The sequence below is a fragment of the Coturnix japonica genome, chromosome 5 (assembly GCF_001577835.2).
Source record: "Coturnix japonica isolate 7356 chromosome 5, Coturnix japonica 2.1, whole genome shotgun sequence".
Taxonomy (NCBI): Eukaryota; Metazoa; Chordata; class Aves; order Galliformes; family Phasianidae; genus Coturnix; species Coturnix japonica.
In genome coordinates, this window is record NC_029520.1 from 33,267,446 (window position 1) to 33,674,884 (window position 407,439).

Here is a 407,439-nt window from a genome sequence, read left to right on the forward strand (position 1 = left end):
ACGGCCCCCTGTCACGGACGCAGGTGGATTTTTAGTTCAAACCGTGACAATATAGGAAGAAGCAGTAGGGGGGGTGGAAGGGAAGGCACACGCTGTTGTTATAGGGCTCAGCCTTCAAAAATAAGTATTTTGATTTTGTATATGTTAAAAAATTTTATATTCAACACCATAAATAAGTAATTGTATACATACCCACAGAGCAAGCGATACAAATACAGACACAGCCAGCCACTGACACATCCTTACAATTCATTTTCATTCGAAATGTGCAGTTTTCACTTGGTTGGTCACTGCTGACAGCCACTAGGTGCTGCCTGCAATAGCAATGCCATACTGAGTCCCTCAACATAAGCAGAATTCATCTGTTGTTGTTGGAAGAGTAGAGCTGAACTAATAATGAACACTTTCTTACAGCTTTATTAAGTGCAAACATGATTTGAACAAAGGAGGGGAGGGGAATTCTCCCACACTGCATGATCCCCCATAACCTCTGTTTGCGGTTTCAGGTTTAATCTGTTATCTGATGAAGTGCTGGATCAGGCAGCTCAGGGAGGTGGTGGAATTGCTCCTGCATGGAGGCACTGAAGAACTGTAGATGTGGCATTGAGAGACATGTTTTAGTGTTCAATATAGGTGGTAGGTTGATTGTTGGAATAGGTGGTCTTAGTGATCTTCTCCAGTCTTAATGATGCTGTGATTCTGTGATCTCTTGAAGGTTTGCACTGAGCTGAGGAAGAGCTTGATCGTGTGTTTGTGCCAGTCCTTCAGTTTGGTCTGCATTGGGTGATGGATGGATTGAAGTATTGGAGATGAGTAGAACTTCCTCTTGTCTGTGCAGCTGTCCTACAAGAGCTAAGTAAAAGGGAAGCCATAGAGACATAATGTTCCTCTGTTTTAAAATGGTGTCCTACGTGTGTGGTTCTTACTCTTACAGGCATGTACGTTCATAAATAAAGTCAAATATAAAAAAATATGCTGAGTAGTAACAAGGTAATTAGTCATCCAAATGTTCCAGAACTGTCATAAGGGGGAAAGAAATAGTGATCTCAAGTTACTTCAGCTGCTGTTAGTATCAGCTCAGAGTACGAGTATGAAGTTAAACTATTTCGTATGCTGTGCACATGAAAATGGAGAAGGAAAGTGATGAGCTCTTTATATGCCCCTTTCCAAATAAATTTGGAGAAGAGCTTAGGAGGTTAAGCAGGTCCCAGGCGGTTTCTGCTTCTGAAATAGCCTATTGATGCTTTATTTTTCCCTTTAGATTTTTCACTACATTAAACATTTTAAACTACCAAATCTTTCTTTCTAAAGGGGAATGGAATGAAAAAATGTCTTACATGATTTATTACAAATTCAGAGGGAAATACTCCGCTTGTAAATAGCTTAAAAAAAATAGCATCATCAATTTAAATGTTGACATGTTTAATGCTAAAGGGTCACACTTTCCCAAAATTTCCATTCAAATAAACTGCTTTCAGTGGGAACAGATTGTTGTGGAGACTGGTGCTTCCTGGTAGTTAGCCTGTCTCTGTGCTTCATTTTGTGATTTTCAGTGCAATAGGCATCTAAATGTTTTGGTTTCACTCCGTATTCCCACTGCAGGCTGTTGCATTGTAGGCACCTGAGACCAAAATGTCAGCAAACCCTACCAATGCTTTGAGGCACATGGATGCCAGGGTACTTAGAAAAAAACTCCAAGAGTTTTTTCCAACCCTGGGAGGATCTTGATACTTACCTTGCCCTCATCTCCAGCTTTGTGCTTGGGCCCACCTCCATGGTTTTGTGCAGTATTCCCAGGTCATAAACAGTTAAAACATCACAACCTTTAGAGTACCTCTTATCGTGAGCCTGGAATGCATTTATACTGAAGAAAAATACACAGTTTTGGTTGTTTTATATTTTATTCACATATTTTTTATTCCAAATTTCATTTTTATTCAGGAAATTTTTTATTATCATTAAACTCAGTGTTCTGTAAAAATATTACTTCACTTAGAGAAAATATTCAGTCTCTTTTCTGTCCTTCTGCTACTACTGAATATGAAAAGGATATTGTCAGAGCATATTCAGCTGACGATGCGGTTTGGCAGCAAGCGGACATTCAGTTGCCCTGCTCCTACCCCAGAGTTTATTCAGGTCATAAAAGAGACATATAAGCATTTGAGTTAAGATTTATAGTTATATTAAATGTATCAGAAGCTTTCTGTACTTAATATAAAACACACTCCAGCAGCTCAACATCACTTAATTCCACAATACAGCCTATATTAAGCAAGTTCCCTCCTGTAATTACCAACATTAATAGCTTTAAGAATAACAGGAAGTGAGTTAAATGTTGTTGTGGTAGTTGTAAACAGGACTTTACTGTGCACATCATTTTGAAATATTGCATGTCATGAAATTTGTACTTAATATTTCTTTATTTACTAATTAAGCAATAACCTGACAAAATAAGGGACGTCATCACATAAACACAGCAAGAGTCAGACTTCATTATGAATTCAATAAAGACTTTGCCTTAAGAATTTAATTTAAATTCCACAAAAGATTCAACATAGCCCTGGCCCAACAGGGAGACAAGCTCTTCCAGTCTCATGTTAGGAGAAAGAGTGGTCCAGGATTTGGGCAGCTCCCTCCAACACCTCACAGTGACACTTGTGAAGCTTTAAGCAGTGCTTCCTGGAGATACACTCTTTTGCAAAGGCTCTACGTGTAGCTCAGGCAGGAAATTTTACAAGTATATCTTCAAACTACCATCAATTTGCTAATTTGGAAATGCTATTTTCATCCCACCTTCTTCAAATTTGAATTTTATAGGACAATTATTTTAAGAATACCTCTTTCCTTCTCTTGTAAATAGACAGTCACTCTAAGTCTTTGCATATACATAACATACTGCTGCTGCCCAAAGCTATTGCAAGACTGAACTAGGATAAGACCACAGGTTTAAGATGTTGTGTAGTATCCCCAGAGAAGTACATTAACCAAAGAGCTTAAGGTGTGGAATATGCCCTTAGTGCTTATTTTTCTCTACACTCTTTTTCATCTATGTGTGGATTAAACTAACATTATCTATATGCAAATAGTCCCTATATTGGCAATTAGTTGGTCCTATTTTTGCCTGATCTTAATTGCCTGTAAAAGTGAACAAAGGAAGAAAGGGAATCCAGTTCTACTTATAACCCTGATCTCTGTTGAGAACTCAGGAGTTTTCTATTAATAATAATAATTTTAAAACAAAAAACAAACAAAACAAAACAAAACAAAAACAAAACCAAAAAAACCTCTGGTAAATCCTCATCTATTTCTTTTTTAAGCCTGAAACATTACTTCTTTTATTTCCACCAGCCAGATGTGCAATTTATACTGCATTTAATAGCAAATCTTGCCATTATAGAAAACACTTTTTCTAAAATATTAACACAAATTTATTTCCTATCTCTAGGATAAATCCTTCCCAGGAGTCTTTCTAGTCCCTCCTGTATTCACTTTTTCACAGCCTTATTAATAATATTCTTTCAACAACTGCTTTGATGCTTGTAATTCTTGTTACCTTCATTTCAGAAAAATCTAAATTGTCAGTATTTGAACAGAATTAAAACAGTATGATTAAGCTGGATGATATCTAAGGCCCCAGCCTACAAATACAGGGATACAGAGTGATAAATATATCACTCTGTAATGAAAATATTTGAATGTCACTTTCCCTGGGCAGCCTGATTTAGTGGGGAGGCAACCCTGCCCACAGCAGGGAACTGGAACTGCATGGGCTTTAACACCCTTTCTAAACCAAGCAATTCTATGATTCTATCAAGATAGACTTACATTTTTTTTCTTTAAAAATAAATTCAAAGAACAAAAGATGTGACTCACTCTATTTTTGAAAGTAATTTTATGCTTTTTGCACACTGGAGATGTGCAAACAGGATATTTATTTTCTGTTCATTTACAATTTTATTAGTCTAGTTTTTACCCTAATGCAGTACAGAACTGAAAAGTCTGCACTTCAGTGATTTAAAACAGTTCATCTATGACAGAGAAATGCAGAATGGTGAGATTGGAGAACCTACTGGAATTTCCAGGTCCCTTATGGTGAATGGAACTGATCCACCAAGGGCTCCCATGGATGGCATTGACTGGTGCTCTGTGGGATCAGCTGCTCGCCCAGCTTCCATTCCTAGCTTATGTAAGCTAGTGGCCCCAGACAGCTCCCAAATGATGCCTGCCTCATTACTCACCTTTCTATGTCTGTGTTTTCCAACCTGAGCTGGGGTGGCTTTTTGCCATTTTCAGATCCTAAATAATGCTATTGTGTGGCTGTAGAGATCTAGTGACAAGTCCTGCTCCCACCCCTGCCTCTTCACAGTGTTATTATTGCCCATCCTTTCTACCGCTGTTGAAGTGCAAGACAGGATAATACTCACTTGTGATTATTGTACAGAATTTATGGGAAGACATAGATACAGGTTTTGTTTGTTTGTTTGTTTTTGTTTGGTTTTGTTTTACAAAATACTACAATCCTACATAAATGGTGCGTGCGTGATGTGGTAGTTCTAGCTACTAGCCTCTTGGTGGCAGAATGAAGTCTATAAACGTAACACTGAGAAATTCAAGGGTCCTAGTAACTTAAGTCACATTTTCCTTTGGATCTATTTGAAACATCTTTTTAAGAAAGATAAACGATAACAGCAAAAATGCTGCCTTGGGGCTAGACCTGATTGCAAACAGCTCTGAGTATTACATTTGGTATGACTCCTAGTAGTGAAACCCTGCACAAACTATTGCTGACAGATTTGCTTCCTTTCCACATTTCCACCATTTCTCAGAAGAGTAACTACCTGAAGGACAATAAAATAAAATAAAATAAAATAAAATAAAATAAAATAAAATAAAATAAAATAAAATAAAATAAAATAAAATAAAATAAAATAAAAATAGATAGATATTTTGTAGTTTTACTTCCCAAACAACCTACTGCCTTCAGATGTGCCTGTCTGGCTGCTTCTGGCTTCTGTGGATCTTTGGAAATGTGAGTTTACCAGATACCACCTGGGCCATCATAAATCACTGAACCAACTTGAGGAACTCCAGAGTGAAAGCATAAGCTGCTAGAATTCGAGTTAACAGGATGATTGTCATCTGCTATAGAGTACAAAGCCTCTTTCACATGTTCTGGAAGCATTTCCCTCTCTGGAAAATAGAGCAGGTAAACCATGAGGCAAAACTTGACTATACAGCTTCTAAAATAGAGAACTTTATAGTTGTACAGGAAAAAAATATATACATATATATATACATGTATGTGTGTGTGTGTGTGTATACATATATATGTATATATATGTATATTTATACAAATATACATATTGTATATTTGTAAATATATGTGTGTGTATATATATATATATATATATATATATATAAATAAATTTTTAAATCTGAATTAGTTCATCTGTTTATCATCATATTTCACTGATATTTCAATCAGTTTGTAAATATCCTTTTGTATAGCTAGTTCTACCAATTTTGCTCTAGTGATAACTTTAGCATTTTTTTCATAAATAAATGCTGGCAGGAAAACTAGGAAATAAGGCCTCAGGGGGACAAGAATCTTCAATATCAGCCAAATGAAAAATGGAAAAGAACAATTAAGGAGTTTAACTGAATTGTGAAAATTTACAACTTTGAAATTTCTACAGCTTTCTGCTGGAAAAAAAAAAAAAAAGAGGGAGAGGAGGAGGGAGGAGGAGGTGAGTGGACTTTTTTTGTTGGTTGAGTGTGATGAGTTGTTGCTATAAGGATGGGGGAGAGGAGTTGTGGGTTGCGAGGAGAGTTTTGTTGGTGTTGGGTTGGTTTTTGTGTGTGTGTGTTTTGGTAGAGTGGGTAGTTTTAGGTTGCTTTGTTTTTTGGGGTAGTGGGTTGTGGTGGTCGACTGGTTCTTTTGTTGTGGTGCTGGTGGTGTTGTGTTGTTTGTGGTTGAGGAGGAAGGAAGTATAGGTGAAGGTGTAGGGAGGGTGATGGGAGAGGAGAGGAGAGGAGAGGAGAGGAGAGGAGAGGAGAGGAGAGGAGAAAAAAGAAAGAAAGTTTGGGTTCATTAGAGGAGATTGAGGAAAGGTTCATCTTTAAGGAAGATGAATAAATTAAGCATTAAAATACTTCCCTCAATGTCTGTTGGAGGCAGTGACAAAAATATATAAACTTTTAGCATATATGTGCATATATATGTGTATAAAAACATAACAGAACAAAATAAAACAATCAAACAAATGAAAATCAACAAAAAAAAAAGGCTAGTCTATTTACCTAATTAAAAGACATTTCCAGCCCAGGCTAACACAGTATTTAAGAGAGTAAGTTCAAGGCAATGTACCCCAGAGCCTGTGTTCCATGGACATACAAAGTAACTGATGGCCTTAACAAAATCCCTCGTGTTTTGCTCCATCTTTTTCCACATGGTGTGTTCACCTGCCCGTTTCCTGTTCTGTGGCATGGAAAAGGAGCTATTTGAAGTGGAGAGCTGCTGCAGCTCAAAAACAAAACAAACAAACAAACAAACAAACAAACAAACCCAAAACAGTCAGGATTCCTTGCACGGAAGAGACGTCTTATAATAAAAACCTGCATTTGGCCTGAAGAAGCAATAAGCCTCTGCCTACATTGACAGATTCAAAGTGATGGAACTGAAGCAAGGATGAGGCAAAACAAGAGAAATTTCTCCTGTGTTTGTCTTTGTATGTCTCATTTTGGGCTGTTTGAAGAAACCAAGCATGCTGATGAATTCAGTCTGTGGCTAGCTCTCTCCTGTACTATAAATCTGACAGCATATCTGTCCACAACTATTAAACTGGAAGCTTCAAATTTCTGCAAAAATGAGCTGTGATCAGAAACCTCACACAGTGAGGGTATAATACCATGACAGGCTGAGCTGAGCACAAGTAATTACTGCTGCCACGGAGACAAGGATGAAATAGGTAGGCTCCTTTATTCATCTTTCAGGAACCAATCCTGAAATAATGAATAAATTAATATCTACATTACAGCTGAGTGTTGGGTGGGATTTGGGCTTTGAAGACTTCCCTGCATACTTGTTTAGCTTTCAGTTGGAGTCTTGAGACTGTCATTCCACTTCATTACCTGTGATGGGCACAAACCTGTTGCTGACGAGCAGCTGTTCTTCTCTGACAATTAGCTAAGAATCTGTTGTGGTAATCCAACTGGCTATTTCTAAACTTTCTTCAAATGATTCTTTAAACACAGCTGCCTTACACTCATGGTAAACATTCTTCACAAAGGCCAGTTTGCTCTGCAGGCCAAAAGGAATGTGACAGCTTGATATCTGGATAAGCCTGGGCTCGGTTTCTGTTTCTGCAGAAAGCTGAAGTCTCTGGTAGGTGTTGGTAAACAAGCCCTGGAGCCATTACTCAGTATGGTTCATAAACTGTTACCCTGCATCTTGTAATACAGAGCTGGATGTGATCAAAATGGAATGAAGAAAAAAATAAAATCAAAACCAACCAAACAAACAAAACAACCAGAAAACTATTTTACTATTTTGAAGACACTTTAGATGAATAACAGTGCGTAGATCAAGCTGCTGCTGAGGGGTTACAGCTATCAGCTGTCACACATGGCCTGCTGTGGGTCACCTTGCAGCAGGACAAGCAATTGTAGCTGTTACTGAGCACAAGACCTCTTTCCCAAAGTCCACAAACAGCTCTTAGAACATTCCACATAAGAACAAGAGGGACACTGAGCCAAGAGCTGTCAGGCACTCTTGCTGTTCAGTATGGAAAATGAAGTCAATTTATTTTTTGGTTCCTGGTAGATTAAGCCAGGTAGATTCAAGCTAAAGGTAGAACACATGAAAATCAGTATTATTAACCACTAGACAGTTTTATTTAAAGGAGTATTCAGTTCTCCACTGCATAGAATCAGTGCCTTCACTGTCCCATTCCTGGAGGTGTTCAAGGCCAGGTAGGGTGGATGGGGAACAAGGAGGGTGTAGGAAGTGGATGAATCTTAAGGTCCCTTCCAAACTAGGCCATTCTATAATTCGATGATTCCTAGTGCTTCAGTATCTCAACAAGTTCGGCTTTAGCTCTAGCTATGGTCCTGGAGAAAAGGCTCCCTGGCACAATCCTGTGCTCTCTATCAAATCAGTGACGAGACAGGTCCCTTTGAAACAGCTGTTGCTTTCCTGGTAGCTTCTGTTTGCTTTTGTGATGAGGAGAGAGTACAGTGAGTGTTGGAGTGCTGGAAAGGACTTAAGGTGAAGAGCTATTATCACTACTGCTATAGGACCAATTCTATCCTCGTGACTAAGACTGAATGACAATTACTGCCAAGTAAGACACTACTTGATGCATGAAAGTGCAATTAAGCCCAGAATGAGAATACTCATAAACCTGGGCTTGACTGTACAGGCTCTGACTGGGCAGTGTGTGGGAAATGCAAGGTGTGCCAGTAGCTCCCAGTCTGCTGACAGCTGGGATCAACAGGGATGACTGAATTCTGACTGCAGCTGGAGCCATCAGTGCATGGCACCACCAGGACATTGCACCCTTGAGGTATGGCACTGCCATGGCATGACATCACCAGGGCATGGCAGCAAAACCGATTTTCAGCACAGCAAGAAGCAGAGAGGCATTCCTCAGCCTTCTGGGGCACTCCCTGTTTGTTCTCAGCAGACAAAGGTCCTCCCTCTCTCTGGATCTATTTATTATATTCAGTGGTGACAGCCTGCAGCCAGTGGAAGCTGTCCCCAGACTTCAATCAGGTCTCAGCAGATCACCTGGTGGCTTTAACTCAGCACTGTGTCTGAGAGTTCAGGACTCCCAGACACTTGAATGCATTGTGACTAGCAGGAGGGGATCGTTTGTCCACAGATAGGTGGGAAGTTTCCAGGTTTGCACCTTCAAAGGCAGGCAAAGGTAGTGGACCTGAAGGATAAGGATGGGAAATCATATGAGATTTCTCAACTGCTTTGAGAGAAATCAGACAGATGAGTGAATCTTGGAAAAGGTTGGTTGTGCTTTTCAGTATTGAAGGGCTTTGGGGTCATCCCCAAATGGGAAATCCTCGTTTAGCAGTGAGTGACCTCATTCAAGTGAAATGTTGGTACCAAAGTAAGAGGAAGAGCATGAAGTTAAAAGGGTGACCTTGGGACTGGCAGAGGGAAGGAAGGTGAAAAAAGAGAAATCAGCTCTCAGTGAGAGCAATGCTGAAGTACACTTTTGAAGTGTACTGATCTTATTTCCTGAAAACTGCTTTAAGGCAAGCAAGGCAATATCTATCACCACCGTTACATGGGATCCACTTCTTTCAAGCACATACCATTATGGGTAGGATGAATGGCAATACCTGAATCTGTCAATCATGGGTTACCAATTATTTATATTACTGTGACTGATTCAAGTGTGCAGGGGAGTGTAAGATAAAACATGGCACTGAGCCCAGGATTGCCTTCATTCTGTGAGCAGAGATGTGGAAAGAGAGAGACGGGGAAAGAAACCTCTGGTAGATGAATCCCTTCTGAACTGCAGAGCCTGCAGCCCTGTCAGGACCCAGCAGAAAGCGAGCTCTGTGTCTCCAACATCCACCCCCAAATGCTGCAGATGAGTTTAATCACAAAGAGGCCTGGAGCACTTTCCACATTGGAAACAACCAGTCTCTGTGACTGAAACAAAAGTGGAAAATTCCCAGCACAGTTAGGCTTAGAGACCTTCATCCACCCCAACCGCCCAGCAAGCAAGGGTTATTCCAATATACATGTCAAGGCCACCATGCTTAAATCATCTTTAAAGAGGCTGCTGAGCTGCTTGTTTATTTGTGATGAGGATGCATGTGTCAAGAGTGTGGTCGGCAGGCAGAAGGTGAAGACTGACTGCAGGGTCTGCAAGAGCAATGCAGGCCAGGGTGTGCTGCAGTCCCTGCCTCCGCCTGGCTGCTGGGGCAAAGGAGACAGCTCATGCACAGAGCTGTCCCACACACAGTGATGTGCATACCCCAATACACAGACACACACAGTGTGCATACTTAGACACAGCACCCCAGATTACTTCATGTCTACCCCATCTACCCCTGCACATACTCCACTATGTATTCTCTATCCTCTACTTCCCCTGGGAAGAGCCCTCTTCAGCTCAGAAGTGCCTCGCAAGGCAGGAGGTGACCTGTTATGAAAAAATTTAAATCACTTTTTGTAAATAGAGGCCTGTGGTTAGCAGTCTGGCTGTAACTCAGTGCTGGGACAGGCACCTTTCATTATTCTTCTGTTTCCTTCTCCCTTGGTGGTGCTTTCCCAGGGTTTGAGAACAAACAGCCACCACAGCTGGGGGCACATCTGCCCTCCGGGATGGCACCAGGGCCCACCCCAAGCCTCCTGGGGCTCCCCAGTGCCAGACTCACAGATGGGGCATTTCGTTCTCAGTTAACAGGGTGAGGCGCGAGCTTCTCCAAATCACTTATTAGTTCTTAAGATCAACCTGGCAAGAGAATAAGCATAGAAGCAGATAAGTCTCCTCCTCCCTGAAAAGCAAAGACACAGGAACTCTTTTGCCTCCCCTCCCAGCAATCTGAATAGCACGAAGACCTCGGGCCGTGGGCAGAGCCATTGTATTGCTAGCACCAAGTGTTCCCGGGGTTCACGCAATGCAGATCCCTTTGCTGCCGTGCGATGTGTGGGAAGTGCACAGGAATGGCGCATACCCCTCAGCACCCACACCTCGGCAAACCGGCACGGCGGGAGCTGCACCCGTACCAGAGGGCAGGGAGGGAACTCCCACCGGAGCGAGGGCTGCGGGGCTCTGCGGGGAAAAGAAAAAAAAAAAAAAAAAAAAAAAAAGAAAGAAAGAAAGAAGAAAGGCACTCTCAAGAAAAAGCGCGTCGCTTTCTCCCTGTAAGAACCGCGGCAGTGTCACTCCCCATGCGGTGTCCCTCCTCCCCATAGGGCTCAAATATTCACGGAGATGAATAACAGCTAGGCAGAAGCGTCTGCGTTTGCTGTATTTGCTTCGGACGCCAGTCTTTAGAGGTATCATTAGAGGCTTACTTCGGGAGTTCCAAACTACACCAAGGCAAAAACAAAGCAAGTGCTTTGTTTGCAAGGACGCGATCGGGAGCATGAGCCCAGTAGCCGGACCTCCTCACCCACTCGCTTCGTGCATTTTCCATCCGATCACCGTCACAGGGTTTTGGGCACCGAGCCACCTGCAGCTGTAGCCCATATACATTCCTTTTCGCGCTGCCACCTATCCGGTGCACTCCCCAAACCTTCCTTAGTCCAGCAAGCTCTCGGATGTCGCTCGTATGCACAGTGTAGATTTGTATATAAGCAGAACAATTTCAGTGCGCCTATGTTCACCTATGAAAATACGGACCACATAGGCAGAGCATTGCAGCTGTCTGCTAAAAAAGACATTTCTGAAAGTCAAGTAAATGTTCATCTTCATTGTCTAAATCCGCACCAAATTTCCACTGTAATGCCACCTCTTCTACATCGTTTCTCTGAGCAGTATGCTCACGTTTGTTTGTAAATGAGAAACTAAATTTGTTGAGCACGAGTGCAGTAATAGGAAAGGAAGACAAGACGTTCAGAAGTCTTAAAGCATTTTTGTAGGACCTACCGACAGTTTTTTAGAGAGTCATAGGCAAAATTACGTAAAAAGCCAATCCCGATAATACTTTGTATCTTCTGCCAACCCGCAGCCTTCCAGACATCTGATGGTTGTTAAATTACAAGAACAATACATTAATAATTCAAGGCTGTTGCTACCTATGACGATTTGATACTTCTGAATGACTTTCCTGTTCAGAACTTCGTAGTTATTTGCTCTCACGTCTGTATTTGTCACGAGTAGGATTAATAATAGATTTATTATTATTATTATTAATGATCACAATATACTCCTGGAGTTTAAGGGTTAAATATAATGGGGTAAGAAAGACACTTTATTCAAACGCATTATTCAGCTCTTGTCTTCATCCCACGTCAAGTGTACACAGAGAACAAGGAAAATGTAAAGAACAACGGGATGGTGCTTCTTGCTCTTTTCTAAGTGACATTTCACCTATTGCTCCTATTATAAGTGGAGGATCTCTGCACTAAAACGAAGAGATGCTACGTGCCTTCTGGACTGACATGCAGTGGTTGTCTACGGGACTAGAATGACGATGGGATGAGGCAAACATCACACTGATATCTACTATTTACGGCAACGAACGAAAGTAGGAAGATCAATGCTCCTAATGGCAGAAAATCTCTAATACAGAGCCGAGCCGACGCCCGAGTGCCCAAAACGGTGCTGTTCTCCTCTTTCCGAGGACGAAAGGGGCTGCGATAGAGACTCCGGTCAGTGGGCTCAGACATCAGCGTCCGGCCTCTGGAAAATGGGTGCTCTCGGAGGCTCCAACTTCACAGCACAGCAGGAGAAGCCAAGACGCCCCTCACCTGGCCCCGATCCCCGTCTCGGCCCAGTGTTGTTCGTGCTGCCTTTATGGCACGCGTTAGGAAGGGCAGCACCTAACAACTGTTTCTGTAACTCTGGCAGCCCGGGCAGAACTCCCTGCGCTGGGCCAGGGCTGCCCCTTCCCCCAGCCCGTGGGCAGAAGACAGAGGCAGGCGATTCCCTCTCCTTTACCCAGGTTCCGCCGCCGCATCCCGGCCAGTCCGCTCACTCCCCCCCTCCCATTCCCATCTCCTCCCGGCCATCTCGGGTACCCCGCGGGAGGTGCGGAGCCTGCAGCCCGCGCAAAACGACACAAAATGTCGTGTAGGGAAGGGAGAAAAGGCTGCAGCAAGGCACTGAGTTCTCCCTTTGAAATAGCCTTTTTGTCTCCCAAATACGTGTAGTTAAAGCACTACTTTGCGTCACAAGTAGGGACAGTGTAAACCCATTGGGTGGCTTTTAGGCTCTCCGTTATTACACTACAACTGCAGTCGAAAAAATATTTTGCAAACGAAATCGGGATGGGCCGCTGCGAAACCTGGCCACGACCTGGGCTAGTGCGGTTCGGCGGCGACATCAGCCCCACTTCGCTCCCCGAGGCCGAGGCCGGCACTGGGCTGGGGAGCGGTTGCAGTTCCGAATCGCGGTGTCACCGCCCAAACTTCAAGCCGCGAGACGAGAATTTTGTTTTACTCCACTAGAAAACGGCAACCGAATTGGACTCTACTCTCGATTATGCCCGTGCTACTTCACGCCGCGAATGGCTGATTGCCCCTGGCTCTAATCATGACGCCGGCCTTTCGTGGGGAGCGCGGAGCGGAGCTGTTCCCACCTACGGGAGCCGTCGGTCGCAGCTGCAAACCCGCAGAGGGAAAGAAGAAGGGGAACTCGGCTGCCTCCCATGTCCGCATTATGATTATGATTAATATACGGTTATTATTTCTCACAACGAAATTGAACTCTCAAAGCTGTAACGATAGAATTTTCTCTACGCTTTGTAACATTAAAACGACCATAAATCTTCTAGTGTAGGTCATAAGGGTTTCTTTCTTCCAGAAACCTGCTCGCGTTTCTCACCCTATCAGCAAAAGTGAACTGCAGGGTTTGTATCTATGTGCCTACTGCGTGCACACCTCGGCTCGCTCTGTGGTGTCTCCTGCCCAGAGCCAGAAGGCATCAACAACACGCGCTGCATAAACGGATGTACGGTATCTACGATGAATATGAATATACGAATACAAATACGTACGGTATGAAGATATACGTATGTGCATTTTAGGTTAAGGGTAGGGGAATTGAAATGGAGGCAGAGAAAAGGGCACACGCATGAAATAGATGAGAAACAATCTCCACCGCCGTAAGTCTCGAGGACAAACATTTGCAGTGTCTCTGTAACCGAAGGACGAGGTTAGGGGACAAAGCCGAGCAGGGCCCCCCTCCGCCCCGGCGGAACAACCTGCGACAGCGTGGCCCGGCCCGGCCCCGGCACCTCCCTAGAGGCTGCGACGAGGGCAGCCCGGCTTCCAGCCAGGGCCTTCTCCGCTGAAGCCAAGAGGGGAAGGATCATTATTTTTCGCCCGGATTTCTGAGGAATTCGTTATAAATCTACGGGCGAAAGTAGAGCCCCCAAAGGTGTGCAGGAGAGTGAGGCGGAGCGGCACTTGGCTCGGAGCTGCATCTCGTAAAACTCAGCCAGCATATAGATTAGAATTGATTTGGGACACTGCCGGGATCTGAGCGGGGCTCTGGTGGGGAGGGAGCCTGCGGTCACTCTGTGGGACCCTCTGCATCCCCCGGACGGTGCGAGGTGAGAGGATCCGCCGGCAACTGCCGCCTTCCCCGTCCCAATCCCCGTCCCAGTCCCCGTCCCAATCCCCGTCCATCCGCCTGGCACAACGGGTGGCTGCCTGTCCGCACACACAGGCACAGCGGTGCTACGTGAGACGCTCCGTGAAACCTGCAAAGGAAAACAGCATTCGGAGTCGGTATTTCTCCTTTCCGACCTGAAACAAGCTCGAGAACTCGAGTATTCCTGTAGGTGGCACTGGTACGAGGTGTTGTGGAAGCGAAGGAGAGATGGAGAAAATTGCCCAGGAATTCCCAATTGGTTCCTATAATTTGATGCAGAACAATAGAGGCATTTTTTTCATTTACTCAAAATTCATGTAACATGTGACAAATGAAAACCCGATTGCTCGATTAGAACAAAAAATGCTTTTAAAATCTGTCCCTCCGTAGCTTTATGGCCTGGTACACGAGAATTGTCTGTTTCCCTCTATGTCATTAAACAAATCCTAGCGCAAAGAGAAATTAACTCCGCACCGCTCCTTCGAGTCAAATGTTTGCACCAGGAAAGCCCTAATGAGACACTGTCTGGTTTCCAGAGGGGCTGCTAAGAACAAGTGGCGGCAAAGTTATTAAACCTGCCCCAGTTACACACACATCATTAAGCCCCCCCTTGAGCCCCCCAGCGTCTCTCTCAACACCCGAGCACAGAGCTGGAGCAGGGCGGTGGCCGAGCCGAGGGGACGCACCCCTGACCGAGCGGGATCTGCCGGCTGGAGGGGAGCTCGGGCAGCCCCCGACAGAGGCAGCGGAAGGGCCATCGACTCTTCGCCGGGTCGGCACCACTGAGGGCTTTTTTCACCTGTCCGTGTGCCCTCGTTGTGCTGCAGCGCAGTGCGGGCATCCACACCGCCTTCACGGAGGGGAACTTGCCATGTGCTGAGGCGGGGCCGTTTCCGTCGGTCGGAGGCCATCGGGGCTGTCTACACCCTGTGCTGCAGCCGGGAAAGAGCCCCTCCGCCTTTCCCTACGCGGTGACGCTTGGCTCCCCCGCTCTCTCCATTCCCGAAGGGGCTTCGCAGGGGGCTGTGTGTATGTGTGCAGCGCGGTGCTCGCGGCACTGTAGCGGGGGAGCCTTCACTACTGTAACCTTTCGTTTTCCTTCGGATTTGGAGCTCCGTCGAAGGCACGGTGGCCCCAGGACCGACTTCAGTTTGCACTCAGTGCTTCGTAATGCTGTAAGGGAAGGTTATTTGTAATTGCTAGAAAACAAACAAACAAATAAAATGTTAAACAAGACTCTCTCCCGCTAAACTCCCATTCTCTGACTCGTCCTTCATGTAAATCAATTCCTTAACACCGAAACCTCTCACACCTGGCACTGCGCGGCTGCCACTAAAGCCAGCCCACTTGGGAGCAGAACAGAATGAATAATTATTATTCCCTAGGCGATTCGGCACTGTTGCAGATATTCCTGTACATGTGTGAACATTTTATTAATGGATGCGATGTTCGAATATCTCCTGCATGGCCGTTCTCACACCCGTACAGACACGTTAGCGGAGCGCAGAGATACGTGCGTGTTGCATTCAGCGCCGTACCGTAAGGTAGCGTATAGAAATGAAAGAGGCGATATCTGCCCAAGAGAAATCCTTAACATGTACACGGTACACAAAGGCCGCTCCATTCCTCTCCTTGAATGCCCCGCAGAAAGGTAGAGCGGTGCCAGCAGAGCTCTCTCCCCGCAGCGTAGCCGGGGCCGGGTCGCTGTGGCAGCCGCACCAGGTCCGCGTGGCTCTGAGCTCCACCGCACCAGCCCCGTACCTCCCCGCGCCTCCTAAAGAAATGCAGCTGCCGGGCTCGACCTCTCGAAAGGGTTCTTGAGGTTCCGCTCACAGAGCGTGTGCTGCGTGAACATCCTTCTACTCCTCACTAGCTACTTCCGTGATAAGAACGGCCGTGAGCGGCTCTGGGCATCCCCCGAAGGTCCGGTTCCCCCCTCTCCCCCCCCGGCCCGGCACGATGAAAGGCCAGAGGAAGCCCACAGAGCCCAGAGCTGCCCTCGGACCCCCACGCCGGGCTCTAGGGGCACTTCCCAGGACCTCGAGGCCGCCACGCGTGGGAGTGGGGCTGCCCATCGGAATCTGAGCTCCCCGCCCTTTCCCTGCTTTGCATTTTGGGGATGCTGGGGCTTACATAGGTGCCACCCCTACTCCATTAGGTGAGCCCCCTCCCTCCTCGCTGTAGCACTCTCACCCCCGTGCCCCTGCTCCGTGCCACTTTTCCCCTTCAATTCTTCAATTATTTCCTACCTGAAAAAAATTAATCTTTTTGCCAGGCGGGTCACAAGCGATCAACAGGCTGTTGTATATTACAATGTTTTCATATTCCTCTCGGCTCCCCCTGCCCTCTACCGACTCACTGTGGATGTGACCTTTGGTATTTCAGCCCACACTCAGCAGTTGAATGGAAACAAGTTGAGCACGTTCACTTCTGATAAACATTATCCTTAAACCACTGGAGACCCGAGCAGAGTAAACGAGCTTTTCCGACAGGACCACATCAGGAACACACATTGAGAAAGGGAAAGAAACCAAATATCCAGGAGATCAGAGGCGGGGTGGAGGGGTGGGAGAGGGAAGGAGGGGAACAGACAGGTTGGAAGACACTCGGGGGGAGGGGGGTGAAAGGAAAGGACACAGTTGTGAACACAATGGGCGCAGATGGGTAAGAAACTGTGAACAAGCGGCTCGGGCTCACGTCCGAGCAGCAGGGGAACACTGCTGAGTCGGGGACACTGAGTCCAGGAGTCGCGGGGCCGGGCTGGAACCGAGAGGATGCGTGGAGCTCAGCCCCGGTTTCACACCGTCGGGCTCTGGGAGGGGGGCAGCGGGAGGTAATGGGTCCAGGGCCCGGCGGCAGCGGCGAGGGAGCGGCCGGGGCTCCCGGTTGCTGTCCTTTGGGGAGGGCACACTGCTAATGCAGGTCGGCAGGCTCACGAACACGCACTCCTCTCCTTTGTTAAATTAAGTAATTAATTTAATTAAATGTTGGATCCGGGTCCCGCTAATTCAGCGCCTCCTGCCCTAAAACTAGTCGCGGCGGGTCAGGTCACCGCGCCGAGCTGCAGAGAATGAACGCGATCGCTTTCGGGTTGTTGAACTGGTATGTGCGTGTGTCAGTGCGGGGGACCCCTTCAGCAGAGGTGATGGGTCTGACTTTCGGAAGCGCACCATTTACGCATGTGGTGTTCCGAAGGTGCCCCTCGTGTTCCTGAAACAAACACAAAACTGCCATAGGAAATGGTTGAGTTGAATACCCGAAGAATGAACAGAAGGACACGCGAATATTCCGATCAAATGGAGAGAGATGCAAAATAACCGCGTTCGTCTTCTTTTCTCCACAAAACGTCTGCAACACACCAGGATTTTCTGGGAGATCCCCGTAGCATCGTCCCTATTTCTGACTGTGCGTTATGTGAAGGCTCTGCAATCTAGCTCGATTATTATTATTATTATTATTAATAATAATAATATTTGAAGTATCTTACAAAGATTTCATGTAATAAGGAGCGTTCATACACACCAGAGACGTTAGATCCGTATTTCAGTCGCCGATATTCCGTGCGCTGCCATCACCGTATCATTTCCATTCTCACGTTTTACTCCCTTTGTCGGACCTGGGTCTTTGGGAGCCTATGAAAAGAAACAAACAAAAACACTCAGGAAAAAAAAGTGAAAGAAATTACGGTAACTTCTTGGTCGAGGTTGGGAAGCCCGTGATTTGCAACAGACGTTGGATGCATGAGAGAAGCACATAGAGTGGGATCCGCGCACCCACTGCCAAACCAAACACGCCGTGACCCACGCACGCTCTAATTCCTACCAGCCTTGTCTGTTTTTCTTTTAACCGTTAATACGGAGCAGTGTCCTTGATAAAGTCGGAATGGGCTGCAGGACGAGTAGTTCAGCGCAGTGTATCGTTTGGCGAGGCGATTAAACCAAAACTCGGGGGTGTTCGGGCCGCGGGGATATACCGGGGGCCCCCGGCCCATCTCGTCTCGAGGCTGCAGCTGAATTCCCGACAGCTTCGTGGCTTGCACCAAAAATAATGTAACCGCCGCCGTTTGCCACCCTCTCCTGCACCACCCGTGATATGTTCAGTAGTCAAAAAGTGCTTTACTGTAAAGAGGGCTGAAAACAAAGACCTACTCTGCCAGATCAGCAGAGCAAAGACAGGAGAGCCGTATGCGTTCCCAGGCACCGTCCGCTTTCTACGCAGCCGCTTTCTGGGGCTGGGGAACCCGCGGAACGCCGGGCCCAGCCCCGACGCCCCTCACAGCGGTGCCCAGTACAATACCGGCTCCGCTCCCTAATTGCGCTAATTTCTCTTCGCGTGCGGCTTACCGCCTGGCAGGTATTAGGCGGGCGTTGCTGTTGCGGTAGGGACCAGGTGCTGAGCACGTCCGCGAGAGGCAGCGGAAGGGCCGCCGGCCCAGCGCTGTCCGTCATCTCCCGCGGCCACTGGCGGGGCTGCAGGGCCGCCGGGCCGCCCCCGGGGGCGGGCTCGGGAGCGGGGGGCTGCGGCTCCCGGCCCAGCCCGGCCCTGCCCACGTTGCCCTGAGGTTGAAATGCAGAACTCAAAGCTCTCTCGCCGGGAAGTAGATTTCCTCGTAGTCTTTTTTTTCTCGCCCCCCTGCCATCTCCTCGGAGGAAAGCAGGGAGTCCGGCGGGCGAGCGCGGCCGGGGCAGCGGGAGGTCGGGAGCCAGGGGCTGCGGTGGGGATTTAGGGCGGCCCCGGAGGTGTCCCGCTCGGAGGAATGGGTGAGTGCTGGGATCTTCGGGGGGCTGTCAAGGGAGAGGGAGACTCATACCCGCGCCGTCATGTGCCACCGCGGCTCCTTATTGACTTTATTCGTGTTTCTACACGTCGGGACAGCGCGCCGAGGGGCAGAGCGGGGAGGAGGAAAAGCTAATGACTGCTTGGTTTATTATTAATGTTATTATGCGGCCGTGAGGCAGGATCGCGGCAGAGTGGATGGCCGCAACCTGTGGCACGTTGTATATTATTCCTGACACCGATCGGAGCAGTTAACGTTTTAGCACGTTTGTTTTACAGCCGTCTGTAATCGTGCTGGTAAACGCGAGCAGCCCCAGAACTGCTCGGTACAACGCGGGGCGCGGGCGGTGCTGCAGGAGCAGCGCTGCCACCGCCTCTCCCTGATCTAAAAGAATTTCCTCAACTACTTTTCCTTCCTTCCCCTCCCCCATGTCTCTGAAAATGTTTTTCTTTTCTCTTTCTTTTTCTTTTCTTCGTGTTCCTCTTCCTGTGACAACAGAGCTGAACTTTCTGTCAGGGCGATCTCATTTTTTCATCTCTGGAATGTGCTTCCTTGGAATATGCTCGGTGCACGATTCGGAGAAATCCGACATTTGTTGCCACGGTATTCTTTTCTGGTGTTTTAGTATTATTTTTTTTTCTTCACTTTCTGTTCCTCTTTTTTCTTTCTCCCTCCCTCTCCCCCCCTTTTGTTTTAATTTCGGTGATATTCTGCTATTTGGGAACTCCGTGTCTGGGCGGTCGTTGCGCGATGACATCGGCCCATGAAAGCCCTCCGGAGCACAGCGCAGTGTCCGACGGCCGTGTTTGTGCTTGCTTGCAGAACCCGCCTTCGGGGAGGTGAACCAGCTCGGGGGGGTGTTCGTCAACGGGAGGCCCCTGCCCGACGCCATCCGGCTGCGGATCGTGGAACTGGCACAGCTGGGGATCAGGCCGTGCGACATCAGCCGTCAGCTCCGTGTTTCCCACGGCTGTGTTAGCAAAATCTTGGCTCGCTACAACGAGACCGGCTCCATCCTACCGGGGGCTATCGGAGGCAGCAAGCCGCGGGTCACCACCCCCACGGTGGTTAAACATATCCGGACCTACAAACAAAGGGATCCGGGCATCTTCGCCTGGGAGATTCGGGATCGCCTGCTGGCCGACGGCGTGTGCGACAAGTACAACGTGCCGTCGGTCAGCTCCATCAGCCGCATCCTCCGCAACAAGATCGGGAACCTGTCCCAGCAGGGCCACTACGAGTCCTACAAGCAGCACCAGCCGCCCCCGCAGCCCGCCCTGCCCTACAACCACATCTACTCCTACCCCAGCCCCATCGCTGCCGCGGGAGCCAAGGTGCCCACGCCGCCAGGAGTGCCTGCCATCCCTGGCACCATGGCCATGCCCCGCACCTGGCCCTCGTCCCACTCGGTGACTGACATCCTGGGCATCCGCTCCATCACGGACCAAGGTGAGGAGGGGACCCGAGGGTAGCGAGCTCTGCAGCGTCCCAGCTAGAGCCGGACACTGAGCTTCTGCGGGACATGCCCAATGATTAGGATGCAGCCAATGTTCGGGAGTGCTGCGGGTGTGATGGCAAACATCGGCCGTCTCCGGTGGCACCAGGGCCAAGCTGTACCAATTGTGGCCGCAGGGAGCGACCCGGGCCGCGCTCGGTGCCAGTGCCGGTGCGGCCGGCGGGTTCTCTGCCTCCGTCGGGCCGTAGGCGCCACCTCGGCGTTACCGAGCAGTCCGTTCTCTCTGCTTTTCGCAATCAGGCCAAATACGCTCAGGCAGGAAGTTCAAATGTCACCTAATTGCCTTAATTCTGATGCTGTATTTTCCTTCGAAGCGGTGGTCCGGGAAAACGAAACCCCGAAGGTTTGCTCTCTGTATCCCTTCCACCTTCTTTCTGTTTCTTCGTCTGGGAACCGCGTCGCGTCCCCCGGCCGTTCACTGCGCTTTGCCGCCGGGAAAGGGACATTTTTTCCATGTCAGTTAGTGCCAGGCGGCTGCTGTAGTTCCAGCAACAGTCGGGAAGAACCGCCGCCTCCAGCGCTCCCCGCGTCCCGCTCTGCCCTCCCAGTGAGCGGAGGGGGGAGGGGGGAAGTTGTCTTCTCATTGCGTTTTTTAACGGCAGCAGTCCGGTTCCAGAAGCACTTCTAATTCGAAGTGCTCCTTTATGTATTGCAGGTTAATTATCTTATTCCGACTTTGAGAAAACATTCCTCCCCCCTACCCCCCCCCCCGCAGGCAATACACAAGCACATAACTCTTATTTAGAAGTACACCCGAATAGTGTTTTTGCACTTATTCGCCCTCTGCTTTATGAACTGCTTCTGTACTCAGCGCTGCCACAAACAGATGTGTCTGAGTCGGCCTTAACAACACCCTCCTGACAGCGCTTGCTCTGGGCCGTGTGGAGGTGATGTTGGTAGTAAGCATTAAAGAAATGCAAACTGTACGATCACACTCGAGTCAAAATTGTGTAGCGAGCCCTCCTATTCCTGCCTCCAGCAGACACAGGCCTCTGCCCGCACGGCCGCCTCTCGCCCTCCCCGTCTCTCACAGCGGAGCCGCACGCGTCTTTCCGCGGTGTAACCCTCCCCCCTCCTTCCCAGCGCCGGGCTGGGGCTGCCGAGCAGCCGTTGGAGCCGATGGGGGCTGTTCGCCCTTGATTTATAGGATAAACTGACCTCTCTGACACGGAAAGGAAGCCCCTATTCATGGGAAAGTGTGAGATCAGCAGAAAAGGGCACTCACCGAGAGGGCTCAGTTTCTCAAGCCAGCCTCAGGTTGGTGCCCCTCCAGTGTCCAAAGGGCTTCTCAGAGCCACTCGCAGTGCGGGTGCGGCCCCGCACGCTACTCCGCTGGGGGGGGGGGGGGGGTCGTTGGGAGAGCAAGCACAGCCCGGGTCTCCGTGCCACGCCTGCTGCACGTAAAGGATAGGGCACTTTTCTCCTTTTTCCACCCTTTCCATTTGTTTTTCTTTTATTTTCTTCCCTTTAAGATCTCTCTCTCTCTCTCTCTTTTTTTTTTTTTTTTTTTTCTTTTTCTTTTGTGGTTTGTCTGTTTGCTTTGTCTTAAGTTTTGGTCCTCAGTGTATTTAGAACCCTGTGCGTTAGGTGGCCGCTCCAACTTTCCTTCTACAGCGGGCTGCATTTTGTCCACGGCCACACATAGGCGGCGATTCCTGTCAGTCTCTCTGGCAGAGTCCGGGGAGGTCAAGCACCGGGCCGAGCCAGCTCCGGGCCTGGTGGCAGGATGCTCTGCTAACCGACTGCTTGGAGGGATGGGAGGCACAGCTGCCTCCCCCTCCACGGAGGACGGGGGTGCTCAGCGCTGTGCAGGAGGCGAGGGACGGCTGCCCCTCAGCTCTACTGCTAACTCTTTGCCCCCCGTGTTTCCCGCAGTGAGTGACACCTCGTCGTACCCCAGCCCCAAGGTGGAGGAGTGGAGCAGCCTGGGCAGGAGCAGCTTCCCCTCTACAGCCCAGCACGCTGTGAACGGGCTGGAGAAAAGCTCCCTCGAACAGGAGGCCAAGTACAGCCAGGTAAAGGGAGAGGGCCGGCCGGGCGGGGGGGTGCGTGGGGCCTCCGAACTCGGCCCTGGGGCTGCGGCCCCTTCCCGGGGCTGAGCTCCCGCTATCGGCTCGGTGGCGTCCTGCGTTCTGTCCCCCTGCTGCTCTCGGCGCGTCTTCCCTCTGCCCTGGTGGCCGCGCTGCGGACTCTGCGCGGCGCTCGGGAGGTAGGGGAAGAATTCGAAACTTATGTGTATCTGCTTCGTACATGAAGCATTTTTAACCGCTTAAGTAGACTGCGAACTGCCAATAATTTTATTACAGCACAGTATAACTGCGACTTAACAAATCTCTGTGTAAATCCTTGTGCCTGCTAATCAAATCCTATGCCAGGGGAAAAGCTTTAAAAGTGTCAACTGTTGCTAGCTGGGCAGTGCAGGTTTCAGAAAAACACAACCAAACAATGAAAACCCGACTGTACTTTTTCCACTGCAAAACGTAAGATAAGCTTCTGAGACCCGTTGTCTTCCCTGTGATTCCTTTGTCACACCTGTAATGAATTCAAGGAATTTAAAAAGTAAGGTCTCAGTGTGCTGCTGGCCCCTTCAAGGGCAGAGGTTTGGGACACATGTGCTGAGTTATGAGTCTGCTTTTAGACTCCATGATTGGTTTGGTGCCGAGAGGAGCTGAACCAAACCCTTCCGAGCTTCTGAGTACAAATTGTGCGGCTACTTGTAGTGACCGAGGTAGAATGGGACGTACCATAGAGAACAATCACTCTGTTATATGTTCTGCCTTGCAAAAATAAGATGCCCTTACTGCTATTCTATCTGTTTGCATTATATTGTTTCTATTATCGTGTTATTATATAGTTTGTTGCGTATTATGAAAAATTTGCAGTGTTATAGCCATGACTGTGCAGTTGAAGATGGAATCAAACTTAATGTTCACCCTTCCACAATATTATTAGGGAACAAATAAATCATTTGCAATCTTACTAAAAATTATGGAAATATCTTCTGCTGAGGCTGGCTGTGCCAAGGCTATGCTGTCTTAGGTGCCAGTCTGGGCCATTCATTGGTTCTGCTGAAATAGCCACAGGATGAGGCTCAAGGAAAATACACCTTTGGAATCTCATTTACCCCAATGGGCACACTGGGAAACATTGTGTGATTTTCAGTGCTGGTCTTGGAAACTATTTTTTCTTCCTTTTCCCACTCTTTCAGCATTTATGCTTTCGTTTTCATAACATATTACTGCTCTATTGTCAAAACTGGTTCTATTTCAAAGTTTTGTTCAATCTGAAAGATCACCTGATAAATGTAATTTAAACATATTCACTATTTAAAAATGGAGAAAATTGCAATTAATAAAGTGGAAATCATTGATAAAAATACATTGTTCAGAGAGTTTAAAAGGACGGAAAAGCTAAAGAGTATTTATCCAAAAGGTCATTTTCTCTGCTCACTAAAAGAAGATACTGATGAGAATTCCCCCACTTCTTCCCCTCAATAATATGTATTAATGGGCTTTTCTGCACTACAGACCAGTCTGTTTATGCAGCGTTCACCTTGCTTACCAGCCGTTTCATTCATGTGTACATTAGTTGACTTGTATGTCACAAGTTCAGTACGTAACTAATTCAGGATGTGTTCAAAGAAAATTAATGTTAATAAGGGTGTAAAAAAAAGAATGTTTTTGTATTTTATTTTTTGCAACATCCTTTTTTTTTTTTTTTTTTTTTTTTTTTTTTTCTAAATGTGCAAAGTGGAATTTATGAGCCAAAATCTTGCTGCACATAGAACCGCCTTGGCTGCTTGTTTGCTGAAGCCCAGTGAGTCTGGGGTGCTGTTCCATGGCAATTTGGTTTCACCAAACTTCATCCTTGGATGTTTACATTTATTTTTTTTTTCCCCTACATTTTGCTTCAGATGTAAATAAATGAGCAGAGGACAGGAGAGAACATTGGTTCATTTACGCAGATCCAGCAATCATGTAGCTGAGTGGTGGGAAAGGGGGAAGCCACAGAGACAATTTTCATGCCAGAAGAATTACTTTGCAATAAGCTCTCCGTTTGGACTTCGGGGTAAATGGAATTTTCATCTTCTCTGTGCAAAGCTCATTGCAAATGCTTGATCTTGCTAAGGCAGAAAGAGCATGTCCCTGGCAGAAGAGAGGTGGCTGCTCTATAGCGTTTGCTCCAGTGTTCTGTCCGTACAAACAAATCAGTGGAGCGCACAACAGGAACAGAGCAGCACAGAACCCAGTGCATGTGTTTGTTTCACTGAGGTTTTCCAGTTATATAATGGGAGCAGAGTTGTGCTCTGAAGCACATTAATGAAGAAACTTGTGGGACCTACAGTGGATTCTGCTGTTCCTAACTAATATCAGCTTTATATTTTAAGCATTGGCAGAATTCATGGCATAGATTCATCTGCCTGCAACTTGCAAAGGACTCCATAGCTACTGAGTGGGTAAAGGACTTCTTCCTCCCACCTCAGTCATGGAAGATAATATTTTACCTCTCAAGAAAGCCCTTGGAAATTCTCACTACATGAGCAAGACCAGAAGAACTGAGCCCAAAGAACAGACTTGCATATTCAAACTATACTGAATTTCTCCCTCCTTCTAACAGATACCCAATTTGCTTTATCACAGGGCTCTGCAGCCTTGTGTTGGGGGGGAAGGGGGCTCCATTCATCTCAGCCAGGGCTGATCCAAGAGTAGTGTGGATGGTTGCAATTTAGCCCTTACCTACACTTGGATGTGAATTCAGTCTCAGAGAGGATTGGACAAAAAAGGGAGGAAAACTTCAAATTTTGGCCTCAGCAATATGTAGTCCCACTTGTTTAACATGAAATTGAATGGCTGAATGTAGAACACTTTTCACTATAAGTGTTATTAATTTCCTGGTGTCACTGGGGTCTTTGCAATATTCTTTGGTGTTTGGGTTGGGGAGTTGGAGAACTGCCTGGAGAACTATCATTCTGCACCAAGACTGCATAGGGAGTCACAACAGTGCCTTGTGAAGTTTGTGTTCACTTCTAATTACCTGATGTCCCCAAGTTATTGTCCTTGTGTAAGGAGCCAAATTATATTTTCCCACCACAGTATTTTCACACATTTCTCTTATATTGCTTTGCAAAAAGTGCAATTGTGAATCAAAGAAACTGGAAAGGAAAATAGAGTTTTTTGAGAGATTGACAGTTTTAGGTTGTAAAAGTTTTGTAAGGATACATACCAGTATACCAGCACTTTCATTGTGTATTGGGGGGGAAGTCTTCTATGGGTAATCATATTACTAATACAAAGGACGAATATCCTGAGTACTTCTATGTATTAAGCAGCTTATATTAATGGCTGCAATAAGAAAAAAATACTGGCTGAAATCACTGGGATACAGATCCAGTTGTACCCTGTATTTGAAATGAAATCATTTAATAAATATTTCTCATATTCATAATTCAGTTTTCATCCATCTCATGCTTGTGCCTTTCTGGACTAATGTAAGGGATGCGTAAAGAACAGCTGATATTAGCACATGTATCAAAATAGGAAGGTCTGACACATGCCTGTCTGATTTGTTGAGACGCAAATAGCTTTGGAAATATATCTTTTTCAGAATTATTTTCTGTGTGTATTGAAGGAAGCAGACATGCATGCTGCCAAAGGGAGCTGATGCTCACTAAAAGGAAAATGTTTGTAACTGGGATCTAAGAGCAAGTGGTTGTTGTGAGTTTACTCGAGAAAAGTGTGAGCTGTTTGGAGGTCTGACTCCAAACCTATTGGAGCTGCTGAAAACACTCTTATTTGTGGGGGGTTTGTGAATGTGAGGTGGGTAGTCTTTCTATGATATATTAGATGGACCCCAAAGTAGCAAACCTTTCACCTCTGCCTCAGCAAAAATTCCTCATCCGTTCCTGTCTTGACTTCTCAGCTCACTGGGATGGCACTCTTTTTTCTGTTCTTTGGCTGCATTCTGATGAGGTAATCCTGATCTCCATGTTGCTTGTGGCATAAAAATGAAGGCTCCATTTTAGGGCAAGTGATTGCAAATAATTGTGGGTGCAATTCTAGGCAATTATTTACACAAAAACGTAAGCAATGTAAATATTTAAGTTCCTGAACATTGACTGTAGATGAACAACGAATGTGGTGGCCAAAGCATCTGTAATTGTTTTTATCTGCACTGCTTAGAACTCGCAACATACAGTTACTTTTTTGGGAGTGAGATGCAAACTTAACTTAAAATGGCATGACCCTCCTACACAGATTATTTATTGCAAAATTTCATTAGCAGGGTGCTCATTTGGTCTCTTATATTCTAATCCAGGATTCAGGGAATTGGACTCCTGTTCTGGGTCCATGAAAATCCATTATGACAAAGCTTCAAATCAGCAGCTCCCAACCCATACCTGGGGAAAGGGATGCTGCTAAAGAGAGGGGCATTTTGGCCTCTTTGCCGTAATACCTAACAGAGTTGTAAGCAGAGATTCTGTCTGGTGTGAGGGCTCAGACCCTGGCTTGGAGACTCTCCAGTTCTGTCTTATCTCCAGACTAGTGCCTGTTATTATAATACATTCACAAAGATGGCTTGCTCAAGGTCTAGGCATCCATGTCAATGCATGTTGTGGGTGAGGGGCATGAGCTGATCCCACTACATGCACCCGATTCCTTCCCAGGTGATCTGGATGGCACCCCATTCGAACCCCATTTGTGAGACCTGCCTCTTACTGGCCACCTGCTTCCACGGCCAAAACCCAGTGCCCTGCCCACCAACCCACATGGCTACAGGGCACTCCACCCGGATGAAACTAATAAAGAAAGTCCGAGAGGTGAGTGAATAGTACAATGATACTTGGACTGCACATTGAGCATCCTCTGCTCCAAGGGCCCCAAGCAGCCAGCAGCTCCGCTGTGACTAAGAGGTCCATGGTCAGGAAGGCATGAGAGGTGGGAGATGCCTGTCACAGCCAGTGAACAGTGTTGGGGCAAGGAGGTCAAACAGGACTTGATCTCTTCAATCTTCTGGTGCTTGCAGGAGAGTGAAAAGTAGATGAAGGCTGTACAATTTGTTCATCTGTTGTGGCAGTGTATCGGCTCTTAGGGATTGTGTATTTGTCTGATCATAATGATGATGTCTATTCAGTGGGCTCTGATTTGACCCACCCTAACTTGCCAGCTGCTCAGTAATTGCCTCCACAGCATTGGGAATTGCTTAGACAAAGGGGAATGCAAAGGGGAGTGTTTGGTTTTCCCTAAAGAGGACAAAGTGAGGGTTTGACCAGTTTCACCCCATATTTACCCAACTTTTAACTAGCAAAAATCCCTTTGATGTCTTTGTGTTTGTAACATCTCCTTCTATCAACTTCAGTTTCATTTAAATAACACTATATTTAAATTACAATATATTGTTACATATACTGTACAGAGAAGGCATTTTTTTTTTCATAAAGATTTTTGCTAATACATCATAGTTTAAAACATAACTCTAGGAAGAACAAATGCTTATTCCACTCATTGTGTTTACTTGTTTAATGCCCATAGTTGCTCTGCAAAACTCCAGATTTTGTCAAAATTCTAGGGGTGAATTACTGTGTGAATCTGTTTTAAAACAATGCAATTATGTTGCTAGTTCATATGCAGGGGACTTTGTTCTCAAGGCATGACTTTTCCTGAGCTTCCCTTTTGTCCTACTAAGGACAGTGTATCTGTCTAAAGGAAGTTCAAGTTTAATTTTTACAATCAAAATAAAACTTTATTACTCAAAGTAAATACAATTGTGAGATTTGCTAAATAATAGAAAATAACCCAAGAGCCAACACTTTCATTGGAAAGGTGGTGAATTCCATTTACACTGTTCTTCCAAAATTGGAGTGTGAATGGAAAACAACCATTCAGTGAACCTACAGCATTTGCACCATACTCAACTTTTGGAAAACATTTTAGGCAGACTTATTAGTACAAGCAGGATGTGTCCTAAATGATAGAAATAATTTCACAGTGAAAATCACCTAAAATCATTCTCTTTTGAGGAAGCATCTAAAATACTTGCTCACCCTATTTCCTTGGAGAACACTGTTTTCCCTCAGTCCATCTTGTCTCAGCATTTTTTCTCTCATCCCTCTTTTCCTCTGCTGTTTTTATAGGGGATTTCTCAGATTGTTTTCACCTTTTTAAGTCTCTGTGAAAGAGGTTTATTTTATTTTATTTTATTTTATTTTATTTTATTTTATTTTATTTTATTTTATTTTATTTTGTTTTGTTTTGTTTTGTTTCTGTTGTAGTTGGTTTTGGAAAAGATGTAAAATGCCCATGGCTCCTTTAGGAAAGCATCAGTGGTGGTGTGTAAATTCCAGTTAATACTGTTTCCAAAAGAGCATTTTTATTTCCCCGAAGAGGATAAGATTCAAAATTTGATAAGAAAATATAATTAAGAGTGATCTTGATGCATGTTGCAAGTTCAGTTGAAACACTCAGTTGATCCTATCTGATTTCTATGTTATTCAGTGCAGCTGGGGATGCCCACAAGTGAAGGAAGGAACTTTAAGTTAATAAAAAAGCATATTAAGCACAGGGAATAGGATCTGCTCATTATTAAGCAGATGAACTTTATTTTAGAGGTAGCCTGATTTGCTCATGTGGTATAATGTAATGCAAGGACCATTGAATTTAATAACGGGAAAAACAGATGCAAAGATAAAAGCATCAGTGTAAGAGAGATGGTATAGAACTGGATAACTGCATATGTTTGCAATGTTGCAAAGCATGTAAGGCTGCATATTCTCTGTTTTAACTGTGTCTTTAAATAGAATATCAGCATTGCTTTACACAATATAGAGTGGAGAGATCCTGTAACTTCTCAGCCTTGAAAGTTTTCTTCCTATTTTTCAAAGTCTAATGTTCTGGGAATCAACCCAGCTTGGCTGCAAGGCAAACTGACTACAAACATCTTGCCCATGTGCTATTTTAGAAGCTCCTTAATTTCTGTGCATTACCTCTCCAGTTCTTATTGAAAATTAAGGCACATGTTTCAAAGTAGTTTCCTATCTACAAAATGTTGCCCCTCCATTTAAGGCTTTTTGGATTTAAAAATCATTCGATGAAAATGTTTTCACTTTTCAGAATCTGTCCATTCTAGCCTTCTGCTTCCACTAGCAGAAAATGAAAGTGGGAACATGTTCAGTAAAAGAAGATCATCATATAAGATTATGGACATGGTCTAACATGAGCTATGAACACATTTTTGCAGAAAAAAATTCCAATATAAGAAAAAGGCTGCAAAAGTAGTTTGCAGGATCAGCTCTGTCTTGCCGTCTTAGCAATTATTACATTTCTTTAAAAGTTTCTTAGCACAAAGATATAATAAATTGGATAAATCAATTCACTGTTCACTTCTGTAGTGTTTATTTTTTAGGTAACTCTGGCTTGCCTCTGTAGGATGTTAATTTTAGAGGGATGCTGATTTTGAATGAGTGTTTTTAGGACCACGTAATTTTTCTCATTGATGCTGATGAACTGAATAGCAGCTTCAGAATTTGGCTCTAATTTAGTTAACTACAGTATGCACCAGAATATTTTATTTTAAAAGCTTAAAAGTAACATAGGTGTATTCTTACATCTTTAGGTAATACTTTTTTCTAAAATGAGATTTCCATTACATGCCTGCTGATGATGTTTTACTTGGAAAATTTGTTTACTCTTCCCTCGAGATCCCATGTGTTGCTCTGATTTATAAATCACATTTAACTTCCAATTTAAAAGAGAGATTTAGCACATTTGCTTCCTTTATGCTTTCTGTTTGCACTGATTGCTCCTAGCCTTCTTACCATCACCTTTTTGACTGATGATGTGCATGTCACAAGGAACATTAGTTATCCTCTGTGTTTTTAAAGTCATTTGCTCTTCTGATTGAATGACGAGATACTCAGCTTGGCTCCCTGCTATGCTTTTCCCTTGCTGTGGAAATAATGTCTCCTCCAGTAGCTACTTGTGCCTGTGTTTTCAGGACATTCAGCAATTCCAGAAATTGTTAAAACTTTTTGTTTTGAGGAATGTGCAGTAAGTGCGTCTGTGATGCTCTTTAGCCAAGGCCACTCTGTTTGCTGGAAGCTGCTGCTCACAACACTGTGCTCACACCTCCATGGAACTGTTTCATTTGCTTTTGGGGAAAGGCGCTGGGCTGGAGGATAAAGGCAATCACTGAGTTCACGGATCCAGAGGCAGGGAGATTCCTTCCACCCAAGGAAGTGTTAGAATTGGCAAACACAAAGCAGCAACCAGAGGCGTGTTCCTGAAGCAGGGGCACAGGCAGAGCTTCTGCTGGCTCTGACAGGGGAGCTTGAGCTGAGTCATGTCCAAGCTCATCAGAGCTGTCAGATCAGCTAGCTTGGTCTTGAAGTCTGTGTCATTTCTCCAGAAACTCTTGTTTCCTAAGCATTCAGAATGCTTCCACAAAACAAATGCTTCATCTACATAATACATTATCCCTACAAAACAATACTGTAGCAATTACATTGCGATGGACAGACTCAAATAATTTAACATGAGAAGAATCATAGGCATTCTTTTGGACAGAGTCAACTGTCTACTTTAGAGTCTGACTGTGAAACTGAGGTGGCATCTATCTCTCATTTGTACCATGTAAACTCGGAATGAGATTCTTTGCATGACTGCTATCAGTTTAAATTTAACATAAATGCAGACTTCCAATTTTGAATGCTATTTCTGAGAAACTGCAGATGACTCTGGGTCACTTTTGGAAACATTTAGAAGCTACACATGAAGGGATCACATGGAGGGGATCTAATTTTGATACTCAGAGAACATATATAGCAAGCAAAAGGCTGAGAAAGAAGAGCAGAGAAAAGGGTGAAAGAAAACAGTGTAATTCAGTTACTGGATGTAAGTTGAATTTATGCCTGAAAGTGTAGTCTAGCTTGTGTTTTGCCTGGTATTAACATGGCCAAGACAGAAAAAAATGTCACATTGCTTGTCTGACACGGATTAATTGGGAAGCCTGTGCAGAAATTTTTTGACCTGAAATGCAGCAGAAAGGAGGCCAAGGCTGAGCTGTATGGCGTGTTACACCAGTGTAAGCTCCGTAGCAGAAACTGAGTTGTGGGTGGCAATCTTAGGTTTTGACTTGTAGGAATCTAAACAGTTGGTGGAAGTTATTTGTTCCAAAGACAACCCCGCACAATCCACCCAACCCTTTATGTCCCAAATCCCAAACAGACTGAAAACAATGCACCATACTTAGAGTGTCTAAGACTACAAGTCCCTCAGTTTAAAACTACTGAGTCACCTCCTTCCCTGGTGAAAATGCACACAGCATCATCATTTTACATCACACAAAGTGACATTTTAAGTCTCTGTGGCTTTGATTCCTCCTGGATATTCCTTTCACTTGTGCTGGCATGTATCACAGTAACTCAGTAGGACGGCACGAGACTGAACTTGTGATCCTGACTCGGCTGTTGTTTGCAAGTACCTCTGTGAGAACATGTTTCACTGAATTCACGGGTCACGTGTTCTAGGTTGACAGCACAGCCCTGAAATTTGGAAGCAGTTATTCCATCAGTTGCTTCCAAACATCAGTAGAGGCAGCAATGAAGAGCAATTGTTTCCCTCTGCTCTCTGTAGAAGCCAGCCAGGGAAGCAGGAACTCTGATCGTTGCTGGCACAGGAGACGTTCTCCCTCAGTAAGAACTACATGTTAGACTATTTGTTTTTAAATTGTTTCCCTTGAAAAGCAATGGTTTGAATTAAGGAGAAAAATGTTTATAAAACTTAAAAACAAGGTTCAAGAGGCTCTTCGTTTAAAATAAGTTCCAACGGTTTTAAAAATCCATAATCACCATGGGGTTCTCACACTCCTAATTATGAATGTTTGCATTTTGGTGCTCATTTCCCCTGCCTGAAATACTGCAGGATGAATTATTGACTTATGAGACTGTGTACAGGCTCATGGAACTTAATCCTCTCAATTTATTTTAAGTGAATGTCACTTTTGTAAAAAGTGCCAGATTGACAGACAAGAGTGAACTCTTCTGATAACCTGCATGCTTTATCTACAGCTCTTTAGCAGAAAAGACCTTGTGGCTAAAATCATTGCATCAAATCCCTCGATGCTGAAAGTCAGAGATGAAAATTAGTGTTGTTTTTTATTTTTATTTTTTTTCTGAGTGCCACTGTTTTAAGTCACATAAGGTGACTCAGCTTGGAATTGGGACTACTGGAGCTGCTTTGCCAGGATGGCACAGTCACCCACTGAAGCAGAACCCTGCTCTGTGTGGGAACGGCCCTCGCTCACCCCAGTGCTGCCTATTTTTCTCAGACACCTATTGACATTCACATCACATTCAGTCTTCAAGCGGTAAATCTTGGTAGCACTGGAACTAAAATACAGGGGATTAATTTGTTCAACGAGGAAGAGACAATAGCTTTCAAGCATCTCACAGGTCCCGAGAAGTCCCTACATATTTGACTCCATGTTCTGCACCAAATGTTTAGGGCAAGATCTTTCTCACATTCAAAACAGTAAGACAGCATGAAAACATCAGTTCTCATGGTTGTAGGTTAAGAAAAGCATGACCCCCAGCGTGGGGTCAGGCAGGGCATGGGCCAGGGAGCCCTCCCAAAGGCTGTGTGGATGAGGCCACCCTGTTTCCGGGCAGAGGGAACTGAGCTTTAGGGCTGGGTATGTACAATGCTGATCATCCTCAATATTGAAGAATTGGCCCTGGTCTATTTTATTTATATTTATAGACATAGTCATCATCTCTTGAAACCTTTCTTTTGCGTGGATGCAGAGTTTAGGTTTGTACATAGCAGGAAGTCATTTCTTGAGGGTTGAAAGCTACCTTTCCCACCAATGGACTCTCAGCCTGTGATAGTGGGATGGGGACAGGTGTGTGGCAAAGTGATTGCACCAAGTCATGCATCATGCCACCAGCTTGGCATGATGCAGCACTGCCCACAGCTTTGAAGGATGCATTCATAGCCTAAGTACTAGTACTCATTCTACTCAGATGAGATATTAGAGCATCCGTCTTTTCTAAAGAGTTTTAGGAGGAAGCACCTGTGGTTAGAGAACATCCTACAACACAGCAGTCTATACAGCATATGGGAAACATTTTCTCTACAGTAAGGGAGGAGGCTGGCTTTTCCTAGAGCCACATGTTAGAAGGGAGCAGTGATAAGGCAGGAGGCTGGAAGGACAAGTGCCTCCTCTGTAGCCTAGGAGGAGTCTAACAAAGGCACAACCTAGTGTTCATAGGACATCGCTGTTCATGCTGAAGCACTTTACTTCAATGGGACTTTCAGCCTCTAGCCTGCTGCTGGGCACCAACCTGCTTGAGAGTGGGCAAGCCTGGAGGAGCACATGGCTATCCAAAGAACCTCTTCTGAGCCTCCACGCTGGAGGTTTGCCTGCCCCATGTTGCCACACCAGTAATGGGGCTCCCCAGGGACTAGCTCCAGGTCTCCTTCCAGCCCCCACCTGGGTTCCTGCCATTCTCCCTGCAGGATTCCATTGGGTTGTGGGCCTTGATGCCTGTGTTACAATCTGCCTCTACTGGCTTTGCAGGCCTCATGAACAGCTTTTTGTTGCTGTTGGGAAAACCAGATACATGCTCTTTTGTTGTTTCATACTCTGTGGAAAAATATTTACATGGTGGAAGAGGCAAGGAGCTTGGGGAGCAGCAGCTATTTTGGACCTGTCATGCTTTTTACCTTCAATAAATTCAGTGGAATAATTTTCCATGTGATTTAAGAAGTGTAGAAATTTACAGTGCAATTATTTGAGGGTTTGTATTAATTAGCATTGCTGAAAACACTGATATTTAGAACCAAGGCTAAAGTGTAATTCTGAGACACAGTAGGAGACATGTAATTGGAGTTGAAGGTCAGGTCACGTATTTGGATTTTCAAAAGAATAAGGTGCATGCAGCCTCAACAAAGTGTTTATGGATTTGGAATGACAATTACGTTGCTGCAGCAGCTGTATGTTTTGTACTAATTAATATCCCTATTTGAGACTTATGGCTGGAATCTCCTCACTGTCTCCTGCTGTTTTAGATTGCTGCACACATTTATATTGACTCCAGCAGGATTACTGCTTGTTTTCCCAAGCAGCAATGAGAAGACAGTCCAGACAGTGGAACTGAATTACATTGCAAGGAAACATGAACCTGAAACTAGGCCAGTGCCATTTATCCCCATAAATACTGGAAATTTGGGCAGGTGCAATTTGGAAAAAGATCGATCAAGTGAAATGTTAATGGTACCTGAAGTTTCAGCAGGAACAAAAGTCTGTTTTGCTTTTCAGCTCTGCACTGTACTGATCCAGTTTTATCAGGTGATTAAATCTTTGAAAAATTGGCAGACATTACATGATCTGCTGAATCAATATCCCCTCTTTCATACTCAGAAAACTTTTTTGAGGAAAAAAAATACCACCACAGATCCTAAAACATAAACACTACACAAATCAAAACCTAAGCAAGACAAATGATCCTGTTTTGTTCCTGTTCTGCTGAAGAAGCATTTACGGGATGTGAAGTAAAACACTGAACTTTTTTATTTAAATAAGGAGTCATTCATTGTGAAATCCTATCCCACCAGACTGAAGGACTCTCCCTTCTTTATTTAAATAGAAACCCTTCTACCTAGCCCATGGTAGGACCTAAGAAAATAGCTTGCAGGAAAAGACCTAGCCCTGTAATTGCTTTGTGCACAGAAGTGCTATTGAAACCAGGAGAAGCTGTGAGCAAAGAATATTTGCAAGGTTACGCTAGAGACACCTAGAAAACATTTTAAAAGACATCATCAGTAATAATACTACAGTTCTGACTCATGCTCTGAGCAAACAGTTACCAAAGAGTTTCAGATGTTTCAGTTCCCCAGCTACTTGTTACCTTTCACTCTGGGGAGCCTTATGATGGTAGCTGTGCCCGTGCCTGACTCTTGTAGTTCAGGGCTTAGCCTGCTGGGGCTGGAACAGGTGAGGTGCTGGGATGGATCCATCACAAATAGCAGCAGCATTACGTCTTGAGCATCAGCATTAGATGCAATCATGGGCTGCAGGAGTGCCTGACACTGCAGGTGGAAATACAAGGAGACCATACTAATTGAATCAGAATATCATGAGATAGGAGGGACACACAAGGATCACTGAGTTCAATTCCTGGCTCCACAAAAGACTGCCTAAATATGAAATCATAACAGAATCGCAGAATAATACTTGTTGGTCCTTGTCTTGCTCTTGATATGTGTTTCTTAAATATCAGCAGCTGCTTATGGCCATGGATAGGCTCCTGGGGAGGTATGCGGGGCTGATGCAGATAGTTGGTCTCAAAAGCAAAATGCAAAGGCACCTCTGCATCATGGACACCCAGGTATTTGTGTCCATTTGTCACATGGGCATCACTGCTCTTGGCTCCTGTACAAAGCCTCAGTCCCTTTCCTTATGGCAGATAGGCTTTGTCTTAGAATCATAAACTCAGTTGGAAGGGACTTAAAAGATTATCTGGCTCCAGCTCCCTCCCATGAGCAGGGACACTTAGATCTGGCAGCTCAAGGTCCCATCCAGCCTGGCCTTGAACACCTCCAGGGATAGGGCATCCATACCCTTTCTGGGCAACCTGTTTCAATGCCTAACAACTCTTATTATAAAGAATTATTCTTTTATGTCTAAAGTGTTTTTCTCCCATAGCAATATGTCTCCCTTTCCTTTCAGGCACACAACGGCCTCCCAGCAGTTGGAAGCTTTGTATCAGCACCAGCCATGTCTCCCTATGCCACGTCGGCTCAGGTGTCACCCTACATGCCATACAGCACAGCTCCTTCCAGCTACATGGCAGGCCATGGTTGGCAGCACGCTGCAGGCACGCCACTCTCCCCTCATGGCTGTGACCTCCCTGCCTCGCTGGCCTTCAAGGGCATGCAGACGGCCAGGGAAGGCAGCCACTCAGTCACAGCTTCTGCTCTCTGATGCAGGAGCTGCTCCAGGCCAAGTGTCCCCAGCACCAGGCTCACAGACTGCTCTCCTCTTGCTGGTGGAACCCGGTCTTTCTCCTCCTGACTGCTCTCCTGCAGGACTTCTCGGGACTGAAAGAGCTGAAGGCAGCATCAGAAGCAGAGAAGAGCGTGTTGATGCCCTTGCACTCTCTAAGTAAAGATCTTGTGTCCCTCAAAGGGCCCGTGGAAACTTGTCTAACACACCTCTGGTCAAACCACATATATTTATTCTTAATCACCACAGAGTTGTTAAATGTGCAATTGTTGTTAAGATTTGTGTAGAAATCAATAAAGAAAAATAATCACAGGAAATTCTGCCACGCCTCAAATCAGCAAAGGTGGTTAAATCAAAGGTATTTGCCAATGACCTGTCTTTAGAGAACAAATAAGGTTATGCGATCCACTGCTATTGAGATCACTTTTTTTTTTTGTCATTTTGTTGAGTTTTTGCAGTCAAATACAGAACCAAGACAATGTGTGGCTCTCAGATTCTTCTGGCATTTCATCATCATCAGGCAGTAATATGTTTGTATTTTTATCCATTTGTAAATATAGGCTTTCAACAGCATTTGTCTTCACATCCCAGTACGTTGTTACATTTTCTTCATTTTTTTTCTTTTTTTTTTCTTTTTTCTTTTTCTTTTTCTTTTTTTTTTTTTTGTTCTCTTCTTGGAAGTTAAAAAGGTGACTTTCTGGCTACTTTTAGTTGTCTTTGCACGGTGCAGTGACAGCTTCAGGTGATGAGGTTTAGGGATGTTTCATATCTATTTCTTTCTTTCTTTCTTTCTTTCTTTCTTTCTTTCTTTCTTTCTTTCTTTCTTTCTTTCTTTCTTTCTTTCTTTTTTTTTNTTTCTTTCTTTCTTTCTTTCTTTCTTTCTTTCTTTCTTTCTTTCTTTTTTTTTTTTTTTTTTTTTTTTTTTCTTTTTCTTTTTTTTTTTCCTTTGGTCTACAGTGGAGGATTCAGCATCTCATGAAATACAGTTATATCTTTAGCAGAAGATTTAAAGACTAAAATCCTGCCAAGTAACTCTCCCCCAATGCCCTCAGCCTCCCAGGTTCACAAAACACTAATTCTGTGTTAAGTACACAAACAGAAATGTATGGAAAATATCTGAACAAATTTGAAAACTGCAGAGGAAAAATGCTGTTAGTGTGAAATGTGCAAAGATGCTTATAAAGCCATGTAAGTTAGCAAAACCACTGTGAAATGGAATTGTACTTTCATTGTCAGCTCACTCATGTCCAGCATTTTTGGTCCCAAGATTATGCTGTAATTTTTTTTTTAAAGAGGAAATTGTCTTTAATTTCTGCTTTAATGAATGTAAAATACGGCTCTTGGTAAGGTTTACATTGTTGTTCTGAAGCATTTCTTTCCCTTATAGGTATACTGGTGGTGGTGCTACAAAGACAGATATTTAATAGTAATGACTTCCCTTTCTAGATTTCTGTATCCAGTGGCAAGAACTCTGTCCCAGTTATTTTGCTTTAAACTTCTTTAATCCCAAGAGAGCTAACGTTCCGATCTTTGAAGATTTACCTGTTTTCTTTGGGCAATAATAAAGTTCTGAATATTATTCCAGAATGCTTTCCACATGATGTAGGTATGTTCAGAATATGAATATGGAAAGAAAAATTAAGATTGGTGTGAGATTTCATATCATTCATAGAATATTAATATATTGTGTATTTTTATAAATGTGCAATATATTAAATTACTTCAGAGATGGTTAAAACCAAGGAGAAAACGTCATTCTTCAAGTATTGGTCTATCTGCACACCACATTAAACATTAATTCAGTGGGAAGGTGAAATGTACAGTTCTCTCTTGAAATACAGTCCTCTCTGTAGATTTCCAAGTCTCATCACTGAGATGGCCATGGGAAAAGTTTCCTAACAATAGAAGTAACAAGTACAAATGCTGCACGCAGTAAATCCACTAAAATACAGATGTACACAACTGGCTGCTGCCACCTTTGCTTTTTGCATTAAAAAATACTTAACAGTATTTATGTACAGAATACAGGTATTGTACCATGGCCCTAAGGAAAGAAAGATCTGATCTCAGATACAATCCCATACTCTCAGGCATCTGTACAGCCAAGGAGTTCGACAGCTGGTTAGCTTTAATGAGATGCTTAAGCCTTTGCCTTTCAGTAGAACATTTAAAAAAATACTCAGTTTGTTGGAAACCATTACATGCAACAAAATGTGCACACAAAGTGCATTTCCACACTGCCATACTGTTAGTGAGGTGTCTAATTCTATTTTGTCTTTATACAGTTGTAGCTGAAATAAGGTGAAGGTTTATGCAAAAAAACCCCAAACAAACAAAAAACAAAAACAAAAACAAACATCAAGCAACAAACAACAACTCCCCCCAAAACAAACAAACAAACAGAAAACAACCACGAGAAGAAGCACAAAAAAGGAAATGGGTTTATTTCCAGATGAGCTCTTAACTAAAAATAAAAGGAGAATTAAAGTAAAGGAAAAAGATCACAAACCAATAAATGATTTAGTTGACAACGACATTTCAGATTTCAATCATTTTTTTCCTGGTTTACCCAATTACTGAGCAAGCGTACTCATTGTTACCCATACAACACAACACACATCAAAGGAAGAAGACATAAAAAGGTAAAGGAAGAACAGCCTTCCAAATCACAGCTTTTAGAGTTCCAAGGATTCACAATTCTGTAACAGAGTGCAACAAGGAAATTTCTGGAATAGAAGTCCCATGAGATAGTGGTATGTTTTAGAAGACAGAAGCAGAACCTTAGCTTGTGTGAATTGCTTCAGTTATCTTGTCTTCATCTTAATTGGGCTAATTTTTAAAGCCAAGACAAGATATGACATCAATTAATCCTTGCTTGGGAACACACACAGCATCATGAACCATCTTTCCCTTATGTTTGTTTAGTGTAGCACTTCACACATTTGCTTGGTGTAAATAATACCTGACTCCACGTGGAAAATCAGCAGCGCTGCGTGGGAAGCATTGCTCAGCATGAGCAAAGAGGTCTGACCTTCGCCTTTTGTGTAGGTATTTTTTTGGTCAAATTTCACAACTTTTATTTAATTTTTTTTTTTAATATAAACATATGATGCAGAATACTTCTTTGTCTAAGTATTTTTCTTACTGTTTGTACTCACTGGTAAAATGAAAACCACATCACATTAGCTTATTACCCATAGAACTTTAAGCCACTTTATGATAAATGGATGAAACAAACAAACAAACAAACAAAAAGGAATTGTTTTTCAAATTATGAATAGGATTCAACTACTGCTATCAGATACAGGGGTATAAATCTGGTGTGAACCCACTTAGGTGAAGGAGCTAATTTGGGAAATATGCAGACCGTGTGAGTGCAGAATTTAAGTTTTTGGTATGAAAAGACTAGGCTCCATTCCTAGAGCATCAAATGTTTAAATGTTTTTAAAGAAGTCAGTGAAGCCTAATAGTCCCAGTGACGGCCTCACTGTATTTGCATGGTCCTGAGGTAAAACTGAATCTGACACCATATTGCACCAGGAAGGATTGGCCTGGAAAAGGCATTAAAAAAGAAGGTAGATTCGTTGGTTTCATTTCTAAAAGAATGCTGTTTTTTTTTTTTTTTTTTTTTTTTTCCAAATGGTTCTCTATTTTTTATCAAAGATCAGGATGAGCTATTAAATGAAAAAAATCATATTGGAAAGGATGTAAAACCTAAGCCTATATGTATATACAGTATGTTTAAAGTCTATTTTTTAAAATATTTTGAATGCCCTAAATTAATAAAAGACTAATTATGAAGCATTTTGCTTTTTACTTTTGAAATGATCATAGCAGTGTCTTCTCTTTGGCTAAGTACCGATATGAAACATTTTGCCTTAAAATTATAAACTGCAGCAGAGCTAATTTTATTGATTTTTAGCTACAAAGTAACATAGGAATGAGAAATTGCTATTGCCAAATTAAGAGGAGAGAGGTTAACTGAACATTTTAGCACAAGCATCCTTGAAAGTGCTTAGAATGCACATCTATTTTTAGCCATTTGTTGCTTTTTAATGCATTAAAAATGCTTGTGAAAGACTTTATGTGTGAACTGCCATTTAAAAACAGCAATTACTGGGAGAAAGGTTTGTACCTCTATAAGAAGAAGAGCAATTGTAAACTGCAAAGACAGGATGGGGTAATCCAGAAATGATCAGCAATTGCAAGATATGCATTCATTTGACAACAAATCTTTGGATAAAGGGAAAATTTTAATGACAGAATAAATTATTTAAAGAGTTCTTGAAAATAAGCTGTCAAGTGGTACAACTTTATCAAATGGAACTGTCTTCAGTCAGCCTAGCAGAAACACATTTTGTAGAGTTAGTAAGAATGCCTAAATAAGACCAGAGTATGTCACCAAAATATTGCTATTATGACAGTGACATGGAACAGTAAAAATCTTAGCTGTGCAGCAATAATTTGTATCTAGAGGATGGCAGAGGTGTATATATAGTTAACACTGCATACACGATGACAGTCCAGAATATTCTTCTTCTACCCTGTGGTGGTGACAGAAGGCAAAAAGGTAGTCATGATACCCTGAGCTTTTTTAGGATATGAAAGCAGATGCAAAAATTGCAGTAAGAAAGATCTTGTACATCTGAAAGTACTTCCTTGTTATTTATGTAATTCTTTTATGATTTCCATAATTGCTTTGTATCTGAATCTAACTTGGTTTAGAGTAATTGCATTTAGTATCTTCTGTGACCTGAGTGAGCTTTATACAATATATGTGGCTATGAACAAGCAGGACATCTAATACTATGTTTATTTCTAAGGCTGCTATTTCTAAGCTAACCGTGCTGTATTTTTTCTGTCCTAATTCTCCACAACATAAGAAACAATTCTGCCACTGCTGAAATGATACCAAACACGGTAAAACTGGAATGGAAATGACTCAATTTTGATGCATGAGTTTCTAGAGTTTGGCTCATATTCTTTATCTGGAACTGTCATCTTACTCTATCTCAGTAACTAGTTCCTAAGGAATGATTCCAGTTTTCTCTTTAAAATGCTCTGAAAGTCACTATTTTACCATTTCAGCTGCACTTTTAAAAGTACTGTCTACACAGCATAATTCAGTGTCCAGAATTTTGTTTGTCCTTGAAAAACTACCTCGTGTCTCCTTTATGTTTTCTCTTGACACAGAAAAAGAAATTACAAATATTGATTTGGTTATCTACTTCACACATTTTCAGGCAGGTATCTACTTGAATGTTTTCTTGTACCATCAGTAATCTGAGTGCATTCAAAACTGTAACAGCTGAGAATCACTTTCATTTTATTAAAATGTACTTTAGAAAGCATATAGTTTTAAGGACTACACTTTTCAGAAGCACTACTTGAGATCCACTGTGTCATGAAGCCATGCATAAACGTATTCATAAACCAAAAGCATCACTGCACCACCTGGAAGAAAATATATTAATTTATTATGTATAAAATTCAGTATTTTCAAGTTTTTGCAGAATATTTAAAGTGTGTAATCTAAGACAGAATATGGCAAAGCCTTATTTGAAAAACAGTTAATTCTAGTAATTTCCTAATTCATGAAAAACTCACCAATTCTTGGAGCATATGTATTTTACTTGATATTAGATCATAAATCAATGTGAAAATCTTGTATATTAAATTAAGCTCATCCACAGTGTACTTCTGATATTTTTTGTAATATTTTTGCAAGATTAATTTGTGTTCATTCTTTTACAAGTCATCTTTTTCATCTGTAAATACGTGTATATTTGTGTGTCTGTTTGGAGTTGGATTTGGCCATGAAAGAACAACTTAAATTATGGAATGACAAAAATACATGAAAGTTAAGATTCACGAAAAGTTTTCCACTGTTTGATTGTCACATCTAAATTAGAAGATTGCAGTATTTAAATGAGTATAGTCTTCCTATGTCTTCACCTAACTATGAATTCACAGTTTAAGTGTTGATTTGTTTAAGTGGTGTTATCTGCTAGCTAATGGTTAACAGTACAAAATCACACCTTAAGCTCAGTAAATAAATGAAGCCAGACTTAAGCTCTGCTGTTGCTGTATCAGCTGTATCAGCTGCAGAAGTGAACATTTCAGAAGGTGTGTATATAACTAAATATACAAAAAGAAACTGCTAGTTGGAGAAGATGGGATTCAGGTTCAGGGCTGCAGTAGTGTGTTACAATGTACTACTGGCAGGTGCCAGCACTGGGGCACAAACATTTTCCTTCCCTTGCCTTTTTCCTGTTGGCTCACTGAGCAGGTTGCAGTGGCACTTCTAACAAACAAGTGCTGCTGAACTGGTCTGACCTTTGTATGTGGATGGGATAGGCTCAAACTACTAGGAACACAGAGCTACCATGTGAATTTTCTCAGTTACTTATCCTTAGGAACCACAATCAGACTTGAAATCCGTGAGCAGCAACTCCCAAAGAGCTAGATGGAGTATAAGTTTGCAACAGTTTGGCCAACAAACAAATCATAGACACAATGTCTGGAAGATGTGACTTGAACTCCAATTAGGGCTAATTCCAGAAGTTGTACTGTGTGATGTTTGTGTACCTCTTTTCCTGAAAATATTCACATGTTGAAAGAAGGAATTACTTTTCCAGTCACAATAAAGATTATGTCATTGATTCATCAGAAATCCAAATCTTCTTACTAGTTAATGACACTAAAAGGTGTTTAAAATGAAGCTCACACCTAACTGATTTGCTGGATCTGAGCCAGAATGCAGTCACTTGTAAGATGAAAAGTTTAATTCCAAAGTCAGCTGTGCTAAAGGGTACTGGGGAAGTGAAGCCCCCATGGCTCCTTGTCCTGGATGTAATTTAGTATCTGAGGGAAAAGGCTTTCAGCTGCCTTTTTCCCCCTCCCCATCTTTTTCCTTTGCCCTGTACCATTACCAGGCATGGTCTTGTACTTAGTCAAAAGGATTGGATATACAAACATATACAGGCAAACCTAATGCCTTCTTTGTTATGCAGAGCAAACCTGCACCTACTTTCTTTTAACGATATGTGCTCTTACCTATTAAACCACCTTGCACAATTGGAGCTACAATTTCATGGGAGCAGGATATTGTTCAAATTGGGGCTTCTGCTCCTTTTCATACAGGCTGCCTCTGTGGGCTGACAGAGTCTAAAGGCCCATTGCTTTGCTTTCATCATTAATCAAAAGCAGTTTGGGAACAACAGTCTAGAAGTCGAAGATCTAAACTTCAAGCACTGCGCCTTTGCATGCAGAGTAACAACTAGTGAGAGGGATCAATCAGCAACCTAGTCTGAGGCTACCTGTGTCCCCTTGGTATCCTGGAAGTGTCTTCCTAGCCCACGTTATATATATGTATATACTCTTAAGAGTACATTCCTTACAGACCCAGCAGAGCATAGAAAGCAGAAAGTAACTGGAAAGTGATATGCTCAACTAGCTGAGAGCACTTATACTGGAGAGACTCTAATCTGTGTTTTAAAGGAACTTTACAGAATTGGTACAGAATCACATTAGAGGGAATACAATAAGCTTTAAGAAGCACTTTAAAAGCTTTTACAGCTCTGGCATTTGCAAACATGCACTCTGGCTTATTCAAAAATAAATTTCACCAACTAGCAATTACTTAAAACTGCGATCATCCCATCTGTATATTCAAGTCATTTTTTTAGATGCCAAATTCTTCTATGATGTTATTAGATGATGTTATTATCCAAAGGAATCGTTCAAAGATGGAACAGTGTCTCATTAAGTAAGTTGTTTGACACTCACTAAATTTTGTCAAGAAATTGAAAAAGAGGAAGAAGAAAGAAGAACAAAAACAACAGAGAAATGAGAGAGGAAAAACTACCTGGACCGAGCCTCATGATCTTGGGAATCAAGCCTTTGTACAGAGCCAGAAATCTGCAACAGAAGAAAAACAAACAAAGAATTTCAAACAATATTCTTGCTGTAAAAGAAGAATGGAATTTTAGCATGTGTTTGTTAAAATGCTGGCAGAGCACTTAGAAGCAATTATTTGAAATTACACATGTTCAATAGCAGGCAGTATCTGGATTTTAACATTTTACAGAGGCAGATTAGATGAAGAGAAAAAGTTAATCAATGTTCAGTCACAAAAGCTATGTTGTGAGTGCAGCCAATCAAAAATATGACTTTAATCAGTGAGATGGTTTTACTTTCAAGACAAGTCTGTTAACAACAGCTGCATACATGGACAAAACAACTGCTATAATTGAATATCAAAGCTACAACTCAGTCCTCACTTGAGAAACATTTTTAAAAGTTGGAAAATGTTACTGCCACAGAGATCTGTCCCTAATTTAATTGTTTCATCAGCCATTTTACAAGTAAAGTTAAATTGTGAAATACTCTGTTTTCTAGTGATATTTTCCTTTTACAAAAGAAAGAGTTGAAAAAATTACACGAGATATACAAAACATTTATTTGTGGACCATAAATTTTGACAGCCCAGTCAGCCTTCTGTAAAAGTTCACTTGAATTAGGAAGACATTTCCTTTAAGACTAAAATACATTTTCGAAATGTAACATTGTGCTCTTTTGATATGTGGGTTCAGGGTGGCTTAATATCCTTGTGAAATCTGAAATATAACAACATGGTTTTATGTACCCATATGAACTAAAGCAGAGGTCTGGACATTTATTAAAATTAGAATGTTTTACCCTTCCTCTTTATAGACTGTTGCCATAGTTTTAAGACAGGTTCTGTACTTGATCTCTCCAGGAACTGGCTGTGGTCCTTGAATCCTACTTTTTGCAACATCAAAAGGAATGTTAATAATTGAAGCTATTGTTCCTGAGACCAATCCAATTCCAAATTTCCTCAAAAACTCCAAATTTGGATCCTGCAAAGAAAAAAAAAAAAGAAAAAAAGAGAGAGAAAGGAGGAATAAGAAAGGAAACGGAAGGACCTATGCAGGTTAAGCACTATAAAGTAATATGCATTTAATCAGAAAACTCACACAACACAACACACTCATGTTATTTTAGCGGAACACATTAGGATTTCCTATGCTGGAACTTGTTTTCTTGACAATCCTATTGGCTATGTTTTTACACATGGTCTAAATTGCTGAAGTACACATTTCCTCACACAGGATTTATAAACACAGTTCATAAAGAAAGACTGGTATGGCATATGGGGATGATTTGTATAATTGGGCTTCACAATGTACTTAGTATTACTGTATCAAAACAGGAGAAATCCAAGCACACTATTAGCTAATTGGCCAGAATATTTTACAAATGACAGCAACTTCCACCATGAAGCCTACTAAAATGCTCATTTGTGTGTTGGACCCCCAAATGCTAAATTAAATAAAGGCTAATCTCAGTCTGCTGCCATTCCCCTCCAGGTTTTTTACATTTATTTTCACATGTAGCTGATCCACTGTACTGAGAAGTGCTAGCTTCCTGCTATTAACAATCCAGCTCAGTGCAACAGCAAGAGAGCCTCCACGTTCTGAGCATTATAAGCAGTGGTAACTCACTCAGCTAATTGCCTGAAGAATTCACAACAGATTGCTTCTGAACCCTACTTTATGCTCAGGGTACAAGTTAGAAGCAGGTCAGAAGTGCATCTAAAGTTTTTTTGCTTTCTCTCAGTTCATGATCTGACTGGGTTTTATTTGATCATTTAGGAAGACCTCCTACCTTGCCGTTTTCTACGTCATCTAAGAATTCAGGGATATCTGGGAATCAAAGTCTCTTTAAGAAAGCCTAATTCTACTTCTGTAAGCAGTGAAAGTCCAGGGAAGCATCCAACAGTGCCTTTCCTATGCACACAATTCTTTTGCTACTGATATTCAAAAACAAGGACAACTTTGTACTGTATCAAGCTCCATATGTGAAGTTCTATTTCTTCTTTTAGTCACTTCAGTTACAGAAAACCATCGGTAAAATAATAGATAATCTCACAATGTCATGTCAGTATATTAAAAGTCCTTTGTTTTCTAAACCTGTACATTTGTAAGTGAAAACAAGAACAATAAAGGTTTCCCTTCCAGATCAGCAACAAGAACATATGTAAAAATCTGCACAGTATGTATTGGCAGAAGTTCATACAGGTGTTTAGATATCAGAATCAGCAAAGCATTTTATTAATTGCAGAAAAACTCAACACTTTGATTTCACAAAACATGACGAGTACTGATAATACCTTTTAAAATTTAGAATAGCTAATACCTATTTGTTGATACCCAAGAAACTGTACAGCCTTATTAGTAAAAATTTTAGCAGCAGACCTCTATTTTTCTGTACATACTGTCACAGGTTTAAATGGAAATAAAATAAAGCCTATTTTTCTGGTACCCAGGAAAGAAAAAGAAACCCTTGGAAATCCAGGCACAGCAGCACAGCAGGCCTTTTCCAGCAAGGTGCCCATCCCACAGCCATATGATCACTCCTGCACCTGGGAACTTAGATAACTCCTTAGCTTTCAGGGAGGAGGATGCACTATTAGTTTGATGTTTCATAGTCTGGAATGTTCTGAAGTACCCTTTTCAAGTGCAAGGACACTTTTTCTGTGGTATCAAGCACACTGGGTTGTACTCTGGGATAGGCAATACATATCAGGCAAAAGCATTTACTTCTTAAACAGTGAATTTCAATCCTTGCTGCTTATATTTGAATGATTGTTCATTTTGATATTTTGGTGAATTCCCAATGTCAGCATTGCTTGCTTTGCAACTGGCAGCGTAACAGAGTATTGTATATACAGGAGCATCCCATTAGGCAGTTTCTTTTGAAATGTAACACTGCAACAAAATAATTAAAGAGAAATTAAAACAGATTGCTTCATTTCTATTTCAGTATTTGAGACATAAAAAATGTTGGAAGTATTTTGCTTAATCACAAAACTGGATTATAACTAAATACACTACAATATATATTATCTTTGCTCTGCAACTTTGGTTTTTATTACATACTTTATGAGATATGTCTTTCTGTGAGATTCATCACTGCAATATGCAAATAATTTCATTAATACAATGGATTCCACATAAATTTAAAATAAAGCTTTTTCTAAAAGTACAGAGTAGTTTCTCTTTAGTGTGCTCCTATTTCCACATATAAAAAAGAGATTTCCAAATGCAGCTCATGCTTCTGTCTACAAAATTTATATGGGGGAAAGGACATTGGCTATCACTTGTGCAGGTGCAAGCTGGTGCTACCAGGAAACACTTTCTTTTTACACTGAAATCCAACTTTTTCTACTCCATGGACAATGCCAAAATATTCCTTGCTGTCTCAGACCCCATGGAAAGAAACATGAGGTAATTCATCTGCACAGTGAAATGCTGGAACTGGTTAGCAGAAAAAATTACAATCATGTTATTGTCACTAACTTCATACAGTTCACTGATTGCATATTATATATTTTATATTTGGTACATTAGAGAAAAAGATTCTGACAAGCTCCCATTGCATTGGAAATGGCATAGCTGAGGAAGAAATATATGGCTGTTTTTAAGCATAAGTAACTTTTCTGTAGCATAAGCAGAATATGAATTAGAGCAGAAACATGATTTTATATGGTGCCACACCACAGTATAGTGTGCCTCATGAAAGTTAACAGATTTCTTATTCATAACACAATAATTTTGTTGTAGTTGGATATGTAGACTGTGATCTTCTTTACTTTTTAGTATGCCCTTCATTGCCTATACACCTGAGTCCTGCCATGTGAGTATAAACAGGCAGAAGTAGGTGATACTAACAGATGCATACCATGCTGAATATCCCTACATTCTCTGGGAGAAAAACAATTGAGATATTGTATTTCTACTTGTTATAATTCATTACTCCTATAATATTGTAAAGAAAATGGAGGCTCCATAACTTTTACCTAGATCAGATGCTGCTTAATTCCTTCTTTTATATACTATAATTTCTAGTAACAGAACATTCTGACTCTGAATCTAGCACATATACACCCAAGTACAAGATTGTCCCCCACTGGAGACGCTTCATTTATCAGTTTCAGACTCCAAAGTTCCTCCAAAGGTTCTTTTTTAACTACTCCTTATTCACACATGTATTAGCTAGGTACTTTTTCAAAACCTCTGTTTAAATCTTTAATATAAGTCAAAAGCTTCCACAGTATCTTCATCTGTATGGAAGGAAGGGCAATTACATCCATAAGCAGCATAGATATTCATCCAACAATGTTGTAACCAAATAAATAATTTGGTTAATCTAGGTCACTGATAAGATCATTGTGAATCCAATTGCATTATTGATAGAAAGCATGATCAGAGGCTGACCTCTGGCTCCCTACCAGAAAAACAGAAAACTTATTTTAGAACAGATAATATGGTACTACTCACCACAGTACTCACCATAGTAAATACATGATACTTATCTCGGATGCAATTCAAAGGATGAAAGGTGGAATACTACACTCACTGTATACAGTGAAGAAAGTATTTCCAAAGGAACAACTCAAAGTATATAAGATAGATGGTAAAGACAGATAGTGTGAGCATATATGGTGGCATGCATAAAAATGTGAAATAACTGCTATAACTAAATACATCTGCTTAACATGACATTATAGGTCAGTGGAGAATCAAGGAACAGAACTGAGAGGCTTTGCACTTCAGGCTGCACATCCATTTCCCTGTGTATAACAAGGAAGATTTAAAAGACAGAAGACTGTGGTTTAACCAGCTCTGCAATTCTGCCTGGCACATCCTGGAATGATGGGGTTGAAGAGGAACTAGAGTTAGAGTTGTTGCTTGATCATTTTGGCCAGGGTGATGTACAGTAAGCATAGGAATTCATTTAGCAAGCTAAGAGGTTCCACAGGACCTTACCTGGGCTATACTGACTATAATCAAGTGCAGCAAAACAGACCGTAATGTTGCATGGACTGAGTCTCAGAGGAGAGCTGGGAAGAAATGCTATCATATTCTGCTATAAGGGAGGGAAAAGCAGGTACTGGTGTGTTCAGGTAGTTTGGAGGCACACAGACTTCGGGCAGAACTCAGCAGAAATTAAGAAAATTTAATGTAGATTCACTGCAAAGCTCCAGAGTGCGAAAATGAGAAGTGAAAACAAGTCTTGTCACTGTTGTGACAATATCATGCTGTGATTCTTTTAAAGAATAGCCATAATTTTTGTTTGCAACTTACTCAACATTTGACCACAGTTTCACAAACAGCTTCATGTTCCTATTTACCCTGAACTTCTGAACATCTCATGCATTTACATAGTAAACTCTGTATTGTGTAAACTATAGCTTGCTGTCTGATTAGTATAATGATGTTCTGATCTTTGTCAAGATGCACTGGAAATGCTGAAATAACAACAACAATAAACATATTCATAAAAGGCATTCCGAAACATGCAATCACAGCTGCATTTGGTTGAATAAAACGTGCCTTTTCACACTGGTATTATCTCAGATTCCTCCTTGAGAGCAATCTCATTGAAGCAGTTATTTATTTAAGTTTTTAAAATCCATCTGTCAGATGGCTGACAGCATAATAAAATGAGTGACAGCTACAAGGATAAGTGTCCTGGCTATTCTCCAGAATGAGATGACTGTCTGCTGTACAGGGCAGGCATTTTCAAACAGTTTGCAGCCCTACCAGTGATCTTTTTTCTACCCTTCACAATACAATTTCCTGATACAACTATTAATCTTTAGATACAGGTAGCATTATTACCTATTATCTAATCTTCTGCCATAATCTTTTGGACTTCTCAGGCAAAGCCAGGACTCCCCTCCACTTAGTCCTAAAACAAACAACTGCACCAAAGAATTTTTCAAATAAACAAACAAACAAATAAAATCCAGGAGATCATAAAAATGTGGTCACTGAACACAAAATACACAGAATTCTGGAGACTCTGTACAGTTGGCAAGAGAAGTGGTAGATTGATCCCTACTTGTTTCTCTTAATGAACGTTACATTGTTGTAGATTACTGTCAGATCATTGAAAGCAGAATACCAAAGAGACAAAAGTAACTCAACCCTCCTCACAAACTCTTTCTTTCTCAACTGTATCTTTCTATCACATTCTGTACTAGTCCCATAGACACTTACACCAGTGATGCTCTGTTTACCCAAAAGAGAGTACTCAATGATGTTCAGTGCATGATGTTACACTTCCCAGGTCTCAGCTGCCTGGAAGACCACTAACAACACTAATGCTAAAAACAGAATCAGTCAGCCAATTTCACATGAACCTTCTGTTGTAACCCCAATCAGCTCTCCCACATAGAGTCAGTCTACAGAGGTCATAGGATTGTTCGTAACCTGTAGGGGTTACAAGCAGGTCATGTCTTCAAGGCATAATTTAGACATTAACTATGACTCCCTAAAAATTCCTTGAAGCAGAAACTGGCACTCTGGAATGGACATCTTTCTGCTTGCTCCCTGCATACATCTGTTATCCATCATCAACTTCAGTTATAAAATTATTTATGAAACAGGAAAAAAAATTTCACCATGAACATCAGAATGAAACAGGCTGGTGTCCTATGTATTCTTGTCTTGTGGCTGACTGATAAAGGCTGACTAAAGAAGTCTTTAAACAGTACTGTTTACGGTTGCTCATTTCAACAACCTCAGGACACCTCAGCTGGAGACCAACGATCAGTAAGTGGTTCGTGACATTGTACTGGTTACAGCACTGCCATTTTGTTTAGCTGATAGGACATCGTGAAACTTGAGCTTGCACGGTATCTCCAAGGTTATTCTCTCTTCCACTCTGATCCAGACTTCTCCTAAATCACCTTGTTTCACTGCTTATTCAACTGTGTTGCATCACATGTCCTTTGCACTCTATTTCTACATATACAACTTTTACATTGGTGTAAATCTGAAAACAACTGGAAATAAATCTGTTCTCTACAATCTTATTTATTTGCCAAACTGAATAGTCCATTTCCTTGCCTATAGGAGTTTAGGGCCCTTTCTCTGGCAAAACAAGACTGTTCAGCTCCTGCTGCCCAGTGCAGCTCCCTTTTAACAGAAGGCAGCTGCAGCAGGCAGTGTCTGACTTGAAATGAGTTTTGCAGCTGGCCATGATTCAAAGGGAGCTTTCACCAGGCACTGTTTTCATATTATTAACAAATATGATAGCCACTTGGAGGTGGTAGTGAGCAATGGTTTTAATGAAACTAATGTTTGCCATCAAACCAAACTATGATAAAATAAAAAAGCAAGAGCTGCTGGAAGCCTATGAAGCATGCTATAAAAGTATGTGCCATAAAACTGAGACGATATAAATTTTCAGACTAATTTGATTGCTAGTGCAGATGCATAGCCGTTAATGCTCTATGGGTGATACATTAGTGGCAATTGAAACAAGACTAGCTTATTCCATGTTCAGTAAACTGAGCATGAGGTTGGCTGTAAATGGTCTGTTTAGCAGAATAGACTGAACATACGAAAAATTATTCATTACGAACATTTACAACCCACACATGTCATTTATATCATTTGACCACTCAACATAAAAAGTTTATTGTTTTTGGCAAAATAAGCTGCAAACATCCTTAATTGGGATGCAAATTTAATGCACAGTTTAGCACTGTTGACAGCTAAAAGGCTCATATGGACATTTCCATACATTTTTCCACTTACACTACAGAAGGTGAACTACAAATACATAGTCAAGAGCCAGAATTATTTCATGTGTAGTATTCTTATTCCACAATTTTTGTATGCTTGTCAATATCACGAGACTGACTTTTAGGACTTTATTTTCTTGTGAAATGTACAAAGTGAACAAATCAGGTTTTATAATGAAATCAAACATGAGAAAACATGAAAAGCTACAACTAATTTTTCAGATTGTGGAACAGCTTCTTTCAAATCTATTGTACAGGTTTGATAACTCAGCTTCTACTACTTGCCAACTGACAGAAAATATTTATGTTTTAGATCACTACATACTGTTGAATGCTGATATTTTCCAATCACTGAAGCAAAGTTCAAAGCATATAAACAACCATGACTTATTGTTGGCTAGCACAAGCAAGATGATGTCTGATCTTCACCCAGTTAAACTCAGGGTAATACTTGCATCAATTTTAATGGGAATTTGATCAGAATTATTGGCTACATCTGTATGTACAGATCTGCCAACAGCAGGGCTGCCGGCTGGCCTACAGTGTCCTATTAACTTCATTAATGCTACTAAATACTATCACCACCCAAATTAGAGAGCCTATTTAGCTCCTTGCCTGCACAAACTCCCAAGCCATACTCAGGAACAGTGCTAGTTGTCTTGGTCCAGGGCATGCTGAGCAGCACACACAAATGAGTTTCAGTGATGCTGCTCAATTTACTAGCTGAGATGTTGCCATTGCAAGCCACTGTACAAGCCACTTCACAACTGTTATGCACAATGCAAACTTCTTCACTTGTAATTAATACATTCTCTTTGTACACAGATCACAGATAACATATACAGGACAGCTGGGCCACTAGGTGATACCACTGAAGTGATTTCTCTTTCACTGTCTGTATTTATTTATATTTATATTCTAGATTTTAACAATTCCCTTTGTCATACAGAATCAGTGCAAACAGCTAGTTTATCACAGGTCGTAAAGCTCTGAATCTTTCTAATCATGTGCTATACATACATATTTAAATTGAAATGCTAGAAAAGCGTGCTTATGCCAAATACTATAACTATTCTTCCATTACCATGCAGGTAATGTACAACATTTCCATAGAAGCTGAGTATAAGTTTCTGTCCTTAAATGCATATGGTTCTGAGTGTTCTCCATAGAAACTACATTTTTTCCATCTTTTCATCAGAATAAATGTGTTTACTCCTATCTTTGTATCAAGTTATCCTTGTGTCTTTAGTTTTTAGAATGTATGATTAAAGCATGTTGCAAAGTATGCTTAAATACACTAAAATAAACTTGTAGAAACTTGTGGGTTAGCTGCTCTTTAACAATTCAATTTACTGTAATGATCTGCAAATAAGAAGTGGAGCTTTTCTCCATTTATACAGTCTTGCCAACAAAAATACCAGGCTACTCAGAACTGCAGAAAAAAAAGAGGTGTTGCTTCATATGGGAATAGAAACTGATCCCTTTTGATGTAAATTGCAGCTTCTTATATGAATATCCCTACATATTACACCTGTGACTGTTTAACTGTCATCATCTAAAAATCACATTAGTGAAAGCACAATTCAGTAAGTAATGCACTGGAGTCATTAATAAACCATTAGTTGTGGTTCACACAGCCATTTAGAAAGTTTCCAGTATTAGTACATTTTCATTCATAAAATTTCCTTTTGTTATAAAGGGAAATGCCTCCTTTATATAAAATCATATGAGACTGCTGACTAAACTTTCTTCAAGGACAATTACAGCTTTATTCTTTTTCTCAGCTTATTCATAGGTTATTCTACATAAGGCCTCTGTGTATAACTGTCTAAGTCATGTTTTGGTCTGGTTTAGTCCCAAATGGGTAAACTTGTTCTGTCATCTTCCAAGACTTGGTTGAACTGCCTTCAGGTAAATAGATCTGTATGTGGCCAGGATACTTCTGTACTGCATCTCTGTCTGCTCATCAAGCTTGGTACCTTATTTTGTGAGTACTTAGAAATTTTCTAGGAATTGATATTTCTTTTCCAGTCCAGTTTACCACATACAAACAAACAAACAAACCAATAACATACCTACCACGAGCATAATATACTTGTACCCAGTTTCTGCCTTTTCACATTGCTACTGTGGTATAAAGTTCCTTTATCCCATAAAACTGTGATTTCAAACATGCTTTATTTGTTTATACTCAGCTTTTCTTAAAAAGGCAGAATCTTACTTTGTTTCACAAATTTTGCCACAAAAATGCTATAGATTTCTTCAAAACAGAGTTATGTTAGTCACTAGTTAGTCACTGCATAGCTTTGCACTGTAAAATACAGCGTTAATCAAACTGTCAGATCTCTTATTTGTTTGTCTACTCCATTGTATGAGAAACTTACTTTATTGACCGGAAGAATGTTTTTCACATTGAAGTAGAATCCAAAGTAAACCATGTTAAAAACTCCATGACGGCCCAGTGTTGCAGTAAGACCTTTGTTGAGTCCATGGAGGCCCAAACCATCAGATTTGATGATCTGCTGAGCTTGAACAAAGCTAGATGGTTGCTACATAAGTTAAGGAAGGAAGAGATCATCTTTAGAAAAATAAAACAATAACCTCTGCCCCATTTCAATCCCATTGACAAACACAGTATTGCCAGCTCTTGTCATTTTATCTTAAGTATCACCATTTTTTTTTTTTCAGTAAAGAAAAGATTCCTCGCTTTTTAGATTGCAGAGAAAAGGATGAAAACATCCCTAAAGCAAAGAAAGAATGCAATCTTAAGATTGTCATTTAAAAGGTTAGTTAAATTTTATAGATACTCATGGCATCAGATGTGTGAATTTGGCAACCGTTTTTTGTTTTGTTTTGTTTTGTTTTTTTTTTTTTATCACACTGTGTGCTGTTAAGATTATGACAGATGAAACCCTTGCACAACTGGAGCATACAACAATAATTCTGGACAATTAGAAGATTAAGAAAAAAGTCTCTAACGTAAAAGCAGTGGCACAAGGATAGGCACTACAAGGCAGTGATGAAAGAACAGAATTGAAACAGGAAATAATTTGAGCCATTATGGATAGGATAGCAAGTTGTTGGGAGCCACAGATTATAGAAGCAGACAACATAAATATCTATGTTGAAGAGCAGTTTGGCAGTTCCAGACTAAGTGTTGGAAATAGAGTTGAAAGATGACAAAAGGCATATACGCTATCTGGGAATGTTTAATTTTAGAACACTGACTTTTGAAGGAGTTACTGAGTACACAGAACATTTAAAACTAGATCACACATTAAATGACTTTCTGTCACAGAGGCAGCCAACTAACTAACATTGTGGTAATGAAACTCTAGTAAAGTAGGCATAGATTCTTTTTTCCCATAAGCATCCAACTGGAAATCCTGTTTTGCACTCCTGGTGAATAACTTGACAAAAAAGGTGTAGTTAGATTTTGAAAATCACAACACTCAGTTATATTCCAAGGTTTCCAAATTATATTTCCTATAATTTAGGAAATTGACTTTAGAAATCCTGTTTTGAAAATAATGTTCAAAAGGCATAGAAATCCTCTTAGCTAGCCAACTGCTACTTAATGAAAGCCAGAAAGTACAAAACCTCCTCAGGATCCACTTACATAACAATGAGTCCCTCAGACACTATCTGCCTGACTAAATACACATTTGATCAGTACCACAATACACCGTGATACTACTGATGATACTTCTGATGTTTTAGACATCTTTTTTAGCACAACTGTGGAAAAGCTCTTCTCAAAAAACTGTTGACATGAGTTTGGTTTTCTCCAAAGCATAAAAACAGCTCTTGGTAACCAAATATTTAATTATAATATAATGTTAAAATTAAAAATTAATAATAATTATAATGTTAAAATTAAAAAAAGTTAAAATATTTAATTATAATATAATGTTATATAAATATAACATCGAGTGTGCCCCGGTGGCGCAGTGGTAGGAATGCCGCCTTGCAACACTGGGGCCCGGGGTTCGAATCCCCCCTGTGGCGCAAGTGGTAGAAGTGCCGCTCTGCTACACAGGGGCTCGAATCCCGGGGGTTGGACTCGATGATCTCTAAGGTCCCTTCCAACCCGCACGAGACTATGAGACTATGAGATGAGACTATAAGGGAAAGAGTGACTTGCACTACGTTGCTCAAACATGAAAATACAGAAAAAATTTGATTACAGTGTTGTGAACACTGCTAATTTAAATGTGCTTACTTGTTTATTGCCTTATCATTTCAAAATATCACTATAGTAGATCAACACAATCAGTCAAGTTATCCCTGTTATAACCAACACAGCAATATCACTGCTTATTTAGGCAACTGACAAATTTAGTCTTTAATACTAGGTTTCATTCTGTTCTTTCATATTTAGCAACCGATATTATCCTGTAAATGCTTTGAACATATTTTACTAAATTCCCTTTCATAACTACTCCCAGGATTCAAATCAGAATATTAAAAAATGTAGATTGCCAACATGGAATGTGGTCCAAATACTTGCAGAAGCATCTTTTCTCGTGCACAAAAAATGAAGATTAGACCTTCAATAAATAAATAAATAAATAAATAAATAAATAAAAAATATGGAAAATAAACAAAAAATACTAGTTGTCTGTGGACAACTAGTCTCTGGAATAAAGCGAGTTAAGCTGAAGAGAGCAGCTTTCAATAGTAATGTATCCCCCGTTCTTATATTGAATACAGATTTACTCCTGACTCACAAGAAACACCTGCCAGTTGCTGAACACCCAAGATGGGATTCATCAGTCTTAATGTCTACATCCACAAAGTCTACATCTACAACTGAGCTACTAAAAAAGACTCCTTTTTCAGTCCTTTAGCAATACCCTAGACATTTAAAATGTCAGCTGATCATGACACAGAAGTTCTAAATTCTGTGTTGATGACAGAAGGACCTGAGAATATCTAATCTGGATAAATTTGCTGCATAAAGAACTGGAGTTTGATTCACTTCAGGTAGTTGCTGATTCGTGCTTAATAGAAACCTAAACAGTATGATCTGGAGAGTGTCATCTCATCTTAGAGCAGAAACTTGTAAAGTCAAGTGAGAAGACTTTTATAATCACATCAGCATCTATAGCCAGTGAGTTTTCCATGGCTACAGGGAAAAGATAAAAAGGGAAATTTGGATTTCTATCTAAGCAAAAAAAAAAAATAAAAAATTGCATTATTTTTACTTTTAGCAATCCCATTGACAAAAGTGCCAATATGTGATTTATTGCAGCCTTCCTCTTTAAACCTATCAGCCCTAGAAAGATGATCTGGTACCACAGAATAATTCAACTGTCACTGTACTTTGTGATATTTGTTTTGGGGGTGTGCAGGAGTCTGGGTGTGGGTGTATGTGCTCATGCTCTTCCTTGTTCCTTTAAACAAGATGTATTTATTATTTCAATACAATAGTCAAAGAAGTATGTGACCTGCATTAGGTTTCATCATATAATATGAAAGCTACACAATGGGATAGGTACATACCTTACTTAAACCTTTTAGAAAAACAGTGTGTGGTAATGAAGTGAGTGTACCATTACCCTACACTCTGTAATAACATGCAAGTGTTTCTTCCAGTAGGCTTGAGTTTACATGCTTTGTATTTACATGTTCTTAATGAGAACTTGAGATCATGGTACTGAAGCCACTAGTTTTTCCAATTTACAACAAATTCCTAAATTATAATCCTTTTAAAAATACATATTTAAAATGGGTATCTGTGATTTAAGAACTTAAGACCCCTGGATTTTTTTTTTATACCTGGGCAAATAGATCTTTTTCTATCTATTTCAAACTTTCAATCATTTTTTTAAAGTTCAAATTAGGTTCTAGCGCAGTTCCAATAGTATTCTTTTTTATTTTCACTTGTTTGATACTAAATTGTGATTTGGATTTTGTGAAAATGTGCATTTAAGTTAAATGCAAGGAACTTTCTCTTAATACAACTCAGACTGTTCTTGAACAGCTACACTGTTGTTAATAGTGTATTCTGAAGGTCAATCTGAAAGGGTTGTGGCAATTAAAGTAATTCATTGCATAAAAGTTGCTAATTAAAACATTGTGGTCTTTGCTATAATGTCTGAAATACAGAAAAAAAGTATTTAGAGAAAAGATACAGATAAAGACTCTTAACACTTTACAGGAATTAGATTTCTCAAAGTGAAGTACTGATGAATTTACACCTAGAGCCATATATTTGGTGATTTCAGTATGATAGATCATTCGTATTTTCATAATAATGAGGCAAAAAGACCAAGACTATCTGCCTATTTTACAAAGGAACCAATGAGCTGAATCAGTAGTCTGTAATTTCTTTTCATATTACCTTCCTGAGATAGAAATCCTCCCATGCACTGCTTTCTCCTTGCAGCAACTCAACCCTTTTTTTTTTCTTGTATGGGAAGATAATTTGCATTAACCCACTACTGTATATATATTTTCATCTAAACATAAATGTTCAAGTGCATGACACTTAATAACACAAAACAAACAGCAGCACAATTCTCATACCTCTGTGAAACTGTTTCGATTTGCCTGCAAGGTAACCTTTACTACTTCAAAAGGGTTGACCACAACTGCTTCTGTTAATCCAGAGCCCAAGCCAGCAACTGCAAATGCCTAGGAAAGTTAAGCCAATCAATATGTAAAAATGAAGTAGTAAAATATATTCAGATTATGAAACTGAATGAGAGAATACAATGAAATACTTCAGCTATGTATCAGTATTCTACTAAAAAAAAAAAAAGCTCAAACTTGATTGGATGCTGACAGTTCTTGAAGACAATATGACAATAGCCATAAACCATACTCCACAAAATGCAAAATAAAATGTTGTAGCACTCTGTGGTATTGATTTTTTAATGAAAACATGGAAAAACAATGACCTCCTATTATCTTTGGATGGAGCCTGAGTAAAAATACAAATATAAATGCAGTCACACAGTAAGGGAAAAAGCTTGAAGTGAGGTACTTAGTCAAACTGTGCAAGGAGAAGAAAAGTCTCCTAGAGTAAGCAGCCACCTTGAAAAGATTTGGATGGGAATAAGTGGAACACATGGAAATGCCAGCATTCTATTAGAGGGTGAACTATCTTCACCTGCTTAGAAGCAGATGGTACATTACAGACATAAAAATGGTGATATTCACAACTTTGCTTTTCATCAGGAAACAGTATTTAGAAATAAGTGGTTTTTTTTGTTTTGTTTTGTTTTGTAACAGAAAAATAATTTAAATATTCAGGTCAGTTAAGAAAAATCAGAGCATTACCATTACCACCATTGCCACTACCATTACGAACAGAACAGTTTTGCCAATGTAAGACAGGAATATAATCTCTCCCTTTCACCCTCAACCAGCAGGAATAGGATGCTAATGTATGCACCCCTCTTTTGACAGTAATTTTTCTCTCAGAAAGAGTTCTGTAGAAGCACCTACAGGCATGCTGTGTAGTTTAGGCCAGAATCTCTCAGTTGTTTTTTCTCTCCCTATCATGCCGACCTTAGAAGCAAAACTGTCTCTGTGGTAATCAAAATAGCACCAAAAATGTGCAAGAACATTGGGATGGCTGGTAGCTGTTTCACCCTGCTGTATGAATTAGAGTGGCTTTTGGTCAGCAATGACGTGTTTGTTTTTTATGTATGTGCAACTTTCTCAAGATTTTCCTGCAAATTTTAACACAGTTAGTATTGGGAAATTTTCACTACCCTAAACTCTGTAGCATGTCCAGAAATATATCGGTTCTTTCGTATAGTTGTCATGCCATTATTTTGAAAAATATGCATTAACTATCGCTCATAGAAAGTACATACTTACAAAATTATCTTATTCTAAAAGATACCATAGTAGAATTAAACCCTATGTATGAGCCAAGCAGACAACACATGCTAGCTACATTTTAGTATAAAATTTTTTGTCTATCTCTTAAAATTTGGGTTTCCAATATAGGACAAAACAGATGGGATTGTTCAGCATATATGTATTAAAACAGAACATGAAGCATTGTTGTCATACATACCAGCCCTGGTGGAAAAGATGCAAATCCTAGTAGCTTCTTGTATTGTTCAAATGTGAAAAACTATAAAGAAAAGTTAGACTGAAATTGCATGGAAAAAAATTATGAGTCAATTATGCAAGTTAGTAAACCAAACTACAATATTTTGCTACCTGATATCTTAAGTAGCCATATGCAGTTCTGAAAAATAAACATAAGCCATTTTTCACTTTTCAATGAGTTTCATGCTCATTCTATCAATGTTCAAAATGCAAATGAAGACAACTAGGCTTCAGAATTGAAGTAGAACATGCACAACATCAGCATAAATGCAATTAATATTTCATTTAAGAGTTCACTTAAAACACTGTTTTTGTTTTCAGTTTATTATTTTTTCCTTTAACAGCTAATTTTCTTATGCTGGTTTAAATGTAGAAGCAGCTACTGCATCCCACAAGAAATCACCCTCATATTTAATATAACATATTGCAATCACCTTCATATCTCTCATATATTGGTCTACTTCTCAACAGAAAGATGTAATTGTAATTGTACATTTCTAAGATGAAAAGCGAGTAGGTTATTACAGTTTCTCACTGTCAAGAGACACATCTCTTATAGTTTTTGCTCTTTATAAACAAATGGCAGCCAGAGGCAGCAGTGCTCAGAAGTTCTGATTATCTGAAGTTCCTTATAGGATGTGTTTAAAACTATGCTCTTTTGTGTTTGAACTTCAAGAAAGAAATGAGAACCCTTTTTCATCTGCACCACTGTGGAGGAGTGCAGCCATTTGCAAATGAATCACTTTGCAACATAACACTTCTTGCCACCAAAACCCATACATTTTCAGAATACTTTTTGTGACATCTCCTCAAAGTCAAAGCAGAGTAAATTAGTGTTTTTGTTCCTCCAAGAGGATAGTTGAGAATAATTCTGTCTTCTCTGAAGACAGTAACAAGCTTCCCATTGATTTCTGATGATAAATCATCCTTTCTGTGGGCACAAGTTCTAAGATACACCAGTCAAGATATGTTCAAAAGAAAGCGTGTTTGTGACATTTTACAAATTATTAGTAAGATGGCCTGTGAAATACAATACACAATTCTGGACACTCTTGCTTAAAAAAGATGATCTTGGACTACAGCATACTCAAAATGGAGTTACCAGTATCATTAGGAGAAATTAAAGGTTATTTAAAAATGAAGGCTGAAGGAGACAAAATGCTTGTTTAGTCTAGCATGAGAGAGGATGCAAGGGGGTGAAAAACAAGCAAAGGGAAGAGAAATGTAACATAAAGTTAGTGGGCATAACTACTCATAAATGGGTTGTAGTTTGAAATCTGATGAAGTTTTCTCAAAGTTTTTCAAGAGTGAGGACTTGAAAGAGTCTTCCAGTAAGAATGATAGGGTGTGAAGACAGCCTCAGCCTCTTGGGCTCAGTTATTAGAGACCTCTTAGAACAAAAGAGCCTTTCCACAAGTACAGAAACATGAGTAATAAGCACCATATTGTCATTCTAACTTGTTTAGAACTCTGTCCTGTGGCAAGTTCAATAATATTCCTCAGTTAAGACTTGCTTAATCTAAAAAGATTCTAGGATCTCACTGAATACAGCAGAGATACAGGTGTTAATGATAATATCATATTTACAAAACTAGGAAACATATTACACTTCTATAACATAGAATTAAGATTTTAAGTACTGAAACCCGAAGGACCACATACTCTATCCAGTGGATATATGCACCTTTATTATAAAGAAGATTACAATGTTTTGCAGAAAAGGCCCTAGAAACAGAGCCTTGATTACAAATGCAATCCAAATAGTGTACAGATCTAATATCCATTTTGCAAACATCCTGCAAATATATTTAAAATCATTGTACTGTCTTTGACAACAATCAGAAAAGATAGATTTTCTTAGGCTATGGGTCTGTATTATTGGATAACTGAAGATATCATTTTACTTATAGGCAAAAGGAAATCTTTGAGAAAGCAACGGTTGTAGGTGGATGAGTTACTTCTTAGAATGAAATTCAATTCTTACTGTGATAAAAGTTTGCTTTATTCACTCTCCAGCATCTTCCTACTCATTGTTACCCTCCTAACCTTTAATGGAATTTCTGGTATTCCTTAATGTTTTCCATAGTGTCACATATCTGTAAAATGATTGTAATAAAGGCAGAAATACATCGATAGCAATTTTTTGGTCTTAAAAATTTTACTTTAAAAATCAATAGCTTCCTACAGTCATAAATAAAATAACTACTTAATAGTAACTATGCTTCATATCATTTTTGAAAGAAAATAAATAAATAGCAGTAAAACCCAAACTAAATATTTCTGGATATACTAGAGTAGCTAGTATACATTAAGTTTTGCCAAAAGTATCCAGCTACATCATATGGATTTATACTATCTACATCTACCCAAGTTGTTATTAAAAAAAGAGTAATTTGTCTTTCTCTCTAAGGTTGTATTTAGTTAATAGCCTTGTGCAAAATAATAATAAAAAAAAGTAAATAAAATATATATATCCCACAATAAGTGTATTTAATGCATGCTTTTGTATATATCATAACCAATATTGTCCATCTGGCAAAGATACACTTTAATTCACAGCAAATAGTCAAAGTACTTACCAGATGTCTCAATAACACTAAGGTAAAAATATATGCTTGAAACAAGATGTCTGGGAATGCATGAACAATATAAATCGCCCCCAAAGTTCATCTGTTAACCATTTTATTGGCATTACCACTTCTTTCCTCCGAGTTCAACCTAACATAAATTTATAAACTTTGACTTTTCATCTTCCAGAAATACCTATTTTCCTTTTTAAGATGGGAAATAAAGAGAAAGAATTAAAAAAAAAGCTCAGCAGTGATGAGAACCTACTTGCCTAAATTAAGCCTTCACCTCTGACACAACATGAAAGCTGAATAATGGTGGCTAAATAACTTTGTTTTAGCAGCTTTATATTTTTAAGCAAATAACCATTTCAGATAAATATATTTCAGAATCAAAATTAAATCAACAGCAAAATTAAATTTCTTCTTACTACAAAATCTGCCTTGCTCACTCTTGATACACTTTTATGAGATATAAAAGACACCTTATCTGGAAGTTTTCAAAAAAGTTCATTACAAACCCAAACCAAGGCAGCAAAATTTCCTCTCTACCTTTTTTGTCTTCTATGACCTCAAACTCGTAGACACTGACAAAGTCCTTCATGACCCTAGCCAGTTTGGTGAAGGGCAATTTAATAGCTTCATTATCCAAGACCTTACAAGTACATAACTGCACTGCCCTATTCTTCCAATGTAGAACAGAACTGATATCTAAGGATAACTTAATGCCCTGTGTATGTCCTTGGAACAGCAAAAAGTTTGTGGGAATAGTGCAATCAATTAAGAAATCAATGATTTAATTTAAAAGCGTGTTTAGCATTTAAATCTGTTCCTCAAAGTTTTAGAAACCATACTGGGCCCTCACGTTAATGCCCAAGAAGTATGTAGAAAGCATCGCGTTAAGTAGCAGCAGGAAAATATTTAAGAAGTTTATGATATACTAAAGGAGGTTGACACAACTCAGATTGTTTACCCTGTAGTTACAAAGGCTAAGGGGATCTAATTCCTGTCTTACACCATCTAGAGAAAGGTTAGACAGAAGATACTCAGACTGTTCTCGGAGGTTCACAACAACAAAAGAAGAAGCAAGAAGCAAAGCTGCAACAAATTTGGATTGAATATAAGGTAAAATCCTTTACAGTGAGAGCAATTGAGCACTGAAGCAAGAGCACAGACAGGCAACAGTCTTCATCCTGAAAAATGTTGAGAACTCAACTAGACCAGGCTCTAACTATGAAGTCAGACATGCTTTGGGTAGTAGATCACTAGATAACCCACAGAGATTTCTCCCAATTTAAATAATTTTATAACTATATTAAATATTGTGGAGACTAAGCCACAAGACTAAGAGAAAGTGATCTGTCATTTTTTAATGACTCAGGCTGGTAGGAGAGAAATCAAACTTGGGTTTCTATTTTAACTAAATATATGCTGGAATCTGAAATGCATGATCAGAAGAACTTAATTCATTCCTACTGCAATGAAACAGAGAGACAGCCAAAACATCACAGTCTGAAGAAAACAAGTTATTAGGAAGCTTTTAAATAGCATCCGTTTTTCTTCGCTGCCACTTTGCCACTAAACTGAACTTCAGTTTGCTTAATTGTGTATCAAATAATTTTGTGATAGATGACATCATTTGCATCTAAAATGCTTATGCAAACAAGAAGATAACATTAGCAGAACCCCTATTACAAGGTCACATCCTGGCACTTAATACTAACATTCTTCCTCTGTAAAGGAATTGGAACATGAATGTTTAATAGCAGGCTAAGGCTCAGGACCATGTGCAGTTTTTCAGAATGAAACAAAAAAAGAAAGGATAATCAAGATGTTCTGTATGGTATCTGCTTTTAAACATATTTGATGCTACTATAGAAAACCTCAAAGTTTTGAAGTGAAAGACAAGATGGTTTCTCTGATAGATTTAGAACTGTAAGATGAGGTGACTTTTTAAAGGAGGTTTTGATAAAAGGAATTGTACGTTATAACTGAAAAAAAATTGTTTTTTTATATATTGCATAGGAGTGGTACTAATATAGTGATCTACAAATTGACACATGATAATAAAAGGAAATCAGATCAACATTTGACAATGAATACACTGTTATAGGCTAGCATCCATTTCAAGTTTAAGAGAGCTGGAGTAAAACATTCCTTGCATGACAGGAGGTTGTACCCACATATATATTCAATCTGGAAAAAAGCGACAATATAGACAAGAGTGTTCTTTGGAGCATATGAAAAATTTTAGGCAGCACGTAAAACCTACAGATACAGTACTTCAAGTTTCATAGGAAGTACTTACTAGGAGTGGCTTCCTAAATTGTTCTTGTGTTCATTTATTAAGTCATTCAGAGTATTAGTTGTTTTGTAAATTGTATATTATTATAAACTTTGCTTGTATAAACTAATCACAGTTTGATTTTCAGTAACATTATATTCACAGATAAAAAAAAATCCTAACTTTTAAAAGCATTACCCTACATTTCTTAATCAAGTAGAGTTTTTATTTAACAGAAAAGTTTTGTCTTTGTAAAAATCCGAAGAACAACATGCCAAAGAATCTTGAGAAACAAATGTCAATCAGTGTGGGAGAAACATAATGTTTTAGAGTTGCTCTTCTTCTTGCTTATATTTTTAAAGGGAAAAGCATGGTGGTTTATTATTTACCTTCACTGCCCTTTTGGGTGTCTCAGCCAAGATGGGAGGGAGTATTCCTTTGTAGAAGCCAGGCAGTCTATTGAAGAAAAAAAACGTCATTTTTTGTATAGATAAACAGCAGAATATTGCCATATTGCCAATTAGATTTTTCCTTTCAGGCAAAGCAATTAACCTTTCAAAACATACAAACACATAATAGTAATGTTTTTCTTTGCTTTACTAACTAATACTAATTATTATGAGCTAGAGAAAAGACAATCAAAAGTCAGCAATTAAAAAGTAAAAATTTAGTTGAACTTTCCAGACTAGACAAGAAAATATATTTAAAAGAAGAGGAACAATTTTGACACTGAGGAGGAAGTATTATTTCACTGAATTTGTTTTTCTTGATGCAGCAATAATGATATTTAAAACTGAAGTAACAAAATACAAATTTGAAAAAAACCTTGATTTCAGCAAGCTGCATACAAAATCTGCATGCTTGTTTCAGATGTGAGGTTAAGGAATCTTGTAAAATTTTGTTTTTTACATTCTTGAAAATTCATGAAATAACTTTTTTTGACAATTCAGTTTTCAATACAAGTTAGCTATTCACACAGACAGAATACATATATATACAATTTAGGTTTTGAAGGCAGCCTGAGTTCCACTTACAAGACAAGGTTAGGTCTTTGGAATACATCATTCTCAGAATCCCCATCTGAGGTAAAAGTAGACATAATTTGTGCCTGCCAGGCATCCACATTACAGAGGTAGTCCTTAGTAATTAGCAAGAAGCTACCTTGACAGCCAACAAGGGTACATCTTAACACTTATCCATCTTCAGATATCTTATGCTTCTTTAAAGACTGTAAGAGGGAAACAGTCTACAGAAGAAATCACTTTTAGAAATCTTTAAAGGTGATTCATCTTTATAAAACAGCCCATTATGCAGGATACTTTTGCAGGATGTAGAATAGCAATCACATCAACAGAATCTCCTATAGCTATCCTAAGCACATCAAAGAAAAACAATTAAATTCACACTCCTCATCTAACTGTAAAAAACCACAAATGCTTTACCATCTTTTTCATCCTCTTTCTAACTTTTCTTTGAAGTTCTGTTACTAAGCTACTCCAATGTAAATAAAATATTCAGGTTTTGAAGAGTTTCCAGAGTGGGAATATCACTTATAGTTCCTCTGAAGTGAGCAAGATACAGATTCCAGTCTACAATGAAAAGAAACTTTGATCATTTTATACATTGATGGTTTCATGACAAAACACTGAATGTCCCTAGGTGAGAGATCTCAGGAATTCATTGGAGGAGTCAGATGCTTGAATTTCCTCCAAGACTCAATTTAGGAACATAAATAAATACAGATACACAAACATATATCTATACCTACATGTATTGCTCTACAGATGTAGATATAGATACAACCAGACATATAGATACACATTACCACAGATATTGATATAACAATATAGGTATAAATAGAATGGCTACAGAATTAACTTTTAACAGTTTATATATATTCAGAATATACTCTTGCTGATTCAGCAAGCTATTGAAACATGGAACAACTTTATGCATGTGATTCATATAGTTTAACATGAGTTCATACTGAAATCAAGGTCCAAGAAGGATCAGCAAAAAAGAACACAAATTCCTATAAACACCTTCTTCCTTACAGTTCAATCTAAAATACTGTAAGTGTATTTTGAACAGGCATCATGTTTAGAATTTCTAGTACTGCAGTATGATTGGAAATGGAAAGTGGAACATATTCCACTTCTCTGCTCACAGGTGTAGTTCTAACTAATGAGAAGTGAGACCTAAACTTTATCCAGATTTTCATATTACTACAAGATGTATAAATGGGGAGATACACTGTATAGCAACTCTATTAGTTCTAATTCACACAACAGCATTACCTAGACTTACACAGCTGTTCAGGCTGCTTTTTCAGTATAGCCTCCATGCACATTAAAATGTATGTAGTATTGAAAATATAAGTTTAGTAACATTCCTGTGGGCTCTGAAAATACCAGGAAAACTCTTCAGAGAAATTGTGGAGGGGAAAGATAACCAGAACAGTTAACAGCAACACATTCACCATCTCAGCAGTACTGCTAGACAAACAATTACTTCTAAAAAGAAATCCACAATTCTGCCACATTTCAATATTGGAATACCAGCTTTTCAGATGATCAGTAGATCAAGCTGTGGGTTGTTTGAAAACTCTAGGAAGTGAGAACTGAAAATACTAAAAGCAATTATCCATTACTCCTGAATCACAGAAAGGTTGAGACTGGCAGAGACTTCCAAGTCCATCTGCTTCAACCCCTCTTCCAGCAGGAACACACAGACTTGGGTGTTCAGGACTGACCAGTCAGGTTATAAATAACTCTAAGAAGACAGACTTCACAGCGTCTCTAGTTAACCTGTTCAATCCACAGTACAAAAGTGCTTTCTCATATACAGATCACACAACTTGTACTCTTGTTTGTGCCCATTGCCTCTTGTCCTGTCACTGGGCACCACTGACAGGAGCCTGGCCTCATCTCTTTGCACCTCCTCTTCAGGTATTTATACACGTTCATAAGGGCCCATTGAACCTTCTCTTTCCAGGCCAAACACTCCCAGTTCTCCAAGCTTTTCTTCCATAAAAGAGACATCTCAGCCACATACTCATTTTTGTGGCTCTTTGCTGGATTCTCTCCAGTATCTCCAAGTGTCTTGTATTGGAGGAGCCCAGAACTGAGGACAGCACTCTAGACGTGACCTCATCAAAGCTGATAAAAGGAGAAGGATCACCTCTCTTCACCCACTGTCCTCCAAATCCTTTTCTTGCTTCAGGCATTTATTTGCTTAAATGCAGATGCTTGAATTTGCTTGAGGTAACAGCTTAATCTCTGAACTGTTGATGGTGTGTTCCCTTAGGTTCCCGCTACCCATGTCAGCCCTGCCTATTGCTTGGTGACAAGGCTGCTGGAAACTCTCACCCTCACCTGTTTTTTCCTGGTTTAAAGTTCTCATCAGGACAGTTGTCCTGGGCACATTATGTGGAGCCAATCTGCTCTAAGGCCAACATTGATGGTTTCCTCCTGGAAGAACCTCTACTGTGAACAAGAAAAATCTGCAGAGTTCACTAGCTATATTCATGTCCCTGCAACATGGCTTCACTGCTTTAATCCTCTTTTCTTTTGTGGAGGAAAATTTTACCACATAAAAACAGAGAGGAAGGAGTTAAGGTCTATTCCTATGGAACATATTAAGAAATCTAAAAACACATGAAAACTTTGAGGATATACATACATATAGGCAATATGCAATTCAGTAAACATGGTAAGAACTAGCTCAGTATTTAATTATGAAATGTGGTTTGTTTGGTTTCTTTTTCCTTGTTTGAAATAGAAGCTGAAAAAAAAAAGGTTAAAAAGTACAGTTATTGAGTGAATGAGGGGAAGGAGGAACTAAAACAGTCCCATCTCATCACTGTCTGATGTCAACTGAATACATTTTTGCATGAAGCAGAGATTCCTCTTTTCCTGAGATGGGTTGAGCAGCAGCCGCCACATTTTTCAAGTAATGCTTTACAAATCATGCCCATTAAAGATTTCATTATTTGAAATCTTTGCAGAATTAGCTATTTATTTAAACACCAGCACAATGATAACAGAAACTTAAATGGCTCCCATGCCAGAAGGAATGTGCATCCACACACAAAAAACTTATACTTCTTTTCTCTTTGGTCAGTAGCAATGAGTTAGCCTACTTGCACACAGTGTACAAAGTTTTTCACACTAAACTAATGAATGGTGATGACACTGAAAGATGCTATCACCTGGACTCAGAGCTCTCCTCAGAAAAGTAGTGTTCAGAAAAATTGTAGATCAGCAGCCATCAGCCTGTGATAGGAGAGAGGGTGTGACATCATATTCCTAGCTAGAGACATTGGAAAGAACAAGTAAATCTCAAACAGAAGAAAAGCTACATCTTATTTTGTTTCAGCAATAAGAGGCTAAATGAGCACCACCACTCAATTGTATTCTGGGCCACAGCCCAAACTCATCTTTGCAGAAGTTGATTTTGAAACATTACAGTCAATCACATATTCTCAATTTGTTCTTTTAGGCTTTAGCTATCCTTCTGGTTTCCATTTCTTCTTTGGAAGCCTTGAGTCATTCATCCTGGCAAGACAACTAACCCAAATCAGTTATTTTCTCCAAACTATGCTGAAATTGTGATCTTGCTTAGTTTGTTGTTTTCTTTCTCTCTTTCACATAATTTTCTCTTTAAGGATCTAATAAAGCTGATTGAAGGCATACACAATATTACTTTTCTTATATTGCTGTCAAATTGAAGTTTCTTACCCACACTGTTTTATAATTGAAACAAAATACCTCTAAGGTCCAATTCTACTTTCATTACCTCTATATTATCCAAAGTATAAATAAAAGACCTGGGTTTCATGATCATGTCACTTATACTAAATGGAATGTGCAACTTTCTGTTTTTACAAGGATTTTTCTTTCAACAAAGAGAAGGAATTCTGAAGACATACTTGGCAGAAGAGTGGCTATTCTTCAAAAAGAGAGAAATAATACATATCTGAATGTAACAAAATTTACTTAAAGTTTTTTACACCAGGGAAAAGATATCTTTTTATTTCATGGTGTGTAGCCTATTGTGAACTTATTACTATCAGACGGTAAAACATCTGAAATTGGAGCAATATGCCTCTAATATATGCACTAGTGTGAGGTAATCTCTATGTTGACCTAGCTGGAGATTTCAAAGATTTTGAATTCCCAGAAGTTTCAGGAAAACTAGCAAGTGTTTAGTGAAGACAGACACAAATTAGTACTTCCTGCTGAGAAAAAGGTAAGAACAATTTAGCCATTTATTTTGAAAGTAGCAACCCACCAGCCAATAGTCACACATGCAGTTCACCCAAATAACTATGCCTACAACCACTTGCCCAGCTGAAGAGGTATTCTATAGGGAAATCTGGATGTCCTTCAGCAGGAATAGGCAAAGAGCTGGGGATACTTGAAAATATATTAAAATTTAGACACATTCATAGAAAACCAAGTTCCAACAGTCTGCTGCTATCCAAAAATCTTTTTTCTTGTAAAGTATATTATCCTACTGCAAATGTTAAACACATGTCACTACAGGAACCTCAGAGAAAGCTAGTAATGATACACTTAGCCTAGTTAGCTTCTGAATTGTTATTATGCAAATATATTTCTGTATCTATTCTCTGCCTATACAGATACCTGCCATTTTAGCCACAAGCACCAAATAATAGGTACTTGTTTTTATAGCACACTTTATTATTATTTTTCACTGAGCTCTCATTTGTCTAACCTGTCATTGGTTGTGACACATAGGAATTAAAGGAAAACTCAATTTCTTCACAGCAAGAAGAAGTAAAACAGAATTATGTTTTATCATGGGGCTGAAGTAACACTGATATTGTACTATGAATTAAAGAATACCAAAAGTCCAGCTACAAGAATACCAGAAACACACTGACTCAGGAAAAGAAATCTCCCAAATAAGGTAACAGACTGAAAAGTAACTGTCTGAAAAGGAAGAGACTTTCGGTGAAAGGTGCTCTTAAGATACTTCAGAAAAATACTAAAATGTGGAGGAACTGACTCAGAAACAATCAGACAGGCCAAGAAATGGATTAATAATCAGCATCAACCTTTCTCACTTATTTAAAATGACAGTCATCACCATATTTACTGCATGTGGGTCAGATTATGAAGTTATTATGATCCATCATCCATGTGTCTTTGTTATTTTACTGAGAAATGAGTCTTTCTTTCATGAGTTTTAATCACCTCTCAATCCCTTGGTCAAAATCCTTGGTAATTTTTGGCTTTCTGGTCTGCACTCCAAACCTAAATGAGCTACAGGACACACCTACATGTAAATCCCTCAAGAAGGGGAAAGATGAAACCTTCTTGTGTCTATGGCAGCAAAAAGTGGGAGTAAGAAAAGGGATCTTTGTAAGAATTTTTCACTATCCAAATGATTCTACTCTCTAAAACTTATTCCTGTAGGCTTTCTGTGTTTCACTATACCTAAGCAGATAGCAAAAGGCACCTAGGAAGTAGAAGTGAGAGCCCTGCATTGTAATGGATGACATAGCCTCAATAGTTCTCCAAGTGTAAAAAAAAAAGAACATCTTGTTCTGACTTTTTTTTTTGGAGGATGAGTATCAATTAAGTAAGCGGGACATTTTTACCATGTCCTGCCTGAGTAATAGATTCACTTAAAGTAAACCAGATTTTTTAAAATATGAGTTCTAAAATCAGACAGAACAATTAATTGAAAATGTGCTTAATTAAAGAGGTGATTGTCAGCAGGCTGTGCCATGCCACTCCATGCCTTTAGGCAGAGTACTCAGATGGTGCAACCACAACCCATCACCCACCAGCAGGGAGCTGGGGTCCTCCTTCGGGATTGTTTAGTTGGGGAGAGCACAATGCAAATGCTAAGGTTGGAAAGCTACACTGACTTTCCCTAGTAAGGGTTGATTTTGTCCATATGGGATAATGTTGGCTGTGACTCTGCCAGCTGCACAAAATGCTGCTCATCTCTGCATCTGTGGGAGGAGCAGTGAAGCTCACCCCATGAGGGTTGGTGCTGCCTTTGTTCTTCTTCCTTACCCTTTTTCTTGCATTCTGACCCCCATCACCAATGAATTAAATACCAATTTTAACTGTTTGATACAATTCCTGTTGAAATCGGTGCAAATGGAAGCATTATCTCTGGCAGCTGCTCTAGGCTCTTACAAAATTGCTGGGCTGCAGAATGGTTCTACATGTCTTGCTTCTTAAAACTGACAGCATTTTCTTCTCCAAATGACTCTCCCTGAAACTGCCCCTTTGTTTGCAATTGGAATAAGCTACAGACATGCCAAAACAGCTTTGCCTAGAGCTTCTGAAACAGAAAAATTCTTCATTGTATTTTGGATTGTCAGAACTGGCAGAATGCTTCATTTGTTCAGCAGAAGTTTTAGTTGTTCAAACACTAGAAGAGAATTTAACTCCCCCCGTCTTTTGCTAACAGCACTGCCATAACTGGTACGACAGGAAGCAGTCACTGCCTTAAAGCAGCTCCACACCTATATCTATTGAAGCTAAAGAATGTAAGAAATTGATTCATTTTCAGTTTTGAATAAGGTTAAAAAATAGGCTTTTCTATCACCATACATCTACCTTTAACAATAATAAAAACATAAATACGATAAATAGGTGCATTTTCTGGAAGAGACTGGAGCATTTGTCTGTATTAAACTGATGCTATGATTCATTAAAGAAAAATTCATGAGATTAGCAGAATTTTCTGTAGTTGCCCTGGGAGTCTGTCCTACTTAGATCAGTACTTAATAAAAATACATCATTTTAATTTCATCAGAAAGAATGTGGCTCAGGAAGGAAATTTTTGATTGCAAGTTAATGTCAGCCTTCACTGGAATAAGTTATACTCTTCAAAATCCACATGTGCAATCTCTAGGGAGTTATCTGACTACATGTATTCTTTCCCATCTGTGAGATAAATATGAGAGTCAAGAGGCTTTCAGTGTCATTATATAGATTAGTGACTCTCCCAGGAGGACTCTAGGTTCATGATACACTGAATAACTTCCAATGAGATTTGGAAGACCAACTTTCAGAGATCACTTTGTCTGTGCATGGGTTTTGCACCTGCAATTATTTGTGCATGTAATTTAGGTTACTTAGATGTTTTTAATTTTCAGATGCAATCAGTGATGTAAATACTTAAATAAACTGAACAGCAGGCAACTATTACTGCAGGTGCAAAATTTTGCCTGCAATAATTTAGATTCATAAACAAATTGATTTTCTGAATTCAAAGGTAAAACTAGGCCAGTGGTAGTTTTACATTGTTTTTAACAAACTAAAAGGCACACCTATATTTCCTGTTACTTAAAAATCCTCAAAGCAGCAGTTTTTATGTTTAAAAGAAAAAGGTATCATCAAAAATACACAAACTTGTGTGTAACAAATAATTTGATTCCATCTTTTAAGATCTTGACCTTTGGTGTATTTTTGTTACTCATTTTACAGTGCCTCTAGCAGGAAATCATAAAAGATTCATAACTTTGTAACAGGAATACCACTGATAGTTGCACCAGTGGAGTGCAACTGTCCTATATACACCAAGAGCAAAGTGTGCGGTATTTGGAGCACTGATCAGGTTGTGACAGCCTCAAGCTTTCACTCCAGTCCATGTTATGCTGCTAAGAAAACAGCCACATGAAGGCCTCTGTTCTATACTGACTGTCATGGATGCTGGAATCATGCCCAAAAGCAATCTCCTATTGTTCAAGCACCACATGCAAATGCCCTAAAAATACCATGAGGATTGATAGCTTTTCCTTAATGTTATCCCAGTCTAAGAACAAACAGAGCTGACAGTTCATAGAAACAAACTTATTTTCACTTTTTAGCAGAATACATTCTGAATGTAAAAGCTCCCTTTCCAGGTCATGTGCGGTAATGTTTCCAAACTGATTCCACTTCCAGCACCTCCCATGCGGCGTAAGCATTCCTCTCCTGCTTCTTACCTAAATTTTAATGTAAAGCACCAAAGTGTCACACTGTTACTTTGTCTGGAGAGCTGACCAAGCTTCACTCTGAGATTCTCAGAGGGAAAAAGGACAGACAAGGTAAAGCTAATAGTCTGAGAAACACTGAAGTCTTAGCGAAGATTTACCATGGAAATTCAGCCAAAGCTGAATGCTGATTGACTGGAAAGATTTTGCAAGGTTTTAGACAAGCTCTCTCCTTCAGTGTAGTTATCAATGAAAAGACTGCTATGAGGTTGTGGTGTACAGATATGTAAAAACCTTCTGAAATCAAATCTATATGAAGACAAATGTGTGAAGGAAAAAGCAGAGTAGAAGCAGCTGTCCTAATTAATATTATTGTTCTTTATTTTTTAGCTGTATATTCAGGTATTCTATGGCCATGCCCCACCTGCCAGTAGTCTCTTCATCTGCACAGCTGTCTATAAACACTTCATTAAATAAAGCAAGCAATGGTGTTTCGTGTTGCCTCTCAGTGATGTGGCAGCTTCTACTGACTTATTTATTTTTTTTTAAAAGCATGCAACTTGTTCTCTGAGCAGCATACCTGCCTCAGCAGGTTTAACTTGAACATCTCTTTTGAAATGTTTTCTTTTTCTCTCAACATACTCATCTGATCCAGTACCCTTCTCAACTTGAACTCTTCTGCAGAAAAGAAATTTTGCCACTTTGGCATTGAATAAACAAAACAAACCAACCCTGCCTCCTAAATTACTTCTAAAAGCATGCAAAGTATTTCACTTTACAAATGAGTAAGTTTCACACAATGATCTGAGTAATTTAGCCTATTTTACAGCATACAGTCAGATAAGTTTAGTAAAAAATTTCAGCATTTTATGACTTAGAATAGCAATACCTTTACAACCAACAGTACCTAAAAAGTAAATAAGTTTGGAACAAACTTGTTTTACCTTTAGATTTTTTTTCTTTTTTCTTTTCTTTTTTCTTTTTTCCCTGAATTGCCAAAGAGAAACCTTTTTCCTTGCACAGCTCACCAGCATGTCATTGGGCTTGCTCTGCAATCAGCCCCAAGTGCTTAGGACTCATCTGCATCAGCTGGAGGCTACCACCACCCTTCAGCAGCAGTGTGGCTTCCCATGATTACACAGTTTGCAAGTGTAACTGCAAATTGCAACCACACTTCTTCCTGGCTCACCATCATCAGAGCTGATTACAAAATGAATAGAGACAACAGTTCAGTAGCCAGGAACAAACTATCACCAGGTATTACAGAGTTAACTTAAAAACATGTGAAAACCATCCCTCCACACAGTAAAACCAAAAAGGACACAAGAAGACAACTATCTTAACTGGAGCAACAAGCAGTTGTAACCACAGCTTCACTGAAAACCTGCACCTGGCAAACTGCTGTTGAAGAAGAGTCTGCTCCAAGCAGATTTGCATGGCAAGGGTGGGCAGAGAGCTCAAGCTGAAATGGTTGCTGCTGCAGCTGCAACTGGTACTGGAGGAACAGGTGTTCAAATGGTTGTGAGCACATCTTGAGATCCAAAGGAAATGCTAGGTGGAAATACTGGCAGTACTGACATGCAACATGGCAGATCCTTCTACAGGCTGTACTTTACTATAAGTTAATAATACTGAAAAGCCCTCAAGTGTCAGTGTGCTTTAATAAAATGTGTCTGCAGTGCAAGAAAGAACTATATGATTTATGATTTTGTACTGAAACCCTGTAAAACTGGCAATACAGTAAAAAAGCAGAGAAATTCAGCAGTGTTGACAACTGCCTTGTGATCTCCCTTGGGTTGTGAAAATTCACACAAGGACCAGCTGAAAATTATTTAAATAGCTGTGTGACTAAAGAAAAAGAAGTCATAAGTTCCTGAGCAGTAATTTTGAAAGCAGCTCAACCTAACTTTCTTTTTGCTATGGTGCACTGGTTGGTTCAGGATAATTTTTGTTGCCAGAGATGAACACACTTTTTTTTGGTAAGTTTTTATACTTTCATGTGTAAAAGTGAGTAATAATAATAGACTCTTCAATTCCCACTGAAATAAAACTCCCTGTGTTTTAATGGAGTTTATACCACAGCTTTAGCACAGAAGCTTTAAGTGAGGTTACAGAATACAACTACTTTTCTTTCAAAGACTACACATTCCTTAGCTTTTCTCTAAGCATTCAAGATCCCTGCAGCTTCTTGTACCTGACATTCCATCTCTGCTTTTCTTCTGTTTTTGTCTATGAAGCCCTTGTGTGAAAATGTTTAGTACTGTAAGTTATTCCGAGAAAAAGCAGAGTAGATTACTGCTACATTCAAGCTGTGAGCAAAAATGCTGAAATGTATTTGACTTATGAATACTGATATATGTCTATTGCCTCGTACATACAAATATATAAATATGCATGTACATATATACATCACTACAAATACAAACAGGCTTCCATGAAAAACACTGCACATTTTATTTCAGAATTTATAATAGAAACTTTTTGTTTTGTTGAGAAATACTTAAAAAGGCTAAAAGTCTGTTCTGATAATGGCTGTGTAAAACTTACACTTGAGGATATTAGAAATCATAAATAATCAACTGAGAGTGGGAAGAGAAATATAATGCTTTCTGCCATCTCTGGGGTCTGCTCTGCACATGGACCCCTCAGAAACCACAAAGCACGAAGTGGTGCCTCATAATGTAATGAATACCTGTACTTTGCAGGAAAAGTCACTCCACATACAGAGAGATGCAGGATGTAGCAGTGCACAGAGCCCTGGTACTGCAGCTCGAGCCTGCTACCATTTGAGCTAAAGCAGAACTACACAAGTTGGAACTAGCAGCAATTTATTTATCCTTTCTGTGGGCAAGCCATCACAGCACACACACAGGCAGAATCACTTTTCAAGCAAAATGAGAAGAGAAAGGAAAAAGTGCAGCCTTGTATTAAGTTTAATGGAGGTACCTATCTAACTAATTCTTTTAAAAAAATAATTTATGCCTCTGGAATGCAGCCTTCCTGCAGGATGCTATACTGGAGCAGCATTGCATCACAACAACTCAAACACATAAAATCAGCATAGAGTTGATGAATAATGAAGTATTAATGCAGATTTTCAGCTTATTCACTCCAAACTTGTTTGTGACGATGCCTTGGATCTCAGTGTTAACCATTTTACTGAACATCTGGTGTTTGCTGCTTACAGTTTCACTATTACCAGAGTCATTGTAATTCTATAGCACATCTGGGCCAAATTCCCTGGCAGTTTTTAGTGAATTCTGTGGCAGTGGAAACATCTGTAGTTGCACACAGTTCCACACATACAGAATTGTGAGAAGCTGTAGAATGTTTTTGAATGTTTCACATGTCAGTGTCCAGGAAATCACCCACCCCTAATGGATTATCTTCTGGCATATTTTTTTCCCCCCCAAACTTCTGTGGGATATGTCCAAATAGAGTAAAAGCACAGAGATTCTAATCAATAACATTTTATTTTCATCAGTTATTAAAGAAAGAACCAGTGCCTCAGCCTTCGTGTTTTCAGAACACACAGCATTTGGAAACATTTTCATGTAAGTAAGAAGACTGATTCAATGTGAAACCGGCCCACTGCCATAGGGAATGTTGAGTACTGCAAATAAAGCACAGGCTACAAGAGCAGAAGAGAATAAGAGGAGAAACTTAACAACAGATTCTCTCAATGAAGACCAGACATAATAATAACAATTCCTTTCTTCTAAGGTAAAAAATAAAAATTGAAAATTGGAGCATTGCCATGTGTCCACCATTTGTGTACTAAAAACATTTGAGTTAACATTCTTTTAATGGCATTATAAAATAATCTAAATATTGTTCTTTTTTAATGTATATTATGCAGTTAAAATGATGGAATATTGTGCACTTTAAAACGATGGGATAAAACTATTACTTGTTATGAAGATAGGTTTGTTAGACTGAGTGTGCTGGAAGAAACAGTTATTACTCCTCAGACACTTAAGCATTCCTGCCAACTAGTTATGTATAAATCAGTATATTACAACTACATGGACTTGATACAATTATTTTTTGAGGAAAAGAAGGAAAAGGAAAAGGAAAGATGGTTCTTGCTGCATATACTTGGATTGTCAAAGTGAATCACTGAACAGGATAGACCTCATCTATATTTCAGCCTAAATTATAATCTGAATTAAACTCTAAATTTCTTAAGATCTTTAGTAAAGATACCAAAGACAATAAGGCTAGAGCTACAGTATCTTAGCCTACAGAGTACTTCCAGCCTCAAACAGGACTTTGAGAGTGATTCTACAAAAGGCAAATAAAAATGCAGTATACCAGGAGGATTATTTGGAGTGATAACAAGGATGATGAGGAGCCATAATAAGTACAAGGAGTGAAAAACTGGAGAATGCATATGCATGCATAGAGCAGTGTGGGAAAGCATAAGGATGCCTACCATAGGAGGAAGAATCTGACTGAATACAGGGTCAGGAAGATTTAGAACACATTTAATGTCTGCAAATAGTAATCGCTTGTTATACAGCAAGCTTACTTCATCAGTGTACCTGATCTAAGAAATGGCACATTCCTAACACAGCTTTTCCCAGGTGCTTGTTTCCATAGCCATATCATAGTCTTTCACACTCATTTGTTCAGATGTTTTTGTCATACTAATGTTATGATCACACTGTATACAAGATCATTGAAGAGTGCAGAGAAGAATTCCAAAAGGAAATGCAAGGTGACTGGTAAATTACTTCTGAAATGGAAATTTTCTTCCACAAGAAAGAAAAGTGTGTGGCTGAAAGTAAAAGAAGCTGAAATGGCAGAGCCATGATGGATGAGTAACACCGAACATTTATAGCCTGAAATTCTGTTTGGCCTGACTGAAAGACCTTTCACTTTGCTATATTTGTTCTCTTGCTGATTAAAGGTGACACTGATCTTCAGTATAGGAAATCTAGGCAGCAGACTAGGTGAAATGTAGAAAACAGACAGAAAGAGCAGAAAAGGATGCCTGGAACAGGAAAGTTATGATATCTCTTGCCAGACTGAGGTAGAAATTTAGAAATTCCTTCCATATCCCCAAACAGTAAATAGGTGAGACTGATCTTCAGAAACAAACCGTCCTCCTCTAAAGGATTTCCTCTTTACCTCAAAGGACAAATCTGTACTATCTCATCTTCATCTGTATTCAATCTTCCCTAAAAGAAAGGGAAAAAATATCCTCTCTATCATGTATCTAGTCAATTGTGCATTAAGAAAAATAATCCCTCCTGATCCCTGACAGTGACTTGCTGAAGCTCTGAAGCATGATGTAAGTGCCATCATTACTATAATGCAAACCTGCAAGTTTATGGAGGTTCAGAGAAGTGCAAGCTTCATTCAGGATGGGAGATGGGCTGGGAAACTGGAGGACAAACTCAGAAAGAATCCATCAGGATGTATCACTTTAATAATACATATTTTCACCTAGAAACTACATTAACTACTAGTACATTAAATAGTACTTTAAATTGCAGACTCAAGTAACAACCCTCCAACAAAAGCCCTTAAGAAAAAGCTCTCTAGCTGATTGATCTGGTGCTTTTTTAAATTCAAAGAAAATATCTGAAGGTTGAATTTGTCTAATTTCAGATTCCTGGGTACTGCTTACACTGAGCAAGGCTGATTAACCTTGAATTCACTAGTGTCAGAAAACATTCTCTGTAGGTGAAAAATATATCTATATTTTCTTTTACTACTAGAAAATCATAACCCTTGAATTTTCTGACAAAAGGTGTATTATTGTACTCCTAAAGCTGTTCTCTGGTGCTCTGAAATTTATTCAGCATATTTCTATTTTCTTTGAAGTTTTAATTAAATTCAGTATTATTTAATTTAGTATCTCTACATTTTCTTTGAAGTGTTGATTTAATTGAGTATTCAGAATATTAACTGAGTTGTCTTACCAAATTTGCATGTGGCATTTCTCTTCTTTTTGCCTTAGAATTGTATGATCATTTTTGTTACAATGCATTATAAGCTTGTGTTAATGTAATTATCTGTAACTATTAATTACTTTGGTGCTAATTCTACCCAAGGCAATGCTTTTTATGATTTTGATGTAACAAATGTAATAAGAATTCTGATTTCTCCCTGAATTAGTTTGTATTCCGCTATGTGATAAGACACTGAGTTGCATGGTGATCATATAATTTGGTGTAATTCTACGTCCAATTTGCTAATCCAGCAAAACTGCAATTGCGTAGATTGAATCATTAACCAATTTCATTAAGTGTTCACCAAGAAAAAAATCACAATATTGATTATTAATGCATATTTTAACTTCTGCTTTCTGTATGTGACTTCTTTGTTTTTATTTAACCCAAACTCTTCCCACTCTTAATTGCTGTTCTCTTTCTTGATTCAGAAAGGCTGGGCTGAATTATACATTTGATTCCAGAGATAACGATGGCTTTGAAGCAATCCCAAACCAAGCTTGGGAAAAGAAAGGCTATAACTGATAATATTTCAGCAAATGTGAGAGCATTAGTTTCACATCAGTGAAATTCTGAATTCTGTCATCTGTTTGGCAGACAGAAAATTCACCCTGCCAAGATAACAGGGCCTGGCGATACCACAAACCTACTTTAGCCCATCTGAAGCTCCATTCTGAGCAGTGGAAAAATGACTGGGCTTGTTTTCACATGGGCATAAAAATCAAGAAAACAAACAAAAGTTAACAATCCAGAAGGGCTCCCCCTGTCAGCTGCATCACGTAAGGGCACAGACTTTTTGCCAGACAAAAGGAAGGGGTAGTGCGCAGGCAAGACAGAGCAACTGGTAAAGGGATTATTTCCTCTTTGTCACTAGTGTTAGTTTATGTCAAATGTCTGTGAAAACAGAGCTCAAGAGTAGCCAGAGCTATTGGAGGCAAACAGATAGAAGGCTTGTGGGGACTGGGTCTAGGGTGTGGAAATATTGCCTAGCCACTGTGGCTAGGATTATGGCATCAAGTGGAATGCAAAATAATAAAAACAACAAGACAGACTGGCTTACTAAAAAGAAGATGCCAAAGAATCGCTGAGGCTGTTATCAGTAAGACTGTAGTTTTCAACTTGAGCTTGAATTCAACAAGCCATTTCCACTGCCTTCATGACCACTCAAACTGACCAACATCTCTCCAACTCCAGGCATTGTAGACAGTTACTGTTTTTACAGGGTATTTTCTGTAATAAGACTAGGAAGACATTTTTTCATCTGAGGGAGAAAAAGTGGTATATGTTAATACTGGATAGAATGAAAATAGTCTAGGTATGTCAAGATATGTAATATGTATTCTGAAGATGTCTGATAACAACTGTTTTAAAGGAGAATCTCTTTACTATCTTTGTAAGCATTATTTGATTACAACACCTTGAAAATAATTGAACAAATTAACAAAAATCAACATAAAGAACACCTTTTATTTTACTTTTTTCAGTGTCACAATGGTAAATACTTACTTATTACACAAGTAATTTCTGGAAAGTGTCCATCCCACTCAGTAAACCAATCCATGGCCCACAGACAGGTAGTAGGAAAATTGCATGAAGAATTGTGTGGCACAAATGCAAGAGCATTCAGCTCTGGGCACACAGCATATGTCTTTGCTTCTCCTGGAGGCAGAGCTGGTTTAAAATAATCATGAAACTATGGCTTTGGTTAGGTAGAAATCAGGATGTAGCTATTCTGTCAACTTCTTTAACTCAGTTTTTTAATGTAAGGCTTACATGTTGCTGTATATTATACTCATCCAGCTGTGTTACAATAATGGTACTTTTACCCTCTCATCAGGCAGTAATTTTGAATTTAAAAGCCTCTTTTAGGGATGGCTTCTAAAGTACAACACATACCACCTCATGAACATGGTAACTGATATGTTGACATTCCAGAGTGCTAAATAGGTGAGGATGTTGGCTTTCAGAAACAATCTCTTGCCAGATAATACTTCATTATCTGACAGACCATCTGGTTTCCAGTCCATCAATGCTATATTAATACCATCAGCTCTCTATGCTTGATTATTGCCCAACAATTCTATTACTTTGTAAATAACAGAACTCAAAAAAAAAAGGAGTCTTCCAGAGGCTGAGCAAGACAAATCACCACTTACTCATGTACTTGTCATTGTCCTTTTTGGATAATGGCCAAAGAGTGTTTTGTTTTTTTTTTTAATTTTTTTCCATGTGACTCGTGAATTCAGAGTACAGCATACTCCATTGTTATCAGGAGAAGGATCACCAACTTTTAATTGCGCAATATACATAAACACAGCTGGCCTAGTGACTCATGTAGTAATGCAATGTTACTCTCCAAATCTCTGTTTCAGGTGTGACCTCAGGACTCTTTCTACTCCAGACACTGAAAACTGATTTACTCCTAGATTACTGGGAATTTTTAAAGAAATCTTTCTTTTCTGGGATTTCAGAAGGAATGTTTGAACTGTAAAAAGAAGCTGTATCCATTGGATATCCTTTTGGTGTGTCTCTTCACAGCACCTTGTTTTAAGAATGACTAATCACAAGAACATGCAGTTTGTAACTCTGTAAGTAATAATAGCTGATCTCTTTACAGTAAAATATACATTCCTCCAGTGAAAGAAATGTCACTGTGGTTATGTCATGGCATTACAGCACCAGGTCATGAAGAACAATGTAGGCTGCATTTTAAAATAAAGATATACATCCAATTATGAATAAAAAAATGTTTTGGTGTAGTTGGTAATTGAAAGAAATTTTTATAAATATCAGATTCTATCTGAAATATTTCTATTGTGAGTTTGGAAAGCTGTGGAATACTCAGTACTCATTTGTTGTCATCTTCAAGGATTTGCCTTTTGCACATAATTCCTCTTTTGACACGAACTAGCAATGACCTTGCTTGCTCATGCAAATACTCTTTCTCTCTCAGTAGCCCTGACTGAACATTTTAGCTATCCTTCAGTGACCGATGTAATCATCACCGGCAATACATGGGCAAAGTCAAATATCTGGTTCAAAATCTAGATGCCTAAGGAAATCCTACAGCTAAATAAATAAATCTCACAAATACTTTTGAAAAAGGACTGCGGTTAGCTTCTAGTGAAAAAATGCATAAATAATCAATTAAAGAAATGTTCAATTTTTTTAAAAAAATCTTTTTTCTCCCAATTAATTGAATGTTTTTCCTGCAAGTACTCAAAACACCAACGATCACATTCTTATCAGGCATGTCTCAAATCCTTTTTCCAATAATAAAACACAAACACAAATACCAGCAAGTTACTGTAAAAGAAAGACAAAATTGTTCCAAAGAGCATTTACAAGTAGATTGTATCTGTATTAAATGCCTGTTTCAAATTTAATTGATCTCCATAAGTCAGGTCAAACAAGAAAAAAACAGGAAACAGAAATTGTCTCAAATAGCTTTCTTGAATTCCAGTTTACTACTTGATGCCTAAGAGACTTCAAAACATATGCCTCTGAGCCCAGTTTCAGGGAAGCTCTTCCTCTTTTTCGGAACAATAAAATGTTAATGTAACAGTTCTGTAGACCTCAACTATGTATCTCAGCAAAGATACTGCAGCAGATGGAACTCTGATGAAATAGGGTCAAGTTGTACATTGGTGAACTGTACCCATTATGCTGTACAAGAGCTGGCCCTCTCCCAGGGGATGCTAATTGAGGAACTAAAGCCCTGTATCCTTTGAAAACCATGCCAAACTGCATGCATATGGTAACAAAATAAGCAGAGATGCTGCTGCACTGCCTGAGCAATGATGTCTATAAAAACTTGGCAAGAGGCCCTGCTCTTTACTTCCACAGTCAGTGCTATCCCTGCAGCGCAGATCTGCTTTTACATTGTGTTTTCTTTTCCAGCAAAAACAGAAATTACTCTTCAGAGGCTGTAAATGCTTCCACTGCTGAAGCAGTCCCCACTGCCATCTCCTGCAGTTCTGCCAGCTTGGTTTTCAGGACTTTCCCCTCTCATATCCCACCTCTCAAAGGTACACTCACAGCACCCCAAACCTCAGCACTTAAAGACTCATTGCCTTGTGATGTGATTCACCAGATACAGGCTTAAAATGCCTCTCTGGGTCAAAGAGAACCTGAGTTCAACACTGAAATACTTAATGGGACAATATAATGAATATTATATATATTACATATATATACATATATATATAAAACATATAATGAGAAAATAACACATCATAGTCTCTCAAAGCAGATCTGGAGCAAGACATCCTGCCTAATTTCTAATCACAATTGCTCTCTTCAGCTTTGGGTATATATGTTTTGCTGCACTCTTGAGCTATTACAATGCCCAGTTCCCCAGGGTATGGTGGAAATGCTGAAAAGAGAAATGAGGATGCAATATCTAATTCAAGATGCTGTAAATATGAAGCTGCTGTAACTCCGGGTACTTGAGGTATTGCAATGCTGACTGAGAAACAGGTTGATTAAATTGTCCGGACTCAGGTTTTATTCATACAACCGGAGAACTAGGTTTTATGAGAAGAAATGGTGAAGCATATTACAAGCTTCTCAGCATGTGATACTGCAAAGCTCAGATTCACTCTGCAGAGTGAACACTCACTGTGTCTACAGAAGCTTTAATGTCCCAGATTTTACTGCTGTATGTGGCTCCCTGGGAAACAGCCCCTTTCATTTATGACCCATGGTTCACAACCATCCCTGAGAGAGGCACACCTACTCCTCTCACAGTTGAAAAGATAAGCACCTACTATTTTGCAGGGAAAACAGTGGGAAGAATTGGTTACTTCACAGTGAGAAGTTCAAGTTCAATTCTCCTTTTCCATACATGCAAGGGATTTTTTTTTTATTTTTTTATTTTTTTATTTTTATTTTTTAAATAAACTAATTGTCAGAGTTTATGGAATACAATTAAAGCCACGACACTCTCATGACTCCTCCATCCTCATACACTACCTCAGAGTTAGAGGCCATGCTCTCTAGACAGGTACATCTTGAAGCATACAAAGTTGCAACAGCTGTAAAATGAGTATTCCCATCTCTAGTCTCTTTCTGCTATAACTATGAAAAGAAGCTGTAAAATAATTGTAGATCCTATTCCGGCAAATGGGAGCTAAGGGTCTGAATTCTGTGGATACAGGATTACCAACCTTTAAGCCACTGGATAAGGAAAATATATTTGTGAGGTTATTATTAAAAAAACACAACAAAACAACTTGGTAGCAGACACAGCCATGCTTTTTGTGATGTCCAATCATATGGATGTGTTTAGGCATGGCCTAGCAATCCCAAGAACTGGATTGGGTGCTCCATTTATCTCTAACTGGCAACTGAATGTGCTTTCTTAGAATATGAATTTTAGACCTAGGTGAAAGTATCTTTTTTTCTGAACACTGCTTTTTTATTTGTCTTATCAGTATTAAACCTACACTTTCCATTATGGTCCAAGAAGAATAGTTTAACTTGGATTATTTTAGATTTTCTAAATTAAAAGAGGAATGATTACAATTTGGAAAAAGTAACTTATCGTTTGTTCAGGAAGCAGCATCAGCACTCACCACACTGGGTACAATGGGTACACATTACCTTGATTAGTTGAAAAGCATCTGTGCACAGTTGGCCTAATAAATAGCTTTATTTGTAATCAATTCACACTGTAGATTTCCAGCACCTCCTAACACTTCATCACTGCTATCTGCAACATTTGCTGAGATGACCAAAACTCTAAGATTAAAAACAAGATCTTTTGTAAATGAAAAGTACTACAGTTTCTAGAAGAGAAATGGTTGGGAAAAATTGTATAATAGATGATGCCTGGCCTATACCTTTCAGTTACTGCCTAATCAATTTTATCTGAGTTCAAATTTTATACAATTGTCATGATTTTTATAAATGCGTGTTAGTCATCTGTTGCCACACTACATGTATATTATTTATATGACAGAATTATTGGAATCTAAACTCTGCTTTCCATGCTGGATATCTCAAAACCTAGGGCAATCATAAAATTAATGATTTTATAATTTAATATGGTGTCTTAAACACAAGTTTGGGAAACACAGCAGAAAAGACATAGAGAGAATGAAAAATAATTTGTAAAATAATCTGCAATTTTGAAGGTCACTAATGAGTGTAGAAAGAGTACAGTGGTTAAATGGAGCCCATGGTACTGTAATGAACACTCAGCAGGACAGAATCAAATTTACGTGCTATGCTCTGAAAGGTAATTTGAGTTCCATTTTGAATGAAATAATCTACTCTGAACAGAAGGAATCAAGGATTCTTCTAAGTAATAGGAAAGTAGCAACAACACATACTTGTCAAAAATCCCAGATTTCTTTTCAGTTTTAAAATAAGAACCTGAACTAGCACACTTTGAGTAATCTGCATTTAAATTCAGTCTATTGAAAAACAAATCTCATTGCCTACATGAACTTGAAAGTATACATTCCAGTTTTCATATTGCCTTAATCTTACATTGTACCCTTTCAGAACTACTTCCGGAAATTTTTGTTCTTCCTCATCTGTCTTTGTGTCACCTTCTGGTATGGACCTCTCCCCTTCCCTCTGGCTAGAAGAGCTCCCCAGATTCTGTCTATGTCAGACACATGCTAAGAATGTACTTCTTGGAGGAAATATCCCAACAGTTAACACAAAAAAACTATGGATATTTCAGTGTCCATCTCCTTCCTTACTCCTTTTCCACTGTTTTTTTTTTTTCTTTTGTTTTCCCAACATGTGCGCTCAATACTAATTTACTTCTTTGTTTTGAGATTTAGAGATGATAGCATAAAGGAGAGCAAATGAAGAATATATAAAAATAATGAAGGAAGTGTATCTGTATAAGACTGCCACTAACTGGAGTAAGAAAACGGGCGTTGTCTGGCAATTTTCTGTAGACTTCAAGGGATTATTAGTTTTATTAGTATTATAACATTGTCTACATCATCACAACAGTTTATCTCCCAAAAGAAGGCTATTCATTATGTCATTTGAAATAGGAATTGCTATAGAAACCATACTACCTAGGAAGTAAGCAGTTACATGGAACCTTTATGGCTGTGGCTAGAATAAACACCCTACTAGCCTCTAGCCATCATAAACTGTTGTGCCGACAACGTTAGTAAAAAATAAGGTCTGACACTCAAATAGATTTTGGCTTAAAACATTCTTTTTTGTTGTTGCTTTTTTTTTTTTTTTTTTTTTCCATTATCATAAATTCATTATTTATATGACACCAGACAGGATTTTAATGAATTATAAATGCTTTGGCCACCACCTGAACTTCGAACAAAATCTGCATGAAACAATTTTTGGTCAAGGACAGATTTTAAAGGCCTACAAAATTTTTTTAACTCTGTCTTCATCAGAATAATGCCAATAAGTAAATGAAGTATAAAATCAGAGCACAGTCTTCAAAATCTAGTATAGGAATAAGAAGGATTATGGAAAAAAGAAACAAAATAAAAAGAGGAAATACTGTGTTAATATTTAACTCCTCAAGCCCTGTTTTCATTCCTTCATGTGAAATCTATCAGATTCTATGATAAACTCTCTTTACAGTTCAATCTTAAATCAAACCATTTGTGCAGGACATAAACTGTAAGACATAAAGGAAGATTTATATTAAAGTTACTACTTAGGTGTAAAACCATATACAGCGAGGAATGGGAAAATATTTTCATGACAGCCTTGAGTTCAATGTCTTAATAGATAAAGAAAATTAAAGGACTGATATGAAGACCATAAAGTCAACAGCATACTTTCCATTGACTTTAGAAGGATGTGAATCAGGCCCTTAAAGTAGCAACTCATTTACTACTGACTGCTAAATTTATAGCACTTCTTTATTTTCTCTAAGCATAACAGCATCCATTCATCAGACTGCAGTAACAAAGCTGTAACCTGATATATGACAAATATTACAAGCTCAATGGCTGATGTCCATTACTGACGGGACTTGCTCACCATTTAGAAAAGATTGGCACTGAAGGATTACTGAGCAAACATAGCACCTGAAAAAACTTGCATGCAGGAGTCTGTCATCAGGTGTGTGATCGAGGGCATTATCTGAGAACTCTGGCTCTTTATCTTCAGTTGGAAACTGCTGTAATTGCCAACAACTCTCAACAAAGAGCTTCCGTCATGGAAGGCTGAGACACCGAGCCAGTCTGGTGATGGTTTACCTTCCCAAGGCTTCATTCCTTTTTATGGATCACCTGAGACCAAGCAGCACACCAGTCTCTAATAGCTTAAATAGCAGGACAACCTAGCAAACTGATGACAATCAAGGGAAAGCCAATCCTTTTTGGTAGAAAGACAAAATTCCAAGCATTCCCTCACAGTAACTGAGAAAGAGCTACTTCTCAAGCTGCATTTTCCCAAACCTTTCAATGGGATAAACAATACAACTTTCTTGCAATTAATTCTGAGCGTTTTGCAAGGACTGTTAACTTTTCCCATATGACATTTTTCACTGGACATTCTTTCACCTTTTAAATCACTATAATTGTTCTCATGAGTACATCATATCCTTCTGCCTCTTCCTCTTTTATTAGATAAAATTTCTAAAATTTTTGAGTCAGCTTATAAAAGTTGTAATTTGAATAAAAGCATTATTGTGTAAAATTTTTGAGGTATAAAAATATAACCACAAAGTATAAAAATAACTATTAGAAATGTGAAAAAATATTATTTACAATTTATTGAAATGTGCTTTTGAAATACTGATGGAGCTAATTTATTTTTCTTAAAATTTTACAATCTATTTAATTTTAATGTTTAATTTTTGTAATGTACATTAAAGTTCTGGCTTGCTTTTTATGTATGTCTTTACAAAGAACTATGTTATTTTTTTAAATGAATTTCTAATTGAATTACCAATTTATTAGGAAAACATTTTAAAAAGAGATGAAATAGTTTAATATATTGTAAACTGATAAGCATGCAAATCTGAAGATTACCAAAGCAATTTTTCTTTGTACTTTCAAAAGTAAAGACATTTTATGTAAGGCAACACTGAAACAAAGGCTCAGATGCATGTCAGTATTTTACTTTTATCCACAAAATTGATTCTTCTAAATCACAGATTAAATGGCAATGACAAAAGATACTGCCTATATGTTAAATGACAATTCCTAGACATTTCCAAATAAAAATTATATAAAAACCTGCTTAGCCATGGAATTTTTTGAAATTATGAACTATTTTATGAAGAAAGCTATTTACACTTCTATTTTTACTTGAAGAAACAAGTAGAACTTGTAAATGGATTTTCTTATAAAATAGGGTTTTGCAAATAAAATATTTCCATTAAGATGGGATATACATATATATATATATATATAAGTATATATGTATATATACTTTTTAAGAAGGACTCAAATAATTAAGAAATGAATTTTATTAAGAAATGATAAGAACAGTAAGTAAACTGAACCTGTATCTACACTAGGAAGCATCTGGCGCATAGAAATATTTCATAAAACTATTTGTTCCTGTTGTGGAGTTCAATTGCTACAGAAAACAATGATTAAATATTGAGTATTGGCTACCAAATTCCTATGATGCAAAAGTGTCTACATTTTATGGAAAATCCAATTTATCAGATTAAAAGAACGCCCCCAAAATCTTGCTGTACTTGAGATGCCCAATGCATGACATTCAGCTACAGAGCAGTGGATGCACAAGTTCAGGCATAGCCAAAATATGCAAAAATACACAAACAGTGAAGGCAAGCTGTAAAAAAAAAAAGTATTTCTGCCCAGATGGGAATTGATCTTGTATTCATAACTGGAGCCAATCTTTCAGTGAGACTTACTGCCCCATACACTGCATGAAAGCTTCAGAAATTTACTATGGAGTGTCAGCTTGCTAACCGTGAAAGGAACTTTCTACGCTATACAGTAAGACAGAATGCAACAGCACACTTTTTTTGTGCTTATATGCGTGCATTCCTTTAAGAAGGCACAGCAAGTTATATGTACAGCACATTTGATGCAGACATTTTTTTACAATCAATTACAATTATTTCTACTACATTAAAGTTATTATATTTTTTTTGTACAGCAAAGAACAACAGACTGCAGAAACAAAGAATGTGAAAGCTAAAAATCCCCACATCACATGTATTCAGAATTTTATTTTCTTCAGAGAGGCGATTGGCATGACAGGCAAGTGAATGATTTGTCTTTCAGTTTGATTCTCAGAGTCAGACGGAATGCAATGTGTCTTGAAATCTGAATTAGCATTCTACAGAAAATATACTTTTCCAAAATATTTCTGTATGTAATGCTAATTATTCATTTAACCTTTTTTAATTTAAGACACATTCAATTGAAAATAAACTATATGTAACTGCCAAATATTCATAGATTTACATTGCCTTTTCACCTGGATTATTATTATTACTATTATTATTTTTGTATTTATTTAGATGAATATCTTTTCCTCCATGGTCAAGCACAGATATTCCCAGCATATAGTTTACTGGATTTCTTGTGGAATGTGAAGCATAACACCCAAAAAACCATCAACGGGGGTAATGAATATTTCAAACAGAAGAGCAGTTGGTGATGGTGTTAGAGAGAACAATCAGCACACCCAGTACTGACAGCTGCACTGGCAGCTTTACGTCTCCGTAAAACATTTTCCTCATGAATATACATTTTAAAAGTTCATCATATAATAGTATTCATCTTACAGTTTTTAAATAGAAGCTGAAGTAACACAGTATTAAACAAACAAACAAACCAAAAAGAGGAAATGTATTTTAAGCATACGGAATAATATAAAATTGTTAATAAAAATGCTAAATATAACATATAACTAACCTGCCTTGAAAACATGAAAATGATGTGTATTGAAAAAAATGTACCTATTTGATAGGCAATCTTAAAAGCATAATCTTATTACATTTTCATAATTTACAAACTAAAGTGATGAGCAAAATGTATAGTGTAAAGCTCAAATTATTCCTGAAGTAAAATGTTTTATCCGTAAATGTGATGCTTTATTTTGCATAAGATTTTCACCTGCATCTTTTAAAGATTAAATATTTGAGGGACTGAAATGAATGAGTTATACATAAAGAACTGAGGACTATGGTTATCAAAATGATTGATTTAAATGAGACAAAGCTTTGTTTTTGGACATAACAAGTGAAGAAAATGATGTTAGTCCTAATAAACATGTGCAAATTAAAGAACAGAATAGCAGCATCATTATCAATAAATACAAAATACAGTCTAAGAAATGTACTAAATGTATGTTATCTGATTTCTTAGGTCAGGATTTGAAAAAAATGATCTAGATTTTTAATATTTTCTTCTTCAGTTTACAACTTACAGACTTGTACTTTAAAAAGAAGGCTTTGACCTGAAAAACTGTTGCTCATTTTCACATACATGCTTCCTACAATCCAAATAAAAATGCTTTACTTTGCATTTTACGCTGTCTGCCAGGTATTTCCTGTGAACATCCCATCTAAAATCTCTTGGTCCCAGTAACTAATGTCTGTAAAGAAAATCCTGGCAAAACTACAGTTCTAATCTTTGCGAGCAGCCATTTTAAACAGAAAGCTGCTTTAGTTGTGTTGACAATCACATTTTAAACTGATTCCTTCCAGATGAAAAGATGCTTTTTCAAACACTGCAATAAAAGTGTAAAGTCAGCTGTTCCAAGGATATAAAAGTGATTTATCTGTTCTCTGGTCACTGTTTTTCCCTTGGTAGAGTGGAATTTTTCTTTTAAGGAATAGGTTAACGATTCATTGCTACTAGAATCACAAATCACAGAGAAGTAAACAATTTGCCTCTAAAAGAACTGCAATGCATAACTGAAATTAATTTTGTATTTCAAGATGCATATGTGATTGCGTTTATGAAATGTTAACCAATAATGGCTAGATTTACCTAAGAGACACAGTTAATTTTGACAGCTGACTACTGACAATGTCACACAAAGCAGATTTTAAAGCTGTTACCTTTGATAGGAAAGAGGGCAGGGTGTGGATTTCAGCTCTTTTCCTCTACCTGCAGCTGAGACTGACAGCACTGCACAGGACTAGGTTAGAGAGATCCCCCATCCCTCAGTCACACCTAGAAGCAGTTGTGGTCTTTATTTATAAATCTTTCATTTTGGTGGCAGAATATATGTATGACATTCCAGAAATGGAAAGCTGCACAAGGATGTGAAGCAGCACAATACAGAAATAGGACTTGTGTAGAAACCAGCCTCTCAGTCTTGAAACAGCAATTCGTATACATCTTTGCTCAGAGGACACGCAGCCTGCCTGTGACCACTGCTGGCAGTGCCTCAGTTTCTGACCTGAAATCTCTTAGCTCACTAGATGAGAATTTTCTCACAGGTCTGGGCGAGCCAAGGAAGCCCTGGAGATGGATGATGAGCAGTGTGAGAGCCCTTCCCAGCTTCCCAACTCTAGATGGCTCTGCTTAGCATCTCGTCTGCCTGCTCTCCACTGAGTGCTGCTGGCTCAGGGCTCGGCACTATATTGCAGCCCAAAGGGGGGCAAAATTGTCCCCACTGAGATCCCAGGTGTGAGCTCTAGCCTGCAGGAGTATTTGGCAGTGATGTTCTTCACCCTCAGAGAACATGATGTTGCAGAAAGTATAATATTTTCTGTCCTCTAGACTCAAGTATGTTTTTTAAAAAAAGTGTAATTATCACATTGACCTTTTTAAGCAATATAACAAATATACCTGAATCCAGCAAGAAATGAATGTGGTAAAATGATAAATATTTTTGAATGTTTGCATCATAAGGACTAAAAATTAAAGCTCTGCTTGTATATTGCTAAGTAAAGCAGATAAAGGCAGATTGTGAACAATCCTTGGTGACTATCTCCTTGCTACTCTAATTTTATAATGCAGTCACCTGTTTCCAAATCAAGCACTACAGAAGCTTTTGCTATAAATAAAACCATATAAAAAGCTATATTTATGTGATATTAGTAGAACACGTAGACACATAAGGAACTGCAACTCTAAGATTAAAACAATCTGAAAATATTTGAAATCTAAAAAAAAAAGGTTTGAACCTTTAAAAACACAAAACAGATATCCAGCATAAATTGGCCTAAGCAAACAGTAACAACTAAAACCAGTTAAGGCCTGGCCTTTTCACTTCTAAGGTGCTTATAAGATTTACATAATTTTATCATGTTCTTTTCCTATGGGAAATAAAAGAGCATGTGCTTCATCTTTAAGGCATCTGATCCTCAGAAGTGATTCTCTAAAAGTGTCCCTGTTTACTGCGTTGCTATATATACCAGATCAGGTTTTGCAAGTAAAATGTCTGTCTGTCAGTAATAAAATTGTGGTTGGCCAAATGCTGCTTGCAGTGACACCAGTGCAACCTCATTGTATTCCAGAAAACTACACACATAAAACTGGGAATAAAAGTTTTTCACATTCCAGAGCCATTTCTTATGTTTTCAAGTGTTAACATATGAAGATGGGGGTAGGGAACTGATGGTGAGGAACAGAGAGTTGCTGCTTGAGCAGGATGATGAAAACCTGCTGACAGTAACATTGGTGTAAGTGCTCTGGCTGCCTGCAGACAGTGCAGCTCATCCGGCAGGGCACTGGGTTTGCTGTCAGGATATCTGGCTACAGGCCTAAAACTGCACCCAGCTCCAAAGAAGGCCACAAAACAGACTGCCCCAAAAGTGTTCATATTTATGAATTATTTGTCCAACTCATACATTCCAAAGGGCTCAGATATTAACATGTTACTGTGAGGCAAACAAATTACATGGTGTCAGGCTGCTTCATGAGAAACATTTGTATTCAACCTCCTGTTCACATCTATTCTACTGTCTGGCACTTTACACCCCAGTATCCTTAACCGTACAAATAAGATGATGATGCTTCCTTTTTCAGCAAGGTGATTTGAGACCTGTAGATTAGAAGAATGGTTTTCAGCTTTGTTTCATGGCTGACCAGTGCTGTAAAAGCATCCAGTCACTTGGGACTGTTGGCAAAACTTCTCTGAATTATGAACAGGGTCATTTTAACTACAAAGACACTAAAAGAATGTATGAATATTTTACAAATAGGTATGCATATATGCATATTTGCACTTTAAAAATTTACCAGGGATTAAAATTTCCTAAGACTTTTGCCGTTTTTACTGGGAAATGGGACAAAATTTAAATATCAGTTATGAACCTTAATTTACAGGAGAAAGCACAATACACATCAACTTCAAATAACTAAAGATCATCCTTTGTGGCAATGCTCAATCTAAAATCTTGCAAGCATAATATAAATCAGTTTTACAGCAAATAATCTCAGAAATCTGTCGGCTAACATTTCTGCCTTTCTCTTCCAAATTTAAAAGGAATCTTAATGATAATGTTACCCAAGACTGTTCCATCACATACATTTTATGGCTTAATGCCCATCCAAGTTAAAAACACAAATGATGGTTTTAAGATGCAAGTGCAAACAAACTATAGACAATCAAACAAAACTGAAAACAGTAAGCTCAAATAAGTATGATATTATATGTAAGTCTACATGGAGTAAGAGTAGGGGTGAAGTGTGAGTAAATGGCACTGGAAACAGCTGTGTTGTTTATGCTTCCTGTATGCATAGAGTAGGATAAAGAGAGATACACTATTGACTATGGACTAAGTGGACTCAGAATAGGTACAGAGAGATATTTTGATGCTGTAGTGCCCTTTTTTGTATTTTCACTGTCATTTTAGCAAGTATTATGAGTTTGTAGGGAAATTATTTGGGTTATATTTATTTGGGTTACATTTATTATTTATTTATTATTTGGGTTATATTTTGTATCTTCACTGTCGTTTTAGCAAGTATTATGGGTTTGTAGATGGGAAAGGGGACTGTTTGCATGATTAACCATGTCACACTTCCCTTGTAGGCTATTTCACTGAAAGATCCGTGCATGAGGTAGCTAACCATTTGTACTTGTATAACATTTATTTGATATTTATTTGAAATGCCTCCTCAGCCCATCTGGAAGAGCAGACATACAGCTGCCCAGGAATGGGCAGCAAAGAGTGCTGGTGAGTATAAGAGACCAGAGCTTGTTTGCAGGGCTGGTAGTCCTGCAACCCCTCCTTCCCTGCCTGCTGGCAATTAGAAGTAATAGAGTCATCATCATCTCCCCCCCCCCCCCCCCCCCGCCCAGGCACTTATCACCACAACAGATATCAAAGGGGTAGTGATGGGACAAGTGTGAGTGCTAGCAAATTCCTTAATTAATGAATTATCGCTGGTAGCACATAAGCCAGGAATACCCCAGCTTCTGCACGTTTGCTGACAACTCATCATTCATTCAGCTCCCGCTTAGCCTTGGCTGTTCTCCCACCTGCTCCACCCATAGCTAACAAGTTTCATGTAGCTTGAAAGCCTAATCCCACTAAAGTATGAGTCAGGGTGCTGCTTAGTAAAAGAAAGGTGTGTGGTCATATAGGCACTTATAGGTATAACTGAGTGGTAAGACCACACTGAAAAGACAGAAGTAGTTATAAAGCTTATTGGGTTTTTTATTTTATTTTATTGGGAGGTTTCTTTCCAAACCAAATTCAACATGAATAGTCAAATAACTCAGCAGAAGTAATGAGATCTCAAATGATCAATGATTATAGTGTTTTTCAGTTTCCTAGGACCATCTTAGTCCTAAGAAAACTAACAGCACTTTAAACTGTAACTTACTATAATGTTGAGTTAGAAACCAGGATGCTACTACCCTTTCTATTTCAGGCCAGCTAACCAACATATGAGAAAAGTAACAAGTTTCCTTACCAACTGCCTATCAAAAAAAGCCAGCTATAAGCCAGAACATTTATTGTTAAAATTATGAGCCCATGAAAATTTAAGTTTATATTAACAAAGTTGTTTACGGACTCTAACATCAACTATCATTTTAGTGCTACTCTAAATTAAGATAGTGCTGATAGGCACAGTTTTCCATTTCTACTACAAGACACAACACCATGTGTCTTTAATATAAAGCTATACTGTTGGCTTATTCTTACATTTCATATGCATTTTCAAAGAAGCAAGTGAATACAAAGGTAGTGAAGATGTCAAAAATACAATACAAAAATCAGTCATCTAACATGGTCTATCTCTTATTTGTAGGACCTAAAAAGAATAAAAACTTTTCACTATTAATGGTTTCAGTTAATCCTCTATCCAAACATTTTCCTCAATAAACATCAGATTATTTTTATGTTGGCTATAAAGCTGTCACCCCTCAATAAACAGATATACTCCTGGTGGTTTTACCTCTGCTGTCAAAGATCTGTCAATACTTGCAGCATCTTGTAAGTGAAACCAGAGAAATGCAGAGGAAAGGTTCCTAGTGAACATAATTGAGCAGAGGTTGCTCAGAGAGGATTCGTGGAGCTGTTGTCTCCTTGCAATTGGCAGCAACTGGAAGGTTCCAACACAAGCTCACAAGAGCCCTGTTGTGAGTGCTTGTAACTCCTTTCAATAGAAATCTATGTGACCTTCAACACTCCACTAGGCTAGGCTTTCCTTCAGCGAGTCTCAATTAAATTTTGGGTTTTGTGGCCCCCATTTTCTTGTATGACAAGAAAAGAGTTCAAGGGATGGATCCCCATGGAGGAAATTTATTTCTATTCAACTAGCTCTACAAAGTTTCTGAGCTTGAGGAAGAGAGCTTTTGTAGGTCTTTTGTTTGTTCTTTTGTTTCTTTTTCCTGTATTTTTTTCTTTCAAAAATTTCTAATATTTTGTGGGGGGGAAAAAAAAAAAAAGGAATCTTCAGAATCTCAATTCTGAATACCTCATGCGTTGTTTTTGTTTGCTTGGTATCTAAATATGAAGCCATTTCTGGTGCTCTCTTCTGTACAATTTAGTGGCCAGCCAAGGAGAGGATATTTGGGTTGAAGGTTTTCACTAATTTAAAGATTTTACAGTAATCTCTCTCATTTCTCTTGAAGTGTCATAATCACCAAGCTTCAGAATCTGGATAGCTTGCACAGATGGGAATAACAGATTTGAGTATTCAGACAAGTACGTTATGTAGTTGATTACTTTTGTTTACTGTTAGCCAACCTTTAAGATTATATCATATCTGAGATTCTCCTATTTTTTGCCTTGTCATGACTACTGATGACTAATATTATGTAACTTTCTGTCTTTAACTTTCTGGACAAAAGTAGGTACTCAGAAGAATTTGCCTTTTTTATGTTTGTTTGTTTGTTTTTTACATCAGTATAGTCTAAATTTGCAATTGGTAGGTAAATTTTCCATTAGCTCTACCCTGATAGAAGTTTGGTGCAAGTCCCTGCTCAGTTATTATTTAAATCTATAACAATTTCATGTAATTATCTTTCATTCCTGGTTAAAGTTTCAAGCCTTGATACTCATAAATTAAAAAATAAATAAATAAATCTAATTATGTTCAAGTATTGCGACATATGCATTACACAGAAAAAAGCCCAAGGCATTCATCTTTCCTCTCTGAAGCTCATCCACAAATGATTACTTTATTCAGACCCTTCAGCATTTCTCCATAGTCAAAAAGTTAATGTGTGTTATATAGCATACTGATACATCCCATTGACCACTGGGAAAGCAAAAATGAAATCAAATCCATTGAATGGACATAGCTATACCTCTAAGAAGTATTTGAAAAGTAGAATATATATATAAAAAAAAAAAAATAATGAAAGGTACAGCATTTATTTCCTTTCCCCAATAAAATAAGACAACTATATTATATATACATGGTATATTGAAACTTTCAGCGTCCTATTACTATTTTATGCATGTGTGTTTTACAAACATTTAATTATACAATATAAGCATATAGGCAATCAAGTAAGATCCTATATAAATTAGCTTGGAAGCAGTCTCTTTATTTATACTCTTTCTCCAGACACGTCTCCCCATTGCTAAATTTACATTTTGAGACTTGTTCAATAATCTAAAAATAACAGTGAGTTTGATCAATAGACTTAATGCTCATTGATTTAAATATTGAATCTAGTTCTGAAAAAAAATAGATTGACATGAAAATCAATATTACTACTTTTCTACTGAGAAAACATAAGAAATCTTTCTAGAAGGAACAAACTCAATTTAGAAAACCCCAGAAGCAACAGATTATAATTTTTTTGGTCCTTTTAGCTTTAGGCTTTTCAGCACTTTGTAGGTATAATGCACAGCATATAGTCTTTCATCAGAAATAAATCTACCACTGATAAGGGCAAATGTGACAATTCCCCCCTGTAACACCTTTGTGAAACATCTCTACATCTCCCCTTAGCAATTCAAATCTAATTCTATACCTATATACTTATGCGGTGTAGTTTAGCTAATTATCACTGCAAGAAAAAAATGTGTCTAGTTCTTGAATTTTACTGCTACTTTTGCCTCTGCTTTTCCAGTGCTACTTCTAGACACAAGAAATCTGCTGTACTTATGCTGCCTCCACATGTGGTATCTGTAGTGCTCTTTATGAGCACAACTCCATTTTCATCAATATATGGACAAAAAAAAGGTTGCAATTATGTTTGCAAAGTTCTTACAGAAAGTCTACCAGCTACTCTAAACTGGGATTGACTAATTAGAGCCACCTTGATTAAAGGCTAGCTCCTGAAGAGCTCCTGTGGATAACAGGCTTAACTAAGCATATGATCAGTCCCATTACATTCGCTGGCTTTAACAGGACTGCCCATAAAATTAAGCACGTATTTAAATGCCGCTCTGGATCAGAGCCCACATCCCTTAGAGTAGCTGTGGCTCAGAGAGCACTGGTACCGTCTGAAGCCAGTTTGATTCAGGTGACTAAGGGCCATAAATCCTCTTCTATATTCTGTCCAACTGAAAAGTTGTGGAATTTTACTCACAGAAGTCTTGGAATCATTGCATACCACAGCTAACTGGGAATACCTGTTCATCAGAGCTTGGAAACAAGAACTTCACTCAACTCAAGCTCAGGCAGAGCTAGTTCAGAAAACCAGGAAAACAGGATATAGGAGCCTAGACATCAAAATGCACTGCTGTGGCCTTCCAACTCCCAGCACTGAAGCAGAGTTTACTCAAATATTTCTGCACAGCTGTTCATCACAGTCCTTAAATATATCCTAATGGCAAAATTTGGGATTGTGAGTGTAAGAAATGCTAGGGCTTTTTACATTTTGATCATTACGTAGGACTAAATGTTTGCCGAATTCTGGCAGTTGCATGAAGAGTGGAATATAAAGAGGATCTAATGTCTGGAAAATGGGTAATTAAAAAAGGTCACATAAAATTGACAATTTTAAAAACATATACGCTTACCCTTCTCTCTGGAAAATAGTCCTAAAACAGTCCCCCAGGCTCTTGTAACTGGTAGGATCAGTTTTCCCTCTTTGAATTTGGAACCTAAAAAAAATACAATTTACATCACAGCATGAGAAGTTAGGGATTTTAAGTCACTTTTAACTTTCCAATTATTATAAAAAAGGAGTTTTAAAGGTATTTTTATGTATCTGATTCATTATTAGATACTGTTCCTGATGTACTTATTAACACTATTTTCATAGAAGCTGTTAAACTAAGGAAAAATAGAGCTTCAGTAGTAGCTTTTTTGCAGTTTATGGAACTCACAGTATAACAATCACCTTTGACATTTACACCTCTTTCTAGTTGTTTGAAAAATAAGCTGTTAACCCTGTGCCTGATCCAAAGCCCACTGAAACTAATGGGAGCCTTTGAATCAAACCCTGTTTTTGAAAATCTGAAATGGAATACTGCCATGTGAATCCACTGTGCAGTTTCTTTCTTTTTACAACTGATGTAATTACAACAAAAAACAATCAGAGACAGCACCAATTTCACTGCTTATGAAGAAGACAAATAATAAAGCAAAGGATTATTTTAATTAAAACTGTTTTCTCCATTCATGTTTTTGCAACAATAAAAATTTCAACAGAAAGGCCTGGAAAGGAAAATCAAGCTTTTGATTTACAATTGTAAACGTATTTTTATGCACAATTCTTGAATAGCAACAGTAGGAGTGACAAACTATATTATTTAATTCAATATGCCATTTAAATTATCCTACTTACTGCAGTTCTAAAACTGCAGACAAGACACTCAGTGAAATAGCATGGATAAATTTCAAATACATTTTTTTGCAGTAAAATATCTCTTACAACTTCTGAGATTACTATATGGAATTCAAACCAAGCAACAAACAAAATGAACACTGATATAAGCAATTCCAGTCTGCAAGAGCCCTCTATCAGACAGTTGGTAAATTGTTTTTATCACTATGTACAATAAGAATTCTAATCAGCAAATGTTTTCTACATATATACATTTATTTTGAAAAAGTAATATCCATTGCTCTCTTAGAAGCATTTATTGTTAATTATTCTGATTATCGCACTAGCTCTCATTAAAATACAGAGGTATGAAGATATTTTTAACTCAGTGTTAAACGGCAGTGGTTATGTTCTCACCAGAATTCAATAGGATCCAATCAGTGTTTATATTGGGATAAAAGTCATTTATTGTTTTTAACATCAGTGTTTCCTAAGCTGTGTTCTGTGCTAACACATCTAAAGTTTTATTCACTTTGTGGAAAAAGCCAATGATGTAATACAATTCTTAGGGTAGTTATGAAAGCAAGCCCACACCTTTTTTGAAAACAGTCAGAAGGAAACACTGTGCCCCTCCATAGTCCTAATAAAAGTAGTTCAGGCACATCTGGGATCTCTATCTGGGGTAACCTCTTTTATTAGCAGGAGAATGTGCTGCCAAGTTGGCAGAGAGGAGAATCCTATTCAATAGGATTACGCTCAAATAAGAGCTGATGCATAACATTTTGTCTGAAAAGAACCCTGGGGAAGGCTAATAGTTGGAAATGCTTCAGTGTCATCGCACGAAGTCCAACAGTAATATCAGCTACAGAAGTTTTTACACTGTGGTAATCAAACAACCAATATTACCACAGAAAATAGGCTCTAATCGAATCTGAATATATTCAGAACTTGATTATTTATACCTCTCACTTCAAAAGCAAAAATGTCATTATTTTATTTAAGGAAATTTTGCAGAAATTAATCAGTAAATTAGTTGTTCTCATGTGCTTATTTCAAAAGGAAAGCTTTCTTAACCCAAAGCTTTTCTCAAGTTTCAAGATTCAGCTGACTTGTAAATTCAGAAGAAAGCATTATTGTTTCTAAAGCATCCTCAGAACAAGCCACCTTCCTTCCCTCTTGCCCTGCAAATGCTCAAGTTTATCTTTCAAAAACATATACAAGTTCCCAGTTATGTGCGCATGAACATGTGCTTCTAGAACGACAGCATTAATCACTTGCTGTGCATCTCAACAACACAGTGAAAGTATATTATATAATTTGGCTTTACAATTATACTTCATCAATTTCTCAAATTTAAATGATTTACTAAAAATACATTTTTGATAGCAATACTGAAAATCTTAACAAAATACATGAAAAATAAAATATGTAATTTTTTGTTTCGGATGAAGAAACACAAGGTCTACTTCTTACTAAAAAGTAAAATAAAAGGGTTTTGCATTTATTTTTATTTTCTTTCATTTTGTTTTAAAATAGATAAGACTTTAGCATTAAATGAGTCCGTTTGTAACACTGAGTCACGAGTAACATATTCCCTCCTTTAGGGTTTTTGGATCCATTCCTTCCCTAGTAAATCTTTTTTATAGCTTTAACAGCGATCCTAAAATACATGCCAATTATGTGCTTCAACCTATATCTGCGAATTGGATTCTTTGATTCAGAATTGTTTTCCTCAATAAAATCATGTGTAACTTCTTAATGAACTAGCTAATTGTTCACCAGCACTTGTTATAAGAAGCTCAAGGAGGACTTGAAAAAATGTCTGTTAGTTTTTCTGGAGGCAGCAGCCTGTATTAATAATCTTATTAATACACGAGTGAAAGCATTCACTTCAGAAAACAATCTGGCCTGATTTTAATGATTGTTTAGAGGAATAAATACAACCGGGGGATTCATAATGGCTTTCTCTGCTTCAAGTCCATTTCTTTCTAAAAGCATTATAAACCCCTTGGATTTTGTGCATTCTTTGAAAACTGGATGCTTGTCTTGCAAGATACCAGCTTTGCTAGAACAAAAATAATAAACTAATATATAATCAGTGCACTAATTTCTGATCTAATTTGTCAGTTTGATGTCTGAAAGGCACCATGTGCAGTCGTCAATCAGTGATGCACTGAACGGACAGCAAGGCAGACTGCTTATTTCTACCACCAGCATCACAAGCCACTGGGTTTCTTTACTGACAGCATTCTCACCCTAAAAACTACCCTCAAACAGCCTTCCTTCTCTCTCCTTCTCTTTTTTGGCTGTTTTTTGAAGGTCCCATCTCGGCACTGCTGGCAGAGCCATGGGAATGTGTTAGGTCCCAGGTAACCTCCTCCTACCCAGACCTGCGGCCTGCCCCCAGACTTCTCCCTGTTGTTCCCACCTCTTGCCCTTCCAGCCACCGGGGACCTCACTGTCTCCCTTCTGAGTCACAGCAGCATCCTGTGGGACTTGGTCTTTTATGCCCTCAAGTCTGAACACCACTTTTGTGGTAGCTACATTTGATACTAAAGTGTATTGATACTCTTTTTAAAGAGAACATCAAGGTCCTTCCCTGCTTAGCCCAGAAGAGACATGGATGGGATCAAAAAGTGGAAATCATGTAAACTCATTTGAAGTCTTGGGGCCTGCTCAAGATGCGGTGTCTGCATTCAGAAACATGATCAAAATCCCTGAAGACATTTTAGCTTATCCACATTAGTCAGCACTCTCCCTACTGCTTGTGTTGCTCAACTCCTTTCACCAGTTTTCTGAGTAACTTGGCCTTCAACAGTAGGTAATGCAAATTGTGCAATGACGACTGTGCTCTACACAAACACACATATTTGTTTCAAATGCCTAACTTACAGCACTTTGTTGGTTTTATAATTGCCAGTATTTTATTCCAGGTTTTAGAAAAAACTCATTCCATAGGCTGCTTTTCTGCAAAAGTTTAAAAGTTGTTTTAAATGTAGCATTCCTACAGAAGTCCTTTAAATCTTTTCTAATACAATCTGTATCTACAAGAGCAGAAGGAGATGTTTATTCTTTCAGGAAAATAAATAAATAAATACATATATACTTTTCTCTCTCCTTCTGTTACTCAATGAATTTTTTTGTTCATGCTTGCTGAGCATCTCATCAAAAACGTGTGGATTTTGCCACTAAATTAACTGTACATGTAGCATTCAAACTCTGTTCATCACTACCAACATTACCTAGCAGTCTTCTACCTTCTATTTACTGCTCTGGGCTGAAGAAAAATTTTAAATTCATGCTGACATTTTTTTTAGTGACATTAAAATCTAAAAGGAATTAACTGTAATTTCATATCTATATTCAAGTGAGCTGCTAATTCCAGCCACATAGAACAACTACAGTGCAATGTGTGGTAAATTCACTGAATTCTCTGCTATGGACCAGACTCACCACTGGGATTACAAAGCCCATCCTCATTCATAAATTAAAAAATTTCTTGGTGCTTGTATACAGTTCTGCTCACAAGTTTCTCGACCACAAAGTTTGGGGGAAAGAAAAACATTTACTCAGAGAAGCAGACTTTATATCATGTCACAGTACTTGCCAATGAGTGGCAGACTTAGCTGTATTTTCCCCTCTCTTTACATCTTGTTAGGATTTTATAGTACGTTCTACTCTATTTTGAATAAAGCTCCTAACTTTTCTCTCAAGACTGGGACCAAAGCAAATAATCTTACTTGCTGAGCTGTTCAGATGATATAAAGAAGAGAGAAGAGTCATGTGGCATAACAACAAAACAAATTAAATGATCTGTGCAATGTTAAATTGAAAATGACTTTTAAACAAATGTACAGCATTCTGAAAGCCGAAAACAACATTTATAGTTTTCCAGTACTTTCAGTAATTCCCATGATTCCAGACACATCTCTGTAGTTATTCCTAGTAGAATAAATTGATCAAGAATGTATAGCCTGAAGCTCTATATAAATATACAACATTTAATAGTTCACATCTATAATAAAAATAACTGCATCATAATTTAAGAATATTTTGCTATGCTAACTTAAACATTTATTCAGGTGCTACTACTGGTTAGAGCTATCTACTGATGCTTAGATTTCATGCAAAACCTCACACTGCAAAATGGACCTTGATAATATATTTTATTTTGTTTTTCTGGCTCAGGCTTTTTGCATTGCATATGTTACTTAAGGGTTAATAACTAAATTGAGAGTATAATTCAGACACTTATTTTAACAGTAAATCATATGAGTTGTTGAAGAACTAAGTATGAGATTTCAAAACAAACAACCCAATTACTTAAAGGTAAAGATATAAATTGTGGCATTGCAGTGGTCGTATTTTAAGCATTCCAGTATTGCTTTGATGATTATATAATTGCAAAAAACGTATACGTGTACAATAAAGTAGTAACACAGAGAACAGGTGAAGAACAGACCTTACCACAATCATTCTCAACTGTAGATATTGATTTGCTTCCATCTAACCACAGAATTTATCTACTTTCATACAGTTCACATTTATTCTATTAGAATCATGGCAAGAGAAGTATTATCAAAACAGATTTCAAAATTTACCAACTTGAAAATTTTATTCACTTAGTTGCAATTCACGATGCTTTCTACTTTATTTACTTCTATGTGTTTTGGAGGAATGTTTATTTTTGGAGATGAAAAAAATAGTAATAATGGAAATAATTCTAAAGATACTCAAAATCCTCTGCAGAGGCTACTTTCATACAAGTTAGAACATCAATAATTGGATAGAAAGGTAAAGTCAAGTTACCAAATACAAACTGACGAATTCTCACATGCACTGATTTATTTATCCCACAGTGTACCAAATATCACTGGGAAAAAGAAAGCAGCACTATGTATAACTCTAGAGTGTAATAAAGCATTTTAGAAATAAGAGCTATATTTTGTCAGTTACTAATAAGGAGCTACTTTTTTTTTTTCTCTTAACACTGCATTAAGTTTTCCATTATGTACGTTACACAAAGTATACAGCAGTTACAGTGGTAGAAACAAATTTTCCTCAATATATAGCTTTAGAAGATAGTATTTAGTTAAAACAAACATTACCAGAAGCAAGTCAGATTTACTCATGTCACTGTTTAATACTGGAGTACTGCATCCAGGCCTGGGGCCCCCAATACAGGAGGGACGTGGAGCTCTTGGAGTGGGTCCAGAGGATGAAGACTAAGATGATCAGAGGGCTGGAGCACCTCTATTATGAGGAAAGGTTGAGGGAACTGAGCTTAGAAGAGAAGGCTCCAGGGAGACCTCATTGCAGTCTTCCAGTACTTGAAGGGAGTGTTTAAACAGAGATAGGAAATGGGGTGGAGTGGGGGGGGGTGGTTTTAACTAAGACAGGGGAAGTTTAGGTTAGAGATCAGGAGAAAGTTTTTCACACAGAGGGTGGTGACGCACTGGAACAGATTGCCTAGGGAGGTTGTGGATGCCCCATCCCCAGAGGTATTCAAGGCCAGGCTGGATGTGGCTCTGGGCAGCCTGGTCTAGTGGTTAATGGCCCTGCATAGGGCAGGGAAGTTGAAACTAGATGATCATTATGGTCCTTTTCAACCCAGGCCATTCTGTGATTCTATGATTTAACGCAAATTTCTGATAACTCTCCTAAAAACAAAAATAAATATATTAGTCAGATAGAAATTATTTAATGCTTTCTGAGAATGAAATATAGCAGAAATTAAGAAAAAATCCTAAATATTTTTAGCAATCACGTTCCATAAATGCATGTGCATGTGTGTAGTAGACTTCAAAACAACAAAAATAATTAAACAAAAACTACCATTCTTTCATGGTTTATTAAAAGTTGGTCAGAGAAACAGTGTTGTTCAAGTTTGCTTTTAATTGAAAGATTAAAATACTGACAACAGTGGCAGCGCTCAGTGCTGACCAGGTAACAGAAAAACCTTTGTTTTGTTCACTTAAACTTGGCATTGGAAATGGAAGTACACTGTACCTTGACACTGGAGGAGCAAGAGCTCCAATCTAGCTGACTTCTGAGTCCTGTATATTTTATGTTCAAAGAAAATTCCAGTATCTTTTCCTGATTTCCTGTGCTGACACTTTTATATGCTCCTTATCAGGGTGAATGTATAAAAGGGGCTCAGTGCAGATGTCCTCCCCACCTACTGCACAGGTGCACCTGGCTTTAGCTACCAGCCTCTGAGCTCTGCTATGCTCTCGTGTCTCTCACTGCCAAGGCACAATTGGCAGCTCTGAGCTCCTACACAGCCCTCCCAATGTACCAGCCTTTCCTCTCAGTTGAGGTTCTACGATCTCATAAAGATACGACTGGTTAGGAAGTAGCAACTGTAAAAGTGATGTGTAATTTTAAAGACTTGCTGTGATTTTTGTCTGTCTTATTGCATATAAAATGTTTAGTTATGCTGGTGAATGTGCAGAAACCAGAAACAGCAAAAACAGCATTTTGCTTTTAAGAATGATACTTCATTTTGGAAACCTCCTGTAATGTCTACTTCCTAAAATTTATGTAAGTTTTTGTAATTTATCTAAGCAGAACAAAGCACTGAAATTGGCAGCATGAGGAATAATTTTGCATTGTCAGAGATGATGAAGTTTCTTCTTGTGATTTTACATATGGGTAATTACTGATGGCCTAATACATCAACAGAAGTCTGGCTTTCATTACTTTTGGATAAAGTCTAGAATGTTTTCCTTCAAAGCAGCTTATAGAGAAACAACAGACAAAGTGATGAGGAATACAAACTAATGACTAGAAATGATTTCACAAGAAGTCAGATATTAGATTATATTACACAAAGGCTCCAGCAACCAGTCCCAATTCAGGATAAAATGAGAATGTGGTTTGGCTGATTTCTGTGTGTAACATGTGTCGGCTTAAAAAAAAAGTCCAGTTCCTTATCTTAGTTGAATTGCTATTATAAAAATTTTGACCATTCTCTGTTGGATTAGATGGAATTTAGCCTAATCCAGTAGAGTAATTCTTGTGCCCTGTGCCAGTACTAAGATCAAGAAATCCATTACTGAGCTTCGTCAAAGTATAGCCTTTGAAAAATTTAGAAGTATGAAAATTTTATCAATCATTTAAAATTGTTATGCGATCAATTATATCAGATAAAATGACTAATTTAGCTGCCTATCAAAAGTAAGGTTATTCTTTATGACTTCAAAAAGATACAAAGGCAAATCTTCAAGCAGCTTTGTAAAACAAAACATGTATCTGATAAGCCACAGGAAGGATTCAAATGAATAATTACTCTTAAATATGAATAGTAATCATTATTCATAAACTCTTCCAGTTTAAATACTGAAATAATATGCACTTAGGAAAATATATATCCCACAGGAAAGAGATACTTTTTTCTTCAACAATTCCTACAGAAGGAGCCAAGTATTTCTTTCTTTTTTTTTGTTTTTAAACAAAGCTTTGATTTCAGTTTCCCTTCTGGTAATCGCACAGCACTTTTCCTTCTGAGAAGGCAGGAAAATCATTGCGGCTTTCTGACAAGATTTTGGGGGAGGCATTTTTGAAGGGTTGTTTAATTTTTTTCAGGATTCATTAGCACTTCAAGTTTTTTGATGAGATAAATCCCATCACAGCTTAGTGTATTCTTTTTTTTGTATGTGTATTAAAATGATTTATCACCAAAAATGTGCAAAACACAACAAAATATACGTTACACTTGTTCCCTATGGCCAAAGTAGTACAGATAACCAAAAATATCTTTTTTCCCAAAGGAAAGAAATGGTGAAATACAGAAATCCAAACTCATTTTCAGTGGAAAAGAGCCAAAATCAAATTGTGAGTTGCTGAAAGAAGTGTTAGTTTTGAGTGTTCACCCAGCCTCTCATGCTTGTGCTGGAATATATTTAAGATTTGATTAAGACATCATGGCTGAGGTTTTGAAAATACTGGAAGGGTTATAACCCAGCTTACCCCGTTGAAAAATACAGCAAAATGCACTATATTTGAAAACCTTAATTTATATAAATTTTCCTATTAACAGAAAAACATTTTTAAAAGATTGACGACAAATACATGTAACATGAGCATTACCTTCTATGCATATGTTCATTCCAGGTTAAAACTTCATTTTTTTCCTATTAATTTGTATAGCTAAGCAACAGAAAGCCCACGTGCTTCAAGGAGTACAACAGTTTGAAATACAACTAGCAAAATGAGGAAATTCTGAATTAAAGACTGAAACTCAATTCTTACCCACCCAGCTGCGCTCCAATATTGCAGCTTATATGGAATTCATTATCAGGCAGTGCTTAGCGACCTCAGCAACTCTTAACATACAGTAGGGTACAACAAGGCGAGTTAAGGATGAAATTTCCTCTGAAGTGCTACGACTTTCTGCTGTTTCAACTTAAAGAAAACTAGTAAAATTTTGGAACTCTTGCTTTCTGTAACACAATTTATCTAAAAGAATATACTTCCCTCTTTGTAACAAGAAAAACAAAAACATGATCCCAGAATTTAAGTTTGCTGTGTGTTGAAATAGTTGCATGCCAGTGTCTTTTAGACTTAACACATATATAGCCACACTTAAAGTAAATCTCTGTCTAACAAATTAAACTATATCCTCAGATGTGAAAACTTTGACACTTTGAAATATACCCGATTAACTCAAGGCATGAAGATAAAGAAGGAGAGTATATATGCAGCATAGTAAACTACTCTATAGGAGCAGCAACAGCATGTTATCATCCTTTAGTAGATTTATTTTTATTTTTCTTGTAACACTTACACTATTAATAGGTAACAACTAAAAATAATGTTAAACAAAACTTGGGAAAATTGAGAATACAGGCTGTATGCTGTGGCCATTAGACTCATTCTGAGAATCCAAAACTGTGAATCACGATTGCAGCAAAGCTGTCAGGATATGTATATATATATACGGACATATACCTTTTTACAAAACCAATAATCTTCTCCCAGTCAGATGATTCATCTTTTTTGTAAATACATTTTGAAAATTATCAAAGTTTGATTTCAACTATTTTATGGCCCAGTTATAAACACCAGAAAAGAAGATTTAATGCAGTAATAGAAAAAATAACAGGCTCTTGACAACAGCAGTGCAAGAGTGCACCTTTGTATCACAACAACCCCTCCCAGCTGAAATAGTTAGCTAGGACAGTAGGGAAAAAAGAACACTGTCATTTTAAAAAGACGGTTGCTTGAAAATCGGCATAAAGTGGTGAAAATTGGAAAGGAGGGTATCCTTTTTTCCCCCGTACTAGCCTAACTACTCCATAAAGTAATGCACAAATCATTCATTATAATGAGTCATAACAATGATTTGTGATCTTCCAAGTTTTCATTTTATGCCCCTCTGTTTTTCCTTAAAGACAGGAGGATAGACAAAGACTGGAAACTGGGTCATATGGATCACGGCACAACTGCTATGTCTGGAATTTTCTTATAAATATCCTATTGCTCTGAGGTTCATAGGCCTGACTGAAACAGCAGGGACGATCTCATTTGTACTTTTATAGTTGTAGAGGGATTTGCAAGAGTTAACGCAATTTTCCATAATATTTCTTACTGACTTCAGAAGTAAAGGGAGAGTTTCCTTTTTAATCAGTATCTGAAACATTGTTAAGTCTAAGGAAAAACAGGACTTCTTTCAGATTTAACAAGACTTATCCAAGCGCTGATAATTTTAAAGGTACAAAACAGGGAAACATCTGAAATAAAGAGAGGATTGCAGCGAAGTCTTGATGGGAAGCAGGCAGTACAGTAGCTGGAGGATAAACTTCTCAACAGATTTTACTGCATATTTGCAGTCTCGTGTCTTTTATGTACTGCTTTCAAAAAGAAATTAAAGAAATAAAGTAAGGAAAAGTAGAATGACTGCTTTTGATTCCATGAAAAACTTCAAAGAAAGATTTGAAGATCTTGTTACAGTGACCTCAGAAAACAAAATGTTCCATTAATCATCAGCTGGAAACTAGAAAAATTTCTCCACTCACAGACTTTTAAAGATATTTTACTTAAGTTCTCCAGGCAGGCTGTGCTAAAATGGTTGATCTGCTCAGCTACTGAACCCTAAGATTGATGTTGTCATGCAGTATTTCCAAGGGACTACTTCTGTACTTCCTTATCACATTCAGCACATCTTCCACACATCCACTTAGTCAAGTCTTTGTAGCAGTACATGGCCTTAGAGATAAAGCTAATTGATTCACTGATGTATTGAATTCCTACTGACAAATAAAATAGGCTTGTTGAAATATGTCTGAAAAGACAGTGTTTCACACAGAATTCAAAGATAATTACTATGTATAAAATTATTTATAATAAGCAAGGTTACAAGTAGGGTTATGTCTTTGTTGGTCCATAAATTGCTATTTGCTGTTTAAGGCCAAACTGAGTAAGAGTGCAATAAATAAGAACCAGAGTACAACACGTTTGTCATACCACATTTCCCTCTTTTTCTTAGCCTATATGCTAATAGCGGAAGCAGCTACAGAGAAGGGAAGTTGTACTCTGCTTCCAAAGAGATGGCCTTATGATGCAAGAACAAACCATCTCCCTGACAACAAACTTCACCTTAAGTGTCTATAGAAGAGAATTTCCAGTTTCATTACTTGCTTGGTAGTTTTTAGCCTTTTTCTGTTTCAAAACTCTCTTGAAATTGCAAATAGTCATCCTACCTATCAGCCAAGAGACAAATCACCTGCAAACCCTGCTGTTTTTAGACATCATAAGATGCCAACTTGTCATTGGAAGTGTTTGCAGAAACCACAGATTCACATTCAGCTTTTGTTGCAAGAAGTTTTCACTATGATACTGTGGGCCAGGGAAAGGGCAAATGGGGAAAGTCAGTTACCGAGGAAATGTCTGATGGTTGTACGAGGAATTAGAGAAATTAGGAAAACTGGTAGGACAGAGAAGATGTGGTCCAAAGAACACAATATACAGAGAGCAGATTGCACCTTCAGATGATCATTGGTCAAAACATGAGCGATATATCACCACTTTTGATCCTTGCATGTTATCTCTAACACCCATAAACAGCACCACAATTCTGAAATTTTCATTTTTCTCTAATATTTACTGAATTCATAGTCATAATGTAGACATAATGACATATCTGAATTACTATATGGTGTAGATTTATTGTACCATACTATATCAAATTACAATGCTTAAGGCCATCAGCTTCCATTAATAGTAAGAGCAGCTTAGAAAATATATTAGAATCTGATGGTTTAACTTTATATGAGAAACTTCTGTAGGAATTTCTGTCCTGAACAATAAATATCACAGGGTATGAAATTTTCAGAGGTTCCCTACATCTACACAACATCTTATCTCTTCTTAATTTCAACTGGCATCTTTAATATGTCTTAAAGTCTTTTTTAAGATCAAAGACATTCTGATCACCATTGTGTTCAACATTCTCCAGCAAGTGCTGTTTCCCTCCCTACCACTGGACTATATGCGTGCAGGAGTGGAGCTTTCCTAAAATATGCAGAGGAAACACAATATGATTGGAGGAACTAATTATCTTTTAAGAAATGTGGGAAGTGAGTAAGGTTCAATTTATGCATCACTGTTGTAAATTATGTCTGAAGAATAAGAAGAATGATCACAAAAGTAATGTGTTTCCAGATCTGGTCATAAAATGGCCTCCAAGAAGCCTGCAAACTTTCTACCCAGTTCAGGACTGTGCAGTAAGAAGCACTTCAGCTGCTTCATTTCTTGTCATTCCATCACTGCCCTGAGAGCTATCAGTTTGTGTAGTTCCAATGAATATCTTGAAGAAGCTCTTCTGTGTATATGATAGAGACAATTGCAAACATCGATTAAATAGTGCTTGCTGCCTCCAAAGGCGGAAAATTTCTCTAAAAATGAATGCCAAAATACATGGTGTCAATGGATGTATACTGAATAAACATAGTATCTAGGTACAAAAGCACCTTATCGACTGTTATATACTAAGTTGTGCTATGAATAAGGAATACAATTCTGATAAATTCAGAGGAACAATTCAGTTTCTTCTATTCTTCTATGTAAGAAAATTAAACCATTTTCCAAAAAAAAGCCCTACAAAAACAAAACAAAACAAACAAAAAACAACAACAACAACAAAAAAAAAACAAGCCAGCTGATCTATTTGTAATTATGCAGGTAACTCAAAAAGCACTTTCTAAAACTCTACCATAAATACATCCTTTTTAGCAGAAACAAGACCTCATCACAGTTTTATGAAGCTTTAAAGAAAAACAAACAGCCACAGTGTTAAAAAACCTCCACCAGTTTCTTCAACTATAAAACCAGAAGCTCTAGGAAGTCAATATACAATCTTCTGAATGATTTCATACATACATACATACACATACACACTCCTTTTCTTCCCTCTAATTATAAAAACTTAAAAGGATAAAGGCCTATAGGAAGAAACAGTGAATGTAGCACAAATTCATATCTTAAAATTTCTTGTTTTTGTTGTTATATACTTGCATGTTACTTAACAAAACATAAATCAATCGGATGACATATGCTGTAGAGTTTAGATACCAATTTAACACCTCTGCATAAAGTTAGAGAGGAGAATTTATTATTTCTAGAAAGAGTAGACAAAAGTCTTTGAGGATTAATTTCATGCTGTGGGTTAAATTTCACTCTCACGATAGGCCAACTATTGCCTGGGGCTCTACAGATAATGAACCTGCCAAGGGATTAGCAAGGAAACACTTGTGTTATTATAAATCGTGTACACTTCCCTTTCTAACCAACTTCATCCTTCATGACATTAACAAATTACACTCTGTCCATGTTTCAATATAATGCAAGGCTGTGAATGACCCTGAACCAATAGTACATTAGATAAGATCTTCTCAAGTCATAAATAGCTATTAAATTTGGTTGAAAGATCTAGACTTCTTGAAGTGAGAACATAAGACTGGTTCTCAAAGATCTGTCCAAGAAAAAGAGTAACATTTGTATGTAAAACCTGTTGAGAGTATCAGCTGATACAGTGTAAAATTGCTTATGGAGAAATTGCAGAAATTAATTAAGTGCAACAATGAAACAGATAAAGTCTTATGAAGAATTAATCTACCATAAATAACTACAGAAAGATGCTTAATACTTGCTATCACTGTATGCACTGGATTTATTAAAGAACTACAGCACAATTTAACATATCTATTTTACTCCCAGTAATGATTTTATGCCTCAGTTACAGGCATAAATGATCAGTTAGAATAACTGATGCAAATCTAGATGGTCTATGTATTTGATTCTTTTCTCCTTTCTTTTCTTGCAAAATTTCACATTTCTGCTCTTTTTCCTGTAGAAAATGTGAAGTTCTAGACAATTCATGTTCAGCTTGACTGGCATGCACAGTAAAATTGCATAACATTACAATGTGTGTGTGTGTTGGGGGGGGTAAGGGGGGTAAGGAGAGGAAGAGGGGCAGGGAAGAAAGAAAAGGTAGGATTCTAGCAGTTTAACTTCCCGTCTGGAGATTTCAGAACATTTTAACATAACAAAAGACAGGACTTTTCTGCACTCTTTTTGCTTTTTCACCCCTTGGAAGCCAAAGCTGCCTTTGAGACAAACCATCTCCAGGGTGTGGCAGCACATCTCTTCTAATTATCACAAGTTAATTGTCTGTGTTAAATTGCTGTGTGATTTATTCATTGTGCTGGACTGTCAAAGGCATGGGCAGTGCTCCCATTTTACTCCTCTTGTCAAATGGTCTGGGCAGAAACACTTGCTATTACTTCCTTAAACACTCTGATAGAACGTGATCTGAGAGGTTGTCCCTGGTTCCAAAAAGTGTGAGTTTATTATGTTCAAAAAGTTTTGTCTGTTCACCCTCAAGCATGAGACCAGTGAGCTTGCTTTGTTGCTGTGGTTTCAGCCTGCTGCTCTTTGGGGAACAGCCTGCACCCGCCTCTCCCAGCCTCCATGAATCACTCTGAGCTTTGCCAGATGACTCGGACCAGCCGCATGGCTGCAATTGTTCTGATGTGACCAAAACAAAGAGAAATTTTGCAATTGTTTTCTCACAGTGTATCAGTATGATTTGCTCATACTGCTTCGGCAAGAGTGTAGTTGATGCATTTTCCTCAGCTTTCTAACAGGAAAAAAAGGAGTACCGTTGTTTTAGGAGGCTGATAATACAGAGTAAAATGACTCAATTTTGAGAACTTTCCATTCTGAGTCCTTTTCATTGTGTAAGGCTTGGCAGCTGAGCTTGCTCTGCATCCAAATAGAAGCAGGCCTTTTAAAGTGGCAACTAAACATTATCATAATACTTGGATGGTGTAATGAGTCCTGTCCTTGAAGCTGCTTTTGGGTGCCTAAATACAATCCACACCAAAATTAACATAATTTTGCTTTAAATACTTTGATTCTTTTTCTGATGCAGTCTGTTCTGTTTTATACCAGAGTATTTTGTAGATGCTTAGCATAGTATGAGATCTCAGCAAGTGCTAAGTTTGTAGCAGAAAGTGATGCCTTCATCTAAAAGGGCTGAAAGAAAACAGAGCAAGCAATGAATGCATTCAAGCGAAGGGGAGACAAACTTGGAGGAATAACCTGGGAGCTGAATGAGGCAAAGAACAAGAGAGAGAACAGTACAGGTGAGGAACATGTGGACAGATCTGATGGGAAAAAAAAAAAGAGCCACTGGTGGTGAGTGGAAAAAGAGACAATGTTAGAGCTAGAAACTGAAAAGGTTAAGGAGAAATTGGAGGCCGGCAGCAGAAGTAGACGGGAACACGGGAAGACTGAAGTTATCTGGACCTCAGGAGTCTGCAAGAATCTGTTGCACGTGTCTTATGATGCATTCCATAAACAAAAATCTTTTCAGCGTTTTCACTGAACAGAATTGTTTCCTAAAATTATATGTTTTCTACCTCTCTGTGTCTTGTTTTTGGAAGTTGGCAAGCTTTCCTTGTGGAAGCTCTTAGAGGAAAATTTCACCTTTAAGCATCTCCACAAAACATTCTTTTTTGTTAGAAAAATGTGCGAGACGACATTTATTTTTTAAGCCCCCTTCCTCAGAAAGTCCACTGGATAAATAAGAGTCTGCAAATGAATCAGCTTGCATTAGCAACGAAGATGTTGAAGTTGGTTTATAACATGCAGAAGAAATTAAATATTGCCATGTGGTCCATGTCACTAAAGAGACACATTATTATGGATTGTGCAACTTGTAGTTTTCTGAAAGCTAATGACTTTAAATTCAGACATAGCTCACATAGAATATAACAGTACTGTGCATTTCTCAGTTACTTTTTACTAGCATAACAAATCTTAAGTCAGCTTAAAACAATTTTATGCTACACTCCTAATCATAGAACAATATACATTCTACTTTGCATTAAATAATCAATATATGTTCACATCTGTTGCATATTACTTGTTGCATTTTGCCCCTTTCCCTAAAGGGAGCTTCTTGTTTTGGCAACATGCTAGTGCCTTTACTTCTGGCTAACTCTTGATTTATTAAGGAATAATTGCAAAAACAATGTAAGTTTACTTCTAATTTTGATATTTCCACTTCCTCTTCCTTGGCTAAGAGTTGTTACTCTTAGGATAAAGAGGAAGAATTTAAAGAAATTCCTATTAACAAAAGGAGCAAGAGGAAAAAGAGATCCTTCTAATTGCTAAAAACCACCTGCTTTTATTACCTGTCTGTCCTAAAGAAAAGAACATGAGGGATAAGAACCATCATCTGTGTAAGAGATTTGCCAAGTGGTTAACAGACTAAACTGACACTCATAGTCCATTTTTTGCCATTTATGAACTTACTACTAACGTATGGCAGATACAGCTGAGATCTGTTGGGAAATGCTTCCAGCAAACAACCGATTGGCAAAGATTTGCATTATTAATTTTGTTATTATGAATACTCAGTGATACTGATCTCTACCCAAAAAGGCACTATAATTTTAAAAACACATTGAATTCTAAATAGCTTTTACAATCCATAAACACTAAAAGCAGTAACTAAAAAGAAACAACAGAAATTTAATTATAAGTAATCAAAATAAATTATTTAATCTTATGTGCAGTAATAGTAATAATAATCTGCTCAGTAATTCTTTTTTTTTTTTTTTTTGGCAGATTTGTTCAAATTTAATGTTAGCCTAAACTGTAAAATAGAAGAGCTAGCCACTGCTTGACAAGCTGAATTAATGTGTCTATCAGCATTAAGCCCATACTACACAGTGACACCTCTCCAGTAGATAACTTGCCTTTGAGAGTAGTGCGTCTTCACTTACTACTTCACCTCTTTGGCTAAGATCTGAAATGCCAGCAGACACAAATGACCTTGTCTTCAAAATAATTTAAATCCTGCTGTAACACAGATCTGAAAACAGAGTGAGCAAGGCCTTGTCAAAATGCAAAATCAGCAGTGAGTGTCAAGAGGCAGAGCTTGCTGTCTGCAATCTGATCCTTCCACACACCATAATCTCCATTTTATTTTGCCTAATGAGGTAGGAGTTAAAGCAGTTGACCTGATCAAATTCAGATGGCAGCCCTAAAGGATGAGCCCCCTGCTGCACTCTTGTCCCGACACCCTTTGTTACCTCCAAGTGAGCTGAGACCAGGCTGTGAACCATGTAAATAGGAGGTTTCCAGGTTAATGAAAAGCTGCAACACCATTCTAAATCGGGACAGAAGGTTATGCCTTTCTAATCCAAAGAAACTTTCATGAACCTCAGTAATAAAGTTTAACGAATGCTGGCCATTTTGAACCTTGCAAATAGGGACTGGACAAAAGGAAATAGCTTCCTTATAAAATTTCCCTTCTCTATAATTACTGCTCGGCACATATCGTTAAAGAGACATGAATTTATTTTCCTATGACAAAATCAAATATATCAATTAAAAACCAGTGTATTCAGAAAAGGCAGTTAATGTTTCTCGTGAATTGATGTTTTTATTAGGTGATGGCATGTTTGCCTTTTCATTTCATTACTTATCTGCCAAAGAGTTTCTTTCAACACCAAATCAGAATCTACATGCTACAATCATGTAACACATTCAACTTCAGCCCATATGCCACAGCTGCTGACACAGATAAATCTTTAAAGGTGGACAAAGCATAAAAATGTTCTACATTATTTTTCAGCATGTGTTGTAATGTGCAGCCTTTTACACAAACAATACAACTGGATATACCAGTTATACTTCTGCTTCTTATTTTAAAGACAAAACTGAGAAAATCCCATGTTTGATAGTATGTCTATGGTCTCTACATAGAACTATGGAGATTCAAGGCATATGATTTTGAGTTTACTGATTTCATAGCTTTTTATTCAACTTTGAGCACAGGGGAAGGCAGTCTCAAACACGCCGTAAAAAGATCATGTAGATAAATTCATAAGATATGCACAAGAATGCCTCATTTTGTCTCTGGAGTTTTATTAATATGTTGGAATACATTTCCTGGTTCAGGATGTCTGATTTGTTTTAGCATGTAAAGCGTTCCATATTACAAAAACATACATTTTAACACATACAGAAAACATTAAACTGGATATTGAGAAAATGATGCCCCTATGGATGAAAAATACATGTATGATTTATGGTTACATAGGTTTAACTCTACTGAAAATTTATTTTAATTTATCTGTCTTGAAGAAAATTAAGATAGACTTTACATTTGTCATGTTTTGGGCTTATCTCCTGGGTGGCTATTCATTTGTTATTATACATTATGGTATTTTTTGTGTTCAGATTTCACTTCATTGTATTTTTAGCCTCTCTTTCCTTTCCTCAACTTAGGCCTTCAAAACACCACTTTTTCTACATTCCAGTAATCGGTTCTGAAGCCATTCATCAGGATTTCAGAAGCTGCTCTTGAAAAATTAGATACATGTGCTCAGTATAAATGAGAATGCAATGATTTATGACACAGGTCATTCTGAAAAACCACCAGTTCTTCTCCAGTGACGTGCCAGAAATCACAGCTATTACTATTGGGCTGTGATCTGTTTATTATACAGCTTTTGGGTGGTTTCTGATGTCTAATTCATTTTTAATGTGTCACATTTTTTCTGGTTGATTTTTGAAAACAAGATTTGCAGTTGTTTAGAGTTTGACTAGAATTGTAAACTGCTGGTTTAGTTAATACTTTTTAAAGAGGACTGATTAAACTATCGGCCTGTTTGTGCTCAGTGTTTGAGCTATGAAGGCACTGTTGTGTTAGCTGTAACTACAGCAGCCAGCAGTTCTGTAAATCATATGTTATGCATCTCTTGAGTGAAAAACATGTATGATGAATGTGACTGGCAGAAAAGAAATTCTATTCCTGGGTTCTCCTCAGTTTACAAAAGGGAGACCAGGAAATCACAACAGAACAAGGGCCTTTCCCAAATTCCATGGTCTCACTCACATGCTGTCAAGAGGGCATTTAGCAAGTGGGTCAAAGCAGGTTCCTGACCTTACATCTGACAAGGCCACAGCATTGCATTTGCTACAAAGTTCTGTCAGCTCCTGCTCATCCTTGTGTTGGTGATATGAGAGCAGCAAGCCAGCACTGGCTGATCAGTACCAATTTACCCAGTGGCGATAGTTAGAAATTACAGATACTAAGATTTGCCATGACGCTCAAAACAGCCAACAAGACAGTGGGGTTATCTTCTACTTTAGAGTTGGTGCAACTTCTAACCACTGGCTAAGGGTAACCTGATAGAAGATATCAGCCAATTGGTTTCCAGTATAGATGCATATGTAGTTATGTGACACACTGCTACCCATATAGCTATTCACCAGAAATGTTCAAGCAGAGAGCATCTCTGCCACTGCCAGTGTGGGAATGAAGCGATATCTAGAAATTCCCATTTACTGAGACAAGGGGAGGATAATTAGGCCTACCCCAGACAACTCAGTGGCACAGAAGAGCTCTATCTTCATACAGAGTCAGAATCTTGCCCAAACTCCTGTAACTATGCAGGTTCTGTTTTGAATCAGATGTACTCTAAAGCAGAACTCTTGCATATATATTAAGTACTTAAGAATGACTAATCTTACTTAATTTCAGTCATTTTTCATTTAGGCACCCATTTTACATCAGTGACATAGGCTCTCTGCAAAGTCAGACTTGCACATCCATCTCAGCAAATCCTAAACTGAATATGAAGGACAGATGGAATGAAATGTCCTACATAATTGTTCTCTTTCCCTTGACTATAGATGGAGCTCTCTACCTTTGGTACACTGCCCATATTCTAGCAAGTATCCTAGAAGAAGGGACATATACATGTCAATAGTATACCTTTTTAGGTGACTTTTTTTTTTTTTTCTTTTTGTTGTTGTTGTTGTTGTTTTTTTCTTTTTTTTTTCCCTAAAATCAACAGATAGTTCACATGAAGACACAAGCAACTTTTCACAAGTCAGTTAAACTTGCCAGCAAACTATTACCAGTGCCCCCCTGTTTTCTGTACAGATTTTCATGATCATATCCATAGGGAAAAGCAACCTGGCATACAGCAGTTATCTGAATATTTTGTGTAGGTCACCACAGGTTCACTAATGGTAAATTTTGGATAGGAGGCTCCTTTGGTCTTCTCTCCATCTCCACAAGATTTCAGTGTCTGGGAAGGTTGTCCTTTTTGGATATGTGATGTAATTCAGACTCTGAGGGATGCCAAAGAAAGGTGGAAAAGGTCTAGAATAGAGACAAGGAATAAAGGAAGTTCAAAGATGCCAATCTCTGTACCTCAGTGCCTTCAGCAGCCACAAGCATGTACATGAACAGAAAGTTAGTATAAATCCATATGCTTGATATATAACCACTGGACTTGTCTGCAATCTAAAATGTCATGAAAAGAGATAAAATAAAGTGCTCATTGAAAAAAAAGCAACTAAGTCAGTCTCCAGTGTGTATTTTACACTGCTTAATCCTGGAGGAGTACCTATAAAACATAAAATTGCAAAAAATTTTGCTCAGCACCATCCAGAGAGAAGACACTCTGGCAAGAGAAGATTCGGGGACATATTACTTTGTAAGCAAAGTAGCATGATTGCCTGAAACACCAGGAAAAGGAAAAAGGCAGTTCTAGAAGCATACAAAGATAGCCTTATGCCTCCAGAGTCAGCTGACTGTATGAGCTTTCTTTTTCCTTTGACAATCCCAGCGCAGCTGAGTAATGTGACCATAATGAGTGAAGCTTCGAAATCAGTCTGAGGCTGGAAAAGTCTCCACAAACTTGGAGGACTCAGAGCTTGATGAGTATTGATAAGCAAGAGTACTCACTTCTGACTGTAGGTTTATGGATGAGCTACCCACAAAATAGATCCTACATATCTGCTCTTCTGCTAGTCTTTTGTTTTCTTGGTATAATGTGTAGCAAGATTTGATTTGGGATCATTTCAGTCTTAAATAAAGAGCAACTGTTTACTGAGAAGATAATACTGCTACTTTGAGTGATCTCTGATTTTTTGGGGGTTAAGATCAGGAAAAGTGAAATATTTGCTAAGCACTTATAAGGTAAATTTGCTAGGTACTTACAACAAGAAGTAGGTGTGACTGTGGAAAATAAGAATCAGACTTTCAAAAAGCCAAATAATGTTTAAAGCCAGATAGCTGAAGCCGGAGAGGAGATTTCTAAAGATGTGGCAAAAGCGATAAGAAAATACCATCCTGAATGGCTGAACAAAAACAATATCTCAGGAACTAAAAAACTGTATACTTTTTTTTCACTTATGCTCTAATTAAATGAGATCTATGGAAAAACCTCAGGAGTAACAGTAATTTGAGCAATGTTCCTGACAGAACAATGGGTGTGCCAGCATAGCCAGAGCACTGGGCATTTTCCAAGTGTGCTAAGCAGATGGGAGATGCAGGAATACATTGAGGACACTGCTAAGACTTAAAAAAAATCTTGTACCTCGAAGTGTGCATAATTCTGCACCTGCAGCATAAATATACATATGGTCATGATTATAAACATGAGTCTATTTGAGTTAGATAAGATTTTTTTCTTTTTAAAATTACTGTGAGGAACAAAAATGTACGCTTCTATCTTGTAATTAGAATATTAGCTGCAGTACTTGCACTGGGATCTGGCAGATAGACCATAAAGAGCTTGGTTTGTTACAACACAGTGCAGTTGAACATTATGCAAGTGAACATGTTGGAAGAATGTCTCATACTTCTAGTATTTCCTCGAAGAATTACTGAGGCTTGAATAAAGAATTACACCACAGAGATTTAAAGGTCAAGATACTGTGTAGGTTTTAGGAAGGTCAAGTCCAAATCTGACTTCTGAATCAGTAGAGGAAGAACTTGACCAGGTTCTCTCCCTTCATACCTCTGTTACGAGATAATTGACTATTCTAGGTGAGAGGTTAATCTATTGATTCTATTCTGAAATTAAGTTTCTTCACTGATGCTTAAAATGTTTCACTGATGAACATTTAATTTAGATTTGTTTCAGAAATTATATATTTTCTAAGTGCATTTGAAGATTTTCACTGACTCTCAGAATTAGCACCTGAGTATTCAAACATCCCAGGACTGCTTCTCAGCCCATCATACTTCACTTCAGTGACCATGAAAATGAGGACAAATAGATCAAACTATGGTGAGCTTCTGTTTAACTACATGACGGAAACCAGCACAGCTGGAGGCAATTCTTAGCAAATTGATCAAAATTCCTTTACCTTAACTCCAGCTTAACTAATAAATAGACTTACATAATTTTCTGCAATCAGTCTAAATGTATTTGCAAAATTAGTGAAACTGTTGATCTCAAAATGTTCACTAAATCTTAAGCACGAGAATTTGAAGACCTTATATAGTTTATCTTTCTGCCAAACTGAAAAAGAATAACAGTTTATAACAAAATCTTATTAACTAAGTAAACACTGTAAAAGGTACATGTTCATAATTCCTTTGCCTTGTAACAGAATGGTTTTGCTCGTGCTTCACAGCCCCCCTCTAACATTAACTTTTGAGGTTTGTATTCTGTTCTCTTATTTAAAGATATTTATGTGTCAACGTCTGGAAACACATTGAAAATCTGAACTGGCTGCATGCACATTGATGCGCTTTTGCCATTTTCTAAAAAGCACTCTTTGTCCAACAACCCAGCCATTTTCTTAGATATATGAGTTTCTTTTAAGAGGTTTTTCAAATATTCTGTGAACAAAACAATCTTGAATTCCCTTTGAACATAATGCCTTTCACCTTTTCCTCGATTATTTCTGCAGTTGCAGACCATCAAAATCTGAAAGTAATAGAAATATCCTATTTGCTAAAATAAGTGAATACACTGAACTCTTTTTTTTTTTTTTTCCCCTCCTAAAAGCCCATGTTGCAGTCCCTCCTAAGGGACAAAAAATAACAAGAAAAAGGTGGAGTTTGAACTCAAAGAAAACATAAAAGCTTTCTTAGAAAAAAATCAATTACATACCCCAATTTGTTTTGCCAGCAGCCAAAGGAAAGCCTGGCTAGCATGTCTCAGGATCCAAACACCTTAGATCTACATGTTTCACCAAATTTTACATTATGGCTATTTCTAAGAAGTAAACTAACAATTAGAGACACCTGTTAAAAGTGCCTGTGCTCTGTTCACACTTCATGCAGTATCTTAAAGTGACAGCATGTTAAAATGTCAATACAGTCCTTTTACACTATACGAGTATTTATAACAACAGAAAGTGCAATTAAATTCTCTCCTCCTAAGTACTTGTATTTGACTTGGTTAGTAGACGAGAAAAGTATATAAATAAACTGGATTACAAGAGAAAACTATTGAAAATAAAAGCTAAAATACTACAAAATACATAATTACAAAAGACGTGGCCAGACAAAATTCAATACCTAGATTAATGCACTCTGCCTTATGCTCTGGCTAAGCACGTATTTTTTTCTATAGAAAGAAGAATTTAGGGTAGATTTAGAGTCAATTTAGAGTAAAATGTAAAAAAAAAAAAAAAAAAAGAAGTTTACATTCATGAAAAAATACTTTCTTACAAAATTTATCATAAACATCCATGTCATGAAGTCATGTTTATGCAGATGGTAAGTGAAGAACATCTAAAATTCTCCAGCTCTATTTAAATGCTCAGTGGAGTGTGAAGGGTCCCTTCACTTTAAAAATGTTAAATATTTTCTAAACAATTTGAAGTCGTGGATGTATAGGACATATCACCATGAAATTACAGAAGATCTCTTTTGTCTCACCTATAGCAGATGTATGTAACATTATTCTGAGCCACAGGACTGTGTGGAATAGATTGGAAAATACTGTTATTTTGCAGATAACAAAATAGACTCTTTCTAAAGGCTTCTGGCTATTCACATCAATTGAAATGTGGTGCAACTGCACAAATTATGTCTTCCATGAGCACCTGTGAATTGGCCTAGTTCTGCACGAGTTTTATGATTTGTCACTCTGTACTGAAGTTTACATTATCCTTAAGCAATGTGACTAAGTGGGAGGAAGGACTGTGGATCAAGCTTTTCAAAGTTGTTTCTTGTAGTTCCATTACAGTCAGGCAAGCCAAGAACAGTGGAACTGTGTTAACCCCAGCACACATAACACAAGTTTGGGAGTTGTTCTAATTGATGCTGAATTCCTATTAGTCACAAGGGTCTGTCCTGGCAGCCACAAAAAGCTGGAGTATAAAAGACATTCTGACTATTGACTTCTTTCCAGAATTACCAATTCCCATATAAGAGTTTGTGAGAAACAGGTGAAGTAGAGTCATTAATCCACCTCTATACCACCTAAGGATTTCTGTTCCATTAGGAAAATTTTCCAGTGCCAAAATCTCCCTTAAGGTCCCTTGAGCAGTCAGAATAACATAAAAAGACAAGACTATTACTTTGTCCTCTCCTTTCAACATCTCTAATTACTTCTAGTATATATATTTCAACAAAGGCTGCAAAGTGAGTAAGTAAAAAAGGCATCATTAATACATCTAATTAATCTCAAAATGATAATAAATCTCACTGCTGATATATGTTTGGACTTTTAATTCATGCAATTTAACAAATATTAGCTGTTTGGTTAATCAGGGAGTGATTTTGTGATATGTTTCATGGCTGTTTCTGTAGGAGAGCGACCTGAAGAAATTCTCTGGGAAGCCTGGTCTGGTGGTTGGTGACCCTGCACATAGCAGGGGGGTTGAAACTAGATGATCATTGTGGTCCTTTTCATCCCAGGCCATTCTATGATTGTATTATGTGATTGTGCCAAAAAAATGACTAAGCTCCACTGTAAATACAGTTTTGCAGCTTTTTGAAACCTGCTTTTTTATTAGAAGCACAATTCTATTCTGATAACTAAAACCTAATTCCTGGGAAATTTAGAATTGATTATTTTTGTGATAATATTAAGTATAGAAGATCATAAGAATATGTCTGTCCTAATCATTAATATTTTGCCAATAATCAATAAAGGGTCATTAGGGCAAGATGACAAGCCTGTACTCTCTGTACTTCCAGTGTCCATGGTTCTGGAGCTCAAGATTCTTAACTAGTCTTTGCTCTCTTCTTTGTGACAGTGTGTAGCTGTTAGAACAAGTTTTATTCCTGGAACCATACTTATTTCTATTCCCAGGCTTGCTTATTATGGGGAGCAGGCCAGTGTGTGTTCCATGTTTTTCACATTTTTCAGTACAGCTGATTGAAAAAGTCACACCAATGTCTGAGAAGAGGTCTCAGTTTACTTCCTTCCTTGTTCCTCTCTCTGGAACTACACTTATTCTCTTTTTGTCCTTGTTGAATAAATTCTTGGCTGAGTTAGAGAGCTGAATCTGCTGAGTGCAGGGCTGGTGTGAGGACATGTGAGGCTCCTCATAGTAGCCATGAGCTATAATCTGCAGAAGCTGTAAGATGAAATTTCAACCCTAATTACATATTTTACAAAGTCAACAGCTTTTTGTAACATGCAGTCATTTTTTATGGCAAAAGCTACAAGTGACTATTGTAAAATTGTGCAATTTTATTTACAAGCAACTTCAAGAATCTTTTATTCATTCAGATTTGGCAAACTATTTAGACATGATTTAAGTATTCCAAACTGATAAATAAGAACTCTGAAGAAAAGGAATTAATTTACTCCTGATTTAAATGGTTTGAAGCCTCTCACTTAATCTGTTCCATAAACAGTTGATCTATCTAGGAATTCACTTAAAACAACAATAACTATCACAACGAAGGAGATTTCACCTTTAGTTCCTCCTTTCCTTTTCCTGTGTGGTCCTGCTCCTTTCCCCGTGGTAATTCTAGTACTCACTAAACACTTCTTATAATAACCTGATTCAATAAGAAATTCATCAAAAAACAGTACAGTTTCCAGTAAATTTGTCTCCTCCTGTCATGCTGTGTTGCACACAATAATGCACTACAATAAGGTCTACAGCTTGCACAAGGAGATTTGCTGACGTGGGAGGAAAAATGTATCCTGTTCTTTAGCAATGATCAACTGTAAATTTGGTATTTCTCATCTAATGAAACAATACTAAATCTCAATATAATCCTCAGTTTCATGAGGCACATACTGAAGAGTGTTACGGAACATGATCTGCATAAGAATAGAATTGTCAGCTGTTTCAGTTCTCAGGTATGTCAAATTACTCAGACAATTAAAAAAAAATAAGAAAAAGAAAAAACAATAAAGAGAAAATATATGAGAAGGAAAATGATGCTTTAAAAAATTCACATTCCAGGGTTAAATTAGGAAAGTCTTTTACCTATCTAACACTTTTGCCTTATCTTTATTCCTCTTGTACTGGAACTCAAATTATGCCTTAGGAGGGACAACAGTTGCTTTCATCCCTGCATTTTGTATCCTAAGGGAAGGTACAACATAATGCACTAACAGAAAACATAGAAAAAAACGGCAATGAAAATAATGTTCCTATTTAACTCAGTGATGTATTAAGTAAATATGTAGACATCTCTGATTAGGATGCAGTTTTAAATGACAACTGAGCTGATTTAATGATTATCTAGTGGCTGCATACATCTTTTATGGATTAATTTTCTGAAATGTCAGTAAGCTGAATCAGTGTTTCCTGAAGTTTTGCCTTTTCTAGGTCTGATTAATGGAAACAGTGAGGACATACTACATACAGAACTGAAGGGAGCAGGGCAGCTCATGGTTCCCTATCTATGAGTAGGACTGACTTGTTCATCATCAGATCACCCTTTCACCAGATTAAATGCAACTATAATGTTAGAGTACACATGTATGCTTTTTATGCATACTGTTGGTATACAGTGTGGTGATTGCTACTGACAATCTGTGTGGTTTGCTTCCTTTTCTGCCCTGGTATTGCCTGTTACGCAAGAACTATTTCAGAAAACATAGCTAGGCAAAAAAAAAAAAGAAAAAAAAAGGTGATGAATTGATCAATTTTCCACTGAGCTATCAATGCATGACAGTATAAGTGCCAAGGGGTCAAATGCAATACCAAAATAATATAGCTTAAACTTTGTAAAGTCACATTTTCAAATGAAATATGTCCTTCCTCAGTTCTTTCTAGGTACAAAAACAAACAAACAAACAAACAAACAAAAATTTCTACTTTTTCTTTTTTTCTTTCTTAATTTGTATTCCACATTAGCAATTTCATAAGTATTTAATTGAACTTTTCCATTTTGTGGTTGACTTACTCGGGGATAATGTCATGTGACAGTAGAGGTGGCTGTTTGGAAGACTGGCTGCTCTCTGCAGGCACTTTTCCCATCCCTGAGTCACTTTTCTTATCCTTTTTCTTCCCTTTTACTGTCTCTGCCACATGTCTGACTTCTAAGTTGAGCTGATTCAGCTCACTGATGTGCTAAAGAAAGAAGCATCTAACTTGCATTCTGGGAGAAACCAATGCAATCAAAATTAAAATCTGGACAGATGCTAGATGGATAGTACCACATGCAGCACTTAGAAGACTACCTGCCTTATCACAGTTACAGACATTGAAGCACACCATACATGTGGGCATCTGCAGCACTTTCTAAACACTTAATTGTAGACGTGCGCATGACAGCCAATACAAGGGATTCTTGTGTATTCTTTTGTCACTACCTCAAGTGCAGGAGAATAGATAAGAATGAGGGGATGGCAGAACCTTTTGCAATTACCAGCAGTTAGTACTGCTGCAGATATGCAGTCTGCCACTACCTGTCAGGGACCAGGGACCAGTCAGGCCACAGACACTGAGGCCCAGCCTTCTGGCAATGCTCTGGGGCTGCTGGCATTGTGCTCTGCCCTGTGTGAGACTCCGGCTGTAAAAGTACAGTCTGACCCGCTGTCTTGTTGCCAAGGAGTCATCAAGTCACTACAGCTTCACAGCAGCTAAGAACTTGAAAATATTTCCCCCCATCCAATGTTTTTTTTTGTGTGTTTTTTTTTTTTCCTCCTGAGAAATAAATTCAAAAGACAGCTCGTTTGTGCCAAGATTATTTTGGAGATGGTATTTTCTTTGCATCCTACTCAACATCAAGACTTTTTTCTCAAAATCCCCCTCAGACACAGAATATACACTGATGCATCTGCTTGTAAAAACATACAAAAAGCATAGTTCATGAAGATATTATCTCTCTTTTTATTTATTTATAGATTCACTTGGCACTTATCGGCCTAATGCAGTTATTTTAAGGACATACTTAAATACAGTACTAATGGCCAATTTCTCTGACAGAACTGTTGGCATTGCTACAGTTACATTGTGCTTCCAACAAACACACTTCTATTCTCTTGTATCCATACTCTCTAAAAGCTAGTGCAAATACAAGGAAGAAAAAATGAATCACGAAGAGGCAGAAAACTGCTTTTAAGGATATTATAACTGAAGTTGTTAAATGGGGTTTTCCATACTTCATTTACCTCCTGCTCATTCTAATTCATGACTAAATAATAACAGTAGTAAACAAAAATATACTTTTTAAAAATTTTATTTATTTTTTTTTAATACAAAGTAATTCTTTGCTTCTTTTATTTTAGGTTTGTTCTGTCCATGGTTAGAAATCAGGCATGACAGTTGTCTAATGCAATATTTTTGTCCATGGAGAAATCAGGCATGACCATGTTCTACCCCTGACTGTGATCTTATCTTTTTATATCATGGATAAATCATTAACATCTGCTAATAATTACCCCAACTGATTTGTTAGATTGTTTTAAAATAATCTTATGTATACCATGGATGTCTCCAACTTGTAGCCTAACTAACCTGTCCCAGCTGCTTAATCCTTATTTTAAATATCATTTTAAAATGTATGCATATTTAAAACTATCCCATTTCTTTGTCTCCAGACTACTATTTAAACTGTGCTAACATCTGGTCATTTTCACTCCCCAATTCCCATTTTAAATACTTATTTTCAGCATATATTTTTCTTGTAAATAGAATCCCACGTACTTTATCACCTCCAAGCCCTCCACTTTCTCCTTTCTGCTCTTGTTCTCATTCCACTCTCCCTCATGGTTTCACTTGACTCATTATATTTTAAATGCAGGATTGATGCAGATGGAAGATTATGTAAAGAGTTTATTTGATTATCTACCCTAATTTAGACTTCGGAAAAGAAAATGCGGGCATGTCTAAAGGGAAACATAAAGAAAGGGAATGAGGAGCAATGTACAGTGAAAGAGGTATTGGTCATTGTTAGGGATGAAATTGCATAATGAAAACATATGAACATTAGAAAATCCTTTCTAGTTCTGAGAGCTGGTCGGCTATGAAGGAGTCCCCAAAGGGAATTAAAGGGCACTTATCACCTGGCACACCCTAAAATAGACAGGACACCAGCTGTGGATTGGGGCCAGGGAGCCAACAGTGGTTGGGACCTCTGAACAGGAGCAGAAAAGCTGCCCTCTTGTCCTGCCTTAGAGGAGAAGGAGAGAAAAAACAGGAACTGCCTCAGAACCAGAAAAGCTAGGACCACAAAAAAGACAGGAGAAGAAAACAAAGCTGGTATTCCAGGCAGCCTGGGACCTATTTCCATGCCAGGGATTTATTCTTTAACAGGACAGGAGGAAAAAAGGGAGAGGGGAGGCGAGGGCAGGCCAGGATGGGCTGATTGCTGCCACAGCAGTGGCAGAAGAGAAAGGATTAGTGTAGGCTGTAATATCTTGCTTGGAAACTGTCTGCAAATTTAAGCCTTGAGATTACACTGGCTTAGTCTAAACTGACTTCTGTATAGTCCTGGGTGAGAAATTAGCAGTTTTGGTGGGACTCCTCATTGCCATAAACACACAGATCATCATCAGACGGATCAGAAAATAATTATTACATCCTATCAATAATGCATGACATGGCATTACAGTTCTGGAGCTCTTTTGTCACATTTACTTACTCTGCCTGCAAGAGTTATCTGCAGTCTTATGCTATGAAAGGAAGTACTTTCAAAGAATTAAAATAAAAACAAAAGGAAAAAAACGATTCAGAGCTTTCTTGGATTTAAAACAGGAGTGCACAGTGTGCAGCCCAAGAAACCATAAAACACAACCCACCGCCACCATCTTGCAACTCCATCATGAGGGCAAACCTAAACAGCTTCAGTTTCTTTTTCCAGTGCTAGAGATGTTAAACATCAAGAAACTTCATCTTTTCTACCATGGAAGATATCATACCAGTAGAACCAAGTGGGTCTGTACACATTAAGTATTTAAATCTTTTAAAAATAATTTATGTAGATTGTAGAAGTGAAACTCTCAGGCTTTTTGCTAACTTACAAGTTCTGCTCATGTAGTTGCCAGGAACAGCATACATGAATCTAGGAACCTGATTGTGGTATGTAGCGGAAGACCAAACACAGAAAGAATATTGTGCTTTGGTATTAGAATAAAACCAAAACATAAGATAAAGGGACCTGAAATGAACTATTCCAATTCATAGCTGAAGCGGAATGAAAAACATAAATAATAATAATCTAAATATAATATATCACTGCGTCTCCCTTCCAGAGACAGCTTTGGCACTTACCTCCTGAACAGTGAGCCAATTATCTTCCTTCCTACAGAAAGACACTGGCCTGCTGCACACCTCTAGCATCCAGATTGCTAATTAGGCATCCAAAAATTTCATTTATCTAATAACCTTATAAGTAGGAGAAATATTCTTTAACAGTGAGATTACCGTTCTATCTTAAGAATGTTCATGACAGACATGGCTTATTTGATGGGTGCTAGAAAGTCCAATTGTTACAGCACCCAAGTTAATAAAAAAAAAGAACAGTTTTCGTACATCCAGAGAAATAGCACAGATAACACATAACCAAAAGAGTAATATCATCTTGCTGCTCTGTAAAATGGAAATGGTTGTTTCAGTTGTTTAAAAAAGCACCTACGACTCATAGGAAGACAGAGTAAATGGCAGAACACTCAATGAAAATAAAGGAAAAGCTTTAGAGAAAAGAGCTCTGACAGCCTGTTTTGATGACTAGCAAATTCAGCTTCTAACAGCAGGGATAAGCTCATTCTAAAATCAAGAAACATCATGTTACTTTTTACAAAAATCAACACTGATTTGAAATTGGGATACCACTAAACTGCTGCTTGATCACAAATGGCACAGTATCACATGAGGAGATGATGAAACAGTATTTATACAGTTCTTTTTATCCCGAAGGATCTCAAAAGACTTTATAAAATATACATATGGCATGCCTACAAATACAAAAAATAGAACACAACAGAAATCGCTTTGACTAGCACTGCAATTCAGAGCATCTGTTTAACAGTGCGCATCAATACTGTTCTTTAATTCAGGGAAGGATTTAAATTGGAATAGTGTATCTATCTGGAGTTATTAGCCCATTTGCCCTTATTAATTCCTAACAGATTATATGTAGAAGGAAAACAAAGGGCAAATGACTGAGTCCTGGATCACATCCATATTCAAATCATTGTAAACTTGATACGTTTGCATTATATAAAACTTGGATCTGTAAAATATTCTAAGTATTTAAATGCTGAAATTCAAATGCCAAAACCAGTATCAGCTACAACAAGCCCTATGAGTAAGTGTGCCAAAGGCCACCGATAAATCAACTAAAATTAATCCCAGGGAAAAGCCTTGACACCTGGTTGAAAGAAGGACAATAAGTCGATTTGGTCAGAGATTATGTTTACTAAGTATTTTCTTCTAGATGAAAGAAAAGATTTCTCAGGAAACAATCACATTTAATAAATCTATATATCTACATATTTAGAGAGAACAACATCCTTTACCATCTATTTTCAACATTTTCAAAGCAAAACTCTATTTTCCTGGTTAAAAAGAAAAGGCCAAAATTCATTGTTTTTCTAGCATTCTTCCAGGAGTTCAGCCCAAAAACAGAATGCTGAAACATTTAGTATCCTCATAATTTTCCTAGGATAGGAAGACTATTTTCTGCTTAAAATTATTATGAAATCTAACTAAACCATTTTGCAACAAGTAACATGAACTTATGCAAACCAAATGAGTTATGATCATTTGGAAATGGTAACATTGTATAAGGACAATGAACTCTTCCTTAAACCATGCTTTTTCAGGGACAGGCTCCACTACTGCTCACTTAAACAAAAAGAGACCAGAAATCAAAGAGGAATTAATGATATAAAGGAAGTAGCTCTTGCAAAACAACAGATGGAATGAGATCGGAAACATATGTAGTAAGCTGAACATTTTTAATAAGACCAAAATGACAGAATTGGAACAAAGGAACAAAATGGATAAACACACAGAGAAATCAGCAGAACAGTTGCTAACTAGAAATGGTTCTGTAATGCAGAGTTCAAATTTGGACTTAGATCCCAAATTCTTTTCTAAATGTGGGGCTTTAGATCCATGATGTTGGTCTGGATTGTTAGAGTAAGAACAGCAAACCATAAAATCTCGATTTGGACTGGAGGAAAACTTCCTCAAAATTGTCTAGGGTGAATTAATGGCCTTATTTTATATGCTTATATTCTGAATCACACAAGAGATGGAAAGTCAGTTCACATAAAGATCCTGATCTAAAACTAAACTATGTAAAAAAGCATTAAAGTAGAAGCAATATGTACCACATATTTCCCAGATTCTGAGGAAGCAGAAAGCAGCTTTAAGAAAAATAACAATGAGGTTCAACAGGTTGATCCATAAAGCAAGCTATATGTAGTAATGTATTCTCCTGAGAAACTTAAGTCAGAGGTTTTGAAAGAACGTCTCTTAGATTTCTCTCTTGGACATTGCTTCCCTATTTGCACACATTCATCCCAATGTGAGGCCATGTTATGAAGATACAAGTCTGAAAACAGAAGGGATGGTTTAAATAAACAACAACAACAACAAAATTAAAAGGGGTTGGACTTGTCATTATGTGAATTAATCAGAGAAGCATTAAAACACTGACTCCTGAATATACGTTTAAATTGTTTAGACACAAGTTACCCTCACAGTTCTCTTTAGTCTAGTTTGATACTAAATATCTCCAAGTCCTTTAGATGGTAGTTGGTTTGTGATAATGTATCACTCTCTGATTCCACATCCTATGGAATTAGGAACCCTTAATACTCCAGAGAGTAGGGATATTTTACTTGGTGTTCCTAAAGTCAGCACAGATCTGGAGAACAATTTTGTATTAATATAATGTGAGAGAAACAATCTTTCTTTTGCATACTTGACTCAAAATTTATAGTGATGACAAATTACTGTCAAAATGAAGGAGAATTAAACAATTCATTTAACTCATGTAACAATTTTCCCACTCACAGGACACAAATCTTACATGCTTTGTGAATTGGAAAGATTTTTGTGATAACTTGTTATTTTTCTCTATTATTTCAAATCACTTAATGACTTAATTTCTTCACAATTTTTCTATTAAACTCCCATATAGATGCAACTGTTAAAAAGTTACAAAGTATGGTTTCCATTTTCATAACTACAGAATACAAAGTTGCATCCAAGATTAGTATTTCCATTTTGATATATGTTTTATAGTTTTAAAGAATACTTGGACTAGCAACTAGGAAATTTGCTTTCAAGAATAGAGAAATGGCTAAAAGTCAAATTAAAAAAAAAAAAACAACTAGTGATAATTAATGAAAAAGAGGATTCACGTGTAAAGATAATCAATTTATAAACTTGAGGAAATATTAGCCAACATATTATTTTTGGTCATAAGGTTTGTAACTTCTGAAATGCGCCCAACCAAGAGTGATATTGCAAAATTAGAGGTGTTAAAATGTAACAGCAAGGAAAATTATCTGCCAACACAGGTAGTCTGGAAGCTAGCAAGCTGCTGGTCAACAGTGGGGAAATATAAAAAACTTTGCTTTGTGTTACATGTAATGATCTAGCATATGTTTTATCATACAGATATAAGTCTTATGTATAATAGAGACTCTAAGTTTCTTAATTAAAAAGACCAAACACACAACATCTTCGCTGCATCTGTACTAGAAAGATCTTCCTTGCTACTGTTCTCTCTACTCATACACAGATAGACACACAAACTCTTACCAAATTCTACATAATTGTACTTAGGATGACAGGTACAGAGATTAGGTGCTTTACTCAACCCACAGATGAATTATGAATTCATCATAAGGGTCACTGTAAATAAAAGAGCTAACAAAAAGTCACTGTTATGTTATACACATACATACAAATCTAACGAAATTTTGCACAGTGTATCATCAAAAACTATATGAACATATTTTCTATTTGAGAAGAAAGCACTATTTCAAAGAAGAATTGAGTTTCATTGGGTAAAAGTAATGGATTATAGGTTAGGACTCTCTAGTCAGGCAGTTTATATGGATTCCTTAACTAGTGATGTTTGATGCTATAGCAGAGAAGAAAATTATTTTGACATTTCGATTTAGGAAAAAAAGTATATTAAGCACGTTTCTTGTCTCCTTTATATATATATGCATTCTTCTAGTATTGTTATTGTAGAATAATAGAATATTACTAAACACAGAAAAAATATTGCAAAATATTGTCACAAAAGAGCCAAGCTATTTTCCAGGGTTTCAAAATAACCTTTGACAGGAACTTTCTTTTCTCCAATTTTTTATTAAAAGCATACACTAAATAAATATAACAACCAGCACTGATGCTGAGCCACAAATCCACTCGAAGTGAGCTTCTGGCATCTTCCCTAAACTTCAGAATGCTAACTTTGATCAAATAAGATTCTACTAATTTGAAAAGGCCATGGGAGTTTCCACCAAACAAACACTTCATAGAAAAATGCAGGAAACTCCAAACTTCATAAAAAATAAGCAACAAATGGCCCTTTTATAAATCCTTTCACCTAGCCATAAGAAAAAAACCCCACAACGCATATTAGCTGGAAGTAATTAAGAAATGACAGACTATCAGTACAATGTTGGAAAAGACTGAGTGCACTGCAGTGCTCAGAGACACAGCAACTAAGGAATTAAGTAAGAATGTACTACAAAACATACTAAATTCAAAGTCAATAATTAAAAACAATGTTTCCTTGTATCTTTTATGAAATGATTAAGCTACTCTACTAGTTTTGAGAATTTTGAGCCATCACGAAATGAAGGAATATACATAGTAAAGAATGGTTGAGATCAGAGAATATTCCATTCTTGGTTTTGCCATTGGTTTCCAAGATGTAAATATTTACAAGTACTGACAAATGCAAACCTCAGCAGAACTACTGAAATCCATGTAATACCTTTAAATACATCTGCACCAACAGAACAAAGAAAAGCTATTGCTTAGGTACTGCTCACTTCTGCAGAGTTGAAGTTAACTCAATGGGAGAAAAATTTGCTTAGCAGCTTTTTTCACTTGAGTCCCTAGTTTCAACCTGAACTGTAATCTGCTTTCTCCCTTTCACACCTATTACTCTTTCACTTTTTCTTCTTTTTTAATTTCATTGTTCATGGACTCAGATTTCACATTTTAAAGGGGTCCTATTATTTTTTTTTTTTAATGTTGATAAAGCTTCACAAACATCCTCTTGTATTCTTGAATGTTATCCATTTCTAGATCTCAGATATGATCGCTTTTAACAGTATGACTCACAGAAAAGTAAAATCTAGAATAGATGTTAATCAAGACATGAGAAGTAAAACACTGATAGTGCATTTATACTGTAAAAGGACATATGACACCTAGTGTAGTGTAAAGAGGAATACATGAGATAATTCATCCAGAGATTTTAAGAAGTCTTACAGCACAGTCTGCCAAGATGATACCACTAAAGTACACCCATGAGGACTACAAGAGAAGAGAAAGAAAAGAATTTGTTCTTTTAAGTTTGGTCTTGTATCTGCTTTGCTTGTACTTTAATTTCTATCTTGATACTATTTGAAGGGTTACAAAGGACACAGCTGAAACTACTAGGTGTATTGTCTCTGTACAGTAATCAAATTATTCCTGATTAAGAATTTCCAGAGCAAACTCCAAGCACTGAGGAGCACCTCCTGCACCCAGTCAGCAATTGATGTGGATGCAACATGCATTGCTATTCTCTGGTTTGGAGCAATGACTACAGATGGTATCCTGCAAAAAGCAAGGGACATAAAATTTTCTCAAACCCTTAGGTAAACCGCAGAAGAACATAAAACACATCTGTAGTAAAATGCTGACTAACAAACTAGATTCAGTGATGACTCAAGTCCTCACTGACATGTTCAAACATATTCCAGCCAACACAACTGTTCTCTTCATCATTTGTAGAGGTTTGATTCATCTCCCAGTGAAGTTTTTGAACTTAGATGAATGAAAACTGCACAGAGTTACGTATATAATAAGTATAGGTATTGTATGAAGTACACACAGAGTAACATTTTTTCACCTCTCTGTTGAATACTTCTGCATTCTTTGTTACCTTTCATATATGGTAACACTCACTTAAGAATCAGTATGCAAACTGAAAAAGGAAAAATATATTAAAAAAACTAGGAACGCAGCTATTATTCTTCCATCTCAAAAATAACATTGGAAAAAGAAAGTATAGCCAAATTTTCCAGGTCACTTCATGATTCATATTCACATAAACAAATAGTCAGAAAAGAAAACAGTGGCAAAAGGTAATAGTATGAAGTTACTTAGCTTGCACAGCAAACATGAAACACCCCATTTCACCATTTTAATAATTTGTATCAGGTTTCAGAGGTCATTGACAATGACTTTGGAGGCAGTATGTTATTTCCGATTTTCATTAAAAAGTACTACTGCAGATAATATATATATTGGAAGCAAATTTAACTGTAGCCATCCTCATACAGGGGGATTTCATTACAACCTCAAAATACATTTCATAAAATATATTTATCACCTTTAGATGACCTGTAATCAGAAAAGTGTTACGCTATTCAAATTCCAACTGTCAAATGCTGTAGATATAGGTAAGTAAATACAAATGCCATTAAAGACAGAAGTTATCTTACTTGGAGAAGTTCTAGTTTTGTTTTTTTATTTTTATTTTTTGACAGCTCCTAAACTGGATGTCTTCCAGTTTCAACAAAACCTGTCCAAGCAGAATCTTACCTTGTTTTCACTACATCAAGGGGATGCATCAGGCAAATTTCTACAAGACCTATAAAATAATAACAGAAAAACCTAATAAGCACTTGTACAAACTAATTTCATTTTCATTGACTCAGCTAGTTCTTGAAGTTTGAAAAGTGAAAACTTAAAGGTATCGTTATTGTTACATTACCTCATATATTCAATACTCTTCTCCAAAGATTTTAGACAATAAACTATGTGATAGTTCACTGCTGAGGGGAAAGCTAGCACATATTAGCAATGGGATCACTTTATTCATCATTTCTGCTCAGTCCTCTGTTTTAAGACCACCAGAAATATTTGGCTGCCATCATAAAAGAATACATTAAATCTTGCAGAAGTTAGTGAAAGAAGGGAGTTCAGTTTAGCACTGGCTTCTCTGTTATATGTGACTAATCCTTAAAGACGCTGCTGTTAAGGAAAACAGTGCGGGGGGCTCCAATGAACCCAGTACTAAAGTGACTGGCCATTCTTGAGTTATTCATGGTTATTTGAGCTGTCAACTTATTGACTCTTTTTCTTGTCCTGTTCCTGACCTAATGCTTATGTGCTGTCTATGTGTTCCCCTTTCCTGTTCCACCAGCCATCATGAACATTTAAATGCACATGCGGGGGACTTTCCATGTCCATGAGAGAAGGTTTTGGATGGCAAAGGGAAAATTCTGACAAAAGAAGAGATCTGGAAAATCCCTAATGCACTTGCAACCACTGGCTTCAAATTTGGCAGTTGTAGCAAAATTGTAGCAAAATTGGCTACATTTTCTCATGTTTTCTAGACCTCTGTACTTCTCTGATCAACTTCTATACCATTCACACTCCAAACAGCAAATGTATAAGAAGAATATATATTTATCTGTATAACAGTAAAAGTACATTTTTGAGATCTCAACACTCAGAAATGAAGAACTATACAAACGTTTAAGGATTTATAGCTAATGAGCAAATTTGCATCTGTGCATCAAGGGTAATAAATTACAGAATCTAAGAATCAGAATGGCTTACGTTGGAAGGGACCTTAAAGATCATCTAGTTACAACTCCCCTGCCATGGGCACCACAGCACCCAGTGGGGCTGCCCGAGCACCATTCAGCCTGGCCCTGAATGCCACCGGGGTTGGGGCATCCACAGCTTCTCTGGGCAGCTCCTGCCAGTGCCTCACCATCCTCTGAGTATAGAATTCCTTCCTAACATCTAATCTAAATTTGTCTGCTTTTAGCTTTAACCCACTAACCTTTGTCTAATCATTACACACCTTGATAAAGACTTATGATCTTGTGGACTCTCTTTAAGGATGAGAAGGCCAATATAAGGTTTCTCCTGAGCTTTCTCTTCTCCAGGCTGAACAATCCTAATCCTCTCAGCCTTATAATTTATTTATTTATTTATTTTAAGTTTATGTAAGAAAGTTAGCCTATCACTGAAACAAAGCATTGGTGGAGTGAAAATTCTCATTATAGTCAAAAGGAAAGTTAGCCAATAAATGCAAGAGCTTTTAGCTCAACCTATAATAAATATTTATATTTAAAAATCATAGTTTTCTGCTTAAGATACCATACATACTAAATACATTATTAATAATGATCATATATTTATCTTAAGATAGAATACTCTAAGCATCCAAAGACTGCAAAGATTTTTGCACAACTGCACAGTTAGTTCTTCAAGTTAGTAACAGGAGGGTATAACCTGTAATACTGAAATCTTAACCAGATGCATTTGAACAGGAGTTCACATGAAAGTTTGCAAAGATCTTCAAATGTCTAAATAAAATTATTTGCATAAAATATTTAGAGAAAGTTACAAATTTTCCCTCTTTTCTATAATTACACTCTAATGTATAATGCTTTCAAAACATAAAACTTGCCAGATAACCCTTTACACCAGGCCTCTTCTTGCTGTGTTTGAATAAAGCTATCAAGGTAATATTTGACTATTGTTTTGCCATATTTTCTTTACACCCTAATCAACACTTCATTTCTGCTGAAATGGAAGATAACACACACTGCATCAGCATTAAATACCTATAAACAAATATAAATATTAACAATAATGAAATTCATTCAAAATCATGTGATTTAATATTTTTAATATCTTTTTTTTTTCTAGAAAGTTAGAGGTGCAGCTTTTATTTCTGAATACATATATTTATTGCCATAATTATTGCCCAGGAATGACTTACATTTTATTAAAACAAGGACAAATCACATGTCACATAAGGGAACACAGACCGTAAGTTTTCTGTCCTTATTCTGTCCCAAAATCTATAAACTAGTCCACAGCTGCCAACAGGTGCTTTACAAATAGTGTTGCAGTCTAGTGTTTCAGTGCTGGCAGGGGGCATAGCCTATGAGTTTTTTCTTTTCTAATGACCCTCCTCCTTTTCCAACTTTTCTCACCCCTAAGTTTTAGGTCTTCCCTTCTGTCTTGTTTTGGCAGATACAAACTACAGCAGGGGGGCAAGCATGGGCCCAGGGGCTGTTCAACCTATTCTGTTTTTGTACCATTAATGTCCATTTTGGGAGAAAAGTGTATAGTGCCAGAATTTGGCTCTATTTTCTTGGTCCTCATAGAATAATTTTTAAGTCAGGCATTCATCCAGCAACTGAATCAGATGAATTCCAAGGTCTTTGGCAAGAGATCTGTTTTGATAACTTCAGGATTCTATTGGTTATCTGCTTTTCTCACTCCTTCTTTTGTATCATCATTTAATTACATACTAGGTTTTAAACAATGTATAATTAGTTGGGATTATTACAAGACTCTGAAGAGCACTGAAGGAGTGCACACTGTGCAAGATGTTAATGGAACAGCTACAAACACAAGCTACATTTTTCCATCTACTATAGTAGTCATGCAGATCATTACAACATCCTACTTGATAGCCTGCCCAGAAAGTGTGGTGGCCTTCCTAAATTACAAGCACTCTGAGATGTGCCCAATAAAATAAAATATATTGCTCTTTTTTTTTTTTTTTTTTTTTTTTTTAGCTAATATTCATTGGTTTTGTGACAAATTCTATTAGCACTATGAAAATCTAATTAGTTAAGTAGATACTGTGCAATATATTTTAATTTGTCATACTGAAAAGACTACTGTTTACCAACTATACTTTCATGATAGAGTAGTTAACATAGCTACACAAATAGATTGTCCAAAAACATGTTCTAATAGTCCCATTGGGTCTCCTTGGTGATGTCACATGAACTAATTCAGTGTGATTTATAATGGTCTAATTATGTTTAAAGCAACTCAGATCCAACAAACTGAACAAGAGCCCAAAGGAAACATAGGAAAGAACAATTACTGGGGCAATCCAACCTTTGTTGTCTTCTGGGTGGGAAAACTTTCCTTGTGAAAACTGGATACTAACAATAAAACAAGACAATAAAAAATCTGTGTGTAGAAGAAATAACCAGCTGTCATCATAGACAACATTTTGAATGTACACAAGTGGAAAATCAACAACCAAGAGGAAAGTCCAGAGTTCTGTTATGTAAACAATGATGCTGGTTAGCTAAGGCTGCAGAGGGAGAAAATGTCAGAGAATACTGACACCAAAGCAGCTCTCTTTGGTAAACATTTTCCATTTTCCAGCTAATATCGCCAGTTTTCAAACTGTTTTCCAAAATGGATTACATCACATTCCCCTCTACAAGAGTCACACTTAAAGTATCAAATTGGCAGTCTTCTCTTCAAAGTAAACATTTCAGTGAGTGGTAAGTATATTAAGTTCCTTTGCTCTTTGTTCCCTTGTTCCATCATACACACAAATCTTGTACCAATGAACATATAATATTTTCAGAAACCAATGAACATATAATATTTCTAGAAAATGCTATGACTCTTCAAAACAAAAATGATTCCAAGTTTTGTCTGTTCACTGAATAGGAAAAAAAGAATGAAATGTAGCTAACAGTACTTGCTTAATAGCATAGATAAGAATAGAATCATTAAGGTTTTGGCCTTTTGGACAAATTCTTGCCTTCAGCTCTTCTTAGAACCTATGAACTGACTGGTGTGCTGTATCTGTGATATACATTGCCATGTCTCATAGAAGTCTGAGTATATGACCTTCTATGTGTTTTCTGCAAAATTCACCCTGAAAGGGTGTTCCAGTACAGACTGAGGAGATGCAGAGCATGATCCATGTGTGTTAGTTCAGACAACCCCCTACTGCTCAGAAGTCATTATGCACCCTCCTACCCTTGTGTTACTCATTTCCCTGGAATAACAGAGTCACAGGAGAACCACAACAGAAAGGAGACTGGTCACAGAAAATGCAGCAATAAACACTTTAGGCGCTGTGCATTGTATAGTTGGAACAGCCTATATTTATTTTGGCTTTTATGTAGACATAGTTACAAGGTAAGAAACGATGATAAATATTTTATGTATACTATGCATTTCCTTCTGAGAGTATATGTCTGACAGAGAAAATCTTGTGTTGCTATTTGTATCCTAATGAAAACAATGACATATTCTTCTGTCTGTCTCTAAGCTAAAACACTTTGACAAGTGTAGAAGCACTTCCTGATTATAACGGTTTTGTTAGAAGAATAATCAATGACTGTAAAAAAAAAAAAAAGTATCCCTGCAGTCAATTTCATACAGGCTAATTTTTGTTAGCCTGCTGTTCTGCTGTATAGATACATAATGCTTTTATATGTTCTGTAAGTGTAAAAAGTCATAAAACCAACAAAACTCTAGGTTCACCATAATACATATATCACTCTTTTTTCCACTATTCACTACTTCTTTTCCAAGGAGATGGTCACATATTGTACTCTCCCCATTTAAAGTAAGTGTTAAGTAGTTCAATAAGAAAATCTATTCAGCAGTTAGCATGTGATATGATGGAAAAAACCTACATATTAGCTGCTACTAAAGAAAGTGATGTACATTTCAATTCTTGCCCAGGATTTTATTTAGCAGTTTGGTGTATGATTAACTAACTATACCCTGGAGCTCCCCAAAAATCATTAATTAATGTCTAAGTAATGAGACAAATCAATGCTCCCATTAGAAAATAGGGAGAGATTGGACCTTAGCTCAAAAAAAAAACTTCTCCGTAATGGCAACACAGCAGTCATGAGTCATTCTCCCCAGAGACCTTGAATACACTGAGAAAATATGCTAGAAAACATGTTAATTAAACAAGATGTTGAATATGATTTTTCTCTTGGCAGAGACAATGATAACTGTGTTTAAAAATATTAGCTGATGATGATAATCTCAGCAGGAGCTGTTGGTTTGCCTTCATTACCTAGCACTTCTTAGAAAAAGGTGGCTTTTGCATGCCAGCGTGATGAGCTGGGTCTTGTTCAACATCTTGTTAGGCAACAAGATTCCTTAATAGAGGCAGCCTGTCAGTGCAGCATTGCTATCTGAAACCTGGGGAGCAGTAGACCATTTGGCTTTCTGAAAAACAGAGAACTTCAGCTGCAAACAGAAGAACCCTTATCTCACTTTAACTTATCTTTATATTATCTCTGAATTGAGGATAAATGTTCCTATCAAGCTATTGTTCTTCTCTTTCACAGCCTAACACAGAACACGGTTTTCATCTTTTTCAATCTAACACACAGCTGAGCTGATAAATTTAAATAAATTGTAAATAAAATACGTGTAATTTAACCAGACCCCCAGTCTGCATCTATCTTACATTTAGCAGAATTCAGCAATAATTACCAATATACTTCTTTGCTCTGGGAGAAAAAGACATCTGGCTAAAATGTTGAAAGTATGCATGGCAAAGTACTCTAAATTTAGTATAAATTTCTGCATTGTTTGCTTTTTCACAATGTTTTTGGCAGTATCAGCTGAATCAGTATATTATGCTCAAGCTGCCAGCAGTACCCACATATTTATACTTGCTGTTGCCTACAATAGAGCTCAGTGAATCTTGAGATGTGCTTCAAATAAACTGCTCAATACTCATTTGAGTACTGTTTTCTCTTTAAAAAACAAAGGTAAACTTCCAGTTTCATTTGAAATTTTTGTTGTTCATTTTAAAATGGACAGTTCTACTGTTCTGCTACTCAGTTCACAGCTTGATTAACTTCATGTGTATGATTATGAAGAAATTAAGAAGTACCTACATAATTGCCTTTAAACCCATCTACAGAAATTTGGAGGATTAAGTTAGTTTATGTATAGTTATAATAAGTCTAGAAGGAAATGCCAAAACATTCAGGAAAATCAGTGGCTACCCAAAGATGATCTTTAACTTCATCTCCATCTCTTAGGAAGACAAATTCATCCAGATTCTGGTAGCACACTGCACTCTCATAAGCAAGCAGATCCTACTGCACTACTCACAGAGCCTTTCTGAGTAAAATGCCATGTAAATCAATTACTATCTATATGGTAAGACCTATAAGATTTGCATTTATGGCATTCTCAAATAGACAGTAGACATAACCATATTTTATATTGCAGATTCCTCATAATTTTATTTGATTTAAAAAAAAAACAAAGCTGACTAAGTAGAGTATAGAAAGTTTGATTATACAAATGCACACAACGTTTAGGTTCTGGCACAAGTGATAGTTGAGAAAAACAGAACAGAACACATAGGAAAAGCTCAGAAACATTCCGTGTTCTTAGGTGGTATAAATTATTGTGGTCCCTCTAAAGGAAAGAATAGATATCAAAATAAGAAGCTGAAACTATAAAATATTTTCTCTGATTTCTTGAAGATTAGTGAGGCAATATGACATGCATCTCCAGAATTCACCATTTAGAATGTTGCAAAAAATTTGCTTTATCTTGATTTCCACTTCTAGACCAATTATCAAATAATAATAAAATAATAATAATAATAAATAAAAAATATTGGACTTTCAAATAATTCTGGACAAAATCTCTTTTTCTGTAATGATTAGCAATAGAGTTGCTCATATAGCTGCTATTTCTTTCTTTAGTCTTTATACATCTTTCACATCTTTCATTGATTTTGTATTGTCATTAAAGCTTCGTCTTATAAAATAAACACTTGCAATTTACAAACTTAAGTGTCTGAGTCTCTAGACACAAGTGAAAGTCTATATTTCAAGTAAATTCTCCATAAGTACTTTGGCAAGTATTACATACTATTATGTCACTCACAGATGACATATTCTTTCCATCACTTGTGTCTGAAAAGGAAGTTTTTTGAAACACAACTAAAGGGACCCACTGAGGTCAGCACTGGGTTATTCTATGTTCATGTCACCACAGACTTAGATATTTCAGTGCATATTGAATCAATATTCCCACAATGAAAATGTGTAACCTGTATTTTCTTTGCTGTTATAGGAAAATGCTTCTCAATAAACTTGTTTTCATAAGAAGTTTGCCCATTCATACGTCCCAAAGCTGTTGTAATCTTCATTGCTAATGCTGATCTAAGAGCATGGACATTATTCCATTTCTTGACACATTTAAAGTTCTCTAATGAATAAAGCAAACAGCTTATGGCTGCTTGGACTGTCACTCGATTGCCCTGGAGGGCTTTAATGTCTTTAAAATAGGCCTCCTAGTTTGTATTTAACTGCCTTGTCCACAGAGGTCTGAGGGGTAGAGCAGATCAAAGATGTGCTAGAAACATAAAAAGCAGCTGTCCTTCATTTACCTTTAATTAGCTACATCTGACCAGATTCTTTATGGTCTCTTTGTCCCACATTCAACAGTTGATAGGCCTTCTGACCTGTCCTTGAGGATTTTATCATTACATGAATTTCAACAAAATACAAATTTTAAATATTTAATACAAGACTTTGAAAAAATCCTTGGTCTTACTATGGAACCACCAATACCTGAGGATTTTGGTTTACTTGCCAAAGCTACAAACTGCTCAGCATTTGGAGTGTTAAAATTGAATGATTGTTGAACTTAGATTTAGTTATTTACTTATGTTCCTTTGTATACTACTCAACATTGCAATGTGTAAATATCACCTGACAAGGAATCGAACAGAAAACCAAAAGTCAAGCAAGCACCTCTGCTGGCACAGTACTACTGCAATTCCACAGGATACTCCAATAATTGAAATTGGCAATGATGCTAAGAGATGCTCAGATTTACTAACATGCATTTCAAGATCAGCTCTGTCTTTGTTGCTAGGAAGCTAAAGAACATGTTTAAAGGAATACAATAATGTTCTCACCGAATTCAGTGTGAAGGTTTTATGTTCCTCTGTAAAAGTAGTTCTGAATACATAAGCTTTGAATAAAGCACCTCACATAACGTCAACAGATAATTATAACACAAAGGCTATGAGATATTTATAAAGAAAGCCACGTATTTGCACTCCCTCATGCCTCTTATTACACAGATCCCATTACTTAGAAGTCTCTCTGCGTAGCACAGGCATCATATAAAGACACTGAGGGGGATGGATTTTGGATTAGGTCCAGTCATAAAAAGAATTAAATAATCAAATTTGCGATCTTAACTATAGTATCATAGAATGACTTGGTCTGGAAGGGACCCCAAGGAACATCAAGTTCCAACCCCCTTCCATATACAGGGCCATCAAAGAGTTGATTTGGAACAGACCTCAAAGATCCTCAGATCTCCTTCTCTGTATGTGAAAGCAATTTGTAATCCCTATGTTCTATTCCAAAATGTTAACCTTGTAGTCTTCCCTAAGGACATTTTAATTAATCATGTGCTAAATTGTTTGTAGACTCCTCCAAATGCCACAGTGGGAAGGAACACAAGCAATTAAAAAGCCTGCCATAGTATTGATACAGGAATCAGCGAGCAGGTGTGATGAGCAGCAAAAATATATTGTTCAAGAAATTCTTCTGAACAAGATGCACTAAGAACTTTCTACTAAACTAGGAACCACAAGAGATTATTGCTGCACCTCAACTTAACTCCTCAGACCTTCTTTTCTAGCATCTGACCCATTTAGCAACTGTTGAAAACTTCAATTATTTATCACTTATTTCAAGAGGCATGCATCCTTCACCTATCACTTAAGAGATCTGATTTAAAACAGGTGTCAGAACTACTTCCACACATAACTAAAGGAGAAATTTGCATGAACAGAATAAAACTGGGTTTAAAAAATAAATCAGCATGCTTATTTTTGCCAAATACTTCCTAAAGTTAAGAATATTTGAATAGTTACTAATAAGATGTAGATTTTTTTTCTATTATTTTTTGAACCATCACTATAATCAAATAACAAAGTATCTACATGTATGAATAATAAAATGAAAGTATCAGCTACTGTTCTGCTTGAAAAAAGCAAATAGAAATGGGCATAGCAGTGATGAAAGTGTAACATAGATAACAGTAATTTTCTATGCCCTAGTCTATGTTAAAGTGTAAATGTATAATGTCTGACCTAAGCATTTCAGTCTAGGACACTGTATACAAGGTATTAGAAATTTCAAATTAAAGCAATATCAAGAATGGAAACGTTCCTAAAAGAGTAATATTATAAAGCAAAGTAAAAGCTTACTTTTTTTACTGGAATCAGTGAACATAAATCATTCTTCTGAATAAAAAGATGCCAGGTAGTTGAATTAATAGAAGGATATTTCCTGTTCCCATCATTAATATAAGATCTATTACATCTCAATTTTAAATAAAATCTACAAAAGAGCAGTAAACCAATACTTCTGAACTACGAACTTCAAATCAGTGATGTTACCCCACACACAGTGCAGCAAAATACAAGACACTCGGCAAAAATAATAGCTAATTTTCATCTAGGGTACGCTTAGTATTGGATGACCAGTAGCTAGATACAACTGACCATGAAGAAAAGCAAAAACTTCAGAATTAGGATTTGACATTGCTGCACCTTAACATACCAAACTGCATCCATCATAGAAACTGGTTTTGTAACAGTATCTATCTCTGCCTATCTATGGGGTTTTCTTTTTTTTTTGTTTTGCTTTGTTTTGTTTTCCCTCCCTGAACTCCTCCACTAATTGCTGGAATGTAAACTGAACAACTCCTACCTTTTGAATTGGCTGTGAAACAACTCTGTGGCTGATAACACTTTGCAAAACTTTCATAGGAATCTAAACCATGTTAAGTTCTATCTTCCCTGTCTAGTGAAAATTTACTTAGGATAGTATCCAAGACTATAGGTATACTACCGCTATACAAATGTAAAAACATAATTCCAGATGGGTACTGAAAACCTGTCATTCACGCTCTTTCTGTTGTTTAATAATAAATATGGCCTAAAAGCAATTAAAAGACAGTGCTTTTTCTCATTGCAATCACTATAACTTTAGCCTCAAATGACATTTTCTTTATTTATTCTGATCTTTAATATCAAAGATTAAATTCACACCAAATTTTTCCTCTCTACTGGGAAAAACAGTGATGGAAAAATCTAATATATCTGTACCTAAATCTATTACACAACAGAAAATATTTATCTTTTACAGTTCCAAATTAGCTGTTTTACAGTTGAGACTCTTTCTAGTCAATATTTTACTTGATTAAAAACAAAAAGTTAATACTGCATAAATTTTGATTTTCATCCAGTGTTTGCATATTCCTGGCATTTTCAAATATGTATATATATATTTTCTGTTTTGCCACTATCAGCAATTACAGTATTAAAAAAATTATATATATTACTGTTAAAATTAGTTAGACCGAATGCCACTTTAAGGTTTAGTTTTTCATTAAAAATGTTGTACTTAACATTTGAACATTCATTTTGTAGAGCTTTACATAGGTAAGTAGAAATTAAATTCTTTTGCAGTAAAATACCCCCTCACACATACACTCATCTTTGATCCTTTTCTGTCCCAAATTTCCACTGAAGCTTGTAAACATTTATTTATTGACTTAAAGCAATGCAGCTTCCTAGCATTTCAGAGAAGTCTGCTAATGTCTACAAGCAAGGAACTGGGCAATCAGAACTAAAGCCACTGAACGCATTATCAAGTATGAGTAAAATATGAGTAAAATAAAATACTTTTTTAAGTAAAACCCCTATACAAAACACAGTAAAATACTCTAGATTTTTTTAGTGCATGCATTTTTTGTTGAATTCTGTGTAAAGGCAATAGGTGATGACAGCACCCCTATTTTGTGTTATTTTAACAGTCACTGGTCTTCCTAGTATTTTTCACCACTCCCATTTGCTGGCAGTATATAATGGCAGAGTTTCAGAGAAATCTACTACAAAGCCATGTGTTAACTGGGAAATGTCAACATGCCATGTCTAGAATTTTAACCTATCTTTAGCATTTTCAGGCACCAGCACCTTCTTTTCCTTTCCAAAACAATCACGGCAGCAGCTTGCCAGCATTAGAAAACAAAAAAACAAGTAAACAAATAAGAAGGACAAAAGGTGTAACTCAATGCAAAGACAGAACGACAACCCTCCAAGAGGAAGCTGCTGATACTGAACTCACCAAGAAAAAAGTATCCTATATTTCCCACTGAGAGCTCGAAGAAGTACTACCACCATTGACAGATATTCTCAACTTCTTCCTTTGTGGAAAGCATTTTCCCTAGTAAGGTGGAAAATATTCTATTCTGATGAAAGTAACTCAAAATTCCTAGGAGTTTTACTTTCTGCTTTTTTTTTCCTGCTTTTTTTCTTTTTCTTTTTCTTTTTTTTTTCTTTCTTTTTTCTCTGCTCAGTTTTGTAAAACAATATAATTTCAGAACAAAATGAATCAAAAAAAAAGTGAGGATACTTTAGTCATCATTTATTTCTGCAGTGTGATCTCTAATCACTGACAAATGGTTTGTTTACATGTAAACTAACTGCCAAAGAACATAGGTGATCTGCTATAGAACTAATACTCTAACAGTGCTGATATGATATGAAAGAGAAAGAAAAGGCAGCTGGTGGCCTTGGAGGTACTTTGCAGCTCATCTACTAGCGACATACCAGCTCATACTACAGGTATTACAGAGCACTGTGAATACAGGATGGGCTACGGATGAAATACAGTATTATTTAGTTTGGTCTGCACATCCAGACATAATTAAAATAAACACTAGAAAGCCCTGGTCTTCTTCTCCACTCCCTTTGATTCCACTCAAAAACTTACTGAGAATGCTCTCCATCCCATCATCAAGCTTATTAATGAAGACTTGATTCATTGCTGCTCCCAGTATCAGTCCCTAAGAAACATCACTAGTTACTGGCCACTAGTTGGACTTGGCATCACTGATCAACAACTCCTGAAGAGATTACTACTAAAAATACCTGAGAAGAATACCAAGAATCAGAACATGTGCTGCCAGAAATATTTTTTTAAATCAGATTTCAGCACAGTCATCCGACCAGTTAAGGCAAACAGTTGTATTCACAGAAAGTCATAAAGGACTGTTTATATATATATATACTTCCCCCCAAATACAAGTTTGCAACATTGATATTAGTGAATGCATATCCCTACCTGAATACACTACCAATGAATTAATAAGAAAAAAAGTGATAGCATCTGAGTCAACAGTCAGAAAACTTGGAGAGTACATACATAAAGTGGTACTAACAGCATGGATATAATGCATTCTTTAAAAATGGCTTCAAGGAAACAGGAAGGAAAAAAAAAAAAGATTAGAGAATCTTACATACTTTACATAATAGTAATAACTAGTTTCAAGAGTTATTCATGTTCCAGTGCAGTTCTCTGACAGAGTAATAACCTCTGAATCACACAGAGATATTTTTCTATAATGGCAGTTGGTTACCCAAGCTATATTCAGCTTCTCGTGAAGACAAAAACTTGAAAGGGATTTGGCAATTTATCTGATGAAGATTACTTAAACCTAGAATTAAAAACTAGGCTTTACAGCACCTAAGCAAGTCATACCATGCAGAAAACTAATCAGCAAAACCATACTGCATTTCCAAGAACAGTGCATTTCATACTCAAGCCTTATCATAAGGTGATGTAGAAACAAACTCAACTGTCCTTTAAACAGTTAACAAAAAAACTTGATTATGCAAACAACTTTGTAAAAGATTGTTTTGGATTTGTTTTAAAGGGCACATTATCTTATTAATTTCATTTTTTAGTGGCATTCTTTCCAAACTGTGAGATTTTTATTTTGAGCAAATATTGCAACTACCACCTGTCATTGAGCTGACAGGTTTTTGAGATGCAAATCCTAGCACAGAGACATAGGGTCATTTTCCCAGTTGCTCAGAGTAAGAATAAGTTCTGTTAGTGATAATTTCAGGGAAAGGGTATTGACAGGGGAAAACTTCACCTACCTTATCTGACCTCACTAAGAATGAAAGAACTGGGTTACAGAAGAGAGAAGTATGTGAATTCTTTGTTATCAACACTGGCAGGATGACTTAGTATAAACAAAAAAGGATGGCTTGAAACAACTTGTTGGATGGCTTCCACAGTGATGTTTTTAAAGATTCTGAATGGTACACACTTATCTTTGCGCTTCTTTCTTTCATTTTAGGATGCCAATTCTTTTGCCTTTTGAAGGTGCCTACTTGTGTTTTAGATGTTACTGCAATGTCAGAAAATAATACCTAATTTACAGTGATTTACTCCAAAGCAGGAATGGCCACCAGAATTGAGTCTGCCCTTTGGTGCAAAAAACTCAGTTTTGTACAGTTTGATCTAAACTGAACAGCCAGCTTTATTAAATGGACTTCTATCTATTTAATTACACCATTTCTCCAGACTTCAGTGTTTATTCCAAGCACACACAGCGTGTGCAAAAGTCTGAATTCTGAGGTATCCCTATATTTCTTGGAGATTGAGCTGTGAACCTTCAGAATCTAACAGAATCTCTCTGAACCGAATAGTTAGTGCTTGTGCATGCATACACATAGGAGCAAAAACCTGTTTGTATGCTCACATATTTATATGGATGATCAGGCACCCATATGTGTTTTACAAGGTTGTGTGAAGCTAGTGCTCTTTTTCACCAGCATAAAGACAGGGCAACATTTTTTTAATTCTTTTGCAAATCCTCAAATGCATGGTCTAGCCACTGGCACGTTGCCATCAGACTGGTGGAGTTTTCCCTAATTAAGGAATTATGCTACCCTAACAGCTTATTGTCTTCCTACTCCTGTCAATAGTCCCATAATTACAGAGGGCATTTCAGTTGGTGGTTCCAGCAGGAAGAGACCCAGAGGCATATTTCCTTCTGTTTGGTACACAGCTCAGCACAAAATGCAGAATGGCTGCTTTGATAATAGCCCATAAGTTTCCTAAAACTGAAATCGGGTTGCTAGAGCTATAGATAGGAAATCATCCTACATTATTTTTACTGTATTTGTAAAAGTGGAGCTAATAGATCTCACAAGCTTTCAGAAGTCTTTATTTCACAAAATAACAGACTTTCCCTCAAAACTCAGGCAAACATTTAATCTCATGATTATAGATCTACCCCGAAGTCATGTGAAATCATCTCAAGCAAACTTTCTAGCTCTGACTCTAAAAGCCAAGATGCTTTCTGGATTAACTGTGTACTGTGTAGAATAAGTATCACATATGTACTGTTTCTAAGATGCTAGCATATTGATTGTAATTGCTTGTAGAACCTTAGAAAATGCCATGAGCTTGCAGATAAAGGATATAAATTTAAGAAATAAATAATGGTTATCAATGATTTACCTTGTATTCAGGAGGCTCATCTTATAATTTTCAACAAATTTTAAGACAAGTTTCTCATAACAGATACTTATGTTACTGAAATATGAATGTTAGAAATAAAGATAAGTACTCAATAAGAACATTGAGGAAAACAAAGTTGTTTCAGTAAGTCCTGAAAACAGAAATCATAAACTAATTTCCCAAATTTGTCAAAACTATGCAAATTAAACTACCATTTAATTACCCATACATTTACTTTTTTGAAGCATCTCATAGGCCATCTAAGATCCAGATAAAGAGAAATATCAAATTATAAAAAAAAATGAAAGTTCCCTGAAACTTAAAAATCCAATCATGCTAATTGGAATCCTTGGCAATAATAGCCAGAAAGAAGACTCTTTTAATATTCCTTATATGCCACAGATGGAACTTCATGCCTCAGATACTGTAAGTAATCCCATATTTAATTTGTAGGTTATGACTTCCTTGGAACTACTACCTCGGACAGCCTATCAGTATAAAATTACCCCATTCATTCAGAATTATTTATGAGTATTCATTATTGCAGAAAACATAGAAGTCCTTCAGAAGATTAACACCATGATACTTTTTAGTATGACAGTTTAGTCTATGATAGTTTTCCTTGAAACTAATAGCTGGTACCTCTGAATTTGGCAACTTGCAATCATTGTACAAGTCTGTACTGGGAAGCACTCCATACCTGACTTAAAAATGTAGGGGAAAATGATTTATTTATTTAAGTTTAATGATTCTTGTTTCTTTTACTTTTTTGTGAAACAGAAAATTGTTCTGAGGAAACAAACAGTTCTCTGAAGTTGTCCAGGTTGTGTTAAATAACTGCTTTCCTTCACTTAATCTGGAATTAAAACACTCTTTTTTTTTTTTTTTTTAGGAAAGGAAACAACATCTAATCATATTAAACATTATATGAATTTTGAAGTAACAAAGAAGCTTCAAACATCAGGTACAGCAACCTTTCTTCTAACAAGAACTTCCAATGATGTTTAGCACTCACAAGTGCTACTCGCTACACATGTAACTTTTTTCCTCTTTTACAAACTAAACCACCCAGACATTTCTTATTTTTGAATTTCAATTTGCCATGTGCATCACCATCATGATTCAGAATCAAGGTCCATCTGATAAGAAAGTTTGTGTCTTGGTAGATCTGTGTCAAGCCTTTGCTATTACAAAAGACATATGCACGGAACACAAATGCTATCGAAATAGTATACCTTGTTCAGCGAAATGAATGGATCAGATGAAATCACATCAGCAGACATTCAAGGATAATCCTTGTATGCATCTGATAATGCATACACTACACAATGGCAACACAGAAGGTAAAACTAAAGCAGTGATAGCTTAATCTTCTGAAACCAGATAGGTAAAGCTATACCCAAACTTTGCACACATTGCTCTGTCATTATTTTATTCTTCTCCCTTTTATTTTAATTTATCACTGCCATCCACCTGTTGTATCTTGCCATTTCTGTGAGTTGCAAGCACCTGTACAGACACAGCCTAGCAGTAAGAGCCCTAATCAACTCAAAGAGGCCATGATTTACTAATGCTGTTACTTCTGAATATACAGCATTTTCCAAATTTTCATCTAGTACTTTTTCTTTTAAAATGGAACATATTTGTTTTTCCAATTAAAATCCTCCAAAAGCACAAATAAATATTGATGGCATGCATTTTCTTGTTTTTCCCAGATCTCAATTCTAACCTCATGCAACACTCTCATTTATTAGTTTGCTCCAGGCCATTACATTTCTGCACATTTTACTTACACTGGCGCTCAGCCAGCACAGACTGTTCAACTCCAGAAAGCTCACAAGTTTTTGTGTTTTTTTTCAAACTAGCATGACAACCATTCTGAAGAGTAGCTCTCTCACCTGGTATGTTAAAATGTAAAACCAGGAAACATTGATGCTGTTCTCTCACTATTTAGGGCTGAAAATGAAACTATTTTTTCAGGTGCAACAAGAGTCATATGAAATCTCCCTAATGTATAGGCATTCTGTAGCTGTATTTTTAATGGAACAGATCCATTAAACTTATCTAGAATTCTTTTAAAAAAACAAAACAAAAAAAAAAAACCCAAAAAAAAACCAAAAAGTTTTTTAATCTGAGCCCTGCATATAATACAGGACAGAACATTCACTCTGACAAATGCTGGGCTGTACACATCTGTCAGCTTTAGAAGAAACAGAAATAATGTAGTAGAAGAGGTCCTTTGTGCAAGAGAACAAGAGATTTCCTCCAATATCTGAATGTATCAGAATGAACTCTGATGCATACTAGGAAATCATGAACAGGGAGTAAAATCGTATACCTATAAAACTAGGAGAGCATACATTGTTTACTTAGTCTTTACACACTGATGTAAAAATTATATTCTTCAGTATATATTACCTACATAAATTCTTAGACTAAAAGCAGAGCATGAGAAATACCTTAATTCAAATAATTATCCAAAACACTTCCACACTACAGTGGGAAATCTTTGATCGCTAAGGACTCACAACCAATTGCATTTCTAGCTTGAAAAAATAAACTATTAGATTTTGCTTCTGAGTTTATATCTGCATGAGATTAATGAGCATCAGGTCAGTGATCTGCACCTTCTCCGTATACAACCCCATGAATCACAGATGAAAAATCCAATTAGTCAACAGGGACAAATACTAGTAAACCTCAAATGCCACAAGTTAATCTGCATTTGCTTAACCAAGCTGAATCACAAACATTCTCCATCTACCAAGATCCTTCATCAGATAAGTTTTTTAGCTACTGCTCAGAAACCTCTAAAAGACATTAGGGGGAAGCTGACATTTTGACTTTACGAACGATTTTCTCTTGAAGATGTGTGAGCTAAGTTGTGTGACGTGTTTTTCCATTGGAAGCTCTTCTATCCATTCTGCCCTGATGTTTCCTTTCTTACTTTATTTGAGTCACTTAATGGCAGGTACTCTCTTTAAAAACTATTACTTATCAGAATTATCTCCCTGAGTAAAGCTGGAAAAATAATTCATTGTGTGTTTGTTGCTAATATTACTTGAGAAGCAAGGGACAAAAGAGATTTTGAGTAAGTAACCCTCATTTGGTGTTCTATAACAGTGTATGGTCTTAGGCAGTGATCTCCTGAAAATTCTGGTGCTCAGTTTTCCTAAATAACTCATCCTTCAGGTTCACGTGTACATTCAGAAAAAGAATGCATAAAAAGTTTTCAGGAAAATACTGTAAAATATTTGCATGAGGAAGTAATTTCATATGCTATAAAAATAATTGCAAATAGTCATAGAAATGTGGATGTTTTAAAAACATATTTTCTGTTTGCAAAATTAAATTAGAGAATAATTTATTAGAGAGTTAGCATCTGTTATTTTCTTCAATTTATTTAGCTAAGCATTCACTAAAGACCACAATAACCTTTATTAAATGAAATCACTAATTGTAGGCTCACTAAATATCTTTCTCACTAAGGACAATTCTTCCATCACTACTTGCATATTGAAGCATACTATGATCATCAAAAATCCTCACACAAAAGCATCCTGTAGAGCATTACTTTTAAAATTACTTTTGTTTTTAGAGATATACTTATAATGAAATATTATTTTATATGTAATGCTATTATAATAAATAGCATTTTATTATTTTGAAAGGCTTTAACTCAAAAATGGAGAAAGCTTTGCAGGCAATTTTCTTGGCAGATTAGATTTGCTTTTTCCCATGTATGTCTCACTTTGCTATGCCTGTTTTCTAGGCTTTTCTCCTACCTGTCACTTCTGTATTTGAATACATCACATTTCTTTAACCAAATGACAGGTAACTCAAAGCAGGAATATAAATAGTGATGTAAAAAAACCCAAACAAATTTGATCAGGTGCAAGCATATATAACACTAAACAAGAACATGGCTATTCTACAGTGTAACTATCTAAAAATGAATACTACTCATAGGCATATTTTTGGTCCAAGTCTTAACTACTGAAATCAGTAAAAGAATGTTATGCCCATGTTACAGAACAATTTCCAGAATTCACAGTTGCCTGCTAAAGAATAAAGTGGCTTCTTTGAAAAAGTAAAATAGTGTCAGAGAGCACAATGGAATCAAAATGGGAAGATCCAAGTACTGCAGATCACTTATATGTTTATATAATCTGCATAAAAGTCATTAAAAATTCAGGTGCAAGCAGCAGGTGGCATTGAGGCATTATTTTCCTCAGGGCACTAAATTATTTTATCAAAGTTTGTACATCCTGAACAACAGTAGAATTGGCTACAGTAAAGATTCTGCTTTTTTGCTGTGAAGAATTCTGCTTTCAATGCTGTTGGCAAGTATTCCCTGCTATAGCTTCTGTGCTTCTGATTATTTTTTCATACAGGGGAAAATCAACTCAAGTATACTTTTAATCCCATTGCCTGATAGTTTTTGAACTGATGCACACACACACACAAAAATAACCACCTCTGATTGCTCACTAAGTACAGCTTTCATACATACATTCTGTAGGACAGAATGGTAAGAGCAGTGACAGGCAGCATGTATCGTCTTGTGCTTAAACAGAAGGGACATGGACAAACTGGAGCAAGTCCAAGAAAGGGCCCCAAAGGCACGGGAACTTCTAACAGTCAAGGAAAGGCTGAGATCTGGCACTGCTCAGCCCAGAGAAGGGAAGGCTCAGGGAGATCTTTTCACTGTATGCGAGTACCTCACAGTGGGCTGTGGTTGACCGAGCCAGACTGCTCTTTTGCCTGGGTGCCCAGAGACAGGACAAGAGGCAAGCTGAAAACTGAAGAACAGCAAACTCTGTTTCAATACAAGAAAAGCTCTGAACAGGTTGCCCAGACAGGTTGTGAAGTTACACAGAACCTAAGTGGGCATAGCCTGGAGCAATCTAGCCTTATCTGAACCCTCTTTGAAACTAAGCTGAACTGGATACTGTCTCCAGAGACCCCTTCTAACCTCAGGTATCAGTGATTAACTTACTGACCAATTTCAATTGCAGCTATCACAGGGATAGATATCCTGAAGATATTTTATATTATTTTCTTTCCTTTTTCCTTTCTTCCTTTCTTTTAAATCAGCTGCTGGGAATTCAAGCTAGACAGCTTTTCAGTCTAATAGCCTTATCTGCTTTTATTTAAAGGGAAACATCATGAATAATTATGCCTGGAAACAGTCATATATCTAGTTACAGACATTAATTATGAGTCTATTTATATAGCCATTGCACCAAACTAGCCGTAGTTCATGCTGACTTTGCCCAACAGTAAAATCACATGGGTAGTAGCCAGGTAGGGAGATTATGGGAAGATATTAGGAAGGAACTGAGAAGAAGTACAGACAGAGCATCCCAAAACAAGAAGACACTATTGAAATAGCTGCTGTTCACAAAAAATTAATACATCATTACAAATTACTTGGTACGAAACAGATAACAACGAATTTCACTTCTTTGTCTATTTTAGTTACTTGGAATGGGAGAAAATGTCTTGCCTTCTTGCTTGTGCTGCAAAAAGATTACGTTATTCTAATGTTACCTGTTAGTAGCAATAAACTATTCGGCTAAGGGTTGACAGATGATGCTATGATTTACCTGCTATATAGAGGCTTACACAACTTCAAAGTTTCTGAAATAATGCTGACAACTTTACATTTAGACTCTATGTATTCTTCTCTAAAACACTGAATACTGAGAGGTTCTTAGCCATTTCTAATAGGAAAAGGAGTTCTTGCAGCTGAAAAGACAAAAGCCAACTGCTATCCTTCCAACTACTACATTCTGTGTTAACATTTCAATTTTTTAATTTTGTTTGAATGATAATAGTTCTTGAAGCTCATTCTCCATGTGGTCATATGTTTCTTAAGCTAAGAGACCTTTCTTTTGTACATTTCCAATATTGTCCAGATGAAAATTTGTAAAGAAATTAGCATCAAAAAATTCAAATAAAAAGAAAACACCCCAGCTGTGAATGATGGAACTAAAACTTATAATGGAACAAAGTAAATAAAAATACAAATAGTACTAAAATTCAAGGCCTCCATATTACCAGTTACTTTGCTTATGTGAAGTTAATGGGTGTGTAAGATAAGGTATTTAAATCCTTGCAGGATCAGAAAACAGGGCTTGACCTGATACCTGCTGAAGCTGACAGAAAGCTTTGTTTTTACAGATTTCAGCAAGTTCAGAATCAAGCCATCTTTTTTTTCCCCCCCTTTCCATGTGAATCATGGAATAGAGATGATCAGACTTCAGCAGCAAAGGTATTGTTACATATCCTATTTTGTAGAAGGAGCTGCTAAGAGCATGACTGATCTGATGCTTCTCTTGCATTGCTATAAATCACAAATAACTAGAGTCATTAGGTGTAATATGAGGAAAGTACGAAATAGGCCAACACATATTGCACCAGATGCCCTTCAAAAGCAATCTCTAGTTACTTTTGTTGTGCTTACAAACTGCTTACAACATCTGCTTACAAAGCATGATAGAACTCAAGTTTTGCTTTGGAAAGACATACACAAAGGGCAGCTAATTCCTCTCAAATATTAATATTATATTTTGTTAACACTAATATCTTTTAGGTTTCTGAAATTGCGTCTTGTAAGATAATGTGTTCTTTAGTTCACAAAATTAACTCTGTCAGAAAACCATGAACTATGATTTATGTTCACCTCAAAAAAGTAGAACTTTTTCAGATACGTATTTTTAAAAAATCACTAAGGAAAATATTTACTAACTTCTCTCTCTCTCTTTTTTTTTTTTTTTTTTTTTGGTAATGACTGAGTTTGGCCGTAGACACCTTTAACTACAATTTGATCATGAAAATTACATATTGTTAACCAAAAAGTTATGAACAGGAATGCCTTTCCAATTCCTGAATTACTGTTGAAAATTGCAGCATTTTTGTAAGTACAATTTGTTTGCAGCATTTTATCATCTCTCAGTTAAAAGATCAGTAACTTTGTTTAACATTAGTGCCTTTTACTGTTTGTACAATTACTTAAAATCATGTATGTACATTTTCGTATTTCACTGTGCTAGTATTAAACTGAAAGGTACAGAAATGCTTTTTACATTGTGCAGCATAAACATGGCGTCTGTCCGAAAGAAATAAGATGAATTACCATAACAGCCATGCAACTGATGATATAAAATGTAATAGAATTTGACTGCCTGAGGAAAAAAAAAAAAAGCAGGAAAATGATGCAAGTTTTGGATGAACTCTTTAAAAAGTAAAGTATTCTTACTTCATGTTATAGTAAAAAAAAACCAACCAAACCAAATAGCAGTTACATACATATCTATTAAATGATGTCTCAAAAGCAAGCTACAGCATTTCACTCGAAGCACTGAAATAAACCAGCCTTTAACGTCACTAGAATTTCTAAGTCAATGTACAAGGCGATCCTTTGTAATGCTCTATCATAAATTTTAAAAGTGCAAGCCATACATGGTCCTCAGCCATTAAACAGAAACGGGCCAAATCCTATTTCAACTTGCACCATTTCGGGGAATAATGTTTGTAATCAAAGCATAAATCCTTTCATAATGTCAGCTAACAATTAGTACTCTAAATAATACTGAAATGTTGCCAAGTACTGAGGAAAATATTATAAATCTTTTTTTCCCTAAATATTCAAAATATGACTAAAGGGTTCACACCAAATGACTAAATGTATTTCATTTTTCATTTGCTGACTAGCATGTTTTATTATTAATTTGCAATATTTTCTTTGTTATTCTAATTTGTCTAGCTAATATTTACATTTTTGTTTTAAAGAGTTATTCTCAGAATGTAGCACTGCAAAGCAAATAATTCTACTGTTTAACACAGTCCTTTACTTTAAGAAGTATCACATCAATATAGTGAGACTATACAGTTACACAAAATACAAGCAATACCCAAATTGGAAGTGCAACAACAACAAAAAAAAATCATTGAAAATGTATGCCATATCAAATACATTCAAAAACTTTTATATTATTAACAAAGGTATCACATCCCTGGGCTTTTAAAATACTTTCACCTAGTTTTTATATCCCTGAAAAATGATCAGTTTAATTAACTATACAATTAAATGGTATATAGGTACTAAAGTTAATTTTTACAGTAAGTTTAATCTTGTGCAGAGACAGTGGAAGAGGGATTTTTTCCACAGACACTTTCAGTTTTAAGTTACTGAAGTCTACAGCACCAGAGAAATGAATGTTAGCAGGGTTGTTTTCCAAAATGCATACGGCTATACAAGGAAATATAGTTCTACATTCTACTTTCTTTCCAGTGTTTGGGATTCTAAAAAACCAAAAGTAAGGAGTAAATAACTGGTGAAGTAAAAGACAACTGCATTTTAAAACACAACTCTTTCATATTTGTAGCCCTGGGACATAGAACAGTAGAAGTTCAGAAAGCACGTAACTCATATTAAATAGCTGTAACAAGTAATCTAAATGAGAGTCAATTACACCGCACAATCTACTCTTTATTTTAAAGACAGTTTCAGTAATTTAAGCTCCTTTCTCATAGACAAACAAAAACAAAAATGTTTTGCATATCTTACCTTGGGGCTGCAAACTGACATTATAGTTCCTTGCCTATCTAATTAACAGTTACTTCCAGTGTTTGCTTTTTTGATAGCTATTTATCAGACCACAGCTAAGGAACTCGGTAGTGCCTTTCACAGTTAAAAACAAACATATTTGCCCAATGATGAGAAATACTGTTTATGCTAGTTAACTATACTGATAAGAAATTCTGTACCACACACAGTTTTTTCTCATTAAAAAAGAAAATAATCACACTTCTCAGTTGGAAATAACATATTCTTAAGTTTGTATAGCATGACTTTTTAAAAAACACCTATGGACAAAGATAAAAAAGGTAAAAGAGCTGCACTGTCACCTAGTGGATAAAGGTAGTAGACAAGTACACCTGGGATAACTTTTAAGCTACTTGTTATTTTAACAACCTTAAAATATTTTTAGTTTTTAAAATTGATTTCCTGGAGGGGATGAAAAAAACAGCAAGAACTGGATCTACTGCTGTCAGATGTCCTATGTGTATTCAAATGACAACCCTACAGATCCTCTGGCTCTGAATACATTTTTCGTTGATTCACTGTAATGTGGAACATTACATTTCAAATCTGAATGAAAACACTGCATTTTTAAGAGCTTCAGAAGTAGGGGAAAAGTCTAAGATGAAGAGGCTGACTGATAGTATGGACAACACATATAATAAGGCTAAAAACTGTGTGACCTTTCTCTTGTCTTCTGCTCTGAATATACCTGCTTAGTTTTGTGTTGCTGCCAAAGGTCTTTAAGGAATGCCTGACAAAGAAGAACTATAGAAGTGATGTTTCTGAGACAGAAGAAAGCATTGACACTAAAAAACGTAAGGAACCAAATTTAATGAATAATGCAAAGGTTAGATCACTTGCTTAGTTCCCACTTAATTTTTTTCACAGATAATTTAATATAGGATTTTCAATTTCAATTTAATTTTGCCAAATCCTATATGGATATTCTTTTCCATAATTCTATCTATAGTCACAGTTTCAGGAAAATTATTCTATTGTATTGTATTGTATTGTATTGTATTGTATTGTATTGTATTGTATTCTATTCTATTCTATTCTATTCTATTCTATTCTATTCCTTGAAATATTGCCTGAAGTTTTTTTATAACCACTACATCCTTATCCATGTATTAAGGAATTGTAGAAGAATGTAGCAAATGCTGATTTCTCCTGAATGACCGTTTTTATGATTTTTTTTTTTTTTTAACCCATATTCGTTTTACAACAGTTATGCAGTTCTGTGGGAACATGTATTAGAACACGTTACCACAGACCATTATTATCGTAAGAAGTGAGGCACATGCACAGGAACTCACTAAGAGACGCCCTCACGGTGTTGTATTACCTGACTTTAAATCATTTCACCCTTGTTTGCCTTCAGTGAAGCAAACAGATTTACTTGTTCTTAATGCTCTGGTCTGAAGGCTAATTCATTCAACCAAGGTTCACATTAGGGGGAAAGGCAAAAAGAAAAAAGGCAGGCTATCCTACCTTACATTATACTTCTTAGAAACCTTAAAAGCTGAAGAATACAGCTTACTAGCTGTATTAGTATTATTTGAAAAACACCAACAATAACACGACACGCTCTATGTAATTTATATACATTCTATCTTGAAAAGTTTTAGCAAGCAAATAGTCAACCAATCAATTAAACATTTGTAGATTTCAGTCATATGAGCTGTTTTTCAGTGAAAAATATATTTTTAATTACATTCTGTATATGGGAAGTGGTGACCACACACTGCAAGTACAAAGCTTGGAATAAAAAGTCAATTTTCTGCTCAGAACAAATTCTTACAGTGTGTATCTGTTGAGCACATGTAGAGGAAAATAATGACTTCAGTGAGAATGTCTGCACTATAAAAACATTTTTTGAGTGGTAAATAATATGATATACCTCATTGTCCTCAGTGTGTGAGAATTTTGCCTGAACTCAGTGTTCACTATAATTACTTGCAACACAGATTCCTAATTCTTGTTCTGGAAGTAGTCATAGTCAGCAGTATATGCTTTCAGTTTGTTCTTTCAGTGAACGTTCTTACAAGTAAACGTGTTTGTTGGAGGACTCGTACTGGAAAGCAAACATCAAGGGGCATGATCTGTCACAGCAATTGAAAAAAAGGGTTTGGAAAAGCATTTATAAGTTCCTTCCTAGAATGCAACACTTTTTCAAGCATTCCAATATTTGTAGTATTCACTGTTATTATGTATGCACACTGCAGCTATTTAAGTGGCATTATATGTTTTCATGATATCTTTATTGATAAATAAATGATAGATAATTTAAATTCAAGACCTACTTGGGCTCTAATAATATTTCACCTATAGAAACCAGACACTTAACAGTTTCACAGCTATGGAGGTAGGGAATTCATTCACTGTACCTTCTTTTTAAAGGAAAATTGGTTACTTTGCACAAACGTGATAACCTCTCTTATATGCACAGTATAAGAACATGATGATCTGCAAAAACATTTTAAAATTTTGCCTGGGCATGTGTTAGCAATTCATTCAAACTCAAAATATGTGTGCACTAATAACCCATGTTAAGGCTGAGGAGTGCAAGAACTGTGGAACTACTCAATGAAGCAGATTTAGCAATAGTGAATAGGCAGAATTTGCCTCAGGTGAGCAGAAAATTTTGGTCAGTGGGTTTTTGCATAACTGGTTATCTGCTTGCTTCACTATCTAATTAAAGTAGGATGGTTGTGGCAGGGATGCACAAGTTATCAACATCCTCCAGAGCCTCTGCAAGCAAAAAATTGACACCACCTCTCCAAGGTTCTTAATTGCATCTTGTTCATGAGTTATTAAGTTGACCTCTTGTGCATTTCTTTTCTTTCATATCTAACTAAAGGGGCAATATCATGAGGCAAAACTTTCCTGCGAGCTAGTCTTGAGTTCTGCAAGGTTGAAGATGATGCAGTTTCTTCTTCCATTTCTCATCTCAGCAAAAGCAGGATGCTCAGAGACAAAAAGGTACAAAATAACCCAACTCTTTAAGAAAGTTAAGAAAAAAGATCCCGAAAGAACAATGCAGCTTTGGTTTGAATTTCATTTTCAATGAAGATTTAGGTATTACTCTAAGGATTTATGGAAAGTTCTAACTTTTAAAAAAGAATCCCAGACTAACATAGGTACTAAATGAGAATTAAAATAACAAATGGCTTAATGTATAACTGTAAACAAAAGATGAGAATAGACCAAGACTCAAGAGACCTTGTTTCAATTCTCAGCCCAACCACAGGCTTCCTGTGTGACCTATGCGTGCCATTCAATCTATCTGACATTATAGTTTCTTGCCTATCTAATTAAGCTAATACTTCTCTGTCTTAGAGTGCTCCTCTGAGGATAAAATTGAGAAATAATAGGTTTTCTATTAGTATAGTAAAGAAGCTTACATAAGTAGATTCCTAAAAGGAAATTATGGCAGTAAGTGTTGCAGTGTTTAATACATTGCAAAATAGAAATCAGGATTTTGAAAGTAGAAGGATTTATGACAAAAAATATTTTTAAATCTTCCTATTTCAACTTAAAAATAAATAAAAAAATAAATCCCACAACCTGTTAACAGGCTGATAATTATATAAACTGTTTACATACAGAACAGGAAGTTGTAAATGCAAAATTACTTTCTGCAAGTAGGTTAATTCCAGAATTAACCTATAATAATTTTAACAATGAACTGTAACACTTGTTCAAATGCACTTGTGTTTTGTAAGTTCCGAAATATAATGTCATAAAAGACTGGTGTTAAGAGCTTTAAATAAGAATTAGCAATCCAGTAAACAGCAGATGCCTGCGAGGCTTTCTACTGTTTTCTAAAAGCAGTTGTAGTCTGGGAAATGGAAGCATCATTGCTTTAGAAGACAGACATGGATATGAAGCAAATACAGTTAAGAAAAGAACTTTTCTATGATTTCTTATGCATTAAAAGATGCACATGACAAATTTGTTTAACTGCATTTAAGTGTGAAGAAACAGTTGCATTTTTTTCTATTTTCATCTAGTATTAATGTTTGCATTTGTAAATTATGATTAGAAGAAAAAGAAAGTAAAAGGACTAAAATTCAAAGGCATGTAATTAATGTACACATTCATAAAAAATCATAAAAAGCAATAGCAGGAATCAAACAAAAACAGCTTGCAGTCTAGATTTAGCAGAGACAGCTTACCTAAAAATACATTTAACACTTCATATCTTTGTAACAGGTCATTGAAAAAGGGCTATACTTCAGCAATCTAACTACATACCTAGCTTGCAGTCAGGGTATCACAGACTAGGCACAGCTTCTGCTGTGACAGATATTCTAAGCATGACTGTTGACACAGGCTGACTTGCCCAGTCAAGCTTTTAATATTTCTTGTGTATCTCTTAATGTTACAGCTTCCTTTACTCATCTCACCTCTGATAGCACTGTTATTAAGGAAACCTGCTTCTTCAGCAAAAGAAAGCCATCAGATCTTTCTGAGTCAAAGGTCAAATGCACTCAATTTATTTAAAAGAAAAAACAACAAAACACTAAAAAGTCTCAGCTGCAAGTTACTACTTCACTCCACGAAGTTTTATATTTTCCTTGTCTTTTGAAACAACCCGCAAGTGATAATGAAATGCTTAAAGCAGTGAGAGAGAGAATCAGGTTTCATCTACCTGGACTGTCTGGCAGCACACTGTGTAACAATAAACGAGTGTTCTTAAGTCACAGCATTTCACTGGAAATGAGGCAGAACTTGTGTATTTTAACAGCTTTTTACAACTAGTAACCACTAGCAAATTTATTTTACTTTCTCAGGGAAGACCAGTGAATGTCCTTAATTTAAACTAAAGGGTCTTTCAGCCCTGAAGACAAAAAGCACTTCTGCTTAGCACCTGAGTAATACATGCAATATGCACAGGTGAATCAAGAGGATTGGAATCAAAGATAGTTTGTCTTTGGCTGGTCTGAAAGGTCTGACTCATTTCCAGTTCTGCGATCATTTATTATCCAGAAAAGAAAGGCTAGCTTTTTGCACTGCAAACACGGTGGTGGTCTACAGCTCGTGATGAATAGATTTCCCAGGTCTGCTCTGAATTGCATTACATAGACTTTTCCAACAGGCTCTGACACATATACACCTGATGTATGTTTAACTTCCCTTGCATAGCCAGAGCTGAATATCTACCTGCATGTACTTTTTCTTTAAACTGATTATACAGAATATTTATAGGTGGCACGTTATTTAAAACAATGTTATAATACAATCCTGTTTTTCATCAGTAATTTTATTTCAGACAAACTCTTATTTACCTGCAGGTGTATAAGTCCTCTAATGACTTTAGTACAGCATGGGAGCTTAATTTCAGTGCTAAAAGATCAAATTCCATATTTTCAAATTGCATGCTATATAATGTTTACATACTACTGGATATACATTTGTGAATAACAAAAAAAAAAAAAAAAAGAAAAAAAAAGAGAAAAATAGCATTGATGTTTCTCTTAATAGTACACTGTGATAAATAGCAACTCTACGCAACTATTCCTTCATTTGGGACATATATGCCAAGCTGCACTTTTCAAAGTGCTAATTAAAATCAAAATATTAAATGAAGAATGTCACAAAAGGAAGAATATTCACTGGCAATATTTAACAGCTGTCAATTTGATAGCTACACAGTTCTTTGCAGTTTACCTGTCTTTGCAAATAAAAACTAGTTTTACCACTGCACTAGAAGCCAACCTCCTTTAAAAGAAGCCTGTAGTTTGGGTTGTGTTCAGTGTTAGTACACCATCAAGAAATACACTAATAAATATTAAAAACATAAATCATTAATCATATATTTAGAATTAGCAATAAGAAAAAGATAAAACAATATAGATAACACTGCAATCTGTAAAGAAAAGGACAAAAAAAAAAAACACACAAAAAACAAGTAAATGTGTGTTTTTAAATAACATGATTTAGTTGATCAGCCCAATGGTTATTTTTAGTACCATTTACAAGGCAAATGTGAAACCACTGACAACACAGAAGAAAGAACGGTGAAATGCCTTTCTATTCCGTCCCTGCTGAATCAGGATGGTAAATTCTATATAGCATTAAGCAAATTAATTAGTACTCTCTAAGGCTTCCTAGATGTTACAAGCACTGTCTACGATATCCAAAATGCAAAATAGTCCACTGAGCATTCATTAATGATCAATTGTTTTTCAAAAATAAGTTATTTTTTAATCACTGAATTTCTTTAAGACAGACCATGCTCTAATATTCTTCTAGTTCTTCCAGTAAACTTCTACTGAAGTTTACTTGTTCCTATTCTCCCATAATTGTTACTTCAAAATTGTTTTGGGCACAGGAACTTCCCTTCCCTGTGCTTTGCAAAGTTTAGCTTCCTTAATTTACTCCTCCCTTGATACACCCTCAGTTGATATCTGTAATTCTACCCAGTTCTTTAACTTCCTTCTCACAAGGAAGAGAATAGAATGTCTTTGTGTTAGTGGTAAAGAGTGTTTTGTCACTCTTTCAATACTGCTATCTGACCTCTACATGCACGTACCTTCTACTTCTCTAGGTAACATGGTAAGAGAAAAAAAAAAGTAAAAATAAATAAATAAAACTACAGAGCCCTGAAGTGCACTGGCTGTGCAATGCATGAAGCTTACACCCTTCCAAATTTGGAGGGACCTTCAGATGACTGAAAGAAGGAACTATTTTCTGGTTAAAACGTCTTGACCATGACTAGAAAAGATTCTGAACCAAGTTCCTTCAGAACTAAAGTCAGGTGTATAGAACAGTCCTAGTTTAATTAAATTCTTTCAAGTAGTTCCAATTTGCTGGAAGGGAACAGCTCTTGGACATGTTAAGTCCTGGTGGCGTAAGACCTGAACTGTACACACGCTAACAGCTGTCACTTTTATACAGTGCCTGTGAAAAATCTACAAACTGTAATGTTAGCCATTTTATACAGCAGAATCAATACAGTGACCATCAGACAGAAATAGTTATTCAGACTAACAGATGAAGGAAATTCTCTTCCTATACAGATATCTAGAAAAGAAACAAACAAACAAAATAAGAAATTAAAAAACCAAAAAAACAAAAACATGGCTGGACAGCCCTGGAGTATTTTCCCAGATTTTTCACAAGTCAGATGTTCAGTCTGAGGGTGAAAAGGCTCAGATAACGACTACATTCTCCTTGCATCTCTGAAGATATCCATGAGCCAAGACAACCTGCTCTATCTGAGTGCTACTAACTTTCTTGATATTGTTATCTTAGGCCAGGTGAAAAACAAAAAATGTATAAAATACCCTCTCAATATGAAGAGAGATTTTGAGCCTCTTTTTTTGGACTGAAGGGCTGAAGAAGTTCTCATTCACATTCATTCCAACTAAAAGCAGTGTGTATACTGCTTCTCTTGAGATAATGTTTTCAATATAGCTTGCCAAAAACTTTTTTTTTGGTTGTTTCTTCTTCAATATTTTGAATATCAAAAAGTACCCTAAAATATGAAATTCTGCTTCCAGGGTGAAAATTAAGTTTTACATGGATTTAAAGAATGGTTTTGGATACACATATATTCACAATTTTAAATTCTGGGTTCAGATAACAGGCTTAGATTTTGTTCTTTACATTAAATTCAGCAGCAATTAATTTAAAAGGAAAAATTAGACTACGAAAAATAGTATTTATAAAATAATCAATGGCCATCCATGTTCTGATGATGGGGGAGGAAAGGTCAATACAGATTTTTTATCCAGAAAAAAAAAAAAAATGAAGGAAAAAAGAGACACCATACAAAGTCCCAGATTGGTCATACATTTTGGTACCGGTCAATAAACTAGACCACCACATATAAACAAAACATTCCATTCAACATTATGTCAACCTTTAACAAAAAGATCATCAATCACTGCAAATGCATGTTCTATGCACCTGTATAATCTGATGGACATTCTTTCAAGTTTTTATTTCAACACTGTGTCTGTCAGAATTACCCCCCACCATAAACTTACTATTAATGTAGGGAGAAGTATTCCAAATGTCACAGAAATGAATTAGTATCACACTGAGCCCAAGACTTAAGAGAGTCACCATGTGCATTTATGTATTTTCCCTTCTATATTACTGACATATTTATATCTTTTCCAGTCTGCTCTAGGTCTGGTGGAACTGCATAGCACATGTCTCATTTACTTTGCTATAAAATGGTGACAAAAAAATCCACAACCATTATTTGCATAGTTTTGAAAAAAGTTAGTAATGATCTCCACATCTAAGATGCTTCAAATTAAAACAAAGGAAAAAAAAATCTGCCAATTATATGAAAAAATGAGGTAGAGCACCTGTTGTGCTGTATGTCATTTCTATTGCAATGTTAGTACTTTGTTGGGTTTCACATGTGATGTGATTTTATTTTTGTCTTCAGATAATTGTATGAGAAGGAGTTTCAACTTGTACATATGGCAAGGTATGTTTGGTAATAAAATACCTCTCATTTAGACAAAGATATAATACTATAAAAAGGCTGCTAAACATAGCTAGACAATTAAAACTAGAAATTAAACACTTAACAGCAATACTGGTTAGTCTTCAGAAAAGTTCCTAGGTTCTCTGTATTCTCTACCACAAGGTTTTATGATTTTTAAAAGCATGTAGGTTAGATTAAACTAGAGCTAAGTAAGGGAAGATGTGTAATTCTTCTTCCATCAAAGAACCCTACTGCAAATTACCGCTTTTCTGATCTCCACAAACACTGAATTAACATTAAGTGTTCTGCTCATGATCACATCATTTGAGAGATCTATAGCAAACATATGATAGGAGCAGGATAACACTGATTTGCCAAGATGTAAGGATGCAACTTTCAGGTTAGGGCAGAAAATAGTGTTTCAAATAAAAGAGGCTATCTTCCATTTTTAGTTTAACTTCAAAAAACATACACAAACACGTGCATGATTTTGAGAGCAACCCACTTGACTTCTGTCCAGTACGTATATGTCCTCATTACATATGCAATGTAAAGAATTCATTCTCCAAGCTCATCAATTAAGTGTGTCTAATTTTCTGCAACCTAGATAGATTTTTTATTTATGTTTTTCCTTACACCACTGATTCAATAATGTGCTCTGGCACAATTCAACCATCTAAAATTTCTTCAGTCTTCACTTTGTAACCTAAAAGGCTGTCGCGATGAACGAAACAGAATCTTGAGTGGTGATCCAGGTCACAGCTCTACTGATTAAGATGAAAAAGGCAGTAAAAGTCACTGAAGGTTATCTTATGAGACCTTCATCCAGATTTTAGCCAAGCAAAAAAAATTCCAGCTTCTATAGACCTCAAGAACAGTTTGCCTGAAGAAAACCTTGCTTTATGTTTAATGGTTTGTCCTGAAATGAAGAACTGTCACTCACTGGTAGTAAGGATGCAGACAACTAATGAATACATTACACAAATATTAAACACAGAAAATGAGACTTTCACAAAGAAAGTTTTATGGCTCGTGTGGTTTAGGAATTCTTTGCTGGATCCTGGAATTGTTTCATTTGGACTGGGTGTTAGATTTCTCTCTACAGCTGTGTGAATCCTGCAGGGTTCAGTTCACAAAATGAACCCCTGCAGTTTGATTCAGAGGGCTTGGATAGGAACCAATATTTCTTTGTTCACTTACAGATTTAGGCATTTGGTCATCTCTTGAATTCTTAGCACTTTTAAGTTAAGAGATTGATTCCTGTAAACACTAAAGAATGAATGCCAGGCAGGCAGAAGACTCCTCATGCTCAAAGGGATATAATTAACAGTCACTGAGTTCCCCAAGAAGATGACTCTAAGCAGAAGGAATAGGAGCATTTTCCTCTCCTGACTACTGGGAAATCAGAAAATACAAAATTTGTGGTCTAGAAATAAGGTAGGAAATGCTAAAGAGATCAATTAATACACCAATCAAAAAGGCCAGAAATGAGGAAAGCACCAAACAGCACTTTGGGTAACTCCACTCACAGAGCATGACTGTTATATTCTGAAGAAGCTGGGAAGTAACTACAGAACTGAATTCCTGTAGATTCTCAGAAACTATGGAACAAGGATCTATTAGGTTACTTGATTAAAAATTGTTAAGCATTTCGGAATGAATGAATATAGTTGGTTACACAAAGAAAACTGCAGGATATTCATGGTTACAAATGGTCATAACCTTCATAAACACAGACTGAGATTCTCTTCAAAGCATCTATATGATTAGGATAAATTTCATACATTATAAAATAATTTGTGTATCACTCCCATGCTTCCCACCTCACCACTTTGTCTGGGCCCTTGCATTCTTTGTTTTTCACACAGCAACAAACACAGAAAATATTTCCACTTCATGAAGTTACTGCTTCCTTTTACTTGACCTTTTCTATAGGTGTAGCTGGCTGCAGCTATCAAGCCCTGCATTAAACAGAAATTAACTTCTCTCATTTGTACCTCCTTTCAGTCCCTGCCTCTCACAGCATCAAATTAGACTGAAGGCATTAGGTTACCTTCACAAATCATTTGTCCACCAACACTACAGCTGAGCTATCGTTTATACTAGCAGACTTGCATATTACATTACTCACATGCTGTGCTGGCTTCTAGTGTTTCTACAGAAATGACTGATAAATATTAAAGTCAATGATTGAAATTCATCGCTTTGCATTGAAGAGTCTGGTGTTAATCCAAGGGTGAATCATTTTATGTACTCTCCCTGGTGTGAATGAAATGCCTATAGCTTTGCTGCCAATATTGCAGGATCAGGGTGAATGGGGTGAATATGAAGATTTCTGAGAGAATGCATGTGAAAATCTGGATGAGATTGGAATCAACCTCTTCTGACAATTTCTTCACTAGGCAAGAAGGAAAAAGAAATAAATGGTTACCAAATTGAAGATTTACTAACTCTACAAAGTTGAGGATGGACTCAATTTTAAATAAACTTATTTTCATTACTGTAACAAAAGCTTTCCGTGTCAGTAACATATTCAACCAGTTAAATTTTAGACCAAGCTATCATAATGTACTCCATGTGAGTGTGCCTTTTAAAACTACCTGTACACTGGACTTTTTGTAAAAAAGGGTAATAAAAACAAACCAAGACTTGTACCTGTGGGACTAATGTTACATTTGGCATTTGCCATGTGTCAGGGGAGAGCAATGTCAAGGTTTTGCAGTTTTATGCTATTTGGAATCAGCTTTTTTGGGAAGGAAAAGGACAAACAAAACGATAAAAAGGAATGATATCTTCAAACTGGGAGAAGATCAAAACTGTTCTGCTGAAGATCTAGTAGGCTAGGATCAATACTGAAGAGAATCTCCAGCTGCACTGTCAGCACAGTTCTTTGAATTAGTTCTATTGTCATATGCTTCTAAGACTCATAGTTATTTCATTCTTTACCTCAATAGATCAGAACTGTAATAGATTGTGTGCTCCTCATGTACAAAATACATATCATCATATCCATTCCAGGGGTAAGTGCATTTAATGTGGTTAATTTGTACCAAAGCAGGTCAAAACATTGAAGACATTGAGAACAGTGATTATAGTACAAAGTAAGTGTTAATTTGTGAGCTGTTCTCTCTGCTTAATATAGGGAGGGGATGGTTTTAAATCAGTGTTCCACAAGTTCAGAATTAATCTCTTGTATGACATGTCTAAATGAGGTAGCATACAGCCAAGAAAAGAAGCATTTGAAAGCACAGTCAGTAGTCACAATCTCTGATGAAAATATTCAAGCAGATAGTTCATTGGAAGCAGTTTTCCTAATCAGAAAGGAATGTTGTATTAATTCATCATATTTTGACACAGTTTCTGGAAACATATGTGCTGCAGATCCACTTCTAGTTTGGAAGACAGTGAGAGACTCGATGGATAGAAAAGCACACAAATCACATCTGGGAATGAAGAAGTCCTGTAGACTGCTGGATTCATGCACACTGCATGAAGCCCAAATTGGGATAGAGTTTAGGTGTGCTGAATCACTTTCAGATCCGACATGTGACCTCTGCTACCACTGTTCTATAAAAAGATCACATTTTGTCCATTATGTATGCTGGAGTTACAAAACCATAAATCCAGTCGTAATTCTGCTATTGTTGCTTCCTGAGCATTAGAGATGAACTTAAGAAGCATGCATAGTTACTATTTTGTAAGCAAAAACAGGGAGCAGGGCAAATGGGAAGCAATGGGTGAATAAAGATAAAAAGAGAATGTGACAAAATTAATTTAGTATGTGACATGCATTTATGATTTTTCGTTAAGGTTGTGGATAAAAACAAGTAACTGAGAAAAGAATGAGCATTGTTTGGGTCCCTTTTCAAGTTTTACATACCACAAAATACTAGGATTTCCTTCCAATTTAAGGATCATTTGAACCTTTTGAGTTTCAAAGAACATTTTGAGGAATATCTGCAAATTGTCACACCACTGATATTCTCTAGGTTTTAATTATAAGTACAGGCTAAGCCAACAATTATACATCCTAGAATAAACGCAGCAAGTTTGCTGAATGTCAGAGTGTGGGGACAGGCTGAAGACAGTGACAGTGCACTTCTCTTTCATTTGTACAGTCTGAGCATGCTGTAGGCTGCTCAATTTGTTCAGCCCTATACGCACAAGCAGATCTGTGCCCGGTCAGTTCTGTTCAGCCAAGAACTCAACAGACGAATATTAAAGAACGGAATGAGAAGAGTGATGCCCTTCCGCCTGAATAGACCTCAGTAACTTACAGCTGAAGGATTCTCTACACTAGAGGTGGTTACTTCTGTATTTCATATTCCTCAGGACTTCTCAGCACTTCATTAGCCTAGCTTTATGGAGGGAAAGAGGCGGACTGTAACTGTGCCTGTTCAGAACATGGTAACACAATAGCTGGAAAAAGAAACATAAGTTCTGTTCTCCTTTTGTTCTGTTCCCTCCCATATAACTACTAACACAGGATGTGTTCTCTTTTGAAAAGAAGCAAATATTCTCATGTTTTCACCAGACTATTATTTACCACTTCTGCTAAGCCTGATATCTAACTACTTGGGAGAAATCGACATTTTACAAAGGTAGATAGTGAAAGTGAAAGATAGTATGGTTTTAAAATAAAGGGAGATTTAGATTAGATACTGGGGAAGTTCCTTACTGAGAGAGCAGTGGGATAATGGAACAGGCTACCTCGAGAGGCTGTGAATGTCAGGTTCCTGGAGGTGTTCAAGACCAGGTTGGATAGGGTCCTGGACAATCTGATCTAGCATCTGATCTAAGCATTTGGCAACCCTGCCTGTGGTAAAGGGATTGGAATTTGATGACCCTTCACATCCTTTCCAATCTAAGCCATCCTATGACATATGTAAGGGAGAAAAGTGAATATAACCATCCTTTTCCTAACAGCTATCAGTTTGTCAGCTGAGGCAACACAGTCTATATAAATAGTTTATAGCAACTTGGATGATTTCCAATGAACAGCACAGGTGAGCCACCATATAGCAAACATGTGCAGTGGAGAACTTCAAACAGTCAGGAATATCCAACTGGAACAACTGAATGCAAAAAAGTGTTCAGGCTAAACCTAAGTGTTACTTGTCAAACTAATTTTATGGCTTGGGATAAACATTACTCAAGTGGATTTTTTGTAATAGCCATTGTTTGTTTGTTTGTTTCTTTGTTTGTTTCAGTATAAATGTAAAGGGAATGCTTAAGTTCTTTTAAGTGGCTAGACAGGTGCAATGAAATCAGTCTTTACCCAGATACAAGCAGATACAGCCAAATGTGGGTAGATATGCTTGGTTGTGTGTGTTTGCCCATCAATAAAATACCACCAAAAGGCTAGAAAAAAATCATCGAGAAAGCAACAAAGCAATACTGAACAGATATGTAAGGATACTGCTTTTTCAAATTAAGGGGACTACTCTTTTTGGTGGAGCAATACGAAGCAGCACTAACATAAGTGAGAGAATAGAATAAATACAAATGTTCCTCTTCTCTGTGCCTCTTACATGCTATAGAAATGCACAGGAAAACTGGAAGAATGCTGCTGAGAAGCAGCAAATGATACATTATTTATTTATTTATTTTTTCAAATGGACTGTTGGAGGTATATGCAAAACTTTAAAAACTCTGCAGCAGGAACAATACTAGAAATCTTTGTCCATGTGCTATTAATTCAATAAAAGGAGGAATCTTTCATAAAGGAAAGTCATCTATCACAAGACTGCTTCAAATAATGCCTGATGCCAGCAAATAAGTGAGTCTGAACTGACTGAAATAGATGGGGTGCAGAAAGCTCATAACATGATAGTCAGAAGCTGGGGAAATATACTGGAAGAAGTATCAGTCTCCACTTGCTCTGTTCTTGAATTATTTTCTTAACCAGTTTCTCATAGCCATTGTTATGGAGACACTTACTGGGCATTTGCTCTAGCCAGAGGATACATTCCTATCTCATGCTATTGCACAGAACGTATGGAAATGTAATAGTTCTGAGGCTTTCGCCCCTTTGCTAAATCTGGTTGTGACTGGCAAGAGTGAAAAAGAAGGGGAAGGAGCAAGAGAGACACACAGCAGGACTACATGAGCCTCCTTCCCTCACATTCCTAAACAATTCCAGTAACAGCTTCTGCGGAAGACTTGGCCACAGTATTTGTCTTTAAACATTAAGAATTCAGTAATATCCAAAATTAAAGAGGGCATTTTATACTGCCTACAAATGCATTTGGATTAAATGATAAGAAACCCATGAAAAGCATTTTTCAGAATTCATTTTCTTTTAGCAATATGTTCCATTTTCTGCAATACATCCAAATTAAAGATTCCAAACATATGCAGTCACAATGTCCTCCCTGACACATTAGCATTTACATTTCTCTATTTTAAGTGAGAAACTATCTTAAGGCTATTGAGCAGTTTAGCCTATTGGGTATAATATTTTAGCTGATTTAATGTGGAATTTTGCTGTAGTTTCACATATTTGAATTTCTTTTAAATGTCACTAAATAACATTGTTATTAAAAAAGCAAGGAGTTTGTCCTACTCTAAGTTAAATTTACTCTGCTTTTTAGGCTTAAGTTATTTATTAGGACATATTTGAACAGATGAATACTATGAAAATCAAAACTGTTCTAATCTCTACTGTTGATTCATATTACCAAGAAGCTAAAGTTTCAAAATCCAAACACACTGGAACTTTCACAAAATGAAATTGCAATTCTGCAGCTTGAACCTATTTCTAATAAGAATTTATTGCTATTTTGAATTGTAAATGAGCTATTTAGAGTTTAAGTAGGACCATCTGTAAATAATAGTATTCAAGTACCCATCATAGATGAAAACAAATTTATTTTGCATCATTGCAGAAAGAGCGTTATTTAGAGAGATCCCTAGTAGTAATTAGAAGTGTATTCAGTACATTGAAAGCAACTGGGTCAGGGGAAGAAGTGACAGGGAAAACCTCTGTGGCACAGGAAGTCCTTTCCCTTTTCAGAACGTCATCCATCATGCTGGGGAAACGGCAGGAAAGTAACCTACTACTTCTTAATAGGCTTCTGCATAGAGAGCTGCTTTGAAGCAGCAGCTGCCCATAGTAAATTTCGCTGACCCTTAGAGCCTTTCTCCAAGTTTTCCAACTGTTTTGTCTCCTGACTTACAGCTTAGTGTTAGGTCCAAGTCACAAGCACCTGACAAAACTTAGAAGCTCCAACAATGTGAGAATGTAAAGCTTTCAGGGATGTTGTCTTTTCCATACAGCACCAGCGGAGAAACACGATGCCGTTACATTTACCTATAGAGAAACTTTTCTCCCCTCAAAACAGACTACTTTAGAGGACGGCATTACATTATACACATGTGTACTGCAGAACCTAAGAAAAACAAAATGTTAGATTCCTGGCACAGAAATTAAGACTGTAATGGCACAAAGTGCTGTATCTTATCATTAAACCTTAAGCATGTAATAGTTCAAGTCTGCTGCATGCACCAAACTGTTGCATATTAATACTTGATTTCAATTATAAAGAACGGCAAAGTATAGGATCCTAACAATATGCAACAAATCAGTTAAGCCTCACAATGCTTATTTAGTCATGTCTTTCTAATCAGACAACTTTGCATTTTTTTCAGTCTTTTGTGGACACAGTGACAGCAAATTACTTGTTCTATTTAACTTATTCTTAATCCTTTTCTTCTCATTAGAGTTAGTGAAACAGAAAAAACAATACATTCCTTCCATCCTCCTTCAACGAAACCCTATCATAATCTCATCCTGTCCTCTCTGACACCAGATCATCATTCCCTCCTGCTCCTTGTCTGTTTCCTTTGGATTGCTTTCCTCTTATTTTTCTTAATGCTGACGTTTCTGGTTTTTTTTGTTTTTTTTTTTTGTTCCCTGTATCTACATCAGTAAGCTTGGATTCTGTGCATTCCACAGTAATACTGTATGTGCATATCTCTTTCACAGTGACACAATCCTTTGCCTACAACAAATAAATTGCAACAAAAGCAAGAAATTACATATTTGTAAGACGATCATTCTTCTCCATAAATTTTGCAAACCAGACTATTGGTAAATTTTCCCATTTTCATCTGCCTCTGATTTCTTAGTCATTTTTCACACAGATTAGAAAGAGAATACAAGATTTATTTAACTTCAGCAGTGGTGACTAATCCAGCCCAATATAAATGCTTGGCAGGCTTATGTTAGTGTTGGAGCTCCAGCTATTCAGTTAACATTCAAGGTTACCTCTTCTGTAGAGAAAGCTGTTAGATTAAATTGTGTTGAACACCAAAAATAGAACATTAGCACGCTACAACACTATGGCACGGCATGATCATCATTTGCGCTTTACGCACATAATAAAGGGATTGTACATTGTAAAGAAAGAAGAAGGTTAAATGGGATGAACTCAGGTTAAATAGCTTCCAGAATGATTCAAGTCTAATTTGGTAACATCAACTTTAGAAAGTAGTTTTGAAAGTACATTCAAAAGTTGAATTGCTCTGGATTATCTCAGGAAATTCTCAGCAAGTGTGGCAGAGTAAAAAATTAAGCTCAGTTTTGAATGAAAATACTAAGATGGAATATCACCAAACTTTTGGCTCCCACCTGAGGTAGTGACATCGATTTCTCAGGGTAATAAAATTTCAGTCTGTATTGCAAAGGACTTAAAATCTCAACAAAAATAAAACAACAAAAGAGTCTACAGATTTACTTAAACATTGTGGATGTCATTTACTTAAATACTGTGGATGTCATACATGCTTAAGTACTGAAGTCTGACCTATCATGCAAGTTATTCTTTCATTGCTGAATTAGTTAATGACAATTCTGAAGGTTCTGTTCGCACACCACTGAGCTGGATGTCCTTGTCTGGTTTGAACAGATCAACTGTTAATGCTTCTAAGGAACTTATTTTATGCTATTTTATTGACAAAATTTAAGCTAGTGAAAAGGCTAGTTAGAAATCAGTAAAATGCCATGTGAAATATAACTACTTTTAAAAAGTACATACTGTAGGAGATGGATGTAAAGTTAAAAATTCAATATATATAGAGGCTGAACCACCTATTTCTCAACAATTAGTATATGAATAGAGAAATAGAAATACATATATATAATTAATGTTACAACAACCCATGAGGGGGAAAACTGAAAAAAATGCAAAAAATCAGGACACCTAATATGGGGTTAGGTCACAAAAGAAGGAAAAACTGAAGAAGAAAACTGCAGAGAAAACATCTGTGTGTAGTGTTACTGTTGAGAGTGCAGCGATAAGAAAATGCTCACGTACACCAATATCAAGGAGTCTGAAACTAAAACAAAATTGGTATGGGACTTTTCTTGCAAGATCAAGAGGAAGCAGCAATGCCATCTGCTGTTTGCTTTGAAAAACTGTTAGAGCAGATGTTCCCATGTGTGGACCCTCCATTCCTTCCACTATGAAACCACTTGAAAAATAACCATGAAATAACACAGGGAAAACATCTGCACAGAATACAGCAGACCACCAGTAGTGAAACACAGGAAAGCCAAGAGAGGAGGAGAGAAACGGGTGGAACAATTCAAACTCATCTGAGGCTAGGTCAGAGACAGGCACCCCGTGGTGTGGCATAACCTCCATATGTATACATATGTATAACCACTCACTGGTTGTCTTTTCCTTTCATTACTCAGCAGGAGGAAGCCTGATTTCTCACCCATCAGACTTGTATCATGCAAGACACTGTGTGTGTAGTGAAGCCAAATACTACAAAGAATGTACTAAGGAACCTGTAAAGGCATGGCATAAGAATGACTTACTCCTTCCTCTCTTTCTATATGCTTATGTCCCACCTAGCGCAGTAAGAATATGGTACTGTATTTATCACTATAGATGGAGAAATTACTCACTTCCCACATTTCTAAAACTTATTTCAAAACTGTGACATCTTCAACAATATGAAGATCCTGGCTTATTTAAATTAAGTAAACCCTCACAATTTCTAGACAATTATAGTCACCGATACTCCAGCAACTATATTTGTAACCTACTACATGTTCTGATAAACCGTTCAACAATACAAACACAGAAAACTCAAAGGCAATAAGATATTATGGTACAACCTAATTACTGTAGGAGACAGACACCATTAGTGTACCATAGAAAGAAGATACGAAGCACATTTACAGTCCTACATGTATCTTGGCTGCCTCATAAAGGAATGTTCACCAGTTCCTCGGTCCCTTCAGGGGAGATTTTAAAATATACTGTCAACACATAGGCTAACATTAAAATATATACACCGTAACAAAAGGCATTCTGGACAGGTGTTAGATTAGTTAAGTAGTTTGTCTAACTAGAATTTTAATAAAACAATGGCAGAACACCTTAAAAGGAATCAATGGATTTGCACAGCAATTGTGATTGCAGTTTAGAAATCATACACTAATAAAAAGTTATGAAATAAGTTAGAGAGGATGATAAGCATTGTTGCAAAAAGACTGAAGAAAAACCTACATAAAGAATGATTTCTTTTTTTTTTTAATAGCAGTGGAGACATCGCAATGAATTGTTTCCCTTGATCTCACAATCTCACATTTTAATAAGCAAGTTAATTAATTAAGAAAGTTAACCCATCTACCACTACATATATAGATACTCTATATCTGTAGTTCTATAAAGAGCTATTCCCCACATTTCATATTTCTATAATGGGATGGAAAGTATCACAGTGATAGTGGCAAAGACTTTGCCTACAGCAAATGGGAACAAGTCCAAATGCAGCAGCCACAGAAATGAAGGAAAAGAGCTGCTTACCTTCAAAAGGCCTCAGGTAGGCAGGGATCTCCAGCAAGAGATGCCCTCAACTCCATTGCCAACCCCAACCAGGTCTAGAAAGGGGTGGATCCTGGCTCTGCCCTTCTGGTCACTCAAGTGCACTGCATGCACCTGAGCCCACCCCCAGGTTGGCCCTACCTTCCCACTAGGTACTCAGTCACTGTTTCAGGCCATGACTTAGCATTTCTGCTACAGTTTTCATTAAAACTACATTCAATGCTGTAGTTTTGAAATTGAAATGGTAGCCATGAGGACTAAGCAGGATTTCACAAACAAAGCACAGAAGGAATGGGATACTGCTACATAATCTTTCAATATTATGTGATCACAAAGTCACAGGGTGACTGAGATTGGTAGGGACTGTAGATGTAATCTCATCAGTTCTGAAGAGAGGAAAAGAATCAACCTCCCTCTACCTTCTGGCAACACTCCTCCTAGTGGAGCCCTGGATACCATTGGCTTTCTGATACAAACAGTTCAAATAGAAAAGGTGAGGGACACATTCAGAAAAAAAATCTGACAATCAGCCTACATTAATCATTCTCAGAAGAATGCAGATATTCCTCTCACGTAGTTTGAACCATCTATTCAGTATTTCCACAGGGTTGTTCACGTGTACTCTACACCTTACACATACTGCTCTTCTTCCATTCCATGAACTGATGAAGCGACACCTCACATGAATTAAGGCTGAATAGAAAATGTGAATATTTCAAGATTACCTCTTTCACCATTTCTCCTTGATAAACAAAACAAAAACAAAACAAAAAAACAAACAAACAAAAAAAGCTGTTGGTGAGAATGGCTGCCTGGTAATTCTCCCCTTAATGATATTCCCCAAGATGTATAGAGAAGCGAACTATCCCTAGAACCTCACAATCCCTTTAAGTTGTTGAGAAAAGCATAAGCATAAATATAGAGCTTGTTCCCTAAGGCTTGAATTTGTCTTACAAATGACTGAGAAGTATCTCTGTAACTGCATTAACAGCTAGCTATGCAGTTCTGTGTAAAAAACATCATAGGCAGTTCAGCTCTTAGAGACATGTGAATCTGGATCTGGAGAAGAAATTATACTCATTTTAAGGTACAGAAAGCACAGCAGTGACTTTGAGAAGTCTGGAAATTATTTTGGCCCAACTTAGTTTCAGATGGCTACCATCTGTGAGTTTCTTAAAGACCCAACACGGACAGATGTGGCAGTCCTTCAAATAGGAAGGAAAACAACATGTACACACACCTTTCTATTGAGATCCAATAAGATAAGAAACAATGTATGCATATTTATTACAGAAATATTTCTTCTTTATGCCTTTTGGTACCTTTTTATCTCCAATTTTTCTGCTTGCACTTTCTCTCTTTTCTTTCTATTCATTATTTCTCCTCTCTCTCCTAGTGATACAAATCAAAACAAACCAGCATGACAACAGACCATGATAAATATTTGTGCAAAAGTGAGAATTTCTTACTCGTATATCCAGAGTCTGGTTGTTTGACAATCAGAAAACTCCTTTCTAAATCCTATTTGGAGGTTTAGTTGTCATCTCTAGTGTAGAAATAAGGGGATGGATGAGAGGCAGCAAGAGACAACCATTCTGTAATAAGTATTAAAAACCACAGTCTCAGCAACACCAAGTTCTAGTAACATCCACTGAGGCATCAACATGCTAAAAATACTGCAGATTAATTGGTGACTAATTGAATGCTTATGAGTGATAAAAAATTATTTCATCCAATTTTTCCTTCTTATTTTTTTTTTCCATTTTCTAAAATTAGTTGTTCATTAGCAAAAACAGATCTTTAAGATAACTACAGGTATGTGAAATCTTAAATACAGTATATAATTTTTTTTAAACCATAGGTAAAATAGTAGAACTTACATACTCACAGTCATTTCTTGTTTGCTGCACTGCTGTCTAAATTTTCAGATAAGCTAAAAAGTAATTTGTATTGTATTACCAAAAATAATTGTTTACCTGTGCAATATATGATCAATTAATTAATATTAAGAGCATGACAACAGGCTGTTTGGGCTGGTTCACATCTTCAATGCAATTAAATGCACCATGCCTGTTTTAGATTTATATACTACTTCCACTTGCAAGTTTGACACTTTCACATTAGAAGGCTTGCGTCAGGTGGATTATTTTTTAATAAGAGATTAAAAAAAATATATTCTTAGTTCCAGAATATGTTTGTATTGACAAAATATGTTGAAAGGACAAAAGCTTTTCTCAAGTGACTACAGCTGGAGACAATTATTGCCATTATCCTATCAGTGATTCCATTTATCCCATAGGGATAGAAAATATATCTCTGCAATGAACTCTAGAAATGGACGTGTGTTATCAGGAGAGGCAGAACAAGTGATTTCCAAATGGTTACTTTCAGTATGACAGTACATAATGTTGCTACTTCAAAAATGCAGAGAAAGAAGATAATAAATTAATGGGAGAAGTTCAATAATATTGATTTCTACAGCAAGATTCATAATATAAGTCACTTGGCACTGATCTAACACTTTTACCACTTTAATCTTGGATGACCCTCTTTTGATTCCAAACTTCAAATATGTCGAAGAATAATTATTTTCTCTTTCTCTGGCTTCTCAAGTAGCTATTTCTGTTCATGCTACAAAAGCAGCACTACTTGCACACATTGGAAAATATTCAGTGGGGGCAGAAAAACAACTACTAAAGTACTATTGCTGGTAAGGAGTTTTGTGGATTTCAAAGAATAAGAGAATCAGAGAATCATTTGAATTGGAAGGGACCCCAAAAGGCCATTAAAGACCATCTAGACCAAACCCTGCACCTCCATCTAAATGAGGTTGCTCAGAACCCCATCCAGCCCCATCCTGACCAGGAAATAAATAAATAAATAGATAAATCAACTACAAATGAAAATTCATCTTAGAATGTCCTTATAACAGACTTTTTATTCTTTCACACTATTTTAATCTTTACTAATTTGTAATTCAAATTAGATAAGTGATTTTAAAAGTACTTGTTTAGATCTTTATGCCACCCTAATTTATATCTAGCAAAAGAAAACATGAGGTTGCTAACTGTTCTTATGCTCTGAGATCCAAACTGCATGTTTCAAATATTTTACCAGGAAATTCATCATATAATGGGCACTAAAATGCAATATCATCAATTCTGTTCAATTTAAATTGGCTGCATATCATCTATCTTTTTCCTTATCCTTGAAGGCTGCCAAAGGAGGTAGAGAATACTGGACTGTGCCCAGAACCTTAAATTCATGAGGATTTACATTTATGAAACAGCATGCTTCTTATGCCTGTAAGCAAGTGAGAGACAACGAGGCAGAATAAGAAGCCAGTGCACTGTGAGCAGATGATGAATGTGTCTAGCTTTTTAAAGAATCCCATCTGGTTTTATAATTTCTTGCCTCTCTAATTTTGGTAACCAAATAGTATCTACTTTCCTTAAGAATTTTGATACAAAAATTTTTTTTTTGTACAAACCTTGCAATTCTTGAAAATATGCTTCCTGCAAAACTTTTAGGAGCTGAGTCAGAGACTTTAGTGATAAGTATGCTGAAGTTCAGTAAATAAGATATTATCTTCTTCTGACCCTTTTCCAAAATAAAGACTGTCCTGGAAATAACCAAGTTGTTATTAGTTCTTCCATTTTTCCTCTCACTGTCCCAATTCTGAGGACATTTTGCAGTTGCTTCTCATACAGATAAGAAAATTAGTAGAAATGAAGACTCGAATGAAGGAATGAGATGCCTCCAGGGAATACTGACGTAGAAGTTAAGAATTCAAAAAGAAATAAGCACTAGATATTGTAGCAAAACCAATTATCTCTAAAATATTGCCTGCATGACTATCATCTTCATGTTCACAGAGGCATTATTTCCTAATTCTGCCAGATGTAATATTTATGTTATTACTTTATAGACAGAAAATTCATATTCAAGAGGGACTGCACAGTTTGTTTCTACAAATTAGTCTGCAGTCTCTAAATTAACTGACTTGCCTGCAGATACACTTTATTAAACCATGATAACACTGGGTAGCATCAGTGAAGATTTTGTTAGTAAACAACAGGAAACAGAAAGGAAATGCCAATCTTTTAAGAACCCCATAATAGGAAAAATAATATTGCCTGGGAACAAAGGCTGAATTCTCTTATGTATTCTTCCATTTATTTGCTTAGTATCTGTTTATGAAGTAGCTCAGTTTCAGGTACAGTCTCACCTTCAGCTATCAGACAAAAGAGACTGAGGGGAAAAAAATAGTGATTTTGAAACAGAATGCATTCTCAGTGAATGTGTCTTTTCCTTCCCATTTCTTGGGAAAGGTGACAATAACTCTCACCCAAAGTGCAATTTCTTTGCCAGAGTCTGGAGCAAGAACACCTACAAAGAAAATTCCTGCTCAAAGTAATTGGAAAACATCTTAGGGAATTAAAAAACAATTAACTTCCCAAATACTTCAGTAGTAGCTTTATTTCCATGTCATATAAAAAATGCTATCAATAAATATGTGGAATACTATCAGAGTTTAGCTTTCAAACACATCCATAACTAGATTTTCCATATATCCACAGTGTTGGAAGTCAGTTGGATTGAATTACAACCCATTGTGCATTACAGATATACAACATAAGGCACACTAACTCTCAGGGTTACCATAGGAAGCTTGTTGAGGAGTAAATGCTATCAAGAATTAGTTATGATTTTGCAATTCGTTTAAAAGTTACCTTGACTTCTTTCAATGGATGTGATAATCAAAATGTTTCACAAAGTAGGTTGGACAAACGCTAAAATGTGTTAAATCCAGCTGGCTGCAACACCATCCTTTTTCCTCAGCACATATCCCCCCTAGCTCTTTGTTTCATACACAGAAGGCATCTCTTTGTCCTTAAACTCTATCTTTGCAAACTCTGTCTAAAGTTAAAAACAAAATAAAACAAAACCCTCATTTGCCCATCCTCATCTTTGCATGACTGTGATTTAAATTTTACAACATTATTTTGTCATTAACATTTTGCTTATATGTCCCACGTTCTCCCACTATATAAGTGCCACCCTAAAGCTCTGATCCCTAACTCAACAGTCCATAAATCACACTGTTTATCCACCAGCAAAAATATGCAGAAGAAACAGAATTCAAGAAAATAAGCTGTGTAACTTGAAAAGACAATGAAAAGATGCCCAGGAAATGAGTACCTTCTTGATGTACACACAAAGTTTAGGAAAGTATTTGACTCATAAGGATGATAGCCAATAGATCATTTAAAACTGTTTACCTGCACTTTGTGAGTCCAATATACAGTATCTCATTTGAAAAAGAAATCTTCAACTGAAATGTAGTATTTAAGAATATACCACCCCCAAAATTGCTATTTTATTCTTCAGATGAATAAATTCCCACAAAAAGGACAAATGAGAAAGGAAACAAATCACACAAGACGTCTTGTGTATAGGACACTATTTTTCATGGAGGCACATAGAAATGAAAATTCTCTACCCCAATCAGTAAGTAGTTAGAATGTAGCACTATGCTGAGATAACAGAAAATCATTTCATAGACACAGTCCTCATGACTATCTAAGGAATTTTTCCCACTCTCTTCTGACAAATTTTACTTTATAAGAGCAAATTCCATTGAAAAATGCTTCACCAGAATCCCCAGTATGAGGTATGACCCCATGTTTCAGATTACTTTCCTATACAACTGTGGTAACTGGGAGGCAGTTTTTCAGCAGAGATTCTGAATTTGTTGTGCTGCTGCCCTCTTCTCCTCCATAAACAGCGTGGGCACAGATCTGGCTAATAAGAGGATCCTAAATCACACTGACAGACAGTACTTCCATTCTGCAGCTTATGACCATCGCTCTTCTGATTCAGACCACCTTGAACATTCTTTTGGCCTCATTTCCTTACGGTGACATAGTGGCATGAAAAAATGCCTTATCTGTTGCTGTCAACGCATCTTCTTGCCCACATGTGTTAAGTGACTATCCAACTTCTCTCTCATGAGAGAAATGAGAAAATAAATGCTTTTCAAATATTGTATTTTCACACTGTGTATTTAAAAAACTCATGATATAGCTTTCCTTAACAAGATAAACATATTTAGTACTTGATTCATGATTGAAATCCTCAAATATCCTGTGCTTTCTTTCACATTACAGTTATGCTAGTAGGGCTCACAGATAATTTATTTAAAGAAAAAGCAACAGTGAAGAAAAAAAGCTCTTTTTTTAGCCTTTTCTTCTTTTAAATTTTTTATAGCACTTGTATGAGAAGTATCACACAACAAATTCTTTATTTTTCTAGCATCATATATCAAATCAGCAACTGCTAAGCATCTTAACAGACAAATCAAACAGTAAATCCTACAGAAAAACTGCCCAAAAGAGCCGGTCTAATACACCACGGAAAAATGGAAAACTAGCCAATCAGAGCTACAGACTAATGGAAATAGCCAATATCACCATGAACAATCTGATAGCAAAATTTACAACTGTTCAGAATCCTTGCACTAATCCTTGTACAGAACTTGGCACTAGTGATAGCTTAATGAAAATTTTCATTATGTTGCAAACTTGATACTTCTGAGACAGGCAAAAGAAGTCAAGACAAGAAGAGGAACATCTTAGCAATTTCCACAGCATAAAATTTAAAGATAGAAGAATATAATCACCACCGAGCTATTGTTGCTATTTTTATAATGCCAATATTTCTTCTGACAGTACTGAGATTTTCAGCTTTCCAAGTTGAAAAAAATATGTATAATCTCCTAGAATTTCTGCTTTATGGCATCAAAAACATATAAGGTTAAAAATCAAATAATTTCATAAGCTAAAAAACGTAAGTGATGTGTATATATATTCAATATACAATGTAACAAACCATTCTGAACAAAATTATCAAAATAAAATATTATACCACATAGAACCATTTTTCTTTTAAATGTAATGAACATAGAAAATTGTTGCACTCTCTCATTTCTATTTTTATTCCTGATAAGTGGTCAAAAGGCTTCTTCCTACAAAACTCTTTCACTGCAATAAAACTCCATGCAAATTTTTGATAGAAAAAGTTATATTAAAAATACTTTAACCAGTTCTAGTCAGTCTGGGAACAGATGAGAACATGTAATCTGCTGGAATGTGTTGCAGAGTCTGCAGAGGATATGAATGATTGGTCTCCGTGGCTGGGGAGCCCTGAATCTTTTAAGGGTTTGAATGTTGGGTTCTATTCCTTGTTTACCAACAGGATGATCAGTGTGCCATCCAGCACATGCATCTGGAACCAAGAGGGTGAGATTAACAGGGAGCTACATACTGAGAGTATATAGATAACAAAGTAATTTCCAGAAAGAAAAGTAATGCAAAGGCTGAGATAAAAGGTCTATCGGATATAGACAAAGGTAGAACAGTGCCATTTCAAACTTATTTTACTACCTTATCTGCCTAAACCACATTGTCAGGCACAAAGTCAGCAGTCATATTTCCTCCTCATTCTGTAAATGTTGATGCAGAAAAGATACCAACTCAAATAAAAGCTTCCATTAAAAATAAATAAATAAATAAAAAGGGGTAACATTTACCTCTCCTCCTTTAGCTTGCCTGTGGAATAAATTACCAGCCCGTAAACACTCGACAATTACATACCTTTCAGTTGAAACTCTGCCCAATCTTTTAGTGTTCTTGTCCAAATATACTGCTGAAAAGTCTAGCTGGCCTTGGTCTCAACACTGTTTTACCTGTCCAGAGGCCAGAGCTCATGCGGTCAATATGGCAGAGCTCTGACATTTAGTATCACAATGCTTACTTTACTGATAGATTTATTTTACCACAGATGAACTCCCCCACTGCAAAATGGCTCCAGGATACAGAGCAAGGATTGAAGACTGACATCAGCAAAGCAGACCATGCAAATTACTATTCTTATGCATGTCTATTATTATTCATACATATTTGCATTTTTTAATTTAGTTCAGAGTTTAATGTTTACTTGAGCAAGTTACAAAACGTATTGCCTATACATGAACATTTGGCTAGGCGTGTTTTTCTAAATAAGACATTGTTCTATTCTCATGATTCACATAAAAGATCTCATACTATTGTGGACATTTAAAGAGTTATCCAGGAAAATACCTAACTATACAAAAATGTCTGCTTTAATTTATTGATTCATTTTGGACCATCATGGGAAACTTAGGGCCTAAAAATATCTTACCCATAGGCTTTATGTTCACATTTCACATGCACTGAGAATGACTGACTGTATTAGAGGCCCTTGGTACCTGTTGCTGAAGTTTCTGTTCTCGGTATTTTTCTTGGATTAGATTTGTAGCCAACTGGTTGTAATTGACCCTCTACTGGGAGAAGTTAGGATAAGAACATATGCCTTTCCTTAAGAAAGGGAGAGAGAAAAAGAGAAGGAGAAAGGCAGAGAGAAAGAGAAATATCACCAGTATTTATTTTAAGTTGCCTTCATTTCCAGCTTTTCTGGCAGACTGTCAAGCTTCTGTCACAATGCAGAACTCCATTTAATAGCAGCTCCTGGAAGAATAGACTATACAAGGAACTGTAATCTAACTAAAATATAAAATTTAAGAATGGAGTAGTAGAGTTATTTCTGCCCTGTAGAACAGACAGTACACCTGATATTGCCTTTAGATTTCTGCATATGAAATGCCAGGCTGGCATTTCTCTTTAGGGCAGTCATTAGTCAATTTGTCATACATCAGGCAAACATAAATTAGTAAATTCTAACTGCAAATGTGCAAGCCTCCAATGGTTCTTTACCTCAGGCCAACTATTTCTAGGCTAAACAAACTTGACACCAGGCTTCAGCAGCAATAGTAACAATTCCGCAAGGATCTCAAGAGAATTAGTGGCTGTACCATGTGAAAATATGTAAATTCTATCTAATTTTTAGTGCATGAAAAAGGAACTTTATTTTGCTAAACCTTTGCATGCAGAAAAGTATATAAAAATATAAAGTTATTGTCTGCTTCTGCTAATCTTTCTACAACGTGCTATATGCTAAAGTTCAGTGCACATAAATGGAAACTGTCTCCATCTTGCTATCACTGATGAGCTCATGTCATACACATTGTAGCATCTTTGGTGTATAAAGCAAACCTCATTCTGAAATCTGCAGTCCACACCTCACAGAGCTCAGAATCCTCTTGGTCCTTCCCTGGTACCCAAATACAAGATTGCATTTTAAACCTACTAGAATTTTTTTTTCTTTAAATATGTACAAAAGTTTACAATTTTGATACATATGTGTTACCAAACGAGTACTTAACTTTTTTTGCAAGTAAAGTACTTGAACACTTCAGATTTTCAGATCTAAACTAAATACTAAGCTGCAAAATAGTGACTGATTACATACCTTATTATCCTCAAGGTACTCAACCCCCTGAGCTGTAAGATGTGTTTGGGGAGCAGAATAAACCACCCACAATTCAGGAGGAAACAGTGACCTGCTATTGCACCTAGAGTATCTTAAATCTATGGGGCTATTGGATCTATCTCATAATACTGGGGAAGCTGGTGGAAGTACTTGCCAAGGCACTTTCCATCATTTATCAGCAGTCCTGGTCAACTGGGGAGGTCCCAGATAACTGGAGAGTTGCCCATCTACAAGAAGGTTTGAAAGGAAGATCCAGGGAACTACAGGTCTGTCAGCTTGACCTTGATATCAAGAAAGGACATAAAGTAGGTCATCTTGAGTGTCATCACACAGCATGTATGAGACATCCAAGGGATCAGGCTTAACCAGCATGAGTTCATGAAAGGCATTTCCTGCTTGACCAACCAGATCTCCTTCAATAACCAGGTGAACCGTTTGCTGGATGAAATAAGTGCAGTGAATGTAATCTATTTAGACTTCAGCAAAGTCTCTGACACTGTCTCCCACAGCATTCTTCTGGATGACAGGGAGGTATTGCAGTCACTGTCCCTGGAAGTGCTCTAAGAAATGTATATTGGGCACTGAGGGGCATAGTTAGCCCACTAGTCATAACTAGGCATAGTTAGCCCACTACCACCATCATGGTAGTGATGGGCTAACTTTTTGACTAGATGACTTTAGAGATATTTTCCAACTTTAATGATACAATGATTCTGTGATTCTAGGAAACAGTGCAGTGGGAGGAGGGGAGGAAGACAGAAGAAGAGGGGAGATAAGAGCAGAAAGAAGCAGAGTATCTGTTCAGCTTTATTTCAGTACAGCAACCAGTTATGGAAGTAACTTCCTTCCAGGTTGTTGGTATGAAGCCAGAATGGCACTAACATTCATAACATCTGGTAAGGCAGGCTGCCCCACATGGCAATGGGTACAGCTGGGTCTCTGAAACCACCCACGAGAAAATGGGCTTCAGCTTTCGCACAAACCTGGCGTAGGTATTTACTCTTTCACCACTGAGAGGGAACAAATTCCTAACAAAAACAAGCAAGTAACCCTGCGGACAAATTGCCATATTCTGGATAGTGCATGGACACCTTCCAAATGAAAAAAAAAGAATATCAGGGTTCACTAAACTTTATGCAGTTTGGGATAATCTGAAAATAAATAAATAAACAAATAAATAAATAAAATTAATGAAGAATGGTAACAGTTTTCTCTCTTTTGTACCTTTTTTTTTAAAAAAAAAAGCAGAAATGTTACCCCTCCCATGGATTTAACATCATAATTTGTTGCAACCAAGGGGTTTGTATGAACTATGTTATCAGAACTAGAATAGTCAAGAAACTGTATCAGAAGACACTGTTTAAGTACAAGTCTAATTGCTGCAATCATTTTTTCTTTTTCTTTCCTTCTTTTTGTTTCCTTTGCATAGATCCACTTAATCCCATCTCTTACTGTGGGCAAGAGCTGACAGTTGCATGACATGGAATGTTTCCCTTTGTAAAAGCCTACTTCCTTTCTGTGTAGTTTTAGCCTAATTGAAATGTTTCCTATTAAGTTCAATCAAGGCAGCAATTATCTAATTACTCACTTATGCTTTTCCAGTCAAAAATTGTGCAACCAAGCATACTAGAGGGCTGCATACATATTTATTATTGTTTTTATATGTCCCTGTTTAGGTTTAAGCAGCAGTCAAACATTTTTACAGTTCTTTTGTACTGCCCTTAAGTCAGCATGCAACTATTTTTTCCTATAAAGATTTCTGCAGGTCACAAAATCTCTTCAGTGCCTCCCACAAGTTCTGCAGTAGGTAGAGAGCAATTTCAGAATCAAGTTACTGCTACATCATATGGTAAAGAGAAAAGAGGGATACAAACAAACTCATTTTGTATGAATGGGCCTCAAATGAATAAGTTCACCAGACTGAACTAATCTACGGGAACTTTCAGGCCTTCTAAATGCATCACATATATGATGTAACTTTTTTTTTTTTTTTTTTTTTTTAACTGTCTCAACCAATGAGGAATTTTACAAGATCTCCATGAAAACCTACATTGTGAATATCTAGACTTCTTATTTAGCAAGAGCCCTGAAATCTAGAGTATCAATACTACAGGTAATCTGAATTCTATGTCAGTAAATTCATTGCTTGGGTCACTGATAAAAAACAAAAAACAAAAACAAACAAAAACAAAAAATAATGGTTGTTGTAGTTAAGTATTTACTAAAAGTACATTGACTAAAGAAATTTATACAACACAAATTACTGTATGCTTACGTTTTCCATGCCAGTGCTAGCTAGATACCCAATTATTCTTTATACACATACAGACAGCCATCATTTTGTTATTTCAATAATTTTAAAAAAATAAAAAATAGGAATACTTTGAATGCAAGATAGTTTAAGAATGCTTGATTATTCTTGAAGCAGGCACAAAATTTTATCGAAGTATTCTTACATCATTTGCATGCAATAGTTTGCAGCTGGAATTAATTTAACTGATGCTAATTAACTTTACAAAACTGAGTGCAACTTTGGATCCCATACATCCTAGGCTCATAACTTAACACACTGCTTGGTAGCAGCTTGTTTTTCAGAATGGTACTGAATAAATCTTCATTGAACACAGAGTTCTACCCACTATTCCCTTTAAAAATGCAAAAGAGTTAAAGATCAACAATGAGTCTAGGTTCTTTTCTTAGTGGACACTTGAATCGTGTCATAGGGATCCTGGACAATTAGAACTCCATTTGAAGCCTAGAAATCTTTTCCAAGATGCAAAGTACTCTAGATTCTGTCTGAACATTTTAGGGCAGTCCTTCCAACACATTTATGGCCTACAAAACTGTGTGCTCGTGTTGCCTCTCTCATATTCATTTTTGTACAGCAGCCTCTTTCTGTGAGATACTTAGGACAGTAACAGCTACAGAAAGCTTCTGCCCTGTGTTGCAGAAATAGTACATTAACAGTTTTGACTCCTCACAAAAGGCCCCCTACAGTGCATGAGGGGTACAACAGAGAACCTCTTTGTCATTACCTGGACCATATGCACACCCACACAGGTAGTCTGAAAACTTAGTTTCCTACATGCTAGTGTGGGCTGTTACTGCTATTTTTAATTTATAGACCCAGGACATTTGGGGCAAAAGTAAATGATATTCATCGTAATCCTGTTCTTGCAGACCACAATACCTTCTTGTCATACCTTTATGAATAGACACCTTTCCCTTTTCACCTTTTCAGAGCTAAAATGTTCATTCTATGTAGAAAGGAAAATTTTACAGAGAAAAAGTAGTAATTTCATAATTACACTGTCATAGTTAGAATGTAAATGCGTATTTATACTGCATTTCATAAATTCATGAAATGCACTCTTCCCCCCCTGACTGTGATTTTGTTTCATATCAAAAACATTTTGTTGATGTTGTTTCATCAACAAAAATACAGCTGTATGGACTTTCTGGAATATATACATATGTAGTACACATGGTCTGTAAACACAGAGGTAATATCCATGAGAAAAATTTAAGAAGTATGCCATACCCATGACTGCATCACCTACTCACTAATCCAACTCCCTAGAAGTTAGTCTAACATTCCAGACTCCTTAGCAGCCTCAAATAGCTGCTAGAGGAGAGGACAGAGAGACCCAACCTGCTAAATATGGCAGTAAGACTGTGAAATATATCTCCCAGTAGATGCTGGTGGATATTTTTCTACCTGTAGAAAATCCAGACATTTCCCTAATGAATTTTAAAATGATGATGATATTGACTGAAAAGATTTATTATAATAGCTACAGCTACAAAGAGCAATTTCAAATTTAAAAAAACATTGAATGACTCAGAATTCCTGATATCCCAGTGCAATGAGTGCTGCACCCTTAAGGAGTGCACAAAGAAACAGTCTAAATACACAGAGGAGATTTTCATTCAAATTGAAAAGACTGCAACATTACAATAAGAAAAAATTCAGGAGAAAAATGCAGTAAATTATACCAAATGTACAATCCATGTTGTTTTTAGAGTTACAATAGGACACTTTCAATCAGGAGCTTTAGTAGGGCTTATCAATGACAGATAGCACAGAGCACAGTCAGATCTATTGTTTCTTCTAGGTGAAATAAACAACATATAAATACTTGAGCTTACTAAATATTCCCTTTCATCACCACTGTAGTGTAGTCCACTGTGTAAACAAGTAGGTAAACAAGTAGGTCTGTATCAAGCTTTTAACTGTTAGGAAGATGCAGAAGAGAGGTCACCCAAGTATTCTGGTGCTGAATATTTTCATAGTTGTTTATATTTCTGTCAAGCAATGTAAAAGTCATCTTACATTTTTTAAGTGCAGTGCTAAGCCTAGAATCTCAGAATCTCTTGAATCTCTTGATTTAAGTGCAATACAGCTGCCACAGTCCTACTAATTTTAATTTTATTTATTTATTGCTTTACAGTTGGTGTTGTCAAGCACTGGAACATGATGCCTGAATGGATTCTGGGATCTCCATTCTCAGAGATGGGACAACTTGACTAGACATGGCTAGAGCAATCCCATTTAACTCTGTCCCAGGACCTGATGACCTCCAGAGGTCCCTTAGTACCTATGTGATTCAAACAATAATTTTGGTGCCAATAATAATATTAACAACACACTGGATCTACACGACAAAAGTTCTAAATGAATATGTACACTAAATAAGGTAATACAACCAAAAATTCCTTACAAACAGGTATATCACGTAAAACATCTTAACATTTCCTTTACATCATAGAAAACATCATGATGCTGTGATTCTCTGAATTCAAATGTAAAGAATACTTTTACAAATGAAAGATTTCTGACTCTCTTCCCAAATATAAAGATCTGGACCATCCAAAAACTGTCGCATTTAAGTTTCTTAAAAGGTTTAGGAGAATATAATCATTATAAAGCCAGAAAGAAAATGCAAGTAAAAGCACATTAGTGCTCCAAATTCTATTATTGTTACATCATTGCTAAGTAATTAGTGAAATAGATTATTAGGAATTCTGTTTTCATGACATATGTTAACACTTATAGAATTTGGATAGTTAATACCAATAGCTGAAGGAACACAAAGTATATTTTAAAAGTGTTTTTTCTAACATCTTTCTTCTTACTGCAGAGAAGAGAAGCAATAGAAATAAAACAAAAATAGTTACTGATTTGTAACTTTTCCTGAGACCAATAAAACCTAAAGGTAGAAATGTTGAATGGAGAGGGAAAGTACTATGAGAATTAAAATCCTTAAAATCTTTAAATCATTGTAAAGTCAATAGGGCCAGAGGGGATTGAGAACATTACAAAAATCCCAACTGCACATGTGAAAAAAAAAAGAATGGAAAAAACATATGTAAAACATGAACATTTTTATATTAAAAAGAACAGTGCTTAAAATACTACTGCTGTCTGATTAGGAAACTGAAGAATAGTGAAGGTTAGAATGCATGAGCTCTACAATTTGCTACACTGTTTTCTCAAGAAAACATGATGTAAGGAACTTGGTGGTAGGTGGCCTTTGAAGGCAATGTTGATTTCACATAACACAGATTCAATTTAAAGTGTATGTGGAAATAGACAGTGCACATCCAAAGCACAAACCACAATATATTACCTTCATACACAGATATGTAACAGCGCAAATTCCTCTAAATTAAAGGTTAAACTGCTCCCAGAGGAAGAATTGTCTAGCCAGCCCCACAGCAGTGTAATCAAGTTACAGACCCCAGAGGAAGTTAGAAGCCATCGGGAAAACTGCCTTTGGAATCTACCATGAAGGCAGATGCTGCTGCCATGAGCTGTTTTCCCACAAGCAAAAATTCATTCTTAAAAACAGTTCTAATCCACTCTGCAGTGAGCATCACAGCCAAAACAAGGAGATAAAATAGATAGACAAAGTGTATTTGCTGTATTAATATGTACCTGTTTTCCTGGGAGCTTGCTAAATGAAGAACTCACTGCACGCTCTAGAACAAGCAACTCACTGGAAAGTAGTATCAAGAATAGAGTAAAATAAATAAATGCATGAGCTATGCATTCTGCATTGGCTTCCCTTTCAGATGTGCCTAGTTCTCTCCACTGACTGCTTAACTCTTATAATCCACCCTCTTGCAATACACAAGCACCTGTTCTTTAAGTATTGCGATCCTTAAATTGAAGGCATCTGGTAGGTGTTCTGAGCGTAATTCTGCTACATGAATGCTGAGATGCTGTTTTTTCTCAGTCTTAATGATGTTCTAGCTATGCAAAGCTGCCAATGTCCAGTTGCAGCTGAAATGCATGAAAATGCACCCATCCACAGGATCTGATAGAAGATGTGCCTTAGAAGAAAAAGGTGAATGGCATTTTGAAGTAACAGCAACGTAGAAAAAATGCATAAAAAGTACATGGCTACTTTATTCATTGTCAACTCCTACGGCAATTACACATTGTAGCTCAACCTCTGGCAGTCAAATAATTAAAGAGAACTTCCAGCTTAGCCAGGATAAACTTGTTCCAAAGATCTAAAAATTCACTTCAAAAGAACCTGCCACAGAACCTTTTCTCTGATGGCTTTTAATAAAGCTTGGCTGAGTGTTCTTTTCTGTCCAGTTATTTCTCTGCTAACAGCCCATCTTTCCTCAATTGCCAGCTCACTCACGTAGTTAAGAGACACACAGCCAACATGTCACACTTTCCAACTTGTGCATGACTCTGTCTTATAACACCTTCTCCTCTCACAGGAGGAATCATTACTGGGGTTCAGTTCAAAGTTATATTTTCTTTAGATTTAGGCTCAGTGTGAATATTTCTCTGTTAATACAATAATTGCCAAAGCATATGAAAAAGGGATAATTGAAAAAGTAAACTTCTGTATGAAGTAACTGTTGATATAAAGAAGCCTAACAATTAATTCTCTTTTCAGTCAATAAGTAGAATATATTCTCAATGTAATACATTTTTGCATACTTTCATTATATTTGTAAAAAAATGTTATTTATAATGACCTTTCACGAAGGTGGTAAGGATGGACCCAATGACGCCAGATGTTAAGAGCTCTCAATTCCAATTAATTTTAATGAGAGCTGAAGGTATTCAGAATGTCTACCCCTGTTGCTAGTTAAGTAGAGGCCTTACAGTCACACTGGAATTTCTGAATCCTAGTAAAATTATGCAAAGACAGACAGAGCCCCAAATTGAAATACATAAGCTTACTAGTATTTGTAGCTTACAAATACTCTTATTCTCTCTCTTCCAACAAGACCAATCCTTTTCTACTCATTTTGTCTCTGTATTTCTGTGGGGTTTTTTTTGTAACACAATGAACAAACAAGACAATCAGCCATTGCTGGCCTGCTCCTAGACACTCACTGAAAAACACAAATGTTTTCCTATACCATTCAAGATTCACACCATTTCAGATGCCCCACTCATTCTGCACAATTCTGTGGACTTCAATCCAAGTTACAAGAACATGTTGAGGCTAATCAGCTGTATGCTTCTGGAGGGTAAGGAAGGAATGTTTCCTACTGAGCCAAATGATCTGAGATGCAGTCAGCTTCTCACCCTCCCAGTAGAATTATAGACAGGCATATTTGAATTCAGAGCATTACTTTTAATATTAAATTCTAATTTGTAAAGTAACAGACTATATAACAAGCTGCAGTTTATACATAGTGAAAATAGGTTAGATAGACTGTTTCCTATATGTAAATGAGATTCTCACCTATTTTTCTAAGGAAAATGGGAATACTGAACCCTTCAGATCATTTCTTACTTCTACAGCTGGAAATAGTGAGAGGAACTGTAAACTAAGTTTTAAGAGAGACAGGCATAGGGCATCTGCCTCAAATTACATTGGAAGCAACTGTTGCATAGTACGTTTGTACTTAAATAGATGAATTTCTGCGCACTGCCAAGATTATAATTTCTAGTCTGCCCCAGCCTCTACCTCTATTTCTTTTGGCAATACGCAATGCAGAAACAGAGATGCCAAGCAGCTTCCCTACAGAAATTATAAGGTCCCAGACATACAGTTCACTGATCTCAATTTAGCTAGTTAACATGCCTCAGTTGAACCATAGTAACTGCCTTTATACCCCCTCTAATACCTACCAGTATGTACTGCTGTGATTTACAGGCTAAACTACAGACAGAAAGCTAAACTTGAGGTTCAACAAATCCAAATGCAAGTTCTTGCATTTGGGTAGAGGCGACCCTCACTGCCAATACAAGCCCAGGGATGAAACATCGAGCATAGCCCTGTCAAAAAAGAACTCTGTGTATTGATGAATGGGAAGCAGGAAATTGAACCAGCAATGCACCCTCACAGCCCAGAAAGCCAACCCTGGGCTGCATCAAAACAAAATTAGCCAGTGGGTTGAGGGAAGTGACTGCCTCTGTGAACTTGGGAGGCTTCATTTGGAGTACTGCATCCAGTACATGGATCTGTTAAAGTGTGTTCAGAAGAGGGCCACAGAAACAATCAAAGGGATGGAACACCTCCTACATGGGCAGGAGGAAAAAGCTAGGGATGTTCAGAACAGAGAATAGAAGGCTCCAAGGTGACCCAATAGCAACATTTCAACTTCTAAAAAAACCCAAACATTTCAAACTTCTAAAAGAGAGCTAGAGGAAAAAAGGGAACAGACTCTTTGGTAGGGTCTGCAGTGATAGAACATGAGGAAATAGCTTCAAGATTAAAGAGCATGAATTTTGGTTGGATATAAGGAAAGTCTCCTACAGTGAGGTTGGTGAGGCACTGAACAGGTTGCCTAGAGATGCGGTTGATGCCCCATTCCTAGAGACTTTCATATTCCTTGGCATTGAAAAAGAATATACATATTCGTAATGTGTGTATATGTAAATTTGAACATATACTGCTTTTTTTTTTTTTTTTCCTTTTTGATACGTCCCTTAATATAGAGACAGTAAAAGTACTTTTTATTCCCAGTTCCTTATAGAAATAGATTGGAAAATCTGTTTTCAATACTTCATCAGTGTACATTTTAATAGGGAAAAATAACTGCTGATTATTATGAAACAATGAGCCTTATTTCAAGTAATCCAGCCAATCAGTAGAAAGGATTTTTGGCCTTCTGTTTTGTATTTGTGTGCAAACAGCTGTATTTCATTTTTTGGCCTCTTTGTTTTTTGAAGCTTTTTAACTTTTTGTCAGATTGTCACGGTGGCCAACACTCTAGTGAAATCAGAGTGGAGGAAGGCGGAGAGCTAAAGGGGAATGGAAACCCCCCCCAGCTGAAGCTTGTAAATAAATAATATGAAAAGAATAAGTGAGATCAATTTGTCCCTAGGTATAACACTGACTTTATAACATACTTAAAATGCAAATATTGCTGTGATTTCAAGTCAAAACATTGAATTACTCACATCTACGATGTATTGTAAAGGAATATGCCATCATACAAACACGACACCATAGAATTCCTCACTTCCTAATTTTGATAACAACTTATAATTTCCTTTGGAAACAGTTTGGATTTGTTTTAATGAAGCAAATGGGAAAAATGAAATCTGGAGTAAGTCCAGCTGCAGCGCATGAAGTCCTTAAAAAGGATACAATAATTTCATGACTTATTAATGGTTTACTGGTTCTTTTGAGATTTACTTCAAAATTTAAAAATTTTGTTGCACTATAAAAATCTGGGTAGAATTTCAGTTGGGTCAAAAAGTCTATATATAGCTGGCAGCACAAATGAAAATGAATGCTGAATTCTTGGTTTGTGTTCAGACCTGAGACAAATGTTAATTTAACAAAACTACTTTATATAGTACAGTGATGGAAGTGCTCCATATTCCTTGTTCTCCATGCATGTGGCTTGCATGCTGGCTTGATCAAGCCTATGTTTTAGAATTATGGGATGCTTTGATCAGGAAAGATCCAAGGAATAACTGCAAGACACAGCTGCTAGGCTAAAGGAAGAACATGTCAGGGCAGGCGATGGCCAAAACAGTTTAACTTAGCAGAGAAGGCCTTTGTGGAACAGAAGTCATGTAGTGCATGAATTCATCTGTCCTTCCAACGTCTTATCAAGGAGTAGTTTGGTCTGAGAATTTTAGCTAAAAACTTACATTCAAAGGAAACCCCCAGCATTTAAGCTTGGTTGGGCAAACTCAAGACAAACTCAGCGTTCTCTCTAACATGACATAAATTTGTCATGTAAAATGCAGAAAACAGTTAAAGTAACTTTTTGGTTTTTTTTATCTCAGCTATGGCCCAAGTTGATCCTTGAATTCCTTGCATTATTTTGCTACAAATAAATCAGAAATGCAAAATGTCTATTCAAAATTGTTTATGTAATACATAAAATTGATTTTTTCCTTTAATACTAAAATTTAGTCCATCTGTTGAAAAAACGAAGTATTGTGAATATACACAGAGTAGAACTGCTTCATTCCACTGACTATATCCTGTGGTAGATGCATTTTCATCAGAATGCTAGTCTTGCAGACAAAATGAATATCAGATGGTGGTTTTGAAAAAGGGCAGATCTAACATGAGGTGATTAGTTTCAAAAACAGATTTTTATTCTTGATAAATTATTACCAAATACAATCATCTGTTGATTGAGGATATAGAACAGATTGGTCATGCAATAACCCACGGGTTAAATGAAAAACTGAAAATAAGTTTATTTAACATAGTCTTTCATTATGTTCTCAAGAAGTGCAAAACTAAGGATATATATTTGTTACATCATACATCTTTAGTATGTCTTTAGCTATATATTTCTTAAGGTCGTGCTATCTACACTGTGTACTGCATATGTACACAGACTTTTACACATGTATATAAATACATCATTTCAACTTGCAAGGAGTAATTAAAGTACCTTGCACAGGACTTAATAGCTAGAGCTGACACTGTCCTTTTACTCAATTAAAATCTGTAATGTACTGCATCTGCTGATTATTTGTGAAGTCAGACAAATCAGCTGGCCTACAAGTAGTTCTAGTAGAATATTAAAGAAAAAAAAACCAAAAACCTCATTCATAAAACAGGAGTCGTAGACATATCACTCACAAAAAAGAGCACATAATACTTGCATAATTGTTCTTATTGAAATGGTGGTACAACTAATAACTTATATTTCAGGAAGAAACTTATGCAATGAAAATTATCTTTTACCTTCTTTAACAGACAGTTATAACTGTACCATACTTAACATGAAGATGTAAAAAAACAAAACAAAACAAAAACAAAAAAAAACCAACACACTTCCATGTTTCTTATCCTACAAACAAACATGACTTTTAAGGAAAAAAAGTTAAGAGCAGTAGAATGTGATCCAAAGTTTTAATTATTCAATCAACAGAACAGAAATTATTATATCTTATATTTTTTCTGTATACTATGACTTGTAGTCACCTAGGCAAAGTTTCCTGCATATGAATTTTCATTAAAATGAAAAAAATACAGCCACATATTCCACATTCAGTAGTGACCAGCATACAAAGTATCTGAAGCTTTCCACTCTAAGTCAGCGCTACAAGATTTTAAACCAGGGCTAACTACTAGCAGCCCTATAATGCCCTAATAACTGGAAGTCTTCTACTGGTTATACACCTGTTCTTAACTAGTTCTGCTAAAGATTCTAAAAATAGTAGGCTATGTCAATAAAAAGTTTTTATGCTGTTGTTTTGGTTAGCATGCAGCATTTTCACATGTAAGAAAAAGCTTCACACTTTTCTATCATCCAACTGTCAGTAGCAGGCTTAGCCTTCCAAGGCAAGCCATAATACACACGTATATTATTGAAGTGAGAAAAAAAGAACAGTAAATTCTGCATTCTTGAGTACATATGCTTATTTAAATTTAGAAAAACAAAAGCATTGCTAATTAAGTTTCATTGCCATTCTAAGATTACTAAATATTTGATAAACAGTTAAATGGTTTTGGACATTCCTGCTGAATGAGACCAAATTAATTTAATACTTTCTCCACAGCACTTAAAGATACCTAAATATGTTAAGTTCCACTGACATGTAAGAACTGTGAATTTTCTTCCATGTGTTACCTAATACAGAACTGCAGGACATTTAAACATATAACTGTGGTTCTGAACATTCTGTTAATGATGCTCTCCTATTTATTTTTTTAAGAACTTCATTGCCTAATTTGTTATATTCTCATTCTGTGGTATTGTTAACTTTCCCATTTTGTTGAATGATTTTAATTTTTTGTGCAGACTTTATTCAGATGGGGAGTAAAGGGGATCTTTAAGAACCTGTGGTTCTCAGTCAGTAGAATCTAAATACTTCTTGCACAGCATTCTGAATATCTTTTGTTCCATCCAAGCTCTATTACTTTGGATTTTATGTAATTGACTCTTAAGCCTGATACTTCTCTGAGTACCATTATTTGCTTCAAAAGGCAGGAGGCACACTGAAGTAAAAGGGATCAGTAATCATCATTAGAACATCATTACATCATTCATATGAAGTTTAATTCCTTTCCCCTCCTCACCCCCTCGCCATAAGCCATCTATTTTTACTCTCCAGTTGTGGCTTCCCCCCAACTTATTCGCAATGTGCAAGAAGCTCCACAGTCATAAAATTGTGTGGACATTCCTGTCAAATGAACAGGGGATTGATTGATCCACATAACCTTGTTTGTGAAGTGTGTTCTTATGCACTCAGCCCACTTCAGCAAGAGACAGGAGAATATTCTAGTAACAGTAAAATTATACTACTTACTTTATGTCAGACAGGAAAGGTGGAATGAGCATCATCAATGGGAAAACTCTAAAGGCCAAAACTGAATGATCAGGAAAATGTTAAGTACACAAATGCAGTCATATGTAGACATCATCCAAAACCAGCAGCTACAAGATCTCACATCAGTTCTGTCTTGTATGTGACTGACCTGTACCAAGTACGCAAGCACTAAGAACACATTGCTACATACAGCATGCAGAAACCTGTTCCTCAAAAGCATGTGGAATGTGCTTCAAAGCTTGATTTCCTATCATGAAATTCACAGCAAAATGATGTAATGCAGGCACGTGACATTTTTACTTCATACTACAATGCAACATAAAATCCTTTTGGAAATAATTTTTTAGATCTGTTCCTATCATTGTCACAAAAAAGACAGTAATAAAATGCTGTAATCTTCCATATGTTTAGAGCCTAATGTAACGTGAATATTAGTTTTTTGGCCTTTATGCATATGAGTGACTTTTCCTACCAGCTGAGCAGAAGTTCATTGAGCCTTGCTCCATGGCTATTGTTCAGAGGAATAGTGCCTTCACTGAAATAAATCCTCATAGCTCAGTTGCTTCCTTCAGAATCTGGAAACTAGTATATGGACTCAATTTGTAATTTTCCTCTATTTTCACTAACTCTATTTAACAGTGTCCCCAGGAATTTCCATCTTTACATGGGCATCATTAAGCAATTTTAATGAGCATATATTAGCATTCTGTGTTCTTCCACCAAGCTGAAATACTTCCTAGCTTTAGTTTTGGTTATGAATTTATGTTAGCCTACAACTTCACAAAGCATAAGTATCTGCTACAGAGACAACATTAACCATACTTACATTATAGAATATTACATAGGTCTTGAGGATCATAAAGTAGCTTTGGCACATTGTTGTTGCTAAAAAAAAATAAAGAAATTACCTTTCCACTAAGCACACAACATCCTTTCAGTGTGTCAGCTGTAACAACACAAATATTTGTCTTCTCCCTTTCTGCTCAAGATCTGAGAGCCAAGCAAGCACTCAGTACCAACTGGGGTACTCTCTCTCACAAAGCTCCCTCTCCCACTTTTTCATGTTGAGTTTTTTCACTTTTATTTTTTGCACTCCAAAATACATTTACTTGGTTCACCGCCTTAAGTAAGGTGATGAATTTGTGAAGTTAACACTTGCCTCAATGAAAGTGAGCTCAACACTACACTGACTAAAAAACCATAGGCTTCTCTACTAGAGATGAAAGGAAACAAGAGTATAACATTTTGATGAGTGAAAATGTAAAGGAAGAGTTTGTAACCACTTTACTGTTGTTTACAGAGAACTACCACTTAAACTTGAAGAATTCTTTACCCTATGGCATTAGTGGAATATGTCCATATCTCCCTGAAAATGATACTTCTGTGAGTCATCCAATATTAGATCAATATCAGACATGTTCTGAAAAAACAAACAAACAAAAAACAAACAAACAAAAAAAAAACCAAACCAAACCAAAAACCACCACCACCAACAACAACAAAAAAAAACACACTACCAAAAGCTAAGCCCATTCCTTAAAAAAAATAAATCATTTTTAGCCCCTCCAGGTTCAAAGTGCTATTGGAATTATTTTTTCCTTCCTGAATCTAGGCAGAGACAAACTCCAAAACACAATGTATCCTGTCTAAGTAAAAAGAGGACCACAGCAGGTTGGTTTCTTGCTTGTCTGGGGGTTGTTCACAGTATGAAAGGCTACATCCTGGAGCAAAGAAAACTAAGAAAGAACCCAGGTCCTGGCTGAGGCAACTGTAGGCAAAAAGAATGAAAACAGATTTCACTGAAAAAGAGAAAAACCTGAGTTTAAGCTTCCTCTTGGCATGCACAAGTTAGTCTGGAGATGCTGAACAGCTTTTGGCATCAGGGGATCCTGGGAACAACCACTAGGGGAAGACAGTACTGTCTTTCCATCTAATGAACTTAAAAAAACCTTAGGATTTAGAACAAGAGAATAGCTACTTTCAACTTGCAGTTTATCATTTAACAGGGAGAAGAAAAAGAAGTGCTCCAAGAAACCTTCTCAGCTTTGTCAGTTGCAGGCACTGCAACTGAAAAGAAAGGAGTCTATATCATCACAGGATTTGTCTTGTATACAAAAAGTTCTAGAAAGTGTCAACAAAGGACAGCTGTTTTCTTTTCTGGACAGCTTGACGCTTTGCCTACACTCAGAGTCACTGGGATTTCAGAGTGAAATTTCAAAGAACCAATCTTAGTAAAAACCACCATAACAATTTAAAAAGAAAATATCAAGGATAGCCTTCTCAGGAGGTGCCTAAGTATTGATCAACTTCAGCCTCTACGTACACTGTCTCTGTCATTTGAAACTGCACATGAATTTGTCAGAACAGTATTTTGGATGCCACACACTTCTAACTACACAGTTAGGTTACACATGAATACTTAAAGGATAAACTAAGAGCAACAGTATCACTAACATATTATAAATTTACATTGTACAAAGTCTTCCCACAAAAACAAGATAGATACCTATCAATGTAGAACCAAATGCCACTGCAGGTGATCTAGTAGTTTGAACAATAAGAAGAGATTCGTGTTTCCCATGCATGAACTCCACTGACTTAAAAGTTACGATGCAGATTCCTTGACAACTTCAAGCTCCTAACTGATTTTTGCATGCAATATGTGATATGATAAGACTAAAATTCTACCTTCTAAGAGCAGGCTAACAGATAATTACTTATTGGTCTGAAGGCATGAAAAGCCATTCAAAATACCTATAGTATTAATTTCCTATGTCACAACTGCATAGATTTGTAGTCACCACAAGAAGTGCAACATCTGACACCCCCATTTGTTGGGGGTTGACTTTACTGAAGCAGTACATGGAAGGATAGAGTACAGAAATGCTGAGTGTGCTTGATGAGGAACATGACTAATGAGGCATAGTACTATCTCTCCTAAATGAAAAAACATAACCAGAAAGGGCAGGAAATGTAATTACTGAAAATGTTATTTTTATGTATATATATAAATCAACAAATGTGTATAAAAACAAGTTTTAAACTAGTTCCAAAGATGAGAGATATGTTTAACAGTTCCCCTTTCTTGTGACTGCTTTTTGACTATCGTGAAAGAAAGCAGACTGCAATAATGGAACTCATGCTATAAATAAACTTATTAAAAACTTCTCCATTTTCTATTTTTTTTTTAAACTCTTTCAGCCACGAAAATCAGTCATTTTACAGATTTGCTAAGATGTTCTCAAAAGCAAGCAGAAAAGCCAGAGAATCTATGAACTGGAATAATAATAAGAAAAAAATAAATACAATGCAAGGAAAAGAACTCAATAATTTTAATACTCTAGGTTGTCCTTTCAGGAACAAATAATGCCATTAAGACTCCTTCCGCCTCCCTGTATTATCAGTTCTTCACATCGATACCATATTAACACTATGAAGTTCAGACACAGACCTGGTTAGATACGTATTACATTTCAAACCTCATAGCAATAAAACCCAGGAAGTGTAGGAAACTTCAGGATGAGATGTGTTGACCTTGTACAATACCAACAAGAACACTGTGACAGTTTGTGTTAATTTGTACATCACATTCACAGTGATGCCATCCACCACACTCACTGAAAGAGAAACGTTCAAATTGCATAATAGTGACTTTACTTGTACTTTCCCCTCAGCCGCCATCAGAGAGGACATAATAGGCATGTAGATACACATCCAGGGCTGAACTTCATATTTGAAACTACTTACACTGAAAACTGGGATCAGTGTAAAACAGTAGCTCCCCTGCACATTGGGTGGCTGTGACATTTCAAGCATGCGATTTTATAGCAGGCAGCAAACAAGACTGGGAATTCAGGGTTAAATATTGAGTGAAATTTTGTCTTATAAAATAATGAAAGCTGACCAAAGGAATAAATCAAATGGATCTCCTAACAAACTGAAAACAGCTGTTTGGCTGAGTTTGTCTTTAAATTTGGTAATTATTACCCTACTGTGGCTCAAGGTTATTCTGTATTAGTGAAACAGGATATCATATGAAAACCATCCAACTTCTTAATTTACTGTAGCATCAAAAATTCCACTGTATAAAAATATGCTGGAAAAGTAGCCTTCTAAAAACTTACCTATAAAGCTTTTAAATGATCATTTATTTACTCATTTTAGTCACAATTACACAAAATTTAATTAAAATAAAATGAAAATACTTATTTCAATGAAATGATACTTCATCTCTAGTCACTCCAACTCTAGTCACTTTAATTATGTTTTCACATAAACACACTGAAAAAACAATTTCATAAACATGGAGCCAGTGATAAATCATCTTGGCTTAATTGCCTACTGGACTATCACACTAAGTTAACATGCAGAAAAATTACTTTTTAAAAATAAATAATTTTTTTCTTCATAAAATACTTTATTTGAAGTGATTTTCATACCCACAGCAGAACACAACACATAACAATTACATTTAATTTTTTGAAATTGAAAACTTCTTAAAGAAATCATGATAGACATTCAGTTAATTGATAAATCTAAGTTGAAGCCACTCAAATTATGCTTGATCTCCCATTAACTCTACTGTACACTGAGGCTTTATTAGTTACTTCAGTGTCATTAATGCCCAGCAAAAATGAATGAAAAACTTGTTAATAAATTATTTACTATAATATTCTCAGTCAGCCTGTAGGGCATCAAATAGTGTTCAAGAACACATTTACTACCTGCAACAAAATTTTAAGATCTAGAAAGCAAAGAACACCACGTGTTCTACAAGCAGTGTGCCACTATAATGAGATGGAAAATACCTCAATAATAGCAGGACAGCAAATCCAGCTAAAGCAAATAAGAACAAGCCTAAACACAGCAGCCATGGACACAGAAATAAAGAAAAAAAAAGCTGCTTACCTTTGGAAGGCCTCAAGTAGGCCAGGATCTCCAGCAAGAGATACCCTCAAATCCACTGCCAACCCATAACTAGGGTCTGGGAAGAGGTGGATCCTGGCTTCACCCTTTCTGGTCACTCAGTTACAATGCATACACCTGAGCTCCCCTGGGCAGACTCTGCCTTCCCTTCCCACTAAGTGCTTAATCACTGTTTCAGGCCACGACTTAGCATTTCTGTTACAACTACAACTTTCAGAAAGTCTGCAAAAGCCCGGCTATCTCTCACATACTAGCTGTAGTTTTTGAGTCAGTACAGGTTATTGTACATTACTGGATTGAATCTTCAATTCTAAGAACAATAATATTGAATAATACTTTATTAAACAATAATATATCCCTGTCAAATGAGTACCAATTGAAGTGATTATTCATTCTGAATCTTTCTGTCAAGAATTCTCAAATCAGGTGATTCAGGTGACTTAAGGTCAGCTCCAAGTAAATACTGAATTCAGCTCAGTAACTTATTAGCACAAAAAAAAAGTGGAAATGGATGGTCATTTAATGTAGATTAACTGCAAATGGGCATTTTAACAGTGTCCTCATGTTATCCAGAACAGCATTCTCATTTTCTGTTTCCTATTTTCTCGGTTGAAATATATGCAAATAAAACTTTTTGCCAGAACAAAATTTGTGTATATACAGTCTAAAAATGTGATAATTACTAAGTACATGCCACAGAAGCATACTTTTGAAAACAGTGCTAATACATTTTTTCATGTCAACATAATTGGACAGATTCAGGCAAGATTAGTAATAACCTGACTGTTTGCTCTTTAAATTAGAGTGGGCTTTATGCAAGTCTGCCTGAATTCCTAATGTAAATCAGGCAACAAATATCAATCTGAAATCTCTTCTGTATATTCTTTGCCAAGGAGCAATTTCCATATTGACATTGTTTAAATACACATAAAATAGAGGCCAACAAAGGCACTTCGACTATGAAAAGTATCAATAAGTACATCTGCACAAAACTCCCCAGAACAAACAGCTGGAAACAAATGAAGGTTGCACTTTGTTTTGAATGAAGTGCCCCGTGACAGAAGCAGATAAATTGGAGGAAAGAAAAACAATAGGGCATATTAATTCTTATTTTTTATTTGCTGATCTTAAGCTGCTTTGTACCTAAGGCAACATCAGAAATAAGTACTAGCTAACTAACTAGAATGCAGTGAGCTCCAGCCATGACTCTTACAGGACTGGAACCAGAAGACTTAAAAGCAAAGCCTGTGTGTTTTCAGGGATTTCCCCATTATTCTATTTGGTTACACTTTTCTAGCTACTTCTTACTGTGTATGAAATACAAACCTGTCTAAATTTTGCATTTTGGCTTTACTAGCAAATGTAGGCTAGAACCAAGGAAACTATTTGGTCATGCAGAAGTCATTCTTTAGTTCCAGTATCTGATGTCAACTGTATCAACTACTGCATGCTTTCTTATGTGCAAACACACTCTGGATACATGAATGACAGCATGTGCTGACACAGCTAGAAGTCAAATATTCACTATGTATTAAAGGACTTCTATTCTTGCACTTCACTTCATTGAAGTGTGAAATAATTATACCCTTTAAGAAAGCATACGTGAGTAGAATTAAAATAGAACATTTCAATTTTCACATCATTAAGTAGATTGTGAAGCAGGCTTACTCCCAATGGAAGTAACAGAAGTCTTTCATAAGCATTTTAGTTCAATAAAGATGATTTAATTTAAGATATTTACAGTTGATTTCCATGGAGAAAAAAAAACCAAAACAACAAAACAGCAACAAACAAAATAAAATATGAAACATCTAGTAGAGAATGCAAGTTTCTAAAATAAGATTTGGGACAGCTTTATGCACCCATTTTCTGTAATATTTCCCACAAAGTTCCACTGTTAAATTGTGAGTATTGCCAAGAAATACAGTTTTGAAAATTAATTGAAACAGTTCTGCAAGGCAAGCATAAGGAATGCTGTAATATCAAAGTAATCATCTCTTCTAAAACATGATAAAACTGATAATTTCTCAACAGAGCAATAGATTCAGTGGAGACCGTTCTTTTTCAGACAGCAGCTAGATACTGTATTTTAAAGACTGGAATTCATGGCCTATCTATGTTTCAAGAACATCTCTTTTGCAATTGTATATACAATCTCATCTCTCCTTATGGGGAGGAAAAAAAAAAAAAAAAAGTTATGATTTGTCTACCTATTAGTAGATGGATATTGTTTCTTTAAAACATAGATTTACATTTTTCCTTCAGAAAACCAATATTTTCTCAACTTCATTTAGAAGAAAACATAAATTAGTTCCCCATAATGTACCTAACTCTTCTGTACCTTTAGAATATTATTCAAATGTGAAACAGGAAGAACAGGTTGTAAAGATGAAGGAGCAGTGATACTCTGCTAGGATCCTTTGTTTACATAGGTCTTTAATTTCAAGATCCATCATGCTTTCTCCTCCATTTTACTTCCACATGCATAGAGAGGAACTCATCCAACACCAAAATGCAACTATCTCTGCAATTGCAGTATGCAATGAATTTTACAATAATATGTTGAAGTTTCAAATGACAAAGTCATGACACAGTGATGACAGGATCCAGCAACACGTGAGTTCTATTTGTTGACAGTTTCTACGCATTGCAATCCATGTTATTTCTTGTGTGTAAACTAGGGATAGCCATAATAAAAGAGGACCCACTGTGACAATGAACAGAGGCAAATACCTGATTCCTTTGCCATTCTGACATTCATATCACACAGTTCTCCCTCCAGCACACATTTGGAGCACAGTGTTCTGCACTGCAATGCTTCTAAAGCTTCTCTTGTGAAAGGATCCAGGGAAGAGGTGGCTTCTTTAAAACTCTTCACCAATAAGTTTTAGTAAAATCTGCTCTAAATTTCTCTTCAGCTTCCACAGATGATTAAAACAGGGAATAATTCCTCGTCTACGTTACAAAAAATATGTTATACTACTGTCTGTATCTCAGTATGTAGCAATCTGCAATGTCAAATTGCAAGTGTCCTTGCAGATAGTACAAATCGCTGCCCAGCTGTACAGCAGCTGGCTCAGACTAAGCCCATGAAAGGTCGAGGGTGACACAAATCCTCAAAGTACTGCTGGCTCATCATGGTGATCTTTGATGGCCAGAGAGTGCAAATGGCAAAAAAAGAAAACAAACATTTTCTTCACTTTGGATTTCTTAAATGATTTAATGTCTTTGTCTCCTATGAGAAGGAGTTCAAAACATCTGCAGACTAGTTACTGGATGCCACTATGTATGAAACAGAGGCCTCTAAACAGGCAGATTTCAGTAGCCTACCTTGACAAAGACATGGGAATATCTACAGAGACCTCTGTTGACCTAGCAGTCTCAGCGGGTTCTCAAGTAACATTTTACTGATAGGTACATGACTTCCAATTTGCAAAGCCATCAAAGGGCTGAGATTTAGCCAATTGTCAGTCTTTCACATGCTGAAAAAGGTATACTGTTCTGAAACTGTATAGTAACACAACAGAGTGATCAGACAAAGGAACTATCAGCCAAGGAATAAGCTACTAAAGTGGATTAAATTGCACCACATTTAATTTTATATATATATAAAAGAATCTCTTTGTTAAAATGTTCTGTCAATTGCAGTTTTATACTTAGCATGCTTAGAGCAGAGGAAAAGAAAAAGCGTAACACTCCACCAAAGCTCACCATAGAAATCAAACCAAAGCTCACCCTACAGAAATCTAATGGTGTAGCAGACACCTAACAGAGAAGCATACTGGAAAAATAAAGCCAGACATACACACAAAAGTTGCTATAACTTCCAAAATAGATCTTTCTCTCTATATTTAGTTTTGATCTTCTGCTGACATATCAGACTTCAGAGACTGATGATTGTTTTATCATTTGAATATTTAACCCTCTTTTGACAGGTTATTTGGAATATAAACATGGTAAATGGTACAGAAGTTAACAATGTGATACATAATGAAAATGCACAGGGTTCAGGGAAGAAGTTAGGCAGGAGCTACAAATTCAGGAACTCTGCTCAGTTATGTTCAAAAAAATCTTTACATTCAGATAATGCTCTTCATTACTTAGGTGACTCCAATATAAGATAAGGTTATATTATCATCAACTTGGGACTTCTGCTTCACTGCCCTCTATCTATAAGTTATTGTTCCTGTACCAATATCCCCTCCAGCCATCTGCTTTCAGTTTCATTTTGCTTCCAAAGCACTCACTCATTTTGGTAAAGGTCAGTAAAACTATATTCTATTTTGAGAATAGCGAGAGGAAAACAAACAAACAAACAAAAAAGCCTTTTCCAATTGCACATGATGGTCCTTACCACTCACCAGCAACCATCTTCTTGAAAGCTGTGGACTTGGGAATCTTGTACTCTGCTGTTCAAGAAGCTTTCCCAGGGGACAGGAAGGGTTTTTACCCTGTGAGGCCCTCAGTCTTGCAGTAGATGTAGGTCCCAAATTTTTCAAAATGATCTTCCAGAGTACACACAGACACACAACTGGTCTTTGTGACTTCATGTGGACCGTTTATGCCAAATAACTTCTTACCAGTGTTCCACTGCCCTGTTTTAAAAGTAGTGTAAATCTGGACTGTCATGAGAAAGCAGTTGCCACCAGCACTTCCTCAGACACATGGATATAGCTAGTCTCTGGTTATGATTTTGTGCTTTGCTTCGTGAGTGAGGAATCCTGTTTATTCCTGTTTGTGTGTCCTGCATTTACATGGGGTAGTGGGGCTAGACACCTAACTTTGTTATTGCATCTATATTGCTTAATTTAATTGTATTAGAAAGCTTGAGACTAGCTTTTGTTTAAACCTGTTTACATTTCCAGAATGCTCCCATGGGTATTGAAAGTTGATGGATGTAAAGCTAAGAAAATCTAAATGTTCTTCCTGTCAGTCAACATACTTAGTATAAACAGTGCAAATTAATAGAATTTTATGATGTAACCGATCTTTAAAAATAGTAAATTCAGATCAGTTTATATTGTACTGGTAGGTAATTATGTAAAATATATACACATACAAAAGAGGATGTGCCTGCACATACAAATATTGTCCAGACTGCTTTGCTTAGGGCTTAGTTGCATTCAAGCACATGTCAAAAAAAAGGTTGTTTGGTTTTTTTTAAATATACATATATAAGTGTATATTTTTCAATATATACTTCTTTACATGGCCACTATATTTCTATTTCAATAGAAGTGTTCATATCACTGTACACCGTAATAACAGTGCTTATTCAAATACTATCCTTGAAATCACATAAAGAAAATGATAAACAATTACTCCTAGAAGAGAACTACTCTCATAAGCAGTCCCAGGGAACTCAGCTGGACTAAGCAAGTCAACAGTTTGACAGTGTGGCCTTATATAAACAAGTACCAACACACTGACCTTAATTTAACAGGAATTCTGTTCTTGCCATGCTTTTGCTTAATATAAATCTGCTGTGCTAAGTGTTTTGTCTTAAATCAACAACATCACAAAAATAGCATTAGCTAAAGACAGCTGTGACTCTTAATTCAGTAAAAGAAAAGTGAAGGTTTTATTTGAGCTTTAGTAGAAAGAGAGAGCATCACTGGTACTTTATTTTTTTTTCCTAGCAATTTTTCCCCTCTTTCATTATTCCATTTTAGTACTTCAAGTTATTGCCTGCAAAAGAAATTAGAAAATGTTTTCCACATACAACTTGAAAACTTGAATGCAATCCAATGCACATAGACAGAAGTTGACACAAATTTTTCTTTTAAACAGTGCTTTAAAACATCTTGTTACTTATACCTTAGTGCCTAGATTTTAAGGTCCAGTTGCAAGTGTTTTCTGTAGAAAACTGGGTCAAGCCGGTGTTTGACCTTTGACATACAGCTGCCCTTACTCCAGCTAGTCCCAACAAACTGGGCCCAAGACAATAAGCTGCTTTATAGCTATTAGCCAGGCCAGTGTGTTTCTCCAGGAAGACCTCAAGCTGAAAAGCCAACATGCTTGACAACCACAGCCAAGGTACCAAGGGTCCAAGCACTAGACATTAGAAAACAAATGGAAAAGCACACATGGCTACATCTGGAATCCTAATGGGCCACCAATGGTTCCCAGCTAAAGGAAGAATTACCAATGTTATTTTATCATCCCTTGTGCTAACTTAGCTGTTTATGTACAGCAATAAATGATTTTTTAAAAACATATTTGGGTCATTATGTCATATACCACCAGCAAGTACGATTGTTTTATTGTGCTTGGAGTCAAAATACACTCCTTTACCCAGATGTGAGGGAAGTTCAAAACCTCTACTCCTTCTGTATTCATTCCTGTTGGACAAATGGATTAAGTTTTTAAAAGGGAAACTGAGAATTTTTATGGCCTGTACTCCCATCTCACTAGTAAAATTCACACTGATATTTTCCTACAGAAGTTTGCCTTGCCAATGATAACATTAAATATTAACTTAGTAAGCAAACCAAAATTTCAACCAACAGGAAATGCCAAACATTTTAATGTCAAAACACCTCCATTCTCTTCGTCCAAAGCCACAATATGTTATATTAAAAAAATATTTTTATATATTTTTTTAACTTGAGTACTAATTCTCGGCAAAGTAATCAGCATATTGTGTATTGAAAATATATAGATATATAGATATATTTATTAATAGAATTTTACAAGGAGGACTCTGTAGTCATGGCCATAAATGCATATATGCAAAACCAAGGTATAATCAGAATGCTCTTTTTCTACGAACATATAATGGAATATGAAATTTGCATAAGAACATCTGCACAATTCTTATAATTAAATTTAAACACTGAGATTAAAGCAGACTACAGAAAAAAAAAAAGAAAAAAAAAAAAGATCCTGTCATTTACGACTTGAGAAAAATATCAAAAATTCAGTAAATAATAGCATCCAGAAGTATAATATTTTTAAATATATTATAATAACTTAAAGTAAGTGAAAGTCTTGACATTTGTTAGAAATACTATTCTAACATTGACAGTATCCCAAGAACTTCATTCAACAATTATCAATTATTTTACAATTTTCCATTCCAAAAGACATTAAAGGTGTTTGAAAATATTGAAGGCACTCAACAGTAAGTATTTAGTGTTTTGGTTTTTTTCCTACTCAGTTGTGTTTTTCCTGTTTGTTTGTAGACCAGTCATTTTCCTGTCCATTTAATATCAAGCTCCAGATAAACAAAGCAGTAGCACGTTTCAAGCCAGCCAGCTTCACAGAAGATTGTACACACACCTTCAAACAGGTAATCCAGTTTTGTCAACCTGCTCACAGAGTCATAGACAAACCCTGCTGGAAAAACTGCTGAGGAGCAAATGAGCTGAAATGATTCAAGACAGTGAGAAAAGACAAGTGAGAAAGGGCTAAACATATGCATGTCTGGGAGACAACACTGATGACAATGATGCAGTGTGACACTCCCAGCTAAATTACAGGCAATCCAGATAGAAGAGATGGTCAATGTCCTACAGAAGACTTCAATTAAATTAGCTAGGAGAGAGCTCAGAAGATTTTCAGGTATCTTCTCTGAAGCAATATAAATTACTTGCATCTATAATGAAAGAGGAAGTGGCAATTAAAGTAGTTATCTGCAGAAAAGTCAACACTGGAAGTAACTTATTTTCAAAATAGATTTGACCATCATATTTTTCCTTTACTGTTATATTCTGGGTAATCCTTGTTTGCTGTGGAAAAACAGATGTGTGAATTTGATACCCTGAACTTGTTAGTGTGCTTTTAAAGCTGACAGAAGAGTGCGGAATGTGAAATTTCCTTGCTTTTGCTGCCACATGTCAGGTTAAAAGCACAATTATGTAAATAACTAAGTGCTTCCCCTGATTTCCAGGAAAAGCAGAAATATTAAATTAAACATAAAAACAAACAAAAAACAACAAACAGCAACAAACACCAACAAGTCAACATCATAGCAACTGATCACTCGACACTTTAAGGTCACTTTAGAAATATCGGTTCCATTTTCAAAATGTTCACTAAATAGGGAAGCACAATATTTAGAAATTCTGTCACTGCTGTAAAATGTGCAATATACCTTCCCAAATGGTTTTTACTTAATGCAAGAAGCAGAGCAAGGATCAGAGAAAAGTTTGAGAGAAACACCAATCATATTGTCAAATACTGAAAAGATAAATAAACATGTTTTCTATTCAAGGAAGTGATTCTTTACATATGGCAGTTACTTCCTCATTGTTAAGATTAGGAAGATTTGATCCTTGAATAAAATAGATTTAAAAGATACCAAAATCGCAGGAGTCATTACACCAAAAGAAGAAGAAGAAAAAAAGTAAAATTCTGTGCTCAATTCCTATTTCACCTGCAAACATTTGAATTATTTTCTTCCATTTCCTCCACTCCATGCCTCCATATTCCCCACATCTTCTTTTCACAGGAAGAAAAAACAATTAATTGGATTAATTAATCTCTGGGTTTGCCACATTCATCCATACAAGATTCCAACCATCTTAAGCACGATTCATTGCATGAAAATGAAGTTTAAATAATACAGACAGGTTTATGAGATGTCACAAATAGAAATTTCATTGGATGCCAGTACTTAATAAATAAATAAAATAAATAAAATAAAATCAGATTTCCAGAGTCTTATTAATGAGTCCTATTCTTGCCACAACAGTAATTGTATTGCTGTGTCCTGAAACTAATTCCAAAAACACAATTGAAATATCACTTCTACAAGCATGGCTTGTGTTTATTGGTGGTCTTGGTTATAATTTTGTATGTACTTAGCAATAATAATGAGTAATTTCTAGTGTTTCTCAGTATACTCTCATAAAACAATTAGAAAACATCAGTTTCTAATTTTATTGGTCTGCCATTTAACTCAGTAACTAAATTTTATTGTGGAAAAAATCTGTTCCCCCCCCCCATGACTACTTGGCAATTGTGTGTTGAGTATTCCTACCAGTAACTAAAGATGTTTACTCTTGTTTACTTCTCTGTATGTCCCAGTATCTCCAACAATTTTAAAAAAGAATGTTGGCAGCTGGCAAGGGGCTTGTTTAACAGCTTGATGCAGCTCAAAAAGTTCCACCACAGAAATGGTGATCTCTTCAAAATGTTAGTGTGAAGAGATAGCACAAATGTTTTTGTTTTTTTTTTTTAAATATATATTCATAAATGCATTTTCTGTTAAGAAAAATTTTATAGCAGTGCATAAGTACATTTTTAAAAGCTAAGATATGTTTGCAGAGGGTTATGAAATACTTCCACGTGTGATCATATTTTCACAATAATGGTGACTATAATACATTATATTGCACATTAATTCTTACTGTTGAATAAGATGATGGAGCCAAGAATACTGCAGACTGTAAAGCATAGCCCGTTGCAGCATATTCCCTGGCCATCTCCTCATACCACAGATGTCGGGCTGCTGTCCCAAACCACTACACATATTTACTAGTGCTCTCATTTTTTCATATTAGAAGTCTCACATTTAGCTGCTCTCCTTAGTAGCATTAACTAGGCAGTTCATAAAGTGCAGCTGCAAATAGCTAACTGCTTTGTGAAGCCACTTGTTTCATGTTCCCCTTAAGATCCACCATTAAGAGGGACTAAATGGCCCGTGACTAAGGTTGAGAAAGTTGCTCGAAAGCCAACTAACGTCTTGATTCAGAGGGCAGTTTTGAAGTAAATGTAAAACACCAAGATTAAATATAGGTCTATGATTAAGCATGAGGCCATCAAAGCTTAAATACACTGTCAATGAAATGTCCTGTTAGAATAAAGGTGTGGTCTTCCAAAGTCAGAATAGTGATAAATTCTTTTGGAAATATTAATAAGGAACACCAATATAACAGTGACACAAAGTACTGAAAGGCCAGGGCTTCCAGAAAAAATACTTGTACCATATGTGAAGACTTTTTTTCAAGTACTGAGCAGTACAACATCCTTTCTACTGAGAGTAGTGTGCGTACAGGCTGTCCTCTCAAAAGTGAACTAAAATTTGTCTTCCAACAGAACTTTACAAGTAAACACATCCAAGTTTAAAGCTGAAAATCTCAGGACAGCTCCAGGCAGCCTATGTTACTCAAGTCAGAAGTGTCCAAAATGTGTGGGTTTTTTTAAATTATTATTATTATTTTTAATTTAGCAGATGTTAGAAGCTGCTCCAAGGTTTGGAATGTTGTATAAGTCCCAGTGGATATAGATTAGTGGCAGAGGGCAGGTGAGGTGGTCAAAGGTGGATGTAAATACAATTTGTCACATTGGTATCACCACTGCACATGTGGCATATGTAAAAGCTTTGGCAACAAAGAATGAATATCAGTCCTCTCCTCAGTGTAGTTAGAGATGAATTGTACAGCTAACTAGCAACAGTAAACTAAACAAGAAAAATCCTAGAAAAAATTACTTCCTAGTTCATAAAAAGTCCATGGTGTCTGTCAGTGCACTTAGAAAGTAGAACAGTCATTCTACTAAAAAGGAAATAAAAACAAACAAAAATTCAGCAGGAGACAAAACAAACAAACAAAAAAAACATACGTTTTTCCTAACTGGCAAACTAAACAAGGTAAATAGCAACTGCCACTCCTAATGTTAGGTATAGGTCTTTGATCTTCTTTTCCTTATAATAAATACTCGATAAAACATATAAGAAATTCATATATATAAAATTCACAAGATCAGTACTCTCCCATTCCTGTTAATGAGAAATGCAGATCTCCATTTAAACTGTCTCCCTGGGAAGTATTAAGAATAAATTTAAATTTTCGGAACAGCCTAGGAGACACCAAAGTCTGCCTCTTACTCAAAGCACCTGATTAGACTGATTTACTGTTACAACCCTAATGCTATTTTATTCATCTTATTAATAAAGCTGTGTGATACTGTGTAGTGATGAAATGCTATAGCATCAATAAGCTAATTCAGTTATGACTAGGAGTTTCCCTTCAATTCCCTTCCCTTCAAGAGAATATCAGCATCAAGCAGTGCATACGTACATTACCCGGAGCCCTGGCTCCTGGCCAGGAGGCAGTTGAACATATATCAAAATTTGGAAAAACTAATTTCAAGATTGGTGACACATTTGACTTCTGTAAGGAAACTAAAGTGTGCTGTTGAATGCGCAAAGACATAGGCAGAAAAGAATATCCATATATATATATATATATGTGGACATGTTGGAACTGTTACTGTAACTAAGAGCTTCCTAATTTGGGGTGTTGTGGATTGTTTTTTGTTTGTTTGTTTTGTTGTTGTTGTCTTGTTTTTCAGACAATCTAACCAAAGTGCAGTCTTGACTTTGCCATAATTTCTCATTAATGGATTAAAAACTTTTGGAATTATTTAATAGGATTTTTCTCACATGTGACAAACAAGAAATACATATGCAAAAGTAATGCCATGTTTTCTTGTTTTACTATTAGGAAAAAATAAAATGGAACAGAAATAGTGAAGTATGAAAGCACCACTACCATGTGCTGATGAGCTACAGGACAAGGTGTTTCATAACTATATCTCCAGGACCTGGTTTCTTAGGTCTTCGAAAAGAAAGGCTTAAGCAATTGTATCTCAGAGAAGAAGCGAAACAGTTGCAGTGTACAGACTGCATGTTTACACTCTTACACCGCTCCAAACAGGACTTGAGAAGTGACCCTTCCAGAGATTTGAGAGAGATACTAGATGCTGTCTCAGCTTGCAGTATTTATGAAGTTGAAAACACTGATATGTACAATAACCTACAAAGTGAGATTGACTCTCTGCAAATGTCTTCAGTGTCAACTCAGAATAATATAGCAACAATGCTCTTAACCCCCCAAAATGGAAGGATTTGAAGCTCTTAGAGCGGGTCCAGAGGAGGGCCACTAAGATGATCAGAGGACCTCTCCTGTGAGGAAAGGTTGAGTGAAACATGCACTGTTTTGCATGCTTTGACTCAGTCTAAGAAACGTGTCTAACACAGGTCAGATGAAGCACACCCTACAGAGGTTGACTTATATCTAAGGCATATAGGCACATCCCAGAATGACTGAAACAAATACAAGTGTCAAAAAGTATCTGGTATTAATTTGTTTGCATGTTGCACTTGCATATGTGTTCTTGGGATATACCACCAGTGAATAAAGATTCTTGCTTGTCTGTCATTTAGGTATGCAAATGAGTACATGTGCATGATAATTTTACAGAGACTAGACAAATTTCTGGTTCATTTCAGTCATTATATTGACATATTAGCCCCATAATCATGGAATACATCTTGGAAGATCATAGTTTCTGACATTAACCTAACAAAGTGGGTAACTAAAGGTGAATTCTGTTCTCGCATGGTCAGCCACTCAACAACCACCGGCTGTAGTTCATGTACCAGTCTTCCTACCAGGAAACTTGGAATGGGCTTGGCAAAGCCTGAGAAAATGCTTCCTTCTCTCCTCGAACTCAGGACCCAGTGATGTGAGAATTTCCACACACATAGAATTAACAGAGTGTGAAGGATTATTAATATAGAGTCATAAATGCTAACATAGTATGACAAATACCAAGGTGGCTTATTGCTTTGTCATTCTCAACAGGCAGTCTTCTCAGGACCCACTAGTTCAGGAATGACAGGACTGTCATTGGGATTGATTTTCAAAATAAATTTGGCTACTCATTGGACATGATTCAATTAAGTTGCAATCATAGTCTGCCTTTAATCCCCATGCTGCACAAACACAAATACAAGACTGCTGCTTGGAAACATTTTGCTTCTTCTATCAGATGCAGCAGTTGCAAAGTAGTTATTCAGTGGTTACCCTTTAATAGACCCTCAGAAGAGATTTAATACATGTGATCTTTAATAGGTGCCTTTAAGAATCACAGATAAATATAGATCAAGATAAATTTATTTGCTTATTAAAATCTCTGATTATTTACCCAAAATAAAGCATATACCTAGAGACACGCCAGACACTAAAAAAAAAAAAAAAAAAAGTGTTATACTGATTTAGATAACTAAATATTTTGAAATGATTTATTGATTTTAAAACTACATTTCAGAGTAACATAAGAAAATCATATTATTTTGAAGAACTTGGAAAAGGTTTTAGTTTAATTTTTACATTCTGTAAACAGACAATATTTAATCTGTTTAAAATTAAGCTCAAAAGATCAGATAGGCTTTTGAAGAGCTCAGACACTGCAAGTAGTTTAGCATTGTATTTGCAAGAGATACAGCCTGTTTAACCACAGAGATATCATTTGGTCTATAACTTAAACAAGCATTGATAAAGTTTTTTATAAAAAGATGCTATCAGCAAAATAAACACAGTACTTTGTATTACTTCAAAGCTTATTTATAATGTGTTTAGAAATATTCAGTGGAAACAGGAAAATAATGTCTTGATTTTCTAAACTTTACAACATCTGCTTTTACTTACTTGCAGCATTGTAAAGTTCTCTGGATTTCAAATAGGCAAGTTTTGTCTTCTGCCTCGTCCCAAATTTGATATTAGAATATTTTTATATTTTATGTATAAAATTATAAAATATATCTAAAATAATAATAATAATAAAATAAAAATAATATTTATTAAATATATAAATATATTTTATATTTAAAAATATATATTTATATATATATATTTAATATTCAGATTTGATATCTGAATATTTGTTCATATTATTTTTTAACTTCCACAATTTTCCATTTTTAGTGCATAAACACAATCTTTTCTGCTTTATAACAGTGATAAATACTAGTTACCATAACATAGATTTTAAATAAGCACATTAGAAGCTGGCTAGGAATTAGTCTTCCCTCAGATGACTGAAATTCTTCCATCATTATGATTTCCCTATGTACATTAACTCTTTTAAATCAGATTTCACACTGTTTATTCATACTATTGTCCCCAGTTGTGTGCAACCTACAGTAATTTCCACTGGAAAAAGCATTCTTTTCTACAAATGCAGTTCTTTTCAGTGGTTCTTATTCTAGGAGAAACGGCTACAACTTTCTACAACAAAAGGACTTCTCCTTTAACATTTTCTCCATCAGTGAAAAAGGGAGTAGCCTGCAATTCTAGGACATTAAATTGTAACAAATGCATGTGTATTACTTTAACACATTACTATGAAAGTGTATATAGATGGACTATTGCATATATCTTTAATGATTCTCTTCTGATTTAAAAAAAATCAAAGTTCTTTGTCATTTAATGAGAAGTCATTTCAAAAGCCTTCCAAGTACACCATCATATGTTCTTCAATAAATACACATTCTGATCTAAGTAACTTCCTTTGCCTGCTTAGATTGCAGGTAGAGAAGCTACTGCTGCTCATGAGTCACTTTCTGACTGCTCTTGGGCTAACACATGAGGCACCTACTAAGGAACATTTTGTTGCAGTGTACCTTGGTCTCCTGCTCACCAATCAGGCTATTCAGCTATTGAATGGTCTGGCTCCCATCTGGCCTCATGCTCAGGTTTCCCTCCCATCAATCAGTAGCACCTGGGGGGACAGCAGGAGGAAAGTAACTGGTGGAAAGCTGTCTCTTGTACTGCTGTTGGGGTTCATGGCTGCCGGGTGAGGCAGGAGGCTCTCTTCATGCTCCCATTTTGTTGCAATATGAGATGAGGTCAGAGTCAGACATGCCTAGGCCCCAGAGGTTGGAAATGCTTCCAGGTAGTGGCTAAAACACAGCTTCTGTGTGTCTGACAAGCAAAGGCAGTGAAGACAGAAAGATTTCCTATGTAGTGTCTGAATAAACAAAAGGGTGTTTGTGACTGTGTTGTAAACAGCTGTGTAGCAAAGATGCTTCTTATTTCTTACTAATTCTGCAACAGCAACAAAATGTTTAGTTTTACCTGTGACCTTCCTTCTAAAGCCATTATTCTTCTTACCGATGTCTGGAGTAAACACTGAAACATGGGGTTTGTGACTGGCAGATGCACAGCTGTAGGCTTTTTAATGCATTGGCTTATAGCAAAAAGGAGGTGGAGCCCATCTGGCCAGCTCAGGCTGAGCTCATGCATGCTGGGTGATCTATCAAATTCAAATCTGTATCCCCAGATTTTTTTTTCAATCACTTTTCAAGGCTTGGCAGGCATACTGGATTCTTTTCACCTCAGCCAAACTTGTGAAACACTTGGACTTTTTTTAAAATGCATTTTCAGAAGTTAAAAAAACAAACAAACCAGTATTACAATAAGTCTTTTCTAAAGAACGTCCATGTAGTAGTAGATTTAGCAATATCTAAGCTCTAAGTTCTAAGGTGAATTTTCACACATACAGGTACCAATGGGTACAGTTAATATTTTGTTTTGTGATTTCCCAGGTTACAATGGCAGCAGGTTACCTGAACACCAGGGACTTTAAAATGAAAACCCCTGTCATAGAATCACTGGCACAATAGTTTGAGAGTTAGATTCAATCAGCATTTTGCATTTAAAGCCCCAAGAAGCAAACATGAGGCCTGCTCCTTTCTGGGTATTCTATTAATTTCAGTGACTATTATGGAAGTCCCTGGCCCCAGTTAAAGATATAAGAACAATGTCAAAATTTAGATTCTCAGAAATGCTTCATACTTTCTGCCTGAAACATCTGACAAGATACTAGAATCTACATTTTTTGTACGTTGCAGGCTTCTTGGGTAGATGAAATCTTCTGCATTCCCTAAATATAATGCTTTAACATCCCTTACCACCCACCTACCTATAGACTTCAGTACCCCATTCACAACTCTTCAGCTTGGAACATTTTAGGCAAAGACTATAAAACAAAGACAGAATATATCCTCAAGACTGCTAATACTTGAGGAACTTCTCCAAAACCAGAAAGGTGTGGAATTCATTTCCCGATCCAGTAGTTTCATCGTTTTTGATACATGTTACAACAAACACCCATTAAAACAGGATCTGGAATCTGTGATTCTTGCCAACATCTTGCCTTAGTTAGAAGGTTGAAAAGCCATGTTCTTCAGTGTTTATCCTCTCTGGCCACTGCCAAGCTGTTTGAAGCTGTTTGAAGAGTTAGAGGGTGCCTCATACCATGATAGGATCAAAAGATATAAATCTCATCCTCTGCATTTTCACCTAGAGTCTTCTCTGTTCTATTTATTGGGAATAAAAGTATCTGATTCAAAAACGTGGATCCTAGTGCCAGGGCATAACATCATCTTCTTTTGTGGATATGGGCCATCTTTGTCAGTTTTAGAGCAAATAATATGTTTTCTTCCCTTTCCCCCCCGCCCCACATTTGTTTGTTTGTTTGTTTTGCTACAGTTATTAGTTTTTGGTCTGACTCAACACACAGCATAATATCTAGCCTGGTGAATAGTGACATTTTAAAACTCACCCTCCCGTGATATAATTAATCAGACTTCTTCTCCAAGTAAGTCACAGGTGTGGATGTAAGCAGGTAGGAATGCAATGCAATAGGCGGAATAAATTGAAATAGCTTGGGATTTCTGGAATATATTTTATCAAGTTCTAAGCTTCAGCAAGGGTTATGGAGACAAATCTACTAATACTTCAACTTGGGAAGAGATCTTCTGGAGCTATGTATTGTTCTGGGGCACTACAATTACAGCTACCACTAAAGATTTCTCAACCCTGTTCTCAGATGATCACTGCAAACAGCCCAGTTCTGTTTTCCCTCAGCTGCCTGCATGAATCACTTTCTACATTAGCCCATGCAGGGAAAAGATGAAATGATGAGAGAAGACGGAGCTGAAAAAATCTAGCATCCAGCAGAAAACATGTGGAAACAGAAGTAGAAGGGATGGTAGGCAGAAAGTCAGATATGGAGTGTAGTGTCACAGCTTTGAAAACTACTACTAAGCATTAAAGGACAGGATGATGAACCACGAGAAACTTGTTTGCCAGTCAGCTTGAAGTACATACCTTTTAAAGGCTCCATACTCTTTGAGATGGACCTTGAGAAATGTTTTAAGGTAGAAATAGACCAATTTTCATACTGTATGGCCCCTTATTTTTTCCCTCTCCCACCCTTATCTAATGTCCCACTCCAACTGGCAGTACAGATGCTTAAACAGCCACAAACAGAGCAGCAGCAGCTAAAACAGCAACAGAACCAGGAAAGTATGACTTGCAGTTCTCTACATTTATTATTAGCCAAGTCTCCTTAGCCAAATAAGCCACAGAAATGAATGCAAATAAATGTTGTCCTCCTCTTCATTTGTTTATTCATTATGTGTAAGTGAGGGGATACCTCACCACAACCAGAACAGCTGCTTGTGGCTGGTCAAGTTGAGTAACGAACCACTTGATAGTCCTCTTGTGGGGAAAACAAAAACTCCTGAACAGCAATTTTGTGTGTGTGTGTGTGTGTGTGTGTGTGTGTTGGTAAAATCAATGTTGGATTTTTACTCAAAACAAGCATGAAATAAGCAAGTGATCATTTGTTTTCCCTTGCTTGAGTTTGATGACTGTATAAACCTTGCTTGTCTTATACTGGCATCACAACCACAACAATGTTATTCAAACACAAGTTTGTATTTTAAGTAAGTCCCTCCCAAGATGGAAATTAAAAGCTTAAATCACGGGTAAATATTCTTCCAAATCTTTTGCTCCCCATTCTCAGCTACCCCTAGGCAAGAGTAAAAGATGGAGTTAATTTTTAAAATTAAACAAACAAAATATTTGATCATTTAGTTTCAGTTTCTTTTGGCACTGATATCTTGTGGTACTGTACCAAGCCATGAAAAATAAATAAAAGGGAGCTGAACATTTCAAACACTGTCAGTGAACTTTTTTTCCAGTTCAATGAGGTTAATAGGTCTTTAAAATCACAAATTCATAAGAATAGTATTATAGGTGGTTAATAAGTTCTTTATATACTCATAGAAGTTTTCTACTAGAAACAGAAATTAGTTCCTTGTGACAGAATCAGCATTACTTTTTATTATTATTTTTATTATTAACAAAAAAGTCGCATTCATACAGATTTTTGACAGCAACAGAGAATTACAGCAACCAGAAGTACAGGCAAGAGAGATGTGAGCTTGCAAACCACTGAAAAAATGATTAGACTTCAGTATGTCAGTTGGCTGAGAAAATCTGTTCAAGTTTAAAACATGCCCGAATAGTTTACAGGACTTTGAACGAATTAATAATTTCATTTTGAGATCAACCCAAGTAAATTTAAGATCCTTCAGAGATCCTGAATTGCAGAAAAGAAGGATCTATGTTGTGTTCCTCTGTCAACAGCCTAGTGCAAATTTTCAGATGTAAATAGCTTGGAACTTCAGTGGTGTTTTTATTCTACAGTTGCATTCACTATGGCTATATATACTATATATATTACATTGTATCCATCCATCAGCTAAAACCAAACAAATGAAAAAAAAAAAGAAAAAGAAAAACAAAAGAAAACAAAACAAGCAACAACAAAACAGTTCAGGGGTTTATAAATGAATGCTTTCCATTTATGTTTTGTTGTTGTTGTTTTTAAAGCATGGCAAACACTTGCAGTGCTGTATTAAAAATAATAATAATAATAAATAAAGGCAATAAACAAAAGGAAGCAAAAAAAGTAGGAAGTTCTCTATCAAATATCCTTCTGGCTCTGTGAACCCAGAGGAAGAATTTAACCTGCTGCTCATTCCAATTATTTCTTCATGCTAAGAGAAGTATTACTCAGTATAGAAGTTATGGTTCTCCTTTGCACAATTTGTAGATAAAGTGTTTTATTAAAGGAACTTACACATAGTGTAAGTGTTAGCATTCACCATTTCCATTTCTTTCATATGCTTTTCTAAATGTCAGATCAAAATGTGGCAATGGGATTAAAATGTATTGGTAGGTAACCATAGTTCTATTATAACTGTGTTATAAATCACATTACAGTTAATTAACTAATTAACAGTCCCAGAAGCATTACAGGAAAAGACCAAATCAAGAAAAGACCAAGAAACCACTAATATATCTTAGACACATATCCTGTATTTGTTGAAAATTCATTGAATATTGATCTGCTGTGACAACATTATTACACATGCTGATTTTATGGGGATGGGTTTTGTTTGCTTTTTTTTCCCTTAAAAAATAACAACAACAAAAGTTTAGGAACAAAAAAATTAATGCTATACACTAAAGATGTAAAGATGCAAGTGGCCTAGCATTTGAAAAACAAAACTGATTAGGTGAACCTTCTATAAGCTTTATGATTCTCAGGTCGACAGTTTAGTATTTTTCTGCAATGTACTTTTCTTCTGTGCAAATAACACCTCAGTAAATCCCTTGAAATGTGGGCTGAAAAGTCTCACATTTTCAGAAGGCAAATAAAGAGCATGTTGAAGCAGAGCAGAGTTTCTAATGAGTTAATGTAAAAAACCCTCATACAAAAGCAGTCTGCATCAAAGCTAGCAGGCTATACCCTGACAGTCATCCATCAAACCAAAAGTCCCCTTAGTAAATGCCAATTATAGGGCAAATATGCACAAACGCGGATAGCATAAGCCATGGGATCATTTCCTTCCAAGAAAATTAGTGACCAACAAAACACCCATGCAGTGTAAACTACCAGCCTGCCCTACAGCAACACTCACTCCTGACCAGAATACTAACTACTATTATTATTTCACTCCTTTTTATTTTATTTTACTTTATTTTGTACTTTCAAAAAGTTCAGAACCACACAGAATTTTGTTTGGGGTTATACAAATTCCTTCACAATTTGTATAGAAGTCTAACATAACTTTTTAAAAGCCATGACATGCCTATAATGTATACAGAGTCTCTGACTTCCGCCGTAAGCGAGCCTTTTTCCTAACTTAATCATACTCAAATTTCACCCCTTTTAAAGATCCTGATTCAAAAATGTTCACTCATTCTCCACAGTCCACAAATTTATACCATCTCTTCCTGTGGTATTATATGTGCATAAATTAAAAAAGAATGGTCTCATATAAGGCCTAAAAACATTCCAGGTCCCCACTCCCCAAATCTAAGTTCAATTTATCAAGGAATAAAATACAAAATATACATTCTTACAAAATTAGCCTTCTGCATATGGACAGGATGTTTTGAATTTGAGCAGAGTTATGTTCCCCAAACCTAAAACAAAGGGTAATACAACATGCTGTGCAAAGACAAGTGGATAATAGTAAAAGCTTTTCCATTGTTAGATTTGCTATACATCTGATGCATTTCAGCCACATTTGCTGACACTGTTTGCAGTCACACCTGACCAATGCTTTTTTTTTTCTCCCAAGAGCAGATTTTTTAGATTAATTTTATCTGATACACAGTATACTGAAAAGTAGCATATTTTCTCATAGTGTCAGAGGTCCACACCTTGAGGTAGCAGCTAGAGCCTAAGACAAAAGCATTATGCTAATAAGCAAAAGCTGCCTTTCAAGAAGAAAACCTAAATACTAGTATAATGACAGAGAGAATTAATTTCTTAGATGAAAACACTCACATTTACTATATTTATACAATTGGATTAGAGAATGCTGTGTTAGTCCTAGTTTGATGTCTTACCTAATTGACCCTTAAAGTGACATCTTCCATTGTGCAGGCTGGCCCGTGCTATGTTCATTTATTTCCATCTTACCTAAAATTATGATGAATGGTTTGAGCTCCATTCAATTATTGAAAATGTGCAAAGAAACAGAAACAATGAAACTGGCAAAGTGCTCTGCATTCTTAGGAACAATTTAGGCTAATTAGCATCAACTTCTCCCCCATTCATCATACCCCTTTAGAAATATAAACAAACTGTCAGCTCTAACCTAACAAACAGATCACTGAGCTACTTAACACAAATTATTCCTACATGAAAAGCTCCTTCTCAGGCAATATTCTCCTCTAGGGCATCTGGGAAGCTGAGCTATTAAAATTGAAGACATATGTTTCAGTCAAACTTAACTCCTAGATTGCAGTGATGGCTGTTGTGACAGTTTTCCGTCAGCATACTGCTGCTGGCAATGTAGTGCGGGTTTAAACAAAGCGATGCCACAACAGACCTCAACGATGCATGTTGGCTTACTGTGCTATCAATAGCAGACAATTAGCATTCTGCACCTACAAGTGGAGCTATTAATTATTGCTTGAGTACAGCTCAAATCTCAGGTTTCATTTTCAGATTGCACATTCAGCATCTTCCTGCTCAGAGGTAGAAGGCAGCAGCTGTGACAGGACTGGCTGCAGCCATGGTCTTACAGCTCAGAGCAGGCCAAGGCAGTGATGCTGTCACAGGGCTGTGGTGGGAGCTGCTGTCAGCCTGAGCTCCATTTATGCTTCTCCAGAGGTGACACAAACACCAGGTCAGCTCTTTGAGCTACAAGAGAACAGAGGAATTTGCCAAGCTGGGCTCTTCTTTGGTGCTGCTAGATCTGCTCTACTTAAAAAGCCAAAATGAAACTGAAATGCTTTCTTCTGCATGTTCTCCAAAATGCAGAAGAAGCTAAACCTGTTCCCAATACCATACCTAAGATACTTTTAATCACTTCAGTAAAACTGATGACTATCTGGTGAAAGTAAAAATAAACACTGTCCTTGACCTTCCTGCCTCACAGGTATTTTAGATTTTCTGCATAAGCAAGCATAAGCCTTTTCCAGTAAAGAGCTGCAAAATTAGGAAACATGCTACACTGTTTTCAGGAAACAACACATATTCTGGCAAATATAGTATAGGTACTCCAAAGATACTTGAAAAAAAAAAAAAAAAAAAAAAATCAGTGGTGAAAAGCTATTTCCTAACTAGGCTTTTCTTTTAACTCTATTAAAAATACTAATAATAATTTAAAAAATCCTACTTATTTCTTTGCTTCTCTTAAAACAGTGAAATAGAAAACTGCCAGTTTGTGAATTAAAAGGGGAAGGCTTTCCTGTCATTTCTCTGTTACTCTCTATTTACTCTACTTTGCTCTTTCTTCCTAACTCTAATTTTGTTTTGTCGGAATCATTTGTAATGCATCATAGGTTTTTGTATGTTTGTTTGTTTGTTTAATAATAGTAATCTTCTTTTCCATCGTTTTCTTCTGAGAAAGTTACTGAAACCAAGCAGTACCGGCTTTGTGACTATTATGCCTAAAATGCATAGTCAGAATTTAATTTTATGTATTATTTAGGTGAGAGGAGGAAGGAAGATTTTCCTTTAATGTCCTGATTAGGCCTTCACTACAGGTTGCACACACAATTGCTTTTTCCAGATACAGAACTTCCCAGGTTTGGAGTAATAAGATGAGAATGAAATGAATTTGAGATATGAGATCCCCAAACACACTGATTGTGATACACTTCATCCTGCCACAGGAGATCTACTTTGTGAACTGACACAAGCAAGATCATATTTCTTGCTTCCAAAGAAAAGGATCATACATTAATGAAGATAAAATATGGCAGCCACCTCAGAAAGTGTTTTACATATTAGTGTTGTCCAGAAAACCTGATCCTAGAAGACTTATGCACACAGGCTGATGAGATTTGACAAGTAAGCATCAAAGTTTCTTCCCTGTCCTGCCTGAAATGACACCATAGCTAAAGACCTGACTGACCAACAGCCAGTGATGTAACCCTTCTTTATCAAATCAACAGGGATCTACAGTAAAAAGACTTTAAAGGATCTCCTGAATATGAACTGACATGTCAAAGTAGTAAGTCAAGATTTTAATCTAGACAGAAACACTTGAGGTCCAAAGAAAAGTAATACAAGCAACAGCAGAGAAACAGCACAAAAGCTAGGTGCAAAAGTATGAAAAAAGCAGGATAGGAAAGAAGAGAGTCTCATGAGAATATCAGAGGGCTAAAGGGAAGGAAGAAACTAAAAGTATCTGCCTTCAGTTATATAAGAATATTTTAAAAAAAAACAACACAAACAAACAAACAAAAAAAACAACTAAAACCATCACCACCTCCAACTACAATAGAAGCACATGAGAAGTTTTAGGATTGTACCCCTGCTACTGTGCCTCTCTAATGTTATTCTCAGAGAAACAAAGAAAAACATGATTAACTCAACCCTAGAAACATGGGCATGGAATCATTCACAAAGGGACAGAGAATCACTGAAATCTTCTATGCATTAAAGCAGAAACATCAGGTACACCACAGATGCAGCAAAGAAAATGTCGCTTAAAGAATCAGTAGTATTTCCTGGGCTAGAAAAAAAATATTTTCTAAATTGTGGTGTATTTTACATAGGACAGTCTCAAAGGAGTTTTTTGCTAGATTAGTCGAAGCAAAACAGAGGATATGGTATGCTAAGTAAATACTAGGGTACACTGTCCAGTTCACCTACCTAAGGGATGAGCTGAGAAAAACAAACATACACATTTTCCATATTCTCATCAAAAGAGCATCTAGTGTACATGAACACATTGATATCATCTTCACAGTTTAATTGCTGTATTAACAGCTGCAATGATATCCTTACTTTGAGGAAGCTAAAAGTATGTGAACACAGTGACTGCTGTAAAGCCAAAGAAAATAAATATTAAATCATATATCTTGAAATTACTTCAAAACTAGAATCAGATTTTCACTTATGCTGAAGCATGCAGAACTTGCACACAGTACTATGGCTTTTAAGTTATGTATATAAAATGTGCAACATTCAAGAATTAATTGCTTATTTACACTGAGATGCTCTCACACAGCTGTTTCTTCCATTTTTTCCTTATATTTTCAAGTGTTTTCTTTTGATTCAGAAACTGTTTTCTTCCTGGTTGCAGTGCCTTTTTAAGGCACAGCATCAAGTAATAGAAGCAGACAGGAAATAAGCATTGCTGCTCTCCAGAGGATGATTAAGCAAGTCTGCGCAAGTTCCCTGAAGTTCCCACAAACAGGCTCTTATGTAAGAACATATGTTTTCAAAGACATTTTCTCTGAGCAGTGAAGAGACTTCATGGGAAAAGTATAAACTGGCTTCACGCTAAACAATGTAGAGCATGAAATAAATGAAAATCACTATGAATGAAGTAAATTACTAGATGCTTAAAATACTATTGCAGCAGATTCTTATTTACATTCTTCACAATTAACCTGTCTTCCAGACTTTTGCTTATGCAAAGAAAGCATCTTCGATGTTGGAACATTATCTGCAATGCTCTGAGAACAGTCCAGGTTTCAATGCAAGTAGTCCAGATAACTTCAGTACATTGCTTCTGTGCAGGCAGTAGTATTTCTCCTTCTCTCATTCATGTCAGAACAGAATTTAATTTAACTTCAGAAGACTTTTTATAAAACAGTACATTTAACTTGTGTAAAATCTTCCTAATATGTACCCCAGTGGATTATCAGTACAGCTACAAGCAGGTTGAAGCCATTCACTGTTGCTTAGTTTTTTATTCTCTGAAAAATACACACGCATTATAAGACACTAAAATTTTCTGTCTTTATTAATTTCAGACAAGGTCTGAGGTCTGAATAATTTTGTTGCAAGTATTTAAAACCCATAGAAGAGATAATTTAGATTCAGGGGAGGAGAATATTTGACTAGTTAGCATTAATTGCAAGGATAAGATATGATATCCTTTGATTTTTGTGCCCATAGATAAAACAGATTTGGAATGTGAACACTGAAAAAGATAAGTTAACAAAAACAACATAGCATGCATGTTTAGTTTTCAAGGGATTTTCATTTCACTTCATTGCTCTTGTACCAAGATTTGATTTTGCAAATATAGGAAAAACAGACCAGCTAAAAATGCCAATGCTAACTGTGCTCTCACAGCCCTCCAGTTGTGCTCCAGAAGAACATCTTGCATGCTCTTAAAGTCTGCTAGCAGTAAGATTTCTATGAACCGTACCATGCATTTTATTTTCATGTTATATAGACAGAGGGTTAACATTCTGTGTATTAAAAACACTTCTCAGATATGTAAGATTGCACACAGACTATTCTGATGGTCCTAAAAACTGCTGTTGAATATTTAACATGAAAGGAACCTCTATTAATAAAAGATGAAGACTGGATGACATGGATCCTTGACTTCTAACTAGACTCTAATATTGCTACCATATACTGATTTTCAAAGATATTGTTTTTGTTTTAACTGTTGTTAAAGACATCGAGGAAGCATGTAACAAAGGGGTTTCCCATGCAAAGCAGAAGCAGAAAAAAAATATGTGATGTATTGCAGTATCAGTGTGGTCCCCACTGAGTTCGCTTTATCTTGTTTTTTTCAATTTTCAATAAATATTCTTAGAATTTGTTGTTCCTGAATAGCTGATGGTTTTCTGTATTGGTGAATGCCTTGATTTTACTTGATTATGACTGAGTATAAACTACAGTCAAACCAGACACAATGAAGATTGTCAGAGCAACAGGTAATACTGGGGGAGGGCAAAAAGATTCTAGAATAATCCTGGAAAGAAAGATGGATAAGAAACATTTGAAGCTTTTTTTTTGTAACTCTTTAAATGATATTCATAGGTGTTGGGAGCCAAACAAATAACTTTTTTTTTTCCCCTTTAAATCTAGAAGTCTCTTAGAGAAAGACATCTTGATTGTTTGTATGCAAATTTGCTCTGTTCCCTTAACATGCATCATCCCCATACAAAGTAATCAAAAAGCAATCATAACATGAATAATCTAAATTATTCCCTCATTGTATGAAACCAGACCTAAGAGACATTATTCAGAAAAAGAATTAAGGGAGAAAACCCTACAACTTTCTCTGTCTTAAAACCTAGTGAGGCTATCCAGAAAAGAAAATCTGCACCTTCTAGGTTTCACAAGCCTCTGAAAACAGCAGATGGAAGCACTGTACCTTTCAGAAACATCAGGAAAATCCAGAAAAGCTGCCAAAGCATTCCTGCTCCTTGGTCAGGAACTGTGGAGTTGCCAAAAGCTGGGGTCAGGCACAAAGAGCTGTCAGCTTATGCAAATGCTTTCCAGGCTATGAAAGCTATGATTCTCAAGCCAGATCACCTCCCTTGTTGACCCTACACAACTTGAAAAAAATACCATTTTTATTTAAAAAGTCATGGGTGGGAAGGCAGGCCCTAGTCCAGCTTCTAAAAACTGAACTAAAATCACTTTTATTTGCATTATAAAAAACAAAACAGGAGCGGGGGAGATGGGCTTAGGCCAAAGTCTGTTTGCAATTCCACTGAAGCTGACAGACATGCTTTGAACTAGGGAAATGCCTGCTCATGCATTAAAGGGCTCCCTAATGAACAGGGACATGAATGGGAGTCTTCCTACTGAGTTCATGTAAGGGCTGCATCAAACCAAGCTGTCAGATGATTCAGTGCCTGCTCTTCCTAAAATCTCAGTTCCTACAGTAAGTTATCAGAAACATGCACCCATAGCAGAATTCAGTTTTGGAGCCTTAAGTAAGTGTACAGGTTTTGCTTCAAATCCAGGAACTGGTTATTAACAGATCTTCACATGTATGTGGGCATTCCTTTAAGGGGTAGTTTAAGCCCTTTGAGTAGTGATTTTTTCTTACAAAAAAGATTAAAGAAAGACTAACGGTTAAAAACAAGCAAATATCAAGGAACTTCAGATGCCTTTGGCACTACCTGACAGCCAAAGGAAGATAATGAAATTTATGTTCTGAGTTTCTGTTGACTCATCTATGAAGCAGTAGAGAGACTCAAAGACTATGCATCTTCTGTTGTCTTACATATTTCTCTCTCATTTGAATTCTGACACACAACAAGTCAAAAACCAGCCACTCAGCAGCCAGGATATCCCCATATCTCCATATAATACAGCAAAGAAAATACTGTTCCCAAAGTCACTGTAATGCAAAATTACAGTTGACTGGCAGAAAAATAATCATTGAAACAAGGGACTTGTTCTTAAACTGAAGAAGATTAAGAATAGGACAACAGTCATGAAACCTTAACCCTCAAATAAAAGTAGTCACTAACAGCCTGTATAGGTCACTCAAAAAATGGTTCCACAGCAGATGGAACTTCAGTACTTCGCTTTGCATAGTATGTGCATCCCAACTGCTACACTTTAATAGAACACATTTTCTTCTGAAATTTTCACTCAGAATTTCTGGTTCTTCACTTTTACAGCATTGTCAAAGTGCCTTCTCAAAAAATGCACACCAGAACAGGATGTACAGCATCTTGCTTTACTGCACATTTTAGTGATTCTATAGTAAGCAGCTTGTTTCAGGACATGCAACTAAAGAACAGAATAATTGCTGTCTGAACTATTAAAATGGATGCTACACTCAACTCCTTTTGAACCTTTTTTGCTATAGCTTTTCTCCCTGTTGCTGCAGGAATGGGTATTTATTCCAATTTCAGTCTCAGTCTCCTTTCCCTCTACTGTAGCGCTCACACACACTCTTGACACCCTCAAAGTCTGAAATGGCGGCCTTGAGGCTAAAACTATAAAACACACACTTAAAAATGATGAATGCTATTGTACCTCCATCAAGTTCTCTGCCTCATTTGTGCAGTCTATTCAGTGTTAAGTAGGATGCTCAAATGCCTAATTCACAGACATAGTGAATATCTGTGGGATTCCCAAAAAGAGCCAAACCCCCAAGCAACCACCTGAATAGCAGCTTTGGGAAATGCCAAGCAGTGAGAGCCCTCCCTTCACTCTCAGATGCCCAAATTCCCAGCAGGTTTAAGCTCGTTTGGCCTGGTGTTTTCAACCTGCAGCATCATCCTTGAATTAGATGTATGAACATTTGTCCCTCCTTTGAAATAGCAATGATGGGGATTGTACCTGCAAAACTAACAGGTAAACAAATTAATAGCATTGTCTGTCTCTACCAAAAAGGACTTAACCTGACTTTATCAGCTCCTGGGAGACTGCCCTAAATGCTGTGCTAGAACAGAGTAACAGTAGAAGGTGAGTGCATTCATTCTCTCTGGTGCACTTTGCATAATTAAAGATCCTTGGGATCAAAGGCTACGTACTGGCCTAGTGGAAGAAGCACTCAGGTGGGCGGTAGGAAGTCAGGATTACAAGCCCAGCTTTGAGGAAATATTTAACACTTCAATTGAAGCCTCCTTCCCTGCTAGCAAGTTCCACAATCATGGTTGGTCTAACAAGCATACCATTCCTCTCAGCCCTTAAATCTTTTATGGAATAGTGCTCAATACAGGCAGCTTAGAGCATGTGCTGTTCCCTGCAGCCTGAAGTGGGAACCCTGCTCCTCCCATGCAGTGAGTAATACCAGCTTCTTGGTTGGCAAAGGAGCTGAACACAAGTCTCCTGCATCATGGCCAAGCAGTCTAACGCTGGAGAAGCAGTAAGAGTAGAAGCAGGACAAAGCTGGTGGGAACTATCCTTCTACCTTGTGATGGTTTATACAATGGTGATCCGACAATGCTGTTCTATACAGCTGCTGAATGCAGTCCTGCAGAGAAATAGAATGCCAACACTGTTGGTAACAGCACAGCTTGAACATAAGTAAGTCAACAAACTGGATGTTTATGCCTAGCAAATCAGATTTTGAAACCTGAGCTCCAAGGCAAACGAAAACTGAAAGAGCTTTTAATAATAAAAAGAAAAATCAGGCACCTAGTCTACAAAATTTAAGTCCTAAAGGACTGTAATCCTTGGTCTGCCTTGAGAACCTTGACATGCAGTACTTCAGACAAAGTTTTCTGATTTAGTGGATTGGGATTTCTTTGGTTCACTTGGTTTTTTTTTTGATTGGTTGATTGTTTTTTGTTTGCTTCCCTCCACCCCCAGTATGTAATTTGTCACATCCAGGCAGGTAAGTGTTAAAAGCAATAGGAAATCAATAGAAGGTTAAACTATGCAATGTAATAAGAATGCTTAGCATACCCTGATGCTCCAGTTACCCCTCACACCCCTCCCCTTTTCAGGCATCTAATTGTTTGCTTTTCCTCCTACATACAATAATGAAGTGAACTACAATCAAAGTGTAATGACAAATGGTCCCAGGGTTTGCATTCTTTGGAATAAATTGGCATTTGTAAACCAAAAGATAGATGTAATCAACCACCCTCATACAAGAGAAGGATCTGGAAGGTTATGTTGGCAAAATCTTCAAACCACATTAAGCAGTAATTTGAAAGTATGTTTGAAAGAAAGAAAGCAATGCATCTAATACCAGTTTATTTGTGTAACAACAACTAAAAATTGAACTTGTTAGATGTATTTTGAAAGATGGAAACAATTAAAATATATTAGTGATCTAAACAAGACGCAGTATTCTAAAAGAAAAGACTAACAGTTAAGAAAAGAGTAACAGTCAAGGTTATGTATATCCATTTATTTTTTCCTTCTTTTTTTCACTAATCCCCCACCTTCCATTCTGCTAATATCCAATACTTATGTTAGATGGAAATATTGTATTTCTGCTTACAACAGAAATTCACAAGAGGGAAGTCTACTGAAGTATATTTGCTTACGGAAATACTCTTACATAAGAAAATCCATACCAGCTGCAAAATGGCAATTGTTCCGGCTACAACATTAAACACCTTGACCCTTCTACTCAAATGACAGCACAGCTCCAAATACAGAATGGCCAGGCCACCACACATCACTGTAAACAGTAAATGCTTGTTTACACAGTGAAACAAAATGGACAGAGACTGCTGAGAGGACACACTGCTCACATCTTCCTTCTTGCTAGCAACACTTATATGAGAAGGGATCAGGATACAGTAATGAGAGAAGGCTTAGCAAAGAGACATATACTAAGTTGCTATTTAAGATGCATGTTTTAAATGCAGCACTTCAGAATTCTGGACACTTCTTCAAAAGGGGAACAAGTGACTCCAAAGCCCTAGCACAAACTGTAAAAAAAAAAAAAATTTAGTCATCTTTAGAGACTTACTGCAGTCCATGGCTAACAGGCTGTTGCAAACACACACAAGCTGCAGAAAATGCTGGCATGTGTCCCCATAACATGATACTTCCACTAGTTTTTCTGCATGCTTTGATGAGCAGCAAAATTGTTAGCATTTGTAAGTATCATTACTAAAATAGATTAGCACGCAGTAAGAGGAGCAGTTCATGCCCACAACCAACCATCTCTAATCTTCTGAAAAATTAGCACTACACTTGTTATGGTTGATTTTAGTCTTGAGGATTTTATATGCAGCAAAATCCTGGCTGCAGAGGAGGAAGATACAGAGCTAGGGATTTCCTGATTGATTTTGATCTCTTCATTTTACATGAGGCATGGTTCCAATCATTACTTTTAGTGGGAAGTTACTTTTAATTGCACAAGCTACATGAATGTTTTAAGCCATAATTCATCCTTTTTTCTTTTTTTTTGTTTCTTTAATTTTTTATCTTTTATGTTTTTAGGTGGGTATAATCAGTATGTATCAGTCACTATTATAGAAACTTGAGGAAAAATATTCACTAATCAAAATTTTCAAATAAGGTGTAGTCTTTCTGCAACTAATACATAAGAATTTGAAATAGAAAACAAAAACAGAGAGGCACTTTAATAATAGTACACAGGAACAATATGGTGCTGAGTCTCCATGAAACAGCTTCAGCTTTCACTAGAAATATTTAATGGTAAAGCACTGAAGACAAAGAACAATGGTCTATTTTATGATAACTCTAAAAATCACCATAGATACAAGTGGACAGATTTCAAACACGCAACACTTGTATCATAATGTAGACTATATTATTTTTTTAAGCATAATGATACGACTTGGTCTGGAGCCAGTTTTCAGGAAATTTCTGCTTCAGAGGAATAGAAATTACAGTAGTGAAATTGGAGTTGGACAGACAGTCAGGTCAAGAAGATATGAATGATGTCACCTTTAAAATACCAGTTTTTTAAGGAACAAATTGCAGATAGATTTCTCATGCTAAATACAATTAGAGCCACTGAAGAAAAAGACAGATTGGAGACACAGAACACAGATGTGTCATATATGGCCCCTCTTCCAATCCTGTTTCAAATTTTTTTTATGTGAAGGTTATTTAAACATCTTAAGTGTCAAAGGCTTCACTTGTAGGATATAAAAGTAAGTTTTGGCAGCAAAACAAATTCTGCCATGTACTTATAAAGGGCTTTGCTCTTAAAACTACCTTTATCTTTGTGACTTGCAAGCGTAATAAAGAAATAAAAATGTCTATGGTGCTGATATGAAATGAAAGTATAATGTAATGTACACGACTTCATATTGCCAAAAATACAGTTACTACTGAATTCTCCTAATAGCTGTGATCAGACATAGCTGTTTACCAACAGATGCACATTCTTGATGGCAGAGGTAGAATAAAAATGTACATTGAAACTATCCAACCAGAAAGTGGTTAATGAATTGGTGAAGAGACAAGGAGTAAAATTAGAGGATTAAAAATAAAAGCATCATGGAATAACAGAGACATCCATCATCTGCAAGGCTCTGTTAACAACAGATTCTAAAAGTATTTGCTTATGTAGTTAACCTCATGATATGAGAACAAGAGAGCTGAGACAGAAGTAATCAGTGGAGTTTAGCTCTTCAGACATCAGCATGCGAGATGCTGCACAGAATGAGGGTATCTGAGAGCTCCATGGGACTGGGCTGGGCACGGAGCCCACAGGTGCAGGACCACCAAGCTCAGCATCTGGCTGCTTTCCAGATGCTAAGCTAAAGTCCCAGATGTTCCCATACACTGCTTTGGTTCCACCTAAGAACACAAAATATCAGTCTTCTGAACACGGAATTGGGATCTTATTCAAGCCAATGAGTTTCTGCCCAGACATCTTTAACACCATAGAGACAATGTGGGTTTTTTGTTTTGTTGTTGTTTTGTTTTGTTTTTTGAAAAGTATCTTTGAGTTTCCAGGAGCTGTTATAAAACTTCCATAAATAATGAAAGTTTGGAAGTTCTGGATGGCGAGCAGCTATAATCCATAGCTCTTCCATGGTAAGTGGAACAAACAAAGCCAATGCTATGTGTGAAATAAAACTATTCTCAATTTAAAGATTTTTCAATTAAGTCTCTTATATTACACCTTTTCAGTTAAAACCATGCTTCTCTGCAACACTTACAGACTGATCTTTATCTGTCTGTTGTACCTTAATTTCATGATTTTTTTTTATTTTTATTTTTTCCTATGAAAGATGAATTTAACTCCGTATAGAAAAACTTGCACATAGCAAAGCCATCTGCACTGCTTGCACTCCTAAACTCTGCAACAACACAGCAGCCTTAGATTACACAGAGACAGAGCCATCATCAAGACTCCAAGCAAGACAGCGAAGAAGCACAACACTGCCATCTCCACCTTAAATGTTGAAGTACAAGTATGACACACAAAAAGCCTACAGAATACTTTAAATAATATAAGTAAAGTACTCTAAAGATTTATGAGCAATTTAAGAAGAATATTTTCATGCATAAAAATACAGCTTAATGCACCAGCATAATGTAGTAGAAAGACATTAAAACCGATGGCTTTGGTGCAAGCAATCTGAAAATGTAAATACTCTCACGCTTCCAGCCTCAGCCCCTGCCCTCAAGTGACATGCATCAGCCAGGAAAAAGACACTCCTGAAAGTGTTTCTATGCCTTGGCTTATCTGTCATTGTTCCAGACTGATGCCAGTGGTAGTGATGGGTTTCTCTAAAGATGGGCTTGCACTGGGAATCAGAAGAGCAGCAACTCAATCACCAGAGCTGCAACTGACTGCTTTTTCCATAAATACAGTCACACAAGTTATACACCAAGCAAAGTATGATACAAAGCCCAAAATTCACTTACCAGACTCTAACCTCAGTTCAGAATTAGTACATGTTCATCAGTGTACCATTACTACAAATAAGAGCTTCTTAAACTCTTTCCTAAAAAGCAGAATGAAACCTTCTTTCCCTCTTAATCCTCACACAAAGCTGAATAAAGTCCTTTTTCCTCATGTGGATTATTTAAATACGCATTTTCCTTTAATGGTATTTGTTAAGGCTTTGGGTTACCTGAGAAGCAGGTCTGACAAGTGAATATATGGAAGGTGACAAACAGCTTCATCGTACCACAATGGAGCAAGTTAAATTGCTGATATCTGTTAAGCTTTAAGTGATGCTCAGAAGCTGAAGCATTCTTGGCACTCACCCACAGCCTATAAAACAAGTCAGCAATCTAAGGAGCCAGCTGCTACCCAAACTAGGCCCTACTTTTTCTCCCCCACTAGGGTATTCCTGACAGTTTCCCCAGATCAGGCAAATAAACTTACAGAAAGCGAACTCTACCAAAAACAATTAGATTTGTCACCTAAGCTCTTTGGATCAGTTCCTTAAAAGGTGAGCATCAATTCAAAGAGATTTCTAACACAGATAAATAGCACACCTCTCTTCTTTATAGGTCAGTGAGGAGCCTTGTAACAGAAGAGCTTAACTTAATGGTTAACTTAAATATACCCAGAATTTGTGCTAACTTTAACCTAGGTATTAATAAAATCCACTGAGACAAAAGAAACAAATAAAAAAAACACCAAACTCAATGAAAGAAAGTATTCTCATTGTAGCTAGTACTTGGTTCATGAAAGAAACCGGGCTGACATGAGCATCATCCCTAACAGCAACATGGGAGCTGACTATAAAGACAAATAGCAAACAGAAAAAATCCAAAATACCCAACTTACATGCACTCTTTCTGGTACTGGATTTTTGCAAAGTGTTGGAATACAATAAGGAAAATTCAGCTGAAATGTGGGGCTAACCCAAGAAAGGATCTGCTTGAGACAAATTACCAGGAACTTTTGCATACAGAAGAAACATGAATAGTTTATTTCTTCCTTCCTACAGCTGATGCTCAGTAAATAGAGAACTTTCCCCATGTGACAGCCTCTGAAGATTGAGCTTATTGCAGGCAGGAAGAGAGTGAATAAATGTACTGCATTAGGTAGGAAAAAAGCTGAGGGCCTTCATTTATTTACCCAGTTTGTCTGTAGGTATGGAAAAAATATACATTTAAATTATACACGAGAAAAGAAATGTTAGGAGAGATTGCTAATGGCAAATATTTTCCCCATTAGAAGGTTTGATACCATTAGCATTCTGGCAAGAATAAAGCATACTCTGCATACACTCAGAGCACGCTGCCATTTAGGTCCTGCTTGGCACAGGACATGCATTAGAAAAATAACTCAGACACCCGATGATCTACATAAAATGATCTGATATGGGGAAAAGACTTTTAGGAAAACTAGAGATGATGAGCAGAAGCTAAGCAACCCAAATGGAACTTTGACTGAATGCAAGAATCTCTGCCAATGTGTCAGACCATTGCCTACATCCGTCCTGCAACAGATGAAGGAAAAAGACAAATAAATGCAGGTTATACAACAGCAGAGGAGATGTATGCTTGAGCCTCCAGCTCAAAGCCATTGAAGGTGATCAACAGTGATGGGATGCAAATCTCAGTAGAAAACATGAGAAGTCAAACAGGTCCCAGATCTGACTGAAAGAAGAACTCAGTTGGCTGGAGAAGCTGCTAAGGCAAATATTGACATTCCTCTTATCTAAAAGCTTCAAAGTGTAACCCAGGAAGTCAAGATGGAACAGCAGTGCTATCAGATAACTGAGAGTAAATAGGCTCAGACAGGGAAGGCTGCTTTTCTTCTAGCTCACTTATTAAAAACCTGTACTGCTTTACTGTACTAAGAGCCCCTGGGAACCCCTCTTCTCACTCAGCAAGACAACCACATGCAGACTAAATACAAATCAGAAAGAAAACTCCAGATATGCATCCTAGACCCTTTAATAAAAGGCAATAGAACCACTTCCAAAATATGCCAATATCACTGTGACTTTACAACTTGGAGCAAGCGAAATCAAACACTAAAAAGAATTATTTTCCTTCAAGTTTGTGAATAAGTTCGAGTGATGTGGTAATCTGGTGCCACTGAGCAGTGGCAGCAAGTAGTAGACTAATGTGTGCCGTAGATGGCTATGCCAGTGGTAGATCAAAAGTGCTTTCCTCTTTCTCTGCAACAAAGGCAACTTCAATTTGTTGAGGAGCAAATGTGCTATTATATGAAGCCCTAGGGTGACCACTTCTACAAAAGAGATTTAAGGCACTTTTCTGTGAATCTCACAGCTATTTTCACTACACACAATGCACCTGACCCAGCAGTACCTCACAGTGGGTTGCACATTTTAGAAGCACAGTCAGAGCTGATTGGATCTTTCAAGCTCCCTGGGTATGAGCTATACAGCCTGTTTAAGAAACCATTTCTTTCACCACAGATGTATACTGGGACTATGATCTGTGAGAGAAATAGGATTAATTGACTACCATACAACTATTCCCCTGCAGGATACAATTTTTTAATTATTAAAAGACAGCAATTTTTTTAACATGCCCAACTACATATGTGAATATCAAAGTTTTCTGCAGGGTTCCCAACAAATAGTTTATTAGATTGTCTCAGATTTACAACTAGTATGTTTGGGTTTTTTTCACACCAATTAGCATCTGCAGTAGAGTTAGAACAAGTAATTTAGGTGAGATGGGAACTTGGTTTGAACACCTCTGTGCCTCTAACACTGAGGAATGCCAATTTCCCTGTAAGTGCACATGAAAAGTAAATGTGACAGGGTCCAGTGAGTAGGGCAGTTGTGTCTGAGGCTCTACTCAGCTTAAAAAAATTAACACCAACATGTCATTTCTCAGGAGATTCGACTCCCTACCCTGGCTGCTGCATATGCAGCTACCCTCCCATTGGATCTGCAGAACTGTGTAAAAACTGCAAGACATAAACAACCCCCCAAAAAAAGCAAGAATGAACCCAGTTCTGCAGACCAGTGAAAAAGACTTGGAAAACAGTGTTTTCTTGGTTCCTTCTGGGCTTCAAGATAATCCAAGGAAGGTCCCAGCTTCTTCCCTGTCCTCAGGCCTGTTCTGAATTGCTCTGTAAGCTGCAGGCACCCAGTTTTTGCTTAGGCAGAATGCAAGCAGTCTAAATTTTGCCCTTAGTCAAAACCATTTATATTACAAATCTGAATACTGAAAGGTTTACAAAACAATTAGCAAACATAAATGTAAAATATGTTCAGGTTTTACAAACAGTCCAATGATAATACAAAATGGAATAGAATTATTTATTCCGGTCTGAATTTAATTTCCTAACTATAGAGTTTGTAGCCAAAATAAAGACAAATAAAGCTATCCTTATTCCAGTTGAACTAAGTAAGGTTCCAGTCCTCTTTATGCCCTCCAAAAAAAAAGAGATTTATTAAACATGGCTGAGTGTCCTTCAGAATCTTCAGTACTTCTTGTAGAAAACAAGAAACAAGATAGAAGAAGAAGACCAATTTCAAACTGAGCTTGCAATAAATGAGAATCCATCTTTACTTGACTGCTGTTTTTCTCTGAAAGATGCTACCCTTGCTCAGTGCACAGAATGCACATGACTCAGTCCAAGCATCACATCAGCATGCTACCCTAAGATCCTTCTCCATTCTTAAAAACAGTTGGAAGATGCACAGGTAAGTACACAAAGGACTACAGACAAGAAGAAAAAATAAATAATAATCAAATCACAGTTCAGGCAATGCAAACCATCTCCCTCTCCTCCCTCCAGGATGATGACCATGCTTTTCTACACGTTGCACAGTATTTTAGCAGCATGCCAGTGAATGTGTCTGATGTACTTGCAAGTGCCCATTTTTCCCAAGACATAAAAAAAAAAAAAAAGAAAGAAAGAAAGAAAAACCAAAAAAAAAAAACCAACAAACCAAACCAAACCAAAAAACACATGATTCTCGCAAATCTCAGAATGCCACCTGAAGTCTTTAGTGAAACTACTCAAATACAATAAAAAAATGCAGGAATAACCCACAGTCAAATGCATACGCAAGTAACAGTATATTAAGTGAAAAAATAATAGGAATTTAAATAGAACAGCCATTACTTATTCGTTTTACACTGATACATAGAAAAGGGAAAAGATAGGAAAGGTGGGATCAAACTACACAAGCACAAGAGTTGCTGCCTGTTACTTCAGCATAATGCCAAGTGCTCACTATAGGGCTACAAGATTGAGCAAACGACTAGTCCATGTAAAGTGTCATGGCAAGTCTCTGGTGATCATTGTGTTCATAATGATTCTGAAGAACGTTTATGAATGTACATAATCTGTGTGTGAACAATATCTAACCAAGACACTGTGAAACTGAATTATCCATAAAATTAAAATAAAAAAAAATCATTATATGCTGCCCCTTTGCTTCATGCCAAGAAGTTTGGTAAGTGACGTTTTTAGTGGATATTTAAGGACTACTTGCTCCAATTTTATTGTCACTTCTTGCTTTTCAAAATTCTTCAGTCTCTTTGTATAAAATTTAATGTTAAATCAACTTCTCTTTCCCTATTTCTAGAAAGTATTTTTTCTGATTATCATGCCATTTATTCTTCAGCTGCCAGAAATATTTGAATTTCAGACAAGTACAATATATATGTTATATATGTACAATATATATGTTATATAAGAAATTATGCTAAAGAATAAAGTTCAAATATACAGTAAATTACACATTTTTCAGGTTTCCCAAAACAATTAACATAGCTTGAATTTTTATGCATATTGATATAGAAAAGGAGTTCCACTGATGTACTATCTTAAAAACTGGTTATATTTTCTTTTAGTTCATGTGTGAAATACCAGATGCCACCCTGGTTTTTATGCAAAACATCTAATACTCATTTAGAAGAATATTTGCTATTATTTTTCAGAGTTACAAGCTAAAGCCCAAATCTTTATTCAGGAAGAAAAAGAGAAACAAAATACTATTTGCTTACAGTAATTACATCACATGGGTACCCGCATTCCTTTGGTAGTCTTTAATTAAATCCATGTTACGCAGAACAGTTATTATCCATGCCTCACATACCTTTTTCTGTATGCATTAACCTAATAGCAATGTACTTTGGATCGACAAAGCAGAAGGAAATTTCATTTTTCAAGAGCTGGATGAGATCTCTTACTACCTCCAATATCCACTCTTTTAAGACGTAAGATCCTCCAGCTACTTCAAGATGATTTGTTTCTTCTGGGAAAGATTCTAAAGCAGTGGACCTGGATGAACTGATTGAAAAATATTGCAGCTTCTGCATGAATTTATCAAGGTCTGCCCAGCCCAAAGTGCATTTCCAGCTCAGTTGGCTACATCCATCTTCATAATCAATCCAAATGACAGAAAACCATAAAAAAAAAAAAAAAAAAAAAAAAAAAAAAGGTTGCCCCACAGAAGTGTTCATGTGAGACCTGGGAAAAGGGCATTTGCAGTTTAAGTGCCATGGACCTAATTGCTGCTTTAGTGTAATCATTGCATCAAGCTACAGATAGTACATTCTGGCAGAAAAGAAGCAATTAGGAAGAAAAACATTTAGCAGAAGCAAGATTAGTTGTACATCTATTAGTATAATACTTCAGTTAGTATTCCAAATGGCAGAATTCCAACAACTCAGTAACTTGTTTATCTAACCAAACGCATTAACTGCAAGTGTTGCCTATATAAACTTCAAAAGACTGAAGAAACTTATTTTTATCTGTCAATCAATAAATATATTTTAAACAGACCAATTTTGATAATTATGACTTGATGAAATATTGAAGAGCTTTTCCAAAATGTTGTTCAGTGTCACATATGGAACCATCACAACCATCTACACCATGACGTCAGTTACAGATTGAGAAGAAACTATTACTTAGCCCTTCAAAGCCAGAATATCATAAAAATACTGACTACTGTTAGGTCCTATTATAATGTAATATTAGTTGAAGAATGCACACATTCTACTGTAGTCTTTAACAAGCGATGGGGGGAGGTATAAATGACATGGTAAATTTATATTTGAGTTCAATGAACTTTTTAAAAAGTCTGTTTCCCATTTAACTCTCAAACCAGAAACAATATTTTCATTTGTAAACATACTCTTTCATAATCAGGCATTTTGTGCTTTTGAGGGCCCCTCAAAATAAAACCTGCTGAATTTTAATAACTTATTTTTAAAATAAAGCAGTATCTTTTCAACATACATCATTTGATACTTTCTGCACTGCTCCATAGTCTAACATATAAGGAAAGATTTTAAGGAAAATTTAATGTAGTGTCCAAGTATAACTTTACTTTAAACATGAGGTCATCTAAACATCTGTCTGCAATATATCCCTAGGGATTTAAATCAAAAGTCTGTTAAACATGTACAATCATTTTGAAAATAAATAACAGAACAAATTTAGTCTTGATTATGATTATCATGCTTTTTAAAAGGAAACATTTATTCTAATAAGAAAAGTCTGAACTAATTTAAACTATATGGACATCAACCTAGAGGAGTTTCATACTCCAAATAAAACATTTTTTTTCCATTTAGTGTAGTCTCTAAAAATATTCATTGTTTAATATTTGCAGAAAGACAGCCCACGTGCTTTCTTTACCCCCCTTTAGAAGTATCTAATCAATAATGCTGTATTTCTTCTTGTATTAAGAATTATTATTTTGTGGAAAGGAGAAAACCTTGTTGACAAATCAGGAAAAAAAGAGGTTGATTTGCTTCATTTTAGTCATGTAGAATATCATCACATTTTATGCTAAGGAAGAATATGTCAGATGTAATGTATTGCATACTGATATGTATTTTCTTCATTACTCAAAACCAAACAAATAAAACCACAGGAGAGGCTTTTTTAAGTAAAGACCATCATACTCCTCACCTAGCATTCCAGTTTCGGTATTTATTTATTTATTACTAATATCTAATTACCAATTCTATTACAAATCTTAACTCCATTTCCAAGAAAATAAAGGAGCACTCATCCAAAAGACAAAATACTATCTCGGTATGCATGTTATTTTGGTTCCATAATCACAGACCATGAAATGAGTGCAAGGAGCAGGACTACGAGGACTCTCAAAGCTCTCAAGTTCTTCCAGAAGTCTTTTCCTCTTCAAATTGCTTTAAGTTTGAATGGAAAACTGTTTTTGATGAGGAACTGTTCCAAATATGAACTAGTACAACAATCCAGGAAAAACAGATGTTACCTAAGGTATACTCACAGAAATATAAAAAGTGTGCCGGACATTGTGTTTAGAGTGTGCAGCACGAACAAGGCAACCATTCTTGTTCACACTGTTAGCAAGTCTGACAAAACTAGAGTGTAAATACATGTAAAAGATCATGCTGACACTTGTCAGCATTTATAGCAAGAAAGCCTTTTGAAAACCAAATTCTTCTAACAGCCTATAAGCAGTCTCATGCTTTGTTTTGTACTTGTCTCCACAAGGTTAAGCATGAATGTATGTCCTAGGCAAGGCAGCACTGCAAAGCAGCCTGGAGAGAATGCACACATAAGGCTGGTTTATCATCACCAACACCTAGCATTCATAACCTTATGACTCAGATCCTAAATTAATCTAAAAATCATGGGAACTGCCTTTAAATTATGTTTGTTTTAAAACCGTTGCAATTTGCCATTCCAAGCTTTCATGCTGAAACAGTGACATACAGGATAAGAGCAAAGTTGAACAACCATAACTACACATTCAAACTACATATGCATCTTTAGTAAATCTTTACTAAGTATCTTTAACTAAATACTAAGAAACAAATGTGGACAACAGAAAAATATATAAAACTCTGTCACAAGAACATTTGCAATCTAAGGGGAAGTGAAATATATCAAGCAGTGAATTTTTCCAAACTAAAGATACTAAGGCTCTCATTTTGCTTTTGGGACTGTGTCTGTTTGGAGACATCAGCGACACGTTACACTTCAGCACAACAAAAGCAGGAGAAATCTTGGGAAACAAGGATGACAAAATGAGAAATGATCCATTGACTAAAGGCTGAAAGATGACCCACAAACTATGCTTCCTGCCTAAACACAGCAGAATGAGAAGGGTCCAGAGGGAAGGAGGGTTGGGGAGGGGGAAAGCAAGTGTTAACAGTGTAGTTTAACGACTGAAAGGCAGATCTAAAGGCCAATTACTCCTGCGTTTCCTTTCCCACTGTATGGGTTGGACTTCTCAACAGCCCTGAGACTCATTGAGATATAACTACATTCTCCCATCAGGACACTGCAGCTATAGGTAGTTCAGCCTTAGGTAGTTCAACTGTCAGTGATGTTGTATTTAAAAGAAATGGTCCTCAGAGCACGACCTGCTGTAGAAAAATGGAAGGCACTTTTCCTGCAACTGTGTAGCTTTTGACTTCTGTTACAAAAGAAGCTGTTGACATGAACTACAGACCCTGATTACAGAAACTACTATTTTACCGTGACTGAAGTTTTAACTTTCTTGTAAAACTTACATGTGGTATATCTGCCTTACCACCACCTTTGGACCTTAATCAGTGATACAACATTCTGATTGTTGTCTTCTGTAGGTTTCTCTTTATAACTGAAAATCAAATTCGGTACCATTGGCTTTGCAGTGCACGTGAAATAAGTATTTACTGATGGTGAACTGTTTTATGGTGTTTAGTTTTACTTTCACAAATTCTAATACAAATTCCCATCTCCTAATCTTCTCACCTGCACCAATCTCAACATAAGTTTCTATTCAAGTTCTACCACACCATATGACATGTTTAGCATCTTATTGTAATACTACACTGCCACCTCGTGGGTAATAGAGCAAATGAGTTAAGATCGTTACTCCAGGTTTTGAGATCCTGGGTTTTTGTGAGGTGGGTTTTGTGTTGTTTTTGAGATAAAACATATTGCATTAGAAACTAACAGTAGAAAATAGATAACCTTACTCAAAGCCCTGAGTATTATATGTACAAACCTTAAGGATAAATGTTTGCCACACACCACACAGCTTAGCTGGCTACTTATTTTCCAGGATCCACTGAAGTCCCAAACTGCCCTGAACACTATGTTCCCTCTCCGAAATGAATAATAGTGAAAGCACAAGGATTGCATAGACTTCACAAGGATCGTTCATGATTTCTTTCCAGTAGTTTTTGAGAAAAACATCAAGGGGAATGGCTGTCTTTCATCTCTTACCTTCCTGACTATTCCTACAATAGAAACTTCTATGTTTCTAGGAGTACACTCGAGGAAATTTGGTATATATTCTACCTACAAAACCTTGACCTTCTTTTTCATTTTCTCTTCACCTAAACTTCTGTTTACCCTATTTCCAGAGAAGAAATTCCTGTCTGAAACACTAAGATCAGCATCTCATAGAAAACTACCATTTCTCAGACCAGCAGAGAAAATTGGCTTTACTGCTAAGAACAAGTTCATTCCCTTGGAATGCGTCAGCTTGCAAGATTTTTTTTCCCCTGAAACTGGTTCTATTTGACTGCTTCCTACTCTTCATCTGTTAATATTAACAGTTTCTGTTAATGTCCAAAATGCCAGCTTAGTAAAGGTGGTGGAAAAACAACTAACACATACTTAGAAAATTTCAGCCTTAAGAGACTTCAGAAACAATATAGTTTGAGCACTTTAAAACCATACAGTTTCAAGTCAAGATATTTGTCTTTATAGTTAGCTAGTTGAAACTACCTCTGAGCATTAAGTGATTATTTTAGTGAAATGTGAATGGCAACAGTATGTCTCCAAGCCAGAAAAAAAGCAACAAGGGAAACACAGAATGGTCATCTGGACATCCTAAATTAAGTTTACAGGAAGGAAAAAAAAAAATCAGCAAAATAAAGCAACACGTTTGGTTGGGGGGAAAGGAAGTGGAGAATTAGCCGATTTCCCTGCTACTTGAAAGTGCTTCCTATTCTGCCATTATGTCCTCCTCCCCTTTTTATAGGCCAACAACCTCAGGTGTTTCACAGACTATGATGGCTGAAATACCTTGCTGTGATTTTTGCCTGCTTAATGCCTCTAGTGAAAGGAGGAGCAAACACTGCTTTTAATATTGCATCCAACACTCCTACTCTGATGATTGGTTTTCCTGTTATAGATCTGGTTCAAAGGAGTTGCTGCAATCCAGGATAATCAACTCTGCCTACTCTTGAAATAAAACACCTCTCAATCGAAAAGGTTTGGACTTTCAAAGGAGCTTAAGAGAATTAGACTCCCAAATCCTATTAGATTTCAATGCTGCTGGAAACCTAACTCTTTCCAAAAAAATCAAAGCCCAGAAGTCTAGACAGGCAGAAATCCTGCTGTTTCATGAAGATATGGAGAATGAGGGGGGAAAAAAAGACCAGCTACAGTAAATACTTTTATTAAAAACAAACAAACAAAAACCCACAGACACAGCTCATTTTGACTTTCCCATATTCATTAGGCAATAATAGAAAGCCAACAGTTCACCATCATTTATTAAACAGAATTAGTAAACTTAAAAAACACTGAAATATAGTAGGAAAGTATTTAAAGATGAGTTAAATACTACAGATTTAAAAGACATAATCTCTTGTATTTATCACCTAATACATATAGTAAATAAATCTTTCAACATTTTAACTTCAAAATTAATGATAATCATGTTTATTTAAAGGTATACGAGAGCAAGAGAAATCAACATAAAATCTCTGTTGTGTTTATTTTGTATTTACATTACATAATCTACCTAGGTATCACACAGCGTAACTGGCAGTATTCAGTTCCTTTCTCTATGGAATGAAAACTCTGTTGATTTTGCATGCAGCACTATTTATTGCTTTAATTTCTGCCTCTTCTACATTGGCAGATAAGACAATGATTTTCTGATCCTTATGAAACAGAGAAATAAATTATACTTCCCATTACTTTAACTCTGCATGTACAGGGCTGCTGAAATAACCATTTTGCCTTCCTAAATATAAAACAATTCTGCAGTTACAAATTCAAATGTTCTTCCTTTCACAATGATTTTTACAGTTTAAAGGGTTTGTTTTCTGTTTATTTTTCCTGTAAGTTCCATGCATGCCTTAGTATGCTAATTACCCACTGGATAAAAGGGGTACACCATCAATTCACTATACTGGAAGGGGCAAAACTTACTAATAAGGTGTCTCAATCGCATTTCTATCAAATTCCTGTTCCTCTCTATACACCAAGGCAAGCAAACAAAATCAATTTATTCTCTATTATAGTTGGTCAATTCAGGAATCCAAAAGGTGAAAGCAAACTGAAAATCAGCATACATCAAGACTAAGCAAGAATTCATATTTAAGATCTGAGTTCACCCTCAGAGCTTTCAGCCTAACATGAAGTCAAACTCTTGTTAGAGAGCTCCGCAGAAGCAGATGCACTCTGCCATAGACATGATGAAGGTGTGATATCCTGTCACGCCTCAGTGATACAGTTCAGTGGTATTAGAGAACTGATTGAGTTTATCTTTATCTCAGAAGTGTCTCAAACGCACAACAGTATGCTAAAGTCTTTTCTTTTACAACACTGAATGCTTGCATTTTTCCTTACTTTGGAATGGTAGTATCTTCCATTCTATCAGTTTTGCAGACTAGGAGTCAAGCTTGATTTCTTTTCCCCCTTCCTCTCTTTTTATCAAGTAAATGAACAAGTCCTGTCACCTTCCATAAAGCTCCAAAAATTCCTTTCTTCCTGTTCTGACAGCTTAGACTTATCTCTAATCATTTTCCACTTGACCTAGCAGAATCACATCTTATCAGATCCTTTTGCATTGGACATGCAGATACCAACTAACTTCTCATTTTACTTATGCAGACATTCATTACAGCCACTCTGCTGTTCAATTTGTTCTCTGGCTTACCTTGCTACCTTCCTACCACTGTTTTGACAAAGACACCAAATTAGTGCAACTTTCTTAGAGCTTTCTTCTACACTACTTTTGCTTAACTGTATGAGACAAGATGATTGAACCTTCTTAAAATCTATGCATCCATTCACATTTTTCTTTCCTGTTTCCTACTAAATACCAGTCTGTGGTACAGGTAGCATAAGCACACTATGGTATTTGTCGTATTTGCACACTAGTAAATATGACACAGGGCCTACGGAAAAGCCCTTGTCTTTCTGCAGAGGCAGCCAAAAGCAATGTGGGTTGTCAAAAAGTGATACTGGAAAACTGAATTCAGGAAACCAAGTCCCCTGAACAGGTGAAATACTGAGTACACTCTCAGCAACTCATGTCCCTCATCCTTTCCTTCCTGCTTTCATCTTCTCTCTGTTGGATATCCACACTTGTCTGAAATTAAACCATTCGACTGAAGACCTAAAAGCAATGGCCTTCCTCTTCTATCTTCTCTATAGATCACCAAGAATTTCACTGAGTTTCTAAGCATGTGTCATGTTCATTTTCAAGTTTAATCCATTTCCCTTCAATACCTGAAAAGTCCTCTGTCATGATGCTGCTGTTATTAAGATCTAAGGAACAGTTCTTGTTTACTTCAAACCCAGTTAGTAGAGATCTCTGCACAGATTCAAGGTCAGTGATGGAGGTAAAGAACACGCCTGACAAGAGACTACATGAATTGTTGCAATCACTTTAGCAGTATTCTCCTGGATTAAATGCAGTAAGCTTTCCTTATTATAATTTTAAAAGTGTTAGGTGGCTGTTACTTGTCTACTTGAAAGGAGAAGTCTCTCACCTTAACATTTATGCCTCTTTTTAAGCACTGTTTTTAGTCCATCTGTTCCCTACACCAGCCTCACACACACTTCTGTTTTCCAATTGCATTCCTTCCCTGGGTCCCTCCCTTCAGCTTTGTGACAATTTTCTTTCCAGTGTTTTAGCCAAACTGTACTTCTGCAAACAAGAGCAATTTCTTTAAAGAAACCAGGCTGACTTCAGAGTATGGAAAGATGCTGACTTCAATCAGTCTGAATCACTTACATACAGACCCTCAGCTACGGGCAGAAAAATAATTAATCTTGCAGAATATCAGCTGCCAAAACATCTTGGTATCTCATCAGGTTTAAAGAGCCTTCTACAGTCTGGCACTGATTATTTCCTTCTTCTCCCATGGGGGAAGAGGGCTGGGTACCAAGCAGAGACTAAAAACACTTTAGGATTTTGAAAGCTGCAAAAGAGCTGTGTGAATCCAGCAGATGGGAAAGGCCAGGACAGCACAGCCCTTTTTTGTAGTGACATCTCTTGGCTGAAGCTGAGGGCTGAACAAGAAGGACTGCAGTCGGGCACAATGAGAAAGCACAGCACCACCAAAATTATACATAAAACACAGCTTTCCTCTCTCCACGGTAACATCACATGGCAAACAGCATAGTGACCCTGAAAGTGATACTAAAAACCAATTAAAAACACAACACATAGCTGAGATGCCAACAGGATTTACAAACACACGCTGAAACAGCAGAATGTGGTGTCAACACTCCCACACCTAACAAATATTTTAAAGTGATTTTTACGTAGGGGAAGCAGACTAAATGAACGACCCAGCAATGCTTTTGTTATTACACAGAGCCATGTGGGCGGCTTTTGACGTTTGCAGTTCTAAGTAATGCAACCTAACTACAGCTTTCCTACAAACCGAGGGGGACCTTTCCTAGAAGCCACCGCGGGACGCGAGGGCTGAGCGGTTGAACGGCTGCCTTATCGCCAGGGGGGCTGCGGCGTGTGCTGAGGGCGATACACTGCAGATGCCCTCCCCCGAGGGGGGGGCAGCACGCTTCTAGAAGTTACCGCAGCGATCCGGCAGCGCTGCCCAAAGCAGCGAGACCCTCGAGACCCCCCGCACCGCCCGAGGGGCCACCCGCCCTTCCCTCTCCCTCCGGGGGTGGAGCCGCCGCCGCGCGGAGCTGCTCCCCACCGCCACTCCTCCGCTGTAGGAGCGCGGCGGAACGGGCACTTTCCCTGCCTTGTGTCCTCGCGAGGGGAGCGTGCACTTACCCGCCGAGCCGCCGGCGGCGATCTGGTGAGAGGCCTCCTGCAGAAAGCCGCCGGGATGCCGAGCCATGCTGACCGCACCGAGGAGATCGGCTGCCGGAGAGTGGCTGCCGAGCCGGGGCTGGGGCTGGGGCCGCGCGGGGCGGGAGGGGGGCAGAGCCGTCTCGCTGGAGCCTGGGGGAGGCGGGAGCCGCGGTTATCTGCGGGGGGGCCGCGGCACGGCCCGGGTAGAACCGTGCCCTGCCCTCTGTCCACCGGCCCCTGACGGCTGCAGTGCGGGGCACGCGCTGGCTGCTGAAATCGGGCTCCGAGCCGCTGCCGGCCTCGAGCCCGGCAGCCCTTTGCACTGCTGGGAGAACGCGCTAGCAGAGGGGCTGCCACCTCCGCCGCCTCGACCCATTCACTACTTTGGGGGTTTTGTGCCGCACAGCACGCGCTTCCTGCAGTCCTGGTCCCCACCGGGGATGAGACCCAGCAAATTCCACCAGTTCCTCAGTGCTCTGTTTCCACAAAGCGTCGGTGGTGCCATTTGGCTCGCTCACCATCTTCCTGAAAGCACACTGTGCTATGAAAACCTTTGGACTATGGCTGTCTCTCTGCAGTGTTCAAAGGACACGGGGATTTGGGGTGGACATTGCATGCATCATGCAAACCTGCAGGCCCATGTTGTTAAACTAAATCCCTGGTTCTGACAGTCCCTAGTGTTACTCCTGCCAAGGCCAACCTCTGCTTTTCAGAAGATGCCAGGACACAACACAGGGGGTGGTACTGGCCAAACACGCTTCCCTAGAGACTGTGTGGGCAGGGCTACTCAGCTGAAGGGAAGGGCAGGTCATGTCACCTGTGTGGATGTGGAGCACCCAAGGACATTTAATCTTGTGGCTAGGCAGTGAGCATAGGTACCCATGTCAACATGTCTGTTGTTCCTATCTTTTTGCTGACTCTGAGTAGTACTGTGGTTTCTCTTCGTCTTCTCCATTTTTCCCTCTAATACTGTTAATAAGCCAACAGAAGGCTTGTCCATTCAGTAAGTAACCTGTGTACACACAGAAACCCATAGCGTTCTACAGTGAGGCACAATCTGAGAAGGGTGGATTCTTCAACAGCCTACCAATGGGTTTTGTGCATAAGGTTTTGAAACTGCAGTACTTTCATCCCCTTCATTCATCTTTCTGAGAATCATTTGCCAAACCTTTCCAAATGTTTTCTTGTTTTGAGAAGCAATTGCAGGTGCCTTAGGATTTGGAAGTAAAAACATAAATATAACGTAATAAAAATACCTTTGGAAAATGCTTCCTTGAAGTCTGCTCCTCAAGTAGTGTTCTGTTGTCAGTTTGTGGAGTGCCTGTGAGTGTGTTGTGATAGTTTAGCAACAAATGTTGCTAAGTGACTGGATGTTCCGAGGTTAAAATGAAATGTAGCCTTTGACAATTTAAAACAAGAGGAAGTTTTTATTGTTACTGTAAAACACAAAAACATACAAAATATATGCAAAAGAGTTAATAAAGCAATAAAATTGAGGTATAATAGATAATTTGCATGCATCAGCAAACAGTTACTTGAATTCTTTGCTATATGTAACAGCAGAGTGGAAATTGCTGTGGGAATGCAGAATAACTTTCTAAAATTAAAGAACTTTTAATGTGTTGACATTTAAGTAATTAAAATCTCAACTTCAATGTTTCATTAACATTAGTATCCGTTCCCTTGGTTTTGTGCTTTGAGACTGCTGCTCAGTTATATACAGCAGGATCACTTGTTCTCCAGTGATTGGTATCAACAAAAAGCAGATGCTGAAACATTCACTTATTGCAGGGATGTAGGTCTCACTATGCAATGCTCCTTTAATCCAAATAGCAGATCTGGTATTAAGCTAGATTCGTTGGAGTTATTCAATGGTCAAGAAAATTTGGAGTTGATCAGATGAAGAACCTATTTGGTTAGAGATGTTGTCTGCAAAAGGTGTCACTGCAATAAAAATGCTTACATAAAAACCTGCTTGTATTTAAAACACAAATCTATTGACGCCAGCATCATTAAATTCTCTTACTAAAATTCTTTCACGTATTGCATTTCTCCCTCCCTGTTCTCCCTCAATAGGCAGCGTTCCCATTATGCAGGTTTCCCAAAGCACTTTCAGGTTTAATCCCATTTCCACATGGACTCTTCTCAAACCCATGCATGCATGCGGCGCTTCTTTCTCCATAGACGGGGAATACCGCTCCTCGCCAGCCTGGGCAGCACTCCAGGGCTAACCCCTCCAAAAGAAAACAACTTTTTCCCGTGCGTGGGAGGACAGGCCGGCTAGACGCCAGCTGTGTCCGCACACCCCCTGCAGACCTCGGCCCTGCGCCGCCTCTCCCTCCCGCACGGCGGCGCCTGCCGTCCTGCATCGCCTGGCCCGAGTCGCGAGCCACCCCCGCAGCTGTGCCGTGCCGTGCCGTGCCGTGCCGCTGGGCTCCGCCCTCGGACCGTGGCCCCGCCGCCAGCCCTTGCACGTTGCGCGCTCGCGGTGGTGGCGAGTTCGGCTCTCCTCCTCCTGCGGCCGCAGCTCCGGGGCTTTGTTGTGAAGGCTGCACGCCGGCAGCGTGCCCGCGGGGGAGGAGCGCGCAGGTAACGGGGCTGGCGGGGCGCTTCCTTCGGCTGCTCCGCGCCGCTCGGGTTCCAGCTCGGCCCCTCTCCCGCGGCGGGGCCCCGTGCTCTGCCCGCAGCTTCCCCGCCCCCTCGGCCCTCCCCGCCTCCCTCCGGGCCTGCTCCGTCGCCGGGCAGCGGCTGTGCGAGCCAAGGGCGCCCGGTGTCGGAGTAAGCGCTTGTCGTTGTTCCCCTTATGGCAGGGAAAGTGGGATGCGAGTTGGCCGCGCGGGGGTACGCGGCTCGGAGTGCGAAATGGTGTCAGCTCGGTGGGAGAGGGCACCATGGGCAGCTGCTCCTCCGGGGGGAAGAAATCACGGGGGGAGCTCAGGGTGTAGCCCGCCCGCGCAAAGCGGGGAGGTCAGAGCTGAGTGTTGAGAGTCAACCAAGAATAGGCTGCGGGCAGCACTCGGAGTTGTAATGCATTGAATCGAGAGGGAAAATAAATCAAAAACAAAAACCCCAGACACTAAGAAATGCCAAAGTAAAGTTAATGCTTCTGTTTTGAAAATTTATCACTTAAGAAAACATCTTTAAGGCGTTCTCATCCGTTTTGTACTTCAAGTAAGTTTTATACGAGCCTGTTTCCTTGATGGTGGTGTAAAGGTGTTTCGTTTGAAGCAAGGAACGATATTTTTTGAATGTGAGCAGTTTGCAGGATTGCTTCTGTCCTGGAGGACGTTTCACTTTGGCATTGCGCACCCTGGGATCGACCGTTTTTCTTTTCTTTGTTCATTTTAACACGTGCTGTCGCTGGCTTAAATATTTTGTAAACTGTTAGGGAAAGTTAAAAGGAAGTGTAAATTGTTAAGATAAACATGCTGTGTGAAGTGGCTGGCCGGTCTGTTCTTAGTTTTGTTTTGTTTGCATAACAAAAGGTAGCCATGCACAATGAGGCCCTCCAGCCATTAGGCAGAGGTGTGAAGCTGAACCGTGCACACAGGCAGTTCCGCGAGCGTGGTGGCACGAAGCAGCTCTTCTGCCCATCACCGATTTCATTCTCTTGTAAGTGATACATTTGCCTTACCTGTCCAGCTGAGGATAAGTGACTGCAGCTCTAGGTGCAGTATAGCAAGTGAATGGAAGGGCTAAGCATTAACAATCACGTACCATATTTCAGAAGTTGCAGCTTCTGCTGCAGGTTTGGGGGAAGAAGGTGGAGCTGTAAAGCTGCGCTGCATCTGAACAGCGACAGCATTACCGAAGAGACTGCTGTCCTTCCAGAACTTTACTTGCCTGAGCCAAGAACATACAGGAGCAGAGCACCCATCTGACCTCCTGCCCTTTTCTTACTTGTTTTGTCTAGTTTATTATAAATAATAATAATTTAAAAAAAAACAGTTTGAGGGGTAGTAAGCCTCAAACCAACCTAGCGGATCTCGTGGTCAAGAAGGTGATATAGTCTCTTATACTTAACGAGCAGCTCCTTATTGTGTACATTTCTGTCTACCATTCTTATAATTGTTGAAGTTTTTCATGCAGCAACACCATATTTGTTATTATAGCCCGTTTCTCATTCCCGTCACAGTCTGCAATGAGAACAACTCTTTCTGCCACTATAGTGGGTAGAAAATGAAACTTCAAAAAATATTCATCTGCAGTTTTCAGAACTAACTAGACTTCTTGATGGTGGCTTTTAACATAGATTTTTATGTGTCTGGTAAAGACAGGTTGCATGTATGTTTCTGTGGATTACAGAGTAGGGAAGGGATTGAATGGTGGAGTCCCCAAGTGGACATTCAACTTAACGTCATAAGAAGATCTAGCATCTGGTTTCCTCTTTTGAGTCTGCCATGTAACACAGCAGTAACACGATTTTAACAAGTCAAAAAATAAAAACAAGTCAGCCTGTAGGCAGGCAGATATGCTTTTGTTGTTGTTTTGTTTAGGCAATTCTTAAAAAGAAAGTGTTCCTGTGTGTATGGGAATCCATTCAGAGTGAGAGTGCAGCTGACAATATTGGTATGTGTCAGCCTGTTGGGAAGTCCTGTAACAAAAAGGAGTCTTGTAAAGATATTAAAGAAGGAGCATTGGTACCCATAGGGCACAGTTTTTAAGGAGTTGTCTAAAGAAAAAAGTGACAAAATGACATTGTGACAAAGTGACATTGACAAAATGAGTCAACATTGTTGTTAAAATTTATGCTATAAGTTCACGTTGACAGACATAATTCTGTTGGCAACTTTTTATATAGTTAAAATTATCAATATGTATGTGGATCTCAATTTTAGCAGGGAATAAATTTCATGACATGGGTTCATAATCTCATTTTCTTATTAGAAAGAAGCCTGCATCTATGACATCGTTTTGCTAGAGTAGCAAATCAAAGGATAAATACAACTTGTCTTCAAGCAAGTGGCAAAACTTCCACTAGTTACAAGAAAATAGGATTATGTTGCAGGTGTGGCAGAAGTAATTGGTAATGACTTCAGCTCCTGGAGGGGCATTAATTCTTGCACCTGAAATCCATAGTAAATTGAGTTAAGGAGATCCACATAACATGCTGGTAGACAAATGTTATCCTTTCTGTGCTTTTATGTAAATCTGTTGAGGATAGAATTTGATCTTTAAGTTACACATTCATTTAAGTAGTAATATTTCTGCCAGCTATGCTCTAATTTAAATGTTAAGTGTGAAATAAATTAGAAAAATCTAATCTGCCTCAGTAGAGTAATACTGGGACAAAGAAAGATTAAAATGTTTGGTTATCGATTAGTTCTTTGGAGGAAGGGGGTGGCAGTTCCTGTTGGAATTAATGGAAGGATGGCACAGTTGTGTGGGAATATAAACTGGAGATGCTGTTATGTTCTGCCATGAGGAAGCTAAATAAGGGATCGAGGGTTTTTGCACTTGAAGCCAAGAGATGGAATTTTTAATGGTCTTTTTTAAATGTACAAATCCAGTGATGTACATTGATTTGTATTTTAGTTTATAAATAATAATGTCCTCTTGAAAAGAGGAGGTTAAGTACCAAAGAACTGTTTTGTGGTTGGGATATATGTATGGACTTCACTTTGTGAGACCAAACCCACAGTTTCTGTTGTTAACCATGAATCTAAAAAATGGTACTGGGTTGGCTTGGATTGGCTTGGGGAAAGGGAATAGGGCATGGCAGTTGGTATGTGTGTAAATGAAGAGTTTTACTAATTATTTTTATTTTGGCAGAGCACAATGAAAAACATTGTTATTAATTGTTTCAGTTTCTAATGCACAAGTTGAATGTGTATAAACATTTGTATAATGAATATTGACTGCTCTTCTAGATGTCTGTGGTTTGTTTCCTCTGGGAGTCATCAGTTCGGCTTTAACTTGCTTTCTTTATGCTGTTTCCAAATCGTCTGTTTGCCTTCTCTATCTTTGTTAATTCTATACTACCAACAGGTGAGAAAGCAAAACTCTTCTTCCTGCTTACACATTACATCTGATAGCAAATACCAGCTTGTGTCACGTTTTTCTTTTTTTTTGTTCCCCCATTTTTTTTTTTACATTTAGAAGCTTAATTGATGTGTAGAAAGGTAAGCGTACTTCCCAAAGGAAAATGGTAACTTAGCTTCTATCCGGGTGCCCTTAGAGGCCTGAAAGTGCTGACTGAGCATAATTGGAAAATTACTCTAGAACTTTCTAGTGGTGATTTAAATGCTATTGAAGGCAGTCATACACATTTAAATATTTTCTTTTTAAGCATTCAGTTCTCTCAGTAATGGCATTTGTAGTTATAAATTTTATAAAAAGTTGTATGTGTTTTTTTAATGGTCTAGTCATATGTGAAAGAGATATGTATCTTAATGGAATATCCTGTCTGAACACTGTCAGTTTTTATTATCCTCTTGTAAGATAATTACCATTACCTGTAGAAAGGCATGCTTATTTTCTCAAGTACAGTTCTTAAATTTCTGAGTTTTATAATATAGAGTTGCACTTGCTTTAGGATTCTGTTTCTCAGTGTGATTTGCATTCAAGTAAGCAGAAATTTCTGCTTCTATAGGATTTTTCAGCACTAAGTTCTTGATAGGTGAGGATGTTTTAACTTGTTTATGTGAGTTCTGAGATACAGGCATGAGAAACAGAGCAGCATTTTCGTTGTGGTTGGCTGTAGTGTACTTGTGTGTATGTGTGTTCAGATGAAGGCACTTCTTCATTTTGCTGTTGTAAGGTTGTGGCTTCTCTTGCCTGAAGAGGTTGACACAAGTTCTATATGTTTACTCCTTTGTACCTTCCTTATAAAGAGGAAAAGAGTACTAAGAAATATCTACCATAGCTTCAAGATCAATTGAATATATCTTTCTTAATAAACAAACGGGAAAGATGGGAAAGGCTGACTTCAGTCTGAATCTCAGCACTTTCAGTGCTCCATCTGGTAACAAACTAAATAAAATCAAAACATACGTGCTTCAGTCTACTGGGCAGCTGATACAAAGTTATAGGAAAGTTATGCAATTCCAATTGGGCAGTAGCTGAAATTGTTTCAAGTAGTGTTTTGAAGTGTGTTACCTCCTCAGTGGAGCTACAGAAATGTTTCCTGATAGTGAATTTTCTTTATTCAGCTTATTATTAGATGATGAATACAGGTGGTTTCAAAGACATTCTGTTGTTCAGTATAAGAAAGTAGAATCAATTGTCAGATACTGATTACCATCTGCTTTCACATGTCAACTGATTTTTATTCCACTTACTATTATTATTATTATTGTGCTGCTAATTGTCAGGATACAATGAGCTTGCTGTCAGTGTAAACAGTTCAAGGTAGAATAAAAATGAGTCTTGAAGCAGTTAAGTACTTAGTTTGCATGATCTACGTCTAAAGGAAAACACTTATTAATAGATCTATATGTGTGGATCTGTTTGTAAAGGCATTTATTTTCATTAGACCACAGGAATCCTGAAGTTAAACTTTTCCCTTTGCACCTGACTACATATGATGAAGAAGGATGTGGTTCCACACCTACATCCTTCTCAACTGATGTCACTGTTCCTTAAAGAGACCTCAGCAACCATTCTGTGGTGCTTCTGGCTGAGTTCAGTGTAGGAGATTTTGTCTGTGAGTCTTATCAGATATTTTCAAGGGGACAAGCTACACAGGGGAGCTGGGCCCTAGACATGGCTGTGCACTTGCTGTCCTCCTTCGTTACTGCTCACCGCCTCTGTGGGATGTCTCACAGTGCCTGGGTTTTTGTCACTCCCCACTGCATCCCTGCCTTCTTGGCTGTCTTAGATCTGTTTAAAAGCAAAGGAGGAGCAGGGACAAGGTGTGGAGCCCATAGGAGAGCCATCTCTTTTCTTGCATCAAGTCCTAGGTGAACTGCTGGCCTTCCCAGGCAGCATTGGAGGGGAGAGCTGCTCCCTGTCAGCCTGAGAGAAACTCTGCTGGAAGGGAGACCAACGGGAATGGAAAGCAGAGTAGAGTCAAGACAAGGTGTAGAATCATAGAAATGAAGACCACCTGTAGCTGATATCCCAAACCATGCAGAAATACGAGTAATTTTCTAAAAAATTCGTAAGCTCACGCGGATGCAGCAGCAGCCAAGCTGAGAACGCGGCTTTCGCCAGCAGGTGTCGCTGTGCGCTGCGTGCCGGGGCCGAGCGGGGCCGGCAGGCGGAGCTGCGGGCTGCTCTGAGCGCCCCGTGGGTACCCGCCGCCCCCTGCTTAGGGGCTGTAGCTCTCGGGCATGTCCCACCTGCAGCGCGGTGCCGCTGCTGTGGTTCACTGCTCAACTCGTTGCTGGCGGTGGACGAGGTTTGCTGACGTCTGTGGGGTGGCTTGTAAAACTCAAGAATACCTGGATTGCAAACATTTCTTTAGAAACAAGTTTATCAGATGCAGCCCTGTAAGCAGACTCATTACTGCTTCAGTGTGGGAACGGTTACTTAATTAAAAGATGAGGTTCAGCTCTTAAAGAGACAGTACAAGATAATGTTTTAGAGTTAGAATTGCTTTGTTTGGTGTTGTTTTGCTTTATGGTTTTTTGTTTTGTTTTTGTCTGCTTGCTTGCTTTTTTGAGTGTTGGTGATTTTTTGCTGTTGCTTCTTTGGATTTTTTTTTTTCCTTTTCTTTTTTTTTGCTGTCAATTTGTGTGTACTTCAAAACCTGCTGGATTAGAGTTGTGCCCGCTCTGTGTAACACATACCCTGCACTCCTTATTTGAAACTGACGGGCTGATGTTTACATTTCAAAACAATGTGAAGGGTGTGTGTGTCGTGTTGCTCTGGCTCTGACCTATGCCTGTGCAGTAGCACCTCTGTGCCTTACAGCCTGACAGAAATACAGCCATCCTCACAGACTGCAGGGTAGTCTGGCAGCTGCAGGAACTCCAGCCTGAGCTGCAAACTGAAATAGCCTTTGGGAACATGTTTCTTTGTTATTATGGACATGAAACCTGCACTTAGCTGTTAAGAAATGAGGGGAGAAGAGATTGTGTAAATGTTTGTCAGAGAAGTTATGGATTTAGAATTTTACTGAAATACTGTCATTTGTTTAGCTTTATTTGCTTTGGTTGTTAGTAGTAATTTTTGTGTATGGTTTGAGAAAAGGAAATAGTGATACAACTCTAAAGTGTCAGTCCTGCCTGGAGCACACTACAAAGTGCAACAAAATGTGAAACGTACCTAAAGCTAACTTCTCATTTCTCTTTGTATCTGCCATTGAAAAATGCTAGTAAAAAAATACAGTTAGAAGATGGCCTTATTGAAACAGTATTCTTTTTTTTTTCTTTTCTAAAATGTTTTCTGAAGTTTTCAAGATATCACCTATTTTCAGCCAACTGTGTATAGTTAGGCTTGTCAGAGCATTGTGATAATGTGCGAGGAGATGTGAAGTCTGTCCCTGAAGCACATCAGTGATGTGTTTATAAGAGGAGTTAAAAATAATAATAAAAATCTGTGGAGACACTGAAGCAGTTTGCTTTTGGGCTAACAGCCCAAAAGGAGATGATGAGTAGTTTTGGATAGATCAGGTTGTATCAGACATCTGGGCAAACCTGTCAATTGTTCTGCCAATATTTTCTAAGCAGTTAAAATTCAGCCACTGAAGATCATCTTGGACTGTTGGCTTTAAGTTTTGGTGGGGATGGAGAGTGCAGCTGAAGGTCCCATTGGACCAGAGATCAGGAAGAAAAGTGATAACTCCCTCAGTCCCCTTCCTTCTAGAGAGAAGATCAGAAATACTCTTGTGCAAATAGTCTATAGTACAAAACATCAGAAGTCCAAGTGTCCAGCAATATCTGTTATCCCTTTTCAAACATCAGCAACATATCCAAACATTATGATGAGGATGATGGTACGCACCTTCAGTTCTGAGGATATTACCCTGGATAGTGTGATGTAGAGGCAGAAAGCATCTATCTGAAGCCAAACAGAGGTTATATCATTTGGGCAGCACAAGTGTGAAAACCAGCGTGGTGCCAGAGGCTGCGATGTTAGCTCAAAATATAACCTGAAGAAGAATATAAAGATATGGGTTAAGTATTTACGTAGTAATCTTACAGTTATTAAGGGAAGGTTTACTAAGTTTTAGCTCGTGTTCTTGGTAAAGGAATGTTTTCTTTAGGAGATGGAGGGGACTTTTAGGGAATAGTTTATCAGTAAAATTTTCAGTGAGATACAGGATAGAACTGAGGAGGCAGATGGTCCAGAAAATTACATGCCAATAAGTGTTGGCTCTTAGAAGCAAAAGAAGAGCTTCTTCATAATCTTGTAATCTTTTATGAAACATGAAAGGAGTGACAGAATCAACGGGATGAGTTTACTGGTCATTAAATGTGGGGGAGAGGGAAAGACAAGCCTTCATTAAACTTGTTGGTTTTAAAATGTTTTTGATATAAAAAAACAAAAAATCCCAAACCCACCTGCCAACACAGAGTGAAAATCATGATGAGATGACTGATAACAAATGTTTTTCTATGCTCCATGCATCAGTAGAATTTGGCTGTTGCCCTGAAGAAAGTAAAGACTAAATCTGTGTGTTCAGCATTCCTTATGCATCAGCACCTGTTTCTTTTGAGAGCCGTTTAGATTTTACAGTGTGCCTGAAGCATTAGCAGAGAAATACAACAAATGTTTAATAGCAGATCTTGAAGGAAGATGATGGAAATGTTGTGGCAGTTGTGGAAAGCTCTAGGATGATCCAGGGCTTCTAGGGTTCAGTTCCATCTCTTTTAATCCAAAAGATCTCAGGTGGTAACTGAAACATGGTAATTCTGAATTATTATATAGGCAGAAGTAATAGATTTTTCTCCTGAGAATCAAGAGTATCTCAAAGAACAGTAAGATCGTCCATAAAGTAATATGAGATTTTGCTTCATTTAACAGGTTACACTGAAGTGGGGAATGAGTTTATGGTTACTGAGAGCCCCTTGGAGAATTCATACAAAGCAGAACAAAGTATAATGTTGTGCAGAGACATCTGATCCTGTGCACTGACCAGATGTGATACAGCAACTGACAGAGAAAAGGTCATCTGAGGGGTTTCTGAATGCAAACAAGGGGACACAAAATGCTTAGACTACTACAGTCTTATGCAGGAAAATGTTTTGCCCAAGATCCTTGAACTTTTTGTGGCTTGTTTGCATCTCAGCAGTAGGACAGAGCAGAGTTTTAATATTTGGGGTTTCATATTTACTAAGACAAATTAGCTAGCTAGATCTAATGCACAGCATCTTATGTAATACTCAATTTTGTTTTCTGTCAGCAAAATATATGTGGTGTATACTGACAATCTGTCCCATGCCATGTGTGCTAATGATCCCTATTGGTGGTACTTTTGATTAACAGTAAAGGAAACTAGCAGAATAAACTGTCCCAGTACTGACATTTATGACGTAAACAACACAGACTGTACTGTTCATGGAGATGTCCCAAATCTTAGTCGAAAAGTGCGTCAGGTAGCTAAGAGGGAAAATCAGCCGACAACTAAAATATTTTGAATTGTGTGCATTTGTCACAACCTTTTCTAACAGCGAATGACTTTTAGGGTGATTTTGTTCTTATTTGCCTTTGGATGTGGATCATACAGGGCTGGAAACTGTTCTTGTTTCCTCACTTAGCTTTTCAGAGTCATTGTGATTCAAACTGCCGTTACCACTTCTTATCCAGAAATGAGCAGCTCTCCCTGTTCCTTCTAGTAAGGCACAGATTGCAGATGAATGTAACAAAACCCCTTGTTCTTCGTTTTCTTGATTGTAGTTTAGATCTGAATTTCCAGAAGGAGATGGTCATGCATCCCAGTTATTTCTGCAGGAACTGCTTGCAGTCTGATGTTGGATGAATATTCCCCTTTGAGCTTGGATCAAAAGTTTTTGGTGCCCGTATCTTTTCTTAAATAGTGTAACTTGCCTTTGAAATATTGCAATCTTATTTTACACTGTATATACATTTGTCTCTCTCTCTATATATATATATATATATATGTGGTGATTATAAATATGCAAATATTAGGATTTCTGTTTATTTTCTAGAATCTGGCCACGTTAAAACTATGGTCTTTTTAATTTTCTCTCTAGTTTTCTGTTGCTGTGCAGTTTTACTGAAGGACTTTGTTGATCAGTTTTTTCATAATTTAAAAAAAAGCTGTTGGAGAACTTCTGTTGTTTTTTTTTTTTGTTTGTTTGTTTTGGCATAAAATCTGATGACAATATGACAAAGATGCTATCCAGTTCAATTAAGAATGTATTTGGCTGCTTTAATACCAGATAAACAACTTGATATTAATGTACATGAACTTGCCTATAGAAACAGGGCCTTGATAAAATGCTTTAATCACCTATTTGCTCATATCCTGTGGCTTTTATAGTTAACTTGGGAAGTAAGAGTAATCATTTTTGTTGTATGCTTTTGTGATCTGGTTGTAAATTAATCACACAAGTACAGTGTCAGCATGAATTAATTATGCAAGTAAGCCGAATGGCTATTTCATTATTTTATTTAAATGGCAATAGCTTGAGAAGATCTTTTGTCTTAATAGATTAGCCAGAATTCATTTGAAAAAGTCTTAGTATGTTTAAGGTAATGGAAAAAAAAAAAAAAAAATTGCTTTCAGTACATCCTAGCAGAGATCCTGTTTAAAACGGATGACAGCCTGTCACGTTCAGTAGCATATCAGTCATCAGATTTATTCTAATTCCCTAAGCTGAACATTTCATTCAAGCTTGTAGATTGTCTTGTCAAGCTACCAAAAGCTTCATAGCATTTCTGTCAAGCATATAGTTGCACCAGCAGTTCACAAATAAATGCTAAGCTACAAAAATGTTGTTTATTTTCTTTAACATTTTATGGAGATAACTAAACTATTCTCTCGTGTTATTTTCTCTTCATCTGTTTATCAGAAGGCATTCAAGGAGCTACTTTCCAAACGTGCCTCATCCTGACCATACCTATTTCAGGCCAAGAGCCATTGTTTGTGGATGTGTTGTTTTTACTCACAGCAGTCTAGACCATCAAGCTTATGACTGCTGTAATCACAAAGGCCCAGTGAGCAGCTTCACTTCCTGCATATGTGTAGAAATGCCACTGCTGGTCTGAGGTCCTGGTATAGTCAGTCTTGCTTTGTGGCACTTTGTGGTGGTGGAGTTCTGACCACATGAGAAGTTACAATTTTCTTATCAGTCTGAATGATTATGGCATTCTCCCTGTTTATTCATCAGAATAACTTTGGTATTTTTTTTTATGCTTTACTGGGCACGTTTGCACACACATGGGGTGGCTGAGTTGGGCTCCTTGCCTCTGTTTCAGACCTGCTTCCTTCAAAGGAATGCCTTTTATATCTTTTCCTTCTTACTTTCTTTTTTTTTTTCTTTTTTTTTTTTCCCTCTCTCCTTCTTCTGAGTTTTCTTTGCTTAAAATAAAGTATAAATTTGTATTACTTACATACAAAGTAGTTGATCCTGCATAGTAGTGAGAACTTGTCGTGAGGCACAGTTGGCTTTCTTCAAGATTGAGATGCACTAATCTAAGGTAGTAAAGGGCTAGGAATGGTTAGTTGAAGCAATGCTAATTAACTTGCACTAAAAAAAAACCCACAACCTACTAGGTTGCAGTATTTGTACGATTCATGCGAGCTCCAGAAATTGTTAGTGAAGTGAGTTTTCATTAAGTCATGTGTCCAGGTTAGATTGATCTCCAAATCAAACTGCTAATGATATGGCACTCATTATGAAGTCCTGGCTGCCCTTTTACAGAGAAGGAAATTGCCTTTCTCAGAAATAAGAAAAAGTTAATCTCTGTGTTAATTGTCCACAGCCACCAATTTCAGAATTTAACTCCACTTTCTACTTCCTCACATAAACTTGTGATTTATTTTAGTATGTGATGATTTTTTTCTGTCATTTGCATACAGTGCTACCCCTGTATGATGGTTTTCTCTGTCATAAATTATTTTTTATGTTTTTATGTTATATTTCAATTTTTAAATAGCAGATATGTTCTTTTAGGAGGCTTATTTCATTAACAGGTTTTCCAAAAGACAGGCTGTATGCATCTAAAAACAACTGTGCAGCTGAAACCCCAGATAAATTTAAAGCCTGAACGTCTTAATAAATAAATCAATCATATCGTGATAGCAAACAGTCAGAAAATAAATGTATACCTATTATTGTTACTTGTATTCAAACATAGAAGTATGTAATATAGACAAAAACTGATTCCAGACAGGTAAAATTCAATTTTACACTAGGATAATTGTTTTATGTATTTTACATTTATTTATAAGATCATATGAAATCTCAGAATTCCAACTGAATAAAATGAAATCGATAAGCACTGTCCTTCCTTGTATTTTTGCTTTATAGTGTTAGCAATTTGGATATTTTTGGTTTTCAAATCAATGAATATATATCAACTCTCTCAATATCCTCCCATATGTTACCTGGACCAAAATTAACATTATTATTGAAAAGATGTAAGTGTAAATCTTGAGTTCTATGGCTGAGAATGAAACCGTTTTTGTGATGACACTGAGAAATTAGACTGGCCCGGTTCAAGCAGCCTTGTGTGTACTGGAGATTCAGCTGATGGGATCCAAATGCTGTGTAGGTGACAGAGCCCATGACTGAAGTAATAAATTGCTTCCCATCAGTACAGATTAGTTTATTCAGAATCTGATCTTCATTATTCCTCAAAGAGAAACAAATTTAAATATTTTTCATATTTTGGTAGGATAGTAAAATGAATTCTCAGTCCCCATGGAGAAGAATGTACTCAGTTGATGCATTTATCCTGTAACGTTACTCTGTGGCTTATGTACCTCAGCTGTCTATATTAGACTGAGCTAAAGTAGGAGGCACCCCAAGTAACCGCACTGCAATCATTACTTGGAAGTGTGGATGGCTAACTGACATGACTTACCTCTGATCTTACTAAATAGGTTGAATAGCTAACCCGAAATGCTGGCTGATGATAAAATCAAGACGATTTTATATGTATTGAACTGAAGCTGCTGAATACTAGAGTAATAAGAAGGTAGTGTCAAGATATCGTCTACTTTGCAAAAACTGTTAGTAGACCTGCCAGATTATTCTGTCAGGCTGGATGTTTTAAGAAATGCTGTCTTCCAAGGCATGTATTGATCTTATTGTATAGTAACAACATCAGGTACTCGTTAAACATCCAGTCCACTAGTTTGTGGTACCACAAAAATAGAGAAAAATGGGTTGTTTATGAATAATTCTTTTTATTATAAAAGTTTTTGATTAGGTTTTAATGTGTCAAGAGACTCCTCTATCCTGGGATGTACAGTCATTGGGTGCTTAAGTTAGTTTTCTGCACTGGAGTAGTGTAAAAGTAAGGTGATACAAATATGACTGGGAGCAAAGTTTACGTTCTTGCTTTAAGAACTCAGAATTTGATGGTAGCATAAGTAAACATAGTTGTGGGGTGTAACACTTTTTCTCACACTATACTGAAGGTGACTGCTGTGTGGCTGTACAAGGTAACTCTAATTAAAACAGTTTCCCCTTGAAATGTAATTTTGTTCTTCCTCTTCACTATCCAGTGGTAGACTAATATTTGTCTCCAGAATGTTTTTCCAGGATCTGAAGTGGAATTACAGTGTGTGAAGGTTACTAAATATTAGGCAAAAATTATAATTCTCTTCATAGTTTAAAAGTATCTTTCATATTTCAAAAACCCTCCTGGATGTAAAATTCTTTTGGCAAACATTCACTGTCTTGCACATAGGAGAGAAAACTTACTAAAAATAGTATATGCTGCTATCATGCTGAGGTTCCCCTCCAGTTATTGTCTGCCCAGTAGTTTGTTTCCTGTTTAGTGTACTTTACACTTGCCAATTTTATCTTATAGGTACATATACCTATACATTTCGTTTTCAGTAATTCATCCTGTTAGGAATTACGGAAAAATAAAGGGAAATCAAGAAATCATCTGTACATCTCTAGTTATTAAAAATCCCACATGTATAAATAACACAGTGATAGATGTGTATATATGTGTGTTTGTGTGTGTATTAAAAAAAACAACAAACCAACAACAAACATATAATCCAGCATAGTATAATTCTGTGTAAAATTATCACTGTGTACAGGTGAGGAATCTGTTATAGTGAGAAAAATCAAAAATTTGTTCCAGTTACTATACAAATTCCTTCCAACTAATATTAAATCTTTGTACTGTCACAAAGGGAAAGAACTGATTAGATGCTGTACCTTTGAAGTCTTGAAGAAATTAAGAGAATGTTGAACTATAATATGAAAACAGTGTCAAAGTGGCATAACTTTATCAGAAAAAACTATACTTTTTTATATTAAAGCTTGAACATGTCAGGATTTGCTTTTGACAGCAAGAAGTCATGTTAAGATTTGCCTTTGACGGCAAAGAGTCAAGAAAGCGTAACAAACAAGAAAAGTTGCCTTTGGTCATGAAGTGTATAAGAACTATTTCAGAAGACTTTCCCCTATGTTTACTCACAGCTTGACTGTGAAACAGAAAGCTATTTAGGAGTTTTTCTAATGCTATGATAGTGCAGAAGCCATCCTATTGCAAATATCTAACCTTCCTGTCAGCTGCTCTTTCAGTGTGAAAGGCAAGATAAATCTCCGGAATCTGAAAGTATTGCAGCTTCAGAACATCTGAGAGTATCTTGTGGAGTTGGTTTATTGGAGCTGTTGACTATTTTTTTCTCTCACTTTTTTTTTTTTTTTTTTTTAATCTTGTGTTTCATCTGTAGTTCTGTTTCTATCAAGTCCTCTTTTTGTTCTTGTTTTTTAGTGATGCCAAGCAGTACGACTTGTCATGCCCAGAACATCTGAGAAGCAAGCCTCAAACTGTTCCACAAGATTATGTGCATGAGAAAGCAGTCATCAAAATAAGCCTGGGCTTCAGAATTGCTGTCTAAGTAAGGATTTTGCCTCCTTTGTCTTGTAAGTGGATTTAGAGCACTTTTGCTCCGCCCAGGAATAACTGTTGTGGGGCCAAGATTCAGCTGCTGTCTCAACTCTCCAGAGCTGAACCTTATTTCTTCTTTTCACCTCTGATGTCAAGTGTTTTTGCAATTAAAACATTAATGTAGCTTGATGAATCAAGGAATAATGAGTGGTAGACAACTTGATGAGGTTGAAAGAAAGAACATCTATCTGTTGCTTTTTGCAGAAAGAAAATGAAGAGAATGATCTTACTGAAAACAGCTAAATAATTCTAGGTCTGAAGTTTTTTCCAGGAAGGTTTGTTTGTTTATTGTGGTGGGGTTTTATTTGTTTGTTTGCTTGTTTGTTTGCTTGTTTGTTTTCCCCAGCCATTTGTCTTTGTGGAAAGACTCTGATTGACTTTTGAGGTTCAAAAGTCCTAGGAAGAATTCTTTTTGTCCATTACATAACTTTCAGCTTATCTGAACTTCTTTGTAATTTATGTTCTGAAAGGAATTCTTGAAGGCTTCTTCACTGTAAATTATTTTCATGTCTTTTTCCTTAATCATGTTCTTGTTAATACTTTAATATGACTTTAAATATGCAGTAAACCATTTTTTAAAAGTAAACCTAAGGTCTTTATTCCCTGTGCTTTATGTCATCAGAAATGATGATAAGACTGAGGAACTCTAGTTTCTCAGTGACAGAAGTATTCAAATGCAGAAATATTTCATTGATTGCAGAAGCAGTGATGGCAGAATGCACATTCTGTGGGGAATGTGACTGTTTTGCCTGTTTTCTAAGTTGTGCTGGGTCTTTATTTGGAAGACTTTCTTCCTCTAGCTTTTTTGTCATTCATACCTTTAACATTTTACATGGAAGCTTTAAATGTTTCCTGCATACTGAGTGAAAAAAAAAAAAAAAAACCACTTTATTTTTTATCATTTTTAGTTGCAATAAAGTTTTGGGTATTTTCCAGTGTAGCTTTGATTAAAGATAAATATATATATATATACTCATATATATATACTCATATATATATATATACTCATATATATATATACTCATATATATATATATATAGATTTTTTTCCCCAGAGTAAACAAAAATATTGCAGCAGTTTGATTGGGAAGGAAACATTTGGTCATGTTTTAGATTGTTTAAAATTTGGCAGGGAGCTCACCCCAGTATTAGAAATTTCTGTGATAATGTGTCTGATGTTCTAAACATATTTGAGTTTCGCTAATACCTCTTTTTTACTTTTTTTCTCCTCGTTAGTTTATTTTCTCAGCTGCCTGGCACTGATTTGGAGTACAGTAGAGACTCTCCTTTTACGCTTCTTTTGTCGGTGCAACTACTAAGTGCGAGTTCACTCTGTTTTTCTTAGCTTCCATTTGAATTCTAAGCATCCTCAATGGACTTCATTTCCTGACCTATTGCACATATCTCCCAGTCTCGTAGAGTTTTGGCCCACCTTAGAATACCTGATTATCCCAGAATATTTCTGGATATGTAGCTTGCTCTTTTGAGTGCTACTGGACTTCAACATTCTTTGATACTGCATTGTCTCAGGGAAGCATCTGGCTTAGGTTATTTAAAAACACTGGCTTGCCAGCTCTAACTAAATAGGCAGTAACACTCAATAGGTCATGTATCTTACACCTTAAATGTGATGTTAAACACAGTCAATTCATAGTCACTAGAAGAGCTCCAAATAATGTTGACAGTATAACAAATGTATTTTGTAGTGTGTTCTTTCATAGAATGTTTGGAAGGGATACTACAATTAGGGTAGTATGGTTACTAGTTAGGGTAGTATAGTTAGGTCATGGTTGGACTCGATGATCATTAAGGTCTTTTCCAACCTGAGTGATTCTGTGATTCTATATAGACCATCTAGCTCCATGGGGAGAGACACCTAAAACTAAATTATTTTGTTCAAAGTCCCATTCAATCTGGCTTTGAATGTTTCCAGGAGGATGGAGCATCTACAACTTCTTTGGGCAAGCTGTTCAGTGCCTCACTACCTTACTGTAAATAATTTATTTATTTTATTTAATCCAAATCTCTTTTAGCTTAGAGCCATTACTCCTTGTCCTAACACTGCAATTCCTGACAAAGTCTCTTCCCCCATTTTGTGTAGGCTCCTTCTAGGTACTGGAAGGTCACTAGAAGTCTCCCTGGAGCCTTCTCCAGGCTGAATAACCCCATTTCCCTCAGTTATTTTTCACAGGATAGGTGTTGCAGCCTCCTGATCATTCTCGTGTCCATCCCCTGGACCCACTCTAAAAGATCTGTGTCATTATGCTGGGGGCCCTAGAGCTAAATACAGAACTCAGGTGGGGTCTTATGAAAGCAGGATACAGTTGAAAAATCACCTCATTTGGTTGCCTGCTAGTTATGCTGCTTTTGATGTAGCCCAGGGTAGTTGCTTTCTGCCTGCAAGAGCACATTGCTGGCTCACGTTGAGCTCATCAACCAACATGATCAAATCCTTTGCAGGGCTGACGTCAATACTCTCATCACCCAGCTTGTATTCATGTTTGGGATTGCCTTCACCCAACAGCATCCTGTTGCACTTGGCCTTGTGGAACTTCATGAGGTTTGTATATGCCCACTTCTCACACATCCCATTCACTCTAGATGTCAGTCCTTCCCCCCTGTCTGTCCACCCTGCACTCAGCTTGGCACATCCACACATGTGTTGAGGGTACACTCAATCCCACTGTCCATGTTGCTAAAAAAGATGTTCAATTATAGAGATCCCTGTACAGACATATTCCTGAGGGACACTTCTCATCACTGGTCTTGAGCTTCTCACTTAACTACAATTAGTAGTTTAATAGTAGTAAATGAAAGCACATTTACAACCTAATCAAAAAGTTGCTAGATTTAAAAGTAAATGAAAAGGCACTGGGTGTTTTTGAGCTGCAGGCAGAAGTACGTGTACGTTCACACCTGGGCAACTCTGTTTCAATAATCTTAATATTATGCAAGCACAGTTTAGGGAACAATTATGCTCTTAGTTAAAGGACAGCTTTCTCACCAGATACTCATATGAAAAAAAAAAATGACAGCTTAATTCTCTTAAAGAACAAAACCAGCTGATCTGGTGTGAGTGGTGTTTTATTTCTCTGCTCTTTTTAGTTTGTGAGATTTCAGGTGCTGTGATTCTCATCAGCTCGAGTGTATGCTCTTGAATTTGAGTGTGTAGATAATTTGGGTTATATCCAATGTGCTTATTATTTTGGCTTGCAACAGTAATGGAGGTGCATTTGTGTTGTGACATAAGTAAGTGGTGCAGCTGTATCTCTTTGAGAGGACTGAAGACGTTGCTCAGTACTAGGACTTGAAGGGCACATTTCTTGCAGGCCTTTACCTGTTTAGCTAATGACAGTTCTTGATCAGGCTCCAATATCCACAGTATTTTGTAGCCTTTTTGCTGTAGCTTTTTAATGCATTTACTGTCAGAAAATAAATAAATAAATAAATAAAAATGAAGGTACTTTGAGAAATGTAAGTTGGCTGGATAAACTGAGAGTCTATTTTTGTTTGTTGCTTCCTGTCCTTTTCTAAGTCACTGTTCAAACTCCCTTCGTTCTGTGAAGTCAGCTCAATAATTAAATTGGGACGCTTTGGACAGAAGGAATGTTATTTCTGTTTGATGTTACTATTCCTAGTCGTATGCATTTATGGAACACAAAGTTACTACCACCTCTCATTTCAACACCCTCATAATAATCTGTGATTTTATTTTTGCTTTTATGGTATGATGTTGGCTAGTAAATTGTTTCCATGTTAAACGATCATGACTGGGGATTTGGAAATTTTGAATATATTGTACAATTAACTTTGCAAATAGCAAGTATGAACTATATCTACATATGTTTTTTTCAAATTATTTCCACAGTTAGCTTCAGAATTACTTAAGTTTTGGTGGTTTTTTCATAAGCTTCTTTCTTGGGGGATATAAAAGGCTGGGGATTTTGAGGTTTGAGCTTTCAGCAAGTCAGGTGAAATATCTGTATAACAGTGGTCCAGTTTTGGTTCATTGAAGGTTAGTATGTAAGTCAATTAGCATCACTAATTCAAAATTAAGCCTAGTACTACATTGTCCAGTCTTGTAGGAAACTGGAAAAAATGCTAGACAAGCAATGCTCAAAATGTTATGCTGATACTGGTGCTTTATTATTTCCTCCTTATTGGCTTTGTGCCTGTCTTTTTCTCCTTGTGCCAGACAAAGAGCCTCAGACTAGACACATAACTTCAGCATCATCTCAAAAGTGACAAATAGAGAAGATTATTAATTTCCTTGTATCTGTTGACTATCAAATTCTATGAACTATTGTTTGCTCCAGATAGGACAGAAACTACTTTAAATGCATGTTTTTTATCTACAAAGACTAGAAAAAAATCACACTCTGGTTGTAAACTATTTAGAAATAGAGATCTAGCAGCGTATACAACTGGTAATAATTGAGTTATGAAGCCAGTGAATTATCGACAGTGAAGACGAAGGATGTCTAAGTGGACTGACTATTCTGCACTTGGCCAAAAGGTATCATGGTTTCATGATTAAGGTGAAAAAAAGTTAATATGTTACAGGAAAGCTTCCCCATAGAACATACACGGCGATGAGAAAATCTGAAAAAGAGTGGAGACAAACTTTGACAAGATCTTGCACAGTTTTCTTTAAATTTAAAATGGTGTTGGGGGGGGGGGAAGAGAAGATGTATTGTTAAGGAAAAGACAAAAACTAGGAAAAAAAAAAGAAATGGAAAAAAATTGACAGTTAAATACTGGAGAAGAGGACAGAACGGACTGAAAATTATGTAATAAAATACAAATTTGGTATTTCAGTCATTAATGGGGGAGAAGATATAATAATGTTGAAAAGATATAGGGATATTGGCTATTAGTGAGTTAATATGCACATGTGAAAAACCTTTTGTTATGCGTAAAGAGAAAACTGAACTAAGAGCAGAAATTAGTCAGGGAGGAAAAAATGAAGAAAAAGACAAGTACATGTTCTTTATCTAATCAAGTTTAAATAGTTAAAAACAGTTGAAAATTGCAACAACTCTTGCCTTTATCAAAAGCACAGCATATACTAAATTAAGAGCAATTGATCTCTATGTCATCATTAAAAACAGCAGATGCAAATTTTTCAGAAAAAATGCAATGAAATTGCTACAACAGTAGAATAAAAAAATATCCACATCCCAGTTCTTTATATTTTTCTGATGTACACAATTTACTTGGAATTTAATGCAAGAGTCTCATCTCTTTTTGGGCCAAGAATTATGAGGGGAGAAAAGTTAAGGATTATTATATGATTCTAACCTCTAGAACAGTGTTTTTATAAGGCAACATTCTTGTCAAATTTTGTAGTATGTTGTATTTAGTGGTTATCACGTGTCTAAAATTGTTTTTATTCCTTGAAAAAGATTTGACGTGGCTATTTTAGCTATTCTTTGAGTAATATTTTTCTAACTGCCCCCAAACAAATTTTAATTAATGTTGGGTTGCATTAGATTTCTGATTTTCCATAATGTTTTGCATGGTAGTGAGGAAATGTAATTTTTTAATTATTATTATTTTATTATTTTTAAAATTTTTTTATTTTTTTTAATTTAATTTATTTATTTTATTTTATTTTGTGGAGGAGTATATCAATATTTCAAAACTTGGCATGCTTCTGAAGCTAAAGAAAACAGCCTGTTCCTTTGCGAAGCGCTTCTAGAAGGCAGCTTCGTTTCTTATGTGGTATACCCTCTTAAATTAAGTTTGTTAGCTTAGGTTGGCCTGAGGCAAAACGTTTCAGGATACTTTAGGAGATCCTGGTAATCTAATTAATCTTACAATAATAATACTAAAATGTATTCTCCATTTCCTTGTCTATAAAGTATGTGGTGTCACCTCTCCTTAATAGCTCCGTCCCCACGCTGTCAGTGGCAACTCTCAGCTGCATCACTAAGCAGGACAATGACTGGCGTGGTGCCATTCCCAGCGGCAGTGGGATCTGGTGTCTTGTTCTGCCAGCAGTGGGTAGGGTAGCCCTCCTTTGTGACAAATGCTCCCAAGGATTTTTCATTAAGAGGTGAATTCCATTGACACTATCAAGCACTTGTTTCCTGTTGCAGGGGTGAAGGCCATGATCAAAACACCTGTTAAGGCAAGTACAAGGAACGTGGGCTTTACAACTGCCAGGGCTTCCTATGCAAGAGCCTCAGCAACTGTTTGGTTTCTAGGGAGGGTAGTTGCTCCAGATCTGAGCAGCTGAACTACCTATGGACAATTGTGCTGGGAGCTGCAGTGGCCTGGTAGTGATCTCAGTGTCTGGAGTCAGTATCTCTGGTCAGGCTGCTGGAAGTCTGAGATTCTGTGTGGTGTTCACTTGTGTTGTCTGTAAGCTGCAGAAGCTCTTTCCTCTGAAAGTGGGATTTCCTCCACAGCTATAACATAGGCTACTCAGAACTGCAAAAGTAAAACATGTATGCTTCAAACTTTGTAGATTTATGTTGTTTTTCTATGCTTCTTGCTTAATTTCTGCTAAGTGCTTTTGATGATGAGTACTGGAATACTCTTCCTTTAAGTAAGTCATTTTGTTAGCTTTTTTTTTTTTCTCCTCGTAAATCCATTCACATTGTGATGTAATCAAAGCTGAAATATTTTGATTACTATCTATTCAGAAAATATCCCTGAGTGAATGAGGAAGTACTAATTATAGCACCTGTATATTAAAAAAAAAAAAAAAAGGGAAGGCAATGAAGTAAGCTTAGTTTTCCATATTTATTTCTCATACATGTGAATTCAGACCCCTAAGTATGAAAAGAAGTTGAGACTTTGCAACTGTGACTGCTTGACTATTGTTGGATCATGTTAGCATTCCCTTTGAGTTTCAATTCAGCGTTCTTTAGAAAAGGTTGGTATTGCTCAAGTATACCCCAGTTAGAAGTTAATGCAGTTTTTCACAGGGTACCCATGCTAAATGATCAAGTTCATGTATTTCATACAGATGTTTATCTAATTAAGCATGTACTGCTTTCTCTTTGAGAAATATTTCTGCAAATTAGCACTCTAGTATGAAGAGTTAAGGTGATATCATCTGTTGTTTAAGATAAAGGTAGACATTATTTTATAATAGATGCTTAATCCTTTGTTCTGAGATGTGTTGATGTTTTCATTAGACTTAAAATATGTTGAATATTTACAGAAAGCCTGAAATCTCAATATGTGAACTTATCAATTCTAATAATTTGACTCATTAGAACATGAAGGTTTTTTTGGTTTTTTCTTTTTTTTGCCTAAGGGTACAATAATGTACTACTGAATCTGGTTTTTAAGTTTTTTTCCACTTTAATGTCTGAATCCAAATTCATAAAGAGTTGGAAAAATGAGATGTCTGAGCTATAGGATTCACAGGGATTTTATATGAAGCCTATTTAATCAGGATAACACTGCTATTAATATTCATAAAGTCAGCTGGAACACAAATGACAGACTATGGAGCCTAAAATTTTTTACTTGTGAATTTATTAAAAGCAGCTTAAAAAATTAATGGATTTTAAGTAAAGTTGACGAAAATGAAAATCTTATGTTAGCAGAAAAAATCTTTATTAGAACTTTCTCTAAGACCATCTTGCATTGATATCTTTGACAGATTTCATTGGCACTTAAAGAAGAAAGATGCATGAATGGTCATTTAAAAGGATTTAAACACATTGGCACATTAATTTTTACATGAATAATAAGTAGTTTCCAAAAGCAATTAACTTACGGTGTACAAGATTTGAATAGAAAAATAGGACTGTGACACCAAAGGGCAAAGCAAATGTGCTGTACATTTTAAACTTTTAATAATATGACTTCTTAAACTAATTTATTTCATTTCCACTGTAGGTACAGTAGCAGTGATAATATTTGTGTTCAGCTTTGGTTTGTTTTGAAATGCACAGAGATGTGAAACAAAGACATTTTGATGCTGAAGTGCTACTTGGTAAAGAATTTCAGGCCTTAATATTGATCATACCTTTCTGAATAAAGCTTTTTTTTCCCATTTTTTTCCCACTTGTGTTTTGCCAAAAATAGTTGGATACTGACCACAGTGTATGATTTTTCTCACATGCTTCTGTGTGCTGCACTGGAAAGTGTTTGTTATTTCCGTAGGGGACAAAATAAGCTGATCTAGGATTTCTTCTATTTAGTGGGAAGATATTAGTTAATTTATATTCATATATGTAAATATTTTTGTAGTTAATTATTTAGAGTGAATTTTACTTGACCAAAGCCTGTTATATTCAACAGATAAGTACCTTAGGTTTCTTTGCTTAGTGTAGAAGTAGTCCTAACTAACACAGATTGAATTAAAGGAAGGTAGTAGCTAATTTTAACTCTAGATTTGGGGTTACAGATTCATTTTGTGTTTTCCATTTTGTTTGAGTCCAGTGATATACTTAATTTTAATCTCCACCTTCAATTTCTTTTTATTATTAGATAGATCATTAACATTGTATTCAAATGAAAGTGAAGAAAATCCTTAAAATAAGTGTATTTGATGTATTTTATTTAATGATGATGATTTTTGCTAAGAAAACCTTCACAGTTGTAGCCAGCTGCTGATTGTTGTTGGCTTTGACACTGAGTAATAAAAGGCTCTGCTGAGGGAGACCTGGGAACAGCCTTTAGCATCTAACAGGGTGCAATAAGATAGGAAGGGACAAACTCTTTAGCAGGGTCTGTTGAGACAGGACAAGGGGAAATGGTTTCAAATTAAAGAAGGGGAGATTTAGACTGGACATAAGGTAAAAGGTTTCTTTATGATGGGGGTGATGAGGCACTGAATCAGGTTGCCCAGAGATTGAAGCCCCATCCCTGGAGACGTTCAAGCTTAGGCTGGAAGAAGCTCTGGGCATCTTGATCGAGCTGTTTGTGTCCCTGTTTATTGCAGAGATTTGGACTAATGGCCTTTAAGCAGCCCTTCCAACTGAAACAATTCTAGGATTCTAATAATGTTTTGTAAGTTTGGGTTCTCAAGATACCTAGCCTTTGAAGTACCCACTGTAAAGCTGTATCTTGAATGATACATAAGTGTTGTGTATAGGTTAGATACTTATTGGTGTTTTTTTGTATGTGTTCAGAGCAACCAATTTACTTTGTGTACAGAAGATTTGTTCTTATATTTACCATCATTTTCTTTCCAGTAGTCGGGTAAATATACTGATAACCCTAGGGAGTGGCAAAAGGTCTTTGTTTTTCTATAATCAAAGGGTTACATTAGTATGGTATCAAAAATAGTCTTATTTTCTCTAACTTAAAAACAATTCATTCCTATCAGCTATCAGAACTTATTTCTGCTATTGAAGACTGAGTATCTTAAAATGAGTCTTAGTCTTATGACTTCTTTCTCCAATTTGCACTTCATATGCTCTGTAATTTCCAGGAGAGGGCAGCATTTTCCTACATCAGGTCCTTGAGAGAACATGCCCTGCTCAGACTGTCAATGTTTCTTGTAATTACTCCCAGTATATTTGTTGCTTGCTTATGAATTAACTTGCATTTATGGAACTAAATCATTCCAATCATTTAATTACACCTGAGGAGCTGAACTATAATTGCTTGCTTCCAACTAGGATCTGATATGGCTTGAGCAGTATTAATTTGGTGTTTACTTTTCTGAGTGCTAAAAGCATTAAAATGATTGTGCAATGGGATTACATTTTACTAATTGCTGGCATTCATTAGCTGGGTAAATGGCGAGGAAGAATGACTGTATATTGTGGAGGGATAAAATTATGGTTTTAAATAGTATATTACTAGGCACATTAAGGCCCTAAGACATGTTTTAAAATACTCCAGAGGTTATTAAATACCGTATTTTCTTCATGTCTTGCTATATGACTGTCTTATTAAAATACTGCAATTATTATGAACCTTTTTGTGCAATATGTCAGGAAATGGCTTCATTGACAGAAACCTATTGCTTGATATTAATAACCTGCTAAATTTTAAGCTAATCCAAAAGTAAATGAGGAACTTAGGAAAAGATTGACAACTCCAAATCAGCACAGTTATACAGAATGGAAAAAGAAGTGTACAGCTTCATTTGAGGAACTTCTGTAAGGTGTCGTGCAATTTAGAGTGAAGTCATTATTTTTTGTTAGGACCTAAGCACATCAACTTTCTTATTGTGCCCACTTATAATTAATGATAAATATGAGCTAGATATATGTTTCTGGAGTAAGTGTTAATCTTGAATAATAAGTGTTTGCAGAAGTATTATACTTCTTAAAATTATCTGAAAGATAAAATGAAAGCGTATATCTATCTTTTGGTATTGTATCTTCTAAAAAACGAACAATTTCTTCTCCTGCTATATTTATAAAAATGCATGTCCTGGTGAAACTTGCTTGAATTTTCCAATGTTTTCTTAATTTTGTTCTTGTTGTTTTAATTATTACACTTCTCAGCACAATGACAACAGTATTTTCATGATCAAGTCACTGCTTCTTCAAATTTCATGTTGTCTTTTAATAAATTTAAGAAAAAAATTCAAGAGAAGACATACAAAATAAGCATGATGATGTAGTAAAAGATTAAAAATTATTATTTGTATAGTACATTCTAAAGGAGATGCTTGAGCAAATAATAAAATGTTTTACTATATTAATATGATTACTAATTTACTAATTTATTTACATTTTCATGAAATATGTAATATAATTTTACTTTTACATTATAAAAGAATATATATTTTAACATTAAAAATATTAGGTAGTAAGTCTAACTTTATATTGAAGGACTTATTTTTGAGTGATAAGGATTGTCTTTTGCAATGATATCATTAAGTGTATAGTCTGAAGCAATATGTATGCAAATAGTGGGATGGGTTAAATTATTTAGCTGTTTTAAAAAGTCTGTAGATTCAGAGGTGCAGTGGTCAAGGACCACTTCACCTCTGTTTTATTCAGGAAATTCAAACAGGTGATAGAACTGAAGCACATACTGTCATCTGTAATAAGTGCCAAAATCTCACTGCCTTGAGTGTGATCTACTCAGTGTGGTTTGTGCTGTTGCTCAGTAGAATTTCCTTCCAAGACCAGACTCTAGAACAAGAAGATAAACATAAATTTTGCCATGACGGCACTGCATACAGTAGAAAGCTGAAGCAACTTAATAGAAAAAATAGATGCATGAGAAAAAAAAAAATATTTTACTGAGAAAAATAAATTCTCACTTTTAGAGTACATAGACCTTACTGTGCTATTATAAATATCCTAAAATCATTTGTCTTGTAAATTTTATTTCAAATGAAAGCAAAGTATGGGTGTGTTATAACGTATTGTTTCAAGTTTATTTATCTAGAGTTTGCTTTATTTTAGCTCTGAAATGTTGGAGGAAAAACTGGAGCTAGTGCCAGATCAAACAACTTGAGAAGAACAAATGGAGAACTTGTCAAAAGGTAAGGACTTCTAAGATATCAATAAGGAACCTCAGGTGTTTTACCAGTGCTAGGCAGTGACTGGAATGTATTTGTTCTTGCCGATACATAGCTGACTTTGGAAGTAAAGAAAGAAAAGGAAAGGAAAAAAAATACACCGCCTCTTAAAAGTATTTGGGTTAACAGGAGAGCAGCTACAAATATGATTCTTCCCAGACTTCTGTATATGCACATGCAAAGCAATGAATGCCATTTCTCAGCTTTTTTTTTATTATTATTTTTATTTTCTGAGTTATTTGAGCTACTTGATTATAATTCTGAGAAGTATAATTTCAATTCTTAGCCTGTATATTGTACTTATTAAAAATGTAGGGAAGTAAACAACAAATATGAAGGCGGTCTTAAAGTGACTTTCTTGTTTATTCACACCTGGCTATGATTAAGACATCTACTTATATTTAGTAGCTTCTTACACCTACCTCAGCCACATATAGGCAATAATCGAGGTTGAGAGGGCCTTGTTGGCTTGGAAGGAAGGGTCTTCATTGCTTCTGTGTCTCATAGAGTTTTAAACTTCATCAGGACTGAAGGATCTTTTTGTGTTTGGATGACCATGGTGTTGCTCTCAGATATTTTCTTTTATGGTTTATGAGAGAAACTTTTTGAAAAACTGAGTTTGAGAGCATGCGACATGACTGACGGTGAGTTTCCAGAAGTATCAGAAAGTGACCTGTATCTAGATAACAATACTGAAGAAAGCCAACACACAGGAAGGATGCTTTCAGTATGTCTTAGAAGGGTGTATTTTTTTTAGGAAGTGGCTTTATGTAGATTGAAAAAAAATATGGAACAGGTGTGTTGACATCAAAAATGCATCCTGTGTGGAAGACAGATAGTATTTTGTGTTTCTTTTTTGGAATTTTATTGTATGTTCAGGAGCCATAATAAATGTCGAGTTTTTCATGAAGAGAGCCTGATGAGTGAGTAGAAGCACGTCTTGGACATGACACATTTCTTAGTATTTACAGGAATTCCTTTCTATACTATTGTGTATGACAAACTACTTGTAGACCCCATTTAATCATGGTATTTTGAGCTATTACTGAGATAAGTTAAAAAATGTTTTTGAATCAAATGCACTGAAAACAAAAATAGTCATGGAGAACTGTATTGAGAATTTGTGTTTTCAGCATGTTATGGTTTAGACAGATTTAGTATTTTTAGACCTTTAGGGGTCAGCATACCCTAAGAATGGTTCAAAAGGTTAACTTTTCCAGAGTAGGCTGCAAGTGAATACAACAAACTGATTCTCCGACAAATATTTTCTGTCCATTTGAGAGAAGTGCTGTTCTGCAGCTCTCAGATACTTTGAGAACTGGATATTTGCTGAGTTTCATGTGTGTTATTTTTCTTATGCCTTAAACTAATATTTTGTGCCATTAAGCATGCTATTTTTTCTAAGCTACCGCTTAGATATTTGTGAATCTAGTAGAATTTTTCATAGTCATAGAAAAACTGGAAAGAAAAATTAGTACCCTCTTGGCTCTTTTCTGGTTTGTTTGTTTGTTTTTTGAATCAGTCGTTCATCACATAATGTCTTCATTTGTACTCTTTTTTTGTATTCTTTTCTGTTTAAATGTCTAAAGTTGAATTGTGTACCCTTCTGTGTTCCACTTTCTTTATCTGTGGTACCTTTCCTTTTTGCAGTAGGTACTATGCCATATCTATCTGCTCCTACCTTGTAACTTGGAAGTTCAAAAGCTCTTTTTAGAAAAACCTAATAATATTTATAAATTTTTAATAACTTACTGAGTAAATTGAGATTAAATTTAGCTGTCTTGATGAAAATGCAGTTAAGCAATGAGAGTTATCTTTTTTTAAATGCTAGGTACTGAGAAGTGGTAAGTTTGTGGTGGCTATGTGGGTTAATATGTAGCTTGTAAATAGGTGTTATAAAATATTTGGAAAAAAAAAAGTCAATGTTTAATATATCTGAAGTGTTTGAAAGTTGATAATTTGTTTTCAGCATTCTGGATTGTTTGGATCAGTAAGTCCAAGGTTTATTATTTTGGGTTTGTATCTGACTTAGATGTACTGTTTATTACCATAGGATTCGGTTTTTAATAGGATAGTGACTCTTCTCATTTCTAGCAATACTTGAGGGAATGAATTAGGCATGTTGGCAGTAGGCCAGCAAAGACTGTAATTTCCAAAGAAAAAATATTCAGAATAGAAACTAGAAAGTCTAGGACCATAGTTTATTATAAAAATAAACTTATACTAGCAAATAGCTGCATCAGTTCATGTTGTAGGGCTGTAGATGCACTCTGCACCTGGATGGCATTGTTACTTCTTCAGAGTTTACGTGCATGGAAAAAAAAAAAACACAAAAAAACATGCAGAAACATGAATATGGAAGTATAACAGGATTATTTCTGTTTTTAACATATATATTCATGACCTGATATGTCAGTTTTACAAAAGAGTTGTAACAATAGTGAAGCAGTAAGTGTTGAAATACTTGGAATACATTTGTGTTTCATTTGACTTATGCCATGTACTGAATTTGAATGAGTGAAGGTATACCTGTTTTTTACTGTTGTAGTGTTTCTCCTGGGTCATATTTCTGAGTGAACGTATTTCTTAAGGACAAGGCAGAAATTATGGAGAAGTCGTAGGATATAAAATACTGTTTGGTCTGTTTTGACAACAAAGTTACAATTTTGCTGACTCTAGAGTAAAATGCATTGTGCAATTATTATTTAAAGTTCATGTTTGTTTTTAAAGGGAAAGCAATTGACTTCCTTTAAAAGATTGATGTTATAGTTTTCAAGCAGTGAAATGACACGCATTTCTAAATCACTGCTTAAAGCATCTACAGAAATATGTGTCAATGAACCAGTTTCACCCTTTAAGAACTTGTTGTCAGCTCTAAGTTTTTGGTAAATGTGGACACTTTCACTGTAGCTTGTTGTCCTGCAAAAGAATGTTTGCATGACTCATAAAAATACTTTAAAATAGCTTGCCTGGAAACTCCAGTTCAGAGGAGATTCCAGTACGAAAGACACGTGGAAATGTAGACTGGAGTGGGATTGCATAATCAGATGGTGCAAGGATGTCTGAAAAGTGTTGTATCAGGTGGTGAGTTGTTGCTTTCTAGTCCTGCTACATCCAGTAGAAAGAGAGGAAAACATCTATGCAAACATAATGAACAAATTATATAGAACTGCTCAGACACAAGTGTGTGCCACAAGCTTATTTGTAGACAATAGTTTTCACTGCATTGTGTGTTTCTGCATTCATTTGTGTTGAATATGTGTATGGTGTTTTCTGTTAAGAATCTGGCCATAGCTTTCCTTGTATTGTCATGGTCATGATGTGTATGTGTGAGTGCTGTTTAGAAAAATAGTTCTGCATTCTTTTGCAGAATTTATTTATTACAAATTAATAATATTTTAGGGAATAAAAACTTACTATAATATTTTGTGCATTTATTTACTACCATTTATGAATGCTCTTCATCATCAGCCATTACTTTTATGTTCATGGTAATTGAGGCAGTGACAGTTTTGTACAAAGGCTGAGTAAAATCTATCATCTTTTTTCACTAATTTCCTAGAAATGAAACTTCTGTCCCTTGCCATTTGTAAATATATTTATATTTGTAAATAATCATTAAGAAAAGCTAATTTTTCAAGCTGTGCAGGTTTTTGTGTTGTTTTTGTTTGTTTGTTTTTGTAGGTATGGTTTTGTAATAATAATTACAAGACCTTATCTGTAATTACTATTGTATGACTTTAACACTCATTTTTTGGCTAATGATCTAGCTGGGTCAGAAAGCAATTGGTGGTACAGGAGTTGCTTCCTCTTTCTCCAGAATACATCAATTACAGCTGTGAGATAATTAAAGTAGATCTGAAGTCTTTCTTCCAAGGCCACAATAGAAGCAGAATAAACCACAGCTGTCATACTGAAGCCTGTTTCTTCTTTCACATGCCCCAAGATTTTGATATTATGAGCTTGCTCTTCCTCCCATTCCCTCTTAGCAATAAGGGATGCTGCTTAGGAAGATCTGAACACTGTATGTGTATTTATGCAGAGGAATCCACGTGATACACACTGAGGCAGTGCTCTCTTCAACTTGTGACTCAATTTGTGTCTTGCATGGGTGTTGTACTTTCAGCCTCAAACTCACTGTGTGCTAGCTGCCCATTTTAAAGTGGCAAGAACAGTGGCAGGTTTTTCTGCACAGTATAGGATGTGAAGATCAGCAGCTGTCTGATCTTTCCTATAAATATAACCCCACTTACATATATGTACATTCTCATGTTTCCTTTTCCTACCCCTTCCTTTTCTTGTACATTTTGAATGGCTAAATATAGCACATTTATGCAGGCTGAGTGGAGAAAGACTTGTCATAAGAAGCACAAATAAGACTTCAGTATCTGCCTGACTTATTCAAGTACTGAGATATGATTTTGTTAAAGATTTTGTCTGAAAATATGTAGTGCCAAGTCCTGCAAGCACTACATAAGGGGTGAAGGCACACCTTGAAGTATTGCACTTTGAATCACCTTAGTGGTTAAAATTTGAGTACAGCTAACTTCAGAATGCCTTGAAATGTGCTTCGGAAAGGAGCAGCAGTTATTTCTGCAGTGATTGTTATGTGGTGCATCAGCAGGAGCTTTAGAAGACTTGGCTAAAGTGGAGAAATTTGGTTCTTTTCTTCTTTAGAAACTTTCGCTGCTTGTACTTTAATAACTAGAATGAAGTTCACCATGAAGGTGTAACAAATGATTTTATTAAATAAATAAGCATACCCTGAAGTGTATTGGAGACTCACTTCTGAGAGTTCACATGTGTTTTTAGTAGAGGTATGTGGGTATCAGTGTATGTAGGTGAGGTGTCTTCCTGTCGTGTCACGCAGTAACCTTTCTCTTATTTAAAGTTATAGCATTTTTTCTTAAATAGTTGTCAGGTTGTAGTTTTCTGGGATTTTGCTTGGAACACAACATTCAGCAAAGCCCTAGTCGTTTGTTTGTGGTAGGGGAGGTTGAGTACGTTTGGATAAGAGAATTTCCACTATAATTAATGGGCATCAGGAAACATGACCCTGCCTAGATAAAAGGGAGTTCTGGATCATTAAGATTTAGATAATGAAAGAGGTTATATGTGAAAAGCCATTGTCTGGGACCACAATAGCAAAAGAAAAATGGGATAGAAGAGTTTACTTTGTTTTCAGCTGTTTTAGAAAATATAAACACAGCGTGCTTAGTAAAACTCTAGCACACACATTGTTTGGAAATTATGTAATAACTCCATATAGGCTGTAATGATATCCTGAAACTCTGTATTTAAACTAACCTGAATTACAATGAGAGATAAACAGAATATTTACCCATCCCTTATGAGCTGCTGCTGATATGTAAATTTATTCTTCTACTTTGCACAAATATACTTTTGAGCTACTGCTTAAACACTTCAAGGTCCTTAGCCAAACAGTTTTAATGATGCCTCCAATATTATGAAAGTGTGACATTTGATGAATGCCTTGTATAGTTGTGATATCGGGGAAAGTGTAAACAAAAAACGCACATCAAGTCATCGTGCAACACCTAGATAATTTATAATTTTACTGTTTATATCCATCTTGACATTTTTTATCTGCCAAAGGCAGGTTTCATTTGGAATCTTAATCTGAGATTTATTTGGTGGATCTGGAAATCATAGCTAGAGTTCCCACAGGAAATGGTCCATCTACCAACAGATTAAATGGCAGTCCTGCAGTTGTTAAGGGAGCTCTGCATTTAACACACATGCATACTCATTCAGTCAGCACTGTGGAGAAAAATTAAAGTAGTAACCCAGGTTTAGGAACAATGTAGCTAAAAAGTCCCATATTTGCTGAATGACAAAGGGTTATATAGCAGCATTTCATTTTATTATTCGTGCTTGAATTTCTTGTTTGCTTTGTTGAGTCTGCTGACGAATACTAATAAATGCCTGCAACAATCCAGACGAGAGATGCCTGGCAACAAAGCTATGCGGTGGACCTCCCTGATCTTCTCCAGTTCACAACCTGACCTTTTGAAAAATTGGCTGGGCTAAGCTGCAGAATTTGGGTGTAATGGTTATTGTTAACTCCAGCTTTAGGATTTATTAATTTGTGTGATCAAGACTTACCTAATACTTCAAAGTTTCAAAAGACCAAACACAATCATCCATCCATTAGAGCTAACATTGTGTTGCTGTGAGTCCCACTTAGTATCTGTTTAAAGATTCTACTGTTTTGATACTTTCAGAGTATAAAAATGCTTTTTTTTCAAGTACGAGACCAATCCACTGAAAATCTGGTGTCTTCTCAGAGACTAATATTTTAAAATAACAAGTGTGTTAATGAATTGCAAACGGAGAGTGGAATGCCAAAGGAAATGTGTGATATTTGCACATTAATAAATGCATCATGATTAATGGCAGTGACTACTGAAATAACGGTTGGTCACACATTTTAAGGACTTGGAAACATTTTTTTACCTTTTCTTACAGTACTTTCTTCAATTGCTGCTTAGATGCAAAATAGGAGAGTGAAAGACCTGATGAGAGACAGACAAGGAAAGCTTAATTACAAAAATAATCAGTCCTCAGAGAATTGTAAAAAATAGCCTTTGCCAGAATAACTCCAACTGTTCTTAATCTCCTTCTCAATTTATTTTTTTATGAAGGGTGTTTCCAGTGTTGCATGCAAGTACAGGTGAATAAAGAAACACTCAAAGTAACACAGATGTCCCCCCTGCCTAAGTTGCTAACACAGAATGAATTCAGTGTTCTCTTCAGATTCCTTTAAGGAATTAAAAATGAATCATTAAACTTCTGACTTTTGTCTGTATTTTAGCTGACAAAAAGGTATTTTAAGCCTCTTTTTTTTGTGTGTTTATGTTATGGGATATACAGCAAGCTTTAATTGCAAATTAAGTATATACAGATTAAGTATATGTAGCCAATGATCATTCATTAGCGTTTTACTGTTTTATTAATCTGACTGACTTCTAAAAAAATAACTGGTGGTTTTAATTGTTCACATTTTCTGTATTAAAACTATATTCAAGGTAAAGAGAAAAGCGATTTCATTTCTTCTGTCTTCGATTGAAATTACAAGAAATTTATATATATATATGTACGCTGTGTGTTATTCCTCTAATGTAGAAATACTGTAGTCTGTCATGTGAATTAAGGTTACCATCATAAAGGAATGTGGAAGATTAATTGAAATTACTCTTAATCTTTTGGTTCTGTAAACATTATCATTAATAGGTACAAATAATATATTTTTCTTGGAATCCATTTGAAATTAGTTGCATTTTGTAGTATTCAAGCTGCATTAAGCCTCTTTGATTCCAAGTCTCTGAGGAGAATGGAGCAAGGGCCACCAGTGAAGTAGCAGCCTCCATGATACAACACAAACTTCTGCAGTTTTATTTCCTCCATGGCTTTTGTGTGCTTCGGTTTTACTCATTCTAAAATGACTATCATGGTACTTATGTATCCTTTTTAAAATATCTTGAGAAAATGTTGTTCTGTTAATTGTTTCTTACAGTAAGAGCACATACTCTATCTTGTTAAGAGTTGCCTCATCCTTTTCACTTGACGATTGTTGGAACGCTGAACATACAATGCGTCTTTGTGGCTATTTCCTCTTCGTGAGCACCAATGCCTTGGCACTTCTTTATGTGATAGTTTTGGCAAGGCAGAGCATTGAGAAATTAAAAGGAATTAGATTTATATTACACAACTATTCAGAGCTCAGTCTTGATCTTATCAAGTTTCCTGTGACTGCCGTTGTATCTTACTACACAAGTGATTTAGTGAGATCTTTGAGTCCTACTGAATAATTGTCTTAATGGTTGTCCAGTTTTCTTCTTTGAACAGTAAGACGCGTGTCATAAAATAGCAGTGATTTATTTGTAATTGAAAGTTACTGGTTCTCAGTAGACTACATGATACTGAAGTGGGGTAAGAAGCAATATCTTAAGTATATCTGTAGTAAACCTAAAGGTGAGTAAAGCTGCAGATGCTTGTTTGTTTTACTTATGGCTTTTTGGTTTTTCAAGAAAATGTATCCTGAGCTTAAACCTTTTGTACAGAGCTATTGTAATTGTTTTCCAGAAAAATGAATTACTTTCTTATTGTAAATAAGTGCTGCACCTTTTCTTGGGAATATGCTCTCACAGATTTTGGAAAAGATATAACTGTGAGAGAAAGTTAAAAATTATAGGACGCTTTCTGGGATATGCATGTTAACAAATCCTAACCGAACTCTTTTTTTTTTTTTCCCCCACTTATGCCAAGCAATAGGATCAGATTTCTTCCAACAGCCTCAATTTCTGTTCTTGCATATCTATGCTGTTAAAATCCTTTAGTGTTTCCCACTCATTTTCAGGATTTATGCCTTTTAATCATTCAGTATGAGGTGAATTGTTTAGTTATTTGAGCCTTTCACAAGCATTCTATTTGGTAGAAGTTGCTGTAGTCAAACAGCTCAGCGAATGAACATTTGTCAGAAAGACTTAATTGTTGTTTTCAGCTCATGAATGAATCAGGCATAGTACTAATTTAATTACCAAAAAAGTTAGGTTGGAAAAGACCTCTAAGATCATCCAGTCCAACCATTTGCTTACCACCGGTATTTCCCACTAAACCATGTCCCTCAGTGCAACATCTAACTGTTTCTTAAATGCTTCTGGGGATAGTGACTCCACCAGCTCCCTGGGCTGCCCATTCCAGTGCCAATAGCTTCCTTTCGGGCAGTTGTAGAAAGCAATAAGATCTCACCTGAGCCTCCTCTTCTTGAGACTAAACAATTCCAGCTCCCTCAGCCACTCCTCATCGTTTCCTGTAGTGAGGGACCCAAAATGGTACACAGTACTTGAGGTGTAGTCTCGCCAGTGCCAAATAGAGAATGATCACTTCCCTGCTCCTGCTGGCAACATTATTTCTGATATAAACCAGCATGCCATTGGCCTTCTTGCTGTCACGTTGCTTGTTCATGTTCAACTGAGCGTCATCCAATACCCTCAGGTCTATTTCTCTACACAGTCTTCCAGCCACCCTGTCCTAATCCTGAAGTGGTGCCTGGGGTTGTTGTGGCTAAAGTGCAGCACTTGGCACTTGGACTTGTTGAACTTCATCCCACTGACCTCAGCCCAGCTATCCAGTTTACCTAGACACCTCTGTATAGCCTTTCTAACCACAAGCAAATTGGCACTTCCCAACTTGGTGTCATCTGAAAACTTACTGAGGATGCACTCAATCCCCTCATCAGTTCATGAGTAAAAGTATTGAACAGGATGGGTCCCAGTACCAACCCCTGGGAAATGTCACTCATGACTGGTTTGTTTATGCAGTCTTTTGCAGGCGGACAAGAACATGCTTTATCTGTGCTGCAGACTGACTTAAAACAAATACTTGCAAGCTGTAGGGTAGCTATTGTTACACTTGAAGCTGGTCTGGGGCTTCTGGTGTTCCCTATCATCCACTGTAGGGCAGATTGTAGCCAACCATAGATTCTGCAATGCTGTGTGGATGTTCTAGGTTTTTATTGTTGTTGATTATGCTTTTTTTCTTTTTGTGTGTTTCCTCAGAGAACCCCCTCTGAGCTGATCAGAGCATTTTGGATAGTGGGGTGCTAAAAATCCCAGACAGGAAAGCATCCAGCTTCACTGGATGGTGGAATGGTGAATACATCTCACCAGCTGTGCATAAAAGAGGCTGCTGCCTCATTGGCCTTGAAGGCAACACCCTGCCTTCAGTGCACTTGCATCTTTAATGCTTCTTTCTGTATTATCAGTTTCCATATTACAGGATTCTCCGATGCTCTTTCACCTCTGTTACTTCTGATCCCCCCTTTCTGAGAAAAAGCTCTGAGAAATTGCAGCTGCCTTCCAATTGTTTTAAGTTTAATATTTTTACTTTGACTTTTTAACCATTTCCAGCTTGTCAACATCAAATTCTGTTCTACCTTTATGATTTCAAGCTATGACGACATTATCTTCTCTACTTCCCCCACAATCAATTCCCAGCTTTATTTCTAGTGTCTTCATATTTCTTCTTCCTAACATTTGCCTTTCTTTCCCTCAATGTGAATGAGCTATTCATTCAAGATAAATACATAAAACAGAAGATCAGCTGTTCAACTTCTCCATAGAGTGAAATATTAATCTGTGCTACTGAACTTGTTCTATCCTATATGGAAAATAAGTTGTTTAGTGTACTCAAGAACCAGAATCAATGGTGGTGATACCACTTAATGAAAACTACACCATTTTTCCTGAAGATTTCAAGGCTGTTGTATGCTTTCTCTGGTGTTCTTTGTGCAGCCTGATTATTGCAAATGCTACTTACTCCCCAGTGTGTCTCTGCAGCATTGGTAATTAGTGCATAATACAATTTGCAGGAGGCAGGAAGAAAAGCACTGAGGTGCATTGATTAACACTGCTACTTGGTTTAAAGGGAAGACAGGAATCTACCACTTACCAAGGCCTAAATTACGTGGGGTCGGGAACAGTGTCGTGGACTAAATAGAGAAATAATTTTAGAAATAAAAAATACACTGTTTTCATTGATCTGACAATGTTCAACATGCCTGCCTTAAAGCTTTCTACTGACAGATTTAGCAAGTTGTCAAAAGCAAACAAAAAACAAAACCATGAAAGAAAGCACCAAAATAATTGCAGCTTTATTAAACAAGTGAAAAAACTTCTAGCCTTAATGCCCTTGAATGGATTGCTTCTGATTCTGAGTGGAGAAGGTTGCTGTCTTGTTCCCCTTTACAGTGCTAACAGGGGGAAAGATAGTTAATGAGTGTCTCATCTTATATACTTCCAGGAATGCCACTTACAGATTTGCTGTATGGTGCTTAGTCTTACCCATGCACTTGAGGGAACTGAATCTGGATGGAAAGGTGTGTAGCAAATATTAACTGCTTAAAGAAGCAACGTTAGCAGTAATAAATACTAAAACAGGTCTAGTCCCAGGCTAAATTCTTTTCTTGTTTCCATATGGTTTCATTTACAAATGAAAGGGCGCATGAAGTATCCCAGTCTTAAATTTGGCCCGTGATTTAATCAGGAATTAATCTGCAGATATTTACCTCCTTCTGCAGATAAGAAGCAGCAGCAGCCTTATGTTCACAGGCCGTGGTCCTCATAGGGGACTTCAGTGATGCTGGTAATCCACTGGAAGGTCAACATAGCAAGACACTGCATAGATGATTTCTAGAGTCCTTTGTTGACTACTACTGAAGAAAGTGATTGCTGAGCCAACAAGGATGGGTGCTTTGTTGGACACAGTACTTAGAAACAAGGAAGGAGTGGTTGGATATGTCAGAGTAGGAGGCAGCCTTGGCTGCATTTGTTATGAAATGGTAGAGTTCTGGATCCTGAGAGGAGGGTACAGGGCAGAAGCAGAACCTCAGCCTTGGGCATCAGGAGAGTTGATACTCCTCTGTGATCTGTTTGGAAGAATTATATAAGATTCAGTCCTGGAGCAATGAAGTATTCAGGACTGGTGTTCAAGAATTGCCTACTCCAAGCTAAAAAATTATCTATCCTGACAAGCAGGAAATCAAGCAAAGACAGACAAATGCCTTTTGCTCCTGACTAAACTCAGGCATAAAATGAAGGTATAGAAGATGTGGAAACAGAATCAGGAAGAATACAGAGGTATTCTTTGTGCAGGGATGGGGTTTGGAAAACCAAAGCCCATCTGGAATTTAATCTTATAACATATGAGAGCTAAAAAGGATTCTACAGATGTATAATGTGCAAAAGGAACCGTGCAGAAAAGTTGCCCTACTGCTTAAATGTAGCAGAGGCGGGGGTAACATGGTTAATCAGTGTTTTATTAGGTTATGTTCCCCTCTTGCCTGTTAGTACTCAGAAAGAAGGATTCCTCTGCACTGTCTGTTTCTCTAGTATGAAAATCAGTGGCTAAAGTTTAGAGGAAAGGTGAAAGTGGATTCAAGAGAACCTGTAGATAAAGAGAATATGGATGAGCTACATGTATGAAAATTTCTCTACAAGATGGTAATGCACAGCGTTTTGTAGGGACTTGTTAAACCATCTCCAGCCAGTCCACAAGAAGTCATCTCTTTGCACTCCCAGGATGTTGCCTGTGCCATTGTCTGTGCCTTCCTCCTTCACAGAAAGAACCTCTTGCAGTTGATTTTACAGATATACTTTAGTATTTTTTCACTTGGAATTTGTGCTTTTCTGTTTCATATGCAGCATGACACCTTGGTGCTGATTTATGTACATTTTCAGGCAATTTGCAGATGTCAGTTTCTTACTATTTTTGATGATGGTTTTTTTTTTTTTTTTTTTTTTTTTTTTGTTTTTTTTTTGAGATAGAAGTAATAAGTTGGATCAAAGAGTATTTAAAGTAAAATTTATCCAAAATGACTGGAAATGCTAACTTTATTAAATAAGCAAATGCTTCACTGTGTGTTCTCTACTTGTGAAAAATACCCCCCCCCCCCTTTTTTTTTACATTTGCAGTTTTTTTATATATCTTCCTGATCATTTTTTTAATATAGTCCTATAATTAAACTTGTTCTTGCATTATGAAAGAATATTCTTGGTATGTAGATCCTTCTTTTATTTAAATACATCGATATCAGAAATATGTCCTAAAAATATCTAGTAGCCAGGCTTAGGAGAATTACTTATCACACTCAACATTATAATCAAATGACTTTTCCCTTTGACAGAATTTGTGCTTTGCATTCTCTGGGTTCTTTAGTTGTATGAGCTTATGAATTCTGGGAGTGACCACTGAGACATTAAATTGTTTGCTGCTAATTACAACTTGTGAATATTCCTTTTGTAACCAAAATGCATTGGAAAAAGACCTCAGTGTAAGTAAAACTAGTTCACAGTCTGAAAATCCACTTGTTTAGAGTGGAAATTCATCTTGCCTCACTAGGATAGAGGTTATTTTTTCCAAAAAGATAGGTAGATTATTTGTAAGGTCATTTTAAGCAGTCATTGAAGGGGAAAAAGGACTGGGAAATTGTGGTGAATTTTTCAGGACTGCATTGGAAAAATCCAGTAAGTACTCTTACATCAGTACTTGAAAGCAGCACAGTGCTCATTCCTCAGTGGAATGAAGAAGATGCTAATAGGAAATTAGAGTACTTTCTCTCTTTTGCTACAAACAATGTAGTAGCAAACCATTTTTAAGTGATAAAAAAGTGTGTGCTTTTTTCTCCAAATGAAAAAAACATTTGCATCTGCTTCCAATTAGAAACCCACATCCTGGGACAGAAAAGAGAAGACTTCTGTGCAGAATTTCAGTTTCATACAAGCTCCTCCAAAAAAACACATTTTTTCATCCAAGCAGAAGATGAAGCACTGAAACTTTCAGATTTGTCAGTAACGAGTCAAGGAAGGCCTCCAACTATGTGTGCTCAGTTCAGTTCCAGTCCTGAAGAATCAAGGTACAGAAATAGCTCAAAATATGTTGTTGGTTTGTTGTTTTTTTTTTCATGTGAATCTCTCTATGTCTCTGTTTAAAGTGCTTTGGTTGCCTCATACTTTACCTGCAGAGCCCAGATCTTAAATTTCTTCTTTAAAAATCACAAAGAAATCCAGTGGAAAGTGGATGAAGAAAAGGTAGCTGAATTCAAACAAGTGATTATAAATGGATGACCCTGTAAAGTTGTAGATAGCATTTCTTTCTAGGATGGGAACTATGCATGCAAGTGATATAAAAAAAATTAATGTATACAGTAGAAATGGGAGTTCCAAAGGTACAGATTTTCTGTGGCTATTTTTATGACTGATAGCCCCTTCTAATCCATGAATCTATTTATTTTGCTCCCATCCTGGAATTGAGATCTGGGTTATCTGTAACTGTCAAGGGATAACCAGGGATTTATATTGAAGTCTCAAGACAGATTTTTTCCAGACATGGAATGCTGTTTCTGAAGTTTGCATTTTAATGTAATTTACAAATAGTGAAAAATTAATGTTACAGACCGTTTGGGTTTTTATGTTTGTTGCCAGAACAACAGAGTCTACCTATTGACTGAAAGATAATTGTTACAAGGCTTCAACAGCTAAATCCACCAGTCTTTCTAACAAAAATACTTAATTGAATCTTCTCTCATTTTTTGCTGTCTCTGGCTAAAGAAAAGTAAGCTTAAAACTGGAACTCTTGCCATCAAATATAATATTTAAAATAGCCCTATAATCGTCTAGATTTCTGCAATACAAACTTCTAGATCTTCTCTTTTCATTTCACGTGAAATTGTCCATCCTGAAGAATTTGGTTTCTTTTAATCTGTATATCACTTTGATCCCTAAATGTTTCACTGTTTTGTTTTTCCATGTTAATATTTCCTTCTAATAAGCATTTTCTGCTTATAGCCACTTTATATTCATCAGTTTTATGCACTAGCACTATAGCATATTTGCTTATTATTTCCATACTTACAAGTTTTATTTTAGGCTCACTTGTTTAAGATGTGACAGAAAGATGTTTTGGTTATTGCTTCTGAACATATTTGTAACAGTTAACAAATTTTGTTAATTTATTTTTGCATACATTTTGGGCAGGTGAAGTGTTCTTTGCATTATTTTTTTTTTCTTTCTCCTATATGTAGTGCTGTAGAAAGAAGAGGGAAAGTAGTCCCTGAATTTATATCTTCATGGGAAGATGCCTCAGGTTTTGGTGGCAAGACAGAAACTTCATTCCTCTTAAAAGAATTGGACAGTCTAAGGGCCAAAAATAAAAAGGTACAATTTAGATACTCAGATCACAGAATTTAGTAGTTCACAATTGTCTCACAAAGCATAAATTTTAAACTGTTCCTAATTTAGTTTTGCTATTTAAGCACTTCAGACAATGACTTTCTAGTCATTTTGGATTCTTAGTGCCTGGTTAACAACTGCTTTTCTAGAATTAAAAAATCTTTCATCCTGGTCTTTGACCTTTTTAATCAGTGACATAAGTTCCTGCATCATGGATAAAAAAAACCCCACTGACGCTAATGGAAAAGTTTTTTTTGGCTTGAAAAAGCTTGTGGACTGGAGTCTCCACAAGAAACATATTTATTATGTGTGGAACTGTTTGCAATAGAACACTTTATAGTGATGACTGTCATTCTATTCATGTTATCAGAACAGACAGTGTATTTTATATATGTCATTTGAGTATGTTTTGCTTCTGCTATCCCTTGTTTCTCTTGTACTTTGATATCCTGAAGACAGAATTGTAGCTTCTATATTATAATAGTTGGTTCAAATGATGACACCATGACACAGTTCAAAATCTGGAACTTATGTTCTGCAGTACACCTGATCTAATTCATTATACACTCAGTTTGTAATTTGAGGTGGCCCAAGCACTTCATTATGTTTTTGAGCTTTTAAATGCAAAAAAGGACCAAAACTAAGGCCAGTGTTTCATGACCTGAATCTGGAACTCATACTTCTGTACATCAGATCCACATAGCAAACTCACCTAGATACCTCTATGTTGAGGGGAGGAAAATTCCATCCTAATTGCATACTGTGTTGCTTCTACCATTAGGCACAGTCCTATCTGCATAAACAACAGAAACATGTATAACCTTTTCACTAAATGCTCCCCAGTGCTGAGACAAGAGGCAGTGAGAACAAACTGGAACACAGGAGGTTCTGTCTATCAGGAAGCACTTCTTTACTGTGTGGATGGCTGAGTGCTGGCACTGGCTGCCTAGAGGCTGTGAAATGTCTTTCTTGTAGATCTCCAAATGCTACCTGAATGTGGTGTTGGGCGACTTGCTCAGGGTTTCCCTGCTTGAGCAGGGGATGGAGCAGTTGAACCCAGAGGGCCAGCCAGCCTCAACCGTCCTGTAATTACATGAAATGTTCTTGACCATTCAATGGTAAGCTCAGACATTTCTCCATAAACAGAGCCAGTGAATTCCTAATTAAAAGATTAAAATATCGTTTTTCTATCAGGTGATGCACATTGAAAATTATGCATTTACAGCCCTTCAGACATAAATTATGTCAGTGCTCTTGATGGGAAATAGTCTACTCATACAGACACCACCTACATCATATTCCATGTAACTGAACTTTGTTAGCTAGAAGGACCACAGACAGAGTTATCGGAAGAGGGGATTCCCAAAAAAAACAATGGCATGCACGTTGCTGCTTTTCTCAAAGAGCAAGATAAGATAATTGATCTTAAATAAATAAAATTGTCCTTTAAATTAATAAATATAATAAATTGAATTTCTGTGGTATTACCAATATTTGTATTTTGGGGATAAGAAAACTGTAATTTAATATTTTGTTACACTTGTTCATTTCAGCTTCAAGATGAGGTGTTGGAAAAGGACAAAGAGCTGAAGACAATAAAACTGGACTTAGAACTGCAAGAGAGAGCTACAGAAGCTAAGATTGCAGAAAAGATTGCAGGTATAGTAGGCAAGCGTTTAACAGATGGCTATATGGCTCATACAGTACCAGCGGTTGCTATATGACGTGGCCTAGTGAGTGTTAGCTTTATTTGCTAAAGGAGGGAAGATTTGACTTTTTTTTTTTTTTTTTGTGTGCGTGTGGCTGTTTAGAGTTGCTTAGAAAATAGGTGGCTTTAACATCCTGGTACTGGTATTAGCAGGAGCTTTACCTGTATTCATACTGATTTGGGCATTAAATGCATTGTTAACACCATGTCAATCCAATCACAAAAAGGTTGTTTGTTTTGTTCGAAGGTCCTGAACAAACAAGGGGAAATAATGATTACCAGTGCCTCTACCTTTCAACCAGCAGTTCAAATACCACTTATTGTTTTAGCACATTCAGAGCAATACTACCCCTCTCTCAGTGTTTGAAGGTAGTCGCACATTCACCTCAGCTAGAGACCTGCACTTTTCCTGAAAATATGTGTTCTTCTGGCAGTTAATTAATTTTAGTCTGATTATGTTATGTCTTCAGTGAAAGAGACTTACACAAATAGCCAAAAGGAAAGGTTTTGAAGTTTATAGTTAAGAGTGGATGCATGCTGATATTTGTTATTCATCCTTTCGTATACACACAAGCCTGGAAACAGTTTGCATTCTGTGGTTTCAGAAATTTCTAAAGTAATGAAGGTGAGCATTTTTATTATTATTTAAAAGTGCCAATGTGTATCTTGTACTCAGTGGATGAAATATTCTCCATGTGTTTCAAATGAATAAATAAGAGTACTTTTCTGAATTAATCATGCTATTTGTTTACAAATACAGTGTAGGCTAGGTAAAGTTGTGTCCTTGTGGAGGACAAATATTCAAATAATATTGATAGTAATAATACCTGTCCCCAAAATATCAGTACTGGAATAAGGAGTAACTAGGAAAACAGCAATGAAAATAAACTGAAAAAACAGATGGCTGTCTTAACATGAGACTCCTGAGAGTAAGTTTGGCTGTGCATATTACAAGTAGAAGAAAATTGCTAAATTTTCTGTGGTAGAGAATGAGAAAGGAGAAAGTAGATATTAGAAGTCAAGTTTAAGTGAAATACAGGCAGAATTTTGCTCTTCTAACACCCTAAATAATCTTGTTTTCTGTATTTTTAGAAGACAAAAGAAGGCTGCACTGCATACCATAGTTGCATCCATCAGCCAAATGCTAATGCAAATTGTTTGGGTTGAATTCCAAGTTTTGTGTTTGTTCTTGGATGTTTGCACAGTGTTTTACCTCTGTGCACCTGTAACACATAAATACTCTATTTGATATAGGTGTTAAAGCCTCGTTAAAACCTGGAAATGAATATATGACTGTCAAAATGCTATTTAGTCTCCCTGTTATGGAAACAATTGAAATATTTGTTAGTAAATTGTCTTCTCTTGCATTACTGTTTAAACTTTCTAATTATGTCCTAAGCATGATGTTCGCCCTAAAACAGCATGGCAGGTTTATTGATAGAATGATTATCATAGTTATTACAATTAAAAAAAGAAGACATGCCAAATTTTAGCGAGAGCTGCATTGAGTAATAAAGATCGTCTTTTAAAAAGATAACCTTTTTGCTCCTTATAGTGGTTCAGGAAGTATAAAATTATTTAAATGCTGTGAGAGAGGATAAGAGCCTTAGTACTTAAGCTGTTTGGAAAAAGAAAAAAAAAAAAAAGCCTTGTTAAAGTCTACCATTTTTGCTTCTAATTTTACTGTTCTAAGACTCTTCCTAAGTTTGAATAAACATTTTGAGATCTGGAATGATGTGAACTAAGATGAATTTATGGAGGTCTGTATGTGTCGTTGTGGAGGTCTATACGTGACTGTCGTAAAAACCTTGGGGAGAATTCTAATGGACAAGTAGAATCTAATAAAGACTCAGTGTGTTTCAGGAAAAAGTTTTTTTCCCTTGCTTTAAGTCTCCTTTGTGGAAAGGAGAACACGTGCTGCTGAGATTTCATGTTACTAGTTAATGTTTAATTACCACAGCATATAACACATGGTAGAGCGACGCTTGTAAATATGGGTGTTTGCATTTTTATTATTGCTTTGTACTGACTTTATGATAAGAAAATGACTCCACAAATTATACTGTAAAAAACATCAGAAAGGTTCACCATAAAATGTTATCTACTTTGAGGAATATTACAATTCTATTTTTAAATGGAACTCTCTCTTTGATAGATTTTACCTAAATGAGCCCTTTGGCAAGAACAGAAAAGCTGAAGACAAGGGCCATCTTAAAATTTTACTATAGTGGTCTTCAGAAGGAAGTAACCTAAAGCTTTTCATTTTGTGATTTTTACTTTGTTCAGAGAAAAACATAAAGAGGAGAAGTGCAAATTTGTGAGATGGTTTGTGTGAGAATAAAAAAGTGAATAATAAATGCAGAATAGGGACATGGTGGAAAAAAATGTTTACCACATGCAATAAATGGCTTATTTTCAGAAGATTTTTATTTTAAGATTTTTCTAGACTGGAGTTTATAGTTCAGGAGGGGATTCACAGTTCTGATTGCAGATGCTTGACCATTAGAGGCTGTTATTTCTGGTGGTCATATTTGCCACAGATTACTACCGTTTCTTCCCTAGCCTGTTAGATTTCCTCTCATATGAGACATTGCTAGAAGGTATGATTAGTTTCCCGACCTATCTTGAGTAGAAAAGAGAGAAGGAGGCAATGCTGCAAAAATTAAGTGAAGAGCACTTTATAAAGGAACTGGTACTAGGAAAATGTAAAGGAAAAAAGGCAATGCCAAATGTGAAGTGGTTCTGAAGAACAGAGAAGGAAATAGTGAAATATTGGACTGCAGAACTTTTGTCTGTTGAACAGAAAAGGGAATGAGTGCCCTCTGTGGGAGGGCAAAGGGAGGAGGAGCACACACGCTATGAGGACAGACTGAAAGATAAGGATGGAGGTATTACAAAGTCTACAAAACAACCAGCAGAGAGAATAGATCTCACTTTGAACAGGTATAATAGATGACTTCATTTTTACCTAACAAGAATTATACAGGGCACATATAGAAATTTTTAGAGGAAAGTGCCACTGGTGTGTGACAGTTATTGAGCGCAATGGTAGCATAGTCTCGGAAAGCTATCTAAGCCCTGAACTTTTGACAGCTACTTCCACCATACCTCACCTGAAGAAGATAGACTATAGTTGACAGCAGAGCCTTGGATCTGTTAGGTTTTTTTGTTTGTTTGTTTGTTTTCATGTTCCTATCACGCTTCTGTGTATTTGGATTAAGAATAATTCTGAAGGAAAATACAGTCAGAAATATTTTGTCTCAAGTCCTTCTGTAACAAAGGGACATTTTGTTTGTTTATTTCTTTGCTGACTTTTTTAGCAATATGTGATGTTACCTGGATCTAATACTATTCTTAATCAGAGTCAACACAGCAGGAAAAAATCAGTTTGTATGAAAATACAGGGAATTAACATTTGTGATATTTTGTAATTCTTGAACCTGTCATGGGAATGTTCGTGGATGTTATTTAGTATTTCATGATTTAACTTGAAAAATATTTACTGAATGAATGTGCAATAGCAATAGTTTCAATAGTAAAAATGAAAACAAATACCCAATTGACTATTATCTTCAAGTTTGATATAGTATCCCATAAAGTAAGAGGAAGAAAGTAATCTTGCTAGTAATAAACTTTGTGTGCCGATAACTTCCAGCACAGAAGCGTTTTCCATTTCTTCAAAGCTCAATTTAGAGTCCCTTTTTAGATGTTATTTTTCTTTCTTGCATGTCATCCATTAAAGATTAGCCGTGGAAGGCTGGAGCATGGAGAGATTATGAGTGGAAGAACAACTCCTGCAGAATAATAATCAGTTTTTGGTATTTAATGCTGTTTGACTTTTGCAGACACATTTCTTATTAACCTTTGGTACAAACAGAAATCCAAGTTCCTGATAGCTCATGGAGAAGATGAATTCAAGATCCTCTTCCAATTAAAGTGAAATAAGGCCAATATTGGGCTTTAGCCAAAAGAACTCAGTAGTTCCCCAACCCTTGTGTTTATAAACCTAAATACGAGTGACATTTTATAATTTAAGTAGGTAATGCATGTACTTCCCTAACTCATTTTTAGTCCATTATTCATTTTTATATGTATTTATATGATTCAGAGCTTTTTTGTTGTTGTTGTTCGATTCGTGCCTCCTTAGCCAGAGTTACTTGAATATTTTTTCAAAATATTTGCTGACATATAAGGGAATTTTGAAACTAGCTGTATGATTTGAATCCTCTGTATAGGATTTGTCTATTTGTCTAAAGGACAGGAAAAAAAAATCAACTACAGGATAGGAGTGTTGCAAGTGACATTATCTCAGTTTTTGAGAGTTTAATGTGAAACAGTTTAATTTTAGTTTGAATAGTCAGAATCATCATCTGTCACAGAAAGCATGCAGCTCTTTGGCAACATAAAACAAGCTAGTAGGTTAAAAGTATAAACTATTAAGCAAGCTATTGATAGTGTCAATTTGTGGGGGGTTTTTTTGTATTTTTTTTATAAAAAGCAAGCCAGTATGTTCTGCAAATTCCGTGATTACTCTGACCCCTTCTCTGTTCCCCACTGCATGGTGTTAGATGAACATAAAGAATTGGGGTTTGTTCATGAGTATAAAGTTCTGCAGATATTCTGTTTCTTGGGATATTAGAGAAACTCTTATTTAACCTTTCAAATCATAACTTGCAAACATCATTGCAATATTTATCTTTTTCCCCCTGAAGTAAATATTCAGACATCAACATTCATTCACTGGAAAAAAGTCTAACAGCATTATTGTTTGAGTTTTGAAGTCAGCTGTGTTTAGTGTACTAGAAGCAGAGGCTTAAGTATTGTACAAGGATTGCCTTTCACAAGAACTGCCTTGGGGTCTGTGTATAATACTCCCTCCTATTCTTTATCCACTTTATTTTTTTTTTAATTGAATTAAGAACTGAGTACACAAAGAAAACTCTATGCAGAGCTGCCACTAAGCAACTTTAGCCTTTTATTAGGAACTCTGTGTTGATATCAGTGGAAATGTAGGAGCAAATGAATGCTGTGCACTAAATACGTACAACAAACACAAAGCAATAAAGAAGTCAGTGTGTTCTATCAGTGTTTGTTCAGATTGCTTTATCTATGAAGTCACATTTAGGTGTAAGCAACTTGTAGTCTATAATTCCCGGTATAGACCAGTGAAAACTCTTACTCGGTTTTCCTGTGATCATCTTATCACTATTTTGCTTTTATTTTGTCTATTATAGGTTATAACTAAAGGTAAGTGAATGGCGGTTTTCAGAAAACAACAGCAAGCAACTTAAATTGTCTGTTTCATAATAGAACATTTCAGCACTGTTTTTAAGTCAACAGTCAGCCCCTGAGCTCGTGATAGTTTGCCATTAACCTGAATGAGGACAGCATCAGGGCCTTAGGCTTTGAACGTTTCTAGGGATTATCCGCATTTTGCAACATGTATGCACAGACCAATTAGTGACACATTTTAAAGGCTTTCAAAGCAATGCAGTAAATCTGTTTTTCAGTTTATTTGCCTATGATAAGAATGACTTCTTATTTAAGAATTGTGAGCACAGTCATTAAACATAGTAGAAAAAGACGTCTAAGAGGATTTTAATCTCTAAATTGATGAAATAACAAATGCTTCCTTTTTTTTTTATAAGATGACCAAGCATACATCTATGTGGTTGAGTAAAATGTAATAATATTGGCCCATCTAGCAATGGCAAGGATATTTCCAGGTCCTTCTGTGATTAGATAGACAGAGACCAGGTAATGTAGGATAAAAATGGGATGGCTGATAAAAAAGGAAAAGGCAAGGATTTATTGTACTCCATTTCACCCAGCTGTACTTCCCTAATTCCTCACATCATCTAACTACTCTTCAGAAATCTAAAGTGAAAGCACAGCAACAAAAATCCCTAAAGAGCTTCATTTAAAAGTCTCTGCACAATAAATTTCAACTGACAGTTCCTTTATGGAAACAACAGAGAAGGATAATCAAGAACCTTATTACAGAAATCTTGAATTCAAGATGGCCAAGTTGTTTCATGCTTCTACTTTTTCTTTAGAACAATATGCGTCCCTACATGATAGAAACCAAAATAGTCCTTTTGCTTCAGTTTTCTGGTGAATTCAACCTTCGCTCCCATTTTAGAGATATATGCCTGCATTAGGCAGAATTTGGATCATACAGCAAAATGTTTGGCATAATTACTTACAATTATTTCCAAAAATTCTTGAATATTTAAGATGCTTTGTGCATCTTAAGTTTTTTCCTGGGAACTGAGCTTCCCTCTCTTCTCCCAGAGCTTTGTTGTTAGGAAAATGTGAACCACTGTTTAAACTAGAATGATTTCCAACACGCCTTCTCACTCACTGCTGAGTTTTAAAGGTAGCTTAAAAAGTGTAGAAGGCAGGTTTGCCAAAGAATCAGGTTCAACTAAGAAAATATGTACACTGCTTTGACTCAATAAACTCATACTCTGTATGGTTCATCTTCTTCATATTTACTTTTGCTCATATTAGAAAACAATTAGCTTACTAAACAAATTTGAGTATTTGGGAAGAAAATATCTACTTTGAGTCTCTCTCATTTGACTAAGAATTACATGATATTTGATAAGCTTGTTTAAAAATGGACATATCCAAATATTATTGTAAACACCCATTGATTTGTTTTACCTGCAATATAAGTATTTTACTTAGTTGGCTTACATAGTAGCTAATAATATTTGTTAATGTAATTTAACTGCTGTGAACCTTTACTGAACAAATATTGAAATTTATACAAGTCAAAGAAAGAGAATCTCTAATGACTTTTGTAAAAGCTTCCATTTAATAGTTAAGGAGAAAAGTTTATATGACATACCAGATGCAATTAACAGTAGATTTTACATTTAATAAAAAGAAAGAAGCATATGTATTTGCTTTATTCATTCCATCATAATTTGCATTAGAGCTGTGGGTGTTTAATGAGCAAATTCCAGCTAAAATGCTATATTGATTTTCTAAGTGAACTTTGTAATAGCTATCTACCTTACAAAAGCTCTCTGTTTACAATTGTTTTCTTTACTAAAATCTAAAAATGTTTTAGAATTGATGAGTTTAGCATAATGATTCTTTTAAAATAAAGAGCTCTTTTAGGGTATGCGTAGATTTTAGTTACAAGGAGAAAGATGTTATTAAATTATTCCAAAGCAAATAAAGTTTATTCAACTAAATAGTAGTCATTCTTGCATATTTTACAAGCATTGGAAAATAATATTTTTTCTTAATTTATCGCTATGGGAATTGAACATTTTAACTCTTGATTATCATATGTATATGAATTTGAAAGTGACACAATTCATTTTAGCTTAATATTTGCCCCATTCATACTTCATTTTGTATGTCATTTTCATGCTTGAAACATAACTACTATAGGAATTTGCGTTTCTTGTTGGTCAGGCCTCAAGATAAACAGGATGGGGTTGGTTGGTGTGCTGCTGGAATCTATCCAAGAAAAACCTCATGGTGCCGACCAGAGCAGTGGGTGACTAAGTAGCTGGATCAGGCATCAAGTCAGTATGCCAGTATGAGGCTAGTGTTTTACTGGATATACCGTACCTTGAATGATACTTTGGAACCTGTCTTGTTACTTGCAATTACTTTTTGTCTGGTGTTTTAAAGAACGTTTTGGACAGTAATCTGGATATTTTTTGCTGTTTTGATTATGGGAGGTTTTTATGTCTCTTTATACTTTAAATTATGTGACCTTACATGTCACATGCTTTCTGAAATATTTCATCAAATATTTTGTGTTATTGCTATACTGAAACCCAGAGGTGTATGTATTTTAGTAGCTCATTTGAAGAATCTTTTGAAGCTCATGATTTGGATGAGTTGTGTCCATGAGGAAAGTACAGCACTGTGGTCAGTTTCCTCAAAGTCACAAAGACTAATGTAATGCTGAATCCTTGTTTTGAAATGTACAAAAGTGTTCCTTATCCCATGCTCTTTGCCCAGTTTTCCATTAGTCTTTATGATTCTTTAATGTAGAATTACTGTTCTGATATAGTTTCTATTTGTTTTTAAGTTGTATTTAAGTTACTGTGGAAGGCATAGCAGTTTGTATGGAAGTCTATCACTGCTAATTAGCTTTCAGGAATCAAGCCCAACTTCTACTCATGACTCATCCATTAGTTCAGTCTGAATGTTGAACATTATTGAACGGTAACATACTTCTACTGACCTGAAATTATATACCTGTTACAATATTCCATACAATATTTTTAAAAAGGGATTTTTAAAATGTTAAGTACAGTAAGAAATGTTCAGGCATTGGATAACAAAAACATCTAACCTAAGCTCAGCAGAAGCTGTGGCCACTGAGGAAATATGAGATTAGCCCACTGAAATGAGTCTGATGAAGGCTTAACTATTTCTAAGTATTTTTTTTGTTATTTCTTGTGGTCAGTGTCAGTATTATTCCTTGGTATTAAAATGAATATGCTATGTACCTTTAAAAAAAAAAAACAAAAAAAAAACCCACAAAAACAGCTTGTGAAAGTTAAGTCACTTTTTCATAGCCAACAGCTAAAAGACAGTATTTTGTAATGATGAACCTTTGAGTGGGAGAAGAGTTCACTGTTCAAGGCAACCCGCCTCTTGGTTGTTATCAGGGATGGTGAGATTTCAGATAAGCAGGATGCTTACGTCACTTGGAAAAATCTCTGTTTTTATACCACTATACATAAAATTCTGCTATATATACTGCTGCTTCATGTGTACATGTCTTTGGTTTCAAGATGGATAAGCAATAATATAGCTTTTAAAAGCCTGTGTAGTTATTTATTACCACTAGTTATTATTCCTCAGAGAGGGAATTAGATATATCAAAACACAGTCCTGCTAAGTGTACTCATGTGCTCAAGATTCATTTTAGCATTCAGCAAATGAGAGTTTTCCATGCTAACGTAAGAGATGTAGAAGAAAGGGAACACTCAAAATAAATAAAAACCTCCCCACCACCCCAAAAAACAAACAAACAAAAACAAAAAAAGAAAGAAACATAAGTAACCCCAGAATAAGTGCCAAATCTGTGGTTATTTTAGACAGCTTTGTATTCATAACAGCAATTATTTTCATGCTGAAAATAGCATACTTTCAGTTGCAGCTTTATGGAAAGAATTCTCAGTGCAGTATCACTGGCGTAATACTAGATAAAATGAAGTAACTTTACTGGAAAAAGTATAGTAGATGAGTACTTTAAGGTAGAGATAGGTAATAATTAGACAATATAACTATTTGTATGTTCCAGATCCAGCCAGGACATAGTGGTTGCACTGTGATGTGCCTTGGAGATGAAGCTCTGGTTTCCCTACTAGCACAGATCTCAGCAAGCAAAACAGAAGTCTGACATTCTGAAATGCATAGTCTGCCCCATACAGTTTGTTGTTCTTGCTAAGCCACCTAAGGCATTGGACTCCTGCAAGTGCTACAGATTTGTTTCTGACTACCAAACTGTGTGCATGCAGTTTTACAGCTGTTTTATTCATTCCTAAGGTTTTTCATTCCGCATCAAGGAAAGCTGTCTTGTTGTGAATGACAAATATATCTTATAAAAAATAGTACTGTTCATGTGGAAGAAGAAAATATTCAAATGGGAGAGAACTAGATCAATGTTTCTTGAATTTTGTATACATATCAAGATTTAGGCTGCTGATGCTAATTTCTTTTGGGTTCTACAGGGCTGGAGGGGTGAGGATGCATCTTATTAAACCTCTGTGGATTTTTGTGAGATAGAACTGCACCCCCAGAAGTAGTATTAAGCCTTTCTTTATCTTCTTTTGTCCAGTCTGCTGTTACTATGCAAGCTTTTCCTTTTTTGCTTGAGGTGCAAAAACACTTACCTACTTCTCTGTTAACACACTTCTTTCTTGCCTTGAATGTCTTCCTAATTTGTCTCTCAAAATTCTTTTACAATTCATCTTCTCACCCATTTACTTTACTGGTTATTTAAGCGTCTTATGTTCAGTTGTTTTGCTGTTTATTTTTTTTCTTTTGTACTGATAACATGTAAGTATTATATGCCAATGATATAGCTGTTACCAAAAACAACTGTTTTCTTATACTTGTTTTTAGTGAAGACCAACAAACTGTTTTGTTTTCCACTGTGAAGGTCTTGTGCAATAATGTACAAAGGCAAAGTAAGGGTACAGAAAAGCAATTATAACGGAAACAAAGTTAATTTTGATTGAGGTAAGAATGGAAGCCTAAAAGCTCCACGTGAAGAGGAAGACTTTCTCTGCAGTCTTCACATAATGATTTCAGCAGTGGTTCAGAGTGGAGCTGAGAGTTCTGACAGGAGTAAAGTGGTCCAGCAGCAGTGGCTTAATACAGAAGAGTCTTGAGAAGATTAGTAAACACTGCCAAAATTCTAAAGAGACTCTAATATGCTATTAGGAAACTGTAGCTAAATAGAAGCTGGCCATACTAGAAGAGGAGCACTGAGAATTCAGGGACCTGCAGACCTCACCTGTAGTTTTTGCTGGAGGTGCCTGTGATGATCGGGGAGAATATAGTCCTCTTTCTGGGAGCGAGAGCAGCCTTTTTTCTTTGGCATCCCAGAAGTCCCTAGACATTCAGGCTGAGGGGTTTTATGATGGCTGTGAGGAGATTTGCAGTATTGCAGAGGGAAATGATGAAAGTATGAATAAAGATTTTAGTGGAGGCAGGGTGGGGGTAAGGATTCTGGCAGTGTGCCAGGGATGGTGTTAGACATATTGACAGGGGAGAGGCAGGAAGAAGGAATAAGCTCGGGATGAGGAATGACTAGAAGGTGTTAGTTTGCTCCCAAGGATAGACAGTAAATCTTAGTTTATTGGTACCTAATGCTCCAAGGTCCATGTATGCAGTAACAGATAATATAACAGTATATTACACAATAAAGCAAAGGCTTGGCAGGGAAGGAGACATGCCAGCTGTGCCACTTTTGTGATACTAGAGATAGACATGCTGTGAAAATATTAAAATTTTTAGTATTAATGTCAGTGTGTCATTGTGATATGAAGCAGTGTGATGATAGATGTACATTCAATGGGTCATTGCTCTTAAATCTATGCACAGTAGAAGAAACCTACTGGTATCTCATATGATTTGGAGTTTTAAAAATTACTTTTCCATGAAGCAAGCATTGAGAACACAAAACAAATCAATTCCTTGTCCTGCTTCAAGGGTGAATTTGAAAACTCACTGCTTAATTTCATTCTTGAAAGAATTTTTCTGCAGTCAATAGCTATTTAGTTTTGTGTCTGAAGAGTAATAGAGACCAGAGTAATCTGAGGTTGCTGGAAGAATGTTGATTTATGGAGATGCTAACAATGGCCCATGTAAGTGTACATAATGGTGTATTTCCCTGCCAAACTGTTACCAACTGTTACTGCATGCCAAACATACTGGTTACTTTTGCAGCTCTGGTGGAAGAAGTTTATTCCGCTCAACGGGAACGTGACAAGGCTGTCATGGCAAGGCTTAGGTTAGCCAATGAAGAAAGAGATGAAGCATTTCTACGAGTCCGGCATTTAGAAGAGTCACTCAAAGAGTAAGTATTTACTTCCTGTCCTGTGCAGAAAAATTGTTGTGTAGATCTGTACTGATCATAAATTGTTTGACAGCAGTAACACAGAAAATCTTACCTTAATTTTTTAACCATCTTATGAGACCATGTTTTTCTCTGAATATTAAGTGCAAGGTGCAATTTGATTACAAAAATTAAAAATATTATCAAGTGCTTTGGTATTGATGTATTCAGAGATAAATAAGAGAAATGTGATGTTTTATGAGGATCTTTTGACATGAAGTACAAGAATGTCACTTAGAAGTTGCAATGTATAGAAAATCCATCAAAGCTTTAAGCCCAGGAGATATTTCCTACAGCAAAACTTTTACTATTTATGTGGATTATTTAGTAAGAATATGTTTTTCTCCATATCTTTAGTGTGGGAGCAGTTTTAACACATGAAGGGTATACTTTCTAGAAATTTGTGCATGCCATGCTTAACCCAACAGAAGTAGTCAATCTATTAAGTCAGGAGAGGAAGATCATGATCAGCTCCTAAAAGAGCAATACTATAATAAAGAGAAACATTGCTTGTTGTGGTTGCTGTTTTGAGTTCTGGGTGAGGAGGTTGCATTCTGTTTTGTTGGAGCTTCTGGGGATTACAAAATCAAGAAGTTCACATGCACTAAGCTTGCAGGATGCTTATGTGTGAAGATGTACACCTTGGAAGCAGTAGAGTGGAGCCAAGATTCTTGCTGGACCACCAGCCTAGCTCAAGCACACCAGCTTTTTAGCACAAGGAGGTGTGCTAAAACTGCTCATGCAGTTGTTTTAAATACCAAGCTTTCTGACTGAGCGGTGAAGAGCATTTTTTGTAATGTTTTTAGGCTACTTGTGCCACAAGCATCAAATTCTAGAGCACAAGTCACTCCTGCCATCTCCTTTGGACTTGTTCCAACCAGAGATTTCTACAAGAGGGCAATACTGAACAGGCTGCCAACCCTTATCAAATGCTTTAATGCTTGCTTTAAATTATGTGCTGTAGTAATTCTGTTGTCATTATTTAACTGTAGCAACCTACATTCTTTCCATTCTGTTAGCCCTAAGGTACATGTTAGTGTAATGTGTGCTGAGATGGGGGAAGAAGGAACCCTTGATTATTGATGTTTAAGAGAAACATCAGAGCAAATATTTAGCTTTGGATGCTGCTTTTTAAAAAATACTACTGTCACCTTAGAAGATCGCATCCTCTGTGACAGCAGTATGCTGAAAAGCTTCCTTTATGGTTGAAGTTTATGTTCTTTTTTCCACCCCCCATTTCAAGTCTAAGGTGTCCTGCTTACCCAGCCTTATGGTTGGCTGGGTGATTTGTTGACCAAACTTTTAGCAGAATAGAAGTCCTCTAGAGAAGCCAGGTAAGTCCTGCCAATTTACTTTGGCAAATACTGTTCCTGTCATCTTGAATACAAACTAGCTTAAGATCCATTTTTAAGTCTCTCATGAAGTGAAACTTGCAGCAATAAATATAAAACCAAAAGTAGGAACTCTAAGAGAAGCTAACTCAAGGAGTCAGTTCTGATTTTATGATTTATGTTACTTTATGAATATATCTATAACATAGCAAAGTTTAGCTTTTACTTTTGTTTTGTTTTCTTCTGATGCAGACTTTAGGTGTTGGAGTAATTACTGCCTTCAAACTCCTTATAAAAGTACTAGCTGCTGTACACAGTAGTATATTTTGAACTGTTTCTTTTCTATTTAAGTAATTAATTTTTGTATGGTTGGTTTACTGTGCATTGCATACATGTTGCCCATATAATTAAGCTTAAGTAAAATACGTAGTATCCCATTTATTAGATCTTTGCACTATCACTCACTGCTTTTGCACAGTAAGTGTTCTGTGTATAACTGAATTCTTCCTATCATTTTTATATTTGACAGATTAAATGTGGGAAAGCAGAGGCATCTTATTACGTGCTTAAATAAGTAGCTTGCAGCGGGTTGTCCTAACATGATATCTTGTGCTAGATACAAAAGCAAAACATTTTCAGGGAAACTTCAACTAGTCCATTTCCTCCTTTTGGAAGAGAGGTGGGAAAATAATTACATAAAAATGAAAAAGAAAAACAAAGCACAAAACAAACAATCTTTACAAAAGTCTTGTCCTGTTACATTTATGGTGCACTAAAAACAACAAAAATACAATGTTGGGTAAAAGTTGTAAGTCCAGGAATAAATAAAATAAGAGCATCAGTCATTTCTATCACTGGGGAACTTTCTTCATCTAAGCACATATGAACAATTGATCCTTGTAGTCATATATAGCAGTAAACATTAATAACTTAACAGTCTGTAGTCAGTGCTGAAGATATGGAGCATTATTGAAAGATGGAGTCGAGCAGGTGGCACTTTAATATGTTCAGTGTCATGGTTGACTCTAAAGACTAGTAGAATGAAATTACTTGAGGTTCTAAAGATTTAAAAAGCGAACTCATTTTGCTGCACTAAGGAAATGCTACTGATCAGGCTTTCTGTGTCCCTTTTTTCTAGGCTAGAAAATATTAACCCTGAAGAAAATGACATGGTAAGCCATTCTCTGAGGAGATTTCTTGATGTCAGTCTTATATCTTAGAGGCTTAAGTTCAATTGAGTGGGTTTCAAGAACTAAGATGTGGGAAAAAGAAGAATTGACACACTAATAATGTACATCTTTGCTGCAGTATGAAAATTCAATAACTTCACTCAGTCAATTTACAATTCACATGTGCCTATTAATTAAAACCCTATATTAAATAAAATATATTAAAACTTCATGTCTGACTAACATATAATGCTGTTGGTAGACATTACAGGAATTACTGAACAGAATAAACAATGCAGACACAGGGATAGATATACTGAAGAATGGAGCTATTATTCTGAATCGAATACACAGGACCAAAGAACGTAAAAAGAAAATAATAGCTGAGGAAATGAATGCAGTGATAGAGCAACGTGATGCTGCTTTGTCTCAAGTAAGTCTCTACAAGTATGTAATCACTCAATGCCAATATATTTATTTATTTTTTATTCTACTTTTGGGGAATAAATTTACTTTGTTAACTTTCTTCTGCAGAAAATCTCAATATATTAAGATCAATATTATAGTATTATAATAAATGGCTGACTAACAAGCAACAGTTTCTTCAAGGCAGTAGTGGTCTCCAATCTATTTCACAGGAAGTATTGTGTATTCTTTCTACCTGGTCACTAGCTGACTCTTTAAAATGAAATAAATATAGTATTCGTTATACTAAGTAATCTAAAACAGTTTTAAGATCTTAACTTTCCAGTATTCTTTAGCTGTATAAAGCAGTTTGTGACTGGGACTCATGGATTTGTAAAGATTTATAAGTGATAGAAATGCACAGTGAGGGAAGATAAGACTGCCACATGTGACAAAGCAAGCAATTCTTTCCTTTATTGCTTTACATTCAGGAACTGAAAATCTGCATGTGGTCATTGACTCTTTAACATTTCTGCTAAGTAACTTAAAACAATCTGATGTTTTCTATTCTGCTCAGATCAATCATTCTCTCTGCTTTTCCTATCTTTACAGAAGAATATTCTTTCTCTTCACCCTGGAGAGTGTCTCCTTATTTTTCCTATCTCAAAGAAGAGTTGTTATTTTGTTTTGTTTTTTTTCCAAAGCTTTCTTTCCCCCTCCCCCCCCCCCCCCCCCTTTTTTTTTTTAAGCTAGATTTGACTCAATTGGACCAGTCTGTAGAAAGAGGAATACTAAGTAGGGGGCTACATCTCACAAAATTATAGGTTTGATGAACATCCTTACACTTTCAGGCAAGGCAAGAAATTTCATCTATGTCTTGTTCCAGTATTGAAAATTTCAATGTCTGCTGAATGTGAGCCTATATCTAAATAATTCTTTAATTTTAACAGAATTAGATTTAAGGTCAAATTGGTGATCTTGTCTAGTATTAATGATGATTGCATTTATTTTGTATTGATGTGTATTTCTGTAAAAGATATTCTTCCACTCAGTCTGTAATTCTCATTGTTTTTTGTTGATGTTGTTTTTGCAATCATTGTCTTTGCATTCTATCCTGCTGCAGCCCTGAAAGATTCATTTCTTGGTGCCTAACAAATTTTGTGTTTGTATCCTATGTGCATTACAAAGGATGTTAATGTTGGAAGTTCAGTTTTTCGCTGTGTTTTTGTTTGCTTTTATAGTAATGAGGAGCAGTGTAGCTACTAGGGCACATACAACTGTTCTGCCAAAAAAATTTATGCTCTTTGGTTTTTGAGTTATGATTGGATTTCTTCTTTGCACAGGGCATTTGGAAAGTGGGCAGCTTATAGGAAAAAAGCTTTTACTACAAGAGAAGGATCTTTAGATAGTTTTGTTTTTCTTCTACGAGATTCTGCTTTTTTGGTGAAGTAAACTTTCAGACACACTTGGACTTTAAATATTTTATGAAGGATATCAGAATAATGTCATTGTAGGGTGTTATAATATACATTTTAATTAAGTTGATTTTTAAGCAACCTGTTCAAGGAATAATATACAGACATTTATACAAGTCTTTCTTTTAAGAACTTGTAAATTAATAAAGATCATTATTCTATATAATAATGGGTTAATTGCCATAGTTAGCAAAGCTGTCTTTTAGGCCTGATAGCAAAAAGCACAGATAACGTTACATAGGTAGTGCAGCTGATAAAATAAGTAAATGAATAAAGCAAAACACTCCCTAAAATTTTCAGTATTTGGTATTAAGCTGTAATCCTGTGATAGTGTTTGCAGTTTATAAAACCATTTCTTAAAATTAGTTATTGTTAATAAAACTTGATTACTCATGTGTTGTGCTATGTGCATATGTGATACTTTTATGACTGTAGCTATCAAACCTAGAAAATAGCTCCTATCATTTCAACTTGCATCTCTTACTTGATGATTCCTTGGGAATTCATACAGTACTTGAATTATTAGTAGTCTTTTGTTAACATTGCAATAGCAGTAGTTATTACAGTGCTAACAGCAAGAACAATAGGAGAGGGATTCCTACATTAGACCACAAAGGGACTAGGAATAATTCAGGGGATGTATATGCTTAGCATAACAAATGCAAATTATTAGAAGTTAGATCTGAGGTTGCCTCAGGTGTTCATAACATCTCCAAGTTAAAATCTTTTTCAGTGAAAGTGACATCAGATATAAGGGATTGATGAGAACAGACTGAGGCAAAGCAGAAATAGAGTAAGCCATTAGTATGCTGTGCCTCTCTTCTGGAAAAAGCACTTTTAAAGTTCAGAGGCCACTGGGCAATGGAGGAAGTTAAATACTTCCTGACACTTTACGTGAAGGTTGTGTTGCTCTGTTTCTGCTTGCTCTTGTGCAGTACTGGAGACTGCAATGTCATTTCAGTGACCACCATAGCCAGTTCCATATGAGAGAAGACTGCCTATCTGAGAATAAATGTTGGGACTGATGTTTAATATGGCCACATCTACTATCCTTTTTAATGGATCTCTTCACAATACCATGACAGCTGACAATTAAATACCATAAATGTAAGTAGTGTCTGGAGTTTTACATGTAGGATTTCAGATTTTTCTCAGAATAATAACACAGAAGTTTTTACTCTACATCGTGTTGCTTTGATTTCAAGTAAGTTCCTAGAGTATGGGCAATCTGTAAACTGCATTTCTTTTAAACAAACATATGCTGGCTGATTTCAACTCATCTTTCAGTAGCTTAGCAAAAGCTAGGAGTTTTACAATGCCTTCCTGGTAGTTATACTGTGAAGGTATACTTTGCTGGACTGTGGCTGCATGCATTCTTGGTAATGGTTAGCTAGTTGTCATTCTTCTGTTTAAACTTCACTGGAATAATTTTTTCAGTCTTAATAAACAAAAACTGCCAAAGTCTTAGAAAATGCATGAAAAAATTCTTTGAATCTTCACATCCGAGCATTTCTGCATCTTTTTTGAGATTTTAAAGGTGAATGTTACTTTTCATTATGAAGCAAATAGAGGCACTGCTATCACTGTATTGAGCTGCACATGTGTGTGTAATCTTAGATCATTCACTAGATTGCTGAGCAAATATGCAAACTACTTTTTGCGTGTGTGAAAACAAATAAAATGGTATAAACTCAAATATTTGATACTACTTTTAGTATGTATTTTCAAGTGAATAAAAAACAAACAACTAAAGCGTGGCTAAACATTGACATCCATCTTCTCTTGTACCAACCTCCTTAAAAAAACACACTCAACTGTTTGGTTGTGTTTGCTAAGATATATTTGTTAGTGAACAGATATTGTGTTGTACTGGAGCTTGTGTCTGTTTTATGACTGATCCTCTGAAAAGGAAATGGAGAAATATGCTGACTGTCATGAGAAATAAAAGATAAGTTTCTTGTTTTTAATGTTCAGTTTTGTCTTAACCGGTTCAGGGAAAAATCTTACTTTCCCAGTTGGTTATATTATAATTATGCCTTTCTTCCAGAGTCTTTCTGGCTTGATTTAATACAGTTAGTGGCAGACATATAGTAAAACTCAAGTATGGCCACAGTCACACTGTGGAATCTTCATAAAATAATTTAAAGAAAATGTTTTCCAGCAGGAGGCAATACAGTGCAATATCTCAGACAAGCAACCACCTATTAACCACATCATACCTTATGGACAGGAATGTTAATATGATTACAGAGTTTGCAGCTGGAGCTGGTGGCTTAAGTAAGTTATTACAAGAGAAGAAGGGAGACTTTTCAGTTGGTACAGCTTGAAAAAAGCGATTTTAAAAAACAAAATAAGAGATGGCTTATCGTTCAGGGTGTTGTGTTTGTGATGTTTTTCATCCTAACTTTCATTCTCTAGATAATTTTTAATTGGCAAGTCAGTTCTAAACAGAATTTTAAATATTAAAGATGTTGAGTTTTCTATTTAACAAAAACAAACAAAAAACCAATAGGTTTCACGGCTGGCAAGGTATTGTCTGTAATACCCTGATCTTGAAGCAATAACATAACTGGCAAGCAGACCTGGTTTTACAGCTTTGAATAGTTTGATCACATCCTGCTGTGCAGGAACATGCTTATGACTGCTCATGTAAAAAAATTGGCATGCACCCAGTTGCTCATCTGGAGCAAGTTTAAGTACCTTCCTCCATTTTGAGGAACTGTTTGGCAACAAGCAGGAGTTTATCGTCACTGAAAATAAAGATGAGAAGCACTGTGCTTGACTGCCCATCATTATCAGCTTCAGCTAATGACTAATAAATGTCTGCTGTTAGAAGCCAGCTTCTTGCTACTTTTTTTGTAAAGTCCTGCTCAAGCAATTTCCCTGGTTTTTGTACCAAATAAGGTGTACAACTCCGTTTTCTGTGTTTCTTAGAGCATTAAGGCATTCTCAGCACACCAGTGAACCAGTCTTACTGAAGTAATAAACTCAAGAGTTGTAATACATGCAAAAACAGCAAAAGCATATGTAAATGGGTTAAAAAAAAAAAAGTTATATACCTTGGGTCCTTAATTGGTGAAGGGTTACAATGTTACATGACTGTTACCATAGGACAAAGATAATTCCTTTGCAACCCAAACCATAATTCGGGATATTATACATTAGTATATATAGCAGTTTTACATTCTGTGTTTTGGTACGTTTAGATGTTTCCCTAATAGGGATAATGAAAATGTTTTGTAGTGTCCTAGCTGCTCTTCCATCTTTCCCCTTTTGTCTCTGATAATTGGGAAGTACAAGAAAAGAAAAGGTAGAATGAATTCACAGTTGTTTGTGAGCAAGACAGATGCTGTGGATTATTGATGATTTTTGGTCACAGGCTTATTTCAGGAGGAGAGAGAAGTTAAAGGGGCTGTTTATTGTAATTGGAATATCCAAGGGCCGTGCTGGTTCACACTTGTGGGTGATTTGCTTTGGGCATGCAATAGCAAGTTCCTGTTGCCTTGTTTGCAGTGAGAGGTAGCGGATGAGTAGGCAAGGGGAAATCACTTGCAGGATGTTTAAAGCAGAGAAAGGGAGCTGTCTAGCAAGATGTTCCTTTTGCTGCAGCTTCTTCCCTACCTAGCTGCTTTATTCTTCTAAAAATAAACCAAGCTGGAAAAAGAAGGTAATTATTTACATTCTGAGATGATAGGTACACCCTGCCTCTCTACTTCAGATATGTTTCTGCTACTTGGAGCATGAGTGTTTTCCAGGGCAACACTCAGTTAAATATTTGGCTACATTCAGAAGATGTATGAAGTAATCTTTTTCTTATGAAGTAGCTATTTCAGTCCACGAGAACCCAATGTAGGGGAAACTGGCTAAGCAGAATCCTCTTGATGTCTTTCATTGGGAATTTTTTTTTTGTGTAGCATTCTCCTCAAATGAATAATGCCTATTTTATCTTTCACTGTGGTTCTCCTTTATTGTGTTTAGTTGCTGTATATGAAGTACAGTTTTCAGACCGTTAAGAAAAGTGAGGTGAGATTTTTAGGCAGAATAATAGAAGGTCACACAGAGAAGATTTGAGGACATCATACATCTGTGTGTGATGTCAGTTTCCTGATATAGCAGAGGTTACAAGCTGTTTGTTAGCAGGTATTTTTTAGCTGTGAATGAAACTCACTTCAACTTCACTGCAGCCAGCATTTCACTAGTAAAAGTGAGTCTTGCAGTTTATTCCTTAACCTGAGTACAGCAAGGCTTTGGTAGCATGAGGTGGTGTAGTTTCCAATTTAACACTGCTCACAGCTGTGAGTGCAGGTCAGCTGGCAGGACACCATTAGGGGAGTATGGACGTTCTGGAGGAAATCACCTAAAGAGCTGATATACCTAACTTTTGTATTTAGCCCACGAATGCTAAGTATGAGTAAATATGTAAATGTTAATGCAGTGTTTCCTTGAAGAGAGGGATTACAGTTAGTCTTTTTGAACTTGCGAAGCAAATTTTTAATTGCTGCTACATTTCCTCTTTTTACTGGCATAAGGTTTTGGTTGAATGATGCCCTGAGACACATGACTGTTTGCATTGTTAAATCACCTGTTGTTCCTCTGCAAACAGTGTGTTGTGCAGAATTTAGAGAATGCATGTCTGAATGGTGTGTGAGAGCTTGATCAAACCATGTGCCTTTAATTGTAAACTTTAATGAATTTCTGGTGGAACGTTCATCTTTTTTTCAGTACCTAGAAACTCCTGCCCCTCTGAAAATGACAGTAAATTTGCATGCAAGCTTGTTTGATTAATTGCTATTTGACACTTCTATCATGGTGCTAAGCTCTAGGTTCACACAGCTTAGACTTCCAAGGCAATTTCTAGAATTAATTTAAATATTTAATGTCAAAACTCCAGGATGACATAGAGAAATGTTTTGTATGCTTATTGATTTTCTGATTCAGTAGCAAAAATCCATGGAGGAAATTTCCAATGTGACACAAGCAGAATCCAAAAAGTATTCCCTCTGAAGAAAAGACTGAATCATTATGTGTGTAGTAAACTCTATATGTACCAGAACTGTTTAGAGGTACTGAAAGTTAATTTTCTATGGGTCAAGTTAGGTGCTCAGTGTTAATTTAGATTCTGGGCATCTTACTTGTTGGCTAAAACAGTTCTGATTTTTTTGGGAGTTAAAAATATCTATCTTCATATTTCACATTAAAAGCAAGTTTTCACAGGCAACATTCTGAGAAATCTCACTGCAAAAGCACTTTGTTATTTTGGGCACTCAAATTGAGTTTCTGTAAAAAATTCTCTCTGATAGTTAACGCACAAGATTTCAGTGCTGGATATTTATATTTAATGCGAAGTCTGGGAAGGATAATGTCTGACCTCTACATTCATTTATCTTCTTTTTGTTACTCTCTTACTACTTGTTGAATGTTCACAGTTACAATGCTGATGTTGGTTATGTCTCTATGAGCAAGTGGTTTGAACAAACGAATGAATCTGGAGTAGGAAATAGTTCCCACCATCTGCCATCCACATGAATGTGTTTCTGGGTGTGCAGTGGGGAGGGGGGATCTTGTCGGATTGTGTTTGTTTTGTTTATGCAGAGGTGAGGGGTTGGTTTTGTTTTTTACTTTGGGCTGGCTGTAGTCTAGTCCTGTGAACTGAATGCTCATTTGTGTCAGAGTGCACCCGGTGCATTCCTGAAGTGCATCTTTGAGTTTGCTTTAATCAAAAAAGGAATCCATTTCACGCTGTCAGAGAGCGCTCTGTGGTGCAGACCAAAGCATAAGAAATAGAGACAAGTTAGAGAAATTCCAGATTGTACCTCCAGTACAAAGTAGCATGCAAATTGTACTTTTTCAGTGAAAATCTCTGAAGACCAAGAACTTCAGATAAAAGTTTAAGGCTTATTTATAAAGAAGTGTGAAAAGGAAGAATGAATCCTTTTAATTGAAGCAAGTATTTTCAACATTAGTTTCTTTAATGCTCTGATAGAGTATTAAGTAAAATTAAAGGTGCAAGAGGTAAATTCAGGAAGGAGAATAAGATTTTTTTAAGAGTATTTTTTAAAAAATATATAGATAGAAGGAAATAATGGGATACTTTCTTTGAAGAGTGATACTATGTTCTTATGCACCCTTTTTCAGATGGTTAACTGAACTGGTCCAAATCAACTTTGTTCCGTAAGTGAGAAATAGGTTTCTGAAATACTAACATGGATCAGAAATAGACTGATATGAGGAATGTAAAGTTAGGCTTTAAATAGGAAGGAAATTTATCTTCCTAGGATATAGTGCTAATTAGGCCACTACCACAACATCAGTGGTTGACTGAGTATTTTGTGGACATGGAGCTATGGTAAACAAATAGAACTGCTTTTTGTTGACTTAATTTCCTTTTTCTCAGGGTCCCTAAAATTCATTTCATACTAACTTTCTAGCACTGCTGTACCCTCCTCAGTCATCCTTACTATTCAGGATGTGTTTTAAGCTGTAAAGAGAGGTGGTGATTAAGGAAATTTATGTCCAGTAGTAACAGAGGATGTTAGGAAAAGTGATGGTAATGGTGCTAATCTAGCTACTCGTTTTCAGCAGTACGGTAGACTACAAATGAAATGTAAGACTTAAGGCCCATTATTTTTATTTAAATTTCTCTCTAGACATTTAGTCATTTTAAAATGAACAGGTAACAACAATTGTCACAATGGAAATTTCCCTGCTTTCTTTGGTCTGAACATTGAGACTTTTTTATTGCTGTTTTAAGACAGTTTCTGGGACTCCTAAGACTTGCTGAAGTCAACTTAAGTATTCTTGTCTGCATTGTTCTGTGGACCAGGCAGAAAAGTGGAGCAAGAAAATCCATGAATATTCTCTTTGTGAAAGAAAGATTACACTAGCGTTGTTTAATTTATCTATGTCTCATTCACCAAGTATGCCTAGATCTGTTTGTTGTATAGCTTTACTGTTTCGTGCTTCAGATGGAGAGTACGTAGAATTTGCCCTCTTTTTCATGTTCTGTTTATTCACTGTTAATTATTTTTCAAGCAGAGTTGATTTGAAAAGAAAAATTTAGCTTCCATTACCCTCTATTGCAAATGAAGGGCAGACTATTCTTTTGCATGTGGAGTGCTTGTGATTGCAAGATGCTGTTGTCAGGGAACTTGTTCATGCTTTCAGATGTTAATGTTTTATTTCTGTTCTGTTCAGTAGTGTTTTTAAAGTATTTATTATTGAGTATGATGTGGGTTTGCACAGAGTTTAATAATATCATATGCTCATGTGTGGTTTACATTTCTATTGGAAATACTTCTTAAAATTACCCAATTCAAGTGTCTAGAAATACTTATTAGAAGGCCCTCTATATCCATATACACGCTCCCCCAACACCCGCCCCCCACCCCCCCCCCCCAAGTAAACTTACTGTGGAAAAATAACATAAAAATATGGCAATTTCACAACTCTAGAATTATCAGAAATACAAAATTTATGCTCCTGGTAAGTTTTTTGCTACTGTATACTACATTTTTGTACTGTATTGATGCAGGATATTGCAAAATACAGAAGCAGTAATGCTTCTGATTATTGCTCTTTTTTAAATCATTCTTAACATAGAGTTGATGTCTTTTATTGAGAGGGAATTTTAACATTACCTCTAATTAATAAATTATCTGTTATATAATTTATATAACAGAATTTATATAGAAAACTAAGTGTATTAAACAAAGTTCTGTTGCAATTGCTGTTGATCTTTGGTCATGGTCAGCACTACCAAAGTTTAGATAAAACTCAAAAGCAGCGTGAGGAACGGTTATGACCACTTTGCTCTCAATTGTCTCACATGATAGTAGCAAGTCATCAGTTAGGTTTTCTTTCAAATCATGTTCTAATCATAATTTCATACGTAAGAGATTGCATTAATAGCTTTCAATTTTTCTGCCTGAAAAATCTCTTTGCGTGTTCAAGACAACTGTGAACATCACCCATCCTGTGAGTTTCTCCTTCATCTCCTGTAGCTTTGTGACAAAGCTCTGTTTCTCAATTTGCAAAAGCGTTTTTGTCTTACTGTTCGAGGTTCTGTTCACAATCAAAATGTTAGGATTCTGACTGAATCTCAGTTTGCAAACCTACTCCTGAAAGTCCTGTGTGAAGATGAAAGCATCCAGTACTAGCATTTCAGAAGAAAGAGCAAAATGCTTGTTAAACCCTTGTATTAAATACTCATCAGCCTATTTTCTACAGTATGGCTAGCCAGCAGCTGTGCATCTCGTTATATGCTCTCTTTATGTCATGTGTGTTGTCTTCTATGGTATCCAGACACTTCTCAGCAGTAGTCGTGCATTTATCCATTTTGTTTATTTTGGCAGGCAGTCTCATCTCTTTACTTTCAACATTTGTCATAACACTCTTCTATTTCTGTGTTTTTCTTAAAATTTCTCTGCTTAGGTTGTATTATCCTCTATACATGAGGGATACAAGGGGTTGGAGGAGGGTGACGCTGGTAATTATAAGTGTCAAAGACAGCTGATTTTAGGTTTAAGCATTCCTGCTTTTCAGTAATGTATCTGAATGCTGTTAAGTGGCTGTTAATTTAAAGCTGCATATTCAAGTTATAGAATGCTCTTCAGCATAAGTTTGGGTACCTAGTCCCATCAGTCCCTGTAAGACATTTTAATGAAAGTTAAAATAGTTTCTGTTAGAGGCAGAATTTTTAGATTCATTCACTACTTAATATTTGAAATTCTTTTACACATAGCGAAATAATATAGGCATTTTTCAGTGTGATTGAAACTGTGCAATACATACCTTAAAAATGTGTGGTTTTGTCTTAGTTTTGCAGAGCTTTTATTTACTTTATTAAACATTTATTTGTGAGTTATCGGTGTTCCCATAGGAGGTCTATGAAGTATGAGTCAAATTTACCTTGTACAAAGCTGATTGATTTATTTCTTTTTTTTTTAACATATTCCACTTTACAGTGCAGTTTAGCAAATTTGAAAAAGATGTCTAAAATGCAAGTCTGATAGATTTGCTGTTAATTAGATATCAGCATTGGTGAGAAATAAACTGACTTAACACTTACCATCCTTTCATGGGATGGTAAAGCACTAACGTTAGTATTGCTTTCAGACAATTGTGATCTTCAGCATTACAGTTTCCTGAAACAACATTTTGGTTGCTTGGAGAAAAGAGCAACTACTACTGACTCAGGTCATTTGTTCAAAGAGTAATTATTCTCCCTGACATATCTGTAGAGTCCTGTGCTTTCAACCACCTGGTTATCTGGTTTTTACATTTTACATTTAAAATATTTTTTTTATTATTATATGGTAAAGAATAATACATTACACAACAGAAAAACTGAAGAACAGTCACTTTAGCAACTGATGGCTTAATTAAGAACACAGTATTTATCAGGACAAACAGAGCATGTACTACAAAGAAAATCTACAATCCCACGATAATTGTGTCTGAATATAGGGATTAAAAAAACTATGGCTTCTATGCAGTGGTCCGTGATACTGTTTTCTGAAATAAATTGATGATATTTTAAAATGGGCCAGAAGTATTCCTGTCCTTTTATGCTGTAAATGCCAACTTAAGGTTTAGACAATAGTCTTGTTTGCATATGGATTTTAAGAAAATCCATTAAAGATTATTTGAAAACCACCTTATTAGAATGACAGATTGTTTACTAGATTTTGTTTTCTTGTCGACTAATATTGGTTATGTATAACTGAACAGGGTTATGCTTTCTGAAAACATGACTCTGTTATTAACTGAGTGCCTTGCATATATCTGAGAATCAGATTCATTCTTAATTTCCAGAATTTGGTGGAGGATCGGGTTAAACACTAGTTTATAAAATTTGTTTTTATTCACCTTCATGAGCTGACGTGACTAAAACTTAAGGTGTATCAGGTAACATAACCTGCTTCCATGGTACTCTATGTATTTTTGACTACTGTTACTGTGGCTTATTAACTGTGGATGCAGGAAAGGGTTTTAAAAAAACTAATTATCTAACATGGTGTGTTGTATCAGATGTTTGGCAAGCTGTCTCCTGGCCATGGGCCATCTGGTTCTAATGGAGCTGGCTACACTGCTGAGGAGCCAGCAAGATGTGGCTGCAGGATGATGTTGGGATCATTTGGTCAAATCAAAAAAGCAAAGGCTTTAAGTGTAGTAATGCCAGTTCTGATATAATATTGTTGGCTGATTTGAGTTTATTGAATTTCCTATGATAATTTCTCATGTAGTGAAACAAGAAGAACATATTTACTAACTTCATAAAAGTGATGGAAAAACTGTCAGTATTCATCAAGCATTATCACCAAATGTTCATATAATTAAACAAGAACTATTGATAAAATTTGCATGATGTTGAGAAAAAATAAAAAAATAATAATTAGGCCAGTGATACAGTGCTGTGGAATGGACATTTCACAGGCTAAGATGAGAACTGAAGTGTGCACATACTGCAATGCAGAAAAAAGGAAGGAAGGCGCTGCATTCAAATGAGAAAGAGGCTTCTTGAAGGGAGGTTCTTGTTTCCTCCTTCAACAGCAAAAGAGAACAAGTAGAACAAAAAGTAAAATAGCTAGTAAAGAAAAGGTTCATATCTTTTTGTATTTTGCCTTCCTTTTATTGGTGGTGGTGTTTTTTTGTTTTTTTTTTCCCATCTCTAAAAGAATATATATAGGGCCTATTAATCCGTAGGAATGTATTATTATTTTCTGAATCCATGTGATGAAGAGCTCGTTGTCCACTCTGGAATTTTTCCCTATGTAAGTGAAAACAGAAAATCATCAGTATATTTGGTCATCTGCAGTTTCTTTCTGAGCATTGTGACTGCAGTAGCCCATTTCATAACATTACAGCTCATCGTGCTAACAAATCACGCAGCAGTTAGTATTGCCTTTCAAAATAGTCTGTGAACAAATATGTAGAAGTGCTATCACTCAGACTACAGATGCCGAGACTGTGTAGTAAAAAAAATATCAATGTAATATTTTAAAATTCAGCTGCTCTGACTGACTTCAGTGGGACCTTTCCTGCAATGTTACATTATATGCAACCAGGACAGAAATGATTTCAGGTAGACTATTTCAGTTCTGGTTCTTTTGTAAGTAGTATAATGATACACAACATGCACTAAGGTCATTTATCCTGAGGCCTCTTTGTGCTTTTGTGTAATTTTATTCTTTAAGTATTCCTTAAAATGTTGAGGTTAGCTATAAACTATTTTCTATTCAAATGTTTCTATACTGAAACTACACGCTGCCATGCATTGAAAGTAAAGCAGATCTTATTCTTAAAATTATTGTACTTATTTATTCAGTGATTTAAAATTTAGCTAATAAAGATGTTTCTGAACAAACTAATCTGTGAACGATCTGAAATTATCATACCTGTTACCAGTGTTTCAACAACTCTGCTGGGAGATATTTCAAGACAAAAGAGAGAACAAGCATAACCTTGTATACTACTAATCAGCTTCCATGCTTAGTTTATACACTGTTTAATTCAGGTTTATAAATCCATTAATATTTTTAAAAGGTTAGTAATGTTCCAACTATGTGTTTGCTTGCAGCTTGCTTTGCTGCATTTTCAGGTGTTGAGAAGTACAGAAAGTGAGAAAGGGTAGGAAGAAACCAAGTCGTGTACAGCATGTTATCTACTGTAATGCTGCAGGTTCCAATTGGCTCATACTAACAAGGAAGACAAAAAATATTTCAGTTGTATTTTAATGCATTTCCTTTGATGGCTTCTGATGGATCAATACACCATTTCAATACTGGAAAAAAAAAATGCTGTTTACATTTAGGTGTTTATTTTACTAATAAAATACAATATTTTTAATAATAATTTTTAAAGATGAGTATGTTCATAGGGCCTAAGCTCTACAAAAGCACTTTTCTTTCCTCTAATCTGAATAGTTCCAAGCTGCTGGGCATTATATAAATAATCATTTAAACACATTTGTTGATATTTTGCCAGAACTTTGAAGAAATGTCTTTTCTTTTGGAGGTTTGAAAATCTTAATTCAACATAATAATTAAATGGAAAAATTCTTCTAGTGATTATTATGTAGAGACTCCTTTATTTCTTTATTTCTATTAAAATGATTATTTTAGAAGAAAAAGGATAAAAATGTGTTTGTATAAACATAAGTGCTTCCAAACATCTGCAGTTCAAAGTACATAATTCACAGTGACACCAAAGGTTGGCTTGTGTTTTGACTGGATGACTTTGGTATTATTTTTGTCTGCAAAGGAAAGAGTGGTGTAGCATCCAAGTGGTGCAAGATGTTTGCCTCTCGAGAAATCATGATGAATTTGGGACAAGGGGCAGACTGTTTAAAAAAAAAAAAAAAAAAACATTCTGAAGGGAGAAGGAAAGAAGGGCTGTCAAACAGAGAACACTTGCATTCCATTGGGCGTCCTTGAAATGAGACCTACTCTAAAGTGTAGGTCATTATAAACAAAATAAGGAAAGGAGCACAGAATAATAAATTAAGAGTACAATCAGTTTGAATCATTTTTGTTCACTTCATGCTGTTATTTATTGTATTCATGTTTCCACAGCTGACAGCTTAAAAATGACAGGTGAAAATGTTGTCGTGTTTCTTCATGTTTTTAATGTGTTTGATATATAGATTAATTATTTACTCAGTTTTCATTGGTGTGAATATGCATTCCCTAATTTCAAAATATATCTGAAATGTATTCTTTCCAAAAGTGTTATGCTGTGTTATAGGATATTGGTATCCTTCAAGCACATTGTTTATTGGTCGTTGTGGATTTTACATGAAGATACCACGTACTTCATTGGAAAATGTTTTTATTTAAAATACATAAAAGGAAAAGTACATCTTTGGAAAATGAATGTAGTTCATCTGTCACTTAAATTAACTGCTGCTTTACCATAATTTGGAGGACAGAAACCATTTTCACAAGTTACTTAGTAAGAATTACTATTATTTTCTTTCTCACTACTTCACTGAGATCCCAATTCAGGAAGATCTTCATAAATAAATATGTATGGAATGTAATGGAGTACTCACTGCTTAAAATGAAGGGTTTGGTATGCACTCAACTGTTATGTGCCAGCTGACCTATTGTAGGTGACTATATGCACTTTTGATTTTTGTCTAATTTGAATTAAAATGTTACTTTAAATCCAGTGAGAGTGTGAAACTATGGGAAGCTGTGGATATGTACAAGATCTATAATTAAACTAAGAAACTGTAAAACTGGCTGTATTGGATCAGATTATACCAAGATCCTCACAGATCACTGCCATTACCCTTATCTCAGCCAACAGTCCAGACTTAAGGAGGAATACAAGAACAAGACAGTCATGCTACAGTGCCATTTCATACCATTCCTTTTTTTCAGCCCTCTCATCATTGGAGTCTTGTGTCTTTATACCAGTGATGATCCATAACTTTATTACTCTATCTTTTTTCCTATACCATTATTTCTTCAATTGCTTGCAGATTTTTCTTTGCTGTTGTGTTATCTGTGTTGTGTTGTCTAGTATTAGAGTACATCACTGAAGAATTCTTTTAAATAATGACCAAAAATTACTCATCATTCTGTGTAGACTTGACATGCCGTGTATCACCATATCAACATGTAGGTACAAGTTGAAGAAGAAAACACTGGTAAGATGACAGCGTGTTTAAAATAATTTGTGCTAAAGTTATGTTTGATATGTTAATGCAGTCTCATTTTTTGTAAAGGCCAAGCAGCATTAAGTGGTTATCAGAACTGATTTTTCTGTCTTTCATCTTTATTCCTTTTGTGTACCTGGAAGTAGTACCAGCTTTTAACATCCTAATCCTAGGTGAGCCTCCAGAACTTTATACTCAACTAGTCCACTTCTTGAACTCTCTGTCAGAGTTCTCATGAGGTGCTCATTTTTTGGAGTTTATCTGCATTTTTCCCTTGTGTTCTCAAGCCTTCTGCTGTGTCGCCACTGAAAGAGGCCAGCTAAGGATTGAACTGGTGCTCACCTTGAACATGCTTGTTCTGCTGAGTCATGTTAGCTGATACTTGTTACAAAGAAGGCTTGTCTAGCAGGAGTACAGATGTCTGCCCTTTATTTCTTGTCCAAATCTCTTCTTCTCCATCATCTGTTTGCTTTTCTTTTTGTATTTAATTGTTCATGGTATGTCCTGTGTTGGGTACAGGAGTGTATCTTTTGAAAGGCTAGACGCATTTAGAAGAGTGAAACTGGTTTGTAATACGAAAATACGGCTAAAGAGAAGATTGAGTACCTCTTGTTGGGAATAGATGATATTCTAATGCAATTTCCATGTATGAGCATTGGGTGATTGCTCAAGGAATACTGAAGTAGGCATAACAAGATTCAATGTCTGGCATGTATGTTACTGCTTAGATGAGGATAGCTGAGGTGGGAAACCTGTAGAGGGAAAGTGTATTTTCAGAGAGGGGAGAAAACAGTAGGATTTGAAAGAAGAGAGGGAAGGATTTTTTTTTCCCTTTCTTTTTGTTTTTTCTCTATCAGCATTGCCTCTGAATAAACACGGTGGTCTATGTGATGAAGCTGATCCTTGGTGAATAGTGTGAAGCCTTATAAAATGACGTGCTACCATTTCCAAGGCTTTAAAATCTTTCTTGGCAGAGTCTCTAGTGCTCTGATCAAGGCACATTCTCCTTGACATCTGTCTACACTGCTTTCATATTCTTTGAAGTATTTACAGTGTCTGAGATAAAAAAGATGTTTTCTCAGTTATGGTCCTGTCTTTGTAACTGTACAATTACACTTCAGATCAGAATGTGAGGTGACCTGTGCTGCACAAAATGTTGTATCTCATAGAGGATCCAAAATTTGTAATAATTAAAATAAAACAATTCCTTTAGGTTTCATATTTCTCAAAAAGATACATCTGACATTTCCTTTTTGCCAGTACTGAACCAGATGATGTCTTCTCTTTACTGTGCTCCAAAAAAGTATTTTTATATATGTTTTTAGAAGGAAATCCAGTTTCTTACTTGCAGCTGTTGACATTTCAGAGCCCTGGACTGAACCAATAAAAACACATGTTCTTTCAAAGAACACCTATTTTTACTGGACCTTGCTAATGACCAATGACACAGAATTCAAAAAATGTTGGCTGAAATGAAGAGAAAGGCTGTATTGTTTTAAATTTTTTTTTTTTAACGTTTCTTTATAGCACAACTACACAGAAATTACATATGCTCTTGTTCTTGTGAAAGATTACTTGTTTTTAGAATACAGTTTTTAATGGTTGAAAGATAGTTCAGGTCTAAATGTGTTGCAGATTATAGAGTGTTAATAAGACATACAAATTTTGTCATTTAAGATTATTGTAACGTTTTCACTTACAGAGCATTTAAAGATCTTACTTACTAGACATTTCCTGGGCAGTTAAGAATACAATTGGATTCATAATTCATTTGAAACATCTTCTGTAAATACATTGTTTTAAACGTATTAAGACACATGCAAAGGTCAATGTGCTCCCCTCCCCCCTTTTTTTTAATTGTAACATTCTTACTGAAAATGAAGTTAAAGGTGAATGATGGTATGCCCGTAAGGCTGATGTTCTAAGGCTGAGTTGATAGGGATGTTTACATGTTTTACATTATTTGTGTTGCGTCTTTATCCTGTGCGTTGGATCTGCCATGTGGCACAAGATGCTCCCTGTTGTTTTAGTATTTTGACTTCGCAACAGGAGAACAGAGAGCAGGATAAGAAGGCTCCCATGCTGTTAGTTGTGCCTTCTGAATATGTCCTGTAAGAAACCTGTACTGTTCCTGATTCAAACTGGGAAGTGCAGAGCAATGTTATAAAGTCTGTCTACAAAATACAAAAGCAAGATGCTTACTGATATTACATGGCAACAAAAGCACCATGAATAATGCCTGAAGTAGGAGTAGTATTTTAGGTAATGTTTAGATCCTGTATGCTGCAGAAAACAAACAAACAAACAAAAAATCCAGAAGAAAAAAAAAAAAAGAAAAACAAGAATACTATGGGCTTACTTTTTAGTAGTTTTCCAAGCTCCTGTTTCTCAGATGCTTAGATATGTAATTTTTATTCCTGACATAGAAGAAGAATTACAAGTGTGATTTATGACTTTTCTGTGAGACAGACATTAAATCTCTTAAGTTTAGAAAAGCATTTGCATTTATTTTAGCTTTTTTTTTTTTTTTTTCATTTTCTGATATTACGCTTTTTTTTCTCATTTTATTGGTATAAAATTGAAACTGTGCTTTAAGAAACTTTAAGACTCTCACTGACAGTATGCACTACTCAAGGGAGATGTGCTAATACAACTGATATAAAATAAGATATTCTAATATCACTGTTGGACACCTACAACTATTTAAAATTATTTATATATAGGATCAGATAATTTTATTTATGTACTAAATTGGTAATCTTGACTTGTAGTACATTATTCAGGGGAGAAAATTACATGTTTTGTGTTTGGGAAGAACATATGTTGATGTGTTTCATTTAAAATTTCTGTCTCAGACTCCTTTGGAACTCTGTTTTACTTAGGCTTCAATTGTAGTTTATATGTGTAGTTATACTACAGGTCTCTATTTCACACTTTTTTTTCTGTTTAGAGTTGACATGAGTCATGCTTCATTGTCTCTGGTAAGAATTGCATTGGAATAAGTTGTATGCATTTGATAGGAAGCTCAGTTCTGTGCCTTCCAAAGCCAGCAAGGTAGCAGAAAAGAGTGAAATATTCAAGCCTTTTATTTGAGACAACAGTGCTTATGTGGGCATTAAATCACAATTCTCATTTCTTTCTTACTAGTGTTTTCAGATGGTGTTTATTAAAATATTATTTCTCAGTGAATTGTCTAATGTCCCAACAGGATCTACCAGCTTAGTTTTTTAGTGATGATATCTGAACTACTTCCTTGTAATATGCTGTTCAAAAATGTTCTTGTTAATGTTGTAATTTTGCCTAGATCTGTTCAACAATTGTTCCCCTATGTCTTCCTCGTCCTTAATCTTTTTTTTTTTCTTTGTTGTTTTTTTTAGAGGGTTTTTTTTTTCTCCATAAAAAAGTACATTGTCTGTTGGCAACTAATTGCCCTTTGTAACTAAAGTTAAAAAGAGGCAAGGCTTCTTATGGTTACTGTAAAATACAGTAAATATAATTTATTTCATTTCACAATTTGCAGATCTCTAATCTTTAGAGTAGGTGCTCAGGTTACAGCAGTAAGTGTATGTGTGTATGCACACAATAGTAAATGTTAATTTTTTCATTCTTTGTCATTAAATTAATATTAAAACATAATCATCTGTAAACTTATTTCCAGCTGAGGTATGTGTGTGGGAATTAGGGTAATCTCAGCATAAAAGAAACAAGAAAAAAAAAAAAAAAAAAAAAAGATTAAAAACTACACGTATATTTTCTTTTAAAAGGCTGATTAAGTGGAGGATGTTTAATTTGCTCATTTTCCTCAAACCTAAAAGCTTATATTGCTTCCTTGATACTTGTGTACTTAATACAGACAAAATTTGGCATTATATGAGTATGAGCAGAGTTTCATCTCAATCTCTTTGTAATTTTTAAGACTTCTAAAAATGTTCTGCAAAATTTCTTTATCTGATAATAAACTTAGCTTTGTTTTGGCATGCAGTTGGACCAGGAAGCAACAAAATAATGCTGCACATTTTAAAAACAGCTCCAGTTTCGCTTAGGAATTGTAACATGCTTTTGTCCAGTGCTTTCTATACTTGCAGAAATGGCGATGGGGTTATTTACGTTAATTCATTTGGCTTGTTGAAAAAAAAAAATATATGCTCACACTCCTCTACTTAATGGGATTCTTTCCTCGTTGCAGTGCAAACGGCTAGAGCAGGAGCTTCATCATCTGAAAGAGCAGAACCAGACTTCAGCAAACAACACGAGACATCTGACTGCTGAAAACAATCAAGAACGTGCTCTGAAGGTAAATCTCCATTTCTTCTTGCAGGCAAATTAAGGTTGTAAGCCCCTGGTGCCAGCTTTCTGGGCTGCATATATCAGTTGTGTACATTTCAGCAGAAGTGAGCTATGGTGTTTGCCAACAACCCCTTCTTTAAACACAGATACAGCACCCTTCTGTTATGGTTTTATTTTATTTTGCGTATGAAAACAATAAGAAAAAAATAACATCCACTCCAAATTATTGTGCTGGAAATTTACACTGAATTCTTGGAGACTGTGCTTGGATTACATTTTATAACGTGAAGAAAACTGCCTCACGGTACCTTTGCAAAACTAATATTTTAAAGTATGGCTGTTTGATTTGCTCCCAGCAGTGTGTGCTATATTAATAACGTTGTTGACCTATACTACTAGTGACCACATAGTTGATACTACTGTTTGCAAAAGGGTAGCTAGTTGGAATTGGGAGGAGGAATAATAAGTCTTGTCAATAAGAATAAAAATGAGCAGAGAGGCAGGAGAGGGTCAGAGAAAGGACAGTGTGAAGTGACAGGTTATTGCTGCATTGAGAAAGGGAAATTGTAACATCAGTGAAATTGATAGCTACATAACCAGCCATCTCACCACTAGCCAGCGTAAGAGCAAATGCCAGGTAAGATGTGGAAGTGTCATGCACGCCTGTTTAGCTGCTATATTCTTAAACATCTCTTTGATCGGTAGTGGAAAGAGTGTAAAGGCAGAAGTTTCTCTGTTGATACTGTATTGTCATTTTAAAACTGCTTAATGTAGGTAGTTGGATCCAAGCATATCTTGATTGTAGGCAGATTTTCCTGTGTCTGCATGTTGGGAAAGCATTGTTATTCATGCTACATCTTGACCGATGTAAAGAAAAGGAATTAAGGTAAATCCTTGTGTAGTTTGACATTTCTCGGTTTAAAAAAAAAAAGGAAGTGTAATGAAAGAGGCTGCATGGCACATAAACACAGTGTATTTTATGGGCTTATAATTGCTGTCAGAATTTGTGGTGATTTTTACAAAATCAAGTGAGGAATATTGAAAACAGTCTAGCCTCAGATGCCTAGAAATAGAGATTGTAAACATTCAGGGCTGTTTCTGACCATACTAATGGTATTATTTTGAATCTGAGATCATTGAAAGTTAGTGCTTGCCAAGCACATTGTTTATTAAGTAGTATTATTTCATTAATTGCATGCTGACTTGTTTTTCTGTCACTGAAACCATTATGCACAGGCACTTTCCTTCAGAAAACATCAGTGTTTTATTGAGAGTACATTTTTACATATAACATTGTCTGACATAATGCTCGCAGGATAATTATATTTTGAGAGCAAGAAGTGACTTAATAGTTCAGAGTGTTACTAGGATTTCATCCTAAGCCTGATATTGCTCTCCCAGCACCTAATCTTTAAAGAATTTAATTTCTGTCTGCCACAGGCATTTTTTGATATTTTCAAAGTTAGAGGTTAATTGGTCACTGTCTTTTAGAGATGAGAGTCTGGGGAGGAAAAAAGAGAAATGCTTTTCAATTTTTGTTGAAGTCGTACTTTCTTAATATTATACCTCTCTTGTTTCAGTCCTTATTACTGTTGACTACAGTGAGGGCAGGTCCATCTGAGCACTTTTTAGAAGGCTGCTTGCCTCGGTTGAATTCCTAACCTTAAAAACTATGAAATGCATCTATGAAATCTCAGCAAAAGTGGTCACCATTGTTATGCAACTTATCAACACTTGTCCTGCCCTAGGCAGTTATCAAAATGAAAAGCTTGCCAGCTCTTTTTAGTGTAGTTATTAGCCAGGAAGCTGGTAGGAATTAAAGTCAGGTCAGCGACATCTTCAGCAGTGGGTGGGCCTGTCTGCCAATTGATTGTGGTGCTGCATTCAGTAATGTTAATTCAAATATGATCAGGTATCCTGTGGGAGATGTTCAGATACCATATCCATCCAGAATAAATTTGAGTAGGGAAGATTAAAAAAAGAATCTCTTAAAATGAACTAATACTCTCTTAAATGTAACTGATGCTGGTGACTTAGTTTTGCAAAATATGCATTTTGGTGCTGGGGGACAGATGAGTAACTTGACTAGCTTCAGATTTCCTGCAGGGAAGCACAAACAACAGAGACAGTGTAAGGCTACTAGCAATCATATCTGGGTAAAGATACAGTAGTTAGGATCAACTGGATTAAGGATGACATAAAAGTTTGTGACAAATAATGAAATCATTGCCTTGCAGGGTCCTGAAATATTCTTAATGAGACCTACTTATTATTTATTCCTTATTTTTTTAAATTATCTTACTATAATAAGTTGCTCAGAAGGAAAAAAATGGTGTAAGACTGATACCAAGGGGAAAAAAAAAAAAAAAAAAAAAAAAAAAAAAAAAAAAAATTTTTTTTTTCACAGGTGGTATAGTCTATCAGGTGAGATAAACTGCAAGCTTTTTGTTTTATTTTTAGCTATATTAGCTCACAGAGCTGCTTCCAGCCTGGTTTGAGGCTGCAGCAGTACAGATGCCTGAGTGAGATCAAACAGCACAAAGAATTTTCACCAGAGAGAAGGGGTGCTGGCAGTAAGATGGCCAGACTCAGGATGTAGGGATCACAAAAGTGATGTAAACACTCCTGCATACTTACAATTTTATGTACTTTTAGATCCCATGTCACACCTGGAGATCATCTTTCAGATAAGACATTTGACACATAATGCATGGTGTATAGATCTATACTGTGATGTTATATCTGTTCATATTTGATGTTTTTAACTAATCTCTATCAGATGTATTAGTGCTATGTAATTTAATGTTTCTGCATCTGATGTATTGATGATATAGAACATTTCTTAGTGTTGTGGGCCGTTCAGTCCCACAATGCCAAATTGATACTCCTAATTTTCATATTATTCTTACTGATCATCATAGAATACATTAATTGAACGGCAAAACTGATGTCAAATCTTTCCTCCAAGTAATGCACATAACAAGACAGAGGTCATTCAGGGAAGGGTGTGGACACCTATATCCATCACTAAAGTAAAATAATACTCTTCTTTGTGAAACCATTTAAAAAATCCTATCATATTGCAGATTGAATTATACCTAAATCTTTTAGGGATAATTGCTTCCTAAGGGCCTATACTTTTGCACTTTTAGTACATTTTCATAAAATAAGATCTGCAGAGTGCTTTGCAGTTGTAATGTGTCAGAGTCTATACGTAAGATTATTCATTTGTGCTTGGGCTTCATAATTAACATTTGGTCTCTGCTGATTCTGATAAATGTAGTCCCATAATACACTGAGATATCAGATTAAATTAAACATAGAAAAGTTAAAGAATTGATTTTTTTCATTAGTATTAAGTATTGTTGTGGATCATTTTGTTGTTGTTGGCTTTGTAGTGTGTAGTTTTGAAATCCAGAGCTTTAAGTAATACATTTCCACAAAGAAAAATAAATATTTTGCCATCATGAAAGTCCTTTACTCTGTTGAAAAAGAATAGGAAATAAGTCTTGTGGATCAAAATCACTTAATGTGAAAATTCATGGAACACGTTTAACTGAATTTGAATTAAATGTAGGGAGAGGTGACTTTTCACAGGCCTGATTTATTTTGTAGCTTTTAATTAGGCTGCATGTTCTTTTTGAATCAGCTATTAATCTGCTTTAAACACCAAAGAGACATAGTAATTTACTTTCAAGCTAAACTCTCAATGTAGAGGAGAGGCCATTTCATAATATACATATCAGGTGCCCTTTAATGACTTAATGAGTTTACTCCAGCCAAGTATGATGTCATTAGAACATATAAAGGTAATTAATCTCCTTCAGAATTGTTAGCATGTTAATCTTTAGTTATGATTGAATTTTCTTTAATTTTTTTTTATTAATATTTTTAATAGTCACTTTCTGTGAAATCCTAAGTTCTTCCATAGTTTTCTTATTAATATATTGTAATTTTGAGTAATGTGCAAGAAACTGGCCTGAGGGAGCAGATACTTACTGTAGGGTCATAAAACAATTATAGCTATTGTCATCTGCTTTCTGCTGACAAATAAGAGTTGTGTGAAGGACAGGAAATCTACAACGCATAGCAGTTTGACAGATATTGCAGTGAGGATGCCCATGAAATAAACACTCTGGAAGTGCTTCCTTTTGCCCTTCATAAATTGTTTTAAGCTCTGTTTTAATTCCCAGGATTCTTAGAGTGGAAACCATTTTTTTCTTTATCTTCTTTACTATGCCATCTACAAGAATAAATCTGGTCAATGTGTGAGCTACGAAGAGCTCAGTCCCAGAAGTATCCGATGTCATTTTTCACAAAAGCTTAAACATGAAGTTCAAAATTATTTCCTACTATTGAAGTGCATGGAATATCCATGCTAGAGATATCGTATTGGTTATGGAATCAAGTCCTGCTTTCAGAAGATAGTATCTGTAGCTTATATCTGTGAAACCTAAGTCATTCCAATATTGTTTTTATGTTTAGAACCTCAGGGCTGAAGTTTTAGAGCTTCATTTTAGTGTGTTTGGAGCTGATTTATGTCTGTGAAGCCTTTGATTTGCTTCTGACAGAACAACATGCTTTTGAAATATTCTGTAATCCAGAGAAACTTGCATGAACCAGCAATGGGAAACTGGGAGATTGAAGTCTCATAACTTCCCTTCAGATTTCAATTCAACGTACATTTTTTAATATTTATTATAATAATTAATTGCATCCTAGAAGGCTGAATGAAAAGCCTTTCCATACTTTCATAATCATTTAATATAAGGCAGTAGAGATCTTGTTGATATATCAGAAACCTGTGAACATGTCATGACCCAGCGTCATCCAGAACACTTTTCTGCTGACTTCAGCCATTTTGTCTGTTATGCCATTATTAACTTCAGTGCTGTTTGAATGATAGAAGCCAGTTGCTGATTGCAGAAATTTTATACCTAACAGATGAATAGCTCCATTATCTAGTAGGAAAGAGACTATTACACCTTTGTCCACACTGTAGTCTACAGTGTAACTAGATCTTGTTCTCCAAGAATTTAAAACTTATTTACAGTTAATCCTCTTCTTGACCTGATGTTACTCTTAGTACCATATGATAAAAGATGATTTTAAATTTTGTATTTACTTCAGAGTTGTTTTTTTGTTTGTTTTTAATGCAGCTCACCAATATGCATTTGTTGAGTAACCAGCCATTTCTCATTCATTTTGCTGTGAGCTCTCCAGGCATATATAAAATTCCCTCCATAGCTAACAGAGAATATCAGCCTATGAAAGCTTAGTTTGAGAGCTTGTTCTCTAGAATTAATCCTACGGCATCTGTACTTTTTGTCCTGGATGTAATGTCTTACTATATATGAAATGGGCTACTAAATGGGCTACTACCCATTTGCAAATGAATTGATAGGTGTGTCTGAAGATTAGGGTGGCAGCTGCATCTTGGAAGTAGAAGAGGAGGAAAACAAGACCAGATCTGGTGTTCAGTGTGAGAAGTTACATTCTTCCTCTTAACATTTGTTTATGATTTGTTCCTATTTTTCTGAAGCTTCAGGGATATTTCAGGAGGAGTAAGAATAGCTCCTTGGAGGTTCCATCCTGCAAATAATATATTGTTATAACTAATCCTGAAAGTTTTTTTATGCTACTCTTCTAGTAACTTATATGTGGATAAAATACTAGAAGGTTTCTCAAAGCAAGCTGCAATTAAAAGGTGCTGCTTCTCTTCTTCCTTCTTCACTACTGTTGTCCATGTCAGTTCATATAAAACTACTTAATACATTCAGCGAAGTCTCCAGTAGCTACCCAGTAACAATGTATGGACTTATTTAAGTTTAACCATTAAGTTATTTGTGAATAACAAGTTTGCTGCTCTGCCAGCAAAACTGTTATGAAGGGTATGACATAAGTTTTTTAGTGTGAAAGTTTGCTGAAATTTAAATAGTTATTGCTTTTAAGTATGTAGTGGAAATTCAAATACACAACCTATTGAAACTTGGAATGCACTGCTGACAACCTGAGTAAAAACACACAAATGTTTTCCTTTGCTTGCTGCTTCCAAGACACTCAGCACACAGAATAGGTAGAGTTGTAATCTTAATTGCTATTGAGCAGAGCCCTTGCTTGTGCTGCACCCAAAAAGCTGAATCACAAGGTCTTAAGTGTTGTCACTACAGTTAGACCTAGGTCTGCTCAGCTCTTATCCGTGCTAGAAACATAATTAGTCACTTTGTGACTGGGATTATTAAGCAGTACTAAACATCTCTGTGGATCTCAGTGTAAGCTGGTGCATCATGTTATAAATAACAAGGTCATGTAGAACTCCAGCAGAACTGATTCTGCCCATGTTCTACTTGGACATTAATTTTCTGTGTTCTTTTCTGCTGATATTGTAATGTCTCCTACAGCTCTTGCTACAGAATTCTGACAAACATCCCAGTTATCTGTATATATGGAGAGGTCAAAAATAACATAGGCTTCTACCGTCACAAGCATTCCCCCTCAGTCGCAGTGGAAAAACACCTGAGAACTGGTTGAGTGGTCTTAAAACATGGTCATTTGAAGTTTCCTTCAACCCTGAAGTTCCTTTGAGCCAAAGGTTATAACCTGATCCTCTGGTCAACTCAGGTCCTGAGATCCTCAGCCAGATATTTTTCCTTCATCTGGTGACTCATATTTAAAGTGTAGCAGTTCAATAATGTGTATCCGTTTCAAGATTAAAGTGACTAGTTTAGCATGTATTTTTTTAATATTAGTTTATAAAGTTTATAAATGCTGTTTGCTCTTATCACTTTCCGTTGCTGGTTTTGCTAATAATTTTGAAGCAATTCAGACTAGTAGGCTTTACTTAGGCAGATCTTGACAGAAAAGTTATTCAGGAGTGACATCCACATTCATAATGACAGTATTTTCCTGTGTGGTAACAGATGCTTTTGGACTGAGAGATATTTATATTTATCATTGAAAATATCTTAGTTTGTATAGCTTAGCAGTATCTGTAAATTGCAGTAATTGCTTAAATGTGGAGTAAGTTAATAATACAACGTTTTCCTCTATTGGAAATAAATGATGAGACACTTGCCATTCACTGAAAATGGAGTCATCCAGGATCACTTTAGAAGCACAAGCAACTAGAATCTGATAAATCTGATTTGTGTGAAACATTATATCCCTGGCTTAAGAGAAGTGATGCTTGATAATATCAATATTTGTGTGATTTTCAGCAAGTGTCTTTAAGTGGCCATCTTTCTTGCAAGGTTGTAGATAGAAGGCAGTAGTCTGTTCTGTTTTTGGTTCGCTAAGGCATTGCTGTGTAACAAAGCTTCAAACCTGTTCAAGTGTTGGATGGTTTCCAAACTGAAGGAAACAAATAGATGTACCAGAGTTCTCTTTGCTCCATCAGTTACACTGGTTGGGCCACCTCTCTGTATCTATGTCCTTTCACAGGCAGCATGTGTGTACATTGTTCTCTTCACAACAGTAACTAAGGATTTCTTGGACTCTTTTCAAATGAAAGAAGACCAAGCAGTGTTTACTGTGTTTTCAAGTCTATCATAACTGTTTTAAAGCAAAGTAGCACATGGATTAGAATGGATGGGTTTTTTTTTGGGTAAACAATATTTGTCTGGAAAATGATCCTGACAGAAGTTTCATTTGTCTAATTTAGCTATACTTTTCACAAGCATTGTATATCTTATGTAATTTTATAATGCTTCTTAGAGCCAGTAAGCTGCAGCACAAGAATGACACTGAGTGTGTCTTGACAAACTGAACAAATAGCATCTTGGCTCAAAGAATTTGTTCACCTTACCTGATGAGTTTGTCTTCCTTCTTTTCTGTTAACAGATGCTGAACATCTCTAGCCAAAGCAGATATGTTTATTGAACTTTGATTTAGTTCTGAGCATTAAATAATTCGTTACTTATTTACACTGTGTTTGGGGTCAGCTTTCATCTAGAATTCCTTGCAGTTCTGTTGCCTCTTATTTTAGGGACTTCAAATCTGTCTTGGCATCAGACTACCCTTGACAATCTTAAACATCAACAAACTGTATACACTATAAATGTCCTTTTGTCATTGGGAAATGATGCCATCATTCAAATTTCTTGGCTGAGTCTTTTTTGGGGGAGGAGTGTTTCATCTTATAGGTTGAAATTGTCTTCCCACTAGGTGAATCAGTATTACTTACTTCTGAGGAATGCAGCAGGTACTTAGTATGTAATATATAGGTTTTATGTTATTCTAAATCTGGATGACCGTTCTCCCATTTATCTGGAGTACTTCCATGTCCTTGTTTCAAAAAAAGCATGCAAAAAATTATCTCTTTCGTGACTATTAATGACAAAGCCCTCTCATCCATGGTTTTCATGTCATTTAACAATTCTGTATTTATACATCTGCACATTTATATTAAGTTAGTATTTTACAAATAATTTTCCCTTTCAGATAACTGATTTTCCTGCTATTAGAATGGTATTAGAATCAACCATTTTCTGTGGTTGATTGATTCTCACGATAACTATCTGATCACCTTCGTAGAAGTTTTGTCCTTGCTCGATGATGCAGCCACTTAGTCTTTCAATACAGTAAAATTGTAATTCTTTTGTTGCATTCTTAATTTGTTTTATTACTGTGTTAAATACCTCAAAACTATGCATCTGGGACAGATTTCAGGTATATGTATTCCAGAAATATTTGTACTGAAATAAGCTGACCTCCTGAAGTTGTAGAAGATGGAACAAACTAAGGGTGGGAGTTAAGTTATTGAAGGAATAGTCTAAATGCCTCTTGAATACTGACTGGCCTGGGGCATGAAGCACAGTGTTTGACCACTTTCATGGTAAACAAATATTTCCAGCCTGAACATCCTCTTGTGCAGCTTTTTGCCAGTCCTATACATTCTACTCAGTCTCTTTAGTTGAGAGATTCTTAATCTGGAGCTATTTTGTACATAAAGTAGTGACTGTTTTCTGCAGTTTTTGAAGAACCGTTTAGCATTAGTTTCTACTAATATACTCTTTAACTTTCAGTTGACTTATAGTTCTGTAAGTAACTACACATTGTGGCTTTACAGTGTGAAAGAATAAAAGAAATGCTCCCAACAACTCATCTTAAGACTTACACTGGTGAAGTTTTCAAAGAAGTATCAGTAAAGTACTGTCATAAAGCAAAGAAAGTACCTAAAATATTTAACAATTGTTATTATTTTCCCTTTTCGGAGGGGCTGAGAATTAAAGATGCTGGGGGCACGATGCTGGGTTCAATGAATGAAAGGGAGGAGTGATATTGTCATGTGTAGTTTTTTATTTTGTGAAAATTATTTCCTTATACATATGAAATCATACTCATGCATGCAGAAAGTTTCCAACCATTTTTTCAGTGTCTTACTGAACAGTCTTTTTTTTTTTTTTTTTTTTTTTAAATATGCTGCACAGGAAAATGATCCTCTTTTGTTTGAACAACAACTGTAAACAAAATCATGAGCCTGAGTGCATGATGACATGTTAGTTATTTGTCTCAATAAAATGTATAAAAGGTAGTAACTTAAGCTCTTGTGCAAAAGGCAAGCTACAGGGTCATCAAATAGCAAAGGTCTTGCTCTGACCCATCCGTGACCCTCTTATCTAAAACACCTCTTAGAATTGATAGAATCTACTTTAGATCTTGGCTAGAGGAAAGCGAGGATGTGATAACGAATCAGTATAAATATTTTAGAAAATTATGTACTTACTCAGAGGTGGTCTTTTGTATTTTTAAATTTATCCAAGTTTCTGTTCAGGTCTAGGGGACTAGCGAGTGATCATGAAAAGTACTGGTCAGAGTAGAAACGGTGATAAATGTTAAAAGAAGATATTGAAACATTGGGTCTGAATATGTTTTTGTAGACTAAATTTGATTCAGAGGCCCCAGGAAGCTGTGTGTTTATTCCTCTTTATCTGTCTGTCTTCTACAATATGTAAATCTTTCCTAGTCTTTTCCCAGATGAGAAGCTTCTTTAGGTTTTAGAATGAGATGAACTTATGTCCAGAAAATGCAGTTTGTTCATAGCTATCATTTACTCGAAAGACTCAGAATGCGATTTCGCTTTCCTTTTTAATTACCATTTATTTGGTCTGTTGCAGAAGTGCATTTATGATGGTAGGGGTTTTATTCTTTTCCCCAAATGAAAGCAAAATCCTGTTTCCCCTTTTAAGTGTGTGGTTTTGCGGAGGTGTAAAGGAAAAGTAGAATCTGCCATTCACCTGTTCAGGCTGCAATGGGGAAGAGATGTACTCCTTGTGTAGAGTAGATGTGTATTTCTACACATCTACTGTCGTACACAGTCATTACAAGAACTGCTTGAAGAGCAGAAAGAACAAATGGACTTGGATTTATCTTTTCCTTCTTCCTCTGTAAAGAAAATATTATTTAATGTCTCTTTTTTGGTAGACCTCTGCAGCTTCTCTGATGAGATGGACTGGCAGCTGTGCTTTGGCTTTTCTATAGGAGAAAGGTTTATTTATAAGTTTTTCCAAATTATACATCAGGGGTCTAGTGGAAAATTAGATAATACTAATCAGTAATTCTGAGTTTTCAAACCTTAACTGTAAAAAAGACCTATGCAGGCACAGTAGTGTTCCGCCTATTCAGAAGCTGATATTAACTTTACTAATTAATGCAAGCACAGATATATGCCAAAATTCTATCATTTTATGTTGTTCATAAGATTTCAAAAACTTAAAGCAAGGTTCACATTCTAGTAATATTCAGATTCTATTAATATATAAATTTGTTATAAATTTGCCATTTCCTTATGGATCTCAGTCAATTTGCTTATTGTTTGTATGTTTATTAGAGGAATGCTTGTAATGCTGGATGGGCTGTTAAGATGTTGTGATTTGGAGATAGAGTTTTTCATTTCAGTGCATCTTGTTCACATACTCCGAAGAATCGCGAGAACTTAATTTAAAAAAATCAATACAATTTAAGCTATTGTTTACATTAAAAGAACTATTTGAACAAGGCTTTCAAACAATGAAGGTAATTGTGTAGATTAAGCACTGATTCTGATTATGTACAGTGACTGTGCTGGAGAGCAGTCCTCCTGACATTAATAGTTCCTACTGGAACTGCTGTAACTAAATTCTGAGGAGAATCAAGCCCTTTCTGATTTTGATCTAGAAGCTTGTGAGTTCCACATGCACTTGAACATTAATGGGACTAGGTACCAAATGAGTGAAGCCTTACATGTGGTACCACACATCTCTAGGCTTTTGTAACAGTACTTTGAGATTAGTGGAAAATGTTAACATTTGTTTTCATAAAATATATATTTTGCAAGATACAAGGTGATCAGATCTGCTGGTATTTCACTAGTTCTTTCGGAAAAGCTCAGATCAGAAGACATAAGAGGAAAAACTTGTCTATGCTAGAAGAATCTATTTTGCTTTCTCAGTGAAACCTATTCTCTTTAGAAACTTTCAAAACCAAAGTCTTATTAAGAACACCTCTGTTTTAACCATGCTTCTAACTGAGTACTCTAGGGGGGAAAAAAACAAAAACAAACAAACAAAAAAAAAAAACAACTGAACAAATCTTAAAGTGCCTCATTATCCTGGTACTTTAATCCATCTCCTAGAAGGAGGGAACTATTTAATACCAGTTTCTAGCTTAGAAAATGATACCATTTGCCTCCAGTGTTCAACAACTGAGTTTGAGTGCACTTGGTTTCAAGTAGCTGCATTTTGAAGATAAACAGATTTCAGACTTTTTCCGTGGAACAGGAGTGTGTTGTCTATAGAGGAGACAGTATACCAAAACTGTTTGTTTTTTTGTAATTGGACTTTTCATTGGCCTGTTAAGTATTAATAATCACAGAATTGTAGGGGTTGGAAGGGACATCTAGAGATCAATGAATCCAACTCTCCTGCAATGCAGGTCCCCTACAGCATACTGCACATGTAGGTGTCCAGGTGGGTCTTGAATGTTTCCAGAGAAGGGGAATCCACAACTCCCCTGGGCATCCTGTACCAGTGCTCCATCACCCTTACCATGAAGAAGTTCCTTTGCATATTGGTACAGAACTTCTTATTCTCAAGTTTATGACTGTTTCCCCTTGTCCTGTCCCCACAGATCACTGAAAAGAGGTTAGCCATGTCCCTTTGACTCCCACACTATTTATGAATATTAGTAAGATCACCTCTGAGTCTTCTCAAGACTGAACAGAGCCAGTTCATTCAGCCTTTCCTCTTAGAGGAGATGCTCCAGGCCCTTTATCTTCTTTGTGGCCCTTCACTGGACTCTCTTCAGGAGATCCCTGTGTTTTTTTTTATACTAGGGAGCCCAGAACTGGGATACAGTGCATAAGGTGAGGCCTGAGTAGAGGGGGAGGATCACCTCCCTTGACCTGCTGGCCAAGCTCCTTTTAATGATCCCCAGGATCCCATTGACCTTCTCAGCCACCAGAGCACACTGCTGGCTCATCACCAACCTGTCTACCAGGAGACTATTGAGTGCTAATATTTAAGAATATCTCATAGTGTAATTGGTTTACTTAGTTATCTATTCTTTTTTCTTGCAACTGAGCTGAGTAGTAGATGTTGGAGGAGACAGTCTGAGAGAAGACTACTGAAATCAGCAGTAACAGCAAAGTCACTCGTTTTCCAAACTAGATAAAATAAAATCTGTTTATCTGCCCTATTGAATCCAGGTGCCAACTTGCAAGCAGATGCAGTTATAAGCTCTGTAGATGCTAAATCCTGAAACATTTGGTCTATAAACATTAAGCTGACATCAAATATAGCATTGCAGCTAGACATAGTAATGGTGAGTATATACTATATTCACAGAAAATGGGGAGATGATTGCTCTTTTGTATGTTGCTTAGGGTTTTTTTTCTTATGTTAGAGTATTAAAACAGATATTAAATTTTATCATTAATGCAGTGCGTGGTCTCACTTCAAATCCCCTTAATTACAGATTGACTCCAAGGATTACACAGCATGGATTTTAATTTTAACTGAAACAAAAGGAAAAGCTGCTTAAAAATTATTCTTGCTGAGTGACTTGTTGGACCACACAACAATTTTTAACATCTTTTGACAAGTGTTGTCAAATTTTTTGAAACTTTAGAGCAGAAGAACTAAGTGCACCTTCAAACTCCAATTATATCATGTCTACTTCCCAAATAAAATGTTTTATTAACTTTGTCCTCAGGAAGGAATGTCTGCTTCTCATATTTTTGTTTTTTCAGTTATCCTTTAGGAGAAAAAGACTGTAGTCTTGCTGAGATGTGTTTATGTTTAAAGAAAATGACATCAGACTTCTTGTTTCCTTTCTATAATAATTTTTAAAGCATTACCAAGCAAAGTTGACGTTGTAGCTGCAGCAGCTTATTTCACACCCTTGCGTTGTTCCCATTCTAACCCCTATCTTTTGAGCTTAAGAGCTCCACTCTGAAAATTTCATTCCAGCCAGAGAGTTAAAATAGCATGCCTCAGTCCAGAAACAACATTTTCACAAATTGGGGCCTAATCCAGTAAACCTCACTCAGGAAGCTACTTCTGTGAGTACGTATTATTCATCACAGTAAAACTTGCAGGATCAGGGCCCCATTCTTTAATCAGAGGTTTCTTTCCTCGTTTCTTAAAACATAAGGTTAGCTTCTCAGGTTGTTTATTTCATTTACTAATGCTTATTTTTCACAGTTAAAAGTTTACTAGTACATGTTTACAGTCAACTCCTGACAGTTCTTCAAGATGCACAGAAAAAAAGAAGTTGCTCTCCAGAGCTGCATCAAATAATAAATCTCAGAGTTGAGTGTATGTGATTTCTCTTGAAGTTAGGTGCAGCTGAAAGAGTCCCTTGCCTCTCAAAACTTGCCTGTGTGTTCCTTGCTTCAAAAATCAGCCCCTTTGCAACTGAGTAATAACTTGAAATACAAAAGGCTGGAAGAATGAGAAATTAGTTTATGGCCAGGAGGTCGCTGTACTGCTGAGGGATAAATCTATCATTGCTGTTTAATGGTAGTTAGTGGTTTGATAAAGTTCACCTAACTCCAGTTCGTTAGCTTAAAACATGCTTCCCGAGGCTTCCCAGATCTGCAGGTAAATAAGGCCATTATTGCTACGTCTATGCATGGGGTGAAATTTTTGCCCTTAGAAAGGTTATTTCAACAAGCTTTTCTTTCTTTTGTCTTCAGCTGTCTCTGAGTTGTTGCTTTCAGAATGTTTAATGGCTTTCTCCATTAGTGTATTCATGCACTTTTTTTTTTTTTTTTTTTTTAAATTAAAACTCAAATTAAACTCTATTTCTTCATATTACAGCCAAGCATAAATCCTTCTGATTTTAATGGAAAAGTATTTCTAATGCAAACCAATAAACAGGCTAATTTATACACAATGTTGTTCAGTCTAATTTGTCCATTATGCACATTAGTCTCAACAGTATATGATTTTCAAGTCACACGTGCTTAATGCAGAGGCTAGAAATAGCAACAAATGAGGCTATATTGTGAATGCACTTGCTTTTTATGGCTTTTACTGCAATCTTAGCAGATGTAGGTTAAGATGTGTGCTTATGTGTGCAATTTAATTATTTGTTAGGTGATGCATAGCACTGTGAGTGACACTGGTTGGTACAGAAATGTACTATTACAGTTGTGTTACGTTGGCTGGATGCAGTGAGTATTCTTGTTTAAACTTTTAATAAAATATACAAACTAGTGCCTAACTTGAACATAAAATGCCCTATTGGGAAGAACAGTGTCTGTTTTTCAATATAAAATTTAATTTTGCAGGTCATCTTTTGAAGATTGTTCTGTGAGACTGAGTGGTTTTTAGTGACCAGGGAAGTTAACAAGGGATGAAGAGGCTCAGGGCCTTTCAGAGAGATCCTTTGATAAATAATACTGACTCTTGGCCATATTGGACAAAATCTGGAAAATAGAAAAATCCTATTTGTGTTCTAACATAAATGTGTGCATGAGTGCTGTCTATCTTACAAAGTAGTTCATGTTTGTTTAAGTTAGAGTACAGGACACACAGACAGTCTGGTGTCTGGCTTTTGAAAAAGGAGTGTGTAAGCATCTATGTCAAAAAGAAAATCATTCAGGAATCTGAAGGCTGAAACTGACAGGAAAAATCATCCTTAGCAATAAATAAGACCCAATTTTGACATATATCATTGCTGAAAGATAATATGTGTCTGCAGCACATTCACTGTTGACATAGACGTGAAGCTTGCATAGTTTTCCATATAAACTATTAGTATTTTTTGCTGGATTTAGGTTGTGATATTTAGATTGTGAACCAGTTTAGTGTTTTGAGGCAAGGAGTGTTCTTGAGGCTGTAGATTCAGTCCAACTGTCACCATCTCTCTTCAATGCACCAGGGATGCTACTGTGACTGTCAGCAGCAGCTTCTTTTTTGCCACTTCATTACTATTTTCTTCCTTTTTTCTTTTCATATAGACTGCATATGTGAAGACTAACTACATAATTTTTGGGAATTAGGTCACCTTTTGCTTTCTATGGTTTTTCTTTAGTCAGTAGTTCAAGGCTGCTGAACAGGATGTGCAGTTTCCTGGAACAGCTAATTTTAAAGCAAGCACTTTTTCAGTTCTGTATGTATTCTTGCACAATAATTTAAAAAAATAAAATAAAAATCAAGGTCCATTCTTTCAGTTAGGAGGATTTGGGGGTTTATTTTGTTTGTTTGTTGGGCTTTTTGGTGTTTTTGTTGTGTTTTTATTTATTTATTTATTTTGGTTTAGGTTTTTCTTTTTTTATCCTCTTATCCACTGGATTAAATGTCTTGTTTAGTTATTGCAAAATCCCCCAGCTGCCTTTTGTTGAACCTGAATCATGAAAATGAAGAGTGTGAATTACAAATTTACAATTACAATTACATTTTGAGGAAGGAAATATTCAACTTAAACATGCTGTTTATAAGTAAATCAGTGGACACTGAAAATAAGATAATTAGAAATAGAATGGCCCTTTCCTATATGACTGATTTGTAGTTGGCTCCATCTGAGGAGGAATGAAAAAGTGACCTTTTTGCTTTAGATTTTCCAAACAATGCTATAAGCTCCAAGTAATTTTGAGGTGGTGAAAGGTGAAACATTTGACATGTTCTTTTGGGGCAATGCTTTAAAAAAAAAAAAAAAAAAAAAAGAGGGCGGGAAAGAGGCGTTGCCACATCAGAGTTAAGGGTGTTTGTGGTTGTCCGTGACAGCGGCTCCAGTTTTAGAACACCTGTGTTTACCTTCCAGCTTTTCTCAGTCAGCCTGAAAGTGGCCTAGGAATGGCACAGACAGAGCTGCCGTGTGGCTGTGGAGCCTTTGCAACACACATGAAAAAAAAAAAAAAGAAAAAAAAAAAAGAAAGTAAAAAAAGACAGATAAATCAGATAAATCTCTTGTTATGCAGGTAATCATTAACTGCATTTTTGTGCCAAGCTGAAAACATATGGAACTTTTCTAAATTTTCTAGCCTATCAGATTGTGTTTATACTTTTTTTCCTTATCTATTAAGCTTTTTTTTTTTTTTTTTTTTTTTAAATCTCGTTGGTCAGTGAAATGGAGTTAACTTACTGGAGATTTTTTTTGTTTTGTTTTGTTTTGTTTTGTTTTGTTTGGTTTTTTTTAATTACTACTGGGTTTAGTTGTAAAAATAATACCAAAAAATTACTAGTTTTCTTGCAAAGAAATGTCTCATTCCAGTATTTGGAAATATCTTCAACCGATTTAGAATCTCATCTGCATTTCTGCTCCAAATGATACGGATGGCATTCCTGTTTGCAGAATGTCTGCATCATAATTACTGTATTGTGGGCTTTTTTGTGGAACTCACAACAAAACTTGGGTTTGTTTTCCTGACATAAAAGGAAAGAGCAAATGAGAACGGTGAATAGTGCTGATAGAAAGGCGCAGGTGATTCCTCCTTTAGACTAATTTCTTCTTAGAATTATGAGCGTGAAGGACAGCTTCGAGATCAGTCTAGGGGGTGAACAACGCAAACCCCTTATCCAAGACACTAAATCTGACCAGAGCAAAATTACTATTTTACTCTTGATCTCATACAACATCTTAACAGAGCAAAGTGGGAACCAGACAGTTCTCTCTGGATTGGGCACTTCGATTAAACTGAGAGATTGCCTTAGAATGATCTCCTTCGTGCTGTACAGCAGAACAGCCACCTCTGCTGTCTTGATAAGTAAGAGATAGATGGGGAGCTAGTATTCATAATGAGTCTGTGGCTTAGATGCCTCTTTCTTATGAATTTTAGTAGTACTTAACTCACATCTTTTGAACCTCACTAAGTACCCATCTTGAGCTGCCTCAAGCACTTCTAAAAATTGACTGGTCATTTCTTTACCTCTTAAAATTACTCCCTTCTCCATGTAAAAGCTGATAAATAAGAGGAAAATTAAAGACTATGGTTTCCTATCAGTTAAAACTTCAGTGGCTTTAAAAATATATGTATTCAGTTTGTGCTTTCTCTTGCTGCATTGATTTGTTCTATGAAACTACAGTGAGAAGGAAGCTTTATGAAACTGATGTCGAAACAGGATAAAACCATGGCTTGTTTACTCTGTCATGTTGTAGCTGTGTGTGTCACTTCGCTCCGTAGACTCAGTCTGGTTAAATCTAGATGTGCATTTCTGGACACAGCTGAAGAATGCAGTCTTAAGTGAATTATTCTATTATTCCACCTTTTCTTCTTCTTCTTTTTTTTTCTTCTTTTTTTTCACTAACTTCCCTTTTTATTCAGTGTAATTCAGGCTCCTGAATTGTTAGTGTACTCAGAATTTACTCTCCCCCATCACTTCAGGTACTGTTGTGAGATTCTGGTACAGAGGTTTCCTAGCCTCCTGTTCCATCTGTATCACAGTCAGGAAACAGTCATACCTGGAGTTAGAAGGTCAAAAACTATTGTTTCCTCCCAGTGACTTAGGGTGGATTCTGTCTAATAAGTCCTCCTAGTTTTCTCATTCAACATTTATGATATTAAACTATCTGTGAAATGCCACAGGGTTGTTACAGACTTATTACAGTTATAAGACAGAATCAGACATCAAAGAAAAGTCATGATTATTTAAGCAATAGACCAATTGTCATCTTTGGGAATGTATACACAAAGTGGTTCCAGCCACACACAGGTTCTCTGATCTTGACCCTAAGAGAGTTAGACTGCAACTGCTTGCAACAGTGTATCAACTAGCATCTCACTGTTTTATGTAGACCCTCAAGAAGAGCGTGTCTGGGCACTTGCAGTGAATCTGCAAAGCAGTTTCCTGGGGTCTTTCTTAAATCTACTGGGCTTTGCACTTTTCCTATTCCTTATACTGGATCACGTCAATATCGAGAAGGTCTTTCTGAAGGAAATGAGGCCTAAAAGGGTCAAACACAGGCAAACTACAGAAGTTGTAGAGTGCAGTTTTGTTTTGTTCTTACTAAACAGGGCATCCTTTGCTTGCTCCTTGTGTTATGCCTAAATTTATTGTAGAGTTCGCTTCAAGACTTGAATCAAGTAATTTCATCCAAAAGCCCAGTGACATTTTTGGGTTTTGAAAAACCAAAGGCAAGTATTCCACACAGAATTTCTGTCACTGTAATTAATGGCAATGGTTTCTGTCTCAGGGAGTATTTCAGGGAGAGATTGCTCTTTCAGTAAGTATTTGTACCAAGCAAGACACTATTTATGGTCTTCTTTTCCTAAAATGATTTTTTTTTTTTTTTTTTTTAAATTTGCTTGAGTGACCTAATGCAGGTTTGATTTGGTGCAGGCTTTGATACTGCAGATCTTGGATATATTACTAGAACCTAAATATCATGGATTACCCTTCTGTTTAGTCAAGGCAGGTGTGCTAGCAAGATTGCTGTAACCATTTTACTAAAGTCACTTTATTCCTTTCTGGTCTGGGATGGGTGCCTTATAGGTTAAGATATGTGCTTGTCAGCTTTGGCATCATCTCTTTCTGCCTCCCTTGTAGATATCACAACTTCAGAAGAGTGTGCTGGAGTCAGGCAGCATAGCAGAAGCTTTGTGTATCTGGTTCAGCATGGTCTATGGGTGTTGTCTCATCTGTTCTTTTTAAAGGTGCAGCCTGAGATAAAACAATTTATTTGTCTTGTTTCTAAAATATGTCAATATCTGAGATTTGCAAAGCACTTCATTCTTATTTGTAGATGTCATACAGTGGATTTGGTTTCTACTTTCAGTCCTTAATTTGGCAAATCTGCTTTCTTAGCCACCTGATACATCATCTCCTATATCTGATCTTCTCAGGTTGGTTGCCACCTGCAAAGTCTTTGCTATATATATATATATGTATTTATATGTGTATATATATATATATATATGTAATTTCTAAAAGCTATGGATCTTTCACTCACTGTAAAAACTCAAAAAAAAAAATCTGCATTATTCATTTTTTCAGTCAAACAGAGACTGAATAAGAAGAAAATGAGGTAGAGTATCACATAAGCTCTACATTTATGTCTGTGTTTGCAGCAATTGTTTATACAGTGTATGTGAAACAATTGTTTAAATATGTCCAGGTTTGCAAATGTGAGGCTCATCTTCATCTTCTTGATGACCTTTCATTGTTCTGCTCTTCTCATGTGCACCAGTGTGACTGGAAATCATCTGTGGCTTTTAGATCACAGCCTCTTCTGGATAGAAATGATTTCTCAAGAGTATACTTTATGAGAATTTACTACCTTATTTTTAATAGAGGGGAGAAAAGAGAAAGGATTTTCAATGAAGCAGGCTGTGTTTAGCTGTTTCCTAAGAAAATTATATATATATTATGCAGCCTTTAATTTTTATGTTAGAATTTTTAGCTTTTTTCAGCCAAACTTGGCAGAAGAATAATGGTTGGATCCCTAAGAGGATTCTTTCTCACAGAACCCTGCTCAAGGAAGACATGGGAAGAACTTTATCAGCAGTTATTACCATTTAGCAGGAGACAGATGTGCAGCAATAGATAACTACTATATAAATGATGAAAGAAAAAAGGTAAGTAGGGGTTAAGTAGGAGTTGTAGGCTGAATTGGAGGCATGTAATAAAATGCTATACACAGGTAGGATCCAAGAATTCTATGAGAATATTGGAAGGAATATGAGGATGTTATTATGAGGAAAGGTAATATAAGAAAAGCGTAAGAGAGAAACGCTGCAATATTGGATGAGGCTTCCTTAGTATTACAAGTACAAAACTAACTTGGTTTGCATATTTGTTCTTTTCCTCCAGTAAATTATAAATATTTTAATGACAGATTTTTAGTTTTTTCTTCTGTATTTCAAAGTGGTGTATGTAGCAGTCCAGCTGCAAATTTAAATCTATCCAGCATAGTGCAGAGCTTCAATCATTTCTCTCTGCTCCTCTTTTTATGCTATATTTAAAGTGGTGACACTAAGACATGAAGAGTTTTTAACTTATCAAATTTAAATCTACAATTCTTATTAGTTTTTAATAGCATGAATGTCAGCTGATATCTGGCAATTTTGTGGTGAGTAGTAGAGATTAAGGGGTGGTACTAGAGTTAAGTTGATGTTGAAAAGATGCTGGCACTAAAGCCACCTCTTAGAGTTTTAAACCCATTCACTTCCACACTCAAAAGACTCATTCAGTGCAATTTACAACTCAGAAAATTATTTAAGGAATATTTTTTTTTAATTTTTACAACAGTTAAAAAAATTATTTTCTGATATTTGGAATATTTTGAGTTGCCTATCCTTAGGAGAATAATTGTTTTAATATCTGAATATTAAAATCTTTTTAGGTGTATTTTCTTTATTTAAATTCTTCAAAACAGAAAGGAAAAAAAATTAAAAATCACAGAAAATTTGATAAAAAATAAAATAGGACATGAAAAACTATTTCATTCAATTTTTATTTCCATATTATATCCTGCTCCTTCTATCTTTTGTCTTAAATCCAAAGAGCTTTGTGTTCTTCTTTTCTATTTTCCATACAAGTTATCACTTCTCCTTTCTCACTTCTTACACCGTACCTTCAGCATCACTCCGCTTTCTTCTTTTTCTCCCTTGTATCAAAAATGTTTTCTTTTGTTTTCCCTCATTGTTCTCCTAACTTATCCTTCCCTTTTTTAAGCCTGTTTGTTTCTTCCTCATCTGTCTCAGCCACTTCATTGCACCAACAAGGGCCTGAACATCCTCAAAGACCTTTGTCCCATGCTAAGAGCTGTACCTAAGATACTGGTATTTTCGTGTATGTTGGCTTTAGTTGTTCTGTGAAGCAGAAAGATTACTTCAGGTCCCCACTAATCAGGCGGAAAATGGATGACATGAGCAAGATGTGAAAAGCTCATTGGTAGCCCCTGGAGAAGTATTGCATTCAAAGTTGACAAATTGCATGGGATTTAAGGAGTGCAAGATAGGGCAAGCAAATGTTTTGGCTTTCTGCAAAGTTGTTTGTCAGAACATTTGTCCTTTTAAGAACAGTTTAGACAATTGTTATGAATATTTTATACACATACAATTCTGGTATGTTGTTTGCTATGCATGCCAAAAGTTACACTGAGGTAGCTGGTTAATGAGGAGTTAACATCAGTTCAGGCATTTCTAAAGCGAGCATCTTCATTTACTTCCCTTTTCCCTGAAACTGTGTGTTAACATTTTTCATTACAGAATCATGTGTGCTTTATTTCACAGCATTCCTGCTTCACACCGTATCCAGAGAGCAGCCAATCAATATATTTTTTTTAATCTTCTTTGTTTGTTATGTGTGCCAATCTCTTGCTTACTGGATACTGTTCAAACCTTTCCCTGAAAACAGAATTTTGAGTAACGATCATGAGGATTTTTTGTAATATTCAGTAATTTTTTTTTCTTTTTTTCTTTTTTTCTTTTTTTTTTTTTTTTTTGCGGATGTCAGTATGTAACGAAATTAAGGTCAAATTTATCCACAGTTTTCGTAACTATTTGAGATACACAGGATGTTACCTTCTGGAACATTTATAATTCATAAATGCCTAGCATTTAGGGCCAAGCCCAGAATCCATTTCTAAGAAAAAGAGGATTCATTTTGTAGCATTTTTCCTCAGAGCAAAACATGTAGTAAAATCACCCTAATTCCCTCACAGATGTAATTGCTGTTTTGCTATACATACACCTAAAGGTTGCACCTGAACCAGTTTTTCCACAGCATTACGTTGTCATATTGTACCAAAGCCCAAGATCTTATTCACAGTGCTTTTCAGAATGCGATACACCTTTCTGGAAGCGTGGCCTGTGTCTACTGTTCTTAGACTGTGTATTGGGTTTTATTAAAATACATCAGTCTGAATACCCCTCATTATCAAGTGACCCAGAACATTGCTTCATCATTATTTGCTTACTCATTAATTATGCTTAATCATTAAATAATGTTAATGAATCATGTTCATTAACATTAGTAGCCATGTTTATCTGGTTCCAACTAATGGAAGAATACATTGAATACGTGTATCCCTAGTATTGATACCCATGCAATCCTATATGTTTTCCTATTATTCAATGATGAATGCATCTTGGAACACAGAGTTTTGGTGTTTTGTTAGCTGTTGGCCCACTCTGAATCCACTTAGGGAGAGTTTTGTTGATGATGCACTTTGGTCTTTTTTTTAATCAGACAGCTATGTGATAATAAGTCAAAGCCTGACAAATCTTTTTATGACATCTGCTTTTAATCTCATCAAAGAGAGAAATCAGATTTATTTGACAGGACCTATTTTACACAAGAATATGTTGACTGGGAGTAATTATATTCTTTCTTTAAATTCTGTATTAGCTGAATCCAATGTTTTCAATTATTTGGCCCAGTTTTTATCCCAGTCGTCTTTTTTATCTTTTTTTTTCCCCAGGAATGTCTTAGTATTTTAAAATTGATTAAAAACAAACATTATCCAAACAGAGATCTTCTCTAACAACCCTCCAACACCTGAATTGGAAACTGTCATGATCTGTGAAAGCTTTCCTTCTTAGATAGCTAGGAAAGTGAAAAGTGCTTATTAATTATGTGTAAAAAATGTATTTAGCCATGTATGGCTCCTGTTTTATGATGCTGGCTCATAGTATCAGAGGCAGATGTTGGTTGTATGGCAGTAGAGGTTGAACCTTCCCACCAATATTTCATTACTTGTTGCCATGCAACAAATGGCGGCAGAGGGGCAGTCTGACAAAATGGTGTCTGACGTGGGAGTGTGGATGAACCAAAGGTGTGGAATTGAATTCCTCTACACAGAAAAAATGGCACCCATTGCCATTCAACAATGCTTGCTGAATGTTGATGGAGACCAACCAGTGATGTGAGCACAGTGAGGCAGTGGGTGTTGCATTTCAGCAGTAGCAACAGCGATTAGTGTTCACCTCCACTGATACAGATATTTAGAAGTGCTGAATGCAGGCTAATGGTAGTGGCTATGTTGAAAAATAGAGTTAAGTATCTGAGAATTTATCAGATAGAGTTATTGTGCTGTTTGTAGCTGTTGTAGATTCCACAGAAGTAAGTAGGAGGCATTTTGGAGAGATGTGTGTAAATCTCCGGTACAGCGATTAGCATCTATTGTGTTATAAGGAGATACAGATTGTATCCTGCTGATAAATACTGTATGATTTTTGAAAGTGTATAACATTATATTAGAGTTGACCACTAAATACTTAAAGCATGTGTCTCCTAGACCAAAGTCCCCTATAGCACCATTAGTTTTCTTTCCAAATTTTATAGATAAAACCTTGATTCCATTCCCTAATTAGATTAGCTAGCCAGCAAGTCTGTTTTTGTATTAGTTAGCATATTGACTTGTATGTATTCAAGAACTGTGGTACTGTGTTATAGATCATTGTAAAAAAGAATAATGGTATGGTTCTAGTTTTTTAAGGCATTGGATTTGGTTTTTTTTTTTACTACTTCTCTAGTTGTTCACTAGATTATTTTAGTAATGCTGGTTACATAAATTTATTCCCATTATTAAGAATTTCCTCTTCTTATCCAGATTTCTAGGATCAATACGTAAACACAAAGAATTATATTCTTTGCCATGTTGGTTCAGATTTCTTGTTAGGTGCTGAATTTCAGCATGTACCTCATTTGCCTTCCAAATAACCTCCCCTTGTGTTGCTGACTTAATATCCCGGCTGCTCCAGCTAGTTTCCAACTGAGAAGATTAGCCTCCTACTTGTGTGGTGTGGGCCATCCTGTTCATAAAGTCCCTCCCTTCATTGATGAGCTGTTTCACAGATCAAAATCTGTTTCTTTTCAGTCCTAGAAGACATGCAGATAATACTGGAAATAAACTTTCTCATTTTTAATATCTGTAGATAGGCACTTACATGTTAATTTGCCTCTTAATTATTTGTAGTGTAGATCAAGCCTTCAGTTGTTCCCTACCAGGCCTGATGTGTAGACATATAGTATTTATGTTCTGTCCCCCATAGACTTCAGTTGCAGCTATGATTGTATTTCTGCAGATCAGACACGGGGGATTTATCTTGCACAGTTAGAAAATGGGTAACATACTGTGAATCTCTCTGAAAACTTTCAGTTAAGTCGCGCTGAAGTATCTTGACCAAAGCTTGGACAGATTCCACTAATGCCCAGTAGCACTTGCTTCCTTTAAATATGAAGTGTATTTGCTCACAGCTGCAGTCCTGATCCTATGGCTCCAACAAAAGGAACAGGAATAAGCAGGTAACAGCTCCTTCCTTGAGTAAGGATGATTCACCCTCATTTATTTCCACCCTCTGCAGCAATTAGAAAGAAATTTAGAAAAAAATCCCCAAGTAGCATGGTCATGCATTTAAAATCACAATGCATGTGTACTGGTAACATTGGTTTTGGCATTTCTAATATCTTTGTCCTTAGACTCATGACCTTGATAATGTTCTACTAAGGAAGGGATCAACTCATCCACCTTTAGTCCAAGGATCTTTGCTGAGCCACTCACCAAGGCTTCATTTACAATCAGTGTGAAGAGAGGGGCACATACTAACACATGGCAATTCTTCTGAAGGGTAAATGTGAGAGAGAGAGCAGAATGTTCTTTGGAAGTGCTTGGTTCACTTAACCCTTAGGTGACTGGAGGCAAATAAGAACTTATTTTTGTGTGTAGGACTTGTGAGCCTAAACATACATGTATCTTTTACGTGAAAAGTACTCATATGGGTTTAGTTGTGCTTGTCCTATATATAAGTATAGTGTTAACTTGCTGCTGTAATGTTACATCTCTGCTTAAAGTTATTCAAATTAAATCTTAAATCAAGCCTTGTATGAGAACCAGTAGTCCTGTCCCTCAGATTACCTCAGTAAAAGTGTATTATGCATATAGCAGTGATAAGAAATTACTCTGGTTTGTAAAGAATAGCTTTGAATGAGCTGAGAACTTCTCAAGATGTTATAGTTATATATATATAGTTATTTTTTTTCCTTTATCAGTTGCTGATGATATCTGATATTTTTAAAGATATACATTTAGGAGATTAGCCTGACCTTGAGATATGTTTCCTGACATTGTGCTTCCCTCTCTTTTATGTGAAAATATCAGGTGTAAAGCCATTACATGCCACTTTAACAAACTTTTCTTTGTATTAAGTTCCTAAAATGTATGTTGGCATAGCTTTTTCCAGTCGGTATTCTTGATTTAATTTTTGTTCTTAGTAATGTTACTTTTTCTCTTGTGAAACACTAACTGCAAAATACATATCTGCTGCTGGAAAGATTATAAAGGCTTAGTTTGAATTATTGGATTTTGTTGTTGTTGTTGTTGTTTTTACAGACTTTGAGATGGGTAGGTGTTCGGTTTTTTGTGGATTTTTTTTTGTTTGTTTGTTTGTTTTAAGATTGGTTGAGTGCAGTAACAATGAAATATCAAGATTCTTGTGTTATCAAATATAATTTTGTCAATACTTAGGGGGCATTTTTTTCTACTGAGCTGTGAATAGTGTAAAACAAGCAATGGGGAAAATCAGTGAAAGGAGTGGTCACCTGGAATTAAAAAACCATTGCTGATTAAAGACTGAGCTGGCAGTTCATCTAGTACAGATACAAGTTTTGTTTTATATAGAAGGGTTTATTTTCAGAGAAACAGGTAATTTTATTGCAGTCTTATTGATATGAAAAGTTATATATCACATAGATAATGATACAGATTTCAGATTTTTTCAGAGTACCACAGTGCAGTAAATTACAGAGAAATTATTAAATTTTACACTGTTCAGCTTTTTAAATTCATCTCATACCTTGGAGCCTCAGCAGACATTTGGTATTGAATAATGTTTCTTTGAGTGCAGAAGTATCATTTTCTTGAAGCCTGAAATATTAATTAATCTTTGTAGGAATTAAGAAGTTAATTAATTCTTGACAACAGTGACAAGTTGTTACTGACTAGACCAGAAAGAAGCCCCTTGTCCCTTCTGAAATATTGTGACATCTTTTATCAATTTAAATGGTAGCAGTACGGAGCCCTGTGTAAATAGGTCCAGTGAACTGTAAATATACATATGAAATAATACTCACTGCTACAGTCCATCTTTAATTATTTACATTTCACGAGTTAGCTCTAACTCTTTGTTAAAAGACTTTATTTGATGTTTTGGAAAGCCAAGGTCTGTTAATGCCTTCTCCATTCAGCTGCTGGTGATATATCCTTAAGACTTGGTATGAATTTGACAGTACTTTGCATCCCCTTAAGAGGTCCAGGAATTCCATGTTTGAAAAATGATGGGATTTCAGTATATCTTCACAACTGATGATCTGATCAGAGGCTGGCTCCTAAGTTATCTGAAAAAAACACTATTTTGGGAGTCTGAACCTGGAAATTCCTTAATTTTTTGAGTACAGTCTTTTGGGGATATTTGATTTCAGTGTATTGGTTATTCATTGTATTAACTCTGATAGTTGAATAGTTTAGGGGATATCTTTTATTGAAAACAATTTCGTTTTACCATCTGCCAGGATTATGGGCAAAGCAGTCCTGCCATAAATGAAACTGATAAATTATACTCTTCCTTATAAAAATGTTAATTCCGTCATATTATGAAATACAGAAAAAATATATATATGTTTGGGATTTGAGGAAACAAATCTTGATTTCTTAATATTTAACTTTGTATTCTGGTAAGTTTTTCCTACTGTTTTGATCTCTAGCCATAGTAGCCGCAGACATTCATCCAGTATTACATTTTACCCGAGGCTGTTGATAATTTAGTCATGCAAAACTGCTTCTTCTAAACAGTGTCACTAGGATGTAGTTCCTCCCTCGAAGGGGAGTAGTCTCTTGTTAGATTATGTAAATCATAGAACTCATTCATTACCACCGCATTAGTAATTCCTGCTGTAACCTGTAGAACCAGGGATCAAGCAACACTTTTCCTGCATACAGAAAATATTAGAAGCTACTGTTCCTGCATTTGCTTTAGTTTCTTGGGGGAATTGCATGAAAGTAAATTCAAATCAGCGGGGGATTTGTTTGTCAAATTTTGCAAATCATTTTCCAGAAAATGGAATTTTGCAAACCCTGTTCAGGAGCCCCAGATACCAAACTCACTTCAGCTTTAGAAGTAACGTTTGTACTGACTTGTTCAATCTTAATTTTGATTGATTACTTACCAGCAGAAGTTTATACTAAAATCTTTCCTTTGTCCTCTTTATCCCTTACTCACCTTTTCATTCTTCTCCTGTCAATTATTAACACTCTGACGTTATTTGTTGCTGCAGTAACTTTGTTTCAATGCAGCTGTTGCCAGGTGAATTTTCTTGGGAGCTTGGTTGTCACACTTAGAAAGATTTTGTGAGATAGCTGAAAAGGTATGTTTCAGGCACTAGTCTTCAGGTTTACTTTTTCTTACAGAACATCCTGGCTGTTGACAGACATTTTATCTGAAAGCAAAATGCAAAAGGGAGTGTGCTGTGGGTTGTTCCGGACCATGCATTCTAAGGTTTACCACCAGGTGAAAATGTACAGGATTGAGTTCAATGGGACAGATTTCCTGTGTTCTGGTATAGTGGAGATTGAGATTCTCAGGAGACAGAGTATGACTGCTTTACTTGTTAATTCAGACCTTTGCAGGCCTGTTTCTTCTGGGAAGTGTAACTGCGATTATGTAGGGAATCCAGTCACGCTGTGCACTGCGGGACTGTGACTGTTGCAAAACCTGAGACCAAAGTCCAGGTGCTTTCAGTTCCCTGACAGAATGGCCGAGGCCAAACAGCACACACCCTGCAGTGCTCCACTGCTGGTACCAGGCCTGAGGTTGTGCCACATGCACGGTAGTGTCCCTTATGATCAGCTTTCAGGCTGGAACAGGTCACCCAGCTGCAGGGTTTGGATAGATGAGGCTCTCACCACACACATGCAGTTTGAAAGATTTCTGGAGTGTCTAGGCTTGTGGGGTTTTTTTCCTTCCAGGGTAGTTCCTTCTTGCTTTGTGGTGGTTTCTGTCATGGAAACCCCTGCAGGTCATCAGCTCAGAAGAATTTCCTTGCTTCTATCCTGATTGTAGTTAATATCTTTTCACATTGTTTATAAATCTCTCTTCAGATCTCTTTCTAAAGCAAAGGGTCTGCCCATCACTCTGAAGAGTTCCCAGCTGGCATACTCTAAATGTTAACTTTTCATTGGTTGACCACTGCAGAGTGAGACCAAAATTTAACTGCTTTCCCTCTCTCCCAGCCCCCATAGCTCATTAATGGATAACAAGCAAAAAGCAGAGCCAATTTTTGTCCTCCAGGGGAAAACCCAGTGCAGTGGCCTAAATGTGCTGTAGGAACAGAGGGAAGCAGCTGGGGAGAGAAGGAATGAAACGCAAGCATAAAGCCATTACTTAAAACCATTCCATCCTCTTTCCTTTTCCCACTTCTTTAGTGTTCTTCTAAGAGTGAAAAACAGCTAGGCTCTGAACTGGCATCTATCTGTTTTTACAGCATGCTGAAGAATCCTGCTAATAGATGTCAGGTTTTGTATACAAGGATGCATTCAAATTTTGTTGCTATAATGATATGTTGTTTTGTTGTTTTTTTTTTCTCTTGAGTCTGAAGTGGAAACACTGAAGTACATTGCTTTCCTTTATTTCAAAATTATATACCAGTATCCTTCTATGTGTTCTCCCTAAAACACTGTTGCCGTAGCAGTATGATATACTTTTACTCATCTCTCTGGCTGAAACTTTTTTGCTAGTTACACATCTGTTAAATTGTCGATAGCTTCTGTTAATTGTCCAGTGCCTACTGATGAACCCAGAGCTGATTGTCAAGCTTCCCTACTTAAAGTCCAGAGAACAAGCTGCTTATGATGACCCAGCAGAGACATGAGGGAGGTCTATGAAAGGGAAAGTATTCAACCAGTTTTAATCCTTGTTTTCAGTAAGGCAGTGTCTTTAAGTGCTGACTAATTAGTGAATAGACATGGTTGTAGTTCTTGTAGTCATGGCTTTTGTTGGCCTGAAATGAACTGAGCAGCTAATAGAAATGGTTTAAAGTCTCTCTCTCTCTCTCTCTCTTTTTTTTTTTTTTTTTTTTTAATGCACTTTAATAGGATATGGAGATGAGGAAATATAAATCAAAGCAAGAACAAAAGTGGGTAGAAACTATCCAACTACGTATGTTGATACATTTCATTTAGATATTAGCAATTACACTTGTGACTCCAACTTGAGGAAGTCTGGCCCTGTGCTAAAATAACTATTCATTTTATAAACTTTGACATATATTGATACTAGAAAAGTGTGTAATTTTTTCCTTGTTACAGTAACATTATACAAGCATTACTTTGCATTTAAATAGTATGTTAAAATCATCAATTACAAAGTAATCAATCAAGATAAATATAGTTCTCCCTGTTAGAAGCACTGAAATCAAATTCCAAGAAGTGAAGTAAATTTGTTTAAGAATTGACAGCATGCCTAAGACTACAGACTTTTTTTCAAGAGGGATGGCTCCCTCTTTAAGCATTTGTGTGTCATATGTTATTATGTATTGCACAATAAAATTTTCTAATAGGTACAGTTAGCCATTTTACACATTCCAAAAAGTCATTTATTTTAAAAGTAAGTGCAAGGAAAGAAGGAAATTGAGCTAATGGTGAATGGCATCCAGGCACAGTCACCTGAAAGAGAATGCATTCTTTGAAGATCAGTGAGATATATGAAACATAGCAAGAGGGTTAGAAAAAAAGTTGTGGTTTTTTTCTGTTTGTATTTCCCCTATTACTTGCATGTTGCTTGACCTTGACATGGTGCAGACAAAAAGCAGGCAAAGTAGCCTGCATCAGCTTACTGTTCTACTCATTTTCTGAAATTAAACATAAATTCCAGTGATATTCAATAACAGTACCTTGGTTATTGAAGCTCATAACCTTTTTGCTGCCTTTATCACCTGTATTATCGATCGGAGATAATTACTGCAAAGCAGCTGGCTGTTGGTTTTAGAGAGCATCAATTGTTCTCCTGTCCCAGCTGTTGGCTAATAAGGACAGTCAACACATCTGTTTCAACAGCTGGTAATTAACAAAAGCCTAATTGCTGCAACTCTTTTAACAACAAATCTATGAAAGAGTAGGGATGTGGAGGAATATTATTTACTCTGTGCTTTGCACTGTCTTTGACGAGTTCCTTTTTCTTTTTCTACTTTGAACACCACTGCCTTTGTCTGACACATTGAATGGCAGGAGAACACAATATGGTAATCCAGAGCTTAAGTTTTTCAGATCTTTGTTGGTGTTTCTTACTGCAATGTTTCTTTGCTAAGTTGCAAGATAAAATGGATCAAAAGCATTTTGTGGGGTTTCATACAACAGCTACAATCCGCAACAGTATGCCTAGGAATAGGGCTGCCAATCCAACAGCTTCCAAAAGAAAGTAATGGATTTTCCTCTCTCTGTATGAATTTAATAGACTTGCACCCCTCCACAAGAAAGGCTTTTTCATTCTAAAGTGATGGCTCTTTGAAGAATTTCATTGCTGTTAAGATGTTTCACAAACCTGGTTGCACAGATGAAGCCTTCTAATACTGGTTAGTTTAAAAGTTAATATCAGGTGGTATGTATCGGTATGGATACAGTGGTGACTGTATCCATATACTGAATTGGTGAGAGTTCTACACAGTGATTGCCTACATATCTACATTTATAGTATTGATCAGCAACATAGTCAAAAACATTGCTCTTGGTTAGGTTTATTCTGTAGGTCAACCTTGTACAGAGCATACGTATAATTGGAATAGTCAGCACTAAATAGAAAGCATGTATACAAACACAGGGAAACGTTAATCCCATTGAAGTCAATAGCAAACTTGTGTTGGCTTCAATGGGTCAGGACTTTCTGTGCAAAACTAAATTTTCTTAAAAGCTAAAGACAAATTTGGCATTCATCATCACATTGCACATGAAAAGAAAGTGCTCAAGTATTAATAGAACGATTGCCTGGAGTATTATGCAAGTCAGGCATGTATTGCAGATTGTGAAAATGACTGAGTCAATAAAATTTTCTAAGACATGGAGTTTAAAGTTGCTAAACTGATGATGAAAACTTGTGATTCTTTGCTAAAAGTTAGTCAAGATCACTTGATTAAACTTGCTGCACTAGCATTTCAGTTGGCAAATATTTCTGTACATTGAGTTCTTTAATTGTCTTCTGGGTATGTTGAAAGGTATATACGAAATTCTACCTAAGTGCTTGCCATTGAGAGAATACAGATTGCATAATTAAAAATATTCTGGCAAGACAAGCTTAGTTCAACAGGTGTTCAAGTGAAGAAATGTATAATAGGTGCAGTGAAAAAGTGCAAGATATGCTTTGAATGAGTGAAAACAAAAGCATTGGCTGAAATTCTAGTTGTAGGACAGTAACACGGAGAAGTGTTTGCTGTCTGGTTTTACTGGAACGTGATTTCTGTACATCACAATCTATGGTGATTGAAGTGGTCTCGTTTACCTTGAACAAATAAGATGGGATAAATATACCTTATGCATTACCTTATATAATGAAAAATTGCTGCAGTATTTCGTAGTTAAAGCATTTGAAATGTTTTTTTTCCTCTGGGTTATTTTGTTTCATTTTGCCAACTATGATTTTAAAGAACAGGACTGCAGATGATGCATATGCTTCTCCTTCCCTTCCATTTTCCTTCCTCAAATGATTTCAATTACTATGAGATATACAGGAACCCCATTTTTTTTTTTTCCAGGTGAAATGTGGCTGAGTCGGAGTGAACTGTGACAGAATTTTAGAAGTGTTCTGCCACTGTGCACCTAAACTTCAGTAGAAAATGAAACAAATGCTTTTGCCCGAGGCAAAGATTTGATAGAATCAAATCAAATAGACACACAATAGTGACAAGCATAATTACCTTGTATAAAATTTAGTAAAGAGATTCATTTAGTCAAAAGGATCAGACAGCTTTTGTATCAAGCTTTTGAGTTCTGAGTGAACGTAACTCACCTACATCAAAAGATCTCATCCAAAAGTATAGAATTCATAAAAATCTGTGGAGATGTCTGTTTCCTGCTAATTCCATGGGAATGTGTATTGAATTCTCTCCTGAATTTTTTCTAGCGCATTAGTGTTCCTATAAGACTTGAATATATACATATACATGTGTTCTCACCAATGTATATATTTGCCTTTGTTAATATAATTTAAATTCCTGAGTCAAAGTTCTGTTTTTGTGGAAAACACTGCAGTAAGAATGTGGCAAAAAGAAGATTCAAGGACTTGTTCTTCATAAATATGATCAAAATCAGTACCAGGTACTCAGATTTAGAATATCTGATCCCTTTTACACAACAAGGACTACACAGAGACTGAAGCTGTTTTAAAGTGCCTACTGGGGATCCCCTCATCACAGGAGACATGGTGGTGTCTTGGTCATGGTAACTCAGCAATTCACAACCAGCTCAGATGCATTGGCAGCTCAAGGTAATAAAGGCTGCTGCTGGCCTCAGGAACAGGCATGCAGCTTTTGCCCAGACGAGCTAGGCACAAAACTGATCCAGCTGGGGAAAGAGCCCAAATTGTTCCTCTAGGTAATCTGATGAGAACTTCAGTTATCAAAGGAGGAATATTAATACACTTGCCAGATTAAAAGTCAGTTTAAGAATGTCTGGGTACTTAAAGTCTGGAAATGTCTGTGTGGGGCATATGGTCCCTGATTCTTTCTCATTCCTACTTTCCATGATAGCAGAAGCATTTATTTAGTAACAATGTATTCCTTTCTTAAGTTTAGCTGTTCTGTCAAACTCAGCATGTTGATTCTGTATTGTATGTATGAAAATATCAAATAAATTTGAGGGTGTACTCCTCCTAGTAGGTTTTTTCCAGAAGATGATGACTAAGGTGAAATATTAAATGCTACTTCAAGGTTTTTCTTAACTTTCATTCCAAATCCTACAAGAAGTATGGACAAACACAGTCATAATGAAGCAAGTAGGACAATTTGTTTTTATAATCCTGTAAAGACTCGTGGCCTTTATGGGAGTTTTGTTTGATTTTACCAGTCGGATTCTGACTCTGCTGCCTCCTGCAACGTACTTTCTGTCAAGAGGTGACAGTCGCTCTGTCTCCTTACATAGGTTACAGTTTGGGATATATTGTCACTCAGCACCAGTTATGAGCCTTTGAGCGTAAATTGTCAACTGCTTTTTTGCTCAGGTTACTGCCCTGTGTGTTTTTCTCTGTCACTTTAATGAGGCATGAATGATTTCAATGTACGTATTTTCTTACGGAAAAAGGATTTTTGAAATGTCAGTGTCTCACTAAGGAACTGCTGTCACGCTGAAATCAAGGACAGGGAACTCTAGTAAGTGAATGTTTCAACACAGAAACCATGTTCAAACTATTCTGGAAATGCATGGTCAATAGCTGGTCATAAGTCAAAGACAAGGACTTTACTGTAAGGTGGAGTCCTCAATAAAGGCTAGGTAGTGAAATAGGAGCAAGAATTACTCCTACATCTCTAGAGCTGCAGGTGAGAGCTGATAATCAGGAGTGCCTCATCTGCTTACCAGGAGAGAGAAGTAATCTATCAGTCAAATTCAAATATAAGGCTTATCAAGCTTGTCTAATTTTAAGTTCCTATTAGTTGGCAAGACTATCTGTGTCTACTCTAGTAACTAAAATAGGATCAGGACATGGATTTGCAGGATATCACACAATCATCTATGCTTTTTGTTAGAAAGCTCCCTGGCATGGTTTTAACCTGTTATCCCAGGCAAAGCCTTTGAAAGATAACTGTATACTAGGGCCTGTTCCTGTAGACAACCTGCTATCGGGAGCCCTACTTTTTGGGGATTGGCAGAAGAATTTTTGGTGACTGAACACAAACCATGCCAGAAGGTCTCGAGGCAGAAAGTGGTTCCTGGATGGCTCGTTTTAGCAATAGAGGGGTGCTGCTGTGCTTAGGTTTGGGGCTGTTAGCAGAGCCTGAAAATGTACCAGACTAAGTCCTGAAAGTACACACTGTTTCTGACTGCAGCTCACCTAAAATGTGTCTAGATGTAATATGAACTTTCTTCTGTTCTTCTGCCAGCACAGTTCCGCCCCAAACTGGATAGGACACTTCTGGGGCTGAGGGGAATGTGTTTTTTATTGAATAGGGTCTTTGTTATTGTAAAGCTTCTGTGACAACATTACAACACTACCTTTTGGATCCTGTGCTGATGACTTACTGTTTGTAGCAGATATTGACTTGATATCCTAGTGTCTCAAGTCATTTATGAGGACAACGGGTTTATCATGGGTACTGACATTTGAAGTTTTCCCATAGCAGCCTGCCAGTAGACAATCTGGAGAGCTGCTTGCAGGCTATCCAGCTTACTGCAGTCTACACGGTCATTTCCTCCTTGATTTCCTCTAAGGACACTACTGGTAAAGATTGCTATAAAGTGTAAGAGTCTTTACAGTGCATGTGAAGCAAGTGAGATCTCTCAGAGTTGAAGGAAAGATGCCTGTTATTAAAGCAGATTAGAGACATTTTTCCTTCTTTGTTTCAAGCTTACATTTGATAACTCTCTGCCTTTGAAAGGATACGTGTGTTTTCTAGTCCAGTTACCAGCCATGAATGGGGCATAAGAAGGCTTCCTCAGATAATCAGAATATTTTAAATTCTACAGAAAATATTTTCTACTTTAAACACATCATACCTAAAACAATGTGGTTAAATTTTTAATTTTCCCTTCAAATTCAGGTTTCTCTGTATTACTGATATCTTTCCATCATTTCTGTATTTTTAGATCAGAAACAAAGTATGTGATGTCACCATGGCCAAACTTGAATTAGAGATTATAGAGAAATGTGCCCACACGCCCACAGCTTTCCACTTGACCACAGCTGTAGGCATTTTTTAATCTGGAAAGTAAAGTAATTAATTTAGCTCTGTAATTTTTTAAATTTCCATTTTTTCGTGTAAGTTAATTCTAAAAGCATAGTTGCCTTGCAAATATAAATGTTGTGAATGGCTATCTGCTCCTGTTTTAAGATGAAGGCTTCTCATTAATTTTGATTTTATTCTCTCTGTGTGCATCATGGTTTAATAGCAAGACAAACATCTACCTATCTGTAAATGGAGACCCATCTAGTTGGTATTTTGTGTTCTTATTAACACATCTGCCAAAAAATCTGCATCCCTGTACATGATGTTATTTGCATGCATAGCTTAATGCAACTATGAATGTATATTTCTGGTGCTGTCATTCTTGGAAGTTTTCAGACTTTGCAGTATCCATAGTATTTCTCCATAAGAATGGAGTAGATATCTATGATGGTATCTCTGTGTTTTGTAGCTTTATACTCCAACAAATGCAAACCATAAATGAAGTCTTGACCCCATGAAGTCATTTACAGTTTGGGGTCAACCTCATGGGCGGGCAGACTTTCCAATTGATCTTCCTCATTGTGAATCATTCAGAGCAGTAAAACAGTTCCGGGTGTTAGTCTTACAGACTCATCATTTGCATTGAATTGTCCTCTGAACAGCTAATTCTTCCTACAATTACAGTATGCTGTATATTGCTCAGAAAAAAAAAGAAAAAGAAAAAAAAAAAAAAAAAGAAAAAGAAAAAAGGAAGTAGAAAATATTACAAAATGGTGTGGAAATTTTGCTTAAATATAGTACCTAAGTTTATGTAAGCAAATTCTCATGGAAAAATATAATTGACATTTCATATATAATTTTTCTTGCAAAATGTGATAACAGGCTGAATCTGTCTAATATGTGCTAATGTGGACACATCACTAGGTACACTGGAGTACTAGGAGTACACTGCTTGTCAAATTCTTCTGCGGCAGTGTGATGTGAGCATGCTGTACAAGAATGAGATATCCACCTTTCAGGTGTAATGATTCAAATGTTTTTTCTTCAAGATACTTCGTAGATACTAAGTTTGTTCTCCTTGTAATTCAGTGAACCAGGTATGTGCCTAGTCTAGGAAAGTGCTATTGGATCCTTTAATTTTCCTTGGCAGAACAGTAAAAATTTCTTTGGTGATATATATATATATTATTTTCTGATGGCACAATCTGCATAATACTTGTTATGTCTTGTTACTATCATTCAAAACTGCAGCAGAACCTCTCAGAATTAGGAACCATGCAAGCAGTATTCATAGAACATGATCATGTATTCTTACTGGGAGTTTTTTTCATGATGAAGACGGAATTTGATTCTTACTTTAACCAACAATAGTATTAGATGGTGGAATAATATCTTATTATAATTACTTGATCCTGATGCAAATTCATAAAGGTCATGTTTGTTGTGAGACTTCATTCCCTTGTGCCCACTAGTGTGGCAGGGTGCTGGGAAAGCTGTAGCTGGAAGCAACACAGATCTATCAGAAAGCAGTATTACAACTCCTTGATTTAGTCCAAATTAATGTACCTTAATAAAAACTATTTCCATTAGAGAATGATGTGTTGAGAAACTAAACTTCCTTGAATTTCTAAAAATTTCAGTTATCACTTCAAGCTTTTTATCTCAAGTTTATCTCCCATGAGTGTTATTTCATAAGAATTTGCAACTACATTTCCAAGTTTTAATTTTGTTTTAAATTATTTAGTTATAATTATTGACATGCCATGTAATATATAACATCTATCATTGTTCAGTTCCAGTTTTCACTTTTCATTTTTAAAATCATCCAAGCCAGCTGCTACTTGAACACACATTGCAATATTTTATCTAATGTTCTAGGTCAAACTGTCCCATGTTTGTATTGTAATGAAACAGTTTGACACGCTAACGCTGTGAGTTAAAAAGGAAGGTGATCACTTAGCTGTTAGTAGGGAGCCAGGCATTTTCAGTTCAGGCATTTTCAGACTCCTGTTAGCTGGAGTCTTGTTCTTGACCCTGAAAACCTCTGATCCCCTAATTAATAAGACAAGTGCTCATATTCTTTTCCAGATCAAAGTATCATCTGCTTCTGTCGGGGAACAATTTGATGTGTTGACACTTTGAAATAGAAAACAAGATGAGATGTTGTAATCTGCACTAAGTAGCAGCTGCTAATGTAAAAATAACAGAATGGTGAGAAGTTGAATGTCATAATGTGTCACAACATGACCTGCTCTGTCATGCAGTACATGCGACTGTTATTGACAGGAGTTGTAAAATGGGAAAGAGTAAAATAAAAATAAGCCTTAATACTTTTAATTTCTTTTAAAAAAAAATCTTTCCTTACTCATTCTAATTCAAACTGAAAGAAATCTTTGCTGCCCCTTACCATCTCCTGCTGCCTTGAGAACACAACTGTCCTTTTTGTTTCCATAGCCAGCTAATATCACCAGAAACATAATTCTGTCCCCAAGACAAATTGGGGCATTTCTCAGTTGAGCACTTATGGCTAGATTCCATCTCAGACCCCGGGTAGCATAAGACCAAAGGAGCAGAATGACACTTTACTGCCATCTCTCCTCATTACACAGCTCTAGCAAATATAAATGATTGAGCCCACAAATTGCAGAAATGACTGTTGAGACTTGTTTTCTGGCCTTCCTCTACTTAGAGGAGTATCCCAGATCAGTGGAAGGAAAGCAGCTGGCAACAGCCATTACTAACTTAAGTGATACCTACCCATTAACAACTATCTCAGTTAAATGGGGGAAATGTTTGGAGGAAAGGTTGTCAGTTCTAATTGGGTGAATTATGATCTTGATAAGAATGAAGTAAGGTTCTATGAAAAGGAGTACTTTTTATAACCAACAAAGTTATATCTTAGAAAGTAGAAGATACAAGAGTTAATGAAGATCACCAGTGATTAAGTTAAATTGGCCCAGAGAAAGGTTGTTAAATAATAGTGTAATGACTAAAATAAGAACAAGGAAAGAGGTAACGCGTTACCATTCTAAGAATGCCATAGAGATCAAGGATAATATGTATTAGATCCAAAAGTGTGTAATCTGTTTTTCAGCCAGCACTGAGAAATGATGTTAACCATGAGGAATAGGGTCAAGAGAACTTTAGGTATGGAAATTGAGTATAACACTGCTGTTGAGTAAGTTGTTGTGCTCAACTTGAGATAATGGTGGCCTCTATCATGAAATTCCAAAAGAGCTTTCAACTAAAACTGCAGAAATATTAGTAATTTAATAAATCCTATGAGGTTCTGTGTGATATGATTTGACAATTAACAGAGGCAGTGCCTACATTTAGAAAACAAACAAGAAAAAGTCATCCTGACAGTTATACATCAGGTAGTATTTATTTTGAGTCTTCAGAGTAAATTTGGAAGGAAAATATTTAAAGCAAGAATCTATCAACAGTAGATTGAAGAACATTGCTCGCTTAAGGAAATTCATGCAAGAATTCTTGGATATAATACTGGTTATTTTGACAAGGAAGTCTGTTATATATAAGCTGACAAAAAAAGAGTTTCTGATCTGGCACCACATGGAAAATTATTAATTAAAAAGATGGAGCATGTGTATGCTGTTATTTTACAAGCAGGCACAAGCTTAATATAGGAAATCCTGCTTGCTATTAACTGGGTTTACCTAGCATCTCTTGTTTGGAAGGATGGGCAAGTTGAACTCCATCTGCAAAACATCATGCACCAATGAATGTGGTGAGAGATTACTCAAAGGCAATAAGGAACTAGTTAGCAGAAAGGTAACAGCAAACGGCTTTGAAAGAAGTAGTGTTAAGGTCCAAGGATTTCTACTGTGCAGTTTCTACCTAGTTTCTCACCAGTTGGTGCTGAACCAATTTTCTTTAATGTTTTCATTAGTAACATTTGGTATGAAGAACTGAAGTGTACTAACAAAATAGCTTGATGCTGCAGAGCTAGGAGGTGTTATTAATATAAAGTAAGTTTGGGCTGTCTTGCAGAATGATTGGAATGGCCTCAAGTCATACGGAAAAAGAAAATAACAGTGGGTGACTCAGTGGTACCAAGAATTTTTACTATTAGCTGGATCTTACTAGTGGACAGGAGGACAGATAATATGGGATGGTGATTGTGAGCAAAAGGAATGCAAGAACATGCCAGGTGAAGTGTTTCCACTGGAGTTAGGTAGCACTGCTATCAGAGTGGGCATGAGAAATAGGAATGGAAGGAGTAAGGGACTGGAGAGCCAACTGACTGAGACTTAACAGAAGAAATTATGTTTAGCCCACATAATGAAGGAAATGTATATTCTGTCTGTAAATATATACAGGTTAAAATATAAATGTTCTCTATAAGTGCATGGGAAGAAAAAAACATCAGTAAGACAATCATACTATTACGTTTTGATACTCAGGTTCATAGGATGTTTTTTGCCTTCTGTTGATTGCCGAAAAAACATTGTAATAGTAATCTTTCATCCATAGGAGGTATGGCAGCGTACACATTCTATGTTTTTTTAATTAATAATTTTCCATGTGGTGCCACATCAGAAGCTTTACATCTGTGTCAGCTTATGTATAACAAGTTTAAAATTAGATTAGGGTGCTTGTGTTTGCCCTCGGGGAGTTAGGAAAGAATAAAAACTCTCTTTTCCTATGCTTTAGTTATACATGGGATTGTGCTTTAAATGTTTTCGCATAAAAGCAACAGCAGTGAGATCAACAGTGGCATTTTCCTATTCAATATATGGCTATTTTGCGTTTGATATGTAGCAATTAACTTTTAGATCTAATTTAATTTGAAAATATAGATTTTCTATAAGCAACTATTAAGATGCAAACTGGGAAAAGTGTAGAAACAAGGGCTTTCTTTTTCTTTTGCCAGAAATTGGGCTGAGGCAGAGAAGAGAGAAGGGTCTATCCACATTAAACTATATATGAAAGCTTTAGAATCCGTGGTCAAACAAAAGTTCTGAGAAAAAGATCATATACAAATAACATTTCTGAGTTGAACAGAAACTTCACTGAGAGCATCCCATATACCAAGGTGGTGACCAACTTCACCACAAAGTGGGTCTTTTAGGGGAAAACCTCCACCAGAGGAATCTGAGTATAATTCTTTTTGTTGTCAATCCTCCTTCCTTCCCCCTACTTTCAATAATAATAATAATAATTCAAAACTGATACATTTATGTGAGAAGCTCTGATTTTCACATTGTGACATTTTCCAAAGGAATAATATTTTGTTTAACAGTTCCCAAAAAGCTATTGTTATTACTGAAGGTGAGGTCATATAGGACTTCTGCCATGTGCACTGTGGATGGATTTCAATATACATTATAGAAGTCTTCAGATATTTTATAGTTGTACAAGCGCCATTGTTTTAGTTAGCAGTTAGCATGACATTGTTATGTGTATTGTTCTGCTTTCCTCCTCCTAGGAAGGACACTTCAGTCATTTGTTTGTGTTTGCCACTCTTCAGGCTGTGAATGATGGGCCATTTTGCTGCATGGTGGTGTACCGTGCACCAAAACACCTGAGCTGGAATTTCCATTTGGTCTCATGTAGCACCCTAGTATCAACCCACTATGTGCTAGTCAGGCTAGCAAATGCTTTATTTTCTTCCCTTGAGATTTTTTAGCTGTTTTTTTGGTATTGCTTTCTTTTTTAATTTTTAATCCGGAGTGCTTCAATCTGCTGTTACTTTTGTCAGTATAAGTCAAATGAGAGCCCAGGCAAAAAACTACAGTTTGTCTGGTGAAAATGGACGTAAATAAGCATCTTCAGACTCCAATGCCTTATGGCTTTTGTCCTGAAAAGTGAGTGGAACATGAGGTGTATTTTTTATGATAGCTCTCCAAAGAGACTAGCCGTTAATCTCCCTGTGAGTAGGTGTGTCAGCTGCAAACATTTCCTTCCAGTCTCCCATTTCAATCACACTTCACAGTACACTGAAAATTGGCAAGGATGTTAATTATTGGCCTCTAGAACAAACCACCTACTTTGATTCAAGCATGTTTTCCAATTTTTAAGAATGTTGTTTCACCTACAGTACAGTATAATTATAGAAAATAGCTTGGTTTGGCTGACATTCCTGTGTTCTGTGCGTTCTGCTTGCAAGGCAGCAAGCAGCACCAGGCAAGTAGCTCACCTGCAGAAGATTTTAACCTCTTGCTGGCAGAGTTTCGGCTTGCCAGCATCCAGTACATTGTTTTTGATATCATAAGCTCTATACTACTGTCACTTGGAGGTTAAACATTAACACTTTTTTCCTTTCAAGCTGCAGGAATGCTCTATATAGTAAGAAAGTTTGTTTTTATTCTCCAGGGAGCCCTCTGTTAAAATTTTATGGATGTCTGTTACAGGAGCAGCTGCAGCAGTGGGTCCTGAACCCCCGTGACACAAAGCCCTGGGCACAGTATGACCCTCTGAGCAGCACAGTGCTGACTGGCTGTGTGGCTGCATTTGCACAGAGCAGTGCTCAGTAAAATCTGCCAGGAGTCAGCCATGTATCCAGGACATGATTAATCAGCCAGCAGGATAAATTGTCTATAGATGACTGGGAGTTGACAGTAAACAGTAAAACACCTGCCTTGAAGACTTACAGTCTTAATAGACAAGCAGGAAACAGAAGCAAGCACGAACCCTGTTTCAAGAGAGAGACTGTGAGGCACAGACTGAGTCGCTGATGATTATGCAGTGAGTCTGGCAGAGCTCAGAGCTGAACTCTGCCATTCCCTTCATGTGTTCATAGCTCATGTAACAAGTCTTTATTTTACCAAGAAACTGTTCCGCAACGCTGTCCTGAGAAGTTGGCAGAATTCACCACGGCATTTCTCTCACACGTACCTCTTGGTTTGAGGCTCTACAATTTGTACAACTAATAACTTACACCATGAATTAGAAACATTGGAAACCAGCCCAATGCTCAGGCTCGTGTGTCAAGGAATTGCTGTACAAGCCTGGTCTTATTTGTTGTTACAACAATTAATCATCCACTGATTATCAGGTAATTTATATGGTATCTGGGCCCTCAAGGGAGTTCTGCAGTGCTATTGAAATTGGACATTTTAAAATTAATGGTGATTAAGCTGTAAAGCCTTATTAAATATGCATAAGTGCTATTTCTCCTTCCTTCTTGCTACTCGTAGCGCCATGTTGGGTCTGGCTGCCTTCCTGACCTACCAGCCACGCACTGCAGTCTTCACCATGGCTGAGTCACAGGCTGCTCAGCTCCACGCCAACAAACAAAGGCAGGGGAACATCCGGGACGATGCACAGGTGGGAGATGGCAGTGACTGCTCAGGGAGTCCCTCGCCCCACCATAAACCAGGTTCTGAATGGGAATGCAGCCAGCTCCTGGAGCAGTGCAGCAGTGCCAGTCTTGGCAGACTTCATCGGTAACATTAGGTGGCTCTTAGGGCAGGAGCTGCAACATGTCCATATGCTGACCATGAGGTGCACATCCATAGCTGAAGATTAAGTGCCTTGTTTCACTCACTACAGAGTATGCTGCTTGCAGAATTATGCAGAAGGGATGTTATATAACTATGACGTGTTTCTTGAGAAACACTTGGCTCAACTGAGTATGGCTAACCTTACCTATTCAAAAAGTTTACTGTGTATGCAAGGAAACCCTTCAAAACATCATCCTGTGGTGAAAAGGAATTAGAAACAACTATAATGCTACAAGAAATAAATGTTTTTCCTAAAACTTGCACAGGCAGTGTTACGGAATAGTATAACTAAGTACATGTCACAATAAAACGTGGCTGAAATGAATGCATAAGAGTGCAATGTTTTCAAAGCGATATGGATATTCTGAATAAATTATTTATCCTTTGCTTGCCATTCTACAGGCAGAACTGATAGCCCTACAACAAGAAAAAGAAGCCACTCTTCAGCAGTGCAGAAAGTTAGAAGAAGAAATCCAGAGATTACGCATACATTACAGGTAAAATAATTAATACCAAAACAAATCAATGACTCATAGGGGAAATTTTCTGTATGGTGTCTGACTCTAAGTAAGGAAATAGCTTTATCAAGTAGGTATTTGTTGGAAATGTGAATACATCAATGAATCAAAGCTGCATTTCTGCTTTGCTGCTCACTAACCACCTCTTTGAAATAGAAGTCCTTCTCTTGTAACCTAAATATTGTATTAGTTTCTTCTAAGAGAGGGGGAAGGTTGCTGGCAGTTAATTCTCATAAGAATGTAAAACCTGTCTGATAATGATTCATTCACTTAAAAATACCAGGGTAAAAGAACCAGTAGTCATAAACACTTATTTCTTCCCTGTTTGCACATACGTACATAACCTTATCAACATAGATTTTAAAATAATCAGTAATTTTTAAAGCCTGTTTTCTTTTCTAGCTTCCAATATAATGTGTGTATTTTAATTCCTGTGTTCTGTATCAGTGCACAGAATAAGATAAATAGCCATCTCTCATTAATTTAGGTGGGCTGCACCAAACATTAGCATGGATCAGTAGATGGCAATCCCTAAGGAAGAGCTCTGTGTGGTCCAGTGAAGGAGTTAGGTTGTTTTATGGAGTGATATTGGGTTACAGCTCTCATTTCATCCTGACCTCCTATGTGAGAGGGGATACAGAGCTGCCAACAGGTTAGAGGCAGGAGAATTGGCATCAACACAGCAGAAAATTGTGAATCTGAAGGCTGAATGTCTGTGATGAGGGATGTGGGCTGCAGGGGTAAATAATAAATGTAGTGTGAATATTACGTTCATTGGAAATAAAGGCAACTAGTTAGTTATAACTTAAAAAAAAAAAAACAGTTGCAGAACTGTGTGTGTTTTCAGTGTTTCAGCATTTACAAGTGAAAAATACTTGGGTTTCCAGAGGTTTTTAGAGTTTCCCCTTCTCATTAAGTTTATTAAAACCTTGGAGGGAAGTTTCAAAAACAACTTCTGTTCCTAAATCTCACAGGCATTTATTTAAAACCTGTTAATAGTGAATAGAAACCCCAAGCAATTTGTGATTATTGCTTTTAATGAATTTGGTCAGCATTTAGTGTGTGCACAAATTATGGTATGATTTACTGAGCTAGAAAGAATTTATTATAGTGCCCTTACTACTCACTTAAATGGGATTTGTAGAATTTTAAAAGAGATACAGAATTTTTATATTTCAGAAATAAAGACTTTGCTTTTGTTGATCTGCACATTGTACGGGATTTTTCATTGACTTCTGAGTTTGACTGTTGAGATAGTCTCAGGCTTGCTCTAATATATTTAACAAGTGCAGTGGAGAGCAGCTGCAATTTGCTCTTGAAAATAACTTAAATCTCAGAAAATAATAATGACTTGCAGTAATCACCATTAAAATGTAGCATGTTAATAACTTTTGGCTCTTACTTTGAACAAGCAAAATTTACTGTAAATTTGATTATGATCTTCTACAAGATTTACTTATAAGTTATAACAGTAGTCACATGAACATCATTGGTGCAAGAATGTTTTTTCATTACTTGGTTATTCAAGTTACATGATAATTCAGAACATCAAAAATGACTTTCTGTCTTTTGTCACTGTCCTTAGTAAGTCACTGAGTAGCTCTCACACCAAATAAGACAGATGAAGAAAAGAGTATATGGCATGTGCGTGAAAAACCATATCAGACCAATATGGGATTGGTCACAAAAACAATAAATAACAAAGCAATGCATTTTTTCAGGCCATTTCAAATGAATGAAAACTTACTCTCTGTTTCATATATTGGTTATTTCAAATAATGGACTTGATACCAAGTTCAGAGTAACCTGGTCTGATGAAGGAGACAATAAGGGAAAAGTTAAGATTGAGGAATCTAATTCAGATAGAGAAGGGAGAGGAAGTTGGCTCACAATAAAACTGGGCAAGTTCACCACTTCTGTTTACTCCTTCTATATTGTTCCTATGTCATGTCTCAAGAGGAAGGTTGAATTTTCTGGAAAGTAGCTTGAAAACGCTTATCAGAAATGAAAATTTGCATAACAGTTAGGAACTGTATAGAGTTTCCAGCTTACTAGGGTAATTGTTTCATCACAATGCTCTTTAAGCTAGGGATTAATGCAAATCATAGATCATCGGTGACCGAAAGAGGCTATATCCAAATAATCAGTTTTGAACTATGTGGGAGTGTTAATCCCACTGCCACTTTCTCACATATTTCTGTTGTTTGAATGTTATCATAAGTATTTCATTTGCATAGTTTTCAGTTATGAACTGCCCGTTTCTATGATCAGTTTCCTTCTATTTCAGTAATGTTTCATAAGTGTATTTCTCCTACCCATAAAATGCTGGCACAGACATATGCTGTTGCATACTGATAATTATTTTTTACATATTAGATACAACAGTATGACTGTGAATGAGAACTATATTTCTGAACAGGGAATTACATATATATTTTTCCAAATCTGAAAACAAAACAAAACAAAAACCACCCTAAAATAGTTAGTGACATAATAATTACTTTTATACTGTCTTCTTGTTCTGGTAATAAGGTCTGTTATAAGCTATAAAATATTCTACCTAATGCCAATAATCATCCTTTTGTATTCAGCATTCAACTTCACAGGCAGTACAGTGGCAAGTCAGAATACAACTGCCTATTTAGTCTCCTGGTTTCTGGATGACCTCTGCTCAAATATTTCAGCTTCTTTATCTTGCCACCTCTGTCATTTTCAGCAATTTCTCCAGGCCGGATTTATCTCATGCTTACAGGATATGTGGCAAGAGATGGGGCTGCTCCACTGCCCAGCTTCCCAGTCTAAATGAACTGAAACCCATTCATACTGGGATGAGTGAGGCTGCAGCCATTAGCTCAGAGCAGTGATCTCAGTTCTTCCTCTGCAGCTGAAGCAGGATACCTTGAGCACCTGCCACTGCAGCTTACCTCAAAGAACTGCTCTTTTCATTGCTAATTTTTATCTCACTTTTTCAGTTACATTCACTGACTCATTTTCCTGCTCCTTTCAACCTGTCTGCTCAGTGTTATTCTGTCACTGTAGTCTCAGTGTTAGTTGATTCAGACATATCATAATGTGTAGCTACAGTCATTAGGAAGAGTGTTGTTTTTGCAGAGCAACTTTGGAGAGATCAGAGGAGAAGATAACAGCTGTGTTTTCAGTATTCTATGTGCAGCAATACTTCCATTTATCCAGGAGTTTCAGGCATCTGTCTTCAAACGTAAATCTTGAGCTAAACAAATTTCCCACTTCCAAGAAGAGAAAAGATTATTTTTTATAGCAGAGATGAGATGCTTGTGTGCATTGTACAGTGAGAGACAGTATGGTATGTCTTCTTGTCAGAAGTAACCTAACTCTCTGCAGTGTGATACTGTTCAACATACAGAAAACAATGTCTCTGTAAGGGAACACTAAGATTTTTTTTGTCTTTTGTTACTATATAAAAAAACCAAACTCAGGTACTAACCAAACTGTATTTTTTAGCTTATTCTCTACACAGTCCCACTGATTTCTGTGGGAGATTTGGACATGCCCTGAATGATAATTTAGCTTTATTTTTCTGTGTGTATTCTTCCTGTTTATTGAACTTGAGTTCTACAATTGGTTGAGAATGTTGGGCCTTTTTCCGTATTACTTTTATCAGATTGGTTAAAATCCCTCCTTCTCTGAGCAACCTGTGGGGCTTTCAGAGAATTTCACTCAATCTGTGGGGGCCAGAGGAGCCAACACCCTGGTATTTATGAGCTGGAATTTAGACTGTGTGAACTGTGGGTTGTTATGTTATTGTACCACTTTCCAGCAGAGTGCTACAGCCCCCAAAGGATTGCTCGTTGGGATTGGTGTGTTCTTTCTCACTCTAGAAGCAGATTCCTACTGTTAAACTACTATTTTTTCTTTTTCAGTGTCTCCTTATTGCATGTGCTGTCATAGTTCTTGTTAGTGGTAGAGGAAATAAATCTCCCAGGTTTAGAGGGCTGTTTCATAAACTCAATCAGATAGCTGAAGAGAGGAAAGTGATATCAGTTGGCTGCTCTGTTTTGGCAAACAGTTGTGTAAAGTGTTACCAAAGCCACTGAGATGGTACAGCCTGCAGTGTCTAGGTGCAGGTGAGCTTTGTTATCCATATGTATTTCACATTTGATTGGGTTTATTGTCCTTTTCCCCTCACCCCATGCTCAGACTTCATGTTCTCTAGCCTGCAGTTGGTTATTCTTTCTTTCTGTAGTTGTTTCATTTTCTAGCAATGACTGCCAGAGAGACTGACTTTAATAATCAGTAGATAGGGAGTTCCTTGGGAGTGTAGCAGATCAGATCCTTGTGTGTACTCCAGTTAACACTTGACCATTTGCCCAGAAGAGGAATGGCAAAGAAAGACTTCAGTATGGATCATAAGCTTGGTGTTTACAGCACCTATGTGGCAGGCAGTGAAAAAGCACAGCAGTGTCTGAGCCTATTTAAAAGGATGGTGTTTTTCTTTTCTTGCCTCTCAGTGGAATATTTTAGCTATCAGTGTGCTTTCTCTTTCATTCAGACACACGCACATGTATGCACACAGAAAGGTTTTGAAAGTTGCTCTTTTTGCCCTGACATGATTTTTGATGATTTTCCCATCACTGGGAAAAAAAGTTGCAGCATGGAAAAATAATTTCCTTCTCAGCTTTCATGATTTATAAAAATGGACAGGGAGAGGAAGCACTGCACTGCCACAGATCCACACTGCTGGTGGAACAAGCCATCCCATGCCATCTCTGCAGCCAGCCCTGGGGTGGACGTCAAACATTCACACTGCCTTGTGCTGCTGTTGACTCAGGCATGGATTGGTCTGACCTACATTTAATGAAAACTTTGTGCCTAATGTTTCCACTGGCTGGCTCTTGGCCTCCAGAGGTGCTTTGCCAATAGGAAACACTAAGCAGCGAATCTGAGGAGGAATGTGGGCAGCATGAGTATGGACCGAAGTGCTTCACATGCTCTGTGATGCAGTTTTAACTCATACTGCACTCTGGGCTGAGTCTGCTACTGCTTCTGTCAGAGGGTGTGTTTACTAGCAGACTTTCTCCAGTTTGTTAGATTTGTTTTAGACTGATTAGCCCCATGTTGTGCCAAAAACATTAAAGCTAGAAGTACTGCACAGTGGATTATGGTGTATTTCATCAGACTTGCACAGACTTCTTCCTATTGACTTCTGTGGGGTAACTTGAACTGAAAGAACAATTACCTTGTCAGCTTTGCTATGTTAGACTTTTTCAAATTACTTTCTGCTCTTCTCTAAGAGCACAGATTTGCTTGACAGAAAGGAATTTCTTGCCAGTGGACACTGCCATGGTCCTGTGACTCTGTATGCACCACACGGCTGACTTTCTGTTAACGGCTCTTCTTGGTTCAGGCTGATTCTCTTCCCCCTCTGTTTCACCTGGGTTCTCTGTGGTTTTCTGCTCTAACCTTCTTGGTTTCTCAGTGAGCTGAAAAGTCTAAGAAGTGTAATTTTGTTCTGTGCTTTTTGGAATAAGTGCATAGCTAGCGGTTTCTAGGAATTGTTTTTCAAATTTGTTAAAGCTTAATAAAGTAGAATTGCTGGAAAGAAGGTTTAAGGGCTCTGGAATAACTACCTGCAAGCAACCAGCTGATAGGCTGGAGCTAATTCTTAATACAAAATATACTACTGTAGGCATATTTGTAAAAATTAGGGTATTGAGTTCAGTGAAGTTAATAGCAATTCTGTATTAATCAGAAGTATATACTACTTTTCAAGTATATACTTGAAAAAGAATGTTCAAAAAAGCTACACAGAGTAATTGTAGGATTGTGAAATCTTTTCCTTGATAGAAAGGGTGTGTGACTAGAGGCTAAATGATCTGGTTGTGCAATTTAAACACTGGGTGCATATTGATGAATCACATCACTAATCAGAATCACAGAATGGTTTAGGTTGGAAGGGACCTTTAAAGACCAACTAGTCCAACTCCCTAATTTCTTTAGCTGATTTATTTATACAAAACAAAATATAACCATTTTCTGTCATACTTTTGAGATGTATAGTCTATCAAAAAGTGCTTTTATTTTAAAGTCAGAGAAAGAAAAGAGACACAGGATTAAAAAGAGACAGAGAGAGCCTTCTCTAAAGCAAGAAATACAGAAAAGCTGTGTAGTAAGAGCTGTTTGGAAGACAAGTTTTCCCATGAAAACTTTAGAAGAAAATTTAAAAGTACAAGAGAATTCAACTTCCCCTGCAAATAGTGTATCAAAAGGAATTTCTTCTGTAATTAATATGGTATTTAGTAATAAAGTCATAACATTGTGAAAAGGGCTTTAAATGCCACTTATTTTCTGTTGATTTTTCACAGGACATGTTTTTGTGCTAAAACGTCAAATCAGTGGGGAAAAAACGATCATTTTGACTTGTGTTCTGGTTCAGTTCTCTTCTGCTGAAGAGCTGAAACAAAATAGCATTTAAAGTTGAAATCTGAAGGTGAAAGGAAAACTTTCTCTCAGAAATTTGCCACAGGAAGCCAACATATTTTTTTCACTGGAATTTACCTCTTCCAATAGAAAAACATTTGTTTGTTGAGAAGACTTTCCACATGAAAAATTTTCAGGCAGTGCTAGACATAACATGACTTCTTGGGCTTAGCCCTGCTCCCAGTTGAGTCAGTGGAAAACTTCATTTATGAAACAAGTCAGAATTCAGGTGTGAAAAGAAGTGCTCTCTCTGCCTGCTGCAGAATGTGAACTACAGGACTGCTCACCTATAATGCTGAGAAGGTGAGAGCAAGATACTGTCTCCATTCAGCTGTTTGGTTTTTTGTTGTTGTTGTTGTTTGTTTGTTTGTTTGTTTGTTTAAGTTAGAGGTTTTGTTAAGTTGCTACATTCTTATCTTGCTGATGCCTTTCCCTGGAAGGTGTCCTATTTTTATACTCCATCCACAAGCTGCTTTGCTAACTAATGAGACAGAGGTCTGTGTTTTGGAAGTGAAAGGCTTTTAATATTGTGTCTAGAATTACACGATGAGGTGTTGCTCTTCTGGTACTGATAATTCTTCCAGCACAGGTGTGATGGTTGTCATTTTTAATTGAAGGGATAGGGATAGACTTGATTTCAGTCAGTTTTCCAGTGAAGAAATGGCCCTGCTGGGATTTGCACAATTCTAAGCCTTTGAAATATTTGAATAAAATACAATATATTAATAATGTTTATCATTTTGAAACTGCAATTCATACTGTCATGAGAGGAAGGAAAACTGGCCCAGAACACATTGATTGCTTTTTCCACCACCATCAAGAACATATAGATACTTATAGAGAATATCTTGTCATACTGCAACCTGAAAAATCCCAGGGACGAGCACATAGAGGCCCTGCTCTCTCACATTTGCAGTTGAAAAATTTGCTGCCTTTAGCCAATATAATTGAACTTAACTTTTAAGTTGCAGTGGCTTTGAAAGCCTGTTTGGGGATCACAACATTTTTTTTGCTGCACCCTCAGGCTTGATAGGGGCTTTGTTTCCTAATTTCCCATTCTTCGCTCCACTAACTGAAACAAAGCCCCTATCAAGCCTGAGGGTGCAGTGAATAAAGCTAGTACTAAGGCTACTGAAGTGAGACATTCTCTATTGCAGTATGTGGTAACACCATGTTCTTTTGGTACCTGGTAACTTGTGTCCTTAGGGAGTAAAAGAATCTAATCTCAGCATGTCCTGTAATCTCAAGGTGCAACCCAATGGGACTGCTCATAATTAAATCAAATGAAGTCATGGACTGCCACGCAGAACCCACCTTTGTGTCTGTTCTGTCTTCAGGAGAGGCATTTTTATGCAGTCTTACCACATATCAGTTCTTACAGATGCTGCTTTCATATTTGAAAGAAATTTTCTTTGCTCTGATAATTTCAAGATTTTTTATTTGACATTTTTTCTTCTGAGCTTGTGGAGTTCGTAGCATGAATCTGTGCCGATTGGTAGACACCAGGATGAAAAAAATGGTCACCACGAAGTAGGCAATGAGGTGCCCAGATTGTTTTAGGAATTTGTGCAGGAAATAATTAGGGCAATTGTGCAAAATGTTTGCAAATACTTCCATAAAAACTGTAACTGTTAAGGACTTCTCTCTTTCCATGTAAATTTGTATTCAGTGCTGGCCAGACTAGACTACTGTGTGAAAATAGTATCTGCCCAAAAGACAACAGACAATACTGTAAATACATTAGTTTATTTGGGATTTGTTCGCTTCCCTTCTGTATCTTTTTTTTTTTTTTTTTTTTCCAAAACAAAGGAGAAAAGTAGTGAAAAAGAAAGAGTGTATGTGATTTTTTTTATCATTTATTTATTAGGTATTTGTTTTGGTGCTTGTGGCAGGGAAAACAAACAAACAAACAAACTTTTTATTTCATTTACCTTCATTTTATTCTTTGAAAGTAACATAGTAAGAAAGAAAGAAGTGTCGGGTAGAAACAAAGAGAGGTCACAGTTGGATTTTACTGTTGCAAGATAGGAGATGACAATAGTATCTTTTTAGTGTATCTGTTATCTGTGGTATCATTAAACTGAATGATGTGCTAAATAATAAAAGCAGCCTTATCACATCACAAGGCCTTGAATTGTATCTTGAAGTTGCATTGCCTATGGGTTCCGTTTGGCTTTCAGAAAGGGTTTGGAGTCTACCTGTGTGACGTGGTATAGGGAGCCTGCTTTGGCAGGGGGGTTGGACTCGATGATCTCTAGAGGTCCCTTCCAACCCCTACAATTCTGTGATTCTGTGAGTCAGAAGAAGCTGCAATTCAGAGTGCATTTCTGCAATCAAAGCTCTTTAGACAGATGGCTGCTAGCACTCCAAAATGATTAAAATATGTTCCAAGCAACATCAGTCTGTGGGCTTGGGGACCCAACCTTTCATTAGTCAATAAAGGGTCTTGAGTTCTTGAAAATGAAATCTTTAAAAGCTAATAAGGCTGCTGGTTTGCTCTGAGCTGTTTCTTTGGGTTTGCAGTTGTAGATTGGACTTGGGCCAGTATCTGTTCAATAATATAAGGCTTTAAAAAAAATCCAGTTACAAGAGGCCTCCCAGCAAATCTGTGTGTTAAATAGTGGGGCCAAAATTTGTGATGTTGAATACATAAGCTCAGGCACCTGAGTTTGCATTTAGGAAGCCGGAAAGGGACCTGCAAGTGCCACCTTGGATTGCCAGTCATTCACTGGAGGATTAAATGACACCACCAATGCTTGGCCATTTGGACCTGCTCTATTTTATTTGAAAAACCTTGTGAGCTGGTCTAGCATTATCTCCAGGATATCTTCAGCATGCCATAACCAAAATACTAATTCACTAAGCAAATTCTATACTGCTTCTAGAAGTCAGTAATATTATTTATAGCATCCCTGAGTCTTGTCAGTGCTTGTAAATTATGAATGTGCCATAGATGGTTTGGTGCTTCAGTGCAGTCAGGTTTTTTCTACTGTCTGCAGCAGGGCTGTGAGAGAGAGCAACCAGGGGCTTGTGCAAACTCAAAGTGTCTGTAACCTCTGCATATGTATGTCAGGGCAGTAGCAATAAATGTCTGTTCAATAAGGTATTAGCAAGTCCAAGCCTTCTGTTTCTTTTTTTTTTTTTTTCCCTCTCTCCAATAAAGACCCCTCTCACAATTTGTAAACTTCTGAACTTAAAGTGTTGTTGCCTCATAGACTCTTTCTACATGAATCATAAAATCTGAAGATATGCTTCTTTTCCCAGTCTCTCAAAAATCCCTCAAGATTTAGCCCACTGCTGGCTTAAGGAGGTTTTTTTAAAGTCAGTTTTTACATACACTAACAGAAGCGAAGCTAGTCTCGGTGATCTCATTAGCTTCAATGTGATCCCATTAGTTAGATTGTTCGGCCTTTCTTCTTTCACCTTGGGAACAGTTCTCACATTCCTTTTGTCAGTATTTGATGGGGCTGGTGACTAAAGTTCTACCCCCAGACACACCATAGTTACTTAGAGAATGTCATACTCCATTTTGCATTCCCATAGTCTCTCTTTGAAGGTTTTTCTCTGCTTCAACTTTAAAAGCCAGTGATTTTTTTTTTCCTTGTCATAAGTACAGCCAAGGTGTTACTGTATTTTGTAAGCATACAGCAGATTTTGGATTTTGATTATTGGGCTGTTTTTTTTTTTTTCCCATTTGATGTAAAATACTTGCTTTGCATTTCCCAAAGCTTTTTCCCATCTAAACAATCCCATCATATACAAACTGTTAGAAATAACTTCTGAACTGAGTCATTTTCTTGCTGGAAAACATACAGTGGTAGGCATGTATGTCAACACGTGCTGTATTTTCTGCATAGAGGAATTCAGTGGTACACCTTTACCTCATGTCTGATGGTATTTTGTCAGGATGGCCCTCTGCTGCCATCTGTTACATGACAACAACAAAATGTAATGGAATATTGGTGGAAAGGTTCAGTTCTGCTGCCATATCACCACCTCTGACATTGTGGACTAACAAAATAAAATAGGAGGCATTACTTTTGGAGCGGACCCCATATCTCCTAAGAGCCAGACATCTCATTAGTCACTTTTCCTTGTACTCCAGGGAATCACATGAACCCTTGTATTAAGCAAACCAGTGTCCCACATAGCCTGTGACACTTTTGAACCATTTTCCTGAGCCCTACAGGAGCTGTTTCCAATACAAGGTAATGAAAAAAATGCCTCAGAGTGCTTCATGTGCATACATACTCAGGCCTGAGAATTCCAGGAACTGTGCAGGACATCCAGAGTGACACAAATCTGGAGCAGTGGGTAATTTTTACATGCTGCCAAAGTTTTTTTGGGGTTTCTGCTTTTAGTTTTGGGATTTAGCATTGTTTTCATCTGGGGCTGCAAGTCCTGAAACCTGTAAATATCAAGTCCTAAAGGTCTCCGTTTGGGGAGTGAAATTGAAGGGCCTCTCTTGGAATGTTTTTTCTTTGCCTCTCGATTACCCTAGCTGTAAGATGTGAATGGTGCTACTCATACATTTTTGGAAAATACATCGATTTAAGTTTTCTTTATTAGATTCTGCTAAAAGTTAAGTGAGGGAAACCTAAATTTATCACAGTAGCTATTGTATTCCAGCAGTCCTTCTAAAATGCAAGTACAGAACTGCCTTTTCCAGACAAACGATATACTGTGAGTGCCTCATTAATACATTTAATGTTTAATGACCAACTGTTTCTCCTGCTTCCTCTAAATTACTGTAAAGTTACTATTCCAAGGAGAGAAAGTAGCTTTTTATTCTGGAGAAGACTGTGGCATTCATTGCTTTGAGTGAGAATGTGATCTCAAATAGTTTATAATATTTCCTCTACGAAAAGGCAGAAAATACTTGAAATCCTTTGAAATTATGATCCTGCAAGACAGAAAAATATATCTGCTTTCTAGATAGGTGAGTACAGTTGTATTATTTCATATTTAAGGATCTTTTGGGTCAAATCAATGAATATACATACATAACTTTGCTTTAGAAGTGTTGCAGAGTTCCTTCTTTCTGTTTGTAACACTGCAGCTCTTTATGATTAAGGGGAAAAAGAAAAAAAAAAAAAAAAAAAAAGAAACTGGTTTAGCAAAGGAGGTGTTGAGCCTGCCAAAGTTGATGGAGTTGAATTTGGATAGCCATTTAGTGTGGGACAGCTAGACAGGAACAGAGAAGCATGTAAAATGAGTAGATTACTGCAGATTTATGCTTGCCAGAACAGAACAGTTAAACTGTGAGTTTAAAGATCCTGAGTTTGCAAACTTATATTAAAACACGCCTCTGAAAAAAGGTCGAGAAGATGTTGGTAAAATAATAATTCTTTCAAAGATTATCCAGAAGGAAGGTTACAATAATATTAAATGCTTCAAAATTATTTTTGCTCAACTAATGCTTCAATAATGGACGTTAATACTGTTGACTTTATTCGTGGATTGAATGCAGGCAATTTAGACAATAGATAGTATCAGGTGCTAATAGATCAAATGTAATTACTCTTGATGAAATAATTTTAACAGCTTAACAAAATCGCTTCAATTATTTATTCACTGTAAAAGAAAACATTGAGTAAAAGTGAAAATACTAAGCTTTGTCCTGTAGGGGCATTGTATGCATCTCTGAGTCATAGTTTTTCTTCATAGCAACCTTTCCTCTATCACAGCTTCCTGTGCAAGTTATTACAATACTTTTTGCATAAGATAGGTCATATGAAGTTCAGCTGTAGGTGGGGCCACTGTAGTAGATTGGGGGACAGTCTTAATAGATCCGTTTCATTAATTAAGTCATGCATTTTTTTATTAACAAAACCTGTATGTCAGGTTTAGCCAGCTGGGAACCATTCTTATGGTTGTTATCTTTGTCAGAAGGAATATTGTGAAAATAAGGAATTACTGTACAGGCTTTAACTCCTGATTAAACAGAGGAATGACATCCTCTCACCCACTGTCCATGAGAAAATAACTTAGGGGCATATCATAGGCTTGATTCAGAAGCTGTGGTCTTATGTATCTCATTAACGGAAAAACCGGTTACTTTGCATACACAATTTATCATGAAGGGTTTTTTTCATGGAATCATGGTCACTGAGGTAAGCAAATTTCAGGCCAAAATTTCAAATATCTAGATTACTTCTTGTTATTATTGTTTGCTTGTTTGTTTTTGTTTTGTTTTTGGTGGTTGTTGGTTTTTGTTTGTTTGTTTGTTTGTTTGTTTAACTATTGAAAGAACTGCAACCTGCACCTCTTTTTGAATGCATAAAGCAATATTTTCTTGTGTTATTCCTCTTCCAGTGTTCCACATCTGTACATTAGGAGGAAGGTGTAAGATTTTCAGGAAGTATTTTGTAATAGACGTGGAGAACAGTGTAGGCTCATATTGTTGGCCTCAGCCTTTAGCCTCTCGATACAATAAATTCAAGTCATTCTTTACTAGGCTACATCCTGGTCCTCAGTAGGATGACTAATGACTTCCACTATCACTGAAGATGATTGAACTGGTGGGAGGACTCACCAGGGAGGAGTGCTCTGAATTTGTTCCTCACTTGTCACTTACGCAGATGGAGTGGGGAGAAGGATAGCTAATACTGTTCAGATAGGTTTTTGTTTTTTTATTCCTTGTCCTTCTGAGCTAGACAGGATCTTTACTTTATCTAGGTCTGTCTAACTAACTGCAATCTATTTCAGTCAGATTCTGTAAGATTCTAGAGTTTGAGTCCAAGGTCAAGGGATGAATTACAGAATTACTTATTCTTCCATTTAGTTCTTTCTTACCATCTTTAACCAAAAACCATATATTATTATACTTCTGCTGTTCTGACAGTAAAACAAGAACTACTGTCTGTGATGTAGGAATTCAGTTCTCTTTCTTGAGTGGTGTTATTGCTCCTATCAGAGAAGAACAGACTACTCAATGAACATGTCTCAGTATAGCGTATTATTTTGTCCTGTCCAAAAGAATGAAAATATGAATCAAACACTGTTGAATTCAGTGTTGGCTAGATGTCACAAGAGCTTTCATACTCACTCATTTTCCTTGTCAGATCCTGAGAAAATAATTAGATCTTTGGTTCAGTGCAGCCAATTCGTTTCCTGCTACAATTATTCACTTTTACCTGCTGGCTATGGAGAAATTCTAAGCTGGCAAAAAGAGAAAGCTGCAGTTTTTCTCATGAACTCCTGCCTCATGAAGTTAACACTGGTGTTTTCCTCTTTGCTCAGACTGAGTTAAAGGGCACAAAAATGTTCTTCTTTCACAGATTTTTATTTCAATAGCCCAGTGCTTAAAATCATAAGGATAAGAGAAGAGAGAAGTGAGGAAGCAGATTTAAGAGTTGCAGGATAAAGAAATCAACTTAGCATCACCTTTCAGTATCTATCTAACCCCCTTTAGAGTTCCCTCTTCACAGGAGCAGCATCCAGTCTCATCCATCACATTTCAAGAAGTATGACACTGTTACGCGTCCATCTGATTGGCCCACCCTCCTGAAGGTCCTTTCACCTGGAAGGATGCAAGTGATATCCTTGGGTAACACAGCTTTGGGGCTCACAGCAGATGGGAGGCTGTTGTCACTGCTCACACCTCGTGGTGGCATTGGCTACTTAAGCCACAACAGGAAGGCAGGAACTGCCTCCTTGCGAGAAGCTGCAGAAGTTCCTCCATGCAGGTCCCAAACCTCTCCTGAGGTTAACCAGGCTGATGTACATTGCCACATGCACATAATATTAATTAGCATTTTTTTATCTTTCCATGAATAATAAAAGTTTGTGCTGAGACTAGAACCAGGATTAAGGCATCAGGTTTCCAGATGCCATACACATATGTAACAGGAAGCAATGCTGGGCCCACAAGCTTAGAATTTAACTAGGATAAAAAGTGAGTGGCACTTAACTCTCAGTTTCAGTATGGCAGACTGAGGAGAGCATGTTGTGACTTGTTCTGTGCCACACAGAAAACATGAAACAGAAGAGGGAACTCAAGACAGAATTCTGATCTCCAGTCTACTAAATCATTCTGCAGCATGTGTCCTTGTTTTGTACTAGGAAGAATGGCCCAGACAAGCCTGCCCCATCACCCCAGTAAGCGCTGGTACAATAGAGAAGCAGACTGTATTAAATTTCTCAGGCGTTCCCTTTATCATTTAAACCATCATTTTAACTGCCTTGTTTCATAGTTCTCAACTGCCCAAGGAGCTGTATGATTTATATATGAACAAGGGTTTGGCAGCCGCAGCTAGGCAAGGCATGGCTTACTGAGTAGCGATACACTGCCATTATGTCATTTATGTGCCTTTCAGGAGGCAACTTGCTAGGTATTTCTGCGCTGCTGTACACAAACCAGACTTATTTTTGTACAGGAGAAGCTGCAATTGCTTTAAGGTAGACACCAGTCAGTGCCAGTCTGGATGAAGGCACTTAGCCTGCAGCACCAGTTCTCCGGTGACTCAGCAGCCATTTCAGAAAGGCAAAAGTACCAAGACAGTGGGGAAGCCATGTGCTGGGCACAGTCAGGTAGAGTTCATTGGCATACTTCATCTCCTGGCACATCCATTCCCACAGCCAGGCATGTGTTGGAGCACAGAACACTTTGTTCCACTATGTTCAGAGTTGCTTCATGTTTTTCTCAGTAACTCTTGTGAGAAAAATCAGACTGAGCTGTTTAAATACACTCTATTTTTCTGGGGCAGCAGGGAAATATACTCAAAACAAAAAGAAAAACAAACAAGCAAAACCACACATTTATTTACTTTTTTATTTATTTTAATGACGTTCAAAAATCTTTCACTAGCTGAATCATTCACTAAAAGAGTAATGATAAGAGGGCAGAACCCTGTATGCATCTCCTTCCCAGGTCAGTTACAGTGTGAGTTTTGAGCTGTAGGGCTACTCAGCCCATCCATTAGATCATCTCTCAAATTCCAAATGTGTTTAGTTATTCCATCTTTGAAACACGTTTCCATTCTTTGTATTTCTTTTAATTGCCATCTCCTGGAGAGACACTTCTCTTCCATCTACTCAGCTGGATGTTCCTGGCTATGCTGGAAGGCAGGACTGGCTTTCTGCCCTGTGTCCAAGACAGATTTGCCTCTTGCTTTTCTGGTTCAGTGGGGGAATTAAGCCGTGTGATCACAATAGCAAACCAGGACAGCCATAAAATTCACAATCATGTCTGATTTATAAATATAACATCGTATTAAATACAGATATTTCCTGAGGTTTTTAGTAACAGGCTTTCTTTAGCTGGTCATTTCTGAATGGTACCATGCACTTTACTTCATAATTGATTTCTTTGCCTTTATGATTTTAATTAATACTGTTTTCATCAGACAAGTAATATTGATTAGAAAACTCCTATCTGTCCAATTTATCTGTGCCAGCATTTGGGAGTTATTCTTCTGATCCTCACTTTGTAAATCTATTGAATAGCATCACAGGCACTAAAGAGGCCATTCAAACACTGGGGGAAAAAATAGTGCTTATACTTCTGGGAAAACATTTATGGTGATTCACATTTTGGAAGCTGAAATGCTATCAATGTTTTATTCCCAGATTATTTTCCAAGAAAAAGCTTGGATCCAGTGCTGAATCAGTTTCTTCAAAATATATAAGCTCAGAGTAGAGTTAAATCACGCAGAAAAAGCTGGAAGGCTACACTGGTAGAGGGGATCAGGAGACTCCTCTGTCCTGTGACACTAGCACAGAGGCATGGAGTAATCCTATCTAAGTCCCTTGGGAGACATTTAAAGCCTCCCTGGCTGGGGCAGAGGGGTGCACACGTTAGGTGTTAAAGTATCAGGATAAAAGCGTTTATCTATTATCTAGACAAGCTGCTCTGCACAGAAAAATACAAAATGGAAAAAACACCTAATAAAACTCATTAGCTGAGTCTATATCCACTTCAAGATAGGAATATTCACTGTAGGGGAACAAAAAGACTCTGGATCTTGTTGTAACTATCTTAAAGAGCTAGTTTTCTCCCTGGTGAAAACAGGCTAAAAATTGAAGGCCTTCTTGATGTAAGTGAGAGCTACGAATTTTATAGAAACTGAAGCCTTGTAAGAAAATCTTAAATGTGCACTTGCATAACAGGTTTTGAGAGAGTCTGGCTCAGTATTTACTACTACAGTATAAAGGGCTGGGTTCCTTGATGTATATTTCTAGTTGGCATTTTATCAAGGAAATAAACTTAGATTTTTATTTTTCCTTTCTTTCTTTCTTTCTTCCTTTCTTTCTTTCTTTCCTTCTTTCTTTCTTTCTTTCTTTCTTTCTTTCTTTCTTTCTTTCTTTCTTTCTTTCTTTCTTTCTTTCTTTCTTTCTTTCTTTCTTTCTTTCTTTCTNTTTCTTTCTTTCTTTCTTTCTTTCTTTCTTTCTTTCTTTCTTTCTTTCTTTCTTTCTTTCTTTCTTTCTTTCTTTCTTTCTTTCTTTCTTTCTTTTTTTCTTTTTTTTTTTAACATGGGGATTGAAACTACAAATTCTACAACATCTTGTTTTAAAAGCGTTTAAGTACTTTTGCATAAAACTAAAACTTTAACTGAACAAATTATTTATGCAGAAAGAAGCAAGATAAAGTTTCTTTCAAGAGTTCTTTAACATATCAGATTGATAACAGTAAAAACACCTTTACTGCCATTAAATATTTACCAAGACTTGGCTTTTGGAAGAGGGGCAGTTCAGTGCAGTGTGTTTGGCTCCATGCAGTGCTATTGATTAGCTATCAGAAGGACATAGTTAATGAGTAACTTGAGGTATTACAGAGTGCTCCACATTCTTGTCAAGTCTTTTCTCTGAAGATGACCTAAAATAAAGTCAGTTACAACTGGCGTTCACTCTGCGACAGATTGCACAAGCTCACCTACGGTATGAACAAAAGGTTCACAAGAATCAGTTGACCAGGGCTTAAGCAATCCTTTCTAGTAGTTGTTGTCATCACTGCTGGACTTTAGAACTGAACGTGTTTACATTTAATTAAAAAGAACACACAGTTTACATCGCACAGTAGCTATCAGTATCGAATCAGAATTGATTTCCGCTGTCTTTCTCAAATGACTGCTTCCTTCAAACTAATTAAAAAAAGGCACATAACAAAATGACTCATATAAATTTTAAAGCAAAGTAAACAATATTCCCCGGAGACAAAAATAAAAGTCAACAGCACAAAGTCATTACACTGAGCTTGTTTTCAGGTGATTCCGATGCCTTGTTATGGTCTATACCAGTGCTATCAGATTTATTTCTTGTGTATATATATGTATATTTATAAATATATTGATGTATGTATGTATGAAGTATCACTTTTTACTGAATGGATGCTCTACTGACTATGTCGTTTTTCAGTGTCAAGATTCATATTTGTTCCATTTGAATTGCTGCAGTTTATCTAACTCAAGGGCTGATACACCAATATTAGTACTTTTTGCAGGAGGATTTTGTACATTCCAAATAACATAGTTTGTGTGTAGTCACTCAGATAAAACGGAAATCAGAAGCCATTATCCTTACCAACAAGAATCTGTAAAGGAAACTAAAGGCACAAACTGAATTAGCCCTTGCTGCGTGCATAACATCTAACAAAGAAATATCTATTAGATTTCATTACTTATGCAGGCAAATCAGAATTCAAACTATAGTGACATGTTATTTAAGTCTGGAGCAGAAATGCCTGACCCTTGAATGTGCACATTCTTTGTCAATAGGAAAGATTTCCATGGTTGGCATTTTGGAGACAGGAGACTCAGGCTGGCTCAGGCCAGCCACGTGCTTGTTCTGCCAAGTGCAGTGAAGTCAGCGAGAACCCAGCGGCTGCCTGCCAGACCTGGCTGGGGTTAGATGCACTGAGCTGTACAAGCTAGTCCTGACGGCCTGCTCTAAAAACCTGTGTCCATCAATCCCACAAATCCATGTAAGGGAGAGTGCTCAGAATGGAGCTCTTGGCAAAGATTATCAAAAAGGGTACAAACAATGCCTATTGTTTCTATTTTCTACCTGTTTTAGTTGAGGTACCAAAAGCTCAGTTACTGCTTTCTTAATTACATTCAGCTTTGGAAAAAATGTAGACCGTTCTTAAAACTGATGTGATCAAAAACAAACTCAAAGCATGAAAGGCAAACTACTCCAATGGGGTGTTAGGCCATGATCCTCCTTCCCTGTTCCACCAAGGTTGTGTACAAATCCCTGACACAGGCCATTTCCTTGCTGGATTCCATCCTGCACTGCTGGATTTGCACCACCATTTGCACGCCTCTTCAGTCACCTGTGTTGTGGAGCAGCCTCCAGCAGCTGCTGGAGTGCCCAGGAGTTGAGAGGGTGAAAGCAGCTTATGTCTGTGGGGCTTCCCTGCCCACCTCCAGGCCCAGTGCATCGTGGCCATGGGGTGAGCACTTGCCAGGAAAGTGGTCAGGGTTCTGCAGCATGCTCTGAAGCGTGGAACTTTTGGCATCATCTTAAATGTCCTTTATATTCAAATACTGAGGTCACTCCTGATGACTTGATGCCAGTTCTGTCTTCGATTAATAGATAAGGTTCCCTCTGTATTTGCAGTGTTACCTAAACAATCTATTACTGTGGGGAATAACTACAGTATTACAAATACAATGTTAAAGTTATTTTGTTAACTAAAGCTATTAGCAAATATTTAAGAATGGCCAAAGCATATAAATTGGCAATGAAGAGCAGATAAAGATAGCAAAATTCTTTCTTGAAACTTGTAGTATGGTAAAGTAAGCACTATACAAAATGCTATTATTTATAAAATTTCAGATTAATTTCACATTGATCTTAGGCTTCACGGATGGATAGTCTCTCTCAGTGAATTTTAGCTTGGCTAAAATATACTAATTCAGCTAATTCCCTGTCAAAACAGGATGGGAGCATTTTATGGCAAGCTTGATTGTAGGAATAATATATAGCTGAATAAAACTCTGAGGAGTATTTACTATTGTAGATAGTAGATCCATGTAGATAGTAGATGACTGCTATTGTGTTGAAAACACAATCCCCTAATTTGTGGAAAGAAAATTATAGCCTGTGGATGTGTGTCTTGTAATTAGTATAGATATGTTGTGAAATCTTGGTGTTGTGTAATTCATGTTAACATGTATCAAGTAATATTCAAGAGTAAAGCATAGAACCTATCCAAGTCTCTTCTGTAAACTCAGATGCATTCTGTTTGAGAGTTGATGTAAGTGCAAAAAAAGCTAATGCTAAGTTATCATCTGCCAAACATTCATTAATCAATCAGAGATAGTCATAGAATCATAGGAAAAAGGCTGCAAGATCATGCAGTCCGACTATCCACCTATCACCAGTAGTTCTCATCTGTCATCAGAAGATCTAGCTTTTCCTAAAATCAAACTGTACTGGATTTAGTTTTTCTTGAATTCAAACTGTGCTACATCTGACTTAGGTTTCATGACAAGTCTCTTTTCAGCCATGAAGCTCAGAACGCCTTGCAAAGGTAGTTAATGCAATTGCTTTTACTTAATGATGAAAAGACTGAGATCCAAGGAAGCACAATGTGTTTGTTAGTAGCCTTTGATTTGTATTTGTTAAAAAATGGAAGGTCTAAGATGGGTGATCATCAGATAACAAGCACATACTTCATCATGCAGCAGCTTCATTATTTGGACCCTTGTACAGGTCACAGGTATCTCTAGATGATTTCGGGAGAGAAGGATGAAACTCAGACTACTGTTGTCCTTGGATCCAGATTCACGTGTAATTAATTTTGGTGGCATGGGCAAGCATGATCAGTGCTAATTTGTTGAAATATTATCCTGTAAAGCCCTAAGGATATATCAACAGCAAACAAGGGAAGAACATCAGTAATGGGCTCTGTCCTACAAGTGCTTATTCTGGAGTTTGGTGACAGGACGTAATATAAAGAGGATGCCTGATCTCATGCTTGAGATGAGACAGTGACACTGTGATGGGTCATAAGAATGCACAAAATACAGTCTGCATTGTATATAACATGCACAACATGGTCTGTGCTAACAAAGCTGGTGCCATCGGTTAAGCTAGTGAAAGATGTTTAGGTGATTGCAGTGGGGAGAAAACAGTACTCTTAACTCTTTTAATTGCAGAGGAAGAAAGGCTAATAAAATATTTGTCTATGGTAGGGCAATGCCATCTACTTACCTGTCTACCAGCTGTCAGGCTCCTGACTCATGTGTTATGCAAACTTGGTCATTGTATATCCTCTGCTTTACAGCAAAATGTCAAAGTTCTTCTAGGTGTTACAGGCTTTTTAAACCTTGTCTTATTGCATTGTTTCCCATGAGTACCTCAGAGGTGATATTTCCCGGATTTCCATGCTGCCCAACCCTTGGAAGCTTGCTGCAGGATGAATAGACCTCTTCCAAGCCAACCTGAGTGTGGGCTGGCTGCTGAGGGGTCTACAGAACCTGAGCATCAGAGATATTTGTGGTGAAAACACCACAGGTCAGACCTGCATGTGCTTGGGAACACTAGAGATGTTTATCACTGGGGATGAGGGGGAAGGAGAGGATGAATTGGGCATGTTTGGTTTCTTTTTTTTTTTTTTTTTTTTAATTTTATTTTTTTATTTTTTCCTTTAGATAGAAGGTTTCTATGTGTTATTCAGTAACTGCTTCAGGTGGAAAATAATTTCTCACCTTGCAGCAAAAGTATGCCTGGCAAAAAGAGAGAAGTGTTTTAAGAGCAGCACTTCATGCCGTTGACTTTCAGCCAATCTTAAGACCCTTTGGGAACAGTTATAATTGGTGCAATCTGTAGCAGGCTTGAAGCTGCTCTGGCTTTGAGAGGACCTCATGTTATCTGTTGGAGTTCTGTAAGTGACAGCATCACGTTTGACTTTTTCTTCGTCCTGGACACAGAAAAGGCAGCCCATTAATTGAAGCTCTCAGACCAAGCTTGAATAAGAGCAGTTATGTCAGAGTAAGCGAAAAGGTTTTGTATAATCAAAATGTGAATTACTTAAATCAAGTAACTGTTTGAATGCTTTTGTAAACCATTCCCCAGGCACAGAACTCTCATTTATTTTTTATTCATAACATCAATTTTTTTTTAAGAAATAATCCTCTGGAGATTAATGAAGGAATTTCAAATTAGTATTTTCAACAGGGACTAAATAAAAGCATTTTAGCAAAGTACATATGCTTGAAATTTGACAGTTTTATGCTTTTGAAAAAAAAGGTTTAGAAGATTATCTTCCATGGTGCCATGCTGGCTTACAAAACACGTATATATCAGAACTGATTGGTCTCTCAGGTGCAATCATTAAGAGTTAAAACGTGTAACTGTGTACTGCATGCTGTATTGCTCAGAGCCAGTCTTTCAGAAGGAGCCCAGTCACATCCAGACACAGACAGTATTTTGAATATAAATAAAAGGCTCTTTTTTTAAATTTTTCATATGTTCTGGAATGAGGAAAAAAACAAACAAACAAACAAAAACTCTCAGTTGGAGCAAAAGTATTCGGATTTTTAGTGTTTTTTTGTTTTGCTTTTTTTTAAACCAGGGATCCATATATTCACTGAAGGATTTGCCCTCTCAGCAATTTTTTTGTTTGTTTATTTGTTTTCATTTTGTTCTTGTGCCAGGTGTTTAAGAAGTGGACATCAGTGGTTTTTCATTACCCAGCTTTCAGCATTATTTGCATATCTTTGTATTTTTTCCATGGTGATCAATGCTCAACTGTAGTGGAACTTCAGTCAATAAATTTTATGTGCAACTGTAAAAGTAATTTTATTTTTAGTGAGTCTGTTCTAGGGATTTTAATATCCCTTTATAAATATTTATATTTTCAATATGTCTTCATTTAATTGAAAAGGTTCTTCACTTTATTTTCAGACAACCTCAGGTAGTAGACGTAATGACATACCAACTCTCTGACCTTTTAGCTTCTGGATTTCCATTAGCTTATTCACATTTTGCTTATTCGTGTGTATTATATTTTAGTTTGTATATGATTTTCATCTATGGATTGACAGCAAGAAGGATGTTTTCTGTACAAATACCTTCATAAACTGGGAAGGAAGAAAGTATGCTGTTGCATACTGGATACTGACATGCAGAATGTCTCAAATAGTGCAATTAGTCTGTACAGCTACTAGAAATTCACACAAAAAATATTTTTTGATGTTTGCATGGTCATTAGCCAAAAGCATGATATCAGGTCATACTCATCAGTACAGCAACAGCTTCTGATATCTGTAAAGTTGTTTTGAAATTACTTGCATTATTTATGTAAACACAGTGCTCATTATGATATTCTGTTGCCATCACTTCGGTTATAAATGTCCTCTGTGAGTTTCTTGTACTACCATTGTCATTTTCCACTTTGTTTCCATTCATCGTAAAAATATAACTATGAAGAGATGGGAAAAAATCACTGGCAATTCCACAAAGAGCCTTCAGGTGCAGGCTTCTTCACTAGGAATCAGTTATTAGTGTGATTTCTGCCCTTGTACCTTAATAACACAGTCAGTGTGGCACCTGCTGCTTCCTTGGAAAATAATTCACAATCTAACAGGTTTCCAATTTTTTCCCAATACAGTCTTCTTCATTCTTCCTTTTTGAATTTCTTCTCATGACTTATATGTAACCTACCTGTCCAGTGTCCTTCTTTTTGCTTATCATCTTTAGTTATTGATAGCTTTAGTGTTGGCTAGCATTCACAAATGATTCATATTTCTGAATAATCCTTCTATCTTATTTGTTTGTACATTGTAGCACTTTTATTCCTTTCATTATATTGAAAAACCCACAGTTCTCAAATAAACCCCCTGTAGTCAATCTGTCTGCTTGCTAAAAGAAAGAAAGAGCTGGGCAACATGAGTTAATGGTAGCAGTAATTTACGCTGCTTAATCCAATTTTATGTAAATCACAGTAACAACTCATTCCTGCAGGTCATGGAATGTTGGGAAAATGTTGCAGCTGAAAAATACTGTAATAGCTTTTTTGCTTTTAAAATATCTGCTAGTTGTTACGTACATTTAGAAGACCTTTGTGGAAATAGAATGTGCTTTCTGTTTTCCATCATCTTTGAAGCAGAACTTATTTCAGTATATATAGATAATATCTATATATAATTTATACATAAGAGAGCTTATTTGGCATGTAGATCCATATGTGATAATATTAATTAAACTGAGTATAGTATTCTTGCAGCTCAGCCTTATGCTGAAACCTAATGAAGTGTATGCTTTTGTTTCCCCAGTTTACACAAACCTTTGTCCCAAGGAGTGAGCCTGAAGGACTGGCTTCACTGTAGTTTCAGTACTTCTGAAGGTGGCCTGAAAGACAGGCAGGATGTTGTGACCGTTACCTATGGCCAGCTTGAGGACCTGGCAGTTCAGCTGCAACAAGCTCAGTCCGAGCAGCAGGACACCAAGCTGAAGCTTCAGAAGACCTTGGAGGCTTTGAAGGAGGCCAATGAGAAGGTTCAGAAGTAAGTCACTTGCCTTCTTTCAGGAAAAACTGCAATGGAAAACCAAGAGCAAATATCATTTCTTCTGGTATTTTTTTCTTGAATGAAAGTTTGTTGCTACTCAGAACAAAGTTCATTCCAAATTCTTTCTTTTTTTTTTTTTTTTTTGTCCTGTTAACAGCTGAGAAGCTGATGATTTTACCAGTGCTGTGGCAATTACTGTGCCTGTCATTCATGTTACAGAAACTGCTTTCTGCACATGCAGTGCACAGGGAAATTATTTCCATTCCCACTGAATGGTTTACACCCATGGCATTCCTATGACAAGAGAGCATTTACCTTTATAACTGCATGGTAGAATCTGAAAGCTCTCTCATGATTTCTTGTCTGTTACATACGGGGCAGGATTCATTCAACAGGAAATGCTGATGGATTTGTTTAGGAGTGGCTCCAAAATCTCACTGAAATAAGCAGGAAGTCTTTGAGTGGGTGAGCAGAGATGATATCCTCTTTTCCATCGTGTAATTCTCAAAGTTCATCTCTACTGAAGTCCTTATTGTGTTGATAGTTATTACTAGCATGTAAGTTTTTGACAGAATTATTTCTTGGAAATAGGAAAATATGTGGGCAGTGCCTCCTCACAGTCCAGCACTTCTTATCTCTGCATTCCTCTCCTCAGCCTCAAAAAACCTTTCCAAGGTTGTCAAGGCTGAACTGATGCAAATTTTCTCATCAGTCTATATTTGTCTTCAACTTCAGTGTCTGCAGCATATTTCAAGAGCAGCTAGGAATTGGCTGAGAATACATTGCAGGGACCTAGTGAGAGTTCTTGAGTAAGTAAGAAAGCATTCTAATTCTCCTACTTAAAAATATATAAATTATATATATTTTTTTAAAATGTATTTGTATCTACCTAAAAATTAATTAATATTAGTATTTTTCATTAAATCTTTATATGAAAATTCTTATTTTCAGTCATCACTTTAAAACCTCCAGTGACTGAGAGTTATTCAGGTCTTTAATATCAATACTTGGATGCACTTGAAACTTCAAAAGATGCATTAAATGTGCTTGCTGAATATAAAGCTATGAAAAATAACTACAGCACCTAAAAGTGTGTATTGATTGTGCAGTCCTGTACAGTGCATAATTTTAAAGTTGCTGTTGCATTTCTTTTTATTTATAAACACTTACTGGCAATCTACATTTAAGTGAAGGTTTTTGCATTGTTTTTGTTTTGGAGAAGTCTTGTTAAATCCTGTGTAGCCAGAGTGCATGGAGCAGAAATACAGACACAACCTGAACTAAAGTTGTACTGATGCACTGCTATAGTGCAAAGAATTTATGCAATTTAACATGCTCAAGTACTTGGGAAATTTTTGGTTAGGTTAGTTTTCATTATTGCTAAGATCAGACCACTGAGCCTATAGCAAAATTAAACAATTGGGTGAAGTCTTTTGATGACAATAGCATGCCCTTTTTACCAAGAAACTGTGGAAATGCTCTGTGCGTCTTCCCAGCACCCAGAGTCATCCACCCCCATCTTATAATTCAACCTGCAAACAGATTAAGCAGCTGAGTTTGTGGAAAGTGTGTTTACTTTGAGCTAAGAACCCTTGTGTGACACTATAGAGATTCCTCTGACACCTCTGGGAGAACTACACAGACAGTTCTTACTCATCAGCAGGGAAACCGGGCTGAGAATTCCCAATTCCTTTGTAGCCTCAACTGCTTCATACAAATCAGTGTTTGGCAATTAGGCAGGAACTCATTTGTTAGCTTTGCTTTTTATTTCCAAGATGCAGGATGCTCTACATTTCAAAAAGGAACTAGCAATTTATAAACCTGTCAGCTGAAAGGCTTCATGATATTAATTGTACCAGTATTAATTATTAGCAGTCATAAGAGCATGCTTATTGTAAATGGAAATGTGATGCTAAAGTTTATCATGTAAGTAGGATTTTTAAATGTCTCTTTACCAGACTTATTGTTCTTGTAAATACCTAAGTAACATTTAATTCTGACATGAGAGACACACTTAGGGACTATACAGAATAGTTTCTCGGTGATTTTCAGTAAAATATCTGAATAAGTAACTACAGTTAAAAATTAGAAGAGTATAACAGTTATGAGGTTCCCTAAAAAAGGACATAATTAGAGTAATTAAAGTTGAAGAAGGGTGTGCTTTGTATCTTTGTATCATGTAATTTATTAATGCTCACTGTGCCTTTGCTAATTGATTCTCTGGCCATAATTTCATTAGTTGGTGTACTTGTTTGCAATTGTTGCTTTCTAAGTGCAAGATCCAAGTCAGAAAACAGTGGTCCTGGGCTCTCTGTCATCAGGACACAAAGCATCTAAAAAATTTCTGGATCCTGTCCCACATGAAACAGCAGCTGGGAGCCAGAAGGGGAATATGTTGGAATCTGCTTATATTGAACTTAGATGTAGTCAAATTCTGTTGACACTGAAAAAGGGTTAACATCTCCCATCAGCTTGCTGCAGTGTGATGGATGCATGCTCTTCCCAGACAAGCAGATAGGGGTGGTGTGAAACAAAATAGTGATGGGCAGAGAGTGGTTGCACAGATTTAGTAGCATTTGTTTGAATGTATTTTGTTTTTGAAACACTAACAAGATATATATTAGACTTTGAAGAAAGCATTATTCTAGTTTATAAATCAAATACACGTTTGAACTGTGCAGTGTATGTTAATAAATACATGTTCATGTACACATAACACAGCACAAATTTCCTTTTTTCCAAATTTTCATTTGGAAATCGTAGAAATCTGCGGGACTCTTAAGATTTTAACTGTCACTATACTCTAATTTTCACTGTGTCATTAAGGTTCACAAAGGGCAAGGACAGAGGCATAGGACCCCCAGGAGCGTTGGCGCAGTGCCACAGCCTCACAAGTGCATCATGCCAAAGCCAGCAGTCAGCTTCTACGGCTTCATGAGGGAGGTGGGCTGACCTGGAGAAGGTGGCCAGAAAACCTGGCAAATTCATTATTTTCTCTGCCAGCAGGGGAAGGGAGGTGTTTTAAAACTGCCCTTCCCACTGGAACCTCTGGGATCAAGGAGTGGCTGCCAATGTCAGTGAGATCAGAGGAGGCCGTAATGTAGTAGCAAATCAATATGAGCCAATTATCACTAAAGGTTGAGGCCACTTTTTATGCTTTTTTTTTTTTTTTTTCTTTCCCAGGAATTGTTCTATTTTTCTGCAATGACATTGCAACTGGAGTGAATTTTAATGCAGTTTATCTACTGAGGCTTTTCTCATAGTTTAATGCCTCTAGCTCAGGAAAGTGCAGCTCTGTGTCTGTGAACACAGCCTTTGCACGCTCATATAGCTGTATGCAGGAGATGGCAGTGGAGGGTATGCATGTAGAATTTCTGTGTAGTCCTCTAAAAGTAAATGCACAGCCATGCAGTAATGGTGCAATGCTAAAATATACAGTTATGAAAATAGTCATAAATTGTGTTAAATATACTCCCAGTTCACTTTAAGGTAGTTCTTAGTGTGAACAAAGCAAATCCAGAAGTAATATAAAGCAGAAAATTTCTCACTATTTTGAATACAAGAAAAAATTAAGCTGTCTTCTAAATAGTTAGGTGGCTTTAGTAAAAGAAATTACTGCCTCTCACATAAAAAAACCCACTGTTTTTAATAAAGTAGATTTGCTTTACCTCCTAAAGTGTGCTGTTTGGCCACCTAGCTTTCATTGTTGTTGGAACACACCCATACGTGAGTGGTCCCGGGTTTCCCACTAGCATTTCTGAATATAATTTCTCTGTTATCAGAGTTGTTCACATAGGTTTGCTTTTTAGCTGATGCTGATAAATAAGTCCATCAATAAGACAGCAGAAACAAACAGTTCTTACCAGCATTTGCCAGAGTATAAAAATGAAAAAATTAAGGCTGAGCATTTAGTAAGTGATTGGAGGCCCTTTCTGCTACAAGTTAAGCTAATCTGCCCTGCCAGTACAGGAGCCTTGTGCATTTCACATGGATGTCCAGGACATTCTCCAGTGCTCACTGGAGGGCCTAATCTCTCCCAGAATGATCGGAGCAGCGCAGTTCAAGAACAAGAATGAATATTTGAATAATCACACCACAATGCGAGGTGACCTTCCGACAGGGGACTGACCAGATACACATATGGATTTTGGAAAGACGCTCTGATGCTCTTTTTTAACACAGCTGTGAGAAGAATGTGGCTAAGACCCAGTAGTCTTTCTGGAGTATAGTTGGCAAAGGAAACCATGAGGAGAAGAGAATTTAACACATGGGTGTAAGAGAGTCCGCTTCATTGATGCGATCTGAGGGGAATGTCTAATGACTGGAAGAATCAAACTTGGCAATGAAAACACAAAGCTCTTTTCATCAATTCAAACGCAGCCTCTAAAGCTGCAGATGGTTACCTCCAGCCTTGCCTATTCAGTGCAGGGTTGTGTAAAATGGCACTTTGGTGAATACTAATAGATCAAAACAAAGATTTAATAACATAAAGATGGAGTGTTCATTTTTAAATGAGGATACAGGTCAGTGTCTCAGAAAAGAGTAAAATAAGTATCTTTATGTATAGGTCTAAGGTCCCTGGAGATTTTTAACTGCAAACATGGTATCTTTAATGTACAGATTGTATTCAGTACAGCACAGCTATGCAGGGAGCAGGCTAAAAGCAAGCAGTTCTGATTTATTATACCAATAGAGCCTCTTTGCTACATGCAAATGTTGTTAACTAGTTATCTCCCTTTTAAAATCATACCTACATATATTTAGTTGAAGTCTATATTGTAGCTTGTATGCTTTCAGTCTCTTGTTGTCGATAAGAATGGAGCTAGTTAATTAGAAATTGCAGGCAGAAGCGCTACACAAAGGAAACAAGTTGCACATTCACCCCGACTTAGAGCTGTTTGTTTTGGATGTAATACCAAGTGTCAGATAACTTGACTGGTTTTGTTTTAAATTTAAAGATACGTGTCTTTTGTTTTCTTCCTTCGAAAGAATTAATATAATTTGATTTCTTATTTTATCAGGATGATACACTTAGATGTTCAGAATCCCCTGTCTATGCTAGACTGCTATTATTATTTTAACTTACAAAAGTGCATGCTGGTGAATGGAAGATCATGTTAACTACTGGTAATGAGAAGTACAACTTTATAGATATTAATAGTTTTGCTGATTTGTGTTAAAAGTGATTTTGCTTTTAATGAAAGCACTACATTGTCTGCTACTGTGGATTTCTGCTGTGATTGAATAGTTGGTAATCTTTTAATATCATACAGGGAACTTAACTGATGCTGGCATTTTGAAATGTAAAGGAAGTTCTAGTTACTTCTTGAAGAATGTAAACATAGAGGTAGTTTCTTAGTTACAGTAAACTAGCTTAGCTCTGTTGCACTGAGTTGCATTAATTTGTCCTAAGGATCTCACCCCTAGATTGCTATGAAATAGATGCTGGTGGCTACATTCAAAAGACCAGTAAGTGAGAGCGAAGTGCTATGAATCTGTTGCTTACCATAACAAGCAGTAGAAGTCAATGGTTATGAGAGTTTGCATGGAAGGGGTTCTGGGAGGAAACTCTTGTAGCTGTCAGAATACCAATGAAAATCAGCAATAATTCTGGGCTCTCAGAACTGGATCAAAAGTCATTAAAGGATATTCAACGTGGAAAAAACTGCTTGATGAGGACTGATGTGTTGGCTGCTTTGTGCGATGATTAAAAGCAGATTATAAACTCCATGGGGCCCATAAGAGATATACAGTCTCCACAGGCGGGGTTTTATAGTGTTTAGGAAACCCACACTAGCCAGATGGAAGATTCCCAGACACGCAAAACTACCACATACCCCAAAGAATTCTGCAGTGCAGCAGAGCTGATGTACAGTTTCTTTGGCATGCAAGGCATGAAGAAGAACATAAGAGAATCTGAAATGCAAAATCTAGTAATAAGCATATCATGTCTTATATGAAAATATTACTATTAACTAGGGTACCAAAAACAGGCAGTGTGAAATTATCAGGTTTAGGGGTAATAGGCTTGGAAGTGGTCTGCTTAAGGAATTAGGTTTAGTGAGGAATTAAGACTAATTGAAATGTATTGAAGAAGTCATGTGTGATCTAACTGAAAACAGTACATAGCAGGGACAGAATTTATTTAAATACTTGGAATTCTGCACTAACACCAGTGACTTCTCTCAGAAAAATTCCCCTCAGACTACACAAATATGCCTGGTCAAATGATGAATTGAAAAGTCTGATAGAGATACCTACTTGCTGCAATAAAACCATTTAGTAAGCCAGTGAGGTTGTACTCAACTTCAGATAAATTCAACATTGAGTAAAATCAGTGTAAAATTCACTCAGTTTTGAGGAAATAAATTATTGAACTAGTACTGAAATCTAAGCAAATTCAGTCTGTCATGGCATATTCTCAACCTTTCTTGATATGCCGTGTTTCAGTATCACCAAGTGGATCTTGTTTACCTTGGTTTACCTAAGGTACCATTCATGCTGTTCAAAAGGAAATACATCACTTTTGCAAAGCTGTAGTGAAATGTGTATTCAGCACTGAATTATATTATCTTAATTGGATGACACTTTGCTTTCCAGTTTTTGAATTACATGTTCCATATTGCAATCCAGTTAGCACTTGAAGACTGGGATGGAGGGAGCTGCAGATTCTAACTGCCACTAATACTGATAGCTTCCCAGCTCAGAGAAGAGAAGGCTTGTGATAGCATAAGTAAGAAACTTCTGACTAAGTAACATAAAAACTCTTTGGCTGGTTTAGAAGCACCCTTCCCTTATAGCCGTTGTTACAAATCCCATCCAAGGTGCTGCCAGGCTCTCTCTGAAGTCCAGAGGGTGAATGTCTTCTGTCATCTTTTTGTTGGGGGATGGCCCTTAGTAGATCATATTGTGTTTTCAATACCAAAAATTATAGTCTGCAATACTGCCACAGCAGGTTGTTGAATATCAATTTAATGGATATCTTGGGTGTCATAAGCAGTAGTGAGGTCTTTAGCATCTGATTGAACATTATCCTGGCATCAGTCATGAGCAGTGTGCACCTAGAAGAATAAAGGCAAAAAAATCCCAACCAAAATAGAATTACAGATAAGTCTTTCCTGCATTCCTTGCACAACCAAGATGTCCACTGACTGCAGGGACTTTCACATGGATGAAGAACACAAAACTGAGCGTACAGTCTAAGTGTTTGTTTTCTTTGTGTAGCTATGATTTACATTTACTTAACCTCTGTAAATTGTGGATTGCAGTGCAATACTTTTCTTAAAGTATGGGTAGTTACAATATGAACACAAATATTTATCATCATTTGAATATTTATCATCTGTCTTTCAGGAAAATATAAGCAGTGCTGAAACTTCATTCTCTCAAACACTAAAATGTGTTCTATGAAAGTCAAATGTTTTCAGAGTCAACATAATCACTGTATCCTAGTTTTTGACCTGTGTGTTCATTTACAGTTTACTTATAGCTGCTTCACAGAGATGGAAGTTTGTAGATTACAACATGGTTTTATTGATTTATCAGTAGCAAAATACACTAAGTTCTCTCAGTAAACTGGATTGTCTAGCTCTTGGGTTTGTATTGTATAATATCAGCTTGTTGTGGAATACTTCAGAGCAAAATCAGAATGTTGGCATATTTAACATAAATGGTATGAACCAGACTTGCAAAGACCAATATTTAGTAAGGCCAATAACACAAACAAATTAGATTTTGAAGTTGTTTGCCCAATAGGAGGAAGCATTCTGACACAGTATTTGTGTTTATAGATAACTGTTCTATGAAAAAAAAAATAATAACATTGAGAAACAGATTGAGTTCTCCTTGAAGAGAGGAAAGAGAACTTTTTTCTCAGACTTGCTTTTCTACCAAGATGATAAAATGAGTATCATAGCAAATAATCGTTTTCTTGAATATTTTATATCCAAATAAAATAAGATCATGGCATTTGCATTGCCGTTACTAAATAGTATTTGGTTTGTTTGCAAGAGTCATTTATTTGTGGCTTGGCTGAGGAAATAAAAATAAATTTGCGGTACTTTCTGTTAATACCCATACTGTTTCCTAACATATGCAAAAGACTGAATACTGTAAATCTATGTGTAGAAGCTGAACAAGAAATACCAGGCTTACTGAAGCTTCAGAATTACATATAAACTTTTGGAGTATTGCTGGATTAGTCACCATCAGATAGAAATAATTGAGAAGTCCCAATCCAGCAAAGTATTTAATTTTAAGCAAGCTAAATATTCTCCCACTCCTTATAATTAAGTGTACTTTACTGGAGCAGGTACTAGTTCTTTAACAAGTGTATATATGTGTGTGTGTGTGTGTGTGTGTGTGTGTATAAATAAGCACCGTTCATGTTTCTAATCTGATACTAAGTCATTTAAGTAATAGCCAGATGTTTTCAGTCTTTTAATTTTTTAAACAAAATTCAGTATTAATTGTATTTGTAGACATGAGCAATAATTAACCCTGTAATTGCCTGTTTTACTGGCAAATTACTCAACTCCCCTATTCTAGTTTTTTTTGCCATACAT

The 407,439-nt window shown here is 36.9% G+C and overlaps 3 protein-coding genes and 1 long non-coding RNA gene across 14 annotated transcripts in view; 2 read left to right on the forward strand and 2 right to left on the reverse strand.

The window, feature by feature from the left end:
* Positions 1-17,103: 17,103 nt before the first annotated feature.
* Positions 17,104-21,896, reverse strand: LOC107315072. 2 transcript variants are annotated; one of them, XR_001555783.2, is made up of 3 exons: positions 21,810-21,896; positions 17,814-17,923; positions 17,104-17,501 (listed from the first exon to the last, which is right to left on the reverse strand). It is a non-coding gene; the product is annotated as an uncharacterized LOC107315072 (long non-coding RNA). The 2 variants fall into 2 exon arrangements; XR_001555782.2 differs by lacking the exon at positions 21,810-21,896 and adding an exon at positions 18,635-18,747.
* Positions 18,851-37,180, forward strand: PAX9 (paired box 9). The gene is made up of 4 exons (XM_015865049.2): positions 18,851-19,051; positions 19,891-20,517; positions 22,460-22,599; positions 36,308-37,180. Exons 1-4 carry the CDS (start codon positions 19,048-19,050, stop codon positions 36,560-36,562), a joined length of 1,026 nt encoding a protein of 341 aa, XP_015720535.1. The 5' UTR covers positions 18,851-19,047; the 3' UTR covers positions 36,563-37,180.
* A 1,822-nt stretch (positions 37,181-39,002) lies between these two features.
* Positions 39,003-253,038, reverse strand: SLC25A21 (solute carrier family 25 member 21). Of its 4 annotated transcripts, none has more exons than XM_032444856.1 (10): positions 226,671-226,743; positions 136,617-136,665; positions 99,382-99,465; positions 65,519-65,585; positions 60,241-60,300; positions 58,737-58,844; positions 54,590-54,754; positions 45,284-45,465; positions 44,451-44,503; positions 39,003-42,037 (listed from the first exon to the last, which is right to left on the reverse strand). In XM_032444856.1, the coding sequence occupies exons 1-10, from the start codon at positions 226,726-226,728 to the stop codon at positions 41,967-41,969; spliced, it is 897 nt and encodes a 298-aa protein (XP_032300747.1). In that variant the 5' UTR covers positions 226,729-226,743; the 3' UTR covers positions 39,003-41,966. The 4 variants fall into 4 exon arrangements, with proteins under 4 accessions (XP_032300747.1, XP_032300748.1, XP_015720523.1 ...); XM_032444857.1 differs by lacking the exon at positions 226,671-226,743 and adding an exon at positions 220,577-220,642; XM_015865037.2 differs by lacking the exon at positions 226,671-226,743 and adding an exon at positions 252,831-253,038 and having other exon boundaries at positions 39,004-42,037; positions 45,332-45,465.
* Positions 253,039-255,332: 2,294 nt separating this feature from the next.
* MIPOL1 (mirror-image polydactyly 1) overlaps positions 255,333-407,439 on the forward strand; it is a 168,445-nt gene continuing 16,338 nt past the window's right edge. Inside the window, exons 1-13 of one of the 7 annotated variants that reach the window (XM_015865033.1) lie at positions 255,344-255,440; positions 269,670-269,821; positions 272,307-272,406; positions 281,186-281,265; positions 294,544-294,736; positions 295,904-296,036; positions 297,605-297,710; positions 309,199-309,328; positions 311,837-311,870; positions 312,130-312,300; positions 331,597-331,704; positions 374,848-374,942; positions 398,642-398,872. In XM_015865033.1, coding sequence (XP_015720519.1) covers positions 281,247-281,265; positions 294,544-294,736; positions 295,904-296,036; positions 297,605-297,710; positions 309,199-309,328; positions 311,837-311,870; positions 312,130-312,300; positions 331,597-331,704; positions 374,848-374,942; positions 398,642-398,872 — 1,220 coding nt within the window. In that variant the 5' untranslated portion in view covers positions 255,344-255,440; positions 269,670-269,821; positions 272,307-272,406; positions 281,186-281,246. Of the gene's footprint in view, positions 255,441-255,562; positions 255,630-256,372; positions 256,464-269,669; positions 269,822-272,306; positions 272,407-281,185; positions 281,266-294,543; positions 294,737-295,903; positions 296,037-297,604; positions 297,711-309,198; positions 309,329-311,836; positions 311,871-312,129; positions 312,301-331,596; positions 331,705-374,847; positions 374,943-398,641; positions 398,873-407,439 lie in introns of those variants that run through there. The other 6 variants (XM_015865034.1, XM_015865030.1, XM_015865029.1 and 3 more) reach the window with 6 other exon arrangements.

Excerpts from the sequence above, each read along its gene's own strand:
- PAX9 (XM_015865049.2), top strand. Across the intron at positions 20,518-22,459 it reads CCGCTCCATCACGGACCAAG|TGAGTGACACCTCGTCGTAC; the intron begins GTGAGGAGGGGA and ends TGTTTCCCGCAG. Across the intron at positions 22,600-36,307 it reads AGGAGGCCAAGTACAGCCAG|GCACACAACGGCCTCCCAGC; the intron begins GTAAAGGGAGAG and ends CTTTCCTTTCAG.
- SLC25A21 (XM_015865036.2), bottom strand. The coding sequence starts at position 252,897 with ATGGCTCGGCATCCCGGCGGCTTTCTGCAGGAGGCCTCTCACCAGATC. Across the intron at positions 136,666-252,830 it reads CGCCGCCGGCGGCTCGGCGG|GTCTTGTAGAAATTTGCCTG; the intron begins GTAAGTGCACGC and ends ATTATTTTATAG. Across the intron at positions 99,466-136,616 it reads CTTGATGTAGTGAAAACAAG|GTTCCAAATTCAAAGAGGGA; the intron begins GTAAGATTCTGC and ends TATTTTTTTTAG.